Raw genomic sequence first — 576,716 nt, forward strand, 5'->3', positions numbered from 1 at the left:
CAGACCACCTGGCATTCCCAAGCAGGCCACACCGTCCCCACAGTGCCCGCCCTTCCACCCTCACTCCCACCTCGGGCACCAGGAAGTCAAGGGCACTGCTTACATTCATTCTGCGACTCCAAAGTTTCCTATGTGAAATGCCTCTTCAGATATTAAAAGACAAACAGCATCGAGTTCAAGATACATTTGGGTAGCAACCCTGCCAGGAGGACTTGTGGTGGCAGGTTACTAAGAAACGCTATAAACAAAGGAGGAAAACATCAGTGTGGCCAAAGGAAGCCCTCGATGCAACAGTCCTCTCTCTCTCTCTCTCTCTCTCTCTCTCTCTCTCTCTCACACACACACACACACACACACACACACATGCGCACCTACACACATCTGCACACACACACAGCAGTCGTTCTCGGAAGGGAGCATCAAGGACCTTGGCTACAGGGTGATGGCATCCTCACACCACAGCCACAGCAAGAATGTGGGTTGGTCCCTGGAGGAGCCCCTGTCCCGCCCCTCCTCTCATCCCCAGTGTGTGGCTCACAGGAGACCTGGCCCTGACGTGTGCGGCCTGCTTCCCTCCCATCTGCCCAGCAAATCAGCAATCAGCCGACAGTTGTCCTGTTTGGAACAGCCCACAGCTGGGAACAGACCCTGGTCGGTCGTTCATTCTTAAAAGATGTTTCTGTGAGAATCTGAGCCCCTTCAGAGATGGGAATGGGAGAGAACACGGGTGGGAAGAAATACTACAAGGGACCTGGCTCCACGCTCGGGGCTAGCAGTGGGTTTTGAGGCTCCAGCATCAGCCATTCGTGCAACTGAGGGTGTGCACCAGCTGAAGCTGTGCGGGGGCCCGGACCCCTGTTCCTATGGAAGTGCCAGCCTAGGAGGAGAGAGAAGCCACACACATACACACAAGAACAGTGTGAAGTGTCAGCTCGGGTAACCACTGTGCAGAGTGAGAAAGAAAGGAGACCAAGGGAGGGAGGGATGAAGTGACAGACAGACAGATGGTTTCTTAAGGCGGTGGCCAAGAGAGCTGCACTGGGAAACCAGTACCCAAAAGGGGCAAGGCCGAGAGGCCTGCAGGCGCCTTAGGAAGGCAGATTCGGTAGGGGAGGCACCAACACAGCAGCTGCACTGAGGCTCTGGGTGGCGCCCATTCTAGGTGCAGCAGGGAGAGGCGGGTGGTGGAGCCGAGGCAAGTGTGCTTCCTGCGGTGTGTACCTCACGGATCCTGCGTGATCCTGTGCCGTTGTGAAACCAGTGGAAGGCGTGTCGCGGTGGTAGCCCTGCGTGGGGTGAGTCTGTCTGTGCCACGTTGCCCAAGCGTGCGCTGCTCAGGTCTCGGCCCCCGCGTCCTTGGTCGTTCTCACAACGTCAGGGCGCATGTCACAGCCTGCAGCAGGCTGTCGGCGCACCTTATCTGTGCTCTGGGAACCCCAAAATCTACTCGGCTTGACTTTTGGGGTGATACTCATTTCCTTGCGGTGGCCCAGAACCCCGCCACAGAATCCCCGAGGTCTGCCTGTCAGGGTTTGGCAGGCTGGCCATCGCCAGGTCTTTGGCAGAGCAGGGCTTAGAGGGACGGAGACTAGCTGGCAGGTCGAGAGGGGAGATCAATGCCATCAGCGGAGCTGATCTGAGCTTTCAATGGAACCCCCACCCGAGAGGGCCAAGGGTGGGGACCACAGGTCCAGACTGAGGCTGCGGCGGCCATGGTCTCAGCCAGAACTGGCCTGCAGTGTGTCCCAAGGTGGTACACCACCCGCCCTCTGGGGGGGGCTGCAGACGCCCGCTGTCTCCTGGATTGCGGGCGACGGTTTCTAACCGCCAGGGGCCACCGAGGCGTTTGTTCTTCTCCAAAGGCGGTGGGGGACCGGATCGGTGTCTCCCTGCATCTTACACTGGGGGTCAAGGAACAGAAAGTGGACTGACCACCAAAGTCATTCTTCAAAACCAAACTCGGGGCAGAATCTGACAGGCTTCTGCCAGTGTCAGCCCGCGGTGTTGTGTTCTCAGGTGAATAAGGGTCTTGAGTGGTGTGGCCACTGCATTAGCTCCTGTCAACTTGAGCGAAGGGGTGGAGTCTGGCCTGTCAATCAGGTCATGGCCAATGAGGCCTCTGTGTGGGCGTGGCTTTCTCCTGAGGATTCTGGGAACTCCTGACTTCCTGCCTGGAGGTGGGACACACTCTTTCTCTGCTTTACCTTCCTGGTGACAAGCCACATGGCTCAGCTGGGGCATGCTCTTAGGGAAACCCCAGCGTGTCCAGCATCACACACCCTCCACTGCATCCCTGGACCGGGAACATTCACACCACGGCAGTGTCAAAGGGACCAATCAAGGGCCAGCCTTCAGAAGCCAGTAACCAACAGAGGAGAGTCGTGCTAGGGGGAGAGGAGAGGTGGTCAGAGCAAGAGGGAGTGGGTTTTTTTATGTGTTGTTTTCATAGAGAGGAAGGCTTGTGTTTGTCTCGAGCAGAAACCAAGAAGTCGGGACAGGGAGCAGCAAGTGACAGGGAGGTCTCATGAGAATAGGGAATTCACCCAAAGCCTGGGCGGGAATAGGCTCCTCCAGGCCAAACATTCTTGGCTGAGCAGGTATGCGTGGGAGGTCTGAATGATTTCCAACCCTCCCAGTTTCGCCCAGAACAACTTCATCAGAATGCTTCAAGGTCATGCCTTCAAGGATGATGCTAAAGTCTTACCAAACAAGTCACTGGGGGTGGTGCTGGGGGGCGGAGGGGCGCAAGGGGCAGGAAGGAGGTTGAGAGGTGGGGGGAAAAGAAGAATTTACCAATCCCCTGCATAGTCTCAGAAAGCTAGCAAGTGAGACAAATGTATCTCTGAAAGAAGCAACAGCTACGTTTAAGAGAGCTTCCCCAGCCACAAGCACCGGTGTCAGCACGCTGCAGGAGCAGAAGCTCCCCTAGAGCAACACTGTGTCCACGGGGGACTACTGGGGGCCTAAGTCAGCCCAGTTGCCCAGGGCTCGGCTCTGACTAACAATGGCCCTGGGTGTCTCAGGGGCCTGTGCTCCCTGGAATTGTCCTTGACTGGCCCTCTGGTGGCTTCGGACCCCTTCCCTGGGGACCCGTTTGGCCCACCGAGTGATGCCATGGCCGTCTTGCCTTTAGCTCCTGGGTGTCCTCCCTCTCTGCCCAGGGCCAGGCTGGCATATAAAGCAAACTAGTCACAAGGGCAGTGTGACTGTTAGGGCAGTGGTGACTGCCGTGGATTGGACTCCCACCAGCCCCACGGAACAGACTAGCACTGCCCCAGAGCACTTCCACGGCCGGCTGTCTTCACACCAAGCAGCCCTGGTGGCCTATTGGGTAAGGATTGGGCTGCCCCTGTCCAGGTCATCGGTTCTCCAGGGCAGAAAGATGGGTCTGTCTGCTGCTCCCATAAAGATGGCCAGCCTTGGAAAGAGGGCAGATCATCTCTGTCCCGTTGGGTCACTATGAGCGGTAGCAACGGACTCATCGGCGGCGGGGTTGGTTTGGTTGTGAGAATCGTTATGGGAGTAGGTGCTTGGTTCCTACCAACCTCGTCATCACGGGTCACTTTAGCCCCTTCCTCTTTCTGTTAGCAACTGAGCACTTCACCATTGAGCCACCAGGGCTGCGGAGTGAGGCAGGTTTCCCTGGCCGGACCCGGCACGGCCGAGGGTTTGTTCATCTGATCTCGTGCGAGCAGTTACCAGATCCAGCCGCTACCCCACAACACAGACAGGGCAGCGCCAACCCCACTGCTCAAGAAAGCCATATAGTTTAAAGACGGCTGGCCGGATCCCAAGGCTCAAAACACAATCCACCCCACCCCTCGGACAGTGGCCAATTGGAAAAATAGTTCTGGACAAGGCTTTGATCCCGACTCGAACACAGAGGCTGCTGGGAAGTACGGTTATCGGTTTGCAGGGAAGGTTGTTAGCTATCCAAACACTGCTTGCTGATAAAGGACCCCGGGTGGTTTCCACAGCCAGTTCACCTGCCCGGGGCATGGCTGGGCGCCTCGAACTCTCCAGGGTGTGGCACAGACTGGGTGCTCCATCTGCCAGGGTATCTTGCAGGCCAGGCTTAAGGCAAAATGACAGTACACTCAAATTTCGACACGAGGAAGCCCTGGCTCCCAGCATGAACTCTCCAGAAGAAACTCCACGCCGGTTGGTGGCACAGGCCCTCGCATAGAGCCTATTAATAACAAGTTATGATTTTAAAGTGTCTCTGTGCTGGGTACTGGTTGGTCCATCTGACTCACAGTGGAAGCAGCACTTCCCTGTCGGCTTCTCTTGGCTGTCCTTTTTACGGAAGCAAATCACCAAGCCTTTTCTCCCCCTGTCTGGGTTTGAGCCAACAGTCTTTCTATTACAGACCCAGCACTCAACCCCTGCACCATCACCAATCCCTGCCCCGCCCCACCCCACGCACACTCCCCACCAACCCGCAAAACAAACCAACTAACCCATTCCCATTGAGTCCGCTCTGCGGCAAGCCCAGGGCGCAGGCTCCCTACCTTGGCCATCTACCTCTACGTGGGTGTGAACTGGAGCACCCAGCCTGGACCAGGAAGGCTGTGGGTCGCCAATGCCTGGTGGGCAGTGCAGGGGTGTGTCTGCTCCTCGGAGCTGGTTCAGGGCAGGCCTTGGTGGGGTGGCATCTGGAGGGCCTTGCTTACATCCCGGGGTTATGTGCCCTTTGTGGGAACATCCGACTCCTGAGAGGGTAAATATTTACTCTAGGAATTAGATGTTTCCGGTTGTGATTGTGCACTGGTGATAAGTTGCGTAAGGCAACTGTTCAGAAGGCCAGTCTCAGGCCCACAGCGTGGAGAGAAACACCCTGGAGTGTCCAGCAGCTCGGGTTGCTCGTGGGCTAACCACAAAGCCAGTGGTTCAAACCCACCAGCTGCTGTGTGGGAGGAAGAAGAAGCTGTCTTCTCCTGTAAGCACTTAAAGACCCGGACACCCACAGGGGCAATTCCACCCTGGTCCTTCAGGGCCTCTGGGAGTTGGAATTAGCCCAGTGGCAGCAAGTTTGTTTGTTTGTTTGAGCTCAGGCACACAACAAAGTATCTTGCAAGCCTACTCTGGAAGCTAGTTTAGGAAAACCACACACACACACACCATTACGGGCGCCTGCAAGTTACTGGCTGTCAGATCAGACAGTTAAAAACACTGTGCATTGAAAGCAAGGCAGAGGACTTCCTGGAACACAGAAGCTGAAGGGTGTGAGCGGAGCTGAGATTCAGCTGTGAGGACCCGCACCTGACTGAAGCATCGGCATGTCTCCCTAACAGCCTCACTGTTCGCAGAGACCTTGCAGTAAACAAACATTTGAGAGGTAAACTGCAAAGAGCGTCGGCTGGTAAGCAGTCCCTCTCCCCGGTGACACACGTGTAACAGACTCCCGCCGGGAGCCCCCGTGAAAAGAAGCTTGCAGAACTAGGGCAGGGGTCTCCAACCTCGGGCAGAGGCTTGGAGCTTATCAACACCGGAGCACCTCAGCATTCCCCCTCAACAGGTGTGCAGTGGAGGTGAGGAATCTGGAGGCATCTTACAGAGAAGAAGGGAAAGAAGACCTGCAAAGAAGCGGAAACCACAACTGATCAGCACTAATCACCATCTTCACAGAAATCTTAGTGACATGCTGTGGTGAAATCCGGAGACGCTGTGTCAACACCGCACCCTTCACAGAGAAGGCTTTCCTTCTGAAGCAGCACCTGGAGGAGCCTGGTGGCCTGGCAGTTACACGCTGGGCTGTTCACTGCGAGATCAGCAGTTTGAAATCACTGGCCGCTCCCAGGGAGAAAGATGAGGCTTTCTGCTTCCCTGAAGAGTTGCAGTCTGGACAAAAGGGGCTGCTGAGGACAGAGTAGGTGTGAGAGGGGCCAGAATGGGTGTGGGGTGGGGTAAAGTGGGAGGGGCCAGAGTGGGTGTGGGAGGGGACAGAGTGCACATGGGAGAGGGGAAATGGGAGGGGTTAGATGGGTGTGAGAGGGGCCGGAGTAGACATGGGAGGGAAAAGTGGGAGGGGCCACAGTGGGTATGGGGGCCGCAATGGACATGGGAGGGACAAAGTGGAGGGGCCAGAGTGGGCACCAGCAAGATGCAGGGAGCGAGCCTCTCTTCTTGTCTCCTGGTGTTCACTTCCAAGATGGCCAGAGAGAAAGACAAGGTGAAGAAAGGCTGTGCTGAGCAGTCAGTGTGCTGAGTCCGCCCGCCTGGAGGCCCTGCATCTCAGCACGGGTTTCCACAAGGGCACTGGCGGGACCCAGATGCAGCGCATCTGGTGCACAGTACCCGGCACCTGGAAGGAGGAGTCTGGAGCTGACTGCAAGGCCAAGTCTGAGAGCTGCCGGGATGGGGAGGGGTCGTGTGATGGGGGCACAGGCATGAAGGGCCCTCTGGGTCACCCTGAAGGGGGTGCGGTATAATGCCCAGTTACAAGGATGCCATCCTCATGATGAAGTCTTGTACCCCACCCCCCAGACTGAAGCCACGGCCAAAGCCAAGAAGGGGAAGGGCAGGGCCTGGATGCCAGCGCCCACCCCTAACCTCCTGCTCCCAAAGGCTCCCCATCCTGGGATATAACTCACCAGTGCCTTTGTTCCACTCGTTAGCATTATCAATCACACCTGCCTCGACACCGCCCCTCCCCTCACCCACAGGGGCAGCTCTTCCCTGTTCAACAGCATCACTATGAGTTGGAACCATCTCAATGGCAGTGGGTTTGGTTGGTTTTGAGCCCAGCCAAGGCTGGACCTACGGAAGCCATGAACTTTGCTAGAAACTCCCAAGATTCCATAGGTGACCAGTGCCCAGGGCACGAATATGACTTCTGGAATCTCCAGCTTTATTTAACATGTGGGCAGAAGGTTACTCCTTCCAATTCTTCCATGTCATGGTCAGCCTTCAAAGACCCTCAAATGAGCTCTTTCAGTGCAGCCCAGGGCTTCTGCTACCAGTTGAGATATGCCAGGAGCAAAGTGACACTATACACATAATATATATATACATACACACACATACATATAATATATACACACATAGATAATATATAAATAATAATACATATAATTGGCATCCATTCTAGTGACAAATGTTTGCTTAGGATGTGAGGGAAGAAATAAAAAGGCAAACACACACACAGTAAAAAGGCAAACACATACACACACACAATAAAAAGGCAAACACACACACACACCTGCCCAGGTGCACACACCAACCAGAAAAGTTATAGGAAACAGGAGGGCGCCACCTGCTGGTCCAAAAGAGGAAAAGCTTTCCCCTGCAGACTCCAGGAGCACCCAAGACCAAGAGGCGACCATCAGCAAGCTGCTGCCAGAACGCCCTCCCTGCCTGTTTGGTGACATTCTCAGAAGACGAAAGAGGCAGGTATCCATAGGGCAAGGATCAGGGGTTCTTGTACTCACCTGCCCCGTTTCAAGGGAGGTTCTAGCAGGGGAGCGCAGCTACTCGTTTATCTACCCTTGACGGAAGGACGGTCCTCCTATTGGGGAGGCGCGGAGCTTTGGGAGGGACACACATGGAGTGGCAAGGGAGGAAGGGGACACCCGCCTGGCCAGCCAGCCGAATCAACCCTGGTGATCCTCGGGAGACAGATGCCGCAGCCAGACCCCCTCACACCCTCAAGGGATGCTTTGGACTAGCAGTGACCACCCAAGCCCCTGCCTTCACTGGGGTGGTCCTGTTCCCATCCTCAGGCTGAAGGGTCACTGGAGACATGGCGTCAGCCCAAATGTGTCACAATGTGACCTTGTAAGTCACTTAGTCTCAGAAAGCTTCTGAATCTCGCTATCTCATCAGTTACCAAACAAAATCCAAAATATCCAAACCACTGCTGTCAAGTTGGTTCTGACTCTACAGAGTGTGTAGCTGCACACCAAGAAGGCCTGCTGTGTCATGAGAATGACCAGAAGGCGACACCGAGACTCAAAGTCACGACCAGCTTGTTCAGAGCAGTGTTGCCACAAACCTTCAGTTCTCAGAGTGTTATCTCGAGCTGTAGAGTTCGATGACTCCCTCCCCCTGCCATGGGGTCATTGCAGATTCACAGCGACCCCATCAGGACCGTGAGTTTCTGACTGTCAATCCTGACAGGAATAGAAAGCCCCATCTTTCTTCTGAGAATTGGTTGGTGGTTTTGAACTGTCAACCTGGGGGATCTCAGCCCAATTTGTAACCACTACACCATGACCTGGGCATCTCAATGCACTTGGAAATGCCACCTAAGCAATGGAACATCCCAAGGGGACAAAATGAACAGACTGCAAGTGTTGTTCAAGGGACCACCAGGATGAAGCTGAGACCCATCCCTGCTGCAGGTCTTCCTGCTAACTGTCAGCAGGGGACCTGGGTGTCCCCCTGACCCCATGCCCTCTGGCTGTCTGCTATAGGGGCCTCTCTGACCCCTGCAGCCACCCAAAGTCTGTCTTCCTATGTATAGATTTTACAGAACCAGTGGCAAAGACTGCCCTGACAAGTCAGAAGAGTTCTAAGCCCCGATCCACCATCATCCTAATTTCTACATCACCATGTGGTGGATATGGGGAATATTCTAGATCGGCTACAGCGTCAGGGAAAATTCTAGAAAATTTCAACTGCTCTTAAAACTTTCTTCAATGGAAACTAAAGAAAACAACTTCCCAAGAGGACAAACAACAGTAATGTGGAGGAAGATATGAAAATAATGATAATTTATAATTTATCAGGAGGCCATGAGGGTGGGAGAGTAGGGGAGGGAGGGACGGGAAAAAGAGGAGCTGATAACAAGTGCTTAAATAGGAAGAAAATATTTTGAAAATGATGATGGCAACATATGTACAAATGTGCTTGATACGATTGATGTATGCATTGTTTTAAGACCTGTAAGAGCCCCAATAAAATGATTTTTAATAAAAATAAATAAAACGAACCACAAAGGTTCTTGGCAAACTATTCGATTGTCGAATGCATGTCCTACGTAACCGTACAGCAATTGGGCAAAGACCAGCAATTACAGGGACAACCCAGGTTCCTTTGAAAGTCAGAGAACACCAAATCTGATAAGTATTATTGACTTTGAGACAGTTAACGTGTTTGCCACCTTCAGAAAGCCTCAAGGGAGTTTCTCTGAAAAACCCAACATCGTTTTTTCTTCTTAATCCACAAAACTGGGGTTCTGCCAAAATGCTGTGTTATCAAAACCACGTGACACAGCCCGTCTGCTTCAGAGTCATGAGCAGAGTGCGGGCCACACTTTTGGACACCTGGAGTCAGAAAGGTTAAAGACTGGTTCAGATGCAGGCTCCCACACGCTGCTCCATCTCCCCCATCCCTCCAATGGGAGCAGGACTATCTAGGCTCACAGGATTGCTAAGTGCCTTGCAGCTTAGGGACCTACCGAGTTAAGAGTCTGCTTCAGCTCAGCGTGACGGGAAATCGCCACATGAGAGGCCAGGAGGGGTGGAGTGGGGTGGGCCACCCCATCTGTTCTGTGACTTCACCACATGTTGACCAACTTCAAGGACGGTCCAAGAGGGTGGCATTGACATGCCAGCCAGCAGAATGGGATAAAGAAGGTCAGGCAAGGGGACCCAGACTGCCCCTGAAGGCTCATGGAAGGGACCACATGAGAATTTACCTGCCAAAAACCAGAATTTAGGAAAGTCACCAAGAACCCCAGATACCCAGCAGGGTTCCTGAGAGTATACACACCAAGAGGGAAGTACTGATACCAGGACAACTCGCAGGCTCTGCCACAGGGCACCTCCGGTCTCCCCTCGGCCTTCTCTTTTGGTCGGGGGGGATGCACAGGGTGTGCACGGGCACAGCTGTGCCAGTTCTTTATGGCCAACACCCATTCTGACTGGCGGTCCCCATGCTGCTCCGGTGGTTACATATTTCAGCAGGACCCGTACCTTCAGGAGCTCTGGAAGCTCAACGCTCAGTGCTGGACCACTAACTAAAAAGGCTGGTGGCTTGAACCCACCCAGGGAGCTGCTAACCACAAGGCCAGCTGTTCAAACCCACCAGCGGTTCGAAAACACACCGTGGAAGAAAAACGAGGCTTTCTGCCTGCTCCTGTCAAGAGGGGCAGTTCCACTCTGTCCTAGAGGGTGGCTCTGAATTGACCCCCCGGGGGTTTTCCAGAGAACTCCAGTTCTCGGCAGAAGGGTGGAGGGCCTGTGCCCCTGGAGCAGGGGTTCCCAACTTCCCTAATGCCCAGACCCTCTCATACAGCTCCTCCTGTGGTGGTGACCCCCAACAATAACATTATCTTTGTTGCTACTTCATCACTGTCATTTTGCTACTGTTATGAATTGGGTACCCCTGTGAAAGGGTCGTTGGACCCCCAAAAGGGTCACAAACCACAGGTTGAGAACTGCTGCTCTAGGGGAAGGGATCTGAGCCTTGAAAATGAGGGGGGTGAGAATGCAAGCCCCCTCTCCACCCGCCACCCTGAGATCCCTTTGTGCCCTCCTGGGAGAGGGGCCACCCCCTTGCCTCTGCAGAAACCCGTGCCTTCGATAAGGCGTGGGGCTGAATTGAAATGAGTGCCTGGGGCCGGCCCAGCAGTGGTGGACATACATGCAGGGGAGGAGATGGTCCCCGTTCCCACTGGCCAATTTGGTGGCCGCCAGCCAGCCACCCACCCGTGGCTTCTGGGTGCTGGACTTTTGGGAAGAAGTCACTTTTTATAGTGACCACACAGGGCTGGGGGCTGTCCTTTGGGGCAGGGACAGTGCAGGTCTGCTGAGCAGTGAGTGAGCAGACAGAACGACAGTCCCCCGCCTGTGACGACGGAGAGACAGAGACGCGAAGGAGATGGTTGCACCTGGCACAGTTGGGGTGGGGGTGGGGGAGCGCAAATCACGTGCTCCCAGACATCTTTGCCAGCAGAGTTCTCCCAAAAGTCATTGTGTGTGCGGAAGGACAGAACGCACACTGAATGTAACCAGCCAGGTGGCAATTATACCTAAAGCCGGAAAGTATGATGGCTCTCTTTCGGGAAAGCGGTGTGTTTGGATTTCGCATGTGGGCTTAAACGTGTCCTGGCACGATGCTGCAGGTGGACTGTGTGGTGCCAGCAGTGCCCCGGTTGGGTGGAAAACAGTATACGGAGTACCGTGCCCTCTGCATAAATATGTAAAAATCTGTGTACCAGTATACATAGTGGTTTGTGTGTGCCTACCATTCATCTAGAACATCACACTCAGGACAGCTTTCTGCCAGGATGGGATGCTCACCATTTCCACTGCCCAACATGGAACCCACCCGTCCTGTGTGCCTACCGAGCCCTGGGCATGTGGCCTGTGTGATAAACTCTCTGCCATCGAGCCGCTGCAGACTCGTAATGACCCTCCCAGGGCAGGGTAGACCTGCCCCGTGGGTTTCCGCCCGAGGCTGTAAATCTTTCTGGGAGTAGCGAGAGGGAGCGGCTGGTGGGTTCAATCTGCTGACCTGGTGGTTAGAAGCCCAACGCACAATCGCCGCGCCACCAGGGACTGAACATCTTCCTTGCCTTTCTTCTACACCAACCTGAGTTTAAATGTTTCACCAGACCAGGTGGGTCTAGAAGAACCAAGCCCAAACCGTTCACTAAATGGCGGGAGGAAAGGAGGAAACGTTGGCGTGAACTTTTTACACCACTGTGCCCGCTGGAGTCGCTTGTCCCCTGTGGCGGGCTTGCCCAGCACATGAGGGGACCAGGAAGGGGAGGCTGTCCCTGGCCCTCCTTATTTTAGATGTAGCAAGTCCTTCGTCCTAGTCTGCCTGACCTAGTCCGCCTTACGCTGGAAGCTCCGCTGCAAAGTGCAACCCTGCTGGAGGTGAAATACCAGACTAATGCCAGTGTCTGCGCACATCCCGCCATCCCAGCACTGCAGCCGGGGATGCGGCACACCCCACCATCCCAGCACTGCAGACGGGAATGCGGCACACCCCGCCATGCCAGCACTGTAACCGGGGATGCGGTACATCCCTGCCCAACAGCACTGCGCCGGCTACTAGAGTACATCCTGTCATCACAACAGTAACGCCTAGTAACGCCAGCTACTGCAATACCACTAACTGGGCAGCCAAGTGCACAGAGACCCTCAGCACCCGGCACGTACTCCAACACCAAACTCAACACCATCAAGTCCCAACCAACTCACAACAACCCAGCAGGCCAGGCGGGGCAGAACTGGGCTTTTGAGACGGTAACTCATTCCGGGAATAGAAAACTTCATCTTTCTCCCTCGGAGCAACTGGTGGTTTCGAACCGCCCACCCTGTGGTTAGCGGCCCAACAACTAACCACTACACCACCTGGGCTCCTCTTGGCACGTGCTAGGTGCTACCAACATCTGCGCTGTTCGGATACTGCCTCCTTTGGGGGCATGTCTCCTCTCTTAGATTTATCAGCATAGGGAGCAGGTCTTACTCTCTGAAAGCCCTCCCCCCACCAAGGCTGAAGACCAGGGACTGGCAAGTAAGACACAGGGGCTCATCTTTATCTCACAACCCCGTGTAACTGCAGAAGGTGAAAAGCACAATCCAAAACATCACCATCGTCAGAGCCGGCCTTGCTTGGAAAATCATTTTGAGGCAGCTAACAAAGTACAGACTGCACAAAATATATTTCAAAAACGACGTGGCTCGGGTGAAACAGACTACAATGCATCGTGAACCCCACTACACAGTCAGTGTCCAAAGAGGAAGCAAGGGTGCCTGTGTGTGAGGAGAGTTTGCCCTGGTGGCTCCACGGTTAAGCCCGCTGCCGCTAACCAAGAGGCTGCCAGTTGGAACCCCTGGCAGCTGGTGGAGAAAGCCTTGCTCTCCATATGCTTCAGTCAAGGCGACACCCTCGGAAAGGCCATGGGCCGGGTCCCTGCTGCAACAGCCAACCACAGTGCATGTTTTGACACTAAGAATTAGAAGGTTTTCATGGTTTGCAATAGAAAAACGTAAGAAATTCAGACGTCACGCCATCAAGTTGGTGCCAACTCAGCCACCTCTCTATGGGTTTCCTGAGACGTCCCGCAAACAGAGTGTCGTCTTTCTCCCCTGGAGCTGGGGTGGGTTTGAATCTCCAGCCCCATGGTAGAGGCGCTTTGCTAATACTGTCTGTGGTAGTTACACAGTCTGTGGTCAATTTGAGACTTAAGAGTGTAGGGGTGGAGGAGTCTAGCCTGTCAATCAGGTCATAGCTTGATGACCTCATTTGGGGGCCCTAAGGAGATAAATAGCTCTCTGGAGGTGGGACACATGCTCACTCCGAGGGAGATGTTCCAGCTGAGAGAGAAGACACATGGAGCTATGCTAGTGCCCTGAGCTGGAGGAGCCACGTGGAGACCCACGCCAGTGCTGAGATGCTTCCACTGGAACTGGATCCACAAGACTTTCCACCCACTGGCCTGTGAGCTTCCTGCACTCAGGATCATTTCGTGTGTTTTGTGAGTCTGAAGAGTACTTTATAGATTGGTAGCAGACATATGGGCTAATATTGGACTTATGGACTTGATCTGGACTGGGCTGGGATGTTTTCTCAATCAATATTTAATTGCTCTTGTAGATAAAGCTCTTTCTTATACACATACGAGTGTCTCTCTGGACTTGTTTCTCTAGTCCACGCAGACTAACACACTATCTTAACTAATGAGCTGGCTCTTCCCAGATCGCTATTTGTAAGGCTATTTGCATGGCTGTGTCCCATCCCCGGGCATTCTCTGGTATGAGAGCACAAGCTCCCCGCTTAAACCCATCAAAATGGGATGGAATAAAAGTCTACACTCCGTGCAGTCCGTAAGGGCCCGTGCTTCACAGCGGAAGAGCAATGTTAGCATATCCCAAAGGTCAACAAGCCACGGCTTAGGACCACTTCATTCTGGTCTGACCCTCTGAGGGTCAGTGGATCAGAAGCCTACAGGTTAACAAGGCCCCCCGCCCCGGCTGACTCTCACATCAACAAACCAGAGGCTATTGATTCTGTGAGAATCACCTGGGGTCCCTAATCGGAGGCACCGTCTGATTCCGTGCATCTGGGGCAGGAAGAAGACAACTACACTCAGCAAGGGGGCTGACCTGGAAAGAAGGGGTTGGAAGCCCTGCCATGAGCAGGGCCTCCATGAGAAGGAACAACAGCGGCCAGCTGGAGGGCAGTGTGCAAAGTGAGGCTGTCTGCTTGCTGAGCGAGACCACCGCTCCTGCCCACAGAGCAGGAGGCACCAATACAACCTCGGGGGAAAGGCTCTGCCATGAGGCAAAAGGCGGGTGCTTTTTACCCACCCAGAGGCATCTCTGAGGACAGGCCTGGCACTCCGTGTTCAGGAAGTCAAGGTCTGGGGGACCCCGAAAGGCGGCTCTGCTTGGCACCCAGGAATCGCCCTCGAGGACAACCCACCTGTCCCAGCCCAGGCCCAGCGAGGCGGCATCTGGTGGCGATGGGTCTCTGCGCATGCTGGTGAGCCCACGAGGCTAAGAACCTCAGACCTGGGCCTGAGGGACAGGACTGCTTTCCCAACTAGCTTCTGCTTTCTTCACCGCTAAACGCACCCCTTCGTACAAGGACTCTACTTTGGCATTCCCAAAGAGGCCAGCATTCCAAACCTGCCAACGAGAGAAGGTGTATTTGAAACCCCAAGCACGATGATGCCGCCCCGCCCCCCCTTCACAATCACGTGTGCCTTCTATCGATAAAGCAGAGCTGGGTTAAGGATTTCAGGTTTCATACGAGGGTAAAAATTCCCAAGCACACGTGTCATGGTGCCCCATCTCTTAATTAGGCGCAGGTGGTTGGTTGCCTAGGCAACCTCCCGACTGAAGGAGGAGGCTGGAAGCCTGCGGGACGCGACACCCTGCCTTTGCCAGCGGCCAGCCCTCTGCGCTCAGAGTCAGGTGCTTTCTGCAGCCTGTGTAACATCAGAAACGTTTAAAACACATTCGCTTAGACACCTTTTTTTAAGCGTTACACAGACAGAAGGTGAGTCAGTATGTATTTGAACACAGGTCCCTACAGGATGGCTACGAGTCCCGATGGACTCTAGAACAGTGAGCCTTTTCCAGTCGATAGGAATAGACGAGAAGGAAGCCAGGTCAGCTTTAGAAGGGAAATGTATATTCTCAACTTCACCCTCAAATAAGGACTTTGACAGGTGACTGTGGATAGGACAGTCGTTAAACTTTATTATAATGGAGGATCCTTGAGGAAGCAGGACCAAAGAGGCATCAAAAGAGAGGTGTGTTCCTACCCCACCCCCTTGCACCTAATACAGACCCCACACCTGCCTTCCATCACACTCCCTCTAACACAGGGTTGGGCAATGACCTGTGCTAGCCAGAGAAGTCAGCCCCACCCACCATCACAGCCCACACCAAGGAGAAGTCATGCGGCCCTCACTTTAGTGAGGGGGACAAATACATGGTGGACCACATAGAGCTGGCTGAGTTGTAAGCTGATAGTTTTGTATGGCCGGTGAAGGATGCTATAAATACCCAAATAGCCCTTGATAGAAAAAAAGGGTCCCAGTCCCTGGTAGAAGGAGTCCTGGTTAAGAGTGAATCTCTGCATCCCCCCACCAGGCATCTTTTCCCTGCACTGCAAAACTGCCAACAAGCTGACGCGTGCTCAAATTACTCCGTGTCCAAGTTCTCCATGGAGCAGCAAGGGGAGGCAGGTTCCACAGCCTGCAGCTCCCAGCATGCTCCTCACTCTGTCTGGGCCCCCCCACCCCGCCCTGCACCACACCGTGTGTTCTCCCACTGGACTTCCCCCATAAACCCCAGGCCACCAGTCATTCCTGCAGAACCTCCTGCCCTCAAGTACATCTGTGTCAGAGCTGAAACCACCCTTCGGCCCTGGGGTTCTCTCATGGGACGGGGGTTTCCTGAGGACAGCACTGGGCCCGTGTTCCCCTATCTCTTGCCCCTTCACAGAGCCTGGCTCCAACAGGCAACACACGCTTGTGGAATGCACAGATGGCTAAAAGCTTAAAGGGTGGGGTGGGGTGGGGTGGGGGGTCAACTTCGGAACAGAGACGTTAGGTACATCCCTTTCAGCCGCCCACTCGCAGATGCCCAGAATTTTGGATCAAGTCAAAATCAGCTGGGACCACCCGTTGGCCAAATGCCATTTCTACATTAGTCTTCATGGAGAACGACGGTGTGCAAGGTAAGTTCTGTAGCCAGCGTTCTGAAGACAAAAGACCAGGATGCATCTCAAGATCTTATCCTAGTTACTAGTTCTGCAACCTCCATGACACCCCTCCCAACCCCCAGCACCCAAAACCGGTCAAGTCTTTCTTTCTCTGTTGCATTTTTATGAGGCTCAGCTCCTCTACACTCGTGCACACACCTTGAGAAACCAGGATGAGTAATGCTCGGACAAAGCCCCTGAACAGAGGAAGCAAAATGTAAGCGAGCTCACGCCCCCCCGCCCCTTGCCCACAGGTAACTTGTAAGGCCGACTTCAAAGAAGGCTTGATTTGGCATGAGGGCGGGAACCCCCCCCCTCCCCAGTGAACTGAAGGACCCTCTGACTAAAAGGGCGACTGGGGGGACTGGGAAGGATTTCCCCTGGGCAGACTGAAAACACGATTCTGTTTTGAGGTGTCAGTTCTCTTTTGAGCTGTTGGGTCATGTGACCTCGGGTTGAGGAAGGGGCCTCTGGGGTGCGGGTTTCCAGTTGTTCCTCCCTGGGCCATTCTGAGAGGGAACGGGACGTCCGGGTGCCCTGAAAGCACATCCTGTCGGCCCACCTCGGTGAAACCAAGCGCCTGCCACTGTGGGGTTTGGGGCACGGGGTGTCTGGGGCATCGTGGAGTTTATCACAAGCTTTCCTGGCAGGGTGAGGTCCCGAGGGGGCACTTGGTGTGGGCAAAGCCAGTGGCGGCTTTCATCCGCAGGCGTCCCGTGAGCACAGTCTCATTACGGGTGCGGTATCCGTCTGACTTTGTGCTTCTCCCTTAGGGATGGGCTTCAGCTGCAGATGGAGATCAAGTCGCCTGATGAAGAACAAAGAAGAACAGCCTCCCCCCACCAAAATCAAATTTATTCCGAATTTCACCTCCGCGACAACACAAAACCAGTGACCCAGTTATCATCTGAACTGCTAAGACTACCTCACAGGTACCACGAGGCAGGGCGCAGCTGATCCCAAGACCAGTGGTTTGAAACCAGCAGCTGCTCCGAGCCGAGAGACGGGGAGCTTTCTCCTCCCCTAGAGAGTTACAGTCTCGCTCTCTTTGGCTGGGTCTGGCTCCTGAAGTCCTGGGGGAGACCACACGGCTTTCCAAGAGACTTCTTCACCGTAGGTTAGCACTGAACAGGACACTCTCAAGGACTTGCTCATGGCCAGTAGATCCCAAGAAGCAGTGTCCATCTCGGGACAGCGGAGGTCATGCAGAAGAGTGACCATCGCCAGGATGAGAGCAGAGGAGAGGGCACGAAGGAAGGCGCGGAAGTGAGGCGGTTCCTTCCCCATGGACGCGGAGCCCGGATGATTAGCTAATGGAGGTGCAGTTGAGACAGTAACCGGGTAACTGCTCTTGAGGCTGGTTTTACAGATCAGATGGTCTCCAACTCTCCGTGCTGTCTGACCATACATCTGTTGGGACTACTTTCTCTTGATTCTTTTCACATAGGTTTATGATGAAGCACCATGAACGGAAGTCTCTGTTCCATGCAATCAGTTACATCACCTGCTGTCAACTTGTGAAGGGGTGGAGTCTAGCCTGTCAATCAGGTTGCAGCTTGATGACATCATTTGGAGGCACGAAGGAGAAAAATAGCTCACGGAGGTCAGACACGCTCTCTCCCTGCAAGGCCTTCCTATTGACAAGCCACATGGAGCTACACTGATGGCTTCAGGAGCCCTGGAGCTGGAGGAGTCATGTGGAGACCCCTGCCAGCACTGAGATGCCTCCACCACCACTGGATCCACAAGACTTTCTACCCATGGCCTGTGATCTCCCTGCATTCAGCGTCACGAAGCATGTGCTGCATGAGTCTAGAGAGGAATTTATGGACTAGTGTTGGACACATGGCTAATATTGGAATGATGGATTTGATCTGGGCTGGGATGTTTCTCAATACACAATCACTCTTTTATATAAAGTTCTTTCTTATGAAAATGATTGTCCATGAATTTATCTCTCTAGTCTACCCGGACTAACACAGAGGTTCGCCCACCTACCGCTACGTCAGAACAGGTGTTAAAGGGCATGACCGGAAAAGAAAAAACTCATAAAGCTTGATGGTTGCTTTGCACGCAGAAAGGCTTCTTTCGGAGCAACCAGAACAAGCTGTGTCTGCTACAAGAAATGCTCTCAGGTTAAAACGTCGTTCCCGGAAGAATGAGCACGAGGTCAGGGCTTTTCCACCAGGGGAGACGGGCAGGGACAAGGACTCAGCCTAGCGGCTCACGACATCACGTCCTTCGTAGGTTACACTGAACAAAGGCTGTGTTTTCAGAGCCAGTGCGTTTGAGGCAGGAATGGAGCCCTGCTGGTTTACACGTTGGGCTGTGATCCACATGGTCGGCAGTTCGAAACCACCAGCAGCTCCACAGGAGAAAGACAGGGTTTTCTACTCCCCTAAACAGTTAGCCTCCCACACCCACAGGGGTTCCCTATGAGTCAGCACCAACTCGATGGCAATGAGTTTGGGTTTTGCATATGTTTGTAATAATAATAATAAAGCAGGGTTTCAACAGAACAGGATACAGAGATGTTTGTTGTTGGCTCCGTAAAGACACACACACACACCACCCCCTCCCCCCCACCATGGTGGTCCTAAACCATGATAGGGCAAAAGTCCACCCATCCCTAGGGCTCACGCCTCTATCTCGGTCTGAAATAGCCTGCCAGGCCCTTCTCCCACGTCTCAGCGCGGAAGCTCTGCTGCCTCCCGTTCAGCATCAGGTGTGGTTGTCGTCAGGTGTGTCAGGTGTTGTGGCATCGGCTCTGATCGACAGCAACCCGGAGCACAAGAGAACCTAATGCTGCCTGGTCCAGCACCAGCCATGCCACCTAGCTGTGTCCACCCAGCTCCCAGAAGAGGCCGTCCCCTTTCCCCATCCTGGCAGCTCGTTCATGCATGGGTTTCACTGGCCAGGAATCTGCACCCAGGTGAACACACACACACACACACACACACACACACACACACACAGAATTCACTGAAAGGAGTGAAAACACCTAGTGGTGACACCTGGCAGGCACCACCCTGCCAGGTGATGGAGATCAGCATCTCCATGAGGCGGCAGGTTGGTGGCGACATACCTCTGGATACAGGTGATGAGGTTACCGCATCTCTGTGCTCTTGGTCCTCCCTCACGCCCAGGACCCAGGGCAGGGATGAGGAAGACGTCGGAAAACCCCGAACTTCCAACAAAATACCTGACTAGTCCCACTAGCATCGAGTCCATGCCAACGCAGAGCGACCCTGTGGGGCAGGGTAGAACTGCCTGCCCCTCTTCGCGTTTCCGACACAGTCAAGTCTTTACGTGAATAGAAAGCCTCATCTTTCTCCCACACAGCGGTTCGTGGCTGCAGCCAAACGTGTAACCACTACCCCCAGGCTCCCTGGGCCTGACCAGTACCTCCCCCCAAACTGGCAAGGTTAGCGACTCAGACCCAGATCAAGCACAGGCGCCCACGGAGACATGACCATCGGATGTAATGTGTGTCCTGGTCAGAGCCTGACACAAGAGGACATTTGGGAAAAGCGAGCTCTGAGTAGCCATGTGACCTGGTGAGCCAACCCAGCACGTGCCTGTGAAGGAAGACTGGAGGGGGGACGTGTAAAAATGGGTCCAGGAACTGTGCAACCCGCCCCTTGCACCTTTCGAGCCAATCTGAAGCTATTTGAAAATATGAGTTGATGCAAAAAAAGAAGAACTGAGCCCACAGCCCTGATGTTAAGGTGGGAACTGCAGCACGGCTTCAACGGGGGAAGACCTGACCAAGCAGAGACTAGACCCATGCTGCTGACCGTCTAGTGAGGGAACCGTCTCAACGACCCTCAGACCACAGATGGTGTCCATGTGCCCAGACCCAACGTCTCAGGGGCTTAATGCCCCCTGAGGTGTGAGGAGGAGGCATTTTAATGCAGGAAAAAGACAAAGGCTCCGTGCCCTGGTGAAAACCAGTCTTCGTCCCTCACTTAGCAAACACCACAGCCGAGCCCCGAGACAGACGACAGACGCTAACCAGGGCCCCCCAGCCTGCCTTCACACCTGCCGGCTGTCGCCAGCCCGCGTCCCATAAACAAACGGCCAGTCAGAGAAGAAGATGGGCCTCAGAAGCCCCTGAGAGAAACCCCACAGCACCTATGACCTGCTTTTGCCAGTTTCTTCTGTCAGGGAGCCCGGGGCAAGAGGAGAAACGCTGGGACGCGTTGCTCAGTTTAGGGGTTAAAAACAAAACAAACAAGAAGGTTTTGCCTTCACAGGTTAAAAACATTCTATCGCTGCCAGGGACTTCATGGCCGAAAAGAGGTCAGGTCTGTGGGGAATCTGCAGCACTCATTAGGCAGGAAACACAGTATCAATAAAATGACTACACCGGTGGTTGTGGTTTGTTTTTTAAAGAGGAGACATGGTCAAATCATGTTGCAGCTGAGCTGATAGAAAAAAAAACGATGCAAATATAGATAGACAACGTGTTCTAGAAAACATGGAGGAGGAGGAGGAGGAGGTTGACGATGATGAAGGGATCATCATAAAGTCTGAACACACTCAAGGACAGCAATCTGACCCTGAACACTAAAGAGGCATCACTGCCTTCCAGGATTCCGACCCACGGGGACCTACTATAGGGCAGGGGAGGAGGGCCCCCACGAGATTCCGAGACCCTTCACAGAGGCTCTCTGCTCTTTCTGGGAGTCGAAAGCCCGTTGTCTTCCTCCTGGGGAGCAGCCGGTGGGTTCAGTCTGCTGACCTTGAGGTTAACAGCCCAACCCGTAACCGCTGGCCGCCAGGGCTCCTTGGGCAAGCACAGTAGCAATACTGAAGACGGAGGTGTCCACTCGAGCGGGCGCCCAGGGCCTGGCCTGGGATGGGAACTGTGCAAACGCACACACACACAAAGGCAAGGTCGGTCGGACCAAACAAAAGAAAAAGCAGTCTGAAACTGGCCGATTCAATGGGGAAAGGATTTTGGAAGGTATTTTTTCCCTCATTGCTTATCATTAGCAGCTGCCGAGTCAATGTCACATCACTGTCACGCGTGCCAAGCAGAAGGGCAGTGCGGGCAAGAGCCGGGGCGCTGCCGAGGACCCTGCTGGGAGCAGGCTGCCAGGCCTTTCCCCAGGGCTGCTCTGCGTGGGTCTGAGCCATCCCTTAATCATGTGCACCCCTCCCGGGGTGACTCCTCTCCACCCCACACTTAAGAAATCCCAGAAAACATACCGAACGAACTCTGCACAGATACAATCTAAGTGAGCGACTACATGACAGTTCGGGGACAGGAACGGCGCGTCCGGAAGAATCGTCCTTGTGAAAGTTTGTCCTATGTACCGGTAGGGACGCGGGGAAATAAATCTCAGTCCAGTGAGGTGAGGGATGGCGGGGCAGTCATGAAACGGAGGTTGACACACTTGTTCAAACGAAAGGAAGTCAGGATTCTGTGGAAAAGCTGTTAACAATTACGTGACGATATCCCAAACCCAACCCATTGCTGTGGAGCCAATCCCAACTTCCAGGAATCCGAGACAGGGTCGCCAAGACTGCAAATCTTTCCAGGAAGAGATATTCTCCCTCCTCCTTTTCCCGCAGAGCGGCGGTGGGTTTGAAGCCCCCACTGTGTGGTTAGTAATCCACCATCGTTGTGATGAGCGCCTTGTGCAGAAATACTCCAAACCAAACTCGCTGTCATGGAGTCGATGCCGACCCACAGCGGCCCTATAGGATAGGGGGGAGTTGCCTCCGTAGGTTAGACTGTAACACTCGACCAGAACAGAAAGCCTCATCTTTCTCCTGCAACTCGGCGGGTGGTTCCGAACTGCTGACCTGGTGGTTAGCAGCCCAGTGCACAACCACTCGGCCACTAGGGCTCCTTTAAGTGAAAAACAAGTCGACTTAAATCTAGACATTTTAAGACAATGAGAGATGGAGCGTGCTCCTCAGTCCCATGTGTCAATTCTGCGCCTGCGTCCCATCAAAGGAAGCGCTTCCAAGGAACGTGATTTTATAAGCTCTGGGGCAGAACCAAGGGCCGAGAGAGGGCCCATTTTAAAGGGGAACAGGTGAGGGAGAACTATGCTCTCAGGCAGCAAGCCCTCGGCGAATGTGTGAGGCTGGAGCACAATAAATAAAGCGGCTTTTAACAAAACAAAGACACCGGACCAGGCCGGCCGGGGCACAGACTTGGAGGGCGGGCAAGGCAGCATCCACCAGTGGAGAAAGGATGACGGATGGTGGGTCGGGGGACAACCGGTCAACCCCGAGGGTGAGCACAGCAGCGACCATGACACGCCCCACGGGGCCGAACGGAGCAGCGCTCTGCTGGAGGACCTTTGACAAGGGGACTGTTCGGATCTGACCCCAGCCCGAGGAAGCTGCTCTAGGGACGGACCCGCAGGAGGAAATGCCTCAAGGAGACAGCTGGTCGATCGGAGTGTGTTGAAGGGAGAGTGAACCGTCGGAGCAGAGACGAGAGAGAACGTCTGTAACAGTGACCAGCAGCTGCAGAACAGGTGGCCGCGCTCTCTGAAGATGGCCACGAAGCGGGAAGAAAAGCTAGTAGGGAAATGGGCAAAGGATTGGCCCTAAGCACTGCACTGAATTAAAAAGAAACAAACCCAGCAGCTTTCACACACACACCCCACACCCCACCCCCCACCCCCATCTCACTAGCTATCAGCAAGATGCTAATTAAAACCACAACGAGGCATCATTTCATAGCCAACAGACCGGCAGAATCAGCCTGGCAGCAGCACGCGGATGGGAATGTGGGGCCGGCCGCTTCGGAGAGCATTGCCACAAAACTCAGCCACTGGAAACCACCAGCTGCTCTGACGAGAAAGAGGCTGCTACACCACCACCCCGCCCCCAAAGGTTGACCACGGTCACGGAAACCCCCGGGACAGGCAGTTCTTTCCACTCTGTCCTATAGGGTCAGCGTGAGTCACCAACTACACAGACAGCGCATCCTTGAGAGTGAGGAGCTACACTACAGGTTCCATGCTTGATGGAAAAGATTCATGTACCCAGTTGGAAGAAAATTAACTAAATAATCATCCTCAGATATAGGCCCCCACCCCCCAAAAAAAGAAAGAAAAACGAGGGAGCGAGGAATGGAGTCTGCAGTCATCCACTTCGGCGAACATCTTTTTCTCAACACTGTGAGCGACAACTTCACTTGTGTGTGTCCCTGCCCCCATCCACTTCTCCAAGTTCATTTCTAAAGGTTCAGCCGCTTTGAATAACAGAGGCGGCCTCCCTCTAGTGGTCCTGAAGCAGACTGCGGGCGAGATGCCATTTCCGACTTGGCCAGCACATAGGGGGACCTGGACAGTAGGAACAGCACTCCTTCATGGGATTCTGTCTGGAGCGCTCCCGGGGACGCCACAGATGCATCACCCTCTTTGTTCTAAGCCCTGGGAAACTGCCCACCGGAGGCCAATCAACTCCCTCCCTCAGGACAGCTTGACTGGCAGAACTCAGGACTCCAGCCCAGTCTCTTCCCGGGCCACCTCCTGTGAGAGGGCGGATTCACTGAGGGCATGGTCGGTCCGTCCTGTTCTCTCTGCTCCCGGATTTCTAAGAACCCCTGAGAGCAGGCACTGGCCACATGGAACAAAACAATCTGGCTAGAAGCAGTCAGTACAGCCTTATTCTCTACAGTCCTCGTGTCATCGCAAAAACAAGTGTTTGCTAGCATTTTTCTTTGGGGGGGGGGGAATGCTTATTTTAATATATTCATGGCCACTAACAAAATAGGAAAATAAAGAACAGACACATTTTCATATTCAAAAAAGAAGTCCTCACCCAAATTATTTCTTCACTATTCCCCAAAAAAAGACAGAATTTTATTTTTCGTGAACCTACTTGTTGCTGAAAGTATTTCTCCCAGAAGAAGGGCAAAGGAGAAATCATTTGAATTTCTAGAGCGTACAACTGTCAACCTGGCTGGTTTACGGGCCAGAGTCATGGGTCCCCCAAGAGAATGTAGGCATCATGCTCACGGCATGTCATAACAGAAACGTGACAGTGTGCTTTGGATTGAGGCCTTTCTTATTGCGCTTTGTGGTTACAGTAACAAATGATGTGCACGTTTCCTTCACAGGACATCCAGGAGAGGTGAGTCTCCAGGGGCAGTGACTGGATTAATACTTCCTTCCGGGACTGGCAGGCGAGGTTGGGGGCACGGGGGACTAAGGAGTCTAAGAAGGAGGGAAATGCCCTAAAGTTGACTGGTGATGGCTGCACAGCCCTCTGGATGTTCACACTGCTGGATCGCACGGAATGTGAATCGCATGTCAACACAACAGGGTTAGAATTAGAACTGAAGGAAATAAAATAGAACCTGAGGAGGGGACAAAGGAAGCAGAGTTTTAGAAGTCTGGGCTGTGTTTCCTGTGAGAAGGATCAGCTCAGGTTCTAGTTCAGAAGTCAGGAAATTTCTGGGGAAAATTGTGAGTAGATTGGTGAGTGTGGCTTTTAGTTTACCTGTACGTGTGTGTGTGTGTGTGTGTGTGTGTGAGAGAGAGAGAGAGAGAGAGGGGGGGGGGAGGAGAGAGAGAGAGAGAGAGAGAGAGAGAGAGAGAGGGCGGGGGGGAGGAGAGAGAGAGAGGGGGGGGGGAGGAGAGAGAGAGAGAGAGAGAGGGCCGGGGGGGGGGGGGGGGGGGGGAGGAGAGAGAGAGAGAGAGGGCGGGGGAGGAGAGAGAGAGAGAGAGGGGGAGGAGAGAGAGAGAGGGGGGGGAGGAGAGAGAGAGAGAGGGAGGGCGGGGGGGGGGAGGAGAGAGAGAGAGAGAGAGAGGGCGGGCGGGGGGGGGGAGGAGAGAGAGAGAGAGAGAGAGGGGGGGGGAGGAGAGAGAGAGAGAGAGAGGGGGGGGGGGGAGGAGAGAGAGAGAGAGGAGGGGGGGGAGGAGAGAGAGAGAGAGGGGGGGGGAGGAGAGAGAGAGAGAGAGAGAGAGAGGTGGAAGAGGAAGAGGAGGATGTGGAAGAAGAGACTGACCGTGGCAGAGAGAATATATCTGACTGACAGCTTCTGCTGGTCTGGGGTGTCCCAGGGGTCTTGCTGAATCTGGGGACTAGATAAATCCATCTCAAACTACTGCCTCTTGACTTGGTATCTGTGGCTCTGTTCGTAGTTAGCCCTTGGAAACATAACCGCATTGCTGGTGAAATGTAAAACTCTAGTGATAATCAAATTACAAAATGGAAACAATAAAGAAGTTAAAAAACTGAAACCCGTTGATTTCCAAACACCTTCGTGATGAATCTACACTATGAATTTATGATTTAAAAGTATGGCCCTGGCAGAGCTGCTACAAGATCCCAGTGAGTTAATATATCAAGGGTGGATTAATCTTTTAAGAAATTCACCTTTTATCTTCTTGGTACCTACATCTTAGGCTGTTTTTCTTTCATTTTTTTAACACAACCTTTAAGAACGCAAAAAGGATGGAGGCAAAAGATCAAGTAGAAAAATAAACTTTTTCCAAAAAAAAAAAAAAGGGACTGCTAAATTTTTCAATGGGGTAAGTTTCATGTACAAGAATTTCCCCCACTTCTAGAAAGGCCCCGAAATGGTCAACAGTGGGTGTCACTAGTCCAGGTAGGGCCAACGTGACCCTGGAAGCTATACAACCTCAGAACCAGGGGCCGTGGAAGCTGTCACTTTCCTCCCTAACACTCCGTATGTACCTGCCCAGGGGTACCAATCACCTGTCTGATTCCAATGGAGCCAATGCCATCATTTTCTCTCTGGTGTTGCTAGGGGCCGCCAGTGATGTCCGCACAGCACAGCAGTGCACGGCGGGCCTTGCCCTCCTCACATTCTGACTTACGTTTGAGTCCGTTGCTGCAGCTACTGTGCCTCAGTTTATCACTTTTTCACCGGCTCTCCGTTGCACCGAGCGTGAGGTCTCCTGATACCAGGTCCCGAGGGGGTGAGTCAACGTCTCACCCCTCGTTTCAAAGACACGTTTCTGGCTGTTCCCCTCCTGAGACAGACTGCTCTGCTCTCTGGCGGCCCGTGGTGCATTCAAGATCGCTCACCGACCTCCTCTTCACCTGCCAATCCCAGGCTGTTAACGGAGCTTCCTTCCACCCCGAGACCGTGTGTTCTTCACACAGTCCCGCTTCTCGGATTGCTGCTCAGCCTACAGATGGATGAAGTGGGGTGGAAGGCAGTTTCCCTTTCATCTGGTGGAATGACTGCCCCTTGATCTAAGTACAGGCGCCCGTGAGCACAAGGCACTGTTTTGGAATTCCCATTCTTCTCCATGCTATTGTCCACAGGTCATGAGCCACGCAGCGGCATGCCTTCACGTAATCAAGAAAACAGAAGTAAGCCTCTCTCTGATATTTTCTGCTTTCAGCCAAGGTCCACCTGGCATCCGTAACGAGGGTCCTTATTCCCACGCCCTCTTCTGAATTCGGCGTCTCTTGCTGGTAGCGCCCGGTCAATGAACTGAGGTAACAGCTGTGAGAAACGACAGCATTTTACTTGCATGTGCTCTCGGCGGTATGGTGTGGTAATGTCCACATGCGTTGGGTCACTTTTCTCTGGATGGGCACAAATGTGGATCTCTGCCAATGGGTGGGCCAGGTAGCGGTCTTCCAGTGTCTTGGCACAGGCTGAAGAGTGCGTCCACTGCTTCAGGAACTTGCTGAAACACTTCCGTTGGGATTTTGCTCATTGTTGGAGTCTTGTCTCCAATTCCTTCAGGGAAACTTGGACTTCTTCCCTCGTGATCACAGCTTATCTCAGAACTACCTTTTGAAGTGGTTGAATGACCTTTCCTGGGGCAGTGGCTCTGTGTAGTCTCGTCCGCGGTCTTTTGAGGCTTCTCGAATCCGTCGATATTTGAGGGTTTTTCTTCAGTTCTTTCTCCCTGGCATATGTGGAATGTGCTCTTCCCTCCTGGTTTTCCAGCTCCAGGTCTCTGCATAGTCATCATAATACTTTATTCTTTCCTCTCGAGTTGCCGACTGAAATGTTCCGTTCAACTCTCTTACTTCCTCTCTTCCTTTTGCTTTAGCTATGCAGGTTAAGAGCAAGCTCCAGAGTCTCTTCCAACATCCACCGTAGTCTTTTCTTTCTTTCTTACATCTTTGGTGCCCCGCCCCACCACCACCACCTAGTGGAAGATGATCTTGATGTCATCCCAGAACTTGTCTGGTCTCCGGGTCGTTAGTGGTCCATGTGTCAAGTATGTTCCTGGCAGGTGGGGGATCGATCTTCAAGGTCATAGTAGGGCTCTCGTGGGATGGCTTTCATCATCTTCAGCTCCGACCTGAACTTCCACATGAGCATCCGGTGTGTCCTGCAGTCACTGATACAACCTGGAAGATGAGTTTTTAGTTTCCCAAATCAACAGGCTGAACACACAGTCCCTGAGCCCCTTGTATAATTCCTGCTTCCCCGAAGGAGAGAAATCCCAGTAGGAAGCCTCATCTCTTTACTCCAAGTTCGACCAGCTCACGGATTTGTTCCCATTCAGTTTGCTTAGATGGTCCAGGCAAAAAGAGGAACCGCTCCCCTGCTTTCCACCAGTCGTCCGGTCCCATCAGTCCCACTGCCTGACCATCTAAGATTCTGGTCTCTTCTTGACATGAAGATGACATGGCTCCGGATGAAGTCTCATTGTTTGATTCCAACCTGGAAAACAGCCAAGCCCTCTTCAGCCTTCAAAACACAGCTTTCTTCCCTTCTTAGGAAGGCCTGTCAGGGTCAGCCTTCCTCCCCCGTCTCCATGGGCCTGCCCTGCCCTGCCCTTCTCTGCTTGCTGTTGTCATGTTTACTGCATCTCTCTATATGCAACAGCATAGTGTGAAGTCATTTTGAGTACATTCTGCATGACAAGAGGAAACGTGGCAACAGACTTGTGCTTGCCCATCTGTTTGCCAGGAGTCCACAGGTGCAGCAAAGGATTAGCAGTGTTGGCTGCTGCTACCTGAGCGGTTAAAGTCCCGGGGCTTCCTGGAGTATCCTGAAAACACGCCAGGCTGAGCCCTTGGCCGTGGGTATGGGGAGACCTGACCTCAGTCCTTGTATGGCTCTCAGTGTCAGGGCCTCCCTGGGAATGCCTGGCTGGGGGCCACGAGCCAGGGCCACAACCTCCAGGGAACAAAGCTCCGGAGTTACCCCCCTGTAAGGACCGAGTGTGGCGCGTCCCTCCAGGCAAGCTGTGGGTTTGTACCTTCCCTCCCACGCCCGCCCACCCTCTCCACTTCAAGCTGAGTGTAGCCCTTCGGGCCAAACTACAAGCTGGTACCGGTGCCGTGTTTAACCGACCGTGATAGGTCATTGGGGAGAGGCTGGGAAAAGTCCCAGGAAAGGAGCCCAATGCTCTGATTCAGCATTCTACCACCTTCCTGCTTCCTTTCAGTTCGGCCTTTAACCTCTCTGGTTGATGCGGCGCCCACAAAGGATGGTGTTGGTTTTTGATATCGCATCGTCCAATTTGATGCTTGTTTTCCTTGAGAATTGCCTGGCCTCTCTAAGTGAAACGGCCGGCATGGTGTCCGCCTTAGCGATCCCTGCGTAGCATCTCGATGTCCTGGAACAGCCTCTGACAAGAAGTACAGCGCGGCTCTGAGCCTGCCCCCGCCTCCTCCAAAGACTTTCTCCCCCCGTGTCTACACCAGGGCTGGGGTGGGAGAGGGAGGGGGGCACCTTGGGGGCGGAAGAGCCAATCCTGTCCCTTACAACAATTAAAGGTTATTCAAGAGTCATAAGTATATTTTGTACAAACAAACAAAATCGCCATTATCTGAAAGACATCCTGTTAAAATGTTCGGCTTCCTGCAGAGCCACACAGACGCCCCGAAAGAGCCGTGGTTGCCCACGTTGCTGTTGAGTATCGTCTCTTCTGCTTTTACCTCGTCTCCTCGCGCGTGACATTATCCTCACGCACAGGCGCTTCAGTCCTAGACGTCTCTTTCCTCTAGATATTCTCTCTCTCTCTCTCTCTCTCTCTCTCTCTCTCTCTCTCTCTCTCTCTCTCTCTCTCACTCACACACACACACACACACACACAAACACACACACACCACACACCACACACCACACACCTCCCCCCCTTGATTTTTTTTCCTGGTTCTTTCCCAAACCTGCTTCCCTCACCACCATCCCCCATTTCAGCAAAAGGCAACTCCATTCTTCGGTTGTTCGGATGGGAAGTTTGGGGGTAGGGGGGGTTCATCCTTAAGCCCCCTCTTCCTCTCTCCTTCCATAGCCAGCCTCACTGCCTGACCCTTGTGGGTGGTCTATGGCACCATTCACTCTCTCCCGGGTCAGCCCCCCACCCCCACCCCAGCGATGCAGAAGGGTTCGGTAATCGGGCTGTGAACCAGGGCTGGGTTCGGGCTGCGTAGCCATCACATCAGGAGCCCTCTGTGTTTTGACCCAAGTAGCAAACCAACAGCGGTGCCCTGCTCAATGGTGGTGGCCCACCAGCTCCAGCGTGACGGGTTGTGGCTCTCAGGAGTCCTGACAACCGATCCAGTCTCCCGCCATCAGGTTCCTGAGACTTTCAGGAGGAAGGGCTGTGGCAGGACCCTGGGATGGGGGGTGGGGTACACACAAGGAAAGGGGGAGTCAGATGCAATCTTGGGGGGGCAGGCTGTTTTTGAAAATACCCAAAACTTAATAACCAGTTGTCTAGTCAATCCCAACTCCTTGAGGCCCTACATTGGGTTTCCATGAGTCAATCTCGGCAGGCTCTCTCCTTTCTCCCAAGGAATGGCCAGGCAGTCTCTTTTCTGTCCCTGGAGAATGGTTGGTAGGCTTGAACCATTAACCTTGTGGGTAGCAGCAGCCCCATGCTTAGCCCACGGGTTTCCCTGCTTTATTTCCTACTTGGATCAAAATATCCCAGGCAACAGATTTGATGGTTATACAGGCAACACTAGCCCTTGTTGACGATGCAACTTCTGAACCATTTTGAATTGCTTTGCGATTCTGTGAGAACATTCTTTCCCCAGACAGCTACAGCACCCGCCCCCCCCTCCTCACAGCACCTGCAGGTCATCATGAAAATAACCCCTTTCAGTGTGGCCAGTCCCAAGTCCTCTATAACTCCTCTAGTTCTTCTGCCCGTCTCCAAAGCCCTTTCTACCTTCTTAAACCCAAACTCCCTGCCATCGAGTGCATGCTGGCTCGCAGTGACCCCTGTGGGTTTCCCAGACGCGAGCAGTCTTTCTTCTTCAGAGTAGCTGGTGGGTTCCAACAGCCGACCATGTGGCTCACAGCCCTAAGCGTAACCACTACACTACCAGGGTGGCCTTCAACCTGTGCCCCCGGCAAAGGCATGGAGGTGTGTCCATTTTGTCCACTGCTGTGCCACCGTGCTCACTGTCGGGCATAGGGCAAGTAACTCAAATTCCTCTCTTTTTTTTAATCATTTTATTGGGGCTCATACAACTCTTATCACCATCCATCCATCCATTGTGCAAAGCGCATTTGTACATTCGTTACCCTCATCATTCTCAAAACATTTTCTCTCCACTTAAGCCCCTGGCATCAGCTCATTTTCCCCCTCCCTTCCCCCTCCCCCATCCATCATGAACCCTTGATAATTTATAAGTTATTGTTTTGTCATAGCTTACACTGTCTGATGTCTCCCTTCACCCACTTTTCTGTTGTCCATCCCCCAGGGAGGAGGTTATACGTCAATCCCTGTAATTGGCTCCCCCTTTCCACCCTATCTTCCCGCCACCCTCCCTGTATGTATCACAACTCTCATCACTGGTCCTGAAGGGATCATCCATCCTGGATTTCCTGTGTTTCCAGTTCCCGTCTGTACCAGTGTACATCCTCCAGTCTAGCCAGATTTGTAAGGTAGAACTGGGATCATGATAGTGGTGGGAAGAAGCATTTAGGAACTAGAGGAAAGTTATATGTTTCATCATTGCTACCCTGCGCCCTGATTGGCTCATCTCCTCCCCGTGATCCCCTCTGTAAGGGGATGTCCAGTTGCCTAAAGATGGGTTTTGGTTCCCTACTCTGCACTCCTCATTCACAATATATTTTAGTAACTCAAATTCTTGATGAGTCAGGATGACACGTTTCAAGCAATCAAGACTTATCCATGGGCTGACAGTGCAAGGCCCACAACATGCTGACTAGTGGATGGCTGAGCATGCCCACCATCCTTTAGGACTGTGAAAGTTAGGTTTGGGATCAGCTTGGGTGAACCAGGATTCTCCCATGATACAATCATCTAACATGATGTGGTCAATCAGTTCCACGATGGGATCGTCTCTGAAGCCACCAAGCAGTTGTGGGGAGAATAAGATCTCCTTGATGTGGTCAGTCTTGATATGATCTTGGGAGGCTTCACTCAGGGTGAGGCCTATACTGAGCTAAACTGACAGTGACCGTGTCCAGAAGCTAGCTTATATCTTCTGCTGGACCTGGGTCCTGCACCTGGTTTGTCCAACTCCTGTTGCCTGCCAACCTCACGTGCAACCTTGGATTCATACAGCTTGGCATCCACCAGCCTGTGGTCTTCCTGCTTCCTGTTCTTCTGCCCCTGTAGCTCCAGGAGAAGCTCTCAGCTCACATCTAACCACTGGACTTGTCACGGGTAGGACTCACCCAGTTCTACCACTGCGTGGCATGTTTCGTGGCATAAACCTCTCAATATAAATCCGCACATACAAGTGTCATTGCTTTTGCTTCTCTAAAGAACCAAGCCTAACACAACATACACCAGAGCTCTATCCAACTGAAGTATCGTGCAAGACATATTTTTTTTTAAAAATCGCAGTCAGATAAATATGCAACTATGTTTGACCAACTATTTTCAAAAATACTATCATTTCAACCTTAGCCTTTCTTCTCATGGTATCTTTGAAATGTGGAACATATGATCTACATAGCACATTGCAAGGATTAATGGACCTGTGGCCAACGCTTACTGTACTGGACAGTATCGGACAAACACAGGCCACCATGCAAACATCCCACTGAGCAGGGTACATCTTGTGGATTGACTCAATTGGAAGTAACTCGATATTCCAAAGCAAGGTCCTGGTGCCAGCGCATGGCTCCCTGGCTTTGTGAATCAGTTTCAACAAGTCGGCAAAAGGAATAAAACCTTTCATTCAGAGAAGTAATTTATATCAAAATCACTGACTCAACTTTTAACATTTCATTCAGAGATTTTGATTAAAAAAAACAAAGCCAAAGTCACGGCCATCCAACCTACTCAGGGTCATAGGACATGGTAGGCCTGCCCCTTTGGGTTTCCCTGGCTGTCCATCTCTGTGGGAGCAGAAAGCCCCATCTCTCTCCCACAGGGTGGCTGGTGGTTTCAAACCACGGATCTGCCAGTTAGCAGCCCAGGTTGGAAACACTGTTACAGCAGGACGTCTTGATGTTCTGATGAGAAAGAACACACGCCCTTCCTCCTGATTCTCTGAATAAGAAGCGAAGTTAGACCCACAGAGAGTCCCTGATGGTGTCTACACTGAGGGGGGTGTTGATAAATGCCATCAAGTCATGGTGACTGAGGTGCAACTGAGCGAAACCCTACCAGGCTTGGGCCCTGCTCCCCGGTGTTAAATCTGAGCCCATGGTTAACCAGCGGTTCAGAGGAGGGCTTCCTCTGTCACCGACCCTCCACTTGACCAAGCATGACAAGGGGGCACCACGATTTTCCAACAGAATGATCACGATTCTATTTCCACTGAGCAAACTGAATTTCCTTTAAATGAACCACAATGAGTCCTGGGCTAAGAACAACGGTGCATTTCAGAGAGGTCGAAGTTGCCTTCTGATGGCGTGCAGTACAAGAGAAGCAAAGCCCTGAAGATTATGCTTCACCGTGTAAGCATGTTGTTGTTGTTCAGTGCCACAGAACCGGTTCCGACCCACCACGACCCCGGCACAACAGAGGGAAGCACTGCCCGGTCCTGCACGGCCTCGCCATCGTCCCCGTGCCGGAGCCCTGCTTGCAGCCCCTGCATCCATCCGTCTCCTTGAGTGTGCATTTCAACCCTCCCCTTCTTCCTACCAAGGAGGCATGGTGGTGTGCTGGTTAAAGCACTCGGCTGCCGACTGGAAAGTGGGCAGCCAGAGACCACGCGCTGCGCTCACGAGAAAGATGTGGCAGCCGCCGTCTTTAAAGACCGACACCTTGGAAGCCCTCAGGGGAAGTTCCACTGTCCGTACAGGGTCCCGACGGCCAGGGATTCGGCTTGGGGGTTTTGGGTCTTCCCACAACAACCTGTTATGCAAGGCGATGTTTTCATTAGATTTCTCTTTTGGGGTTTTTTTGGGGGTTTTTTTTCTGTACAATCAGGGGATTTGTTTCTTCCAGAAGCCCATTACTTATAAATATCCACTTATTAGAATGATCATAATTGCCACCATTATGTCAATAGCAAAATTTAAGGATCCCAATTAACATGCAGTGTGTTAGAACTTTAGAGGTATAATTTCCTGTATTATATATATGGATATAGGTGTGTGTGTGCACTGTGAAACAGGTCGCATGGCCACTTCTACTTACCCCGATGGGCTGGTCCGCCCCTCCAGGGGCTGGCAGGCGGGGCTTGGTCGGCACCATGGAGGGGGCGAGTTCCGTGGCAAAACTCTCCCGTTCTTCTAGCCCTGAAGGGCTGGCCTGAAGTGCCTGTGTGAGGAAGAAAACTCGAGTTACAAACCCAGATGGGGCTCCCTCCCGTGCGAGTGGGTGGTCTAGATAGGGACCAGCCCGTTTCCTGCCCCTTCCCTTTTCAAGTGGGGGCGCAGAGCAACTCAATTCACGGCCCTGCGGTGGTGGGTGACCTGATAGGGCAATACTTGGTATTCCAACCGCCTTTCTGTTTGCAGAACTCTCTGGAGAGAAGCACACATGGACGGGGTGCCATGCGTGTCCTGGCCCCTCACTCGACCCCGTCTTTGGGAGGTTGACCCTTCAACGGGGTGGCGGTCCTCCCCCGTCAGCGATACATTTTGTCACCCTGACCAAGACTCCTTTCTCTTTAGCCAACTGTTGGGAACTTCTTTTCTGTGTTCAAGCTTGCCTTCCAAGAGTGCCTGGTGGGACGCACCGACTGAAGACCCCACCCCACCCCACCGCGGTAGATCTCTTTAGAAGCCCAGACTCCAAGCTTCTCCTTGGCTCTTGGTGGGCCCCATTTAGAGTACTTTAGCCATGTCTGTCTTGGTGCTCCTGAGAGGCCAAGGATGGCGAGACTTCGTCTCGTGTACTTTGGGTACGCCCCTGGGAAAGAGGGCACTGTGAGAAGTGGACGGGCAGAACTAGAAAAAAAAATAAGAAGAAGCCCTTCCACAAGATGGACCGGCTGCCGCGATGTAACAGAGGCAGGAGGCGCGGCGCTCAGAGGGAGAACGAGGAGGCGGTCTGCCTTATGGGGGGGCGGGGGCTGCGTGGATTGGAGTCACTCTCAGGTGGTGTGGAACGGGGCTTGGCCCTGGGAGCTCCAAGGGAAACGCTGTTGGCTTCCTTTCATGCACGACAGCTGCGCATCCACCATCGGCGTAGCGTGTCTCCACTGCGGGCGTTTGTCAGAGGGCTGGCAGGTGCGCACGGGAGAATCGTCCAGACACCGCTGCACACGGGGGAGCGGGGAGGGGAGTGGACCAAGGTGCTATGAACAGCCATGGTTTCGGAGACGACCTGGATACCATGCTGGGACCTCACTTATCCCGCCCCACCACCCTCCCCTGCCCGGTGCCCACAGTGACCCCATGTGGAGGGGCCAAGCTGTCCCCAGGGGTTTCTAGGCCGTGACTCTGTGGGCGGCAGATCACCATTCTCTCCCAGCACAGGGCACCTCCGTGGGTTTGAACTGCTAACGTTCAGTTGGCGGGTGGAGACTGCTGTGCAACCACGGTCACTCTGGCTTGAAACCGACTCAAAGCACTCTTCTGGGCAGCCGTCCCCGCCAGGCCCTGCGGCCCTACGGCCGTCCAGAGGCCCTCGGCCACGGGGCTGCACCTCCTGGCTCTTTTACATAACTGTGGTCAGAGCTGTTTTCCACGGAGTTCTTCAAACAAACGTTTCACGTGATCCGCTTCTGCCGGGTCTCGTTCCAGGAAACATTTGGTTTCTGCAGATGTGTATGTGCTTCCGGCTGTCAACAAGTGGGAAGCACTGAGCCCTACCTTCCTGGCCCAGCCCCCACCCAACTGGAGCAGCCAGAACAAGCTCAAAGTCACAGGTATTGTGACCCTGATCTGCTCAACAGGGTAGCACTCGACCCTCCCATTTCTTGGACCCGAGGCTGGCTTCAGTCTATCCAGCCGCTCTACCGCTTGGCTCAAGAGGGATCCGTTTTCTTTCTAAACACTCTGGTAGGGTGGGAAGCTGTATGCTCTAAAAGGCAAGGAAAGACACGCCATGTGAGCCTGACATGACAGCTGGGGGTGGGGCATGAAGTGGCATTCCTCCCTGCTCCCCCACCGCCAGAAGGTACAAACTCACAGGATTTGATTTTCCTACAAAAAAAAGCAAAGCAACCCCTTTTCCTTCTGCATTTAAGCCCACTCACTAGGTTTGAATATAATAGTCAAGTACACTCTCTTCTGGATATTCCTGGAGAGCCTTCCAAGGCTGAGGTTCTCACCAACTCTTACAGTCAGTTCTCCAACCATGATTTTGGAAAAGAGAAAACCTGTGAGGGGCCCTGTGAACGAATCAACAGGTTCAAGGGCAAGTGCACCTGGAAAGCTACCTCCCCCTGCTGGTGGTGGCTCTTGTGTGCAAGGGCCATGAGCCTAATCAGCGTAGGACTCTTCCAGAGCCTCACATGAGCCTCAATCAATCAGCTTAGGCCTCCTTCCAGAGCCCTCCTTCTAGAACCTTCCAGAGCCTCACTTTTGATGTCCATTTCTTTCTCTTTTTTCAATTATTTTATCGGGGACTCTTACAGATCTATCACAATCCATCCATCCATCATGTCAAGCACATTTGTACATAGGTTGCCATCTTAATTTTCAAAACAGTTTCTTTCTACTTGAGCCCTTGGTATCAGCTCATTTGATGTCCAGTTCTATGAGGTACCTTGGACTGAAATCTTGAGAGGTGCTTATTCATGACTAAGGAATTTGAGACAGCCTACAGAAGTGCAGAGACTAGAATTAACGATTATTTTTAAAATATCCAATTCAGGTAAGAAAATAGAAAGCTCCAGAAGATAAAAACACCAGGTGTTAAACATTTATACAGGAATACTTCAAAGGTTGGGACAGGTGGGAGATGGAATTAAAAAAATGGAATTTTTCCATGAATGCTCTGAAACACCCTCATATACATATAAATCTATAGATCAGTCGATTTCTCAGTGGAAGCATAAATTCGACTCTAAGCCCCCTGGTAACTCTAAACTCACTGCCACTGAGTTGGTTCCAACCCATAACGACCTACAGGGCAGGGTAGAACCAACCCCAGGGTCTAGAAGATGGTGACTCTTTATACTATAAAGATTTGATAGGAACAGAAAGCCTCGTCTTTCTCTCGGGAGCTACTAGTGGGCTCAAACTGCTGACTTTGTGATTAGCAGCCCACAGCATTATCCATTACAAGCTCCCCGGCAGACAAAGCAAAAAGAGAAAAGTAATTCATTACAAAACCCATACTGACCATGATGGGGGAGGGGTCCCAGGAGGACTATAACCTGTCCTAGTACACAAATCTGTACAAAAACCTGGAGTTAGAGAACCAAAGGGAAGAGTTCGCTCGCCATATCTGAAATGGAAAGAACTATAGGGAGAAAAAAAATCAAACCTTGAGATACAATATTGAAAGATCCCATGAGCAAAATATTGAACAATGCGGGAGGCATCCAAAGAAGATTGAAAGGATACACAGAATCACTGTACCAAGAACTAGTTGACATTCAACCACTTCAAGAGGTCGTATGTGAGCAAGAACCAAGGGTACTGAAGGAGTAAGTCCCAAGTTACACTGAAAGCGTTAGCCAAACAAGGCTCCAGGAATTGATGGGATAACAATGGAAGTGTTTCAACAGCTGATGAAGCCCTGGAAGCACTCACTGTTCTATTTGGAAGACAGGTACTTGAGTACCTGACTGGAAGAGATCCACCTTTGTTCCCATTCCAAAGAGAGGTGATCCAACAGAATGCTCAAATTATGGAACAATATCATTAATATTAGCAGTAAACTATTGCTGTGGATTATCCAGCAACAGTTGCAGTGAGTACATTGGCAGAAAGCTGCCAGAGGTTGGGGCTGGATTCAGAACAATCCCTGCCTGTGAGATGGATTTTGGCTAAAGGCAGAGAGTACCAGAAAGAGGCTTACTTGTGCTTCATTGACTGTGCCAAGGTGTTCGACTGTGTGGATTGTAACCGACTATGGATGACCTTGAGAAGACTGGCAGTTCCGGAGCACTTCACTGTGCGCATGTTGAACGCGTACGTACATAGATCAAGAGGCTGTGTAAACAGAACAAGGGAGTGCTGCCTGGTTTGAAATCAGGAAAGTTTGTGCCAGGGCTGCATTTTCTCCCCCTACGTTTGCAGTCAGCCTGCTAAGCAAATCATGAGATGCTGGGAAAGACCGTGACTTCAGGGTCAGAGGAAGGCTTATTAACAGCCTGTGATATGCAGACAGTGCGGCCCTGTTTGCTGAAAGTGAGTGAGGAGGCATTGGAGCACTAGGTGGTGAAGCTCAAGGACTGCAGCCTTCAGGATGGGTTACAAGTCAATGTCAAGAAGACCAAGATCAACTGGGCCGATAGACAACATCATGATAAATGAAGACTGAAATTGTCGAGGAGTTTGTCTTGTTTGGGTCCACGGTCAATGATCATGGAAGTAGCAGTCAAGAAATCTAGACACATTGCATTGGGTAAATCTACGACTAGAGCTCTTCAAAGTGTTGAAAACAAGGATGTTGCTTTGAGGACTAAGGTGTGCCAGACCCAAGCCATGGTCAGTCCCCAACGCCTCAGGTGCATATGAAAAGGCGACACTGCATAAGGAAGATCAAAGAAGAGTCGATGCATTTAAATTGTGGTGCTGGAGAAGAATGTTCAAAGAAGCACGGGCTGCTTGAAGGAAAAACAAATAGGTCTTGGATGAAGTTCAGCCAGCGGACTTCTCAGAGGCAAGGATGGGGAGACTTCACCTCATGGAGTTGGGACATGTTATCAGATGAGATCAGTTTCTGGTGAAGAAACGATTAAACAACAAAGTGGGAACTAACAGTCAAGCGGGAGGGGTGATGAAAACGAGGAAGTCCCTCGATAAGATGAAATGACATGGTGACTACAGCAATGGGCGCACACCTTTCAGCGTGACTGAGGATGAAGCAGCACCAGGGTCACTGTGGGTCAGAACTGACTCGGTGACACCTAGCCCCATCACCACCAACAGTATACACATCTGAGAAATACTTCTCCAGTGTGTTATATAAACCAGTACATTGGTGTCTTTAACAATGTCCCAAAAAGATGCGTTAATTGGTTCATCCAACAGTTCTGTATAGTGCACAACACACACGCGCACACACACACACACACAGCTCTCTTAGAGTCTGGATCAATAAAACCTAGAAAGTCTAGAACTCTGGTTGGGTAGTGGATACATGTTGGGCTGCTAATTTAAAGGTCAGCAGTTCGAAACCATGAGCCACTCCGAGGGAGAAAAACGGGACTTTCTACTCCTGTAAGAAGTTCCAGTCTCAAGCTCACAGGGGCACTTCCACCCTGTCCTACAGGGTCACTCTGAGTTGGAATTGATATCGGTGAGAGAGTCTAGAACCCTGCTGCCCAGTCAAACTTTCTGGGATGATGAGAATGTTCTATCTCTGCACTGTCCAACACTTCCAGGTGACAGTTACTAACGTAGAAAACGACAGAGGGAATTTACGAGTGCCAATAAGTATGCTACGCTTGGCAATGTCGTTGGACAGACGATCAAGATACAAGCACAGCACCCTTTCTTACACAGACCAAAAACAATCCCTTTATACTTTTAGCAGGAAAAAAAGTCCTTTTAAAATGGTGATGGCAGTGATAAGATTTCTAAGAATACATTTAACCCCCCAAAATCTTTAAGAACTTTTTGGAGAAATACACCATGTTTGTATAAGGAGATGCTAATAAATAGCTCTAAAATCATACATTTCATATGATTCCCATTAAAAAATAACCACAGAGTCTTTCACAAAGTCTGGTAAACTAGAGGATGTACAAGGAGTGGTGAGAGACCAGGGGGTCTAAGTTGAAATGAGAAGGATGGAGAGTTAGGTGCCTTTGTCTGGAAACAACAGAAAATCCCAGGCATCATCTGTAGACATTTGGACATCCCCTTACAGAAGGGTCACAAGGAGGAGATGAGCCAGTCAGGGTCAAGTTTAGCACCATTAAAACATACAACTTTCCTCTAGTTCTTTAATGCTTCCTCCCCACCACTATCATGACCCCAATTCTACCTTAGAAATCCAGCTGGTCCAGAGAATGTACACAAGTACAGGTAAGAGCTGGAAACAGGGAATCCAGGACAGAAAAAAAAAACTCCAGGACAAATATTGAGAGTATCAATACCAGGAGGGGAAGGGGGAGGGGAAGGTGGGGGGAGTAATGGGGAACTGATCACAATGATCTATATATAATCCCCTCCCAGGGGGTCAGACAACAGAAAAGTGGGTGAAGGGAGACCTCAGTCAGTATAAGATATGAAAAAGTAATGATAATTTATACATTATCAAGGATTCGTGAGGGAGAAAGGGGAAAATGAGAAGCTGAAACCAAGGGCTCAAGTAGAAAGAAAACAATTGGAGCAGGACGATGGCAAGAAATATGCAAATGTGCTTGACACCCTGGATGGCTGCATGGGTTGTGCATGAGCCCCCGGTAAAATGATTTTTAAAAAGAAAGAGAATCCTGGGCACATTTCATTACCCTTGGGGAACAACAAATGAATGGCTCCAGGGCCAGTTTCCGCACCTGATTATTTAATCCTGAAACGCTCTGACAGCACTTCCTCCCGACTGAATTCCCCAAGCTTTTCTTCAACAGAAGAGGAGGAAAGGTTGGGGATTGGGCGCAGGTCCATCGGAACTCGCGGTCTTGGGGGCCTCCTAGTGCCAGCCGTCTGGCATGACAGCTTCCGTGTACTGCTAGCCCTTAAAGACAGTTCTGTGGCACATCTGAAAATTCACTTAACAACAGTGCAGATTCATGTCCACTAGTCTTTCTCCTGCACGGAACCATGCTAATTACGACATCCCTGAAATAGCATCCGGGACACTTCTGGATGAGGGGAACAAGAGATCGACAGAACTGGGAGTCATTAAGTCAAGTACGTTTCCCGATCTGAGGAAAAGAAATGAAATGACGCGGGTACCTTCTGTGACCTCCCCTGGCTTCGCAGGGAGAATGAGAATCACCAGCAGTGCTGGCCCATGGCCGCATCTTATGAAGCCGTCAGCCCTCGCCCCACCCTCTTCAATCCTCCTTACCAAGTCTGTACCAACTGTCCCTCCCACCGCACTGCTGACTTCTCAGTCCACAGGGCTTCACAGAAGTCACCGGCGAAGCTCGGGCAAGTTCGCAGGGTACACTTCCGGTAAGAACGGCTCAGGATGCTCCGTCTTCGGGGAAGTTTCTTCTCTAGGGCCCCGACAGGCAGGCTACTCGCTGGCCTGGCCTCTGCCCTGCTTCAGCAACGTTTTGAAGCTCATTTAGGGCTGCCAATAAATGCCTACAGGGCATGCCACCCCATCAGAAACCTCAACCCGTGGACAGCAAACCCAGCTCCCCCAAGGAAGTGCCCAGAGGCACCCCACCACCCCACAAGCACTCAGCTTTCCTCACGCACTGCTCCGTTCCACGCTGCCGCATGCCCCTCTGCTAGACCTCTGGGGTCAAAGCTGCATCTTGGACCGAGGAGGTGGGGCACACAGGGTCCACACCTGGCTCTTCTCTCTTGCTGAGAGTGAGAGTCCACCCCCACCCCCCGCTTCTGAGACGGCTCCATTTATACCCAGCTGGACGGCGATCGCAATGGACCTTGTTAACCCTCACTCACAGCTGAGTCCAATCATCCAGTAAGTGTATTCCTCCACCTTCTTAACGAGACACCCCCTCCCCCCAAAATCAGGGAAAAGTCATTTGGTGGGATTAAGAGAGACTCTGAGTAGACAGGCCACACATAATGCACGGCAATCACCAACATCATGGAACAAGTTTCACTCTTTCCATTGAACTTGACCAGGAAATGTAAACGAGATTCTACCGCTGGGCCCAAAGGGTCTTTATGTTTGTGTGTGGAGTCCTGGTGGACAGTGGGTTCTGCGTTGGGCTGCTAGCCACAGGTCAGCAAGCAGTTCGAAACCACCAGCTGCCCCACAGAAGGCAGAGGAGGCTTTCTACCCCTGTGACGAGTTAGTCAAGGAGCAAGCAGTCCTGCTCGGTCCTCTAGGGTCATTATGAATCGGCATCGACTCAATGTCAGCGAACTATTTTTTTTAAACAGATAAATGAAATCTGAGGCCAGAAGGAAATCTTTCTTAGATTTATTTTCCTTTTCTAACTTTCCTTTTAAATATTGTTATTATGTAGAAATGGTCGTTTAAAATACGAGGCCTATTGAAGCGTGACGTTCCTAGGTTTATCAAGAAGTGAAAGATGATCCTGAAAAATTTTTCAGGAATTGGCAGGTCAGTTCCTTGTCACTAAGAGGCACTGTATCGGACAATTTATTTTACTTTATTATTATTTTAGTTTCATGAGATCCAATCTGACTTTCTTTGGGCAGAGGACGGTAAGCTCCTGTTTCTCCTGCTGAAAGCTACTCCGTGGCTTTCAAAATAAGACAAGGTTTCAGGGGAAAAGAAAACAGTGATATGTTCCAAGTTAAAGTTTCTGTTTCAGCTATTCTGACAGCTTCTACGCAGAAGCATCTCGACACGTCGCTCCTGCTCACAATACAAAACACCACTGTTGGGCTTTCTCCCAGACAAAGGAAGAGACTCCAGGTCTCTGTTGCTCCTGAAATGACTGCAGTACAGTGGGCCAGACCCAGCCACGAGGTCCTGAGACGGCTTTGCACGGGACAGAGGGTGTGCTAAACCAGGGTGGCTCCTGCCAGCCCCCCAGAAAAGGTTTCCCGCTTGGGTTTGTCTCCCATCTTCATGAAGTACACTGCGATTTCCTCCTGTGAGGACGTTCTGTTCTGGTTTCTTCTGTTGACCAAGAATCCCCCCCCCCCACTAGTCTTGGGGATTCTGTGAAGGAAGAATAATGTACCGAGTTTGTTCAAACATTCCAGGACATTTGCTGACGATTCTGAAGGACACGCACTTTCTCCATTTGGACTGTCTTAAAGCACGATGCTCTCACAGAGCTGCATGTTTCATAGAAATTGCATGTGCACACGACACACGTAGCACACGCAGGACACTAATGTGGGAGGGGGTTACTGCACACTTCGCAGAAAAACGTACAGTTGCGTGTTGTTGGCCGAAAGCGCTCGGTCATCCTCACAGCGTCAGACCAGTCGGTCTTTTCCCCAGGCCCGCAGTGGCCCGGAGCCGGTCCTGTTTGTCCACTCTCCTTCCACCCCCAGACCCGGGCTGGGGTGTCTCTCAGTGTCACCCACGCCAGTGGAGGAAGTCATTCCCCCTCTGGGCGCCAGAGGGCGCCCTCTCAGGCCCCAAGCCAGCACATTTCCTGAGCCACTGGGCCCACAGCTGAATTCTGGGTGCTCCCCACGAGGCGCCCTCCCTCTGAGCGGACCCACGGCCTTGCTCTTTTGTTGAGTACGGACTCTCGCGCCTCCGTGGGAGGAGAGTTTTCCCACGAAGCTCCCTGGCATCACCCAGTCCCCCAACCCCACAGAAGCCACCCCAGGGGGCGACTTAAAATCTTTCGTTGGCTGTACCCTCAGCAGTGCTCCATCTGCCACGGGGAGCAAGTGCTCCCTTCCCACCAGGACTGTCCGCCGTGGCTTTTTAAAGACGTGCGCTCTGATCCAGAGTGGCCTGAGAAAAAAGCAGGTGAGAGCCTGCATTCCCGAACCGCCTGGAGCCCAGCCACACTCCGCCTTGAGGGGGGATGTCACCCCCCCTCAGTTCTGTCACTCTACATGCTCCCCTGGGGGAGTGTGGTGAGGGGTGGGATGTGGTATTTTCTGCCTGTGGGAAAAACCGGGTGCCTTCCAGGTCCTCTGGTTTATAGCTCTGTTTCCAGAATCTTCCTTCTGCGCGTAGCCTGTGCCAGCGCCATGGTCCCAGGGAGCCTCACATCCTTTCCCAAGGCTGCCGCCGCCGGGAGCTCCACTCAGGCTTTGGGGTACTCATCTCTGCTTTAAAGTTGTTCCAAAAGCCGCTTCAGAGCTGGATTTCCCACCGTCAGCATAAACTTGAGACGCTGAGCCTTGCTCATGATTGGTCATAGAAGGAAGGTGAAAAGCAAAATTGGGGGTGCTCTCAAAGCTTTCTAAGCCCCCCCATCCCCGAACAAAAACACCGAGATAATCGCCTCCTTCAAATAACGCAGTGCCTCCAGGGAGGAGCCTGGAAGGTGCCCCGTTCTGGAAGCGCCCCGCCTGTCGGGAGATGGGTTCAGTGGCTCTGGGTTCAGAGAGATGGGCACAGATGACTTTGCCTGACACTCCTGACAACTCTCCCTGCGCCTCCTCCAGTTCCACCCCAACCCTCTCTCTGCTCCCCTGAAAAGGAGGCCATACGCCCCACGACCCGTATGCCAGCGTGGCCAGTTTTATCTCGCGGGGGTGGCTTCGACCGGGGTCACATCCAGTAGCCTCGTTTTACTTCACATCCTGATTTGACTTCTTGGTGGCTCGGGTGTACAGACGACTTCCTTCCCTAGATGGCTCTCTTCCGGAGTCTGACCTTTAAAGGTCACCTTGTCCTGACCTTTGCATGGCCGCCTCGAGTTGTGCTCGGCTGGCCCTTCCAGCGTCAGTCATGTCACGCACTTATACAAGGCCCATGCCACATGCTCTGCCTTTCTCTCTGTTAGTCCAGGGGGACTAAAGAAAAAAGTTCATTGAGCTTTATATGAAAGAGCAATTGTAGATTGAGAAAACATCCCAGTCCAGATAAAGTCCATAAGTCTGATATTAGCCCATATGTCCAATACCAATCTTTAAATTCCTATTCAGACTCAATCAACACATGCAATGATGCCGAATGTAGAAGATCACAGGCCAGTGGGTGGAAAGTCTTGTGGATCCAATGGAGGTGGAAGCATCTCAGCGCTGGCAAGGGTCTCTGCATGGCTGCTCTGGCTCCAGGCTTCTGGCTCCATCAGGGTGGCTCCATGTGGTTTGTCCCCAGGAATGCCTCACAGGGAGAGTGAGTGTGTGCGGCCTCCAGGAACCTATTTCCCTCTGTTGTGCCTCAAAAATGAGGTCATGAAGCTGCGACCTGATGGGCAGGCTAGACTCCACCCCTTCACTCTTAATAGTCTCAAGTTGACACCAGATGATGTCACTACCACACGCTCCTAAACGCGGGGTTACATTTCCAACCATCTGCTAGGATGCTATTTGGCTGCTCCATTTGCAAGCATCGGAAACCACAAATCAGTGATTCTTTTGCTATTGGGAGGTTCCACTGAATAGATGTCCACTCACAAGAGTCCACGGGACATTAGACAACTGCCTGCCTCCGACGGGTTTTTGACTGGGATCTTTACCCGGGCCAATTGCCTTTTTTTCCCCCTGTAGAGCCAGTGCAGTGGGTAGGCATGAACAGCCAGTCTTTCTTGGGGTTAGTAGCTGAACGCTTAACTCCTGACCCACCAGGACGCTCTAGCCAATGGCTAGAGATTTAAAAACTCCTCACCTGCTGGCTATACCTCCAATTGCTCTCACAACTTCTTTCCCTTTCCAATAATTTTCAGTTCCACCTTCCAAACCAACACCTTCTCTTCCACAGCTCCACCGTCAGTCCAGGCCCTACATCCCATTCACGTGGACTGGTCACCTTAGCCACCCGACTACTAAATTCTTACCCCTCCCCCCCACACACATACTTCCAGTCCATTCTCCACACAACTGTCTTTTGGGCATGTTTCAAAAAGGTGAATCTATGTCATGTATTATTACTTTTCAACGTAAAATTTTAAAGTTTATTGTTTGACAATGTCCAGTGGCTTCCCTCAGCCAACAGGGCCATTATCAGTTACCTCCCACTACCTGCCTGGTCCTCGGCAAGGTCATTTCCTGCTACTGTCTCATTCACCAACTCCCATCCAACTTTAGGCTCCACCCACCTCAACGCCTCAAAAAAGTCCCAGCTACTTCTGTGCCTGCTGTTTGGAAACACAGGGAGCCCTGGTCAGCAGTTCTAAACCACTAACTGCTCCCAGGCAGAAAGACGGGCTTGCAACTCCCGTAAAGAGTTACAGACTAGGAAACCCAGAGGGGCAGTTCTACCCTGAACGATGGCTCATTTGAGATGGGATCGACTCAACGGCACTGAGGTGAGTTCTGAAACATCCTCCGTCTTCTCCACCCCGCCGCGGGTATCAACTCTCAGAGACTCAAGTCAGATGCCAGGCTTCCCAGACTGCCCTGGGGCAGAAATCATCACAAGCTCCCAGAGCTGTTAGTGCTCGGAGGCATCGCTTGCCACAAGGTATCTCACGCAATTGCTCCTGGTTCCCACACCAGAACCAATCTGCAGAGAACCTCCATATAGGGAACTTGGTACTTCTCCCCCACATGCCCCCCCTCCCCTGTCCAAGTAAATCCCTGGTACTTTAAGAGCTCCTGTGGTCGGTCTCTCTTTCTCTCTCTCTCTCATCTGCCAACCCTCCATGCTCAGTGGTCTCACCCCCATGAAGAAAGCACTCATTCGACCATTCAAGGGACACATGGTAGATTGAATGAGGGGCACCCTCATCGGAGTGGGACGCGGCCCTGTAGACACACGAACAGAATGTCTAACAGATGTAAGAGCCTAGTGACCGTAACCCCAGGGCTCGCCACCCCTGGGCTCAGGGGAAGACGAAGGGCATCTGGATTGGCAAAGGCCATCCTGGAGAGGCTTCCAGGACGAGAGATGCCCTGGTGGATCGTAGCAGGAATGGGAGCGGAGGAGGAGCAGACAGTCAGATGGACTGGCCATGGACTGCTCAAGCACCACGGGTCAAGGTCAGCGTGTCATTCATTGCACATTCCCTCACACACGCCCTTGGGGAAATATATGACTTATCTAGCAACCTCCTGAGGCCCACTGCCCCTGTCCCTCTCTCTCTCTGACACCCAGTGGCACTTTGAGAGAGCATCCTCCTGTAGGGGTCAACATGGCAGTGGGGCCGTTGTGTTAGATCCTTACCCACTACTCCTGCCCTCCACGCCAACATCCCTCCGGTTTACCTTATCTCTGGGACCCCTTCCCACTGCCCCCCACCCTTCTCATCACCATTCTCCCTCTGCACTTCTTCTGTGTTTGCTGCAGAGCCTGGCTACATCTCCAACACTGCCCTACTTATTCAAAGACGATGCTGCTGAGAACAATGACAGCTTTTTGTGCGAAAGGAACTTGTCGACAACAGTCTTTTGTGCGCGGCATAAAGGCTGCTCTTCCGCTTGGAGCCATAGCTGTGACCAGGCCACTCTGGTTCAGTTTCTGCACGTCTCCAGTGGGCCCTGGCATTTCCCCTTAAAAGAAACAGGGCTCAATGAGTGGGAAAGAATAAAATCATCATCATCCAGTGGAGAAAACTCCATTCTAAAATTTCTGGACCCATCAGTGGTTTGCTACCCAATTTCCTGGTCCAGTTCATTGCAAATCCTTAAAGAAATCTTAGAACACTCTATGTACATAAATACACAAAAGCCTGTCTTCAAACATTCCCCGTTTTACTGACGATTTTTCAATCATTTGAGAGGATTAAATATATATATACACACACATACATACATACACACACACTATAGAACATGTGAACCCTGGTGGTATTGTAGTTATATGCTGGACTGCTAACCACAAGGTCAGGGGTTCAAAACCACCAGCTACTACAAAGGAGAAAGATGAGGCTTTCTATTCCCTGAAAGCGTTACAGTCTTGGAAACCCACAGGGAGGGGTGGTTCCACGTTGTCCAATAGGGTTCTCGTGAGTCGGAATGAACTCGATTGGCAGTGAGTTTGGTTTTTGAGGGATGCTACGTAATACACCAAAGAATCCAATATAAGCCACGGGCTTATCATTTTAATTTGTCAGTTGCCATTTCAATCAAATCCACCGTGGAGCAAATGCATCCCTGTAAGTGAGATGACCAGGGTCCAGGGATAATGGCATCCTGTCTGAAGTTGTCAGGTAAGGGAGAAAGCAGGTGGCCCTCCAGCCGGGATCCTGATGCTCAGGTCACATTAATCAGAGAGAAGGGGAGGGCAGGAGGGCAGGGAGGGGTTAAAACAGAGGAAGAGCACAGCTGTAGAGACTTAACAGCAATAAGCAGAGTCAAACAAAAACCAAGCAAGCTGATCTCACGGACTTTTTAAAAAGTCCCTGAAAACAAGTGATGGAAAATCCCACCGCAGGCCTCTCCGTCCAAGAACGAGTAGTCATACCGTGTTTCACCCTGCCCTGTACCCCCAAATAATGCACCCCCATAAATGACTCACTCACACATAGAACTAGCATAGTGCTCAGGGACAGAAAGTGCCACCGGTTTTGCGGGGGCAAAACAGCCACCAACAACATACAAGGCGCACTTAATGTTTGCATCAGCACATGGGACGACGCTGCAGAGATGCTTGGGGGTACCCGAGGGAGAGAGAGATGAGGAGGTTTTAAGGCCTCAACATCAGAGAGCTGAATAGGATGCCAACCACTCATCCTCCCACCTCCAGCACTTTCTACAAGTTAATCATCGAATTAAACATCATAATACAATTTCCAAAACGGTTCTCCTCCACTTATGCTGCTGTCACCTGTAATAATCTCACAGGCAGAGGCACTCAGTACAAACCCCTCGCTCGCCCAGGGCTGCAGTGCCTAAAGCTCCCCATCAGGCCACTCCGTCCGGTTCGGCCAGGCTCTCCTGTCTTCCGAAGGCCCCAGCTCTTCCTGATCGCCTCCAAACCCAGCTCGCTTCCCCAAAGGCTGGGCCCTCTGGGCGCTGCTGTCTTGCCGCCCTCGTCCCCTGAGGGACATCATGGCTGCTTTCAGTACGCAACTTTGAAACATCCCTCTTCCCTAAACATTTCAACTCCGGGCGTGGTCCTAGACTTCCTACCGCTTAGGAATTTGCCTTTGGATGTCTAAAACAGAACCAACACCCTTATCCTCTCCAATGTTTCCCACCCCTCTCCTGGCATTTCCCTCTACCTACCTCCTGTTTCTCTCTTTCTCCAGCTCATCTTTGGCACGGCTACCAATTAATCTTCCACTGGAGACCACGGTGTTGTTCCTTTTCCGAATTATGCCATCCTGCCTGCCTCTTCCGTACGTACAGCACTGGTAATGAAATTCGTTCCCAGATTCCTCGACACAGAACTGACTGGTTTGCTTGTGAGGAGCAGAAAATAGCAAGAGTGGTGATGTATGGTTTCTAGAGATCACACCTTGTTCTCCTGGGTCACTCGCTGTAGGGATGCCAGCTGCCCTGTCACAGGACACTGTAGAAAGCTCTAAGGAGAGTCTGAAGGTAGGAACTGAAGCCTCCCCCCAACAACCGGCACCAACTTGCCAGCCACTCGAGTGTGCCATCCTGGGAGAGAATCTTCCGCCCCAGTGCCGCCTTCAGATGGCTGCAGCCCAGCTGACACCTCCCCTCCCGTCTCCTATGAGGTCCCAGGCCACAGCCACACATGTTGACTGACGTTGTCAGCCGCTCAATTCCGGGGTTAATTTGTTAAAGACAGCAGGCGAGTCTTTCAGGAGGGCTCCCTGGCGCCGAGTGGACCGATCTCAAACTCTTCAGTGGGGCGATCCAAGCCTTTCTTTCCCTACTGCCCTGACGCTGCTCCGGAAGACACACAGATTGCCTCAGGAGGCACGGTGGCTAAGTGGCCTCACGTGACATGGCCATCCTGGCTGTGCCACCCTCACATGCAATGGCCTCCTTGATCCCCTGGCTACACAGAATGCAACATTTCCTTCTAATGTTAATGTATGTAAATAAACATGTAACTGATCTCCAAAACTTCATGTAAGTCATTGAAAATAGAAACCATGACACCTGCTACTTGTATAACCCTCATGGACTCACACATGCACACACACAGACATATCTATGTATATACATTTACTTAGATGGACATTATAATCCATTATTTCTGTTTTGTCTTGTAGCAGTATGATGGGCATATAATCCGCCTCTTGTACAAATCAATAGTTCAATCACTTCCAGAAGAGCTGCACGACCATCACCACCATCCGTTTTGGCACGGAGCCCAATGTTAACAACGACAGAGACGCACAGACACGTCTCTCGTTTAGAATTAACTTCCATGATGTTTCTTTCGAAGCATTTTCTGAAGGGCTTATGTGCCAACGGAAAAATACAATGAAGTTGACTTGACTTTAAAAATGGGTTGTTGGAGAGACAAGTTTAAGAGATTACCCCTTAAAAATCATCTGTTTTCTTCTCTCTGTTACACACAGGCTCGCCATGAGTTAGACTCAACAGCGATATCTTCAAGAATCTCTTTCAGAATCTTGAACCGCCTTACTAACAGCACAGACCACTGTCATCTTGATTATATAGCACTGACCTTGATACTTGGCCAAGGTCAATGCTGGCCACCCCAACGATGGGACCTGAATGTGCTCTGGGTTTAAGTCTTTCTTACTGGTTCCATGACAGAAATTTCTGCCCTAGCTCTTTGAGTGGTGTTGGGGGTCTGTCCCTCCTTACCCATTATTTGTATCTTTGTATGCTATTATTATTTATCCTTACTGCCTTAGTGTGGTCTTGTTTTTTATTGTTTTCTGTTGGGTCTCCCAGCTGTGAAGCAGAGAAGGAGTGGATGCATCGTGAGAATAACTGATACAAGGGCTGATAGGGAATGCAGGGTGGGCAGACATAGACATGGGAGGGTAAGGAGATATAGGGGGTAAGAGGTGGAGACTGAAAGGGGAAGTAGTTCTGGAATGGAATGCGATTGCATAATGCTTCTTGGAGGCTACGTAACATGGAAGGGGAAATGGTCTTTAAAAAACTGATGTGGGGGTGATTGTACAATTCTCAATATGTTGAATGATTGGACTACTGGATTCTATGATATGTAAGCTACTTGTCAACAAAACTGCTTTTAAAAAAGTTACAAATTACTAGAACGAAAAAACAAAAACAAAGTAATCTCTTTTACAGAGTTAATAACATGCATAAGCAAAAATAGGGGCATGGGGGTAACCCCACAGCATTTGTCACCATCAGGAAAAACTAGAAACATCAGAAAAGACATCAATAGGTGGAAATTTAATTTGACTGAAGGTCCAACAGGTTACCATGGGCCCCTTTTCCAGATACACTGACCTATTCAGATAACCAAGATACATTACGCGAGAGGGTTGCAGCTACATCATCTGGGGTCAACTTGAGACTATTAAGAGTGAAGGGGTGGAGTCTAGCCTGTCAATGTGGTCACAGCTTGATGACCTCATTTGCATACACGACACTGGAGAAATAGCTCGCTGGAGGCAGGTCTCTCTCTCTCTCTCTCTCTCTCTCTCTCTCTCTCTCTCTCTCTCTCTCTCTCTCTCTCTCTCTCTCTCATCTTCCTGCTGACAAAACACAGGAGTTCTGCTGATAGAACCAGAGCCCTGGAGCTGGCGCTGGAGGTGTCATGTGGAGACCCACACCAGCGCTATGACACTTCTACCACCACAGGATCCACAAGACTTCCCACCCACTGACCTTCCTGCATTCAGCATCTTACATGTGTTGTGTGAATCTAAGGAGGAATTTATAGACTGGTATCTGACATATGGGCTAATATTGGACTTATGGGCATGATCTGGAGTGGGCTGGGATGGTTCTTAATACACAATTACTCTTTGTACAAAGCTCTTTCTTATACACATGAGTATCTATGAATTTGTTTCTCTAGTCTACCCAGATAACACAACTCCAGGGCACAGTTAACAAGAAATGTGCAAAGCCAATCTGAGGGAAAATTTTAAGCATTTCCAAAAAGGTACAAGTGTTGAGTTTAACAAGTACAAAGACATCTCTCATCCTGGGGACAGGCCAACTGGGCATCCTAAAAAGATCAGTTCACTGTAAGTTAATTTATAAACTGAGGGTAAGGTCAACAAACAGAGCAACAAGTTTTGGGCTTTTTGTTGGGTTGTTTTGTTTTATTTTGTTTTTCATGGCATTGAAGTTGATTCAGAACCTCAAATTCAGTACCAAGTTCAGTTGACACGGGAAAAATTACCATGTACAAACAAAAGCTGAGAAAACATTAAAAAGTTGGAAGGAAGGATTAGCTCTTCACACATGTTATACCATGTTGTCTCCATAATAAACGACCCGTGGGGGTCTGGCCCATGAACAGGCAGTGGAGCAGGCAGGAAAGTTCAGTAGAGAGTTCATTCTGTATAGCGTAGAAACCAGAAAACAACAAGCATATTGCCACTGAGTTGATTCCAAGTCAAAGTGACCCTATAGCACCAGGTAGAACTGCCCCTGTGCATTTCCAAGACTTTACTTTTTTATAGGAGTAGACAGCCTCATCTTTCTCCCGCGGAGCAGCTGGTGGTTTTGAACCGCTGATCTTGTGGTTAGCAGCCCATCGCATAACTACTAGGCCATCCAGGCTCCGCTGTATAGAGCAGAGGTGGCTTCTGAAAACCACTGGTGCGAATGTCGACTTCGTAATACATGGCTTTGGCACAACTGTGTAGTCATTTGGAACAAGGTTAAAACTTGATCCATAATTCATTAGCACACACAAGAGTAAATTCGAAATGAATCAGGTATCTAATGCAACACCATGAAGCTGTGTAATCCTAGAAAGATATTGGGAATCCTCCAAGCGCTCCCTACGGAAAAGGCTTCCTAATTAAGGCTCCAAGTCAGGAAGCCAATTGTGTTAGTCCAGGTAGACTAGAGAAACAAATTCATGTATTCATTCCTCTTCACACTCACGAAACGCATGCAATGATGCCGAATGCAGGAAGATGACAGGCCAGTGGGTGACAAGTCTTGTGGATCCGGTGGAAGGAGAGACATCTCAGTGCTGCAGGTGGCTTCTCCAGCTCTGAGACTCTGGTTCCATCAGCCTCTCTCCACGTGTCCTCTCCACAGGGAGGGGGAAAAGGGAGGGAGAGAGAGACAAACAGACAGACTCCCATCTCTAAGGAGGAATACTGGAGTTCCCAGAATCCTTGGGAGAAGGCCAAGCCCACACAGAGGCCTCAATAGCTATGACCTGAAGGACAGCCCAGACTCCACCCCTTCACTCTGAATCCTCAAATTGACACCAGATTCTATAACTGCCACACTTGCATTAAAAGACTGAGCGATTGGATTAAATGAACAGTATTTTTTTTAACTTCTGCATGGCAGAAAACAAAAGACAGTAGACAAATGGGAGGAAATATTTGTAACACATCACAGATGCTTAAAATTGAGAAAATAAATATTACCAACTCCACAGGAAAAATGGGCAGTGGGCATGGGCAGATATATGCAAATACATCAATATACAAGGGACGCTTCAAAAAGTTCACAGAAAAATGGAATTAAATAAGCCCACTCACGTACAACTAGATGTATCTCTCTCATTTAAATATATGTGAAGAAGTGAAATCTCACAAATTAAAATTCGAATGCGAGGCTTTTTCTCACAGGTCAGACTGACAAGCATTGAACAATATACAAGTCAAACCTGGGCAGGCCATGGAGAAACTGATACTTGCACCCCGGGGAGGCCCTTGGAGAAATGGCTGTGACCAGGGCTGAGGTTGAGAAAGTCTGAGGTGGGAACATCATGCATAAGTAGGGGCGAAGGGAAAGTTTTTCTTTAAGGAAACACCAGCTACTAAACAGAAGCAGGGGTGGGGGCGGGGAGTCATCGCCACTGTCAGGCACCCACCATACAGCAAGAACATGCCACGGACCGAAATGCCAAGGGGTCCAAATCGGAGGAGAAGGTGACGACGATTCATAAAGAACTCCTGTGCTACCGTGGTTTCGTATCCAGCTTCTATGTGCAAAAGGTTGGCGGTTTGAACCCACTCCAAGGCTCTGCCGGGCACTCTGCTCCCAGGACACCCTCTGGGGCCATCCCATGCGTTACCATGGGTCTCGCTGTGTTGGAATGGACTTAACATGGCACCCAGCAAGGAGGTTATTAATACAATCTCAAAATAATCACCCCAGAATACACTTATTCTTTGAAATGGAGGAGAGAGTGGCTTTACACTGAAGAAGGCTGGCGGAGAACTCTGTAGCTGAGAGCCAGAAACGGGCTCCCCCAGAGCATCCTACTCAATGCAGACCCTGCGTCTAACCACAGGGCACATCCCGCGAGTTAGAACACAGAGCACTCTACCTAGTAACTGCCTGCTGTTCTTCCAGAGTCCCGTAGGGGGTTCCATGTTGGGCTGCTAGCCACAAGCCACCTGTTCGAGACCAGCAGCTGCTCTGAGAGGGAAAATGAGGCGGCTGTCAGTTCCTGTAAAAATGTACAGCCTCGGGAACCCACAGGTGCAGTTCTACCCTTTCCTGTAGGGGGCGCTGTAGATCGGTATCAGGTAGATGGCAGCAAGTTTGGGTTTCGGAGTTGAGAACTCACCAAAGATGGCCAATACTTTGAAATATATATATATATATATATTTTTTAAAAGCAAAAAAACTTCTCCAGGTAAAAAAGAGACCATATAATCTGGGGTCCCCCCCCCCTTATTATAAAGACATCTTGAGGATAACTGACAAATCTGAATACAATCAGTGAAATTAAAAATAAAAATAACTTGTCTTCCAATTTTTAAAAAATGCTGCAAATTGGTTCCAACTCATAGCAACCTTGTCGGAAAGGCTGGAACTTGCCCCCTGGGTTCCCGAAGCTGTTCATCTTGCTGGAAGGAGACAGCCTCATCCCTCCTCCTCAGAGGACCTGCTGGGCTCGAACTGACCGCCATTTGTTTAGCAGCTGAGCTCAGACCGACGGCACCACCACGGCTCTTGGGTAAGGGCCGCAGTGAGGTCACAGGACTGTCCTGGTGTCTATTTCTGGACGAGGAAACAGGAGTAAACATCATAAACACGGAGGAGAGAGAGTTAAGAACACACACATCCGATTCTTTTTTAAAAGGATACGCAAATAAATACTTGGAGTGCCGTTTCTAAGCCCAAATTCCATGAGCGGTGGCACGCGTGGGACTCACTCCTGAGACTGTGCTCTGCATGGTTGGAGGTGAGGGGCAGAAGTGGGAGAATCAAACAAAAGATGCCCACTCTGAGCACACCGTTCTACTTAGCCTAGTATGTAACTCTACACATGATTCTTATGTTAATTCTAAAGCAGAACCCAAGGAAGTGGAGAGGTTATTTTATTTATTTATGGTATGTTTTTCTTTCTTTTTCCCCAAATGAATCTTTTTATTGGGAGGGGAGCTCTTACGAAGCTCATAAAAATCCAAATTCAAAAAATTCAAATAAAAAAATGTAAATCTCACCGAAATACTGCCTTATGGAGGACAGAACCTGAAAACAACTGACTTCATTTAATGCGGCTGACCTTCATTCTGCAACCTCACATTTGTAGCGGCTGTGTGAGTAAATACGGAAGTCGGTGACATAATATCAATCTCCTTATGTAACAGGAGAGAGAGAGAATTCAGTCGGGGCAAACTTGGCAAGCATGGGCCAGAAGCCGTGTCTCCCAATGGGCACTGCACTGTGCACAGCAGACAAAGCCACCAGCAGAAGGGACACGGACAGGGGGGTGCAGTGTGTGGAAACTGCCCAGCAGGGAGGGACAAGCCGTGCGCAGGTCAAGACGCTCTGATCCTAGGTGACTGGCCCCGGTATCCCAGGGGTGAGAGGAACCCTGTGTTAAGATCACATGGCTGGGTGGAAATCTCCATGGAAAACACCCACGTTTTCGCCCATTTACCTCTGTGACCACTGAGTAGGGGAGGGCAAACTTTAACCTCACGGTGAGCCTACACCTGCCCACTGGCCACCTCCCCCTCAAGGTCGTCATTGCTCATGGTATCCTGTCCCATATGGCTCTTGGGGGGCAGTGAACCAGACTTTCTTTTAAGAAGCTACCAGGTGGTCTTCGAACACCCCAGTTACGGCGCCCACAGGGGTTCCTCAAGCCAGGGGAGTACTGAGAGTGGAGTTTGCTTTCTTCAGCCCCACAACCCTGAGAACGAGGACAATCAAATGGCTTCATCCACAAAGTCATGTCCTGGACGTCGCTCAAAGCAGTCCGGGCTCCCGTCCTATAGGAGGCCTGCCGGGGCCCTGAGGTTGAACTGGTAACTCTCCCAGAGCACCTGCCAGGGCCAGCCATCCTTCTCCACTGACCACGGGCTGCCCGAGGGGAGGTAGATGACCATGCACCGGCCTTCGAGGGCACCGCACGCCGGCTTCCTGTGAATGATACCAAAACTGCACACTAACGGCGGAAGAGTTCACTCGGGAACCAATTGTAACAGTCACGGAGCCTTATCTGAAAATACCGAGAAAGAGTTATTTGTGAGAAAACATAGCACAGATGTTCACGACATCGTTATAGAATCGCCACGCAAAAACGGCGACCGACAGAAATCATTCCCTAACACAGATCCGCAGTGTCTGCTCAGCGAACTGGACTTTCAGAGAACTGCCCCCTCCCGGAAAATAGCCCAGACTCCAAGCAACTTTTCGAATGCACTCTCGCCCCCTGCCATCGAGTCGATTCCGACTCTGGGGGACCCTGCAGGGCAGGGCAGAGCTGCCCCCTCCTGTGGGGCAGTCCTGAGATGTCACTTTGTACAGGGAGAAAGAGCCCTCGGGCCCCCTCAGAAGATGGGTGATTTCGAACTGCTGACCTCTCTCTCGGTTAGCAGACCAAGGCGTAACCACCACACCACCCAGGGCTCGCGTATACACACAGACACACAGACACGTGATCTCAGAAAGGGCAGTCTATCTGCAGCTGGTGGGCTTGGGAGACTTTTCTGGAAATACTCTTTTTTTTCACCGTCTGACCTTTCAGCTACGTGAGCATGTTCTTTGTTCAAAACCCGGGGTCTTTGTTACCTCGCGCTGCTGTAACAGAAATGCCGCTGGTGGGTGCATCTAACCAACAGAAGTCGGAACTCGGGGTGCCAGCTCTCTGCCCACTCTGGCGGAGAAGGTCCCGTGTCCTGGTTCTCTGGTGACCTCCTTCTCCCATCTGGGCTTCCTGGCTTAATATCCTTTTAAAGCTCAAAAAATAAAATTGGGGGGGGTGGGGCTCAAGACCCAGCCAACATTCCTATTTTCTCATGAACACAACAAAGACGATCCATCATTCCCCAATGGGATTAAAACCTTCCTGTAGAGTGAGGAGTTACAACATGCATTTGGAGGGGGACCCAGTTCAATCCATAGCACATCGCCAAGAAGCAGGTATGGATGTAGGGTAAGTTGACCAGATTTTAACAGTGGTAAAGTGGGACACCAGCGGGACAAAAACTCATATCCTGGCGAAATAGCCACATGGCAGCTGAAAACCGTATACCCTAGCTTGTCGTGTGTTCTTTCCAAAAATCGGGACGCAAGAAAAATTGTTAAAAATCGGGACTGTCCAGCCAAAAGCGGGACATCTGGTCACCTTAATTTAGGGTGACACTATCATGACTTTGTGGCTTGCAGAGAAAACTTCTCTTTGTACGTCTGCTGAGCGTAGCTATAGGCCAATGTCCTCAGGTTGTCCAAACTCCATGTGTCCTCTCCTTCTAGGCCTTGCTCCTATTTTGCTTCAAGAAGCGAGGGTGTGAAGACGTCATGTGTGACTTCCATGGCGATGCCTGCCTGTTCCGATGCGCACAGAAAGGAGACTGCGTGAGAGCCTCTTACCCACGCGGGGCGCGTTGAAACCCCAGACAAGCGTGCCTGGTGTGGGAAGAGGAAAGCCGGCGCTCTCCACGGTCTAACCACCCCCCACCCCCATAGAGGGTGCGACTGTACCTGTGCGCAACACCTTACGTGTGATCGTGTGTTGCGATGAGGCAGAAGGGAGCCCTCTGGAGCAGGTATGGAAATGTCATGTGATGCCTGCCTGACGCTCAGGCGGTGAAGCAAAACATGACCAGCATACACATACGGGAGGCTTTCCCAAAGTGTGGGAGGGGAGACGGTGGGACTGTCCCACTCTCTTCTTGGCGTTCCTTCTTAAATCCTCCCATGTGGTTCAGATCAGGCACAGCAGGTGCATGCAAATGCAGCAACACTGCCCAAGGGGCCCACAGGCTTAGGCAGGCTCCTCCTGTGCCACCTTAGTCCTGCTCGTGTGCTTCAGCCCTGCTGAGTCCCTCTGGGTTTGTGCGCGCAGGTTCAAATCCTGTCACTGGAAGGAAGGGCTGTCTGTAACATCCGGAGGAGGCAGGGGAGCTTCCAGGGAGCCCAGGGGAGAAGGGCTCATGTGATGCTCCCCCTCCCGCTGGAAAAAGGCACCTCCTGTCTCCACAGCGGATCTTCCAGTTCTTTAAACCCACCTCCCCATGCCTCCAGGAGCTCTGGTGGCATAGCGGTTATGCGTTGGGCTGCTCACCACAAGGTCAACAGTTCAAACCCACCAGCCACTCTCTGGGAGAAAGATGAAGCTTTTGACTCCTGTAAAGACTAAGCATCTCAGAAAACCACAAGAAGCGCTCTCCCCTGTCCTGCTCCATTGCCAAGCATCTTACAAGTTTGAATGCTTGGCGATTTGCTAGGACTCTCTGAGAGTCTAACAGGGGCCCTTGAGGAGAACACCACCTTTCCAGTGCTATCTGTGGAACACCTCTGCCCAGTGCCCTTTGGCCAGCTTAAATCCACAGGAGGCCTGCTACTAAAATGTAGGCTGTTTCCATGAGCCAAGCTGATGCGCCTTCCTTCTTCACCAGCTGTCTGTCGTAACTCCCAGTAGCCCATTTCCTATCAGAGTACAACCCTATTCCTATGGATGTTCATCAGAAGTAGATTGCCAGACCTTTCTTCTGAGCTGCCTCGGGGCGGACCTGCACCTCAAAGCTTTCCGTTAGAAGATGCGGATGCTCACCATTTTCACCACCTAGGGAAAACCCCAGGAGGCTGCTCCAGCGGACTCTCATCTGGACTAAGAGAGCCCACCCTGGGCCTAACTAACGCCTCTACCCTTCAGGAAAGTTGGTTCACAAGAAGTAGCAGGAACGGTGTTTGCTAATGACATGGACCTGCCATCAGGGAAGGCCAGTCCCTGAGAAGGCCTCATGCTTGGTAAAGTAGAAGGGCAGCGAAACAGGGGAAGCCCTCCACACGATGGATCACCAATGGGCTCCATCAGAACCACGGCGAGGATGCAACAGGGCTGGGCCGGGTCTCGAGTTGTTGTACGTAGGGTCGCTGTGGGTTGGAACCAGCCTGATGGCACCTAACAGTCACAACGGGAATAATAATATCTATTGGAGATAATGCGCAAATTGCAACGGCACACGTGTACCATAGGATTTCCTGTTAACTGGGTTCCTGTTTCTCCCACAGAAGGGGATTGGGCAGGAATGTTCCACAGACATCAACTAATGCACAGCCTTCCAAAGTTTAGGTCCAAAGAGACCGCCTGCGCCGTCATCCAGCATGTCAAGACACATCAAAGCCAGAGCTAGCGCTGGGATTCAAAGGCTCTTCTCAAAGAACTCTGGCCAACTTTCCTTCTAAATCATATTAAACATCACTTTCTACACACAAACGAAAGCTAGTGGAAGCCCAGTCAGTAGATCAAAGACGGAGCTGTCTGCCTTCAGCGCAGTCTGCTCCGTTGTACAGGGTCATTTATTTGGAATTAGCTTGGTGGCCATGGATTTGTTTGGGTGTTTATTTGGAATATGTCACTAGCCATGCACATGACAGATGGTAAACAGCTCACCTATAACATGAGAGTTTTCAATGAAGTAGCTCGAAAATTCCTTCATCAACGAAATACTCTCTGACCCTTGATAAAGGCACAAGGGATTGTTATGTATTTAACATGAAATTCAACTGTCACATTTTTATACCACACTCTGTTCTGATTTAAGTCATTGTTATTTAAATTTTAATAAGTCTTTTTTTAGTTTAAATGCATTTTACTTTAGACAACCTACATTTTTTTTCCTTAAAAAAAAAAGCCTCCACTCCAAATAAATCAAGGTCAAAAGTAAATGAGGAGCTCACGATGATATCAGTTCCGTTTGTCTAAGCCCTGGTGTCGTGTGGATGAACAGCAGCCAGTCGGGATGAGGCATCGGTCGTGAGTTGCCCACGGTGTTAACATTTCCCCATCTCTAAGCCATCCTTACAGAAGATCATGTATGGGGTGACACTATCTTCACGGCAGTCCAGCAGAGCAACCATGCCATCTGGATTCATGTTCTCACCAATAAAGAACTGGTAGTTTTGAAATTTGCAAGGATGTTCTTGATTTGTTCTGCAGCACCTGTCATAAAAGGCTTTACTCTTTCTGGTTTCTGTTCTTCAAGTTTGCCTTTGATTGATTTCATGTAGTCTTTGATGTACTTCTTCTAGGCTTCTTTTGTGAAGCTGGTTTCCTGCAAGTGATGGTTCATGACAGTATCAACATCAGTGACCATGGTGCTTTCTGCTGCATCACCATCGGGGCCTTCAGCTGAGGCCCTGCCACCGATGAGGGAGTCATCAATGTTACCTTCGGTCCTACTGACCATCTTCCCCTCCACTCCCAGACACAGCCCGTCTGCGATCTCCCGGATCTTGTAGATGTCGGAGAACATCTCATCATGGCTGATGAGGTCCCGGTAGATGATCATGATGGCAGCTGAAGGGAGACAGCAGCGGCGCTAGCTTAGCAGGAGCCCGGAGCTCTGAGCGAGCGCGGTGCGGCCAGAGCGGCGTTCAGGGGGAGGGGGGAGGGGGCGGAAAGGGCTAATAAATCATTTTACTTGCGACTCTTACAGCTCTTGTAACAATCCATACACCCACTGCGATCAAGCACATTTGTACCTATGTTGCTGCCATCATTTCCAAAACATTTTCTTTCTACTTCAGCCTGTGGTCTCAGCGCCTCTTTTGTCCCCTACCCTCACCCTAGCCCTCGTGAACCCTTGAAAATTTACAAATTATTTTCATTTTCATCTTACATCATCTGCTTTAATTATTGGTTTAATGCAAACACCACCTTTGTTCACCCCAAATTTTCCATGTAGGAAGAGTTCTGAGGCGCATTACATACACAATTCCTCTTTAGTGAAATTTTGACTGATACCTTCCAGCACAAAATTTAAACTTCCATCTGAAGTGTACCTGGATGTCTATTTAAATATTCAAAAGAGCCTGGGAAGCTTCACATCTCACATGCCTTTTCAATATGGAATATCCAGCATGGGAGATGCCATATAAGCAAAGAAAATGCTTTCGAACTCACTTGCACCAGTGTGAAATTTGATAGATGACGCAACCCTAACATCAGAGCAAAACGTGGGCTCTGAACTGGATTGCCATTAGGCCATTCAAAAACCCCCAAAACTGTGGTGTTTCTAGACCAAGGGTTGGCAAACTTGTGAGACGGAAGATCCAATCCTGTCCCTCACAAAATTTACAATGTATGCGAGAGCCAGACGTATATTACTACCAACCAATAAAATCACCACTATCGGAATATGAAATGGGCAGAGCTTTATTTTCACTATCAACTTGACTTCCTAGCCACCTATGGCTCTTCAGCCACAGTGTGCCGCCCAGGCACTGGACTATCACCCCCCAGGAATTAGACACAGGCACAAGGGGAAGAAAGAACAGAAGAGACAGAAGGGGGGAAGGAAGGGAGGGTGGTTAGAAAGGAAAGGGAGGAAAGAAGAACACAGAAGGACAATGGAATAAACACGGAAGGAGCAAAGGGTCAAACGAGCTACAGGCATCCCAGGACCCTGGAGCATCAGCACCCCATAAAGCTTTCAGAGCTCCCAGACGCCTTGGGACATTGTTGAGTTTTCTTTCTCTTCGGTTTTGTTTTATTTTGTCTTGGGTCTGTTTTCTTCAGCTGAGTTGCTAGAGAGGACATGTGTGCCTTTGCCTAGACTCCGGGTCAAGGATTTGGATTCAAGGAACACACCAAGAGCCGACGATTCCAAAGGCGGTCGGTTGTCTTCCAGAACGCCCAGGGCCTGTCTTGTTCCAGATGAGTCATTCCCTAGAACCATTATCTCTTACCCACGAGACCACGGTGATCGAAAAAGATGTGTTATCGAGTGATGTGTAACATTTGTACAACTGTCACCCTCCAGAAGGACAACAAAATGCAGCCGGACCCCCAGGATGCACTGAGGTCATGCCTCAGCTCTACAGGGGCCCTTTCTGTACTGGGGCGATAGGACCCAGAACCAGTACAGGACACCACACCACACCACTGTCATGTTCTTCAATCATTACAAGGCAGGGTTTCTTAAATGGATGATAATTTTAAAACATGTTTACGAAATTCCCCAACTTGGTGTGGTTATTACATAATCTGTTGTCAATTTGAGACTTAAGAGTGAAGGGGTGGAGTTTAGCCTGTCAATTGATTACCTCATTCGGAGGTGCTAAGGAGATACATAGCTCTCTGAAGGTGGGATGCACGCTCACTCCCTGCAAGACGTTACTGACGATGAGCCTGATGGGGCTGCTCTGTTGCAGCCGGAGCCCTGGAGCTGGAGGAGCAACGTGGAGGCCCCTGCCAGCACTCGGAAGCTTTTACCGCCACTTCCCACCCACTGGCCTGTGATCTTCTTGCATTTAGTGTCATTTCATGTGCCTCTTGAGTGTGAAGAGGACCTTATAGATTGGTATAGGACATATGAGCTAATATCGGATTTATGGACTTGATCTGGACTGGGTCAGGATGTTTTCTCAATACTCAATTGCTCTTGTGTATAAAGCTCTCTCTTATACACACGAGTGTCTATGAATTTGTTTCTCTAGTCCACCCAGACTTACACACTTGCGTATTTCTGCTTTTTAGCACCCAGGAGTGCCTGGGTGTGGAAAACAGAATGATGCTCAGCCATACCCCAAAAGGTTGGTGGTAGGTACCCTGGAAGAAAGGTCTGGTGACCCACTGCCATGGACCATCGCCACTGAACACCCTAGGGAGCACAAGCCTACTCTGAAACATGAGTACAGGGGATGGTTGTGTGCCAACATTGACTCAACAGCGCCTGTGTGTGTGTGTATGTGTGTGTGCATGCGTGAGCGAGTGAGCAAGCAAGAACTTTCTATAGATGAAGTGAGAGGCCCACAGAGGACACGGATCCACGAAGCTCATCGAGTCCTTGTTCCCAGTGTTCAGTGAGTAGTAGGGCTGCAGTGCTCACTGAGTAGTAGGGCTGCAACACAGTGGCAAACAGTTTAGTCCTGGACAACAGGTGCCCTGCAGGGAGGGCGTGGGTCTCGAATACCAACCAAATCTCTTCTGAGTGGGACTGTGACCCAAGTAGTGAACTGGCAGAAGTGCCCTGCTCAAAGATGGCGGCTGGCACCCTTCTGGCCACCATCTTTGAACAGGGCAGTACAGCAGCTCTTCCAGAAGCTTATGTCCAGGCATAAGATAAACCACAGAATTCAACAATAAAATCCCAAGAAAGGTCACGTCAAAAAGCACATTTCACTTGTGGCCATCATGTGCCTGCGCGGTCAGGCGCACTACTCACTGAAAGCTGAACAGACGGGCCCTTGCCACTCTTCCAGGCTTGCGCCTATAGGACGCCAGTCTCATGAGACTTTGGAAGGCTGAAGATCAGGACAAGGCTGAGTCCGTAAGTGTCCTCAGCCCAGCGATGCTGAAGCCCTGTGGAGACACTGAGGGAACAAAGAAGGTGGCCACCAACTATGCAGGTGTCTTAAATGGCCAACATGTGCCCCGAATGCATGATGGAGCGATAGATATAAAAGCAGAAAGCAAAATAATCGCCGGTGGCCTTGGCCATGAACAGATAAGGAGCCTGGTGCAGTTGTGAACACGGAAAGTCGCACTTAGGAAAAAATCCCCCAGACACTGGAAACAAACACTCAAGGTCACTGGCCACTTACCACTCACGCCCGCGAGCTCTCAAGTAGCTTTTGGTGGAACAAACACAAGTTTGCAGGAACAAAGAGGAGTTCAAGGCCAGTTCCCAGAAACACCCCCGGGTGGGCTAGCCACCGCCCACAGAGCATGGCTTTAGAAGACCAGGAAGACAGAAAGAGGCAGGAATCTCCAAATTAGGGCATCAGCAACCTTTCCATCCGGGAGTGTTTAGGTTCTGTTGGGTGGGTGGGGGGAGGGCGGTGTCTTCTGATGTCTAAAGAATGGAGATGGGTGCCCTTACAACCTGTCTCTACGTCTTGAAGGAAAAGGGAGGCTGCAGGCTGGCAAATAAGAGGAGGCCGGGGAAGCTCTGTTTGTTATGGGGCTCAAAAAGATCTACCTTGAGACTAGTCTCAACCCCCCAAGTCTCTCTCAGAATGCTGGGGTTCCCCCAGAGAGGGTTGGCAACCTTACCCTCTCCCACTACGAATAACCTCAATCACAACATGCCCGGACCAAAGAGGGCCTGAGACAGACAGAGAGAGAGAGAGAGACAGACAGACAATCCATTCAAGCCCTAGTTCTGCACTGGGCAGCCTCTGGCATGGACAGACTGTGCCCGTCGCAGAGGTGCAGGTCCAGTTGGATCCAGCATCAGGTCCAGTTGGATCCAGCATCCAGCGGAAACAAAGAGAAACCACCTCTCGCCAGTAGGTGAAGCACGGGCCCCAGCAGGTCCGATGCGGCCAACTTTGGTTTGTCAGAAATGGGCCCCCACAAAGCTTGCAGCGGCTCGTTTTCTGGAAGGGCCTCTGCGTAAATGCCAATCTCTAGCCTTTTGGTTAGCAGCCGACAAGTACTGTTTGTGCTCTCCGAAATAAGTACCACCATCACCACCCCACCCCACCCCAATCCAAACCCACTGCCATCAGACTGTCTGGTGGGGTTTAGGAAGCTGGAAAATTTCCCCCATAGCAGACCATCTCACCTTTCTCCCACAAAGCCACCGACAGGATCTGAATTTGTACTGGAAAGTCGTGTCCTTATCTGCTGCACCACCTGGGTGCCTGACGCTGTCACTTGCCCAACCCAAACTCACTGCCATCGAGAGCAGACAACGCCACCCTCCTCGTACATCCATTCACTGCCATCGAGTCCATTCTGACTCACAGCGGCTTATAGGGAAGGTGGAACAGACCCTCGGGTTTCTGAGGCTGTAAATCTTTACCGGAGCAGAAAGCCTTTTCTTCCTCCCTCAGAGCCACTGGTGGAATCGAACTGCTGGCCTATGCCCAGAGCACAACCCAGTACGCTGCCAGGACATGCTCTCGAGTAAGCCCCTGATTACCTATCAGATATCTTCTACATCTTGACTCTAGTAAAGGACAGACTTTTTAAAGGGCCTGAAGAAATTCAAGAAAGACTGGAGGTACGGGAAGGACCCATTGACAGCTCTGTGAGCACTGGTCAGGGCCCAACACAGCCCAGGGACTGCCCAGCCCTGCCCCACACTGTCACGTCTAAAGAATTCAAGACACTCTCACAGATGAGTTATAGAGAAATAACTGCAGAGCCGGGGAGCAAATCACGCAGGGTTCTTGTCAGTGCCATCAGCAGTAGATGAAAATCTGGGGCCGCCCGCCTGGAGGCGAGAACTCCGCAGGTCCTCAGTCAACACCAAGGTTTAACGATCCCACTGCTTCAGACGAGCAATTAGAAAACGCAGAATCGTGGGTCAAGCTTCAAACTAGTCGATGTGAAAAACAAGGGGGCCTTCTAGCCTCAGCCCGGCCCTTAGACCTCAGCCACAGGGGGGAAAAAAACAAAGTTTCCCAATCCATAAATAATCCATCATAAACATCAAGTGTGTCTTTCTGGGAGCTTGCTTTACGCCAGTTAGCATCCTAACAAAGTCACTACCATCGAGTCGAGGGCTACTCAGAGTGACCCCCTGGGACAGTGTTCAACTGGCCCTGTGAGTTTCCAAGGAGGCTGTAACTCTGTACAGGAGGAGAAAGTCTCCTCCTTCTCCCACAGAGCGCCTGGCGGGTTTGAACTGACCACCTTGCGGTTAGCAGCCCAATGTGTACCCACCAGGGCTCCTTAGGATCATGCTACGTAAAATGTAAGCACACTATGAATGCTGGCCGTAACTCTGGAAAGGTGTTTGCTGGGTGTCCTCTCAATTAACAAATGCAGAGCCATGGCTGTCCCCCTAAGTCCTCAAAAGAGGACTTTCAGAGGCCGTCCAAGTTAACGCTGCCACAAGTTACGAAGGACTGAGATCCATGGACTTCGTTTTTTGGTGAAAAATAGAGCAAAAGGTCCCATTTCAGCACTTTCTAAATGTACGATTCAATGGCACTGATTACATTCCTCAAGTTGCATAACCAGTCTTGCTATTGTTTTCTTCCAAATTACAGGTATCCCCCAGTTTATGTCACGTTCAAGCTACAATGAACTGCCCTGACAATCACCTGGTTTTTGCTTTTTGCATGTACTACGTCATTTGCTGCTGTTATTGTTCTCAAGGTAACCCCCAAAGACAAATACAGGCTGGATTTCTAAATATACCCATGTGAAAGGCAGTAATAATGAAACCTAAAAAAAGGGGGGGATATTCAATTTATATCAAGCCAAGAGAGTGGTGAGAATGAAATCCCTTCACAACTAGGGGTCTCCCTGTGTTCCACCAGCATTCACAAACACTCACCACCCCCTAAGCTTCTCATCCAACCTTCTGAGATGCTGTTGTCAACCTGATCCCACCTAGACAGTTACTGAAAAGAGTAGACACACTTTACCAACTGAGCTAAATGAATATTTGGTTCAAAGACTTCACACATAGCTGGGTCTCGGGGCAGTAATTCTGAGCATCAATTCAGTCTCAATAGCTCCAGAAAGTCTGGATTCCATGAGGGAGTTGAAATTCTGCTCTCCATTATCAGCCGGGCACCATCCCGATCTTCCGGTCTCATCAAATTCTTGGGCGTTCTGACCAGAAAACAATGAGGTCTCATAACAACCGTTTCATTTGGTCGGCCCGCAAGAACACAACGTGACAGTCCTTCTCGGCAGTTGAATATTATAAGGCACTGGCAGTTGGACGGCACACAGTGTTGATATGAAGGAGTCACCGACTGTTTTGTCATTTAAAATAGTGTCTTTGTCATTTAAAATAGTGTCACATACATCCCAAGCCATCTTCACTGGAGAGGCGAAGACAGCCAACCCGTGTTTGAACAGACCGGTAGGTTTTGCTAGATATGTAGCATTATCAAGAACCTCACAAAGAAAAGTCACCTGACCCATTTTAAACTTTTCAGGCACAGTGCCTGTGGTTGTTACCCAATTTCAAGTCAATAATAGAATAGAGGGGTGGAGCCTAACCTGTCAATCAGGTCACAGCCAGAAGATGTCTCCCTGTGGGCATGGAGGATTCTGGGAACTCACTCTCCCAACTCCGTGGAGGCAGGACACTCTCTCTGTCTTGGCCTTCCTCATTGACAAGCCACATGGAGCCACGCTGATGGCAGCCGGAGCCGAGGAGATGCATCCACGGCCACTGAAACCACGGGGCACTGAATCCCACCACCTGTGGTCTCCCTGCATTTGGCATCATTGCATGTGCTGCGTGAGTGAAGAGAAATTCATGGGCTAATATCGAACTTATGGACTTCATCTGGACTGGGCTGGGATGTTTTATTGATGCACAATTACTCTGTGATGTAAAGTTCTCTCATACATGTATGAGTGTCTCTGGATTTGTTCCTCTACTCAACCCAGCCTAACACAGCGCCCTACAATAATATGTAATTGATGGAATGCTGCAGAAGTTAAACAGCGCCGGAAGCTGAGACCCGACGGAAGGGAGAACAGGCACAGACTCACAGGACTTGTTCCCAAGCCTACGGCCCTCCAGTGATGATCCTCGTGTTTTCTCAAGATACAATTGCTCTTTGCTATAAAGCAGGGGTCCTCAAACTTTTTAAACAGGGGGCCAGTTCACTGTCCCTCAGACCCGTTGGCGGGCCAGACTATAGTTTTTAAAATAAAACTATGAACAAATTCCTATGCACACTGCACATATCTTATTTTGAAGTAAAAAAAACAAAAGTGGGAAAAACACCCAGCGGGCTGGATAAATGTCCTCGGCGGGGCTGCATGTGGCCTGTGGGCCGCAGTTTGAGGACCCTTGATAAAAAGCTCTCTTACACACACTGAGTGTCTGCATTTATTTCTCTAGTCAACCCAGACTAACACATAGCCCCCAACTTCTCACAGGCAGCTGGTGACTCGAGTGGGCGCAGGCCCTTCTCCAAGACCTTCACAATGACTCGGCACACCTACATCCCAGGAAGCCCACGGGCTCCCCCAGGCAGGGCACATCTTCCCCACTGCGGTTCTGATTCTTACATCATTACAACACCGGCAGGCGGGCCCCCAGACAGGTTTTATGTCATGAGCAAATTATACTTAAACTTAAAAATACATATCGTGATGTTGACGTTATCACCCTCTCCACAAAGGTAACGAATCCAAACCCAGAGCCCCTTTGCTTGCTCATTTGCCCCTGCAATGCTGACTCCCAGCGACCCCCTAGGACAGGGCAGAACTTCCCCCGTGCGTTTCCAAGACTGGAACTCTTTACGGAAGCAGAGAGCCTTGCCTTTCTCCTCGGAGAGGCTGGTGGTTTGTGGTGAGCAGCTCAGCACGTCCCTGGATGAACTGCCCCCTGGTTGGGTTAAATTCGGTAATCGTAGGTTTGGGTTTGTTTTAATTTTGTGGGCCACAGCAGTACCTGATGGGCCAAATGGATGTATGACAGCAGTTCTCAACCTGTGGGTAGTGACCCCTTTGGAGATCGGAATGATCCTTTCACGGGGTTGCCCGATTCTTACCAGCAGCAAAATTACATGGACAAAGTAGCCATGAAAATAATGTTCTGGTTGGGGGTGACCACAACACGAGGAATTGTGTGAAAGGGTCTTGGCATTAGGAAGGTTGAGAACCACTGAAGAGCTAGCTAGACATACTCACAGGTAGACATATATGTACATGAAGGGCTTCAAAGAAGGCCTGGGAAAGTGAAATGAACAGAAAATCGAATTTTCCACGAACTTTCTGAAGCCCACTTACATTTGTGATCATCGCTGTGTAGATATCTCTGTCTCTTTGCTTCACAAAAGAGAGTCAGACTGAAAGTGTTTGAAAAATACCGAGAGACTCATGAACTAGAAACTGTTTACAAGACAGAGAAGGAAAACAAAAAAAAAAACCACTTCACATTTTATCCAGGCATGCATCCCGTGACTTTCCCTTGCAGACAACAGATTTATCGTTTCAATTTTGTGTTCCGGCTCCAGCATGAACTGAGTTGTCTTCTGTGGAACAGCGTGGACAGCCTGTGTCCCTGGCACCAGCTGACGAGGAGGAAGAGGCAGACCCCAAATCCAGCCCCACTTGGCATGACAGAGCAGTAAGTCGGAGGTGACATGCTGAGGGTAGACCACCTATGGTCTTCTGACCACATGGGCTGCCTCATCAACCCACCCAAACACGCGGGCCCAGCAACAGGAAACCAACCCACGCTGTTTGGCCTCAAAGCTTTCCTTGTAAACAGATGCACACCTCTCTGCCTCTGACGCGTGACAAAGTGGTCATCTGCAGAACTCAACATCTGTCTCTATTGACATGTTAAGCCTCCTCCTTGAGCAGCTGCTAATTAGGGTGTTGGGAGGGTCGAGGGTTGGGGCATCTGAGTTTTCGGAAAGAGAAATTTCCGTCCCATTGCTCAGGCGGCTCAGGTTTTCTCAACACCACTCCTTGCGAGAGAGAATGCTTTTCTGAGGCCAATAACATACGCAGTGGCCTCTTACCTTGAACCCATTTGAAAGTAACATAGTTGTGAGTGGGGAGGAAAACAGGGGGACAAGGGCTCAGAGCCACAGGCAGGCTGACGCCAGTCTTGCTCCCTGCTCTCCTTGCACCGCCTGAGAACTGAACCGTGCCACTTCGTGTCCATTTGTCATCCCATCAGGGTGACCAAGTCTCAGCACACATCTGACAGAAGAGACCTCCAAGTCCACTAGGCGCTCCTGGAGAGACCGCATTCCTTGGAAGACCTGCACAGATGGTGCAGTAACAGGTACGTGGCCTCCTTTCGGGCTCCAAAATGGACCGGCAAGAGGAGTCTGCCTCACAGCGCACCTACAGAGCCTCGGAGAACCGCCCCCGAGGGCAGAAGCAGCTTGCTAGGGGTTTCTCTTGAGTAGAAGCTTGGCGGAGGCTGTGTGTGTGTGTGTGGGGGGGGGGGTGTCGTAGGACCATCCATTTTCCAACTAGCAGATAAATACTTAACCACGGCACCACAAACAAACGAAGAGACTCACTGCCTTCAAGTTGATTCCGACTCACGGCGACCCTATAGGACAGGGTAGAACTGCCTCTGTGGGGTCCCGAGACGGTTACAGGCATAGAAAGCCTCATCTCTCTCCCACAAAGCTGCTGGTGGTTTCAAACAGCTGACCTCGAGATGAGGAAGCAGACATGTAACCACGACACCAGCAGGGCACCACCACCACCACAGGAGCTCCTTTGGTGAAGCCAGGCCCAAAGGGGGTGCCGTCCAGTTGCTTCCTACTCGAAGTGGCCTTAAAGGACAGAGTGAAGTGCCCCAGAGGGTTCCCAAGGCTGTCATGTTTTACAGAAACCGATCGCCAGGTCTTTCCTCCCATTCACCGACTTTTCTGGTTGGCGGCGGAGCGGCTTAACCACCGCGTCACGAGAGTGCCTCGGAAGTGCACGTGGAGGGGTCAAGTGATTTGAGCCTGCCTTCAACATGGCGTTATGCTGTGGGCACTCACGGTGCTGAGCGCGTGTGACACAAGGGCCAGCAAGAGGTACACAGGACCTGGCCCTCACCAGGCGTCTTCAAGAAGTAGCTTGCCCGTTTAGTTCTACACCAAGGACTCAACTCCATTTGCAAAGAGTGGTTTGCCATATTGCAAGTATTGACTGTCAGTAACTCACCTGCTCCCCACACAGACGCCACTACGAAGGAGTGCACAGGGCACTGGCAGGAAAAGGTCACTCAGACAAACGGCTCCAGCAGAGGACGGCCTCCCACAACCGGAGCCACCACCCGAAATCGAAACCAAACTCGCCACCAGCGAGTTGATGCCGACTCATCCTGAGCCTGCAAGGGAGGGTAGAACTGTCCCCTATGAGTCCCCAAGGCCACAACTCTTGACGGGAATAGAGCCAGCCCAAAGAAAGGCTTGGTGGTTTCAAACTGCCGACCTTGCAGTTAGCAGCCCAGTGCTCTACCACTATGCCACCAGGGGTCAGCAACTGGGGAAAGCAAACATAATCTTAAGGCCGAGAAGAAGAATTGGATTTTTCTTTTTAAAGGCAGAAGATCTTTGCCTAAGCATTGCTGGTCTGCCAAATGCTAGATTTACACAGAACAACTCATCTGGCGGCACCGCAGGGTGAGCACCGCCCTGGTAATTGTAGGGTTCACCCCCACTAAACCAAAACCAAATTCACTGACACGGAGCCCACGCTGACTCAACGACCCCCTGTGAGTTTCTGACACTGTCACTGAGAGCCCAGTCTTTATCCCTTGGAGCTGCTGGTGGTTTCGAACTGCCGGCCTTGTGGATCACAGCCTAGCACATAACCTCAACACCACCAGAGCTCTAGCCACTGCTAAAAGAAGGGAGAAAGATGAGGCTGTCTGCTGCCTTTAAAACGAACAGCCTTGGAAACCCTACAGAGAAGGAGCAGTTCTACTCGGTCCTGTGGGACCCCGTGAGCCACTCACCTGTAGGGAAGCCGATCATCCGGGCTTCTTGCCACGGGTCCACTGGGTGGGTTTGAACCACCAACCTTTAGGTTAGTAGCCAAGGCCGAGTGCTTAATTGTACGCACACTACGAAGCTCCTACACTATGACACCCTTGGAATACTAAATCGGAAAATTCTGGAACAACCTGTGAGGAAGCATGACCGCCACCCAGCACCATTACTGCCTTCCCGAAAAAGCGGGGGAGTATTCACCATGGAAGCATCTCCCCAAGGATAGACTGACATCCAAGAAAAGTCATGCTGGCCAACTGGCTGGGGACAATGAAACTGGAGAAAAACGAATTCCACTTCACCTCTACCTAGTCCCTTTCCATCAGTGCGCTGGGGGTAGCGGGGGTGGGGGGTTTGCTCTGAGCCAAACGTTGCTTGTTGCAAAGAAGGAGGTGAGGGCAGTTCAGAAGCCCTCGGAGCAGGGTGCACGGTGTACACAAGCGTGACACGATAGACTGCGACAAATGTCGTGAGGCAGGTGTGTACAGGGCCCTGGGATGACACACGGGGGTTATGTGTAAACGTGGGCTGAGGGGGAAATTCCTGAAGACGGTATCTAAGAGACAGAAGGGTGAGGCAAGCAGAGCCAAGTGGGACTGGCGGGGCTGGAGACAAATCGGTGCCATGGTAGTCAGGGGCTTGGGGCTCGATGGCTATGTTCCTACCAGACCAAGGACACAAACACGCATGGTCTGTAACCTTTCCTCATCAGAACTGCCAGGATCTTGAAATCCTACCTCCCCTCCATATCTGCAACAGAGCTTTAGATGCTTGGTGGCGATCATCAGTAGCCATGCCAAGACCCTGCTTTGGGACACTGTACCATTTAATACCGTTGTTAGGATCCTGTTTTCAGAGATGGGGGGCTGTTTCTCCAAGGAGTCTTATTTAAAACCTGTTCAGAGAAGACAGCCATGGATTTGCAAACACATGGATGGCCTCTACATCCAAATGTTCCCACTCAGAGCTCATCTGACGAGGAGGCAAGTGAGAACAAGCCCAAGAAGACAGGCCAGGGGAAGCACAGGGCAGCGTCTGCTACGCTAAAATGTTCACCACAGAGCTTCTGCTCCTCCTACCGTCACACCCAACCTCGGGCAAAAGGGGAGTGTTCCGGAGCTTAAAGGATTTCGGTGGCTGCTCGTGAAAATACTTGGGAAATACCTGCATCTTTCGGTCTCTTCTTCTCAGTGCATACCTAGGTTCATGTACCCTCTCTCTTCAGATGTTTGGGGGTCTTCTCTCTCTTTTTCACAGTGAACTTCTCCTACGGCTAGGACCTATAGGCCTCAAATGATAGCACGCACACGCCCTTAACACATCCACCACTTGCTAAATATAAATCTTCACTGTATAATTACATGCATGAAAAGTATGCTAGCCCTGAGGCGAACATTTAACTATACCTATGCATACAAACATGCAGCTCCTATATAAAAAGTACATTTTTAGGGCAGTGTGAACCAGAACTCACTGCCATCAAGTTGATGCCCACTCATCCTAGCAGAGTGGCACTCACCCCTGTAAGTGTCCTAGACTGAGTCTTTAGGGGAGTAGAAAGCCCTGTCTGAGAGTGGCTGCTGTTCTCGAACTGCTTATCTCGCAGTTAGCAGCAGGTATAGGTGATATGTAAAAAGTACAGACTCCAAGGTCTGATACTTGGGTACCAGCCAGGGCAACCCCTCAGGAATCAACTTGGAATTAACCGCCTGAGCCCCAATGTCCCCCCCCTATGAAATAGAGATGATACCTTATAGCATGTCCAAGTTTGCAGAGCTCGGACCCCAACGAGGGACACTGTAATCCCTGTCGGCTGCTTTCATTAGGTGCCTGTACACGATTTCATAACTGCACGATCAAGTTGGTGACCTCGATGACAGGGTCTCAGGTCTGACCCCACTAGCAGTACCACACAGAGGTTCTTTGAAAAAACTACCCGACCTCCTGCCCGCACTGGGATCAGTATTGAGTGGGTGGTGACGCAGGCAACAGTAGCTTGGTTAAAACTCCCCAGACGGCAGGAAGGCGCAGCAGGGTTAGAATCGCAGGGAGGTGGCTACCTGCCTACGGAGGAACACACCTGTGGGGTTCACCGATCCATCGCGGTCTGCCCAGGTGCAGCGGTGACGCCAAAAGCAAGTCCCGAAGGTTACCACCCACAGCAGACCGGACTCCCAGGAGGTCAACGACCAGACCCCAGCGGTCCGCCCCCGCCACTTTCCCCCCTCCCCCTCCCCATGGGCCAGGCCCGGCCGCGTGCGTCACAGCGCCCTCGCCCCCGCCCGCCCACGGCACGTGACTCGACACGCGCCAGCTGCACGCGGCTCCATCAAAACAAAAACACAGGCGGCCGGGCCGCGGGGGCGCGCGGGGCGCCGGGCAGCGGCGCGCGCCCCCGCCGTCCCTGCCCCGCGGGCGCGCGCGCCCTGCTGGCCGGGGGCGGAGGGCAGAGGGCGCCACCCTGTTTACCGCCAGGCTCCGCCCGCGTCCTCGCTCCCGGCCGGGGACCCGCCCGGCCACTGTCTCCCGGGGCAGAGGCTCTGAGAACGCCGGCCCTGCGGGGGGGCCGAGGCGACCGTCGCCACCGGCCGGGGTCAGGCGACCGCGGAGGTCCAGCCTTCGCCCTCGCTGCGCACCCCCACTCTCCTTTCCCCCTGCCGCCCCGGACCCAGCGCCCTGGCCGCTGCGGCTCGCACCCCGCGCCGCCCACACTCGCCTCGGGCGTCACCCTGCCGGGCCACCCAGTCCGTAGCCCCCCAGGGGAGGGGGCGCACAATGTCAGAAGCCAGTGTGCACATGACGAGCGCCCCCCCGCCCCCGCCCCCAGTCCCACGCACCGCCGGCCCGGTAGCTACTGGCACCATACGTAAGCGAAAGGGGAGTGAGCGTGTCCATTTGCTTCCCCAATTGCCCCCCAATAAGCGCCGCTGCTCTCCCCACCCCAGGATTGAAAGACACCCCCCGCCCCAGCCCGGGAGGGCAAACGCAACAGACTAGCAAGCACAGCTGCCCCCCACACACCTGCTGGGTCACCTGCCTGCGGTCATCTGCGGACCCCGCGCCGACGCTGGAGCGGGCACAGTCCTGTCCGGCGTCCTGAAGTCACAGGGTGGCTGGAGGGGTCGGGCTGCCTCGCCCCACCCGAGTGCGCAGCCCGGGGGCGGGGGACACGCGGGCGTCCCTCGCGAGACCCCTCGGAGGTGTCCACACGCCAGAGTCAGTGGGAGATGTCCCCCCCCCCCCAGGGACCGCGTCCTCCCTGGGCTCGCTCCGCTCCGGATTGAGTGGACCAGCGAGGTGGGGTCCGTGGGAGCGCGGCCAGAGTTGTGGGCAGGTTCCGGAGGTCGGTCTCAGCGGCGCGAAGAGGTGGGATCTCGAAATGGAAAACAGCCCCCTCCCTCCCCCCCCTCCTCCCCCCCCCTCCTCCTCGTCTGTTTACCTCAAGTTTGAATTTTATCTGCGCAACATTAGCTGGAATGCGGACATTGAAAAAAAGCACGCTCACCCAGCGGCGGCTCCCGGGGAGCCCGGCGGCACCCAGCCACCTCCACCGGGGGAAAGTGCTCTTAGCTACGCAAACATGGCGAAAGAGCCTCCCGCTGCCTCTGCGCGCAGCCAGCCCGACCCCTTCCCCGGGCGCCCGGCACAGTCGCCGCCGCCGGAACGGCAGGCCCTCCCTGGGGAGGCCAGGGGGCCCCGGGCGCCGGAGGGTGGGCGCTCGCGGCCGGCGACGAGGAAAGAACGGAATCCAGGTTGAAAACCTTTCAGATTTCCGCTCTAACCCAGCCGCCTCGCCGGGAGGCAGGGACAGACAGACCCCCAGTCAGTTGCCTCGCTAGAGCTTCCCCGGAGCACCCAATTCCCTCCCCAGGTCCGGCCGGGCCAACTGCCCCACCTCCAGTAACTTACCTTTCGGGCTGCAAGCCAGCTGCGGGGGTCCTGGTCCCCCTCCTTCCAGGGCGAAACGCAGGAGGAAAATGACGCGCAGGTTGCGTTGAAGGATACAGTCTTCTAGAATTCCCCTCTTGGTTGTCACCGGGAGCGACATGGACGCTGGAAACAGGTGCCGTGGTCCCCGAGGTTGCCGGCTAAAAGTTGTCCTCCCGGCGATCGCCGGCCGGGCCCTCGCGGGGGACCCGGGTCCCTGCCCCCCAGCGCTGCCCACTCCCAGGGCAGGCGGCCGTGCGCGGCTCGGCGGCGCAGGGGAGCTGGCGTAGTTTCTCTTCCACCCGCAGCCTCTCACTCACTTGTGTTCGCAGCCGAGGGCTCCCCGAATGCTTCCCTCTCCACAATGTTGTTTCATTATATCATGTCCATCATGTGACACCGGAGAGGCCTCTCTATGGAAACTTAAAGGGGCTCCCACGTGACTGCAGCAGCAACAACAGCAGAGGACTGACTGGTGGCCACGGCGGCCGTTCCGCCACCCACAGAGATCCCCTTCGCAGCCTCCGCGATGGGCTTCAGGCGCTGCAGGCGCCCAGCACCGGAGCGGAGCATCCGGGAGCTGCGGCGCCGCCAATGCGTGCCTGTCGCCTCTGCCCATGACATAGGAAGCCGAAGAGAGTCCTGAACGCTCGTCCACAATCCTCAAACCTACGCTGTCCAAATGACATTTCGTGGCTCCCACTTAACAGCAAGGAGTTTATCCTTCGGCTCTGATTACATAGTACCAACGGAGGCGGCAAAGGAAGGAAGGGAGGAAAAAAGAAAAAGAAAGAAAACCGGATCGGACCTCTGCAAGTTCAGTCAGATCTTGGGTAGAGCAGAGATGACCAAACGATAATAACGGGAATCGAATCAGGCATTTGATACATAATTACCGTCGCCACTAGCTAGAGCCTTCTGGTACGTTCCTCCGGTAACTTGGGAGGATGGTGGTAGGAGGTGAAACGCAATGCCGTTTTTTCTCTCCTCCGCAGCTATATGAGAGCTTTGTTGCTGACAACAGTGAAACGGGTTTGTGTCAGGAAGTGAGGTACAAAGGTGAGACCTGGAAGGTACAGACCAAAACCAAGGTGGGGGTGTTTGCCTTACTTTTCAGACCAAATTTTCTCAGATGGCGAGAAGGGGCCGCTCCCGTGGTGAGTTGCCGGGTGTTTGGTGAGAAGAGTATTGTCAAACGTGCGGCGGCTTAACTCACCGCCCCCCCCACACCCACACATACATGCAGTTTATGCTATTTGAGTCTAATAATTTTGTCTTCGTATATGGCACTTAACTGAAAGCATGTCACAAACACTTGGAAAAGCTTACACACGTTGGATTGCCAAGCCCTGTGATGCCCGGAAACGTCTAGACTTTATTATTATTAATTATTTGGGTTTTTGTTCCTGAGCACGCTCAATGTTAGTTAACTACAGCCCTTAGGGGTTTGCACCCTAGATCTCAAATCTCAGCCTTCAGATCTTGGGTAGAGCAGAGATGACCAAACAATAATAACGGGAATCGAATCAGGCATTTGATACATAATTACCGAAAGGAAGTTTGCTGGACCATAGAGCTGTGCAGTGGTCTGGATGGAAGCTAGATAACTGTTTGGCTTTGCTTTGTTTTTGTTTTAAATCACGCTTTCTCCTTTTAGAGGAAAAACTAGAGCGTTTGTGTTGGGAGAAGGATGGGGTATTTCGCAGGCAAAGAGATCGTGACTACCGGGTCACCACTTCTCTGATTCCCTCTCCCTCAGTCCAGCCTTGGTGAACGTGAACGATCTTGATTCACTAAATCTATTAGAATATGCCCCCCCCACACCCTTCCACCTCTACCCCACCCCCACACTTTTAAAAAAACTTCTCTAGCTAATGCCTAATCCCTGACCCCCTTCCCTCCTCTTCTAACCTGTGGGGTCAGCTCACTTCTCAGGGAGCTGGCCTCCTCTTCCAGCAACCCCACCTCTACCTTTTCTGGGCCTTTCCTTTCTCTTCTCAGCAACTCTACCCCTTACCTCTCCCTGACCCCTCACCTCCTTCCCGGCCTGACCCCAGCCTCTGCTCCTCTTAGCGGCCGGCCTGAACCAGCCGAGGCTCACCTCCACACCCTCCGTTCCACCCCATCTCTCCATGGCCAAGCCCAGCGTCCCTGCAGGGCCAGCCCAGCCAACCTCATTTGTCCCCTTGTACCAGGCTGCGAAAGGAGTGTGTGGAACCTAACAACCCCCCCCCCATCCCCGCGAAAGCCCCCGGTCGTGGCCCCTGCCTCGCCCCCGCCCTCCCCCTCTCGGGGTGCGGCGCTGCGGGGCGGACGGCGGGGACCTGGTGCAGCAGCTGCGGTTCCGCTGTGTCATGCAAGAAGGCGGCGGCGGCGGCGGCGGCGGCCGGAGTGGAGGGAGGAGGGGAGGAACCCGATCTCTCCCGGAGCGCAGGGCCGGAGGCGAACTCCACGCTCCCCGGGAACCGCCCGGCCTTCCCCTCGGGCCCGGGGTAAGTGGGAGCGGCGCAGGGGGTCGCCTGGGGAAGTGGGTGCGCAGGGGGGCCAAGTGGGGAAGCGGGGGGGGGAGCCTGGAGGCCCCCGGCACCAGGCCCCACCGAGGGCGCCCAGTGCCCAGCTCAAAAGACGGGCCCAAAGGAGGACCAGCCAAACACAGCAGCTACTGAGGTTCCAATGGCGCCCTGCACTTGACCCAGGCTGTCAGAGGGCGGGGAACTGCACCCCAGAGCCGGGACCCAGCGAGGCAATGATTCAGGGTTTGAGACACGGCATCCCGGCAGGCTTGGCGCGGCAGGGCACCGCGGACTCGCCAAGCCGACAGCCACCGGAGACCCACGGCCGGCTGCGCTTTCTGGGTTGTTTAAAACCCGGGAAGGGGCTGGGAAGCTTGCCCAGCCTCGCTTGAGCCACGACAATAACGCTCCTGGCTAGCGGCCTGGACAGCCAACCTCTGGTGCAATTAAACAATCAATAGGAAGACTACTTCTGTTCCCCTCACTGCCCACCCACTCCTCCTCCAAGCCTCTAGGACTTAATGGGGGAGAAAACGATTGCACTCCCTCCCACCAGCCCCCCTGTCAGCACCCCCACAGCACACACTGCCACCCCCCTCCGCTCCCACCCCCTCTCCCACAGCCTTTGCCCTACTGGCCAGTGTGGGGCGAGGAGACTGCCTTCCACGCCAGCAAGATCCCCTCCCTTTGCCCTTTCACCCAGGAGATCCGCAAACAGGGACAGTGGAGCCACAGACAAGCTGGGCAGAGGGACCTCGCTGAATGCAAGTCTGGGGACACCCCCCCCTTTTAATCCCTTTCCATGACACTCCTGGAAAATGTCAATGCACTCTTCTAAAACATGGATTTGTTGTTGGTGGTGGTGGTTTTTCCAATGCCAGCCACACAGCTAGAAGGGGCGGGTGGGATTAACCCAAAGGCTAGTGCCTGTCTCCACCGTACATGCTGTTGCTAGGGAACGCAAGCGCATCCTGCTTTCTAACCACTGGCGTGGTTCGTGGAAATCAACCTGCTCGGGCTGTTATTAAAATGAATGGCACTTGGTTCATGGCGTCCTCCCTTATCCCATAGCATCCTGGGTCGCCAGCCCATGGCCTCACACCCACGTCTCTTTTTTCCGAATTTGATTTCTGAATCTGCGTCACTACCAGAGACACTCAACTCAGACAGGAACCAGTCAAGTTTACTTCCTGTTTCTCAGAACTGGTTTCTATTTGGTCTCATAGCACTAGCTGGTACACTAGTATCAAACAGAATCCTCTTAGAAAGGAACCCGGGCTGTCATGAGAACACATTATTCCCACCAAGCTTAATTCCCATGGAAAAAACGTCATTTGAGGAGTTTAGTAGACTGCCAATTTCCATGTGAGAAAACCATTCTTGAAACGGCAGAGCCTTGAAAAAGAATCCATCGTCTCTATTTCTTTCGCCCAGAAGTTCCCATTCCTCGGCACAGTAACTAAAACAAACTCCACTGGAGAGGCTATTTGAATGTGACATTCCCAAAATGAAACACAGAAAATACACATGGAAGCTGGGGAGGTCATTTAGGTTGTGTAAGGCATACCATCGACTGGAATCCAGGCCCAGAGAGGACAAATATCCTTGGGGGGGTGGCCTAGTAATCAAGGAACAGCATGTGACTATGAGACAGCAGCATCGATCACTTCTGTACAATGGTCTCTTTCCCAGACCTGCCTGGACCAGACAATCCTGCTTTCCCCCTGATCCTCCCCACCTCAAACAAGGCACTATCATCAAGATCAAGGCTATGGGACTAGTTGGGTGAGTTCTGACATAGGACATTTCTTCTTGTTGTTTAGTGCCCCGGAGGTAGTTATCACTCATAGTGACCCTTTGCACAACCCACTCAAACACTGCCCAGTCCTGTGCCATCCTCACTGGTACTGTTATGTCTGCGCCCATTGCTGCAGCCACTATGCTAATCCATCTCCCAGTGGGTCTTCCTCTCCCTACCCCCCACTCCACCCCCTTGCTTACCTTTTACTTTACCAAGCATGAGGCACCATGGTGGGCCTTCCCGTGTCTACTTCCAAAGGCAAATGAAAACTTCATTGAAAATGCTAGACTAGACAATCTCTGAGATCTCTTCCATTTACAAAATTCTATAAAACATTAAGGAGCCCTGGTGGGTGACAAGTTGGCCTGCTAACCAGAAGGTCAGCAGTTCAAAACCACAAGCTACTCCGTGGGAGAAAGATGAGGCTTTTACCCCCGCATCAATTTACAGTCTCAGAAGCCCACAGGGACAGCTCTACTCTGTCCTCTAGGGTCTCCGTGAGGCAAAATTGGCTCTCTGCTTTTTTTGTCAGGGTTTTTGAGTTATATAACATCGAACTCAATGACCTAAGACTTGCAGTGTTAGCAGGATTTTCAAGGTTAAATTTGCACACTGAACCTCTAATAAGAGAGTTATGAAGATCTTGGGAGGAAATAATTCACTGTTGTCATGATTTGTTTAGTGCCAGTAGCCAGATCATCAAATAAAATCTGCATTGCTCCTAACATACTTAGCTGCCTGCGTGTGCTGGTGGTGTTGTGAACGTAACAAGATTAAAAAGAGGCACAAAGGATCTAAAGGTGTAGAGAAAGCTCTTTCCATTCTTTCAGGTTTAGTTAAACCAAAATAGTTCGATGAACAAAATAACGGGATGAGGGAGGAAGGGCTACAAAAGAAATAAAGGTCTAACTTTTCGTTGTAATTCAGGATATGGAACAAGGGATATCAGTGCTGGTGTCAGATGGATCTTGACTGAGAGCAGAGAACACCAGAAAGATGTATGTCAGCGATTTACTGTCTTTGCGAAAGTGTTTGTGTGGATAGCCAAAATCAGGGGACAGCATTGCCAGGAACAGGAAGTTCAGAACACTTTATTGTGCCCATGAAAAACCTGTACATAGACCAAGAGGCTGTTGTTCAAACAAATAAGGGGATCCTGTGTGTGTTGTTCAAACAAACAAGGGGATCGTGAAAGGTGTGTGTCAGCGTTACAGCCTCCCACCATAGGCATTTACACTGTATGCCGAGCAAGTGATCCAAGAAGCTAGGCTACAGAAGAACATGGCATGAGCAGGAGAGGAAGACTCATGTCAACCTGGCAAATGCTTGATGCAGGTCAAAGACTTGTCACCCTTCAGGATGGGTTACAATAAAGGGGAAAAAATTCTCACCACTGGGCCAATAAGCCACATCATAATTGTGGTTGTTGCTAGATACCACCAATTTGATACTAATTCATAGCAACTGTCTCATTGGTTCTGACTCATAGGAACCCAATGCACAACAGCAGGGAACCCTGGCTGGTGTTAGAAAGAAAATGCCATTTTGGGGACTGAAGTCAGCCTGACCCCAAGTCACGGTATTTTCAATCACTTCATTTGTATGGGAAAGCTGGACAATAACAAGAAATAAGGAAATCCAAAGAAGAATGGATGCCCTTGATCAAAGAGTTGATAAAGAATATTAAACACACCAGGTACAATGAACAAATCTGTCTTGAAAATACAGCCAGAGCTGCTCCTTAGACATGATGGTGAGCCTTGTCTCATGTACTTTGGCCATGGGATCAGAAAGGACCAGTCCCAGAAGACGAACATCAGTGGGTGGGTGACAGAGAAAAAGACTCTCAAGGAGATGGATTAACACAGTGGCTGTGATTAATGGGCAGCTGGACTGGCATAAATCACAAAAGATAAACTAGATCCTATCACTTCCCTTCTTAGAATCATTCCATGGCTCCTGGTTGCTCATGGAATAAAGCTCACACTCCTTTCTGGATCTACAAAACCTTATGTGGTATTTCAGGCCACCTCTTCAACCTCTTTATTCAGTGTCCAACCTTCACATGCGTACGAAGCCATTGAAAATACCATGGCTTGGCCTCAAAATAACAACTTTGCTTTTCAATACACTAAAGAGGTCACGTGCAGCAGATTTACGTCCAGCAACTAGTCTTTTGAGCTCTTGACTGCTGCTTCCATGAGCATTGATCGTGAACCCAAGCAAGACAAAAATTCTTGACCACTTCAACCCTGTCTCCACTAATCATGATGTTACCTGTGGGTCCAGTTGTGAGAAGTGTGGTCTTCTTCACATTGAGTCATACTCCATTCTGGAGGCTGCAGTCCTTGATCTTCATCCGCAAGTGCTGCGAGTCTTCCTCGCTTTCAGCAGACAAGATTGTTTCATGTGCATATCAGGTTGTTTGAATAAGCCTTCCTCCAGTCCCGATGCCATATTCTCCAGTCAGCCAGCTTCTCTGATGACTTGCTCAGCATACAGACTGAATTCAGTATGGTGAGAGGATACACACCTAACTCACAACTTCCCTCATTTTAAACCATGCAGTTTGCCCTTGTGCTGTTTGCATAACTGCCTCTTGATCCACATACAAGTTCCACATGAACACAAGAAAGTGTTCTGTAATTACCCTTCTTCTCAAGATTATCCATAGGTTGATACGATCCATACAGTTGACTTCCTTGACATAGTCAATAAAACACAGGTAAGCATCTTCTAGTACCCTCTGCTTTCAGTCAAGATCCTTCTGACATCAGCTATGATAGGATAGCCGCGTCTTCTGCACAATTGTACTTGCATGTGATAGCAGGTATATTGCTCCAAAACTTGAGCATTCTGTTGGGTCACCCTTCTTTGGAATGGGTACAACTTTGGATGAATTTGAATTGTGAGAACGCAGAAGAATATTGAGAGTACCATGGATAGCTAAAAGGCCCCCCAAAAAATCTGTCTTGGAAGAAATATGTCCAGAATGCGCCTTAGAGGCAAGGATGGCAAGACTTCTTATTCTGACGTACTTTGGACGTGTTGTCATGAGAGACCAGACCCTGGAGAAGGACATCGTGTTTGGTAAAGTGGAGGGGCAGAGAAGAAGAGGAAGGCCGTTGAGGGGCTAGGTTGACACTCTGGCTGCAGTCATGGGCTGCAGCACAGGAAACGGTGAGGATGGTGCCGGACTGGGCAGTGTTTCCTTCTGTTGTCCATCAGGCTGCTGTAGGTCAGAACCGATTCCATGGAACTCCCAAACAGATTCAACCTCATCACCTACGCCTCTCCTTTGACCCTACCTAATGGTCCTTTTCTGCCGATCCACTCAACCATCTGACTTATATTTTCCGTAGCAGCGAAATGTTACCACCAAAACCTTTGGGTGCTATTTTTGTATCGCTTTGATTGAGAACCCTTCTTGGCGCACAACATCGTTGTTAGGTGCTGTCGGGTTGGCTCGGATCATAGGGACCCTGTGCACCATGAGCCATCCTGTGCCATTGTCGTAACCATCACTGTGTTTGAGCCTGTTGTTGCAGCCACTGTGTAAACCCCTCGCGTTGAAGGGCTCTCTCTTTTTCGCTGGCCAACCAAGCATGGTGTTCTTCTCCAGGGACCGGTCCCCTCATGATAACATGGCCATGGCACCTGAGACAATGCTCACCATTCTCACTTCTAAGGAGCATTCGAGTTGTCCTCCTCTCAAAATAAATGTGTTCGTTTTGACAATCTGTGGTACAGTCAGTGTTCTTCATCAATACCATAATTCAAGGGCATCAATTATTCCTCGATCTTCCTTATTTATTGTCTAGCTTTCCTATACCTAGGAGGTGACAAAATATCACGACTTGGATCAGGCAGATCTTAGTTCTCACAGTGACATCTTTGCTTCTTAATATGTTAAATGAATCTTGTGTAGCAGATTGACCTAGTGAAAGATATTCTCTGATCTCCCGACTTCTGCTTTCATGAGTATTGATTGTCGATCCTAGTAAGATGAATTCCTTGACAACTTCAACCTTCTTTTCATCATGAAACATTATGATGTTGCTCACTGGTCTGATGTGAGGGCATACTATTTTCCATTGTTCAAGTGTAACCCAGACTGAAAGGTTGCAGGTCTTTATCAGTAAGTGCTTCAAATCCTCTACATTGAGCAAGCAAGGTTATATCATCAGGATTCCCCAGGCTGCTGATGAGTCTTTAACCAATCCTGATGCCATATTCCTCTTCATATATTCCAGCTTCTTAGATTATTTGCTCATTATACAGATTAAATACGTATGGTGGAAAGATAGAACCCAACACATACCTTACTAATTTAAGACAACACATTATCCTCTTGTTCTATGGGCAGTTTTTGCTTGAGTACAATTACGTGTTCTGAAATTCCTATTCTTTATCATGTTATCCATAATTTGTTATGATCCGCACAGTGGAATAATACCTTTGCACAGTCAATAAAGCACAAGCAGATGTCTTTCTGGTGTTCTCTGCTTTCAGCCAAGATCCAGCTGACATCAGCAATTATATCCCTTATTCCGTGTGCTCTTGAGTTTCCGCCAATTCCCTGCCTGTACCGCTGCAACCTTTTTTGAGTTAGCTGCAGAAGATTTTACTTGTGGGAGGGATTAATGATTGTTCAATAATTTCTACATTCTGTTGGACCACCTCTTTGGAATGGGCACAAACATAGGACTCTTTCAGTCAGTTGGCCAAGGTAGCTCTCTTCCTACCATCTTGGCATAGATGAGTGTGTGTTTCCAGCTTGGCATCCATCTGCTGAAACACCACAGTTGGTAGTTCAACAGTTTCTGCTTTTCAACTGTTCATTCAGTGTGGCTTAGGATTTCCCCCCGAAGACCTTTGAGTCTTGATCACGTGCTACATCCTGAAACGGTTGGACATCAACCAATTCTCTTTTGGTCCACTCCTCCCAACTTACTTAGATGCTTCATGCCTTGTTCAACAGCTTGCCGCTAGAATCCTTCAATATTGCACCTTGAAGCTTGACTCTTTCTTTAGTTCCTTCAGTTTGAGAAATGCCAAGTGCTGCCTTCCCTTTGGGTTTTCTAACTCCAGATCTTGGCACGTTTCCTTAGAATGCTTTACTTATTTGAAATCTATCTCTTTGACGCCACCATTTCCTCCACGTGCTTTAGCTGCTCTAAGTTCTAGAGCAAACGTCAGAGTCTCTTTGGCCTCCATTTCTGTCTTTTCCGTCTTTTGCGTTACCTTTTGCTCTCCCTGTGGGTGATGTTGTTGATGTAATCGGGTCTTCGGTCATTAGTGTTTGATGAGTCCAGTAGGTGCTTGAGGGGGTCTCTCAATCCAGGTGGCATCTGCTCAAGGGTTCATTTTGGTTCTTGTGGACTTATTTTCATTTTTCTTCAGCTTTAACTTGAGTTTGCTTGTGAGCAAGTGCAGTTTAAGAATGGGCAGTGACCAAAAAACAAACAAACATGTCGGTTTTAAGTGCCACCCAGTTGGTTCCAACTCCTAGTGATCCGATGAACGACGTAAGAAAACACTGACTTGTGTTGCTCCACCGCACAATCATGTCTCCTTAGGGTCTCCCACTTTTTCACTGAACCTCTATTTTACAAAGCGCCGTATCCTCCTCCAGGGATTGGCCCCTCCTGATCACATGACCAACGTACATGCAATGACGTCTCCTCCTCCTCAAATCTAAGAAGCGTTCCGGCTGTGCGTCTTCCAAGAGATCTGGTTCTTCCTCTGGCAATCCACGGTGGTTTCAGTGTTCTTTACCACAGCGCATCGCTGCTCTTTCTGTTGACCTCGTTCACCAGGGTTTTAAATTTTCAGAGGTCAAAGAGTCGATAGTTACGTGCCCGATGGGCATGCACATTCTCTGAGCTTTACTTGATAGCTAATTATAATAATATGTGCCTCGCTGACTTGTCGATGCCGGGAAATTTGGAGGTCAGCTACTTGGCTAATTGACTGGAAGAGATCCATATCTGTGCCCGCGCCAAAGGAAAGTGACCCAACAGAATGTTCAAATTATAGCACAATATCATTAATATCACATGCAAAGAAAAGAAGACCAAAATCCTCACAACTGGACCAACAGATAACATGATGATAGATGGAGAAAAGATGGAAGTTGTCAAGGATCTTGCCTTGCTTGGATTCACAATCAAGGCTCATGGGAGCAGCAGTCAAGAAATCAAAAGATGCACTGCATTGGGTAAATCTGCTGCACAAGACCTCTTCAGAGTGTTGAAAAGCAAGGAGGTTACTTTGAGGACTAGGGTGTGCCTGACCTATATTTTCCTTTGCCTCATATGCATGTGAACATTGGACATCGAATAAGGAAGACCAAAGCAGAATCAATGCATTTGAATTATGGTGCTGGTGAAGAATATTGAAAGAACCATGGACTGCCAAAAGAAAAAAAAATCAGTATATATATATACAGTATATATATATATATATATATATATATATATATATATATATATATATATATATATATATATATATATAGAGAGAGAGAGAGAGAGAGAGAGAGAGAGAGAGAGAGTATGCCTTAAAAACAAAGATGGTGAGACTTTATCTCATATGCTTTGGACATGTGTCAGGAGAGACCAGTCCCTGGAGAAGGACGTCATGCTTGGTAATGTAGAGAGGCAACGGAAAAAGAAGTCCTTTGGCAAGATGAACTGACACAGTGGCTGCAATAATAGGCTCAAGCAGAGGAACCATTGTGAGGATGGCCCAGGACCAGGCAGTGTTTCTTTCCGTTGTGCGTAGGTTGCTATGGGTTGAACTGTCTTAAAGGCACCGCAGAACAACAGCACAGGGTTATTGGGAAAATGAGATAAGTGTACACATTTGAGTCTTGCTGATCTATTTTCAGGAATTGTGAACTTTTGCAAATCAATCCTTAACCTCCGCACGTAGGCGTCTCCTGAAAGCGGCCCTTAATGATTACTCACTGTTAGGGAAACATCAACAAACTGTGGCTGCTAGAATACCAGCCGTCACATCCGTATTCACGCTACATTCTCAGGATTTAAATATATCTCAGTAAGAAGGAAAACCAGGCAAAGGGAAAAAGAGAAAAAGCATGTTAGACAGAACCTAGAAACCAGATTATTGAAGGAAAAAAATCCAAGTGTTCCTACAAATCAATAAGAGAAACATCAAAACCCTGGAAAACTGGGCAAAGATGATGACAAACAGATTGTAGCTAAGGAAATACAAATAGATATTAAGCATATGAAGAAAAAAAACCCCTCTCTCTTCCTCAGAGCAAGAGACATTCAAATTGAAACTGCAATGAGATTTTTAAAGATACATAGCAGGTTGATGAAAATAAACACGCTGAATAACAGTATTGGTTGGCCAGGCTGAGAACAGGCCCTTTCTTACATGTGAGAGGGAGGGAGGATTGGCACAGGCTCTGGGGTAGGAAAGCTCAGGATGTTTATCAAAGTTTTATAAAGCCTTTGACCTGCAGCTCCTCTTCTGTATATTCATCCAACAGATACATTGACACATCTATACGTATGTATATGTATACAGAAAAAGGGCTGATTCCGGATCGTTGCTGAGTAACTGCTCTTAGGATGAATGGAAACAGCCTCTATCAGTGGTTCTCAACCTGTGGGTCACGACCCCTTTGGGGGGTGTGTCAAATGACCCTTTCACAGGGGTTGCCCGATTCATAACAGTAGCAAAATGACAGTGATGAAATAGCAACAAAAATAATTTTATAGTGGGGGGGGGGGGTCGCCACAACATGACAAACTGTATGAAAGGGTCGGCGTTAGAAAGGTTGAGAACCGCTGGCCTGTCTAGTCATCAGTGGACAACTGTTAAATAAGCCGTACAGCTGAACAGGGAGCAGCTGTTAAAAGCGTGAGGACATTCTCGATGAAATGGTCCTCATGCGACTTTATGGAGTAAACAGATGGAGATGAAGAACAATGTATTTCACTAACCTCCTGTTTCTTTTAGAAGTCCCGCGCCACCCCCCGCCCCTTTTCTTTTTTTTTTTTGTTCTGGAAAACATGATCTGTCAGAAGATAAAAAGAGTCGAGCAGATATGGTGACACCAGTTGGAAGGGTCCAGGGTGAAAGATGATGGTTGCCTGGGCCGGTGGGTGGGGGTGGGTGGCAGGCGCATGATGGGAACGAGTTTCTGCTGAGTCATTTTAAAGAACTCGATTCCATGGAAATGGTGAGCTGGGAGAGCGAGAGTGTCAGGGTTGACTTTTCTGCCAAGATCAGAGGGTTGAGCGGAGTGGTCGGAATGGAGATGGAGGAGTCAGGGGGCACAGCTGCTTTGCTAAGAAGGGTCAAAGTCATGGGTGAATGGAGATGAGCCATTCAGAAGAAGAAAAGATTGCCTAGGGAGAGCAGATAGAATTGAGAGAAGAGTGGGCCCAGGACTAGCCTCTGATCACTAAGGAATTGTATGGGACAGAGTTAGCCATGGGGACGATCCTTAGAAACTAGAGAAACAAAACCAAGAGACCACCGTGTCAAGGAAACCGAGAGAAGAACCTTTGAAGAAGGACCAATTCACGTTCAACTTGGCGACGCAGAGGGGCAGTGGAAACGAGGAAAGCCCTGAGCAGGATACGTTGACACAGTGGGGCACCGGTGGGCATGAGGACCCGGTCATGTTTGCGCTGTTATACGTAGGTAGGGGCACTATGATTCAGAACCATTCAACACCCAACAACAACATCAACGGAAGGTCCAGGAAGACCATTAGAACTTGTTTCTCTCATAAACCCAACCCTCTAGCAAAGAGGTCCTCCGTGGATTTACTTTGATAATCCAGGGCTGGCCCTGTGCCTCCCACATAATACGGGAGCAGTGGGCTTTCATTAGATGTTAGAGAGAGAGAGAGAGAGAGACCTAGATAGGGACAGAGACACAGACACCGGGAGACAATAGGATTCATCTTGGAGTCCCCACAATGAAATAAATAAGAGTCTCTTGAACGTCGTTGTTAGGTGCCGTCGGGTTGGTTCCGATCCACAGCAACCTTCTTTCCGCACCACGGAAGGTAAAGCTGCTCTCTCTCAACCGTTGCTGCTGGCCTCTCTCTCGTCACCCACCCCTGAAGCAGTTGATGGAGTCTGAGGATCCGTTTGGTGGCACTCAAGCACTGTGAAGGCCCAGGAGCCCTGGCCCATTCGTCAGAGGGAAAGGGGAGTTTGAGCAGACAGAGCGTACCCGTTTCCCAGTTTGTTGCTCTTACTGCTGACAGGTGCTGCCGCTGGGGGCACAGACAGCAGAGGGGACGCGAGAAGGAACAGTTTGTTGGAACTTTGCTGATACTATGGACGCTGGACACGTTAAATTCGAACCTCTACAGAACAAGAGAAATGACTGCTAGGCCCAGTGCCCTTCTGTTAGAAACGGAAATGGTAACTGTGCTGTAAACAACATTTGAAAGGGGACGGCATGCTGTTTCACGTAGGGAGGCCAGGGGTCGGCAAACTTTTTGTGTACAGGACTAAGGAGGAAAGACTCTGAGCCTGGCGGGTCCTGCAGTCTTCGCCACAACGACTCAGCTTGTTCATTGCCGTGCAGAAGCCGCCAGATGCGCACAGCTGTGTCCCCAAACACCCGCTTTATGAATCCAGAAATTTGGCTTTCACCTTATCTTCACAGATCACAAAATAGGCTATCAGCCTTCTTTTGACACCCCCTCCCCCAACCACTTGTGGATGACGAGACCCGTGGGAACCAGAACTTCACGGCCCAGCTTTGCTTCTCTGGGTCTCGGAAACTGTCTCTCCCCCCCCGCCCCCCACTATTTCTGCCTGGAACGGGTCCTGGCTTCGGCAGGTTTTATCTGTACTTGGTAATGCTCTGCTTCTTACCTTGTGCAGTGCTAGGTCGTAGGTGCTAGGGAATGATGGTGCCCCTATTAAGGAGTTTTGTTTTGCTTTAATCTAGTTAGAGATGCAAGAGCATCGATGATAGATAAATGATAGAGAGAGAAATAGAATGATGACCAGATTTATATATATATATATATGTATGTATGTATATGTATATATGTATGTATATATCAAGCATCTAATAGGTCCCAGGAGAATTGTTCAGATGTGCTGCAGTAACCATGTAGTTACCTCAAAGAACAAGCAAGGAGTCAGACATAGCTCACCTTGTGATCCGCATTCTTTTGCATCCAAGCTGTGTGACCTTGGGTGGTCACCTAAACCAGGTGTGGTTTGCAAAGGGAGAGGATGAACCCCACCTCTGAAGGAGGTTATGGGAATTCTATGAAGATGGAGTCCGTAGATCAGTCGGGAAATCGCAGTGAGGATCCACAAATGGTAGCGCTCTTGGATTTTGGCAACCTGGCCACATCATTGGTTTAAAGGCCAAGAGGAGTAACCTGTAAGTCCAGAAGCTATGTACACATAGGGAAACACACAAACCTGAGGGGAGGATGCCGGGTAGAGAACGTACAGGTGAAAGGAAAAAAGAAAAAGTGACATGCTCAGGGTAACAGGCAGGAGGGCATCTGGCCAGGTGTGCGGCCTTGGTTTCCCCTAACACCTCATTGGTGGTTGTTTCATGTGTTGGCCTAGCTCCCCAGCCTTCCCAGTAAACCAGTTAAGCCAATGGTGACATCCTGCCATCTTATTGCCTTTTAGGTAGGTGCCCGGTCAGCCTCAGATACCTGTAGACTCTTCTGTTCTACCTCCCAACCCCTTTTGCCCAGTTCCAGCCTTTCACCTTGAACGCTACACCTTCCGTCTCTGGTCTTCCTGCCTCGTGTCCTGGGCTGGCTCTCCTTTGGGGCTCCACACCAAACCCTGGCCTCCTTCACTATGACTCTGATACCTTGTTTGGCCTGGCTCCTTCCCAGACATGGGCTGTGATCCTGTCAACACACATGCCTCACCCTCTGTGCTGGGAGACCCTAGACCTCACCCACCTTGTGGCCTGGCTTCTGTACTCACAGTCCGCACCCGAGAGTGCCTCTCCCCACCCCCATCCCCATGCACTCGCCACTGGCCTGCTGACAACATCAATAATACTTCTCCAGTACAAATGACCAACGTATTGGCACAGGGCAAGTAGAGGCATAAGGGTGCACGCCAGCTTCCCTGACATCCACTGCCAATCTCCTTCTGCTGAAAGCTGAGCATCAAATGAAGTTGCCGTGACTGAAATGCAAACTAATTGCTTCGCGAAGAGGTACTACGCTGTGCTTCATCCCAACCAACGAAGAAGAATGGGTCGGTGAAGTGGAAGTGACAGACAGCTCAGCGTAAAGGGCCACGGCACCCTTGGCTTTGTGATCGCCATAGCAGGGGACTCTGCTCTCGCTAGCCGGGCACAAAGGAGACTGGAGTAAGCCAAGAGGAAATGTAGGCACCAAACGCTGGGACTTAGAACTCCACGCAAGAGGAATCTGTTGATCGGCAGATTTAAATCTGTGTTGTCGGTGATTTACAGGGAACCTCTAAAAGGTTGACAAGGCTGCTCAGGGAGAGGTCGGACGGGTCTGCGAGGCTCTAAGACGAAGGCTTACAACAAGGAACCCTGGTGCCCAAATGGGTACTTATGGGCGTGATCCCGCTAACTAAAAGGTTACCCTGAGGACCCGCCTCCTCATTCCACAGGAGAAAGTCCTGGTGATCTACTCCCCCCAAAGTTGATCTAGGAACCCCAGGGGAAGTTCTGCTTTGTTCCAAGGCATGCCTAGGAGTTGACAATCGACATGACGGCACCCAACACAAACAAGGCCACACCCCCAGGAGGCACGGGCCTTGGAGCAGGACTGGCCAGCTTTGCACCCGACTGTAAGTGGGCTCCGGAAAGAGTTGTTGTCAGGTGCCATCAAGTTGGTTCTGGCTCATAGCGACCCGGTGCCCAACAGAGTAACACTGTTCACGCTGGTACTGTCCTCATGAGTGTTCTTGTGTTTGGGCCCGTTGCAGCTGCTGTGTCACTCCACCTTAAGGGTCTTTCTCTTTTCCTCCCCCCCATACCCCCCCCTGCCCCGCTCTACCTTACCACGCATGATGTCCTTCTCCAGGGACTGGTCTCTCCTGACAACATGTCCAAAGTACATGAGACAAGGTCTTGCCATCTTTGCCTCTCAGGAGCATTCTGGGAAGACAATTGACTGATTTTGCTTCTTTTTTCTTTGTGTGTACTAAGTGTACAAATGAAGACGGGGTAGGGGTATTGACTAGGACAGATTGCTCATGCTAAGACTTAATTGAATTAAAGGATCAGTCAACGATAGCGTGTTCTCGATTCTCAGGTACAGATGTTTCCCCTGTTTTACTGTTTCTCAATTCAGAGTGGTCAACAGGTGTGTCTCATATGACAGTGGCTTCTTTCGAAAGAGCTCTGCTACAGTCATTAAAAAGTGGTGCACCGTGCAGTAACTTGGCCTGGGAATGGAGGAAAGACGGGATTGTATCCGCTTAGCTCTTCTGATGCCAACTACGCTCAGCAGGCGAGGGCCACTCTTTGTGCCATCAGATGGACTCCAGCTACCCCATGTGCTTCAGGGGAGAGCAGTGAGCCACGGGTAATGTTTGGGTGTAGAGCTCCAGCTCTCTCTTCTAATACACCCCTGGGTGGATCTGAACCGCCAATCTTCTCATGAGCCCTTGAGTGTGCAGCCATTTTTGCCACCCAGGTGCTCTGGCACTGTCTCCAGTGCCCCCCACCCCCAAGGTAGGAGCCAGAGCACAGTTGGCTGTCCCTGGCGGGTGCAGAGGACAGTGGGTCAGCACAGCTGCAGAATCGAAGCGCAGCCAATCCTAGAGGCAGGACTGAGTGAAAACTGAAGGGAAGAAACTGGCATCGGAACCCAGAAGGGGAGACAAGAGGCTATTGCCAGCCCACAAGTCACATCCGTGGGGCGCAACAAGTGGAATCCAACTGCGTCCTTTGAAGCCACTACTGGTTCTTCCTCCCCACCGGCTCTCTGTCCTGCTGTCCTCATCCTAGACCTCTGAGGTGTGTACTGTGATTACTTCCCCTGTGCAGTGGCCAAATGATATGCCCACCATCCCGTGCGCTTCTGCTGATTAGGATGGAAGATTGGGGGCACACTTGTCATCTACCGCATTGGACGGAAGTTTTCGTGAGATCCTGGTGGACAAGATCATGGAGACAAATACTGACACCGGCGTAACAGATGAAATCATTGTACCAAAATGTATGGCTGAATAGAAACTGGCTACTGGAGGCATCTCCTTCCTCAGTTATCAGCATGGCTACAGACCTGCCCAAAGACCAGGCCACTGTACAGAAATCGGTGGTCTGAGAGCAGGGAGGGCAACCGTATCAGACCACAAAAGAGAGGATGATGACATCATCGCAGAAGTGTCAGGATATAATGTGACAAACAAACTAGCAACAACAACCCGAACCCATTGCTGTCAAGCTGACTCCAACTCGTAGCAACTCTACGACAGAGCGGAAGGGCCTCCGAGGGTCTCGAAGGCTCTCTTTCTCCCGTGGAGCGACTGGTGATTTGAACTAACAACCTTTTGGTTAGCAGCAGAGTTCTTAAACAGGGTGCCACCAGGGTTTCTTTATATCACTTCGTAACTGCCAAGTGGCATCTCTTCATAACTGTCAAATGACCCCCTGACTCGTCTGCAAAAATCACATCATGGCATACCTGCGAAACCATTGAGAACGATGGATGGTCCAGCCACGCAGACACAGACCCTTGCCCACCATGGCGGCGTTAGCCCTGCCGCGCACCTCAGCACTGATCCATGCCGGATGTCATGAACACACAAGTAGTCAGATAGTAGACGCTGTACCTTAGTCGTCAATGTAGAAGTGTAGGCAAGTGAGGAGGTGCTCCTGTGAGGAGCAGGTGTGAGTAACGCGGACCATGGACCGAGTAACACCTACCACGCACCGAGTACTTCTCATTGCGAAGTCTGCACACTTGCTTGTCGCGTCCTTCCCTAGAAGTTGCCGCCACGGTTACGGTCCTCATCTTCCTGTCACAGATGACAAGACCAAGGCTCGAGGTGGTCCAGGAACTCGCTTCTGGTTACAAAGCTTGTAAATAGATCAGCTGGGACTCAGTCCCAAAAAGTCTGGGCTCAGAACCCACGGTCTTAGCTATGATACAGCGGTGTCTTCTTTGGGTCCCAGGCGTCTGTCCTGAACAATGGTTTCTACTGGAAGAATGGAACACAGGACTATTTCGGGAGCACTTACGTTAACTGTTTTGCCACCCACATTTAAGCCTTAATAACCACCTTGTGGCTATGACCAGTCCTATTTTTAAAAAATATTTTTAAATGTTATTTAATTTTTTTTAACTAGTCCTATTTTCACTGAGCAGCAAGTTGAGACTCAGAGAGCTCATAGGACTTGTCCAAGGTCACTGAGCTACGTAACAAAGGCAGAATTCGCCTCTAGATCTGCCCAACCTTTAAGCCGGTGCTTTTTTCTACTACCACGTGGAGCTAACATGCTGTTTAGAAATTTGAAAAAGAAAGAAAGACTTCAAAAGACTTTGGAAAGCTAACCTCATGAAAATTAAATTGTAATATAACATAATACATAAGAAAAAGGGTAATCTCTCCCATTGGTTTTAAAACATCCATGGTGGGACTGTAGGCTTTGGGAGACCTAGTCTATCAACCTGTCAGGTTCGAGAGACGGCAGGATTTGGGTTGGTTGTGAAGCTGCATGAGTCAGCAGTGTGGCGGCTAGAACACTTGGGCCATCTCAGCAGGACCTTGCCCTGGAAAAGGGACACTGGTGTAGGGCAGATGGAGAGCATCGCCATTTACTCTGAGGACCCCGTTTTCAAGGGGGCTTTTGACAGACCGGATTACAGAGGCCCAGTGGAGAAAAGTCAGCTGGTCACAAAGTCCACACACCCATGAGGATGGGATGATTTCACAAAGGGGGGGATGCCGTGGAGAAGCCAGGTGGGGTGGAGAAGCAAATTCCACAAGCTGGAAGTCTGCTGGGTGGAAGAGACCCTCCTTCCATTTTGTGTGACTCCAGCGAACAGACAGATGTGGTGGGAAGGAGGCAGGTTTTGACCCAGAAACTGAACAAGCAAGACGGACTTCTTCCTTCTGGAGCACTGCGGCCATGAGCCTCCAAGGCCAGCGCTTGAGACAGGGCCGGCCACGGACAGCGTGCTGCAGGGAAAGCCCAGGAGAGCGTTGTGCAGAAAGCATTGAGTTGCTGTTTCTGGTGACGGAAAGTTTGGCAGTGGGCATCAGTGGTGGCCGCTCAACACAGCGGATGTCACTGAACTGAAAGGATCCAACTGCATTTTCTTTTCAATCACAAGAAGAGCACACCCCAAAAGCACAGGGCTTGGCTTGTGAGCTTGTGCGTTCTTAAGAGATGTTTGGGCAGAAGCTAGTGGGCCACCTCGCAAACTTAAGACTCCATCCCATGAGACAAACCAACGAGATAACCCTGACCTTGGCTCACCTCCACCTCCTTCCCAGCCTCTCCCGGCTTCCTTCACAGCCAAGCTCTTAAAAAAAAAATTAGAAATCATTTTATTGCCCGATACTGCTAAGAGGGTGATAATGACAGGTGCTAAAGATTGGTCATGGGTTTGACAACATTTTATTGGAGGCTCTTACAGCTCTTGTAACAATCCATACATCAATGGTATCAAGCACATTGGTACATGTGCTGCCATCATCGTTTTCAAAACGTGTGCTTTCTACTTGAGCCCTTGGTATCAGCTCCTCTTTTCCCCCTCCCTCCCTCACCCTCCCGCCCTCCCAACCCCTTGGTACATTATAAATTACTTTCATATCTTACATGTCTGCTGTCTCCATTCAACCACTTTTCTATTGTTTGTCCCCTAGTGGCAGGGTGGTGGTGGTTATACGTCAATCATTGTGATCGGTTCCCCTTTGTCCCCCCGCCTTCCCCCTACCCTCGTGGTATCACTATTCCCATTATTGTTCCCGAAGGGTTTATCTGTTCTGGATTCCATGTGTCGAGAGCTCTTATCTTACTAGTACACATGCTCCTGTCTAGCAGGATTTGTAAGGTAGAACTGGTGTCATGATTGTAGGGGAGGGGGAGGAGAAAGCATTAAAGAATTAGAGGAATGTTGTGTGTTCCATAGGTGTTGTACTGCACCTGGCTGGCCAATGAGAAGTTCTTAGTCGACTTCCAGTCTGCCTTCTACCTTTCTAGAAAGTATGCTCCTCCTAATTACCCATCTTCTCACTCATCCTACCTTCCCTAGGGAAGAATTGGTGGTCCGTTTCCTCTTTGGAAGTTTCTTCTTTCTTGGCTTGCAGACATGCCTCTGCACTGTTCTCATCCTACCTCTTTGCCTGCCTCTTTCCAGCCCCTTCCCCTAGAACCTCCTCCTCAGCAGGCTGCGACCCATTCCCCCTCTACCGCTCTCCCCGTCCCACCCCCAACAGGGATTCTGTTCTTGTATTCTCTCTGCCCTTCCCTGCATACTCCACCCATTTGGAGGACATAGCTACCAAAGGACATTGGCATCCAAGCCTATCAAATCCAAACCTCTTTCCTGAACCACAGCCTGGACATCCTACTATCAACTGAATGTGCTGCCCTCTCCACACTCCTCTCCGTCCCCCATTGAGCTCAGTTCAACCTTGACCTCTCCTGCTACTACTAAACGTCTATCTAATCAATAACTAGGTCCTCGGTGCTCTTTCTAAATCTGCCTTGTGCTGTCACTGAATCATTCCCCCCTTAGTCCCGTTTTGTTGACTCTTACAGACATCTTGTATTGGGCCTGGCGGATTACATTCTCCCTTTACTCTGGCTCAACTTTCACCTATTCTAGAGAAGGGTACCATCTCTCACCTATTTCCAAACCTCTGATAGCCTTTTATTGCCTTCAGGACAAAGTGCAGACTCCTTAGCTCTGAATCAAGATTCTCCACAACCTGCGTGACTAACCCTCTCCAGCTCATTCTCGACTTCTCCCTTTTCTCTGGATATAGTGTTTGCCTTCACTTTTATGCCCCCCTCCCCCACCTCTAATTTCCCCAATGAAAATGCCACATTTCTCCTGCTGGCCCGCTCAGCTCACCCTTCAGTATCCAGCCCAAACTTCAACACCACGGGGTGACTAAACCCTCTTCAACTTCAAGTCAGGAGTTCCTGGGACACATCAGGGTGAGCGATATGGCATTTAAAGTAAAGGTCTTGATGGGCGATCGATCAGATCATGGAAGATCAAGCCCAAGCACTTGGGCCCTAGTAACATTCAGAGATCTGGGAAGGACCTAGGCCAGTCAGAGAGACAGAGAAGCAGTGATGTAGGAGGAAAGCCAGCGTGGTGTGGTGTGGTGTGATAGAAGCCAAGTGAAGAAAGGGCTTTCAAAAAGAAAGACTGGGGGAAGAGAGGAGGCTTGAGAAGAAGAGCATAAGTAATCCTTGGTGCCTGAAACTGCTAAGAGCATGATAGTGACGAGAGCTAAAGATTGGCCATTGGGTTTGATAGCACAGAGGTCGGTGTGACCTTCACAGATGTGTTTTTAGGGGTACAGTGGGACAGAAGACTGATTGGATTGACTTTGAGAGATATTAAGGAATGAAGGTAGATATGTTTGCTGAGTACAAAATGATTGAGAAGTGATGGTTTAGAGAGGCTTTCAAGATTGTTCAGGAGCCAAAATGGATGGAGTTCTTTTGAAGCTCAGAATCATTCCCAAAGAGAAATCATGATGGGATTTTTGCCGTGTAAGGCTTCTCTCTTATTATTATTTTTTTTTGCAAGTCTTTGCAAGTGACAAGAGAATTTCTTGTAGGATAACGGAGATGGTGGGGTTGGTCCAGGAAAGGTTCTGTCTGTGTTTGGTTGAAGAAGGCCTTTGTGCATGACTTCTCAAATGTTCCAGGGCAAAGCTGTTCCCGACTGGGGTCCAGGCTTGCCAAAGACTGTGGTCCCACATGCATCTTGCTAGTGTGTGGGGTTGCTGTCCCACAGCCTGGGAGACTGGTTTCTCATTCTCTTGAGAAGGGATGGACAGGCAGACTTGACCTATCCAATGTGGTGGCCAATTTGAGAATACCGCATTTGGAAGTATTTCTGTAGAAAATGTCTATGTTGACATAGTTGCAGAAATGGGCAAGAAGGACATCCTTACCCATCACCCCTTTAGAATACCGAAAGCGTCGTATGGGGGATGCAACCCTTGGGTGGGCCAAACCCACAGTTTCAGTAGGCAGTGGGGGACAGACCCCATCGAGAATGTGTTCTGACCTGTGTGGTGGAGGACAAACAGCCCGAGAGCCCTCTGTCTCCTTTCCGGGAATCGTTGCTGATGGTGTCCTGTGCTATGAACCAGGACCAGCCCTAGTGGGATTGAAGCCCCTCCTGCCAGACCATATTTCCTTAGTCCCCCAACATACCAGCTGCTCTCTGGCATGCCACATGCTGAGCCTCCACCTGGAGTGCCCCACTTGCCTTCTTCCCGGCATGCTCAGCTCCGCCGGCACCTGCTCGAGGTCTCCCATGTAGCCTCTCACGGAACCCTCTCTCTGCTCCTCAAAGCACGCTGGGGTTACAGCGCATCACCACACGTACCATGGCGAGCTGTGATTGCGTACTCATCTGGCCCCTCACTGGACTGGGAGTTTATTGAAGTCAATGACTTTTGTCTCAGCCCTCGTCTTGTCCTCTGTTTCTAGAACCGTGCTTGTACAAGAGACGTGAACAGATTGGGAAAGTGCTGACATCATCAGTGGCCCTATACAGATGTTGTTGTTGTTGTTGTTGCTGTTGCTGTTGGCTGCCTTTAGTTGGCCCATGTATAAATGGACGAAATGCTACCTGGTCCTGGGCTATCCTCCTGATCGGCTGCGGGTCGGACCATTGTGATCCATCGGGTCTTCATTGCTGATGTTCAGAAGTAGATCACCTGGCCTTTCTTCCTCGTCTGTCTTACTCTGGAAGCTCCACTGGAACTGGCTCATCCTAGCCACACACACACTGTCTTTGTGGTGGCTGAGCAGGAGGTGCGCTGCATGGGTCTCCGGCCTGGGACTTGAGAAGCATGCACATAATGGCACTTTCCAAGCCCAGTTGAGCGGGCACGGCCATCTCAATGAGACACTCAATTGACTTTTGAAAGGGGTGGCATGAAATCATGGCCTCTGTGTGGATGACGGGTGCCGAGTAGGCAGTGGGCATTGCCTCATTTGGATCAAGTGCTGGGAGAGAAAATTGATCCCCGGCTCACATGAACAACTTGGTTTTGTTCTTTCTTTGAAGCAAAGTGTTATTCTTTTTAAAATGTAAGGGCAAGAACACCTTGATGAGCATTGAGTGCATCACTGCAAACCAAACCGAACCCAGCTGTACCCTGTGAAATGTGCACGGACTGTCAAAAGAACAAACACATCTGTCTTGGAAGAAGTATAGCCGGGATGTTCCTTAGAAGGGAGGTTGCAAGACTTCAGCTCACATGCTTTGGACATGTGATCAGCAGAGGCCAGGCCCTGGAGAAGGACATCATGGTTGGTCAAGCAGAGGGGCAGTGAAAAAGAGGAAGGCCCTCGGCAAGATGGATTGACTCAGTGGCTGCAGCCATGGGCTCGAGCATAAGAACAATTGTGAAGATGGGGAACAATTGTGAAGATGGTGGTGTTTCGTTCTGTGGGGCATCAGGTCACTATGAGTTGGCACTGACTTGCTGGCACCTAACAGCAACAGCAACAACAACATGCCACCTCCTAAGTGAAAGTTACATGGAACCAACTATTCCACTGCCACGTGCCTTTCACGCATAATTTGTGAAACGGTCATAGCCTTGACTCGTCTTTCCCGCCTACGAGTGTGGCCATAAATTAGGTACTCCAAAATTGGTTATGATGTCTTCTTGGGAAGACAAGCTGGCGTCCCAAATGAGGTATTACGGTTTCAATTTTCCTTTTCAACCTCTTTACATGGAAATGAGATCAGAACTCAGCCTTCAGCCATCTCCAACGGGCAGATGATTGTTGACTGGAACGAAATGGAAAAAAGAAAAATCAGTGGAAAGCTGAGTCTGTGGAGCTCGATCTGGGTTCAGGCTGGAATCTTGCGTTGATCCACGATGTTGACCACTTCTCTATCTCTTCTCTGTCGGGGAAGTCACCACCGGAAGACATTGGAGCCTTTGAGTTCAATTACGATGTGCATTAACAGAGAATAAAGTTGCCCTTGATTGATTACACGGTGGGGGAAAATGTTTCAACGAATCAAGCTAGTTTTCTCCTTGACTTAGGGCCTGAAATAATCATGTCAGATTCTTACTACAACTCCCGGGCCTTCAGATGCTGTGGTTGTCACCTAATCTGGTGTCAATTTAAGGTTTAAGAGTGTAGGGGTGGAGTCTAGGCTGTCAATCTGGAGAGAGCCCATGAGACTTCTGTGTGGGCATGGCCTTCTGAGAATTCTGGGAAATCTGGTATTTCCTCCTTGGAGATGGAAAACTCTGCTTTCTGCCACTCCCTGGGAAACATTGCAGAAGACAAGCCACATGGACGCAACCAGACCTCGGAACCCGGAGAAGCCACAGAGAGACCCCTGCCAGCGCTGAGATGCTTACAATGCCGCTGGACCCAAAGACTTTCTACCCACTGGCTTGTGATCATCCTGCATTTGGCTTCATTGCATGTGTCTCATGAGTCTAAAGAGGACTTTATAGATTGATATCAGACTATGGCCTAGGACTGGACTAGGTTGGGATGCTTTCTCAATGATCAATTGCTCTTGTATATAAATCTCTTTCTTATACACATATGTGTGTCCATGGATTTGTTTCTCTAGTCCACCCAGACGAACACACACGCCATGGAGTTGCTTGCTCCCGAGTCCCGGTGACCCCGGGATCAAACAGTTGTGATCCACAGGGTTTTTATTCAATGAATGCTTGTAAGTCATTCTTCCAAGGTCTTTCTTCCAAGTCCATGTGAGTCTGCTGAAACCTGATGATGATGCATGAGATGCATTGGTTGGGAATTGAACCCTGGTCTCCCGAAAGGAAGGCATGTATTCTAATCATGGAGGACAGGGCTAGCTCTCAGGGCTGTCGTTTCGGGTTGGTGACTGCACGTGTCATTGTGCTCCCCGGTAGCACCATCCTGGTCAAGCTGGGAGTCCTGGTGGTCACACAGTGGGCTGAGACCCACAAGGTCAGTGGTTGGAAACCACGATCCACTCCTTGGGAGAAAGGTGAGACTTTCTGCTTCAGTCAAAAGTTTCAGGATCAGTTCTACACTGCCCTGTAGGGTCACTAGGAGTTGGCAGCAACCTTATGGCAGTGAGCATGTTTGTTTTGGGGTCAAGCTGCCTTACCTTCTGCTGGGAGAAAGGTGAATGATTGTGGACATTGGGTATGAGGAATTCTTGTGAGAGTCCGAAACTTCTCTTCTTCTCATGAAGAAGCGGAAGGATGCAGGATAGCAACCAGGTGGTGGGCGCACATCCTCCCAATTGGTTGTTTGTGTGTATCAGCACTAGCCTGTTCCTTGGCCCCTGCCCCTTCCTTCCTCTCCCCATGTGCATTTGCGATGCCCTGGCGCCCCGTCCCTCACCAGACTCAGCCTTCCACATTGCTTGCAGTGTGGGCATCTGTTTTCCACCTGACCCATTTATTTTGGCTTCTGGATTTTGCTTTCAGAGCCGGTCCCTCCTCCAATAGCTGGCTGGCCAGCTGTGGGACCAGCTGCCCACTCCAGATTCCAAGGTTACCAGACTCCTCTCCCTCCCTCTGACTGGTCTGAACACATGCAACAGGACAACAGATGAGCTTGATCATCACAGTGGGACAACTGGAAGCCCTCTGATGTAGGTCACGTGAAACAGAGGCCACGCGTGCCTTCTGATTGAGGCCAGGTGGAGTGAGAGAGACCAGGTCTACATTCATGTACCATTGTGGCCTCGGGTCCCCAGGAAGCACATGTGGACTTGCATGGGTAGAAGGAGATACTTGTGGTTGTGGGTGCTGGCAGCCACTTTCAGAGGGAACCAGCCTCTAGCAACCGAGGGGTTTGTAGGCGCAATTACATGGTTATAATATATAAAGCTTATAGTCGAGTCATAGATGATAGGAGAGAGAGAGTAAAATAAAGGAGTCAGACATATTTCATAGCAGCATTCTCACCTCTGAGATGGCCATGATCTCAGCAGTCAGGTTCTCATAGATAGAGAGGATCTTTTCTGTCTTGGGACATTTATAGGTAGCCATAAGACATGCATACTTACATATGTCACAAGGTGAGCGGTAACCACAGTAAAGTCCCTGAGCTCACAGGTGGGGAAACCTAATACCTGCAGGGCGAAGGGATGCAGGAGGATGGGTGCTGCGGCGGGAAGAGGTGACAAGAATGTCTGCTTCTATAGGGAGATAGACTTAACCACGAGCTCACTTTAAGGCAGCATAGCTGTTCGGGGAGACTCTATGGGAGCGATACCTAAAGCAGGATAATGTGCTTGGACTTTATCTCTAACTTACCAAAGTGGAGGCTTTTCTGCCGTGGAATCCCAGCTTTCCAGGTTCCCTCTGTTCTAAGTTAGGGAATAGAGTCCTCATCCTATTTCCCTCAGTGTGAGTTTCCACAAGCCATTGAGCCAGTTCTGGCTCAAATCAGCCCTGCATGCCACAGACCCAGTCACTGGCCAGTCCTGCACCACCCTCGCCATCCTGGCGACCTTTGAGCCCATTGTGGCAGTCGCCGTGTCAGGCCATCTCTTAGCGTCTTCTTCTTTTTCACTGACCTCTGCTTTGCTAGGCAGGATGTCCTTCTCCAGGAGAAGCAGAGGTAGAGACCCTGAAAGAAAGAACTCGTGTGGTCTCCCTCGTTGTCCAACACTTCATCTAACTCATGTTCTTTCTTGAAGTATTGAAAGAATTCCAGTAACGACCCTTCTGAAAGGAGCCCAGGTGGTGTAGTGGGCTACACAGTGGGTTGCGAACCGCAAGGTCAGCAGTTTGAAACCACCAAAGGCTTAGCTGGAGAAAGATGAGGCTTTCTATTCCCACAAAGGTTTATAGTCTCAGAAACCTATGAGGGCAGTTTGGCGCTGTCCTATAAGGTCACTGTGAATTGGAGTTGACTCAATGGCAATGAGACAGTTTGAGCCGTGTCTTGGGTAACTCCCACCCGATGGTTGGGTGGCACCATGTGAATAAGACATGTGAAGCACATGTATAGAGTTATCTCGGAAGCAGGAGCCGAGAGAAGAACCCCCGGACCATCAAGGAAGAGGAACCGCCAGTGGAGCGCATTCGGGATCTCTCCCCTCTTGACGTGGTGGAAGCCAAGATCAGAGGCACCAGAAGCCATGCAGCACTGAGGTCAGAGGCGGAGACCAGAAGACAGAGCAGAGGAGCCCCACTGCACCTGTGAGACTGGGAGGCAGAGCCCAGGGGTGGGGGCAGAGGAACTTCTTGGCCTCTGGAGACCCGAGGCTAAGGGACCATGTGGCTAAGAGGCTGAGTGAGACCAGGGAGAGAGACCTGGCTGCTGCCTGAGCAGAGGCACTGCTGTGCACAAGACTATGTCCCTCATGTCTTCTGATCCTAGCTTGTGGTGACCTACTAACTCCCCTAATAGGCCCTCTTACACATGAGCATTGTCTGTGAGTTGTGTGTGGCCATTGTAGTGAATTATGGAAACCAGCAAGGGGCGGGGGGAGCAGGGGAGGAACGGTTGGTATCAGAAGCAGATAAAAGAAGGCTGGACACCATGGATGGATGGATGGATGGATGGATTGTGATAAGAGTTGCATGAGCCCCCAGTAAAATGTTTTTTTTTAAAAAAAAAGACTCTGGAAGCTTGTCTGGACTCCGCCTCCTTGGTGTAGCCCCCAAGGAGGTCAGATGTGGAGGCCCCTCCCACAGCTTTCCCCTGGATTCTCTCCCCATCATGTTCCTTTACCCATGGCCAGCATTTCTCATTTGTCCCTGCGGATTCAGCTGTCTGTCACGGACTGGTGGTTCCTCAAGCTGCATCTTCAGACGTCTAGACCGCACCGCCTCGTGGTGCTCTGTGGCTGTCCCCCAGGCATTGCCAACCAAGCATGTTCAAAGCTAAGCTCGCCTGAGGCTCTCCTATCTTCTGCTCGCTCTTTCTGTCAGTGAATGGCATCACCTTCCACGCAGTTGTCCCAGCCCCGGATCCCAACAGGCATTCCCGGCTTCCCCCTCGGCAGCATCCCAGCATGCAGTCAGTTGCAAACTTCAGGAGATTTTACCTCCTCTGAACACAGCTGATGATCATCTGCAGAACTCCGTGGCTGCTTCCCTTTCTGGTCTCATTTCTGACAAATTTTTGGCTGAGGCGACAGGAACCTGCTGCTTCCAGTAATCAGAGCTAGCAGTCCTGTCAGCTACCTCCAAAATGCAGTGTGTGTGTGTGTGTGTGTGTGTGTGTGTGTGTGTGTGTGTAGGTGGCGGGGGGGGCTTCCGCGCAAACCACACATCCCTCGCCTCTTTGTTTGGCTAGCTCCTCTGTTTGTTGTTGTGTGCTGTGGTGTCCATGACAACTCAGTGACCCTATAGGACAGAGTAGGAGAGCCCATAGAGCTCCTTAGCTTGTCATCTTTATGGGCATAGTTGCCAGGTCGTCTCTCCTATGGTGCAGCAGCTGGTGGATTTGAACCCTCAACCTTTTGGGTAGCAGCCAAGACTGAACCATCCCAGGCTCCCACCCTAACAGAGTCTGGGTTAGGCCATCCTTCCAGTGCATCAATATGTGTCTTAGACCTCACACCACTGTTTTAGCTTTCTGGTTCTCCTGCTCCTATCTTGCTCTGCTGGAAGGTCCCTAGATACAGGGACTGTATTTATCCTATCCACCTTTGTGGATTATTGCCACATGGATTTATCTCACAATAAATGAGGAAAAGACTGAAGCCAAGGATGGTGTCTTATTTGGTGAGCTAGTTACAGTTTATTGTGCCAACCTGGCTGATAAACACATGTGAGATTAATTGAAGGGCAGAGAGATAAATGACTCGGTGAGCCTCGCGTTCCTAGTTCTTGGGTTTCTTGCTTTCTGATGGTTGGACCAGGGTGTAGTTGCCTTAGCCTGTTCCCTGCTTCAGTTGGCAAGGCTCATGTCTGCGAGACATCCCTGAGGAGAAGCCACATGGGTCTACCCTGATGCAGCCCTGGGTTCAGGAGCAGCCGTGTGGAGACCCCTGCCAGCGCTGAGATGCTTACACGTTCACTGACTTGGCTTTCCTCCTGCAGTCGGCATCATTGTGTGTGTTTTGTGAGATTGAGGAGGACTTTGTAGATCGGTGTCAGACATATGGGCTAAAGTTGGACTTAGGGGCTTGGACATCACTGGGTTGGGATGCTTTCTGAATATACACTTACTCTTAATATAAAATATATATATGAATTTTGGTGGATTCCCCCCCCCCCCCAGCTTACCCAGAGTAACACACTTGGATCTTAAGAAAACACACCAAAACCCTTTAGCACCACAGGGACTTGGAGACAATCTGAAAATTGTTGGAATTTACTTACACTAGAACCACACCGCCAGGATAGGGAATAGAAGTAGATTTCACATCTCTTCCTTATGGGCTTCTTTTCCAGAGTTCAGTGTCCAGACTCTGAGCTGTGTTCCGGGGCCACCCAAGCATCCCACCCTCCTGATTCTCAGTAACCTGGGAGCATGGGCGTCGGAATAAGGTAAGTGTCTGCTTTTCACTGTTTGCTCTGTTGCCTCGTTTGAGCTCTGCACTGATCTGTAGAGCAATGGTCTTGGTCATCTCCTTTCTGGAGTTTTTATCAGAAAGTGTTTGGGGACTTTCCACAATGGGAATATCATGTGCATACAAATGCTTGGTCAGCTCTTAAAGAATTGTGTCCTTTGAGAGTCTCTTTAAGACTGTTTAACTCGGCGGATGGGCAATGATGAAGGATCTACAATCGTTTCCAATATGGTTCGGTTAGGTTGTGGTCAGGTGCCGTCAAGTTGGCTCCAATTCGTAGCAATCTGATGTACAACAGAATGAAACACTGCCTGGTCCTGCCCCATCCTCTCAGTCATTCTTCTGCTTGATCCCCTTGTCGCAGCCACGGGTCAATCCAAATCCTCGAGGGCCTTCCTCTTTCCCCTCCTTTCTGCTTTACCAGACTTGATGTCCTGTTCCAGGGACTGGTCTCTCCTGATAAGGTGTCCAAAATGAATCAAAGTCTTGCCATCGTCACGTCTAAGGAATATTCAAGATGTACTTCTTCTGAGATGTATTTGTTTGTTCTTCTGGCAGTCCATAGTACCCTCACTAATCTGTACCAACATTATACTGTGACTCCACATAGCGGCAAAAGAAATCTGAAAGACTTGCTGAGACCACCCTTGGGCACAGAGATTCACACGCAAAAGTAGAACATGACCAAACACCTTCAAAAATGATTCTGCTTTAGCCAGACTATCTGTAGACTGTGTTCCATTGTGTCCTGCTCATAACTTTCTCCTGCTTTTAATGTTTTAAAAATAACACTTAAGTGTTATGACTTTTTTTGGCCAACTTATCTGGTTATGGTTTCTCTATCTTGCTAAGAGGTAAGCTTCATCAGAGGACAGATTTTGTGTGTCCACCACTCCTCTTTGCTCAGAACTTGGATCAGTAAGTGGGATGTGGTACACACTCAATAAATATCTGTTGGTTGACCGAGCCATATCTTTGCACACTATTACTGGGTTTTGTTTGTTTATTTCATAGAGGCTGGTGTACCCCTACATCTCTGGGGGGCTATTGCCTTTGCCCTTTTCCCCTGTAACACTTTTATTGATGGCTAAGATGATAACACTGGTAACAAACCTACGGAAGGATCATAAATACATGGGCTGAGTTAGTCAGTGTTTCCATCCCCCAGCCCCAGATCCTGGTAGTATGTAATGATAAATCGCACCTGAGGATGGGAAGTTTAACGGGCACAGATCTGAAGTACTCAAAGATCCCCAATCAGACTGACCAGTGCCGGCTGGCGTGAGAGGATCTGGAAGATGCTCAGTCCCCTGTGGATGGTGAGCAGGTGAGGAGTCAGCACCATGTACTGCCACATGCAGACGAATCTGGCTGCTGAGTCATTCACAGAGATAGCGGATTCAGAAAGGGAGCTGGCTCTCTGGTTCTCAGGGGTGATCTGACCACACTGGGTCTGTTTCATGAATTTGGGGTTTGGCCTGTAAGAGAGATAGATGTTGATAAATAGACAATGGTTCAGAAGAGGACCGGGGATAGTGAGGAATCTGGTCCGCAGTGCTGTATCAGAAATGTCTAGAGGATCCAAGTCTTGGGGTGGTGCGAGGAGGGGGGGATGGCGGGCCTCCCCAGGTGGGAGGGATTGTCCTGCAGAGGGATGATTAGACTTCTTCTGCGTGACCTCAAGCGACGGCTCTACAGTCAGAGAGCAGAGGACGGTTACATTTCAAGAGATCAACTGTTAGCTTTACTCAGCAATCACATAAGGAACCCTAACGGCGTCGTGGGTGATGCTCTGGGCTGATAGCCAGAGGTCAGCAGTTGGAAACCATCAGCTACTCTACCAGAGAAAGACGAGGCCGTCAACTCTATAAAAAGTCACAGCCTTGCTTCCCCGCTGCTTCTCCACTTTCTCTCTCTCCTCTCCCTCAAAGAAAACAAAAAGAGCCACAGCCCTAGGAGTCCACAGCGTAGTTCTCCCCAGCCCTGTAGGGTCACATGCGTCAGAATGAACTCAATGGCAGGAGTTTTTGAGTCACAGCCCCTGACGGTAGTGAGTTCTCCCAATCCTGGTGATATTCAGGCCGAAGCTGGAAGCCATGTCCCATTGCAGGACACATTTGTGATATAAATGCAAACACTGGGGTGAGGAAGTAGGGAAAGCATAAATAGTCCCAATAACTAATACGTGTGAGTACTTCCAATAGGGCGGGCACTATGACAGCGGATTGACTTGGGTCGTCCGTCGTTAAGGTGGACTATTCTGAGTAGGTGGCTCTGGCTCAGTTGTCTTTTAAGTGCCTTCCAAACCGAGGGCTCATCCTGTGGCGGTGTATGTGACGGTGTGTGTGACGGTGTGTGTGACGGTGTGTGTGACGGTGTATGTGACCGTGTGTGTGACGGTGTGTGTGACGGTGTGTGTGACGGTGTGTGTGACGGTGTATGTGACCGTGTATGTGATGGTGTATGTGGCACTGTATGTGATGGTGTATGTGACGGTGTGTGTGACGGTGTATGTGACGGTGTGTGTGACCGTGTGTGTGACGGTGTGTGTGACGGTGTATGTGACCGTGTGTGTGACGGTGTGTGTGACAGTGTGTGTGACGGTGTATGTGACGGTGTGTGTGACGGTGTGTGTGACGGTGTATGTGACAGTGTATGTGACAGTGTTCCGCTGCTGCTCCTAAGGCTCGCAGCGACTCAGTGTTCAGAAGCAGACAGCCTCTTCCTCTTTTCTCATCTATTTGCCTATAGACACTCCACTGAAACCTGTCCACTGTCATGACCCTGCTGATATTGGAAATCAATGTCAGTGGCATAGCTTCCCGCACCACGGCAACACAGGAGCCACCACAGTACACCTCACGGACAGACGAGTAAATAGACCACAGACTAGCAGAAGCATGAACAACCCTAGCTTGGAAGAAGTCTGACCAGAGTGCTTCCTAGAGGCGAGGGTGGCAAGAGTTCTCATGTCCTTGGGACCTGCTCTCAAGGTAGACCAGTCCCTGGAGAAAGGACATCATGCTCGGTAGAGTAGAGGAACAGGGAAAGAGGAAGGCCCTCCGTGAGATGGGTTGGCATGGTGACTGCCGCGATGGATTCGGATACAGCAGTGGTTGAGAGGATGGCTCGGGACCGACCCTTGCCCTGATGTTCATGGGGACAGGATGAGGCAGAACCGACTTGATGGTGCCTCACAGCACAACCCGCTCACCCAAGGCGCTGTTTGGTGCCCATGACTTATATTGAGGCCCTTAATCCTCACAACTTTGGGCGGGAGGTACCGACATCCTTGCCATTTTACCACTGAGAAAGCCGAGGCACAAGATTTAAATAACTTGCCTAAGGTCACCTAGTTAGAAAGTGGACCAGCCAGAGCCTGCACCTGGACAGCCCAGCTTAAGCATCCACATGCTTCCCTACTGCACTCACAACACCCACAGCGGATCTCTGGAAGAGCTGGAACCCCCACGTGGATTCCGACTCCAAGTCTCAGTTTTGTTTTTTCCTGATGCTCTTGTTGATGATCACAGATTATATCCTAGACACAAGAAGATGTTGCATAAGTTGTATGTCCACTGAAGTGTTGGGAAGAGAGGTGGCATTTAGAGGTTGTGGGTTTGACTGTGGGTCATGGGTTTGACTGTGAACTAGAGAGTCGGGGGTTTGAACCCACCAGCTGTTCCAGGAAAGAAAGATGAGGCAGTCTGCTTCTGTAAAGATTGCAGCCTCAGAAACCGGGGAATCGTTTTGCTCTGTCCTATGGGGTAACTCTGAGATAGAATCAACTCGATGCGCCCTGGGTTTGTTGTCTGTTGGTTTGTTTTTATTTGTTTGGGGTAATGCACAGCTTGTGCTTGACTACTAGCCTGAAGTTTGGTGGCGGTGTCGTCCGGGACACCTTGGGAGAAAAGCCTGGTGACCTGCTGCAGGCAGGTCATCCCTGTCGAGCACATGGGTTTGCCATGATTCACACCCGACAGGCGGACATTGCTTTGTTTTGGTTAATGGTGAGCGAGGAGCATCTTGTTGCAAACTAAACCATCTGTGTTCTGGGGGCGTTGTAGAGTCAGCCAGAATTTGGGCTTTCCTTCTCAGGGGTCGTCCGATTCATAACAGGAGCAAATGACAGTTAAGAAGTAGCAACGAAAATAATGTTATGGTTGGGGGTCACCACAACATGAGGAACTGTATTAAAGGGTCGCAGCATTAGGAAGGTTGAGAACCACTGAACTAGCGGGCAGTTATGTGGCTCATCAGTGCCACACGACACCCTGGTTCTATCACCGGCTCCGTGTGACCTTTCTGAAAGGGACTGGCCAGTCATCTTGCAAATGGACTTGGGTCTCTATTGTATCCATGCCCCTTCACACCGAGTTGGTTGTGTGTTTTTGAACTTTTGATACTTCTTCCGGTTGATACCTCATGACCACACTGGCTGGTCTGCTTCTTCCACGTGGGCCTTGTTGCTTTCCTGCTAGATAGCCACTTGTTTAATTACAAGCCTTTAAGGCGCTCTATCTTTTGATAGCCAGCCGCCATCAACTTTCTTCACCACATTTTCATGGGATATTTTTTCCTCCATGCTTTCATCTTCAATCTATTTGTGTCCTTGAAGCTAAGGTGGGTCTCTTATAATTGGACCATATCTTTTTATTCATTCTAGTGCTCTCTGCATTTTGATTATCCATTAACATCCACTGTATTTACTGATAAAAACTATCTTGTGTCCTCTATTTTAGAGTGTGTGTATGCGTGTGTGTGTAGTGTTATGTATGTGTGTGTGTTAAACCTTCTTTGTCTTTGCCTGTTACTACTGCTTGCTTTTGTGTTTGTTGGTTTATTGTAGTGACTTGTTTGGGTTCCCTTTTGTGTATTAAAAAATATATATTTTCCTCATGGTTACCATGAATATTACATTTTAAAGCTTGCATTTATCCCGCAACCTTTAAAAACCAAATTTAAATCTTCCCACACGAAAGAAGGTGGCAAGATGTACAGCAATAAGAATAAGACGGGCTCAATCCAATACCTAATATATAAGCAGGAGTGAAGAGGCAGAAAGGGAGAAATGAAGCACATAATTGCTGAAAGTGTCAAAGCTGTCTCTCCATAATAAAAAATTCTTGGATTGAAAAATACTTCAATTCAAAAATGACTGTGTCTCAATAATTAAGTTGGGTCGGCACTGTGGCAAATTTGAGAAAGAATTGATTATTAAAATGAATGAAGTAAATTACCTCTCCCTCAGTAATTATGGCTTGGGCTAATGTGGGTAGGATCTATCTGATTCTACTGCATTTTTAAGACACCCATCTCTTGTAAGTTTGGGATTTGGGTAATTGTCAAATCAGCCACTGTGGAGTTTTCTGTGCTCGGTGCTGGGACAGGAATTAGTGATGCCTCTTTGTATTCTTTCCTTCAAAGCAGGTGGGATTTTTGTTTTGTTTTCACTGTTTTGTTCCATCGTGTTGGAGACACGGAAGATCCAACTGATGATCTTGACCTTTGTGCTTATGGATTTTTGCTTCTCGGCTTCAGAGCTTTGGAAACATTTGTTTTGATGGCGAAGAGCTAGCCATGCTTTATTTTCACTGGTTCTATTTATTTCTAATGTTATGTTGATCATCTCTAGTTCTAGTCCACTTCCAGGGAAGCGCCTTTATCCACCAAATCTAGAAGCCAACCTTGAGTCAGCTGTTGAGTCAGCTCTCACTCACAGGGACCCTGTCGGCCAGGGTAGAATTTCCCCTGTGGGTTTCCGAGACAGTAACTCTTGATGGCAGCAGGCAGCCTCAACTGTCTCCCAGGGAGCCGCTGGTGGTTTCAAACTGCCAACCCTATGGTTAGCGGCCCAACCAGGGACCCACAGGGCTCCTTGAATTTATATCTCAACAAATAAAATTCCTAGTAGCTCTAGCTTAATTATAGAGGCATAGTCAATATTTTCTTCAATGGATACCCGTGGAGAAAGACATTAACAACGTGTGCTTTGCAGGTGACACAATAAGCACTTGAAGTACTTGCTGCTGAAGATCAAAGCCTCTATCTAGTATGGGTTGCAACTCAATGTAAAGAAAACCCAAATCCTTACACCTGGATCAAGAGACAACTTCAGGATAAATGAAGAAAAGATTGAAGTTATCAATGATTGCATTTTACTTGGATCCATAATCAATACTCACAGAAGCAGCCATCATGAAACCTAACAACACATTACATTGGGCAAATCTGCTGCACAAGATCACTTTAAAGTGTTGTAGAACAAGGATGTCACCTTGAGGACTGAGGAGTACCTGGACCAAGCCACTGCATTGTCAATCACCTCATATACATGCGAAAGTTGGATAATGTGTTAGTCCAGACAGACTAGAGAAACAAACCCAGTGACACATATGTGCAATAGAGAACGTTATATCAAAGAGTAATTACACATTAAGGAAACATCCCAGCCCAGTCCAGTGCAAGTCCATAAGTCAGATATTAGCCGATATGTCCAATACCGGTCTACAAGTTCCTCTTCAGACTCATGCAACACATGCAATGACGCCGAATGCAGGATGATCACAGGCCAGTGAGTGGAAAACTCTTATGAATCCAGTGGTGGTGGAAGCATCTCAGCGCTGGTGTGAGTCTCCATGTGGCTCCTCCAGCTCCAGGGCTCTGGCTCCATCAGTATAGCTCCATATGGCGTACCATCGGGAATGTCTCACAGAGAGACAAGCAGAGTGTGTGTGTGTCTGGCCTCCAGTGAGCTATTTCTCTCGGTCACGCCTCCAAATGAGGTCATCAAGCTGCAACTTGATTGATTGGCTGAATTCCACCCCTTCACTCTTAATTGTCTCAAGTTGACATCAGATTATGTAACCACCACAGACACTGAATGAGAGAGTGAAGAAAACCCTCAGAGAGATGTACTGGCAGGGTGTCTGCAACTAACAAGCACGCTCATCAGAACAATTCTAGACTAAAAGTATGCTTTGAAATACATCATCAGATTTAGCATTGAACTTATAAAATTTGAAGCTGCTTAGATCAATTCTTTGAGCAGCTAAATCCTTATAAGCACACTATTCCTTTTCTTTGCCAAGCCAACACAGTTTGGAAAATTCTTTTCTCAAATATTCCATTCCGTAATTGACCCTGAAGGTAAATTGGCTTAAAGAGCCACATCCCAAACAAGCCCTTTCCCACCGAGTCACCAGTAAATGAATACAGTGGAGCTGCTGGCATTTGGGTTGTATGTCTAATTAGAGTTCTTAGCATCGCAAACATACCATTTACTCGAGTTGGGGTTTTTAATTCTTAACTTGGAGCCCTTTGAGATGAAGACAAGTGACCCTTTGTAGGAAATATGTCAAGAATCAACTCTCTCGGGTTGACCTTTAATTTGTTGCTCACTGACTCAAAATACTGTTTACTTCCAGGCTTGAAGGTGTCTGGGCCTTTTTTTTGTGCGTTAAAAATGAAGACAGAGGGCTCGCACTGCTAGGGTGCATTGGGATTCAGACTCTGTGCTCCCTTCTCCCTGACGCTTTCTGGGTGTTTCTGCAGGAGAAAATGCCTCAGCCAGTTCCGTCTTTACTCTGATATGAACCCACCTTGCACTCCCGGTGGCAGGAGAGGCAGGATGCCTAGTTTGACAACCAGGTAGATGAGTATCCAGGTACTCAACGGTTCACTGCCCTGCTGCTAAGTGAAAGGTTGGTGGTTTGAATCCACTTCCCGAGGTTCCGTGGGAGAAGGACCTAGGGGTCTGCCCCGGTAATGATTAAAATCAAAACCCAAACTCACTGTTATAAAGTCAATTCCAATTCAGAGCCACCCACGACACAAAGAAAACTGCTTCACAGGTGGGAGAAAGACAGGGCTTTCTACTCCTGTAAAGAGTGACAGTCTTGGAAACTCAAAAGGGGTAGTGTTACCTGTCCCAGAGGGACACTGTGAGTCAGCATCAATTCCATGGCAGTGAGTTAACCGTTATGGAAGTAGGCTGCCACATCTTTTGCCCCTCAAGTGGCTGCTGACTGTTGAGGTGTGATGGCTGACTCTTGGGGTAGCAGCTGACCACTTAATCACCGGACCATCAAGTGTCCTCCCACAATGATTGCATCCTAGAAAACCCCAGTGGGGGCGTGGTTCTCCAATCATAGCTTTCACTACCCTGAGAGCCAAAGAACTAGCTGGTGCCCAGTTACCATTACAGAACAGCTCTGATCCAGACCAATGAACTACCAGCCTGGTTCTGGGAGAAAATGTAGAACAAATTCAAAATTATTTAGAAGGGCCAGACTTATTGTTGGAATTCCCAACCTTCAAATCAGGAGCTGGGCCCATTCCTGGGTGGTGGTGGTGGTGGTAGTGGTAGGGGGTTGGGGGGAGGGTGCGTCATCTTATAACCAAACAAGAGACAGGTCTATAAAGTGAACAATAACGCCATAAGGGACTTTCTCCACAGAAGCCAACCGTACAAGTCCAAAAAGGATAGCATTTTCCCCAAACGGAGCTCAGCAGAAAGGGGCAGCAAAGAGTGTCCTGGGAATGATCAGGGAACCCAGGGAGAAGTTGCCTGATGTTACAAATCATAAGGTGTATAAATTGTTGGGTGTAAAACGAATTTGCTCTATGAACTTTTACCCAAGTCACAATTAAAAGTGAAGTTAAAAGGGACTTTCTACCTTGTCCGCCTCTCAAAAAAATACCCCCAAACCTCACTGCCACCGAGTCAATTCAGACTCATAGCCACCCTATAGAATAGATTGTCTGCTTCTAGCCATTTGAAAGCTTCCTTTCCAAATGAATGAGCCCTTCTACCCACGACGGCAGCCTTCAGGATAGATGACAGCGCAACATGAGGAAAACAAAAATCCTCAAACCTGGACCAGGGAGCCACATCACGACAAACAGGGAAAATACTGAATTGTCAAGAACTTCATTTATCTTGACTCCACAATCAATGTCCATGGAAAAAAGCAGTCAAGAAATTACTGTAAATGACGTATTGGGTGATCTATTGAGGAAAAAAAACCCAACTGGTTAAAGGGTGAGAAAGCTAAGGCACTAAGGTGCGCCTCCCTCTTCCAAGCCATGGTATTTTCAATGGTGATTAAAACTAAAACCGAACATGGTACCGTTGAGTCCACGCTAACTCCCCGAGACCTACGAGACAGAGCAGACCTGCCCTGTGAGCTTCCGAGACTGTAACTCCACGGGAGTAAAACGTGCCGTCTTCCCCTCTCACAGTGGCTGGTGCTTTTGAACTGCTGACCTTGTAGTTAGCAGCCCAATGAGTACGCTCTATCAACAGTGAATACATCAATCAACGAACAATCGATGAATCTGAATTGTGGTGTCGATGAAGAACATTGACTGCACTGTGGACTTCCAGAAGACCACACAAACCTGTGTTGGAAGAAATACAGCTGGCACGTGTCTTAGAAGGGAGGATGGCGGGGCTCCTCCTGAGCTTAGCCAGGTTATTGAGATGGAACAGCCCCTGGGGAAAGAGCTCATGCTTGGTAGAGCAGAGAGAGCGTCCGTGAAAAGAGGTGAACTCCATGAGATGGGCTGACACCGTGGCTGTGACAGCGACAATTGTCAGGCTGGTGCAGGACGAGGCAGTGGTTCATTCTGTTTGTCCCCTGAGTCAGAAGTGACTCAATGGACCCTACCAATGACATCAACGACCAGTGACGGTGCTTTCAAGGGTACAATCCCAGCAGAAAGGCGCCTCCATGATCATCTGTTATTACATTTTCACAACACGAACTAGCAGTGGCTTCTCTAGAAGTAAAATTATATGTGATAAAGAAGAAAAAGGAGAGTCGGAATCCTACAAAATGTCATTATTTAAAAATAAACCAAAAGGAACCACTATCATGACCCTAATTATACCTTACAAATCCTGTCAGGGCTAGACCAGAACATGTACACTGGTACAGATAAGAGCTCACAACACAGGGAATCCAGGACAGATAAACCCCTCAGGACCAATCATGAGAATGGAGATACCAGGAGGGTAAGGCTAAGGTGGGGGGAGAAAGGGGGAACCGAACACAATGATTGACATATATCCCCCTCCCAGGGGGATGGACAACAGAAAAGTGGGTGAAAGGAGACAGTGGTCAGTGTAAGACATGAAAAAAATTATAAATTATCAAGGGTTCATGGGGGTCTGTGTGGAAATGAGCTGATACCAAGGACTCAAGTAGAAAGAAAATGCTTTGAAAATGAATGATGGCAACATATGTACAAATGTGCATGACACAATGGATGGATGGATGGATTGTGATAAGAGCTGTAGGAGCCCCCAATAAAATGATTTTTAAAAAAAGAGAAGGAACTATGATGATAGGATATTCTGATGATAGGATATTCAGATGATGGTATACTTATCATGTCTACTTATAGTTTTAAAGCATTCTGGTTTTTACAAACAGATTTTAAAAATTCTTTTATTGATCTTAGAGGACTCATTTTCTTATAATTGAATGACAAATCGTGCAGTGGTTCACATTAATGATTAATATACTATCTTTCTAAAAAATTGCATCAACTCTCATGGCCTTCCTGCGACACTCAGGAGTGGCTTAATGACTCAGTCACTGCGTGTTCCCGCTGCACATCAGAAAATAGAAGAGAGAGGCATTGCCTTTGACCCACTTACTTGTGGGGCGGGGAAAATAAGCCGGACTCAAGTTTCCAGTAGCAAACGCTCTAGCAAAACGACTTCAGCCCTTCAGAACGCTCTCCTCATCTGCTGCTTATTTAACTGAAGCTGAGGTGGCCGATTCCTGCACAAAGGTGACTTTGGAGGAGAGAGATTGTGCCAAACTGGTTCCCTTGTTTTTGTGTTATGCAAGACAAAGACAAGGCATTTAACTGTTTGCTCCTCGGCTATAAGTTTAAGGTGACCCCTTCACGCCAAATGGCAGGCGTTCCAAACTAAAACTTGACTTTAGTGTGGTGAGACGGGGCTCTGGTATCTCTTAGTTCCATCTCGGTACGAACTTTCTGAAGCCCCCTCTGGTTTCCTGGACTACTCTCTGTGCCCACTCAAGACTGTATAATTTAATATGAAATCATTAACTTTGCCCAGTTGAATAAAAATGTACAGAGCTACAGTTGAGTTGTGAGCATGGTATTGTGGAACAATTAAAATGTGTTGATGTAGGAGGGCAACTTCAAACCATTTGTGAACCAGTGGGATGAAAGCTCATGGAATTTCCATCATTTTTGGCATTGTGAAGAGTGCGTCAATGACCGTGACCGTGCACGTCTGTTATGTCTGTCGTTATGACTCTTGCTTCTTTACACGGTAAACTCAGCCGAGGGATTGCTGGATGGCATGGACTTTCCCTTCCCACTGGTTTGCGGCTGCTTCCTATTGCTTCCCACGGAGTCTACATAGCTCCAGCCCCGCCAGCGGTGTAGGAGGGTTCAAATCTCTCAGCAGCCTCTCCAGCATTGGTAGCTTTAGTGGTTCTTGTTTTAACCTGCCTGTCGTTGTTGGTATAAGGTGGTAGCTGATCGTTGCTTTGATTTGCATCTCCCAGATGGCAGATAAGCATTTCATAGAAGGTTTGTTGGCCACTTGGTTGTCTTCTTTGGAGAACTGCCTGTTTGTATCCTTTTTTAAAAAATTGTTTTATTAGGGGCTCATACAACTCTTATCACAATCCATACATACATCAATTGTGTAAAGCACATTTGTACATTCGTTACCCTTATCATTCTCAAAACATTTGCTCTCCACCTAAGCCCCTGACATCAGCTCCTCATTTTCCCCTCCTTCCCTGCTTCCCCCTCCCTCATGAACCCTTGATAATTTATAAATTATTATTTTGTCATATCATGCCCTGTCTGATGTCTCCCTTCACCCACTTTTCTGTTGTCCGTCCTCCAGAGAGGAGCTTATATGTAAATCCCTGTAATCGGTTCCCCCTTACCATTCCACCCTCCCTCTACCTTCCCAGTATCACCACTCACACCGCTGGTCCTGAAAGAATCATCTGCCCTGGATTCCCTGCGTTTCCAGTTCCTATCTGTACCAGTGTACATCCTCTGGTTTAGCCAGATTTTCAAGGTAGAATTCGGATCATGATAGTGGGGGTGCGGGGAGGAAGCATTTAGGAACTAGAGGAAAGTTGTATGTTTCATCATTGCTACATCACACCCTGACTGGTTCGTCTCCTACCTGAGACCCTTCTATAAGGGGGTGTCCAGTGGCCGACAAATGGGCTTCTCCATTCTGCACTCCCCCCTCATTCACTGTGGTAAGATATTTTGTTCTAATGATGCTTGATACCCGATCCCTTCGGCACCTCGTGATCACACAGGCCGGTGTGTGTCTTCCATGTGGGGTTTGTTGCTTCTGAGCTAGATGGCCACTTGTTTCCCTCCAGTTCATATCGTTGGCCCACTTCTTAATTGGATCGTTCATCTTTTTCTCATTGAATTATCGTTTTCTACATAGATCAGTGATCAGTCCCTTGTCTATTGTGTCATTGACACAGATTTCTTCCCCTCTCCTTCTTTGCTTTTGTGATAACTTGTTGTGATGCCCATAAATGGCTTCTTTTTAGTAGATTCTAGTCATCTGTTTTGACATGTAATGTATATATTTCCTTTGCTGTCTTTGACAGTATGTCTATATTTTGCAATATTAATCCCTATTTTTGTGGATGATTTTTATAGCTCTGGGATTTATATTTAGTTATTTGGTCCATCATGTGTTTGTTTTTCACATCGATAAAGAAACATTGGTACATACACACAACGGAGTATTAAATGAACTAAACTCACTGCCATCGAGTTGATTCCAACTTATAGCAACTTGGTAGAACTGCCCCTGTGAGTTTACAAGATGAACTTTTCACAGGAGTTGGAAGCCTCGTCTTTCTCCTGCAGTGTCTGGTGGTTTTGAAATACTCACCTCGGGGTTAGTAACCTAACATGTAACCAGTATGCCACCAGGGCTCCTAATGGGATACTATGCATCATTAAAAACCCATGTTGGGACCATGAAACAACTCAGGACGTGAATGGAGCTGGAGAGCATTACGCTGAGTGAACATAGCCAATCACAAAGGACAAATGCTATGTGAGACCACTCTCTTAAATGGGGCTGGGAAAGAGAGAGGCTTTCATACCACATGGAACAGACTTGGGAGTCTTCCAAAGAGGGGAGGGGGAGGACAAAAGATAAGGCAACAGACTAGACAGTCGATGGGTGTTAACGTGGGTGAGTTGGCAGATGGTGGTTCCCAAGAGGGAGAAGAGAACTCAAGAAGCAGTGGAAGGGGACGCTATTGGGTGGTGGGGTGGCATTAATTAGAACTTGAAACTCTTGAATACAAAGTTGATGATCTGAAATGTAAACCCTTACCAAATTTGCAGTTTTTTACATTGTTATAAGAAAGAGATCATGGAATCTCTCCAGAAATTTTTGAAGCCTCTGCGCCTAATTAAAAAAGGAACAATGAAAGGCCAAATATCACAAAGCAATTGTTCTAGAGGAGAAGGGAGGGGCTGCCTGGAGGAGACAGAGGTAGAAGTGAGACTTCCTGGTCCTTACCTCATTTGGTAGATTCAGTTTTGGTAGGCATGTTGCTATTGTATGTAATTGTAAAATAAAATTCAATTTAAATTTTAGTTTCTCCTTTTTTAACAAAAAAAGAAAAGAAAGAGCCTATTGTGTATCCAGTTGGTGGCACAGAGAACAATGACTTTAGGTGACTTAAGGCATCGTCACTTGACCACCTAGCCCTCATGGGATATTCCCTAGGAACAAAGCGAACTGCAAAGGAAAACATTTTTGTCTGTTTTAGGTAACCATGCATATTGGTGGTGGTTGTGTTGAAATTTCTATTCTGAGTGAAAGGGGATTCAAACAAAAACAAACTCCCTGCATTTGAGTCAGCGCTGACTTGTAGCTATCCTACAGGGCAGGGTAGAACCACTCCTTTGAGTTTCCAAGCCTGGAACTGTTCATGGTTGCTGCAAGTCTAGTTTTGCTCCCTTGAAGCTGCTGGTAGTTTCTAACTGTTTACCTTCTGATTAGTAACCTAACTGGTAGCCCATTATGCCCCCAGGGCTCCTCAATATGGGTGTGGTTGTTACATAATCTGGGGGTCAATGTGGGTCTTGAGAGAGGATTAAGAGTGAAGGGGTGGAGTCTAGTCTGTCAATCAGGTCATAGCCAATGAAACCTCTGTGTGGGCATGGTCTTCTGAGGATTCTGGGAACTCCTGTATTTCCTCCTTGGAGGTGGGAGACATAGTCTCTCTGGGCTCACTCCCTTGCAGACTCTCTACTGACAAGTTTGACTCCCTGCAAGACATCCCTGAGGAGAAGCCACCTACCCTGATGCAGCCCTGGGTGCTGGAGGAGTCACGTGGAGACTCCTGCCTGCGCTGAGATACTTACACTGCCACTGGATCCCCAAGACTACCCACTGGTCTGTGATCTTCCTGCATTTGGTGTCATTGCATGTTTTGTGAGTCTGAAGAGGACTTTATAGATTGGTATTGGACACCTGGGCTAATCTCAGACTTATGGACTTGATCTGGACTGGACTAGGATGCTTTCTCAATATTCAATTGCTCTTGTATATAAAGTTCTTTCCTATACACATACACGTGTCTATGAATTTGTTTCTCCAGACAACATGCACTAACACAATGGGATAAGCCAATCTGAACGATGTGATATTGCAGTTTTTTTCTTCCTTAGTGTCCTTGAAAATGAGGAGTCCCCACATAGGAAACAGGAGATACAGATGTCAATTCAGATGGAAAAGAGAAGAAAAGAAAGAGGAAAAAATGTCACTGCCATCCAGTCTCTTCTGACTCACTTCCACCCCATAGCACAGGACACAGCGTCCCTATGTGTTCCCAAACAGAAAATCTCTACAGTGGCAAACCTCCTCTTTCTCCCGTGAAGGAACTGGTGGGCTTGAACCACCAACCTTGCAATTAGCCGCCCAATGCATAATTCACTACACCACCAGGGCTCCCTTGTCAAAAAGAAGAGGTTAGGCAAATCTCCTGTGACCCTGATTTGAATTGGAAGCTATTGATACAAACAGGATGTGTGGCTATCGACATAGGTAATAAAAAGAGCGATGGAGATGATTCTCCCTAGCTCCTCTGTTTGAGAAAAAGAAGCTTAGAAACCATGGGAAAGCCAGCTGCAATGAGCAGTTGGTATCTCTTACCTTTTGGCAGACACAGGAACTGTCTTTGCACCCATGTCATAAATATGTTTATTCCCAGATATAATGACTACCCATGCCCTGCCAGCCACTCTCTGTTCCCGCCCAGGTCTCCACAGTGGTGTGGGCAGCTGTAGCTCAGCATTGAGGCTCCTCTGATCATCTTTTAGTGCAGCTTTCTCCAAGTGGGATTACCACACCAGAAACCAAGAAACACGGCCACCTGTGGATTCCCACTCATGCTGACCCGAGAGGACAGAGTAGGCAGGCCCCTGTGGGTTTCTGAGACAGCTGGGCTTGGCGGGAGTAGAAAGCCTCATCATTCTCTTGCAGGGTGACTGGAGGTTTTGAACTGCTGGTTTTGCAGTTGGCAGCGCATTGGGTAACCACTACACCACCAGGGCTCCTTCACCACCCCAGTAGTAGACATGTATTCCCACCATTCTGATATCAGTCGGGGAGAGGGGCTGCTTCTTTTTTCTCTGTTTCTCCTTCTTCTATTTTTCTTGTAGAGAAAAGTGAAGAGTAAAGGCAGTGACCTGGAAAATCTTCAGATAGGACATTTACATATTTCCTTTATTAATGATTAACTGCATTATAACCAAGAGCATAATGGCCTAATCAACCTTAATAAACTACTTATAAATCATGCTTTGACTCACCAACACTTGAATTGTGAGCATATGGATTGATTAAGATACTGTTATTTTTTAATATAGCTTCTTGGACATTTTAGTAGTACTTTAGATATTTCTGGGGTTTTTAACGATAACCTTCCCTTTGCATATCTGATGAAATGTGAAACTTTCTTTCCCAAGAATATCTGACAAACTTTGTAAGTAGTGCTTAAAATCTGCCCTTATATATACAATTCCCTGTGAATATGATGAAAGCCAAAAAATGTAAATTACAGATTAGAGATTATAGATAAAATGATCATCTGTTAGAACCCAAAATAAAACAACCCCAAACTTACTACCATCAGATCAATTCCAACTCATGGCAGCCCTGTAGAACTGCCCTTGTGGCTTTCTGGACTGTTACTCTTTTTTTTTTTTAATCATTTTATTGAGGGCTCGTACAACTCTTATCACAATCCTTCCATCCATTGTGTCAAGCACATTTGTGCATATGTTGCCATCATCATTTTCAAAATACTTTCTTTCTACTTGAGCCCTTGGTATCAGCTCCTCATTTTATCCCCTCCCTCCCTCACAACCCTTGATAATTTATAAATTATTATTATTTTGTCATGTCTTACACTGTCTGATGTCTCCCTTCACCCACTTTTCTGTTGTCCATCCCCCAGGGAGGGAGTTATATTTATATCCTTGTGATCAGTCCCCCTTTTCCCCTCCACCTTCCCTCCACCCTTCTGGTATCGTTATTGGTTCTGAGGAGTTTATCTGTCCTGGATTCCTTGTGTTTCCAGTTCTTATCTGTACCAGTGTACATCCTCTCGTCCAGCCAGATTTGTAAGGAAGAATTGGTATCATGATGGGGGGAGGGGGGAAGGACGCATTAAACAACTAGAAGAAAGTTGTATGTTTCATCATTGCTGTACTGTACCCTGACTGGCTCCTCTCCTCCCTAACGATCATTCTATAAGGGGATGTCTAGTTGCCAACAGATGGGCTTTGGGTCTCCCCTCCGCACTCCTCCATCATTCACAATGATAAGATTTTTTGTTCTTTGATGCCTGATCCCTGAACTAGGAGGCAAAGGGCACTTATAGATGTCTAAATACAGGGATGTACATATGTAAATATATTTGTATATGATGATGGGGAAATAAATCTATGTACATATGTTTATAGGTTTAATATTAAAGAAGCAGATGGACATTGGGATTCTACTCAACTACTCCCTCAGTGCAAGAACACTTTGCTCTATTAAACTGACATTCCATGCTGCTCACCTTCCCGACACGATCACTGTAGACAAAGCGGGTGCATAATCAAATGTGGTGAAGAGAGCTGATGGTGCCCAGCTATCAAAAGATATAGCATCTGGGGTCTTAAAGGCTTGAAGATAAACAAGCAGCCATCTAGCTGAGAAGCAACAAAGCCCACATGGAAGAAGCACACCAGCCTGTGTGATCACAGGCTGTAACTCTTTATGGGAAAAGAAAGCCTCATCTTTCTCCAGAGGAGAAGCTGATGGTTTTGAACTGCTGCCCTTGCAGTTAGCAGTCTAACTGGTAATCCACTGTATTACAAGGGTTCTTCTGTGAGAGCCAGAGGAGCATTAACGTTCATCAGTCTAACCTCTTCTCCTGACGTGACACCTGGGGGGGGGGACTAAGGCCAAGGTCAAACCACTAGTGTGTGACAGACGGAGGTAAAAACCCACATCTGATCAGGACAATGCCCTACCGAGAATTAGCCAAAACCAGAAAGAAGGCAGTAGAAAAAAAAGAGAGAGAGGGAAAAAACGGGTATGTCTGAGAGATGAGGTCTAGGGTACCTTCCTTTGAAATTCTATTGTTATGTCACCTTTTCCATCACGATCCTTTCTGTAAACTGTCGGAAATGACCCACAGCCGTGTGATGCAGTCGGGCAAAGGAGCTGCTTTTACTACTCAGGAAATGAGGAATAAAGGATGGGCTTCTAATCCGTGTTGGCAGGTGCTGCCAAGTCTATTCTGCCGGACAGACTGGCTCTGCTCCTTGGGGTTCTCTCAGCTGCCACCTCCCAGGAGCAGCTCACAGACCACGCTCTCTGACACCACCAGGGAGGCTTTGAACCGACTAGCTTTGTGTTAGCAGCTGAGCCCACACTGTTGTGGTCCCTCGGTTCTTTGACTGATACTTCGTGTGGATTTATACTCAACTGGAAGACTCATAGCAACCCTACTGGATGGCGTGGCGGGGCCGGCTAGCGTCGTGGTTGCGCTTTGGCTTGCTAAGAGCAAAGTCAGCAGTTGGAAACCACCAGCAGCTCCTCGGGAGGAACACAAGGCTTTCTACTCCGATAGAGATGTCGTCTCAGACCTGTGAGTCTGGGTCCTCTAGGGTCAGAGTTGACAGGAAGGCAATGAGTTTGGTTTGCGAGGTTTGTGAGTCTCCCACACTGTAACTCTGTGTGGAAGTAGAAAGCCTCATCTCTCTCCCAAAGAGTGGCTAGTGGCTTCAAACTGCCGGCTTGCGGTTAGCAGCCCCATGCATAACCCACTATGACTCTATGGCTTGGGATTTATAGTCATGCTACATAACTAGTCTCTGGAGTCCTCTCTTTCAATATCTGTCCATACACGGGCACATGTGTATGCGGACATCCATTTATGCACACCACATTCTAGGTATGAGGTTGTTGTGGTTTAATGGTAGACTTTTGCTGGGCCCCCAGGATGCCAGTCCTCATGCACAGTGGCCCCTCCCACTCTGTCCACAGACCTGTGTATGTTCCTGGCTTCTGCAAGGCCTGGATTGGGCAGAACTTTCTCCCATGGGGCCTGGAGTCTCCGTGAGCCAGGGGCCCTGCTGGGACAGCAGACCACAACAGAAGCACTGTTGGAAGCGCTTCATTTGCATTCTGCCTGGAATTCTAGCTGCAGCAATAGGCAGATCATGTGACTTGTCCTGGATGGTTCCAGAGGGTCAGACTCAGGATTCGAACGCAGGCAGCAGCAAGACGGAGCTGTGTTTGCTGCTGGAACTGTCTGGCTTTGCCAGCTCTCTCACTTCAGGGTCAAAGAGCCTCTCCTTTGAGCCATACGATGGAATTCCTTAAATGCAACAAAACAACAAAGCTCAAGAGACTCCTCAATCCTTCACCATGCCAACTCTGTGATCTTTCAGTCCTCGCTTAAAATGTGGGTCTGATGAGGCCCACTTCATAGGTAGGGACTGCTGGGCGGATTAAATGGGATAAATTGCATCCATTCCTCAATCAGAGCCTTGGCAGGCGGCACCTGCCCAGTAAATAACTGCTGTCATCAGCTGTCCTTGTCAGCAGCGGCAGCAGCATCAATATCGTCACCCACAACATTATCACAGTCATTCCTTTCTCTGCCTATTGACCTCTCTTTAAAGGTGACAGCTCCTGGAAGGGATCAGACACTCCCCAAGGGACCAGTGAGTCACCAGAAGCATCTTTCCTTGACAGGAGTGAGCGGGACATCTCCTAGCCCAGGGGATAAAAGGGAGAGAATGAAGAGTGATAGGGAGCACCCCCACTCCCACCCTCATCCTCCCCAAGACAATTTAGAGAAGTTTTGCCACCAACTAGTGGGCTAAGGGAGGAGTCCTGGTGGCATAGTGGCTAACTATGAGCCTTGGGTTGCTCACTGCAAGGTCAACAGTTTGAAACCACCCGCTGCTCCACAGGAGCAAGATGAGGCTTTCTACTCCCATAAACAGTTACAGTCCCGGAAACCCCCAGGGGCAGGGCTCCCCTGTCCTATAGGATCACTGTGAGTCCGCGTCGACTTGATGGCAGCGAGGGCTGGCTGGGATGAGCCCTGGTGGTACAGTCACTAAGTGCTCGGCTTCTAACGGAAAGGTTGGCAGTTCAATTCCACAGAGTGGGTCTGTGGGGAAAAGTCTGTGATCTGCTCCTGGAAATATTACAGCCTAGAAAACTCCATCCATGGGCAGTTCTACTCCATCCCTTGGGGTCACTGTGAGTAGGAAGTCCACTCGATGGCATGGACCCCCAAGAAACAATAGGTGGATACTTTTACAAAGCTCTTTGTCTGAACATGTGCATAAGCAAACGTGGTGAAGAAAGCTGATGGTGCCCGGCTATCAAAATATATAGTGTCGGGGGTCTTAAAGGCTTGAAGATAAACAAGTGGCCATCTAACTCGAAAGCAACAAAGCCCACAGAAAAGAAGCACACCAGCCTGTGTGATCACGAGGTGATGAAGGGATCAGGTAGCAGACACCAAAGAACAAAACCATCATTGTATGATCACCTTCTCCACATAAACACTGAAGTTGAATGTGTGCATAAAAAGTAAGTGTGATGAAGAAGGCTGATGGTGCCCGGCCATTGAAAGATATAGCATCGAAAGATATAGGTCTTAAAGCTTGAACGTAAACAAGTGGCCATCTAGCCCAGAAGCAACAAAGCCCACATGGAAGTAGCACACAACATGTGCAATCATGAAGGGCCGAGGGGACCAGGTTTCAAGCACCAAAGGCAGGGGAGGGGGGAAATCATATCATCGTGAATGAGGGGATCGCGTGATGGGGACAAATGCCCATTAGTAGAAAACTGGACATCCCTTGCAGAGGGGTAGTGGGGAGGAGATGAGTCACTCAGGGTTCAGTGTAGCAATAATGAAACTCACAACCTTCCTCTAGTTCTTAAATGCTTCCTCCCCCCACCTATCATGATCCCAATTCTACCTTGCAAACTTGGTGAGACCAGAGAATGCACAACAGTACAGATGGGAACTGGAAACACAGGGAATCCAGGACAGATGAGCCCCTCAGGACCAGCGGTGAGGGTGGCAATACCAGGAGGGAAGGGGGGTGGGTAGAAAGGGGGAACCGATCACAAGGATCTACATATAACCTCCTCCCTGGGGGATGGGCAACAGAGGTGGATGAGGGGAGATGTGCAGCAGTGTAAGATAAGATAAATTAATAATTTATAAATTATCAAGGGTTCATGGGGGAGGGTGGGAAGGAGGGGGAGGAGGGGAAAGGAAAATGAGGAGCTGATTCCAGGAACCTGGGCAGAAAGTGAGTTTTGAGAATGATAAGGGCAATGAGTGTATAAGTGTGCTTTATACAATTGATGTATGTGCGGATTGCTAGGAGCCCCAATATAATCATTTATTTTTAAAAAAACGATTTGCCTGTAGCCCAGGGCTCTTCTAGGGGAGCAGTGGTCCCTCTGAGGCTTCCGAAGGACCTGGCAGGGCATGTGGACGGCCCTTCTGAGCAGGCTGCGCAGACTTAGTCTAAGGAGTCCAGCCCCACGTCATCCTGCCCAGGCTCACGAGAGGCCATGGTGGAGGTGGACGCACAGCCCTCGGCCCAGGCCTGGCACCAAAGACAGTTTCTCATCGTCCCCGCAGGCACGGGACATGGACCGCACAGCATGGGAGAGCTTGTTAGAACTTCAGACACCTGTGCCCCTGGACCAAGGCTGGGTGCCAGTCTTCAGCCCTGCGCCTACCGCTCCTCAACTGAGAGGTGGAAGGTGGCCTGCTGCTGCTCACAATTTCTGCCCCAGGTCTGTCTGCTCGCTGACCCTCCGGCCTCGCTGCTGGGCACTCCCGCCTCCCAGGCCCACGAACTCCTTCATGTCTGTGTTCTAGGTTCTCAGCTTTGTCGTGATGCACAGTGCATCAGTACGTCATACGATGTCAAACAGTACAGAAGGGGCTATGACACAAGGGCCATATCGGTGCCCCTGCAGACCCCTGTTCCCTTCCCCAGAAGCAACTCCCACGGGTCCCCTCATTTAGAGGATATGGTGTCATGAGGGCCACGGGTACCCACTATTCTAGATGCTTAGGGTTGGGTGTGTCTTAGAAGAAGTCCAACCAGAATGCTCACTAGAGGCAAGGATGCAGCGAGTTTGTCTCACATACTTCAGACATGTCAGGAGAGACCGGCCCCTGACGAAGGACATCATGCTTGGTAAAGTAGCAGGACAGTGCAAAAGAGCAAAATGGACTGACGCAGTGGCTGTGCCAAGGGACTCAAACCTAAGGGCAATTCTGACGATGGTGCAGGATCGGGTAGTGTTTCCTTCTGTTGGGTACCGGGTCCCTATGAGCTGGAACCGACTCGTCGGCACCTGACATCGCAACAACAGGGTTGAGTTAGCCACATGAACCCAAACGCAGTGACATCAAATCAATCCGGACTGATGTTGAGCCTATAGGCCAAAGACTGCAGATTTTTATAGGAGTAGACAGCCTCATCTTTCTCCTTCAGAGAGATTCTGAAGCTGATGGATTTGAATCCCCCAACATTGTGGTTAGCTGTCCAACACTTAAACCCCTATGCTACCAGAGCAGCAATCCAGTCGATTCTGACCCAGTCAATTCTGCCTCATGACAGCTCTGTCTAGGGTTTCCTAAGACTTTAAATCTTGATGGGGGCAGATACCTCGTCTTTGCCCCATGGAGCAGCTGGTAGGTTTGAACCACTGATCTTGTGGTTTACAGCCCAATACGGAACCCACAGGACCACCAGAATATGACACAGTAGTAAATTACCACTGAGTCTGTTTGTTGTTGTCCCTAGCTTTGGATGGCAATGTGGTGCTTAGGGCCTCACTTCTTCGAAGGGCAAAAAGCACAAGATGAAGTGAGACACTTTAATAAATGCCTTATCCTGTCCTATTTATACTGGGAGGTGACAGATTAGTAGTGGTACCCTCTTCATGGGGTTTCACGTGTCAGGACCCTGCAGAGGGTTACTGCCCATTGTTGGCAGTCAGTGGCGACTTCTCCAAGCAAACACCACTGAAGTCACAGGCCTGGCCTCCTCGATAAGATAAATAGGAAGGAACATGAGTTGACCTTGGGGAACTGGAAGGTTCAGGCTCCATTATCCAGTCGCTCCAGATACAACTGTGGACATCACAGAAGGCCAGTCTGAGAAGCGAAGGCTTTGAGAAGTTTACAGTCTTCTAAGAATAACACTCATGATAAGAGAAGACCCAAGTTTTTCAGCACTTACTATACATCTAAGGAACCTTGGCAGCACAGTGAGCAAAGTTTTGAGCTGTTAACTGCAAGGTCAGTGGTTTCAGACCCAACAGCCACTCACCAGAGAAAGAGGAGGCTACTGCAATGCTCTACAGTCTCAGGAACTCTAGGGTCATTCTGAGTTGGAATCGACTTGATGGCAGTGGGTATTTTGTTTTGTTTGCTTGTGGGGCATATTGTTGAAGCTTTACAACTCTTTCCTCACCTTGCACTCTCCAGTACTGTTGCCAAATCTGATGGTTGAGAGCTAGAAATGTGACTAGCCCGAATTCCGATGGGCTATCAGTACAGAGAATTCTACCGTCATCTTCAGTCTGAAAGTGGTCAAACATGCCATCAAGATGCACTGGTAATTACAGGTGATTCGAAAGTGAAAGGAACAGAGAGGAAAGATCAGTAGGTAGAGAATATGGTGTCCTTGGTGCTGGAAACAAAACTAGAGATGGAATTTTGCAAGACCAATGACTTCTTCATTGCAGATACCTTGTCCAACAACACAATGAGCAATTATCCAAGTAGACCTGATCAGATAGAATATACGGGAATCAAATTGATTATATTATTGGGGAAAGACAATGGGGAAGCTGAATATCATCAGCCAAAACAAGGTCAAGGACTCACTGTGGAACAGACTACCGATTGCTCATATCCAAGGTCATGCTGAGGAAAAGTAAAACAAGCCCACAAGAGCAAAAACATGACCTTGAATATATTCCACCTGGATTCCTCAAGAACATATTTGTTATATTGAACACTAATAAACAGAGACCAGAGAAGTTGTGGGCTGACATTAAGAACAACATGTACGAAGAAAGCAAAAGGCCATTAAAAAGGCTGGAAAGGAGAAAATATATATATACCAAAGTTGAAGTCAGAAGTTCTGAAGATTTCTTTTGAACACGGTGTAGTGAGAGCAGAGGGAGAAATGGCGAAGTGAAAGAGCTGGACAGGAAATCTCAAAGAGCAGCTGGCGAAGACAAAGTAAAGCACATGAAATGTGCAAATAGCCAGAGTTAGAAACCCGAAGGAGAAGATCCTTAGCACTTATAAACCTGGAGGAGCTGAAGGGAAACTTCAAGCTTCGGGCTGCCTGCTACTGAACGATGCAGACAGCGTCCCCAGAAGATAGAAAGCCGGCACAGTTCCTGCGCAAAGAGAAGCAGTCTACATTCAACCACTCAGCGAGGGAGCAAGCATGGAATCACGAACCCTGGGATATCGAAATGGAAACGTTTCAACAAACTGATAGCGTTCTGGAACCATTCACTGGTCTTTGCCAAGAAATTTGGTCATTGCAAAGAAAGGTGACCCAACAGAATGTGGAGATGATTGCACCTGCCAGGACTATCACAGAAGTCAAACTTTGCTGGGAGTAATTCAGAAACTATCGCAGCAATACACTGACGGCTGATAGAAAGGCAAGTGAGATTCTGAAGAGGATGTGGCAGGAGGTTTATTGTGGCGGGTGTCAGATCATGACTGAGAGCAGAGAATACCAGAAAGGTTTGATTGTGTTTTCTTGATATCACAACACTACAAAGAATGGGAATCTCTAAACACTTCATTGTGCTTGTATGGAACTTGTACACAGACCAAGAGGCGGTTCGAGTACGTAGTTTAAAATCAGGAGTGGTGTCTGTCAGGATTGTCTCTTTTCACCATACTTATTCAGTCTGTATACTGAGAAAATAATTCAAGAAACTGAACAATATGAAGAAGAACGTGGCATCGAGATTGGAGATAGACTCATCAACAGATGACACAAACGTGCTTACTGAAAGTGAAGATGACTCGGAGCACTTACTGATAAAGATCAAAGACCACCGTCTTCAGAATGGGTTATAACTCAGGTCAAGAAGCAAAATTCTTGCAAGCGGACAAATAGACACCATCATGATAAATGGAGACAAAATTGAAATTGCCCAGGATCTCCTTTTACTTGGATCCACAATCCATGCTCACGGAAGCAGAAGTTCAGAAATCACGGGATGTTGTGATAGGTAGGTTTATTGTGCCAACCTAGCCAATAGGAACATGTGGGATTAATAAGGTCAAAGTTTGATTAGAGAGCAAAGAGAAAAATGGCTCTACAAGGCCCGCACCCTCTTCCCCCTTCTTGATCTCTAGTGATCAGAGTATGCTAGAGCATACTGCTTTAGCTAGTTCTCTGCCTCAACCTGTGAGCTACAGTGCCTGTGAGCCAAGCCAATCCATAGATCATATTGCTAGAGCTTGAGGCTCCTTTGAGACCATCTTCACCACGCTGCTGGTGAGTACATCCCTTGAGCTTGAGGCTGGTGGATTCAGTCACCTTGCATTGTTTTCGTTCAACATCCAATCTGGCCTGTTTTGCTAAACTCCTGAGCTACTGACTGTTGGTGACCCGCCCTGCTGTTTTCTGCCTGTGGGCAGACTCTGCTTGCCTTGCCCAAAGGAGGACTCAGCTGTCTGCTTCCTTGACCTTGAATCTGGCAGCACATGTGAGTTGAAGGACTTCCAGTATATTAACTGTTCTACAGAAGTGACCTGAACTGAACCCTCTGTACTGCTGTGTGGACTAATTAGCTGTTATATTCCTTATTGCTGTATATGTATATATATATGATTTATATATATAAATCATAAGTGTCCTGGTTTTGTTTCTTTAGAGAACCCTGCCTAACACAGATGTGTTGCCTTGGGCAAAAGTGCTGCACAAGAGCTATTTAAAGCATTAAAGTGCAAACCTATTACTTTGAGGACTAAGGTGCATCTGACCCTAAGCTGTGCAATTTTCAATCACCTCAAAGTCATGTGAATGTTGGACAGTGAATAAGGAAGACTGACCAAGAACTGAAACACGTAAATGGTGGCATTACAAAGGATATTGAAAGAACCATGGACTTCCAGGAGAACAAACAAATCTCACCCTGAAGAAATAAAGCTAGAATTCTCTTTGGAAACCAGGATGGCAAGACTCTGTCTCATGTCCTTTGGACATGTTAGGAGAGGCCAGTCCCTGGGGAAGGACACCAAAGTTGGTCAAGTGGAAGGGTATCAAAAAGGAGGAAGACCCTTGATGAGATGGTCGACATCCTGGCTGCAGTGTAACCATTGTGAAGATGGCATAGGGTGCTGCTGGGAGTAGAAGTGACTTAGTGGCACCCAAGAACAACAACATAAATATAAAATACACATTGGACTTCAAAGCATATCCCCCCCAAAAAAGTAAAATAGCTCTCAAAATGCTTTTATGTTGTGTACGTGTTAAATAGCATTTTGAAACTATTGAGCTATAAACTCAATTATTAAAATGAACTTCACCTGTTCAGGTTTACTTTTGTTAATGCAACAACCAGAAGATGTGAAGTGACCTATGTGGCTTCTGTTTGTGGCTGGCATTGTCTTTCTATTGACAGCACCATTCCCGACTGTTGCTCACAGTACTTTGAGCAGCTGGACAGTGTCATCAGCCCCACGTGATGGATGAGGAAATTGAGGCTTAGAGAGCTGCGGTGAATTGCCTGTGATCATACAGAGGTGGCAGAAGTACAATTCCAGACCTGAATTCTTACCCATCACTCTGTGCTGTATCCCCAAAGTCCACAAGCATATCCCGCGTGAAGGGGAATGGAATTGATCATTGGCTATGGGAAAAGGTTGTTTTCACACCTCCACTGTAGAAGAGTTGTGCAATTCTTCAAGGTAGAATTTAGATCGTAGGTGAGTGTGTATCAGGGGACGTGGTCTATGGGAAATACCGCTGGCGTTAGTCCAGGTTGTCTGGAGAAGCAAATCCAGCGACACTCATCTGTGTATCAGAAAAAGCCTTAGGTCAAGAAGTCATCCCAGCCCAGTCCAACTCAAATCCATAAGCCAAATGCTAATGCACAAGTCTCTCTTCAGACTCAGGAAGCCACATGCCCGTTATGCAGACCCAGACTGGTGAACTAGGAAGCAGAAAGATCACAGAGTTGCATGGATCCAAGGTCAATAGGAAGCATGGCAGAGTGCCAGCAGCTCAGGGTCTGGTGGCCCATATAGGACTACCCCTCTAGGCAGGCAGAGTCCCAGCAGGCACGAAGGCAAAGTGACAGAGAGAAGGGCAGTTCCCAGAGTCCCTAAATCTTATACAAAAGACCCCACCCCTCGGGAGATGTCATCAAGCTCCCACTTGATTGACAGGTTTGACTCTACCCCTGGCCAGCAATCTCTAGTTGGAATAATCCAGGTTGCGACCCCTTTGGGGTTCGAATGACCCTTTTACAGGGGTCACCTAGGACCATCGGAAAACACATATATCCCATGGTCTTAGGAACTGAGACACGGCTCCTCTATCCATCGCCAGGCGCGTCCGCCCACATGCAGATACGCCACATATGAGTCCCCGGCGCGAAGACTGTGACCCATGCTACACGACAAATTTTTATTTATTTGTAATTAGAAATAAATATTTCACAATATATAATTGCATCTTTTGTGATTAATCACTATGCTTTCATTATGTTCAATTTGTAACAATGAAAATACATCCTGCCTATCAGATATTTACATGACGACTCCTACATAACAGTAGCAAAATGACAGTGATGAAGCAGCAACAAAAATAATGTTATGGTTGGGGGTCACCACCACATGAGGAGCTGTATGAACGGATCGCGGCCTGAGGAAGGTTGAGAGCCACTGGGATAATCCCTAACGAATACACTTCCTCTCTGTTTGCTATGGTTTGAGGTTCTCCTGTCAAGGATAAGAATAGATTAAGCTGCTTCAGTAGTTACTTTCATTTCTATGATCCTGTATTGCAGTTCACATCGGATTCTTAGGGACGCGCAGAGTGAGTGGAATTGGCACTCCCTTTTCTTCATTCCTGGACAAGATGTACATGTGTGAATCCTCGCCTCTTTTACATTTCAATGGAGAGAAGGCAGAACTGTTGGGTGGGGGCAGGAAGGCATTCCATCTCCTTTCTTCCCCCCACTACCTTCAACCTTCTCTAAAATAAATAAAATTAACTCCATAACCTTCCTTGTCCGAAGGGCATTGATGTTCTCCATCATTCTCATTTGCTCAGAATTAATGCTAGCTTTTATTACATTTTAAATGTTATTGCTTAATTTTATCCTCCTTTTATATCCGGGTAAGTCAAAAAGAATTGCAACAAGATCATAGAAGCCTTTATTAAACAAAAAGCATCCCAGTGGGCAAGCTAGTGTTTCTGGTCATCTCCCCCACATCCACTGCTGGATACAGCCTGTTCCATCTCTCTAACTCTTCCCTGAAGAACTTTGCATGGTCTGACTTAGCACCATGTCAAAAATGGCACTTTCAGCCATCTCCAGGGACTCAAATCTTATTATTCCTTTGGGTTTGGGGAACATAAGACAGCCTGAAGAGCCAAGATCCAGCCTGTAGGGCAGGTTGGTGTAAGGTTTCACAAACAAACTTTCAGAAGGCAGTCTTTGCTACATGGGCCGGTCTGGTGTTGTGCTGGGGGAAATCTCTTCAACTTTACTGGTCTTTCTCTCACCGATGTAGTTTTCAATTTGCTTAAAACTTCAGCCTCATCATCTTCCCGTGTCCTTCAAGAAGTTCTGTCACGATGACCCTTTACATCACCCCCAAGCAGTTACCACAACCTTTGGAGCAAACCTCTGTGTCCTCAAGGGGACTGACCCACCACGCCAACAAAATGAATCACACCAAGACGAAGACAAGTGTCCCACTGAAAGCAGTGGTTCTCAACCTTCCTCATGCCGCAACCCTTTCATACAGTTCCTCAGGTGGCGGTGACCCCCAAACCATGAAATTATTTTCGTTGCTATTTCATAACTGTAATTTTGCTACTGTTATGAATCGTCATGTAAAGATCTGGTAGGCAGGATGTGTTTTCATTGTTACAAATTGAACATAATGAAAGCATAGTGATGAATCACAAAAATAAGATGTAATTATAGATTGTGAAATATTTATTTCTAATAACAGATCAATGAAATTTTGTCTTCAGGCATGGTGTAGCATGGGTAACAGTCGTAATAGAACAACAGTAAACTACATTGCTACATTTTGCAACAGCATGGGTACAAAGCCAATGTCAGTGTGAAGGTTGAGCTAGCTTCTTTCTCACCAGATCAGTATCTCTGCATGTGGGCATGTGGGGATAGCAGAGCAGTGTCTCGATTCCTAATAGCATTGGAAATGGTCTTAGGCGACCCCTGTGAAAGGGTCGTTTGACCCCCCCCAAGGGGTCACGACCCACAGGTTGAGAACCACTGACTTCAGGAATTTGTCTGCAACCATCCACTGACCTCAGAATCCCAAACCCAGGGCTGCTGAGTCCATTCTGACTGACTGAGGTACTAGAAGGATTTCTGAGGCTGTAAATCTTTTTGTTTTTCATCATTTTATTGGGGGCTCATACAGCTCTGACCACAATCCATACATACGTCCCTTGTGTCACGCACCTTTGTACATACCACGTACACTCGTGTATGAGCTGAGTTTTTCAGCACATTTCTTATGCAGTTTTTGCAGTAAAATTAGGTGCCTCAGCTGATGTTCAGGTCAGCTTATACGCGAGTATGTACAGTATGTTGCCATCATCATTTTCACAATATTTTCTTTCTACTTGAGCCCGTGGTATCAGCTTCTCATTTTTTCCCTCTCTCTCCCCACCCTTCCTCCCTCATAAACCCTTGATAACAAGATTTTTGTTCATGTCATACACCGACTGCTGTCTCCTTTCACCCACTTTTCTGTTGTCTGTCCCCCTGGGGAGAGGGATATATGTTGATCATTGTGATCGGTTCCCTCTTTCTCCCCACCCCCACTCCTACACACACACCTTCCCCTTCCCCTTCTGATATCACTACTCTCATTATGGTCCTGAGGGGTTTATCTGCCCTGGCCTCCCTGTGTTGGGAGCTCTTATCTGTACCGTGTGCATGCTGTGGTCAGAATTGGGTCATGATAGTGGGGGCGGGGTGGGGTGGGGTGGGGGTGGGAGGAGCAGTAAGGAACTAGGGGAAAGTTGTGTGTTTCCTTGGTGCTGTACTGTGAGGCTGCAACTCTTTATGGGAGTGGATGACCTCATCCTTCTCCTGCAGTGACTGGTGGGTTTGAACCTCCCACTTTGCAGTCGGCATGCCAACGCGTCACCAACAGTACCATAGGGCTGCTTAGGGATTGAGGAGACTTGTTTAAATCGCTTTTATCTGGAATACATTTCCGAGGGTGTGAACTGGGATGGTAATAGCAATACTTTTTTTTACTTAGTCTTGAATTATATCCTTGTAGATCACATGGACCGTCAGTATAATTCCATTACATCGTAGCAAACACCAAAGAAAGGCCCCCTTAAAATGCCAGCTGCTCGGGCTCTTTTTCCAGGCCAGGGGGTAGAGGCAGGATTGCCATAATTGGGCATCGCGCTTTGCCTTGGGACTTTGTCTCCACATATCAAACGCTCTTATACTCTTAGGGACTAGATGTGGCCCTGCTGCCAGCTGGTAAATCAAGTCACCCGCTCCTGCTTCCCTGGATTGGAAACACAACAGCCCGAGTCTGATGACCGTAAGGCTAGCCCAGACACCAAACTCTAAGAAGGTGAAAAACAAGCGTTTCTAAACAGGAATGCCTCATGCCTTCCTTTTGTTCTCTTCTTTCCAAATTGAAGTGAAAAATATTGGCGCCCCTAAATTAGGTTCATATTGGCTTAAACAGCTCCATGGAAAATAAATTTCAGCATGTGTTTTTTGTTTAGTCATTGTGTTCGGCCGGGGTGTCTAGAGAAACAAATCCAGCGATGCTCTATCAGCGATCTATCTATAGATCGAGAAGACATCCCAGCCCCGTCCAACTCAAGTCCTTAAGTGCAATGCTCATCTCTAAGTTCCTTTTCAGACTCACGTAGCAGCAGGCTGGTGATGCAGAATGGTGAGCCAGGAAGCAGGAAGATCACAGGCTGATGGGCACCGGGTTGTGTGGATCCAAGGTCGGTGGAAGGATTTCAGGACGTGACAGCTCTCAGCATCAGGTGGCCCACGTGGACCCATGGCCTCGAGGCAGCCAGAGTCCCAGCAGGCAGGCAAGCAGAGGGGCAGAGAGGCAGTTCCTAGAGTCCCTCACTCTCATACCAAAGGCCACACCCCCAAGGAGGTGTCATCAAGGTACCACTTGATTGACAGGGTTGACTCCACCCCTAGCCAGGGGTATCTAGTGGACATAAAGACATCCCACTATCAGTCATGCTTTATCATTTCCAAGTTGGTTGTCAAAGGTGGCTGCAAGGAGATGACAGTGAGCCACAGAGAGAAGAAATCAGAAAGGGTGAGCCCTTTGGGGAAGAGCCTGGGGCACTGCATATCAGAGGATGTGCATTCTAGGACTGTCCGCTAACCGAGCACCAACGAGAGCTTGAGGGGTTTAACGAAGCTCGTCAACCATTTATTGAATACTTACGATGTCCGGGGTCTCAGACTGTGTGCTGTAAGAGATTCAGAACTAAACAAGACACGGAACTATCACTTCATAGGGCAAAAAGCCTGTTCACGAAATCAAGCTATCATGTGGTAAGAGAATGTTGTAATGGAGTAGAACTTAAAGGAGTACAGAAGAACAGGCGTTGGCGTCAAATAAGGAAATGAGAGGGTGTCAAGAAGCAATCGGTGGTCGAGGTGGTCCCAGACTTCCTGGTGGGCCTGGGAGGAAAGCACGTGTTGGGGAAGGCCAGGGGAGAGACTCACCTAAGCAGAGGGCTACGGTAAGGGAGTGCAGGGCTGGTTCCGAAAACTTGCTAGGCAGGAAGGCACAGTTCATTCTGACAGCTCGATTAGAATCAGACTTTCACACTGACAAATGCAGCCCTCATTTGCAAAGGATGCTGGGAAGGTCTGGAGCCCAACTCTGCTGGGTTGCTAGTTCTGGTCTTGCTGGGTAGGATGAGCGGTGAGGGGGGTGGTGGAGGGGAAGGAGACCGGTTAGCAACTGTGCTGGTAGGGGCTCAGGAAATGGCACTGGGATGGCGAAGGTAGATGCAAGAGCTACCTTGGAGAGAGATTGGCAGGACTCAGTAACAATTGATGGTGAAATGTGAAAAATGATGGAGGTTTTCAGCCTTGGTGAGTCAGAGATGGAAGATGCTGAGAACGTGGGAGGTCTGCTGGGAAAGATGGTGAGTTTTATTTCATGCTCATCAGATCCACCCCTCCACTGAAGTAATCCCTTTGGAAACACAAGTCAATTCCTGACTCACCTAGGCTCGGAGACCTCCAGTGTCTTCTCCTCTCACTCAGAACAAAAGAAAAACGTGTGCAGTTGCTGGGAAAGGCCTGCAAGACCTGGCTGCCCGCTTCTCCTCCACCCACTCCTCGCCATGGTTACAGATGCACTGGCCCTCTTGTTGATCCTCAAAGACCACCCAGCATGAATCTGCAGTGGGGCCTTATTCTCCATCCAGAACATCTTTCCCCTTTCTACACCCCCCGATGATTCTCTTAACTTGCTCTCTCACTTCCTTTGGCTCCGACCCAGATGCCACTCCTTTATAAAGGACCTTCCTGGTATATAAATGTAGTAGCAGCGACCCCACCCCCTCTTCACTTTACTGTTCCCCATAAACCTTCTAGTCATATGACATGCTCTGTATTGACTCTTTTATCACCGTGGCCTGGAAACTGAAGCTATAAACAACCAAAAAAAAAAATCCCAGAACCCAATAATGAAATCATCCGATGTCTTCCAGGGTGCAATTCGGGCTATTGCTCTCACATGCCATTCTTGGGACAGTAAATTGACATAATCCCTTTGAAAAGCAAATTGGCAGTGAGTCTGAAGAGGGGTGACAAGTTCAGGCCCTGGAGTGTTTTCTGTTGTGGACATTCTGGAAACCAAGTCTTAAGAAGAGCGTCGAAAATCCGACAAAGAAACTATGCAAGGAAGCGTGTATTTATGATATCAAGAAATTGGAAAGACCCTAACTATCCAACAGCAGTAAGGAGTTAGTTAAATTACGTGGAATATAATTCATTTACTTAATGACCTATTGTTCACTTGGTAACAGGATAGTTATGAAAGGCTGGTCAGGAAGAAGGACTCAGATAAAAAGAAATTAAAAGAACAGAATTCAGAATTATATACTGTAGGATTTCAGGTTTTTTTAAATATACATATAATTTAAAAATATATATATATATACATATAATTTTTTTCAAGTCTAGGAGGAAATTTACCCAGATATTGATACTAAATACATTTGACTAATGAGATAATCAGTGGTTTATTTAATTCCCGTGTTTAAGTTCTATCCTTTTTGTAACATGGTTATTTTATTTTTAAAACAGTCATTTTTTTAATAGCAAAAAAAAAAAGTGCTACAACTGAGCTCACCCTGTAGACTGCAGAGTCAGTATCAAGAGTAGGTGTGAGATGCCGGATGATGGAAACTGCCTTCAGTACTGAGTGCCACCACCAACCACAAGGTCTGGCCCTCGGCCTCCTTTGCACCCACCTCAAGATCCTCCACCTCCATCCTGCCTTCCTCTTCTTCTCCATCTCCCTTAATAATTTCAATCTGTGTCCCCCCTGATTACAGCAGTCCCCACCATGAAATAACGATGCCTAAAACCCAGAACATCCGTCACTTGTCCTCTGCATATTGATGGAGTACATTTGCACAGACCAGGACCAAACCACCTCACTCACAGCTCCCGAGAGACTCTGCACTGTCAACCTTTATCTGTCACCACAAAAAGTTTAGACATCAAACGAAGTAAACCTAGAACACACACACAAAAGAGGAAGAGAACCATATTCTAGCAAATTGTTGAAGGCTCTTCCTATTGACTTGTTTACCTCCAACTTAGAAGCTGGAGGTATTTATAAAGGAAATAAAAATGTTAGGTAGGTGCTTAAATATATGTGACCTCATTTTATCCTTAACAGCCGGTTAAACAAGTGCTGCTCGTATTTCCAGGATGGGGACACAGAAGCTTCGAGAGGTGAATCAATATGCCCAAGGAGAGAGCCAGGGAGCAAGAGGCAGGCTCTGGATGAGATGGGTGACTCAGCGGCAGCATCAGTGGGCTCCGCGGCACAGGGACCATTGTGAGGACAGCGTGGGACCCGGTGGTGTTTCCTTCTGTAGAGCACAGGGTCGCTATGGGTTGGAACTGACTCGATGACCCCTCACAGCAACAGGTTCACGTAGCTAGGTGCCGTCAAGTTGATAGTCGACTTTTAGTAACCCAATGGGCCAGTGTAGAATTACCTCCTGGGAGATTTTTTTGGGGGATGTGGGGGATGGAAATGTTGAAATCCTTTTGGAATCAGATCACTAGTTAAAGAACTGCCTGCAGCCTCTTTGTAGACTTCGAACTCCCAGCCCTAGGTTACCAGCATTTAAACATTGCACCATTAGGGCTTCCTACTTAGAAGGTTACACACAGTTGGAATTTAGACCCTCATCTTCCTGACCTCAAACCCAATGGCTTTACCTTCTGCCCTGACAATCACACATCAATCGTTCATAGATGTAGACATCGCCTGGACGAAGGAAGTGCTTGATGAACTGAGCCATTCACCTTGAGACTTGTAATCAATTGATGCCAGGTGTCTTTGGGTCCGAGTTAACCCCCTCAATACTGGAGACTCCCTCTATGTATGTCCGCAGTGCCTCTGGACCTGTCAAGACCCTACGATGAACTATTTGGAAAGGTTAAACTATTTCGGTCTTCTGTAGTGTTCTGAGCACTTAGTTATTAACTAAAGTAAATCTGTCTTCTTTGATTAATAGCCTCCATTGGAAGGATTTAGACACTCTCCTTTGGACAAGTGCTTTTTTGATAAAACAAAATCCGTAGTTATTAAATATTAAATTAGATCCTTTCTTCAGTTGGCTATCTGGGCTTGTGAACTGAGCCTATTAATAGGAGACATGCAAGATGTCAAAAGGGGAATGTAAAATCCAGTATGACTAATACTGTTTCAGGGAAATTTCTAACAACAGCGGCAACAAAAGATTTTTTTCCATTTAATAGCCCGTCTATTTCAAGCAACAGTTTAAAGGAGAGATTCAAAGCCAATGCATTGTAACGGGATTGAAGAGAAGGAACAGAATTTTCCAAGAAACCCCACTACATAATATTCACCATTCTAGCAGCTAAGCGGTGCTCCTAGATGCTTCCTGTAACTAAAATTCCATGTAGAAAACCCTTCCAGCTCCTGACATGGATGTGAGAGGCCGTTACAGGATCATCCTCCCTGTGGCTCACATCTCTGAGACCTGACCGTGAGATCTCAAGATTGTGTGTAGTCTTTGCTACATACCTCACTTGACCATTTCATTTTCACACTCATGATTTACAGCTGGACAGAAGGACATGAGTTTGCTTCCGAGTAGGGAAGTTAGAGATGGCGTCAAGAAGAAAGTGTTGGTTGAGATGGTCCTAGAAGTAAATTCGGGTCCAGTGTGAGGCTGATCTTAGAGATAAAGCAACTGAGGCTTAACAGGTTAAGTAATTTATGCTCCAGACAGGATTAAAAAGAAAACATAACATGGTACCATGGTGATGTTTGCCTTATCTCTTATGCCAGGATCCCTCTGGGGACAGTTCTACTCCGTCCTGTGGAGTCTCTATGAGTCAGAATCGCCTCTATGGCAATGGGCCTCGTCCTTTAAGAAGCCAAGAAGGTAACTAGTTTGGAAAGGAATGGTCAACTCAACGTCACAGCTCTTATGTTCAAAGATGAAGCAAAAGGCTTTGAGTTGCTGTGGCTATTGTAGGAGTGAAGTCTCTGAGTGGGTTAAATTATCAGTGGACTCGACTGCTACCTGAAACATTAGAGGCTGGAGCCTTTTCCGGGTGCCTCAGAAGAAAGGTCTGGTGATCTCTTTCCCCAAATCAGCCATTGATAAATTTATGGAAATTTACAGGGTTGCTCTGGGTGGAAACTGATGCACTGGCAATGAGTTTGGATTTGGGGCTTTTACAGGAGCGGTTGGGAGACTTCCTTGCAGAAGCCATGAAAACTTTGAAGTTCTTTATCATACCCATTGTATTTGAGTCCATTTCAACTCATAGAGACCCCATAGGACAGGGTGGAGCCCCTCCCTCAAGTGTCCCAGGCTGTCATCTTTCTGGAAGCATACCACCCTTCTTTCTCCTGTGGGGTGGCTGGTGGATTTGAACAGCTGAACTTTCCGTTAGCAGCTGAGCGCTTCACCACTGGCCCATCAGACACTCATGGCCACGGGCAACTCCACAATACAGCCTTGTATTGGGACACAGTGCTTTGAGATACTCTCCCCAAATAAGCTCACACATCAACCTGGGCCCTGGCTCTGCCTTCCCCGGGCACCCAGCTCAGCATCCCTACACGGCCCAGACAGGAGCACTCTGACTGCCCCACCTCACAGTGCCCGTGACCCATTGCCACAGCCTTGAGTCCACTCAGAGCGGCCCAATGGGACAAGGAGAACTGCCCCGGAGAGTTTTCCAGTCTGTCAATCTGTCTGGATACAGATGGTTCCATCTTTCTCTCACAGAGCAGCTGGTAAATTGAATTACTGGCCTGGTTAGCAGGCTAGTTCTTAACTATGGGGTCCTGTCTCCATCAAATGCGTTATCATTTTCCCCTCCAATTACAAAATAGAGAACCCAAATTCATTGTTCATAAAAGAGCGTAGAATACCCGTCATGTGTGTGATGCAGTTCTGTTCGCTGCAAAAGATAAAAACTGTATTTCCTGTCCTCAGTGACCTTCCATTCCGGTGATAAGGCACTCACTCATAAACAATGAAGGCAACAGCATGATGTTACAAAAAAATGGACCAGACAGCCAACTGAGGGCTCTGAATAAAAAGTGTTAGGAATTCACAGCTGGGCACTGAAAGGGGAGGTTACTGGATGCTGGAGTAATGAGAGAGAGAGAGAGAGAGAGAGAGAGAGAGAGAGAGAGAGAGAGAGAGAGAGAGAGAGAGAGAGGTGGACTTGAGGCTCTGGGAGGAGGAAGCATTCATGGATTAACTGAAAAAAGCATGGTCATTAAAAAAGAAGTGAAATTCCAGAAGAGTAGCTAGGACTTGGATTTGTAGATCCAAAGGAAGAGGGTCTTGCAGGCTCTGAGCTGGGTTTCTGCCAAGGCCTCCAGGTGGGAACGTACGTATTTGGGGAAGAGGAGACCAGCCCGGGAGAACTGGGCAGTTGAAGGGAAGGAAGGCCACGTGGTGATGGGCTAGAAGGGCAGACCGAGCAAGCAGTCAGGCACCTTTGCAGACTCTGTTCAGGGATGAGTCCTCTGACTGCAGAGGATGACCCCCAAAGTCAGATCACATGGACTCAGATCTGCCTATCTTGTCCACCATGGAAGGCCAGGGGAAACCTCTCCTCTAAGAAGGGGAAACACAAAGAAAAGGTGTACCTGCTGAGGGAAACCTGTTCAAGCTTTCCGGAGCCCCCGTCAAGTGCAGCTGGGGAGTAGCCACTGAGCCTGAGCCATGTAGCCAAGAGGAGCTATCGCGTGGCCACCAGTCATCACATCGTCCCTCTTATAATGTCCGATGTCAATCTCGTGGCAGCATCATTCCATCTTCAAACCTGTGATGACGTCAGCGGTCACGTTCGACATCTAGTGGGAGCGCCTTAGCTGTCTGAGGGCAATGTCGATGTTCATCACCCAGAAGTGACGTCAGCTATGTAAAACTGGAGTGAGAATCACTTGATGGGGAAAATGACACGTCCATGGTTTCTATCACACAAGGTCCGGGTTCATTTGCTCTTTTCTTGGTGAATTGGTTATGTCGTCAATAATGTCTTTAAATGTGTGCTTATCCTCAGGCGGTTGCCACATGGAAATGATCCAGTGGCTTAACTGACCACAAGAACATCCATCTCCATTGACCCCGAGAAGAACTAGACGGTGCCTGCCCACCGCTCCCAGCTGCTCTGAATGGCCTCACATGACAAGGTCCTCCTGGATAGAAGGGGAGAAAAAATGTGAAACAAAACTCAAAACCATTGGAAAAAAAAAAGTCCAGGTTTACTGGACCCCTGAGCTATGGTCTTTAATCCCCCTTTTGGCCTAAAACAGAACTCACCCCTGTGACTCAACTTTCAATCAAACAATAGATAATTCCACAAAGTAGGCAATGACTCTAGGGAGAAACGGCTGCCTTAGAACAATCGACATTTGCAATTCAAATGGAATCATTGCCCCAAGGACAAGGATCAGAAGGCCAGAAGGGTTAGGAACAGGGAGGAAAGGGAAATAGGACAGATAGTGTAGAAGTGGGATGTTTAGTGTTACATTGTTTCAATGAGAAAATGTTGAGTGGCTTTGCTGATTTGCTCTGTAAGCTTTCACCCGAATCACAATCGGAAGTGTGTGTGTGTTTAAAAATCAACACTGTACATGTACAAAGGAAACATGGGGGCGGCACTGTGGGGTAAGCATTGGCAGCTAACCTAAAAGTTGGCTCTTCAAACCCACCCAGGAACTCCACAGGAGAAAGATGAAGCTGTCTGCTCTGGTCAAGATTTACAGCTTTGGAAAGTCCATCCGGTTGCTATGAGACGCATGGCAGGGGGTTGGTGAGGTCTATGTACATATTATACTTCACACAACATCCACAATGTAACAAAAGTCTGTAGCTACCTGGGGCGGAGGAAGCAACAGCTATACAGTCCAAATCTTGATGGAAACATGACATGAAGCCTAACAGCAGGGAAAGTACAGTAGCTAGTTGAGCCTTGAAGCATGCTTTGGGACTCACTCTCAATGCCTGGGTTCTGGGTGGTGCCAGTGGAAGAAGGGTTATTGGAGTCTCGGTTCCTAATCATTTCGGAATGGGAGACAGGGTTTAGGAAAAAACTGACCGTTGAATGTTGTTTTCTTTCTTTACTCTTTGAAGACTTTGGACACCCTCCCCCTCGCCCCCCCCTCCCCCCCCCCCCACACACACACACCCGCCTTGCATCTGACTCTCATACTATTAGTCCTTTTTCAGGGATGCCAATGGAATACTTGCTAGGGAAAATGGATGACTGAATTCAAGGAAGATTACAAAAAAGCTTTGCGTGTCCATGGAAAGAGAGGCTCCTATGTTCCATTTTCTCAGAGCCAGTTCTTAACCTGTTCTTCGGGATCTTTCTTTATCCTTTAAAATTTCTCCATGGCAACTCTTCCTCCCACCACAAGGAAGGGGTGGGGCAGCAGGGGGCATCTGAAGGCCCTCCTGTGTTGTGAGAAACCAGAAATGCAAGGCGGCCCTGCGTCTTAAGTGATTAGATAGACCAAGCATACATTTTAGGAAGGCAAGTTTTTAAAATTAAAAAACGGGCCTTTAAAAAAATGAATCATGTTCACAGACCCCTTCACATTAATTTTAACAACTCAATTCCATTCAAATGAATAAGCAAGACTGAAAAGGATCGGCTGCCTGGGAATTATGTGTTGACGAACAATATTTGGCTATACCACGGTCTGCCAGGAGGACGAAGAAATCTGTCTTGGGAAAAAATACAGTCTGAAAGCCCATTAGAAATGATGGCCGCAAGACTGGTGTCAAATGCACGTTGGACCTTTTCAGGAGGGGCCGGTCTCTAGGGCCAGCTCTCATGCTGGGTACAGCAGAGGATAAGCCCCCTCCAAAGAGGACGGCCCACCAGGAGAGGAGGTCACTCAGTGGCTGCAACAATGGGCTCAAACGCAGAAATGAGGGTGGTGCTTCATGTAGTTGCACATGGGGCCTATGAACTGGTGCTGACTCAACAGCACCTAACAATAACAATTTAATTCAGTAAATATTTACTACTCTCTGCCAAGTTGAATTAAAACAAAAACAAAACACACTCCATGCTGTCCTGAGAGGATGAGGTATTGTGTAATAGCCGCGCAGAAGAACAAATACAGTCTAGGCTCCCAGGCCCATCCAGACCATGGAAGTCTCTGTCTTGTCTCAGATGCTGTCTCCCTCCATCTGTCCTCTGTTCCTCTTCCCTCCCCTGCTTCCTTCTTTCCCCTCCTTCTCTCCCTCAATGATAAATGGGCACCCTATGTAGACATCTACCTGCTTATTGGGGGAGTTGTGTCTGAGTAACCCTTTGAGTAAGATGTAGCTGAATAAGTTTGAAACCTCATTGCCGGAAACAGCTTCGTTCTCAGTTGGATATTGTGTGGCACATGGAAAGAAGGTGGAGTTCTGCGAGTGACAACCACGGAAGCCAGGCTGGGGGCTGCTCTTCCTGAGGGCAGCAGCTAATGCCGCCCTTCTAAGCAGGAAGATGGGAGCTGGCTGTGCAATTACACAAAATTTTAAATAGGAAAAAGGAGTTGGGCTTGGTGAACACATTGAAACTCTCAGATAATGCTGAAGGACATTAGGGGCAGCTAGGGAGTGGGGGAAGCCTATGTGGCACCGTGATTAGAGCTCTTGGCTGTTCACTGGAAGGTTGGTGGTTCAAAGCCACCAGCCACTCAAAGGCAAGAAGATGAGGCTGTCTGCTGATGTAAAGATGGGCAGCCTTGGAAACCCTGTGGACGGTTCTGCTCTGTCCCATTGGGCCATAATTGACTTGGATGCCACTGGGTTTGGGTAAAGAATTAGGAAATACCAGGGTTCTTCAAAAAGTTCATGGAAAAATGGGATTCAAAAATCATGGAATTTTCCCACAAATGTGTTAAAGCTTCTTCTATGTCCAAATAACAAAAACAACCAAGCTTCAGTTAATCTATTTATAAATCTATACATTTGAGATGAAAATACAGATATGCAAAAGCACCAATATGCGATTCCAAATCCCCAAATTCGAAAGAACAAATACCCTCTTATTCCCAGGGGTTATCAGACATCACGGGTTTCTGACCTAAAGGAATAGAACTTATTCTTTTTAGTTTCTTTCTGCTTTCCCTCTAAGTTTATAAATTAAAAATGTCAAGTATATACCTATTATTTTAAACCTGGATTGTACTAAGCCATGTTAAACGTACACGTTAACCACCCCATACACATGCGAACGATGGGCAATGAATCAGGAAGACCACGGAGCAATGAATACATTTGAAGTGTGATGTGGACAAAGAATATTGAACATGTCGTGGCCTGCCAGAGAAGACACAGACTGTCTAGGAAGAAGTACCGGCAAGACTACTCCTTCGAAGCCAGGACGGTGAGACTTCATCTCACATACTTTGGACATGTGATCAGAGGGGAAGACCCTTGGTGAGATAGATTGACACAGCGGCTGCAGCCATGGGCTCAAACCTAACACGGTGGTGGGGGTGGGAGCGGCACAGGACAGGGCAGTGTTTTGTTATGTTTTCGCAGTGCTGCTGTGAGCCGGAACTGACTCACCTGTACCCAACTACAACAACAACATCCACCGACAAGAATGCCTGAAATGCATAGCACATCCTATAGATTTGGAATCGATGTACATGAAATCAGTTTCTTACACTTTTTCTACCACACAACCAATAGTACTAGGAGCACATCCGCATCTTTTTATAGGTTAAAGGACTTGTTTATGAAACCAGCATCTTTTATTTAACTCCTTTAAAGTACTTCGCTGCTTCAAGCTTTCACTTTCGTGCTACTGTAAGAAGAAAAGGTTTATTTTATGGTTGAAAGTGATACCAGCATCTCTTCTGTTTACTAAGCGACAGCTATATTTGGAACGTTACCTCTGTCCCCCATGATTCTGATGAGCTCACAAAGTTTCTATGGGAAGGGGGGGTTGTAGAGAATTCATGTCCTTTAAGCCTTGTTTACAACGTTTTTTATCAATTGTTTTCTGCCGGCCCTCCTCTTTGCTGGCTGGCAGTCAGCAGAAACAAAGCTGGGACTGTGTCATAAACCACTGGCCACATCCACCCTTCTCAGCACAGTTTCCTCAACTGGGTCCCTCTCCGTGACTGCTCCAGTCAGCGGAAACAGCTCGTTGCTGTCTGAAATGAAGAAGCATTGAGAACAGGGTGCCTGCTGCCTTTCTTGCACCTAACAGTTGTCCATTAAGCTCTCTTCATGCTTTAAACTCTGCTGGACAGCCTTGTGTTCACTGCTCCCAGAAATGCCAGCCCTCCATCCTGTTGCTGACCCTCCCCATTAGGACAGACACGGCCATCGGATGTGTTGGGCCCTGCACCTGGGCAAAGTCAAGCCTCTGAAGAAGAATCTGCACTACCAAAGACTGGCAGACTCAGTAGCAAACACAGGCACCAAGAGGTTAGTAGCTTGCCCACCGTCACTCGGCCAGCAAGCTGGAGAGCACTGTCCGATTCCAGCATCTCTGCTGGTCACCCAATAGCAGTGAGTGTTTTAAGGCCTCCTCACTTTCAGTAGTCCTCCCTTTTTATGGCCAAATGCACAATTGACGTTGTGAACGTTCCATACATGTCTACAAAGCTTGCATTGTCTCTTTCTATAAAGTACAATGTCTATGTGGTTTTTTAAAAAACACAGTGTGTAATGAGCTTAGGGATCATATTACTATTGCCTTTTATATTGCTTCCTTTTTTTTAAGCTCATATCACATTCTCAAAGGGGTCTATTGGAATCTCTCTTGATGCTTGCCATTTCACCAAATTCTCTGTCATTCTGAAGTCTTTATTTATTTATTTTTAGGGCATAATGTCTAACGGCTTCCATTTGCTTCATGTTGATGTCTGTCCTATTGGGGATCGGAAGGGCTGCAAACAAATAATCAAGTTGTTGTTGTTGTTGGGTGCCGTCAATTTGGTTCTTCCGTAGAGTGACCCGATGCACAGCAGAACAGAAACACTCCCTCCTGGCTGTGCACCATGCTTAGAATTGTTGTGTCTGAGCCCACTGTTGCAGCCGCTGGCCCGTCCATCGCGCTGACGCTCTTCCTCTTTGCGGCCGTTCCGCGTTACCGAGCACGGTGTCCTTCTGCAAGGACTGTTCTCTCCTGGTAGCATGCTCAAAGTGTGCCAGATGAAGTCCCATCACCCTTGCTCCTTCGGAGCAGCATTATGACTTTATGTCTTCCATGACAGTTTCCTGTGTTCTTCCGGCAGCCCGTGAGACTTTCCATCTTTCCCACCAGCACCATATCTCAAATACATTAATTCTGCTTCAGTCATTCTTATTCGACGCCCAACTTTCACATGCATCTGAGGTGCGTGAAAATACCTTGGCTCTGGCCAAGTGCACCATAGTCCTAAAAGTGACATCCTTGCTCTTCGGCACTTACAAAGAGACCCTGTGCAGCAGATTTTCCCAGAGTGCAATGGGCCCGTTGATTCCTTGACTGCTGCTTCCGTGAGCATCGAGGGTGGCCCCAAGCAAGATGAAATCCTTAACAACTTCCAGCTTTCCCATTGAGCGTGATTTTGTCTATTGATCCACTTGTGAGGATTGGGGCTGTCCTGACAGTGAGTTGCAATCTGTGCCGAAGGCTCCGGTCACTCGTCTTCACCAGTAAGTCCTGCTGGCTTTCAGCTAGCAAGGTTGTGCCATCTGCATATCACAGGTGGTTAGCAAGCCCTCCTCCAGTCCGGATGCCTCGTTCTTTGTGGAACCTAGCATCTGATGATTTTCTCAGCTTACCAATGGGATCTGCACGCTGAGAGGATGCAGCCCTGTACTCACCTTTCCTGATAGTCTACCACACTGCTTTTACGGCGTGCCCCTTTCCTTCTTTGTACCTGGCCAGTGCATTCCACCACCGGATTGTTGGGGCTTATAGGAGTAGACATGTCTTTTTCTGGGCCCAAAAGAGGTTTGAAAGAGAGAAGTTGGGGAGCTGTACAGTGGCTCCACTGTCTTTGGGAATGCAAGCCCCTTCTCTCATTACGTGCGGTATGTGCTTCTGCCCTCCAGCTCCGGGGCACAGCCGTCACCTCCGTCTGCTAGCTAGGTAGGAGGGAAAAAGGAGAAAGGCCAAAAGGAGTTGCTTCTTCAGCAGGCCCTGCCCAGGAATCTCTACTGACAACACATTCTGTTCACCCTGTGAGAGTGAAGGTTTAATGCCAACTGAGCTGTCCCGGGACTCTCAGTGGTTTGGCAGTGAAGACCCAGTGCCATCATAAGGTCTCCTCAAAGGTGTAAGCTACTTCCGGTGTTTATGCTTATCGTGCTTGCTCGTGGCTGAGTCTGGATCCTGCATCTGGCTCATGGATCTCCAGGGCTTTGAGCTATCTGCCTACCACTCCTGGGAGTCTCCCAATGCCTGCCATCTGACCCACTGACCTTGGGTTCATTTGCCTCTGTAACCACAAGCCTGTCGTCTTCCTGCCAATCTTGGGTCCATCAGCCTTCGGAACACACGAGTCAGGAGAAGCCTCCACATGGACATCTGACCCCCTGGCTTGGAGCTCGCGCAGAGGTGGAATTTGCCCGCTTTTACTACCATCCCGTCCCTTCTCCCACTGCATGAGTTGTTTTCTCGATACGTCTCTCTCTACAGATCCACATGGTTTTGCTTCTCTGGAGAACCCAGCCTAAGACTCAGCTCACGTCCATCCAGTCAGTGCTGGCTCAGAGCGACATCCCTGTGGGTTTCTGAGTCTGTAACTGTGGATGGGAGTAGAAAGCCCAGTCTTTCTCCTGAGGAGCTGCTGGTGGTTTTGAACTGCTGACCATGAGGATTGCAGCCCAACATGTAACCACTACACCACCAGGGCTCTTCCTAATTAGAAGAGAGGATAAGGAAGGTGTTTGTTTTGTTGGTTTAAAAAAAATTAATCCTAACACCTTGCTGCCCCAAATTAAATTGAGCTTTGGGGAGTAAGGATGAAGGGGAAGCGATGCCACAAGGGCATCTAGCGATCTCTGCTGCCGCTCCTTTAGCCACTCCATCCTTGGGGCCCCATGCAATGCCCGTCGATGTTAATGTCACCACCTCTGATTTTGGATTCGTTAGCATGTATCTCCCCAGCCACCCATTTCTAAAATGTCTGTCACTTGGTTTGGGGTCAGTGGCTTTGCTCCCCAGCTGCGCTGAAGGAAAGCCTGCTGACCTGCTAAGATTCAATCCACAACGAGTCCAGCTCAGAACCCCGCTGAGGCAGTGGGACACTGGGGGGTGCCAGGATTTGGAATCAGTTCCCTGCACGGGGCGGTGGGTTTGGCTTGGGGTTTTGTCTGCTAGCTTAACAAAATCATCTTATGGAATAACACACGTGCACGTTTTGTGTTTTCCCATCTGAGAGCCGTTCTCTTCTGAAATGGAAATTCGTTCCATTCAAATTTATCGCAGCCCCTGGTATGTTTATTTGTATCCTCTCCATTTTATTTCTAATTCGACCTTTATTATTAAGTTTTTAATTGTCTCATTCCCCTGCACCCAAATCTGTGCTAACTTTCTAGCTAGTCACCTACCCTCCCTCTCCCCCCCCCCCTCCCGCCTGGGGACCATCAACTACTGCTTCTGTTGGTCTGATGACCTTCTCTGACAATGGTCCCCCACAAAGGTTGCCCTTTGGTGATGGGCTCAGTGCACTCTGCAGACTGTCCTCCAGGTTCATGTGTGTTATGAGCGGGTCAGAGAGTCTTTGCTACTCTTTTACGCTGTGTAGTATTTCACCGTGTGTACGTACCATAGTTTGTATCACTCTTCCATTGAAGGGCAGTTAGATTGAGGTGTGTCCATCTTTCGCTTTTGTGCATATGAGTGTACACCTGTCTATTCCTATCAGAGCTCTCATTTCTCTAGGGTATAGACCAAGTATTGGGAGGACTAGACCACATGGTATTTCTATTTTCAACTTTTTAAGGACATGCCATTACCACGTCTAGTGTGGTGCTACCACACTCTCGTTCCACCCGCCATGTGTAAGGGTTCCAGCTCTCACACGCTCTGCAGCACTTGTTGATTTCGGTTCCTCCCTTTCCTCCCAGAAGTGGCAGAGTTCAAATCAACAATGTTGATGTTAGCTGACTCGTGTTGACCCAAAAGTTCCAGCAGAACTCCACTAGGCTGGGGACCCCTCAATGTGTCGCGATGTTCTCATTTTGTGATCACCATAGTTTTAGATTTGCATGCATGCCTTTGATCCATCTCTAGTTCATGGTGGTGTATGGCATGAGATATGGGTCCTGTTTCATGGTCCTGCAAGTGGATGTCCATTTTTTCTAGCACTGCTTGTTGAGGAATGCTGGAGACGTAATGGTTCGTCTTCAGCCCTACTTGGATAGATTTACTTCTGGAGCCTCAAATCCGTCCCTCCGGTCTGTGCATCTGTCACTGCACCAGTACCAGAACCAGGCTGTGTGGACTTCTATGGCTGTGTGCCTGGTTCGGAGACAGTAAAGTGTAAGGCCTCCTCTTCCTTAGTAGTATCTCATTTATCCTGAGTCTCTTTCCTTTCTTGTTACTCTTTCTTATACCTAATTGTGGTTTTCTCTTTTACCTTCTCTTGGATTTACTAATTGATCCTTTTTTCTTTAAGTTAAAGTTAAATGGAAAATTATCTCATGAAACATGCTGAATGAATGATTGGATGAATTCCTTCTTGCCTTCCTATGCCTATTGTTGTTCAGCATACAGTGTAAGTAGGCCTATATCCCAGAGACTCATTGTGAATGTGCTGAGCATGTATTGTAGTTCTTCAACAGTGAACCAACCAAAAGGCTCATTGCCACCAGATCATTTCCCCCATGTCCTTCAACGTGACATGTAAAGTCCAAAGACTCACACAATTATCTTAGCAGACCTGGGAATGATCCCTGTTGTTCCCCGTTCCCTGCGCGCGCGTGTGTGTGTGTGTGTGATTGGAGCCCTGGTTGCCTAGTGGGTTGCATGTTAGGCTATTAACTGCAAGATGAGCAGTTGAAAACCACCAAAGGAAAAAGGGGTCTCTCTATTCCCAGCAAGAGTATAGTGTTGAGGATGAGGACAGGGGCCCAAAGCCCGTCTGTAGACAAGGAAACATCCCCCCACAGTGGGGCCACAGGGAAGGGATGAGTCAACCAGGGCGCAGTAAAGCACTGATGAAACACACAATATTCCTCTGGTTCCTCAAGGTGTCCTCAGCCCCCACTATCATGACCCCAGGGCTGCCTCTCACTTCAGAATGGGCCAGAGCATGCACACAGGTACAGATAAGAGATAAAAGCTCATGACACACAGAATCCAGGAACAGGAATGGGAATAGAGATACCAGAAGGGTAGGGGGGAGGGGGCGAGAGGATGGGAGGAAGAGAGAACTGATAATGATTGACACATAAATATACACACACACACACACACACACACACCTCCAGGGGGAAGAGCAACAGAAACTATGGGGGAAGAGAGACAGTGGTCACTGTGAGATATGAAAACAAGATATGAAAACAATAATCATTTATAATTTATCAAGGGGTCATGATCGTGGAGGGGGGAGGGTAGGAGCTGAGACCAAGGGCTCAGTAGAAAGTAAATGTCTAGGGAAGCAGGATGGCAGCATATGTACAAATGTGCCTGATACAATTGGTGCATGGATTGTGACAAGGGTTGTAAAGCCCTCAATAACATGATCTTTTAGTTAAGTAAATAAATAATTTTAAAAAGAGTTGCAGTCTCAGAAATCCACAGGGCATTTCCCGCCCCCCCCATTTCCCGCCCACCCCACTCCACCCCTCGTCCTATAATGGTCTATGGGAGTTGGCATGGACTCAAGGGCAGTGAGTTCGGAGGTTTTGTGTTTAGCTCCTGCGTGGCACCTTCCTGATTCCTTCCAGGATCTTTCTGTTAGGAGCTTAACATTCGGAAAGCCCACACAGGCGTTCACCCTGCTAGGGATGCATCCTGACTGTCTCCAAGTCTTTACTGAACGCAAAACCACTTCCTGGGGTGACCACGCAGATTACAGCGAGATGAGTCACAGCCGCGGTGCTTTGGGTCCTGCTGCCCTGACTGCGTGTGTGCTAGCGGGGGGGGGGGGGGGGGCGTGTTAAACCTTGTTCCGTCAGAGGACTGAGTCCTGCAGTTTGCTCTGGGGCCATGAGGACCTTGCATAAGAAATTTAGCTTGAGATTACTGAGCAAAATTATTAACCTTAAAAAAAAACACCTTTGTGTGAATGTATTGCTTCTGAAAAAGAACCTTTTCCCTGTCCTGTCGGGCTGCAAATTACACCGTTATCCCACAGCAGTGCCCTCGTTCCTGGGAGTATTCCAAGATCCTAAAATTACGCAAAGGACACAGCACTGCCTCTGTGTGGAAATTTTGCTGTTTTTAACACGGGAAACAATTCAAAAAGAAGAAACCAAGGTTTTATTAAAGCCATATAATTTCCACTCTGGCCTTATTCTAATTTACCCGTCTCTCTCTCTCTCTTACATAACAATTAGTTTAGGTCCCTTATTGGTATTATTTGGCTACCAACTCACATGCATTTTAATAAAGCAGGAATAATAATAGGAGCGGGGCTTCAAAAGTTTGCGGGGGAAATGCCATTATTTTTGAAAGTCCATTTTCCACGAACTTTTTGAAGTCCCCTTCTAATGCCACACAGCAAACTATTAGGAGGCCATGAAAATTAGTTATCAGTCTATGCACATTGGTGAAATAAATAAGCATTCACGTTCAAGAGACTTGGAGCACTTGGGTGGTCCTGTAGTGCCCTGCACACACTCTTTCTCCTGAGTCCCACGTGTGGCGTGACACCACCCTCTCCCCGCTCCGCCGCTGCTCAGAGTGTCTGCCAGTGGTCATGTGTTCTTGGAGCAGAGTCAGATCTGCTGGGACCACGGCTCCCTTCTCATCACTGTTACTCTGCTGCCACTTGGCAGGCCGAGGGGGCTCCGCACAGCCATGTTCTTCTTGTTGTCAGGAACCACGGGTTGGCTCCAGCTCATAGCGACCCTGCCTACGATAGAAGGCAGCAGGGCCCAGCCCTGCACCACCCTCGCCACAAACCTCGGCCAAGCCATCTTATCAGGGGTCTTCCTCTTTCTTGCTGCCCTTTACTCTCCCACGCCCGTCTCTAAGGACTGGGCCCTCTTGGTAACACGTCCAACGGGTGAGAGATGAAATGTTGCCATCCTCGCTTCACAGGAGCGTTCTGGTTGTGTTCCCTTTGAGGCCGAGTGCTCGTCCTGCTGGCAGACCATGGAATATTCCGTGTTCTTCGTCAACACTGCGAAGGCGCCAGGTCTTCTTTGGGCTCCCTCCTGTGTGTCCCGCCATTCCCATGCATATGCAGTAAAGGGAAACACTATGGCTTGGGTCAGGCAGACGTTCCTTAGACCTGAAAGTGACATCTTGGCGTTGGTAGTACTTTGAGGAGGCCTTTGCTGCAGATGTTCCCAATGCAATCCACTGGTTGACTCTTTTGATTGCTGCTTCCATGGCGAAAGAATAACGAGTACCTTTAAAAGCGACTCCCTCTTCCTCTCCTTAGGCATTGCTTTCTTTCTTATTGCCTGTGAAGGGTTGGCCTCACATCGGTCCCAGTAGGAGGGAGAAATGCTTGAGAGTGATTTAAAAAGACAGCAGAAAAGTGGGTGAAGGGAGACATCGGACCGTGTAAGATATGACAAAATAATAATAATTTATTAAGTATCAAAGGTTCATGAAGGCGGAGAGAGTGGGGAGGGAGGGGAAAATGAGGAGCTGATATCAAGGGCTCAAGTAGAAAGCAGATGTTTTGAGAATGATGATGGCAACAAATGTACAAATGTGCTCGACACAATGGATGGATGGATGGATGGATTGTGATAAGAGTTGTACAAGTCCCCAATAAAATGAAAAAGAAAGAAAAGAAAGGTGTGATGGCAGTAAATGATCGTACCAAAATTGCGCTTTTTATGATCGGGTTTGAACATGAAAATGTGTCAGTTGATGGTTGTGTGTCTTGGGAGCTCTGGGATAGCATAGTGGGTTACGCATCGGGCTGCTAACCCAGGTCAGCCAATTGAATCCACCCGTCGTCCTGTAGTAGAAGGATGAGGCCGTCTGCTTCTGCAATGATGGATCGCCCCGGAAACCCTACAGAGCACTGGTACTCTGTCCTAACGGGTCCATGACAAGTCTGAGCAGGTTCATCGACAGTGGATTATAGCTCTTAAAAGTGAGACTCCACCCAGTAGGGGGGCAAAATTATAGAAACACCTTAGCCACTCTAAAACACCTTGAGGGAGTGGACCTGGGGGCTCAGGATCATAGTCTTAGGAGACACCGAGGTCAATTGGCACAACGCAGCCCATAAAGATAACGTTCTCCAGCCTACTGGGGTGAATTGTGAATTGAGGGGGGTGTCTTAAAAGCTTCTGAGTGGCCATCAGAGGTATACCCATTGGTCTCTCCCCACCCGGAACAAAGGAGGGTGGAGCCGAAAATCAAAGATGCAAGGAAACAAACACCATAGTCCAAAGGACAATGGACCACAGCGTCCCTGAACCTGAGGCCCAAAGTCAATGATGCCCGGCCATGCTGACCATGACGGAAGGAAGGTCACAAGAGGAGGTCTTGGATAAGGTGGGAGAGAAATGGAGACCCAAACTCAAAAGAGTAGAAAAGATCACGCTTACTTGTTTCATTGCGACTGGTGGGACTCACAAGACTGTGGAATTCAGGCCTGGAACTGAACTTTGCCCCCTACCCCCACCCCTGTCCCGTGGCTACAGAATAAGTCTGTGAGGTTGTGGCTGTTATATAATCTCCTGTCAACTTACGAAGGGGTGGAGTCTAGCCTATCAAACAGGTTGCAGCTTGATGACCTCATTTGGAGGCGCAAAGGAGATAAATAGCTCACTGGAAGGCCAGATACACACTCTCTGCTTCTTGCTGACGGAGCTATGCCGATGGAGCCAGAGCCCTGGAGCTGGAGGAGCCATGTGGAGACCCCTACCAGCCCTCAGATGCTTCTACCGCCACTGGATCCACAAGAATTTCCACCTACTGGCCTGTGATCTTCCTGCATTTGACGTCATTGCATGTGTTGTGTGAGTCTGAAGAGGACTTTGTAGATTGGTAAAGGACACATGGGCTAGTATCGGACTTATGGACTTCATCTGGACTGGGTTGGGATGTTTTCTTAATGTACAATTACTGTTATGTGAGGTCCTCTGTTCCACACATATGAGTGTCTCTGGATGTGTTAGTCCATCCAGACTAACACAGAGGTGAACAATGACTACAGAGAGGGTCCTCACTCCTTCGACCAATCAACCATATGCGATCAGAAGGGACACGTGCCCAGGGACAGAACTCAGAAGACCAGAAGGGCTGGGGAAGAATGGTGGATGGAGATGGGACAGGCAAGGAGGCCGTGGGAAGATGAGAGCTGCTAAATTGTGTGGATTGCAGTCGTTGCCACAAAACACAGTGTGTAGAAACTGTTGAATTGAAAACCAATTTGCTCTGTCAACTTCCACCCACGTCACGATGAAACATTAAAAATAAGTAAATTGGTGAAAACTCAAAATGTCCTGCCCATCCAGTCATTACTGCTCGTAGTGACCCTATAGGACAGGGTAAAACTGCCTAGGTGGGCTTCCGAGCCTTTAACTCATTACGGGAGGAGAAAACCCTGTCCTCCTCCCTCGGAGCGGCTGGTGGTTTTGAACTGCTGACCTGGCAGTTGGTAGCCCAACTCATAACCACTGCCCCACTAGGGCGTATGAAATAGATAAAAGCAAAGCCAAAGAGAAAGAGGTTGCACAAGATTGGACGTACTGCGTTGCTTGCTGTGGAAGCCAGGCTATGGGTTCGTGAAGATGGACTTGGGGTTTCCTTTACTACGCTTTATGTCTGAGATTTTCCACAGTGACGGGTTTTAAAAAGAAAACGGCCAGGTTTCAGAAAACTGTTCTGCGTGGTTAATTGTGACAAGCGGGGTTGTGGTGGGACACCGTACAGGACCATGCAAGAATATTACAGATATGTTCACTCGAGGGGTTCCAATGGATCTGGAATTCCATATATTGACTAAACGCCCCCAATCTGGACACAAGTGCTGAAGTTAACAATGTAGGGTTGCACCTGAGCAGGTGCGGGGGGAGGAAGACAAAAAATTGGGTCTCCTAGCTTTCGTGGATTAGAATTTTAAGTTAATCACTGGATCATGCCATTCATTCTACTTCTTTTTTTTTTTTTTAGGTTTTTAAAATTTTATTGGGAGCTCTTGCAGCTCTAGTCACAACCCAGACATATATCCATTTTGTCAAACACATCTTTACAAATGTTGTCATCACCTTTTTTTTTGTGAAAGAAAACGGATTGAATATCCTATTTATTTATTTTTTTTTATTTTAACAATTTATTGGGGCTCATACAATTCTTTTCACAGTTCATACATATACATACATCAATTGTATAAAGCACATCTGTACAGTCTTTGCCCTAATCATTTTTTTCTCTTTTCTTTTTTTACATTTTATTAGGGACTCATACAACTGGGGAAAGAGCTAGGAGTCAAAGGGCATTCATGGAGGTCTAGACAAAGACATGTACATGCAAATATATATAGGAGGATGGGGAAATAGATCTATGTGTCTATATTTATAGGTCAAGTATTAAGGTGGCGGAAGGACCTTGGGCCTCTACTCAAACACTTCCTCAATGCATGAATACCTTCTTTTATTAAATTGGAACTCTATGATGCTCACTCTCCCAACACAACGGCTGGAGCCAAAGTGGGTAAACAAGTAAATGTGGTGAAGAAAGCTGATGGTGCCCGGCTATCAAAAGAGATAGTGACTGGGGTCTTAAAGGCTTGAAGATAAACAAGCGGCCATCTAGCTCAGAAGCAACAAAGTCCACATGGAAGAACACACCAGCCTGTGTGATCGAGTGGTCCCAAAGGGATCAGTTACCAGGCATCAAAGAACAAAAAATCATATCATTGACTGCACACCTCCATGATAGGATCGCTGAAGACAAATGGGTGCATAAGCAAATGTGGTGAAGAAAGCTGATGGTGCCCGGCTATCAAAAGAGATAGTGTCTGGGGTCTTAAAGGCTTGAAGGTGAACAAGCGGCCATCTAGCTCATTCTACTTCTTAGCATCTTCATTCTCTCCCTTCTTCTACTTGGTTGAGAAGAAACCCTGAGCCCACAGTATATCGAGAAGCATTTTGTGGACTAGCCACGATTGAGAGGAAGATTTTACTAATGCACCCTATAGCATTCCGTTACTACCGAGATGATCTTTGCTAATAATAGCAGGAGACAATGAGCTATAAATACAGGAAGACTCATTCTAAACGTCTGCTTTCTAGTATCACCTCTTTGTAAAATGTCCCGCATCAGCTGCTACGTCGACGTTGGTCTTCGTCTCGGTTGGCCTGGGCTCCGTGGGATGGCCTGCCACCGCTGCGCACCCACAGCGAGCTGGGTGGGGAAAGATGCAGAGCCTGGCCGAGGGCACAATTTGAGTGGGCAGACGGAGGAGTACCAACAGCGCTCAGCAGATCCAGCAGGGCCCAAATGTGTTTCCTCACTGTGGTTGTGGCATGCTTTGTGAGTTTGGTGGTTGGTTTGCTCAGATATCAATCTATTGTCCAGGTCATTGAGAGGATGAAATGAACGAGGGGATGTGTGTCAGGAAGCCAGGAAGCGGCTTGACTGCTGAAATAAAAATAAACCCTCAAAGGAAGACGCTGTGAGGAGCTGGGTGTAGAGGAGGGAGGACAGGAGAACACCTCCTTGTTCACATCACCCCGAGACTCACTAAATGCCTCTTCTGATAGGTTCTTATACTTCAATAGTTGAGCACATCTTGGTTTCACAAAGCATTTTCATGGACGTGATTGCATTGGGTCCTTGGAGCAAACCAGTGAGGTAGCAGAGCAATCTAAAGATGAAGCAATTGCATTCCTAAGGGGTCAACGTGCCTTGCTACCCTGCTGATGGAACAGGGGGCACTGAAACTACCTGAACCTATAGACACTTCCTCCCAGACCGTTCAGGCCTCTCCCGTCTGTGTTTGGTCCCGTGGAGGAGTCCAAAGAAGTGAAGACATGATCCCTGCCCTTAGGGAGTCTATAGTCCAGATAGGAAACTGACAGTGCTGCTTAATGAAACCATTGAAGACGTCGAACACAAACTCACTGCCATCGAGTGGATTTCGACTCATAGCCACCCTCTAGGACAGTGTAGAACTGCCCCTGTGGGTTTCCAAGACTGTCATTCTTTCTCCTACAGAGTGGGTAGTGGTTTCGAACTGCTGAACTCGCAGTTAGCAGTCCAACACACAGTCACTATGCCACCGAGGCTCCCTGAGGAATGCCATTCTTTACGGGAGTAGGAAGCTTCATTTTTCTCCCATGATGTGGATAGGGGCTTTGAACTTCTGACCTTGTAGTTAGCAGTGCAACACATCACCCACTACATCACCAAGGCAGTATAAAACACCATGAAAGCAGTACAAGCACAATAACAGGAGGATTCGTTTCATTGGATAACTGAGAAAGAAAGCAAAAGCCCACCCCAATTGGTGTGGAGTCGGTTTCAACCCATGGCCACGACAGTGTGCATCTGGGTAGAACTGTGCCCCATCAGTTGCCCAGGACTGTGATTTAGGAATTAGTTGGCCAGGCCATTCTCCTGATGTAGCTCTGGATGGACTTGAACTACCAACCTTTCAGGTAGCAGCCAAGACCTTAACCATTTGTATCATCAAAGGTACTCTAAATGGTGCACCCCCCCCAAAAAAAAAAACAACCAACACATGGCCAGAGAACACCAGCCAATTGAATGATCCCATACTTCCCTAGCCAGGCCATTCCTGACTTCCCGAGAAGGACCATGAGCAACGTGACCCCGAGGATGAGAACAATTTGCAGCACTCCGCAGTAACGCGTGGACACTGGTTAGAACCGCTGCTTGAGTCCTTGGATTCCGACTGGCCTGTGCTCCTGCTAATGCCTCAGGCCTGGACCAGAAGCCCATGAGCACTGGTTCCAACCCCAGGCCTTCTTGGCCAGGTCCTCTAAGCAGTCAACGCAGGCCACCAAAGAAATCGCCTCCTTGTATTTACCTAAAGGGGCAGAGTTGGCATTCTTGAAGAAACACACCTGAACGGACACACGTGTTCTTTCCCTGGAGGGGCTGTGACTGCTGAGGGACTGCCATGATCTCGTGAGCACCTTATCGTCTAACGCCCTGATGCTCAAACTTCACCAAGCCCACCTTCCCACGGAAATTCTATCTGGTCTTTTTCCTTCCAGCAGAACAAGCCTGTCTTCAGAGGCCGCTGCAGGCCAGCCACTGCCTGTCCCTGTCTCTGCCTGCCCCTTCGGTGACTTATGGGTTGGGAGGCCCCAGGAGGATTTCCAAAGCCTTCCGTGAGGCTGGCAGCAATGCTTAAATAGAGAGAGAGAGAACGAGACAGCGAGCTCCTGGATGGCTCACCAGTATAGACGCTCCCGGGCAGTCACCTTCCAAATGCTAATGTGCTAACTTGACAGCCAGGATGTACACGCTGTATGAGCCTGCTTGCCACCAGGGACCAGACAGAACTGCAGATACAGAAAGGTGCTGGGGTCGCCCCAGTCTCGGTGCATGTCCCCCAAGAGGAGGAAGGCGGAGCAAGAAATGAGGCTGGAGTGCAGACTGCAATGGTCAGACGTCTGGGAGGACACAGGGAAGCGCCCTTCGGAGCCATTACCACCACCAACGACGACAACAACATTACTTCCTTCCACTGCCTTCAGAGCCCAGCTCCATGAAGCTGCTGAACCCTCGCCCACTGCCGCTGAGATCATCCCATGCACCTTCTCAAGGCACGTCTGTTGAAGGACTCCCAGAGGTGGCAATGGGTTTATGCTGAGTCACTCAGACGCCCCACTTCCCACCGTGGTGAATGAGGAGCACACACTGCCCACGCCCAGCGGCATCACACAGTAGCTATGTGACCTTGGACAAATGACTTAAACAGTCTTTGGGGCTTAGCTTCCCCACCTGTGAAATGGGAAGCGTTATCCCTGTCCCTCTACGTTGTAGCATCTATAAGGTTTTTTGAGGATTCCAGGCATTGAGACACATAAGGAGCTTAGAACACTGGCCAGTGCATATACATTCAGTTGGGGGGGGGGGCGACACTAGGGAAGGTCATGGTGCTTGGTAAAGTAGAGGGTGAAGGATAGAGGATGACCCCACCCCCCATGAGATGAAGTGACACCGGAGCGTCAACAGTGGCTCCGGAATAGCGCTCCGACAGGATGCTCTGAATCACAACCTACTGCATGACACCTACCGAGATTTTCACATGCCTCCCATGCATACAGAAGTTGCATGACAGTTCCATTAGGGATGGAAAAGTGGAGAAGAATCAGTGCGTTTGAATTGTGCTGGGGAAGAACGTGGACAGTCCCACGGACCGCCAAGAGGACGGGCAAATCAGTCTTGGAAGAAGGACAGCCAGAATGCCCTGTAGAGACACGGAGGCGAGCCTTCGTCTCCAGGCTCTTGGACGCGTCATCGGAGAAGCCAGTCCCTGGAGAAGGACAGCATGCTTGGTAAAGCAGAAGGGCAGTGTAGCAGAGGAAGGCCCGCCACCAGAAGGACGGGTGCACTGGCTGCAGCCGGGGGCTCACACCTAAGAACCATGCTGAGGATGGCTGGGAACCAAGCAGGGTTCCATGCTGGTATCCACAGGGCCGCCCGCCATGAGTCGGAGCAGCCAACGCAATGGCAACAGCGATAACAACACTGTGTGCTCTCCTCCGTCTTGTATTAATTTTAGATCTCTGGTCTGGACCTTGCCGGGTCTTGAGAAGTGAAGACAAATAAGACCGAATGTTCTCAGCCTGTGTGCAGTCTGTAGTGTGTGTGTGTGTGTGTGTGTGTGTGTGTGTGTGTGTGTGTGTGTGTGTGTGTGTGATTTCTCTTTTTCTGTCCAGCACATCAGTTGGGAAGGGCTCTACTAGTTCCAGGAACAATTTATTTATTATTATTATTATTTTGTATAAGAAAGAGCTTTATATACAAGAGCAATTGAATATTGAGAAAACATCCCAGTCCAGTCCAAATCAAGCCTATAAGTCCCATATTAGCCCATATGTCCAATACCAATCTATAAATTCCTCTTCAGACTCACGCAGCACATGCAACGATGCTGAAAGCAGGAAGATCACAGGCCAGTGGATGGACAGTCTTGTGGATCCAGTGGCGGTGGAAGCATCTCAGTGCTGGTGTGGGTCTCCACGTGGCTCCTCCAGCTCCAGGGCTCTAGTGTAGCTCCATGTGTCTTGTCATGAGGAAGACCAAGCAGAGAATGTCTCCAGGAACGCTTGATTCGAGGGAACAGACAAGTGCACTAACACTTTCAGTTCACAGATGACTTACATAAAGGTGCCTCCTTGTTGTTTCTGTGCTTAGTTGCCCCCAAGTTACAGCCAACTCTCCACGTGGGCAGAGCAGACCTGCCCCACACGCACCTGGGGTTCCCAGTCGCTGGTACCTTTCAGGGGCCTGTCTTCAGAAAGAGGCGCCTCCCAGTGGGTTTGAAGTGCTAACCTTATGGCTAGCCAGAGTGCTCTCAAGCTGTCTCCCTGCCCACCCCCCATACCCCCTCCAAGGGATTCCAGGCACATTCACTAGTAACTCGGGAGCACCAAGGCTGAAGTGGCGTGTGCAGACCGGAAGTTGAGAGTGAGGAGGTGGAAGCAGCACTCAGGGAAGGCTTCCAAGAGGCAGTATCATGGAGCTTCGGTTTGATTAGCAAGTGGGCGTCAGCCAGTGAGAGCAGAGGGCTAAGTGTGTTCCCGGCAGAGGGAACATTGTGTGCAGAGTCAGAGGCGTGAACTAACACAATACATCCAGGGGACTCCCAGCCGTCATGTAGGCCCCAGTGAGCCTCATTCTCCCTGGGAAGTGCAGCCTGCATTTGGTCAGCCACCAAGATTGGAGGCTGTGGGATGAAATGAAACAAAGATGGCATTGCTTGGGTCCCGTGGCTTTCCACGTTCGGTAAACCACCAGCCCAGGGTTGAATGGTTCCAAGAACTATGTGAAGCTGCTCTGTGCAGTGTTTGCCTGGGTAAAAATGCCCTACCATCTCTCTAGAGCAGTGGTTCTCAACCTGTGGGTCGTGACCCCTTGGGTGGTCCAATGACCCTTTCACAGGGGTTGCTCAATTCATCACAATAGCAAAATTACAGTGATGAAGTAGCAATGAAAATAATTTTATGGTTGGGGGGGTCACCACAACATGAACTGTAACGAAAGGGTCGTGGCACGGGAAAGGCTGAGAACCACTGCTCTAGGACTTTGCCGTATAGTCTCAGGTCCTTCTTGTCTTCTAATGGAGGAAATGGCGTCTAGAAATGGGTTTGTTGCTTCTTTGTTTTTAAAACCAAAGCCGTCGAGATGCATGTGTGTGACGTGGGGGGGGGATGGTTGTGTAGGTGTAGCTGTGTTTTCTTACCCACTTCCATTGGGTGCATTACAGCTCACAGTGGGCCTGTGGGACAGAGTAGACCCACCCCATGGGGTTTTCCAAAGCTGGCATCTTTAGGGAAGCAGCCAGCCACAGTTTACTCCCGAGGAATGGCGAGTTGATTTAAAGCGCTGACCTTTCCATTTGCCGCCATGCACTGAGACCCTGGATCGCCGTGACTGCTCTTCGTGTTCCATAGCACACATTGCCCTGCATCCTCGGGCACCAGACCGCCACCTGGGGGCTCAGTCATGCCCACCACATGGTCCTGCCAGTCAGCTCTACGGCACCGCCCCAACCCCCAACTCAACATCATCTAGTCAATTCCGACTCCCAGTGACCCTGTGGAGCAGGGTGGCACTGCCCGTGGGGGGATTCGAGACTGTGAACTCCTTGGTATTGGCCCACAGCCATGCGCATTGATTTGCATCTGGTCTGTGGCAGCTTTAGGGAGCCCTGGTGGTGCCGTGATTACTCACTGGGCTACTCACCTCAAGGTCAGCAGTTTGAAACTCCGAGCCCTGCCGAGAGAGAGAGAGAGAGAGAGAGAGAGAGAGAGAGAGAGAGAGAGAGAGAGAGAGAGAGAGATGAAGCTTTCTCCTCTGTAAGGAGCCACCGTCTCCGAAACCCACAGGGCCTGTTCCACCCTGCCCTCTAGGGTCGCTGTGCGTCAGAATTGACTCGATGGCAGCCAGGTCAAGTTTTTTCGGCAGCTGTCGTGTGGCACGCTTGTGACAGAGGCCGCACGGCCCACGAAGTGTCACGGAGGAAGTTTGTCGGGTCCTGCCCAATTCATTCCCCGCAGCCTGAGCACACACAGCCATCCCGAGCGTTTGCAACAGAGCGGCCTGGGCTCACAGCCCACCTAACAAACAGCAGTGCTGGTGTGCGCCGTGAGTCATCCCATGTGGCAGAGTAGAACTGCCGAGTAGGGTGTCATCTCTACACAGCAGAGTGTGGGTCTTGCTCCCAAAGAAAGTCGACCTTTTGTTTAGCAACCAAGTGCAGTCTGCTGTGTCACCAACCCAACCAGACTCAGGGCCACCACGTCAATTCCAACTCATGGCAACCCTGTGGGACAGCGTGGAGCCGCGCCGGTGAGTTTTCCTTACATTTTGAGCGGAGCAGAAAGTTTCATCTTTCTAACTGAAGAGCAATTGGTGAGTTTGAACCACCAACCTTGTCCTTAGCAGACCAGCCAGTAACCCACTACACCTATTGGTGGCTCCTTTGTCGTCAATACGTTATTACATTTTTTCTAGAATGCACTACCCAGGAAAGAGGAGTTTGCCAATATGGGAGCCAGGACAGTATATAATCAATATGAACAAATGAATTCATTGAGATCCTGTGACTGGCTTTCCATTTGGACTGTGAGCTTCCTAGCAACCAGATTGGGGCCAGGAATCGGGAGTAGGGTAAAGAAGAGAATTGGTCACTTGTAGTCATTCATTACACATTGCTTCACAATAGCCACCCTAAACCTTCCTTGGTGGCTTAGAATAAGCAAACAACACTCTAAACCCACTGCCATTGAGTCTACTCTGACTCATAGGCCCTATGAGGTTTCCAAGACTGTAAATCTTCATGGGAGCAGACAGCCTCATCTTACTCCTGAGGAGCAACTGATGGGTTTGAACCATTGACCTTGTGCTTGGCAACTCAATGCCTAAACCCATAGCTTCTATGGACTATCTCCCAGGAGTTTGCATTGACGGAGTGGTTCTGTGGACGGGACTGGGCTCAGCTGATCTTGCTGATCAACGGGCTTGCTCCGGACTCTGTGATCATAAGGCTGGCTGGTCTAAGAGGGCCTAAGAGGGGACAGCTCATCTCTGCCCCACAGACGTGCTTCCCTTCCAGCAGGCTGGCTTGGGCTTGCTCACTTAGCGGTGGCGGAGCTCCAAGGAGGAGAATGGAAACACATTAGCCTCTTGAGGCTTAGGCTGGGATTGGGCACACTCTGCTTCTAGTGCATTCTAGCGGCCAGAGAAAGTCCAAAGGCCAGCCTGGACTGCAGGGGTGGGGAGAGAGAGACCCCACCCTTGGATGGAGCGGTGCTCCAGGTGGGAAAGGGCTAGGGCTACGTTGTGTTCCCAAAAGGCTAACAGCGGTCAGAAACGGCATGCCTCCCAACCGCAAAGAGAAAAGAGAAGTCTTCTCTGTGAACTGGAACGACATCATCATCCGTGGTCGCCGCAGCCCCACCCACGCCTCCGCGTCCTCGGAGAAGTCCATGAAGACGCTAGGACCCACTCGTGAATGACTGATGCCGGGGAGCCCGTGAAGGAGCCCGTTGGAAAATGGGGTTCAGGTCATGGCATCCCAGTACTCCCGGGATGAACTCCCCCAGGCTCTCACACTCAGTGTTCATAGAGGGAACACGTAGCCAAGGCCTAAACCTGAGCATTTGAGACCAAATTTGAAACAAATTCACAGTATTCTTGATGACCATCCCCCTTCTCCTCTACCCCTACTATTTTTTTGTTAAGTCAGTTGTCGCCAGGTATAGTCTGACTGACGCCCGGCGACCTCCTGGGTGTCAGAGTAGAACTGTGAGCTGGGACGTTTTCAGTCATGGCCTCTTGGAAGCAAATGGCCAGGCTTTTCTTCTGATGAGCCCCTGGATGGACTGAAACCTCCAACCTGGTGGTCAGCAGAAGAGTGTTTGAACCGCTTGCTCCACCCACGGATACCTTTCCATTATTAGTTGGCATTAAACTGGTTACTGTCGTCAAAGATAGTGTTGCTATCCACAGATAGAGATGTAATCATAAATAAATAAGAACACAGGTATGAGAAATATTCTCTTTCAGTCCACCATGATTTTTTTTTCTGTTTCTTTCTTCAACTTAACTTAGAGGAGCCCTGGTGAGCTGGTGGGTAAGCACTGGCCTACTAACCACAAGGTTGACAGTTCAAATCCACCAGCTGCTTCTTGGAACAGAGCTGAGGCTATCTGCTCCCGTAAAGACTGACCACCTCAGAGACCCTAGATAGCATTGCTGTGGGTTGGAATCAACTCAGTGGCAGTGAGTGGTGGAATCGCTTCATTATGGTCAAACTTGCCACAAGAAACAATGATTGGTATAAATAGCAACGGTGATGTCTTTGGCTCTTTTCTTGGTGATGTAGGCTGTCAGTAAGAAAGGAGTGGATGTAAGTAGTCCTTGCTTGTGAGTCAGTATCAACTTAAAGGCAGTGAGTTTGTTGTATTTGTAGGTTGTTATTTTGGATGGCACAGTGAGCTAAGCATACAGCTGCTAACCAAAAGGTCGGTGGTTCAGATCCACCAAGTGCTCCAAGGGAGAAAACTGAGACTGTGCTCCCATAAAGATGTCCAGCCTCAGAAACCCAGAGGCAGAGGCAGAGTGTTGTAGGGTCACTCTGAGCTGTAACCTACTTGTCAGCTTCTGAGAGCAATTCTAAATCTCCACAACATTTTTGCTATTTAAAAAAATAAGTAAGAAACACGGCTCCTGCTCACACACACACCCCCCAATACAAAACCCCAGACCTTGAGGTTTGAGGACATTCTCTCTGGCCTAGAGCCAGGTCGGTTCATTGCTTCTGTTGTGCGAGACACCTCCGCCCTTTGTGCAGCTGCCACCACCAGCTCTGTGTCGAGCCCTCAGTGGTGGGTGAGGGAGCACAAGACCGAATTCAGGAACCTGTTAGACACCTCAGGCTCTGAGATCAGGACCAGCTGGGAATGGAAACATCCTTCGACTGAGATGCAATGTAAGAAGGGACTGAGTGAGCTGCTACACTGACATGGTTATAAAAAGGTGGATGTTTGTGGATGGCGAGTTGCCAGGCAGTGGGGGGTGGGGGTGGAGCTGTAGGGCTTTCTGCGTAAGAACAAATGAAGCTTCCAGAAGATGGGGCCAGAAAATGCCAAATTAGCCCCAAGGTGGATGGATCTCTATCCACTCAACACATAGGTAGTTCCCATTCTCTCTCTCTCGCTCTCCTCTCTCCATCTCCCACTCACCTTCAGGATATCTTTTTCAAAAGGAAATTAAACAAAGCAGAAAAGCTGTCAGGCAGCTGCCATGGGAAAGAGGTCAGGCAGCACTGGGTGGAGACGGGTGACTATAGTCCCCAAAATGCAGGTTCAGGTGGAGGAGGGGCTGTGCCCCCTCCCTGCCCCTTGCCTCACCCGTCACAGCTTGGAGGTGGCACCAGAACATTCCTTCCTTCCTGAAGAGGAGGCTGTCGTCTCAGACCCACCTTGGCACCCCTTGATGTCTCAGAGAAGCAGATGACCCCAGCTGAGCAAGCGGTCAGCCGAGCAGCAGCAGCAGCTCTGGATGCTGGGATTGGAAATTTCCATTCTTTGCTTGCAGCCCTGACCAAAAAAAAAAGAAAGAAAGAAAGAAACACTAAAGAGCCCAGTAGCTGGGAAATTTCCACGATGGAAAATTTTAACATATTCTTTAGCTCTAAACTATGCAGGTTTATAGAGACTCTCTTTTCTTTCTTTCTTTTGGTAATTCTATCATAATTTATGGGCAGGGTAATATCACAGCTCAAGGGATGAATAAGGAGGGCAAGATGACTCGGCGGGGGCGGGGGGGGGGGGACTAGGGGGAGGAATAGGCTTGGAGGGGCGGTACGTTAAAGGTCCGGTTGACTGGCTGAACCGTAGAAAATGCTGATCATAACAAGACCCGAGGGTCGGGAACTCAGCCAGAAGAGATGGTTTGTCCTGGAGCACAGCAGAGGAGCCTGGGTAGAGAGTGGTAGTGGAAAGAGGAAGGATCCAGCTTTGGACCTAGATAGGGACGTGGCTGAGAAAGCATCCCGGGCAGGTCCTCTGGAGACCACCATACTGCTGAGACCTAGATGTGCCAAGGAATGGCCCGGGACTCCCAGGGGGGTGCAGACTCTGATTTTGCAGGTCTGGAGCCTGAGACTCTCTTCCTAGCAGCTCCTGGGTGGTGCCCAGGGCTGAGGACCACAGGAGGAGGCAGGCCATGGGCAGCGGGCCCCTCAGAGGTGCTCAGCTGGCCCTCAGCAGCTAAACACTGCCCGAGGGCAGTGGACAGGGAGCGCCCTCAGGGGTGTGGTCTCAGAGAGAAAGTGATGAGAGAACTCATTGTCTTCTCCAGGAAGCAGGGCTCTAAGCCAGTCTGGAGAGTGTGACTCTCGTGAATTGGGGGTGCAGTCAGGAGCCACAAGTCACCTCCCTCCAGCAGCATCAAGGGGGTGGCTTGTGGAAACCTATGCTTTATCAAGCTGGTGAAGAGACCGAAGCTGGTACCCCCTCCTGAGGGACTCTCCAGCCTCTTGGCATGTGAGGTGAAGTACCCAAGGGTGGACAGTAGAGATGGAGGAGTGACGATTAGCCAAAGTGATATCTAAAGGTGTGGGGGGGTGGGAGGATGTGGAGACTAAATTATATCCATGTTATCCACAGGGCTTACGTTTTCCTTTATTGCGCAAATAAATAGAAGTCTCCATATCCTGGGCAGGCGTCTCACGCTCGTGTTCTCTATTTTCCATAAGGAAACAAACAAAAAAGATCAAAACGGGCGATAAGTCTATTCTGGGGTGTCACCGCTCATTGATCCATGCTGCATCTGCTGTCTCTGCCTTCAAAGCCACGTTCGTCCCAACCGCCTGCTCTTCGTGGGTGTTTGGGCCGGGCCACTGGGGAGCATAGGGAAGGGGGTCAGTCCTGAAGCAGTGGCGCTGACATCAGAGTGTAACAAGCAGGGCATGATTGCTCATGTAATATGACGGACTCAAATGTATCAAAAGTAAGTCCCCCAGTATCCTGCCATCTATAAAATATTCAAAGATTCTAAATGGCTCTCGGGATTCTCAGGAAGATGGGCTTCTGGAAATTGGCGGAAGTCCTCCCTTTCAAAATCTTCACTGTTGATCCAGGTATGAGTCAGCACTGCACTGGGCTTCCTGACTCTTTTCAGTGAAATAGAGCAATTTGGTTCCTTCCTGACAATAAGTCTGCCTTAGTTACTTAGTGTTGTTACATAAATACCACAAGTGGGGAGCGCTAAAGGACAGGCATGGATTTTCTCACACTTCTGAAGGCTAACCCACCCTGTGGATTCCTTCCTAGCCTGTAGCCCTGGCTGTCCCTTGGTCCCTTGGAGATTCCCGTATAACTCAGAAGTGATTATATTTAGAACATGGCCGACTTGGTCATGTTGCAATTAGCATAACAAAGAAGATGCTTTCTAAACAGGATTCGGGTTAGGATTAGGATTTCAACACATATCCGGGGAAGGGGGCACAATTTTTAATAATTCACTGTAAGGTCTCAAGGAGCAATTATGAACTGAAGGGCATCTTACCAGCTACCCTCGATCAAACCGAATTTGCTTGGCTCTTCTAAAGTCGCACTAGACCATGGCGTCTGACTAAGTGTAAGTTCATTGCCGACTCATAGCCACCCTACAGGGCAGGGCACAGCTGCCTCTGGGCATTTCAGCGACCTTAACGCTGTACGGGAGTAGAAAGCTCCGTCTTTCGCCCACGGAGCAGCTGGTGATTTCAAACTACTGGCCGTACAATTAGCAGCCCAACACATAGCCACAACGCCACTGGGGCTCCCTGACTGAGCATACACACGATCATCACACTAGCGACCAATAATACTATGAAGTGCTGACAGCAGGTGAGGCAGTTACACCTTACAGCAACCGTATCGTCTAAGACTGTCCTTCATAGAGGAGCACACTGGGGTTCCCTCAGACCCGCTGCCAACAAGTCAATGCTGACTTACAGTGGCCCTCTAGGATGGAGGAGAACTGGTCCCTGGGGATGTCTGCGGCTGTAAATCTTGCCGGAGGCAGACTGCCTCCTGGGTCTCCCTCGGAGAGGCCGGTGGGTATGAATGGCTAACCCAGTAAGCCACCAAGCTCAGAGAAGTTAAGCGAATGGGATCCATGTGCCACAGAGGATGGCCAAGCAAGAAAGAACCATCTTAAGTTCATCCTGTTGGCTCCAGGGCGCTTTCCCAATGTGAACGCTGTACCCAGGCATCGTCTCTCTGGCCACAGACAGATGGGGCACCTCCTTCGCAAGTCCAACAACTCCACAGCACTCGATTCCAAGGCTGGATGTGCTGTTAGTTGCTTACAGCTGCTGTTTGTCTACAGCGCAGTAAGTCCAGGCAAACTCGTTTGAAGTGCTCATTAAAGCTGCTAAAATAAAGTCTTAGAAGCAGGTGCATTCATTATCTGAAAGGCAGACAATTATGTTAATGCCGCATTCAGGTGATAAATTTAAAAACGCTCAACAGTGCGGAGGATGAAAGGATCTTCAGAGCTAGGATTCCCCTCCTCCTCGGTAGACCCTTTTGTTGTGTGGCCCATGTGACTGGTTTTGCAGCTGTCAGCACGGTCCCTCCAGAGTCACCGCCTCAAAGGAATGCTGGTTTGCCAGGACCGTCCGTCTTCCTTTGCCGTCTCTTGGGTCGCTGGGCAAGAAAGGAAAAATAAGGACTTACCTGCATCCCAAATGCTATTTGTCTCACAGGAAATCTGGCAGATTGAGCCAAAGGGCCCAGAGACCAACCAAAGTCACAGCCATCAAGTCTGTGCCGACTCATAACGACCCCATAGGACAGGGTAGAACTGCGCCTGTGGGTTTTCCCAAGACCGTAATTCTCTCTCGGAGCGGCTGGTGGTTTCGAACTGCTGGCCTTGCACTTAGCAGCCCTATGTGGCACGACTACGTCACCAGGGCTCCTTGGGCTAGAGGGTAGAGGAGACATATTAAACAAGATGGTTACAATATGTGGGCAATCATTCCAGGTTTGGATCAAATAGACCAGTGGTTCTCAACCTTCCTCCTGCCGTGACCCATTAGTGCTGTTCTTCATGTGTTGGTGACCCGCGACCATAAAATTATTTTTGTTGCTACTTCATAACTGTTATCTTACTACTGTTGTGAATCTGGCGACCCTTGTGAAAGGGTCATTCAACCCCCAAAGGGGTCGCGACCCACAGGTTGAGAACCGCTGAAACAGACCAACAGCTCTTTGATTTTAACCCCCTTCCTGCCCACTGCCACCCGATCTCAAGGAAATATTGATCATTAAATCTGTGTGTTGATACCATATATGTATTTGGATAGCTGCAGACCGAATGTTAACAATGGCTAGACCAGGATGATTGTAGTGTATGTGCCTGTGTGTTTGTAGTTCCCACGTTATCTGCAGTGGCAGTGCGTTCTCTTGTGAATTTTTGGAAAGTTATTAAACATCACGGTGGGGCCACTCCATACTCAAGTTATTTTGTCTCTGAAACTGGGTTACTGTTGTACTCGCTCCCCCAGATGGGACCTGGATGAGCTGTTTCCTCCTCCTTCGGTCCCTTTGTCTTCAAAGCTATCTTTGAAGAAGAAGTCGCTTCTTCTTCAGAAATCTCTGATGTCTTTGGACAGACGGGTTCTTCCTTTCAGAAAGGTAAGAAAAAGAGGCGGGGACATCCAGCCTCTCAAAAAGTCTGCGGGCACACTCAAAGATTCTCGGACTTTTATCCCCAACCTTTCTCTAGTGAACGCACCTGCTGCTTACACCGTGAAAGCAGAAAAGCCACTGAGCATGCTCTCCAGGCCAAACTGACTTATTGTTTCTTAATCTGAATTTTTTTAGCTAGACACTCTGAAAGCCTCAGTCAGCTAATATTGGACACATTAAAAAAAACAGTGACCAAACCGCCTGCTGCAATGACTGTATTAGCGATTGCAAAGTGCACATAATGAAGCTGCCGTGGACTTGAACTCATCTATAATCTAGGGCATGTTTACATAGAACTATAATGCGTGTGTGTGTGTGTGTTTGACCAAATACCATAAAATTAACATCGCTGACAGACTGCTGGCACACGGTAATGGCCTGATTTTTGCCTTCCCTTTGACCCTCTCTCCACCCCGGCGCAGGTTACTTTCTCTCCCTTTCCCCGACACAACTTAAAAGATTATTGACCCACTGAAAATGAATAGCAGTATATGAAGTAGAGAAAGGTCCCCTGGGATGAGGTTGGGCAAGTGTACACTTCTACACACACACACACACACACACACACACGGCGCGCGCACACACCACTCCATGGTCAAGCGTGGCCTCGCAAAATACCTCCCCCAAAGTGCCATGGTAAATTTCATGAGGGGACTGTGTCAGAGCAGGTGGCCTAGAAAAACAAATCCAGGAGCACCCATGTGTGGATAAGAAAGAGCTTTATATCAAAGAGCAATTGTGTATTAAGAAAACATCCCCAGCCCAGTGCAGATCAGGTCCACAAGTCCAACATTAGCCCGTAAGCCTGATACTAGTCCATACACTCCTCTTCAGACTCACGCAGCACATGCAGTGATGCAAATGCACCAAGATCACAGGCCGGTGGGTGCAAAGTCTTGTGGATCCAGTAGCGGTGGAAGCATCTCCAGGGCTCTCACAGGTTTTAGTGTGGCTCCGCATGACTTGTCAAAAGGAAGGTGAAGCAGAGGGAGGGAGGGAGAGAGAAAGAGAGAGAGAGAGAGAGAGAGAGAGAGAGAGAGAGAGAGAGAGAGAGAGAGAGAGAGAGAGAGAGAGACCAGCCTCCAGAGAACCATTTGTCTATCTCCCTTCAATCAAGCTGCGGCCTGGTTGACAGGCAAAGCACCACCCTTTCGCTCTGTTTATCAAGTTGGCATGAGGGTGTGTAACTACCACAGGGACACCTTGCATAGAGGTGCAAAGCTCCGTGGATGACAGGGCAACCCCGGTTCTCCTAAGAATGATTGACTGCCCATGCCATTCTCTTCTACTTAACTCCGAGCTGACACCCCAAGGTGCAGATGTGAGACAGTGAAAGGTGGTCTGCAGAGACTCCTGGCACCCCACCATCCTATGATGGGAAGGTCATTCAAAACTGAAAGGAGGGTGAGGCAGTTCCCTAGGCAATTTGCCTTTTCATCCACAAGTCTCTTCTCTAGCTTACCTGATAACCAAGCAACCATGCCTTGAAAGGTTCAAATGATGTAAAATGGCCCTCCTTGTTTTCCATTTCCATGAAGGCACCCTGGTGGGCAAGGATCAAAGGCTGTGCTGTCAGCTGGAAGGTTGGAAGTTCAAACCCATCTAGGGCTCTGCAGGCAGAATGCCTGGTCATCTGTAAGACTTAAAGCCAAGAACACTCGATGGGGCAGTTCTGCTCTGTCATGTGGCATCACCATGAGTCAGTACTGACTTGAGGGCAGTTAACAACAAAAGGTTCTCCGGCAGTTACATCATCTCCCATCAACTTGAGCGAAGGGGTGGAGTCTAGCCTGTCAATCAGGTCATAGCCAATGATCCCTCTGTGTGGGCATGGCCTTCTCCTGAGGATTCTGGGAACGCCTGTCTTACTCCCTGGACATGGGACATACCCTCTCTCTCTCTGCTTCACATTCCTGTTGACAAGCCACATGGAGCAATGCTGATGGCAGCCAGAGTCTGGAGCTGGAGGAGCCACGTGGAGACCCACACCATGCTGAGATGCTTCCAAGAATTAACAAGAATTTCCACCTACTGGCCTGTGATCTTCTTGCATTTGGCATCATTGCATGTGTGTGAGTCTGAAGAGAAATGTATAGACTGGTATCAAACATATGGGCTAATATTGGACTTATGGATATGATCTGCATTGGGATGGGCTGTTTTCTTAATATACAATGACTCCTTATTGTAAAGCTCCCTCATATATACATATACATATAAGTGTCTCTGGATTTGCTTCTCTAGACTACCTGGACTAACACAGGTTCTATGATTAATGTAAAGAGGCAGAGCTCTTTTGCTTAGAATTGCTTAGGAAATTTTATTGGTCCATCATATCCATTCCACCAAGAGAGTCGGACCACTGTAAGAAAAATGGTACAAATACTTGATACATCTCGATATCACAGCATCTTCTCCATCTCTTAATTCTTTCCCTTTGCCACTAACACTCGACTCAAAATAAAATTTCTGAGATGATTTAATCTAGGGACCTTGTTCTGTGGGGCATTCCCAGCTTTAGGAACACCTTCTAAGATGCGAGTGATGGTTCTGGTGTACCTACATTTCTCACATGGTTTTCCTCTCTGAAGAAGCTGGGCAACTTCGGCTGTGTTCTGCAGCCTCTACCTTGCCAATACAAAAAGCAAGGGAGACCCTTCACCCAATGAGGAAAGTTAGCAACCCAGCCTTCCTGCAATGACTCTGCGGAAGACTGTGTTCAGATGAGTTGTACTGATGGAAGCGGTGCTGGATTTTGTGGGAAAAGCACTCAGCTCGCCTAGAGGGTGGAAGACTGTGAACTATCCTGTTCACTCGCAGAATGGAGGTTTTTTAAATGACTTGTTTTGCTGAGGAGGCCTGGTCGCACCGTGGTTATGTGTTGGGCTGCAATCTTCAATGTCAGCAGTTTTGAAACTACCAATTGCTCCAAGGGAGGAAGATGAGGCTTTGTCCTCCCGTCAACAGGTATCGTTGTGGAAGTTCACAGGGGCAGTGCTACCCTGTCCTACAGAGTCTCTGAGAGTCGACTCAGCAGCAGCAAGTTGAGTATTGCGTTCATGAATTTTAAGAAAAAGTCTAACAACACAAAAGAGCACAATAAAAGAACAAAACAAAATCCAAATTCCACCGCCTAAAAATAGCCATCGGAAATGGTTAGGGAATATCATGCCAGACCTAGAAATAAAATATATATTAGCTTTTAAAAAATAAGCTATAACCTAACAACTATGCCTGATAGGATAAGAGAGAGAGAGAGACTGTGTTATGCTGGGTAGACTAGAGAAACACATTCATGGACACTTGAGATAGTTTATTGTGCCAGCCTGGACGATAAATGCAAGTGGGATTAATTGAAGGGCAGAGAGATAAATGGCTCAGTGAGCCTCGCCTTTCTTGTCTCTCGCACTTTAATCATTGGACCAGTGTGCGGCTGCCTTGCTTGTTCTGTGCCTCAATTTAAAGGGTATACTACCTGTGGGATGCCTAGCCTGTGGATTGTGTCGCTGTAAGTTGAGGTCCCTTTAAGACCACACGATTGGAATTTACATCTCTGGAGCTGGGGACTGACCGTTGGTGACCTGGCTGATGGTTGGTGACCTGTCTTGCTGTTTGCTGCCTGTGCTGGGATAGCCTAGCTCTCTCTCTACAGAGGACTACCTGACAACTCTCAAGACTTGAAGGACTGCTAGTGTCTCACAACTCTCATGGGAGTGAGTTGCACTGAGCCATTTGTACTGCTTTATAATTTACCTGTTTATTTCTTGTATTATATATCTATCTGTATATAATTTAACAGTTCATTTCTTGTGTTATATATCTAACTATCTTTATAAATATATATATATATATATGTAATTATCAGCAATCTGGTTTTATCTCTCTAGAGAACCCTGTCTAATACAACACTCATGTATATAAGGAAGAGCTTTATATAAAAGAACAACAGTATATCAGGAAACATCCCAGCCCAGTCCAGATCAAGTCCATAAGTCTGAGATTAGCCCATGTGTCCAATACCAATCTATAATTTCCTCTTCAGACTCATGCAACACATGCAATGACACCAAATGCAGGAAGATCACAGGCCAATGGGTGGAAAGTCTTGTGGATCCAGTGGCAGGGGAAGCATCTCAATGCTGGCAGGGGTCTCCATGTGGCTCCTCCAGCTCCAGGGCTCTAGCATAGCTCCATGTGTCTTAACATCAGGAAGATGAAGCAGAGTCTCTGCTCTCCAGTGAGCTCTTTATCTCCTTTGTGCCTCCAAATGAGGTCATCAAGCTACGACCTGGTTGACAGGCTAAACTCCACTCCTTTGCCCTTAATAGTCTCAAGTTTACAACAAATCAACTTGTAAAAATATTTCATCTAAAATGTAATGGGAAGAAAGGAGTTCATTAGACTTCTTTCCTTTCCATAAGCAATGATAAAAATATGAGTTCAATAGAAATGAGCAGATATTTTTATTTTCTTCTACGTATCCACGATTTGACTCAATTCATCCGCATCAGACTGGCAGTAAGATGTTTACATGATGGTTTTCTGTTAAAAATCAGCTTTGTGAAACTGCAACACCTCAACAGATGATGACTAACACAATTTAAAATGGGCAGAGGACATGAATGGACAGATGGCCAAAGAAGACATTCAGGTGGCCCACAACCATATGAAGAAGTGCTCATGAAGCCTGGCTATCCCAGAAATGCCAATCAAAAGAATGATGAGATACCACCTTACACCATAGATAGCAAACTTGAAAAACAAAACCAGAAAATAAATACTGGAGAAGGTGTGGAGAGATTGGTACCCTCATCCACTGCTGGTAGGACAGTAAAATTAAGCAGCTCCTTTGGAAAGTGATACGAAACATCTTCAAACAACTGAGAAGAGAAATGCCGTAGGCCCCAGCAAACCCTTCGCGCGGTATTACACCCTAAAGAAGCAGGCACCATAATACAAGCAGGCTTATACACACTGTTCACAATAGCAAGAAGATGGAAACAACCTAAATGCCCACCTGTGGGAGAATGGATCAATAAACATTGTGACGTATGCCCAACAGAAAGACTAGGCACCGCCGAAGAATTCATGAAACTATGAAGCCCCTCATGTGGGGATGGGCTCAGAGAACATTATGCCAACTGATACCAGTCAACCACCAAAAGACACATATTGGTTGAGACCACTGTTACCAAGGAAAAACCCAGAGCGAGGTTTTCCTACCCAAAGCAACACACTTGGATGGTTGGGGAATGAGACTAGAGGGAGGGAAGTTGAAGCAGTAGGGGGTAGACAAGGGTTCACTTGGATGAAGGGGAAGACAGTATTCTACAAAGGGAGACAATAAATCAGAGGAGACCTTTCAGAAGGTGTGATAAGTAGTTTAAATAGTTGAACACTGAACGTGTTGATCAGAAATGTAAACTCCCACCTGATTCACAATCAAAAGTGCCTTACAATTAATCAATCATCTTTGTACTGACAAAAGTGACTGTGGGAAAGAAATAGCAGGTTGCCATGTATCTGGTTCACAGGCTTTTGGCCATTCAGGTTGTTATGCCCAGTATCAGTTTTTGGTTGGCTGGACATCTCTTCTGATGTGCCCTATGAGTTCCTAGATATTTGGAGCACCTATGAAATATGAAAGGCTAAAATGTGTCCAGAACTTTCCAGACTGAGAAACACTCCTACGTATTTCCCATCGGACACACACATCCCCACACTTCTTCTCCTTACAGCACCGATTCCCAGCAGAACCGGCTCCTTCTGGTTCTTGGACCACACCACTCAATGTCCACTCCTACCTCCTGATCTTCATGACTCCTTTGATCCAGGGAGAAACTCTTCATGGAGATGGCATGAGGGGACAGGAGGCAGCAGCTCAGGCACCTGTCTCTTCTCAGGGAAAGGGGCCGCCATTTTCCCCTTGCTCTTGACTAAGGTGGACCAGCAAGCCGGAAAGCCTGTGGCAGGAAGATGGGGCAGCAAGGTTTTAAGATCATGGTGTTCTTCTTCTCGCACAGGAGATTCTGCCCACTGTTTTAGTTACGTCCATGCCCATCACTCTTGAGAGAACACAGACACGCCCCTTCAGCCCACACTCCCCATGTTAGTGTCAACCTATTTCCCCATGCAAGAAGAAAGAAGAGCATCGCGTCTCATTGTAAGTAGTCGATAGTTCTCGTTGTCGTCCAGTTGATCCTGAATCCTGGTCATGGTGTTTCCAGGAAAGCTGGACATAAGGTTTTCAATGGCTGAGATCATTTGGAAGTAGATTTGCAGCCCTTTATTCCAAAGTAGTTCTGGACCGATTTGAACCCCCAACTTTGGATTTAGTAGCTGAGTGGCTTCACTTCATAGATAGTAATGGGGGACTTTTGTTATGTCGGATCAAGGCTTCTTTCTCTGAGCTCCTTAAGATTTTCCTTTGAGTTGAGTTCTACTCCTCTCACTTTCTACTCTGTGGTGCTAACCCTCTCCCTTTGAGCCCGACTTGTTTATGAGCCAACCTGAGCTATACAATGCTGTCCGTTGTTGAGAGAAAAACCAGGTACACTAGCCACTCACTTCTGACTCAGCATGTATCAGACAGTGTAGAATGGCCCCTGTGGGATCCTAAGACTGTAATCTTTATTTTTTAATGATTAAATGCTTATATATATGTATCATTTTATTTCATATAAAATAAAATCCTTTTATTGGGTGCTCTTACAGATATAGCAATCCAGAAATCATTTATTTCAAGTCAGCTTTTACATATGTTGCCATCATCATCATTTTCAAAACATTCTCTTTCTACTTGAGTCTTTGGATACCAGCTCCTCTTTTTTCCTCTCCTCCACCCTCCCTCCCTCGTGAACCCTTAACAAATTATATAGATACATATCTATATTCATATCTTGATAGGAGTAGAAAGCCTCATCTTTCACCCAAGGAGCAGCTGGTGGTTCTCAACACCAACCCACTACCCCACCAGGACTCCTCAGGTATCTCACAGCCTCCAGTTACCCCAGGGACTTCTGTCTAAACGTTTCATGGGTGCCCTCCCCTTCTACTTCATGTTTGACGCGCGCTCACACAAAGTGGATGGCATTTCCTGGCTTAATCACCAAGTCAACCCTGAGAAAATGCAGGTCAAATAGGTGGGAGAAGTACAGCCAGCATTTCCTTGGTAACCCGCCCATCACAATGGAAGGTAATTGCTTCATCAAAAGTACGGGTTTTCCATTCAACAATGGCCCTGCTAATCTGCAAAATGCTGGAAGGATATTAGGCTATGTGACCATTTTTGTCCTGGAAAAAAAATAGTTATCATCTACATAATTTCAGTACATTACTCACATTTCTCCACCGACGTGTTTGAATTTGCAGCTCTGATTTCAGTTTTGATTGGTCCTTCGTTGAATGGCACATGACCGTTCTCTATTTATTGGTAATTTCTGCTCATCGGGTCAATATCTCGACTCCGTTGTTCTCCGGTTATTGTACCAGGGGCCTCACAAAGTTCGTGGGAAAATGACATTATCTTTTAATTCAATGTTACTATGAACTTTATGAAGCCCCCCCTCTATATAAAGAACAAGGGCTGTATTTTCAGCTCACAAACACGACTACTTTCCCTTTCCCTCAGTTCCCTCCCTAAATGGCCCAGAAATGTTTTGATGTATAAAATTTCAAATTCCATTAACATTCACTAACTAGGTACTAATTAGGTTAAAAGTCTACTTCAGCTAGTAGGGATTTTGAATGCTACCGTATCTTCAAGGGTTTCTCATGTCACAGAGGTTTATGTGTTGGGCTGCCAATCACAAGATCACTGGTTCAAATCCATCAGCTGTTCTGTGGGAGAAAGATGAGGCTGGCTGCTCCCGGAAAGATTGACAGCCATGGAAACCCTAAGGAGCAGCTCTACTCTGTCCTATAGGGTTGCTATCAGTCAGAATGGACTCAGTGACTGTGGTTTGTTTTGTTTGCTTGTTTATAATATTCTCAAAGAGCTCTGGTGGCACTGTGGTTAATGTTTGGGCAGCTACCCATCAAGTCAGCAGTTCAAACCAACCAGACAAGGTGATCTGTTCCCGTAAAGACCTAGCAGTCTGTGAAACTCTATCTGGGGGTCACTACGAGTCTGAATCGACTTGAGGGTATGCGCTTGGTATAATATTCTACGAACATATTCTTCTATCTCTTTATGGTATAATAGACCATGGTAATGTTGACAGGCAGGGCAAAAGAGGAAGACCACCGAGGAGATGGATTGGTACGAGTGGCTGTGACAATGGGCTCAACCACAGTAACAGGGGCGAGGATGGCACAGGACCAGGTGGCATCTCGTTTTGTTCCACACCGGGTTGCTCTGAGTCTGAAGTGGCTCGATGGCCCCTGAGGACGCAACTCAAGCAATCTATGGAATAAAGTCCTTCTAACAGGTTTCCCGGCAGGTAAGATGCTTCCAAATTTTGCACTTGAAGCTTTCATCCAATGAGCCTTTCTAAGCTACTCGGGGAGACTCAGATCCTCCCCCCTGAGTAGGGTTGGGAGGCTGGCCCCCCATTGTTCCAGGAAATTTTCATCCTCCTTCCATTAGCCATTCGCTCCGAATTATCATTCATGTTTCCTGGTGATACTTGATCTCACACTTCTTCAACACTGGTCCACCTTTAGACACCTTTGCAAAGGGCACCGGTCACAGTGGGTTAGTCCCAGGCTCACATTCAAAATGGCTGAGGTCAAGAGGTGAAGGTCAGTGACCATGGGACTGACATCAGTCAACCAGCCAATCAATCGATTAATCGATAAGCCCTTTGTTCCTGGTAATGGAGCTGGCTCAGGGTTTCCCAAGCTTGATGCTATTGACATATTGGACTGGATCGTTATTTGTTATAGGAGACTGTCCAATGCATTGTAGGATAGTTAGCAACCTGCCAGATGACAATATCTGCTCCCATAAAGACTTACAGTCTGTGAAACTATATAAGGTTGAAAGGAGTCGTAATCAACTTGATGGCAATGAGTTTGGTATTAATATATATAATATAATCCAAGAGTCTTCTAAGAATAGATAGTTCCATCTCTATGGTACAGTATGCAATGGTAAGGTAGGAAGGGACTCAGAAAAGAGGAAGACTATCAAGGAGTGACATCTGCCCTCAACCCAATCAATGCTAGAAGCACCCTCTTCCTAACTATGATCCTCAAAACCATCTCCAGACACTGCCTCCTGGAGGACAGGAGGACTGCCCTGAGCTAGTGGGTCTACCAGGTCTTTTTAATTCTAGATTATAAAGTCCTTAGGTCAGAGACCCAGCCTGCTTCATTGCTCTACCACTCATCCCATGAATTGAATTTAGTTTCTGGCATGTGCACACACGCATACACACACGCGCGCGCTTCTGAAGGAATATTCTGCAAAGAACACAGTCTCTCTGAAGTGCCCATGTTGTGTTCAGTCCGGCGGAAGGCACATGGGAAAACTCAGAAGATGAGCCACAGGGGGCCACTGTGGAACGAATTTGACCATTAGGAGAATTGCACTGTGGGCTCTCCGGGCAGTGCAAATGGCCAAAGAGCTCCTCTGCTCATTGGAAGGTTAGAAGTCAGAGTTCACCCAGAAGTGCCTTGGTAGAAAGGCCTGGCAAGCTGTTTGATCCAGACAGGGGCAGCCCCTTGGCCACCTCTCTTGATCGGTTCGGTGCCCGAGGCAGGAGTGGGAGGCCTTTTAAGTTCAGTGGCATGGCCTCCCCTCATTAAAAGGGACTCGCTGGGCTGGTTTCGTAACGCAAGCTGTACAGTTCAGGGTGTCTTTTTGTCCTGTGAAAAGTAGACCATCTGAAAGACGCACCAGCCCTTCTGGTTTACTTAGATTCCTGGAAATTGCCAGAGGGCTTTCAGCAAGGGAGGGAGGGAAGAGAAGAGTGGGGACATTTTCCCTGTGGGCAGTTGGGGAAAACAAAAACTGTTTTTGTGCTGCGGAGACTTCTCAGGAAAGGAGGGCTGGCCAGCAGTGGCCGCATCTGTGCGAGGGGAATTTCCACATTTGGGAAAACATGGTCATAATTAATAACTCGGGGACGCCAAGAAAGTGGACCATGTTGGGGAAAATATGACCTTCGATGGCCAAGGCATTGTCAACCGATAGAACCAGATGAGTGGATTGTTTGAGAAAGAGACTTTTATTTGCGGCATGTGCCTACGGGTCCTTCCTTCTGTGGGTTTAATGAGCACCCCACATCCCACCCCTATGCCCCCACTCCAGGCTTGGGGAATCAGTCTCCCGTAGCCAGTTGGTTCTGTTTCTCCTTGCCCTAGGGGAGTGTTTGCTTTGGACTTCTGGCCAGGACACTAGCCTGCAGCCTTTTTCTTTGAGCTTAATGCGTAGGTCCAGGCAGCAGGGCTATTAGCATCCATTAGAACAAAGAGGAGCAGCCAGGATCCTGGTACAAGAATGAGGGCGTCCGGTTCTAATGGGGCTATCATTCATCTGAGGTTCCCAGTGTCAGGCCCTGTGCAGAGGACTTTGGAAAACCATCCTGTCCCAAGGAAACTGAGGCTCAGGGGACTTCAATGCATGCCCAGGCTCACACCTTGAACCCAAAGATTCTTGGTTTGCCAGCTGATTCTATAGAGAGGCTATGCAGGGTCCTACAGGGGCATGGCAACCCTAAGGCTGTGATCTTTATGGGTGCAGAGGATGCACGGTGGGTCCGGGCTCAGCTGGTAACTGCATGGTTGATGGTTCAAACTCCCGAACTTCTCTGCTGGAGAGAGATGAGGCCGTCTGCTTCCTTAAGATTCAAAAACTCAAAACTCACTGCCACGGAGTCGCTTCTGACTCAGTAGCAAGGCCCCTGAATTCATGTCTACAGGCTGGATTGGAATGTTCCTACTCTGCACACAGCCTCTTGCTTGCCTTGCCCGGCTTACTGTGTTTAAACTAGATCTGGCCTCGAGATTGCCTCCACCTGTGCTCTGCATGGTCACAGTCACCAGAGAACCTGGGCTGCCTGTCATTTGCTAGGGGAGAAACCTGGGTCAGCAGGCTCCTCGTGGTTCCGGTTTGTTTACGCAGGCGTTGGTGTCAATGGGGCAAGGCGCTCCTGCCCTGCTCACTGGTTTTCTCCTCTCTCAGTGATCCATTTTTTTATGAAAGCAGGTTTGAACATCTTGCCTCCTCCCACATTGGGAACACAGCTTGTTGAGTCTCAGCCAGCCAAGGTGAAGGCCAAGGTGTTTTAGCATTGGAAATACGATTTAGAAAGAGTCCATCTTTGACCTGTAGGTACATCACCCATTGGGGCGCTGGTAAGATGCAGCATGTCCGTTTGCGACCCGAAAAAGCGGCAGATAAACTTTGTCCCCTTGAAACACCATTTTCATCCTCTAAGTAAGTCCCCATGCTATGTCCCGCCCCATGCACACAAACCCAGACAGGAGCAGAGACTCTGATCAGTGAGTGTTATGACTAATTCAAACATCCTAGCACCTTCAAAATAAATTTATTTTTTTCCTGTTATGCTCAAAACATGTTCATTAAAGCTTATTAATATTTGTGTTCGGGGCGCTTATTGGGTAGAACCAGGCGTTATTTTTTTAATCATTCTATTGGGGGCTCTTACAGCTCTTATAACATTCCATACATCAATTGTATCAAGCATATTTGTATCTATGTTGCCATCATCATTTCCAAAATATTTTCTACTTGAGCCCTTGGTATAAGCTCCTCTTTTTTCCCCCTCCTTCCCTTCCCCTCTGCTCCTTGTGATTCCTTGATCAATTATATAGTATTATTATTTCGTATCTTATACTGTCTGCTATTTCCTTTCACCGACATTTCTGTTATTTGTCCCTTTTGGTGGGGGGCCTATATTCCCAATGTTGTGATGGGTTTCCCCCTTTTCCTCCTTCCCCCTCCCTAACCATCCCCCTCCCCTCATGATATCACTACTCCCACTACTGTTCTTGAGGGGTTTCTCTGTCCTGAATTCCATGTATCCAGAGCTCTTAGGAGCACCAATGTGTGTTCTCTGGTCTAGCCAGATTTGTAAGGTAGAACGAGCCAGACATTATTATTGTTGCCTTTATGTAGAGACTTGAAAACGAAAGAGATGTATTCACTTCAAATCACTGTAGACATAAAGGCTCAGAACAAGCCCTGTTTATTAGCTCCTGGTCGTGGTCAGAGGTCTGGGTGGGCGTGGCTAGGTTCCCTGCATAGGGTCTCTCAAGGCTGAAAGCAAGGTATTAGTCAGAAAGGTCACTTCTCTGGGGTCTCTGGGGGAAAACCATCTTTCGGTTGCTGGCAGAATCCAGGTCCTTGGGACTATGGCACTGAGGTCCCCATTTCCTGGTGGCCACTTGCTGCTTTTAGACACCACACAGATTCTTTGCTACATGACCCCCCTCATCTGCAAAGGCAGAAACAGGTGTTGAATTTTCCTTATGTTTGGAATCTCTGGCTTTCCCTTTGGTTACCAGCTGAGGAAAATGCTCTTCTATTAAAAGGGTTTATCTGATTGAGGCAGGCCCATCCAGATAGCCTTCATAATTTTAAGTACAGTGATGTGGAATATGAATGACATCTATAAAATCTCTTCACAAGAGTGCCTAGATTAGCGCTTGATTAACCAACCAGGGATCCAGATATTGGGGGGAATAGGACATCTTTAGCATAAGGAAGAGAAAGGAGGCTTCTAGCGGATGTGAAATGAGTTCAGGAAATAGACTCCCAGCAGTATTGATTCAGAGAATTCAATATTAAATTTTATTCTCATTTTTAATGCATTCTCTGAAAGCCTTTGAAATCTGGAATCCTTTTTTCTGTTTCCTATTGGCAAACCCAGGGCTTGTGTGCACATAATGTATGAGTGGTATTTGAGGATGATGCTTCTATGCACGGAGCCTTTGGGGGGTGGGGGTCTGTGGCGTAGTGGCTACACGCCGGGCTGCAATTCACAAGGTCCGCAGTTTGAAGCCTCCAGCTACTCTGCAGGAGAAAGAGGGGGCTTTATAGTCCTGTCGAGAAGTACGGTCTTGGAAATCACAGGGGGCAGTTCCGTCCTGTCCCATAGGATTGCTCTGAGTCGGAATCAACTTGATGGCAGTTTGTTTGGGGGTCAGCACCACCAGGAGGCTGTGTCCCCTATAGGGATCTGCACTTCCCAGACTTTGTGGTCTACAAGGTTGTGGCAGAAGTCATCCAGTGTACAAGAGGTCAGGAATGCAGGCTGAACTCGTTGGCCCAGCTGGCTACTGCCCACTGGCCACTGACTCAGAATCCCAGACCGCAGAGGAGTCACTTCAGGGTTGGGAAGGTATGAGGTGAGCTGAGCTGATCCAAGAAAGGGGTGTGAATGGAGAGTATATGTATATTTCTCTGATTTCATCCCTTTGTGAATTAGTCTGGGAACACTAGAGAAACAAATCCACAGAAACTCATGTATAAGAGAGAGTTTTATAAAAAGGGTAAGTGCACATCAAGAAAACATTCCAACCCAGTGCTGCCCAAGTCCACAAGTCCAACATTAACCCATGCATCCGACACAATCCACAAAGTCCTCCTGCATCTCACAAAACACACGCAATGCCACTGATTGCAGGAGGAAAACTGAATCAGTGAGTGTGTAAGCAGCTCAGCGCTGGCAGGGGTCTCCACACGGCTGCTCCAGCACCCAGGGCTGCGCTGTTGTAGGTTCATGTGGCTTCTCCTCAAGGCTGTCTTGCAGGAAGTGAGCCTTGCCAGCTGAAGCAGGGAACTGACTAAGGCAGCTGCACCCTGGTACGGCCATCAAAAAGCAAGAGACCCGAGAACTAGAAAGGTGAGGCTCACTGAACCATTTATCTCCCTGCCCTTCAATTAACTCCACATGTGTTTATCGGTCAGGTTGGCACAATAAACTAACGGCCTCACTTTCCCTGGAGGACAGCCCCATGGAAATGTCCAGTGCTCTGACGCCGGGTATGGAAGAAGAAGGTGAACTACAGAATGTCTCAGGATCTCAATCTGGTCATCGTCTTCCAAGAAACCTTTGGATCCCCACCTTTGAAAATGGTGACCAAAAACAGAGAGGAGAAGGACACTGCCTAAATGCTTCTTCTGAATTGTCTCAGCCCTTCAGGGTGAGGAAGGACAACACGGAGACTATTAGGCTAGGAGAAAGACGTCACGGAAGAGCCATTCAGCCGCTAAGTTGAAGTGTGTGGACAGTGTGCTCAACTCTGGAAAGGAGGCCACAGGAGGAGAGAGGGATGGATGGAGCTGATACTGATGATCAGCTGTGATTATCTTGAAATGATCACATCCATCATCTACTCCATTGGGTCAATCCCCAATCACAGGGGCCCTATGAGACAGAGAAGAACCGTTCAATAGGGTTTCTGCAACTGTAAAACTGTGGTTCCCCTGCTTGGGGTACACGGAGATCGTCCATTGGGAGATTGAACTGGGTAGGGCAAGAACTCATGGATTACAGCTTGAGATGTAACTGTACTTGAATAGACGCCTCATACCGACAGTGGCTGGAGCTCTGTGTCATTGGAAATATTGTGGATGTTATTCATGTCAATCACCTTATAACGGGGATGATTGACAATGTTTCTCTTCTTTTAGTTTCTTTGAGTTTTTGTTTTTCTGCCTTTCTTTTTGTTCTTGTTTGTTGGTTGGTTTGTGGCTGCTGCTCTTGTTGTTGGTCTTATGGGGATTTGTCTTTGTCAAAATACAACTGACAAAGCAAACCAGAGTCGGGCATAACTTATGGACAAGCAGATGGGTTTGGGGTTCCCACTTAACTCTAGCCCCAATCCAAGAACAGTTAGTTCTGATCACAGGGCCCTGCTCAATATTCACCTTCATGAAATCCTCACTAAAGATGCGACAGCAGAGTGTAGTGAAGAAAGCAGATGGTGCCCGGCTACCGATCACAATAGTGTCTGGGGTCATAACAGTTTGTATTTAACTAAGCAGTCATCTAAGGGAGGAGTCAACTAACTCCACGTGAAAGAAGCACACCAGCTGTGTGATCCAAAGATGACAATGACAAAATCCAAGTATGAAGGGAACAGGATCGAAGCTTACATTGCGAACACCCAATTTGTAGAAGGCGATGGGGGGCTTGGGAGCCCCAAATCCATCCGCAGCGTCTCTAATCAGATTAAGCCTCCAGCAGATACCTCTAGCCACAGGCAAGGTAGATCAGACATTTATGCTATCAGACAGAGATGGTTGTAAACGTGACTGTGCTTGATGGAACTTGATACTCGATCAGTTGACTTCCCTCTGGATCCAACCTGAATTCGTTCTAGGCTCAAGTATTTCTTGCCTGTTCCATGACAAAAGTTTCTTCGCTGACTTTTTAGGTATTGATGGTGATCTTCTTTTCTTACTCATTATTTTATTTTTATATTTATATTATTATTACTTTATCCTTGCCATTTTATTTTGTTTTGTTATTTCTGTTGGGTTTCCGAGTTTTTGAAGCGCACATGGAGTAGATGCATAGAGATAATAACGGATGCAATGGTTTTTTGTGGATGTGAGGTGGTGGGAGATAGGGAGGGTGAGGGGATTTAGGGAGCAAACAAGAATGTGGAGGGGGAGGGAGCACTAGAACTGATTGTGAATATATATCCAATTCATATTAAAAGTGATTTAACCATGGTGTATTATATGTGAATACTATATCAAGAAAGCCACACACAAAACAGAAGGACAGAAAGAAAGAAAGAAAGAAAGAAAGAAAGAAAGAAAGAAAGAAAGAAAGAAAGAAAGAAAGAAAGAAGCCAATCTTGACCAATGACTACCGTAGGTGAAGGGGAAAGAGTTGTTGTGTAGGGATATTGAGCTTATGTCAATGGTAGTGGAATAATTTGGAAAAGGATATCAATAATGATCGTACAACACGAAGAGTATAATCAATGATGCTGAATTATAGAATTAGAAACTGTGAAATTAGAGAATGTTCTGCTGTGTATATTTTTGCCACAATTAGAAAAAAATTACATGAATAACAATGACTACAAGGAAGAAGAAAATGTTCTAGAATTGGAGATGGTGATAATTATGTAATTCCTCTTGATATGATTGAACTACTGAATTGTATGAATGTGGATGAAGTGCTAGCAAAAATGTTTTTTAAAAAAACCCAACTTTGTGGGAGCAGACAGCCTCATCTATCACCAGTACAACACTGGTGGGTTTGAGCTGCTGACTTTGAGAATAGCTGGCCAACATTTAACCTCGTAGTCACCAGCAGTTCTTTTTAAGACATAACAGCATCTTGGTCAAACTGATTTTGCTCTCTTTAGAGAACTCTAAAGATGCTGGCAGAACATTGCTGGTGCTACTTCCGTTCCTAAAGTTTCTATTTAAAAATCCATTCTTTCAACAACTATTTGATGAGAACCCACCATGCACCAGACCTTGACCTAGGTGCCAGGACTGGAGCAGTAATTGCAGCTGATAGGGCCCCCAAACCCTAGTGTGGAGGAGTCAGAGAATGAGGAGCTATTTACGTTTCATGGCAAGCTACATAAAGAGGTAAACAAGCTACATACTTGGCGGGAATGGGTGCAGGAGAGAGAAACATAAAAGGTGGAGTGAGATATGCCTGGTGGCTACTTTATATTTGGTGGCTGGGGGAGTGATAACATTGAGCAGTGATCCAAAGGACAAGTAGAAGATAGTCGCGGGGGCATCTGAATGAAGAACAGCAGGTGGAATGAACCACTGATCCCAAGTTCCCTAGGATGGAAGCAAAGTCAAGTGTCAGGACAAGAAAGCGGGCGTGGCGGCTGGGACTCCGTGGTTAGGGGAGAAGTTTTGGTTGGCACACGTGTCATGGAGTCGGTCCCTTGGCACACCACCACCTGGTCATGCACCATCCTCCCAATTACTCTTGGGTTTGAGCCCATCGATGCAGCCACTGTGCCCACCCTTTTTTGGAGAGTCTTCCTCTTTTTTGCTGCCTCAAACATGATATCCTTCTCCAGGGACTGGTCTCTCCTGAGAACGTGCCCCAAGTATGGGAGACAAAGGCGCCCCGTCTTTGCCTCTGTGGAGCATTCTGGTTGTACTTCTTCCAAGACAGATGGGCTGCTTCTTTTGCCCTTCCATGATACTTTGGATAATTGGCTAGGTGGATGGGGGATCATTGAGGCCCGGAAGACCGTGATACAGAATCTGGCTATTAAGTGAGGTGGGAAGCCACTGGGAGGTTTAAAGCCAGGAAGTGATCTTTCCATTTGGGGCAATCAATTGTCAATCGCAAGACTGGATGCACGGGGATCTTTAGGAGAAGCGTGTGGCCATCCGGAGGGTAGTAGCCATGGAGATGGAGGAGAATCAGGTGTGTTGGGGTGTCACATATAAGAGAAAAACAGGAAGGCCCTCCACGAGATAATTTGACACCGGTGGCTGCCGCAGTGGACTCAGACACAGGAGTCATGATGAGGGTGACGCAGGACCACTCGGTGCCGCTGCTGTTGTACAGCAAGTCCCTGATGGTCAGGATGAACTTGATGGCCCCGGACCACAGCAACAGCATAGAGTCCAGGATTCCGGATGGTTTATACGTGGGATACAAAGGAAATACATCAAAGGTCACTCCTGTATTGTCAGCTTAGGCTCTGAGTGATGCCATTTAGTGAGTTGAGTAGGCTGGAAATAAGCAATGTGGCAGACGATGTTCATTGCCTCCCCAGCAGCTGCTCCTCTCTTCCCCCCTGGCTAATAGAGCCCTGGTTTTGTTGAGGATGACAATATGTCCAGTCCCGAGTGATGAATCATGATTGGTGTAATTCAATCTTAATAAGCCCATTCTCTTTTGCTACCCACTCAACTCCCCTATCTCCTTTGCAGCGCAGGGTGACTCATTTCAGGCTAATAAGACCCAAGTGAAAGCCTTCTGGGGATAGAGTTGGCTGTCAGAGACGCCCCCATCGCACCTGGGGCCTTGGGTGCCATGCTAGAAAGGCAAAGACAAAAGGCTGGAGCTGGGGACACAAAAGAAATTGCCGGAGCCCTCAATACTTAGAGTTGGACAGCTCCACTAACACCAGAAATCACCTACTGTCAGGCATCTTGTTGATGAGAAAGTAGAATGCGATTACTTATATGCTTCTTGTTATTTGGTGCCAGGAGGCTCAGGGAAAGAGTCATGAGCCCTTGGTTGTCCATGTGAAGATTCAGATGCCTGTTCCACATCTGGTTGGGGGTAGTATCTGATTTCTTCCTTTCCCCCAAAAGAAGACAGAAATCCGGGCTTCCTGTTTTGTCTTGACCCATGACTGTACTAGGACAGGACGTGAAAAGAGGAGTGTGACAGTGGACAAGGTTGTAGCGAGAATGATAGCTGTTGTTGGTGTGCACTGCTGCTGAGTCACTCCGACTCATGGCCACCCCTGTACAACACAACACGGGGCAGCCCAGCCCAGTGCCGTCTGTGTGATTGTGGGTATGGGCACGTCCATGGCTGTGGCCACTGCAGATTTTGAGGATCGTCTGACCTAGGGGGCGTGTCTTCCAGCAGTACGGCAAACAATCTTCTGTTGTGATTTCAACAGTGTTCATGGACTAATTTTTGGAAGAAATCTACCTTAGTCTGGAAGCTCTGCTGAATCTTCTTTAGGATTTTGACAACGATGCCTGATGCCTTTGCATCCACTCATGGCGACCCCGCTGTACAGAAGACACGGCCCAGTCTGGTACCGTCCTCACAATTGTTCTTAGGCTCAAGTCCATTGCTGGTACCATTGTGCATGTTAAGTGCCTTCTATCTTAGTGGGGTCACCTTCCAGCACTGCTTTGGACTTCCAGACCTATGGTCTGCTGTGACCTCTAGGTTTCTCGTTGGCTGGTTTGGGGAAGCAGATTGCCATATCCTTCTTCCTCCTCTTAGTCTGGAAACGCCACTGAAACCTGTCCACCATGGGTGACCCTGCTGTCATTTGAAGTACTGGTGGCATAGCTTCCTGCATCACATCAACATTCAAGCAACTGTCATGTGGTGACAGTGGCCATTAGGAACTCCAGACAAGAAGCTGGTCTTACTCTACAGGACTGGTCCCTAGTGTTGATATGTGAGCAAGGTTGAAGCGGTTGGACCAGGACATACACCAGAGTTTGGCTTGTGGGGGAAATGCAGACTGAACCCTACATCTTACCATTCCCTGGGACCTTCCCTCACCTTTGGGGGCGGGGTGGGAAGGTTATCCCAGAGGAATATTTCTATTAAGATACCTACTTTCTGATATATCACATCGATCACAGTGCTCATATATTGCTTTATCTCCCCTCTGACACATAACAAATAGCCCAGGGAAAATCTCCGGTTAACTTCATTCACCAGGGAGCCCAAAGTAGGCCAAACCAAGCTTTTAGCACAGGTTCTCCTTGCTGAGAAAGATCAGCATCTCCACGCCCAACTGCACCTATTTCCAGGAAAGCCGTCCCCTAGACCAGACCTCTCGTGTGGTCCATCCAGAGTTTGCCAACTCACCTACTTCCCTCCCCGAAACACTTTCTTGTGTGCTGACCAGCTTGGACTTCATCGACAGAAAACAACAGTAACTATCTCCCAGCGGCTCCTCAGAGACAGCTATTGATTTTGGCGGGGGGGCGGGGGAGAGGGGGTGGACAAGTAACCAAGTCTGCAAAATGTGCTTGGCAGGGCACCCTGTCATCTGTCCGTATGGCGAGTTGTGCTCACCTGAGGTTAGCCAGCTCATCCTCATCTGCTTTGGTGCTTCTACTTTATCACTAACCTTTGGGGGTTTTGCCCCAATACCTTATACTCTGTCTTCCCATATATAATTTATTGCGTCTAATCCTTGTAGCGCTCTCTCTCTCTCTCTCTCTCTCTCTCTCTCTCTCTCTCTGTTTTACAGCTTTGGATCAGAATTCATTTCTAAGTCCCCAGAGGAACAATGTGTTCCCAAACATTCTGTTCTGCTCTCTGGTGCTCACATTACTCTGGGTGGTGCCAGACACCTCCCGGGATCTGTTGCCATTCCCAAGATGGCTGATTGCTCTGGGATGTCCATAAAATACCTTTCTTCATTGAACTGCTCTCACCATTTATTTCTCCCTGGAGGGCTTGGGTCAACATGCTGGTGAGAGGCAGGCATCGGAGTCTTTGGAGAGCCTTAGCGGGTCTCGCCTCTTCTCTGCAAAAGCAGGGATGAAACTCAACTGGTCTTGGGGGAACATTGAAAGCACTGGGAGTGAAAAAGGCTTTGGTTGAGATATGATATGCCAGGGAGATGACTTGGTAGAGGCTTCCTGTACAGAGGAAGACCCATCACAAGATGAGTTGGCGCAGTGGCTGCAACGACAAGTTCAAAGGTAGCAGTGCTTGTGAGGATGTTACCGGACTGCGCAGTGTTTCATTCTGTTGCCTCATATCGAGGGTGGCTATGAGTTGAAACGGACTCGTCGTGGTACCTAACAGCCAGGAGATGACAGTGGCCTTCCCAATCAAGCAGGTCCGCCATCAGCTTTAGCCCTCCTGACCAAGACTTTGAACATCTGCTGAGACCATACCCCCAAGAAGTTTCCCCCTCTGACACTGCAGGTAGCAACTGTGCAGACTGTATCCCTGGTCAGACATACAAGCTTTTCACTCATCCTACCAGCCTCGACTGCGTACTGTTGGAACTTCCCACAATATTTCCTCTTCTCTCTAGCTTCACAGTTCTTTCTAGATAAAGCTCCGTCTAGAGAACCTCAGGGCCTTCCTAGAAGGCAAAGCGAGCCTCCCTCTGAACTCTTCTAGGGGCTGTTGTGAGCCCGAGCAATAGGACCATGGACAGAGATACCGCCGAGCCAGCCTCTGCGCATCAGGATCCCCCAGCGAGGGTCTGTAAATGCAGAAACTGGGTTCGCTGTATCTTTCTCTAACTTTCCTTTGCAGTGGCACAGAATGTTCTGGAAATACTGCCCCCTCCACACACACACACCTCAACACTATTAACACTCATTCTTACAAATAGCTGCGCTTGAGATCTGTAAATGCATGTTTGGCTACACAAAATTCTGAATACAGAAACTAGTGTAGCAAACATTGATGCATAGACATCCAGGGAGCAAATCTAAATAGCGGGTGTGTTTGCTTTGAGGTTTCTATTTTTGTAAAAAGCCTAACAAATACAGTTGAAGCTCTTTACCGATCCCTGATCCCATTTATGTTTCCACTTTCTTCCTTCCTCCTTTCCCCACAAATAACCACGGTCTTGAAGTTTCTATAAATCATTCCTAGTCATGTTGTTATTCCTTAGTTTTCTGTGTATATAATCATAAACACCATATAATATTGTTTTGCATTTCTGAAATGTAAAAGAACCGCTCTCGCCGTGCAGAACATTCGGCTGTGTTTGATTAGCTCGGCCTTATATTGGAGATTGATCCGTGTGGCAACTGGAAGAACTAATGCATTCATTATATCATGTGTGTAAAGTCCCCTGATTTGAACGTGCGTGGCACTGATCCATATTCCTGTGATATGGCCACATAAATAGGTTGTAGTTTGCTGTCGTCGTCACTGCTCGCGATAGCAAACAATGCTGTAATTAATGTTTTAGTACCAGCCTCCTGGTACACACCAAGGAGAGTTTTTGTTTGTTTGTTTTTAGACCAGAGTGCCTCCACCTTCGGTGCTACAGCTCTTACGGGCCAGACAATCTTTTGTTTGGGGATAGGCTGTTTAGTAGTATCCCTCACCTCTGCTCGTTAGATGCCAGGGATCACTCATTGTGATCATCAAAACTGTCTCCAGGTATTAACAAACCCCCCCTGCAGGACAAAATCACCCCTGGTTGAAGACCACTCAGCTAAGCTCCATCTGAAGGGGGGACTGGCTTTAGGATCTGTATGGCTACATAATAGTTATTTTGCTTTCCAAAGAATTGCTGTGTCTCTATGCCTCACTAACCTTCAGTGATTTTAGACTTTAAATGTTTTGCCGGTCTGTGAGTATGAAATAGCAACATTATTGTTTTCATCTCTTCTCCCCTTAATTTTTGATGTAATTGAGCATCAAATTCTTCTTGCGTTTATTGGCCATTAGGGTTTCTCTTTGGGGAATTACCTTCTCATACTCTTTGCTAATTTTTTCTGTTTGATTGTTTCTCCTTCTGCACAAGGGTGTCTGTTTGCCCGTAGGTAGTTTTTATGTATTGTGGATATTAATACTTTGATTGTTTTACACCTGAGCACATACCTCGTCTTGTTCTAAGCTTCTCTTTCTGCTTTGTTGACGATGTCTTTTTAAAGTATTAAAATTCACTCGTGTGTGTGTGTGTATTTTCTACTTTTGCTCTTTTATCAATAAATTCTGTCATATTCCAAACCATGGTGGCATCATGGTTACTTGTTGGGCTACTAACTGCAAGGTCAGCAGTTAGAAACCACCAGCCACTCTGTTAAAGACAGGAATTTTCTACTCACATAAGGAGTGATAGTCTTGGAATCTCATGGGGTAGTTCTGTTCTGTTCCGTAGGCTCTCCATGAGTCAGAATTGACTCCGTGCAGTGAGTTTGGTTTTGATGAGAACATGGCTCTGCAGTCAGTAAATAAGTTTTCTCAGGAAAATACTTATGTTCGTCTCCTTGTTGTTGCTGTTGTTGAGTTGTTGTGCTGGGTTGAGTTGGTAATGACCCATCATGACCCTGTGCACAACAGAACAAAAGCCTGCACGGTCCTGCGCCATCCTCACAATTGATCCCGTGCCGGAGCCCATTGATGGAGCCACTGGGTCAGTCCATCTCGTCGACAGCCTTCCTCTGTTTCACCGCCCCTCCACTTCACCAAGCATGATGTCCTTCTCCAGGGACTGGACTCACCTGACAACAGGTCCAAAAGATGTAAGATGAAGTCCTGCCACCCTTACCTCTAAGGAGCCCTCTGTCCAGACTTCATCCTAGACAGGTTTGCTTGCCCTTGAGCTCCCCGTGGTACTTGTAATATTCTTCTCCTGCACCACAATTCAAATACATTGATTCCTCTTCGGTCTTCATTTGAGACCATGAAAAACACCATAGCTTGGGTTGCTTCCCCAAAGTAGCCTCCTTGCTTTTCAATCTTCTGACGAGGTCTTGTACAGCAGATTTACCTACTGCGGCTCCTCCCCTGATCTCTTGACTGCTGCTTCCATGAGCATTGACTGGGGATCCAAACCAGACAAAATCCTTGACAGCTTCAACCTTTTCTCCATTTACCTATTGGTCCAGTTGTGAGGATTTGGGTCTTCTTGACGTTGAGTTTTAATCCACACTGAAGACTACCATCCTTGATCTTCATCAGCAAGTGTTTCAAGTCCTCCTCGTGTTTGCTGAGCAAAGTGGCGTCATCTGCACGTGGCAGGCTCTTGATAAGCCTTTCCCCAATCCCGATGCCACATTCTTCTTCATAGAACCCAGATTCTCTGATGATGTTCTCAGCATACAGATTGAAGAAGTCTGGTGAGAGGATACTACGCTGATACACACCTTCCTTGAGCTTAACTCATGCAGTAGCCCCAGGTACAAGTGCCTCACTTGAAGAATTCTGGAATTCCCATTCTTCTCAAGGTTATCATAATTTATTATGATCCACCCAGTCGAATGCCTTGGCATAGACAGTGAAACACAAATAAACATCTCTCTGGGAGTCTCTGCTTTGAGCCAAGATCCCTCTGACATCAGCAATCATACCCCTAGTTTCCCGTCCTCTTCTGAATCCGGCCTGAACTTCTGGCAGCTCCCTGTCAAAGCACTGCTGCAAACATTGTTGGGGGATCTTCGGTTTCCTTAGATTGCCTTTACAAAAGTAATATTTTCTTGTATCATGCAGGAAATAAAGATGATCTGAGGGTTAATATCTTTATTTTATTTGAGTTTATTTTGCTTCCCCTCCCCCCACCCCTGTTGTAATATCTTTATTTCAAAGCCAAGTATATATCTTTCTAAATCAGTGAGGTTTGCAACGAGTTTGTGGAAATGTTGCCCCACACAGAACAACATTTTTTAGAACACCAAGTAGGTTTAAGGTAAATGCAGAAGACCTCGTGGTGAGCATGGCCCAGCAGTTTGCTCAGAAAGTGATGGCGACCTGGTTTCAGGATTCCAAGAGTCCCCTCGATCAAGTTTCTCAAAGGACACAGGATGGTCTTGAGGGCTGGCTAAGAAGAATTTTTTTTAAAGAAAACTGAAAATTGCATCAGTGAGGAAAAGACCAGGAAAGCTACACCAAGGGCTTTAAAAATATATATTTTATTAGGGGCTCATACAACTCTTATCACAATCCATACATAATCCATTGTGTAAAGCACATTTGTACATTCATTGCCCTCATCATCCTCAAAACATTTACTCTCCATGTAAGTCCCTAGCATCAGCTTCTCATTTTTCCCTCTCTCTCCCCGCTCCCACCTCCTTCATGAACCATTGATAATTTATAAATTATTATTTTGTCATGTCTTACACTGTCCGACATCTACCTTCACCCATTTTTCTGTTGTCCGTCCCCCAGGGAGGAGGTTATATGTAGATCCCTGTAATCAGTTCTCCCTTTCTACCCCACCCTCCCTCGACCGTCTTGATATCCTTGATATCGCCACTCTCACCACTGGTTCTGAAGGGATCATCCAACCTGAATTCCCTGTGTTTCCAGTTCCTATCTGTACCAGTGTACATCCTCTTGTCTAGCCAGATCTGTAAGGTAGAATTGGGATCGTGATGGTGGGGGAGGAGGAAGCATTTAGGAACTAGAGGAATGTTATATGTTTCATTGTTGCTACACAGCACCCTGACTGGCTCGTCTCCTACCCTTCTATAAGGGGATATCCAATTGCCTACAGATGGGCTTTGGGTCTCCACCCTGCATTCCCCCTCATTCACAATGATAGGATTTTTTTATTCTGATGATGCCTGATCCCTTCAACACCTTGTGATCACACAGGCTAGTGTGCTTCTTCCATGTGGACTTTCTTGTTTCTGAGTTATATGGCCGCTTGTTTACCTTCAAGCCTTTAAGACCTCAGATGCTATATCTTTTGATAGCCGGCACCATCAGCTTTCTTCACCATATTTGCTTATGCACCCAGTTGTCTTCAGGGATCATATTGGGGAGCTGAGCACACAATGATATGATGTTTTGTTCTTTGATGACTGATAACTGATCCCTTTAGCACCTTGTGATCTGATAGCCGGGCACCATCAGCTTTCTTCACCACATTTGCTTATGCACCTGCTTTGTTTTCAGTGATTGTGTTGGGAGGGTGAGAATCATGGAATGCCAGTTTACTAGAACAAAATATTCTTGTGTTGAGGGAGTACTTGAGTTGGAGAGCCAATGTTCATCTGCTACCATAATACTAAACCTATACATATATAAACATAGATCTATTTAAAGGCATTTAAAGGGAACATGATTTCAATCCCTCAATGGTGCCAAAACGGCCACTTGGTTATGTCTGTCATCCATTAAAGAATGCAGAATTCTCTGGGGGAAGAATCCTTAAAAACTCACTGTCATCAAGTTGATTCCAACCCGATAGGACACTTGGAGAACTGCCTCTTTGGGTTTCTAAGATTTTAAATCTGTATGGGAGCTGGCAGCCTCATCTTTCTTGCAAGAGCGACTAGAGGGTTTGAACTGATGACCTTGTGGTTAGAAGCTTAGGGCATAGCCTTCTCCACCCCCAGGACTCCTTCTGGAGAAGGGTTGGAAAGATGGAAATTCCACTTTCACAAGTACATCAGCCTAGCTATGTCCCCCCAAACCTGAGAGCTTCACTATTTGATGTTTTTATTCCATAAAGGTTTCTATGAGTTAATAGCAGCAGTTTTTTTTTTTTACTTTCCCTCACATGACTATTCCAATACACATTTATTACCTCGATCATTCTTCCCTACTGGATCTGTTATGTCACCTCTGAATTTTAAATATTGATCTTTGCTAGTACACACTCCTGATTTATGCTTCTTTTTTGAGAGAAACTTATTATTTAAAACACTTTAAGTTGCATATTGTGCTGCTGCCAGCTAAAAGCATCCTCCATTAGTAGATTTTTTTTTACTATTCTTTACTCATCTGCATGAATTTTTTGAAAATTGTCTCATTTCATAATTATATCAGGATTCACTTGGGTTTGCATTGAAATCGACTGTTAACTTTTGGGAGAACTTACAGCTTCATAATCATGACTAGTCCAATTTATAAATAAGGTATATAACTTTATTTATTCAAATTTCCTTTAGTATGATTTTCTCCATATAAATCTTCTGTATTTTATGGCACATCCATTCCTAGGCACTTTCTTATTTATTGTTATAGGCAATGAAGCTATTACTTGCTATTAAATATCACATGTGATGAATATTGAGCTATAAGGTTACAGTTGATTTTTGTATATTGCTCTTATATCCAGCAACTTTGCTGAATGATGTTAAATTCTAATATTCTTTCCATAAATGTCCTATTATTTTCTTCATGAATATCCATATTACCTGAATAAGAAGGGTTCATCTCTTATTTTCCCCTATTCTGCTGATGGAGGTGCCAGTCTTGGAAGCAGGTCCAATTTCCAGTCACATGCCCTGTCATTCTGCCTAGTCATTGCTTTGTGTGAGACTCATCTCTAAGCAGTACTCAGCTTCTTTTGTCTCTTTCACAGGCTCATTTTTGGGGCATGGAGCTTGAGGGCATTCAAGCTAGCTCAAGTTTTGAGCTGTGGAGCTGGCTTTTCTTTGCACCCACTCTCCTTACCCCATGAGTATCACTTCCTCAGCCCCTGCAGATAAGGATCCTTGGTGGTACTACAGATTAAGCATTGGGCCTAATTTCCTGACCCAAAGCTCTGGTAGTTCAAACCCACAAGCCACTCCAAAGGACAAAGCTGAGGCTGTCTGTTACTATAAAGCTCGACAGGCTAGAAAACCTTAAGAAACAGTTCTACTCTATCCTATACAGGGTCTCACTGAATCACAATGGACCAGATGGCAGTGGGGGGGGGGGGTTGTTTGTTTGCTTGGGTACCCTATATGGTTATTTAAAACACAAAACAAAAACAAAAACCCTGTGTTTGAAGTACAGCCAGGGTGCTCCTTAGAGGCAAAGATGGTGAGACTTCATCTCACATACTTAGACAAGCTGTCAGGAGAGGCCTGTCCCCAGAAAAGGACATCATGTTGGTGAAGCGGAGGGGCAGAGAAGGACGAGAAGGCTCTCAAGGCGATGGGCTGACACACTGGCTGTAACAACAGACTCCAGCGCAGTGACCATTGTGTGGCTGACACAGGACCAGGCAGTGTTTCCTTCTGCTGTACATGATGTCGCTATGGGTCAGAACCGACACAATGGCATCTAACAACAGCAACATATAGGCTGTGAAGCCCAGATAGCACTGTAGGGAGAACATAAGATTGTTAATCGCAAGGTTGGTGATTCAAACCCACCAGCTACTCCTCAGGAGAAAAAATGAGGCATTGGGTTGTGATTCACAGTGTTGGCAGTTTGAAACCACCAGCATCTCCACGGGAGAAAGACTGGGCTTTCTATTCCGTTACAGTCTCAGAGACTCTCACGGATCACTATGAGTTAGCAATGACTCGATGGCAGTGAGTGAGTGAGTGAGTGAGTGAGTGAGTGAGTGAGTGAGTGAGTGAGTGAGTGAATAATTCAATAAAGATTTGCAGAACCTCGGAAACCTTATACAGGGTCACTCTGAGTCAGAGTCTACTTGATGTAAGTGAGATAGATGTTGGGTTGGAAGCACTCACTCGCCTATAACAAGAAATTTACAAAACGGATACCTGGTGCACAGACTAGAAGTCTTTCTGCCCATCAAAAATAAAGGTGGTCCCACGGAGTGCAGAAAGCATCCAATAATACTCAGCAAAATTCTGCTGAGGATAATTCAAAAATGGTTGCAGCACCACATCAGAAACCCAAACTAGATTCAAAAGAGGCCATGGAACAAGATGACATCGTTGCTGATGTCAGATGGATCTGGGCTAACACTTGTGTTTTATTGACTAGGCAAAGACATGTGACTGAGCGGATCCTAGTAAAGTGTGGCGAACAGAGCCAAGAATGGGAATGTCACTTCATTGTGCGCATGGGGAACCTGTACACAGACCAAGAGGTAGTTGTTTGACCCGAACGAGGGACCACTGCATGGCATCAAATCGGGAAATGACTTTGTCATTGTGTTGTATCCATGTTCTGCACCTGAGAAAACAAAGGCTCTTATTTAATTGTGGCACAAAAGAGCCACAAGTCTCCGACCTCCTCCAGAGCCAGCTTTGCAGTGTTCACCTTGGACCCATTACTATGTAGCCCTCGATGAAAGTTTTTGTAAGGACGAAACCAAGCTCTGGACTCCTGTGGGGGCGGGGGCTTTATCTCCCCCAGGCTGTCTGCTGAGCTGAGGTTTTCCTAGGATGTGGCAGCACCATGGTTTTCAGGGCTCAAGAGCAAGGAACTGAAGGACAGGAAGAAGAGTAGCAAGCACTGACTATAAGCAAAGTGAGCGGGGAAGGAACTGTCAATGGTGTTTCATCTAGAAAGTGAATTTTGATTGAGATTTTAGATACGTTTTCCTATGAGTTCCCTTATATAAACTAGCTTAGTATGTAAATATAATCAAAATAGCATTCATTAACATTGCAAAGCATAATTATTAAAATATGTAAAAGAGCCAGCTGCAGCAATAGAAGCTAAGACGCGTAAAAATAAAATGGTCTGTTGAACAAGTATTTCTTGAACTCCTACTATGTGCCGGCCCTGGACAGGAAGTGGGGATCGGAGGACAAATAACACAGGTCCTTGTGCAGTGGGCAATCTAGCTGGATCAACGGATGGCCATCTCAATATGAGGGAACAAGCTCTTTCAAGCAACGCTTGTGCCAAAATGGCCACGCACGGATAATGGTCCACGCACGGATGCCGGGTATCTAGCAGAATACTGTCCACCTGATGGGCACTGGAGAAACATTTGACCTTTCGGTCTCTCTGGCACGTCCTCCATGCTACAAACACAACCAAGGCCTCAGAGCTGGGTGAGCCAATTCCATAAGCGGAAGCACTTGGGCACAGAAGGGGGAGAATTGGACATCTTTTCTGAGTTGGTCGTTGTCTTCTGCACACGAAATCTTCTGTTCTTGTGGGTGAGACTCATCTGAGCTCTTTGGGCATTTAGATTCCTGAAAGATGCCTGCTGGTTCCCTTTCCTACCCCAGCATGGGGGGAGAGACTCTGTAAGGGGAGAAAAGACTCAAGTGGAAGGAATTCTGTGACATGCAAGCATGTGGCCAGGGGACAAATGACCCTCTGCCCTGGTCACAGCCCGGTGGGAGGAGAGGAGAAGGGAGCTCATTAGCAGAACCCAAGGCTCCTTCTGCTCCCTCCCTTCTCCTCAGGCCACTCTGTTTATTCTCCTGTATCTGTGGGTTGATGTTGGTGTTTCTCACTCGGTCAAAAATAGAGAGAGCAAAAAAGCGTTGCCTTGAACTTATTCTGGCGCTCCTGCCTTGTTTTTTTCTTTTTCCCTTGCGTGTTTTGGTTTCCTCTTGTTCTGCCCCTCCCTTCTCCCTGCCGGTTTCTCCGCCTTCCCCCAGGACTGGCAGGCCCCCATTTCCAGAGGCCAGTTACAAGGAACGGAACCACCCTCGACTCTGCCTGCAGCTGGTGCTTTGGGCCCAGCTTGTTGTTCAGAATACATATGAGGACAGGCGTGCAGCATGTGTCGCTGGGTAGCTGGATGACCCTGGCCTTGTTGTCCTCAGAAGTAATGTTCCCAAGACCTACAGGCAGACCTGAGGATGGGGTTTATAAAGATACTGGTAATAAAAGGTGACCATCAAGAAGATTAGGAAGGGGAAACAAAAGTATTCAACTTAAGACAAATTACAATGGCGGAGAAGGAATGCACAGCCCCATCCTAGGTCTGGCGGCTTATGCGGCTTTCCCTTGTGCTGCCTGGGATAGATCAAATCCAGCCTTTGGAGAATGTGCAGGCCAGGGCTTGAGGAATTTCCATTTGCATTCGGTGGAACGCCCCACTGCTGGCCTCCTCTTGCTTTGGCTCTGGGACTGCATGTGGACAGATCCGACCGGAACAGAAGTGCCCGCCTTCTGCTCCCAGGGAAACCATGAGAAGCCGAGCCAGAGGCTCACACCTGTTGAGCTCAGGTGTCTCCCTGGTGCCTCCCTATGCTGGTGTGGGTCCCAGTCACTCACAGCACCAGTGGAGGGGTTCACTTCTGGAGAGCTGGTTGGGCCACTTACATCGTCTGTGTAACAAACAGTATTCTAAGCGCTTGTGATGACTAACACCCACACCACTCTCTCCTGTGACTATTGTGAATCTCATCCCTTTATGGATGGAGAAGGAGCCCTGGTGCTGTAGTGGTTACACGTTGGACTGCTAACCACAAGGTCAGCAGTTCGAAACCACCAGCAGTTGCATGGGAGAAAAACAGGGCTTTTTACTCCTATAAAGAGTTACAGTCTCAGAAACTCACAGGAGCAGTTCAACCCTGTGTTTTTTTTCTGTTAATGATTTTATTGGGGGCTCGTACAACTCTTATCAAAATCCATACATACATCCATTGTGTCAAGCACATTTGTACATTTGTTGCCATCATCATTCTCAAAACATTTGCTTTCTGCTTGAGCCCTTGGCATCAGCTCATTTTGTTCCCCTTCTCCGCTCCCCCCTCCCTCATGAACCCTTGATAATTTAGAAATTATTATTATTTTGTCATATCTTACACTGTTCGACGTCTCCCTTCACCCACTTTTCTATTGTCCATCCCCCAGGGAAGAGGTTATATGTAGATCCTTATAATCGGTTCCCCCTTTCCACCCCACCCTCCTGGTATTACCACTCTCAGCACTGGTCCTGAAGGGATCATCTGCCCTGGATTCCCTGTGTTTCCAATTCCTATCTGTACCAGTGTATGTCCTCTGGTCTTGTGATGAGTCCATGTCAACTCAATGGCAGTGAGTTTCATTTTATTTTATGGATGAATTAGCTGAAGCCCAGAGAGGCTGTAGGAATTAAAACCTCACCCCAGCTTGTACATGGTGCCGCCTTCCTTGTGGGTGCCCTGGCCCACATAAGCAAGTCCATTGCCCGGGGCTCTATCACCCACCAGGTGAGTTTGCAAGGGGCCGAGCCAGGCTCTCAGCCCAGCCCTGTGCATGCTCCCTTGGTTGGCCGGGGTTGGGACAGCAATGGACAGTTTCAGGGCAGACCCCCCTGTGAGGTAGTAACCGGTCTGCAGAAGCACCCATGCCCTTTGCCTCCCGACTCTGGAAGACCAAGCGGTGGCCCTGAACGTCACCAAGATCTGCCTGGGCCTCCTCTTCTCCCACTCGCTGTGCTCCGCTTAGCTTCCTTCCCTAAGAACCCAGTTATCACGGGAGTAACAGAAAGGAACAATGCGTTTGGGATCCGCTGCTGACACAGGCTTGTGAAACGGTTGCAGAAAGCCTATCGTGGCCCAGAGAAACAAGGGCAGTGCAGGTGTTGCGTAGCAACCAAATCACCTGGGTGTCAGATGTTGACCCAAGCCCCAAACAGGCAGCTCTGCCCTGCTCAAAGATGGCGACCAGCACACATTCAAAGCCATGTGGCTGGCCACCATCTTTGAGGAGGGCACAGACGACTATTCTACTGAGGTCAGAATCTGACAGGCGAGAGATTTGGTTGCTATGCAACACAAACACTGCCCCTGTCTCTGCTGGTCCTGTGCTGACGCTGCCTCTGAGGCGTGAGAGGGAGGTTTGTCCCTGACTGCTCCTGCCTCCCGCCAGCTTCCTGTTCACAATCCTCAGACCTTGGCTTATTTCCCATCCTCCAAATGCTCTTCCTGGCTCCCCTCCCCACCCACCACCCACCCCTCCCTTCAGGCCCTAGGTTCTCAGCCGGCTGGAACTGGTAGAAAGGTAATTCCTGCTAAGACATGAGCCAATGCTATCTGAGGTCTGGCCTCTCCGCTGTAGACTGTATTTACATCTTGGCCACTAAGTGAAACTCCCCTCATGTCCATCGATTTGACTGTGGGGCCCAGCCTTCGCATCAAGGGTCTTCCTGGTCTTCCCTGGCCCCTCCTTCGTCAAGCACTATGTCCTTCTGCAACAAAGTGATCCCTCCACGTGGCACATCCAAAGCAAGCCCATCATTAGACTTGGTTGGCTTCCAGCATCACAGCAGGACCACCTGCCAGGTGGGTGGCAATGATCCCTAATGGACCAAACCCATCGCCATCCACTCGATGCTGACTTGTAGCGACCCCTACAGGACAGGTGAGAACTGCCCCTGGGGGTTTCCAAGGCTGCAGATCTTTAGGGGAGCCGATGGCCTCCTCTCTCCCCTGCAGAGCTGCTGAGCAGCTTTAAGCTGCTGCCCTTCAGGTTCACAACGAAGGGCTTAGCTCCCGCACCTCCAGGGCTTCTCCAGTGTCATTGTCACGGCTGCCCTTGAGTTGATTCTGACTCATAGCCCTGTAGGGTAGAGGGGAACTGTCCTCTTTGGGTCTCCTGAGACCTTAAATCTTTAAGGAGCAGACAGCCTCATCTTTCTCCCATGGAGGGGCTGGTGGGTTGGAACAACTGACCTTTGGGTGAGCCGCTTGAGGGGAGCCCATGATGCCACCAGGGTTCCTGGTGCATCTTAATAGGGATCCTCAAAACCAAATGTATAAAAACTCAAAGGAGCTCCTTGGGCTAGAACCTGAGACTCCCTGACAAGTGAGGGATGAAGGGGCGGGGCTTTGAGAGTTGAGGGAGGGCAGTGTGCTTCATGTTCCCACAGTTACACAGAGGTCTGGACCACCCCTCCCATGGGCGCCAGCAACTCCGCAGACCTCCACACTCCGAATGCCACAGCCTCCATGGGAGCAGAGGCGAGCTGCCTCTGCTTCTGTTCAGTCAGGTTTGCCACGGCCTCAGCCCCAGAGGTCCATCTTAATGGAAACTGGCCCGCTGGGGTATTTCCTCTGGTGACACTGGGCAGCCCATTGAGGTATCCAGGCGGATCTCTGCCAGGAAAACCTGAATTGAAGGGGAGGCTTGACCTTCACAGAAGAGGCCAGTGTCCCGGTCGGCCGGGCGTGTCTGCTCCAGGCAACCCTGTCGCCCAGGCCACGTCTCTGGCTCGTGCACTGTTGACCCAAGGGAGAGACCCAAGCACACGGTGTACATACCAGAATGGACCCGGCCAGCTGTCACTGGGGGCCTGTGCCTGAAGCTCCGTCATGGCTACTCCCTTACAGGCTGTTTCCCACCCGCTGTCCCCACCCTCTTCACTCTCCCCACCTGCCTCTTCCCTGCCCAACCGCCCCACCCCTCCCACCCCCGGCTGCTCTCCCCTGGCTGCTTCTCCGGAAGAGCACCTGCCCAGGTGACTCCTTGTGCGTCCCAACCTTCTTTGCGGTGCTTCCCGAGCCCTTTGCCAACCCTCTCCCTCTCCTCCTGCCGTGCCACTCTGTTGGCATCTGTCTGCCCATCTTGTGCCGGCTGCCATCTCTGCCTCGCTGTGGTTTCATAATTGCCGCTGGTTAAAATTTAAATCGATGGGTTTCAGCCTGAGAGGAATGTAAACAAGGCGTTTCTGCTGCCTTTCAGAACTGCTGACTCCCAGGACCTTGGGAGCCTGTGCTAGGAAATTCATTCAGCTCCCCACGGTTCCCCAGGAGCGTAGCCCCGCCAGCCCCCCAGCTTCTCACAGCCCCAAGATGCTCAGAATCCACGGGGAGGCTTGTCGAGGTTGTGCGGTTTTCCTTTTAATTCAATGAAGCCATCAGGATCCAGTTTCCATTCTGAGGTGTTTGTCTGGTGTATGGAGGTGCGAGAATATGTTAGCAATCTCCCATGACTGGCTTCCCTGGAGAGGAAGGAAGCGAGAGGCACTGTCATTTCCCTGTTGGGGAATTTTCTTGCCGGGGGTGGGGGGGTGGGAGGAACCACTTGGATTTGTGGCGTCAGGCTTGCTGGCTGGTGGAGTCAGGAGAATGGGCCCGTTCTGAGGCAGAAGGGCGAGGGCTGCCCTTGTGTTTGGGGCAACTGCAGGTCTCCTCTGACACCGCTCCCTCTCTGTTTGTTTGCGTTTTGGAGACGAGTATTGATTTGCTAGAGCATTCTGCTTTGCAAGCTTTGTGATCTGCTATCAGGATGGGTTCAGCGGTAATTTGCCTCAGGTCTAGTCAATGCTTTTGATCGTTTCTGGCCGTCTTCTGTCCAAAATCACTCAATACATCCCCATTTCCTACAGGATGGCGTGCGCACACCTATTCAAAGCCTTCTATGAGTTGCCCTCGACCCACCTCCAGCTTCTACCTTACCTGCTGTGCACTGAGTTCACCTGAGAATTTGTCCACCCGCTCCTGTAACATGTCTCAGCGCCCCCTGCATCCTCCCCAAGCCCTCCACAGCATCTTTCCAGAATGTCTTTGGGCCCGTGACACCGTCCTCGCTCCCCCTGTGCAATCAGAACTAACCACTCCCTCCTCCCAGCTCTCACACAGGCCTGTGATGGTCCCTGCCTTATGGCTCAATTACATGTTCTACTGCTCTCCAGGATCCCTGATGGGATAGTGGGTTATGCCTTAGGCTGCTCACCACAGGGTCAGCAGTTTGAAACCACCAGATGCTCTGTGGGAGAAAGATGAGGCTTTCTACTGCTGTAAAGAGTTACAGAAGTCTCAGAAACCCACCAGGGGCAGTTCTACCCTATACTATAGGGTCGAAATGAGTCAGTCTTGACTCAGTGGCAGTGAATACTACACTCCAGACCTATTGCTGTCAGTCACACCACAGGACAGAGGAGACTTGTCCCATAGGGTTTCCAACGCTACAAGTTTTTACAGAAAATGATGGCCTCATCTTTCTCTCAAGGAACGGCTGGTGGGTTTGAACAGCCAAAATTTTGGCTAGCAACCGAGCATCTAACCATCGCACCAGTCAGGCTCTTTTGTTGATTATAGAGTCAATATTTAGTGTCAGTTTCCCTGGATAACACAATGGGTTTGCATTCAGCTATTGACCGAGAGTTGGGAGTTCAAATCCACGCAGCATCATGGCAGGAAAAAAAGTCCTGGTCATCTATGGTGTTAAGATCAGAGCCAAAAAAAAAAAAAAAAGATCAGAGCCACTGAACACGCATGCGGGGCGCGGCTCGACTCGGGCAACACCAGGAGTCGGAATCCACAAACAGCGGTGAGTTTACCTTCAGTTTAGTATTTGTGCTACAGTCCCTTCCACAATGCTGAGTGAAGGATGAATTTACACACACACACACACACACACACACACACACACAGCCCTACCTAGCACCCAGCCTACCCTAAACACCCCGTACATACACCGTCTTTATTTTTCAACCTCTCTAGAAGGTTGATGTTTGCTGTTAGATTCCATCAAATCACTTCCAGTCCTTGGCAGCCCTGTGTACCATTGAAGCACCGCCCAGTCCCGTGCCATCCTCACCGTTGATGGCATCCTCACAGCCATTCTTCTGAGTGAGCCCATCGCTGCAACACTTGGGTCAGTCCATCTTGTCAAGAGTCATCCTCTTCTTTGCTGCCCCTCTACTTCACCAAGCACGGTGAAAAATGCCCATTTTCCAGAGACTGGTCTCTCCTGATAACGTGTCCAAAGTTCTTGAGTTGGTTCCTTTGGAAGTTCATGGTACTTTCAATATTCTGTGCCAACACCAAAGTTTAAACGCATCAATTCTGCTTCAGTCTTCCTTATGAAGCTAGCAGCTTTGACACGCATATGAGGTGGTTGAAAATACCGTGGCTTGGGTCAGGTGCACCTTAGTCCCATATATTTGCTTTTGCAGATTTGCCCAGTGCGATATGTCCTTTGCTTTGGCCACTGCTTCCATGAACACTGATTGTGGATCCAAGTAAGACGAAATCCTTGACAACGTCAGTCATTTCTCCACGTACCATGATGCTACCTGTTGGTCCAGTCGTGAGGATTTTTATTTTATTTACACTGAGTTGTAATCCATATGGAAGGCTGTAATCCTTGATCTCCATCAGCAAGGGTTTCAAGTCCTCCTCGCTTTCAGCAAGCAAGGTTGTGTCAACTGTGCATCAAAGGTTGTTAATAAGCTTTCCTCCAGTACTGATACTGTATTCTTCTTCATATAATCTATAACATAATAAGTGAATATAGATACATATGAAAATATATGCATATGTGTATATTTTATACATATATATGTATATTTGAAAATAGCTCTTGGGAGGAATCAAGAGGAGTGAAGAAAGGATTATGCAGTCAGACAGGCTTAGGTTCAAACCGTGGCTCTGCTGAGTATTAGTATTAGACTTGTTGCCAACAGCCTTTCAGAGACTTAGGTTCTTAATCCACAAAACGAAGATTCAGGGGAACAGATTACAAGGATCTCCATATAACCTCATCCCTGGGGGGTGGGCAACAGAAAAGTGGGTGAAGGGAAACATCGGACAATGTAAGATATTACAAAAATGATAATAATAATTTATAAGTTATCAAGGGTTCATGAGTGAGGAGGGAGCAAAAAGGGAGGGGGGGAAATTAGGAGCTGGTAGCAAGGGCTCAAGTAGAAAGCAAATGTTTAGAGAATGATGATGGCAACAAATGTACAAATGTGCTTGACACAACGGATGGAGGTATGGATTGTGATAAGAGTTGTACGAGCCCCCAATAAAATGATTTTTAAAAATGAAGATACAGTTAACCCTTGATCACCATGGGAGTTAGGGGCACCAACCACAGCATAGTGAAAAATCCACATGTAACTTTGACTTGCCTCCCTAAAAACGTCACTAGCAGCCAACTGTTGACCAGAGCCTTGCTGAGAACATACACTGCAGAAGAGCATGTATTTTGCATGTCACACCCACAGAGCAGCTGCACTTTCAGTTTAAGATAGAAAGGCCTTTCGAAAATTGTACAAGACCCTGAGCCCACAGGCACCGTCTGTGCGGTGTAGCGTTTGTAGATTTCCTTCTTTTTCACAATGGTCCCTAAGCTGGATTCATTTACCTTCAGATGACTGCCACCACAGCTGCAGACCTCAATCTACAGTGCAGATCAAGCGAAGCAACTTTTTCTTGGAATGTCACGACTTTCCTCGGTCTCTTGGGAGCACTTCCAGCATCATTAGGGGTGCTTCGTGTGAGCCCCAAGGTGTTGTCTGGGGTTGTCCACGATGAAAATACATGAGAACCACCCAAGACCACTTTTTATTTCCGTGCACAATGTACTGAAAGGATGCACTGCTCACCTGGAGGGAATTAGTGACACATGGCATTAAAAACAAGTCTGAGTCAAGGGGAACCATGCAGTTCAAACCCACATTGCTCAAGGGCCAAGAATAATTAGCTCTCATGTGTAGGCATCAGTGAAAAGGAAAAATGAGATCAAGCAAGTAAGCCTGCTGTGATGGGGTATCATGACCCTCTAGGACAAGGGACAGCAAGGCTGTAAGTCAATATGGGAGCAGATAGCCCCATCTCTCTCCCTCAGAAAGGCTGGTAGGTTTGAACTGTTGACCTTGAGGTTAGCAGCCAAATGCATAACCCACTACACCGCCAGGGCTGCTCATGCACATAAAGCACCTATCATAGTTCTTTCTCATCCTTACCCTCTTGATGGTGAAGCCTTTTGCTCTGGGGCACAAACCTTCTTAATCGATTTTCTAGAAAAGCACCTTATATTCATAATACAACTATCCTTGGTATAAAATGCTTCTTTTTTTTAATTGTACCGGTCACTTTTTCAAAGACTTAGCTTGGAAGTGGGGAACGACTTACCATTCATCAGAAATCACAGAGGTTTGGGGGGTGGGAGGAGAAGGCTCTGTTACATCAGTTCAGGCTGGAAACAAAGTGGGACACAAAGTATTTCAGGCCAAAGAACCCCAAGTTTTGTTCCTTCCCATCTTATCCGACAGCCACAAGCATCTGACACTGCCATCTCTGACCTGTGTGGCCTTTCTCCTTAGTCCAGGTAATGCTCGTACTGCCTGGGAATGAGCAGTGCGCATTTGGTGGACCAGCTGACATTAAAAGCTCAGCCACAGCTTCTGCTGCCAGGCCCAGACAGCAGCAGCACACTCTGGTCTCCCAGGGGATGAAGGCTGAGCGGAGGCTGTGCCTGTGTGCACGCCTTGAAGGCTTATCTGGGTCTGCCTGTGTATGAATGCGATTGTGTGTTTGTGTCCATTTGGACTAGGGGGCTAGGCGTTTATACGCATGTGTCACCAGAAGGGACAACAAAGGGACAGCACAGGGCCTAGCCGACCAGCCGAAAGGGGAGGTGGAGGTGACCTCAACCCAAACACAACAAAACAGAGGCAGACGTTGCCTCGGAAGTGGAAGGACGCCAGCGTCCTGCTGCAGAACCACAAATGCCACAATATAAAAACAAAAATGTGTGCTTCTTATTTTACCTAGACAATTGCTATTGCAATGTGTTCTCTTTTTAGCAGGATGATTAAAATGACCCCAAACAAAAATATGTAGTCCTGCAAGCGTGGAAACGCAGAGCAACACATACACATACACACATATTGCTATGCTATGATTTTTTTTAATTGCATTTATCATTATTCCCTTGGTTAAAGAAAAATTATACCTTTGTCTTCTACCTCCACAGAAAAGATTTGGCTCCAGCATTTAAACATTATAAAACCAGATTCCAAGATGGATTTACTGAAGAACATTTAAGAGGTCTCATGATTAGCTCAAATTGATCAATGTAAATAACCTATACGTCACATGAATTCTGACTCATCGTGCCCTTATAGCACAGAGCAGAACTGCCCCCATAGGATTGCCAAGGCTGTCCGTCTTTACGGGGACAGACTGCCGCATCTTATCCCTGCAGAGCTGTTAGCCACTAATGCTTAACCACGTAGCACCAAAACCCACTGCCATTGAGTCGATTCCGACTCAGAGTGGCCCTGTAGGACAGGATAGAGCTGCCCCTGTGGGTTTCTGGGACTCTGTATGGGAGTAGAAAGCCTCCCTTGAAGCAGCTGGTGGTTTCAAACTGCTGACCTTGTGGTTACCAGACCAACCCACTATTCCAACAGTCCTTCAGATTTAGATACAGATATTCCAATAGTAAGGGAATGATTCAAGATGTCAAACTAAGAAATGTCGATCCCAGAGACTTGATTAAAAGGTTTCCATTTCTGGTGCATGGAAAAAAATCTCCATCCTTTCTCCCAAAACGAAAAGAGATCATTTTCTTTTTTATTAGATTCCTTTAACTACCTGAGCCTGTAAAATCTATAGGCTCGGCTTTAAGTGAGATGGTTTGATTTCTTTAAAGTTAATATGACCCTGGAAAGCTTGACATCCTGGCCTCCCATAAGTCCTTTGAATCTATTACTTTATAAGCATAGTCAGAGAAATTGGCTTTCCATCATCTTCTTAGAATTACAGCGGCCTGCGACAACTAGCATCGAATGATGAACTGATTCGCCAGTGCCACTAATAGCCAGAAGTATATTGAGTTTTTCTGGCAACAAACTAGGGAAGTTTTGTGTGCTTTGGTGGAAATGAAAAACAGTATTTTCCAACTGAATAAACAATTAGTACATATGCTAATTTACTGGGGAGGGCAGCCAGTGACGGAGCTTGAAGTAGAACAAGTGGAGAGAAATTGACTCAGGAGGAACCAAGGATGCAGCCAAGGATGCAGTGGGCTGGGGTGGGGGAGGGAGGCTCTGTGCCCAGCACACAGTAGTTGTTCGGTAAATATCCTTGAAGGAAGGAAATGAGGAATACAGTGAGTGAGACGGATACATTGGCATGATGGCGAATGCAAAATGAAGTTTAAATGTTGCTTCTTGACAGGGACATGATTATTTCCTCTATGATACCTGCTTTGGTGGTATCTAAAGATGTATCATTTTCAAAAGTTGTGAGATCCTTTAAAAAAAATCTTTCAGAAATCTTGGGGGAAATGAATCTGCCCCCAAATTTTTTTTGTTTAGTTTTTTAAAAAGTTTTTTAACAAGTCTAAATTGAGTATTATACTTTACATTAAAAAATGTTTTCGGTATAAATTGATTTGCTCACAAAATTATTAAATATTTTAAGAGATATATTCACATTGTTTTTCCCTTTTAGAAAAGTCAGGACTAAAGTGGCTGCCGGCCTCTGAACTCCATCAGATCAAATGTCATTTGGTGTTTTTTTGGTTTGGTTTGGTTTGGTTTGGTTTGCCAGTTGAAGAAAAACCAGCAAAAGCTCCCAAAGAGCAGAAACCCTAAGCATCATGGTAAAAGCAAAACTATAGATTGCTATGTTCTGCCTGGACCCAGCGCCCTCCAAAAAGCATTTATTTTCAGCAAAGATACAGGAAGAAAAAAAAGGAAAAGAAAATAATCTAGGTGGGAGGGGAAGGAAGGGAGAAGACGGAGGTAAAAAGAAACCAAACCCGTTGGCTACCACTTTTTTTAAGCACGTATAAACTTTCAGTTCAATGCATGCATGCCCCCATATTTGTCGCTCCCCATTTTTCTGGACACACACATCTCCAGGGTCCTTTGGGTGTGTTTCCTAACAGAACTCCCTCAATATCTTAAAGCCCACTCCAAAGGGGGCTCTCCAAACTTGCCAACCCAACTCATGTTCTGGAAAGCATGTCCTTTCTAATGATGGTCTAAGGAATGGGTATAAGGAGACAAGGACATGGTATTGACTTAGGGTCCCAAGATCGGTCTTCTAGGATGGAGCTGTAGATTGGAATTTTCCTTCCATGAGCGACAGACGGGCCATGCTAATCTCTGCTCTTCCTGACTGAAGATTCTAACCTCCATTTCCCTGGAGATTCAATGAACTTTGCTGTTTGCCCAGAATCTCTCTCTGGCTCTCTCTCTATCTCTCCCCCCCACCCCCCACCCCCACTCTGAGAAGTGCTGTCGTGGTGTCAGCCTGCACTGCCCTTGAACCAGACAGCTTTCCCTGCTTGTCTTGATCCATCTAAATAAAGCTAACCTACATTTGCTGTCTAATTCATTCGCATGCTCCCTGATGCTATTTAAGGCATCCCTCAAGGCGCCGGAGAAAACAAGATGCCTGATCTCCAGGAGGGAACCTTTAAGTTTGCTGGTCATTTGAGAAATGTAAGAAGCTGAAGGTTCCATTGGGTCTTCAGGGTTGCAGCCATGGTCGACGAAGAAGCGCGCGGTGATTTTTGTTCGGGCGGGATCTGGAAACTTCGAGAAGGGGTGCGGGGAGGTTGTGCATTGGAGCGCCCTGAGTCAGGCTGCCTCCAGAGACTCGGGCCTCGCTTCCTGATGTCCCAGCTTCATCAGATCCAGCTTTCTGAACGATCCGCCTGTATTCCACTCTGGGTTCTGCTGCTGGGTTGGTCCGCTACCCCACGGGGATGAGCCCTGTTCCCATCTAAGAAGACAATGTGATGCTTCCGAGGGAGCCCCCACCCTCATAGGCAGGCATCGGGCTTGCCCCCTCCTCCTCTAACTCAGCCCCCACCTGACATCTTATGAAAGCCACGCGGTGCCTGCACATGCCAGGGAGCAACCGGGAAGGGAGCTAAAGGTCCAGGCTGTCAACAGGACTCCGCTGGGAGCAGCGAGCGGTTTCAGATGGGCTGTTTGTGTCTTCGGATCTGGCTGGCGTGTCAGGTTTGCCTCGTGGGAGGGGGAGCTGCTGTGCACAGTGTGGTGCCTTTGCCCGTGAGCGTCCTGCTGCTGCCCTAAGCACATGCGTGTCCTCAGCACCCGCGTCTTCAGCCACGACTCTCTGACGTCCGTTGCAGTGAGTCAGAAGCCGCAGTGGTAGCAGGTCTATTCCGTCTTACGGTCGCCCAGGAAACCAATGCATCATCCACAGGAAATGAAGGCCCCGGTGGGGAAGGTGCCCAGCTTGGGTTATGAAGTTGGCAGAGGATTTTTTTTTCCCCCAAAGGAGGTCAAACAATAATGCTGCCGGATGTCCGCCTGGGGTGGGAGGTGGATCCCGGGCTTCGAGGCTGTCAGGCAGAAAGCCCTGGAGAAATGAATCAACTAAAAAGAACATGAGGTGGCTGCCGAGTAAGAAATGGACCGACAAGCCAGGGGGCTGCAGACAAGGTCTGATTCTCCCAGGCATCAAGCAGCCTTTCTTTGTCTGCTGGCCGGGGGTCATTTTTGTGCTTTTGGATAGTGTGTGTGATAAAGAGGAGATTGACAGCACACCAAAGGAGGCTTTTCTGCTGTGTGAGATGTCGCTAACCACAAGGGCGGGGGTTCAAACCCACCAGCTGCTCTGCAGGAGAAAGATGAGGCAGTCTGCTTCTGTAAAGACTGCCAGCCTCGGACCCCCTGGGGGGACCGTCCTGCATCGCCCTACGGGGTTGCAGAGGCAGTGGGTTGGGTTGGGCTTCATTTATGCACGATGCAAATGGTTAACACACTTGGCTGTTAAGCAAGCAATTCACAAGAAAAGCCGGGCCAGCGACTTCTAAAAACTCAGCCCCTGGAAACTCTGTAGAGCCGCTGAGCCCTGACATCATGGGGTCACCCGGGTCAGACTTGACGGCACTGTGTCTGGTTTCTCCTCTGGCAAGTTCCTTCCTAGACGATTACACCCTGCTCCCCTGAGCCTCCCACTGCCGGTGTCTGCCGATGTCTGCCGACATCTCCTCTGTTCCTCTCTGACCACGACAACCCAGCGGCATCCACCGGCTGTGGTGTGTACTTCCCGAGACTGTAAGTCTTTTCAATTAGCTGCCAAACACTTAACCTCTGTACCACCAGGGCTCCTAACTGTAAGTCTTGAAAACCAAAATCAGTTCTGACTCATGGACAGGGTAAATAGGTTTTCTAGGCAGTAACTTCTTACGGGAGTAGAAAGCCTCCTCTTTCCCCACCCCCACCCCCCGGAGCCAGCTGGTGATTTCAAACGGTTGACCTTTCCGGTGAGCAGCTCAATGGGTATTCAGGACGCCACCAGGTCCGGGAGCAGACATGGTTGCCTTCCTCCCACAGAGTGGCTGGTGGCCTAGAACTGCAGACCTCGCAGTTAGCAGCCCAACGTGCCATGGCCACGCCCACCACAGGCACTCCTCCACATGTCCCACAGCACCGAGACCCCTGGGCAAGCTCTGCACAGCTGAGAAAAAGTATCTGGAGGCTGCCTGGCTCTTTGCGGAGCTGAATGTGTCCAGGTGGTCCACGCTTCCAAGATGCTTTGGGTGAGAGAGTCTACGCCATAAAAGGCCAACATGATCCTTCCCAGAAGTCCTTGCTTCAGACTCAGGGGATGCTAGAATGAAAGGAAACTCAGAGATCATCCAGTCCTACCACCTCCTGGTCCACATGAGAGATGAGCCCCGGAGAGGTGATTTGTCCAAGGTGGGAGCTGATTAGTGTGTGCGTGCTAGGGGGGCAGTGAGGGAAGAGATAGAAAGCTTGATGAAAAACTCAACCGGTGCTATGGCCACCACACCTGCCGTTGGGCATGTTGACTGAGAGAGACGTGGGCCCCTCCCTCAGGGACTGGACAGTCTACTCCCTTCTGTGTACTCACTGAAAGAGGGACAGCGACAGTCCGTGGGTGCCGACAGAAGTCTAACGGTGGTGGCAAGGCTTCCAGTAACTACAGCTCAGAAGAACCATTGAAACTCGGCACTCTATTCTGGAGGCCATGGGATGAAGAGGCTAGGAGGGTACATTTCCAAAAATCAGAAGGACTGTCATAAAGAGTGGTCCATCTTATGTCGTGTTTCAAACTGGTACAAGGTAAAGGGTGATGGATTTTAGCCCCCCCCCCCCTTATACAGTTTTCTGATCATTCACGCTGATCAAAAGTGCACTCAACTAATTACCAAGAGAGTGAATTCAACCTTCATGTCTTGGCATATTCCAGCGTTCACTCATTCGTTCATCCAAAGCTTGTCTGCAATGCCAGCCATCTGCCACGCGGTGCTACTGAGGACACAAGAGTGCCTAGCACAGTCACTTCTGCAAGGAAGCCCTCATGCAGCGGAGGCCCCCATGAAGCAGACCGACTGTCCACAGGAACGAGATGCTCGTGATGTTGTGGAAGAGGTTCACACATTGGGAAGAACACTGGACCAGAGGGAACGTTGAATTTGTGTGTGTCCATTAATTGCTATAATAGTTTCATCTAATGCCATCTCAGGGCTCAAGCATGATGGGGAGTTCATTTCTCATTCCTATGTGATCATTCAGGGGACAGGATTCTTCCATCTGGTGATTCTTCCTTCTTTAACCTGTGGCTGACTCAGCCCCGGGGCACTGACATCCTACTGACAGCCAGGGAGAGCAAGGAGACGTGGGTTTCGATGGCCGGCCTTCAGACATGCTGCACACAAGTTCTGCTCACATTCCATCTCCTGGCATCCCGTCACCTGGCCTCGCCTAAGAAATGCAGCCTCTCTGTGTGTGAGGAATAAGAGGAACCAGGTGTGCGTGACGATCAACAAGCAAATCACAGACAACACCTTCCAGGTCTGCAAGTCTATGGTTCTGATGGCAGCATCAAGATGGGAACCTTTGTGTTTTCTTGTTGAGTGGAAAAGTCTAATGCTAATGGAATTGGTTTACATTTAATGCCTTCCTTTTGAAGATCTTGTACTGAAGACAGGTAGAGACTAATATGTACGGGATGTTACTTTTGTGTCTAAAAAGAGGAAGAAGACCTGCTAGTGTTTGTATAAATAAGGAGCCCTGGCGGTGTAGTGGTTCCCTATTGGGTTGTGATCCTCATGGTTGGCAGTTCAAAACCACCAGCAGCTCTGTGGGAGAAAGACTGGGCTTTCTACTCCTGTCAATAGTCTGTCTCAGAAACCCACAGGGGGTCACTATGAGTCAGCAGTGACTTGATGGCAGTGAGCTGGATATTTTTTGGTTTGGTGTTTGTATATATATATTTAAAAAACAAAACAAAACACTGGAAGGATATAAAAGTAACCATGGGACCACACAAGTTGATCTGAAATGTGAATCCCACCTAATTTATCATTTAAAATTGTGATAATAAAGAGAGAAAGAAAGAAGCAATGGGGACCAAGGAGGAGAAAGGGGTGGGTGGCGGTCTCGGTGAGAGAGGCCTTCTCCATGGATTGTTGTGGTTTTTCTTTTATTTACAGGTCCTTGTTTTACATTCAGTGCCTACTAACATTAAGTTCTTGGAGGCTTCCTATTGAGGAAGAATGTTGTACTGACAGCCCTTTAGTTTTCCACGAGAAGAGAACTGCTGGGAAGGTGGCCAGGGCCGAACTGAGGAGCCTGAAGTAAGCATCGTAATAAGCAGGATCCCTTTGCTGGCAGCATAAGCCCGTCTTAGAGCCATTGGGTTTTCCGAGAGAAAGTAAAGCCACGGCTTGGTCTTATGTGGCACCAGCCAAAAGGCCGGATGCTCTGTGTGCCCTGTCTTTTTAAAATGAGTGTCATAATCCCAGTAAAGATGACATAAAAGGTCTGAATGGAGTTCTTGTTTTGTAAGACAGCTATGAGAGCTAGAAATCGGAGTTTAGGTGTCTACAAACCCATGTTAGACTTGGAGGCCAGCCTTCTGATGTCCGGCTAGCGTCAGCCCTGGGAGAATGTGATCAGGATGCTTCGTAGCGTCTTCGCAACTCTCTTCTTGTCTCGTCCTCCCAGCAGCCATGCGAAATCACCGGACCTGAAAGAGGGCCTTCAGTACCAATCTTGACTCCCCTTCGGAGATGGAAAGGAAGAAAAAGAAAACTGGTGACCACGACAAATAAAGAGCTAGTGAAAATGGGAGGAGGGAGGTCTCCCTCAATATATAAAGAGCTACTAAAAGTTAATAACCAACACATGGCAAATATCCTAATTGAAGAACCAGTAGAGGTCACCAACTAAAAACTATAAAAGGAGAGCTCCGTAACAATCAAATAAATAAAGATTTTAGTGCTTTTAGTGATGCAGTCTTTTCTTCTCAAAATGAAGAGAAATAAATGATTTAGGAGCTCTGGTGGTGAGATGGGTTACCTGTTGGGCTGCTCACCACAAGGTCAGCAGTTTGAAACCACCAGCCTCTCCTTAGGAGAGCGATGAGGCTTCCTACTCCCAGCAAGAGTTACAGTCTTGGAAACTCACAGGGACAGTTCTACCCTGTCCTAGAAGATGACTATGAGTCGGCATTGACTCGATCGTGAGTTTGGGTTTTGATATTTTGATTGTTAACAAAAGGAAACAAAACCAAACTCTCTGTGACAAAGTCACTTCTGACTCCCGGTAATCTATAGAACGAGGTAGAACTGCCCCATAAGTTGCCGAGACTGTAACTCTTTATGGGAACAAACTCATCTTTCTCCTGAGAAACAGCTGGTGGATTTGAACCACAGACTCTGGTTCCCACCCCAGCGCATAACCCAGTCAATCAGCAGAGCTCCTGGTACTGACAAGGGTACGTTGAAATGAAAAAACAGATCCCTTCCCCTGCCCCCCACCATGGTGGAGACAAGCTGGCAAAACCTGTCCAGAGGTAAATTTAGAAACATGTACTAAAACCTTAAACATGTTCCCAACCCTGTAACTGAATAACTATCAATGTATCTTAATAAAATATTCAGAGAAACGAAAATGTATGGCAGATGATCTTACTATCAATATTATCATGAGTCTAGCAAATGGAGAAACAAATGACCTAGCTGAGGTTTGAAATGGCAGGCTGTTATTTTTAAGCCATGTGAAAGTATTAGTTAAAAACCAAAAGAAAATAGCACGATTCGATGTTTATTTATTTTTTGAAAGCATGATTCAAAACTGTACACAGTGATGCCTTACCAAGAGGTGAATTCTGAAAAATTCTTAAGCCAGAACTGCCTAAGAGCAATTTAAATTCAAAAAGACACACACACGCACTGCCACCGCCACTGCCACCGCTACCACCACCACCAAAAAGAGGGTTTTACAGTTCTTCAAAACTTTAGAACTAGGCAGAGTTCTCTCCTGGGTGAAATCCATTCAATGGGACCTTGCATATCAGCCGAAGTGGGTAGCCTTCCTTAGTGGACTCTCTAAGGGTCATAAGGAAGTCCTTAGCAAGGATCAGAATAGTCGCACAGGTCTGGCTGACCTTGAATCCATGGAGCTATCACTGACAAAGGTTTCAGAACTTTCACCACACCTGGCTTTTAAATGCTTGACTACATTTTTAGCCTTCATCTGAACAAAGGCGATTATAAGCATTTTGATTGAGGCATTCAACGCTGGGACCAATTCTCTCATCAGACACTCAACATTTTCCCCCCATCTCTTGTATGGCGGTTTCCTTATTTCTTGCTGATTGCTACCCATTGCCTGCTAGACTTGGCTAGCGTTTCACACACATTTTAACCCTCTCTCTCCTTCAGGGCCTCCCCTATGGACGGTTGACGCCCCCCCCCACCCCCGTCTCGTACCTTCGTGCCACATTGGTGCTTTTTCTCAACCTGCCCCATGTAAGTCTTTTCTGTTCATCATCATTGTCGCCCCGTCCTCGCTGGCACCCTCCACATTCTCCTTGTGTTTTCAATGATCAGACACCCCTGGGTTAATAATGTTGCAAAATTGAATACAGTAAATCAGCTGGTCACACAGAGCGAGTTGGCCGAGGCCAAAATGGCCAAATCCAATGGCTGTTGCCAGCTGTGGGCGGCAGGCAACGTGGAGACACTTTTTGCTATTGGAACAAAGTGGTCTGCATCGCCCTGAGAAGTCAGAGACGGGCACGCTGCTCAAGAGCACCAGCCTCTGCCAGAGTCGCCGTGCCATCCTCGTGCTCCGTGGAGAACATTGGAGACAATCATTATCAAATTATGCACAAGTAGGCAATCAACACAGATTATTTGTAGGTAGCTCAGATGGTTCACATTGTCTCGATGAGGCTGAGGGTGCGGGCTTGTCCTCCATGGGGGTTATTGCGCACACGGTTATTTAACCAGTTCACACCCGCAGTCCTCGGTTTACAATGGCCTTCCGTGTCAACACTGCTTGTGATGAAAGTCTGAGCTCTCCCTCACTCTCACGGTCAGTTTTCATTATGACCACCCCTGATTACATCTGCATCTTTATAAGCCCAATTCGTGCCTTTGGAGACTGGGGGCATCGCATCTGCAGATCATGCTAGTAAATTGCGTGCTGTGCCATTGTCTGTAGCCCAAACTCTACACGAGGCCAATGCCAAGGCCAATTCCTCCCCTACCCTCCAACCTTCCTGCCACTGCTGTCATCAAACACCCCTCCCAAGGCACGCTCACTGGGGTTCAAAATTCATGTCAATTCCCACACAGAATTCACACTAGGGAAGTTAACAGGTTACAACCCCCAATCAGACATGTTCTGGACACTGTCCTTTGGTCAAGACAGCCTCTTCTTAGCCATGCAGAGAGAACAGGCCTCTCTCTGGCCCTCAGCCCCTTGACCTGGTCTCTGCCATGCTCAGGCAATGCTACAAAGCTCTTTTAGCACTGCTGATAAATGACCAATGAGCACACCACTCCACCAGACGCCTACAATCTAGCTCTCCCAATTAAGCACTTGGCGTCACCCTACTCTGCAAGTGAAGCCTCTTGCCTGGAGGCATTCCATGGGCTGGGAAGCCAACCCCTCTGTTTTGTGTCTGCCTTTTGGTTTGTTGCTTCTGCTCTAGTGTCACGGCTCTCCGTTCCTGGATCAAGGAGGTTTAGTGGGCAGGGATCCCACCGTCCAACAACCTCACGCCACTCCGGGCTCTTCGTTCTTGGTGTGAGAATCCACCTTCCTACTGCAGAGATGGCTCATTCTGGACCTAGCAGGATGGCCAAATTGACTAACCTCCACGTGAGAGTTCCAAATGTTTATAGTCGCAACTAGGTCTGTTAGAAACTACTCGTAATTGAATCACATAATCCTGTCAGCATCCTCCCCCACCTTCTCTTACCCAAACCCATCAGGATAAGGGTCATTTTGTGGGAATTGCAGAGACTGTGGCTAGATGGGCCATATTAAATAACTCACGGTACCACAGGGTGGTTTGTCTTACAATAAAAATCATAAGTCAGGGACTACTTGTATATTGAAGATCAGCCGGAGCAGGTAGCCGTCCTTGGTGAGCCCAGCAAGTGCCTTAAGGAACTCCTTAGCAATGACCACAAGGGAATTGATGTAAATCTGACAGGCCTTGAACCTAGGGAGCCAGGAAAACGGTCCCTCCATTACTCGCCATCTACAGAGAGCAGCCCCTCCCAAGGGCACGCTCACCCGGGGTCTACATGCATCGTCCGAACAATAAGACCAATCATCTCATCCCAGCACTATCCACAGGAGATGATACACTTAACCGACCTTCCTAACGGTGCGTGACCTAGGGCTCTTCCAATTCAAAACCTCAATAGAACCATTAAGAGGAGAAACCTTAGTCATATGATTGCGTAATTTAAAATTTTTTAAATCTATAAGCAAAGGTTGGATCACAATGTTTTCCAGATGGAAGGTACAAAAAGAAGTCAAAAGAGACACTTTTTGTTTTTTAATTATCAAGATTGTTAGAAAAATCAGCTGGTGCCTGATTTTCCTCTCTCTATCCACCCTTCCCCCTAACCCCCCACCCCTGCCAAGCTTGGGGAGCCAAGTCACACCAAGATCAGAATCAACTTAACAGCTATGGGTCAGGGTGGGTGGGGTGCATTTACTCCCTGGGAGCCCCATGGCTGTGAATTCCTATCTAATTAGTATTTTAAGACTGGCTGAAGAGCAGGTCAGCCTTCCTAGAGAATGGTACACTTGTTGCAATGTTCGGAAGGGTACAGATTCACAGCTCCCTTCTCTGGCCTCCAGTGCAATCTCCCGTCTGTTTGCAGGGCCTGCTCCTCCCTCCACCGCCAGAGTAGCTGGCACTTCTTGAAATAACACCATGTCCCTGGACTCCCAGCTCCCAGCTCCAGGCTCCTCTGAGGGCCAGCCCCCTCCTTCCCTCCTCTTCCTCTGAGTCAGCCTGTGAGTCAGCCCACTCTTCAGGGCACTCAGCGCCCCTCCCCCTCCCCTGGATGGCTTTTGTCTCCGTTCTTCTACCTGGTTCTGTTAGATCTAAAGGCAGAGGCGGGGCTGCCCGTAGACTGCTGGCAGGCAGCAAGTGGGAAGATAGCAAGAGTGACAGCAGCAACAGGGCAGACAATTGCTTAGGACACCCCTTCGTGGCTAGTGCTGTGTCTCCACCTGTCTCAGCACCTGAAGGGCCTTCCTCTTCCTAGTCTTGTCTTCCTCACTTCACCCTCCCCCCCACCCCCACCCCCACCCCCACCCCTACCTCCTGGCACACACCAGTCAGTGCTGCCCTCGCTGCAGCCTTTGGGGATTATTGCCCTCATTCCCACGTGTCTGATTTTCCCTCACTCTTGCTGTTCCTTCCCTGACAGGTGGACTAGGAGGGGCAGGAGAAAGAGTGGTGCCGCCGGGATAAGCATTGGGCTGCTAACTGCAAGGTTAGCCGTTCAAACCCACCAGTCACTCCTTTGGAGGAAAAAGAGGCTGTCTGCCCCCCTGTAATGTTACACAGTCTCAGAACCCTATGCAGGTCCCTGTGTGCTGGAATCGAGTCGGGGCAATGGGTGTGGTGCCTCTTGTCCCCCAATGAAACGGAGCTGATCCCAAGGGCTCAAGTAGAAAGAAAGCGCTCTGGAAATGATGATGGCAACATATGTACAAATGTGCTTGATACAATTGATGTCTGGATTGTTATCAGAACAGTAGGAGCTCCCAATAAAATGATTTATTAAAAGAAAAGAAACCCCTCTACTAGAAAAGATTAGTATCCAAACACAGCTTGTCAGGCGTTCGCCTTTTGTAAAATGGTTGTTCCTCCGCTGCCTTGACAGGTTCTGGTTAAGTCGGTGGTCTGTCCATCTGAGAGGATGCACTTACTGACCTTCCTACCGACAAGGCTGTTATGAGACAGCAGCCCACCTATCCTGTCACCCAACCAGACACTTAGGAAGCACTCAAAGTGTGCCAACCTGGATCCAGGTGCTGGGGGCAGGGCCGCTCCAGTTCCGTGGTGCAGGCCTGGGACCAGGGAAGGTGGCTGCTGCTCAGTCCCTGCTCCGGCAACCCAGCATGGAAAGAGGCTCTCATTTCTCTGAGTGCCCCGGGAGTGCCTCCGCTACCTGGTCCCGGACCCCACCCTGAGTGGTCCAGTTCTCAGGGACCCTGCACAAAGCCAGCCAGACAAGCCTGAACGTCAGGGGTTGTGATGAAAAGAATCATGCCCTTGGCGGCCCCAAAATATATGTTGGAATCCTAATGCTTCTACCTGTGGAAAAGGAAACCTGGTGGCACAATGGTTAAGCACTTCCCTGTGAACCGAATGTCGCTGGTTGGTACCCATCAGCCCCTCTGGGGTACAAAAAGGTGGGAGACCGCTTCTGTAGATATTACGACCTGGGAAACCCTGGAGGGGTACTACTGCTTTGTCATAGGAGTTCGAATCAACTCCACAGCAGTGGGATTTTTACCAAACTCAATCCCCACTGCCATCAGGGTGACATTGACTCCTGGCGACCCTATGGGACAGAGTAGAAAGAACTTCCCCCCACAGGTTTCGGAGACTATAATTCTTTACGGGAGTAGAAGACCTCTTCTTTCTTTCAAAGAGCAGCTGGTGGTTTCGAACTCCTGACCAATGTCCAGCCCCAGGACTCTGGGTTTTATAGCAGGGTCTGTAATTCCAGTTGGGACATCAGCTTTTCTGGGTTAGTTAGGTTCATGGGATCACACCCAAGTAAGGAAAATGTCGAACCCAACCCATTGCCACACTGTGACCCTACATCTATCTGTCTCATGTGCTCACGTGGGGACAGCACAGAGTTCCTCTGAAGGAGGGCTAGTTTGCTGTCAGAGCTCATATTAACCGGGTCATTTGATCGAGCCTCATGAGGCACGTAGCAGAGGATGTTTGACAAGCCCTGCTCTACTGTCCCTTTGGTTTGGGTTTCGTTTAAACAAACATTTCTTGAGCACTTAGAAACACTGTGACCGTTGGCCTAGGCCCTGGTGATGCAGAAGTCCACGCAGTAACTGCCTAGTGTGTGTCTAAAGGCCCTTAGGATGTCTATTTCCCTTTGCCTCTTCCATCACCACGTTCGATGTTGTCAACAGGCAAGCTCTCCCCGCAGTCCTGAATACAGCAGGGCCAACCATGAGGTGCTGAGGCCACACGTCCTTCCCGTTCGACATGCGTCCTCTCATCCCCACCAGAACCACGCACTTGTGGGAATCATTTTATCTCCTCAGTGGCGGGTTGTTCCGTCCCATCAGCCTGACAAATTTTGCCTCCGCTTTGGGAGACAGAAAATGCAGGCTTTGTTTCATCCTCTTTCCCATTGGCGATGCTTAATGCTCACAGGTTTCTCTCTTCCTGCCTGTGACTCAACTATTAATAGTTCAATGGAAATGTCTGAACGCGATGTGCTTGGTCTCTAATGGGCATTTGTTTCTTAACAGCCAAAGGAAAGAAGCTCTCATGGTAAAAACTTGAACTCCCCGCCAGGGTGGAGTGTACCTGCCCACCCTCTCCTCTGCCATGCCTTGAGGCCCCTGCGCTGAGCAGAGAGAAACAAGTGAAGTCAATAGTATCGAATCCACCCCCCCCACCCTGCCACCCAACCTCACCCCCTACTGGCTGAGCCCAGGTTGCTTTTGGATCCACTGGCCCACTTCCTGGGTCTTTTGTTGCTTTACTGCAGGGGGTAGGGGAGGTGGTGCCTTGAGGGTGCTGTCCCCTCCCGGAGGGTCCTTCCTCAGCTCTCACAGTGACCCAGAGTTCTCATTGCTGACAGACGAGGAGGAGGGTGTCCATGTAGGAGCAAGAGCAGAAGCAGGGCTGAGGCTGCATACCCTTGAGCACCACAAGCGTACCCCTGTGGGTGGGCATCTGCCCGCTCTCTGGCACTGTCCAGATAACCCATTGATCTCGGGGGGGGGGGGGAATTCCTATCCAGTCAACCTCTCCTGTGATTGATCCCTTTATCTGTGAACACGGTACACTTCGCCACCACCGCCACCCACCTTCCCACCGGTGAGCATGACCGGGCTCAGCCGTTCCTGGCTTGCTCTTCTGACCAGGAGGCCACATCTTGGGCTGCGTGCAGGCTGAGTGAAGGTGGAGGCAGCTGTGAGGGAGGCAATCTGCCTCCGACAGCCAGAGGAGCCTCCCCCTCTCCCTCTGCTGTTAGCAGTAGCTCTCCAACTGGGTCCGACTGGGTCCGACTGGGTCCGACTGGGTCAGAGCTCAGGCATGTGGAGCTGTGAGGCTGGTGGGGGTGATTTGGGGAGTGGATAAAGGTGGGGGATCCTTCATGATGAACACAGCAGACGCAACCAAGAGTCGTCATAGCTGAGCTGGAGCAACTGGTCACTTGCAAGGTGCTGCCCCCCCTCCACACACACACCCCAGTGGCCAGCAGTCCATCTCACAGTGGCCTGACCCATGCAGCCAGCTCAAGGCTGGCCCAATCTGGCTGATGCACGGTGCCCAACAACAGAAGACTGGAAAAGCTATGGGGACATTTTGGGTTCTTTTATTATTAATTATTATTCCAGGAGCTTATTCTTCATCCTTAACAACAAACGTGTGAGTGGCTATGGTAGCCATTGGGCTAAAGGTTGGCACCCTCTTTGCCCTCAAGGACTTGACCATCTACCAGAAAGGCAGGTAGAAGGCAACCCGGGGAGCCTGAGAAAACCTAGCAGGGAGGACTTCATTCAAGACTGGAGGGTCGGGACAACGCAGAGCCGGCAGGGCAAGGTCACAGAGGCAAGAGGGAGCAGGCACCTCGTGGGAGAGCCTGGCTGACGCGGCTGAGGTCAAGACAGGAGGTGATGAGGCTGGAGAGGAGGACTCCGGAGAGACCCTGAGGTGTCCTCTTGGGCACCGTGCTAGGGGAGCTGGAATTGACCCTGAGGGCGAGAGGAGCCCATCACAGACCTCGAGAGGGAAGGAGGTGGTCAGGCTGGTGTTCCTGGGGCAGTTTCCCGGTGGTTGTGACGTGGAGATTGGAGGCGAGGCAAACAAGCGTGGCCGTGGGAAGACCCAGCTGGAGGGTCTTGCAGTCGTGGACGAGGGAACGAATGAGATCCTGAATTGTGGCTGAAGCCACGGGGATGCAGAGGAAAAGGAGTGGGTGGGGGCCCCAGGGAGGTGGCCTTGGTGGACCTTGGTGCTCAGTGGCAGGGGGTGTCTGAAGAGCTCAGAAGGGCTCCGCTTCGGTGGGTGGGAGGGGGATGATGGGCGGAGAGGCGTTCAGGTCGAAGCAGAAGCAATCAGAAGCTCAGTCACTGACCCGAAGACCAGTGGCGGAAGCTCGGGGGTAACTCAGTAGAATTGGGGACTCCCCAGTTGCCCCCCAAGGTGGGGGGGAGCTTAAGACAGCAAGAATGCACCTAGGTCCTACTAGATACGAGAGGGAATCAGTGCAGGGCTGAGGCTGCAGCAGCGAGGTCTCCAGTACCTGCAGCCAAGCAGGGCCTGACAAGCGGTTTCCATGGCGACGCCATGTGCGCAGAAGGGAGTGAGTGGGAGGGCTGATCCATCCCAGAGCCTCGGGTCACAAGGCTGTGGCTGGCTCACGCACAAACAGGAAAAAGCCACCGTCAGTCCGAGAAGGATGTTCAAAATGATTGGCTGTTAATTGGGGTTAGAGCGTCATAATTCTAGATGGAGTCTAGCAATTGAGAAGGAGTGAGGTAAGCGGCTTGATGGCCCCGCTTGATGGCAGGAACCAGATAGTTAATGAGGACACAGAGCAACAAACTCCAACTGTAACACATACCCCCCCACCCCCGCTTCTGCAGCCCCTAGACTCCTCGCAGCTACACATTCCTGCCATGTTTGGGGGGAAACAGGCAGGGTTGTGGGCTGCATTGAAGACAGGCCGACTTGGGGAATGATCTGCAGCTCTTTGGGAAACTCCCATGCTGGCGGGACCACAGATGGGATGTTGTGGGCAAACAATTGCAGGAGTGTTCGGGCAGAGAGGCAGCAGCAGGGCCCTGAGTGACTGCAGCGGCTTCACTGGGCTGGGAAGGCTCTGCCTTCCAGGGGGACGCACGGCTGGGCTGCTACGGGTCAGGAAACGGAGGACATCGAGGTTGGATCCGTTGCCTTCCATTCAGCCCCCCAAAACAAACAAACCAATCCAAGCCCAATTCACTGCCGTCGTCGGATTGATGCCAACTCACCAGGTCCTTACAGGACAGGGTAGAACTGCCCCTGTGAGTTTCTGAGACTCTGACTCTTTACGGGAGTAGAAAGCCCTGTCTCTCTCCCTCGGAGAGGCTGGTGGTTTGGAACGGCTGACCTTGCAGTTCGCAGTCCAGTGTGTAACCCCACTACCTCCCACCTCCACCCCGGCAGGCCTGGGGCCCCTGTATTTATTTTTTTCACCAAAGGGGCCTCGCCCAGTGGGTGAGCTGTTTGAACTTAATCTCTGGAGAGAAACTGATAGCAAGCAGCCATTTTTATGGCAGGTGGGAGTCATTCACCTTGATCTCCAAAGAATTCAAATGGCAGTGGCAGTATTCATTAAGAAGTCGGTAAAAATCCCATCAGGGACAGGTCCTTGGGCACCTCCTGCGGGAGGCACATTTTGTTCCAGAGATAGTTGTTGCTAGCTGCCAGCGTCAGCCCTGGAACTCATAGTGGCTCTGGATAACGGAAGGAAGCACTGCCTGCCCTTGTAACCATCCCCACGATGGACTGCGGATGGGGCTGTCAGGATCCACAGGGTGTTCCCTGCATGGTTTGCAGAACTAAGTAGCCAGGCCTTTCCTCCTAGCCTGAACTCGGTGATTTGCAGAACCTCAGTATCACAACAGCATGTGTGGTTCCAGTGACTGCTGGTGCCTGTGCCTGGAGGACAGAGGGCAGGGCTGGGGCCTGAGTCTCCCATGAACTGCCACACACACACACACACACACACACACACACACACACACACACACACACACACACACACACACCCTCTGGCATGGCTGACATCCACAGGACAGCTACTAACCAGTGTTGGCGAGGATATGGACACATTGGAACCCTCCTGCCCTGCGAGTGGGAGTGTTCAGTGCCGCGCAGCAGCGTTGGAAAACAGTCTGGCCATTCCTCAAAGTGCTGAAGGGAGTTGCCGGGTGACTCAGCCGCTGGTGTACACTCTAAGGAAATGAAAACAGAACTCCACACAGAACTGCACGTGAAGGCCATGGGCAGCTCTGTTCATCCTGACCAGAAAGCAGAAACCACCCAAATGCTCATCCGCTAACAAAAGACCGAACACCGCGCGGCAGCTCGTACCCTGGGTATTCTTTGCCACCAGAAAGGGGAGGGAGCCCTGCTGAGCTCCGTGTAAGCCTCCAGTCACAAAAGGCCACACGTGGGCTGTCTCCATTTATATGACGTGGACGGGCTAGGCGAAGCTCTAGAGACAGGAAACAGACCAGCAGCTGCCTAGGGCTGGGGCTGGGGGTGCGTGTTAGAAGGAAATGGGGACTGACTGCTTATGGGTATGCCATTTCTTTGGGGACGTGGTGAAAATCTTCCAGACCGGACAGTGGTAATGGCTGTCCAACCCTGGATCTAGTGAACAGCAGTGATCTCTACGTGGGTGAATGTCATTGTCTATAGTCACAATGAAACCACTTCTTAGATAGGCAGGTGCTAGATAGAAAGGTAAGTGGTAGCCGGCTAGATAGGTCAAAAGACCAATTGCCATTGAGTCAATTCTGACTCCTAGTGATAGATAGGTAGATAGATCAGTAAATAGACTGATTGGTAGCCAATTATTAGGCCAAAGTTCTAAGAATGCCTAGACTCTGCCTTGGCACGGGCACCACTCCTACCCCCAATGGTAGTACTTAGTAAACCAAATTGTTCTTAAAGTGCTCAACCACAGCACTTTGGTAAGGTCATCTAGACCTCATAGCCAAGATTGAAGATGTAGGGGGCCTTTTTTAACTTTCCCTGGTGGCACTGTGGGTTAGGCATCGGCGGTCAACTGCAAAATTGGTATTTCACCCATGGCTCTCTTCTCCTTGAAGATTCTGCCGCCCAAAATGTAGGCCGACTAGTAAATATCAAAGACACCTAATATCTAAGATCAAAAAGTATTTAACCAACACCGTCAAAGATCTAATCTCCTAGATCAAAGGAGTGCCATCATTTGCCATCTACTCCTCCTTCCTCCTTCCTTTGTCCTCTTCCTCCTTCCTTCCTTCCTGTTGAACGAATTTAATGGAAGTCATAGACATCATGCTATTTCATCCCTAAAGGCTTCAACATCCGCCCCTAGAAACACAAACACAGTGTGGTTGCATGAACACAATGCCATCACCACACTTAGCTGGAGTCACATACTTTTCAAGAGCAAGTCAGACCCATCCACACGCAGATTTTCCTACTTGTCCCCCGAATGCCCCTGACAGCTCATAACTCAACAAGATCCACATGTTTCATTTGATTGTTAGGTTTCTTCAGACTCCTCATCTAGAACTTTCTCCCCATCGCACATCCAGAGACACATGTTTTGTTGACTCACCCCCACCCCCATGCCCCACCCCACAACTGACTTCTTGAGGATTCTAGACTAATTATCTTACTCCGTGTCCTAGTCTCTGGACTTCCCTAAATATTTCCTCATGGTGTTATTTGTTTGTTCGTTTGCTTGCTTTTTATTTTATTTTATTAGGGGCTCTTACAGCTCTTATCACAATCCATACATATATCCATTGTGTCACACACATCTGTACATATGTTGTCATCATCTTTTTCAAAACATTTGCTTTCTACTTGAGCCCCTGGCATCAGCTCCTCAATCTTTCCCTCCTTCCCTCCCCCTCCCTCCCCCATGTCCCCTTGATAATTTATAAATCATTCTCACCCCCCCCCCCATATCTTCAACCAACCATTGTCTCCTTTCAGTCACTTTTCTGCTGTCCATCCCCCTGGGAGGGGGGGCATGCATTGATTATTGTGATTGGTTCCCCCTTTCTCCCCCCTCTCCACTTCCCTTACCCTCCCAGTATCGCTGCTCCATCAACCTGGTGCTAACATCTTCCTCTACCCTCTTTCTTTCTTGGATTCTGGAAGTTGTATCTAAAGGTGTTGTAAGAATGAGGCGAAACATTGTGGTGAGGATGCTTCGTGGGTTACTTCCGTCTGCTTCCTGTGGTATCGCAGTAGCCTGTATCTAACGTCTCCTTGTCCTCCTATTGGTGACAGTCGTCCTCTCATAAGCTTGGCCATCTGTTAAATCTGTTGTATGCTTAGTGAGGACTTACGACTTGCGCTTTTAAACAAAGATGATGCCTTGGTGTCAGCGTTCCAACGAGGGTGCTCTGAGGGGTGGCCTGAACCTTAGGACACCGCCTTGATCCTCTACAAAGGCTAAGCGGATGAAGACTGAAGCTGTATCTTCTTTAAGGAGTGGGCCCAGAACTTCACGTTGGTCTCTCAGGGTGGACCATCAGGGCCCACGGTTCTGGAAGTCTATCAGAGACAACTTTGTCTCCAGGTCCAGGGAGAAGGGGCTCTGAAATGGAAGGCTTAGCCAGAATCTAGGCATAGATGAATAGCGCCTTTGACGAATATTTTTTTCTTTTTTTTAAAAACAATTTATTAGGGGCTCATACAACTCTTATCACAGTCCATACATATATATACATCGATTGTATAAAGCACATCTATACATTCTTTGCCCTAATCATTTTCTTTTTTTTTCTCCTATTTTCTTTTTTTACATTTTATTAGGGGCTCATACAACTCTTATCACAATCCATACATATACATACATCAATTGTATAAAGCACATCTGTACATTCCCTGCCCCAATCATTCTCAAAGCATTTGCTCTCCACTTAAGCCCTTTGCATCAGGTCCTCTTTTTTTTCCCTCCCTCCCCGCTCCCCCCTCCTTCATGTGCCCTTGGTAATTTATACATCGTTATTTTGTCATATCTTGCCCTTGACGAATATTTTTTTAAAGGAGCCAGAACACTGTGAGGATTCAGGTACGGCAGAATCTTCTATGGGGTCTTAAAATAACTTCCCCGCTCCAAGCACGGCAAGGTCAATCGGTGTTCCATGGGCCACAGAGGAAAACGCTCTACATGCTACCAATCTACAGACTGGGGACCAGGAGCACACCTGACACTGCATGGCCCTCGTCCCCAGGGCGCACCAAAATGCCATTTCTTTGGTAGACACAAAAAAAAAATCTTTAGAAACAAACAATCCTTTGGCAAAATAATGACTCTGGCCACTGAGAGATGAGCTTGGGAAGCAGTCCCGAGGCGTAGCTGTACGTGGCAACACCCAGTCCCTCCGGAGCCCTGCTGCCAAGTCCTTAACTAGGGGATGTACAAGGAAGTCAGCCCCACGGCCTTTGAGCCGCTATTGTTTGTTGTCGTGGGCTGGCTCGGACTCACGGCAGTCCTGGCAACGCTTCCATTCTTTCAGATCTAGGGTCGCCCATCTTGAGGGAGGGACTCAAGGCCCTGCGCACACCTCGGCAGCATTTCCTGAAGACCAGCCGTGCCCATGTGATTTTGACATCGCTCTGGGGCGAGAAGGGGCCGCTCCTGGCCACCTGTCTGTTGGTGGAGACTTTGTGGGGCGAGGTGGGAAGAAGGTCGCAGGGAAGAGAGTAAAGACGCAATGTGTGGAAGAGAATGGGTTCAGGAAGGAATGAGGTCAGTTAGCGGTTCATCGTAGTTTAGTGTACACCCCTCAAAGATGGGGTATGCAGACTCTTTTACCCATGGACCTCTCGCTTCTGAAGGGCAGCCGGGAGGAAAGGTAGGAAGCAGAATTGCGTTGGTCTGCGCAGACTAATTGATACAACAAAAGATCTCAAAATTTTCACTGATTTCACCCAATAAGAATGCATTGTTCTTATCACAGGCGTAGAGGTGAGTGGGGTGCAGTGGTTTCTTTTAGGCAATAACTCAGGGTCCTGGGTGAGTCTCAACTTGTGGCTCTCGCCTGCTCAGACTCAGGCTGCATTCTCTCCGTTCAGCCAGTGCCTGAAGAGATGGCTTGCAGAGGACTGCGTGGGAGACTTCCGATGGCCGGACCTGGACGTGGCACCCATAATGTCAACCCACATTCTACGAGCCAGACTCGGTCACATGGCCCTGCCCCGAGACAAGACACACTAGGAAGAGTAGGCCAGCTCAGTGCCCAGGACACAAGCCTTTCTGCCACAATGGGGGTGATAGTGCCACCTCTGCTCAGGCTGCTGGTTCTTATCGGTCCACAATGGGGTGCAAAAGGCATGTCCCATCCTGTTTGCAGTTCGCAGAGCTGAGACTTGCCATGAGTGTCTCGGGCCCTCCCGTCGACCTGGCCACGTCACTATGAACCACATAGCAACACAGTCAGCCCACACTGGGCATCGGCCTGTTCCTGCTTAACACTTTCCCAGGTGCCTGGACCGTTGGAAGGGGCCCCGGGCACTGCACTTTTCCTTTCTCATCAAATGGTCCCGTGTGTGATATCCATCCCACACCTTGCCTGTGTGACCGGGGAAGAGAGTAACTATGTTATAAACATCTCAAGGGACCCGGGGCGGGGGGGGGGGGATATGTTTCATCACGATTAAATAATCGTCTATCTTCTTTCTTCCTGCTTCTCTCATTAACCACTGTCCGAAGGGCAAACCGTCGTTGGGTCATTTCAGAGACAATCCATGTGTCCTCATTCACTCCAGGCTAGCATTCCCACGCATCTGGCTTCCCGAAGGAATGCTTGCTGATCCACCTGTGAGCGTCCTGGATCGCCTGGACTCAACAAGTTGTTGTTTCTTCACCTGGGTCTCTGTTCCTCTGTAAAACGCGGCTCCTTTTCCTTCCACGGACCCAGTCCTTCGTTCTCCCACTCACTCATTACAGCCACCCATTACTGTCAAACTACTGTGCACAGGGCACGAGGCTGTGCTGTGGAAATGCCAGAATGAAAGAGTGGGGTTCCTTGTGGGGGTAGCCAGCCCCCCACAACGAATCATGGGTTCGGTAAGCGCAATTGTATGGTTGAGATATATAAAGATTATAATAAAGTCAGAGAGAATAAGAGCAATAGGAGAGTGAATAAAATAAAGAAGTCAGACACATTTCATGGTAGCATGCTCACTTCAGCTCCTCTTGGTGGTACAGGGTAGGAGAGAGAGCAGGAGAGAGAGAGATTTATTGCTAACCAAGGTTTATATCTCTTTTGGGGCCATACAAGCCCCCTAATTCCATGTAAAGACATACATCACAGCAAAGCATTGTACTATAGGTAATACAGTAATGGGAGGGGGACAATCCAGGGGTATAAGAGCAATAGGAAGAGGAGGGATTAAGGGTCCACATGTGACAAGATGGGTGGATCCTAGATTCATGGTGGACACCTAACCTTGGTTGCCCTAGAGCTGGAGACTATTTCGCCTAAGCTTTCAGGAGAAGCAATCCTCTGTCCCTAAGAGCAGGAGTGAGCCCCACCCATTGTGGGAGAAACAGTGGTGTCCAATTGCTCAGGATGGCTGGAATCTTCAGGGAGGTAACTTGACAATCATTTGCCATTAGTTGCAAGCAGTGTCCTAAGTCTAACATGTATATTTGGGGGAGTCGAGCTGGGGAACCGTCCTTTGTGTCCCACAGCTCCTGCCCAGACGGAACTCCCAGGTCACACAAGTAGACTGCCATGCAAACCTCACAGCACAATACCTAAGGACACAAAGAGGAGACGACGTGTAGGGAAGCATAGGAAAGGGGCGTGTAGGCCCGCTGAAGTAATCCCGGGAAGACTTCCTGGAGGAAGCAGCCCTGAGATTTGAAGGATGAGCAAATCTTTACCAAGTGTGCAAGTTGGGAAGAGCGTGTATCTGATAGGGCTGCATAACCATCAGCCAGCTTGTGCTCTCCGCCAACCCCACCCCCAGCCGCAGCCTGGAAGGGCCCTGGGAAGTGTCCCAGCCAAATTCCATCTCTGTATCGTGGTTGTCAGTTGTCACCGTTGCTGTGTGCCCTCCAGTCAGTTCCAACTCACAGCAACCCTATAGGACGGAGTAGAACTGCCTCCTAGGGTTTCCCAGGCTGTCCTCTTGATGGAGTTGGTGTGTCGGAACCATGGTGCTGGAGGAGGATACGGACAGTCCCATGGAATGCCAATGGGACCAACAGCTCTGTCTTGGAAGAAGTATGGCCAGAGTGCCCCTTGGTGGCCAGGATGCCAAGCCTCTGTCTCTCGTGCCTTGGACGTGTTGTCAGGGGAGACCCGTCCCTGGAGAAGGACATCGTGCTGGGTAAAGTAGCGGGTCAGCAAAGAGAGAGGAAGGCCCTGGACAAGACCCGGCGGCACAGTGGCTGCGACCATGGGTTCAGGCACGTGGAAGGCGCAGGACCAGGCGTGTTTCTTCCTGGGGTGCAACAGGGCGTGTGGTCGGCACCGAACTCGATGACGCCTAACACAGCAGGAAACTTGGAGGGCGTGGACTGCCCCGGGTGCTTTCCCCGCAGCCCTCCCAGCGCTGACCTTTCACTTAGCAGCTGAGCATTTAACCCCTACATCGCAAGGCCCTTCTCTTCCAGCTGAACGTCCATCAATGGATGTAACAGAAGTCACGGGCATCGATTCGGGGCCAGGAAGCGATGGGTGCGCCACTTCTACCTCCTCAGCCCCAGCTGCCGGCTCTGGAAATGAAGGACGCGGCGGCTTCCAGGGCGGCAGAGCAGCAGAACAGAAGGGTCCTGGGTGGAAGGCCAGCCTGAGCTGTCGCACCTCTAAGAAACAACCTTCTCTTGCGTCAATCAATCTAGTGACATCTGAAGCTTTCTTTTAACAACCGTGAGCTCTGCCCTCACTAATACAAAGCATTCCAAGAAAAGGGAGCCTTGTGTGTCCGACAATACCTGTGGTGATTGTTGGAGAAGGAGGTACCAGTAGCCCGGCATTCCTAGCATGTGAGCCCGGGATTTGGCGCAGAAGGCAGGCACGGGCTGCTGACAAGGCACCTGGAATGCCCCTCCGAGTAGTTGAGGTTTAACCCCATGCGAGAGAGGGGAGCCCCTATGGAATGCTGAAAGGGAGAGAGGCGGGCTCCTTGGAATCACGGGGGCCTTGAGGAAAAACCCCACCCAGGAAACAGGCTTTCTTTCTGGAAGTGGTTCATCCAAGATGAAAAGATGGAGGATTTTAGAACCAGCAGACACCAGAGCTGAGTCAGACGTCACTGAACACAGGAGGAGACTGGGGCCCAGAGTGGTGAAGTACCTTTGCCAAGGTCGCCCAGCTAACCTTGGCTGAGCTGGGGGCTGGAGGCCTGGCTCCTGTCGCCACTCCCTGCGGATTGCTCTTTCTGCTCTAGCCGGGTGCTTCCGAGCAGTTGAGACCAGCTGGTGCGCCCGTGCTTCAGCTCCTAATGAAGACGCTGGGGACTTGGAGGCAGGGTGTTTTCCACAGAAGACGTTCTCTCTCTCTCTCTCTCTCTCTCTCTCTCTCTCTCTCTCTCTCTCTCTCTCTCTCGGCCCTCATCTGACTTGAACCACCATTTTATTTATTTATTTTTTTGCAGCATCAGATTTCCCCGGAGGACCATTGGGAATGCGCAGGTGGCCTCTGGATGCGCTGGCACTTTGGGGGCTTTGTTTGGGAAGATGGGAAGAAAGTAGTGGTGGCTGCAGCCCCTGGAAACGCCGCCATGTCCCCTGTCCCTGGGCATCTAGGAAGCTGGCGGGCCCTCTCGGCGACTGACCACGGTTCAGCAGCCAACTGACTGTCCTGCAGGGGCCGGATCCAAACCTCTTGTTCAGCGTCTCTTCTACAGGACCAGCCACTTACAGCGAGGCATTTTAAGATGCCTTTCTGCTCAGCCATTCACCACTTCTGGTTTTGGGGATATTGTTAAGCTGATCCATTATTCATTATAATTATTTTTACTCCATATGCTACCCACGGCAATATGACAGACCATTTTTTAAACTGCAAATCGGGGTGGCAATCAGGGGTGGAGGTGGGGGGCAAAGGGATAATGATTTGCGGCAAGCCACAGAGGAAAACAACATGATGTCTCACTTAAGGGGGACTGGGGTGTCTTACCACCGGGGAGAGCCAGAGTACAAGTCCAGGGCAGGAAGGGCCATTCGTCCAAAGTCTGCCAAGAAGCTGGGGTGCAGGGTACATTTCTTGATGTCGTCTGGTTTAGAGGCTGAGAATCTGCTAATTCTGGTCCCTCGGCTGTATTGCCTTTGTCTCGGCTGCCCGTGGCTTGACTGATAGGACAGTTCGATTGGGATTGGTCAGAGCAATATGGAAGGAGGCGCTCTTACCTCTATCTCTCAGGAGCATCTTGGAAGCACCCAGAGACAAGCTCTTAGGTGGTGCAACGTGCTAAGAGGTTGACATCAGAGAGACCTCTGCCTCTTCCTAGCCGAGAGACCCTAGGCGAGTGCCTCTACCTCTCTGAGCCTCGGTCTCCTAGAGACTGAAACCCCATGAGACAAAATGCCCCATTGCCCAGGATGTGTCACTCTTCTGCCTCTTACCATTTTTCCTTTGCTCCCAACTCATGTTAGTGGACCCAACCAGTATCCTAAGGAGCCCTGGTGGCATAGTGGGTTACACATTGGGCTGCTAACCACAAGGTCAGCAGTTCGAAACCGCCAGTGAGTTTGGTCTTGGGTTTGTTTCCCTGTCAATCCTACCAGTTCACCAGGGCAGATCTTCCCATGGCCAGAGGACCCTACACCACTGTCTCCCACACTGCGGGTGGGCAGATGACACAGAAAGGAGGAGCTGGACCTAGCTTGCCTGGGTCCTCTGCGTTGCCCACCCCCAACCAGGGGAAGCCACGTCTCTAAGAAGGAGGAAGAAAGGGGCGAGAGGGGGCTGGCTTGTGCCACCTTGAGACGGGTGCTGTGAAGGAGCTCCCTCTGAAGGTTTCGCCCCTCCCGTGCACTCCGCGCCTGCTTCCACAGGTGTGAGGAGAGGTGTGTGGCAGGGATGGGAAGGCTGAGCGCTGAGTCACTGGTAGGAAAGAATTCAGAAAGGAAGGTCAAAACCAAGTCACAGGTCTGGCCACACCATTGGGTTCCAAGAGGAGGGCATTGGGAACATGGGGTAGCACCTGGGGGCAGCCACTAGAGGACACAGGGTGAGCAGCCTGTGCCAGCAGTGCTCTGACCTGACCAGCGAGCCCCAGAATTGCTTCTTCCGCAGGTCCCTCTTGGTTCCAGCTTTGAGCCCTCTGCACTCCCTATTTCATCTTTAAAAGGCTTTGTTTGATTTTATGACTCATTATAAATATAACACATGCTTCCTGAGGACAATTCAAGGAGCCCTGGTGGCATAATGGTTTCTAGTTGGGCTGCTAACTACAAGGTCAGCAGTTCAAAACCACCACTGCTCCAAAGGAGGAAAAGGAGACTTTCTGCTCCCGTAAAGAGTGACAGTCTTGGCATTCCGCAAGGGCAGTTTTACCCTGTCCTATTGGGTCACAGTAAATCAGAACTGACTCGATGGCACTAAGTTAAGGATAATATAGAAACAGAGAGAAAGAAGGCAAAAGCACGTGCCAACTAATGTGAACTTTGAATTTGTTTTTACAGTGAGGATGATTCTCTATATTTTAATCTGTCACGCTGACTTTTTTTAACTTCTTAAATATTTCAAGGGATTCATGAAATAAATAAAATGATAGAATCTCCGTGTCCTCAACAATTCTAAATAATTAAGCATCCTTTGAAAGGACAGTTTCCCTGTTTTGAAACACATTTGAGTCAAATTCTACAAATTTATGAAACATCCCCAAAGTCGAACAAGACCTTCTGCCAAGAAGTTACTTCTTTCCGGGTTGGTGAATAAGGCTGATGGACACTCCAATTGCTGGGGTGCTGCAGGGGCCCGTGCCCAGGAACCCCAGCTCAGCATTCCCTCTTCTCGGTTTCTCAGAACAATTGATGGCTCCAGGGACAGACATGCCTCCTCTTTCCACCACTGCGAAACAAGTCTGCGTTGGAAGCACATGCTTGTCTGAGATGCCACATCATTGCTGCCCACACAGAAGGACCAAACTTGTAGTGGATTACATATTGGGCTGATAACTACAAGGTTTGTGGTTCAAACCCACCAGCCGCTCTGTGGAAGAAAGATGAAGCTTTGTACTCCCATGAAGGATTTATAGCCTCTGAAACCCTGTGGGGGTGGTTCTACCCTGTCTGCTAGGATCTTGCCAAATCTGAACTGACTCCATAGAAATGAGTTTCGTTGGTTGGTTGGGGAGTGGCGGCGGCTGTAGATTCAGGGTAAGGAGTAGCCATAATATATACTAATAAGCAAATATTTCATCTCAACAATATGGTGATAGAACTGTCATAAAGTCACAGCTACTCAGGGTCTTCTCAGCATTCGACAAGCCATCAACTGTATAATTCATCAGTGTCCTCAAAGACAGGAAGCTTTGGTCCCCAGAGAAATGAGTGGAATTGGCCTCTTTCCCAAGAATGCCAGAAAAGGCCAGGAATATCTGCAGGTCTGAGTGAAGCATCGTCTCAAAGATGTTCTCTGGAAGCCGGACTGCTCACAGGGGCTTCTTGTCTTTGGACCTTGCCTTTTCTCAAAGCGGCGCTCTGCATTGGGTTGTGCATTTTCTTATACGTGGTAACTCACTCTCTTATACACATCCCACTTCCAAAAAAGAATATGAGAGGTGGTTGACATTTAGAAGGGGGGCCTTCTCAGGCATTTTCAAATGTCTAAGTTTCTGAATACAACGTGTGGTCAATCATGTGACTCTTCTCCAAACAGCCCGGTTCTCCTGCCTACAGTGCCACTTCCTCGTGGGTAATTCTTCCTCACCCTCTTGCTTTGGCCAGTGGGCTGCCTGTGGACGAGAGTGATTCGTGATGCTCCCGCCAGGGCAGGGCATGGTTGGCCATCCTTCTTGTCCCTCTCCGTGACAGCTTCTCAGGTTTCAGATCATTGCTGGTCCATCCATCTGGGTCTCAGAGTAGAGATCTACCAGAGCCGAGGCACGGCAGACTGGTGATGGACATGAAGGTGACTTGTTGTTTGGGGGCCACTGAAGAACAAATCTTTCAGGTTAACCAAAACTTTCCATACTGATACGCCACTCTTAACACACCACCTCACCCACAAAACACACTAGAGGGCAACTTTCAGAGCCATCATCTGACTTTCACAAGAGGGTTACTACCCAAGCAACGATATGTGGATGCTGCTGAGTAGGTAAGAGTCACTCATTAACTGGATGAGTTTATTTCCACCCACTAGCCTCACGACACACATGGTTCAGATTTATGCTTCCATGACATGGATCTTTGAAGTCTCCAGGAGGAGTCAGATACCAAGTGGCGGCTATATATGGTAAATTTTTGTGGAATATTCAATTACTTATCTTACTGGAGTTGATTCCAACTCAGTGATGCTATGGGTCACAAAGCCACATCTTTTCCCCATGGAGCCCCTGGGTGGGTTCAAGCTGCTTAACTTTCAACTTCTTGCTAGCTAGTGTCCTTTGAAGCACAAACGTTTTCATTTTTATTTAATCTGAATCAACTCTTTTTCTTTTCTTGCTTCTGCTTCCTGGTGAGATACCTCAGACATCGTTCTCTATCCCAAGGTCACAAAGGCTTAGTCCTAGTTTCTTCTTCGACTTTTTACTTAACTTGTGTATGTGGTGTGAGGTAAAGAGCCAGTTGTCCAGCACCGTTTGTTGAATTGTCCTGCCACCATGGTCAACAATCAATTGACCATAAATATGTGAGGATTTACTTTTGGATTCTCCATTCAATCCCACTGGCCCGTGTGTTTATCCTTATGACAGGGGCACCGTGCTCGGTTATTGTAGCTCTATTGTAAGTTTTAGAATAGAGAAGTGTGAATCCTCCAGCATTGTTCTTCCTCTTCCAGAGAGTTTTCACTATTCTGGGTTGCATTTCCATATTAATTTTAGAATCAGCTTTTCAATTTCAGGCTGGGGGTGAGGGAGAGCTAGGATTTTTATAAGGATTTACCTGAACCTATAGATCAATCTGAGGGATATGGCTATCCAAACAATGTGAAGTCCTCAGATTCTTTTTTTTTAAGTCCTCTGATTCCATTTCTCTAGGTCTCCTTTATGTCAACAATATGCTGTAGCTTTTGTTGTCTAAGTTTGTGTTTCTTTTGTTAATTTTATTTCTAGGTGCTTAAATCTTCTGATTATATGTAAGATATGAAAATAATAATCTATAACTTATCAAGGTCGGGTGGGGGGGGAGAAATGGGGGGCTGATATCAGGAGCTCAAGTGGGAAGAGAATGCTTTGAAAATGATGATGGTGGCATTGTGCAAATGTGCTTGACACACTGGATGAATGTATGGATTGTGATGAGAGATGTAAGAGGCCCCGTTAAAAGTATTTAATAAAAAAAGTCTTTTGATTATATTACAAACGAGATCGTGTTAAGTTTCGTGTTCTGGTTTCCGTTGCTCGTTACAGAAACACAATAGATCCTGTGCGTTACTGCTGTATCTGCCACACTGCTGAACTCCAGGCAAGGCTTTGGGGCAGGCGTTGTAAAAAATACAGAGGTGAATAAGATATGGTTCCTGTTCCTAAGAAGTTTATGGCTTAATTCAAGGAAAAGACATAAATCTATTGAGTGGATAATAGTTGACTGCAACAATGTACAGGGAGGTACAAAGGTTGCCAAGCGAACATGATAGATGCTTGAGCTCTACCATAATTTAGATGATGGAAGGACAATTAGAGATTCGCAAGGTCTAGGAAAATAGAATCTATTTTGACTGAATTCCAAGACTCCCTTGTCCTTCCTTCTTTCCTTTTCACCTTTAATTTTCTTGCCTCTTTTTTATCCATCTTGTCCCTGCTCAAATCCCTTGAAAACATTCCTAGAAGACAACAGTGCTTAGTCATCATCAGTTCTTAAACTGATCATCACAATCTTACGACCAGCCATTTAAAAAGCATGCATAGGTTCCCAAGGGCCCCTCAGAAGTCTTATAGGACTATGGCCCCCAGAAGGTGGTGTAGGGACCACTCTATTAAAACTCTCATCGGGTGATTCTGATTTTCCGAAAGATTTGGCCCCCTCTGGTTGTGATCATAATAACGGTATCCATACGTGGACCAATTCATCTCTCCATTCCACTGCACCCTGGTTTGAGTTAGGTAGCCCACAAAGGCCAGAGAAGGTGGATGGATCTGGACAATGGCTCACTCATAAGTAAACGCAAACACAGAACGACCTTTCTCAGTACGTGCATTCCGGACGGGGCTCCGGCCTGCCGGCTTTGTGTGTGGAGATAGCTCATCACAAAAGACAGCCCTTCCGTTTCAGAATGTGAGACGCCTATAAATGTGAAACTTTCTCTCTGCGCTGAATGGTCCTCAGAGTCACCTGTGGGTCTTGTAGCCTCTCTCCATATTGAATCGATAATAACAGTGTGCTCTCTTTGCTGAACACTTTTTAAAATTAATAAAGCATTTCACTTAGTTGAAAAAACCCTTTCCATCTTCTCTCCCTGGCAGAGGGAACCATTCGCTGGAAGATGGTGGGAATCCATCCTACGCATGTTTTTATAATTTTACTGCACATCATGTACCTGAACACCGCATCTTTTTCTGAGCTTTTTCGGCATCGTTCTTTTAATACTTACATGTGTTAGACTTAACGAATCACCCCCATTCTTTGTAACTGCAGTCGACCCCATGGCCTAAGTACTCTGGAATCAGTGTATTCTCCTGTGGATGGATAGTTCTTATCTCTAGTTTTGCTGTTGCTGCTGTTATTTAAGATAATGACTTAATTCATGTCTCTGTGTACATCTCCCTGGGCACATGTAAGAGAGTTCTCCTCAGGAATATATCTAGAACATAAATTGCTGGGGATACAAGAGGAACAGCCTCAACTCCACTGGCTGTTCCTAATCCACGTGGCTGTTGCTAGGTGCAGTTGCGTTGATTTCGATGCACAACGACCCCATTGGATGAAGCGGGGCTGCTTCTCTGGGTTTTTTTGGCTGTAATCTTTCTGGCGGCAGATCACCATGCCTTTCTCCCGCAGCAGCATCAACCTTCCGATGAGCACACCATGGAGGAGCCGACGTGCACTCCTGTGAATGATCCGGAAAAAAATGCCTCTCGGACCACATTCGAGCCAGCACTGGCAAGCTTTGTTTGGTTGGTTGGTTGGTTGGCTCTGGCAGCTGAGACCTGTCCTCCTAGGTCAAGAGGATCTTCTTCCAGAAAAATCGATCATTGCACACTCGATGGAGTCCAGTTCTACTCTGACACCCACAACAGGGTGGGCCTGAGCTGGAATTGACTTCATGACAACGGGTTGTTCTTACAGACTCTGACAGGGCAGGTCTGGCTCCTGGTTGGACACGAATCACAGGTGATCCTGAAACACGAGAAGCCGGGAGAGTTTCGGTGCTGCGTACGAGGACATAACTGCTAAGAGATCAGGGCATAAGATGGCGCCGGGATGCTCTCGAGCCCTTGCTGTTGGCTTCTGTGTTGGCTGCGTGAGCTCCCGGAGGAAGAGTGGAGACGGATGCTCTTTGACTAAAGCAGGGGTGTGGTTCCCAGTCCCCTGAGCAGGGCTCACTCTGAAGTCCTACCCTTGCCAGTGGGTGGGGAGCTTGCTGGAAGCCATCTGTTCCCGTTTCTTAGGTGAGTGGCGGCCGGGTGTTGGTTGTCAAGGCTTGCGGACGTGCCATCGCTTGGGGCAGGATGCCGTGTCGCCATGCCTGCCAGCCCGCTGGGTGGTGTCGCTGCGAGGAGCGTTTGTGGGTTGGTTGTTGTCCTTGGGGTTTTTTGTTGTTGCTTTTTCAAAGCCCTGAGGAATCTGAGAAGCAAGTGAGGGGAGTGATGCATGAAAACAAAAGGCAGTGGAAAGAGTGACCAGCCAGCAGGCTCCAGCAGGCTAGAACGCGCTGTCCTTGTTATTGCTGCTGCATTAAGTGCCACCCGCTTGCTGGCAGGGCCCGGGAGGGAGAGGCGTCTTGGGGAAATATGGAGGAGTGGTGTGCATTCTGGGCTCGGGCTGGCTCCCCGGCTTCCCCACTTTCCAGGGGAAGCGGCCCGGTCAGGCAGGGGAGCCCTCTGCCCCTGGGTGGGTTGAGGCCCGGACTTTTCCTCTGCCCTGGCTGCGTTCCCTGGCGCTTTCTCCTCCCACTCCAGGGCAGGACGCCTGGTCTCGGAGAGGCCGAGGGAGCTGGCCAGGGAGAGAAGTTGGGTGGGGCCCCGGATAGAGCTGCTCCCCAGGGAGTGATTTGAAGGTCAGCCTCAGGGAGGAAAAAGGGCCTAAGCCACAATGCTTTTACAGAGGCTGCTCCGTGCCAAGCAGGGCGCCTCCGCCACCCCCTGGAAGGACCTCGGCACTTCTGAACAGTACCTTCCGGGAAGGAGACAATGCAAGGCCTTTGGAGTAGCCTGTTTTTTTCTGGACCTGATTCCCTCTGCTACCCAGTCCATTCTGACTAACAGAGACCCTATTTGGGAGAAATATGCTAGGCTGGACTGCACTTATCAAGAGACCCCACATGCCTGTGGTTGTCAACTTTCCTAATGCTGTGACCCTTTCCTACAGTTCCTCGTGTTGTGGTGACCCCCCACCAGCCATAAAATTATTCTTGTTGCTACTTCATAACTGTCATTTTGCTGCTGTTAGGAATCGGGTGACCTCTCTGAAAGGGTTGTCTGACCCCCAAAGGGGTCGTGACCCACAGAGTGAGAATCGCTGCCCTGTGCCCACAGCTCAGCCTGACCCACGGCCCTCAAATGAGGAAGAGGCACCGGAAAGGTCCCATCCTCCTTTTTATTTATTTTTAAATAAATACTTTTATTAGGGGATCTTACAGCTCTTATACCAATCCATACATGAATTGTATCAAGCACACTTGTACATATGTTGCCATCATCATTCTTTCTACTTGAGCTCTTGGTATCAGCTCCTCTTTTTTCTCTCCCTCCCCTCTGCTCCCACCCTTGTGACCCCTTGGTAAATTATAAATTATTATTGTTTTCATATCTTACATTGTCCGCTATCTCCCTTCATCCACGTTTCCGTTGTTCATCCTGGGTGGGAGGGGGTTATAGGTCGATAATTGTTATTGGTTCCCCATTTCTCCCCCTTCTCCCCCCTACTTCGCCTTACCCTCATGGCATCCCTACTCCCATTATTGGTCTTGAGGGGTTTATCTGTCCTGGATTCTGTGTGTCAAGAGGTCTTATCTGTACCAGTGTACAAGCTCTGGTCTACCCGAATTTGTAAGGTAGAACTGGGGTCATGAAGGTGGGGGGAGGAAGCATTAAAGAACTAGAGCAGCGGTTCTCAACCTGTAGGTCACGAACCTTTGGGGGGTCGAATGACCCTTTCACAGGGGTCACCTAAGACCATTGGACAACACATATTTCTGATGGTCTTAGGAACCGAGACACCTGCCTCTCTGTCCATCTCCAGGCGGGTCCACCCACATGCAGATGCACCCACATACAAGTGCCCAGTGTGAAGACTGTTACCCATGCTACCATGCTTCAAGACAACATTTCATTGATTTGTCATTAGAAATAAATAGTTCACAATATATAATGACATATTGTTTCTGTGATTCATCACTATGCTTTCATTATGCTCAATTTGTAACAATGAAAGTACATCCTGCCTATCAGATATTTACATGACGATTCATCACAGGAGCAAAATGACAGTGATGAAGTAGCAATGACAATAATTTGATAGTTGGGGTCACCACCCCATGAGGAACTGTATGAACGGGTCGTAGCGTGAGGAAGGTTGAGAACCGCTGCGCTAGAGGAACATTGTGTGTTCCGTTGGTGCTAAGCTGCACCCTGCCGAGCCTCCATGATAACTTATTACAAGATGGATGGTTGGCTCGCATGCCTACTCAGGAGACAACCTCCACTCTCTCTCCTGAGAACCTTCTTTCTTTGACATACACAAGGAGGCTTCCCAAACAATCGTGGAAAAATGGAATTAACAAAGAACGAGTTGGGGTTGTCCCCCCCCCACCCCCAACGAACTTTTTTGAAGCCTCTCCTTCATAAAACACCTAGAGGCAAACAGGGGGGGGGCGGAGTCAGCACATTGTTCCTCCCTACAAAAGTAGCTGTGAGGACAATTAATAAAAATAGGCCCATGTGCAAATGGGAACACCCGTGGATACAATAATGGATACAATAGGAGGGATCGGAGGGTGTGCTTGGCTTGGCAACAGCTGGGCCAAATTGCTACTCTTGGTACGGGGAGGGCTCTTAGCTTTGCCCCCCTGCCTGACAAACTCCTGAGAAAGCAGCTCGGATATGATGTTTTTGGTGAGACTCCCATCAAGAGAGTTAATCATTTCCTTCTTCCTTCTCCCAGAGCGCACTGCTTTTATAAAAAGCATCCATCACATTGTATGAGAACTGCTTGGCTCCTGCCGTATCCTGCATGACTGTGTGTATGGTGCATGCATGTAGAGACAGAGAGTGTGTGTGTGCACGTGCGCACACGTGTGCGTGCTCGACTTTTTCTAGCATCTGTAGACTGTACTTTATGCATCATCAACTCAAAGGAACTCAAACTCACTGTCATCGAGTTGATTCTGACCCATTACAATCCTGGAGGACAGGGTAGAACTGCCCCTGTGGGTTTCTGAGCTGGTAACTCTTCACGGGAGCTGAAATGGTCGTTTTTCTCCCTTATCTATCACAGTCCTCTGATAAATATTGGCTGAATGAATCAAAAGTTCCTGAGAGACTCTAATACTCGGCTATTCTACTTTCTTAATAACCCCGGCCTCTCCCTACTCGTGGTGGTCTGCAAGTAGCCTCAACTCCACATGGCGTAGAGGACGCACACAAAGTGAATGTAATTTCATTCTCTCTCTCTCCTGAGGAATTGCTCCGGCAGGGGTGGCCGGTCCAGATATATCATTCTGTTACAGGTACCAAAATTGTTCCCGGGAAACATGCCATCATTATCTCTGAAAGGCAAGTCCGTGGAAATTGTTATTTTCCATTTGCAGATGGACAAATGGAAGATTTCTCTTTCATTTACCAATTACAGAAAGCCCACTCTGCACAGAGTACTGCGCTAGAGATCAGAGACGGACGAGACAGGCTCTTGTTCTATAGGATGAAAGGATAACGGGATTCAGAAGTCACCGGAGTTTCCGAGGATGCAATTTGACTCTGATGAGGGATCCAAAAAAGGGAATAGCAATGAAGGCAAAGAAGTTTCAGCCAGGGTGATCGGAGACAGCGTCTGGGTCACCCTGGCATTGGCGACGGATTCACTTTAAAGGGAATAGCCCCCATGTGGCCCCTGGATTTGTCTCCTGTGGTTGCCACAGCCTGCGTCAAACAACAGAATGCCATTGCCTTACCTGTCTGGAGACACACATTTGCTATCCAGGGATCCGCTGGGCCAGGCTCTGGGGCACATTCTCTGTTCCTTGCCTCTGCCGGCTTCTGGTGGCTAGAGCCAACAGCAGAGTCAGTGTCACCCCGTGTGTTAGCTCCTGGCGTCGACCACTCCCCAACCCCGTAGGCCTCATCCAAACCAGACCATACAGGATCCTTGATAATATTTACCATCCGTCTTCAACATAGAATGGGTGGCAAATACAGTTGTACACTGCTTCAATGTAATGTTTTTTAGATGACATGAAAATCAACAACAGATTGTCTCCTCCGTTGAATCACATGACTAGGTAAAACATCCTTAAGTAGCCTTCTTTTCCGATCACTGCTACTTCATTCTCGCAAAAGTTATTGGCTTGGACTCACAAATGCCAATCGCCACGCTATTGTAGCGGAAACACCAGAAGGCGGGGCAATGGGCAGCACCTGTAGCAATGAGAACAGCAGAACGGGCCGGGCCGGCAGCACCTGCAGACGTAGCCACCGTGACTCAGCGCCGCATTGGAATTGGGTAATAAAGGCCACCCAGCCGAAGCGTGTTAGAGGATTCAAGCAGCAAACTAACTTAGGGGTCTAGCCTTGTGGGCATAGCAATACAGATCAACTGGGCTTGCCAAACAAACGAAACCAAAACGTTTATTGTTATAACTAACTGCAGGGATAATTTTATAAAGTGTCATATGATTCTGGCAGTGGTACTTGGCATGGGCCACATCTTCTCTGCTCCCCTATTGGCATCGCTGCTGGTAGCTGCAGACAGTCCGGGTGTGGAGCCCCATCCACCCAACCTCTGCCTCTGTGGTTACATCGCTTCCTCCCTCGTCTCTCTCTAGAGGAGCCAGGATGGCATAGCGGTTACTTGTTGGGCTGCGGTCTGCGAATTGTACCGTTTGAAACCACCAGGCATTCCAAAGGACAGCTCGATCCTGCCCTAAAGGGTCACTAGGGATCAGCATCAATGCCACGGTTTGGTTTTGGCTCTTTCTCAAAACGATGCCCTCCACCGGTAAAACACCGATGAAATGCACGATATTCCTTGGGTTCCTTGAGGCTTCCTCACCCCCCACTGTCATGACCCCCCGTGCTGCCTCTCACTTCGGACTAGGCCAGAGCATGTAGACAGGTATAAGAGATAAGAGCTCACGACACACGGAATCCAGGAACAGGAATGGGAACAGCAGTACCAGAAGGGTAGGGGGAAGGAGGGAGAGGATAGGAGGAACGGATCGACACAGAACCACACACACACCCCTTCCAGGGGGAAGGACAACAGAAACCATGGGGGAAGGGAGACAGCGGCCAGAGTGAGATATGAAAACAATGATAATTTATAATCTATCAAGGGGTCATGATGGGGGGGGGGGAAGCTGATACCAAGGGCTCAATAGAAAGTAAATGTCTAGAGAAGAAGGGTAGCAACATATGTACAAATGTGCCTGGTACAATTGATGCCTGGATTGTGACAAGGGTTGTAGAGCCCTCAATAACATGATCTCTTAATTAAAAAAACCAAACTAAACAAAAACTGAAAAGATAACCCGATGCTCTCTACCTCTCTCATCTAAGGATCCGTAAGATGACTGTAAGGGTCAACACACACAATCTAGGATAAGGTCTCTTCTTAAGGCCTTTAATCACATCGTTTGCCTTCCAATGTAGTGATATTCTCAGGTCTAAAGAGCTCAGGACAGGAACATGTTTTTGGTGGGGATCGGTAGCACTCAGTCCACGACAGCCCCTGTCCCTCTCTGCCGGGTCCTGTGCCCCACGCAGCTGCTACTGGTCCAATTACAACGCACGGGTCCCAGGACCCTGTGCTTCCAGTTGGGTTTGGCCAATGGAAGACACCACCAGCTCTCAGAGGGCAGGAGGGTAAAGAGGTTGAAGGATTTCTTCTCCATCCCTCCCTAGTCCCGGCGCTAACTGTGTGTCCCGTCCCCTCACCCCACCCACCCCACCCCCAGCTTTCTTCAGAGTCTGATAAAGTGATTTCTCTCCATCTCTGGGCTTCCAATGTGTGAGTCCCTGGGTGCCTCCGTATTCCTCACAAGTTCCCTTAGCCCTACCTGCCCTCTCTCTGTAGATAGCGTCTCTATTAAATTACTTTCAAAATCTTAGCTGAGTGTGCCTTTGGGTTCCTGTCGCAGGCCCAACTAATACAGATTCCAAGAAGCCAAATTTAATTTCCAGAACAGAGGCACACTCAAGTTACCTCCGTTGGAACCTAAGTGATGACCAGTGACAACGGGAAGGTGATTCTGCCCAGGCCTGTAGCAGCTGGCCTGTGGCGTGGACTCCTCAGCTGTAGGTAGCTGGTGAGCGTGCGCTAGATGTCTATTAGGGTGACTCAACTGCCCTCGTTGTCAGCGTCTGCTGCCCTTGCTGCTAAGTGCTTTGTGTTCTTGTCTCGCTGTCTGACAGTTTCTCTTGCCTCGTGATGTCTGCTGCAACCTGACTTCAGCTGTCTTTCTTCCTTCACTGTGCTTGTCAGCTTCAGCCCATGGCTAACTGCTCACTCCGTATAATTCATACTCAACCCTGCCCCCAAAATAAGGGATCTGCCTGGTTCCACTGGTCCCCATCAAGTACAGAGTATTAGCAGAGCTTTCTGGACCAGCCAGCTCTCCAGCACAGACTGGTTGCCCAAAGTGAGGAGCCAGCTCCGGGCCTGAATGGCTTTGGTTATGGTTGCAGAATGAGCGCACATCTCAGTTGGTACTCTGTCTTCAGAAACCCTAGAAGAGGGGGGCGGGGGATGTGGCTATGGTGGGCAGTCTGCTACTTCCCAGGGAACTACAAACCCCACAAGTGCTTCTGCCACCTCATGGTTTCAGGAAAGCACAAGACACTTCGGGGTAGGGGGTGGGGGAAGGAAGCAACCCAGGTTGGCCGGTGGGTGTGATTCTAACAGGTATTAAAGTTGGAAAGGTAGGCTGAGGCAGTTTGGGTGGGTGAGGTGGGTGGGCTTGAGTGCTAATGATTCTGTGGCTAGGGAGAAGTTTGGGTTCCTGTGGCAGAGTGGCTAGGCCCTTGAGTGTTCATCAGAATATCAGCAGTTCGAACTCACCCCATGGCTCTGTGTGGGAAAAGACCTGATATCTGTTCTCATCAATAATACAATCCTAAGAGCTGACTCACGGTCCCTCTGAGTCAGGATCAACTAGACTGCTCAGCGAAAACAGCGAGAAGTTATCCCCCAAGAAAATGATTAAAAACAACAACAAAGGAAACTACCAAAAATTGGGGAGCTGATACCCAGGACTCAAGCAGAAAGCAAATGTTTTGAGAATGAGGATGGCAACAAATGTACAAATGTGCTCGACACCATGGCTGGATGGATTATGGTAAGAGTTGCACGAGCCCCCAATGAAATGATTTTTTTTTTAAAAAGTTACTGCAGGGTTTTGAACAAAGGTAGATTTTAGGACTATTGATCCAGTGACCACTGTGTTTGGGTTGGATCAGAAGCCAGAAAACAAAAACAAGATGGACGAGGAAGGTGTTCTAATAGTCCTGGTGTCATTCAAACCAGGGCGGCTCTGCAAAGGATGGGAAAAGGCTCGTGGTGAGACTCTCCAGCCACGAATGGATGCTGAAGAGCGAGGCGAGTTTTGAACTTGTAGTTCAAAATCTTTCTCACCGGCAAGGAGCCCAGAGTGTTTGGTTTTCCTAAACAATACCTGGGAAGGACAGCACGTGGCCTCTACCAGTTGGAATGCGGGGCTATTAGGTTGGTTCCTGGTGGCTCTCTGTAGCACAGAACAGTGCTCCATCTTCATAATCCTGCATGTCTTTGAGCTTCCTTGTGGTATGGCCTCGGGGCGGGGGGGTGGGGGGGGCATCACCTCCGTGAGGGCCTCCCTGGTTTTCTCTGATCATCCAGCTTCCCCTACATCAGTGGTTCGCAACCTGGGGGTCACAACCCCTCTGGGAATTGAACAACCCTTTCACAGGGGTTGCCTGATTCATAATAGTAGAAGATTATAGTTATGAAATAGCAATGAAAATAACTTTATGGTTGGGGGGGGTCACCACAACATGAGGAACTGTATTAAAGGGTCACAGCATTAGGAAGGTTGAGAACCACTGCCCTATATGAAGACCTTTAGCAATTGGCCTTTTCTTTTTTTTTCCCCCTATTTAATATCTTCTGCTTTATTATTATTATTTTAATCCTTTTATTGGGGGCTCTTACAGCTCTTATAACAATCCATATGTCAATTGTATCAAGCTCGTTTATACATATATTTGTTGCCATCATCAATTTCGAAGTATTTTCTTTCTGTTCAAGCCCTTGGTATCAGCTCCTCTTTCCTCCCCTCCCTCCCCTCCCCTTCCACACTCATGGACCCCTGATAAAGTATAAATGATTATTATTTTCATATGTTACAGCACCCAATGTCTCCTTTTACCCACGTTACTGTTGCTCGCCTCTTGGGGATAGGGGCGGAGAGTTCTATGTCATTGTAATCTGTCCCCCACTTCCCCCCCCTTCTCCCACCCTCATAGTGTTGGTACTCCCATTGCTGTTCCTTAGGGGTTTATCTGTGGTGCGTTCCATGTGTCGAGAGCTCTTGTCTGTACCCGTGCACATGCTCCAGTCTAGCAGAACTGGGGTCATGAGAGTGGGGGGGGGGCAGCAAGGAAGCATTAAAGAGCTAGAGGAATGTCGTGTGTTCCATCAGTGCTGTGCTGCGCCCTGGCTGTCTCATTCGTTCCTGGGGACCCTTCTGTGAGGGAATGTCCAGCAATTGACCTTTTTTAATGACTTATCTGTGCTCCCAAGGAGCACTCTGACCGTGTTTCTCCATTTAGCCCGGCAGCACAGCACAGTTCAAGTGCAGCCATTCTTGTGCTGTCTCCTCTTTCACTGTCCAGCAGTTCCTTTGTGCTCGTGGGAGCTGACTGAGAAGACCAGGGCTTGAGTCAGGCCCATTTTCGTCCACAAAGGGACATCTTGACTTTTTAGAACTTTCAAGAAGTAATTCCATCAGGGCTGCTGATGGTACTCACGACATTATTGTCCGCTGCGATTGTCCTTTGGAACAAAGCGAGGGAGCGTGGTTCTGAGCCAAGAGAATTGAAGGGGCAGTTGAGGTAAATTGAGCCTGGTCATCTTAGCCCATAGTTTCTAGAGGGAAAAAAAATGACGTGGTGCAAAGAATAATGGAAGTACAATCGCGGGGCAGTAAGGGTAAGGGGAGAGAGACAAAGAAAGGTGGGGAGCGGTGTAAGAGGACGCTTTGACTGCCTGGTATGAGACCGCGGGTCTGCCTGCTTGGTCGGACGGACTGCCTCCAGACAGGCTGTCAGGTGAAAACAGAGGACATTTTGGGGGGAGAGAAAAAGGAATCTGCTCTCTTCCCTCCGCCACCCCCTCCTCCCAACCTCTCACCACACACACACCCTCCACTGATCCAAGTTCACTCTGCCAGGAGTTAATTCCTCCAGTCTGCTGGGTTGTGTCATTTGTTCTCATTGTCTGTCGCTTAGCAAGCCACACCCAGGGTTTTGTGGTGCGACATTACATCTGGCTGGGGCATTGAGAGAGCAAGCCAGGAGTTCAGGGCTTGCAGTTGAGGAGCCTGGGTGCTGGGTGGCAGGCCAGGGCAGCAGGGGAGGGGAGGGGCAGGCAGGGAGAGTAGCAGAGAAGCCCCAGTCCAAAGTGTCAGACCCACATAGGCCCAACAGCGGTAGTGGCCCAGACAGGACAGATAGCTGGGGGCCTGAGCATTGGTGACAGGGAGGGTCTATAAGACAATGCATCTGGCAAGGTTTGTTGTTGTTGTTTTTGAATGTTTGAAATGAACTTGTATGCCCTCAAAGACGCAAGTTCACTTCAGTTTCACTTTGCTTCCTTTTGTAGCCACTCAGACCAATATTTAGCTCTGAGGCTGAAGGGATCCAGAGCGTGGCTTGATTTTTTCCCCACGGTGTGGGGAAGTGGGGTGGGGGCACAGGGGAGAGAGACAGTGAATGGGAAGAGAGACAAAGAAAAGTGGGGAGCGGTGTAAGAGGAAGCTTTGACAAGCTGCTAAGAGACAGCGGGTCTGCCTGCTTGGTTGTACGGAATGCCTCCAGACAGGCTGTCAGGTGAAAACACGGTTACATTTTATTTATTTATTTTAATTTTTTTCATGTTAAACCTTCCATATTTTCCCCTCCCCCCGCCCTGTTCCCAACCCCATCGCTGGCCTCTGTAGTCATGGTGTATACACCATATTTCTTCTTTGTTTTCCCTTATGGTTTAGTATTCTAAAGGAACATACTCACTACATCAGCACACACACACACACACACACACACACACACACAAACACACGCCCGGTACATTGGAGAGTAGGAGGGTAGAGTGAAATGGTGCATTGCATGTGGGATATATTTGCAAGTTGTGATTAAACCCAACAAACAGCTGGGAATTCAGAACTAGAGCAGACTAAGGGCAATTAAGGAGTCACCGTTGAGATGTCCTGTAGGGCTATATCCTCCCTCACAAATGATGAGTCAGAACATGGGCTTCGGAGATAGACAGAGCTTGGCTTAAGTCACCGCTATAGGTATGTGACCTTGGAGAATGACTTCATCTCTATAAACCTCAGTTTGGGTGACGACACTACATAGAGCATGCTTGTGAAGCCTTGCCCCCGACGCTAGGAATGCTAAACCCCCAAACCAAGCTCGCTGTCATGGACTCAGTTCTGACTCACAGCGATTCTTCAACACACGGTGCTACTGCCCCTTGGGGTTTCCATGACTGCAGCGAGCCTCATCGGTCTTCCTTGAAGCGGCTGGTAGTTTTGAACCGATGATCTTACAGTTAACAGTCCTATGTGTAGCCACTACGCCTCCAGAGCTCTTTGGGCATGCAGTACATGCTCAATAAATTATGATGGGTTTGCTCATTAAGATCATCCTTAGATGACTGTGCCATCTTCTCAATGTCTTCTCTTCTCCAGCCACTTCTCAAGGCTCCTTGAGCAGGATGAGACATTCAAGTGTGAACCCTCCAGTCCCTTACACTTGAGGACAAGGAGGCCCAGTGAGGGCTGATGGCCCCTTATAGGCTACTGACGCATGAAACCCCCAGCAGCCATGAAACTATCACCTTTTGGTGGCATTGTGGTTATACATTGGACTGTGATCTGCAAAGTCTGAAGTTCAAAACCACCAGCTGCTCCTCAGGAGAAAGACGGGGCTTTGTACTCTTGTAAACAGCTATGCTCTCAGCCTCTCACAAGCGCCATTCTACACTGTCCGGAAGGGTCACTGTGAGTCAGCATTGGCTCGATGGCAGTCGGGTGTTTATTTGTTTTGCTATTTTGGGTGTGCAGACAGTACAGATCTCAAACGGTCCATTTGTTCCTATAATCCGCTCCCCTTCCAAGTAGGAAAAGAAAGCTTGATGGTTAAACTGTTGCCTTGGTGCCCCCAAAGAAAGCACGGCAAGATTAGGGCAAAGAATATGCAGATGTGCTTTATACAATTGATGTATGTATATGTGTGGGTTGTGATAAGAGTGGTATGAGCCCCTAATAAAGTGTAAAAAAAAAAAAGAAAGATGAGCAGGAAAAAAAGAGTTGTATGAGTCCCTAATAAAATGAATTTTTTTTAATTAAAAAAAGAAGAAGAAAATAGAAAGCCCGGCCAAGTGTGCCAGGGTTGCCAGGGCTGGATAGCAGAGGATGTTGTGAGGCTTTACAGATGGTCAGACATTTTTCTGACATACCTACTTTTGGATAAGATATCCTTTCTAAACGCCTCGCATGAAAGTTTCTTTAGAATTGAATTGAAAGCCTTTTGACTCCCGCATGAGCATATTAACTGCCAAGAATCTACACGCCTGACGTAGAAACCTGTTCTGGAAAATTCTGAAGACCCAAGACGTGTGTTGCTCTTCTGTTCAAGATCCTCTGGGTAGCTTCCCATGTCCCAGGGAGTAAAAGCCCAGATTCTGACCAGTGACCTTTTAAGGCTCCATGGCATTGGTTCTCAGCCTTCCTCATATGGTGACCCTTTGATACAGGTCCCCCCAATCATCACATTATTTTTGTTGCTACTTCATCACTGGCATTTTGCTACTGTTATGAACCAGGCGACCCCTGTGAAAGGGATGTTCGACCCCCCGGAAGGGTCGCGACCCACAGGTTGAGAATGCCTTCCATGCAGTATAAACAGTACCGGTGACATAGGGTCTCCCAAACATGGCCACGTTCGAGAGAAGCTAAGGAGTTCACAGTGCTCTTTATAAGAGCTACCTACGTGTTGATTACATAACAAAAAGCACTCCCCCTTGCCCACTTTGCTGCAGCCGCGCTGGCCTCCTTGCCGGACCCCCAACAGAGACCAGGCACACTTTTGCTCAGGATACTTATTGTGCTCCCAAATGACCCGGTGGCCAGTGTCCTATCACCTTCCGATCCTCGCTCAGACATTCCATTTTTACGATGACAACACTTTTTAAAATGCAACCCATCCTTGGTCTATTTCTCCCATGAGCACTTTTCCAGAGGTTCCAGGTGGCACGGGCTGTTTGGGCTGAATTCCTACCCTGAAGGCTGGCAGTTCACACCCACTCCCTGCCACTGCAGAAGAGAAGGCATGGTGGTCAATTCCCATTAAGAGTACAATCAAGAAAGTCTATGGGGCAGCTCTATCCTATGACACGCGTGGTCGACATGAATCAGAAGCCATGGGGTGGCAATAAACAACAATGGCATGATCTACGTTGAATACTCTAGATCATTTATTTTGTGCTTTGCCTGTCACCCCTGATTAGGAAGTAAGCACCACAAGGCCCTGAATATTTGCTTCACTGACTAATACATCACAAATGCTTAGACATAGTAGGTGTTCAGCATTATCTGGGGAGTGAATGAATACGTTATTTTCAGATGAGCAAAGTTCATTGATTTTTCTCTTTTTAACAATTTGTTATCTCTTTATTTTTGTTGTTATTTTTCTTTCTTTTTTAGAATAATTTTATTGGGGGCTCTTACAGCTCTTATCACAATTCATACATCCATCCATTGTGTCAAGCACATTTGTATATATGTTGCCATCCTCATTTTCAAAACATTTTCTACTTGAGCTCAAAGTTCATGGATTTCTAAATGAGTGTCTTAATGTACATGTCAAATGCTGGAGAGCTCCCCAAAATGTGTCCTCTTAACTTGAGTAGCTATGTTCATCTCTCATAATATTTTATTTTAAGAAATGGATAAATAGCAAAGCATTCCTCACCCCTCACCCCCGCCACCTCACCAACACTTATCTAGAGGTAAACTTCAGCTGACATTTGGGTCAAATTATCTTTTATACCAAATGAGAATATTTGTGTTGCTTCAATTGATCGACTCCTGATTAATTTCTGGACTACTGTGCGGCGCTGCTATTTATTCAACTTGACCTTGAAGTCATAGTCCATCGTCAGGATGTGGAAAGAATTGAATTAATTAACACTTTCTCCAGGTCAGCTAAAGTGTTGGGCGCAGATTTGTGAGGCAAGCAGGATATATAAACAAACAAGGCCTACAGGAGGTAAGTAACGCACCCTAAATCGTAGACTTGATAGTAGAGCCAGGATTCAGTCATCCGTATCTAACACCCTTGCTGGATCCAGTGTCTTCTATAATGCCACTTATCTATAAGGCTGGTGTGACAATGGAAGATAACATGGAGGCAGTCCCGGGATGACAAATGATTTCTGTTCTTAAGCCAGCCTTTACGTTAAATTCGTATGTCAGCTGAAGAGTTGGGTAGGGTTTGTTTCTAACATTCTTTGTGGGGGCTGGTCCTGAACTATGAGCTGCACCTATGGCGGCCCTTTCTAACCAGGGGACTGCCTGTGTCTGAAGAGACGAGTCAATAAATGACAACTTGTATCATGGCTCTACTTCAAGAATGCTCATGGGACTTTCCCTGTGGGGAACCATCTCCTAGCCACCCCAGGGAGACAACCTTGAGTCCTCATTTAGCAAACAGCAGAAATAGGTCCTAGAAACTCCAAGACATTCACGGCCATTAAGTCGATTTCCACGCAGAGTGACCCGTTAGGGCAGAGAGACCTGCCCCCTGCGGGTTTCTAAGACTGTAAATCTTCATAAGAGTCAAAAGCCTCCTCTTTCTTCTGCATGGGTACTATAGAGGTAAGTTCATTAGAGTCTCTGGTTTTTGTTTTAATAATTTAAAATTTTTAAAAGTTTAACATCTTATTTGCCCTTTCCTTCATTAAGAGTTGACCTTATGAGTTCTCATTAATTCGAGAAAAATCCCATCATCAAAGAGAATAATGATGGTGTACAAAAAGTGTGTGTGTGTGTGGGGGGGGGGAGCATCCCAAATGATTAAACAGTAGGGGAGGAGGGAGGAGAAACAGGGAAGAAAGAGGAAAACAAAATCCTCTTCTTTGAGCAGAATGCCAACTAGAAAAGTTTGAAGAAATGATGGAAGCTGAGAAAAACAGCCCTCGGCGTGCTCACGGATTTCATCGTGGATCGTCGATGGCTGAGGAAAGCATTGGGAGGAAGCTGCATGGGGAACACGAAAGGCATAGTGTGCCAAAGAATCGCCCCACAGAAAGGAAAGAACATTTTCCCAAGGAGAGATCAGCCCTTACCACGTAAGCCAGCATCAAACAGTGGGCATCGTGATTAGCGGTACATGCCTCGCGATAGAATGCACTAAGTAAACCACATCACTTTGATCGGTGGACTGCAATAGGCCTTGGTCCCTTCCCTCCCTCTCCACACCTCTCTCAGTGTGACTTTGCAGAGGGAGGAGCGGGAGAAGGGTCCTTTATTTCTCGAGCGCTGGAATCTGGGTTGACTGTGTTACTTGGCTTGATCAACACAACCGAGGTGATGTGATGGAGGCTGGTTCTAAGCATAGGCTTCCTTCGAGCATCTTCTGCCCGCTCCCCGCTTCTCTCAGACCCCTGCCTCTTCCATGAGAAGCCAGCACTGGGCTGCCAAGTGTGATCGACTAATGGTGCTGAGCCCAGCCACCCCAGCTGACAGATGACTGCAGATCGATCACTAACGACACTGAGCCCAGCCACCCCACCTGACAGATGACGGCAGATCCACAAGGAGTCCAGAGCAAACCAGCTGAGCACAGCCCTGATCAGAGTTACCTACGTCAGACCTGGCCTGTGGACCCATGCCGCTGGATGATAAGGGGGTTTGTTCCAAGTGCAGGGCCCGTTAGTGATGCAATGGGTAAGATACTTGGCTACTCACTGTTCCAACCCTCCAGCCATTCGGTGGAAGGAAGATGTGGCCGTCGGTTTCTCTAAAGATGGACAGGCTTGGAAGCATCACGGAGCAGTTCTAGCCTGAGATCCAGAATCGACTCAATTGCAGTGGCTGTGGTTTGAGTTATGCCGGAATAGCTACCGTGAACATCATCTCGGAGTCTCCTCGTCAGTGTGGCTCAGTGGCAGTGGCCCCTAACAACCACGACTGTGAAGAAACAATCAGATAAACTAGATGTGGGAAAATTATCCTGCGTCCCACACCGTCCCATCAGTGTCATGAAAATCAAAACCCCACGTGGGAGGGCTGTTCCAGATGAGCACACTGGAACAGAGGCTGTCAGCCTAAACATGACTGCTGTTGAGGACAAGATACGTTTTTGCTGGCGTGGGGAGCCTGTGTATTGTAGGCTGCTCAGAAGCATCCCTGCTCTCTACCCACGAGATGCCAGAATACCTCCAGTTGTGACAATGAGGAAATTTCTCTCCACAGACATCACTAAATGCGTCCCCACCCCATCCCCCGGAGGCTGATCCAGAGAATCAAGTGCAATGTATAGACCTCGTTAAGACCTTGGGTCAAAGGGGGGAAGTTGACAATAAAAGGCATTGGTGACACCTGACGAAATTCGAGTATGAAACAGATGACCGAATCACTGATCCTTGACTCAGGTCTGGAGAGAGTACTGCCTTTCTGTCGGAGAAAACCGTGTTCTTAGGAGAGGTGTGCAGAGCTGTCATGCAGCACCCAGCTGACTTTGAAATGCTTCCGTGGATAAAAACACCTATTTAGAGAAGGAGATAAAAGCAAAGGTTGTGACAAAGTGTTCGTAATTTGTGGATCTAGGTGAAGGGCACAGGGTGTTCACTGTTCCATTCTTCGGACCTCAGTGGGGTTTGAAATTTTTCCCAGTGGAAAGCTGAAGGCTGAAAAGAATTCGGCACACCTCCACAGCCCGGCTCTTCTTAATCTAGTGCCAGCAAAGACGCTGCATGAAGCGGGATGCCATTCTCTGCTGCCTGGACCAGAGCCACCTCAAAGCAGGTGTGGGGCGGGGGAGTGGGCGGGGGTGGTTGTGGAAGTGGTCTCTTTCAGCCTGAGGAACTGCACACAGCTCAGTTTCCCCTGGGACCACTGGCTTCTTTCCTTGGCATAACCTCCCATGGCACCCAAAGGCTAGGTGCTGGGCGGCTTGTGTGTGTTACTCAGACAACCCAGTCAACAGCTGGCACCTAGACAGTGCAGTTTGTCCTCTCACTAATACGCCTGCTCGCACCCTTGCTCTCAATCAATAACATAAAATAAAGGAGACCCAAAATGTGGCAGCCTTCCCTCTGCTGGAACACAGACCATTCTGTACAGCCGGTAGGTCAGCCCGGGGCCATGGGAGAATGGGGTCACCTGGCCTGCCCTCCGCTTAATGACCCCGACTTTGGAAGTTTCCCGTCACCTCTTCCCACAGCAGAACCCATTATTAAAAACCTGGGCCACGCGCCCTCGCGTGGGTCGGCCCAAGTCCTGGCGCATTCAGAGCGGCATCTGTCGGAAAGAAGCACATGGCAAAGACAGCGCACCTTTTAAACGGTCAAAACCCGGGACGCCAGTGGGATATGCTGAGAAACTGGCTTATGGGAAAAGCTTTGAAACTTGTACACGGTGAAGCAAGACTGACGACGGCGAAAAGAGCACGCTCCCAATAGTCCGAAGACAAACGAGACGGCAGACGTACCCCCAAAAAAGGACTTGCTACCCATCAGAAAAAGTGTTGGGGTTTTGGGTACAAAGAGTTCTTACTGGTCTCTGAGGGGAAAGGGGGGAAGAATACGAACGGGTGTTCATTAAAAAGGAAGACTGGCAGATTTCAATGGCTCGGCTTCATTCACACCTAGAAACATGCAACTCCAGACAGCAGAGTCTCCTTTCTGCCTCTCAGCCTGACCAAGTTTCCAGTCTGACAAAACTCGGTCAGGGCAAGGGGATTATGGAGTTTACATACATTGGAAACCACTGGAAGGGGTTACAATTGGAGAATAATAAACCCAACTAAACCCATGCTCGATATACTTAATATGAGAGAATGCAAAAATGTTGCTGTATCCAGCCATGAAGCTACTGTTTCTGAACGTGTCTGCCTCTTCCTAGTATACACACCTCTGACTGTGGGGCTCCATCTCTCTAGCCCATCCCCCAAAGCATTCGACAGTCTTTGATATCGACAACATCAAAATGGCAGAGGCTCAACTTGTGTCCTTTGAGTTCAAAGAGTAAAAAGGAGTCTGAAGAGGGCAAGATCAGGGCTGGAGGGAAGACGAAGTCACGTTTCCCAGTGGAATTCTCACAGAACAGTCCACGCTGCCCTTGAAGGAGGAGCAGGTGTACTGTCGTGATCGGGGTGGGGACTCTTTGGCCCGACCTTGTTGGCCTTTTTTCTCCTAAATGCCAGTTTTCATTTTCCGAAAACTTTTTCCATAAGAAACCCTCACGATCACCCTGGAACCTTCGAGAAAAATGTATCCAGATGATCCCTTTGGGATCACACCAAGAAAGTCACCATGCTTTTCTGAGCTGACCCCTCAGCCTTGAACTGAAGTGGCCAAGCAGATACCCTCAGACGCCGCTATATTGAGCAGGAACTTTCTTGTGAGGCAGCTGAGTGGATCCACGACAGATGTGTTCGTAGAACAGATCTGTGTGTAAACACGTGTTGTTCGGGATGCAGCTGTGCATGTGTGAACTGAAATCCTAGTACTAGCCATATAGATATTTCTACTGATGGACTCTTGTGTCTTGATGTGGCAATTTCACTTAAAGCAACTTATTCCACAGAAAAAAACTCACACAAGTGCCGGGTGATGTGTGTAGGAAGCGTCGCAATAACACCTTGCTTATAACAGCGGTTTCCAACCTGTCACCTCAGGGGTCGCCTAAGACCATTGGAAAACACACCAATATCTCACAATGTCTAATTACATATTGTCTTGTGAAGAATCGCTATGCTTTCATGATGTTTAATTACCATATATACTCGTGTATAAGCCGAGTTTTTCAGCACACAAACTGGGGTTTGACTTATACACAGGTCAGTGGTACCTCAGGGAGATGTAACATCTCGCTGCCCCCTGCCCCGAGGTAATGGATGAGTGCCCATTAGCTCGTGGGTGATTGCCGTTTCTCCGCTGTTCATTCAAAGCCCCGCTGACACTACAGGGCTTTGAATGTTTGTTTACTCACATCTAACCAATCAGAGCCGTCCTATGACATGTATCTTTGAATAAGCCTTTTAAAGACTGAGTGCGAAGGATGTGGCATGAATGGATTTAATCTGGTCAAGCCCTACCAATAAAAGGAGGAAATTTCATGAAGCCTGACATAGAGTTACTAGCAAAGTGGGTTCGAGATGCATGGGAAGACATTCCAGAAGACATGGCACGACATGCCTTCTAGAAATGTAGTATTAGTAATGCTATGGATGGCAGTGAAGACTGTGCTTTGTATGAAAATGACAGCAGTGATGGTGATGACGGTGATCTCAGTGAGGACAGCGTCTATGATGACCTCACACCAGCTGAAGCTCAGCATTGGGATACGGATAATGATGAGGAATTCCGTTTGGAAGGATTTTAACTCTACATTTTAGCTTGGTTGCTGATTGAGCTCAGGGAATAGTACTCTTAAGGTTTCATTGTTGATACCTTATTGTTTTTGTTGAACCTGTTTTTCACTTACTGTGCTGGTTTACTAATGTTAAATGACTTGTTGTCCTTTTATTTATGTTTTTATTTAAAATAAATACTTAAATACATTAGCCCACTGATGTCTCAATTTTTAGTAATTTTATTTTCATTTGTTTTGATTACTGACACTCGCCAATAGCTTCTGCATTTTCCACCCTAGGCTTATACTCGAGTCAATCAGTTTTTCTGGTTTCCCAGGTAATAATGTGGTGCCTCGGCTTATACTCAGGTCGGCTTATATTCGAGTATATACGGTAGGTTCGATTTGGAACCATGAAAATACATCCTGCAGATCAGATATTTGCATGACGATTCATAGCAGTAGCTGACATCACATGACTGTGATGAAGTAGCACCAAGAATAATGTTATGGTTGGGGGGCAGGGGGGTCACCACCACATGAGGAGCTGTATGGAAGACTCGCGGAATGAGGGAGGTCGAGAACCACTGGGTTACAATGGCCATGTAAGTGGAAACTATTTGAATGTCCAATGATGGTGAAACAAATGATGGTTCAGCCGATGGTGAACGAACAGATCTGGAAATATAGACATGTGTTGGTGTGGGGCTAGTTCTATAGATTACTGAGTGAGTGCCGCAAGGAGAACGTGGCAGAGTACGTTGTGGTGGTGGTGAGGTGCCATCCAGTAGGTTGCAACTCATAGCGACCCTGTGCCCAGCAGAGCAAGGCGCTGTCCATGGGACAACTTCCAGAGGACTCGTCAGTCCCCCTTGTGATATTTACGTAGGACCTATTTCAATGCCTCATACAGAATAAGGCTTTGTTCAGACAACCCGCTTTTAGCAAGGGCTGCAGGGGTGCAAATGAACCTGAGCCACTGCAGCCCCCAATGTCCCCTTTGAAACCTTGGAAGGCTGGATTGAGCAGCTGCCGCGGGCCACTCACACATCCAGATGTTGCTCAGGCCCAGCCTTTTGCGAGACCTCCATCGGAAGGCCAAGGCAGTCCAGCAAGGGGGAAGAATGGGATGGGGATCTTTCCTCCTCTCTACCGCTCTCCTCAATGTTCCTTCAGGAATGTGAGCGTTACGCTGGAACCAAAGGTACTGAGCTAGGGTGGTGGGGAGAGGGGATTCGCAAAGGTGCCCGAAGACTCTTACTCATTACACGTGGTTTAGAAATATGAAAAAGATGTATTTGTGCCAGGTGCCCATCTGAGAGGGCAGCTTGGATCAGGACACACTTCTTTTCTTGGCGTTGGGTTCCTGCAGTGGGCTCACTTCATCCCTCTCAGCCAGCTCCCAGCTGTATCTTGGCAAAGAGGCAATCTCCAAGACTTTTTGGCTGGTTTCACAAGTAAACTGAACACAAGACTGCTCCTCTTTGCTGACAGTTCCCTCTTGTTTACGATGTTCCAGTCAATGAGCCTGTCTATCTTCATGGGTGTTTCTCCTGAATGTTCTTGTTGTCTGCAGGGATCTCTACCTGGCTTCCGCGCTGCTCACGGACCTAGGCCTGTTGCCACAACATAGCAGGTGGATGCTGGGCCACCGATGACTTTGTTATTGACTCCATAGTGCAATTTTGGTGCGATGGCTGGGGATGCTAAGGTTGTCCGGGGACACGGCTTAAAAACACAGGTCAATTGCCAATTGAGACACTGGTTCTGATCACCGGTTTGTTTGTTGTTTTTCAGGTTGTTTAAGGACATTGGGTGAGTGCACAAATGTGTGCTTGAAGAGCCGTTCTGACTACGGGCGATTCAAACACAGGGTTATTATGGCAAGTTGGTTTGTGACAGCTGGTCCTGCCTTAGCTATTTCCTGAAGAAGACACTTTGAACAATTATTTAAATGCCTCCCCTAGGCAATTCCAATGATGATGATGAAGATGATTTTGCAACTGAATGTGCAATTCAGGGTGTGTACATGGAACGACTGTTTTTAGCTTGCGCCTCTCTTGACACGGATGTCAGCTCTTGTTTCCTGGGATTACTGGAGATTATCGAAGACAGAAAACAGTCTTTCTCTTCAGGGCCACTGGCCCACATGAAAAAAAGAACTCTGGGGCCCACGCAGGGCATAATAAGAATAATAATTATAACAGTTGGATTTTATGCAGTGCTAACTAGTTTTTAAGCAGCTGTGGGGGCATTGTGAGTTAAATATTGGACAGCTGACCAAAAGGTCAGTGGTTCGAGCCCACCAGCTGCCCCCAAGGGAGAAAGATAAGTCTGTCTGCTCCTGTAAGATTTACAGCCTTGGAAATGCTATGGAGCAATTCTCTGTCCTTCAAGGTCACGCGGAGTCAAGCAGACGCGCTGGCAGTGGGTTTGGTGTGGAAGTACTATTTAGGAGCCCTGCTGGTGCAGTGGTTAAGGACACACCTGCTAACCAAAAGACCTGTGCTTTGAGCCCACAAGCAGCGCTCCAAGGGAGAAAGACCTGGCAGTCTGCATCCATCAAGAAACCCAAACTCGCTGCCATCGAGTCAATACTGGCTTGTCGTGACCCCATAGGACAGGCTGGAACTGTCCCCTGTGAGTTTCTGAGACTGTAGCTGCTTCCAGGAGTAGAAGACCCTGTCTCTTTCCCACAGAGTGGTTGGTGGTTTCGAACTTGCAGGTTGCAGCCCAACTTATCGGCACCACACCGCATGGTTCCAGCTTTGGAAACCACTTCTACTCTGTCCTGTAGGGTTGCTATGAGTCAGCATGGACTCCACAGCAGCGGGTCTGGGTTTGTACTATGAGCACCACCACGGGTCTGTCAGTTTGTGGTTGATGGGGAGGCTGGAAACGATGCCCCCGGTATTCACAAGCCCAGCAGGGTCATCCATGGTGGAGAGGTTTTGCCGAGCCTCGACAGACTGAGATGAAAGGCCTGATGGTCTACTTCTGAAACTTAGCCATGAAAAACCTATGGATCACAGGGAACTCGTGTCTGCCACCGTGCTGGAACAGGCACCATAGGTTGGAAGCACTACAGCATAGCTGACATGCTGGGCTCAGACACCCCAGTGATCAGGATGGCAGGGGACTAGGGAATGCTTTGGTCTGCTGTACAGAAGGTTGCCAGGTGCTGAAATGTTAGGGTCTCGTCCAGCGAGACCCTCACACGGTGACCCGGAGGGGCAACGAACCTGGATGGGAAAAAGAAACAGAGACATGAGGCAAGACAAGTGCTGATCAAGACTGTTTATTTTGCCAAAACTCGGGGTATATATTCACAACAGAGAAGGAAGTGGGAGGCACATATTCCAATGAAGCACACTGTGTAACAACCGCACACTGTACAACAACCAATCAGCCACATGTTCCCAATAAGGTACAAAGGGTGCGCAACAGTACTCAAAGATGTCTGTGGTGACGTCCGCATGCAAATCAAGGCTTACCAGGTGAACTTATCACTGTGTTCCTAATATGGTATATCTGCAGTTCAATGGGTGCTCAGTACTTTGACTAATGACAACAAGGTCAGTTATCGCAACTTCCCATGCTACTGAGCACGTAGTTTGGAATGTGGGGGCGAAGTTGGGCAGGAAACAAAGCCTTGCTGTTAGAAAGCGGCTACGTGTCTGAAGCCAGGGTCTTAATGGCTTTCGGCTCCCAACATGTCCTCCTTTTTTGTTTTATGTATTTAGAAAATGAGAGATTCCCTTAGGGAGTTGTGCCTGTCTTAGGTTGCCAGGTGCGTCTCTGACCCTTACCCGTCTTCGGCTTCTGTGAACGCATCTTATCCACCTTAGGTGGAGGCGAACCAGCGCCTGTCTTAGGTTGGTGTCAGGGGCACCCAGTCTTACCCGTCACTGGCTATCCAACTCATCTCATGAGGGCGGAGGGTCTTACTGGTGACGCATACTCATCGTCAGATACCGAGCCACCCCGACTAATCATCTCAAGGCGATGGTAATGGACCTGTATGGGCTTAGCCTGGATGGCCTCTATTTGTTCTTTGATAAAAGACATAAGTTTGTTAAAGATGACGGGCCTCAATGAAATTACAACAAGCAAAACAATTACCGGCCCTATAAAAGGGGCAAGAAACGAAAATAACTGCGAAGACCACCAATTGATTGAGTTGAACGAATTTGGGGGCAGGCGTCCAAAATTAAGTAATTCCTTACTGATCTTATTGAGATTGTTTACCCGTTCCTCAACTAATCCAGATTCATTAATATAGTAAGAACATTCTTCTTGTAAAAACAGACAAGTACCCCCCTTTTCGGCTGTAATAAGGTCCAGTGCGCGCCGATTTTGCAGAACAACTTGAGCTAAAGAGTTGATTTGTCGTTGGAGAGACGCCAGAGACTGTGCAGTCATCCAGAGCTTCTTGAAGGCGGGCGGCCAGATCGTTGGTGGCGGTGATAGAATGTCCAAGTGCTCCTCCTCCAAAACCAACAGCGGCGACAGAGGAGGCCAATGAAAGGCCCATTAGGACAGGGAGAAAAATAGCTCTTTTTGACTTGGAAAGGGGGTGAGGAGAAATTTTAGATTGAAATTCAGTGGTGGTATAAACAGTTAATTGGGGCACCAAAGTAACAGGCATACACCATAAGGAAGACGGAAGGGAAGCATTCAAATGTTTTGTGAGGGTATGATTACACCAGAAGAAAAAGCCATTGGGCGCAACTGCTTCTGTCGTAAGCGAGAGTGACTTATTACAAAGAGATGAGGACGGCGCTGAGTAACAAAACGGAACTTGGGTTGTGCCAGGAGGTAAATAAAGGGGAACATCATTGACAATTATAGGAGTTTGGGGAGGCGGCGTGGTGTTGGTATTATTAGAAATAGGGTTGGAGGTTGGGACTGCAGCAAGCATGGGGGTGGTGGGGGGATTGCTGCGATTCTGATTCCAAGACAAGAGGTGAAGGTCCACATCTGTGAGTAGAAGGGTCTTCGGGCTAGTATAAATTTGTTGAACCTTACGAGTGTTAATATCTCAGTTGGGCTGCCTGCATTGACCTCAATGCGAGTCACTTTCTGCGGCTCCGGCAGGGAGTGGGAGGGAACCGCAGCGGACTCAAACTGATCTCCGGTGCTTCTCAGGAGACGGAGATTTCACTGCTCAGAACGGCCGTTCTTCGGGGAAGCAGTGTCCAGGATCGAAGACCCCCATCGGGCCCCACGTTTGGGCGCCAGTTGTTAGGGTCTCGTCCAGCGAGACCCTCACACGGTGACCCGGAGGGGCAACGAACCTAGATGGGAAAAAGAAACAGAGACATGGGGCAAGACAAGTGCTGATCAAGACCGTTTATTTTGCCAAAACTTGGGGTATATATTCACAACAGAGAAGGAAGTGGGAGGCACATATTTCAATGAAGCACACTGTGTAACAACCACACACTGTACAACAACCAATCAGCCACATGTTCCCAATAAGGTACAAAGGGTGCTCAACAGTACTCAAAGACGTTCATGGTGACGTCCGCATGCATATCAAGGCTTACCGGGTGAACTTATCACTATGTTCCTAATATGGTATATCTGTAGTTCAATGGGTGCTCAGTACTTTGACTAATGGCAACAAGGTCAGTTATCGCAACTGCCCATGCTACTGAGCACGTAGTTTGGAATGTGGGGGCGAAGTTGGGCAGGAAACAAAGCCTTGCTGTTGGAAAGTGGCCAAGTTTCTGCTACGTGTCTGAGGCCAGGGTCTTAATGGCTATCGGCTCCCAACACTGAAGGCAACTGGGAAGCAACCAACAACAATAACTATGAGCACATTTTTCCTCCATGGAGAGAGAGACACAAAGTTTTCAGAATATACCTTCTTTTGAAACTAACCACAAACTATCTTACTTAATAGTTACACATATCCGGGTGCTAGAGCAAAGTGTGGTGAAGAATTCATACGGTGCTTGGCTATCAGAAAGAATAGCATCTTACAGGCGTCTTAAAGGCTTGTCTTAAAACAAGTGGCCATCTACGTGAGGTGTCAGCTAAGTCCACATGGAAGGAGTATGCTACTAGAGTGACGCAAGGATTGTACATGATAAAATCCAGGATCAGAGGAAGGACTTGTATTAAAGCTTAAATTCTGAGCCCCCGGTTTGCAGAAGGATATGGATGACAGCGTGAGTCTCAAATCCCTTTGTGGAGTCCCCACGTGGATTGGGCCTCCATTGAATTCTCTCAGACTATCGACCAGGGAGGTGACTAGTTGTGTTCTCAGACAGAGTGCATTGAAAAAATGGATTACTACAGATACTGTTAGGTTAAAATTGAACATAGCATCAATCAATGGTTTTCCCATTTGACCCATTTTTAATTTGTTCTCATTTCTATTGTCATCTGCTTTCACTCAGATTGTTTTCTGTTTTATTTTGTTGTTCTTGTTGGGGTTTTTGGTATGATTCCCTTTATATGAAATTCAAGGTAGGTATAACTATCTAGATAGTAACTACATTAATAATTCTTTAGGGTTATGACAGGGTGGTTGGGAATAACAGGGAGCTAATAATAACGGGTACAAGTATAAGGGAAATGTTCTACAATTGCTTGTGGTGCCAGCCGCACAACTTTTAATATATTTAACTCATTGAATTACATGGCACATTGATTATCTGTCAACAAAATTGTTTTTAAAAATGTTTAAGGTGATCATAAAACATGGTTATACATATTTGACAGGGCCCCACCCCCCATATTATCTATTATCCATTAAGGAAGCACAAGTGGGAAGGATGATGATGAAATAGAGGAGGTGGGTGTGAGTTGAGGGTATGCGGGGGAGAGTTGAGAGTGAAAGGAAATGAGATGCTGGAGGAATGAGACAGACAGGCAGTGGGACAACGGGTCAAAGAGACCAGTAGAAAGGAAGAAACAGGAACAGGAAGGGAAAAAGTCGGAGAGACAAGAGAACTGCAGAGACCGGGCAGTTTGGGGAGTGTTAAAACATGTTAGTGTTTGTTTTGAAGATGACTGCAGCGGTAGCATTTAAACTACCCATTGTTGTGTGCCTTTGAATGGATTCCAACTCACAGTGGCCGCATGTGACAGAGTAGAATTGCCCCATGGGGTTTTTAGACTATGATCTTTGTGGAAACAAAAGGCCTCAACTTTCTCCTACAGACCAATTGGTAGATTGGAACCACTGACTTTGCAATGGGATTCCTTATGGTGGGAGTTAGATGATTGTATGTCAACTCCACACTCTTGGTTGGGATGGAGTCAAGCCTGTCAATCAGGTCACAGCCTGATGCTGTCTTCTTAGGGGTGTGCTCTTCCCTCCCCCCACTCCCTCTCAATCACTGACCCTGAGAGCTGCTGGAGCCCTGCCACGTTTCCACCTACCTTGGATCCACAGGACTCTGCACCCACCAGCCTGTGCTCTCCCTGCATTCTGCATCATTGCCTGTGGCTGCATAAGCCTCAAGGGGGACTTATGGACTAGTATTGGACTTACGGACTTGTGTTGGGCTGGGATCCTTTCCTGATATATAAATGTTTCTTGAAATAAAGCTCTTTCTTAAACTAGATTTGTTTATGAGTCTGTGGTAGTTATGTAATCTGTTGTCAATTTTAAAAAATTGTTGTCAATTTTAAAAGTGTATGGGGTGGAGTATAACCTGTCAATCAGGATATAGTCAATAAGGCCTCTGTGTGGGCATGACCTTCTCCTGAGGATTCTGGGAACTCCTGTATTTCCTCCTTGGAGGCAGGAGACTCTCTCTCTAGGTTCACTCCCTGGGAGACTCTAGGCTCACTCCCTGGGAGACATCCCTGTGGAGAAGACACATGAAGAGAGGCTGATGGAGCCAGACCTCTGGAGCCAGAGAAGCTATATGGAGACCCCTGCCAGCGCTGAGATGCTTACACCACCACTAGATCCACAAGACTTCCAACCCACTGGCCTGTGATCTTCCTGCATTCAGCATCATTACATGTGTTTCATGAGTCTGACGAGAACTTTATAGATTGGTATCAGACACAAGGGCTCGTATCAGACTTATGAACTTGATCTTGACTGGGCTGGGATGTTTTCTCAATATTCAACTGCTTTTGTATAGAAAGCTCTCCCTTATATACATATGAGTGTCTATGAATTTGTTTCTCTAGTCCAACACACCTAACACACCATTCCCAGACTCAAACCCAAACCCCTTGCCTTGGAGTCAGTTTTGGCTCTTAAGGACCCTGTACAAGAGAGTCAGACTTCACCATGGGTTTCCACATCCTTCTCCGGTGATCCAGTAGGATCACTAGTGGGTGCCAACTACCCACCTTCTCTGAGCCTCTGAGCCCTTTACCCGCAGTGCCACAGAAGCTCCGAGCCTATCATTATTGGCTACCAAGTCTTTCTTAATTAACTCAAACTCCAAACTCACTGCCTTGGGCAAGGAAGAACTAATTACCCCTGATGAATCTTTATGGGAGTAGAAAACCTCATTGTTTTCCCCTCATGCAGCATGCTGGTGGCTTCAAACTGCTGCCCTTGTGGCTAGCAGCGCTATGCACAACCTACTATACCACTAAGGCCCCTAGTGAATGAAGTGGGAAATCAGAAATGGAAACCTTACTAAAGAGATGTCTCAGCTGGCTGCCATTGCTTCTTATTGCAGGCATTCCAGGGGGAGGTGGGTGGGACCAGTTATCCAAAGATTTAGGTGGGTGGGACCAGTTATCCAAAGACTTAGGTGGGGAAAGTTACCAACCTTGTCCACACACAGAAAATTCTCTAGGAACTTAAACAAACAAAAAGCACCCATGCCTAGGCCCCAGTCCCAATATGTAATTGGTTTAGGGATGTGGCTAGCCCAAAGAATATTTTTTTAAACAATTCTAGGTGGATTAAGCACTGGGCTGCTAACCACAAAGTCGATGGTTCAAACCCACTAGCCACTCTTGTTGGAGAAAGATGAGGCTCTCTGCTCCCATAAAGTGTTGGAAGCCCCGAGGAGCAGTGTACTCAATCCCTGTAAGTTAGAGTTGATTCAGTGGCAGAGGGAGGGTATGATTCCAAAATGCATCCAAGGGTAAGGGCCACTGCTGAGAGATTTCGCTTTGAATGTCCTCAGCAGAGAATCCATTGTCATGATGACTATTTACTGTTGTTGTCAGGACCCATTGAGCGGGTTCCGACCCATAAGGACCTTATGCACAATAGAAGGAAACTGCCCGGCCCTGCACCATCCCCGCCATTGTTCTCCGCTGGAGCCATCGCTGCAGCCACTGTGTCCATCCATCTCCTCAAGGGCCTTCCTCGCCCTCGCTGCCCGTCGACTTCACCAAACATGATGACCTTCCCCAGGGACTGATATCTCCCGCTAACATGTCCAAAGTCTGTAAGAGGAAATCTCGCCATCCTTGCCTCTAAGGAGCACTCTGGCCATACTTCTTCCGAGAGAGATGGGTTGGTCCTTTTAGCAGCCCTTGGCACTTTCAATGTTCTTCTCCAGCACCACCAATCCAATGCATCATTTCTCCTTCGCTCTTTTTTGTTCAGTGTCCAACTTTCGCTTGCGTGTGAAGTCTTTGAAAATATGATGCCCCCTAGAGGACAGAGTAGAACCGATCCGTCAGATTTCGGAGGCTGGAGTCGGTATGCAAGCCGACTGCCATGTTTTTTATCCCACCCAAAGGGGACTGGTGTCTTTGAGCTGCTGATCTTTCAGTTCGCAGCCCAATGCTTAACCCACAGCTCCACCAGTACTTCTTGTCTGCTTTCATAACCCCTAAAATAATCATGCATATGGTCTTCATGCAGGATTATTTTAGGGGCTCTGAAAGGCTTGCATTCGTGATTAATATTAGAATTTACTTGAAGACAGTTAGTGTGTAGGCAATCAGGGGCCTTGGGGGCCCAGTGGTTCCGCTGTTAGCTGCAAGGACAGTGATTCAAACCTTCTAGCAGCTCCCTGGAGGAAGAACTCAACCATCTGTTTCTGTACATTGAAGTCTCGGAGAGACCCCGATGGGGCAGGCCTACTGTCCTTTAGTGTTACCATGAGTGGAATCAACTTGCCAACACACAACAACATGGAAGCCCGACATGCAATCAGATGATCGGAACATTGCTGTGGTTGCTGCCAGGTGCTGTCCAGTCGGTTCCAACTCATAGCAACTCTGGGTGCCACAGAACCAAGTACTGCTTCGTCTGCGCCAGCCTCATGACAGTGATTGTGTTTGAGCTCGTGGCTGTAACCAGTGTCAGGCCAGCTCCCTGTGAGGGTTCCTCTGTTTCGCGGACCCTAAACTTTCCCAAGCATGATGCCTTTTGCCAAGGATTGGTCTCTCCTGATAACATATCCAAAATACACACGAGAGGAGTCTGGTCATCCTGGCATCGTGGCCGTATTTCTGCCGAGACAGGTGTGTTTGTTCGTCCGGCAGTCTGTGGTGCTTTCAAGATTCTTTGCCAGCGCTGTCATTCAAATACGTCCATTCTTCTCCCATCTTCTTCATTCATGATCAGAGCATTACGTTTGATGAAATGAAACCAAAGCTCGAAGTTCTCAACCTGGGTGTATTTAGTAACTGGCCTGGCTAATAATTGGTTGTGAAGGCGGGCGATTGAGGACGGTATTTTCAGGCTATTTGGAAATTTGGAAGAAAGTGAATCAAAATTATTCACGAGATAAGGAAGGTCTCCATAGACATTACACTCGAGGCAGTACCTGTCAATCCTTCCAAGGTGCTGCCCAGTCTTGGATTGCTTTGTTCCTTCAATAAACTCCTTACTTTTAAACAGAAAAATAAAAAAAAGGACTTGCACTTCAAAGGTGATTTGACCTGAACCCAGCAGATGAGGGCAGCTGGTGCCTCTTTGAAGGCAGTCTTCCGCTGACCTCCTCAGATGCAGGTGAGAGGCTCAGAATCAAACGACCTGGTTGGCTTCTTTTCCTCCGATAGCTCCAGCCAGTCCCTGTGCCGCTGGACATCGCTGATGTCCCTGACCTGCTCCTCAAACTGGACCTGGTTGTCTTTTCTAGAATGTTCTCTCACTATGTCTTCCTATCCTTGTCCCTCCCATCCCCGGTTCCCTCTGTGTCAACACAGACGCTTCACTTGCCCACCATCTGGTATAATATTCTCCAGGGGAACAGGTAGAAAAGGCGCTGTCCCCAATCAGGCCCGTCCTTTCCTGCCAGGTGGTTGCCAGGTGTCAAATTGACTGTGACTCCAGGTGACTGTGTGGGTGCAGAGGACTCTTGCAGGGTCTTCAAGACTGTGTGACCTTTCAGAAACAGATCCCCAGGCCTATCTTCCTAGGAGCCTTGGGGTGGGTTCAACCTGCCAACCTTTTGGCTCTTGGTCTAATGTTGAACCATTTACGCCACCCAGGCACTTCTCCAGCCAGGCAACATGAACAAATGTCCACCTACCGCCGGCTTCTGAAGTCAAGCTCTCTAATCCAGGAAGGGATTTTAATGTGAAGACTTTTAAGTGAAATAAGAAGAATCACTTTGGTTAACTGGTATATATCTACCTATAGGACTATGGTTTTATCCCTAGATGATTCTATTATATTGTAGAACCAAACCAGATCCACTGCCATTGAGTCAATTCCAAATCAAAGGGACACTATGTAGAGTTTCCCATATTTTTGTGTGAGCAGAGAGCCTCATCCTCCTCCTGGCAGTTAGTAGCCCGATTCTGACCTGGTCCACCGCGCCGCCAAGACTCCTCGTTCTAGTGTAAGGATGGCATTAAGCAGGAAGTGATACCTGCAGCCTGCAACTTTATGAAGCTTATCATACTACTGCTGCCGTCGCTACTGTCATGTTCTGCGCCAGCCCTTTCTGAAGGCCGTGTGTGTGTGCGTGTGTGCGTGTGCGCGCGCGCGCGCGCGCGTGTGTGTGTGTGTGTGAACTCCTTCTGCAATGAGTTAACTCAGTATTCTGACTCCTTTATTCGGAATCCCCGAAAGGCTAGGTGTGTCCCCAAACCAAACATGTTACCATTGAGGCAATTCCAACCCACAACAACCCTGGAGGACACAAGAGAGCTGTTCCCTCGTCGGGTTTCTAAGGCGCTGATCTTTATAGCATCAGGCTGTCTCGCATCTTCCATCCTGGGGGTTGGGGGGTGGGGGTGGGGGCGCAAAGCCCCGACTTTTCAGTTAGCAGCAGAGCACTTAACAATGGTGCCACCAGGTGTGTGTGTGTGTGTGTGTGTGTGTGTGTGTGTGTGTGCGCGCGCACGCACACGCCATGCAGTCAGTTCTAACTCTCCGGGGCCTTCTGTATAACAGAAGAGAGCACAGCCCCGTCTGTGCCCTCCTTCTCCTGGGTAGTTCTGCATGCGCTGTGCCAGCCACTGTGGCGACCTAGCTCCTTGAGGGGGCTTCCTCTTTTTCACTGACCCTCTCCTCTACCAAGCACCATGTCCTTCTCCAGGGCGTGGCCCCTCCTCATAGCATGCTCTGAGTCCGTGAGAAAAAGTCCTGTCATCCTCGCTTCTAAGGGACATGGTGCCTGCCTGGGCTTCCCCAAGGCAGATCTGTTTGTTCCTCTGGCAGTCTGCGGTACGTGCAGTATATTTTTGCCAGCACCTGTTCAGTCGCCCATTCTTCTCCAGTCTTCTTTTTGCTCTTCATCGGGGACATTGGGTCCCCAGGATGTGCTTCTTGCATGAATGGGAAATGGCTGAATCCAGCCAGCTGGGCGAGGCAGAGCATGCAGGACGAAGGTGGGGGAACGAGGGAGCTAGCGCCGGTCCAACTGGACTGTGCAGATGGAGCCTGATTTTAAAACCCCCTGAGTGGCCATCACTTCTACCCTGAGAGGTGGGGGATGCTTTTTATTCCCTGCGCCTATGCCATGCTCCTGAAAGGCCACTGGGTTCTGAATGCACTAGGACTCAGTGTTAATTGCTTTTTGGAATATCATTTTGTCAGCTTTCGTTTAGATGTGGTAATTTGCCAAGTGGACCCCACCCCCCCACCTCCCAGGTGCACAGTGCATCTAGAATGATGTAGGCTTCCGGCATTTCCTGGGACTCCTGCCACCTCCACGCAGCTGGCAGAGCCCATCCAACCAGGAGATGCGCTCACCAGGGAGTCTCCTAGAACTGGCTGCGATTTGTTTTTGTCTGAGCCTTTGAAGTCTCTCCAAGGCCCAGCCCCACTTAATCCAGAAAATAAAATCATCCCAGGAACTCAAGAATTTAAGAATTAGACGTCACCTGATGCACACTAGGTGGGGAAAAGACAGTCACTCTGAGAGAGTCAGTGGCAAGGTCACCAGCTGATAGCAGGGTGTTGGGCCTAAGGGGTGCTCTGGGGGGAGGGGGCACCAAGCTGTGAGTGGGGTCCCCCGGGTGTCTGCTGGGTGGGTGTGTACATGTGTGAGTTGCAGCGTGTTTGCGGAGAGCTCTTTTCCCTGGCCGGAACAGTCGCCCTTCACGCATGCTTCAAAGTCACCGCGGAGACCAAAGTGCTTACAAAATTACTGGGCACTTGGAAGAGGAATTCTTGCCAGTCCCTGTGTTCCCTGTGTCCCTCTCCAACCAAGCCCAGCAAGCCCAGGGAGGAGGGGAGGGAGGGAGGAGTCAGGCTCTGGGACTAGGAATTTCTAAGTTTAGATGCCAACAGGATTAAAAAAAAAAAAAAGAAGGATGGATTCTATCTGATTTCTCCAGCCGGGCTGTGGCCCCTCCTGGGAGAGGCAGACCTGGTTGCGCACCGGAAGCCTGTCTCAGGGTTCACCAGGGACTTGGGTCAAGAAGACCCCACTGGGGTAGGGCTGAAGGAAGTTCTTTGGTTCTAAGAAAAGAAAGGGCTTCCCCCCTCCCTGAGCAAACAGAACATCGGCATTCTGGGCGTTTCCTTCGCCCTCGGAGAAATCATTTCCAGCCTTGGGTGAGTTCATACAGCCACCACTGGGGAACAGGAAGAAGGTGGAGGCAGAACGTGAAGGACCTAGGAGCCTATAAGACTCGGCCTTGGCCTCCTGCATCCTGAGCGCTGGAGTGGGGCTAGCTACGCCGTGCTGGGCAGGCCGAGCTGTATAGAGGGTGCCTAAGGTCTGGGTACTGGTGGCATAGTGGTTACACGTGGGGCTGTGAACTGGAAGGTCAGCGGTTTGAAACCACTAGCGGTTTCACAGGAGAAAGAGGAGGCTTCCTACTCCCGTAGAGAGTCACAGTCTCGGAAACCCACAGGAACCGTTCTACCATGGCCTCTTGGGTTGCTAAGAGTGGGTATGCCTTCACGGGAGGGAGAACAGTTTGACTCACCGGACTATGGCCAAGATGGACTGAGACAGTGATGGTCAGTTCCCAGACTTGGGGTGTGTGTGTGTTAGTTAAAGTATATTGTGCTAACCTGGCTGATAAACACAGGTGGGTTTAACTGAAGGGCGGAGGGATAAATGGCTCGGTGAACCTCGCCTTTCTAGTTCTCTCATCCCTTGCTTTCTGATGGTGGGACCAGGGTGCAGCTGTCTTAGCCAGTTCTCTGCTTCAGCTGACAAGGCTCACTTCCTGCAAGACAACCTTGAGGAGAAGCCACATGGACATACCCCAGTGCTGCCCTGGGTGCTGGAGCAGCCGTGTGGAGACCCCTGCCAGTGCTGAGATGCTTACACATTCACTGACTCGGCTTTCCTCCTGCAGTCAGCGTCATTGCATGTGTTGTGTGAGATGGAGGAGGACTTTGTGGATTGGTGTCTGACATAGGGGCTAATGTTGGATTTTGGGGCTTGGGCAGCACTGGGTTGGGATGTTTTCTTGATGTGCACTTACCCTTTATATAAAACCCTCTTACACATATGAGTTTCTGTGGCTTTGTTTCTCTAATGGATCCAGACTAGCACAGGGGTTATTCCAGGGGAATTTCTTTTCATGCATGCTCACTCTCCTGATCCCCCTGGTGAGTTCCTTCATTTACCCACTAAAATTTAAGAAAACAAAAAACAAAAAAGGGATTGACTAAAGACTAGATTGAATGCCCCCACGCCTTTATTGATTTCCTGTCTTCTGATCTATCGATGTTCACTAAGCCAACTTCTTCTCTTTGTTTAAAAATATTCTTATAAGCAAACGAGAAGAAATTCAGGAGAAACTAAAGCAGCGGTTCTCAACATGGGGGTCTCAACCCCTTTGGGGGGGTCGAACAGCCCTTTCACAGGGGTCACCCGATTCATAACAGTAGCCAAGTTACAGCGATGAAGTAGCAACGAAAATCATTTTATGGTTGGGAGGGGGGGTCACCACAACAGGAGGAACTGTATGAAAGGGTCATGGCTTGAGGAAGGTTGAGAACCACTGAATTCAAGGATTTCCTTCAGGAAATACCTTGTGAGTTCCTGGAGGGTGCACACAGGTCAGCATTCCCAAAGGTTGGGTGCTCACATCCCCCTCAAGAGGCCTTAGAAACCTGGACCCGAGGCCTGCTTCCAAAAGGTCATGGCCTTGGGAGCCCTCTGGGAACACTTGAGCGAGGTCACTGTGAATCCCAGTCGGCTCAGTGGCCATACATCACTGACTTATTATGGACTGGGTATAGAGGCCTTAAAGATTCATTCTGATGTGAACCTCAAAGAGAGCCCCTGAAGTGCTGTAGGGGGCAAATCGACTGAGAATTAGAGGCTCGGGTTCAAAATCCTCATGGGTGAAGATCTCCATGGGGTAAAAGACCCTGGGCGTGGCAGCTGGCATATCTGGCTATGTTTCTTCATAGGCTCAGAGCAGTTCTTGCCCAGGCTGGACCACACTGACCAGTCACTGGGCCCCAGTTGTCCCAATCAGCTAAAGCCGTTTCAGCAACAGTGAAGGTCAAGTGACCCTGCTGGGCCGAAGCAGGACCCTTGACCCAGGAGCTGTTTGGATGGCCTTCATAAATCAGACGCAGAGCTCCTGGCTTAGTTGGGCATGGAGTGCTGGCCTTCACCCTGAACCAGCCTAGAACCCCTGCTTCTCTCACTCAGCCAACTGGCCTGTGCCTTCTCCTGGAAGTAACTAAATTCAGCTTGGCCTTTTTCGGTCTACTGATCTTTTTAGTATCTTCCTTGTCATCGTCGTCATTCTTCCCAGGCGGTATCTCACATACGGCTTGGTCTTGAACGTTCCCTTCCCGTATATGTGCTCATCAGAGAGAGCAAGGTTTGTTCCCCTTCAAGAATGGGCCATGCAATGAACAAAGCATGGCTTTGAGCCAGAGAGGGCGCTTGAGCTGGCTCCTGTCCTCCTGCGCTGATCTCCTCCAAGAAGCTATCAGATCAGTCAGGGCCCCAGCTGGAGAGAGATGGAATGCTCGCACCGAAAACATGAGTTGTTTAATCAGATAAATGTTTATAAAGGCATGAGAAGAGAAGAGAGAACCCACAGGGACAGAGGACTAGGGGACAAAGGGTGTAGGACCAGAACTGGACACCGCTGGAGGAGAGTCCACTAGGCAGGGGTTGTGGCCCGTGGCAAGGGTCAGTTGGCCCAGAGTGACCGCACAGACAGGGAAACGAATGTCCCCATGTTGCTCCGTCCCTCCTGTGTGTCTGCAGCTAGAACAATGATTTGCTCTTTCTGAACCTTCTTTGTTTTTGCAGAAGGGAATAATAACGCATTGCTCAGAGCTGCTGGAAAACTTAGATGAGAACTTATTTTCTCTCACTGCAGAGATGCCAAGCCCAAGCCAGCTGCCACTGAGTGGGTTCTGCCCTGTGGTGACACCACGCATGTTGTTGTTGTTGTCGGGTGCCGCCGAGTCGGCTCTGACTCCTAGCGACCCTAACTGTGCATGACGGAAGGAAATGCGGCCTGAGCCCATCTTTGCAGCCAGTGTCCACCCATCTTGTCAAGGGCCTTCCTTTGTCCCCCCTGCCCTTCCACCTTACCAAGCATGACATCCTTCTCCAGAGACTGGTCTCTCCGGACAACATGTCCAAAGAATGTGAGACAAAGTCTCGCCATCCTGGCCTCTGACAGGAGCATCTGGCTGAAGCTCTTCCAGACAGATGTGGTGCCTTTGCCCGTACAATCAAGCATGCTGGTTCATCGCCAGTCTTCCTTGCTTAATAGCCAACGTTCACATGCATGCGAGGTGACCGAAAATACCTGGGCTTGGGTCAGGCGCACCTTAGTCGTCAAAGTAACCTCCTTGCTTTTCAATACTTTAACGAGGTCTTGTGCCACAGATGTACCCAATGTCATGAGTCATGTCTCTCGACTGCTGGCGCCTGGTATAGAAGGGTACACCTGTGCTTGGGGGGGGAGGGGCGGTGTCCATTGGCTGGTTTTTTTCAGCTTGTTTGTTTGTTTAGAGTAGTTCCTCAAGTGTCTCGGGGTGAACGTGAACTTCCAGTCTTCGGGTTAGCAGCTAAGCGGGTGCCACTCAAGGACTCCCAGAGCCACGCTACACTCTCCACAGTTGTTCTCCTCCTGCGTTTGGGCCTCCGTGAGGAGTAGCTAGTGTAGACGTCACCACATCCATTTCTCCGTGTGGCGAGTGAGGCTCGGACAAATGCCTTCCCCAAGGTGTCCTGGTTACAAAAACAGCACGATGCGACTGAAGCCAAGCTCCTCTACAGACAGCGGGGACACTCTCTCTCACACCACCTCTCTGCTCCAGTCTAACAACAGCTGCCGCTGATTTTACTTTTTCTATCTAGAGCTCTCAGGCCTCGGGCAGCAGAGAAAAACGGATTGACATTGATAGACGCAGGAATCATGGCCAAAGGCAAAACGGTGACCACTGACCTGACAGATGGAGTCCCCTGGGTGGTATCACCCCCAACACGCTCTGCTGCATTGCAGGTTCAAGGCCACCCACAGGCACCTCAGAAGGCAGGCATGGCCATCTACGAGAGGGTTTCCACAAGTCTGTGGGACTTTAGAAGTTCCCTTGTACTTCTGAAAGGCAGTCTTTGGGAACCCGACGGAGCACAGTTCTACTCTGACATGTCTAGGGTCGCACTGAGTCAGGAGGGACCCAACAGCCTCTGGTCTGCTTGACTGGGTGTATGTGAAGGGGACCCCATGCCACTATCAGCCTCAGCCTAATGTGTTGTCCTCACTGCCATGGAGTGGATTCCGACTTCTCGTGACCCTACAGGACAGAGCAGAGCCGCCCCTGTAGGTGCGAGAGATTGTAACTTTTATTTTTTAAGCCACCCATACAAATGTTTAGGTCGGAGAGGTAAGGAAACTGGAGGACTATTTTTTTAAAGAAGCACATTGTATAGAGTTACATAGTCATCTCAACAAATAAAATCAGCAACAATATTCCAGTAACACCCACCCCATAAATGTAGTTCTCTTTCTCACCCCTGAATCCTCCCTCCCTCCCTTCTCAATATCCTCTCTTTCCCCTCTCCCTGTCCCCATCTATTGCCTCCTTGCAGTCATCAAAGTCTTATCTTTTGGGGTAAAACCATGTTTCTTTTTCTTTGTTTTTCCTTACAACAATGGTATAATTAAATAGCTATCTTGGTAAGATTGACTACATTTACTAAGCATAAGGTTCTCATGTTGTCCATGTCTTGCAGGGTTTCAGAGAACTGTCATTGTTTTTATTGATGAATGTAGCAGAGTTTGTTTATCCATTGCTCTATCATCGGAGCTTTGTTCCCATATGGCTGCTATGATAGAGAGACTGTAACTTTTTCTTTTTACCGGAACAGAACGCCTCATCTTTCTCCTGTGGAGTGGCTGGTGGTTTCAAAATGCTGACCTTGCAGCCCAACTCCTAACCCACGACTCCGCCAGGGCTTTGGTGCCTTCAGCTTGGTTCCAGCTCACAGGGTCCTACGGACATCAGATTAGAACACTGCCTGGTCTGGGCCACGTAGTCAAAGCACATGAGACAAAGCCTCACCATCCCTCCTTCGAGGGAACCTTGTGGCTTGTAGCTCTTCCAAGACAGACATGTCTGTTATTCTGGTCGTCCCATATAGGTCCTCATATGAGATGACTGGCATTTCCACTTGAATATCAAAAGCAAAGCTGTCACTCTGACGACTGAGGTAAGCCGCGGTATTTCCAAGCTCTCTGTACGCGCGGGACAGTCGCACAGTTACAATGTATTCAACTCAGAACCCTTGATTCATTCCATGTCAAACCTAGTCTAACCTCATGTAGTCCCCTTCTTCAGAAAGACATCACTATCCACCCAGGAGGAGCCCCAGTGGCACAATGGGTTAAGCATTTGGATGCTAAGCTGCAGTGAGTGGTTAAACTCTACCAGTGCTCCTCAGGAGAAAGAGGCAGTTGTCTGCCCTTAAGGGACAGTTCGACTCTGTCCTGTAAGGTCACGAGCAGTGGAATCAGCTCAACGGCAAAGGGTTTTTTATCTATCCAGGGGCGTAAACTCAAGATCCAGGGAGTCGACCCATTTCCTCCTTCCCCACTCCTTCAAGGAACCCTGGAGGCTCTGTGGATTGGGGGTTGAGCTGCAATACCGAAAGGTATCGGGAGTTCAAAACCACTTCTTGCTTCTCAAGAAAGATGAGGCTCTCTGCTTCTACAAAGATCTACAGTCTTAGCAGCCGGGTATCGGGTCACTGTGAGTTGGAATGAACTAGAAGGCAGTGAGTTTTGTTTTCTCTCTCCTTTAATAGCAGGTCTAAAGAAAACCTCAGGCATCAGGATTGCAGGAGGATGTACTAGTGACTTGGGATATGCAGCTAACACAACCTCGCGCCCTGAAAGTGCAGAGGACTTGAATCACTCGCTGATGAAGATCAACAACTACGGGCTTCAATAGAGAGTCTATGGCAACATCATGGAATGAAAAGTCCTTACAACTGGGGCGATAAGTAACATAATGAAAAACAGAGAAAAGCTGGAAGCTTATGTCAAGGATTCCGTGTTACTTGGAAGCGCCCTTTAGGACTGCATTGGGTAAATCTGCTGCAAAAGATCTCTTTCAAGTGCTCCAAAGCAAAGGAATCTTCCCCAGAAGATAGAGGTGAGTCATGGAATTTTCAATCTCTTCATATGGATGTGAAAGTTGCCCATGGAATAAAGGCGGCTGCAGAAGAATGGATGCTTTTGAATTATCGTGTTGGTGAAGAACACGAAACAAACCATGGACTGGCAGAAGATTAACCAAATCTGGACTAGAAGCAGGACAGGCAGCAAGCGCCTTAGAAGGGAATACTGCATCTTCGGTCCTTCGGCTACGTCTCCAGGAGGGACCAGTCCCTGGAGAAGTGCATCTGCTTGGTAGGAGGTCAGTGAAAGATTGGAAGGTCCTCAATGAGATGGATTAATACGGTGGCTGCAACCGTGGCTCAAACATGGGAATGGTTAAGAGGATGGTGTTGGACCGAGCCATGTTTTATTCTGTGGTACGTGCGGCGACTGTGTGTCAGACCACCTTCATGGCACCCCACAACAGCGAAGGATGATGTAGCAAAGCATGAACAGAAATTTTCAAAGGGCAGCTTGAGAAGGCAAAGTCAAGTATTATAATAAATTTATAAAGACCTCAAGTTAGAAAACCAAAAAAGGAGCCACATGCTTAGCATATCTCAAGCGGAAAGACCTGAGCAAAAAAAAAAAAAAAAATCAAGCCTTGAGTGACAGTATTAAAAGATTCTATGAGCAAACTGTTGAATGATGTAGAAAGCATCAGAAAGAATACAGATAGTCTTGCAAAAAGAACCACTCAGCATTCAGACATTTCTACACAAACTCTCCCAGAACATAGAAAAAGACGGCAAACTCCCAAACTCTTTCTATGAGGCTGGTTATAACTCTGATACCGAAACCAGGCAAGGATCCCACAAGAATTGAGACCTACAGACCAATCTCCCTAATGAATATCGATGCAAAAATCCTTAACAAAATACTCGTCAACAGAATACAAAAGCATATAAAACAAATAATTCACCATGACCAAGTGGGACTCATACCAGGGATGCAGGGATGGTTCAACATATGAAAGACCATTCGTATTATTTATCACATTGACAGGAAAAACTATAAGAACCACATGATAATATCGATAGATGCAGAAAAAGCATTTGACAACATCCAACACCAATTCCTGTTTAAGACACTTGAGAAGATAGGAATGGAAGGAAAATTCCTCAAGACAATACAAGCTATATATGAAAAACCAACAGCCAACGTGCTAGTCCATGGAGAAAAGACTAACAAAAGCCCACTGAAAAAGGGGACCAGACCAGGATGCACCTTGTCCCCACTCTTATTTAATATCATGCTGGAGCTTTTAGCTAACAGCATAAGGCAAAGAAAATACATCAAAGGTATTCATCTGGGGAAGCAAGAGGGGAAACTATCGTTATTTGCAGATATGATTTTATATATGGAAAATCCCAAAAGCTGCACAAGGGGAGTACTGGAAGCAATACAGGAGTTTGGCAGAGTGGCAGGATAAATGATCAACAAACAGAAGTCCATCAGGCTGCTATACACATCGGATAAGACCACAGAAGAGGAGACCAAAAAGGTGGTACCCTTCACAATAGGCAAACATTCAAACATTTCAAGAGACAGCATATGATCAAGCACTGATAGACGACAATGGAGGAAGAAGTCCAAGATGCACCGAAAGTATTAGTGAAAGACAGGCTCCAGGAATTGACAGAGTACCAAGTGAAATGTTTCAACAAACCGACGAAGCACTGGAAGATATGCATATTTGTATCCATTCCAAAGAAAGGTGACCCAACAGAATGCAGAAACGACACTAACATTAATATCACATGCAAGTAAAATTTTGCTGACCGGTCAACAACGATTGCAACAGTACACAGATATGGAACTGCCAGAAACTCAAGCTGGATTCAGAAGAGGCGTGGAACAAGGGGTATCACTGTTGATGCCAGAGGGATCTTGGTTCGAGGCATGGAATACCAGAAAAATGTTTACTTGTATTTCAGTGACTATGCCAAGGCATTTGACTATGTAGATCATAACCAACCATGGATAACATTGGGAACGATGGGAATTTGAGAGCCCTTAATTGTATTCAAGCCGGACCTGTACATGAATCAAGAGGTAGTCATTTGAACAGAACAAGGGAATGCTGAATCAGGAACTGTGTGTGTCAAAGCTGCCTCCTTTCCCCGTACTTATTCAATCTGTGTGTTGAGCAATAATCCGAGAAGCTGGGCTTCATCAGGAAGAATGTGCCATCGGGATAGCAGGACCACCCTGTTGTGTGCAGATGACACAACCTTGTTTGCTGAAAGTGAGGGGCATTCGAAGGACTTGCCGATGAAGATCTAGGACTGCAGCTTTAAGCATAGATTATTCCTCAATTTGTTTTCTTTTTAAAATTATTTTATTGGAGGCTCGGGGGCTCAGACAACTCTTATCACAATCCATAATCACACAATTTAAAATGACTCAAATCCTCACAAGTGGACATCGTGGCAAGTAAAGAGAAGATTGAAGCTGTCGAGGATTTTGTCTTGATTGGATCCACAATCACTGCTCATGGAAGCACGTCCAGATGAAACGATGCACTGCCCTGGGAAATCTGCTGCACGAGACCTCTTTAAAGTGTTATAAAGCAAGGATGTCCCATCTATGGGGCACCTGGCCCAGGCCACGGCATTTTCAATCCCCTCAGATGCATGTGAAAGTTGGATAATGAGGAAGGAAGACCAAAGAGAAAAATCAATGCAAAGAATATTGAAAATACGATGGATTGCCAAAAGAACAAACAGATCTGTCTGGGAAGATGTACGGCCAGAGTGCTCCTTAGAGGCAAGGATGGTGAGACTTCTTCTCACATCCTTTGGACATGTTGTCAGGAGAGACCAGTTCCTGGAGAAGGACATCATGTTTGGTAAAGTTGAGAGGCAGCAAAAAAAAAAAAAAGGAAGAATTGACACAGTGGCTCCAACAATGGGCTCAAACATAACAATTGGGAGGATGCACAGGACCAAGCAGCCAGTGTTTCATTCAGTGATACATTCAGTTATACATCGGGTTATACATAGGGTTACTATGAGTCAGACTAACTTGATGGCATCTAACACCACCTAGAACAAATTGGCTTTACTTCCAAAATATGCTCTGTGGTAGTTACATAATTTCATGTCAACTTGATAGTGTAAAGGGGGTGGAGTTTGCCTGTCAATCAGGTCAGACTGATGATGCTTCCTGGTGAGCGTGACCTTTTCATGAGGATTCTGGGAAGTTCCTCTCCTCCTCCCTGGAGAGGAAGCCCACACACCCTCTGCTTTGCCTTTCTGTTGAGGAGCCACACGTAGAGAGCTGGAGAAGCAATGTGGAGACCCGCGCCAGCACTGAGATGCTTCCACCGCCACTGGATCCACAGACTTTTCACCCACTGGCCTGTGAGCCCCTGCGTTCGTTGACAATGCATGTGTTGCGTGAGTCTGAAGAGGAATCTATGGACTAGAATCAGACATATGGGCTAATATCGGACTTATAAACTTGATCTGGACTGGGGATGTTTTCTCAATATGCAATCACTCTTTGATATAAAGCTCGCTCTTAGCCACATCTGCGTACCTCTGAATTTGTTGCTTCAGTCTACCAGACTAACCCATGCTCCAATTCAGTCATTTCTGCCCATCTCCTCGGCTCCATCCTGGTCCCTTGCTGGGCTGATTGCTGTAACACCTTCCTGCTAGATCTTCTCACTTTTCAGGACTGGTCAAGAGTGATCTCTCAGCAACGTGAGCTGTATCCTGCTGCTGTCTGACTGAACTCCCTTGCATCTTTCTTAAGAGGGCGGTTAAGACCTTGCTGGTTCTGGCTCTGTTCTTCCCCTCATTAAGCTCCAGTCACATCTTTGCTTTGAAAATGCCAAAATCTCCTGCCTCAGCCCCTCTGCACCTTGCTTTTTCTCCACATGGGGACACTTTCACCCCCTAGAACTTGGAACTGGTCCATTTCAGTTCCATCCCCTGCTGGGAATTTTCATTTTCACCCCAGATAAACTGACTCAGAATTTTCATTTCAATTTTCATGCCCAGGTATACATAAGGCATACATAAGAATCGCCTGGGGATCTACCTGAATCATGTGGGGATCTTGTTAAAAGGTAGACTAAGATTCAGTACATCTTAAGTGGAAATGCAAATTCTCAGCAGGCCTTTGCAACGGAATGGGCCAGTTTGAAGCCTGGTTGGTTGTAGCTTTTGTATGTTGGCTTTTGCTCATTGCTCAGTCTTAAGGAGCCCTGGTGGTGTAGTAGGTATATGTTGGGCTGCAAACCACAATGTCAGCAGTTCTAAACCACCAGCAATTTTGCTGGAGAAAGATGGGCTTTCTACTCCCATGAACAGTGACAGTCTTGGAAACCCACAACGGGTCATTAGGAGTCAGTACTGACTCAGTGCCAGTGCGTGACAGGGTTGCTGAGTCAGCATTGACTTGATGGCAGTGGGTTTGGTTTTGAGTTCAAATATCGATTGCCATCTTAGGGAAATAATAGAGGAACCCTGGTGGAGGAGTGGCTACCAGTTGCGCACTGCTAACTTCAAAGTCAGCAATTCAAAGCCACCGGCTACTCCGGAGGAGAAAGACAAGGCTTGCTATTCCCATAAAGTCTTGGAAGCCCTATCGTAGTTATGGCGTCACGATGAGTCCGAATCGACTGGATGACGGTGAAGGTTTTTTGTTTTGTTTTGACCATCCAATTGAAAACCCTAGCCTCCTTCCTCTTAGCATGCACTCAGCTCACTGCCATCAAGCCAATTCCATCTCTTAGGGACCCTAATAGGGCAGCACAGAACTTCCCTTGTGAGTTTCCAGGGCCGAGAGTCTTTAGCTGGTAGTTTTCAACTGACCTTGTAGATTGCAGCCCATCGAGCAACCACTACGCTACCAGAGCTTAGCACTCAGCACAATGTAAACTTACCTAGTTGACTTGATATATACATATATATGTGCATATATATATCAGGCATTATATTTTATTAACATAGATAAGAGTTTCTTTTAATATTAGTACTATAGCTCAATAACATATAAAAAGAACGATAAGGTATGAGCAAGTGTAATTTATCCCAAGTGGGTTTAATCCATAAAATGAAATAATGAAATATGATATATAAGTAAAACCAGTCAATGTAGGAAAAAATTTGAAAAAAGATATCTTAACACCTGTTCATAATAAAAATTCTCAAAAAAAAATTCTCAATGGACTAGGAATGCTAAGGAAGTTCCTTAATTTGATAACCCGCATCTGTAAAACAGCCACGGATAACATCATATTTAATAATGAAGAAGTGATTGTTTTTCTGGGGTCACTTTCATGACTGCTACTCGGCATTATAATTAGGGCCTACTTGATTTTTGTATTGCATGTTGCCCCACCAGGCTGCAAGAGCCATGAAAACCAGGCCCTCATCTGGTTTGTCGGGTTACTGCTGGCTCCCTGGCATCTAGGACAGGGCCTGGCACGTCACAGCCTCTCTCTGAATCCTTCTTGCGTGCTAGAGGAGTTGACAGCGAAACCAAACACAAGCAATTACTCTCTCTGGGAAGTATTTTGTCTACAAGGTGGATGGAGAAAGCAGAGGGGAATAAAAGGTGTTTGATTTGGGGGATGACGGAATACTTGCCCTGATATGTTACCATGACTGCTGCTGATCCAGTTCTCCATGAGACATGTCCCTATCTCCTATGTATTGGGAGAGGAGGGGTTGGAACTACATGGCTGCTGGCAGTTTCCATGCCTTCCCTGTAAGTTGCTGCAGTCAACCCCCATCACCAAGGCAAGGCTCCAACGCAGGAGAGTAATGGTTATGAGGGTCTAGCCACTAGCCACCTCCTGCAAACTTGGCCTGTCCTCAGCCTTGAGCATGACAAGGCATCCATCTGTGCTTGCATGACGTATGCATGCTGGAGATGATCTTACCACTTGCACCATTTGTGCGGCAGGAGAGCTAGGCTCTTCTGGGTCTTTATCATCTCATAGCACCCGTACATCTGGGATGCACAATGGCAGTGCGAGACGGTCCAGCATCCCCCTCCCTGTGCATGTCCCCAAATTTCAGATTGCAGTTCCTTTTTAGCACAGTGTATTTGTTCCTCAGTGAATGTTTATGGAGCATTGACTAGGTGCTTGACACTAGAGCAGGGGTCCTCAAACTACGGCCCACGGGCCACATGCGGCCCGCCGAGGACATTTATCTGGTCCGCCGGGTGTTTTTGCCCCATTTTGTTTTTTACTTCAAAATAAGATATGTGCAGTGTGCATGGGAATTTGTTCATAGTTTGTTTTTGTTTTAGCTATAGTCTGATTCTCCAACGGGTCTGAGGGACAGTGAACTGGCCCCCTGTTTAAAAAGTTTGAGAGCCCCTGCACTAGAGGATACAAGGGTGAACCAGATGACTCCTGCCCTCTGGGGACTTACAGTTGAGGAGGAAGAAGAAGTAAAGAGGCAGTGGAAACATAAGATGATTGTTAAGATCGGGAAGGGGACTCAGGTGCTAAGGGGAGTGTAAAAAATGGCGCGTCACCCCGAAGAGGTGATGGGGAAGAACTTTCCAGAATAAAAGGATATGAAGCATGAGCCAGGGAAGGAAGCCTGGAGGAAGAGAATTCCCAGTTTGGTTAAGGTCAAGCCCCGGAGGCCCGGCAGAACACCATCCCTAAGCCCAAACCAAATCAAACCAAACCCATCTCCATCCAGGCAATCAGGACTCATGTTGGCCACCCCTCCTGTGTTTCGAGGAGTAGAGTGTTCTCCGTGTCTGTAACCTTTACCAAAGCCAAGAGTCACAGGCCCTTCTTCCAGGGGCCCACCGGAGGGGTTCGAACTGCCAGGCTTCAGGCGAGTCGTCCAATGTGAGCAGTTCCTACAGTGGAGCTGATTCATTACCTGCCGTCAGTGTAGGTGGAGCACCAAGAGAGCAAAGGAGAAAGCAGAAAGCAGGAAGGCTGGAGAGGCCTCCTTCATCAGCAGATTGGGGGGGGGGGGCAAGGGAGGCTCAGTGAGGCAGGTTAGCCACAACCAGAGGGCTGTGGGAAGTCACTGAAGCGTGTTGTTGTAATTGAGGGGCCACCGAGCCGGTTCCCACTCATCCCTGCAACTCTGTGCCACAGAGGACGAAACGCCTCCCTGTCCTAGCCCATCCTCACAATTGTTCCTTTGCTTGAGCCAAAGGGTTTTTAAAAAATATCGTTCAGGAACCATAACTCTGTGTCTGGGAAAGGAGAAGTATGTTATGTACATGAAGGTAGGAGATATCATTAGCAAATGGGGGGGGGGCAATGAATTGAACTGAGTCACCCTTTAATCTTCTTCTTCCTCCCCAAAGATGACCACTCACAACTCCATTAGGAATCCTCTCTCTCTGGTCCCCATCTTTTTCCTGTCCTCCAATTTCTACCCTTTGGAGCTTTGTCATTGGCTCTTCCCTAACCCAGGTCACCTAGGTGACAGCACTCCCCTAAGGAATAAATACTTTCCCGCCATGGAAACTCTCCTAACCTAGACAGCGTGCTGCAGCTCACCAAACACATGCCGTTTTAAAGGTGACTGCACTTGTGCCCATTCTATTGGCATTCCTGAGCTGATGTCCGAGGAACCCCGGTCATACCAGCACTTGATTCAAGCACTTGACTGCTCATGTCAAGGTCGGTGGTTTGAACCCACCAGCTGCTCAGCAGGAGAAAGATTTGGAAACCCTATGGAACTCTGCTAAGGGGCCCAGTGGCATAGTGGGTTACATGTTGGGTCGCTAGCCACAAAGTCAGCAGTTCGAACCCGCTAGCCACTCTGCAGATGAGCATGCTTGTTCCCATAGATTCACAATCTTGAAAATCCAAAGGGCTGTCCGACTCTGTCCTAGAGGGTACCACAGAGTTGGAATTGACTCCACGGCAGTGGGTTTGGCTTTTGGTGGGAGCTGATATCTTCGTGGAGGCATTTTCTCACCATGGACACTGGGCGTTGGGAAAGGATTTGAGGGAGGGCAGGGGAAGGGCTGGGAAGAGGAAGAGAGCTCAGTTAGTGAAGGAGGCGTTGTGTCTCTCTTGGCCATGCACTGAGCTCTTTGCTTGTGTTTGCCCATCTGTTAGGTGGTGGTGATGACACAGGGAGGCTTCTTAGACAATGAGTGACACCTCCTTTCCTGATTGCAGAGGCTAAGCCCAGAGATAAATATGCCGCACCCTAACCAGCAGGAGCCTGCTGGGAGCGGGACCAAAAGCTGCCAGAGAGGTGCCCAAGTGCTCCTTTCAGATAAGAAACTGGCCTGGTGCCCATCTTGGCTGGGATCCTGGGACACGAAGAACGGACTGTCTTTATTGAGAACATCTCTTTCTTTCTCTGAATGGTTGGATTAAATTTCCATCCTAGTTCAAAACTCACTACCATCCAGTTGATTTCGACTCGGAGCAAATCTATGGGTCAGGGTAGAACTGCCCCTGTGGGTTTCCCAAGAATGTAACTCTTTAAGGGAGTAGAAAACCTGGTCTTTCTCCCATCCAAGTTCAAGAGCAAGGGGGGCTGATTTGCCAGTTTGGTGCCATGGCGCTTCCTACCTCTGTTTAAGGCCGCTGCTGTAGGTAAATGAGCAAACCCACTGTGAGTACCCGTGGGAGAACACACCACAAAGATTTGAGTGCCAGTGGGGTGGGGGAGCACCCCCCCCCAAACGCTTGCAATGAAGGTCACCAACAGGTTGTAAACAGGACAGGGCAAAGGGACACACCCACGTTTCCTTTTCTGATCCCCAAGCCTGGAAATGGGGTGGGGGGCAAGTCATCAAAATCAGGGCAGGTGCAGAAGGAAAGGCCATTCCCCTTGCCCTTCAGCGCTGCCTTCTGGAAGGCTTTCTGAGGCGGCAGGGGAGTGACTTCCAAAGTCGCCCAGTTCAGCTTCTCATTTGAGCCCCATAGCCACAAGTTTCTTCTTTTCCCAATCTTGGCGGTTTGCCCCGGACTGACTTCTGCTGTATAGGATACGCTTAGCTGGGAGCTGCGGTGGTGCAGTGGATTAAGCGTTAGGCTGCTAACCAGCAAGGTCGGCAGCCACCACTACAGGTGCTGAAAGACGCAGCAATGGGCTTCCGTAGGTGACCCTCGGTGGCTGTTCCATTCTGTCCTCTAGGGTCGCCGAGAGGCGGAATGGACTGAACGGCAGCGGGTTGGGTTTGGAGCTCGTAACAAAAGGCCAACTCTCTTCCAAGGCCGGCAGAAAAGCCCCCAGGAGCTCACGTCTCGGTCCCGGTTCTGGTCCAGCCGGCCGGGATCCGCAGGGGGACCCAGGGGGTCTCGGCGCGCGGCCCCTTTAAGAGCAGGCCCCGCCCTCTCCCCTCCTCCCGGCGCGGCCGGCGTTCGGCGGCGGCCGCTCGGGTGCTGACAAGATGGCGGCTGGCGGGGCTGTCGCTGCGGCGCCCGAGTGCCGGCTTCTGCCCTACGCGCTACACAAGTGGAGCTCCTTCTCCTCCACCTACCTTCCCGAGTGAGTGCAGCGCCCGGGGCTCGTGCCGCCCGGCTCCCCGGCTCGCGCTCGGCCGGCCCCGGGGGTGCAAGGGAGGGCCCCCGAGCCGAGAGGCCCAGGCGGGGCCTGTGGAGGGGACGCACGGCCTCTGGAGTCGCCGAGCAGCCGCCGGGCGGGCCCCGGGGAGCGCGGCCGGACGCCGAGGGGGGCGGGTGCCCGGGGCGCGGCCGGGCCCGGGGTGGCCCGAAGCGGTGGGGCCAGGGGTCTGCGCCCGCGGGGGCCGGCCGTTCGTCCGCGCGTTCGCTGGGGGCCGACGGCGGCCGGCGCCGCGGGACAAAGTGTCGAGCGCAGAGAAGCGCCCGTCCCGGAAGAGGGTCGGTCGGTCCCCAAGTGATGGGGGCGGGGCGGGGGGGGAGCGGCTGCAAAGTTGCGGGAGCCACTAGCCGCCTGGCGAGCGGAGGGACGCCGGAGCCCGCGCGCAGGGGCTTCCTTTCCGTCCGCGGGGGCGCGGACGCCGGGGTAGGAGGAGGTGCAGGGGCCGGAGGTGCTGGGAGAGCTCCGCTCTGGGCCCGCGCAGCGTCGCGGTTGCTATAGACGCAGACGGCTGCCCCAGCCCTGCAGCGCTGGGGCGCCCCGAACCCGGGCCCTCCCTGGGTTTGACCTCCAGCACCGGCCCTGTCCCCGTTTGCGCATCCCTGAGTGAGTCCCAGGTCGCTGCTCCCAGATGTTGATCTGGGGCAGCTCTCCTTCTGGAATGCCGAGAGGCTGGTTCACAGGGAGCTGCTTCTTGGAGGCCCTCTCGGAGGGAAGGGGTGCACCCGTCGGTGGGAGAAGCTGCCTTGGAAAGCTCCCAAGGGCTTGCTAGCACTGCGCCTTGGACCGTCAGCCCCCAAACCTCCCAGTGGTATCATGAGTTCATGAACAAAACGAGTTATCCAGACGACATTTCGTATCACTAGGCACAGTTGGAGGAGCCCTGGTGGCAGAGCAGCTACTCCAGGGCCTGCAGGGTCAGCAGTTTGAATACCACCCGCAGGAGAAAGAGAAGTGATGCTTTCTTGATGCTCCCGCTGAGAGTTTGCCCTGGGAAGCCAAGGACAAGAGGCCACTGTACCCTGTCCTATAGGGTTGCTCTGAGTCGCACGGACTTGATGGCAGTGTTTTGTTCGGTTCTGTTTTAGACACATAAAGTGACTAAGCTGTGAAGACTGCCCCCAAGAAGTTTTCCACCTGCGTTTCAAGAAGCCTTGCTCCCAGATTTGATTTCCCTTGGCGGATCAGCCAGGCTCCAATTGGAACAGTGGCTGGAAGAATCTGTAGACTGCCTGCCAGTCCATTGTCCTGTTCATCAGGTCAAGGTTTGGGCAGTCGGGCTTTCAGTAGTGAAGTCAGTGAAGGGGGTGCCAAGTGACCTGTGGTCTGGCCTGGCCTGTGTGACCTGTTGTCTGCTCTGGGGCCCTGTCCCTGATTGATGCTGGAACTTTGCATCTGAGGGCAAGCCAGGTAAACATTCTAGCCCACAACTGGAGTTGGAATGCGGGGCCTAGAGGCTGGCCCTCTGATTTTCCGAGCCGACACGTTTCTGAATCTGAAGACCTTCAGGTGAAGGTCACAGCTGTAGGGCACGGGGATGGGCTGTTCATCCCCATCACTGATAACTGTAGAGACAGCTTAGTCGGGAGTTAGGCCATTTCCAGGGCTTCAGTGGGTAAACTTGTAGGGGAGGGAAATGGCTGGGATATTACAAGTCCAGCTGAATTGTGAGTGGAAAAAGAATGTCCCCTCCAAGCAAGAAAGCATTTAGTGGGATAGCAATTGTACTGCAACTTGGGCCTTGTTAGGCGTGATTTGAATGGAGGGGTGTGGGAGTGAGAAGGCAACTGGTAGAAGTTGGGGAGATGGCTTTACCTCTCAGACCCCATTTTCTCAAATACTTTCCTGAGATAATATTTCTCTACATTTTGACTTGTGATATTCTGGTGACATATATGTACTATCGTTTTGTTTTTGTTTTTACTACCGAACTGTTACACTAGAAGAGCAGTATGAATTTCTTTCTTAGAAGAAATATAGTTAAAATTTATAGAGCTTGAATTTGAGAGTTTTGTGTGTGCTGGGTTGATGTGCTCCATGCTGAAGTTGTAAAACTTTTTGGGTCTTAAATATCTGTTTGCAAGTAGGGTTGCTGTATCTCCGTATGACGCGAGAGAAGGAACGGGTTTTCCTTATTCTAGAAAGTCCTGCATCTCAACTATTCCTGCAGCCTTCCTGGCAAGGCAGCCTGGTTACAGTATCTCCTCAGAAGGTGTAAATTTAAATAAAGCCATTTGTTGTCATTTTCTACAAAGTACTATATATTTATTAAGAGGCACAAATTTAGCTGTTTAGGGGTGCTATTCCAACAATCGAAATAATGGTAATACCACGAGCCTTCCATATGCTAGATTCTGTTCTAAGTCTTTTTAAATTTAATCCTCACAGCTGTCCTGTGAGACATCTCCATTGCCCAATTAGGAACAGCGATATTAAAGTTAGCAAAACCTGAGGTCACACAAAGCGCTGGTGGTGCAGTAGTTAAAGTGCTCATCTGCCAACTGAAAGGTTGAAACTCATCAGCTGCTCTTTGGGAGAAGGATGAGGCAGTTGGCTTCCACACGGATTTAAAGCCTTGGAAAACTTGGGCACAGTTCCGCTGTCTACAGGGTCTCTTTGCACGGGAATCGATTAGACAGCATTGCATTGCATTGCAGTAAAGGGAGTGAGGGTGGCCATATCCCATCTCTGGCTTCTCTTTTGCCCTGAGGCAGGAGTCAGAGGTGCCTCTTCCCTCCATCTCTCTTTACCTATCCTGACACCAGCCGTTCCTACCGCCACTCTGCGTCCATGTTGCATCCAGTAATTTCTTGCAGTAACCACACAGGACTCACATATAAAACCAGTAGTTACATGTTGGGCCGCTAACCACCAGCCACTCCGTGGAGAAAGAAGAGGCTTTCTTTCTGCCCTGGCAAACAGTTACAGTTGCAGAAACCCAGAGGGGCAGTTCTGCCCCATCTCATCATGTTGCTGAGTCAGAATCCACTTAGTGGCAGTGAGTGGTTTTGGTGATGGTACGGCTGTTGTTACATGCCATCCAGTCCTTACTGATGCATAGCGACCTTATGCACAGCAGAATGAAACACTGCCCGTCCTGCCTGCACCAGCCTCACCATCCATCGTGCCTGTGCCTTAGCCCGTTGTTGCCGCCACTGTGTCCATCCATCTCCTTGAGGGCCTGCCTCTCTTTTGCTGCCCCTCTACTTTACCAACCGTGGTGTCCTCCTCTGTCCAGGGAGTGGTATCTCCTGACAGCAGATCCAAAGTGTGTAAGATGAAATCTCGCCATCCTTGCTGTAAGGAGCACTCTGTTTGGACAAGACAGATCGGTTTGTCCTGTTACATTGACTAGTCTTCTCCAGCACTATAATTCAAATGCATCCGTTCTTCTTTGCTCTTTAGTCATGGTCCAACTTTCACATGCATATGATGCTCTTGAAAAGACCATGGCTTGGGGCAGGCACACCTTAGTCTTCAAAGTAACATTCTTGCTTCCAGTACACTAAAGAGGTAAAGAGGACAGTTAAGGTTAGAAGTCATGTGCAGCAAATTGATCTAATGCAGTGCATCTTTTGATCTCTTGACTGCTGATTTCATGAGCGTTTATTGTGAAGCCAAGCAAGATGAGATCCTTGACATTTGGTATTAGGTAAGTTAATAGATTACCACAAGTCAGAATTGGTAAACAGTAAAGATATAGTCATTGGCCCAGGGTAACGCCTCTCAGCCAGCAGCCAAGTCTTTCTCAGGCCCTCAGCCTCGCAGTCACATGGCCCCTTGGCCCCTGCTTCCAGGGACCAGGAAGCCTGCCTGTTTCTCTGCCTCATTGACCCATGGTCTCAGGGCTGCTCCTTGGTTCTGTGTCATGATCTCCTTCAGGTCTGAGCCTGACTCCCTTGCTCTGTGCTAGTTTCCATGCCTCTGTCTCTGGTGCCTCTGGTCATGGCCTCTGCCACTTCAGGACAGAGATCACGAATGTGCTCTGCTGTCCATAGTCCTGGGATGTTTCCTCTCTGTCCAAGATGGCTTGTGTGGTTTTTGTCTTTCAGTAGACCGTATCACTCAGAAAACAAAAGGGCGTGACTTGGCTGACAGCCTTTACTAAGTTCGAGACCATCTCACCTTAATCCTGCTTCAGAGGGTTTACTTGGCTGTAATCTTTCTGGAACTCACTAGACATTTCTTCCTAGATTCTGCAGGATGGGTTCACCCCATCAACTTTTAGGTTAGTAGCCAAGAGCCTGCCACCTAGGAACTTGGGAATCTATTTTAAAAACTAATTTTAAATATATATTTATAAAAAATGCATACCCTAATATGAAATAGTTTCCAAACATAAAGCCCTAGAAACAAACATTACTCTTAATCTAACCACTCAAAAATAACGAATTACCTTTTGGTATATGTCAACCCAGGCCTTTTTCTATTTGTGGAAGTTTCCAATGATACTGCCCTCTGTTTGCTGTTATCTGTTTTCTTTTTTTCCCCTTAAAGGAAAAACAAAAAGCAAATCCACTACTGGCTCTGTAGGACACAGGACTGCTCCATGGGGTTCTCAAGGCTGTCAGTCTTTTGGGCTGGGAGCAGCTGTGCGTTCTAACCAGGCATCTTAGGTTAGCAGCCCAGCACTCACCCCACTGTCCCACCAGAACTTTTCTTTCCTCCATATATAAGGGGAAAAATACCCATGTTATTAAATATTCCCCTATATCATTCTGGAGACATTATATCCCATGTAATGATGTTATGGCACTTTAATTGGTCTCAATACAGGACAAGGAGCCCTTGCCATGCTATGGGCTCAGTGTTTGGCAGCTAACCACCCAAGCCTCCTCTGGACAAGTTCCCCCTTGGACACTCTGAAGAGCAGTTCTGCGCTGCCCAGTAAGGGTCACTGTGAGGTAGAACTGATTCGATGGCAGGGGGTTGGTTTGATTTCTAACACAGGACATTGAAGCTTCCAGTGTCTGTTTTGTCCTAGTGAGCTGGACTGCTAACCTCATAGTTGGTGGTTCAAACCTACTAGCTGCTCCACAGGAGAATGTTACATCTGTTCCTATAAAGATTTTCAGTCTTAGGGACCTTATAAAGAGCTGCTGTTGTTCAGAATTGACTTGGTAGCACTAGGTTTTGGATTTGACTAGGTTTTATTTCATTTGATTTTGCTGGTTTTTGTCCATTAGGAGTTTGCCTTACAGGAAGGGGAAAAAAGTTGAACTCATTCATGATGTGTTGCTAGGTGTTGGGTTGCTGAATGAAAGGTATCAGTTTATTTTCCTGTGTAAGAGAGCTCTTGTTTGCCTACACCCTAACTCCTGTTGGCATTTCTCCTTTGTCATTAGAGTAAGAATGTGGTCTTGGTCTGAGAGGTTTTTCAAGATGTCTGGAGGGGGTCTGGATGACTAGATTTCCCAAGAGACACTGTTCCTAACCCTTTCTTGTCCTTCCTTACGCTGTCTTTTATTTGTGCTTTTAAATAGCTTTTTATTTTAATACTTGACATGATTTGTTTAGTGTTCTACAGACAATGACTGTTGTGAATATGGGTTTGAGAATTCATTACAGGAATTCCATAGATTCGTGCAACCCATAGATTGGACTCTCATGCACTCCCTTTCCCCCAAAATTGAGATTCAAATTTGACAGGGCTTCAGACTTTATTGGCCATTAAAAATTCCAGTGTTTTCCATCTGGGGAATCACTGAGCTTTAAAAAAAATGAAAACATCCCAGATGAAGGAAGTATCTTGAGACAGATTGAAGATGAGTTGTACCCAGAGGTGGCTTCTAGCCTGGGGCTGGCTTGATGGCTTTGGGGAGGTTAAGGTTCTTTTCTGAGTATTACCAGGTTCCTCGTGTAGAAATGCTTTTTATTAGTACATTCTAGGAGGTTTTGTATTTGGTAAATTTGAGAAGGGCAGATGGCTCTATCATTTGCATTAGCTTTTAGTTAAATGTACTAGGTGGTTAATAAAAGATGTTGGGACCCAAACTGGGACTAGTGATATTTTATGTGTAGATTTGATCCATTCCAGCTTTTGTGGTAGTGTGCCCTTTTTTAGGGGTGTGTGTGTGTGTGTGTGTGTGTGTGTGTGTGTGTGTTGAGGATACGTGTGATACATATGTCACTTAAAAATCATCTTTGGAAATATGGGAAATCTAGATTTTCATTTTAGATGCCTATCTGCTCTATGTACAATTTTATTTTGATCTCATGAAACGTTTCAAAGCAGGAGGGTTTAAGACATCTCTGATTATTACAGAACACATTAAAATGTGTCAATCGATGAATCTGTTAAATTGCTATGCCTTTATTGGTTAAGGACCTCTGGTGGTCTAGGAGTGCTACGAGTTGGCTGCTCACCACAGGTCAGCAGTTGGCACCTGCTCCTAGGGAGGTTTACAGCCATAGAAACCTACAGAGGCACGTCTACTCGGCCCTATAGGGTTGCTATGAATTGGAATTGACTCACTGGCAGTCAGCTTGCTTTTGCCTTACTGGTTAAACCTTAGGATAGTTAATACAGATCTTTCCATACCACATACTCTGTGGAAGACTAGTTGCTGACATCCTTGTTCGTTAAGGGTTTCTGTGGTGAGATCAGCAATTTGAACCTATACCACCGGCTCTGTGGGACAAGAGAAGGCTTCCTGCTCTGGTAGAAATGAACACCCTAGAAATGCAGAGGCAGTCTCTGCTCTGAGAAGTCAAAACTCACTGCCATGGAGACCATTCCTGCTAACCCTACGGGACCAAGTAGAACTTCTCCTTAGGGATGCAGAGACTGCAAGTCTTTATGGGAGCAAACTAATGATACTAGCTTCGTTTTTCTCCAGACAAGCAACTGTTGGGTTTGAACGACAGGCCTGTGGTTAGCAGCCCAACTCATAACCACTCCTCCACGAGAAGTCAAGCACCGGAGCATTCTGTTGAGAATGAGGCTCCTGTGTGTACTAGGCCCACAAATTGAGAGTGTAGCTTTTGCCTGAAGTACATAGCTATTCTCTCTTCCTGCGATGTGATTTTACACACACACACACACACACACACACACACACACACGGAAGATACTGGAATCCAGTGTAAATTTTTTGGGTTACATGCATCTATTTAATGTTTATATAATTTAGTAAGACAAGTATTTGTTAGAGCCAATGATACTTCATTGTCAAGGCATGTTTTCTTGTGTAAGTCAGAATTGTAAATTATTTTAAGCACCCTAGGACGTGCCTCTTCCTTTCCTTCTCATCAGACCCGGCCCTTTCCTTTCATGATTTAATTCCAACAGGAGAGTTATAAAATAGGGAAGCACCAACAGGAACTTACTCAGCTGTCAACTGAAATGTCATTATCTCAGGAAATCCTCTCAGCCTCCCCTGCTGCACCATGAGGCCAGCACCCCTTCCCCTAAGCTTGAGTTAACTGCTTTCACAGCAGCATGTACCTCCTAGTATATCACATTACAGTCTTTCATTATGCATCTGTTTGTTTGGTGTTTGATCTCAATGAGACCACAAGCTCCAAAGGGTCAGAGATGGTGAGATTTCATTTTCCCTCTGGTCGGTCCAGTGTAATATTTATTAAACGGTGCATGAGTGAATTAGCTAGGCATTGTGACTACATTTTTTTCTGCTTAATGCAGTTTGGGTCTGGATCTAGGGCAGGGGAAAGGAACTTTTTCTCTGCCAAGGGCCATTTGGATATTTATAACATCATTGTTGGGCCATACTGGTCAAATACTTAATTAGCTCACTCATAATGTGGTGGCTGGAACTGCTTCTGAGATGTGTGAGGCTTGATGATTTCTGGGTCTTACATGGCCAGTGGGCCAGCCATTACCCACTCCTGATCTAGAGAAGGCATTGTGGCCAGGGTGAAAATATCAAATGGTGAGTAGATTTTCAGTCCATTCTGCACTTTTTTAATAGTTAAAAATTTTTAAACCAACTTAAGAATACGTAAGCGAGATTGGTTATTCCTTGGGATTTAGAAGAAGAATTTGGAACAATGGAAAGTTTCTTGTTTGGAAATTTAAAAAGCTTTTATTCGGTGCTTTGTAATTCTTAGTGGGTCATATGAGACCTTGAGAATTTAAAAGCTCTCTTAATTACATAATCTGGATTGCCTAATGGCTGTTAATAACAGAGTATATTACTAATGTGCAGGTTAATTTTAGGGTACCTGTCGGCCATGGTGGTGCAGTGGTTAAGCGCTTAGCTGCTAACTAAAGGATTTGAGCTCACCTGCCACTCGGCTGCACTGTAGAGCTTTAGGCCTGAGGAAACCTATGGAGCTTTAGATCTCATTATCACAGGAAATTAGGGACAAAAACATTAAATTTTAATTTAGATCCTTTCCTCTTTTGAGACATCAGATAGACTAGTCAGTCAAAGACACTCCAGCATAAAATTGGAAGATGTTAGATTACAATTCTGTGGGAGAAGTTTAAGGAGAAACAGGAATAAAATAAGTTCTGACACCATAATAATTATTTTTTAAAGGTAGTGATATATTTCTATTCTGTTGATGCTTTTTAAAAGAGCAAATACCACAGTCTTATTAGAAATGGCAATATGCAGAGCACCCTGGAAATTACAGCTTTCAACACCATTGTAAGTTGAGAGAATTTTATTCCTGCCCGTTTAGAAATGGTGAGGGTGTGTATGGGTTTTCATAATCATTTTAGGGAGTGTTTGAGTAGATGAAGCTCAAGCACCACAAACTGACTTTCTGTCTGGCTTGTGCATTTGAGTTCACTGCAGAGCTGTCTAGAATTCTCGATGCCTAGACTGTAAAGTGATCCATTAGTCTCTGGAACGCAGGCCTCAAGTGCTAAGTGTACACATCCAGAAGTCTGTGGCCAGTCTAATTCTCTTCCATTTTAAGTGGCTCATCTGTTTTTCTGTGAGAACTTTTTATGACATGATTATTAGTCAGTGATTACTAAAAGAAACACATATAAAAAGAAGTGGAATCTGAACACAGAGAAAAAGATCCAGAAACTGTTGTTGAAACATTGAAACCCGGAGGCATCTGTGGGCACGTGGACACCGAACAGGATGCAGGCCTTGTTGCATATGGGACACTCAGTTCTCAGAGGACCTCTGTACAAAGCGCAGCCTGCACACCCCTCTAGAGCAGCTCTGCACCCTGTGTGGGACACAGGGTTAGGAATATGTCTGAAGAAAATAGAGAAGTAAAGGAAAATTTGTGAGCCGAAGAAAGATTCAAGTCATTAGTCTGAAAAGGCCAAACATCAAGAGACTGAATGGGGGCGGGGTGGGGGAGCCATAACTATTGTAGTTTCTGGTCAAATTGTAGAAACCTTAGACGAATAATCTCTGATTATTAAAAGCCTTGAACTTTCTCAAGAAAAAGCACATGGGGTACTAAACGATGGAAGAGAATCAGATTGGCTATATAGACCTCTATGCAAACTGGTACCCACTGAGGCAAAATAGAAATACAATGTGAGGGTGTTTCAGCCTGGGTTTGGCTATGAGAGAGACCACACAGTACATAGTTTGAACAGGCCAAATTTAATATCGAGACTGCTCATTGTAACAGGAGATTAGAATAAGATAATGAAGGATTGGCTAGTATGAAGTAATGATAAGTCTGAAGACTTACGCCAGCTTCTTCTCTGCTGAGATGGTGTGCCCAAGAAGCTGCCCAGCCCAGCTCCCTGCTGAGATTCAGTTCTTGCAGAGGGGTGTGTGGTGTCTTCCATCAGGCTGAGCCACACATGTTTAGCATACTGGTTAAGCTGTTCACAGGGAGATGCCTCACTGGGAAGCACCTCTTCTCTTTCTGGAATTGGTCTTCTTTCCCTTCTGTTGACAAAGCCTAACCTTGTGCGGGAGGTCAAAGGAAAAGGAAGATTAGTGAAAGGTTCCCAGCCCCCTTTGTGCACAGTAGGCAAAAGGTGAATGAATGGAGAGCTGGGCAGTCAGTAACAGGGAGAAGTGGCCTACCTGTGCTGTAGCTGCAGCTGTGGTCGGTGACGGTTTTCTCAGCATTTCATTCTTACTTACATTAGGGTCTGGTTGAAATTTGCTTCTTTTGGTTCACTTATTGATAACCTCTTCCCTTTTAAATTTGAATTTATATTATTGGTAGAGGCTTCTACAAACTTTACTATTCTTTCAAAACAATAGGAGAGAAGCAGTCTTTTAAAATTTAAAAGTAAACACTGAACTATGAAGACAGACAGCAGTGATTTTGAACTAAAGTATTTCCTGGTGGACGGGACCACCAGGATTTCTTAGCCTTGATCAATGATAAATGAATTAATCTGTTTCTCCTCTGTGTACATTTTGAATTTGCCAAAAGGTTGTAATGCTTCAAGGATAATGTATAGAAATGTGAATTGTTTGAAAATTGACTGCTCCTGTCATAAAACTTTACTCCCACAATGAGTTGCAGTCTCAAAACGATGGGCCAGTTCTGCATGTCTGTCGGGTCGCTGTGAGTCTGCATTGGTTGATGACAGTGAGTTTTGTTTTGGTCTTGCTAATAAATGATTCAAAAATTATTTTACTAAATTGCTCACATTCTATAAAATGATTTCAAAAACCAGGAACACCCCCCCCCCCCAAAAGTGCTAAAGTGATCTATAATGTGACTCTTATAAACCTATTTGTTAGGAGAGCATTAACCAATCATTTGCCTTGCCCAACTATTAATCAAATGTTATATAGTTAATTTCTTTATAGCTTTTACATGAACAGACATATATAGAATTGAATTTTTAAAAGCCCAGCATATAATTACAGCTATATTAACCAGGGACATATTTTATTCCAAAGCTAGGACAAAAACAAGTTAAATACCTTTTTATGGCTGTGGGTTATAACTTAATATAATACAAAAATCCTCAAACTGAGCCAATTACCAATATCTTGATAAATGTTGCTTGTAATCAAAAGTTGATCTAGGATTTAATTTTACTTGAGTCCACAATAAATACTCTTGCAAGCAGCAGTCAAGAAATCAAATAATGTATTGCATTGAGCACATTTCCACAAGACTTCGCTAGTGTTCAAAAGCAAAGATGTCATTTTGAGGACTAAAGAAGTGCCTGACCCAAGCCTTCGTATCTTCAGTGGCCTCATGCCTGGGTTGACATAGTGGCTGCTACAGTGAGCACCAGCACAGGAATAGTTGTGTGGCTGACACAGGCCTGGGCAGTGTTTGGCCCTGTTGTAGATAGGGTCACTGTGGGTTGGAACTGACTCTGTAGCACCTAACAAAATGCATATGAAACTAGACCGGGGATAAGGGAGACTAGAGAGAAATTGATAAATTTGAATGGTAGTTTTGGCAAAGAATACTTGGACTTACCAAAAAACCAAACAAACCCTGTTTTGGAGGAAGTATAGCTAAAATGCTCCTTAGCAGTAAGAATGGTGAGACTTTCTTTGTCTCACGTACTTGGCACATATTGCCAGGAGAGGCCAATTTCTGGAGAAGGACACAGTGCTCAGAGGCTCAGATTAAGGAAGAAGTCTCTCAGTGAGATGGTTTGAAAGAGGCTGCCACAGGGGCCGGACTGAAGGAAAGCTTGCGAGGATGGTGCTGAACCAGGCACTGTTTGGTTCTGTTGTACATAGAAGCATTGTACGTTGGAATTGACTCCACAGCACCGAGCAGCAACAGTGTCTATTGTGATAGTCTATTGAATTTTTAATAGTTTTAAGAGGAGTTTTATATATGTGTGTGTGTGTGTATATGTGTCTAAATGTGTGTGTGCGTGTGTGTGTCTGTGTGTGTGTACGAGGGGGGTATCCCCCCAAAATGAATTTTTTTTCAAAGCCATGTACTTAATTATTTTTACAAAACAAGCTTAGCACCTTCAAAGCACTCTCCATTACACTTAATACATTTGTCCAATCGGTGATTCTTTTCTTGGAAACATTTTTCAAATTCATCTGTTTGGATGGATGACAGCACCTCCCTCATTTTTTTTCTTCGCCTCTTCTACCTTGTCAAATCACTGTCCTTTCGTGTTCCCCTCCATTCGAGGAAACAAAAAGAAGTCGCATGGAGCCAGGTCAGGTGAGTAAGGTGTGTGGGGCAAGAGAGGCATGCTGTTTTTTGTCAAAAACTAGCACACGACGTGGCTGCTTGAGTAGGTGCATTGTTATGGTGGGAAAACGAGTCCCCTGTCTGCCACAAATCAGGCCTTTTTTGTCCCACACTTTTATGCAATCTTTTCAGAACCTCTAAATAGAAAGCTTGATTAACAGTCTGACCTGGTGGAACGAACTCCAAATACACACACTATCAGTCGACGTTTGCATCTGTTTGGGAAGTTGACAGACATCCAGAATGAGGTTTGTCATCATTCAACATTTCACTTTTTGAAACGAGAAAAACCACTCAGACACTGGAGTTTTTCCCAAAGCGCTGTCCTTGTAAGTTGTGTTCACCATCACAACAGTTTCTGTGGCATTTTTCCCAAGCAGGAAACAAAATTTCACAGTCACACGCTGTTCTCTTAATTCGACCATCACAAAAAATAGAGGGGTAAGTGAAACTGCTTTCACAAAAAAATTCACTGACCAGGGAGAACGTTCCCAGGCCACGCCTCTGAGTGTACTAACTTAGAGCGAGTTGCTTGATGCGCCCCTGAAGGGAAGAATGCGTACAACGAAAGCGCCAACCAGCAGCTTTTTCCGTTTTTGTTTTGTTGGGGGGCTACCCCTCAGATGTGTGTGTGTGTATCTTTCATGTTTGTGGATCCCATGATCTGAGAATTAGAATGTGGAAAGTGCTGTTCTCTAGAACTCAGGGCCTTGGTCAAAATACCTTTTATGGAAATGGGAAGAAAGCTTTCAAAAATAAACAGATTTTTATTACTAATAAATTAGTATTATTTTGACATGTCACCATTGGTGTAATTTAAATTCCTGCATTAAACAGAAAATAAAAACCAGATCCAATGCAAGGGGAAACATGGAAGAACTGAGACATGTAGAAAGAACACTAAAGTGGGACAAGTTTGGGCTCTGTAGTTTTTCTAGGTCCCCCTCCCCCCATCCCCTTACAAAATGAAGGAATTAGATGCCCAAGTTATTTTGGGCACTGCGATTGCAAAGTATTGCAGAATACTTTTACAAAGGAGCGTACCTATTCCTCAAATACAATAACTCATATTGTTGCCCAGTAAAACTATTTTGAGAACTAGATTTAAATTGGAGATGATAGTGATTATTTTAGTGAAACTATTTACATATTAATGAAGCCTTTCAGGATACTTGGAGACAGTTTGGTCTCTCTTGAATCTTTCTAATCCCTCTGTGGATATATTATTTTGTCTGAAATTTGAAGAATGTGTAGACTAAACAGCAGCAAAGCTTGCTTTTTTAGATCATGTTCAAATTTTTACCCTTAGGTGGAAAGGATAATCTTTAGTTTTGAAATCTACTCTGAAGGGCCATTGGTTCATTTCTGATGACTGACTGATGACTCAGGCCTTCTGAGATATTTAGCAAATGAGGACTATTTTTACATGAATGTTTCAAGTTTGGTGGAACTCTAAAATCACCAAGTCCCATTAACTCATTCCTGCTGCCATCAAGTTGATTCCAACTCAAAGCGACCCTAAAGGGCAGATGTGTTAAGTCGGATGACTAGAGACACAAATTCAGTGACACTCATACGTGTAAGGAAAAGCCTTGTATCAGGAAGACATCCAAGCCCAGTCCAACTCAATTCCATAAGTTCGACACTAGTTCCTAAGTCCCTCTTCAGACTCATGCAGAACACAGGGATAGGACAGGCCGGTGGGTACAAAGTCTTGCAGATCCAACGGCAGTGGATGCATCCTCTGGGCTCTGGCTGCCATCAGGGTCAGCCAGCAGGAGGGTGAAGGCAGAAAGAGCAAGGGAAGGTTCTCAGCACCCTCCTTATGAGAAGGCCATGCCCACAAGGAGGCACTGTCAGGCAGTGGCCTGACTGACAGGTTAGACTCCACCCATACACTTGATTTATCAAGTTGACAGGAAATTATGTAACTGCCACAGCAGAGTAGAAATGTCCTATGGGTTTCTGAGGCTGTAAATCTGAATGGGAGCAGAAAGCCTCATCTTTCTCCTGCAGAGTGGCTGGTGGCTTCAAACTGCAGCCTACCTTGGACCCCACTGTGCACCAGGACTCTGCCACAGTAGCGGCTTTCCCGTTTGAGTTTTGGCTAGTCAGTTTCTTACCGCCGACACAGGAACATTTGTGTATTATGTTGTCATTCTCCTTTTACAGTGGCTGCTGAGTTGCATTTGTGTGGAGTGCAGTTCCAGAAGTAGAGCTAATTGCTACTGGTCAGACAGTTTGACTGTTACTAATGAGTGTTGTCTGGAGGTAAGCAGCTATTGTTAGACGTCTTCGGTGTGCCGTAGTAGCTCCTCAGGTGAGCACCATGGTAATCTTCTGCCGTCCGGCTTACAGTGGAGAAAGCCCTGCCACTTGGGTCACTGGGTTGAGAATGGCCTCTGGCCTCTGGCAACAGCGGCACCCCCACAGCCATCCAGACTCGGCACTGGTGCATCGGGCCACTGACTTCTAGTAAATGCTCCAAGGTGTGGTATTCATTTACGAATGTAGAAATTGAGTCCCATAATGAGATAATACCTTCATCAAGGCCTCTTATGAAGTAAATCCTCCAATTGAGTTTAGAATTTACATTTTTATGAAACCATACTTTTTTATAATGAGCATATATTCAGGTATCATTGAAACTTACTGTGTTGTCAATGAATAACGTATGTCAAAGCTGCATTGTGAAATTTGTCTACATTTAATTTCTTCACTTTTGTCTATTAACATGGAAGTAGATCGATCACATAGTTCTTCACATACTCTCTTCTGATTTTGTTCCTTTTGTTACCCCTTCTCACCCACCTTATTGGTACTGGGTCCTTACCCCGTGTGCCTCACAGCAACTGTCAACCCACTGTCACCCGTTTTTAAAAACTGCCTTCACTTCACATCTCGTGTATCTGCTTCGTCACTCAGCCACACTTTCAAAGTGGTGTGTAGTTGTTGCACTCCCCCTTCATTCAAAGAGCCTGCTCGTGAATGCTGTGGAAGGCTACCCAACACTCGAACAACTCTTCCGCCTCCTTTAAAGAATAGATACCTAGATGCACCCATTTTTCTTTCTTTTGGTGTGTTTTTAAGCAAAACGTAGATAATTTTCTTCCTAAATAAGATACTGTACATCAGGACACTGTGTTATATGTTGCACCAAACTAATCTTAAAGAGGCAGAAACCGCACACAGTTCATGTTTCAGTTTCCAAATGTCAGGAGCCTGGTTTTATAGTTCTCTGATATTCTTTCTGTAGATTCAAGTCTCAAACCTATGTAATTTTCTTTCTCTATGAGGAATTCTTACAGGACTCAATGGTGAGGAATTCCCTCAGGTTTTATTTGAGAAAGTATTTCTCTTTGCCTTTTGAATGATAATTATGGCTGGTTTTAAGATTCATTCCACTCTTGCATGCATGAGCTCTTTTTTTTTGAAAAGTTAGTTACTATTCTTTTTTTTTCTTCTTTTACATTTTATTAGGGACTCCAACAACTCTTACCACAATCCATACATATACCATACATCAATTGTATAAAGCACATCCATACATTCCCTGCCCCAATCATTCTCAAAGCATTTGCTCTCCACTTAAGCCCCTTGCATCAGGTCCTCTTTTTTTTTCCCCTCCCTCCCCTTTCCCCCCTCCCTCATGTGCCCTTGGTAATTTATACATCGTTATTTTGTCATATCTTGCCCTATCCGGAGTCTCCCTTCCCCCCTTCTCTGCTGTCCCTCTCCCAGGGAAGAGGTCACATGTGGATCCTTGTAATCAGTTCCCCCGCATGCATGAGCTCTTACACAAAATGCAATGTCATCCTTGTCCTTGTGGCTCTGTGGGCTGGCCTTTTTTTCCCCCCCATTTTGGATTCCTTAACATTTTTTCTCTTTATGATTTTCTCTAGTTTATTACTCTGGGTTGACTAGAGAAACAAATCCAGAGACGCTCATATATGTATAAGAGAAAGCTTTATATCAAAGAGTAATTGTATATTAAGAAAACAACCCAGTCCAAATCAAGGCTACAAGTCTGATTAGCTCATAAGTCCAATACTAGTCCATAAAATTCCTCTTCAGACTCATGTCGCACATGCAATGATGCTCAATGCAGGAAGATCATAGGCCAGTGGGTGAAAAGTCTTGTGGATCCAGTGGCAGTAGAAGTATCTCCAGGGGTCTGGCTGCCATCAGCTTGTCTCCATATGCTTTGTCAACGGGAATATCAAGCAGAGAGAGAGAGTGCATCCTGCTTCCAGGGCGTAAGAGGAGGTTCCCAGAATCCTCATGAAAAGGTCACACCCACCCAGAGGCATCATCAGGCTATGACCTGATACAGGCTAAACTCCACCCCTTCACTCTATCAAGGTGACAGGGAATTATGTACCTACCACTTGTAGTATGAATTAATATGCCCAAGGGTAGAATTTTTGGTATTTATTTTGCTTGTTCTTTGAGCTTTCTGCTTCTGTGGTTTAGTGTTTATCATTAATCTTAGAGTATTCTTGTTTTTAGGTGTGCTGGTGAGTCACTTCCAACTCAGAGTCACGTGTGTGCACCAGAAGGAAACACTGCCCTGCCCTGTGCTGTCTCTGCGGTGGCTATTACGTTTGAACCTATTCTTAGCCAGTTCAAAGATTTCCTCTGCTCTTTTCTGTTCTCATTTTACTTGGTCAGTCCCCAGACTGCAAGTATCTGACTTATGGAAAACTCCTACTTGCTCTTCAGCACAGGACTTTGCACCAGTTCCTTCATGGCTGATAGTGAAAAATCGGAACAGACTGGAATCTTGCCAGTGTGAGTAATTCATCATGGTAACTGAAACAGAAAAATTACAGGGCCCAACCCTGGAATGCAGTGCAGAAGAAGTGTAGCAAGCTCTTTTCAGGAGCCTGATGTGTGTGCTCCAATTATTGGCAGGACGCTGAAGTGCCACACAGTCACAGGGACACATTTGGCCACTGTCATTGAATTGGAGGTACCATGACATTTGAGCCCCGGCTTTAATGTCATGCAATATTGCCCTCACTTTGAAATGAGTGAATTAACCACTCCTCTCAACAGATTCTTCATCACAGTTGCTTCCAGTGGCTGCACATGCAGCTTTTCAGTCATTGAAAAGGATCCAAGGCTTTCCATGAACTAAAACGAGTATGAGTAAGGACTGGGTGCACGTGATTTGACTTAACTTGACATTCTTAAAGATACAATGGGTCCACAGCCCAGGACTGCCCGACTTGACCACATTGTGCATGGTACATCTTTTCTCCTGGATCTTCTGTGCCTCCTTTCCCTCTTTCTTTCTCTTTATATTTCGGGTTGAGAAGTGTCTGTTGTCTCCTGCCCTTCCTTGACTCTATCCAGGCATACTTTGTTGCTATCTTAATGTTTGTGATTTGTAGCTTTCTTTTTACTTTCTTAGAGCTTTTCTGTCTCTAAAATTACTCATGCCCGTTGCCTTCTTTTTCTGTTAGAACCCTTAGCATATTGATCACGAAACCAACCTATTGCCATCAAGTCAATTCTGACTCAAGTGACCCTATGTAGGTTTTCCTAGGCTGTTAATCTTTACAGGAGCAGACAGACTCTTCCATCTCTTTTGGAGCGGCTAGCCCTACAAGGGCCCCTAATTCAAATCTTAACCCTTAACACTGCTGTTGAAAATTGATTCCTACTCTAGTGACCCTGTTTTACATTTCTGAAACAGTAATTCAAGGAGTGCTAGTGGTGCAGTGGTTAAGCACTTGGCTGCTAACCAAAAGGTTGGCTGTTTGAATCCACCAGCCAGTCTGTGGGAAAGAGATGTGGGAGTCTGCTGTATGAGGACGGTAGCCATGAAAGCTCTGTGGGGCATTTTACACTGTCCTATAGGATCTGTGAATCAGAATTGACAACAGAAGCAGGTATGTGATCATTCTAAAGCCTGCATTCTATCTGAATGTGGTTGTAATGCTTCCATTGTCTCTTCAGACTTTTCCCCCCAGTTGCAGTCTCAGAAACTCACAGGGGCAGTTCGACCCTGTCCAGTAGGGTAGTTTTCAGTGATTTTTTTTTTTTTTTTTTGCTTTAGTGTAAGGCTTTATGCCAGCGGTTCACAACCTGAGGGTCGCAACCCCTTTGGGGGTCGAATGACCCTTTCACAGGGCACGTCTAAGACCCATCAGAAAACACATATTTCTAAATGGTCTTAGGAACCGAGACACGGCTCTTCTGTCCATCTCCAGGTGGGTTCACCCACATGTAGATATGCTCACATGAAGACATGAAGTACCTGGAGTGAAGACTGTCTGTCACCCATGCTACAACATAAATAAATAAATAAATTTGTCATTAGAAATAAATATTTCACAATATATAATTACATGTTTTTGTGACACATCACTATGCTTTAATTATGTCCAATTTGTAACGATGGAAATACATCCTACATAGCACAATTACAGTGATGAAGTAGCAATGAAAATAATGTTATGGTTGAGGAACTGTATGAAAGGGTCGTGGAACTAGGAAGGTGAGAACCACTGCTTTATGCTGACTTGACCAGGCAGTTAATGTTCTAGCTGTCGATGGGTGTGAAAGGCTCTAATTTCCTCTAATAGCCTTGCTTTTTTCCCCATGTTTTTTTGGGCGTCCCATAAAATTCTGTAGACAGAGTCTGCGTATTATAGTTTTCTCGGTTGTATTCAACTGTTACTTTACTGGAGCTCTGCTGTAATGGTAGAGTACATGGGAGAGACATGTCCTCTAGCCTTTTGGTTGAATCTTAGTTTACAGAGGCCTGACTCTCTGGACTTGAATTTCAGAATTGTCTCTCCCCCCCCCCCCCCCCCCATTTCTTCCTTTTTTCTCTAATAAAGGACTGCAAAGCCCTCACTGCTATCGAGGAGTTGATTCCCGTGCATAGTAATCCTACATCGGGTTCCTGAGCCTGTTCATCTTTATAGGAGCAGGTAGCCTCCTCTCCCCCCCTGGAGTTGGCTGGTTACGCCTTTCCTGTGGGCTGAAACCCAACTGGAACCCACCACCAGTGAGCTGTTCTGACCCAGGTGATGCTTTGTTGCTCCATGGGGGTTCTTGGCGGTAATCTTTATGGACACAGATCACTAGGCCACTGGTTGGGTTTGAACCACAATTTTTCAGTTAGTTGAGGGCCAACTGTTTGTGTCACATTGAAATCTTCCAGTAAGTTAGCAACCCAAAACTTATGCTGTGGTGTCGATTCTGACCCATGACCCCACTGGATGGAGCAGAACTGCTCCATAGGGTTTCCCAGGCTGTAAATCCTAAAGAACCAGATTGCCCTACCTGCCTCCCGTTGAGTGTCTGGTAGATTCCAATCATTGACCTTGCAGTTAGCAGCCTTTGGTCCGCCTGCTGTGCCGGATCTAGGCAACCAAGACAGAGACTAGAACAGAGTATGCGGAGATCCGTGACACCATCTTGGGACTACACTTCCCAGAACCCCTTGCTGCCCCAGTGGACGTTCTCGGGATTCTCCGGTGGCAGATGAACTTTAAGACTCTGGGTGTGCTGGGGAGAGATGAGAAATACCAAATTTGGTCATGCTGGGAAGGATTTCTTTCTCTTAGTAGTTTAAAAAATAAAATTCCAAACGTAAATCTTGGTAAGACGGACCCGAATTGCGGTAACGCCCACTGCGCCGCCAGGGGCGCTCCTGCAGTAGGATAGGGCTAACTAGCTTCCGATCACGTGCAACCTTGGTTTTAGAGACTATTCTGGAAGAGGGGGTTTTAAAAAAATGGTTACTTTCCCCTTCTTGCAGAAACAGGCGAGGAATTTTCCTCCGGCCACCATGAGAACCTCAAGGGGTTCTTAATGGTAAGACCCACAAAAGACTCTGCCCCCAGTCGCTCAGGCTAGTCCACACGCATGGCCTTTCGCAGCTCATAGAAATTCCCATTTAGTTGTTCACAGGTTTCCGTGGCTCCTGCTTCCAGTAAACTGGCCTCCACAGTTGTTCGTCTGCTGCTCCAGATTTCGGGTTGGCAGTGTGCCCTGTCATTGCAGCTTCTGGTACATTTAAGAAATGTGATTAATTTCCAGTTTTCTCTGCATTTTTTAAGTTACTTGGAAGTAAAGACCCCTAATTTCCAGAGTCTGCAAGTTTCTTTTAAACTTGCCTTGTCGGTTACCTTCCTTAGAAGCTTCATGATAATGAACGTCTTTAAAACTGTAGATTTAGCAGGCAGAACGTCCACAGGAGAAGTGAGGGGCCAGTGTAGTTGTTCAGCGGTATGCCCAAGTCCTTCTTAGTGGCCTGCCCAGGAAGTGTGTACTCTTGGCAAATAAGGAAGCATTCTGCCTCCATCCCCCACCCCTGTTTCTCCTACTTTTTAAAGAGGTATCTTTACACTTGTCGGTTGGCGTGTTTTTTAAGGTTGTTGTGTCTTCTGGACCTCTTGATGTTGTATAAATATTGTAGTGATGCATAAATTGTCTCTCCTTTGCTTAGTTGTTGTCACCTGCAGTTTCCCTTCTGTGTGGGGTTTCTGTCTTCCTTAAAGGAAAAGGATATTTGTAGGATAATTCTGAAATTCTCAAGCACTCATTGAGTGTTCTCTGACAGCCTTAAGATTCCTTGCTATCATGGCATTTACTGGAAACTTGGAGCCTGTGAGGGCTGTCCCACTAGACCCTCCCTTCAGCTCCTTGATTAGATGGTATCCTAGTGCCAGGAGTTTGAACTTGTTGGTTCCTTTGTGAAGAATTCACTTTTGCCTTGTTTTTATGTGGGTGCTGCCTTTTAATCGGCTTAATTCACATTTCTTCAGAGAATTTGCCCAACCACTCCAAGAACTCCCCCGCACACAGTGTCTGGTAGATGGTAGGCAGTTGGAAAAGATTAGTTGAAAAAAATAGCTCCAGTTTAAACTAAAGCAGCACCCTCCCCACCCCACCTCTGCCCCCTGTGAACATTATCATCCTGAATTTAGGAGTCTAGACCTCTAGCAATATGTGGCTTTTTAAAAAGCTATGATTTTAGTAGTATAGTCTTTAACTCTATGTAACTGTAGATATTAAAATGGTTTTAAGAGTTGGTAGTTTTGTAATTTTAATTACCATTTTATCTTCCACGGTTTTGTGTTATACATTATCGATTAAAAATAGATTATAATCTCCTTAATGCTGATTCTTGTACTGATACTGTGCTTTTCCAGCAGTGTGTTCACACAGTAATGGAAGCTCTGTGATAATTGGCTGATTGCAACTATCAGTTGCTGAATAAGAAGAGGATTTTACATGCTACCTTGCACGTTCTGGAGAATGGTAGAATGTTTGCGTAGCCCCATGTTGTTTCTGGGAGTTGTACGGTGCAACTTCCTTAATTATCAACCTTTCTCTGCACGCTGTGGATAGAGGAATGGCGAGATTGCGAGAGTGTGCCATGTGTTTAGATTGCCCAGGCAATTAGAAGCCAATGCTCAGGTTGTTTGAAGGTAATTTCCTCTAGATCCAGTCCCCAAAGGGCTCAGACTTTATCAGGATGTTTCTGAAATATCAAAAGAAACATTCCCGATCAAACTGTGTAGGGCAAAACCGTGTGGATCACAGCTCAAGGTAAAACTGGACTGGCGTAGACATCTCGTACTGGCAGCGTCGGGGTGCTGGGTCATTGGGAAAATTGATGATGGTTAGGGTGCAGTCGACTTGTACCCCAGGGGGGTGGTTGACAATGTTGTGCTTCTTTGTTTATATGGTTTGTGCTGTCTGCTTGTAGCTTGTTTTTTGTTTTGTGTGTGTTTGGTTGTCTTATGGCTGCTGTTGGTGAAGTTGGCCTTACAGGGTTTTGATTTTGTCATATTATGACGACCAGAGTAAACCTTAGCCGTGCATATACCCCCATGGACAAGCAGATGTGAGTCTGGGACTCTGCTGATCTCTTGCCCCATGTCAACAAGTTGATTCTGATCACATGGCCCTGCTTGATACTCAGCTTCATGAAATGATCACTGAAGAGAAGGGCGCTACAGCCAAGTGTGGTGAAGAAAGCACATGGTGCCCCGCTATCAATCAATAGTGTCCGGGGTCTTAAAGGCTTGTATTCGAACAAGCAGCCATCCAAACGAGGAGTCAACTAAGTCCACATAGAAGAAGCACACCAGCTTGTGGGATCCAAAAGTGACAAGTACAAAATTCAAATATGGTGAACGCAAAAGTATCAGAGCTAAAATTATGAACACCTAATTTGTAGATGGATATGGAGGACAGTGGGAGCCCAAAACCCATCTGCAGATTATTGAGTCTGATTGAGCCACTGACAGATCCCCTTTAGCTACAGGCAAGAGTCTCAAACAACCTACTACCTCTACTTTTTCATTCAGCATTGATTGGAATGAAAATGTACATTTTCAAATTAAATCAACAGATGAAATTGAGAGGCTATCTTGGCCCTCAGCCCATCTCCCTTTTCAGTGCTTATCCATTCTCATTTTACTGCATTTTAAATATACTCTAGCATGGCAGATGTGTAATTTAACTATTGAAAACTCTCTGGATCACAGTTCTGCGCTGAAGCACAGGGAAGTGCCACAAGCCAGAATTGCCAGTACTAGTCACCGCCTTTTACATATACGTACATGTGGATGTGCAGGGGTCTGGGGGCGTGGTTACAAGGTGGGCTTCTTTTCACGGCGTCAGCAGTTTGAAACTACCAGTTGCTCCTGAGTTGAAAGACTAGTTTTCTACTCCCGTAAACAGTTTCAGTCCTGGGAATACGCAGGAGCAGGTCTACCCTGTCCTGTAGGGTTGCTATAGGTTGGCCTTGAATCAGTAGCAGAGAGTTTGGTACATGCATATATGTACATGTATAATTACCTATGTATCTATCTGTGTTTGTTTGGGGGTTTTTTTCATAGGAAGCTTATAAAGAGTCCATTCTGATGCCTCTGACTAATCCACTCCACAGTGTCCAGTCAACCCTTCCTCCCGATTTCGTAGATATAACTTCCCGTTTCCCATCTGCCATGCATTTACTTAGTTGTTCAACCCCTGTATACATTTACAATGTTTCAGAATTTAGTATCCCTGTGAAAAATAACACTATCAGATGAAATACAGTGTTGTTGTCTAGTTTTGTCTTCTTGACCTTGCAGTTTTAAGTTCTGTCTTCCAAAGTTACTTATATTAAGTCTTTTCTTATAATTCTGCTATTGATGCTTGATGCAAAGGTGGACTGTATACCTATGATAAACACATGTAATATTTATAAACCAGTGCAGTATACATAAACATGTAACATAATGAAAATTTAGTTATATACAATAAATGCATATGTAGTATTTTACATATTTTAGGTATTTTGTTATATTGTTTTTGGCTTAAACTTTAAAATGCCTTCTTTTTTCGGTGAAAATGTACACAGCAAAACAGGTTTGCATTTAGTCAGTTGTACACATGTTATTCAGTGTCATTGTTTACATTGTTTGTTTTTCTGTGTGGGCCAGGGTTTGCTGATTTTACAATAGTAGCATGAGTCTGTCTTGATGCAGGTGGTCTGTATTTCCTGCAACCTTGGTGGTGTTTTTGAGATTGTGAAAGGTCTTCAAAAGTTTTAGGAAAATTCTATTATCTAATAATTGCATTTTTAAAATGAACTTTACAAAGGCCCTCGTATTTACAGCGAAACATATAGCAGTTCAGTGACTGATCACACTTTCTATTTCGGTGACTATTTTCACCCTTTTCTCGGTTTCTCTCCCATGAAATGAACTTTTTTTTAGTCGCCTTATCAAAATTCTTGCACTTCGTCATTGATTGAAATGCTACCTTTATTCTGTTTCAGAATCTTAGGGATACTGGAGGCTTCCTATGCTTTTTATTCCTATGATTTCTGATCCCATGCGAGTACTAAGTAGCATCTAACATAAAGATCCTTTTGATACATGGTTGATCATCCTGGTTGCCTATTTGCGCTCACTTCATCTTAGCCTTGAAATTCATTGCTATAATTTCCTTTTCTTCCCTTTAGAAACATTTTAGTGGATAAACCAAATGACCAATCTTCCAGGTGGTCTTCAGAGAGCAACTATCCTCCCCAGGTAAGATTACAGCTTGTCCTTAGATGCCATGTACAAGTTCAACTTCAAAGAGTTATGTAATCAATGTATCTCTCTGGTACCTTTTATCTGGAATCCATTAATAGTTTATCCAGTCTTTGAGATTGTGAGTTAAATTTCTCTTTCTCACTTTTCCCTTTAAATTTGGAAGACTTTATTTCATGGGCCAATTTATATGTAGGACTGGATGAATTGTAGATTTTACTTCAGCCTATAGGAATATTAAAAAACATTGAAATTTATATTTTTTATGAATTACTAATGATGCAAAAGTAAATTTCCTAGCATCTTTTGTAGAAACTGTAAACTAACAAATAGCTGGTTAGGATTCTAGTCTGAGTTGAGGTTGTGACCCATACAACCCTGAAATGCAAGTAAGTCAGCCTGTGCTTCAGAAAATGTCAGAAGTGTCACTGACAGCTCATTTGCTATATGACCCAATGGCTGTCATAGAGGAAAATAAACTTTCCATGATCCTAGTCAACCAAGATACCAAGGTGGTGTCAGGACCTTGAGCTAGTGATACCCAAAAGGTTCCCAGCAGAAGCAAATACAAATCCTTTTGGGGGCCAATTGCCTTAAACTGTAGGCCTCAGGAAATCACTGCAAAGAAAGGAGAACACAGTGCACCATGAAAAAGAATTAGGAAAAAAGTAGTATAAGCCCACAAAAGTTTAGCTAATGGAATTGAAATAAATAAAAGATCCTGGTATTCAAACACCTGTTTACCAGGTACAAAGAAATCAAAGTTAATTGCAAAGACTAGCAAACCACAAAAAGTGACCTAGCCCATCTGAAAAAGAACCAAATACAACTTTTATAAATAAGATAAACCAAAAGCCAAACAAATTCGCTGTGATTCTAACCAACATTAATTTAACCAGTCCTCCCACTTCAGACAAGTCGGAAAATTGGATGAAATGGGATCAGCTATTTCTGAAGGAAGTGAAGAATGATGGAGGGACCAAGATTCAGGAGAATATGGGACCTACAGTGGAGCAACTTTGGGGCCCGCTTTTTTCTTGAATGTTAGTTGCTAAAGTCCTAAAGGTAAAGAGGTTGAGGAGTTGAAGCTGATGGGCTTGGAGCAGCTGCCCTTGCAGTTCCTAGTGAGATGCTTACCCAGCAGCCCTGCCAGGACCCTTCAGTAATCATTAGGGCGACACCCACCTTGTATCCTGTGTCTGATGCGGAACTTCGAGCTCTAGTAGGTCCACAGGGCTTAACCTTTAAAATTGGCGGAGGTGTTCCCTAAGGCGTCTCTTTCTCATGTTTTCACTGGCATTTAACATTGATTTTACTGCTGAAATATGTAGTCCCAGGGAATGTGGACTTGTTAATTTTCCATTCAAACCTTGTATTTGGCTATTTGTAACCAGGCTGTACCTATTATGGAGTGCTGTTCCCTGGTTGAAAGTTACTGAGCTAACTCGGTCTTCCTTCCCTTACAGTACTGAGGATGATGTGTGAGAGGACTTCACTAAGTTTGTGGAAAATTGTCTTATGGATTTATTTTTACCAAGAACTTTTTGAAGTCCCCTTCCATGTTCCTGGACTGGGAATACAGAGTAATAGCCTAGGCTGTGCGTACTCTTCGTTAGCATTTGAACTAAAGGGAAAGGAAAAGCACAGACGGACAGCATACAGGGCCCAAAGAGAGAAGCCTGCACTGCTCCATGGCCAGACCGGACCTCAGAGGTCCCGCTGTGATTAACAGTGTCACAAGTTTTACTTTTGAAAGTTCTTTAAATACATTTAAAATTTTGTTTTTGGTTTTTTAGTACTTGATTCTGAAGCTTGAAAGGCCTGCCATAGTCCAAAATATCACATTTGGAAAATATGAGAAAACTCATGTCTGCAATTTGAAGAAATTTAAAGTCTTTGGTGGAATGAATGAAGAAAATATGACAGAGTTGTTGTCTAGGTGAGTAAGAAGTTAGGGAGTGCACTGTGCTCTCCCCGACCCGCTGCATCTCCCTCCCTTTGTGGGTAACTCGGTCACCTTCCGCTGTCTGAAAATGGCCTTTCACGTCTCCTGTTGCGGGGGCCTCCCTCGACAGTGATGATGGCTTTCAACCTTTTCATTTCTAAAAGTACCTTTACTTTACCTTCTAGTTCAGCGGGTCTCAACCTGTGGGCTGCGACCCCTTTGGGGGCGCAAACAACCCTTTCACAGGGGTCACCCAGTTCATAACAATAGCAGAACGATAGTGATGAAGTAACCATGAAAATAATTTTATGGTTGAAGGGGGAGGGGGGATCACCACAACATGAGGAACTGTATTAAAGGGTTTGTGGTTGAGAACCACTGTTCTAGTTATAATATATTGCCAAGTAAGAGGTACTGTTCTGGGCTTAATCTACTTGGAGGATACAAGGAGGAAGGCTGTCAATGAAAAACAGGTGGCTGTGCCTACCAGGCATAGTGCCTGCCTCCTGGAAGGGGCTCTGTAAATGGGTTTAAAAGCCATTCACCACCAAGAATGAAGGTGTTAAATCTGCATGCCTCCCCCAACCCCCACCACCACAATCACTAGCCACGCAATGGACAGATGAAACAGGATGTTTAGCGTATACTGGTGACCTTTGGTGTGCCCCACCGACATTCCTGTCTGTAAGTAATGTTCCGGGACATGGGCTACTGCCGTCGTGATGTCCCTAAGAAAGATTTGCTTCCCCCTTGGAGGCTGAGGTGGAGAGATTTATTAAGAGTAAGTAGTTGTTTAAAGCAACAAAGTAAATTTGTTTACTAAAATGTGTTGAATTATAAAAGAATTATTGGTGTTTCAGTCAGAATAGAATTGTTTAATGCTTTGAAGAATTTTTATATTTAGCTGTCAGGTTGTTTTCCAATTTTTTGTTTAATATTTTGAATCATATTCAGTCATAAGCACTTTATGATCCATTGTACTTTTCCATATTCTTGTCGTTTATACTACATTAGTAGTTTCACTTTTTAAAATGACACATTCACTTTTTCTTGGGCTACAAATTAAAACTATACAGTGTAAGGCAGTAACCATATCTGCTCCTAATCTGTTAGAACTTTATCTTGGATATCTCAAGAACTGAGTCAGTTGGTTGTATTGATCACTTAACATCACCCATATATACTGATCATTTTATGTTGAGCATTTATGATTGGCCTATATCTAAATGAGAGCATCCGATAATGATAGTTGATTTTTATGTTAGGCCGAGTTGACTAGAAAAACGCAGACTATCATATATGTAGAAGAAACAGCTTTTTATCAAAGACTACTTGTATATTAAGAAAACAGCCCAGTCCAGATCAAATCTACAAGTACGATATTAGGCCATAAATCCAATACTAGTCCATAAATCACTCTTCAGACTCACACATCACATGCAGTGATAGAGAGGGAAGAACACAAGCCATGGGTGCAAAGTCTTGTGCATCCAGTGGCAGTGGAAGCATGTCCGGGACTCTGGCTGCCATCATTGTGGCTCTGTGTGGCTTGTCAACAGGAAGGTGAAGCAGAGAGAGAAGTGTGGTCCAGCTCCCAGGAGAAAGGGAGAGGAGGTTCCCAGAATCCTCATGAGAAGGCCATGCCCACTAGGAGGCATCATCAGGCTGTGACTTGATTGAAAGGCTAAACTCCACCCCTTCACTCTAACAAGGTGAAAGGAAATTATGTAACTTCCACACTTCGGGTGTGCAATTCCCTAACTATTGTCCTATCTTGTAATTTCTCATATATGTATTGTTTTAGTCATTTATTTTGAACACTGACTTTTTCTTAAATTTCTTAAAATTCAAGTATGACCATCTGTTTTATTGTGTTACTATACTAGGGGTGTTTTCTCTTTACAGTGGCTTAAAGAATGATTATAACAAAGAAACATTCACCTTGAAGCATAAAATTGATGAACAGATGTTTCCTTGTCGATTCATTAAAATAGGTAAGGGGTTTAGCATTCTGAAATAAAAACCAAGTTTTTATACCAACAGTCACCAAGTGGTAGCTTAAGGACCAAATGCTGAAGATGCCAGTTTTGTTTTTAATAATGAAATGTACACATAAAACATTTGATCAACTTCTACATGTGTGTTTCAGAGGCATCGATTGCATTTTTTAAGTTGTGCGATCATTTCTCCTAATTATGTCTCCACCACTGACGTGAGTCTGATAAACCCACTCTCTCCCTCTCAGCCCCTGGCAGCCAGCAGTTAGTTGCTTTTGGTTTCCATATATTTGCTCATTTCATGTAACTGGTAGCATGCCATATTTTTCTCAGAGAAATCTCCTCTAGAGTCATCCAGGTTGTGGCATTGGGCCCACATTCTTCTTTAAGCTGAGTCATAATCCATTGTGTGGCTAGCATGTTCTGCTTTGTCATTGGTCCACTAGCAGGCATTTAATTATGTCCACCATTTGACTGTGGTTAAATCGTGCTGCAAGGAACATGCTGTATGCATCGCATGTCTTTATAACTGCTTTCAGATCTTTTGGGTATGTATCCAAAGAGTAGAAATGCTGGGTTATATGGCAGTTCTCTGTGTTTATAAATAGCGTGTTGTTGGAACACAGCTATACTCAATTATTTGCATATTATCCATCTGTTTTAGTAGAGTTGAGTAGTTGGAACAGAGATTACATGGTCCACAAAGCTAAATATGTTTACTTTGTGGCCGTTACGGAAAACCTTGTTGAGCCCTGCATTATAAAACTTACTAAATGGCAATTATTTCAACCATTTCCAATTATTTTCTCATTTGAAAGTTTCTTAGATGTTGTGAGGTGTCGTTTGCCTTCGTTATCTAGTGCTGCGATAACAAATAACACGAGTTAATGACCAACAGGAATTCATTTTCTCACAGATTAGGAGCTGGAGGTCCAGCTGTAGAGGAATGCTCTCGTGGTCGGCGCCCAGTGGAAGAGGGACGTTCTTGTCTCCTTCAGCATCTGTGGGCTGACGGCGTTGTGTGGAGATCTCTGAGTGTTCTGGCAGCAGTCTTCGCCCGGGGTCTAGGAGTGCCTTGTAAGGTCTCCAGGTCCAAAGGACATGCTACACTCCTGGCCTGTCTTGTTGGTAGTAGATCCATCTGATACCCGTTTCTTTAGCGTAAAATACAAGTTGCTGCAGGCCCACACCATACATCAGCTCTAGCCTGTGACAGGATTAGGGTATTGCATCCCCTTTACTGCTCTGAGATTGATTGATTTACCACATCAGAGCACATCTTGAGGATTGTCATACAACTGCCAAACCAGAGAGTCCTGCCAAGTTGGCACACACCCTGCGGTGCAGTTGACTGGCTTCTGCCGTGAAGTGTTTGAATAAGTCTAAGAAGTGTCCGTAGCTGTGCCCACTTGTGTTTTTATTCTATGCATGAATATGAATGAGTACACATGCGCATACACTCATAAGATTTTATAGTCATAATTGCAGTAGCCACGATTTCCAAAGCACACGCTGCTTGTCTGACAATAAGCTAGGTATTTGGAAGTGTATTATCTTGTTAAATTCCTGTGACATCTGAGAGATAGGCATGATTACATGCACCCACAGATGAGGAAGCTAATGATTCTTGGTTAAAGTACTGCCCAAGGTGGTGTAGGTAGTGAGAAAGTAGAGATGGGACAGGAATAGACGGTAGGCTGTCTCCTCCCGGGAGCTACGTTCTCTTAGCTGTGTAATCTCTGCAGGTACAGATGTTGTACCCTCATTCAGACTAAAACCCTTGGGAAACTGTACACTGTTTCTGCAGTGAAGGCGAAGTAAATTTTAATTCATTTTATTTTAGCGTCTACTGAAGGAATCGAATGCAAATGGCTTTTCTCTCTTGTTTAAGTGGTATTTTAATACATTTTCTGTTATTGAATTGTGTCCTCCCATTTCTGGAATGAACTATATTCAATCTCAGCGAAAACGTGATAGGTTTGTGTTTATTGTCACCAGTATTTTATTCAGAATTTGGAGTTTACACGGACATAGAGCTAGATTAGCCATCAGTTCTTTTTCTTCTGGCCATTTGTAGGGTTACATTGCTTTGGTAGTTGAACTTTCAGTTTTCCCTCTTGCGCTGATACAGATGCAAGGTAAGGGTGAGAAGGACAGTGGATATAACTCTTGAGAGGTATTAATGTGAGTGTGGTGGAAAACGGCCCACAAGAGGGAGAGGAGAAATCACAGAGCACAGGGGAAAGGTAGACCATTGAGGGGCTTGATGGATAGTTTCAACTGTGGAATACAAAGTTGATGATCTGAAATGTAAACTCCCACCTGATTTACAATAGCAAACAGTTTTAAATAAATAAATGTTATGGAAAATAGTTTAAAATAAATAAGTAAATGTTATGGTAAGAAATAATTTTAAATAAATGTTATGGTATATAAAAATTTTTTTAAATTTACGTGGGGCTTCAAAAAGTTTGTGAGAAAATGGGACTAGAAGATAAAGGGATTTTTTTCCTCACCCTTTTGGAAACTACCTCTGTGGGAACTCTGTCTTTCACGTAGACTTGGTAAAGTTTATCTGTTACTTGTCTAGTCCTCGCTGTGTTTACAGGGGTAGGTAAATTGGTGACCTCTTTGAGTTGGTCTTCCAGTGGTGGTATGGTTTCAGAAACATGGTGGTAGGGGTCATGTGTTCCTTTTGGCTGCCGTAGCTTCAGGACCTAACAGTGCAAGGCCCATGGAAAGTGTTCAGAAAATGTGGTGGATGAATTACTTTAGGTTTTCAGAGTATTTGTATTTTGGTAAAGTTCTTTTTTGGACTATGTGTGTTCATTTTTTTCTTCTTCCTTTTCCCCTTCTTGCCTCAAAGTTCCACTCTTGTCCTGGGGACCCAGCTTTAACTTTAGCATCTGGTACGTTGAACTTAGTGGTATTGATGATCCTGATGTAGTACAACCCTGTCTCAACTGGTACAGCAAGGTAGGACTATACTTTTTAATCTGGATTTCATGTTTCTAATAACATACAGGGAAAATTATATCAATTGCTTGTCTTCATTGAGAGTAATTAAAGATGCTTTGGATGCTGAGAATCGTCCTCTCGCTGCCATTGAGTCAATTTTGACCCAAAACCACCCAGGAGGGCAGGGTAAAATGCCCCTGTAGATTTCTGAGACTGTGTTTATGGAAATAGATGGCCTCCTCTTTGATCAAAGGGAGTGCCTGGTGGGTTCAAACTACTAACTGTGCTGTTAGTAGCCAAACGCACATCCCTCTACCACCACCAGGACTTCTTGATGTTGAGATTCGTAATGATATGTTAAATTCAAGTGGGTTCAGAAACAGCCAGTGGCATGAAAGGTATCATTGTTGGTGTCAGATGGATCTTGGCTGAAAGCAGAAAAGATCAGAAAGATACTTAACTTGTCTTTTATTGACTATGTGAAGGCATTCAGTTGGGTGAATTGTAACAGACTATGGATAATAGTGCAAAGAACTGGAATTCAGAACACTTCACTGTACGCATGAAGGACTTGTACACAGAGCAAGAAATAGTTGTACAAATGGAACAAGAGAGTGCACATGGATTAAAATCAGGACTTGTATGCATCAGGGACTGTACCTCACCATACTTATTTAGTCTGTTTGCAGAGCAAATTAAGAATCTGAACTATATGAAGAACAACACAACATTAGATTTCGAGGAAGACTCGTTAATAACTTGCCAAATGCAGATGACACAACCTTGTTTTCTGAAAATAAAGGGGATTTGAAGCTCTTACTGATGAAAACCAAAGACTAGACTTTAGTGATGAGGCAACCTTATTTGTGGACAGCCAAGCAGCGATTTACTAAAACAAAGACTGCAGCCTTCAGTGTGGATCGCATCTCAACGTGAGGAAGATAGAGCTCCCTCCTAGTGGCCCAGCAGACACTGTGGTGGTAGACAGGACAGAGGCGTGATGGAGTTGCCAGGGCTTTAATTTTCTCTGGACTCAGAGTTAGTGCTCATGGAAACAGCAATTGAGAAATTAAATGACATATTACACTGGTTAAATCCGTTGGCCAAAGACCTATTTAAACTTTTAGAGGAAAAAAAAGTTGCTTTGAAAACTAAAGTGTGCTTGACCCAGGCCATAATATTTGCAGTTGCCTCAAGCATGAGCTAAATGGACAGTGAATGAGAAAGTGCATTTGAATGATGGTGTTGGCAAACAATATTGAAAGTACCATGGGTTACAAAAGAACAAACAAGTCTGTCTTGGAGGAAGTACAGCCAGAATGTTCCTAGAAGCAAGACTTTATCTCTAGTACTTTGGACATGTTTTCTGGATAGACCAGTCCCTGGAAAGGATGGCATAGTTGGTAGTGGGTCCAGCACAAAATAAGATGACCCTTGAAGAGACAGGGAGACAGAGTGGCTGCAACAATGGACTTGAGCATAACACTTGTATATAAGGTGTCTGTGGTTTAGAGCTGGCTCGACAGCACGTTTCCACAGTATAGTATGCTCACAGTAATTTTTTTATATCGTGGGAAGTTGTAAGTTTTACCTCCTCCCATCATTGTGGAGAGAGAATATCATTCCTTTCTTATTAAATTCTTGGTAGAAAATGGAAGATGTGATTCAGCCTCCTTTCATGTGCCAGATAGTCTTTATTAATCTCTGGAGGTAGACATCCTGATTGGTAAAGTGTAGGGTAGGCAAAAAAGAGGAAGACCCTGCACAAGATGGATTGACACAGTGACTGTAACAATGGGCTCAAACAGAACACTTTTTGAGGATGGTGCAGGACCAGGCGGTTGTTGGGTTCTGTTGTTTCTGGGGCCACTATGAGTCAGAACTAACTCAACACCACGGCCAACAACAATCTTTATTCCAAAGCCAACAGTAAGAAACAATGAGCATACATAATTAATTTGAATAGAGCAGCATTCTTTGGTTCTGAGACAAGGTAAAATCTTGAGTAACTATAGTGCTTAACTATAGGTGTCTTGCTAGCCTTTTGTTAGTAAAAAATACAGTGAGCGATAAATCAGTTTGTGTTTTAAGTCTTGCCAGTCTCCCTGCTAGATGAGACTTTACTTTCTCAGTGTTACAAAGGGTAATACGTATAAGGAAACCACGATTGGTGGGTTGAGTGCCGTGCAGTGCCTCTGTGTCGTCGCTCGTGTGTAGCCGTGCTGCACACTTGGACAGTTTGAGCTAATCCCAGACATACTCTGGAAGTTAATGCTTTCTTGTTTTTGCTTTTTAAAATCTTTACATGAGCATTCATCCCATTACTTGAAGAAATGAGTTAATTCAACTTCTTGCTTTTGGGCTTCTAGTTAACTGAGATGTTTATAGCTATTTAATGGATGAGGTGCCCTAGGCTTAGAAAAAAAATTATTTTTAAAAAATTTAATCTCTGAAGCCTGTTTATGAATTTGAAATAGCTAACATTTGAAGTATTTGTCATTTTCATAATAGCTTATTTTTGAGGATCAAGAACCAAACCGTTACCTTTTTTCAACAGTTTGTGTGCTCTGCATTGTAGTCTGATTAGTGACTGCTAAGGTGGCGCTCTTTTTTTTTTTTTTAACCATCTTTAGTAGGAGCTGCTAAGAACCTACTTAGGTATGTTGCTTTTCCAAGTTTAGGTGCTAGAATTAGGTGTGGGTTTTTGTTTTTCTGTTTAATTTTGCTGCATGCCTCTTGGCCTTTGTGAGTTACTCCTATCAGCTAAGCATCAGATTTTAGAATTAGTAGTACTTAACAAATTGTACTAATGTGTGCTGAGCCCCTAGAAAAGGCTCGGTTGAGGTTGGTTATTGCTATTTCTGCTGTTTATTCAGCCATGACTAAGCAAGTCTCGTCTCTTCATACTTTCTCCTGTGTTCTAGTAGTACCGTGAACAGGAGGCCATTCGCCTTTGCCTGAAACACTTCCGGCAGCACAACTACACGGAGGCCTTTGAATCGCTGCAGAAGAAAACCAGGACTGCCCTGGAGCATCCCATGCTCACCGATCTGCATGATAAACTGGTCTTGAAGGGTGATTTTGATGCCTGCGAAGAATTGATTGAAAAAGCTGTAAACGGTATGTGATTAGCCTGTGGCTGTGGGTGGTTGGGTTATTAGAGTGATTTCACACAGGAGGAGACTTCAAAAAGTTAGTAGAAATATTTCATTATATTCTAATACCATTTTGCATGAACTTTTTGAAGCCTGCCTAGTACATGAGGGGGTACCCAAAAAAACCGAAATTTTTTTCAAAGATACGTATTTAATTTTTTTTTTTTTTTTACAAAACAACCATATCACTTTCAAATTATTCTCCATTACCCTTTATGCATTTGTCAAATCTGTGATTCCATTGTTGGAAACATTTTTCAAAATCTGTTTGGATGGCTGACAGCACCTTCCCTCATTTTTTTCTTCACTTTTCCTACGTTGTCAAATTGCTGTCCTTTCACGGAGCAGGTGAGTCAGGTGCATGGGGCAAGAGAGGCATGCTAGTTTGGGCCAAAAATGGGCACACTGAGATGGCTGTGTGAGCAGGTGCATTGTCGTAGTGGCAAAACCAGTCTCCCATCTGCCAAAATCAGGCCTTTTTTGTCACGCACTGTTAGCAGTCTTTTCAGAACCTCTAAATAGAAAGCTTGAGGAACAGTTTGACCTGGTGGAACGAACTCCAAACACACTACAAGTTGACATTTTAGTTTGTTCAGGAAGGTGACATATGTCCAGAACAAGGTTTGTCATCCATCAATGTTTCACCTTTTTGGAAACGAGAAAACCACTCGTACACTTGACTTTTCCCCATAGCACTATCCTGTAAGCTGCGTTCAACATCACAACAGTTTCTGTGGCATTTAGTTCACAGCCACACGCTGTTCTCTTAAATCTGCCATCACAAAAAATGAGGTTGCGGCAAAACTGCTTTTACGAAAAAATTCACCGTGACCAGAGAGAACCTTCCCAGGCGACACCACTGGGTGCACTAACTCAGAGCGAGTTGCTCGATGCTCGCTGTAAAGGAAAATTGAGTACTGCAAAAGAGCTTTGTCCCATTTTGGGGGGTGGGGGGTGCTCCGTCGTCCATAGGAAATTATTTTTCAGAAAGAAACTAGGTTTATGCCAGTGATTATTGTGTATATTTGTGCATTTGCTTTTACTCTAGAGATTGTTGATGGTTTTGATTGGGAAGTTCTTTCGTGTAAGATGTTCCCATAAAGTAATACATCGTAAACAGCATGTAATACATGTGGACTTCAGTGGATCTAAGCAAGATTTGTCATCTTAGGAAGCCCTGGGGCACTTGTTGGAATGCTCACACAGACTAGTACTAACGAGGGGTGCAGCTTTTTCAATGTCACCTTCGTCACTAGTGGCCTCTGCCAGCTCGTTGAAGTGTTCTTTTTGATTCTCCCTGCTCGTGAGACGATTCCAGCTCACAGTGCGCCTGTAGGACCGAATAGAGCTGCCCCTGTGGGTTTCCAAGACTGTGGCTCTCGATGGAAGTAGAAACCCTCATTTTTCTCCCTTAGTGCGGGTCGTGGTTTCAAACCGCTGGCTTTGTACTTAGCATCTCAGTGTGTAACCACTACATATCCAAGGCTTCTTGTTGATAGCTCTTTATTCTTTTGGATCTTGGTTAGCCAAATAATGTCACTAGTAAGCAGTTAAAATGCATTCAGAATTTGTCACTGGAGAGAGCTTCTGTGTAGGATGACTAGTAATGCATAATGGCCCGTTTTCTCAGGTAGCCTGTGACCTGACTTTGAAAGAAAATATTTAAGCATGCATAATCTTCCAGGATAACTGCTTTGAAGGATGACACCCATTTAGATACTTAAGTTTAGTATCTTTGGTTATTGCTTAACCAAAGAACACTATTGTTGCTTATAGAATGACATCTTTTTAAAAAAATTTCCACAGTAATTTTAATAGGGAAAACATAATAGGTTCCAAATAATAAAAAATGTAGAAATGAATCCGGTCCAACTTTTTGTATATAGGAATGCAGAATTTAATTATTATGTCATCATTAGTAGTAATGCCATCATGGACTTAGTGCCCTGCTCTCATACGTTACTGTTTTTGCTGTGATTGTCAACCACTATTATAAAAATGTGGAAACTATCATACATCATTAATATCGCACACTAGTGGAAGTTTGGCTGAAGATAATTAACAAATGGTCAGCAGTCCATTTGCAAAGAACTACCACAAGTTCAAGGTGGATTCAGAAGAAGACCTGGAACAAGGGGTGTCATTGCTGACCGCAGATGGTCTTGGCTGAAAGCAGAGAATCCTAGTAAGATGTGTGTGAGTGTTTTCTTGACTGTGCAAAGGCATTTGACTGTGTGGGTCCTTACAGCATTCGGGTAACATTATGAAGAATGGGGATTCCAGAACTCTTCATTCTGTCCATGCAGAGCCTATACATGGCCAAGAGGCAGTCGTGTGACTAGAACAAGGACCCTGCATGGTTTAAAATCGGGAAAGGTGTGCAACAAAGTCGTATTCTTTCACTGTGCTCGTCAGCCTGGGGCTGCACACACAGTCTGAGAAGACGGACTGTGTGGTCGGAAGAGAGGCATGAACAGCCTGCAATGTGCAGGTGACACAGCCTGCTGAAAATGAAGAGCACTGAGTGCTTTCTGGTGACAGTCCGACTCCAGCCTTCCATGTGGATACAAGTTCAACTTCAAACAAACATTCACACTTGGAACAATGAAAAAATGTTGTGCTAAATGGATAAAAAATGTGAAATTACCTAGGATTTCTTTTTACTTGGCTCTGTAATCAATGCCCATGAAAACAGCAGTTAGGAAATCAAATGATGTATTACATTGGACAAACATACTGCAGAAGACTTCCTTAAAGCCTTAAAAGCCAATAGGATACTTGGGTTGAATGAGGTGTGGCAGACCCAAGCTCCAGTCCTTTAATTGCCTCATCTGCTTTTGAAAGGTGGACAATGAATAAGGCAGACCAAAGAAGAATGGGTGCATGTGAATTATGGTGTGGACAAGAGAATATGAAATTACCATGGACCCCTAGAAGAACAAGCTCGTCCTGGAGAGAAGTACAGCTGGAAGGCTCCTTACAAGCAAGGATGGCAAAACTCTGTCTCAGTACTTTAGTCACCAATCCCTCTATCAGTGCATCATATTTGATAAAGTAGACACCAGCAAAAAAGGAGGAAGACCCTTGATAAAGATTGGCACACTGGCTTTCAACCAGGCACTCCAACAACGGATTTTGGAGATGGTGCAGGAGCGGCAGTGCTGGTTCTGTTGTACACGGGTGGCTGTGAGTTGCAGCTGATTCGATATTTTCTCGTGTTTATCAGCTATTGTGCTGGGTATTTTATAACTAAAGAAAACAAGTAGTTCTGCTTTCTTTGGGTTTAAAAATTTAATGCTACTTCCATTGAATTGCTTCCAGCTCTACTGCATTAAATTACAGTGGTAAATCTGCCTCTCACGCTGGACATTGTTACTGCTTGTTTAATTGATGGTGCTTACAGCTAAGGGATGGCTTTGTCCGAAGTAGAATATACTTTGGAGTTTAAAATTAGGGTAAATATGAATCTTGCACCAACTCTTTTACTAATGAAAATATTTTATATACAGTTTCTAAATATGAGCTGTGTGTATTTCTTAACATCATCTTTATCCTCGAGGTATTTGAAATAATTTTGTTAAGGGAAAGTTTTTTTTTTTAAACCAAATGTATGTTGTTCTTAGGCTAAACGCAGTTGTGTTTTAAACTTGTCTCTTTTGTGTAGTACACTCAGGAAAAGGTTTTGCAAATCATGTACAACTCTGATTACATCAGTTAACTAGCTTTTCCTCTGCCTCGAGATGGGGACCGAATTTAGAGAAAATTGGTGGTAATTCTATTCTTGATAAGTCGAGCCAAGTCATAATTTTCAGACTGATTTGGCCTCTCTGCAAGTGGCCTAGAACATCGCTTGGTTAATGAACGTTCCTTCCAGGGTGGTTCAGCTTGTGGCTGCTTCACTGATGATGGTTTTGTTGGACAAATAAGGAAGTAAATAGTGCAGATGCTTTTGGCTTTTGCTCCACCGGAGACAGCAGAGAAGGGCACGTTGTTGTGCCTGCAGCAGAGGAAAGTTCAGGGAATTAAAAGCATATTCTATCAAGCTTCTTATAAAGGAGGAAAACAAAAATTACTTATAGTAGATTTGGTGACTCCTGAATCAAGTATTTCCTTGCCCTCTCTGGCACTGCCAGGGAAAGGAGGTATAATCCCTAGGGTTAGGGTTGCGGGGGGCGGGGGGGGAAGAGGTACAATCCCATGACGATGGGTGAGAGTGAATCATCCAAGAACAAGAGGTAAACTTGTACTGAAAACCCTACAGTTGATCGTACATGCTTAAGGAAATGCAGATGTGGTTTCCTGGCCTAAGAGAGGTCCTAGGAACATTGGATTATCAGGTGAGCCATTATCCCCAAGGTCACCAGTTTGAAACCACCAACCAGCCTTCAGGAGAAAGATGAAGCTTTCTGCTCTTGTAAAGATTTATGGTCTTGCGAACCCACAGGGGCCGTTTGCTCTGTTCTGTAGGCCTCTGTGAATTTGAGTTGACTCGATGGTAGTGAGTTTGGAGTTTTCCAGTCTGTCTTTCCCGTCTCCATCTTTCTTCTTTACATTTCCCTTCTTTCATCTGACAAGGAGCTCTCATGGTGTCAAGTGTTAAATGTTAGGTTGCTGATTGGAAGGTGGGTGAAAGCCTACCCATTGCTCTAAAGGAGACAAGTGCCTTTGTCTGCTTCCCTGCTTACCTTGTAGTTTCTGTAGTAGTTGTTAACTCTAGTTTTCATATTTTCTGGAGATTTTGGTTGAGAGTGCCCCTTTGTCTGAACTATTATGAGGGATTGATGGTGAAGTTTATAAAGTGCCTTGTTATCTAGATCATGAGCTCAAAGGAATGTTTATATTTCCATTGTAAAATGTGGGTATTTTTTTGGGGATGTCCCTGGACCAAGTTCCTGAATGTCATACACGAATGTTGAATTTTATAATTTTTCCCTCAGTGTTTGGAAAAGATGCTTAATTTTCCTACTTTATTCATGTGTGGACTCACAGTCATTGGTTTCTTAATGTTAGATCAACTTTGAATTTCTCAGATGTGCTTTGTCATTTTTTTTAATGTTTTGATTTAGGTTGATGATGGTTACTGGTTTGCTAGCATTCTTCACCCTGTGTTGGATCAGTCCCTGGGAAAGGACGTCCTGCTTGCTAAAGTTGAGGCTCACAAAACAGGAAGACCCTCAGCTAGATGGGTTGACGGCCACAATGGACTCGCAGAGAGGAATGATGCTGAGGACAGTGTAGAAGTGGGCAGTGTTGAATTCTGTGTTACTTAGTGTCTGTGAGTTGGGACGAACTCAATGGTACCTAATAACTACTCTCAAGAGTTGAGTTGGGTTATTCCCGTAATTTTTCATTTCTTTCCTTTTCTGTTTACTACTAGTGTTATGTTCAGTTCACTGGTTAATAATGGGTTCATGAGTTAGCCTTTTGGTCTTATTCTCTCAATATGCTTAAGATTTGAATAATTTCTTTCTGCATGTTTGGTAGAATTTACCAGTAAAGCTTTCCGTGCTTTGAATTTGCTTCATTTGTTGTTCATGTTGACGCCACCTCATGGTAACCTTATGCATAACAGAGACTCTGCCAGAGGAGGAGTGGTTTTGTTCGGTGCTCCCGAGTTGGTTCTGGCACGTAGGCACCTATCTATGAGCAACACCGCCTGGTCCTGCTCCACCTTCACACTTGTTGTATTTGAGCCCATCGTTGCAGCCACTGTGTCCATTCCTCTCATAAAGGCTCTTCCTCTTTGTTTGCTGCCCTTCTGCTTAGCCAGTCATGATGTCATTCTCCAGGGTCTGGTCTCTCCTGATAATACGTCCAGAGGACATGAAATGGATTCTTTCCATCCTCACTTCTAAGGACCCTTCTGGCTTTACTTCTTCCAAGATAAATGTATGTTTAGTCTGTTGGCAGAGCTTGAAACTTTAAGTATTCTTTGTCGGCACCATATTCACATACTCTGGTCTCCTTACTCATTGTCTAGCTCTCACATGGGTATGAGGCAGTTGAAATACCATGGCTGGGGTCAGGTGCAGCTTACCCCTCAAAATACCCACCTTACTCGTCAGCACGTTGCTGTGGTCTTGTGCAGCAGTGTGTTGTGTTGAGTTTTTGGCTGCTTCTTCCGTGAGCATTGAGTGTGCATCCAAGCAGGATAACATCCTTGACAGTTGCCATCTTTTCTCCATGGATCATGATGCTGCTATTTGGCCGGCAGTGAGGATTTGGTTCCTCTGTACACGTTGCAGGAATGCACCCTGAAGGCCACAGTCTTTGATTTGCATCAAGTGCTTCAAGTGTTCCTCCTCACTTTCAGCATGCAAGCTTGTGTCATTCCCATTGGAGTAGTTTTGCTTCTTGATGCTCTTTCTTTAAACATTGTATGGCTGTGCAGAACTGTTATTGTGGGGGGGTCAGTTTTGATAAGTGACGTTTTTCTGAGACTATGCCCATTTCTTCTTAATTTTCAAACTTACGGGCATGAGAAGTAACTCAGTGGGTCGGGAGAGATGCTGCTAACCTCAAGGCTGGTGATACAGAGTCACCAGCCACCCTGCTCAGGAGCCCTGCTGGTGTGGCCACTCTGTGTTGGTCTCCTGCAGCTCTTTGGGAGAAAGAATGGGCGGGCGCTCTGCTCTGCAGCAAACAGTCCGAAACCCACAGGGGTCTCCGTGACTCAGCATTCCTTCACCACAGTGAGGAGGAAGACGAGGTTGTCTCCTCCCGTGAAGATTTAGTCTCGGAAACCCTAGACCGGGCCGCTGTGGGTCAGAATTGACTCGATGGCAGTGAGGTTTTTGTTGTAGTTCATCTGCTTAATGTTTACAGGAGCTCTTACAGTGGCTCTGTTTTCTTAGATCAGTAAATGCATTATCTTTATCACTCATCAGATTTTTCAAGTTCATTGGTCTTTGAGAGCACTGCTTTATGATTTGTTGTTATTTCCTGTGTCTTTGATTTATCCTCTAGTAGTCACTTTTTCCTCCACACTTTTCGCTTTAATTTGCTGACTTTCTTTAACTTCCTAAGATTCTTAGCTCATTCATTTTCAGGCTTTGTTATTTTCCTCTTTGTGCACTTAAAATTATCAGTTTATCTCCCTTTATGCGTTAGCTGTGCTTTATTTTTATGTGTTGAGTTCAGTATTTTCATTATGAGTACTTTTGTGAGCCATTCTTATATAGGATTCTAATTTTAAATTTCCAAATGCACCAGGATTTTCTGGTCATTGTCTTTGTTTTTAGCGTATTGCATACATATGATCAGATTACATACCATCCTAGCCTCTTAAAATCTGAAGTCAGTTTTGATAAACATATCCTGTATACTTAGAATATCCTGCATTTATTTAAGGCAGTGTGCTATATCTATCTGGCAGTTTAGTCCTGTTTGTTTATTGTGTTCCAGAAATCTTTACCAGTTAATTATATTTTAAAAGGATGTATGTAATCTCTTTAGCATTAAGTTAGATGTGTAACAGTATTATCTTATAAATAAAGTATTCTTTACTTTGTTCTATATAATTTAGCATGGGTCACAGATGAATTTACCTTTTATCTAATTTTTCTTAGAAAATCTAGTTAATTTTTGGACTTAGTTTTTCTTATCTCTTTGTAGGCTTTAGTTGTGCCGTATTTTCATTTGTGTCAAGTTTAGTATTTTCTTATTGCATGATTATTTAACGACTGTCCAGTTTTCACTGTTGATTGTACCACTTCCCTGTATATAACTTTTTTATGCTTGTATGTATGTATGTAACTTTTGAGTTTTACATTAAGATTATGTGTGCTCTCTCTATATATATTTATCTGGCTTCGATTCTATTCAAAATTTACTTTATTTTAGGCATTATTATAGTATGTAGCTGTTAAGTTTTGCTTTTGATTTACTCACACAATTTTTCTTTTTTTAAGTATGTGATTTATGGCTCACTTATATTTGTTGTTTTGTTTTTGAAGATTTCTTGTATGTCACCGAAGACTCCAAGTCCACTTCAGTTTTACTTTTCCTCGTATTTTAGCCACTTAGACAGATATTTAGATCTGAGGGGTAAGGAATCTAGAAGAGTTTCTAATATTTATCTTTTGTAAGATTGACTGAATTTGCTAAGCATAAGGGTTTCTAGTTTTGCCCATGTCTTGCGGTGTTTAAGAGAGTTAGTGTTTTTTATTGAAGTATAAAACTCCATAGTATGAATGTACAAATTATCTATTCCTCTGTCATTGGAGTTTTGGGTTGTTTCCTTGTTTTTGCTGGTGTGTAAATTGCTACAGGAAACATAGGTGCGCATATGTGTGATCGTGTTATGTTCATAGTTTTTTAGGCTGTAAGACTGCTGGATCATAATGTACTTGGATTTACATTTGTTTATGGATGTGCCATCTTGATTTCCATAGCGGCTGTATAATTCTACAGTCCCACCAGCAATGTAAAAGTGTGCCTATCTCTCCGCATCCTCTCCAGCATTTTGTTATTTTCTGCTTACGGAATTTTGCCGAAAGTTTCAGTATGCAGTGATATCTCATTGTCGCTTTAATTTGTATTTCTCTTATTGTTAATGAACTCAAAACATTTCTTCATACCCTTGTTGTCTGCCTGTATGTCATATTTGGTAAATTGCCTATTCATGTCTTGTGCTCATTTTGATTGGATTATTTGTGTTTTTCTTGTTAAGATGTTGTAGTTTTCTATAGATTTTAGAGATTAGCCCTGAATCTGATATATTATTACTGAATATGAAAGGATACCTCCAAAAAAGGCTGGAATTTTTTTCAAAGCTATGTTATGTATTTAAAAAATTTTTTATAAAGCAATCTTATCACCTTCAAAGTACTCTATTGCGCTTCATACATTTGTCAAATCTGTGATTCTATTCTTGGAAACAATTTTCAAATTCATCTGTTTGGTGTCTGACAGCACCTCCCTTGGTTTTTTGTCTTCACCTCTTTTACTTGGTCAAAGCCGCCCTTTCATGTCCCTCTGGCATCCGCAGAAACAAAAAGAAGTCGCATGGAGCGAGGTTAGTTGAGTAAGGTGCATGGGACAAGAGAGGCATGCTGTTTTTGCCAAAAACTGGCGCACTGAGATGACTGCTTGCGCTGGTGCATTGTCATGGTGGCAAAACCAGTCAATCCCCGTCTGCCACAAATCAGACCTTTTTTGTCACACACTGTTAGGCAGTCTTTTCAGAACCTCTAAATAAGAAAGCCTGAATAACAGTCTAACCTGGTGGAATGATCTCCAAATGCACGATCCCCCTCACATCAAACAAATGAGCATCATATTTTCCCCCAATTTGTGGGTTCTCTGATGACTCTTTTTTAGAAAATAAGCTTTGAAAAATTTTATAAGTAACTTATCAGTCACAAAGCTAGTGTACCTAGCTGAATCACAAAACCATCAACACAAGATAGCCAAATTACATTTCATTGATCAACAAGTAAAAAATTGTTTTATCAACCTTCACATAGAATGAAGTCCTCTGCTGTGCAAGAACGTTGATCGCATTGTTAGTAGGTCCCAGATTCTTATATTGTCGTCTGTAGTGTGGATTTTTTTCATTGCGTTCAGTAGTGTGCTTATGCCTTGCATGAGTGTCCTTACATTTGTCCCTATTTTTTTCATTGACGTTCTTAATAACCGTGTGATTTATATTTCGGTCTTTGATCCATCTTGAGTTGTTTTTGTGCATGACGTGAGGTATGAGTCCTAAATGTCATACTTCTGCGGGTTAAGATCCAATTTTACCTGCACCTTTGGTTGAAATGGTTGTCACCATTTAATGTTTTGGCCCCTTTTCAAAAATTAGGTGTCTGTAGGTACTTGGTTGTATATCTGGGTTTTCAGTTCTAATTCACTGGTCTTCATACCTTGTTATACCAGAACCAGGCTGTTTTGTTTACCGTGGGTATATAATAGGTTTAAAGGGCTCGGAGTGAAAGATTTTCTACTTTGTTTATATTTTTTAATAGTGTTTTATTTGTCCTAGGTTTCTTTCCTTTCCATATAAAGTCGATAATTAGTTTTTCCATTTCTTTGAAAACCTGTGGCCCGTGGAGAGGCACTAACTTGTTCTGATAGATATGCGTGGTTTCAGTTCTTTTTATTTTATGTATGGACATTGACCTTTTCCCCTCCCTTTCAGTTTCTGCCAGTGTTTTGGATTTGTTGTTGTTGTTGAAGTGGTTATATAACTATAATCTGGTATAATACATTTCTATAGATAACAAACACGAATTCACTATGAACAATTAAAGTATATTTTTTCATACTTTTTCCCAGTCCCCTCCGTATTTCTTACTACCTATATCTGCCTAATGGTTCCCTTTAGTGATTGACATTATATCCTGTATATCCTATAAAGCATGAAGCAATTAACATTTTCATACAGCATTTTGCATTGTCCTGTCCTCATCCACTTTCACCTTTTATGATGTCACAATCATTTCTGATATCTCTAACCATGAACTCCACAGTTTCGTAATCACAACCCAGCGGTCACGACTGCCTCCACCGGCCACATTTTGTACACTGTTTGATTGAAATTCATCGTCTAGTAGGCTCTTCTAGGGAATTAGAGAATATAGTCTGTTTGCAAATTATGTGTCTTATTTTTTGTATACTTGTAGTGACTGCACTGTAATTCTGAGATTATTTACTTTCTTAAGATTTTGTGTACGGTACTCCATTATCTCTTGATAAATGGCATTACGTAGAAAACTGAGTACGACCTGACTGGTTGATACCCAAGATAGTCTTCATCTTATTTTTATTTTATCCAACGTAGTTAGGCTGTTTCTTGGTATTGATTAGTCTGTGTTAATTTTAAATCTAACTTACTTCACCCAGCACAGTGTTTATAACGTTCATCTATGTTGTGGCAGATGAGGATATCCAAAACAAAATTTTTTTTCAAAGCTGTGTATTTAATTTTTTTTAATATATAACATCCTTATCCCCTTCAAAGTACTCTCCATAATACTTAATACATTTGTCATATCTGCGGTCCCATTCTTGGAAACATTTTTCAAATTCATCTGTTTGGATGACTGACAGCACCTTCCTCGTTATTTTTTTCTTCGCCTCTTTTATGTCATTAAATCACCATCCTTTCTTGTCCTTCCTCATTCACGGAAACAAAAAGAAGTCTCACAGAGTGTGGTTGGGTTAATAAGGTGCGTGGGGCAAGAGAAGCTTTTTGTGTTGTTGTTGCCAAAAATGGCGCACTGAGGTGGCTTTGAGCTGCTACATTATTGTGGTGGCAAATCCAGTCTCCCGTCTGCCACAAGTCAGGTCTTTTTTGTTGCACACTGTTACGCAGTCTTTTCAGAACCTCTCAAGAGAAAGCTTGATTAACAGTTTGACAACGGTGGAACGAATTCCAAATGTTCTATTCCCCTCACATTTAAAAACAAAAATTGAGCATCGTCTTCATCTTTAATTTCACTTGATGAGCTTTTTTGGGGGGTGAGGTGACGATGGCATAGTTCACTGGCTTCATTGAGAATTGCTTTTGGGGTAGTAAGGATAGCTCCATGTCTCGTCACCAGGAATGACCTGGAGAAAAGTCTGGGTCGCTTCAGCGCTGTTCTTTCAAAGCATGGCATGTTTCCCATCAACACTCCTCTTCTTGGTCGGTCAGAACCGGAGGCACAGATTTTGCAGTGATCCTTCTCATTCCCAAATCTCCTGTTAAACTTGGCTGAACCAAGCTCCCAGGTAGTCTAGACAACGTCCCCATCTCTTCAGTAGTCTGTCGTTGGTCTTCGAGCACAAGTGCACACATTTTGGCAACATTTTCAGCTGTTCAGTAAGTTGACGGAGTCCAGACAAGGTTTGTCATCAGTCGACATTTCCCCTTTTTTGAAACGATTAAACCACTCATTCACTGGACTTTTTCCCATAGCGCTGTCCTTGTAAGCTGTGTTCAACATCACAACAGTTTCTGTGGCTTTTAGTTCACAGCCACACCCTGTTCTTTTAAATCTACCATCACAAAAAATGACGTTGGAGCGAAACTGCTTTTACGAAAAAATTCACTGTGACCAGAGAGAACCTTCCCAGGCAACACCACTGGGTGCACTAACTCAGAGCAAGTTGCTCAATGTTTGCCTAGTGTGAAAAATGTGAACTACCAAAGCTCTGCAAAGTTAAGCTGTTTTCCAGTCTGGTGGGGGCGGTGGGGGCTAGCGGGGGAGTACCCCCCTAGTATGTCAGGACCCCATCTCCCTTTATGGCTGAGCAGTGTCCCATTGTGTAGAGCCTCCGCTACTTGTTTATCCATTTGTCTGTTGGCGCACTCGGTTTTTCCCATCCTTTATCCTTTCTCACTGCTTGCTTTTTCTGTTTACTTTTCAGGCTTCTCTGAAACCCTTTATTCTATTGCCATCTCTGTGCTAATAGCAGTGCCTTCTCTCCTGCTCTGCTTACTGCTTGGCCTTCGTTTCTGTGATCTTCTCAGTTTTTCCTTCTCATTTTTCTAAACTCTGACTGTTTTATTTTGTTGTCTTACCAGGTATTTCCCAACTGTTTATATCTCAAAGCTGTGTTTTAGAGAGAGTTATTTAACTTTTTGGAATATATGACAGTATTTGGTCATTTTCATCTCCTGTATGACTACATTTTTTAGGTCAGTTGTAATCATCTGCTGCTTTTTATATTTTATATAACTTCTTTCCCTGTCTACCTTTTTGTATAAATTCTCTGTTCTTTCTTGTTTATAATTGTTAATCTTGAAATGAGGTGAGTTTTTCCTGTTTTTAGAGGTTTCTTACCAGTTAGGGCCAGGGCTGTATCTTATGCAAGCAAGCTTTTTCTTTTGATACTGTTGCTTTTCAGCAATACTCAGGATATGGAAATCCCCCTCCACACCCCAACCGATTGCTACATGCCTCCTGAAAACATGAACATCTCCATGATTTCTGCTCATGCTGTCTTTGTGCCTTTGTTGATGCTGTGTTCCTTTTCCTCACTAGCTTCTCTTTTCATCATTTTACACTTCCTACTCATTCTTCAGTCAACTCTTTGAAGATGGCGTCTCTCATTATTCCTACAATACAGTTACTCTTTCTCTTAAGTCTTATTAGCCCTAAAAAAATTCACTTGCCATTGAATTGATAGCGACTCATGGTTACCCTTGTAAGGCAGGATAGAACTGCCCCTGTGAGTTTCCAAGACTAACTCTTTGTGGAAGTAGAAAGCCCAGTCTTTCTCCGTCAGAGTGGCTGGTGGTTTTGAACTGCTGACCTTGCAACTAGTCACCCAGTGGGTAACCACTATACCACCACGGCTCCCCCCTTATTAGTCCTAGCACCTTTCTCATAGGTGCATTAAAGATTGTTAGCTTCCTGCCAAGTACTGTTCTAAACGTGACATCAATGCCATCATCATAACCAGCATGTATGTGAGTGCTTTACAAGGTGCCATCTACTCCTCTAAGCCTTTTGTATGAATTACTTACTTCATTCTCATACATACCTTCTAAATATTACTATTATCCCCATTGAGTAAATGAGAATGCCTAATTTGCCTCTGTCACTGTAGCTCAAGAGTGGCAGAGCTAAGATACGAACGTGGTCCACTTCCAGTATCCCTACCCTTCCCTACTGGACTCTGCTGCCCTGGAGACACTTCATAGCTCAGGTTCTCATTATTGATTGTTGTAATATGAGCTGCTGTAATACACGTCTTTCTCCAGTTGAAGTAAGTAAAGGTCTGTTTGTTTACCTGTAAGTGCATTTTTAATGGCCCCCTTATCTGTGTTGTAGTGAGAAATTGATGTGTTAGAAGCTTGAGTACTGACAGCAGTACTATAATCCGGGTTCCTGGTTGAGCATTGGACATTTTCTTGTGTAAAAGCCTTTATGTAATACCCAAGTTTCACTTGTAAGCATGTACTTTTTAAGAGCGTGTTCACTGTTGGAAACAAGAACATCTTGTGCTTAGTTAGGACTCTGAGATGTGTTTATTTTCCACAGTCATATTCATAGCGGGAGAAATGAGGTGAGATTGGACTTGAAGATTTTTGTTCAGCAGCCCAGAAATTGTTAACTACTTGGTTGCAATCGAAAACCATGTGTGTTTTCCTAAGTTCTTTTGAGTAGTTTCGTGTTTTACGGGACTCTTCTCATTTCCTGCTTGATTAGATTTATTTTCAAATGTAGATATGGACAAGTACTAACAGCTATCAAACTTCCTTATAAAATAAGGACTTTTTTAACTTGGATGATTCAAAAGCATATTTAAATACTACTTTTTAAAAGTTGTTTCTGAGACTTTCAAGACAAGTTCATGGGTAAGGTTATATTTTATCAATGAGTATTTCATTAAAGTTTCAAGAACGATCCTAAAAGTTCATTCATGAAATCTATAAAATACCCACAGATGATGTTGTTAGGTACCAGTGAGCCATTTCTGACTCCTAGTGTCCCTATTTACAACAAAACGAAACACCACTTGTTCCTGAGCCACCCTTTCTTTCATTTGTTCCTAAGTTTGAGCCCATTGTTGCAGCCACGGTAGCAGTCTGTCTTGTTGAGGGCCCTCCTCTGTGTAGCTGCCTCTCGGCTTTACCATGCATGCTGTCCTTCTCCAAGGAGTGGTCTCTTCTGACAACATGTCTGAAGTTCAAGAGATGGAGTGTCGCCAGCCTTGCTTCTGAGGAACATTCTGGCTATACTTCTTCCAAAGATCTGTGTAGTCTTTTAGCAGTCCATGGTACTTTCAAAACTAACACAGGTCCACAGAGCCAGACTATGTCTGAGTGTAGCCCACCTGTTATCTAGAGACCAAAGAGTAGATTTGCATCATGGAACACTAGTGACCAAACACAAGATGAGTTGTGGAATGACTCAAGGACATCATGCATGAAGAAAGCGAAAGGTCATGAAAGAGTAAAAAAAAAAGAGACTGAAATGGATGTTAGAAGAGCCTCTGGGCATTTGCTCTTGAAGGCAGAATAGCTAAAACAAATGGAAGAAATAATAAAAGCTCATATAGAAGATTCCAAAGGGTGGCTCAAGAGAGCAAAGTAAAGAATCATGGTGAAATATGCAAAGATCTGGAGGTATGTGTTAGTCTGGGTGCTTTAGAGAAACAAATCCACAGAAACTCATAATAAGAGAGAGTTTTATATAAAGGTTAAGTGCGCATCAAGAAAGCATCCCAACCCAGTGCCACCCAAGCACACAAGTCCATCATTAGCCCCTATGTCCAACACCAATCCACAAAGTCCTCCTCCATCTCACAAAACGGATGCAATGATGCTGACTGCAGGAGGAAAGCCGAATCAGTGAACATGTAAGCATCTTGGCGCTGGCAGGGGTGTCTACACGGCTGCTCCAGCACCCAGAGCTGCATCAGGGTAGGTCCATGCAGCTTCTCCTCGGGGATGTCTTGCAGGAAGTGAGCTTTGCCAGCTGAAACAGGGAACTGGCTAAAGCAACTGCACCCTGGTCCGACCATCAGAAAGCAAGAGACCCAAGAACTAGAAAGGCGAGGCTCACCAAGTCGTTTATCTCTCTACCCTTCAATTAACCCCACTTGTTTATCGGCTAGTTTGGCACAATAACTTCAACTATATCAAGGTAGAAAGCCAAAAGGGACAAACACACCAGGAATTTCTCAAGCTGAAAGAAGGGGTAAAAATTTCCAAATCCTCTAGGTACAACATTGAAGGAATCGATGGGCAAAATATTGTTCAATAATAGGATGCATTAAAAATTAAAAAGTAAATCTATCAAGTCACAGTACCTAAAAGAACTTGTTAATGCTGAAACATTTTGGGAGGTAGCATTGGATTGAAAACCAATCTTATTGAAAGAAGAAGTCTCAGTTTCACTCAATACTCTGTTGAAAAGAAGGCTCTAGAAATTGATAAGATACCACTTGACCAAGTGAGATGCTTCCGCAAATGGACGCAGCACTGAAGGATCTCTCCTGTCTTCGGCAAGAAATGTGAAGACAGCTTTCTGGATACCTGGCCATCTGACTGGACGGCACCCATATTTGTGCCCGTTTCAAAGAAAGGTTATCTAGTGTCAAACACTGTTCATATCACATGCCAGTAAATTTTTTTGCTGAGAATAATTCAAAGATAGTTGCATCAGTGCCTCAGCAGAGAACTTGTAGAACTTCGAGCTGGATTCGGAATAGAGAATGGATATAATTGCTGATGCCAGATGGATCTTTGTTGAGAGCAGAGAGTACTAGGAAGATGTTTACCTGTGTGTATTATTGAGTGTGCAGGGACATTAGATGGTGTGGATCAGAACAAATTATGAATAACCTTACAAAGAGTGGGAATTCCAGAATTCTTATAAATGCTCACGTGGAACCTGTACTTAGGCCACTAATACTAATAGGCAGGCATTCGAACAGAACAAATGGAAACACTGAAGTTTAAAATCAGGAAAGATATGCATCAGGGTTGTGTACTTCCATCTTATTTACTCAATCTCTGTTGAACAAATAATCAGAAGCTGGACAATATCAAGAAGAATGTAGCATCATGATTGGAGGGGTTCTCATTAACAACCTGTTATATGCAATGATACAGCCTTGTTTGTTGAAAATGAGGACTTGAACCATCGCTGAAAAACTTAAGTCTTCAGTGTAGATTGCATCTCAGCACAAACAAAAATCCCACTAGTAAGCAACATCATGATAACTGGAGACAACTTTATATTTAGTTTACTGTTGTTTTACAGTCACAGGCCAAGGATGTAGCAGTCAAGAAATCAAGTGACATGTTTTAGGTTCAATCTGTTGAAGAAAACCTCTTTAAGGTGTTAAAAAGTAAAGATGTCACTTGGGACGAATGTTCACTTAAGCAACCCATGGTATTGACTCACTTATGCAAAAGGTAGACGATGAATAGGAAAGGTCACAACAGAATTGATCACATTTTACTTATATTGGAAAAGAATATGAAACATTCCAGGGACTCCCAGATGGGCTGGTAAATCTGCTGTGGAGGAAGTACAGCCAGAGTGCTCCTTAGAAGTGAGGATGGTGAGGCTTTGTCTCGTGCTTTTGGAACTATTACCAGACGGGACCAGTCCTTGTCGAAGGACTGCAGGGAGGACATTGAAGAAGGGGAAAGTCCCCAACAAGATGATTGACCCAATGGTTGTCACTCGGCCCAAACATTGCAATGACTGGGGGTGGTGGCCCAGTGGTTCTGCTGTTTACATGGGGCTGCTGTGAGTCTGAACCAGCGCACCAGCCCCAGCAGCAGCAACCGCCCTGTTTACACCGGCTAGGGTCAGTGTGCAGCGCACTGCTGGTAGAAAGTGGTTGCCCAGTGAGCTGTCGACAGATGAGACGTTTCAGGAGTAAGAAAGGAGGTTGATGATAGAATGTGTTACAATTTCTTCCCAAGTTTGGAAAGTAATTCACATATTTTGTTACTCTGTGGCTTTCCTTGTAATTATAGTGCTCCACGCAAAAAATGTTGGAAAAACAGAAAAGCACAAAGAAAACAAAAGGAAATCCTAATTCTGCCAACCAAAGAAAATGATTTAACTTTTTATGTATGTTGGTGTTGTCTTTTTTTCCCTGTGTGCGTGTGTGTGTATTCAAGTGGTTAAAATTATAATAATTGTATATGTTATGCTTGAGAATTTGCTTGTTGGAATTGGGAAGCTAGTGATATGATAGTCTTGGTCCATGATATTTTTGTAGGATAGCTTTGTTTTCTAGAAGACACATGAAGATCTTGATGAGAGCATTTGAAAGCTTTTTAGAGAATTTAATTTTATTGGCAATTTTCCTTCATGTGTTTGGAGCTGTTTCTATCAGCACTATGTTAGGAGCATTTGGAAGAATTCCCCCTAATGAGCATCAGGGGACATAAGCAGGACACACCATTAAGTAAAAAATCTTTGTAGTGGAATTCTAGTGTCCTTGACTTTAAAAGGATCCACGGCCCCCTTCCCCCCAGTGTATAGGCTCCAATTTTACAGATAAGAAATTTGATTTATCAAAGGTTTGGAAGTCAAGTAATACAGCAGTTGGTTACTATTTGACAATGTATTTATTACTTTTTTGTGTTTTTCGTGTCTCCAGCTCTGATATCTCCCTCTATTTTCTGTTCATTTCTATGTATTTCCATCTTTTCCTCTTTTCCCTTCAGTTAAATAGTATATGGAATTAATGTATATATTTAAACTTACTGTTTTTATTGGATAATTTTATATTCTCTTAAATTTTTAAAACTATTATTTAACTTTCATGTGTCTTTTTGAACCTGAGTGAAGTTTGCTGTTTTATTTCTGTGGAAAATCTAAACTATGTAGTAATTTAGATATGAAATTTAGTAATTCTATTTTTATTGTCATTATGTCATCACTATTCATAGGAGCCACACAATATTTTGTCTTGGAACGGTTTCCAGCTCTTACAATAGGAAAATAATCTTGTCCGGAATAGGATGGATGGCGCAAGCATTATCGGAAAGTCCATGGGGAGTAGACGGACGATATGATAGAGCCAGGAGATCCAGTTGCTCCCCTTGCCCTCACTGCAGAATCAACTTTCTTCTCCTGTCAGTGTGCCAGAGCAGTTGAGTGCATGGTGCACACGATGCCCACAGAGGAAAGGGTACTTTAGAATGTATGGAACCAAGTCTGGCTAATGAAATATGAGGAAGCTAGGGTCAGGACGTATTTCCTGGAAGTCTCCCAGAAGTTTCCTTATGTTTGATCAGCCAGAATTTGTCCCATGACATTCTAGAACTAATCTTTGCTGAGGGCCAGAGCAGTAGGGCTTCATAAGCATTTGGGATAGAAAGGGCATCTTTGTGTAGTTTAGTCTCTGTGACTGATTTCGTAATTGGAGTAGCCTCTTCTTCTAAGTTGACTGAGAATAATCGGTTAGGCGCAGGGGAAATAAAGCACCGCAGAATTTGAATCCCAGCTCCACCACTTAGAAGCTGTTTAAGTTCCTTAGTTTCCTGTAAGTGAAGATGACAATGCCTAGGTCCCACAGTTGAGGTGGAGTCTGGCGCTTAGAAAATATTAAATAAAGATAGCTATGACTAGTGCTGTAACTAATAATTCTTGTTAAGTGCCATCAAGTCTGCTCTGACTCATAGCTACCCCATGTACAATAGAATGAACCCTCTCCTGACCCTGTGCCAGCCTCACAATTGTTACTGATGTTGGAGCCCATTATTGCAGCCACTATGTCAACCCATCTCAATGAGGGTCTTGCTCTTTTGCACTGCCCTCCGCTTTACCAAGCTGAATGCCCTTCTCCAGGGACTGGTCTCTCCTGACAACACGTCCAAAGTACATGAGACGAAGCCTCACCATCCTTGCTTCTAAGGAGCATCCTTCTGTGAAGGAAGATTAGTTTATTCTCTTGGCAGTCCAGGGTGCTTTCAGGATTCTTTGTGAGCACCATAATTCAAATGCATCAATTGTTACCAATCTTCCTTCTTCAGTGTCCAACTTTCACATGCGTGTGAGGTGATTGAAAATACCATGGCTTGGGTCAATTCTCAAAGTAACCTTCTTGCTTTTAACACTTTAAAGAGATCTCCTGCAGCAGGGTGACCCAGTACCATGTGTCTTTTGATCTCCTGACTGCTGCTTCCAAGAGTGGTGATTGTGGATCTAAGCAAGACAAAAGCCTGGACTACTTCAATCTTTTCACGGTTTATCACGATGTTACCTCTTGGTGCAGTTGTGAGGATCTGGGTCTTCTTGACATTGGGTCGTAACCCATACTGAAGGCGGTAATCCTTGATCTCCATCAGCTACAGCTTCAAGACCTCCTTCATTTCAGCAAGCAGGGTTGTGTCGTCTGCATGTTGCAGGTTGTTACTGTGCCTTCCTCTAATCCTGATGCCACATTCTTCTTCATATAAATCAGCCTCTCTGGTGATTTGATCTGCGTACAGATTGAATAAGCGTGGTGAGCGGATAGAACCCTGACACACACCTTTCCTGATTGTAAACTCTGCAGTGGTCCCTGGTTCTGTTTGCACAGCGGTCTCTTGATCCATACACAGGTTCCACATAAGCACAATGAAGTGTTCTCAGTTTCCCTTTCTTCTCAAGGCCACCCATGGTTTATTATGATCCACGCAGTTAAATGCCTTGGCTTAGTCAGTGAAGCAACCATCTTTCTGGTACGGTCTGACATTAACAAGGATAACCCCTGTTCCACGTCTTCTTCTGAATCCGGTCTGAACCTTTGACAGCTCCCTACTGATATGTTACTATAACCATTGTTGGATGATCTTGCAAAAAACTTTACTTGCCTATGGTTTAATGATGCTGTTGTATAATTTAAACATTCTGTTGGGTCACCTTTCTTTGGAATGGGCACAAATATTGATCTCTTCTAGTCAATGGGCCCAGTAGCTGTCTTCCAGATTTTCGGGACAGAGGAGTGAGTGCTTCCAGAGTTCCTCAGCTTGTGGAAACATGTCCATTGGTTGATACTTCCAGTGCCCCTTGAGCTTCAGGACGGTTGGTGCGTGCTCACACTGCTCCCTGTGACGTGGCGGCTGTCGATCAGTGCTTGGGGACAGAGACTGGTAGCCCGCCCACCTCCTTCGGGTGCTTCCTGTTCCATTCACTGTCTGCACAGAATCAGTATTGCAGCTGGGAGCTTGGATTCTTCTGTGGCTGTTTTGATTTAACATAAATGCTGGAAGTGTTTTTCCTTTGGGGTTCTCCACTCTGGGTCTTAGCACATTTGATTACAATGTTTGACTTGGCCTACTCGGCTGCCCTTTGCAAAGGGCATAATTAATTAGTGGCACTTTTATCTCTACATAATATAAAAACTTTACACTTTGAAGTGTTAAGTGGTTGTGTTTTTTTTCTTCAGAAAATGTCTCCTAAGGTCCTGGACTCAGGTTGAGGGTGCCCTTCCTTTCTCCCCTGTAGCTCACTTGTGTCCGAGTGACAGAAGCATTCGCACAGAGCCCCGGTGCTAAGGAATGGGGAGTGCAATGAATCCTCTCACTGCAGGATGTAACTATTGACATTTCCATGGTTGAAATAAAGACACATGGGACATCAGAGAAGGGAGTGAAATATGCTTTCCCTAAGTCGTAGTGATCCTGTCTTCTTCCCCTTGGTGTTACATCAATGCCAGAAATGGTTTTTGAAAGATAGGTAAGCCTTTGTTACCATGATATAGATATAGACTTATGGCTTTATCCTATTTTGTTTTATTGCCTTTGGTTTGCATCCTTAAACCAGCCTGCCTCTTGTAAACAACTCCCCTGACCTCCTTTGGAGGTCTCTGTTGAAACCCTTTGTTGTCATGTGCTTGATAGCAGAGCGCAGAACTCTGCCATACTGATGGGAAAGCATATTACGTTTAATATGAGCTGCCGCTAAAACAAAGTATGTCATGACTGTGTTAACTTATAGTGCTTTATTTGGGGAAGCATGAAAAGAGGAAATGAATCATTTTATGAAAATGATTATATTAGTTGGTATGTTAGTAATTTCTCTTAATGTAAGTTTGAACATTTTTTTATTTATCTGGGTTTTTTTCTTATAATAAAATGTTTAAGCAGTTTAGGCTGTAATTCTCTCTCTCTCTCTCTCTCTCTCTCTCTCTCTCTCTCTCTCTCTCTGGTATTTGTAGATGGCTTGTTCAATCAGTATATCAGTCAACAGGAATATAAGCCACGGTGGAGCCAAATCATTCCCAAAAGCACCAAAGGTAAGCCAGCTCCCCACCAAGTGGTGGGTGCTTTGCCGCCTTCAGTTTTTTTTCAGAGAGCTCTGGTCTTCCACTTTTTCTGTAACAAAAAGCAGATGTTTAAAAGAAGGCACAGGTTTCTCAGGCAGGTGGCAGAGTTAGTTTAGTATACAAGAACTCTTCATTTAGACTATTGTTTTGCTGCTATGACAGAAGGTTGTGCAATTTTCTTAGAGAATGTGTCATAGATTGCTGTCATAGAGAAAATTATGTAAAACTAAAGCCAATTGTGTTATACTAAAATAGGTGCATCTTGAAAAACTTCAGAATCGCTCACTAAATCTAAAAGGTCTAATGAGAAAGGTAGAAATGGGGCAAACCGTTGGGACACATTGAGAACTTTATAACCAGGAGCTAATAGGAATGACTGTAATAGTCCTGCTCGGGAGAAATAAATCCTTACAGCCATTTGCAGTGAGCAGCACAGGGAGCTGGGTGCTTAGGCCTGGGGCCTGCGCTTCCTTCTTGGAGAAGTAAATCCATGGGGACATTTGCTGCTCCTAAAACTTAACTGTCATCAGGACTTAACATCTGATCCATTGTTCATCGTCATGTGGATGGACTTTTTTCCACTGGCCATGTTCACTGGCTACTTTGCCAATAGTAATCCAAATGGAAAGTGTAGCATGCCATCCATATAATTATTTACATTCAAGGAAGGTAGTGGATACGCAGCTTTCTCCCCCCTTGAGCTCTTTACGTAGTGCTCCCTTAATAGTGAGAGAGTGTTAAAACAGTAAGAAAAGCAAACACAAACCAAACACTACTGTGGAGTCCATTTCAATGCACAGTGATCCCCGAAGACGAGTAGAGCTGCCCCTGTGCACTTCCAAGGCTGTAACTCTTTACAGGGATAGAAAGCCTTATTTATAACCAGCAGAGCAACTGGTGGTTTTGAACTGCTGAAGTTGTGGTTAGCAGCCCAATGCAGAACCACGATACCACCAGGGTTCCAAAAGAGTAACAGACTGAAAAGGTGATGAAAAAACTCTAGAAGTTTTGTATTAAACCCAACATCGTTCTGTGTATCATGCATGGGGTATTTTTCTTCAAAAGAAACACACGGTATCAGAACATACTATAGTCTTGTAGCAGTGAAAGAATGTGTTCAGTATTTAAAGGCACACCGACTGAAAAGTGACTTGTGGTAAGGTTTTCGTCATCGATTTATAAGAATGCCCAGGCTTCCTGGAGAGGAGGAAAGGGGCGAAGCACAATGACCAGAAACTGCGGAATCTGAACAGCTACGTAATTCGTCAAAGGGAAAAAAAATTGTGAACTTCTTCTGAATGGTTAGTCTTCGTGCAAGCTGCAGCTTTGCATCATATGTTCTCTATAAAAACCCGACATTTCATTGTTTCTCACAGTACTCGTATGGCCATAGTGAAAAGTTGGATGGTCTTGATTTTATCTTAAGAAACACCTTTTTTTACTTCATTATATATTTTTTAAACTTTATTTTTACTTCATTATATTGTGCTTTAGATTTAGTATATTTTAGCTAATGTAGGAGTTAGAAAGAAAACTTCAGCTTTTTTGGCTTACTTCAAGTAGTACATTAGAATTCTCTAACCTTTTAAAAAAAGCTTTAGGGCTGGGTTGGGAAATAAATAATGAGTAAATAAATCTTTATTGTGAATTGAGTGAAGGTGTACAAAACATACCAGGTTTTCATTCAGCAATTTACGTGTGTAGCCTTTTGAGTCGCTGAAATGAAGTTGTATAAGATTAGACAAATCAAAAAGCGTTTTCTTCAGAAAGTTGAAAGTGCCCCTCACTCCCTCTATTAGAAGTGAAACAAATTGCACGTTTTTCACTCTCACTCCTTAGACAAAATAGTTAGAACTGACCTCCGAAATAGTGGCACAAAATTGACACAAGGAGATAGTTGCTCATGTGGAACTTGTGGACAATATTCAGTAGCTAGTTTTATGAACTTGAACTTGGTCGGCTAATGTAGGGCCCCTGAAGTACCGGCATAGGTTTACACCTGATGTGTTGTGACTTTTTCCACCTTCATCCAATCTTACATTTTTGTGGATTTTCTTATGTCTGCTCATTCATGGCATTGATCACAAAGCAATTGAAAATAGCTGCCGGTCACGTTAATAACCTAGGGGCAATTAGGAAAAAGAACAGGATGAATATTATAACATAACTTTAAGTCACATTTCTTTTATGAATTATTTGACTTGTTAATATTTTGAAAGAATAAGTGGTTATATTTCTCCTTATTGCAAGCTTAAGAATGAAATTTTTCTTGATTTGTAGTTGTTCTTTGCTGTGCCTTTGAAAGAAGCTATTTATTTTTTACTTCAGGTGATGGAGAAGACAATCGACCAGGGATGCGGGGAGGGCATCAGATGGTCATTGATGTTCAAACAGGTGAGTAACATGTGCAGTGGAAAGCACAGTCTTTAATAAAAACACAGTCTGCTATCAGGTAACTTTAAACATGCTCCCTTCTTTCATTATGAAGTTCAGTGTTTATTCTTGGCCATAACCAATCAAATAGGATAGAAGCTTGACTGCAGGCAGAACCGAAACCCACACTGCAGATGAGAGGAAGAAGGCTTTGCACTGATGAAGTAGACACTGCAAAAGGAATGTAATGTCTGTCCTGTAACTGGGTCTGTGTGTATGTTGAGTTTATATGTGCTAGATTTCACGGTAAACTCCAGAGTCATTCTGAATTTTCACTGTTGTTTTTTTTCGTTGTTCTTTTCGTGCAGCAATGTGGGAATTACTATGATAAAAGAGAATCATGATATGTTTTAGAATAGAGTGTCAAATTAGGTAGCTAAGTGATGTTAGGCCCATTCATTGCTAACCACTGATCACAAGCCTACAAATAATTTGTCACAGCTGGTTCTTGGATGTCATTTAACCATTACTGTAAAGCCTGGTACTGAAGCTTTTTCTTACCTTTTTACAGTCTGTTTTATACTACAATCGGTTTCAAGGTAACATTGTGAAAAGCAAACGATACCGCAAATTTAGCATAATTTTATGACTTGATTTTAGAAATTTGTACTGCTTAGACAACCTGTATAGTCACTCAGTGTTTTACTTTGTCCACGTGTAATAAATATTCAGTAAGTCATGAGAAAAGAAAGGGTCGTGCTGCATTTTAAATTAACTGCTAAATTTGTACAAGTCGTTACCTGTGGGCTGGCCGAGGAGTGTTATTAAGGTGTTTTAAGCAGAGGCTTCATTTTAAGGCTCAGGAGTGTCCTTATCTCCCTTCGCCTCTCCTGCCCCACCCTTGGCCCTATGCAAGGCAGCAGGTGTGAATCCGCTGTAGAGTGCATCTGCAGCACCTTATTTCTTGCAAGAGAGTCCAACAAGTTCACCTCCGCTCATTTCTTAACGGGACTGTTGTAGGTAAACATTTATGAAACTAGAGATGAAAATTTGTGTTTAGATAATACAGAGAAGCCTTTTTCTTCTTTTGAACAGTGGAATCTATCATACTCTTTTCCTTAGTCCTATAATGAAAACATTGAGCCCCTAGTTAATTTATTTGTTATTTTTTATGGTAACCTCATCAAGAACAGTGTTTAGTAGAACAGTGCAATTGCTGTCCTCCTCTGCGTACTCGCACTTTTCTACTATACAGTCTGAACGGCAGTGTGCTTTAACTTAGTGTAGGGCTCACTTTATCTGAGGACAGAGGGACTTCCATAGAACTTACTGTGGTTGCTGTGATGCTGAACAGGCATCTGTGGAGCTGAGAGACTAAGACAAGGAAGAAAGGGCAGGTGATTGCCAGTGAAACTCCTTATTAGAAACTTCTTTTAGACGGGCTAGGTGTGAAGAGCCTGGCGGATATTCAGGTGCAAGTGAGCCGGTGGCTGCATTAGGTTGCAGTTTCAGGAGACAGCCCTGAGTAAAATAATCCTTCCCTCTCTGTGTACAAAGGACGTCATCAGTGAGTGTTTCCTCCGGCAATAATTACCCGCATTGCTTTGGTCTTGTTTCTACACGTGGTGTTTGTCCAGTCTTGTCAATTCAGTGCCCTCCTTCCTCCCTAACGACCTGTGACATTATGGAGGGGCAAGAACGAGCATTTTGCCTCCTTCTTCTTCTTCTTCTTCTTCTTCTTCTTCTTCCTGGCCACAGTGCTTCGTATGGAGTAGGAAGAACTGAATAATAGTTCAATTAAATTCTAAAGTCTATTCTTCAAATGGTGAAAAAGTATTTCCTGGAATACCATACTTACCAGCAGACATTGCTGTGAACCTTGATAAGTGGTTCGTCTCGATGTTTGTGTATGTTTCCCCCTATAGTGAATATATTTTACTAGTTTTTGTCTCAGCAAATGCAGATTCTGAGATGATTCTACTTGCCCCTCCATACTTTATAGCTTCTGCCTCTTAGGCTGTGGCTGTCACGACCCTGGGACCTGGGTGGGAAAGCTCAGTGTTACGTAGATCTGTCCATTCTTACAAGGGGGCTGTTTGGCACTTCAGGATTCAATTTGGGCACAAGAACAGAACGTAAGATAGTCCTGGAATTTTCTTTAAAAGTCTTCTCTTGCTGTTATGAAGCCACTAGCAGTGTGATTTACCAAGTTACTTTCGTGCCCTGCCACCCTGCCACCGTCAGGTTGGTTCAGTCATCTCCACAGGGATCGCAGTGACCATGACTCCCTGGAAGAATCTTCCTTGTTGCGCTCATGCGGCAGCAACCGAGGCAGGTGGTTCGGGGCTTGGGTTTGAGGACATGATGGCTTGGCGTGCACTCTTTAAAGCTCACAGCTCTCCTAGGCGCACCCTCTGCCATTCGGAGCACGGCAGCGAAGATAGGGAGTACTTTGTCCGGCTGAATGTGCACGTCTGTGCCACTGGATACCATCCCGGGTCCTGGCACCTCTCCACTTAGATTCTTTAACTCTTAGTTGAGCTTCAACTCTGGGTAAAATAAGGTGAATAGAGAGAGAGAATGGAATGTCTGTTTTGTTTCCGCATGGAAGACTGTTCATTTGGAAATGTAAATGTTGGTTTTACCAGGCAGTTCTTTGTGTAACTAACTCACTGAGTTTTGAGAACCTACAGTAGGAGCCCGTCTCTCTCATTCATAGCGGATGAAAGCCCCAGGACATGCCCAGCATTTGGGATCTACAAAAGAACCGGGGGGTGGGGTGGGGGGTTTGGGGGGAGGTTGCTTGCCACTTGGAAGAGTGCTGCTGTGAGACACTGAGCCTTGGCAATTCATGAACGTGCATCCGTTGTCCTGCATGAGGGAGCCATGTGCGGTTTCCCTTGAGAACCCTTAAAGGAACGTTTGAAGGAAGCCAGTAATCATGGGTCTTAATTGTGAAGTACAAACCCATTTATATATTTATATTTTTGTAGCTACATGTAGCATACATCGGAAAGGAATTCTGAATTAAGATTGCAGTGTTGGCCTAGGTACATCCTCTGTTTACATGAGTATAAAACACAGCCTTTGAGCTGGTAACATGAGGACATGTCTTGTCAAGAAAGCTTGCTCTTAAACTGGGACGTGAGCTAACCCCAATCACCAGTCTTATTAGCCCTTCTCCTGCCTCGCTCTCATACATGCCAATGCAGATGCCAGTGCAGGGTGTGTGTGCATTCTGTGCTGTTTCAAAGAGGAAAAAGCATTGAATAAAAATATTGGGTTATCTTGTGGAGCATTACAGCATTAACACAGTCTGATGTACCATTAAGAGTCATAGCAGTGGTGGTGGTCCTGGCCCATCGTGGCCTTATGTGCTAGGGAGCAAATGATTGCCCACTCCTGCGTCCTTCTCACAACTGTTCCTGTGTTGGAGCCTGTTGTAATGACTGCGTCAGTCCAGCTCATAGAGGGTCCTCTTAGTCGTAGATAGGATGTTTCCGTTAGGGACATCAATTACAAAGGCTGTTTATTTGTGCGAAATGATGAGAAGGCATTGTCGTGGGAACATTTATACCTAGCTTTATGTAGATTGGGACTCTTGTGAGGTAGGATGCTCTAGGGCAGCATTTCTCAACCTGTGGGTGGTGACCCCTTTGGGGATCAAACGACCTTTCCACAGGGGGTGCTCAATTCATAACAGCAGCAAAATTACAGTGATGAAATATCAACACAAATAATGTTATGGTTGGGGGGTCACCACAACATGAGGAACTGTATTAAAGAGTCGTGGCATTAGGAAGGTTGAGAACCACTGCTCAAGGGTGGCTTAGCACTGTTCCGTGCCTACCATTCTAAGAATACGGTGGACTCTCATCTTTTAGTATGCAGCTGGCTGACATTCTGAGCATAGGCTCTCACTGGCCACATTGGGCCCCATCTTTCTCTCCTGCCTTCTTCTCATTTAGTTCGCTGTTCTCAGCATGCCACACCTCTGCTGAAACTTGTCAGAGCTCCTCCACTGCCCGTGGACTTAAGTTCCAAGTCACTAGCTTGTTTCTATGATCTGGCCCTACCTGTCTCTGTAGCCCAGTATCCCTAACTCCTATCTGTGTTCTTTTACATTAACAATGCATTTATTCGACACACAGTGAGTATTGGCATCGTTTAATGTCATTTGATCTTCGCAGTAAGTGCGAGTCTGTTGTTTCCTGTTTCAGAGTTGAGGAAAACCGTGATTAAGGAACTGATGGGGATCCCTGTAGTAGTATAGCTAGTATTCAGACAAGATCTGCATGACTTTAGGGCCCAGATCTTTTCTTTTTGTTTTGGGGGGAAATCTTAGTTGTAGTTGTAGGTTCACATTGTACCTCCAGGCCCGTAAGCAGTGGTGGCTAGTTGACAAGTCTGTCCTGGCTTATCGTGACCCTGTGTGCAGAGGAGAAGGACTGCGTGGAGCCTGTGTTTCGAGAGGCCCCTTGGCAGGCCCGGACCACCAGCTTTTCCGCTCATAGGCAAGTGCTTCACTGCTGGTGCCCCTAGGGTCGAGTCTTTGTCTTATCGAGCACTTTGTGTTTTCCTGTCTCCGCGTGTGCCCCGTTTACTCTGCCTATCAGAATGCAAAGCCACGTTCAGATGCGTGAGTCAGCTTCCAGTCCCACCACACAACCTTTCCCATCACTTCCTGAGCCCTTTGGTGCTTTTTTCCTCTTGGTGACATTGAGTGTGCCTGCGTGAAGGCGGTTCAGTTCCTTGTTCATAGTTGGGTGAGACAGTAAGCTCCTTGAGGGTAGGGTCCGTGACTGCTTCTTTTTATTCCCTAACGGGCCTGCCAACGTCACGTTCAGAAATCGCTGAGCGAGTGTTGGTCTGCATGCTGGTGGCAGGCGTGGCCCGTTAGCCTGTGCTTCTTTAAGAAAATGTTTGCAGCAAAGGCTTCTTCCTGCTTGAGGCAGATGCCGCCCCTTCCCTACCGATGGACGTGGATCCTTGTGCAGCCACTGAGCACAGGGCCTGGTAACCACGCTGGCCTGAAAGAAGAGCGTCTTCTCCTTGCCCTTGTCCTCTTGCCTCCTGCTCTCTGCAGTTCTCATTCTCATTCAGTTCTGTAATTCTTAAGGCCGTGAAGATTTTGTATGTGCTAAAACCTTTACCTCATACTTGATTCTAGACAGTAATCCTCCTCTGACTGACTTAAATGCTTGGATGGTTGGATGATTTTGCATTGTTAGCAAGTTCATTCACGTGTGTCACACTCCTCAGTTCCTGTGAAGCTCATTCAGTTTTGCTCTTAAACCTCAAGTGGGACCATAGCGCGTCCGTGAGCAAGAAGGACACCTTGGCTTCATTCCACAAGGAGCCTGCTCAGTGCCAGGTTTCGTCTCGCTCCGCTCTCAATGAGGCTGTTGTGGGAAGGCGGGTTTCTTTGCTGTGAGAATTTATGTGCACAAAGAGACCTGCCTTTCAGAAAGAACGCTGTGAACCCAGAGCCCAAGATGAAGGGCTATTAAAGTTAATGAACCAGAGTAACCCTATCCAGAGGGTGCCCAGGAGCAGCACAAAACAAAAGGTCAATTGCTATTGCTATTTTAGTTCATGCCCCCTCCCTCTCTCAGACTCACAATTTAATGGGGTTAATTGCCTTATGGCGAGGTCTAGGCAAGTAATTTTCAAGCCAGATGAAAACTTTTCACTTTTCCCCCCCTGGTGAAATGACCCAGGTCTGGACACTTGTGTGTGCCATTTGGGAAACAGACTGTTACTTGACTAATGAGACTATCAGGATGGACTGCCTTATAGGCCCTCCGCTTTACATAATTGGCGGTTCTCACACACCGTCCACAATCCTAGGAAAGGTGTGAGACGGTGTCAGCTGTAGTGCTGTTGCTTAATTGCTTCTATGGTTGTTAATAACTATAAAGTGTGTTGTATTTTTATATTTTATACTTCAAAACTAGAAATGCCATTCATAATTTACAGATTCCTGAATGTTTTCTTGTAACATATTTTTGAAGAACTTTTCCACAACAGTGAGACTTTTGTCAGTGAAAAGACCAAGAACCGACTTGGTGAATGGCCTGTGCTTGCTGCCCATGTTAGTATGAGACTCGGTCCTGCTCAGGGGGGGCTGCCCTGATTCAGAGAACAGTGAAGCCTTGTTCTGATGGCCCCAGATGACTGAAGAATAAACTGGAAGTTCCACAGTTTGAGTTCGAAATTCACGTTGACTTTGAAATGGGGCCAAAACTCATAGTTATAGACCCACTCTGGTGAAAGATTTCTTAAATGTCTCCCGGTATTTTCCAGCATGTTTTGAATGGTTACGCTTCGTGGTGGGACATCATTCAAGAGACAGTAGCCACGGACATGGGCCTGAACCAAACACCCTGCCCTGAGTTGATCTGATTCCTAGGGAGCCTGATGGGCAGTTTGACACCACCGGCAGCTCTTGGGGAGAGAGCCCGGGCCTTCTCCTGTGAACAGTTCCATCTCAGAACCCCCAGCATTCATTATGGTAGTGAGAGGGACCCGATAGGAGTGGCCTACAGGACACAGGAGAAGTGGGAATAGACAGCCTCATCTTTCTCCTGCTGAGTGTCCAGAGGGTTTGAACTGCTGACCTTCTGCTTCGCAGCCTAACACTTGACCCTCTGTGCCACCAGGAGTCGGTCCTATGTCATGTCCCGTAGAGAATAGCTAGCTTTATTGTTTAACTTTAGTGTCGTTTTTAATTTCTTAACAGTTGGAGGCTTATGTAGCCAACTGACAGAAAGAAGCACACAAAGGTAGACAGTGTTGGAAGTCTATGAAGTTACCTCACCAAGGAGAATCAGTGATACACATTGCTGCATCTAAAGACTTACTGTTCGCTGAGCAAGCCATCATTTTGGTTACTGTGACACAGTCTATGAACTTGGGTGTTTCAGGGTCAGCAGAGACCAAATCCTCAAGATGCCTCCAATGATGTGAATGATGGGGGCAGTATCCATGGAAACACCAGGGCTAATACAATCCTTCCTCCTTAAGATAGCGATCTTTAACTCTCAGGTAGTTCTAACCATTGTTTTTGATCTTGCAATAGATAGAACCCATTTTTGAGGTGAACTTTTCCAGAAACAATTCAGTGTCTTTCTGTGGTAGTTTTACACTGTGTCTAAAGGGATTAAAAAAACAACGTGGGAAAATTCCATTATTTAATTCCTTTCTCCCACAAACTGAAGTTCCCTTGAAATTCCCTGGGGCATCAAGTTCTCGGGTGATGTAAGGCCGTGGTTTGTGTCTTTACGATTTGTGCCGTAAGGACAGGCCATGTGAAGACACCCTGGGAAGCTCCCTCCCCCTAAGAAAGGCCTAGTGATCTTTGTGGGCTCACCATGAGTCACACAACAGGTTTGTGGGTTCTTGTTTATTTCACTGGTTGGTTTCTATTCATTACAACTAAGAGGCATTATTAAGAAAGTAGTAATGAACACATGCAATAGGCCTGTGAAAGAAACACCTAAACTGGGTACTTCTCGGAGTCACCAAGGATACTCTGAAAAATGTAGGTTCTTTATATCCACCGAAGACCTAAGGAATCAGAATCTTGGGGAAGGAATACCTCCTAGCTGCTATTCTGTTTTTATAAATCTCTCCAGATAGCATGATTCTGGAACAGCCTTTCCATGGACTCAAGTTTAGGAAATATCTCCGCCAAACAGAACACTCCCCACCCCAGATGAGCCTAGAGCACAGGGCAGAGCGGCCCGGGGGGGTTTCCGAGACCTAACTCTTTAACGGAGGTGAAAGCCCCTCTTGTGGTTACAAACTGCTGACTTTGCTGTTAGCGCAGCCACGACGCCACCAGGGCAGGGTGCATTTGGGGAAAGGTACCAGTTTTAAATCTCATTTTCAGGCTTTTTGAGATGTGTTGTCTTACAAACAATCAAAGGAACCACTGATTAGGTCTGCGTACCTATGCTTTTTTTGTGCTGAAGTTTGTTGTTGCTGCTGTTGTTTATTTTTTCTGATTTTCATAGAGACCGTGTATTTGTTTGGTGGCTGGGATGGAACCCAAGATCTTGCTGACTTCTGGGCATACAGTGTGAAGGAGAACCAGTGGACGTGTATCTCTAGAGACACTGAGAAAGAGGCAAGTTCGGGGACTTTTCTTACGTCTGTATTTCCAAAGGAGTGTGCGCTTCCCAGTGATTTGTAGCCCTCTCTCGGCGCCTTCTGCAGCGGCCGCCGAATCTGGGGGGACACGTGTGTTTGCTTTCAGTTCTCATGCGCTCCAGCTGCTCTGCCTGTTTCTTCAGCTGCCGCTTGACAAGGCCGTTTTATGGACCTAATAGCAGTGGGCATTCTAATAACATGCTGGTTTTTAACTGCTTTACTTGGGAAATGGGACTGTGTGACCATCTGTCTCTTTCTCCTGTCCCTAGCACTGCTATTTTTTCCAACCGTTTCATTGGCATATAATTCACATATCCTACAATCGAGTAGCCCAGTCTCATCGCTCCTCGCGTTTCGAGCCTTCGCCTTGTTTTGTGTAACTGTGAGCCTGCACCTTATTTTCCTTCTGAAAATGGAGTTAATGTTCTGATCCCTCGCTGCATTGCTATATATCGGGGTTTTTTAATGACTTCTTTATTGTTTTATTGAAAAAATGACATGTATGTATGTGCATGTGTGTATGTGTACCCCTTTTCATAGTGTGTAAGAGATTAACATGTCTGGAGTGTATGGCTTTGAATTAAATAAGTGTGATTATGGACTGAGATAAGGTATAGATTAGTGTTTTTTCAGTCTTTATAGAACATTTACTTCCACCTAAGCCGTTTCACATGATTATGTGAAACATGAACTAATTGAGGGTTATAAACCCACTGAGTTCAATCTAGAAAGGCCCTTTCAAAAATGTCTGGTGCTGCGTCTTTATCTTCAATGTTAGGGAGGTAGGTTCTGGCTTAATTAGTGTGGTCCAGAGGTTAATAGTCAGGTATGTCATTTTTATCTTTACCTTCACCTTCGCATTCTGATTCCTTGCCCAGTTGAAAGTATGTAAAAATGTTCCTTCCTTTTTGGTGTTGAAGTACTGTTTTCAGAAATGATTATTTTTTACCCGTAAGAAAAATAAGAGCACGTTTTAAAAAATAACGTAGTACTCCTAAACTATTTTAAACACAGTTGATTGCATCTATAATTATTCTTGCCGTGAGCTAGGATTCGTCCCCAGATCCTCCTCTCCTTCATGGAGTGGGTCTCATTAGTGCCCCTGTCCTATCAGCCCCAGCAGCCGGCCGGTCCTTTGTTCATTTCACATGTCTCTTCCTGGACGGTCGGTCCGCACGTAGTCTTTCCAGAGTCCTGGTTTCGTAAACGTTTTGTTTGACTGGTAGGTCCTCATGTCTATTCTCCGTCAGCTCAGTTCTTTAAAGAGCATATGTGGCCATGTGACACCTCTGCTAAAGCATTGCTGGCAGCTGCCCCACGTTTCAGTTTGTTGTTGCCTCCCAGTACTCACACAGCCACAGTGCCATGGTCAAAAGGCCTGGGGTTGCTCACCATTCTCCGGTCGGGGGGGTCAGCCTTTAGGTATTGACCTGGCCCACTCCTGTCTGGGAGCAGGCGACGTCAGCTGGTCATACGACGACATCTGCTGGGATTGCCTAGCCTCTTCTGTGGAGTGGTTTGCCTTCTGTTAAGCTTAGTAGGATTTGTTCTCATGGCAAAGAACAAGGAAGAAAAAGTAAACAGCACCCACACATTTGTTAAGGTCGGATTGACCCAGAAAAGTCATGTGACCTGTCCCTGAGTCAGTGTAGGGTGGCAGACGTGTGAAGCATCACCACTGTCCTCGAGCAGTTTACCTGCCACTCTTTCCTCCTTCCTCCTTCTTCCCTTTATTCCTTTTCTTTTGAACCTAACTTGATTTTGGTCTCAACATTCACTGGTGTTGACCTGCTTGTGCATCATCTCATCAGTACTCTTAAATAAGGAGGAGAAACTGCTTCAGCACTTCCGGGAGGACCAGTCCAATGATCTTGGGCTGCTACTTAGTCCCAACACACTTCTGACTCCTTAGTGGCACTGCTGCATCAGAGAAGGGACCCTGCCTCTTCCTAGAGTCCACTGGGTTCTCTACGGGTAGGGCGCAGGCTCAAGCCAAAGAGAAGCCTCTTTCTGTTGTAAGAGAAGCTGGGTTAGACTGCGCACTGACACTTGCTGTGGGCATCTTTCACCTGGGTGTCAGCTCCAAAGACCAAAAGCAGGCAGGCTGGCTCCCGGTGAGGAGGGATCTAGACTTTTGCTTTGGTTCATGCTTGCTTCTGCTTCTAGAAGCTTCTGGTTCTAGAAGCTGTCTGCCAATTTTCACAAGCCAAATAGAGTTAGGTATCCAGGTGTCTGATATTACGGTCATTGTTGCCTCCAAGTGCTGCACGAGACTCCATGCATTCAGCAACCTCCTGGCTGTGTCATTTGCAGGGTCAGGACTGGCTCCATACTGTAGAAGCAAATTGACACAGACCTGTCTGCCATAAGGCCATTCACAGGTGGCTCTCTGCTGGGGTCTTAATATAAGCACCATTGTTTTGGGCATGAACAACACTGCCCACCTCCACCAACGCCCCCCCCCCCATTACTGAAGGAATTGTATTGGAGTTAAAGGAATTTCATAAAGAGATAGTAGGAAAATGTTCATTAATATGTGTTTCTTAATCATGCCTTATCTTCAGTATCTCTGATCTCATTCATAGTGCTACAGAATAGAAGGATTTAGATGTGGTTTTTTAATAAATCTTACTTATTCTAGTGATTCTCTAACTCTGTGGTCTCGAGATCCCTTACACTTTTTAAAAGGACCCTTTAAGGCGCTCAGTTTATGTGAATTCTAGCTAGTAAAATTGTTATACTAGAAGTTAAAGTGGAAAACCTTAAAGGTACTTCTTTATGAATTAATTTTAAAACAACTGTTACATTCTAGCATGTGACATTTTTGTGAAAAATAATTCTTTTAAAAAGGAATGAGAAAAATGGCATTTTTCTCCTCTCCCCCCCCCCCCCAAATCTCTTTAATGTTTGATTTGCCAAAGACAGCTCTGTTGTAATAACTACAATTTAATCTCTAGTAACATGTTGTTTTGTGTTAAGCGTATGAAGGAAATTTAACCTTTCATAGATATGTTTTGAGAAAGGTAAGTAGTATTTTAATAGCCTTTCTATATATTAGTAATACTTTTTGGTCCTCCACTCAAAATTGGCAGACGCTAGCTCCTTAAAGGTTTTTTTATAGACTCTGAAACTATGTCAGTGACCTTTGTGGTTAGGCTGGCTTCTCTGGAGAAGCAAAGCCGGTGCTGATGATGTACATAAAGAAATGATTTTATATCAAGAGAAACGGCTCACACAATCGGAGAAGTGGTTATGTCCAGTTTGGTTCAAGTCCCTATGTCAGGTGACCCTGGAGGGTTTTCCCCTGACTCACACGGCTGCTAGGCTTGGGGAACCAGCAGGCAGGAAGAAGGACCAGGAGGACCATGCTGGTGAGTGCACAGGAGATCGGCACCCTAGGCAGTGCGGCAGGCCAGGCTCAAGTCCAGAGAGCCTGAGGTCAGCACCACAGAGATGGGGTCCACACCAGCAAAAGAACAGGGCAGGTTTCACACAGTGTCGCTGTGTAGACACATAGATGGTCTCCTAAGGAAACGTCAGCAGACTGTGGCCTACACCTTAGAGGGAGGCCTTACTGTCAAACTACTGAGGATCTTGGTCCAACCAAGTTGACACAAAACCTATCATCATTCCTTTAAATCGAAGCCCATTGGTTGACTTGCTTCTTGAACAGATCCCTGACCGTATGCAAGGTTTTCGTAACAGCTTGTGTCGGTCACTTGGGAAATAACTGGTTCCCCAAACTGTGCATACTTTCCAAATACTGGCATGCTTTATCAGGTAATATTCCAAAATGTGAAAAACCACATTTGTTAATACCACCACCGAGCTCATTGAAAAATATTTTTAAGTATTGGGATGTTGTCAGAATCACAGTGGCAGGCACCCATTTCTATTCTAGTTTTTGCTTAGAATTTTGTGTTTTATCATTGGCAACAAATCCTGTCAGTGTTTTTTTGAAAATGGTAAGCTTACTTTACAAATTTGGGGTGCAGTGTCTGCCCCTACTCAAATCTGAATAACCACCATTTGTTTGTCAGTTACTTTTTCATGTAAACAGAGTTCCGTGACAGAAGCCAGGAGGTCGCTCTCAAGTCAGTCACAGAGCCCCTGTTTCTCAAGACTGGCGTCATGTGTCAAGTGACACTGTCTGCTTAGTTTTCTAAGTCTTAGTGCTGGGCTCATTATTCCTTCTGAATTCAGTCTGCTACCATGTAAAGGTTGTGTTCACCCACCCCACTGCTGTGGGTGCTATTCCAGCTCACAGCACCTCTTGGAATAGCCATGTTGCTTCTGGAAGACTCCACTGTACACATCGATAATATCAGAGTGAAAGAGATAGCATTTCTGGTTTTTTGTGGAAGTATTTTGAAGAGTACTGGCGAGTTATTTCGTGGAATGTTCCTCAGTTGGATTTGTTTGTGGTTTTCTCATTAGTGGATTTAGCGCCTATGTTTCTAGTGGGAACAGGTGATACTGGGTTCTATCAGGAAACACAGTACGTTAGTTTGTCTGTCTGATGTGAGCTCTGACCACTTGGTAAAGGTGTCTGAATTTCTGTATCATTAGTAAGTAATTTCTGGCAAGATGCTTTGAGATTGCATAATATTGTTACCTTTTGAACTTTCATCCACTTGTTTTAACATCCATTGATGAAACTATTAAAACTTTTCCAAAGTGATTTTACCATTTTGTATTCCTACCAACAATGTGGACTAAGACTTCTTGTTGCTTCACATCCTCTCTAGTATCTGCTGTTGCCTTTTGAATATTAGTGTTTATTTGGGGTGAATTTCTTTTTGTTAGAAGGGTGTGTGTGTGCACGCGCGTGTGTGTGTGTGTACCTTAATTATGATTTCAACATGTATTTTTATTTGCTGTTTGTATTCTCCTTTAGTGAAGCACCTGTGCTTCAAGTCTTTTAATTGATTCTGTAAGTTCTTCATCACATTTGTATTTCACAAATTCTCCCACTCTTGCTTATTTTCTTCATAGCTTTTGAGAAGTAAGAAACTTAATTTTGACATAATCCAATTAATCAATGCTCTGTTCTATGATTTTTGCTTTTTCTGTGAGAAAGCTTTACCTATTTTATTTTTCAAAAGGTAGTTTGCTAACCCCTCCGACTTTATAGTTTTAGTTTTCATGTTTAGATCTGAGCTCTACTCGTGCTAATTTTTGTGTGTGGTGTGAAGTACAAGTTGAGGTTCATTTCTTTCCAGAAGGATATCCAGTTGGCCCAGCCTTGGACATCCTTGTGGCCATTTTCCTTTGCCCTCTGTACAGGGTCACTGTGAGTCAGAAGGGACTCCATGACAGTGGGTTTGGTTCTGAGTTAAGTAGTTTAGCATGGACTGAGGCATTATAATACATGAATAAGTGATTAAAATGCAACAAAACATTACATAATCTCGATAAATGGCCTGGCAGACCATATCTGAACTCCTCTGGCTGCCCTTTTGTCATAGGCAGGGGTCAGACATGCCTCCCTCTTCCATCCTGCTTTACTGTTCTGGCTGCACCCTTTTCTCCCAGCACACTCTGCTTCCATGCTGAGTTCAGTGCTCACAATGATGAGTACTTACTCAGGGAGCTCGTCTGCTGCTCTGCTCACTGTCACTGCCGACTCATGGCGACCCTAGAGGTCTGGGCAGAACGGCCTCAGTGGACTTCCGAGGCTGTAACTTCACCTGGGAGTAGAGAAGCCCCTCTTTCTCCCACAGCGCAGCTGAGGGTTTCAAACTTCTAACCTGGTTGCCACAAGTCTGGTCAGCAAGCAGTAAGGATACAGCAAAACCTCTCTTCTGACAGCAACCGGATTTCTCTCTGGCCGTCAGCCTGTCAGCCACATGATCCCTTGGCCTCACCTTGGACCTGGAAGCCCACCTGTCACCCTACCTCACAGTCCCATAGTTTCAGCTGCACCTCTTTCTCTGTCCCATGGTCTGGATGCCACAGTCTCTGGTGCCTGTGGTCTTGGCCTCCACCCCTTCGGGCAGAGGGCTGAAGCACACTCTCACAATGGTCTGGGCTTTCTCTCTCTGTCTCAGATGACAGGTAGACCCGGAGGAGTGGCTTGATGGAGTTGTGGGGTTTGTCTTTTAGCCAACCAGACCCCCAAGGAAAACAAAGGGCGGGATCTTAAGTTACACTTCTCTCACTGCCATTGAGTTAATGTCGACTCATAGTGACCCTGTCAGACAGCCCTGTGAGTTTTTGAGACTATAACTCTTGACAGGAGTCAAAAGCCCCATCTTTCTTTCCTGGAGCAAACTGGTGGTTTCAAACGGCTGACCCTGGGCTTAGCCACCCAACCCATAACCACCAGAGCTCCCTTACACCAAAGGAAACAAAGGAACCGACACGTAACCCTCCCTGAATGCTGTCTGTTAACGTAGCAGAGAACTCCCTCCAGAATGGGATCGTAGCCACAGACATGGAGTCTGGGATTATAACACATCATGTAAGGAACTATGACTAGAAGGGCCATTAATTGAAATAATGAAGCCATGTAAACATTCGTATTTGGGAGCTATGAGCTGCAGAATTGCTTATTTTGCCTTTTCTTAGTATATTTTAAGCATTTCTAAGGTAGCTTTCTGTTTCCTACTGCTTTGCTTTCATTTAGAGCAGTGGTTCTCAACCTGTGGGTCACGACTCCTTTGAGGGGGCTGAACGACCCTTTCACGGGGGTTGCTCCATTCATATCAGTAACAAAAGTACAGTTATGAAGTAGCAGTAAAAATGATGTTCTGGTTGGGGGGGGTCAGCACAGCATGAAGAACTGTCTGAAAGGGCTGCGGCCTGAGGAAGGCTGGGGACCACGCTCTAGCGGGTTAGAGTGTGCTGAACTCTCTGTAGTCTTCTCCATAAGAGTTTCTGAGCAAACTTTTTAATGGAAGTCAATTAAAAAGGCCATGTAATCTGATTTTCTGTTTTTTTATTCTTGAATTGTTTTTGTGTTTATTTTTCTTGCTCCGTAGAACGGTCCCAGTGCCCGGTCATGTCATAAAATGTGCATTGACATCCAGCGAAGGCAGATCTACACACTGGGGCGCTATTTGGATTCCTCTGTGAGGAACAGCAAGTCTCTGAAAAGTGACTTCTATCGATACGACATTGACACCAACACGTGGCTGTTACTCAGCGAGGACACTGCTGCTGACGGAGGGCCGAAATTAGTGTTTGACCATCAGGTCTGGTGCCCAGATAACATGTGGTGGGAATAGTGCTCGGGGCTCCAACTCGCAGGCTGGGCTTCAAGTGTCCACTAGAGAGATAGCTATAGCAGAGGGTTGAGTGAGATGGCTTTGTTTTTGTGAATAACATCGGCACATATTTGACACTCACTAAATTAAATGGAAATTCAGCAAGCCCAAGTAGGGGTAGATAAGAAGAGTACACAGAGCATTTTGATACTTAGATGCATGTAACTTGTCGTCCACATCTTTATCAGCATCACTGCCTTCTGCTTTCACCGAGCTATCCCTGCTCAGTTCAGGAGAGGTCACTAGTATAATCCATCTAGTCTAAAGGGGTTTGGAGATGGGAAGGAGGAAAGACAGAAAGTATTGGATGAGCATGACATTAGCTGATATTTGGAGAGTAGTAGGTGTTTCTAGAATTATGACAGAATCTGACTTAGCCCTGGAATCTCCTCTGACAGTTAAAACCTGAGTCTGTATTTGCTGTGCCTTCACACATTTTTGTTAATTCTTTCCTTTAAACCGATACTACTAGCATACAAGGAGCTTCAAAATGGTCAGGAAAATACTAATCTGTTTTCTTTTTTTTTTCATGAAACTTTTAAGCCATTATGTATTTATGTTAACAAGTGGCTGTTATCAGAGACTGGTCAGAAACAGGAGGGTGGTGAGTGCTAGAGGAGGACTCAGAAGCGGTACTCTCCCAAGTAATCTTCACACTGCACTGGGGCCTGTGCCAGCTCTCCATCACCGAGCCTGCCAAGCTCAGCACGTTCTGCTGACGTCCTCATTGTTGTTCATGTGGAAAATAGGAGCACCAACAAAAGTAGTCTGGCTCCTGATCCTTTGAGAGCTGAGCATCAGCAGTTAGCAAATAGAAAAGAGCAGCAGCGTCAGGGAAACCATTTGGGTTTTTGCTCCCAGGTGGTTACACACCTAATTTACAAAGTACGTTTATGTCTGTTTTTACAGGTTGATAAAAAGGATAGCTTAGGGGTAGTTGTGACTGCAGTACCGTCTATGTGGACTTCTTGTGTGTGGCCTTCGTCTTTCCTACGCTTGATAAAATAGATTGTTCCTTGGTAGCTAGGTTCTGTTAAACCATGCTTAGTGTTCAGCTGGCGAGGTGGTGTAGCAGTTCAGAAACATATCAGCACTCAGCTCTTCGACCCTGAGCAGGACAACCCAGATACATCAGGACTTAGTCCGACGTCATTTGTGCTGTTCATGACATGAGAGACTTGAGAAGCACGTGAGAAAGCTAAAAGCACGAAGACGGGTTTCTTTTTGTTTTGTTTTTATTACTTTGCCCCTTAGAATTTAACATTGAAAAAATTCTGGAGACTGAGTCATAGTAAGATGGTGGCAGCTTAGTTTGGAAGTAGTCTACCCTGTTGCATCGTGTGGTTTTCAGGAACAATGAGATTCAAACAGAAAAGGAAAAGACACCAGCCAGTATTCGGCAAAACCAGGAACCAAATTAAATCCACAACTCTTAATTCCTTGTAAGTGTAGCCAAGAACAACTGAAATGCCCAGAACCTGAGTTGAAGGCTGCAGCCTAGCACAGTGCATGGAGAAGGAGCCTAGCAGTGGCACAGCCCAGGACGAGACGCGATGAGCAGAGTGGAGATTGAACCCAGAGCTTCTCCCCCCCCCCCCCCGAAATCACCTGAGGAAAGTGCCCAGGTGTGAGAAAGCACCAGCTGCTAAAAGTGAGGGGAATTCATGACCAAGTAGGGACATGATTCTTCTGAAAAGGCCAATGAAGCTACGAGGATAAGTCTTCCTACACCAGGTAAAAGTCATTGAGCTACAGACGGTGTACCTTATAACAAAAGCACCATTATTCTGGCGAGTCCGCAGAAACGCTCAATTCAGGAGCAAAAGATAGGATGGAGCCTTTGGGTGAGTAGCATACCCTTTTGTAGGAATCCTCTGAGAACTTCCCTAATCCAGTGAAATTTAATTTACCGTATATACTCGTGTATAAGCTGAGTTTTTCAGCATATTTTTATGCAGTTTTTGTGATAAAATTAGGTGCCTCGGCTGATATTCGGGTTGGCTTATACTCAAGTATATACGGTACTTAAAGATGAAAAACCAAAAGTGGAACAAACAGCTAAAGTTTAAGGAGTGCTTTTTTTTTTTTTTTTTTTTTTTGACAAAAGGAAGAAAACAGCAAAACTTCCTGTGTGAAGCAAGTGCAGGTGAAATTAACTCTCATCATTCATTCTAATCTGAATTAAACGGCCTGGTGAAAAAAGACAACGCATAAATTCAAGAACACAAATGAGGTGGATGAATGACAGGAGCCTGTAAAACTGGATCTGAGAAATCTCAGTGAAAAAAACTGAGGCAGAAGATGTTACCGATTTTAGAAATGAAGAATAATCCATAAGGTAGAATAAATGGTAGAAGAACAAATGAGACAATTGAAAACAAATAAAATTAGCCAGAACATTATAAAAGCAGGCCAAAGAGCTCCAACACTCCCATAATTACGGTCCTTACAGAAAAAAAAATCAAAACCAAAGAAAATAATATTTAGAAATAAAATTTAAGGGAACTTTACCAATGAAGTATCTAGATAATGTGCAAGATTTATTAATGAGCCTACCAAGCCCTGAGGACAATATTCCTACTCAGAGCAGCCAGTGCAGAGAGAGAGAATCATAGGGCCGGCCCCTCCACCAGACATGCTGTCCCCCCACTGACCATGGCCCTACCGGGAGTCAATACTGTGGAAATTTTACCCGGTCTGACCCCATCACACTGTGAAACACGAAGGGAGTGCAACAGAACAGCAAGGGGAGCAAAGCAATGAAGTCCGTTCAGAATCCCAAAAATAGACTCTGGAGGCAGGGCTTGGCACCTCATCAGACTTGATCAGAAAACATTTATAAAGGTCAACAGCTACACAGACCTGGAACTATTTTTTTTTCATGTTTATATAATATAGGCAAGATAATCCTGAGGAGAAAACAACGGGACTGATGGTTCCAGGGGTACATGGGAGAGGGGATGGAGATCGGGGAAAAGTAGCGGGAGCTAACAAACCCAGGGGGATGAAGTTGGGGGAAAAAGTAGTGGGGGAGCAAAAACCCAGGGGCAAGGGAAGAACAAGTGATCTAAAATCAGTGGTGAGGAGGGCGTAGAATACCTGGTGGGGTTTGATGGAGTGCAGTGTAGCTGAGAGGAATTACTGAAAGCTGAAGGTCGAACACCATAGAGAGAGAAAAGAAAAGGAAATAGAGGAAAAATGAGGCAAAGGACGTTTGTAAAGGTCTAAATACAGGCATGCATATATGTAATTAATATATAATGATAGGGATATAGGTCTGTGTACATACATTGTTAAGTATCAAGGTAGCAGACAGGCATTGGGTCTGTACTCAAGTACTCCCTCAACGCAAGAACACTTTGTTCTAATAATCAAGCAATCTGTGATGCTTAGCTTCTCAGCAAGATCGCTGAAGACAAAGTGGATGCATAAGCAAATGTGGAGAAAGCTGATGGTGCCCGACTATCAAAAGATACAGCACCTGGGGTTTTAAAGGCTTGAAGATAAACAAGCATTCATCTAGCTGGGAAGCAACAAAGCACATCTGGAAGAAGCACACCAGCCTGTGTGATCACGTGGTGTCAATAGGCTTGGCTATCAGGCATCAGAAGATCCAAAACAAATACCGTATATACTTGAATATAAGCCAACTTGAGTATAAGCCGAGGTACCTAATTATTACCTGGGAAACCAGAAAAACTGATTAACTCGAGTGTAAGCCTAGGGTGGAAAATGCAGAAGCTATTGGTGAGGTTCAATAATCAAAACAAATGAAAATAAAATTACTAAAAATCAAGATATCAGTGGGGTAATGTATTTAAATATTTATTTTAAGTAGAAAACATAAATAAAAGGACAATAGGTTAAATAGGTTCAACAGAAACAATAAGGTATTAACAATGATACCTTAAGAGTACTATTCCCTGAGTTCAATCAGCAACCAAGCTAAAATGTAAAGAGTTAAAATCCTTCCAAACGGAATTCCTCATCATCATCCGTATCCCAATGCAGAGCTTCAGCTGGTGTGAGGTCATCATAGACGCTGTCCTCACTGAGGTCGCTGTCATCACCATCACTGCCGTCATTTTCATACAAAGCGCAGTCTTCACTGCCATCCATAGCATTACTAATACTACATTTCTGGAAGACACGTTGCACTAGGTCTTCTGGAATGTCTTCCTATGCATCTCGAACCCACTTTGCTATTAACTCTATGTCAGGCTTCATGAGATTTCCTCCTTTTGTTAGTCGGGCTTGACCAGATGACATCCATTCATACCACTGACCCGTGTATAAGCCGAACCCCAGTTTTTCAGCACATTTTTTGTGCTGAAAAACTCGTCTTATACACGAGTATAGACGGTAATCATATCTCCGTGAACGAGGAAGGTTGGAGTGAAGGCCCAAAGCCCGTCTGTAGACAATTGGATGTTCCCTCACAGAAGGATCACAAGGAAGGGACGAGCCAGCCAGGGTGCAGTGTAGCGCTGATGAAACCCGCAACATTCTTCTAGTTCTTGAATGCTTCCTCCCTCCCACTGTCATAACCCCAGTTCCACCCTACAAATCTGGCACCAGAGCATGTACAGATAAGAGTGCACAACCCACAGAGTCCAGGACAGATAATAATGGAAGAAGTGATACCATGAGGGGAAGGGGAAGGTGGGAGAAAGGGAGAACTGACCTCAGTGATGAATGTATAACTGTACCACCACCACCACCACCACCACCACCACCCCCGATGAACAACAGAAATGTGGGTGAAAGGAGAAGTGGTCAGTGTAAGATATGGAAATGATGATAATTTATAAATTATCAAGGGTTCGTGAGGGAGGGAGGAAAAACAAAGAGCTGGTACCAAGGGCTCAAGTAGAAAGAAAATGTTTTGGAAAGGATAATAGCAACATGTGCAAATGTGCTTCACACTGTATGGGTTATAAGAGCTGTAAGAGCCCCCAATAAAATGATTTTTTTAAAGAAAAAATAGATTATGAAATTAAAAACAAGCAAAAATATCCCACTAAAATTTCTTAAAATTAAGGAAATAAACATCAGTAAATTGATTAAACAGCAGAGTGAACACATTCACCTATAAATTAGATAATAAATTAGTGAACTGAAAACCACAAGACAACTTAAGAAATGTAGAGAAAAGGGTCAAAAGCTTCAGCCTCTAGCTAAATGAGGGTTCTAGAAAGAGTGGAGGCAAAAGGGCCTGGGGGTGGGGTAGAGAGGAGAGCACACAAGTTCACACAGCTGAGGACAGGCTGGCCCACAGGTGGGAAGGAAGTCTGATGTGCAGATCAGGATGAATAGAAAATCCATACCAAGACACGCTCGCTAATAAGACTTCAGGACCAAGGATTGAGAGAGACTTTTGGAATTTGTCAGAGAAAGCTAGTTACCGGTGTAGGTGAGCAACATGGGCCGAAGGCGTTTGAGGGTAGGTGGGAATGTGGTGCCAAAAGGAGGCCCGGTTACTCACACATGAAGCCAGTCTGAGGACTGCCTTTTCTGTTTCTTTTGCTGTTTTCCAGCAGCCTACTGTGCAGGGTTTGTATAAGAAATACAGAGACGTTAATTTAGATGTATCACTCTTTAAGGCGCATCACGGCTCTTTTATTAAATGGCCACAAATGAACAATAGGCAAGCACCCTGGAAGCTCACTGCGAGGAGGGACATGATCGGTATTCACTCTTAGCTAAAAATCAGTGCTCTGTGCGTCATTGGCTGATGCTGGTTAGAAGTATACTGTTTCATGAATATAAAAGCTTTTTCATCCCAACATATTTTATTCTCACTTGGAAAAATGGAAACCAGAAAAGGTATGTATGTATGTATTTAGAAACCCATTCAGTCACCGCCATGTTTCGTAGTATATGCCGTGATGATCAGGGGCAGTGTGGAGTGTCAGTAAACATAAAATTCCGTTTTATTTGCAAGAATTTAAAACTGGACACTTTGGTTTTGCTTAAGTCCACGTGACAGGATTGGACTAAAATGATCCATTCTCTTGCTTTGCTCCGGTAGATGTGTATGGATTCAGAAAAGCATATGATCTACACCTTTGGTGGTAGAATTCTGACGTGCAACGGCAGTGTAGACGACAGCAGGGCCAGTGAGCCCCAGTTCAGCGGGCTGTTTGCTTTCAACTGTCAGTGTCATACCTGGAAGCTTCTTCGAGAAGACTCCTGCAATGCTGGGCCCGAGGACATCCAGTCTCGGATAGGACACTGCATGTTATTCCACTCGGTAAGGATATTTTGTACATTGTATTAAGTTCTTCCTGTAAAGTATCTCTTAATAGGAAAAGTCATGCAATGTAATTCTTCAGTTCAAGAATAAACCTTTTCTTCTGTCCAAGAAATACATGATGAGTGTGACAGCCTCTAATGGGGCTGTTGCTAATTAAGAGACTACTCTAATCATCGACAGCATAAGTCTGACATAGTTGTCACCTGAATGCCAGTCCAAACTGTCTTGCTACACATTTCTCCACTGCTCACTCTCTCTAACGCCTTAGCACATTTTGTCTTCTCTTAGTAATTGGAAGGAGCATTCACTGTGAAGAATTACAAATTGACTTTGTAGAAGTAAAATGAAATTTCCCCACAAATACATCTTAGAGACTTTTCTTTAACCTTTTCAGATAATGAGAAATGCGGGCTTGTGTGAACAGTAGCTTTAAACAACGTCACAAACAAATGTTTTAAACACGCACCATAGAAGGAGAGAGAAGTTCCCGTGTCTTCGGTATTATGCGTCTGCCTTCCTGACACAGCATTTCCTTGATTTTTAAGTTTAGCCTTAAATTTTTATAATGCCAAATAATTTCCAGTATTTCCCACATACTGTATCAATACACCTGGAAATACTGTGGTGTTTGACTCTTGACAGATAGGATCTTCTTAGAAACAAAGTTGCTACAGGACCATATAATCCCACCCACTGCCCTTGACTGGATTCCAACTTTTCCCTAAGGAGTCTCAAGTGAGTTTGGACCACAAGCCCACTGTTTAGCCCATTATACCACCAGGACCCTTTAACCATTACAATATCCAGCCACCACGCCTCCCACCAGTAGTTTTTTAATATCATTTACTACTCAGTCTGCATTCATCTTTTTGTTTTCTTCTGGCTTACTCAAAAATAGCATTTTATAGGCTGGTTCCCTGAAAGAGGTATCCAGTGCATTTGGTTATGTTGTCTCTTAATTCTGCTTTTTAATACATGATAATACATCCTCTTCACATACCACTTAAACCACATATACTTGAGTGTAAGCCGACCCAACTATCAGCCGAGGCACCTAATTTTACCACAAAAACTGCATTAAAAAATGTGCTGAAAATTCCATGATGCTCACTTTCCTGACACAATTCCTGAAGATAAAGCCTAGTGCATAAGCAAATGTGATGAAGAAAACTGATGGTACCCCACTATCAAAAGATACAGCATCTGAAGTCAAAGGCTTGAAGATAAACAAGCGGCCTTCTAGCTGAGAAGCAACAAAGCCCACATGGAAGAAGCGCACCAGCCTGTATGATCGATCATGAGGTGTCGATGGGATCAGGTATCAGGTGTGGGATAAGCGAGTCCCCCACAACTTAGCGCGGGTTTGATAGGCACAATTGTAAGGTTGAGATATATAAAGATTATAGTAAAGTCTTAGAGAGATGGGAGAGAGTGATATAGGATTTCCTGGTAGCTTGCTCACCTCCTGGATGGCCATGATCTCAACAGCCAGGTCCGTGCACAGCGCGGGCAGGGACAGCAGGAGGGAGCTAACCAAGGCTTATAGATCTTTGTGGGCATGCATGCCCCCTAATTACAGGTAAAGGCATACATCACAGGGAGGGGTTGCAACAGGCAATACAAGCAATAGGAGGGGGGTATACAATGGGCATAAGCATGATAGGAAGGGGATGAGCTAGGGGATAATAGGAATGGGAGGGACTAAAGGTATACATGCTGGCAGCCTAACCTTGGTCACCCTTGAGTAGGCATGACCTCCCTGGATTCTCCTCCAGAGAAACAATTGACTAAGATCCTTATCAGTAGGGAGTGGGTCCTACTGAGGGTGGGACACACTATACAGTCTGATTGCTATAGGGGTCTGTAAACTATGGCCCTAGGGCCACATGTGGCCTGCTCAGGACATTTATTAGGCCCGCGGGGTGTTTTTGCCCATTTGTTTTTTACTTCAAAATAAGGTATGTGCAGTGTGCATAGGAATTTGTTCATAGTTTTTTTTTTAAAACTATAGCCCGGCCCTCCCAACAGGTCTGAAGGACAGTGAACTGCCCCCTGTTTAAAGAGTTTGAGGACCCCTGCTCTAGACCTCTGATAACCCTTAGGGAGAATAACCTCTAACCTGCTTGCAATGACCTCCAAGTATGTGGTCATTTACCATGTGTAAGCAAGTAGCTAGGTTTGGCATATATCTAGAGGAGACAACTTGGGAGGAATTTTCTGTTTCCCACAATTCAGGCATCAAAGAACAAAAAAAATCATAGCGTTTGTGAATGGGGGTAGTGGGAATGGAGACCCATCTGTAGGCATCTGAACATCTCCTTACTGAAGGGTCTCGGGGAGGAGACGAGCCAGTCAGGATGCAGTATAGCAACGATGAAATATACAACTTTCCTCTAGTTCTTTAATGCTTCCTCCCAACCACCCCCCCACCCCCACCCCACACCCCCCCCCCCCCCCCCGCTATCATGATCCCAATTCAACCGTACAAATTCCTCTAGACCAAAGGATGTACAGGGAATCCAAGACAGATAAACCCCTCAGGACCAATAATGAGAGTAGTGATAGCAGGAGGGGAGGGGAAGGTTAGGTAGAAAGGGGAAACCAATCACAAGGATCTACATATATAGCCCCCTCCCTGTGGGGTGGACAACAGAAAAGTGGGTGAAGGGAGGCGTCAGATAGTGTCAGATATTATAAAATAATGTATAAGTTCTCAAGGGTTCGTGTGGGAAGGGGGTCGAGGGGGGGGGGGAATGAGCTGATACCAAGGGCTCAAGTAGAAAGAAAATGTTTTGAGAATGATGATGGTCACAAATGTACAAATGTGCTTGGCACAATGGATGTATGTAATAGATTGTTATAAGTGTTGTATGATCCCCCAATAAAATTGATTTTTTAAAAAGATTCTGAAACACTTAGCTTATACACAAATATATACGGTAATTTTTTACAAATGGTCATGTGTGCTATAGAATTTTCTGTATTTTGAATTTGGGTGACTTAACCTAGAGCATCATTTAAGGAACCCCTACTGGAGCTTCAGTACTAGCCTCTCACTGTAAGGCCTGCAGTGTTTTCCTCCCAATTAGAGAAACCCTGTCCTGCCATAGTAGTGCTGTAGTTGATTACATACTGAGCTAATTACTACAAGTCCACAGTTCAAATCCACTAGCTGCTGTACATGAGACAGATACAGCTTTCTGATTAACAGCCTCAGAAACCTTGCATATGCTCACTGTGAGTCAAAATTGACTCAGTTTCCTGTAAACTAGACAGACTTGCCTCCCTTTTTTGTGGGAGTGTAGGGCAAGGCAAGGAGCACTCGTATGAATGTTTTATAGATACTTTGATTTCACAGTATTAAGTGTTTGATGTCTACTAGTCATTCTTTTCTGAATCCTGGTGGCACTGAGGGTTAAGCATTGGGCCATTGATAGGTTCCCAAACTCATTTAGCCTACTACCCTATTTTTTTTTTAAAATGACTCATGACTCCTTTGGAAATTAAAAGCTTTTGTACTGTAGCCCATAATCCAAGATGTAGTGTGGGCATCGGCTTTTGCAGCCCCTCCCCAGCTGCCCCCAGGGAAACACTTCTGTGTAATGGGGTTGACTTAATGGCAGTTGGTGGTTTGGTTTTGTCATGTTTAAGGAACCCTGGTGGGGCGTCAGGTTAAATATTGTCCTGCTAACCACACAGTGAGTGGATGGTTCACTCTGCAGCAGAAAGAGGGGTCCTGTTCCTGTAAGGACTCCCCGTCTCAGAGGAGCAGCTCTGTCTGTCGCACAGGGACACCTGGACTTAGGATCGGCTCAGCAGTGGAGGTGCTTACCATTCCTTTAGTGGTGGTAGAAGGTGTACAGAAGGTTCAGGTGGTATCATTCTTTTTCTCACTCAGTTACACAGTGTGCTGTCAGCCTTTACATACAGGTTGAACAGCCATTGATAATCATTGCCTTCGATTTCATTCAAGTGTTCAAATCCCTAATAATATCATATCTGCTCTTTTAAGAACTTACCCTCACCAACTCTTTGGCTAACTGTAGAGGATAGCATTATCAATGTCTGATTATTTTCCTCTATTGGTTTTAAAATTCATGAGCTGATACTCCAAAGTAAAGTAAAAAGTTTTAAAAAATCAACTTAAGTTAAAAAACAAAGTTAGTTTTTAAAAATCCAGAATTCATATTTTTATGTACGTCATATGTTTAATCCAATGATGCCTTTATTCTTTTTGTTGCTCAGTTGTACCTGTACCTTTGGCCAGTGGAAGTCCTCTGAAGTTGCCTTCTATGTCCTTTTGACATGACCCCAGTCTTTGAAAATGTCATTGCTTTCAGACGTATTTCCTCACTCAGCCATGAAAATTGGCTCTTCCTCCAAAAGCTCTGATTCTCAAGTGGGAAATAATATTTATAGACCATAATCTAGAAGTTTCAATGTTTTGTGTCAACAATGGGTTGACATCATTTCTAATTTGTTTCTTTGTTTTATTTTTTCTAGTTAGAGCTAGGATACACACATACAATTTGATGAAAGACTATAGAGTTTTTGTTTATTGACTTTTAATTTGCTTTCTTGTGCTCTTTAAGATACAAGTTCTACTTCCTAATGGCAATACTATATTTCTTCTAGATGTATAAAACAGTGCATAATAATTTTTGTGGGATTTTTTGTTTTAAACTAAATCCACTGCAAAATGACTGAATACTTTTAAAGATGATTTTCTGGTGATTTTTTTCTCTTTGGGAAATAGTCCACTAGGAATGGATAGAGCAATGGGAATTTAAATCACTAGAAATATGTACTTCTCTTTGTTGTTATACACAGATAGGATTGTTTGTTTCTTACCCTCCCACACTTTAGAGACCAAAAAAAAAAAGACAGGTTTCCAAAGTCAGAGCCTTGTGACTGCATCCATGTGGAGAGAATATCCTTTCCCTGGTGGGTAATGGGCTTTGGTTAGGTTAGAGTGTATCCTTCCCTTGTTTCTATTGGAGAAGAAGGAGCACACATACCTTTCTGTTTGTCCCTGTCTGTTACTGGGCAGCAGGCTTGAGACCAACTCTTAGCAGTACACTGATATCAGCTGAGTACTCCATCACCTGGGATCTGATTAAACTCTTAAGGCTCTTTTTGAGTTCTTCCTGGAAGCAAATACTAATCTTTTCTTGGCACCCCCTTTTTTTTCTCAGAAAAATCGTTGCCTGTATGTATTTGGTGGTCAGCGGTCAAAGACCTATTTGAATGACTTCTTCAGTTACGATGTGGACTCGGATCACGTCGACATAATCTCGGATGGCACCAAGAAAGACTCGGGCATGGGTAAGGACACAGCTCGCTCTCTCTCTCTCTCTCTCTCTCTCTCTCTCTCTCTCTCTCTCTCTGCCCTGACTGCGGGCAGGGGACGGGTCCCATTGTCGGTCCCTCTGCATAAATGTTCTTTGCCTCTCCCATCCCTTTAACTGAAGTCACTCCGAGTGAGGAAGAGCACTGTCAGCTAAATTAGCCAGTTATAGCTTGTAAAATATGGGAACTGTATTAACACCCTTTGAGCTTAAAGATAACAGGTGAATTTTGAGGAAAACTTGTTTGTTTGTGGGAAGCCCTTTGCAAGAATCAGTATCTTAAACACTTGCTTATATTTGATCTCTTTTTGAATTGTTCTACTTCTATTTTCACTGTAGTGGCCCAGATCTTATGCTCTCGGGGAGAGGACTTCACAGGATCAGCAACCCCTTAGAAGTCTGTCAGCTCAGCCTCCAGGAAACTGCCCTAGCGTGTAGCAGGGTGGCCGCTTGGCCTGAGCCAGCCCCGGGGAGGCGCCCTACCGTGGCCGCAGCAAGGGAGAGCCTGGGGATTTGCCTGTAGGGTCTCATTGTGCACGGTGTCACCTTCAGTTGTGTGCAGCAGCTAGCACCACCTACAAGTTAGCACCTGGAATTGAAAAACAGGCCAATGATTCTGTGCTGTACAGGTTCACCTGTCAGACACACAGAGAAGATCCTGAAAGTCTTTAGGACAAAGCCAAGTCACATAGGAAAGAGCAGGAGTAGAGGGATCAGGGAATTTCCAGCAGTCTTTGAAGCTATAAGAAACAACAAGGTCTGAACGATATGAGGGAAAATGATACTTGATTTGGAATTCAATTTCTAGCCAAAACGCAGATGAAACGGAAGATACATTATTTTCGGATAATACAGATATATCAGTGTAATGTTTTCTGTTAATATTGGAAAACCCAATTAACAATGACAGACAACCAGGGAATCATTTCTCTTACAGAACAGGAAACCCCAAAATAGACCGGATCTCGCTGGGACTGTTGTAGTGAGTGAGTGACTCAGCAGTGCCGTCAGCACGGCTCCAGATCCTTTCTGCCTTTCTTTCTGTTTGGCCTCCTGGTGGCAAGTTGGTGGAAGCACTTTGAACATTGTGGCTTATTTCATGTAGAAAAAGGGCTCCCAATATCGGCTTCTCTTAACATCTCACTGACTAGAATCAAGAACTGGCTTCAACAGAAGCAGACACAGCAAGTTCCGAGCTTTCCCAGCCTGTATTTAGTAGGAGGGAGAAGGAGGTTGGATGTGACTATTGAATTGTGTTGTCAGTAGTATCAGTCACACAAGCCTAAAATCAAATTCTAGGGGGTACTCCCCACAAAATGGAGTGTTTTTTTTTTCAAAGCTGTGTATTTAAGGGTTTTTTTTTTTTTTTACAAAGCAACCTTATCGCCTTCAAAGTACGCTCCATTTCACTGAATAAATTTGTCAAGTCTGCGATTCCATTCTTGGAAACAGCGGGAAAATATGTACTATGAAAGCTTCTTTCAGCGGAGCTTTTTCCAGGTTTTTGGAAGGTACCTCCTCAGATTCCTTCCTTAGAAAGTTACAGAACCCTAGATGGGTCCTCCCAGGGTGACGTCTGCACAGCAAGCCTGGGTTCCTGAGGGGAGCAAGAGCAAAGAGGAAAGGGAGACCTTGCTCTCACAAGAAGTGAGCCTTTGACGAAAAGTAAATGCATTTGGAATTAAAAGCTTTTGGTAGGTAAATAACAGTCCTTATGTAAAAGATTAAGGATCAGAACTTAAAAAGGAAAAATTGACAAGTAGACATCCTACTACATTTCTTGCTACACATTATATCCCTAATCACAAAAACAAAAGCTACAATCACAGTAACCAAAAATTGGGATAAAATTTCATAAAAAAATGGCAGTGGGAGTGTAAGAGAACTAAAGCTGTCTTAGAATAGGAAGTCAGTAGATGATGTTTAAAACAATAGCATTTCCTTACTGGTTAGGAATTTGAACTTATATAGCCTCAGAAATGGTACACCGCATTACTAATCCTGCTTGAAATCATCTCTTCTGGGTTTGCTCATTTACCGCTGTGGTGCTCTGACAGCATGTTTTCATTGACTTCGTGGAGCTTTAAAGCGTTACCTTAGCTTCCCTTTAAAATTGCCAGGAGGAGACCACACTCGACCCCTTTGCAATCTTACTGCAGTTCTTACTCAGTCTGTGTGCTGAGCAGACCAGTTACGAGGCTGGCTTCTGTGAGGAACGCAGCATCAGGATTGGAGGAAGGCTGATTAACAGGTGATTGATTCAGCCCTAGCTGAAAGTGAAGAAGGCCCTGAAGCCCTTGTTAATGAACATCAAGGAGTACAACTTCAGTGTGGGTTACAGTGTAAAGAAAACCTAAATACTCCCAATCCTCAACAGCTGGAGCAATGGGTAACATCAGGATGTGTGGAGAAAGGATTAAAGCTGTCAAGGATTTCATCTTGCTTGGATCCACAATTAATGCTTGTGGAGGCCGCAATCAAGGAAGCCACACATCGCGTTGGGTAAATCTGCACAAGACCTCTTTCAAGTATTAAGAGCAAAGAGGTCATTTTGAGGACTAAAGTGCGCCTGACCAGAATTTGATATTTTTAATATCCTCATGTGTAAGTGAAAGTTGGACCATGAATAAGGAGGAGACTGAAGAAGAATGAATGCATTAGAACTGTGCTGGCAAATAGTATTGTAAGTACCATGGGCTGCCAAAGGACACGTGAACCTCTTAGATGAAAGCAGCCAGAATGGAGGTGGCAAGACTTGGTCCCACACACTTTGAGCACATAATCAGGAGAAACCGACCCTGGAGGAGGACGTCATGCTTGGTCACATAGGTCAGCCAAAAGGAGAGGGCCCTCGATGAGATGGATTGACAACAGCAAGGCAACAGTGGCTCACACGTTCACAGTTGTGAAGAGGGGCAGTGCAGGCAGCGTTCCCTTCTGTTGGGCTTGGGCTCACCGTGAGTCAACCGACTAGATGGCACCGAATGACAGTAACACCATCGTACCTGGGAAAAGGAGTGCAGTTCGTTGAGTTGACAAATACTTGTTGAAAACTGTTGGCTTGGTGCGAGACTAGGGATACAGTGGAGGACATGGTACCAACGAGTGTGCAGACTACTGTGGCCGTTAATAGCTGTCGAATCAGTTCCAGCTCATGTTTCCTCGTGTGTGCGGAGTGGAACTATGGCTGGTGCTGTTTCCCAGTCAGTGTGGCAGATTTTAGGCCTTACTTCTGAGGGCTCTCTGGGAGTGTTTGAACTGCTAGCTTTTTAGCTAGAGTTTGAGTGTTTAATCATTGGCACCAACCTGGAACTCGTAGAATAACTAATAGATAATGTAATATTCTGAATAATATTAGCCACTCTTTATTTAGTGTCTGTATGCCAGACACTAGGTTCAGGAGCTTTATAAATATCACTTCTAATTGATATTATTCTCATTAAGCAGATGAGAAAAATTGAGCTCAGTGAAGTAATATATTCAGCATTATGGAACTGTTTAATCGTAGAGATGGCATTGAAACCCAAGAGTGAGTGCAAGGAAGGTGTTCTCTCAGCCATGCTTGATGATTGCTAATGAAGATAAGGACATTTAAAATATATACAACTGATGGTTTTTCTTGCTTGCTTAGACTTTTAATCATTTCAGTCTTTTTCAATCATTCTAGATCATTTTTTGATCATTTCTCTTTGCCCTCAGAATAAAGCCTGAATCCATTCTAACGCAGACTCTTTGATATACTCCTAGTTTATCAACCTAATTCTTGGTTCCTGTATTCACCCTTCCAGGAACCGTGTTTCATGATGCCGCGTTCTTCAGAGACGGCATGTTTTTTCTTGATACAGGACTTTTGCGTATACTCTCTCCCTCTACCTGAATCACTCTTCTTTCCACCTCCCAAAATCTAACTGACCTTTGTCCATATTTCAAATCTGAACATGGAGATCACTGTCTCTGAATTCTCAAGGCAGGGTTACCAGATGTCTGGTTACTCATCTGGCAGTATGATCCTGACTCTGTTTTTCAAAACATTTGGAAAGCTCAACTGAAATTCACCAGGCATTCAGGAAGTTATGTGTCAGAAGTATGATATATTGTTCTTCCATAGAATTACCTTTATCTCATTTTGAAAAGTACAGTGGAGACTTGTATATTGCTGTAATGCTAAATGGTTACAGTGAAACTTGCAGACTAAGGGATACTTGGAAGAAAGACCTGGCCATCTATTTCTGATGTCAGCCAGTAAATTACACGTGGCCTGATCCCATTGTACTTGGGGTCATCACGGCAAATTTGAAGGGCAGATCCATGCATCTAGCAACAGCAGCAGCAGCCACTTGGTTACTAGAGTGTTTTTAGTGCACCTCGAATAGGCTTGGATACAAGGCAGGTTATGTTTCAGTTTCAACATTGCTCCTGGAAAACGTGTTTTATTGGTTTGATAGTATTTTGTTGCTGTATTACTTAGTCATGCTCTTGTTTAGCTGTTCTTATAAAAGCTTTATTACTAGAGTTAATTACTGTAATTTGAAGTGGGCTTAACATATACTTACTGTGTTTAATCTGTGAGTCAGTATGTGGGATATTTGATTAAAACTGTACTTAAGATGTCCTGAGATTCAATTTTGATTGTTTGGAACCATAGAAGAAATTTGTTTGAACTATTGGTACCCAATTAGAGGTGACATATCTAATTATAAATTGCTGCTGGGTTGTTTTGTTTTTGTTTTAAACTGTGGTGTGGGTGAAAGCTTGTGAAGCACATTGGTTTTTCTCTTCAGCAGTTTGTACATTTGTGTTGTGACATTGGTTGCAGTCCCCTCAAGGTACCAGTGCGCTTCCCACTTCTTCTTTAGTTCTGTTTCCATTCCGCCTTTTTTCCTGCCTCTTCCTGCCTCCTGAAGGAGCTTTGTTTTTAGGCAGATGCTGCCCTTTCAGTCTTGTATATAGTTAGTTCATTGTTTAAAGAAACAGCTTGCTTCTTGGTATTATTGTTCACTGTATTAGCCTGTCTCTTGTTTGGCTGAAAGCTGATTCTTGGGGATGGGTTAATTTCCTGCCTGGAAGGGTGTCTCAGGGCTATAGTCTCAGGGGTCCCCTAGTCTCTTCCATGTCAGTAAGTCTGATCTGTTTATTATTTTGTTCTTTGTGTTTCTCCCACATGTAGCATGATGATACTCTCTTCTAATCATCTATAACAAATTGTAGCTTTATAAATATCAAGCAGTCCAGTACTACTTCATTGCCTTTCATTTTCAAAATCATCCTTAGAGTTCTTGTCTGTCTGTTCATACGAGTGAACTGTAAGTCACATTTACTAACAGTTGGCCTAAGTTCCATATTTTAAAAAATGAAACACTTTTATAAACTTGCAACTAGAAAAAACAAAAGCCACTCCTGGTAGAGTCCAGGGGAAACTGTGGATAATTATTATCAACAATAATGAGGAGGCATAAAAAAGTGCATAATCTATTTTTAAGAATAGGTGTGCAGCGAATACAGGAGATTGCAAGGGGAGGCAGTGGAGCACCACCACTTCCTAACAAGGTAACTAATCATGCTCATAGCAGCTAGCCTTGTTCAGCTACTCCTTCCTCTGTGTCGCTGGATTGGCTTCACTGATGAGTGGATAGGAGTGCTGCAGCGCCATGGTTAAGTGCTCAGCTGTTACTAGCAAGGTGCTTCGTTCAGACCCAGCCGCTTCCTGGGAGGAAGGACCTAGTGATAGCCCCTCTTGGGAGTTATAGCCTAGGAAACTCGTGCGCACATGCAGTGTCGGAATTCCTGCCCTTCTCAGTGCTGTCTATAATTTGTTATGATCCACGTAGTTGAGTGCCTTGACATAGTCAGTAAACCATAGGTAAATAGCTTTCTGGTATTTTCTGCTTTCAGCCAATAGCCATCAGGCATCAGCAGTGATCAATGCCTACTCCACATCCTCCTCTGACTGCTTGAATTTTTGGCATTTCCCTGTCAGTGTATTGCTGCAGTCATTTTTTAGTTCTCTTCAGCAAACCTTTACATTCATGATAGTGTTGTATAATTTCTAGTCTGTTGATCACCTTTCTTTGGAATGGGCACACATAGGCACCTCTTCAGTTGGTGGTGTTCAATTCCTTGAGGCTTCGTTGTAGCTTAGGGAGCTCTGGGGGTGCAGCGGTCACTCACTGGACTGCTAAACAAGAGATGAGCAATTCAAAAACCAGCAGCCACTCTGTGGGAGGAAGATGGGACTCTCTTGTCCGGTAAAGAGTTGGGATTGACCTGATGGTAGTGAGCTCGTTTTGTTTTGTTTGGGGGTTCATTGCAGCTTGAACTTCTTCCTTCAGTAGCATTGGTTTTTTTGGTACATGTGCTGCCTCCCAAAATGATTGACCATCAATCAGTCCTTCTTTGGAACAGTGGCTTTCTGTGTTCCTCCATCTTCTTTTGATGCTTTCTGCATCCTTAGACTTTTGCACATACGATCTTCCAATATTGCAACTTGGCACTTACGATTTTTTGCTTCAGTTATTTCAGCTTGAATAATGCCAAGTATATTCTTCCCTTTCTGTTTTCTAATGCCAAATCATTGCACATTTATTTCATTATAGTTGTATACTTTGCCCTTTGAAATCTTCTGTTCAGCTCTTTTATTGGATCATTTATTCTAGTCAAGCATTTATTCCATTCACTTTAGCTGTTAGATGGTCAAGTTTCACTGTCTCTTCTGATACCCATTTTGGTCTTTTCTTAACTCTTTGTTCTGTTATCACCCTACAACAAATGATCTTCCACCATTGTTGTTTAGTGTGTCAAACCTGTTCTTGAGAATATGTCTGACTTAAGGTGGGGTATACAAAAGTCGTACCTTAACCCTTGTTTTAATTTCCTGCAGCTACAGCTTGAATTTGCATATGGACTTCCCTTAATCAGCCTTGGCCTTCCCTTGGCCTTGTTATTAGTGTCTTAGGATCTCCCCACAGAAGGAGTCTGTCTGAATTTCTGAATATTCCATCCAGCAAGTTCCATGTGTCTAATCACCATGTATGTTGCTGTAAAGGATCTTTTCGAATGAATAGGTTGTTGGCCTTGCAAAAATCCATGGTGAGACCTTTGACATCCTTTCTATTGCGAAGGCTGTGTTTTCTAACTATTGATCCTCCTTCTTTGTTTCTAACTTTGACATTCCCATCACCGGTAATTAGCAATGTGTCTTGAAAGCGCCTTTGATCCATGTCCGACTGCAGCATTTGGGAAGGTCTTGGATATAGTCATCTTTGGCCTTAGCGTACAGTCGAATGAGAGTCGTATTTAACGGGTTTTCCTTTTAGGCATATGGATAGGATGCTATCACTGACAGCTTTGTACTTAAAAGAGAAATCTTAAAATGTTCTTTGCAGTATTCTTCAGTTTGTCGTTACTGGCACAGTAGGCCTTACGATATTCTGGTTCACACTGGCCGATTCTAATCTATTGCAGCTCACTAATGCCTAGGATGTCAACCTTTTTGCATTGCATTCCCGTTCATTACAAGCTTCAGTTTCCTAGATTCATACTCTATGCTAAGCAAATATTACTGCTCTAGGACTCCATCCTCCTCACACATAGAGATTCACAATTTTACAAGCCAGTTAAAAAAAAACTTCTGTATTAAGGAAGGCTGATAACCCCAAAACTGGTTGACTGCTTCACCGAAGACCCCAGCATGGAGTTCACTATACGACAGTAGATCATACCTAGGGAAAATTCTAGCTGACCCAAGTTGACCTAAAACCTAACTCTTCCTGAGAATATATATTGGGGAGACCCAAAGGTCAGGGCCTTATTAGCATCAGTACCAGTGACTTTAATGCTGTTGAGGTCATATAGAACAAGCCATTGTCTTTGACATTACACATTAAAACCACCGTGAGATGCCACTTCACTTATAAGATGGATATGATAAAAAATACTGGCAACAGCCGGTGGTGGGGGTGTGAAGAAATTTGAACCTGCATGTCGTGAGGATGGGCATGGGAAATGGTGCAGCCCTTGGGAGACAGCAGTTTCTCAGAACACTTACCTGAAGAGTTAATTGTATGACCATGAATTACTGGTTAATGCAGATTGGATTTCTTTGGAAAAATAAAGGATCATTACATTTGGGGAGTTGGAAAACCACTGAAACCAGGTGTCATACTATAGCCCCAAATTAGTTTCCTTTTTTCTTGGGAATGATGTCATTGTCAATATATGTCATGTACAGGTATTTAAAATGATTCTGACCTTGTAAAACAAATCTGTTTCACTTATTATTGTTTCATTTTTCAGGTCAGGATTTAAATGTCTTAAAGATAGTATGATAGTAGAGCTGACCCAGAAAATAAGTCGGATAATTATTACCTTTTTTTTCCATATGATATTGTGATGTGATTCCTAAGATACCTTTATATGATAGAGGTGTCCTACTAAAAATTATGACATTGTATACCTCTTTCTACCCCTTCCCTTTAGCTTCTTTCCGGGTAGTTGGCATTCATTTATTTTTTCTATAAATAGTCCAGCAATTTATATGAGCTTCTCTTCTAGTTCCATGTAAAGGTTCTTTTTGAGCACAATGAAATGTTTGGAAACACCATTCCTGTCATTTTAACCATAGTTTGCTATGACCTACCCAGCTGAATGCCTTTACCTAGACAATAAAGCACAGACAGAAGCATGCGAACTGTACACAGAAAGACGTAGAGTAAGTTAATGTGCGTACTATTTAGTATACTATTTAATGTGAATAGTGTCTTCTCTAATTTTCTCTTTTCATTTATAGTTCCAATGACAGGATTCACACAGAGAGCAACCATTGATCCAGAATTGAATGAAATACATGTCTTATCAGGACTCAGCAAAGACAAGGAAAAGAGGGAAGAGAATGTCAGAAATTCTTTCTGGATTTATGACATTGTGAGGAATAGTTGGTAAGAAATTCGTGTCTGTGTCTACTGGCATCCCAATGAAGCGCATTTCTTTAAGGTTTGGGGTTTATTAAAAGAAGAAAGAAATGAAAAACATGTTGGCATGAGATGTTGTACATTTGAAAAACAGCATTGGGTAGATCAGCATTAAGCTACATTCATGATGATGTTTACCAAATCATCTGATTATCATAGGAGCTGCTACCCAATTAGATGGTTGCTGGCCTGGAAGCTAAGATAATTGTTTTTAGAGTCTAGATCTTGTAACCAAGAAGATGCATGGGGTTGAGAATAATCATGCTAAAACATCGCTGGGTTACAGTTTCTTTTAAATAAGAATGATTGACTTAAACAGTGTTTCCCAAAATGTGTTCTAAAGAACACCATACCTATAGGAGAACAATAGGCCTCCTTGAAAAGGCCTTCCTGTGGCCCTGTGACTTAAGGAAATATTCAGGTGAGCTGATTTCTTGACTGTCTAACTTCTCAGAGCTTTTGGTATGCTGATATTCTGAGACTCCAAGGATAGGGAATTCACAGTTAGCATTTCTGAACCCCAGGCCCTTTTTGCCACAGCTTATCTCACAGTCCTGCTGCCACCCATTTTGCTTTGGGAAGCACTGGCTTAGAGAGCCACGCTCTAACCCTCTGGTGCTGTGTGTGTTAGACAGGGTTCTCAAGAGAAACAAAACCAGGACACTTAAGAGTTTATATAGATAGAGGACGAAGGAATATAACTTGCTAGTTAGTCCACACAGCAGTACAGAGGGCTCCGTTCAACTCACTTCCATGGAACAGTTAATATACTGGAAGTCCTTCAACGCACAAGGGCTGCTGGGTCCAAGGCCAAGGAAGCAGACAGCTGAGTCTCCCCTAGAGCAATGTAGGCAGTCCCGGCACAGGCAGCCAACAGCAGGGCTGGTCACCAACAGTCAGCAAGCAGCTCAGGAGCTTAGCAAAGCAGGCCCGGATGTGATCTCAAACTCAAGCAGTGCAAGAGGACAAGATCCGCCAGCCTCAAGCTCAAGGGTGGTGAAGCAGGTCTTGAAGGAACTTCAAGCTCTGGTGACATGGGTTGGCTCTCCCACAGGTAGCGTAGCTCACAAGTGGGACAGAGAACTAGTTAAAGCAGCCGCATGCTAGTCCAATCTCCAGAGAGCAAGAGAGAGGAACAGCCTTGCTGAGCCATTTCTCTCTCTGCCCTCCAATCATACTGTGACTTTATTAATCCCACATGCTCCTATTGGCCATGTTGGCACAATAAATCTACCTATAACACTGCTCCCGAAGGGCCAACTCTGCTGTACAGAGGTGCTTCCGGGAAACTTTTCTGCCAACCTCTGCCAAAAGAGCCATTATTTCTTAAATGGGATCTTTACTATTGTTGAAATGAAAACCATCTACTGAGAGTCATAGCAAGATAAATCACATACTTCTGTGTTCCATAATGTAAGATCGTTCATAAACTTTATTTTGAGGATTTTTTTAAAATCACGATAAATATATACAAGGTATGTAGCAAAACATTTGCTATTTCAACATTATTTGATGTACATTTCAGTGATATTAAATGATGTTCATCACCACAACCCATTTCCAGTTGGGTTTTTTTGGATTTTTTTCCATTTGTTTTGCCACTCTTTTTTTTTTAATCAGTTTATTGGGGGCTCATACAACTTTTATCACAATCCATACATCCGTCCATCGTGTCAAGCACCTTTGTCCATATGTTGCCATCATTTTCAAAACACTTCTTTCTACTTGAGCCCTTGGTATCAGCTCTTTATTTTTTCTCCTTCCTCCCCCACCATCCGTCGCTCCCTCATGATCCCTTGAAAATTTATAAATTATTATTTTTTCATGTCTTTTCACTGACTGATGTCTCCCGTTACCCACTTTTCTGTTGTCCATCCCCCTGGGAGAGGGTTATACTTAGATCATTGTGATTGGTTCCCACTGTCTGCCCCCACCTTCCCCTTCCCCTCCTGGTACAGCTATTCTCTTATTGATCTCCAGGGGTTTATCTGTCCTGGATTCCCTGTGTTTCCATCTCTTATCTGTACCCCTGTACATGCTCTGGTCTAACCAGATTTGTAAGGTAGAATTAGGGTCATGGTGCAGGGAGGAAGCATTAAAGAACTAGAAGAAAGCTATATGTTTCATCAGTGCTATACTGTACCCTGACTGGCCTGTCTCCTCCCTGTGACCCTCCTGTAAGGGGATGTCCAATTGCCTACAGATTGGCTTTGGGCTTCCACTCTGCACTGCCCACCCCATTCACATTGACATGATTTTTTGTTCTGGGTCTTTGATGCCTGATTCCTGATCCCATTGACACTTCATGATCACACAGGCTGGTGTGCTTCTTCCATTTGGACTTTGTTGCTTCTCAGCTAGATAGCCACTTATTTATCTTCAAGTCTTAAGACCCCAGATGCTATATCTTTTGATAGCCAGGCACCACTAGCTTTCTTCACCACATTTGCTTATACACCTGTTTTGTCTTCAGCGATCGTGTTGGGAAGTTCAGCATCTCAGATTGCCAGATTATTAGAACAAAGTATTCTTGTGTTGAGGGAGTACTTGGGTAGAAGCGCAGTGTCCATCTGCTTCCTTCATACTAAACCTATAAATATATGTACATAGATCTATTTCCCCATTGTCATATGTAAATATATTTACATATGTGCATCCCTCTATTTAGATCTCTATAAATGCCCTTTGCCTCCTAGTTCTTTCCTCTATTTCCTTTTACTTTCCTCTTATCCCACTAACATGTTCAGCCTTTATTTGGGTTTCAGTAATTCCTCTCGGTTACATTGCCCTTGATCAAGCCCTACCAGACCTCCTATACCCTCCTTGCCATCGATTTTCAGTCACTTGTTCCCTTGTCTCTGGGTTTGTTAACACCCACTTCCTTTCCCCCACCACCCCCTCTCCCATACCCACCCTGGAACTATTGTTACGTTGTTTTCTCCCCCGGCTTATTTATCCCTCCTTTCTTATCTAGATAGATGTGCAGATATAATACGCACAAACACAAGACAGAACAAAACAAAGCAACAAAAGAAAATAAGACAATAACAGCAGTAACAAAGCCAATGACAAAAAGAAAAAGAAAAGCCTATAAATAGTTCAAGGTTTGTTTGTTGACCTTAAGCGTGTTTTCCAGTCGAGCCTGATGGCCCCACAGTCTATTTTTGGTGTCCCTGGGTATTTCGTTGCTCTGCTCCCATTGCTGTTATGTTGCACGCCCTTTGTGTTTCCCCTCCGTGTGGTGTGGTCACATGGGCCACAGTTCCCACAGTGTGTCTCCAGTGTTGTCTCCTTTAACGCTGTGGGTAAGTGAGACACGTCACGTCTCGTGGTGGGGCTGGCCCTATGGTCCTCTCTGTACATTGGCTGCTCTGAGCAGGAATGTCGTCCTCAGGGCTTGGTGGGCCAGAATGTGCTTCACTCTTTCCGTCCCCCTTCGTTTGCTCCTGTGTGCCCCTTTTCCTTCCATTCTTGGTAGCCACTAATAAACATTGGCTTCTATGTGAAGTGAGCTTTTGGGGGGCTGATTGATTAAATGAACCTCAGTACACAGTTCTTACAAATTCAAGATTATCTTATGAGAGTGCCTGGAACTTTTAAGATTTGAGGTGAACAAGTTTGTAAATTTTTTCCTGTTGATAATTAGATATACAGTTTCTTTTTTGTGCTACAATTCTGTATACATTGTTTGTTGCTAATTTTCCAGAGTAAGATGCCCTAAAAGGAATGTCTTGCAGGTCTTGTGTGTATAAGAATGATCAAGCAGCAAAGGAGAATCCAAGTAAAAGTCTTCAGGAAGAAGAGCCATGCCCAAGATTTGCCCACCAGCTTGTATATGATGAGTTACACAAGGTACCCTAAATATGCTTACCTGCAAGCCTTCCCGGGGCCTCATCTAAAAGGCTCCCAAAATACAAGTAGAACTGGTTGTTTTCCAGTGGAATTGCATAAAAGGTTACCATGCATAGACTACGTGATACCACTTTTCCACAAGAGGAGCCCTGGTGCTTTCGTGGTTACACTTCAGACTACTAACTGCAAGGCCAGAAGTTTGAAATGGCCAGCTGCTCCACAGGGAAACACAGGCCTTACTACTCCTATGAAGAGCTACGGTCTCTGAAACCCCACATGGGAAATTCTGCCTTGTCCTGTTGGGTTGCTCTGAGTCAGCTTCAACTCAATGAGTTTGGTTTTTTTTTGTGTCCCCCCACCCCACCAAGATCCCATAGGTCAGTGGACATTCTGCATAGTCTGTAAGTAAGTTCTATCTCTTGCCTTGTTTGTGAGTCCTGGGCAGACCTGTACTTTCTACAATAAGAATATCCAATTAAGAGAGTGCTCTTTAGGATTTGGGTAGCCTGCCCCATGATAAAAATGAAGCAAGTATAGGAGAGTAAATCAGAATTTCTATATTTTAAACCATAAAAACCTTTATTAAAACCATCAAAATGAGACACCGCTGTTTCTCAACATGTCCTCCTAGGTTTACACATTTCTGAAGGTACCTAGGTCTATACCTTGCCCCAAAGGATTCTGTGTTCTCTTCTGTGCACCAGGTCAAAGGCAGATTTGACATCCCGACGAGACTGCAGTCTTAGTCCTGGGAGCAGAGAGATGGCTAGAGCCACAAGAGCAGACCTAACCTAACGGCTGGGGGGATAAGGCTTCCCGGAGTTCTCGTGGGGCGGCCTTGCTCCCCTCGGAGAATGAGCAGGTGCAGTGGTGTGCTGGAGAACATTTCTTGGAAGCAGTTTCCGACCTTTTTCTCACCAGTGTGCAGTTTTCATAATAAGTCCCTAAGATCCTACAGTGTCCTTCAAGAAAATCTACCAAAATATCCTGTTGGGACCCCAAACAGCAGTCGCCATACCTAGGCCAACCTTTCCTTCCGCCCTGACTCAAATTGTTGAGACCTAGGCAATGTTGCCTGAGGGAACTTGTCTGCAGCTGCTCCCGGAGCTCACAGACATGTTCACACTCTTTCCGTTGGGAATAGACCCATGCATGGGCGACCTGTTACCTAATGGCAATACTTCCATAATGAACCGTTTATATATCACTTGCTGGTTTTGATTTTTCTCTTTCTGAAAGAAGGCTTAATGACATATGAATGTTATCAGTGATATATTTTTGTTGTTGTTAAGTGCCATCAGGCCTATTCTGACTCAAAGTGACCCACTGTGGTAGAGTAGAATGGCCTGTAATGTAAGCAGATCGCTGTGTCGTTTCTCCCACAGAACCTCTGGTGGGTTCAAACCACCAGCCTTTTGGTTAGCCCAGTACACCACCAGGACTCCGCACTCTTCCCATTCGCTGAAGAAGCACAGTCCTGGATCTGAAGTTGTGTGGTCAATTAAGAGTTTAGCGTGGTTTCTCTTAACCATTTCTCCCTTAAATGTTACATGTGGTTTAGTAGTCTGGACTTAAATTACATACTAGATTATGATGGGCTCTCTAGTCTTTAGGCTTAGATCACAGATAATTACTAAATCTTATTGCTTTCTGGCTTGAGACCATGAGACACAAGCCACCGTTACTTATTCTCAGCGACTTGGTTTCCGAGTCCTTCGGGTAGAACTGCCGAGGCTGTACATTTTTACGGGAGTAGAAAGCCTCATCTTTTCCCCTCAAGAGTGGCTGATGGTTTTGAACTGACTTTTTGGTTAGCCTCCCAGCCCATAACCCACTGTGTGTACTAGGGCTCCTAAAAGACATCAGAGTGAATAAAAACTACTTCCCTTAGCAGGTCTCATGCTAAAGGGTAAAAGGAGGTTTATCTACTGGGTAGAAATACTATCTGTTGCACAACACCGTTGGAGATAAATCCTCTGAATTTTAGGAACTGTTTCAGTGACCTGTATAACTATAGAATGTCATTTAACACAATAATAAATGGTTTATATAGACCTTCAGTTAGACTATAACTTAACATACCCTTCTTCAGTTACTTTATTACTAACTGAATAATGGTATAATGATTTTAAAGTTCACAAATTGTATGTGCCATTTAATACTTGGCATTTTAGCTAAGCAAAATTAAGATGTTTAAATTAAACAAAAGTGTCTATATTACTATTGACCTTCAGTGATTCAACATGTCTTAGAATTTTTTGAAATCACCCTTGTGACTGGTCAACACGTGTTTACTGTGGGAAAGCCCAGGATGTGTTGTCATCAGCCAGCTCTGTGTCTCGGTTTAGCTTCTCACCGCTGTTGCTTCTGCTGCGTATTCTCCACTGTTCTGCGATTGTGGAGAGACAGCTCATTTGCGTACCCGTGACTTAAAGTCCACTAGAAATTTCAGAAAAATCTATAGAGAGGTTTTTGATAGAAACACAGTGTTTTTATTTTGTCTGTGAATCAGGTGAAGGAGGTTGCTTTTAGTCAGTACTACCAAAATGAAGACCTGTAACCCTGCCTTCTGTGGGTTCTTGAGCATGCATACATTTTAAAACCTGGCTTGTTGTATCTCTCCTAGGTTCATTATTTATTTGGTGGGAATCCAGGAAAGTCCTGTTCTCCAAAGATGCGACTAGATGACTTCTGGTCACTGAAGTTGTGCAGACCATCAAAAGATTACTTGCTGCGGCACTGCAGGTACCTCATACGGAAGCACAGGTGAGAGGGGCCCGCTGGAAGCTGCCATGGCTGCGGCTGCCAGCCTTCCCTGCGCCCCGGCGCTGTGACCTGCTACAGTGCCGACGCTGTTTGCATGACAAACTTCATAGTGCTATTCTACTTATTTTTGTTTTCCTCTTTCAGAGGAAGTTATGAAATACAGATGCTTAGTGATGCTAAGGGCCTACATATAGCACAGTGACCGACCTGGACAACTTGGCAACAGTTGAAAGAATGGCAGGTTTTGAAGGTGGTTTACTCCCTGAGAAGGACTCAAGGCCTAGCCACCACAACCTAGCCCAGCCCTAGATTGTTGACATGTGCGACCTTCTAGTAACTCTCTTGCCAGCACAATGGTGATCTGGTCGGCTATGGAATATTGCTGTCATTTGATGTTTTTAAAGTTACAACTTCAAAATAACGGTTGCCTTTTCACACAATTACCTTTACCATTAAATTGCAAGATCATGGACTCCAATATTTTCACATGCATCTCCTGTATCACATTGCTTTATCGCCTTATCCAAAAAACCCAAACCCACTGCCATTGTTTCAGGCAGACTCAGTAACGCTGGAGGCCAGAGCAGAACTATTCCTTAGAGTTCCAAGAATGTCGAGCTCTGTAGGAACAGACTGCCTTATCGTTCTCCCACAGAGTGGTGGATGGATCTCACCCACCACCTTGTTCAACCCACAGATGCAAAAGTGTATTTGTTCTGTGGTTCCTGCTTAGATGTAATGATGATTTATCATCCGGAAGGAGGTTAGCCTGTCGTGGTGGCCATAGCTGCCAATGGTTGAGCGGTTGTGTGCTCGGTCATTGTTCTCTGAGAGAGCCAGTGGAGTGGGTGCTGTTGTTACCACTGTTTCATAAATGAAGACATGAAGGCTTCAGTAGCTTAGTGATAGCTTCCCTAAGGTCACTCAACCACGAAGGACAGCACGATTTGATCCTGAGCCTTAACCCCAGACCTTGCCACTCAAGCACTGTGCGTGCACGCCTGCTTCATGTGTACACAGCTACAGAACAATCCTATAGCTCTGCTGTGTGTAACATGCATAAAAAGCCCCCTGTAGATGTAAATTACAGTTGCTTTTCCTTTATAATAACATATATAATACAGTTTTTCCTCCCTCATTTCATGATTTGTGCTTTAGTTTGGGGCATTGTGAATAGTTTGCATATTTGCCATAAATCTCCAGGAAAAGGATCTGAATGTGTACATTGGCTGTTTAGCAAGAGAAAGCCTGTCTCACTGAGCAAGAGTAAACTTGGGGTGCCATCACCTAGTGCTTTTGCATTGCTAAAGTGTCCTTCATGAGTGCTTTATTATTAACCTAGCTTTTAAAAGGATAAGACAAATTTGGGGAAATAGATTATTAGTTTATTTTCTACTGAGTATGTGATAACTAGGGGTTGGTCTCCCTCTTTCTTGTCGCCACTGACTCCACTCTTCAGCTCTCCTGGTGTCTGTGCTTCAGCTTCGCAGGATCTAACTGGTGGGGTTCCATTTACGGTTTAGTCCTTCACTAGTGTATGCACCCACAGACTTGTTTAACTTAAAAGCCAAAATCACACTGCTCTAGTTTCTTCCAGTGAATGCTCTTTCAGAACATCTGAATACCACTTTGATCATGATTGTGGCAAGTGTTCCAGGCCGTGTGTAATTTGCTAGCCTCCTTTTTTAGAATTTTTCCTTTTTTATTCTTTAAGTCATTTTATTGTGGGCTCCTCCAACTTTCATCGCAATCGGTACATACATAAATTGTGCCAAGCACATTTGTACATTCAGTGCCCTCATTCTCAAAATATTTGCTCTTCACTTAAGCCCTTGGTATCAGCTCCTCATTTTCCCCTCATGAACCCTTGATAACTTATAAATTATTATTATTTCATCATGTCTTACACTGTCCCACGTCTCCCTTCTCCCACTTTTCTGTTGTCCGTCCCCCAGGGAGGAGGTTATATGTAGATCCTTCTAATCCTTTCCCCCTTTCTACCCCACACTCCCTCCACCCTCCCGGTATTGCCACTCTCACGACTGGTCCTGAAGGGATCATCCGCCCTGGATTCTCTGTGTTTCCAGTTGCTATCTGTACCCAGTGTACATCCTCTAGTCTAGCCATATTTGTAAGGTAGAATTGGAATTATGATAGTAGCGGGGAGGAAGCATTTAAGGATTAGAGGAAAGTTGTATGTTTCATTGTTGCTACACTGCACCCTGACTGGCTGGTCTCCTTCCTGTGACCCTTCTGTAAGGGGGTGTTCCATTAAATACAGATGGGCTTTGGGTCTCCACTCTGCACTCCCACTCATTTGCAGTGATAAGATTTTTGTTCTTTGGTGCCTGATACCTGATCCCTTCGAAACCTCGTGGTCATACCGGCTGGTGTATTTCTTTCATGTGGGCTTTGTTGCTTCCCAGCTAGATAGCTGCTTGTTTTACCTTCAAGCCTTTAAGACCGCAGACGCTATATCTTTTGTTAGCCGGATGCCAACTTTCTTCACCACATTTGCTTATGTACCCATTTGTCTTCAGCGATTGTGTTGGGAAGGTGTACATCATGGATTGCCAATTTAATATAACAAAGTGTTCTTGCATTGAGTGAGTACTTGAGTGGAGGTCCAATTGTCCATCTGCCGTCTTCATACTAAACCTATAAATATATGCACGTAGATCTACTTCCCCATCCTCATATATGAATATATTTACCTATGTGCATGCCTGTATTTAGGCCTCTGTAAACGCCCTTTGCCTCCTAGTTCTTTCCTCTGTTTCCTTCTCTCTTGTCCCACTGTCGTGCTCGGCCTTCATTTGGATTTTAGTAATTTCTCTCGGTTACATTACCCTTGCTGAATCCCTCTACCAGACCTCTCACACCCTCCTTGCCACTAATTTTGGATCACTTGTTGTTCCCTTGACCCTGGGTTGGTCAACACCACCTCCTTTCCCCCCGCCTCCCCCTCTCCCATGTTCCCCCTGCACCATCGGTCCCGTTGTTTTCTCCTCCAGACTGTTCATCCAGCCTATGTTACCTAGCTAGACCTGCAGAGATAATAACATGCACGCAAAAATCAAGGCATAGTAAGACAAAGCAACAAAAGAGAACACAACGGCGACAACAAAGAAAGCCAGTGACCAATAAATAAATTTTTTTTAAAAGGAATTTTATTCTTTCCATCTGATTTGCTACTGTCATAACGACAGGTGCTCTGTGGTGGCTTAGTGGATTACAGGTTGTGCTACTAACCACAAGTCCAATGTCTGAGCCCACCAGCTGCTCAGCAGGAGAGAGATGAGGCTTCCTACTCCCATGCGCATTAAAGTCTTGAAAACCCATACGGGCAGTTCTACCCTGTACCTTCGGATCCCTGTGAGTCAGAGTTGACTCTGCGGCAAGGTGCTTTTTGGTTTCTAGCAACTCTAGTGAAGTGTGCTGCCTCAGAGCTCTCTGCTACGGGTAGAGCTGCTGAGTTACGTTCTTCTCTAGGACATAGTGCTTTTCATTGCTTCCAAAAGTATGTAGGATTATTCTTCCAGACCAAGCAAACATGAGAAATATGATAATTTTCCTTATTTTAATATATAAATAAATCTATAGCAATCCATACATCATTTGTATCAAGCACATTTGTACATAGTTTGCCATCATCATTTTCAAAATGTTTTCTTTCTGTTTGAGCCCTTGGTATCAGTTCCTTTTTTTTTTCATTCCCCCACGCTCCTGCCTTCATGGTTCCCCTGGTAAATTTTAAATTTTTATTATTTTCAAATCTTACACCGTCTGCCCACTGTCTCCCTTCGTCCACATTACTGTTGTTTGTCCCCCTGCGGGGTGGGGTAGGGTGGTGATATAATACGTCATTGTACTTAGTTTCCCGTTTCTTCCCCTTCTACCCTCGGTCCCCCTCTCCCCCCCCCCTCACACACACACACACACCTTTCCCCTACCCTCATGGTATTGCTACTCCCATTGCCGTTCCTGAGGGTTTTATCTGTCCTGGATTCCATGTGTCGAGAGCATTTATTTTTAATGTAGAACTGGTGTCATGATAGTGGTGGGGAGGAACCATTAAAGAACTAGAGGAATGTTGTGTATTCCGTCAGTGCCGTGCTGCACCCTGGCTGTCTTATTCTTTACTTGTGACCCTTCTGTGAGGGAACGTCCAGTTATTTTCAGATTGGCTTTGAGTCTCTACTCTGACACCCATCATTTGTATCGATATATTTGTTTGGGGTCTTCTTATGCCTGATACCTTACCCTGTCAACACTTTGTGATCACACAGGTTGGTGTGCTTCTTCATGTGGGCTTTGTTGCTTCCCTCCTAGATGGCCACTTGTTTAGCTTCAAGTCTTTAAGACCCCCCCAGATGCTGTATCTTTTTTTTTTTCTTTTTTAAAGGTTTTATTAGGGGCTCATACAACTCTTATGACAATCCATACATACATCAATTGTGTAAATCACATCTGTACATCATTGCCCACATCATTTTCAAAACATTTGCTCTCCACTTAAGCCCTTGGCATCAGGTCTTCTCGGTTCCCCCTTTCTTTTTATTTTATTTTTAACAATTTATTGGGTCTCATACAATTCTTATCACAGTTCATACATATACATACATCAGTTGTATAAAGCACTTCTGTACAGTCTTTGCCCTAATCATTTTTTTCTCCTCTTTTCTTTTTTTACATTTTATTAGGGACTCATACAACTCTTATCACCATTCATACATATACATACATCAATTGTATAAAGCACATCCGTACATTCCCTGCCCCAATCATTCTCAAGGCATTTGCTCTCCACTTAAGCCCCTCGCATCAGGTCCTCTTTTTTTTCCCCCTCCCTCCCCTTTCCCCCCTCCCTCATGTGCCCTTGGTAATTTATACATCGTTATTTTGTCTTGCCCTCTCCCAGGGAAGAGGTCACATGTGGATCCTTGTAATCAGTTCCCCCTTTCCAACCCACTCACTCTCCACTCTCCCAGCATCGTCCCTCACACCCTTGGTCCTGAAGGTATCATCCACCCTGGATTCCCTGTACCTCCAGCCCTCATATGTACCAGTGTACAGCCTCTGTCCTATCCAGGCCTGCAAGGTAGAATTCGGATCATGGTAGTTGGGGGGAGGAAGCATCCAGGATCTGGGGGAAAGCTGTGTTCTTCATCGGTACTACCTCGCACCCTAATTAACCCATCTCCTCTCCTAAACCCCTCTATGAGGGGATCTCCATTGGCCGACACTTGGGCCTTGGGTCTCCACTCTGCACTTCCCCCTTCATTTAATATGGTATATATATACATATACATATACACATATATACACATACATACACACACTTATATCGTTTTGGTTTTTTTTTTGCATGATGCCTTATACCTGGTCCCTTGGCACCTCGTGATTGCACTGGCCGGTGTGCTTCTTCCATGTGGGCTTTTTTGCTTCTGAGCTAGATGGCCGCTTGTTCACCTTCAAGCCTTTAAGACCCCAGACACTATCTCTTTTGATAGCCGGGCACCATCAGCTTTCTTCACCACATTTGTTTATGCACCCATTTGTCTTCAGCGATCCTATCATGGAGGTGTGCAGTCAATGATATGATTTTTTGTTCTTTGATGCCTGGTAACTGATCCCTTTGGGACCACTCGATCACACAGGCTGGTGTGTTCTTCCATGTGGACTTTGTTGCTTCTGAGCTAGATGGCCGCTTGTTTATCTTCAAGCCTTTAAGACCCCAGTCACTATCTCTTTTGATAGCCGGGCACCATCAGCTTTCTTCACCACATTTACTTGTTCGCCCACTTTGGCTCTAGCCGTTGTGTCGGGAGAGTGAGCATCATAGAGTTCCAATTTAATAAAGGAAGGTATTCATGCATTGAGGGAGTGTTTGATTAGAGGCCCAAGGTCCTTCCGCCACCTTAATACTTGACCTATAAATATAGACACATAGATCTATTTCCCCATCCTCCTATATATATTTGCATGTCAAAGGGCATTCATGGAGGTCTAGAGAGATGCTGTATCTTTTAATAGCCAAACACCATCAGCTCACTTTACCACATTTGCTATGGACTCATTTTGACTTAAGCATTCGTGTCGGGTTGGTGAGCATCACAGATTGCCAGGTTATTAGAACAAAGTGTTCTTGTATTGAGGTAGTATTTTAAGTAGAGACCGGATACCCATCTGCTACCCTAATGCTTAACATTTAAATATATGTACATAGACCTATATCCCTATCATTATATATTAATGTACTTATATTTATGCTTGCCTAAATTTATGCCTCGATAAATATCTTTTGCCTCCTAGTTCTTTCCTCTGGTTCCTTTTACTTTCTTCATGTCCACTATCATGTTGTCCCTTCATTCAACTCTCAGTGCTTTCTCTCGGCTGCACTGCACTTGGCCTGACCGATTCTATGCCCTCATAGCCATTGATCTTAGAGCTCTTATTAGTCCTTTTTCTGGCTCTCCCCTCCCTTTCTCCCACCTCCTCCTCTCCCATGGCCCCCCAGAGCCATTGGCCCCGTTATTTTCTCCTTGGAATCAGTTATCCTACCTGTCCTATATGGATAGACATGAGAAAAAGAAAGGAAAAAACACACACACAAATATCCAATCCTAAAAATAGTTCCGGGCACATGCTGTGGAAGGCCAGTGGCTTTTACTTGGTGTGGAAGGGGAGCAGGAAAAGACTTTGAGCAAAAGAATGGCATGCTCAGACTTACCCACTGACATTGAGCCTCATCCAGCTCATAGCGCCCCAGTGAGCAGAGTCGCAGTACCCTGGGGGTTCAAGGCTGCCCGTCTTGATGGGCGTTACAGAATCAAACTGCCAGGCTTGCGGTGAGCAGCTTAACTCATAACCGACCACACCACCAGGCTCCCCGTCCTCAGATGAGGTTTTATAAAAATCGTTCTAGATTTGTGGCCACAGGGTGAAAGGGCACGTCTGTTTTCAATTGAGTGGGAAGTTCTTCAGAAACAGCAGGCTTCTTTCATGGACGTGCTGGGACGGAGGGATTCCATTTGGGCCCTTTCCTTTCAGTTTGAGGAGTCGACGAGGCACACGAGCGGGGCCTGTTCATAAGCATTTGGAGGAGAGGCCCGGGGTGACGTCTCGGCTTGAGTCACCAACAGGGAGAGGGAACTTAATCTGGCAAAGTGAGAAGAATCAAGAAGTGTTTGGATACTACCTGAGGAGCATCCCCTTTGAGGGGTAGACAGGATGAACCCCCCCTCCCCACCCCAGGAAAGCAGAGTGATGCTTTGAATAAGCTTTGAGGACTGTGCCGACAGAGAGAAGCTCTGCCAAGGGTGACGCCTCGGCTTTGGGCTGGAGCCCTGGGAAGGATGGCGTGGCTGAGGCAGGCTCTGAGACGACCCGGTGTGCGTTTTGAGCATGCGGAGTCTGAGGTCTCTAGAGGCCAGTTGGATGGTGTCCATCCATGAATGAGAAAACTGCTCAGCACTTGGCTGCTCACTGGAAGGTTGACACTTTGAGTCATTGAGTTTAGGAGAGAGACATTTAGAAGCCCCAAATATGATGGATGTGAACTCACTTTGTAAATGCTTAATTACTCCGCCAATAGAAATTCCTTCGTTCAGCTCGCAGGTTGACCATATGTTTGCATCATGCCGATAGAACCTAAATGTTAGGTAGTGAGTGCACAACTATCTATATGGGAATCAGAAGAAACTAATTCCCTCGGCCTGTCTCATTGTAACGAAGAGTAATGACTTTAATTAATGTAATTATCGGGATGATTGTGATCACAGCCCTAGATTGCTGACTGCCTTAGCCCTGCTGGAGTGAGAGTAAGTCACCTGTTAACCTCCCTGTCCCAAGTCACTAGTCTTAGACCACAGTGTGGAAGACTAACCCCAACCAAATTCACTGCCATCGAGTCAATACATACCAGCTGGCCCTGCTGGACTAGAACTGCTCTGCCCTCTGGGTTTCCAGGGATGTAGAGCCTGTGAAAGCTGGGTCAGTTCAGGGTAGGCTAGCTGAGTGGCATGACCTCTGCCATCGGGTGGGGCCTGTTGGCCTGGCTCACCCTCCCAGGGGATTCTCTGGAACCCGAGAGCCCTGGCCCGATAGAGTGTCACTGAGATGCGGTCTGTGACGGAGTCGGCCCTGTCTCGGCGTCTCTGCCATCCCTCCACCCGGTGGAGATGGCACTGCCCTCCCTGTCTCTCGGTGATTCCCTGAAGCATCCCGGAGGGTGTCAGTCCCCTCTGAGTCGACTCTGATCTGAGACAGCCTGTCTTCTGAGGAAGCTCTGAGCGGTGTCAAACCACCAACCTCTTGGCTAATAGTTGAGCACTTAACATTTGTACTCCTTGGGGAGTCTGGAAAGCATGCCAGCTTACTGAATATAGATCCACTTATAATTATGTTCTAACAAAAGAACATTATTTAAATCAAGAAAAAGGCCCCAGCAGCCATTGCTTCCCTTTAAATGATCCAGTCTGATAGGCTCAGGTTTGATTCTGGTTCTGCCCCGTACTAATACTTGTCTTGGGCATTTTCACTGTCTGTAGAGTCTCACCTTGTAAGAGTGATTATGAGGATAAATGAAATTGTAATTTTTGAGTTGATGGTGCCCGGCTATCAAAAGGTATGGCATCTGGGGTCTTAAAGGCTTGAAGATAAACAAGCCGCCATCTAGCTGAGAAGCAACAAAGCCCACATGAAAGACGCACACCAGCCTGTGTCATCACGAGGTGTCAATAGGATCAGGTATCCCGCATCAAAGACCCAGAATGAGGGGGAATGCAGAGTGGAGACCCAAAACCCGTCTGTAGACAATTGGACATCCCCTAAAAGAAGGGGGTCACAAGGATGAGACGAGCCAGTCGGGATGCAGTTTATATAGCACAATGAAACATACAACTTTCCTCTAGCTCTTGAATGCATCCTTCATCCCACTATCATGACCCCAATTTTTAAAAAATCATTTCTAAATCACAATCCACACATACATCCATTGTGTCAAGCACTTTTGTACATTTGTCTCCCTCATCCTCAGAACATTTGCTTTCTACTTGAGCCCTTGGTATCAGCTCCTCATTTTCTCTTCCCTCCCTGTTCCCCCTCCCCCATGAGCCCTTGATAATTTATAAATTATTATTATTATTGTCATATCTTACACCATCCGACATCTCCCTTCACCCACTTCTCCACTGTCTGTCCCCGAGGGAGGAGGTTATATGAATGTAAGTCCTTGTAATCTGTTCCCATGACCCTAATTTTACCTTACCAATCCGTGTAGACACATACACGGGTACAGACAAGAGCTCACAACACAGAGAATCCAGGACAATAAACCCTTTAGGACCAATAATGACACCAGGAGGGGCAGGGGGAGGGGGGAGAAAGGGGAAACATCACAACGATCTGCATATAACCCCTTCCCAGGGGGGTGGACAGCAGAAAAGTGGATGAGGAGAGACAGCAGTTGGTGTAAGACATGAAATATAGATATATATAATTTATAAATTATCAAGGGTTCATTAGGGGTGGAGGGAATGAGCTGAAACCAAGGGCTCAAGTAGAAAGAAAATGTTTAGAAAATGATGATGACAACATATGTACAAATGTGTTTGACACAATGGACGTATGTAAGGGCCCCCAATAAAATGATTAAAAAAAGAAGAAATTGTCATTTTGGTAAACTATTTAGTGCAGTGTTAGTGTCTAGCAAATGCCTGGTGCACATAAGTGCTGCAGTTAGTTTTTGTTTTTGTTCTTCCTGACATGCAGTCCAGTCTGTTATGAAGACCTAAGGAGATGTACTCATTTAGGTTTCTAAAGAATCTGTGAAGGTCCCCCTCCCCACCTTGCATTGGCAACTGTACTATATCAATTGAACCAAGTATCTTGTTTATAGCTTTCTGTTTTGAATGTAGATCTACATCTACTCTTGTGCAGTTCTGTTACGTGAAATATTTAGCAGTCGTTGTGTTGTGCATTTGTTTGAATCCTGGCCTGTGGTTTGAAAAGAAGGGGAGCCCTTGTGCCCCAGGGTGGAGCATGCTGTTCCCAGCCCCTGCCACCCTTGACCGGCTGCGCCACTGCTGCGGCTCAGAGACCACGTCTGCAGTAGCTACAGGCAGCTGCCTTACCTCCGTGTCTTAGGTACCCAGAGTGACTCCTTGGCATACAGTGTATCCCATCCCAGGTAGTGGAGGGCACTTCTGACGTACACATGCGTGCGCACGCGCGTTAACTCCAGATAACTCTCCTTCTTCTCTGCATGTCCCAGGTTCGAAGAGAAGGCTCAAATGGATCCTCTCAGTGCTCTGAAATATTTACAAAATGACCTTTATATAACTGTGGATCATTCAGACCCAGAAGAGACAAAAGAGGTAAAGGCGGGGATAAAATTTTGAAAATAAGTGATCTATTTCCCCCCCCTTGGTTAATGTTTAATTTTCATTTGCTGATTTGCTCTTAGGTGTTTTAAGGAACATAGAGTGGCACTGCTGATCTTTAAAAATGACGCAGAACAGGTGACAATGTTTGTACAGGCAAATTTTCATGTGCCACGATAAGATTTAAATCACACATACATACATACATATACACATACATACATACAAGAACAACAACACCTTAACCCATTCAGAAAGGATTCTTAGGCATGAAATTGTGACGTCGGCATTCATTGTGTGTCATGGGAAGGAAATAGAAATGTTTTCTTGTTCCACAGTCCAGTGTTTCGCTTAGTTAAAAGGTTTGGAAATGGCCCAGTTTAAACTTTTGGGCTAATACTCCAAAACCACCGTAGGGAAAAAGGAAGTGCCCCATTTGCTAGAGAGGGAGGAGGGGAGTTGGTAGGAGCCAGCCCGGCGCTCCCTTACCACTCGGGGTCACGGGCGTGTCTGCCGAGGGGCTGCTGTTGTCTTCTTGTGCCAGGAGTGCCACACCTGGGATAGCCGTGACAGATGGTTGCTTTTTCATCTTCTGTTCTAATATGGGAGAAACTCAGAAACTCTCACGACCTTCGAATCGATGCTGCCCCATAGCAGCCCTGTAGGACAGGATAAAACTGCCCTGTGGCTTTGCAAAAGGGTAACTCTACGAGCAGAGAAAACCCCGTCATTCTCCAGCTGGTGGTTTCAAACTGCTGACCTTGAGGTTAGTAGCCCAGTGTCACCAATACGTATTTCAAGAGCTTCTTCATAGCGTGGGTAGATGCGAGGATGTCTGAAGATTTCCTTTTCTCCAGAGCACATGTGCCTTCCGCGGTGGGAGGCTAGCCCGCACTGTGTCTCATGGTCTTGCACCCTCTCTACCCTATAACTTCTGAGAAACTCTGTCCCCCGTCCTTGTGCGGAGTGAACTGCTCTCCGTGTTGCCTTCCACTCACACGATTGGTGCAGAGGGTACGCCGCTCTGTCCCATACACCCTCCCCTCTCAGTCCTTGCGTTGCTATGACTCGCTGTGTAGTAGCAAGATCAGCCAGAGTGTTTCTGTCCAGCACCAACGCAGGGTACCGTTTGAGTGTTGGATTACTTCCAGACAGCGGGTTCATTGTTTTCTCAAGTATTAGGGCCTGCATGTCCTTGGCACCCAAATAAAGAGGCTGTCTTTCATGGCTGCCCACGGTCCTCAGTAAGGTCTCGTCCTTTCCCTCAGTGCTGGTTACGGCCCTGAGCTCCGCGGAGAATCCAGAGAAGAGGCGTTTGAATGCCCTTGACGAGGAGCAGCTCATTGTCTTTCCTTGAGTCTTCCGTCCGTTGATGATATGTACTGTTGAAAACACGGGGCAGTTTAGTGTTGGCATGGCAGCAGAAGGCTGTGGTAGGTTTAATCTGGTAGCGTTTACACAGTTCATGTTTGTGAACGTCTAATAATGTTCGTATGGCCAGGCCACACATTTCAGTTGTCAATAGATTTTCTTTTTCTGTGGTATGAAATGGCTGTAACCCTGAAACAGTCATTTTCTCCTTTTTTAACTTTTTTAAAGCAAACCATTGCAAAGTAAATCATTTGGACCCTGTGAGCTACAAGGAGGCCACAGCAAGCCCCGTGTTCCTAAAACTACACCAGAGGGGAGACTCGGGAGGGGCGAGGGCTGGGGGAGCAGAGCGGTCTCATGTGTCCTCGGCAGATGTCTGTCGTTCTCCTTTCTTGAGTGGTGCCATGTAGCCACGGTGTCCACCCCATGTCTTGAAAACCAAATCCGCTCGTAGTTGCCCGTCCCTAGTGCACGTTAGTCAGAACTGTGTTTCATGTGCGTATCGGTGTTAGAATCGCTGCAGAAAGCTTCCCAAAGCAACGTTCTCACCCTAAGACTTCCCTCTGGGGAAGAGAGTCCATTCCCTTCTAAGTCCTTTTCCTGTAAATGTTTTGAAATCTTCTTGTGTGCATGTATGAAACACTCTGGACACTACTTGCCTCCGGGTATTATTTTGCTTAAAAACGTGTCACACTTTTTAATTACCTTCTAAAATTTTTGCTATTATAAGAATCTTCTGGGAGAAAAAGCAGTCCTATGGTGATAGCTCTGGTATATACACAGACAGTCTGAAAACGGTCAGGGAGAGACAGGCAGACCTGTCTCCATTCTTGGAAACCATCCCAGACAGGCCACATTGTCATTCATGTCCTAGACTAGCCTCTTGTTCTGTATGTTCAGACAAAATTTATATCTCTAGATTTCCTTTACTTTCTTCTACCAGTGGCTGAAAGCAGATCTAATTCCCCCTCTGTTTGGATGGCTGTCGTCATGATTGTCGTCACTGTGCCTCTTACCTGGAAAAAAAGACCAACTAGAGCGATTCTTTGCTTTCCTCCAGTCTCCAGAAACAGGCTTCTTAATGAATGGGGAACTTCTGGTAAACCTCTATAAAGGGATTTCTTTCCCCCTGTAGAAAAGGCCCCAGGGAAGGATGTCTTAATTCTGTTCTGCCATTTTCAGAGAGGACTCATAAGAGTCTCAGAAGACTAGACTGATACAGACTGCTGGGACTGCCTCCCCTCCTCCAACTAAGACTAAGACCTAGACAACCATCAGATGTGCAACTGAGCCCAGGGCCTTTCAGGAAACCAGCCTGTACAGTGAGCAGTTGCACCTGTGAGGAATGTGCTCCACAGAGCAATCAGCCCTACAGAACCCAGTGGCATTCGCCCAAAGTCAAACTTGGGAAGGCTGAAGAGGCCCGAGAGCACGAGGGACGGTGGAAACGGAGCCCATGGAGTGGGAGGAGGAGGGCTTCTGGGTTGCGGATGTTGCAGTGAATGCCAGGAAACAAAGTGTGTTATCAGTTGTTGAATGAGAAACAAATTTGCTCTCAAGACATCTACCCAAACCGTCATCAAATGTCGAAACAATGGAGGGATATGCCATGTGTAGGAACTGTGAAGACTCGAAATTGTTACTTTCCCCCCAATTGGCCTTTGTGCTATTCATATCAATAGTACAACAGGTTGCTGTGTTGTCTTGTGCGTGTTAGCCACACTGATTCCAGAATTGACATGGAAGGGCAGTATCTGCTGTTGGGTGGTAATGAGGCTTGCTCTCACTTTCTTTGTCACTGCTAGTCTGCGGGCCTTTTGTCTTACTCGGTTTTGTCATTATTCTGTCTTAAACTAACTTTAGCTGGATAGCCTGGGAAGTGAATCAATATTTGTCACATGATTTCCGTGTAACAAGGGCCATTTTCACAATGTTAATACGCAGGATGTAGAATCATAATCTTCCCCTGGTGATTAAGGAGTGACCTGTATGCAATGACTGTGCCTTATCTCAGCATTTGATTGACACAGCAAACCATCAAGGGTCACATAGTGAATGTATTTATTTGTGATGTGAGAATACACGTATATTGAACATTAAGTAGCTTCCTGGGGTACTGTGCAGAAGCAACCAATTCCCAAAGGAGTAAATTATTTTCCAGGTGATCTGATGTTAGTTAAGTAAATACTTTAACTAGTTTTTAAAAGAAATCAATTCTAGAACTTAGCCCAGGATTTGGGGAAAATAGAAAGATCCATAGCTTCTTAGTCTAAATGTACAAATAGATTTGTGTAATCAACCCATGCAGTGCCAAACAGTGGCTATGAGAGGGTCAAAGTTGTGCGGGTTACTGCCTGCCAGTGTGCTTAGTGAGCTTAATTCTGTTTTTTCCTCTCGCAGTTTCAGCTCCTAGCTTCAGCTCTCTTCAAGTCTGGCTCCGACTTTACGGCTCTAGGTGAGTATCCCAGTGGCCTTACCCAGGCGGCCACGAGAAGGTTGGATTGTGCTTTCTTGTAAGCGGAGAACGTTTGGAGATCACATGTGTGATTTCTGGCAGCTGGCAGCCACGTTGCTTTCTGAGCAGCCATCTGGTGATCGTGGTGAACTTGCACTTCCTGTGGTTCCCGTTGGAGTTGCTCTCTTTGTGTGCAGTCAGCGCCCAAAGCATCCTGGCTTTGAAGTCACTTGCGTAGCACTGCATTGGAGCGCACACTCCATTACTGATGTGCATACTGAGAGGGGACGCTTGCTGGTTGAATGGTTTTTCCTCTCATTTACTCTTTTTAGGAATTAGATGATAACAAGAGAACGATGATGGAGTTGGGAATGGAATACATGCTTTGAAAGCAGAAAAATAAGTAACTCCTTTCCTGTAAATGAAAGCTTGTAGGTGTTGGTATCTTGATTATTTAGGGTTTCTCCAGGTTGAAACAGACGTTTCCAAGCACGCAGCGTGGTCCCAGTTGGTGTTTCTGGAAGTAGTTAGCACTGCCCTAAAATGGAGGCTCTGTGGTGGAGGCCTGCGTCCACAATTCTGGTCAGGTCCCTTTTCAGAATTGCTCGTTGAATTGCTTCAGTTTTTCAGCAAGATCTTTTGAACCCGGGGATTCCCAGCGTTGTTGTCATTATAAAATGACACGCAGTGAATTTGTGTTGACCCCCTTGGCACCGCTGCTGCTATCGGTCTTGCCTTAGAATTGATCGATAGTTTAGAACTTTTTTTAATATATGTAATCTAATGGAAGCATATCTGAGATAAAATAACACTTGAGATGGCAATTTAATTTCTTCGTAATTTGTCCGTCTTTTCTCTTAAGTGTTAGCCATAAGTACAACAAACCCACGATTCTCGCCTGTTTCATGCGGGAAGGAATGACCATGTCCCTTGAAACGTCTCCTTTCTTTTCCCATAGTGAGTCAGTAGGCTTCTCACCCGCTCACGGCCATCCCGCCGGAGATCTTCACTTGAGAGTGGCCAGGGTCACAGGGCAGGACTGAGAGGAGGCTGTGAAACGGCTCCAGTGGATTCTCCTGAGAACCTAGATTGTGGGTTACCAGCATTGCCTACAAAGCCTTCAACTGATAATGCTGTGATGATGGAGACCTGGGGTGTGAGCCTTGGGAGAGAAAGGTCTTGACCTTCTGAATGCTCTCCCCTAAAGATAGAGTAAGGTGAGACCAGGGGTTGGCACATAGGCACTCAGGTCAGATGAACACACGTCTGATGCGATGGTGCCCGCCCAAGGGCATGGTTTTCCCTCTGTGGTGTGCATCACAAAACGTGTCTTGGGCTGGCTTATTTTTAGCCTTTAGGACAAGAATTTTTTGGCCATCATTTAACTATGTCAGGGAGGTGTCAGCACTTATGTTACCTCGAACTGACTGCTCTCTTTTTTCTCTGCCTTGTTCACTAGCAGCTAACCTGTTTTGTAAAGAATGGTTTCTTTTACTTGGATTCTAAATAGACCACAAAATCACAATAAAGAAAAAGCATAACAAGGAAAACATACGCTGGGGGAAGTTTTCCTGCCTTGTCAGAGGAAGGTAGTATAGTTTAGTAGGTAAGAGATTAGAATTGAGTGTAGTTGTTAAAGATGAGAATCTGGATTCATTTACCAGCGCTGCCACTTGCTGATTTTAAAAGTCACCTTGACCTTTCTAATCATCCGTTTCTTCATTTACAAAATGGAGATGATGGAACTACTTATCAGAACATGCCAAGAGAATTAAGTGAAATCATTATGGAAAATGCTTAGCAAAATGACACAGTAAGTTCTCTTACTCAGGGTACTATTATTATTACCCCTTTGAAAAATGTAGTCATTGTTTTAACATGGGTGAATTTGGATGAAGAGCAAATTCTGTTGCATCCTCTGATCATCCCCCCACTGAGAATCACCTCTGATAGCTTATTTCTTAAACCTTTCATCAGATAAGGGGACTGACTGATAGTGACCCTAAAGGACAGAGGGGGAGAACCCTTTTTCTCCGAAGGCCATACTATATTTAAGTAACACCCCTAATGTGACAGCTGGGGCTCCTGCTCTTTGGTGAGGCGTGCGATGTTGGCTGGTGTCAGGCACGTGATTCAGACGGCCCCCACTCATACTAACAGGGCGTGGCACAAGTGTGCCTTCTGGGTTCCCACGACTGTGAGTCCTTTCAGGAGTAGATAGCTTCATTGTCCTAACACAAGACAATGGCCAGGCTCGAACTGCTGACCGCTCAATTCATAGCCCAATCCCTCAAGGGTCACTGTGAGTTGGAATCCACTCAATGGCAGTGAGTCTGAGTTTGTTGTTGTTGTTCCATTATATTAGTGAGTTCAGTTATTTCATTCTTCAACCTAAAACAACAACAAACCTTTACAAGCCATCTCTCTTCCATATTAATCCAAAGTATATTAACCTCCTTTTACTAGGTGCCTATGAGCTGAGTGTCGGCTCCAAGGGTAGCCCAGTGTGACAGGAACGCTGCTTTCACAGGGTGTTCTAGGCTGTCCTCTGTACTTCAGTCCCAGCCAGCTATTGCTACATGCAAGTTCAAGGTGAAGCTGAAGACAGTGAAAACAAGAGCCAACTGACAAGTTTGAGTCTATCCCACTAAAATTTAGAGACCATCTTTCAGAAGCAGATTTGATGCATTGACATTAATGACCAAAATCCAGAAGAGTTTTGGGAGAGCAAAAGGTCATTAAAAAGACAGAAAAGTAAGAGAAAAATGGATGTCAGAAGAGACTCTGAAACTTGCTCTTGAATATAGAGTAGCAAAAGCAAGTGGAAGAAATGATGAGATTAAAAAGTTGAATAGAAGATTCCAGAGACAGCTGGGCCAGACAAAGAAATAATAGTGCAATGCACAAAGACCTGGAGTTTTAAAAACAAAAGGAAAGAACACACTCAACGTTTCTTAAGCAGAAAGAACTGAAAAAAGTTCAAACTTTGAGTTGCAATATTGAAGGATTCTGTGGGCAAAATAACAAACCATGCCGGGGGCATCAAAAGAAGATGGAAGGCACACTCTGTACCCCAAAAGAATTGGTCAACATTAAGCCATTTCAGGAGGACAACATATGCTGAAGAACCAGTGGTTTATCAGGAAGACGTCTAAGCTGCGCTGGAGGCGTGGACCAAACAAATCAGGCTTCAGAAATCAGTGAGTACTGGGTTGAAGTTTTCAACAAATAGATCTGTAACCCACAGCTCATCTGTGCCAAGAAGTATGGAAGGCGGTCGGTCGCGTGGCCACCCAACTGGAAGCGATCCATACTGTTCATTCCAACAAACGATGCCGCAGTGGAATGTAGAACTTAGCAAACGATATCATGTGCAAGTACAAATTTTCCTGAAGATAATTCAAAAATGGTTACAGAAATTCAAGCCAGATTCAAAAGAGAATACAGGACAAGGGACATCTCTGCTGGTGTCAAATGGTTCTTGGCTAAAAGCAGAGACTATCAGAGAGATGTTTACCTGGTTTAGTGACTGCAAAGGTACACCATCTACCACACTATGTGGATCGTGGCAAATTGTGGATAACACTGTACACTGGGGCTTCCAGAACATTCATTGTGCTCCTATGGAATTTTTACATAACCAAGAAATAGTCATTGTGATAGAACAAGGGGATTTGTGTAGTTCAACATCAGGGAAGATGTGAACTAAGCGTATACCCTTTCACCATACTTATTCAATTTCTTTCTTTTTATTAAATACTTTTATTGGGGGCTCTTACCTCTCTCATCCCAATCCAATTTATTCAATTTCTTTGCTCAGCAATTAATCCTAGAAGGATTGGGGGAAAGCTCATTAACAGCTTGTGTACACAACCTCCCTTGCTCGAGGTGAAGAGAGCCTGAAACACTTAGTGCTGAGGGTCAAAGCCGAGAGAGCGTGGATTGCACATCAGCAAAGAACACAAAACCTCTCCTAACGGGACCGATAAGTAGCATCAGCAGACATGGAGAAAAGCTGGAAGGTGTCAGGTCTCATTTGACTACCGTCTGTGAGTGTGATAAATGCTCGTGGGAGCAGTTGCCACACAATCAGATGACATTTGGGCAGATAGCAAAAGACCTCTAGAGGGCTTTAAAAGGCAAACAGGTTTAATCCCTTTGAGGACTGAAGTGCTCCTGACTCAAGCCGTGGCGTTTGCCGAGTCACAGAGGAAAGGTACACGGTGTGTGTGTGGTGTGGTTCCGACTCGTAGTAACCACATGTACAACAGAAAACCACCGTCTATCTGGTCCTGCGCCTCCCTCACAGCTGTTTCTGCGTGAGCCTGTTGTTGCAGCCGCTGCGTCCATCCATCTCGTGGAAGGCCTTCCTTTTTTTTTTCTCTCTCCCGCTGCCCTTCCACTTTACGAAGCATGATGTTCTCCAGAGTGGTCTCTCCTGACAACGTGTCCAAAGGATGTGGGATGAAATCTCGCCATCCTTGCTCATCAGGAGCATCCTAGCTGACAGGCTTGTTTGTTCGCTGGAAGCCCATGGACCGTTCAGTCCCTAGAGAAGAACATCACTGTAGAGACGCACTGAAAAAAGAGGACGGTCCTCAAAGGGGTCGGTTAACAGTTGACTATCGTGTGGCTTACGCATCCGAGAGAGTGTGAAGACTGGGCAGAGGCAAGCAGGTTTTTTCTGTGGAACAGCAGTTGCTGGGAGTTGGGACAGACGGGATGAGCTCTGCTGGCACAACCGTGAGCTTCCCTCTAGTCTGTGCTGAGCACTGCGCTCCGTCCCCTGTGGTGGAAGCCAAGAGATGGAGAAGCTTCCAACCAGCCTTGCCTTTCTGCCCTGGGCTGCCACTGATCAGTCCTGTTGTCATAGACAGTAGGGATGCTTTTTCTAGACTCCTGCCACTTTTTAAATATGAAGAAAACACGCATATTCACAAAAGAACATTGGTTTGTTCTGCTACAGGTAAAGTTTAAGTTTCTCCCTGAACAACCTCCTTCAATCTATGTTCCTTTCCCTCAGATATAAGCCGCCCACATCTTCTGTATCTGGGAGTTTTACAGTTTACACATGCATACACACTTATATATGTATGTGTAATTATTTTCAGATACACATGCTTAATTTTTAATTGTAAACATGTATGGTTTTATGTGCTGGCTTTATTTTTTAAACAATGTAAAGCGATATATTCTGCAACATTTAGCTTGATGTGGCTTGGAGATCGTTTCATGAGATGATATTTGATCTGTTGCATTATTAAGTGATACGTAATACTCCATAATACCATGAGTACCAAGAATCAGCCATTTATCTTATAATGGTGTTCAGTTCCATTTCCGCCTTGGTGAAATGCAGGGCAAGCGTGAAAGATGTTCCTCTGCGCATTAAATAAGCTTTTTGAGCACGTCCTGAAAATGCGTAAGCTTTCCGTGAACATTAGTGAATTAAATAGATGCACACCAGTCCCGTCTCTTGTCGCACTGGTGGCAGATTCTGATAACAGTTGAGGCTTGGTGACAGTGAAAGGTGGCCCTACATGAGGACCTGACACATAGTAGGGCCTCAAGTGTTTCATTCTCTTCAAAATAATTTCATCTGATGAAAACGGCCTGCCTTCCTCGGAGAGCACACTGTCACGGATCCGCGTCCCTCTTTCAAAACACACCATAGCATTGCTAGATTTCTAAAATGACGTTGACGAGGGAGGAACAGACGACAGATGCGCACACACCTCAGCCAAAGCCTTGCTCTGCATATTGCTGACGTAGCCGCGCAGCAGCCAGCAGAGCCTTCTCTTCGTGTCATCTTTCCAGTAAACCGGGGTCTTCAGAGACTTGTGCAAAAATTACACGATAATAAGTAAGCCTTTTAAAGCCGCCTTGTATGTGCCTTCATTGGGATGAAGATGAGAAACAGTAAGAATACAGAGATTTTGAAGGTTCTTTGTTGGTAGTAACATGGGTAGAGCGATTGGGAAACTAGTTTTGTGTTTATGTTGAGCAAATGAGTAAGTAAAATGATGTTGCTGAGGTCAGGGTTCTCCTGTGAATGGGATAAGAAGGTGAAGATTTCTTTGGGGTTGCTTTTTGGTTTAAGCAGAAATTGGCAGTGGAAGTAGATACTCGTGACTTTATAAAATATATATGCCCTAGATCCACCTGGAGATTAGCACCACGGATACTGGTCTCTAAGTCCAGCTGGAGGAATGGGGACTCCCTGGGCGAGTGGCTGGTTCCCGAGGAGCTGTGCCCAAAGCATGGAGCGGCTTCAGAACCAGGGGTGGCTCAGACCTCCACTGGCCTGGAGCAGCGCTCTCTGAGTGTCAAACTTGTCGACAAATGCCCGTCACAGGTAATGAATACTCACCGAGCAAACGTCCACGGGTAGCTCCTGATGCGGACAGAAAAACAAAATGGGCAGAGGAGGAGAAGAGGCTGCTCTTTACAGCAGAATGCCAACTGGTGCATCAAGGTGGATGGAAGCACTGGAAATGCACCATCATGTTGTAGTCGTCGCAGAAAGCGTTGAGTGTTGGTCTGTTGGGGGTTTTCAAACTCTGTCCTACCTGCTCATCAGCTACGAAGGTGGAAAGGGCACCTTTACAATGGAGAAGCCTGGCAATACACCAAGCTCCCTGGTGCTCAGCATCGTCATCGCTACCCCCAACTAATGGCCCTTCCTCCTGAGGTGACCACTGAGAAGACAGAGTCACTTTTATGCCGTGTCCCTGCCATACCTGCAACCTGGATCTAGTTAGGAAACAGCCACGCCCCAGCACATGGGACCACAGAGCTGGTCTGGACTCGGAGAAATGAGAGTTTTGTAAAGACAGGAGCTGCTGCCGACCGGAGATTGTCAGCTTAATTCATGGAGGAAACCATGATGAAACAATAAATAGAGGGGCATAAGACACAGCTGTTTTCTGAACTTAATTGTGATGCAGTGTTTCTCAGTGGACGTGCCTCAAGTCGTGAGGGGTGAAGATGCCCGTGGTTTGGCTTACTCGGGTAGCACCCTGGAAACATGCGGGAGGCGCACTGGCAGATGGATGGGACAGGTGAGAGAAGGGAGGAGCGGGGCGGTGAGAGCAGTCAGGGACAGCTGACTCGGGAAAAGTTAGATGAGCACTTCTTGTCTTTCCTTGAGAGCTTTTGTAGACTTGAAATTTATAAAACAAAATGAAAAACAAATCTATTTGGAAAAATATGAACTAGGAAAAATACTTGTAATACCATCATTTAAAAATAACCTTTGTTAACATCTTGTGGTCTTTTCTTCATTCATTGTCAGGATGTGACCCTAGGGGCAGGGGGCAGGGTGAGGCGGGGCGGGGGGTGGTTTGCTAAATCTTAAGCCTAACTCAAAGGAGTGAACATTTGCTCACAAGCTTAAATTAATAATACTGTTTAGAAAAATTAAGAAGGAGCTGACCTTTCTTGAAGTGTTGTTTATTTTCCTTTAGGGAACTGGTATCCCTGACAGTGTTCTGTGCCATTCCTGGTTTTTTGCAAGATCAAAGAGACTGGGTCTGCCCCCGTTCTAGGGAGAGTGAAGACAGCATCGTCAGGGAAGCTCACAGCATACAGAACCCTATGGCTCGGTTTCCCTTTCTAAGGACAGTAAAGGGCTCGCATGCACCAGTGAACAAGGCATCTCCTGCCGTATTCCATGGGCTGTGCGAACGTGGAAATTAAGCATTGAATAGGGGCTAAAGGTGGGAAAGTCTTCAAGAGCACCATCCATTTCTGACGTTCTCCTGGAGAGCAAGAGTCCATTTCTCTCTTCCTCACTCAGGGCTTGCCCAGCACACAGGTCCAGGGAAGGCGGCATGGGTGGTGTGCCCGGTGCCACTGTCCCGACGGGCCTGTGCCTCTCTCCAGAACGATCCAGGTTTCACTCAGTCCTCCCAGTCCACTTCAGCTTCGGAGACCCGGTCGATTTTAGACCGCTTTCAAAAGATGCCTTCATTTCCAGGGAATTGTCTCATCAGTCAGAAGCTTTACAGTCAGGGGAGTCGTTGTCTTCAGTGGCCTGTGAGGAAGTAGAAGGGAGGGAAGGGCAGCAGCGTGTCTGTCAGACCCCCAGGAACCAGCAGGGTTTCCAGCCATGGCACAGGGGCAGGGAAGGCTGGCAGCAGAACTGGGGTCAGCACTCCTGCCACCTGCTTTCAAAGCCTGGTTTTGAGTTGAGGTTTCCCAGTGTGCATTGCGGTTTTCCTCAGCTAACGTTTTCTGCTCCATGTTGCGTTTTCAATCGATGGATGAGTCTCTTTGTATCTCTCCTTCACTAGGCTTTTCGGATGTGGATCACACCTATGCTCAGAGAACTCAGCTCTTTGACACCTTAGTCAATTTCTTTCCCGACAGCATGACCCCTCCTAAAGGCAACCTGGTAGACCTGGTCACGCTGTAGCCGAAGAGTCCCTGGACATAGAAGGGGACAGCTGGTGTCTGTGGATCTCAGAGTTCTTGCCCAGAGACGAGGTCGCCGTCCGTGAGGACCACAGCGCGTCCTGAAGAAGGTCTGAGTCACTACGCTCACCTCCTCTCCACCCCGGCCTCGCCCATGCCCTCCCCCAAACCCCCAGTCTCTCCATTAGCTAATAAAGTGAAATTGGTATACTTTCCATTTAAATATACAGATTTTTTTCTCACTTTAACTTTTAGGAATTAATGGGTATAAAAGAAAAATTATGCAAGCAGTTGACCCTTTTCTAGATTTTTCTTCCTCCTGTTAATTGGGTGAAACAGTTGCTATTCACAAGAGCTCTGGGTCTTTCTGTGGCTGAGTTGTCTGGCCTTTCTTCCTCTTCCCTCTCCCCTCCATTGCACCCTCAACTGTGGACAGTTCTGTGGGACAGTTGAGGAGGTTCCGGTGATGTGTGTCGGTGGCTGCATCTCGTACAGTGTGGGTGAAAGTGTGGAGGACGGCAATGAGGGCCACAGTCACTCTCTGTGGTAGAAGTAAGAAGCCTGACCCAGGCCCCTACCTGGGATTGGTATGCAGTGTGTCTACCAGACCATATTTTATCGTAGATGTTAGAGTAGCTGCGTCGGCTTTGATTCAAGAAATCGTAAACTGCTTTGAGACGTGTGGTTAGAGGGTGAGCCTTTAAAAGCCTTTCTAGAAATGGCCCACAGGAGGGAGTCTGAAACCCAAAGCCCAGAGCTGTCAAGCCACATCTGATAGGACAGAGTCGAGCAGTCCTCACAGGGTTTCCAAGGCCAGCGTCTTCCTAGACGCGGGGGTGGGGGTGGGGGGCCCACATCTTTCTACCTGGGAATGGCAGGTGGCGTGCGTCCGCCCACCTTTCTGTGAGCGGCCAAGTGCTTCCCCCACCTTCCAGGATCACCAGGGCTCCGTGCAGAAGGCTGTAGTCGTGAGTCCCACGGCCACTGATGTCTGTGGACGTTGGGAATAAAGCCAGTCTCCTCTGGTAGACTGCCCGAGGTGGGCCTTCCACAGCCACGCTGTGGTCTAGGTCTCTGTGCGTTGGTGCCCCGCCTTTGCGTGCTGCTGGTGGAAGGTGGGTCTGTGGTTTTCCAGGGCAGCGCAGCTCACAGGCGTTTCATTAGCACCTGGACCAGCCTTTTGAAATGGAGAAGAGAGGGGGGAAATGTTGCAGATAATATTCTTCATTAAAGGAAAGGTATGGCAGTTGGGCTTTGCCCCTGTCCCGTGCTGGGCAGATGGGTGCTATGGAATGCAGTGTAGAAAAGCCAGCAGACCCCCCAGACCGGTAAATGCCCAGCATGCAGGGCTCCTCTGAGTGGACGGCCTTGTGTAATTGAAGGAGGTCCCCGAAAAGCGAGATTAGGCCTCCCAAAAGATAGAGGAGGAACAGGCCTCCATTTCAGCAAGTCTCCTGTGCAGGGGAGAGAGAGAGAGAGATAGTTCTCCACTCTTCCACTCTCTTCACTGCATAGTTTCATTGAGTGCTGTGGGGGAGACTTGATTCCGGGCCTCTTAAACATTCAAAACATCCCCAAGCAAGCAATAGTGGTTCATTACGCATCAAGATGTATACCTAGCCTTACAAGGAAGTGTACCTAGTGTACACTTCCTTCCCTAAGTACTGAATTGGGTAGCTGCGTAATAAAACAAGCAACTAGTTAGTTAGCACTGCAGTGACTAAACACAGCCTCCTGGTCGATGAGGCCTCGCCAGCTTCTCGGCTCGTGCCCAGTGGTGGTCAGAGCAGCAAGAGCACCGCTGCTGCAGCAGCCTGCTGGGCCTCGTCCTGGGGGGACGTGCTGATCAAGGGGGCGATAGAGAGGGACTTGGTGAGACTTCCTCAGTGCACAGGTCTAGGTTTGCCTCTTCAGTCTGTGCTTTAACACCATAACCAGATGACGTTCTGTTCCCATTGGTTTTTGTTGGCGTTCTAATCCATTTTCCATCCATGTCTGGGGTTCCTTGTTTTTTGGAGAACATTCGATTCCTTCTCGTAGTGATTTGCTTTGGCTTGGCTTTTGGCTTTCCCTCACTATCTCCCCAGTCGTTTCTCTGAAAAGATGTTTGTTTTAATTCCATAACTCTTCACACTTAGCACCTGGTGGAACTTTTCTTCATTTTGGGGCCCCTCCCGCCCCCTTATTGTCATGCTTAACTGGGTTTGAGTCATGGTGGTCCAATTAGTGTTGCTTAAGTGAGGTAGACTTAGTGAGGGGGTTATTGAGACGTGGTCCTAGGGCTCTGAGGCAAGGTTTCAGCAGAGCGCTGTCACTCCAGCACTTGGTGTTTCCATGCATTGCTTTAGGCCGCCTTTAAGCAACACTGCTCAACTTCTTTCACTCTCGCCTACTGATTCCCCGGCGCAAACACTTGCTGCCGCGGGGCGGGGCCACCGCTGAGTGAGATAAATGCTCATGTTCATGGTCCTGACCTTCATTGTCATGGCCATTTCTCTTACCCCGCGGGATCGCTCCTACTACCCTCAGCCAGAGATAGACCAGATCTTTAATACTGTTCTCAGTAGGCGTGCTTCATGAGGCATGATCCGATTTGCAGGACCCTTCTCCAACATTCCGTAGAACGACAGAGCCCTGAGTGCCAGCCTGATTCATTCAGAGCACATCAGCTCTTAACAGGAGTTACAACCTGGGCTCTGCCTCAGCACGAAAGCTGCCCATAGGGTTGTCCTCTCTGAAGGGCATCATCTTAGCCCTGGCCACCCACCTGGCTCTGACGGGCAAGTATGGACGCGTAAGTGAAAACGACGTGGGCAAGTGCCTGGGGCGCACATGTGAGCTCAGGGATTGATAAAGCTCGGGACTCTGGACGTTCGGTGTGAACAGCCGCGGCGTGCTGCTCGGGTGGCCTTGCAGAGCCGCATTGAGTAAGACCGTTCTAAAATGCAGCTGTCACGCCCCCAACTAGCTTTTTTTAAAGTGAGATTGAATTTATTTTAGTGAGATTTAGAATGATACTTTGAAAGGACCAAGCAGCACTTAGAAAGGAATAGTGTTCTCAGAATTAGACTCTGTCATGACAGCGACATGAAGACGTGCCCTTTGCTTATTCTTAACATCACATGGCGCATGTTAGGACATTGTGGGCCATTTATTTCTGGAGGGGAAGTGGCAGCAACTCTCTCACCGTGTTGCATAAGAGTTGAGAATTAGGGTTTGCACGTTTGAAATTATTTCCATGGGAGGAGACCCTAAGAATGTAGTCTAAACAAAATCCTGCAGCTACAAAAACCCGACCTCCGAACCCTTCATCCCTGATAAAGCCACATTCATCTGAAATCACATCCGAAACTCCGCCCTGAATTGTCCCTTCATTTCTAACTCCTGGGACAGTTGCCCTTGACCTGGGGGCACAGGCAGCCCCTAAAGTGGTTCCCGGTTGTTGGAGGATCAGAGAGCGCCTGTAAGCGGCAGTGACTTAAAGGTCTGTCACTCCCTGCCTTGCAATGTTTGGGCTCTTATGTGCTGAAATGACTGTTTGCCTAGAGAACGTCGTTTGGAGGTGAGCATTTCTAATACAACGCTTGACGTGATCACCAGGTGCCTCCCAGGGCAGCTGCCTGGTGGTGGAGTGGGTACACGTTGGGCTGAGAGCCACAAGGTCAGCAGTTCAAACCACCAGCCGCTCTGCAGGAGAAAAACAGGACTTTCTGCTTCTGTGAAGAGTTGTCTTCTTGGAAACTCACGGGGGGCAGTCGCCCCGTCCACAGGGTCGATGGCGGTGACTGGTTCAGGGTTTTTCTAGGGCAGCGTTGCGGGTATTGTCGTCATTTGGTTCTAGAGGCTCGTCATGGCACTTACTGATTTCCTTACCAAGTGCTCGTTCTGTCCCCACCCCAGATGACAGCGTGGGGATTTTATGTACTGGTGATGTTTCCAGCCTTGGTTAATTTCCCCTCCTGTCCACCAGGTGCTTAGAGTGGTTTTTCCATGCTTTGCCTTGCTCGTCAGATTTTCAGGTTCCCCTTTTCCTGGCAGTGGGGAGAGTCACCAGAACCACGGGCGGGTATGAGTTACACAGCAGGTAGAGGGCATGGCGTTCAGCATTTCCATTTGCCTGTGTCTTTTTACTGTATTTTGAAGCGTTTTGTCCCCCACCCCCATCTGCCCCACCCCTTCACTCCACTTTCTTGGAAGAGTGGTGATTTTCTGCTGAAGTAGACTTGGATCTATCTTAAAAATTGACTTTCACATCTGAAGTATTAGGAATGACTTTGATTTCTTGGAAATGGTTAGTATTCTTTTTTCCCTCCTTCATAAAACAAACAAACAAGAAACACAATACTGCTGTAAAAATGCCTCTTCCCATCGAGAAGAATTTAGCTCAGATTCCAAATCTTATTCCCAACCAGGGCCAGGGAAACAATCCTGACGCAGTAGCTTCTCAACCCCTGGCCTGAAGAAGAGTCACGGGAGGCTCCGTCAGTCTGAGTCCCGGGGGCTGCTGAGGATTGCCCGTGTGGGAAGCCTGGGTGCCGTACTTCTTCCATCCGGTAGAACTCCAAAGCTATAGATCTTGAACTAGACCCAGTTAGAAAAGTTAAAAGGCCAAAAAGAAAAGGGACAAAAACAAAACAAAGGATGGTTCTAATTCATCTTCTGCATTGGCATTGTTACCCAGGAGTAAGATGGACTTGGTCTCAACCTTTCGGCAAAGAGCATTGATGTAGCTACGTTATCTGACAGCATGGAAACTCTACCTGAAGGGAGACTTGTTGTGTAGTAGGAAAATCAGCTTGTTTGAGGGCAGCGCACATAGTTGATAGAACCACATTTATCTCCCCTTTAGTCTGTTGCTCTGTCCCTTGAAGAGATGAAGAGAGTTGTTTTGTGTCTGAACGAGAAGCCCTGCAAAACTTAGTGCCCATCGTTTCCAGGCCTTCAACTAACTGTACGAAATCCCGAGGGTCTTTGTTCTCCCGTGCCTTGAAGTGCATGGGTGCTAGGCCTGGCGTTGGAAGTGTAGAGTCATCTGGGCTGATTCTTAGATCCCAAAGTAAACTGGGAAAGTATCTAAAAGAGGACTTTCCCATCCCAGTGAGCTGGCACGGCTTTGTACGGCTTTCCCATTCCAGCAGGGCCGTCTCGTCCCATCCTGTGAGGTGTTGGCAAGTGGCTGTGAGGGCACGTGCCTCCAGGATGCTGGTGGGGAGACTGAGGACAAAGATCCACGGCTTGAACCTTTCTGATTGTCTAATTAGAAACAGCTTCGGCCTTGGTGGAGCCTGGCGTGTCGGCTGTAGCTGTGAAATCCCTGCATACCGAGCTGCAGGCTCTGTTAGAGCGACGCCGTAGTCAGCAGCCCCCGGTTTGCTGACAGCTTTTCGAAGCCCGAAGGGGTGAATGGAAGTAGTCACCGTGGGAGATGGAGGTGTACATGTATGTACATGTATGTACTTGTATGCATGTATTTTCTTCATCATCTCTTTGGCTGCTTGGGAATTGAAACACCACCAAAGTGGTTTTGATAGCTCCCAGTTATGTTTTGTGGCGTCTGCTTCGAGAAAGATGAACTTTCTCTTCTCGGTGTGACATTGAGGCTGGCCCAGAGGTGCTGTAGTTCTGTTACTATTTTAGCCAGTCTATGCTGTTGCTCGGGGAGAAGACATGTCTGTTTGAAGGGACAGATCTGATGGCATTGTATTCGTTAGTGGGTTCGTGGTCAACCTAGAAGTCACAGACATGCTGGGACATTTTTCTCTGAGCAGATGCCTTTTTTGGCCTTTTTGAGGAGAATCTTTCCCTTGCTGCTCTCAGAAAGGTGGGTGCTAGGAAGGCTTCTGCCCCGTAAGAGGAGAGGGGGCGCATGGGGCGCATGCGTGGCCCCTCCCCCCTGGTAGGGTCTCTGGGAATAGACAGTGCCCCATTCCTCTGAAATAGCAGCTTGGGGAAAATAACGGAAAGGCTGTCATTTCTTTACCATGTTTTAACTGAAATTTAGGACGCCTTCAGACAGACAAACCAGGCCAGACATGACATGACCAGCGCACAGATCCGTTTGTGGCCAGTCAGCCTGTCTGCTGCTGACGCTGCCCGGGGGTCATGCCCTCCCTCTGGAATACAGCCAGGCCTAGAAACGTGGCATTCTGATGGCCAGCTCATCCTCACACCAAACTGGGTGTGCCACCTTCCTCAGGGCCTTTTAAAAAAAATAGCATTTACTGGCTTTGTGAATGTAAAAGTAGTCTATCCAGAAAAATTTCTAAGTGTAAAGGAAAATGACTATTAATTAACTGATGGGACCTCCGATTCAACTTCCGACTGCTCCTCGCATGAGAAAGGCCAGAGAAAGTGGGTTCTTTTCCATCCCAGCAGCCGTCCATGCTGTCCTTGACCTGAGCAAGCAAGGGCCCCACCCCGCTCCTCGTGGGCTTGGCAGCCTGGACGCAGTTGATACTCACGGACGGTGTCTACTGCCCGGAGCCTGGTTCAGGTCTCGGACACTTCAGCTGAGGCCCATCAGTGGGCGTGCCTCAGCTGTGGATGAAAGTGCTCGGGGCACGGGGCACAGTCAGCCCAGAGAAGCTTGCTGTGCGAGGTGCGAGGTGTCATAATTCAGCTCACAGCCCCCAGAAGATGCCCTGCTTTCCAGAGGGCAGCACAGAAGCCACAGGCAAAGCCACACCTGCTTAACCTCACTAAACAGTGGCCTCTAAAAAACCTCCCTCTGCTCCCCAGTTAAGACTCAGAACTTCTGCAGCTCAATGTTATCCCAGACAAAATTCCTGTCCTGACCTGGGGCCCCGGCTGTGCCCTCCAGTCCCCACAGCACACTGGCCATCTGGAGCCGGGGGTGGGGGGGCCGCGGGGGAGTACCTGGAGCCCTGAAACAGGAGTGCTCCCGGGGCGCACTTAGGGGTGTCTGGGTGGTTGCCGAGTGTTGGGGGTCCACTGCAGCTCTCCCGACCCCTTCTGTCCTGATGCTTTCTTTTTTTATCTACAAGCTGTTTTCCGGTCCTGGGTGTGGTAAATGTGTTAGCACTGCTTTGTGAACAAAGGAATGAGTGATCTGTGTAACAATTGCCATGGTAGAACTCAGTTGTATGTACTGTACATATGGAGAGAGAATGTATTTTCTTTTTTTTTTTCTTAATAAAAATTCTGTATTTGGACACCGTGCGTTGTCTTTTGTTTGATGAAACAGCCCTTCAAGCCCCCTCAGAAGGGACTTCTCATCAGTCTCCGCAGGACAGCACCAAGTACCCTGTGGAAGGGCTTCGCCGAGCTTTTCCTTGGCGACGAGGCTGACATGCGGGATGCGTCCCTTGCCGGCTTTTCGGAACAGTGGTCATTCTAACTTCCACACCGCCCACGGTTTGCCTGTTTTGTGAACTTGCTCGTTTCCCCAGCTGCCTTCAGCCGGGATGTATTTGCCCAGGGTGGGAACGGCAGGGCAGGAGATGGAGACGTGAAATAGAAATTGTGTAACTGTTAAGGGAGAACCTGGAGGGTGGGGAGGAACCAGGAAGTTGGAAAAATTCTAGATCCCTATCTCCAAAACAGAGATCTGGAAACCACGCAGCCAGATCCCCTGTGGGCCTCTGGCCGCTCTAGACCTGGTGGGAGGCAGCACGCAGCTTCCTGTCACTTGGATTCAACTTTGGCCTCACCCAGGTCAGGCAAGTGGGGAGGCCACCGAGGTGCTTCGGTTTACCCAAAACTGTCCCGTAGGTGGCCAGCTGGGCACACACCACCTAGGGACAGCCACAGCTTAGAAAGGGCCAGCAGTTGGCACTGGTCTCTGTAAATATGGAGGTGACATTCTTGACCGCCAACCCTGGAGCTTCTGAAGAGACCCCTGCTGGCTCCTTTGGAAGCCTGTGGTAGCCTTGGCATGAACTTGGCCCCTCCTTGCCTTTTCCGCCACGCACCAGGACATACTTGTGGAGGTCTGAGCAAGAGCCAGCGTGGAGAGCAGGGTGGCAGGGGCTCTGGAGCCACCCTTCTTGCTCTGCTAACTCCAGGGCTGCCTCCCCCTGCTGAGCCCACTCAGGCAATGCAGCCAGCCCTGCCCTTGGCTGAGACACGCCTCCTCCGGGAGATATGAGCACAGCACATGTTGTCCCAGCAGGGCTGGACAGCGGGGTGGCCAAAGGGTCAGCCAGCCTTGCTTTTACTTTCAGACCCTACAGTGGCTCCTGGGCGGGCCAGGGGTGGTTTCAGTGCCTCTGCCTCGGTTTCCAGTATTGGCGGCTGTCCCACTTAAGATTTTTTTTTAAATCTCATGAGAAAATAGGCTACTGGAGTATTTATCCGGATGATTACAGCCGCCAGCCCTGTTGTTTCCTTTCTTGACCCTTGGGGTTCACGAGTGTGTGGGTTGGGCGGGAGCCTGGAGGATGGCGGGGACTGGCAGTGACAAAGGTGTAGCAAATCCGAAATGACACGGGAAGTTGCTTCTGGGCCGGCAGGCAGGCCTTGGGGTGAATGACCTCTTCAGGAAGAGCAGTCACACCGACTGACCGCAAGTTGTTCCGAGCACAGCACACCCCAGCCCCGCCGGCAGCTTGAGCTCCTCCCCTCTGTGTCCCTGACACGTTTCTGAGGTGAACCTCAAAACACCCCAACGTGACTTTGGCCCACCCTCTAGGTGTCAGCCGCCTGCCTTCCAGAACTTTCCCGTGACCTGGAAGTTGTGCCGCATTCTCGAAATGTGTTTTGCTGTTGGGAGACTCCAGCAAGGAGGGTGCCTTTGAGAAAAGAATGCCGGCTAAAGAGGGGAACTGTGGGTTCAAGGCCCATGCACCCAAAAGTGCCCTGACACACACCCACCACCACGGCCCCCAGGATCCCTTCAGGGCGCCGCTTGAACAGCGTACTTGGTCCCGTTCCCGAGTTTGATGTAAGAGATGGGAAAGCACTCGGGCACCTGAGTTATCCCAAGGCTGCCTCCTGCCCGTGGCCCCTGGAGAAGACAAGCTGGGTCCCCTGTGTGTGTGGTCTCTGAGGTGGTGCGGGGTCACAGTCATGTCAAGGGCAGAAGGATGTGGAGAGAAGACCCCAGGCCTTGCCTGCCTCTCAGCTTCCCACCCCTGTGCTCCACCCCTGTGCAGAGTGCACACAGGACCCCGGCCACGGCTGGCACCCTGGGGGAGGGGGAGGCGCACCAGCCGCGCAGCACAAAACACTCCTGCTTCAGCCAGCTTACATCAAAGCACTTTAATGGGCAGTTTCCAAAATAGATACTTTTTTGATAAGAAAATGCAATAATTAACTATAGTAGTCTTTACAAATGAGTTTCTCAGTAAATTCCAGTGTACTTCAGACCCCTGTCCGCTAAGACACACAGCTCCGCCCCCCACCCACCCCCATCTCCCAGGCAGCCAGTGCTCAACATTGATGTGGGACCCAGAGGCCCACCTACCTCCAGCAGCAGCAGCACCCACTCCTTCCTCAGCAGTGGGTTCTCAAGGGACCTAAGGTATCAATCAGCCACGGACGGCAACCTGCTGCCACACACTCTCTCTCGTCCCTGCCTCTGTGTGGTGCCCACTGACCCCGAGCCCTGGTCGCTCAGTCCCTGGCCAGGAAGAGCAGAGCAAACTGCCCCTTGGACCCTGACGCCTAAAGGACTTTGGAAAAGCACCGAAGACAAGTGGGACTCCTTGTGTTCTTCATGTCCGACGGCCACATCTTTCTCCATAAACCAGCCGGTGGGTTTGAACTGCTGACCTTGTGGCTAGCGGCCAGGCACTTAATCTTGGCTTCTGGGGCACATAGTCTGCAGACTGGGGCTTATGACCGGCATCCTAACCAGCGGAGTGATTCTGTCCCGGTCTCCTAGGGCGGACCCGGCCTCAGCACTACAGCAGGGCCTTGACTGGGAAGGGGCGAGGGGATTGTTCTTCAAAAACTTAAAAGGTCTGATCTGGAAAACCAACATTCTTCCTTAGCCTGTCTGGTCACATCAAACAGAACCGTCATTTCTACCCAAATGGACAGGTACACGCCTGTTCAAACAACAAAAAAATCTTAAAAATATACTCACTGAAAGCCGTGCACAGTGCAATGTGGATTAACATGTGGCCATTGTATTTACAAGATCAAAAACCATATACATATAGTATCCAGTTGAACTTGACTTCCCAAGTCTCTCCAGCATACGCAGAAAGGATGAATGAAGCTCAAGAGGTGGGCTGAAGAAACGCTCTGCTAGCTTGGCTCACCCAAGAGGCAGGGAGGGGCGGCAGGGTGGCGACCAGCCTGGATTAAACCCGTATTCTGTGCCATGGGGCCCAGCACATGCCACCCCCTTCGCCCACACTGCTACTTCTCTGCCCCAACCCCACCGCCAGCCCCATCCTTCTTGTAGCTTAGGGAAAGGAGATTGCCACAGGACAGACTGCCTGCTGTCCGTGGCCATCGGGCAGCATCCAGAACCCAGGGAGGACGGGCCCCTGGTGCACACGTACTAGCAAAGGACATTGCTTCAGCATGAGCCCTGCTGGTGAGCAGGCCCCTTCTCAGCACACTGGCCCCATTTCCACAGGCCCAGCCTTGCTCCTGTCCTGCTGGCCCCGTGCTGGGGGCCCACGAGTCTCTCAGGTAGTAAGTGGGCAGCTGTCCCACAGCAGACAGCCTGGGTAGCCGGAACTCTCCCAGACCCCCAGCCTGCCTCCTATAGCTCCACCCACAACCCAGGGTATGGCCCTGCCCTGAAATCCTCATTCAGCCCTGGTTCCTAGATTCTAACAGAATTTATGTCCAGAAACCCAGAGAGGATCCCTGGGCCCAGGAAGAAGAGAGTGCAGCCAAGGTTAACTTCCATGTGGGATCCCACCTGCTCTGCCCATCAGGCAACCTCTTGCCCAGGCCTCCCACACTACCCACTGGGCTTTCCCGGGGACCCCCATGCTGGAGCCCAGACCTGGCTTCTGTGTCATTTGCCACCAGACACTGCAGGGGGGAAGGCAGCAGCCCTGCAAGGCACAGAGAGGAGAGGGGGCAGAGAGAGGTCCCCAGGGGTCGGCAAGGCCCCCAGCCACTCTACCGGCCAGCCCCTGGGAAACAGTGCAGGCCCCAGCCAATGCCCATGGCACAGGGGAGCCAGAACCTACAAGATCAGCTACCCGGAGTAGAGCCTGCCAACAATTCGAGCTTGGCCTTTGGCAGTGTGGGGGATGGGTTACAAAACAAACAGAACCAAACTGGCAAGTCCCTGAGTTTCCTGTGCGGAAGGAGAGAGGGAGGCCTGTCCTCCGGGCTGTTGTCCGTTAGACTCATCGGGTGCTGGCAGAAGGAGGAGGGTGTCCCCCCTGCCCCTGTCTGTCCACCGCTCCTGCTGGATGCTGGGAAGTGGGGTGGGGAGGGGCTTCATCTTCAACCCCAAGTCTGCATGCCATGAACAACAGGGACAACTGCAGGTTTTAGTCCCTGGGGGCGAAGGGAGGGGCTGGACAATGTGGTCCCCGCTGGCCCTTCTCCCAAGCAGCCAGCCACACTGACCCAGGATCTGGCTCTTGAACTCTGTCCCCGGTGTCCCTTCTGGCGGGAGGGTGGAGGCGAAGGCAGCGGCATAGCCTGATGGAGACACGCCCTGGGCTGAGGGATGGGGCTCTTGTCCTTTTGTCTTCATCCTGACTGGCTCTGTCCCCAAGTGGCCATGTGACCTTGGCAAGTCACTTAAGCTCTTTGAGGTCTCCCCGCACCCCCAGCTCTCCCACTCATCTTCCAGGGGCACTGTGCTCAGGCACTAGTGGGTATTTTGCAAGAGGAAACTAGACAGAAGGTGGTTGGTTCGGCTTGAAGAGGGAAAAAGTAAGGCTCCGTGGGGGGTTGGGGAGGACAGAGCCCTGAGTCCACCCTCCCTCCTCGTCTCCCCCTCCCCCGCGGGACGGACTCTGCTCCCTGGTCCAAACAGCACTTGAGGTGGGCAGGCAGCTCGGCGGTGCCGGCAGCCTAGCTAGAGGTGTGTGTCTTCCTCCTCCTCCAGCTCTTCCTTGGTCAGGTTGTCCAGGGGGACGATCCAGCTGTCCCCCAGCTCCCCATTGAGGTTGACCACCTTCTTCTCCTGCATCTCCGATGAGGTCTCCATCACTTCCAGCGTTGGGTTGTCATGGTAGCCATTCTCCACGGTCTGCAGCTCTTCGGTCAGGCGTTGCTAGAGAACCCAAGGAGAAGGGTCACGATGGAGGGCAATGGCCTTCGATGGTCCACTTCTACGAAACCCAAGCCTGATGGGGCATGGGCCCACTTTTGTGTGGGGCCGCCTAAAGGCAGGGGTCGCCCTAGCGGGAGCTAGCCACAAAGTACATTGGCCTCAACCTTTTGGAACCAACATGTCCTTCAAGGCCAGGGTCCCAGGGTGGCTGCCTGGAGCAGGAGCAGCCAGAGCCCAGGTGGGTGCCTGGCCAGCCTCAGGGCTAGCTTGAGGCAGAGACTTGCCCCAGCTCCCTTCACTGGCACCCCTAGTGACAAATGTTTAGGCCTCTTTCAGAGACTCCCAAAGCGCCTTCCTCGGTCCACCCCACAGAGCTGCCTCAGCCGCCAAGGTGAACTAGGAGAGGCTTTCAGGCAATTACTCCCCTGGTGGGGTGACCCAGGGCGAGGGAGACAAGCTGGTGGTATGAGAGAACCTTGGCTGCACCCTACAACCCCACTGTGCCGCCTGAGACTCCTTGGGGAGAAAGCTCTAGAAGCGGATTTCTGGGACACTCGAGACTGTGCCTGCAGAGCTGGAAACTACAGACCATGGGCCACACTGACAAGGGGCATTCCCGGGACAGATGAAGCGAGGATGCTGGTCACACAGGCCTGCCCAGACGGGTTCATCCTCCAGGCAAGGCGGACTCTGTCCCCTCCATGCAGGGGAGGAACCCAGAGCACGGACAGGTCACGGGACTTGGGCACACTCTCACACGGCTCGTCCCAGCAACCAAACACGTTTCTTGATTTGAGTTTCTTGGCCTGTTCCTGGCGTTATTTGGTGTGCAGATTGAGAAACTGCCTTCAATAGCCCGCAGCAGCTCTAGTGTCTTAGACATGGTGCGCCACTGTATTTTCAGCTAGGAAGTGATACAAATTTATCTTCCTAGTTTTAAATGCGAAAAGAATTCAGATCCACACGTTACACGGTGAGCCCCCCAAAATAAAAATCAATGGTAAAAAACATTTGAAAAAAGAATTACTGGTGTTAAGGGACTTCCAAAGGAAGCTGGTTAAATTAAGCAAGCACTGAGTTGTTAATCAGGTCAGTGGTTCAAAGCCACCAGGACTCTGCAGCCTTGAAAAGATCAAAAGGTAAATAAGAATAGAATTTAAAAAAATCCAAAGGTTTGGAAACCCCAAGGGGCAGCTCTTTTCTGTCGTAGGGACACTGAGTCAGCATCGACTCGGTGGCGGCACGTCTTTCTCTTTGGTCGGGAGGCTGCACCACAGACACAGGGACTCTGGATTCTGCCGAGCACAGCTTGAGAAACGTGGAAGATACAAAGAAAAACCGCCAAGACACAGATGTGGAAGGTGTGCGGATCATTTGGCGTGTAGGAAATAGGTAAGATTTCACAGCCACTTTTTCTTTTTTGTGTGTGTGATTACACATGTACTTTCATTTGCTTTAAGTGATCTCTCCTTTTCTTTTAAATCATTTTATTGGGGGCTCGTGCGATTCTTATCGCAATCCATACGCCATTTTCCTAAGGAGTTTGAACTTCTGAATCTTTCTGTCAAATGGCGCGAGGACACATTTTCATATGTAGAAGTCAGTGGATAATGCAGGCTAAACGTATCCCAGGTGAGCTGGACTCCAAATTCCTTAATAAGAAGAAAAATAACCCGCCATCTAAGAGTTCTGTGCACAGGTGGCGAAGCCGTGCCATCATCTAACAAGACTGGAACGTTTTACTGTGAACCACCACGGAGTCTGAACTCAGACAGACCATTTTGGGGTTTCAGAACATGGGAATCTCTATGGATTATACAAACTCAGGACCAGCTAGTCAATTAGGACTCACAGTGACCCTGTAGGACAGAGTGGAACTTCTCCTGTGGCTTCTCAGGCTGTCACTCTCCTTGGGAGCAGGAAGCCGCTTCTCTCTATCAGCTCTGAGGCCTGACAGACCCTGCGCTTGGCAGTCAAACATGACGTGACCCACTGTGCCACCGGGGCCCTTACTGACTGTCACTCTCACTTCCAGCCCCTTGTTTAGGAAACAAATTAGAGCCTGCCCTCTCTAGTCAGTTCCTAATAAAGGTGAGATGACAGACTTGGGGGAAATTCCAAGTGCGTGGAATGTGTGCTGTTCAAATACATCTTTCCAGCACAGACAGAACACGTGAAGTATAACTTGACTTAAATATTTAGCCCACGATAAAGCCATTCACACCCTCCCACTATCTCTGGCCAGCTAACACAACATTAAAAGGTCCTGATTTTTTTTTTTTAATGGATGAGCAGAGTAAAGAATGGTAGGTGCACGCTCTGTATTTCAAAAAAAGTAACACTCAGCGGGGGAACCTGGTGCCATAGTTTAAGACTCATCAGGCCAAACACGCAGAAACGAGCCGACAGGTGAGGGGTCAAAATGGGTGTGTGGCCCGTGTCCTCAATAAGAGGCTGACTGTGTGATTCCCAGGCCCCTCGGGGTCTGCCTGCTGCGTGGTGTCTGGAGGGGTCCCCATACCGCCTGCTGCCCTCCTTTGTCACCTGGGGGCTGGCGGGGGATGCTCACCTGGTCCTTCCTGTGGGAGAGGCGCTGGTGGCAGCAGCCGTACAGGGCGGCTACGAGAAGCAGGAAGGAGGCCATGCAGACGATAGTGATGATGAGGGGCATGCTGAAGCGGTCCTCAGTCTCCTCCGGGGGCCCCTGGTCTCCCAGCTGCATGTCACTGACCCCCACCTGACCAGGAAGGACAGGATTGTGTGGCAGGGGACAGGCTCGGGGGCACCTCTGCTCGCCCAGCCTTTCACAAGCCTTTGTACTTGGGCGTCTAGTCTGCCCTACTCCCTAGCCCCGCCTCACCCTCCTGACTCCTGGGTGCTGGCCCCTGGAGGCTCCTGGCCCAGCGCACAATGGAAGGACCTACTCACCTCTTGTAAGTCATCCCATTTGTCCTTCAGCCGCTCATAGATGTCACTGGGCTGGAGGATTGCTGAGGGAGAAGCGGGAGAAGATGTCACCTCACTGGCACCCCCCCCCCAGCTTGGCCCTTGGCTCCCCTGGGTCCCCAACTTACTCTGAACGGAGATCTGCTTGACCAGCACAGCATGGTCTTCTGGGATGGGCGCCAGCCGTATGTAGCACTGGTCCCGAGCGGGGTTGAAGGAGGATTTTGCTGTTTTGCACAGAACGGTAATCAAGTTCTCATCGGGAGGGCTCTTTGCCTGTGTGGAGACACTGGTGAAGTCTCAGGGATGCCACCAGGGTCACCCTGAGGGCCTCACAAACCAACCAGACTCGCTGCCATCGCGTCAACGCCGACTCGCAGTGACGGAGCTGCTGGTGCTGGTTTCTACCGCTGACCACAGCCCAATGCTCACCCGTCACTGCCACGGCTCCCTTGAGTTTGGGAAAGGGCAAGGGGGACGGGGACACCACCCCGCTCCCATGGGTTTTGAAAAGCTATTTTCTGAGGTTGACTCGACACCAGGAAGGGACCCAACACTTCCTGCCTGACCTCTCCATGAAAGCAAGACAAATCCCCTCGCCCATCAGAGCCTCTGGCCCTGCCAAGGTTTAGCCAAGAGTGCCAGGGGGAAGGCTGGGCAGTGCCCGACGGCCCCAAGGGGGAGCTCGGCAGATTTCTGCGTATCCACCACCAGCTTTTGGTAAAGTTCAAGTGGGACATGCCACCGAAATGGGCATCAAATGGGGCAGGGGCCAGAAATCGGCGCTGTGATAATGTAAGCATCGCGTTCAGTCATTCTGGTGGGGGGGGGGGGGCTGCCAGGCAGACGCTGGCCAGCAGAGGGCAGCAGCGAGCCGCCCATCACCTAAACCTGCGGGCTGGCTCGCTTTCCGCTGGCTCTCTTTCCAGGTAGTGGTTCAAACCCACCCGCCCCTCCTGAAGTCCCGCGCTGGGTGAGGATTGGGATCTCCCAAGCCCCCAGGCGTCGTAGTATTGCCTTGGGTGGCCCTGGTCACGGGAGGCAGGGCCTTGCCCAGCAACTTGGCGGCCCGAAGGAGCTGCCCAGGGCTGGGGACACTCACGCAGAGGCTGGTCTTCGTCAGGTTCAGAACCAGCATCGTCTCATCTGGCTTTTCGGGGGCCTCACACTGGACCTGGAAGAGGCCGCTGAGGTCAGGGTTCAGGCTCAAGACCCCAGCAGTGCCTGGCACCCCACCCCCCACCTCAGGCAGGTGAGTCTGAAAGGGGGCGGTGCCGGGGCAGCACGGGGCGGTGCCACAGCAGGAGACTCAAGGTCTGGAAAGCCAGCTCCCAACAAGGGTCTAAGCCAGGCAGGGCCTGGAGCCACGAGGGGCTGTCTTAAGAGTACCCGGTTGTTCCCAAGCACTAAGGTGGGCTGCGTGCTGGAGCTGGGGGGTCCTGAGGCAGGCGGTTTGCCCGTGGAGGAAGTTGACAGCACGGTGGTGAAGGTGGTGGTTGCCGGGACGACCGGCACGGTGCTGGCAGCCGATGACTCTCCTTGGTTGGTGACTGGCCTCGCTGTGGTGGAAGAGACAGACAAAAGTGGTGAGGGGCCAAGTGCCCGCGAAGAGATGAGAACCGCTCGCAGCCACCCCCCACCCCCCATGACCAAAACCCTCCCTCCTCGGGTTTCCAATGGTGGTTCTCATGGGGGAAGTGGCCTGGTGGGTGGTGACGGCGTTGGGCTGTTAACCGCATGGTCAGCAGTTTGAAGCCATCGGAGGCCCCACTAGAGAGGGACGAGACTTTCTACTTCTGTAAGAGTTCAGAGTCGCAGGGGCGCCTGTGGTGTCTTTGTGTCCTTGAGTGCGTTCCCAGTTCTTAACCCTGTTGCCCGTCGCCGCAGCGGCTGTGGCAGTCCATCTGGTAGAGGATATTCCTCCGCTTTACCAAGCATGATGTCCGGCTCCAGTGGCTGGTCTTCTGACAACAGGTCAGAGCCCGGAAGATGAAGTCTGTCATCCTAGCCTCCAAGGAGCATTCTGGCCGTACTTCGTCCAAGACAGAGCTGTTTGGTTTTTTGGCAGCTCATGGGTACTTTCAGACGCTGTTTGCCAAAACCCTAGTTGCAAGGAAACGCATCGGGTTTCCTTGTCTTCCTTATTCAATGCACAGCAAAACACCATGACCTGGGTCAGGCGCACCTTAGCCCTCCAGTAACACCCTTGCTTGGAAGAAATCTTGGGCAGCACATTGCGTCTTTTGAGCTCTGGGGTCCTGCTTTCGTGAGCATTGATTGTAGACCCAAGAAAGGTAATAGCCAGGACAGTTTCCATCTACTTATCATGATGTCACCTCTGGGTGGATCCTGTTGGGCGGACTTTGGACTCCTTTACGTTTGCCTTTATATTGAGTCCGAATCCAGAGGGAAGGCTGCAATCCTGGATCTTCATCAGCAAGTTCTTTAATTTTTTACTTCCAGCAAGCGAGGTGATGTCCTCCCGAAGTTGTTAGGAAGCCTTCCTCCCATCCTAATACTACATTCTGCTCCAAATAACGTGGCTTCTCGGATTATTGGAGCCACGAACCAACTGATGAGACGCAATAAGTGTGGTGAGATGAGACAACCCTGACGCACACCTTTCCTGATTTTAAACCCTGCAGGAGTCCCTGGTTCTGGCTGCACAGCAGCCTCTTGATCCGTGTGCAGGTCTGTGAGTGAGCACAATGCCCTGGAATTCTCCTTCTTCTTAAGGCTACCCATAGCTGGTTATGATCTACATCATCGAAGGCCTTTGCAGAGTCAATGAAACATAAGTAAATGTCCTCTGATAGTCTCTGCTTTCAGCCAAGATCCATCGGACATCAGCAGTGAGATCCCTTGCTCCACGTCCTCCCCTGAATCCAGCCTGGACCTCCGGCAGCTCCCCCTCCGTGTACGGCTGCAACCATTGTTGGATGAGCTTCCAGAGGATTTTACTTGCATGTGACATCAATGAAATTACTCCAGCATGTGAGTGTTCTGTTGGGTCAACTTTATGTGGGATGAGCACAAACACAGATCTCTTCCCGTCAGTTGGCCAAGTGGCTGTCTTCCACTACCCTGGCATAGAAGGCTTTGCAGGGCTTCATCAGCTGGTGAAACATTTTGATTAGTGTTCCATCAATTCCTGGAACCTTGTTTCCAGTTAACGCTTCCAGTGCAGCTTGGACTTCTTCCTCCCTTCCACACCACTAGTCTTGCTCATGCGCTACCTCTCCAAATGTTTACGTAGCAACTCGTTCTTTGTGGAACCGTGACTCTGTGCATTCTTTCCATCTTCTCTGAACGCCTCCTGCACCACCCTGTCTTTTCCCCACAGAATCTTTCAATATTCTAACACAAGGCTTGAGTTTTTTTGAATTCTTTCCACTTGATATGCTGCGCGTGTTCGTCCTTTTTGGTTTTCTAGCTCTAGGTCTTTGCACGTTTCGTTATATTTTACTTTGTCTTCTAGAGCTGCCCGGTGACATTTTCTGTCCAGCTGTTCGTCTTGATCACAACTTCCATTTGCCTTAGCTCCTCTGCAATTAAGAGCAAGTTCCAGTCTCTTCTGACACCCACTTTGATCTTGTGGTTCTTTTCTGTCCGTAGCTTTAGTGTATAGTGTTCTTCATGACATCCCACATCGAGTCTTCTGTCATTGGTGCTTACTACATCCAATCCACTCTTGAGGTGTTCTCAAACTTCACGCGGGACATGCTCAAAGTCGTAGCGTGGCTCTTATAGACTTGTTTTCATTTGCTTCAACTGGAAAAGTCTATGCGTATAGTCCCCGTTTGTTGAAAAAAAGGTGTGTGTGAGTCTGGGTACTTTAGAGAAACAAATCCACAGCAACTCATGTATACGAGAGAGAGTTTATATAAAGGGTAAATGCATATCAAGAAAACATCCCAACCCAGAGCCCTCCAAGCTCACAAGTCCAACATTAACCCATATGTCTGACACCAATCCACAAAGTCCTCCTCCATCTCACAAAACACACACTATGACACAGACTGCAGGAGGAAAGCCGAATCAGTGAACTTGTAAGCATCCCAGCGCTGACAGGGGTCTCCACATGGCTGCTCCAACACCCAGGGCTGCATCGGGGTAGGTCCATGTGGCTTCTCCACAGGAATGTGTTGGAGGAAGTGAGCCTTGCCAGCCGAAGCAGGGAACTGGCTAAAGCAGCTGCACCCTGGTCCGACCATCAGAAAGCAAGAGACCTGAGAATTCGAAAGGTGAGGCTCTCTGAGCCATTTATCGCTCCGCCCTTCAATTAATCCCACGTGTTCATCGGCCAGGTCGGCACAATGAACTAATGACCTCAGGGTATTTGAGATGAGGTCGTTGATCTTGCAGATTCTTTGATGCTCCCCCAGCTGCATTCCTACCACCAAGACCATATTTTCCAACCACCCTTCCTTCCTCTGTTTCCAACTGTCGCATTCCAATCGCCAATACTGATCGGTGCATGTTGGATCCATTTCAGACTGAAGATGTTGGTGGGATTCTTCAACTTCTCCATCACTAGCTTTGGGGGTTGGTGCATAAACCTTAAGAATAGATGTATGGATTTCCTTGATCGGAAATCCATTGGAGCAGTCTGGCTCTGTCCTATGTCTGAGTTTGTATGCTTCTCAGGCCTTTCTTCTAAGGCACTTCTACTTGGACTGAGTGCACACGCGGTCCATATGTTACATGCACAGGCATGTGTATGTGATGGTGGCATGGAGAGGGAAAGTGGAGAGCAAACAGGCCCTGGCCTCCTATGAGGGGAGTGTGTCTGAGGGTGCTGACCTGGAGAGTCTGGCTTGGGGCACAAGGCCTTAAGATGGGTGAAAGGAAATCTCAGAGAGTAGAAAAGATCGGAGCCTCCCCTCGGCGTGCTCTTGGAATGGTCCTAATGGCAGTTGAAAGCAGAGGAATTTCGCCCGACTGGAGGAAGGCAGGACCAGAGTCAGACCTGCCCACAGGTGGACGGAGCCGCTGCCTCGAAAGCGATGCCTCCTGTCCACTTCAGGATGGGTCCAGTGACCCAGGGAGCTTTCCAAAGCACAGATGCTAAAGCTGGGCCCAACAATTCTGAAGCAGTAGGCCTGAGGGGGGCTGTGATCCTGAGAGCCGACACCCACCAGGAGGTTTCAAGAGTCCCTTCTGACAGGGAAACGGAGCGGAGCAGAGATGGGGGCATGCTCCTTAGAGTGCGGGCAAGGCCAGTCTGTGAAGCTGGCCTCCATTCTGTGGGCCTTCTCCATGTGGTGTCCGAGGGCCTGTCAGCAAGGGAAGCACGCCCCCGCCCCCCAAAAGTGCTTCAGTGGGGCTCTCGGACACTAGGCTCTGGCCGCCTCTGTCTTCAGGCTCAGCTGTGCTGGCTGACTCACTTGAATAATTCCTTGTGCTTTTTATTTAACCACAGAACCAAAGCCTCTTTGCAAAGAAATAGACAGTCCTTGACGGGGGCGGGGTCCGCAGTAAGCCAGGTAAAAGCACACCTACCAATCTGAGGTGGGCCATTCCACAGTAAGCAAGAGAGGTAAGCACTGACTTGCACTTCTTTATCTGGAGTGAACCATGAAGTTGCTCGCGCCAGATGAGTAGGTAAGCACAAGTCAGCTGTGCTTATCTTGCTCCATCTGACCTGGACCCCAGGTGGAATCAGAATGAACTTCACGTGGGTTTAGCGTCGTCCACTCCCTCCGAGAAACGCTGTTGCAGCGTTCCGCCAGAGGGGGGCAGTGGTGGGGCAGTGGCAGACACCTCGCCTGGCTCCCCCCCACTCAGAATCTGCAGATTCACTTCCTGCCCAGGGGACCTCAGAGGCAGTCACCACTCCTGCCAGTGGAGGCTTGTGGGGTGCTCTGACCCTGAACAGCTCCCAGACTACGGCGGACTAGGGAGAGAAGCCTAGTAATCGACTCTCAAGAACGAGGCAATGAAAACGCTATAGATGACAACCAGTCATGGGGCAGCGGGGCTGGGCTGGGCAGCGGCGAGGCACTGGGTCTCCATGAGGCGGACTGACCCGGGGTGGGGGTGGGGGGGACAGCTCGTCTAATAACGGCTCCATGCCACAGGTGCCAGTTGGACCGCGAGCAACCTGCTGGCTGGGTTTTGCGCTCAACTGGGCAACGTCATCAAGTCTCCCACCATGGACCCAAAGGAAAACCAGGTATGATTGAAAGTGCAGGGTGGCCACAAAGCCCCTCAGCACCAATTGCCACCTTCTCGTGCCACAGTAGCATCAACTAGAGGCTCTTTAAAGTTCCCTCTTGTTGGAGGGGAAACAGGACTTACTTGACATGCCGGGTGCCTTGTGAGTGGTATTAAGCACAGAACTCTGCTGTCCCAGGGTGCCCTCCATGGGCTTCAGAGAGGGGGCAGCTGTACTGCAAGGCTGACTTGGGGGTGGGGAGGCCCCCCTGAATGCTTCACTGGGGCTCCCGCTCTGGCTGCCTTTGTCTCCGGACTCTGTTGTGCTTTGGACACTGACTTTCTCGCTGCTCGTGGTTTGGCCAGTGGCTGAGTCATTGGTCCTGGAGACCGTGGGGTCAGCAGGGTCTTTCGTGTCTTTGGAATCATCGGTGCTTGTGCGAGAGCTGTTGGAGTCCCGATCCACATTTGCTTCACTGAGCTCTCCTGAAGCTGTGCTGGCCTGGCCTGGGACTGGATCCACCTTCCCTGCACTGGGCCCGGGGTCTGGTTTTTCCTGGCTCGGGACTGACTCCACTTTCTCTGCGTCTGGGGCAGCCTGGCCTGGTGCTGGAGCATCCTTGGCTGCACCGATCCCAGCATCTGGGGTGGCCTGGCCTGGGACAGGAGTGGCCTGGCCTGGTACATCCTTGGCTTCACTGATCCCAGCATCTGGAGCAGCCTGGCCTGGGGCTGGAGCAGCCTGGCCTGGGGCTGGAGCATCCTTGGCTTCACTGATCCCAGCATCTGGGGTGGCCTGGCCTGGGACTGGAGCGGCCTGGCCTGGTGCATCCTTGGCTTCACTGATCCCAGCATCTGGAGCGGCCTGGCCTGGGGCTGGAGCATCCTTGGATTCACTGATCCCAGCATCTGGGGTGGCCTGGCCTGGGACAGGAGCGGCCTGGCCTGGTGCATCCTTGGCTTCACCGGTCCCAGCATCTGGAGCGGCCTGGCCTGGGGCTGGAGCATCCTTGGCTTCACTGATCCCAGCATCTGGGGTGGCCTGGCCTGGGACTGGAGCGGCCTGGCCTGGTGCATCCTTGGCTTCACTGATCCCAGCATCTGGAGCGGCCTGGCCTGGGGCTGGAGCATCCTTGGATTCACTGATCCCAGCATCTGGGGTGGCCTGGCCTGGGACAGGAGCGGCCTGGCCTGGTGCATCCTTGGCTTCACCGGTCCCAGCATCTGGAGCGGCCTGGCCTGGGGCTGGAGCATCCTTGGATTCACTGATCCCAGCATCTGGGGTGGCCTGGCCTGGGACAGGAGCGGCCTGGCCTGGTGCATCCTTGGCTTCACCGATCCTAGCATCTGGAGTGGCCTGGTCTGGGGCTGGAGCATCCTTGGCTTCACTGATCCCAGCATCTGGGGTGGCCTGGCCTGGTGTATCCTTGGCTTCACCGGTCCCAGCATCTGGACCGGCCTGGCCTGGGGCTGGAGCATCTTTGACTTCACCGATCTCAGCATCTGGGGTGGCCTGACCTGGGACTGGAGCGGCCTGGCCTGGTGCATCCTTGGCTTCACTGATCCCAGCATCTGGACCAGCCTGGACTGGGGCTAGAGCATCCTTGGTTTCACCCATCCCAGCATCTGGGGTGGCCTGGACCGGGGCTGTTGAGTCCTTGGCCTCATTGAGCCCTGCATCAGGGCTTTGCTGGCCTGGAACATCCTGGGCATCACCGGCTCCAACGACTGTGCCTTGGTTCTCATTTGAGCCATCAGCAGTCTTCTCTGCTATTTAGACAAGAAAACAGGGAAGCAAGTTAGGGTGTGGGCTAGGAGAGTTTCCTCGACACTTGTCCACCCCCTCCCCAGGACTCCAGACACCTGCCTCCCACCTCAACCTGCACCTCCGTTCCCATTTGTCTCTTCAAGGGCCTGGGATCTTGGTTTTCGAGATGTGGAGGGGAGAGGAGGTTAAGAAGGAAGCAGCCTGGAACAGCTGCCACCGAACCAGGTCAACAAGCAGCATCCCTGCCTCCACATAGCGTGGCAGGAGGGTGAACAAACGATGGCGCACCAAACTCCGAGGGCCAGTTCTCCACCTGTCAACGATCCCACAAAAACGCATGCGCACTGAGCCGCAAGCGCTGCAAGGGTGGTCTTCGCTATCTGGCGACGGCATGCGCACGGAACTACACGCCAGCGCTAAAGTGGTCTGCTCGAAAGTTGAGACCCTGGAATGAATTTCTTACAAATTACAGGTCGATGCCCTGCTAGAGAATTCATCTCCCTCACGGGGAACCAGGGCAGCGGCCACATTTTTAGACAGGCGGAGTTGAAGACAAGGGTGCCCTACCCAAAGTGGTGGCCCGCCTCGGGGCTCTGTGCACGACGCCCTCGCCCGTCGGGGCAAGAGCCCGGCATGCACCTAAGCCCCACCCGGTGGCTCGTCTGGGTCTCCCAGCCCAGGGCTTCGAACCCTAATCTCCCCGACTCCAGTTACCCATCCAGATCACCCACGTCCACAAAATGCGGTCTCCTCCCAGTATGCTTCCCGCGACGGCGCCATTCTAGCCAGTTCAAAGCCCCCCATGACACAAGTGGGCAGAGCGATTCATTGGGAAGGAAATGAAAAGGAATTGCCCTTCAGTAAAGAAAAAACAAAAACGGGCAGAGAAAGGCAATGTGGAGGCTATCGGGATAAAGCATCTCTGAGAGGACAACTATGGACGCTAAATTTGGCTTGGGGCAAAGAAGAAAGCGGTATGCGATCTGCCGGATTACCCAGGAAGCACACCCGGGTTTGTGCTTACTTACCTGTACTGAGCAGCCTCACGTGCGTGGTGCGGTGGAACGCAGGTGAAACTGCTCACTACAGAAGACTCGGTGATGTAATGCTTGTTATAAGAGCTGCAAGGGCCCCCAAGGAAATGGTTTATTAAAAAAAATTAAAAGATTAAGCACAAGTAAGCCCGTGCTTAACCTTACTTCGTGGGTAACCTTCCCCACGTGGTGAAGAATGCTTAGAAAAGCACACCCCAAAAAAGAAAGGAAAGTATACCAAGCAGAAAGAAAGGCTAGAACCTGATGCAAACGCCCCAGAGTAGAACAAATAATAATAATCAAGAGGACCAGCATGACTGGAGCTTAGCAGGTGGGGTGGGGGCTGGGGGACTAACAGAATGTGGAAAGCCCAGGGCCTCCAAGGACATGGAACAGTGCTTACTGTCCCAACCAGAAGTGTGTGTGTAAATCTACCTAACAAACAATGCGCCCACATGGTCACCTCCCCCCTTTGTGTCACTGCCATCACCTTGGACTCTGCCCTTTCAGGTGTGTTCTGTTGTCATTTGATCTCCGGCAGGGTAGTGCTTTGAGAAGGCACGCTGCTGAAGACAAACACTGTTGACTTACTGAGCTCCCCTGGTGTTGAGTTTAAAGATGACTTCATGGGATAGTTTCAGTTCAAAGTTGGAAAGTGATTTCCGGGCATAGATTGGGGGTGGGGTGGGGGGAAGGACATTCTTTGTCCCCCCCAGCCTCAATTTATCCACATAAGTTATCCATCCTTCCTTTTTTGAATCTCCAAATGAAACATCTTGGAAAGCATATCTGAGGTCGATTACACTCCTGAGAAGCCAAATTGTGGCTTCTGGATTCTACTTTTTAAAAAAAATCATTTTATTGGGGGCTCATACAATTCTTAACACAATCCATACATCCATCCATTGTGTCAAGAACATATGTATATTTGTTGCCATCATCATTCTCAAAACATTTGCCTTCTACTTGAGCCCTTAATATCTGCTGCTCATTTTCCCCCTCCTTCCCCACTGCCCCCTACCTCATAAATCCTTCTTAATTCATAAATTATTATTTTGTCATACATTAAACTGTTCGATGTCCCTCCCCCAGGGAGGAGGCTATACATAATTCTTGTAACCAGTTCACCCTTTCTCCCCCACATTCTCTCCACCCTCCAGGCTCTTGATGAAGTACAGTAAAAGCCAGTGGAGATTTTAATGCCAAGAAGTTTCACAGGGTTAAACTCACCTTTTTTAAAAATTATTAAATAGGTTCATTGGCACACAAATAATTCTAGAACACTCCTGTACTCATTATTATTAGCTCCCGATTTCCTCCCAACCATCCACCCACTCTGGCTATTTTGTGGGGTTCAGATGGGAAAAGCAGGGCACAGGAAGACAAGAGGTTACTGTCGTAATCCAGATGCAATAGACAGTACTTGGTAACTGTGAACGGGAGTAGAAAGCCCATCCCGAGTGGCTGCTGATGGTTTCGAACTGCCAACCATGTGGGTCCCAGCCCAGGGCGCAACCAATTGAAAATAGAAGCAACGGCTTGCTGGTGAGGTCAGTGAGAGGAAGGGCAGATCCAGGAATCCCTCCTGAGAGAAGGGGAGCCTGGTGGGAAGAATGAACCAGACCTTCACCATTCTTCGCAGTGGATCAGAATGGGTACCATCGCTGTCTGAAGAATTCTCCACCAATATCAACCAATGGCAGCAGCACTTGCCTCCTCTCCTAGAAACTGGAAATGCCCGCTGTTTGTTTTTCAAGCATGTGATGAATCAGACAGTACCCCCCCATTCCCCCCCCACAGCTGGGGGCCAAGAGCAGCGAGTGTGAGCATTCTGATGGCGTGTTATCAGTCAAGCCACCTCCAAGATCAAGCAGCAGTGACGTTACAGCAGGACACAGCACCTAGCACTTGCCACCCTGTGAGCCCGTTCCATAGCCTGGCATGGGTGATACTGACATACATCCCTCCAAAGAAGAATCTCTGCCTTCACATCAATTCTGACTCAGAGCAACTATCTCGTCTCTGGGGCTGCACCATCTTTAAGGGAACAGCTAACAGGATCTGGGTGTGTTTGAACTGCCAACCTTGTGGCTCATGGCCCAACTCATAACCCACTGTGCCACCAAGGGTTCTGAAAAGAAATACAAATGGCTGAGCTGCACATCAGGCGTCACCATGACTGTAGTCACGGGCCATCAAGTCCACATTCAAAGTGACCCCCCTGATTCGGATTCAAAGTGACCCCCCTGTCAGCAATGGAAGGAAACGTTTTCTGGTCCTGCGCCATCCGCACAATTGTCGCATCTGAGCCCACTGTTACATCCAGGGGGGCTTCCTCCTGCTCACTACCCCTCCACGTTATTGAGCAGGATGGCCTTCTCCAGGGACTGGTCTCGCACGGCCCCGCGTCCTCGGACGAAATCTTGCCATCTTCATTTCTAAGGAGTATCCTGACTGGACTTCCTCTCCCTCGGTTCTGGCGGTCCGTGGTACACCACAATTAGAACACGCCCGTTCCTTCGGCCACAGCCACAGTCCCGCTTCCGCGTGCGGAGGAGGCAACGGAACAGACCACAGCTTGAGGTCAGGCGCTCCTGAGTCTTCAAGGTGCCATCTTGGCGCTGTGACACTTTCGATCGGTCCTATGCCACCGAGTTCTCACAGGACATCATTTGATGTCTGGATTGCTGTTTCCATACAGGCTGGTTGGGAATCCTAGTAAAACGAAGTCCTTTTCTCGGCTTATCGTGCTGCTTGTCTATTGAGCCATGTGATGGTCAAGTTTTCTGTCAACTTGGTTGGCCCAAGGTTCTTAGTCCTGTGGCAGTAAGCCCTCCAACATAACCCCTTCCGTGATGGGATCCACTGTGAGCGGCCAAGCAAGCAGCTGTGGAAAGATCAGGGTAGCGTGCAACTCCCTGGCTGAGGAACAACTGATACAAGGTTCCGTGGGGTGTCACCTGCTTCCTATGTGAAGTTCGTGATGAGGGAAAGCTACCCTGCTTCTCTCTGGAACTGGATCCTCCATCTGGATCATCAACCTCTGGTTCTTCGGACTTGTGCCAACGACCCGCCATATTGCCTGCTGACCATGGGGGCCACGAGCAGGAGGCCCTACATTTTGCGAACCTGGGATGCGGTGCACTCTGCAGCCACCAGCCTGAGCCGCTGACCTTTGATCCACCTGCCTGTGGTCTTCCTGTTTCTGCTTCCGGCTCCATCAGTCCCTGCAACTACACGAGTCAAGAGAAGCCTCCAGCTTAACAAGAGAAGCCTCCAGGTGACCATGTGGGCGCATGTTTTGTTAGGTAGATTTACACACACACTTCTGGTTGGGACAGTAAGCACTGTTCCATGTCCTTGGAGGCCCTGGGCTTTCCGCATTCTGTTAGTCCCCCCAGCCTCCACCCCACCTGCTAAGCTCCAGTCATGCTGGTCCTCTTGATTATTATTATTTGGTCTTAACATGGGACTCACAGAATTTCTCTCCCACCCCCCCCCCCTTTTTTTTTGCACGCAGTAAGCAGAGTTTATTTGGAAATGAAAGAAAAGCACCTGACGCAGCAGGTGGGGATTCGAGTGAGTTGTCTTGACCCACAGATTTTAACTGAACTGGATGGAGTTAACTGCTTCTACACCTTTGTGAGCCAGGTACGTGTGTGTGTATTTTCGTTCCCTACAGAAGCCCTGGTGGGGTGGTGGGTTAGTCACCGGGCTGCCCACAGCAAAGGGAGTAGTTGGAAACCATTTCCACTCCACAGCAGAAAGATGAGGCTGCCTGCTCCCAGGAAGACTCCAGAGCAGTGGTTCTGAACCTTCCTCATGCCACGACCCTTTCAGACAGTTCATGGGGCGGTGACCCCAACCATAACATTCTTCTCATTGCTACTTCATCACTGTCATTTTACTACTGTTATGAATTGTCATGTAAATATCTGATAGGCAGGATGTATTTTCATGGTTACACATCAAGCATAATTAAAGCATAGTGATTAACCACAAAACAATATTTATTTCTAATTTCAAATCAATGCAAGTTTGTCTTGAAGCATGGTGTAGCATGGGTAACAGTCTTCACACTGGATACTACGATGTGGGCATATCTGCATGTGGACTGACCCGCCTGGAGCCGGATAGAGGCACAGGGTCTCGGTTCCTAAGACCATCAGAAATGTGTTTTCCGATAGTCTTAGGTGACCCCGTGAAAGGGTCATTCACACCCCCCCAAAGGGGTCGCGACCCATAGGCTGAGAACCGCTGCTCGAGCTAGTCTGAAACTCACAGGGGTAGCCCTGTTCTGTGCTTCAGGGTCCCTAGGAGTGGGAACTGAGGCTGAGTTTTGCGCACCACTAGAGTTTGCTCCCCTGGAGAAGCCAGGGTAAGACAGGGCAGTCGTGAGGATTTCTGTTTTCTGGACACTGCGCTGTGGCCCATACTTCAGGCGACCATCCTCCATCTTCACCCACCCAAGTGTTTCAAGTCCTGGGTGGGAACTCGGCGGCGGCATTGAGTTTGGCTTGGAGAGTCATGAGTAACTTGATTCCAACGAGAAGTCCCCTGGAAAGCAGGCACGGCCAACTGCAGGGAGAAAGGGCCTGAGCTTGCTGACCCAGACACAGCACAAGACGAAGCGAGACATTCTCCGGGAGCTGCTGACGGGATCCTCGGGAGCAGTGGACACAGACACGTTCCCACCTTGCGCAGCAGCCCCCAGGCCAACACAAGAGGAGGGGGCATCTTGAGAAAGCCCCTCTGTGGGGCTGGCTGGAGGGGAAAGAAACTCCAAGCGTGAGGGGGCAAAAATAACCAAACCTTCATTTCCAGGTGTTCTTGTTAGGTGCTATCACACCAGCCCCGTGCATCACAGAACCACACACTGCCCGCTCCAGCACACGCCCCAGGGGACCAGACCTGTGAAATCCAGTGTGTTCACTGGCTGATTCTCAAAAATAATCTTCTAGTCTACCTTAGCAGGGAAGCTCAACCGGAAACCGGTTCAGCATCACAGGCTTCCGCAGACAGGCCGGTGGGGCCAGGAATATCCTCAGCCTTCAGGTGGAGTCAACGCAACATACAGCAGTCTTGGGTCCTGGTAGGAGCTGGCGGGACTGGGGGTGGGGGGTAGGGGCGGGGAGGGCACTGTGCAAATGCAGAGACTCTGTCTGGCATCTCTGTTAAGAGCAAGTGCTTAGCTAAAGGGCGACAGGTGATGTCTATGGCGTTGATTCCATCCCACGGACACCGTGTGTGCAGAAGGGATGTCCCACAGGATCTCCCAGGCTGTGACCTTTTGGAAGCAGATGGCCAAGTCCCAAGGAACCTCCAGGTGGATTTGAACCACCAACCTGTGGCTCATCATCGGCGCCTTACCATGCGAGCCACACCCAGGGACTGCTTGAGCTGCAGGAGAAAGGCAGAGTTGCCGAGTGTGGGTGCTGGTGCACCACGGGGAGAATCAGAAAGCTCTCTCCACTTCTGCGGGACACAGCTCCTTGGGTTATGCCGACGCTAGTCCAACCTGAACTTAACACAACAGAGACCCCCACCTTCACGCCCCAAGTCTCCAGGGCCTGTGGAAGACTGCGGCTCAATCCAGACACCAGAGTGTCTCCTAGCCCTTGGCTCACCCTGCCCCCAAGCGTGACGAAGACCAACAGGTGAGACCAAGGTCAGACCCAGAGGAGCAGCAGAAAGGACGACCGCCGATCAAGCAAGGGCACACATACAGTATTACGATAGTCGATCACGCAGGGGCACACGTACAGTACTGCTGGGAGACTGCAGCCTCTGTCAGCCATACCCTGTGGGGGTGTCCGCAGCAAGCACACACTCCACACCCAGAAGCACTCCCGAGTCCCTGGCTACGCGTCCCCACACTGCACCTTCCGGATACTTGAATTCAAGGGAATCAGGGAAAACCGTCTGTGGTGGCTGATTTCTTCGTAAGACTCAACCGTGTTGTAGCACATATATGAGTCCGTCGCCCCTGTTAGCTGCTGAGTGATGTGCCACGGTACGTATATGCACCACACGTGTCAATGGACATCTAGACCTTTCGGCTGCTGCCCATCATGCCACGAACCCTGGTCTGTACAAGCGTCTGCTTGTATGTATTCCTGCTTTCCATCTTTGGGGTGTCGACCTAGGACTTGGAATTCGGAATCGTCTAGTACTCACTGCCATGGGGTCGATGCTGAGCCCCAGTGACCCTACAGGACAGGGTACAAGCGCACTAACTTTCTACGGGAGTAGAAAACACTGTTTTTCTCCCGAGGAGTGGACCGCAGCAAGGTAACCACAGGTAACTACTACATTACCAGGGCTCCTGTCGTCCTAGCAGCTGGACAATCATCCAGTTGGTTTCTACGGCAGCTGTGCCATGTTCCACTCCGACCAGTCATAGAAAATGGTCCAAAAATTTTTTTACATCCTTGCCAACACTTGTTACTGTCTTATCTTTTAGCCATCTTCGTGGCGATATAGTGATAGAGTTGTGTGCGTGTGTGGACACAAAGGGCCTAGGAGGAGGCACATGCCGGTGGAATCCAGACACCCAACGCCAGTCCAGATCTTGGTTCCTGACACGGTTCTCCTTGGAGAAGCGGCCGATTCCATCACTGCTGGCATGAGGGAACTGCAAGACGAGCCAGGAACAAACTGTAACCCCAGAAATGAGAGCATGTTCTTTTAAAAACACTAATTATGAAAAAAAATAACTCTGTAGGCATGTCACAGAGATATGGCTGCCAATCTGAAAGAGCTCCCCAAATGCCCAAATCTGCAACAATCTGTGCCCCCAAATTAACATGCTAGTGTTGGAGAAGAACCAAAAGTTAAAGAAGAGAAACATCAGTGAATCCACCCTTGTACAAATAAATGGTTAAATTAGTCACGGGGCAAAGGGATGAATCTGCCTTACATGAGATGGTGTTTTTCACTGGAGAGGAGACTTCTTCCGACGAGAGGTATACAGCCCCCTCCCCCTCCCACTTGAGTGGAGACTGACCTCATTGGCTGACCTCTAAGGGAGAAACCAAAAACCAAGCCCACTGCCAACTCACAGTGCCCCCACAGGGCAGCTGGTACTGCTCCTGTGAGTTTCTGAGACTGCAACTCTTTAGGGAGTGGAAAGCCCAGCGGAGCCTCTGGTGGTTTCGAACTGCCAACCTTATGGTGAGCAGCCCAGTGAATAAGGGAAGGGAAAAGTAGCATTGCAGAGGAGACGGCTGGTAGGCAGCTGCCCAGCATATGATCAGGGTTGACACCACTGGTGATGGGCACACCCGGGTATCAGTCACGTCTCCGCTGGGGATACAAAGGGAAGAGAAAGGCCCGCATCTCTGAGGTCTTCTGCACAGAATGCAGAAGCCCGGGCGCATCACGAGACACCCTCAACCAGACCCAGGCTGGGGGACCTTCCACACATGATCCTCCCCCTCAGAACGGCCAGGATCGTGACGAACCAAGGCACATGTAAGAATCTGTCACAGATCGGCACCGCAGCAGGCGATGAATACATGCCACATTCAATTCCGGCACCAAAAAGGGGGGCCCGTGGGAATATGGGATTACGAGTGGAGTGTAAATAAAGGATGCTAACGTGTACAGCCCGGAGCTGGTTTCCTAGCCTTGCTCCGGAGACCACGGCTGCTTAAGACGCGGTGAAGCACATCAGGGCAAACTAAAGCAACAGGGTTTGAAACATGCCAGACCAGCTCTGTACCTATTCTGTAAATCTAAAAGTATTTTTAAATTAAAAAGTAAAAAACAAAAACCCAGCAGCTATAAATGGGAAGAAGGCAAACACGTAGACTAATAATCTGCAACAGATTAGAGCCACTGAATGTATAGGTTTTATAACTTCTTTGTGTAAGAACACAACACACTGCACAAACAAAATAAAAAAGGCAAAAGAAATAAAGCACACACAAATGCACCCTCCGAGTAGAGGTGGGAAGAGGCCAGTCGGGATGGGAAGGGGAGCCACTGAGTCCCTGCCACTCAGAGCGACCCTGTAGGGGAGGGCAGAACCGTCCGTCCCTCCGTGTAGGCGTCTGTGACCTTAACGCTAAGGAGTAGAAACTCCGTCTTTCTCCTAAGGAGCTGCTTGGTGGGTTTGAATTGAGCACCTTGAAGTTAGTCGTCCAACGTGTCGTCACCACCACACCGGGGTTCCCTGTCTATGAGGACATACTATTTATTAAAAGCTTTAACTCAAAAAAAAAGGGAGATAAAGCAGGAATTTCTCTCTCTCTCTCTCTCTCTCTCTCTCTCTCTCTCTCTCTCTCTCTCTCTCTCTCTCTCTCTCTCTCACACACACACACACACACACACACCAATAGCCCATGAACTTCTAAAGCTGTGAACAAATCAAACTCCAAAAACAAACTCACTGCCACTGACTCGATTCCAACTCACAGTGACCCTAGAGAACAGGATGGAACTGCCGGTGGGGGGGGGGGGGGGTTCCCAAGACTGTAATTCTTTACAGGTACAGAAAGCCTCATTGCTCTCCCTCTGCGTAGCTGGCAGGTTCAAACAGCTGACCTTATGGTTGGTTGCCCAACACCTGACGCCGGGAGCCTAGAAACCCCCTGGAGAGCTGTCCTCTGTCCTCCAGGCTGGCCGTGAAGCAGAATGGACTGCAGAGCCCCCAACAACACAACAGCAGAGAGAAGGCAGCCAGCTGGGTCATCAGGACCTGAAGGCATGGCAGCCGGAGCCCGACGCTGTGGGCACACTGCCCAAGGTGCAGAGGGAAGGGCCAGAGTCAATGCCGAAGCGTCACTTGGGGTGGGGACGGGGGTCCGATTCCAAGGGAATGGGCCTGGAGAAGGTCAGAGCCAGGCGGGGCTAGGCATGAAACAGGATGTGCCAGTCAGGGCCCTCGCTGCAGAGCAGGGTGGCCCAAGTCCACCAGCAGCTGCCATGCAGAAACCCCTGGGGCAGGGAGGGTGAGGGGCCTTGGGCTCAGCCTCTTCCTCCCTGCCTGAACCCCCTGCAGGCCGGGATGGCTCCAGCTATTAATAGCAGGGAAGGAAGTGAGAGAATGCCCAGGAAGAGGGTGTGTGGCCGGAGGGCGGGGCGGTTGGCTTCCAGCTCCTCACCTCCAGCACGGCAGTCTGCTACCAATAGCCTTGCCCTCCCCCCCACCTGCTTCCATCCTTGAGGGACAGCAGCACCCAGGTGAACCCCTCTGTCCATGGCCGTCAGCCCCAGTAGCCCACCTCAGCAGTCAGTCTGTGCTTCCCTGGCCCACTTCTCCCGCCCATCCCTGGGCACCTTCAGGGCCCCTCTGTATCCAGGCTGGACTTCCTGTCCTTGAGGACTCTACACGTCTGCTCACATTGGCTAGCACTGCCCTCCACAACCTCCAGAGCTTTACCCCAGCTCCTCACACCCCCACACATCCCCTGAAGAGGCTTCAGCCCCTGCCCTGGGGGCAAGGGTACCTCAAGGGCTACCTTTGGGAAAGGTCAGAGTGTGCTTGAGACCCCAGCCTGGGGTCAAGGAGCCTAATCCCTCACCGCTACTAACCAGCTCCCAGGCCTGCATGGACTCCCCTCTGTGCCTGGGTCCCCATCTGGAAAACAGGGACAGTGGCTTGTGGGGTGGCTCCCTCCAGAGACAAACCTGACTGACACCTGGCACAGGTGACAGGGTGCTGTGTGCTTCCTCAGGAGAACAGCACCCACAGGAAAGGCTGTCCAACTGTCTAGCCCAGCCCGGTCCCCACGCAGACACAGTGGCTGAGAGAGGCAGCCCAGGGCCTGGCACTGGGGCTTCTCAGGGCCTCCGGCTGGCCCGGGACAGCAAGACTGTATGCTTGGGGTCACGGCCCAACCCTCGGCAGCCCCTCTCCCAGAAGGGGCGGCACTGCCCCTCAGGAGATCATTCCGGGCATTCTTCAAATCTGGGATTGTTCTGGGCTTATCACCTTGCTTCAGCTGGCCTGCTGGCCAGGCTCAGTGGGTGGGGCCCAACTGAGCTGGTTCTCTGGTTTGGGCAGGGACCACCTGCAGGAAGATCTGGGGACCCTGGAACGGAGCATCCCCCCATCCACCCTCCATGGAATATGCTCTGACCAACCCCACTGAAGGAGACCGCCAGCCTGTCTTCAGAGTCCCCCTGGGAAGGGCTCTAATGTCCATTCACCAACCCCGATGACATCTGGGGCCCTGCGCCCTCTGCTCCTCCCCCAGTACAGAGTGCATGATGAGGGCCGGGACCTGAACTCAGGAGCCTGGTCACCTTCTTCCAACCCAGCTCCACATGCACTTGAGCTGGGTGACCAGGTGGGCGTCCTCATCCTCACCTGCCAATGTTGGGGAGGAGGGCATCTGGGTGACATAGAATGGGGGAAGGGGTGCGCACAGTCAAGACAGAGAGGGTTGTCCAGCTAGGGGCAAGTTTGTGGGGGGGGGGTGGGGGGGGTGCGGACCTCTCTTGCTGGCAGCCTCAGTCTCCCACCGGAAGAGACCAGGTGGCTCTGAGCTAAGCCAGACGGCTGCCGGCATAGCCTGGGCTCCAAGACCGCATGGCAGGGGAAGCGGAGTTGCACCCTGGGACCTGTCCCCTCACCCTCTTCAGCCTGGGCTTTCTCCTCAGGGAGTGGAACCAAGCCACCGTGCAAGCCCCTTCCTCACCCGACCCCGAAGGGCAGAATCCAACGAAAAGTCAGCCCAGAGCCCGTGTCCTAGTCTGCAGAGGGACTGTGCGCGCCTGTACACACGGCCGCTCAGGCATCTCTTCTCAGCCTCAGGTATGTCTGATGCCCTTGGGAAATCAGGAGACCAGGGAAACTTGTGCAGCACCACACCCACAGCAAGTCGGCATGTACTTGGGGGTGGGGGTGTCAAGCGGAGGCTTCCCCCTCTGAGAACACACCCAACGCAAGGTTGAGAAGCTGGTCCTCGCCCTGGACAAACCATGTCACCCTTGGCTCTTCCCGTCGAGCTAAGGCACAGCAGTGCACACACCAACCCCGAGCCTAGCTCACGGCATCCACCCATTCTGAGGTCTCATAGCGCAGCCCTGTGGGCTTCTCCCAGACTGTAACTCAGGGCAGGCTGACAGCTTCATCTTCCTCCCTCGGAGCAGCTGGTGGTTTCCAACTGGTGACCCTGAGGTTGGCAGTGCAGCTCACAACCACTATGCCACCGGGTGTGTGTCTGTGTGTCCGAAACATACCCTTAAAGGGTCAGAGAGTAAGGATTTTAGGCTTCGAGAACCATGTGTATGGTCTCTTGTATAGGCCTAGACCTGACAGCCACAGATAGCAAGTAAATGAACAAGTGTGCCAATAAAACATTATGATGGCCAGGTTGTCATCTGCCAGCGGTGGGTACAATTCCGTGACAGAAGCTGTGTGTACATCGCCATGGTCCATTTCCAAAATTTCCCACCACCAGAAACAGTTCAGTGTCTCCCCATTAGAAGTCCTCTTCCCTCCCCTCCTACCTGCGTGTTCGTGCGCGCACACACACGCACATGTCTGCCTTAGAGCATTCATGTAAGGGCAGTCAGAATAAACACAAGCAGTCTTATCACCAGCGTTCGCAGCAGCACCGTCCACAGGAGCCAAAGGTGGAAATGACCCAAGCGCCCTTCTGCAGATGGTGGGCAGACTGGCACCTAAGGACAACAGACTATACCCCTGCCACGAAAACAAAGGCAATCCTGATCTGGCTAGGACATGGGGGGCCTTGAGAACACGATGCTGAGTGGAAACAAGCAGTCACAGAAGGCCTCGATTTCCAACAGCTGGAACAAGCAAGTGCTTCCTGTGGGGCTCTTCGGGAAAGACACAAACAAGAGAGCGGCCCAGTGGTTACAGGTTGAGGTGCTCACCGCACAGGGTCAGCAGCTCAAAGCCACCAGCGGCTCGGTGGGAGAAAGAGGAGACTTTCTGTCCCCTCTAATTGCCACCCACGCTGGCTCCCCTCACAGCTGCTGTTCTTTGGGGGTGTTTCACTCATGCAGTTCACCCACCCTCCTGGGGGCTCCCAGTGGACTGTCCCTCGGGCTCACTACAGGGCAGGGCTCTGGGGGTGAACAGGCTACACTTTCTCTCCCATTCGCCCATCAGCGGGCATTTAGGTGATGTCCACACTGGGGGAAACTGCCCAGGGTAGCCCTAACACTGCAGTCTGTGTCTTCAGGGGTGTGTCTGTGCCCAGGCTGGCCCCAGGGGGGGAAGGGATGAAGCAGGGGAGCAGCTCCCCAGCAGGCAGACCTCAGCTTCAGGGTGCCAACCTCAACCCCAGCGTCCCACACGCAGACACTCAGGACCATACTGGGTGCCAGAGTGGGTGCCCGGCTTAGGTGGCCCACAGGCATGGAGTTGACCCAGGCTCCATAACGACCCCATAGGGCCGAGTCAGCCCTGTGGATTTTCCAAGACTAACTTTTTACCAGACCAGCTGGTGGTTTCGAACTGCTGACCTTGCAGTTAGCAGCCCAACACGTCACCCACTACGTCACCAAAGGTCACAGTCACAGAAAACCCTGTGGGTCCGCTCTGGCAGGCCTTCCCCCACTTCTCAGATCCGTTTCCATGGCCACGTGCAAGGCAGGCAAGGCCTTGGAGGGGAGCTCTTGGGAACCAAGGACCCGTTTTCCTCTGGGAGCCAAGGCCTGTTGGGGCAGCATCCCAACACACCCAAGCCATGGGCAGCGTGTTCCCCTACTCCGGATGTGTCTGGCAGGATCCAGGGCTGGGACAGACACCTGGCCAGCATTCTCCTGCTCACCTGAGGCCTGGATGCAGGTGCAAAGCTCAGGCAGAGAGTGGCACTCCCCACGCAGGTGCACATGTCTGAAAGGCCACCTATTTGAATCACCCCTCCCTTCGCCCATCAGGAGAGGCCAGGTTCCCATACACGCCAGAAGGGGGTAAAGCCGAGAGAATTAAGTATATGTATTCGGGATGCAACCTGACTGCAGGGGTCTGGTCTGCACTGGGAGGAAGAGAAGCAGAGTCCAGAGCGTGTCAGTGGCTACAGGGCGGGGGCCTGGGGGGCAGCAGCTGCCGCAGGCACTCCGGGAGGCTCCCTGGGGGGAGGAAGGCTTTTTGAAAGTGAGTAATAAATGGTGACGGCTACACAACCTTGGGGAGCTGCATGCTTACAGATGGCGTTTTAGGCAGAAATATTATGTTCTATACTTCGCCGTTAATATAATGCATTTCAATTAAAAACGAAAACATAAAAAACACATCATCCAGAGACAGTTTGCCGCCAGGGCTCTGAAAGAAAGCAGCCCTGCCAAGGCTTCGTGATGCCTGCCCGACTGAGTCACATGCCGCGCAGACCTACCCTCAAAGGAGCTCCCCTCCCTGCAGCCTCTGATCTGGGTAGCAGAGGGGGCGCGGAGTGGGGAGGCCACGTGGGCAAGCCTTAATCCAGGCTGTCTCCAGAGCTCTGCATGTCCCCCAACAAGGAACCACCCTGTCCCCATCATCCGGGGCGGAGGGGTTTACACTGGCCTGAACCTCCCTGAGGGCCTGGGCACTATAGCAGGAAACCGTGCTGGGCTGCTACCTGGAAGGTTAGGGGATCTCGTCCACACTGAGCACTGTGGAAGGAAGAAAAGCCTGGTGATCCACTTCCTTGCGAAGCCTGAAGGGCACAAATCTACACTGACTCACAAGAGGGTGATTGTCCCCAAACCTCGCCCCCTCCAACCTGGAGAGGTGGGGCGACCACCCAGGTAGTTGGATCCATTGCGGTCTAGTGGTCGGGACTCATGGCATCGGCATCGGCAGGTACAGAGTGAACCCACAGGGTTTTCTGTGACTGTGACCTTTGGTGACGTAGTGGGTGACGTGTTGGGCTGCTAACTGCAAGGTCAGCAGTTCGAAACCACCAGCTACTCTGGTAAAAAAGTTAGTCTCAGAAAATCCACAGGGCCAACTCAGTCCTATGGGGTCGTTATGGATCCTGGGTCAACTCCATACGAATGAGTTTGAGCTTGTATCTTTTTCCTTGAGTGATCTTAGGTGAGTGTGAGCCAGTGACCTTTTGAGTGGGTAATCCAGCTCTGACCCGGACTCCTGTCCACGGGGGCCGTTCCTGGATCTCTGGCATCCTTAGCGACCTACATAAGTGCTCTTAGCTTGCAGAGGAGTAGGTGAGGGTCCGGGGAACAAACAACCTAGTAAATAGTGCACGGAACTGGGCAATGCAGGGATGGCGCCCGCCCCGTCGAGGCCTGGGGCGCGAGTCAAAGGCTCAGTTCCTTTCAAAGGCAGCCAAGTGGCCGCCCAGCATCTGAGATGTTAGGGTGAGGAAGCCGCGTTTCCTACGGGTGACGCCTCAGGAAGTGAATCAGGGATCCCAGCGCCAGGCCCAGGCTGGAGCCAGGTGTCCCCAGCGGCCACAGAGCAGCCCCTACAAGGCTCGGCCCAGTGGCGGGGTGGGGTTGGGTGTGAGCACGTGCAGGGCCTCCGCTCCGTGGGCCCATGGGCCCGTGCCCAGAGTGGCGTGGAGAGCCCCTTGAAGTTCCGCAGGTTGCCTGAAGGAGTCAGCCTTGCTGAGGGTACAAGGGACTCCCACTGACAGGGAAGCAATTCTGACTCCGGTGACCCCAACAGGGCAGGCCACCTCATCTTTCTGAGGTGAATCGTCTGGTGGGTTAAACCATGTACCCCGCAGTCAGCAGTCCAACACTTACCGTCTTGATTGCGGCCATCAGGTCTCCATTGGGCCTGACTCAAAACTCAGACTTTGGGTTTCTGACTGTCAATCTTTCCAGGAGTAGAAAGCTTCATCTTTCTCCCATGGGGCTGCAACTGGTGGCTTCGAACTGCTGACTTGTGGTTAGCAGCCCAACACATATCGCACTATGCCGCACGGCTCCAAAAGGGCTGGAGGGCTAGGGCAGCCTGCCTTGGTCCAAGGCTCACAGGTCCTCCAGGCCCTCCTCCCTCCTCCCTCTCCTCTCTCTCTCTCTCTCTGCCACTCTGGCTTGCTGCCCCCAGCAGCCTACAGGAGCCGCCCTTGAGTGGCCTTCTGCCACAATGACAAAAGCCACCTCCAGAGGCTGCAGGAAGGGGCAGGTGTGCCCACTCAGGCTGGAGGGCAGGGCTCAGAAAGGCCGTGAGCACTGAACAGAGTCAGACCAAGATCGGCCATTCACAGTCCCCACCAAGAAGCTGGACTGTTTCCTCACTCCTTACCAGTCAGACCCACCGCTTCTTCTGCATCCCCGGGATGTCACCTCAGGACTTAAGGGACCCCAGACATCACCAGTCTGATCCCAACCCCGTCGGGGAGGGGTGGTCATCAGATGGCCAAGGCATCTGGTTTGGTACTGAAAACTCTGCCCTAACTCCCTGTAATGCGGGGTCCCGAGGTGGAGCCCAGGGCGAGGAGCAGCGCTGGGTGCAGTTCCGGGGACTGCCAGATGAGGGCGCCTGGGAAGAAGGCAGGTCGAACGGGGAAGAGGCTGAGATTCTGTCCATTGATTCTGGCCCACCCCTTCAACCACCCTTTGGTGCTTTGGTGCTTGCTCCGATTGAAAATGGATCACCAGAAGGGGGAGGATCACCCGTGTTAAGCGTGAAGCATGTCCCCCCAGACGGCTCAAACACCAAACCACTACCGTTGAGTCAATATGGAATCCTAGCGACCCTGCAGTAGAACCAGGTAAAACTGCCCCTGTGAATTTCCAGGACTGTAACTCTTTGCAAGAGTAGAAAGATGAGGCTTTCTCCCTTGGAGAAGCTGGTGGTTTCAAACTCCTGACCTTGAAGTTAGCAGCCCCATACATCACCACTAATGCCAGGGCTCCTTGTTCCCCCCAAAAGGCACGCCTCCCCACAATAGAAGTGTCTGATGCCTGGCCCGATGGCTGTGGACTTGGCCAGTCTCTCGGGTGTGAGGCTGGGGGAGCCAGGCCAGCACGGGGTGGGCCAGCACGGGGTGTCCTAACGTTCCTGAGTAATAAATACAAGGAGGATTGCAGACACCGAGCCACATGCAAAGGAGGAAGACACCAAGAGTCCCAAGAGATGCACCAACCAGCCCAGGGCACCGGCGATGAAAGGGAAAGAGGCTCAGGCTGGGCAAGTATTTCCAGCAGAGCAGCACCAGCAAGTGGACAGGGGCTCAAGTGACCGCAGAGGGAGGCATGCCTCTTCCTGTGGGCAGGCTGACCCCGCACTCCAGGCAGCAGAGGGCAGGAGCGGAACAGGAAACATGGCTTCAGGAGCAAGTGGTGTGTGCCCCTGTCTTGGAGGGGGAGAGATCCAATATCAGGTTGCTTTGAAAACACTGTCATCCAGACCCATCCATTCTCTTTCACGAAGGCTTCAAGTTGTGCCTGCTGCCTGTGGGGGCCCCCTAGAACTGGGCTTTTTTGGAAAGTAGGTCAGGCCTTTCTTCTGAGCCCCCTCTGGAGACATTCTCGCTGCCAGGTCAGAGAGTAGTTGTACGCATGGCTGGGCCAGTCGTCCAGGCCTGTGAGTAGTGCCCTTAACTGCTCCCCCACCAGGTGGCTTAGAAATGCAAGGAGGTTTTGTTCAGCTTTAGGGGTGTTCTCCTGCCTGGCCCAGGGTCTTCTGGCTGTAACCCCATCAGCCCCTCAGACCCTGGCAAACCTCCCCTTTCCCTCAGTAAACTCGTGGTCACCCCATAGGACAGAACAGAGCTGCCCCTGGGTTTCTTAAGACTAACTTTTTAATGGGAGCACAAACTCAGAGCCATCAAGTCAGTGCCGACTTACAGTGGCCCGGTAGGACAGGGTAGAACTGCCCCTCTGGGTTTCTGAGACTGCGACTTTATGGGAATGGAAAGCCTCATCTTTTCCTGGTGCGGCTGATGGTAGATTCAACCTGCTGACCTTGTGGTTAACAGCTGGAGGTACAGCCCACCATACCACCGGGACGCAACCTGTTGTTAGTTGAGCATCCCAAGACGTGACAGGCGTTCTACAGGAAACACGAAGGAAGAAGACGGCATGGGAGAGCCCAGGGTCTACACGGGCAAGGAGGAAGCAGCCCTGGCAGCACCAGGATGAAGTGCTCAGCTGGGTGCGGGAGAGATGCCGTTTGAACCACACAAAGGATCCTGGGAGAGAAGAGAGAGCTGGTGATCGACTTCCACAAAGACGACAGCACTAAGGTCACCTTGTGGGCCGGTCCTACCCCGTCCTATGATGTCATGCAGTCAGAGGGGTGGCCAACTACAGGACCCCCGACCGAGAGCACTCCACAGCAGAGCAGAGGAACGCACATAGCAGGCGCATTGCTCACACATTTGGGATCATGGCTCGGTTCTAGGCGTGGACCGGGCACACGTTTCCCAAGCAGGTGACTCTTGGGATCTGTGTACATGGCGTGGGGAGCACGGCCTGCGGTCCAGCGCAGTTAGAAAGGCTGCTTGGACTGGAATCCCTAGGGTAGCTTGGCAGGTCCAGCTTCCAAGCCACCTCTGGGTATATTCGAACCACCAGATGTGCCCCTCAGGGACCCAGCTCCTGTGGGCTGCCTGTAAATGCCACCAGGGTGGGAGACAGGGGGGTGGAGAGTTGCCCCCTGCTTAGCTAAACCTAGCACTGGCTACCCTCACCCATGACTCTGGTCGGCAGTGGACCCTCAGAGAGGGGCTCTCCCCTGAGCAGACTAGCTGGGGTGCTGTAATAACCCCATGGAACCAGGCCCAGTGCCCAAGGAGGGTCTGGGAGGAGAAGCTGGGCCTGCTGGGTCACAGTGGGTGCTATGAGCTTCAGAGGTCAGTCTCTCACACTTCTCAACAGCTTGCCACCCAAATGAAAGAAATAAAGCCCAACCTAGTCCCACATGTCCAGCATACCATACATGACTGGGTTTAGCCTTTACTGAAGGACCAAGGAGGAGGCCTGGTGGTGGAGTGGCTATGTGTGGGACTGTTTACTGTAAGGTCGGCCGTTCGAAACCACCAGTCGCACCAGGGAGAAAGATGCGGCCATGGGGCGGAGGGTGGGGTGGGTGGTTTCTACCCTGTCCCATATGGTCACTGTGAATCAGGATCAACTCAATGACAGTGAGCTGGTTTTTTTGGTATTGCTGTTTGGTTTTGTTTGGATGCAAGGCAGAGGCCTGGTGGCGTGGTGGTTACAGAGTGGGGCTACCTAGGGAAAGATCACCAGTCTGAACCCAGCCTCCCCCCGACCCCCCCGATGGAGAAAGCTGCGGCTGCCTTGCTTCGTTAAAACAGCCCGGGAAGGATGATCCCTGGGCAGCTCTACCCTGTCCTACAGGCTCCCCGAGTCAGAATCGACTCTGGTGGCGGTGGGTTTGGACAGAAGGCGGTCCCTCTACCCATTTCAAAGCTGGGGAAACAGAAGCCAAGGACGAAGTCTGAGGTCTCAAAGTCTGAGGTCTCCGGGCTCAGGAGGGAAGACACTCAAGCCTGGGGCCTGAGCTGGGCCTCGTGCCATCAGACCCCAATCTTCCTTCTTGTCCGGGTCAGGGCTACCATTGGGGATGGGATGGAGCGGCGCTGGGCCAAGCCAGTGGGGCCTGAGGCTCGCCCTTTGTCTCCCCCTGACACGCTCCTGCTTGCCCAGCACCTGGTGTCCAGGGGGTGTGGGGAGGTGTCTGCCACCTCTGGACTTTAGTTTTGGAGCTCCCAACTGCCGGGAACTCTGTGCCTGTGACAATGTCCCCACTCTGGACTTGCCTAGAGGCCGGGCTGCGCATGGGTGGTCCCTGGGGCCCAGGAGGGCCTGAGCGCAAGGAGCCGTTGTCCTCCCACTCACGGGGTTTTGTGTCATCGATGTGGAAAGGCCAGGGTCCTCCAAGCCAGGGTGAAGCAGGAGAGGACGGCCAGCGGTGGTGGTCACAGTGTCGGGCCACGGAGGCTGAGCCGGCTGAAGACACCTGAGTGTTCTTGCACCCAGCAGGCTGGGAGACTTGCTCAGCCACTCTCTCAGGGATCCATTCTCCCCACCTTCCCTCCAGAAGATTTGTGGTTAAGCAAATGAGCTCCCCAACCACAAATAGCTCTGCCCTGCTTCTCTTGCAGCTCGGTATGGCCACGTGACTCCGTTCAGTCCCATGAAATGCATCTAAAGGGTCTGGCATGGTTTGAGGGGCGGAGGGGCATTGGAACGAGGAGCTGTCTGCTTCCTGCGCCTTTGTTTTCTTCCTGATGGCGGGAGCCCAAGCGGCCATCCTGAGCCACCTGCCGCCCTGCGGATGTCCTTCCTATCAGAAGCGTATAACTGTCTTCTTTGACATTCTTTTTCCTGGTGACAAGCAGCCACACCAAGTCCTCTTTCCCAGCAGACAGACAGAAACCATCACCTCAGCTGCAGGGTTCCAGGGTAGGGAAGGCAGAAATGGGCTCCTCCTATCCCTCCTCAGCACCCCCCACCCTCACCTTCCTATATCCACATGTCTGTTTCTCCAAGACCAGGGCCATCCCTCTGAAGCCTGCCTCTCTCTCCTCTGCAGCTTGGCCGTGGATTTGAGAGCCTAAACCAGTCCAGCCACACACTCAGTCCCTTCATTTATTCCTTCACTGGATGCTCGCTGAACACCTCCTAGGCACTGGGGCTGCCACACTGAACAAGTGCCCCCCTAAGAGACGGCCAACAAGAAAATTCAGATACACGGGGGTGCGGGACTGCGGGGGAGAAGGTGCGTTGGAGCCCCTGGGTAGAGCCACGATGGTTAAGCGCGCTCCCAGCAACTACAAGACTGATGGAGTGAGTCCACCCACAGGGGCCTTGGAAAAAAGGCCTGGCCTTATGCTTCCACCAGGTCAGTCCTCCTCTGACACACAGGGCTGACCTGAGTCAGAAAGGGGTTGCCAGCCGGGGACAATCGGGTGCACTGCATGAGGCGGGGCAGGGGAGGCGGTGTGGAAGCAGAGCTGAAGGGAGTCAGGGAGTCAGCGGTGCAGATTCCCGGGCGCTGAGCTGCCTGCTGATGCTAAAGTCCATCTCAGTTTCCCCTCTCCGCAATGGTCTTGAGGTAGCGGCACCCCAGCAGCGGACAGTCCTGCCCTGAGGGTGGCACTGGAGCAGATGGATGGGGACAGATGTCTGGGTCCCTCTGGCAGAAGGTACTCAGAGCCCTAGCTTTGAGAATACAATGGAAGGGTCCCCCTCCGCCCACCTAAGCCAGGTAACATGGGAGTGTGAGACCAACAGAGTGGGCACCAGCTGGGGGCGGGCCCCAACTCCAGGCAGTCTGGCAGGCCACCCTCGGAATTCTCCTGCTGGGGGCTCTCAGGCAAGAAGCTTCCGGCCCTGACAATTGGCGGACGGGGTGCCACCAAGCACCCCAGCCGAGGGCCTGAGGGAAGTGCGGGGTGGCTGTCCTCAGGGGGATGAGGACAAAGGAAGAGAGGGTGGTGGTGGTGGTGGTGGTGGTGGTGCGCGTGTCAGGGAAGGGGTGGGGGACCAAGGAGTGTCACGGCCAGGGAGGTGACACTAAGCTGGCCATCTGTGTAGGACTCTGTTGTCCCAGTCCCAGGTGGGGGCGAGTCTAGGAGCTAACACAAGAAGCTGGGGATTAAGGTGACGTGGAGAGGGGCCTCTCCCAAATCTTGAGTCAAGTTCTTGTAAACCACCATCCATTTATTAGTGACCTAGGGCCACGGTCACACTCACAGGTCAAAGGGGGCAGTCACGGTGTGTGGTGGCCAGGGCTATGACGCTTGCTCAGGGAGCGTGGAGGGTCCAATTCCCAGAACCAGGGGGTCTCTGAGCCTCAGAGTACCCGTCGGATGAAGGCCTGGGGATAGAATGGATTTGCCGCCATCTGGCACCGTTTTAAAATGAGCCTGGTTTCCCCAGCTCCCAGAGCCTACGGCTGGACCTGGCAGGGCTGGTGTCCTGGTGACATGCACCATCAGGACGGTCACTGGGCACCTGGACACATGGCCTCACCTCCCTGGTCTGGCAAAATTGGCAGGCTGCTGTCAATGGAGTCCAGACGACTCCAGTGGTGGACTTCCGGGGGTACAATGCAATGGTGTAGGTTCCTTCTTTCAAAGTGAGGTGAGAATTACAATCCAATTCTGCCGGCTCAGGGTGAACAGTCAGGTCCCACCCACTTGAAGGGGGCTCATGGGGTGGTCCCCACTAGGAGCAAAGGCCCCTGCACCCACCACCCAGTGAGGACATGGGAAATGAGCCCAAGGGAGGGGAGACAGCTCACTCACTCCTGGGGTCTGAGGTCAGCTCCAGGCAGCAGGCGACCTGCGGGCTGTGGACAAGCAGAAGCAGCAACCTGCTGGGGTCCAAACCCCACACAGACAAACCATGCACGTGTGGCAGAGAAGGGGGCCCCCTGGGGCATTCCTGGTGGGGATCTTCTGGGTCACCGATCACGTCTTTTTTCTGTGATATCACCAGCAGATCCCATGTCTAGTGAGCCGTATGTGCGGGTCCCTCCCACTTCCCTGAGAAGCAGCAGGCCCCTGGGCAGCTACAGGACAAAGGCGCCTGACCGGACATCACTACCCCGAGGCAAGTGGGCCACTGTGGGGTGGAGGGGCTCCTCTTCCAGGTCAGAAGCCAGGACCTGGCTGGTTCCTCAGCTCAACAGCCCAGAGAGAACTCCTGAGCCGCTGCCCACTGCTACTCGAGGCTGGGTGGCCCCTGGGGCACAAAGATGCAGGTGATGGGGGCCATGCCCTTGGAAAAGGAAAACAGGCATGACACGGATGTGTGATGTGGCTCTATCCGGGAAACGGTGGCACAGAGCCCCGTGGGACTGGGCTCTATGCGTTGGGCTGCTAACTGCAGGGTCAGCAGTTTGAAACCACCAGCCACCACTCCATGGGACAGCCAGGGCTTTCTATTCCTGTAAAGAGTGACCATCTTGGAAACTCACAGGGGCAGTTCTGCCCTGACCTACAGGGTCCCTAATGAGTCGGGGGCAATTCAATGGTGGTGAGTGAGTTTTTCAGACATGGTTGAGTCTTGGCAGCAACGATGCTAAAGGAGGGACGGACAGTTACATCCCAGGTTCCCCGGAATCCCAGAGGAATCTAGCTCACCCTATCCCCTCCGCTCATCAAAGGTCTAAGGGGGCGGCATCCACACCGCCACTGGCCCAGAGCCCACTCAACACAGATTCCCCAAAAGGAGGCAGAGCCAAGGGGCAGGCTTCCCTAGAGCCTCTCAGTGCCAGATTCCCCCCACCCCCGTGAGGCTCTGGCCATACTGCCACCTGATACCGGTCGGTCGGTCTCTCTCTCTCTCTGCTTCTCTCCCTTCCTGGACTGTCTCCACTCCCCCTTCTCCCAGCACCCCCACCCCAATCTTGCCTGGTCACTTCCTGGTCACTCAGGCCTCCCAGCAGCCCAGTGGCAGGAGTTTCTCCCCTGGCTCTGAGTGGTCACTTCAGTCCCACCACTCCCCAGAGGGCCTACCCTGGACTCCCAGACCCTAATCTGTGTCTCCACTCCAGCCTGCAGTGTGCCCCAGGACACCTGCAGTAGGTGCTCCCAGGACCCCGGCCCACTCCCGGAAAGTTGCGGTGAACTTCCTCCTGGTCAGTCCCTTCCCCGCTCTGACCACGTGCACACCCACTCCCTCCCTCCACCGTGTGACTCCAGTCTTCCCAGTGGCAAAGCCTGGATGCCTTAGTCTGGTCGGGAGCTTGATGGTGATGCCGATGGTGACTGGGTATTAAAGTGCTCTGGCTGAGAGGCAGGCACAACACCGAGACTCTGAGACAACCCATGTAGCCGGCCAGACGGGCTAGTCCTTTGTAGTGAGGACCTCAGAGTAACCGTGCAGGTCAGTCTGCTCCCTGGGGGGCAGAGAGAGCACAGAACCCAGGGGTCTTATCATGGTGGCACAGAACGGGGGTGGGGTGGTATCTTATCATAGTGGCACTCCTCCAGGTCCCGCTCCTGGGCCTGCTTGTCTTTCTTATTTAGGAGGTGCGTGGCAGGACCCTTGGCTTACTGTTTCCTGTGTCCTGAGAGCAAGATCCCAGGGCTACGTTGTCGGGGGTTGCTCTCTGTTTCAGACACCCACAAGAAGCACGGCTGTCTGAACACAAACACAGGATTCATTCCAGGGGCTGGGGTGCCGGGAGTGGGGGGCTCCCACCACCTCCAGTGACTGCAGCCTGGAGGACCACACCCTCCCCTCAGAAAGGCAGACTGCTAGTAGTAACTGTAATAAGAAGCCTGGATGATGGCCATTTTCGGCTCTTCAAAGCAGCTCCCCACCCCCACGTTAAAGAGCTTTTCATAATCCCATTAGGACAGGGCACCCAGGGCTCAGAAAAGTCAGGAGTGGGTCGTCATTTGCGGACCCAAACCACTGTGCCCTTGGCGGATGCCAGGCTGAACCAGGGCTTTATGGGAAAACCCCGGTTTCTTGGAAATGCCCAGGTGGCAGGGAGGATGCTCCCCACAGTCCCCACAGCGGGCTCAGGTGTATCTCTGCCTCCCGGAGGCAGGGCAGTGGCCCCGTCAACAACCCCCACCCTCTCCTTGAAGGAGGGCTTAGCCTCTAGAAACTACTTAGCCCTGAGAACCTGCCCTTCCTTCCCCACCTGGCCCCCACCCCTTCTGGCTGGGCCGGTGCAGGACGCCCTGAAGTCCCGAGGCCCGCTGAGAAGGGCTGAGAGATCCATCAGCCACCGTGACAGGCTGCTACTCAAGGCACCTTCCTTTCTTGTCTCACCATCCCTGAGCACAGACTGCCCCCTCCACCTGGCACCAAGGACTCCTCGCAGGGCAGAGGGGAGCGGAGTGCTGCCCTCCCCTCCCTCCCTGGAAACTCGAGTCCCAAACCTCCATCACCTGACCACAGGGTGGGCGTCCACCTCCCTTCTCTCTGCCTGCGACCCTGAGGATGACCAAGTGAGCAGGTGAGCAGGAGAGAGCCGGGAGGCTCTGCTCTCTGGGGCGGCGCCTGCCCGGTTCCCAGAGGCCGTGGGGGCTCTTGGGCTGCCCGGGTTTTGCAGCACCCAAAAGCCAGGTTAGGTTCACCTTCAGAAAGAACACAGGGCAGAGGAGTGCTGGCGTCTAAAGCGGTGCCAATCCTCGCTTCCTGCAAAGTTCCTGCCTGCACGCACGGGTCCCAGGGGTCTCCTCGTCCGCCAAGCACCCAGGAGGATGTGGACACAGGGACCCCTCCCGACCAGGTGGCTCTGGGCCTGCGGAAGGGCCACTAGTCCTCCCCAGACCCACCATGGGCTCAGGAGGGCCACGCGGCTCCGGCTGCCGGGCTAGCCGCTCTGCGGCCGGCGGAGCTCGCTGCCGGCGTGGGCCGTGGCTGCAGGCATGTCACCTGCGGCGGGGACTTCCTTTAAGAGCTGCAGAAGCGGCTCCGCCTGGAATCGCCTACACGACAGCGTCCCTGGAAATGCCGGGGCCTCCCCGCCTACACGAACCAGAGGCTGGGCACACTCCGGGCTCTCGCGCCCCTAGCTGCCCGCAAAACACACCCGCGCCGGCCACTGCGGCGGCCCTGGGCTCGGAGCGGAACCGACCCGACCCCGCGGGGCTCGCGCCTCCCCGGGGAGCAGGGGCGCGCAGCCACCACGCGGTGCGCAGCTCCGGGGCCCGGCGCCCACTCACCGTCCTCCTGGGAGCGCGCCGGCGGCGGCGGGAGCAGCAGCAACAGCGCTGCGAGCGCCAATGCGGCGCGCATCGTGTCCTCGGCGCGGCCGGAGCAGGTGGCGGCGGGCGAGCGGGCGGGCGGGCGGCGCGGCGGCGGCGTCCCGAGCGGTCTGCGGTGCGCTCGGCGGCGACTCGGCCCGGCCGCGCTCCCGCCCCGCCCCGCCCCGGGCGCGCGCAGTCGGCGGGGCCGGCCCAGGCGGGAGGGCGGCGGGCGCGCGAACAATGAGCGGAGGAAACTCCGCCCCGGGCGGCGGGCGGGGGGGAGAGGGGGAGGGGGAGGGGCAGGCTGGCCACCACCGAGCCCTCCCCCCGCCCCGCCCTGTCCCGCCCCAGCACAGGTGTCCCGGCAGTCCCCCGTCTCGGCGTCCAAGGAACAACCCCAACATCCCGCCACGAGACCCCCCGGCGCCGCGCGTCCTGCCCCGCAGCCTGGGCAAGGCGGCTGCCACCTGCCAGATCCCACCTCCCCTGCCACGGCCCCTGTCCCGTCTGAGCTGGCGGTGAGCAGCCAAGCCTGGCTTCCTCACCTGGGAAAACGCAAGGCGACGGACACCGAGAGGCGAAGGATGGTTATTCCCGTCCCCGCGGTCCTTCCCACACGTGCTCAGTTACTCTGGGCGTCAGTCAGAGTCAGGGGGTGAGGCTCATTTTGCAACGGGGTAAATGGAGTCACAAAGATGCCAAAAAATTTGCTCGAGAACTCAGAGCTGGTGGGTGGCGGGACCGGGGTTCGAACCCAGGGGCCACAGCTCGGGGGACCCAGGTGTGAGGAGTTTGGAGAAGGCGCGCGTGGTCTGGTTAGCGCCGAGACGCGTTTTCGACGTTTCTGAGTCTAGTAAGCCCGAGCGAGGCGCAGGGAGAGCCTGAACGGAGGGGCCCGGGGCGCCCGGCCCCCAGGGAGTAGGGACTCCGGGCCTTTCCTCCGTCAAACCGAGCTGCACGCTCGCCGCCCGAGCCGCTGGGAGATTTGAATAATGCAGGAGGCGAACACTGAGCTCGGAGCCCGGGATGGGCGCGAAGCAGCGCCGGGAAGCGGGAGTGAAGTCGTGCGTGCGGACTTGGGGTTGGGGGTGGGAGATCCATAAACCGCGTTCACCCGGTGAAGGAACAAAGGAGTCGGCTCCCGGGGCCACCGGGCTTTTAACAAAAGCTGGGGGTGGGGCTGATGCAGATCCTGACGCCCCCCTGCTAGGGGACATTGCTTCAGTGGTGCCCAAGAGAGCGGACCCGGACGGGAGGGGTGATTACTCCATGGGGCGGAGTGGGATGCGGGCAGCGCAGATTTCGTTCTGGGATGCTTTCCGCCAGTAAGGCATGGGATGGGTGTGCGGGACTAGGCGGGGACCCCCGTGGGTCGACGCTCGCCGGGACTGCGTGCAGGGAGGGCACGGTGTGTGTGGAGGCCAGCAGGGCTGAAGCACCGGCGGCTGGGGTTCCTGGGAACGGCTGACCTGGCTGTTTTCAACAGGAAGTTTCTGCCGGATTAGGCCGCCCCGTTTTCCACGCTGCGTTTGGAAAACAGAGCATGTACCCTATAAATACCCCGTGTGTGTGTGTGTGTGTGTGTGTGTGTGTGTGTGTGTGTGTATTGTAGTCAACAAAAGGCTTGTTAGGACATTTTAAATTCACAACACTTAGGGTTAGCCCCATTAAAACCAAAAAACCAAACTCAGTGACAATAAGTTAATTCCAACTCACAGCCGCCCTAAGGGGCAAAATAGAAACTGGCCCTTTTGCTTCCCAAGGTTGTAAATCTTCCCCCCCCACCACCCCCCAGCTCCATCTTTTTCCCATGGAGTGGCCAGTGGGTTTGAATTGCTGACCTTTTGGTTAGCACCCCAACTGAACTAACCAACCACCAAGGTTCCCTTTGAACCCATCACTAAACTCAAAACTTGCTGCCACTGATTCCAATTGAGTCTCTTCCGATTCATAGCAACCATATAGGATAGGGCATAACTGCCCTTGTGGGTATCTGACACTCTTAACTCTACGGGAACAGAAAGCCACATCTGTCCTGTAGAGCAGCTGGTGGTTTTGAACTGCTGACTCACCTGAAAAGATGAGCGCAGACATCTGGCTTAGGAGTTGGGAGTAAAGTCAGGATGGTGGTGGACTCTTCCCCACAATCCAACAGCTCCCCTCAGCTCCCCACACACACCCCTTTTGAACACAGGTGGAGTATTCAGGAAGGAGGTAGGCTGGATTTAAGCATCACTGATGGTAAGTGCTTGCTGACAGGGAGGCAGACCTGAAACCCTTGCTGATGAAGATCCAATGTCTCAGGCTTCAGTGTGGATTGCAACTCAATGTAAACCAAAACAAACCAAATTCACTGCCGTCCGGTAGATGCTGACTCAGAGCGAGGACACATAACTGCCCTTGTGAATTCCTAAGACTGTCACTCTCTACTGGAGTAGAAAGCCCACCGGTCTGTCTTCAGAGAAGCAGCTGGTGGTTTCAAACTGCTCACCTGGCTCTTGCAGCCCAGTGTGTAACCACTTCACTGCTGAGACTCCAATTAAATGTTAAGAAAATCCAAATCCTCACAACTGGGCCAATAGGTAACATGATGCTAAGTGGAGAAAACATTGACATTTTCAAGGATTTCAACCTGCCTGGGTCCCTAATCAGTGCTCATGGAAGCCACAGTCCAGGACAGTTGATCACAGGCCACCTTGCATCCGGTACATCTGCTGCACAAGAACTCCTGAAAGTGTGGGAAAGCAAGGATGTAATGTTGTGGATTAAGGTGCACCTGACCCAAGCCATGGTATTTTCCATTGCCTCATATGCATGTGAAAGTTGGACAGTGAACAAGAAAGACCGGAGAAGAATCAACGCGTTTGAATGATGTTGCTGGCAAAGTATTCGGAAAGTACTGTGAACTGCCAAAGAACAAGCAAAACTGTCTTGAACGAAATACAGCCAACAATGCTCCTTAGAAGCTAGGGCAGTGGTTCTCAACTTTCTAATGCCGCCACCCTTTAATACAGCTCCTCATGCTGTGGTGACCGCCAACCATAAAATTATTTTGTTGCTACTTCATAACTGTAATTGTGCTACTGTTATCAATCATAATGTAAATACCTGATATGCAGGATGCATTTTCATTGTTACAAATTGAACACAGTTAAAGCACAATGATTAATCACAAATACTACATGTAATTATAGATTGTGAAATATTTATTTCAAATTACATATAATGCAATTTTGGTGTAGTATGGGTAAGTCTTCATGCCTGGTATTCATATGGGGGCGTATCTGTATGCAGGTGGACCTTCCTGGAGATGGATAGCAGTGTCTCGGTTCCTAAGACCATCGGAAATCAGTGTTTTCCGATGGTCTTAGGCAACCCTGGCGAGAGGGTCGTTTGACCCCCAAAGGGGTCCAGACCCACAGGTTGAGAACCGCTGAGCTAGGATGGCCAGACTGTGTTTCATGTACTTTGAACATGTTATCAGGGGAGACCAGTCCCTGGAAAAGGACATCCCCTTGGTCAAGTAGAGGGGCAGCAAAGAGAGGTGACCCTCACCAGACGGATGGACACAGTGGCTGCAACAACGGGCTCAAACACAAGAACAACTGAGCATGGGGCAGGGCTGAGCAGCGTTTCGGTTTGTTAAAGATAGGGCGGCTGACCGGACAGCCATCGACTCGGCTCCGGCCCATCAGGACCCTGTGCACAACGGAACAAAACCCTGCACGCTCCTGCGCCATCCTCACAATTGCTCCCGTGCCTGAGCCCATCGATGCAGCCACTGGGTCAGTCTTTGTGGCCGTCTCTCCATGTTAGCAAGCATGATGTCCTTTCTCCAGGAACTGTTCTCCACTACCAACATGTCCAAAGTATGTGCGACGACGTCTCGCTGTCCTGGCCTCTAAGGAGCACTCTGGCCTTACTTCTTCCAACACACATCAGTTTGTCATTTAGCAGGTACTTTACGTAGCCTTCTCCAGCACCACGATTCCATTTTAGAGCATGTAGATGGTTGAATGGCACATTTTTATAAAGAGCCTGTGTCAGGTAGTCCAACATGATGGACTTCCATTGCGAGGATGGAGCGGGACCGGGAGGTGTTTCGTTCTGTGGTGCGCACGGTTGCTATGAGTCAGAACCAGCTTGAAGGCACCGAACAACAATAACCAGGTAAGTGAGTGGGCTGAGATGTCCCACGGGCCCAGGTCCTTGGCTTCCTTTAGCATCAGCTGTGTACTAGCAAGCCCTCTGGGCCAGACCGAGCTTAGCAAAGCTGTTTATAGATGCACTGCCACGAGCCTTCTGGGATTTGCCATGTTTGGTTATGCACACGCTGCCTCCACCTCCAGACTTTACACCTGTGAACACAGGCCTTCTTGCTCGTCCTTTACTTCCCCCAGCACCGAGCACAGCACAACCTTAGAGGAAATCCAGCCAGAATGTTCCTTAGAAGCGAGGGTGGTGAGACACTGTCTCATGTGCTTTGGACGTGTTGTCAGGAGAGGCCAGTCCCTGGAGAAGGACATCCTGCTTGGTAAAGTAGTGGGTAGTGAAAATGGGGAGGAGATGGATTGACACCGTGGCTCTAGCCAGGGCCCCAAACATAACACTGATCGTGAGGATGGGGCGGGAGCAGGTGACATTCTATTCCATTGGACGTGGGGTTGCCATGAGTCGGAACTCACTTGATGCCACCTATCAGCAAGAGCGCACATGAAACAGGGGTGCCAACTGGGAGGTGAGACTCAGGAACCTAGCAGTGTCCATTCCAAGGGTACCCCTGTGACAGAGTCGAGCCGACTCACATGACTGCTAAGGCTATATTCTTTTTTTTCCCTAGATTCATAAATTTTTTATTATTTATTTTAATAAATACTTTTGTTGGGAGCTCTAATGGCTCTTATAACAATCCATACATCAGTTGTATCAAGCACATTTGTGCATAGGTTGTCATCATCTTTAGAGTGTTTTCTTTCTACTTGAGCCCTTGGTATCAGCTCCTCAGTTTTCCCCTCTCTCCCCCACCCTCCCATCCTCCTGAACCCTTGATAATTTATAAATTAGTTTTATTTTCATGTTTTACACCATCCACTGTCTCCCTTCACCCACATTTCTGTTGTTAGTCCCCCCTATGGTGCTGTACTTCATTGGTGCTGTGCTTCACCCTGGCTGTCGCGTTTCTTCCTTGTGACTCTTCTATAAGGGGATGTCTGATTGTGTACCTATGGGCATTGGGTCTCCATGACCCCTCATTTGCACCAGAAGAGTTGTTTGTTTTGGGTCTTCTGGTGCCTGACACCTGATCCCATGGACACCGTGTGATCACATGGGTTGACGTGCTTCTTCCTTGTGGGGTTTGTTGCTTCCCTGCTAGATGGCTGCTTGTTTACCTTCAAGCCTCTAAGTCCCCAGGCGCTAGATCTTTTGATAGCCCAGGCACCATCAGCTTTCTTCAGCATGTGCTTGTGCACCCGTTTTGTCTTCAGCGGTTGTGTCGGGAAGGTGAGCCTCACAGAATGCCAGGTTATTAGAACAAAGTGTTCTTGCATTGAGGGAGGACTTGAGTAGAGGCCCACTGTCCGTCTGCTACCTTAATAGGGGTTATTTTCTTGACGGAAGCCAACTGCCATGTTTTCCTCTGGTGGAGAGGCTGGTGGGATCAAAGCACTAACCTCTTGGTTAGCCACGGAGTGCTTAACCACTGCATCACCAGCGTTCTTTCAGTCAGTGTTGGGTCATTCATTCTGGGGCCCTGATCTGATCAGTGAGGTTGCTGACCTCAGCGGTAAGTGCAGGCTCGGGAGTCCTCTGGGCCCCCTTGCCCCGCAGCTTGAGTTTCCCATCACACACACACACACACACACACACACACACACACACACTCAGGGATGGAGCTGCCTGGCTGAGTTTCGCCCTCCTCAAGCCACAGAGTCTCAGTGTCATCATCAGGAGCTCCTCCTTGTTCTAAGCTCTGAGTTCTGTGAGGATCAGAATGGCATCTTGTGCATCCAGGAGTTCTTGGGTCCCAGCCTCGAGCTGCCTGGATGAATGAGGGGATCCGTTTTACCCCCAGGGTGGGGCTATGCCTGCCTCTGACTCCCGAGATGTGTGTCTGTGACTAGCCACTGCGTCTTCCAAAGTCCTTCACTTTATTCTTATTCAACAACATCGACTTCACTAGAGGGCTAATCCTTGGGGCAAACATGGTAGGATTAATTCCCCTCTGGATGGTGGGCAGGGGGCGTGGTGTGGGGTGTGTGATAGGTTGAGGGAGTGAGGACGAGGCAGGAGGCTACACTTGCCCCAGCTGTCCCACTTGGGTTGCTGGGTCAATTGGCTGCATGTCCTCCTGGGTCTAGCAAGCGAAGGTCACTGGTATGGAGAATCACAAGAAGAGGAGCCAGTTTGGGGGAAGGAAAGGGTGAGCCCTGATTTCAAATGCGCTGAATCTGGGGACACCAGGGACGCTCCGGGGCCATGTCTGGAAGGGATATCTGTGACCCTGATGCTCAGACCTAAGGCCAGGGCTGGAAAGAGAGCATGCAAGCAGCCAAGATTGGGAACAATTGCTCAGGACTGCTTTACAAGTGGGAGAAGAAGATGGTAAGGCAGACTCTAGAATGCCAACATCTGGGGCAGTTGTTCTCAACCTGTGGGTCGACCAACCCTTTCACAGGGGCTGCCCAATTCATAACAGTAGCAAAATGACAGTGATGGAGTCGCAATGAGGGTTATTTTATGGTTGGGGGGTCACCACCACGTGAGGAACTGTATTCAAGGTCGCGTCATTGGGAAGGCTGAGAACCGCTGCTCTAAGGGCTGGGCTGAGAAGAGGGGGTAATGAGGAGATGGACAGCGGCCAACCAAGACGGATGCCGTGGAAAGGTTAATAAGCAGATGTTCAGAAGTGTCACCTGCTACCAGCAGTGAGGCTGGCTATGAGAGGGTTGGTGGGGACTCTACCCTGAGCAGTCCTCCGGATATGCAGTACCGTGGACGGTGACGGCGGTGGAGGAGATGGAGGCCAGGCGTGTAGTTGTGCAGTCAGGATGGAGGTATGCCGACACAGAGTGGGGCTGAGCTTGGCAGGCTCTGTGGGCACCGGTTTACTGGCAAATTGGGTAAGTGTGCTTGGTTGCCAGCTGAGGGGAAGAAGCCTTTTGCAAGGGATGTTACAGGAGGTGGGAAGGGATGCAGAGATCCAGGGACCAATTTATCTTGGGAAAAAGGAACTTCATCCCTAAAGGTCTGACACTGAGCCACTCTCTGCCTGCGATGGCAGACAGGGAAGGGCCTAAGAGTGAGCCATCCCACAACGTGGATATTGCTCTGAAATCTGGTAGCGCTATGCCTTTGGGCCTGCTATTGGCCCTTACTCTCCTCCTGAGAAAAGGAAATGGTAGCCTCTATTGAGCAGAATCGCTACAAGCTTTTGAATGGGGTCATGATTGTTTACAGCAGTGGTTCTCAACCTTCCTCATGCTGTGACCCTTGCATATAGTTCCTCATGTTGTGCTGGCCCCCAGCCATAAAATTATTTTGTCACTGTAATTCTGCTACTGTTATGAATCGTCATGTAAATATCTGATATTCAGGATGTATTTTCATTGTTACAAATTGAACATAATGAAAGCATAGTGATTAGTCACAAAACAAAATGTAATTATGCATTGTGAAATATTTGTGTGTTCCAATGGTCTTAGGCGACCCCTGTGAAAGGGTCATTCAACCCCCCAAAGGGGTCGCGACCCACAGGTTGAGAACCGCTGGCTTACTTGCTGGTTCGTCATTCTCGGGGCGTCTCCCCTGGGAGGAGCCCTGGGCAACAGGGACATCGCTCCGTGCCCGTTCCTAGATGCTGCTGTTCAGCACACACCTCCGCTCTCTGCAGTCCTGGGTCTCACTCGGGGGAGCAGGAGGTGCCTAGCACCATCCTGAACCAGGGCTGCCTCCATAGGAAACCAAGACAAAAACCAGTGGCTCTGGAATCTGACCCTTGGAGACCCAAGTGACTGACTCTCCAGAGTGGAATCTCCCAACTCTCCAAAACTCCTGAGTCACCTCTGGGTGGACTCGACCCTCAACCTCGACCCTCAACCTCTGGGTTAGCAGCTATGCCAATTCCTCAATCGCACCACCAAGGGACTCCATACTAGGGCAAAATCTGTAGCCCTTCCCACTCAGATCAAGACCCAAACTTACTGTCATCGAGTGGATTCTGATTCGTAGTGACCCTGTAGGACAGGGTCGAGCTGCCCCTGGGTTTCTGAGCCTCTAACTCTTTACAGAAGTATAGGGGAGTGTGGGTGTGACCCCTTTCACAGAGGAGGGCAGGACAACCCTGTTTCCATGGCCCCCACCTGAGGGTAGAAGCAGCTTGGTGGCAAGGTTCCTCTCCGGGTGGTGCTCGCATGCTGGCGTGATTCCCTTGGGGGTCCTGAGCACCTTGTACTCTTCCCCTCTCACCTTCCCGCCACCGTTGCCTTCAGAATCACACGTGGTCCTATCTTGCACCTGCCCAACCCTCCTTGGCTTCCCTTCCTGTTGCCTGCATTCCCTAAAATGTCTTTCCAGGTCTTCTAAATTCTGGCCTCACCTCAACTAATCTTTCCACCACCACCCAGGCAAAGACTCTGGACTCTACCGTGACACTGTCTTTTGTGCCCAGTCTTTGTTGATGCTGGGGTCTGGGATGGGCCGACTGCCCACCTGGGGTGGTGTTGGAAGGCTCAGGCAGGGGCAATCTGGTGGTGTAGTGGGTTACCAGTTGGGCTTCTAATTGCAAGGTCAGCAGTTCGAAACCACCAGGTGCTCTTGAGGAGAAAGACGAGGCTTTCTGCTCCCATAAAGAGTAACAGTCTCGGGAACCGACAGGGACAGTTCTCTGTCCATAGGGTCACGATGAATCTGAATCCACTCAATTGCACTGAATTTTATTGTGACCGAGCCCCACCTCTCAGGTCAGACACACTCCCTCCTCCTCCGCGCTCTAGAGTGAGTGAGTGTCTGTTCACAGTCCGACCTGGTACGACTTCTTTCTCTAAAGAGCACAGGTTCTGTCTTTGGAAGACGTAGCACAACACACAGTAAGGTGCCAGTAGCTCACTCCTTGACATTCAATAATACAAACATTAATCGCACCCAAAAGTCATGGATTCTCTTGATTTAGGTTAGCACTGAGTGAGACCCTTTACCCACATAGCCTCCTGGAGTCGTCACACCCCTGACTCCTAGTGACCCCTCTGTACAACAGAAGGACACCCGGTCCTGTGCCATCCTCACAATGGTTCCCGTGGTTCAGCCCCGGGTTGCAGCCACCACGCTTGTCCATTTCACTGAGGTCCGTCCTCATTTCCACTGGTCTGCTTTACCAATTCTGATCTCCTTTCCCACGGGCCAGTTCCTCCTGATCACATGTCCAGAGTTTGTCTGGGAAGTCTCGCCATCCTCAATTCTAAAGAGCCATCTGGTGGCAATGCTTCCCAGACAGCTTTGTTTGTTCCTCCGGCAGTCCGCCGTGCATTCTAAATCCAAAATGCTTTCGCCAGCACCATCATCGAAAGGCGTCCATCCTTCTTCGGCCGCCCGTATTCAGCGTCCAGCTTTCACAAGGACACGAGTCCACTGGAGAACCCTTGGCTTGGGTCAGTTACGCCTTGGTCTTCAAAGTGGCGTGTCTTTGCTCTTTCGTGTTGTAGAGATCTTGTGCAGCAGGTTTGCCCGGTGCCGTGATGCATCATTTGATTTCTTGACTCTGCGGTAGGTACAATTGGTCATGTTGTTTTGCTGATACGGAAACTGATGCTTTCATGGATATTAAGTAACTTCCTCAAGATGACCTTACCAAACATCAGGAACAGGTGGTTTTGAAGGACAGACGTTTTTCTCTCGCAGTGTGGAGGCTGGCTCACTCACTCACCTGCTGCCGTCAAGCCAATGCAGCCTCATCGTGACCCTATAGGACAGGGGAGGACTGCCGCAGTGGGCTTCCCGTACTGTGACTCTTTATGGGAAGAGAAAGCCTCAACTTTCTCCCAAAAGGTCAATAGTACTTTCAAACCACTGACTTTGGAATCAAGCAGCCTAACTCCTGATCCTCCCAGGGCTCCTTTGGCATGGAGGCTAGAGGGTGGGAAATAAAGGGCTGCCCTCTCCCCCTCTGAAGGCTGTGGCGGAGGATCCTTCCTTGCTGGTGGCCCAGTGCTCCTTGGCTCCTGGCAGCAATGCCGGTCCCCGTTGTGTCTGGGTGACGCGCCCTCTCCCTTCTCCCATAGCTCCCTGTTACAGAGCCAGTGCTGATGAACAGTGACCCAACAGGACAGGGTAAAGCTGCCCTGTGGGTTTCCAAGACTGAAAGTCTACAGGAGTAGAAAGCCCCACCTTTCTCCGACGGGGCAGCTGGTGGTTTTGAACTACTGACCTTTCGGTTAGCAGCACAACTAGCAGCCACTATGCCACCAGAGCTCCATTTCTCTCACGAAGACAACAGTTATTGGATTTAAGGCCACCCTACCCCATTAGGGAGTTGTGGTGGTCTCTTGAGTTATGCATTGGGCTGGTAACCTCAAGGTCAGCAGCTTGAAGCCACCATGGGAGAAAGATGACACTTTCCACTCCTCTGAAGACTGACAGTCTCAGAACCTCAAGGGGTGCTTCTACTCTGTTTTATTGGGTGGCTATGAGTCAGAATTGACTCTATAACCATGACTTGGGTTTTGGTTTCTAATCCAATATGACTTCATCTTAACTTGGTTATACCTGCAAAAACCCGAATTCCAAATAAAGCCACAATCACAACTACCTGGGATTAAGTCCTCAACATATATTTTGGGGTGGAGGGGGGACAGGGGTAGCACATAACTGAACCTACAATCTTTGCCCAAGATCATACAACTCTTTAGTAGTGGACTCAAGACACCCTAAAACCTCTATACTATTTGGAGAATGTATGGATGAATGCTGATATTCTTTGTACTCTAATTTTGTCTGCAACGTTTCAGAAATTAGGTTAAGAGATCATGTGTCTGCCCCTGGGAATGATCCACATGATAGAATGTGGATGAAACGGATGTCTAGAGCTGTTTGTTTTTTTAATTTGGGGAGATTGTGGCTTCACCCACATGAGCCTCATACTCTTGTCAACCTGCCCTTCCCGGCATCCCCCCAAGAAGCCCGCCCAATGCCAATAAAAATGGTCACGGGCTCAGCCTTACAATGTTCAGTTGTTGAATCTTCACTTAGGCAACACACACCAGCTGGAGATCGTGCACTGATTTCAATCAAACACAAAGACTTTGAACTTAGTCACGAGATGCGTCACCTCGTGGAGCTACTGTCTTCATTTGCAGAAAACCCTCAGAATCGCCTTGTTGTTAGCAGTCACTCAGTTGGCTGTGGGCCCATGGCAACCTTATGTGGAACAGAATGAAACACTGCCCGGCCCTGCAGCATCACAGGTTTACTGGCATGGTTGAGCCCATTGTTGTAACTATTTGTCAATTCATCTCATTGAGGGCTTCCCTCATTTTCATTCCACACATGATGGGTTTATCAAAAGGCAGTCCAAGTTTCATCAGCCTGCCTTCAAAGGAACATTCTGGTTGTATTGCTTCCAGCATTGATTTGTTCATCCTTTTGGAAGTCCACGAATAGCTTCACTATTCTTTGCCAACACCACAATCCACACACGTCGATTCTTCTGCCTTCCCTTGGCCCTGGTCTAACTTGCGTGTGTTTGAGGCTGTATTGAAAAAAATCTTGGCTAGCCTCAGACACATCTTAGTCACCAAAGTGATATCTTTTACTTTTTTTGCAAAACCAAGCAACAATATACAACATTTTCCCAACGCAATATATTGTCTGATTTTTAAAACAAATAAACAAACTGCTGTTTCCATGGGTATTGATCATTGGTTCCAGTTGAACGGAATCCTTGACAGCTTCATGTTCTTCTACGTTTACCATCATGGGTGTCTTGGTCCAGTTGTGAGGAAGGAAGCAAGAAGACTACCGTGCTACCCCAGTTTATGTACCCACTGCTCCCCAACTCTCCCTTTCACATTCCCAAGCAGCCCAGATTTGTTGTTAGCTATTAAGGCTTTGCATGCACTCTGCCTGGTAGCTCCTTATCAGCCCAGGTTGTTCCAACTCTACTATTGGTTCCCATCTTGGTGGGCACACCCCTTCCTTTCCAGGACCCTCAGCTGTGCTTCCAGAAAGATTTCAAGTCTCAGACACTCCAAGGGGACCTATTACTCTGTCTTACAGGGTCACTGGCAGTTGAGAGCTGCCTCCACGTTGCTGGGTTTGTTTGTTGCTTATTATTATTTTTTGTTTGTTTGTTTAGGACCATGGAAGGGGTCATGGGTGTGCGATGGGATTAAGTGTTAGGCTGATGATGGAAGAGTGGGTGGTTCGAACCCATGACAAGGCGACCTGTTCATGGAAAGATTAGAACCGGTAGAAGATAGCTCTGCTGTGTCTTACGGTGTTGCTCTCAGTCGGAACCACCTGGATGGCGGTGAGTCTGGCTTTAGTTCAGGTCCGTGGGAAACGTAGCTAGCACACATGTCCTTCTCACTGCTGTGGAATGAGTAGAAACTTGCCAGCCCAGCCAGAGCCCACGGGAAGGGCTGCCGGCCTGCGCAGATAAACAAGCTGGCGGCAGATAGAGACAAATGACAGCAGTGGCTGATGGGACTCAGCTGTGCAGGTTCCCATGACTTCATTGACCTCTGAAGCATTGTTCTTCCCATGTCACCAGGGCATTTTGATAACATTTCCACACTCTGAGTGCCCAGCTGGGCTTTTATATCTGCCTCTGGCTAGCAGAGAGACAGAGACACACACACACACACACAGAGAGAGAGAGAGAGAGAGAGAGAGAGAGAGAGAGAGAGAGAGAGAGAGAGAGAGAGAGAGAGAGACTAGGGCTCACTTCTTAGCTTGGCCAGCCTATAGCCAAGGTTCTGTGGAGGATGAAGAAAAGAGCCCGATCCCCGGCCTCCCACACTCACAGGAAGCAATCCTGACAATCATGTAGCACAGAGAATCCTCCAGCCGTAAGCATTTCTCCCTGGATTCCTGCTCTCCCCTCCTGGCAGGATGACGGTCTAGTTCGTTGTGTTTTGGTGTGTGTGTGAAAACCGGGCCTTTCCCACTGGACAGGAAGCTCCATGCGGCCACCGGTGCGACTCTGTGCTCAGGGCCACTTCGAAGGGGACACTCACAGTGTGTGCTCAATCAATACCGGTAGAGTGAACCATTCTTTCTGCAGAAACCATGTAAAAAGCAAACACGCCTGCCCCTGTTCTTTTTCCAACTAGCTTGTCATACTAGGAAACGCCTTTGGTCTCCTGATCTGTAAAATGGGCACAAGATGATCTGCCCTAACTTCTTTTCAGATGTAGTTGATTGGAAACTAGGAAACAAGTGCTGTTAAAGAGCTTTGTAAAACATAAAGTGCTCGGTCTCAGTCCCCGCCACCACCTCTTTCAGCTTCTTCTCCTCCGCTCGGCCACCGCCAGTCTCTCTGGTCGCCATGGAAGAAGAAATCGCCACACTGGTCATTGACAGTGGCTCAGGTATATTCAAGGCTGGCTTTGCAGGTGACGATGCCCCCCGTGCTGTCTTCCCGTCCATTGTTGGGCACCCTCTGCACCAGGGCATCATGGTGGGCATGGGCCAAAAGGACAGCTACGTGGGTGATGATGCCCAGAGCAAGCAGGACATCCTGACGCTGAAGTACCTGATCGAGCACGGCATCATCACCAACTGGGACCACATGGAGAAGATCTGGCACCACACCTTCTACAACGAGCTGGGCGTCGCCCCCAGGTGCACCCAGTACTGCTGATGGAGGCTCCCCTGAGCCCCAAGATCAATCAACAGAAGACAACCCAGATAATGTTTGGAGACCTTCAACACCCCAGCCATGCACGGAGCCATCCAAGCCGTGCTGTCCCTGTCTGCCTCGGATCGCACCGCGGGCATTGTCACGGACTCCGGTGACGGTGTCATGGACACCATGCCCATCTACGAGGTCGATGCCCTGCCCCACACCACCCTGTGTCTGGACCTGGCCGGCCGCGACCTGACCGACTATCTCATGACGGAGCGGGGCTACAGCTTCACCACCACGGCCGAGCGGGAGATCTTGCGCGACATCAAGGAGTAGTTCTGCTATGGTCGCCCTGGACTTCGAGCAGGAGATGGCCACCGCCTCCACCGCTGCCTCCTTTTCTCTGGAGAAGAGCTATGAGCTGCCCAATGGCCAGCTCATCACCATTGGCAACAAGCGCATCCGCTGTCCCAAAGCGCTCTTCCAGCCCTCCTTCCTGGGCATGGAGTCCTGCGGCCTCCACAAGAGCACCTTCAACTCCATCATGAAGTGTGACATGGACAACCAGGAAGACCTGCACGCCAACACAGTGCTGTCCGGCAGGACCACCAGGTACCCTGGCATCGCAGACCACATGCAGAAGGAGATCACAGCGCTGGCTCCCAGCACCATAAAGGTCAAGATCATTGCTCCCCCTGAATGCAAGTACTCCTGGTGGATCGGTGGCTCCATCCTGGCCTCGCTGTCCACCTTCCAGCAAATGTGGATCAGCCAGCAGGAGTACGACGAGTCTGGCCCCTTCATCACCCACTGCAAGGCTTCTAGACAGACTGCCCGCAGGTGCTGTCACCTGCCGCCTGAGCGCGATGACAGCGCAGGTCGGCCCCTCATGCTGCCTCATGACACCGGAAGGAGCCTTTGGAAGAACTGTCCTTGAAGAACTCTCTGGCAGCAGCACCAAGCATCGGGCTTGTTGCTGATCTCGACCTTGTATTCACGTAAACGGTCCCCCGGGTCTGTGTTCACTGCCCTGCACATCTTTGATTTCAACCCTAGCACCAGCAACCGGGTGGAGGAGGCCTGGTCAGTGTGTGCAGGGTGCTCCCGGGAAGAGATGTGGGCTCCGGAGGCCAGCAGGGGACCGAAGCAGCCAGTCCTAGCTGTGTGCGGCCTGTGGAGGCGGAAGAATCTGAGCCTTGGGACCAAGTGTCCTTTCTTTAGCTGATGTTGGCCCCTGGAGCCCCAGGGGCTTGTTGCTTGCCTTGAGTTGGGAGACGGTTTACATTTAAACCTGTAAATGTACTAATTCTTCTAAATTTATATAAGGGTTTTTTGTGTACGCAGTTCTCAACTCATGAGATGACACTACAAATTTGGGTTTTCTACTGTTGTGTGTGAACAATAGGCTGCAGCAACACAGCGTTGTGTAAGGAGAAATAAAGTGCTGCAGGGAACGGCAAAAAAAACCAAAACACAAAACAAAGCATAAAGCACTCTTCACAGCGATCACGTCTTGTTATTATTCACAGCGATGGCGCAGGTCTCTCCTGGGCACCTGTCTTCACTAGGTACGAAGCTAGGAGTTGTACTCAGGTTGACGCTCCTCCTCCCTGGAGACTCACTCCTTACTTTGGAAGGAGGATGTTCCTTATCTCCATGGTTGATTCAGTAGCTCCTAGAGAAAGCTCCCTAAATGTTTGGTGACTTCAAATCAGGATATTATATGATGAAGAAGCCAAAAGGTCACCAAAAAGACAGGAAGAAAGAAAAGCTCGCTAGGGGTGTCAGGAAAGACTTAGAACTAACTCTGAAACAGGAATTAAAGCAAATGGAAGAACGCTGTGGTAGTTACATAATCTGCTGCCAACTTGAGAGGAGTAAGAGTGAAGGGGTGGAGTTGAGCTTGTCAATCAGGCTGCTGCTTGATGACCTCATTTGGAGGCGCTAGGAGATAAATAGCTTGCTGGAGGCAAGACACACACACTCTCTGCTTCGTCTCCCTGTGAGACATTCCTGTTGACAAGCCACATGGAGCTCTGCTGATGGCTGCCAAAGCCTTGGAGCTGGAGGAGCCACATGGAGACCCACACCAGTGCTAAGATGTGTCTACTCCCACTGGATCCACAAGACTTTCCACCCACTGGCCTGTGGATCTGCCTGCACTCAGCATCATTACATGTGTTGCACGAGTCTGAAGAGGAGTTTACAGACTGGTATCGAACATATGGGCTAATATCGGACTTGTGGACTTGATCTGGGCTGGGCTGTTTCTCAATATACTATTGCTCTTTTATTATATAAATCTCTTTTTTATACACATGGGTGTCCATGAATTTGTTTCTCTAGTCTACCCGGACTAACACAAACACTCAGCATTTCTCACCTTGAAATAATTGAAACCTCCACTTGCAATATTGAAGCATTCTACGGTCAAAACATTTAATGGGTTGTAGTCATGAAGGACTCAGCGGGTAAACTATTGAACGACAGTAAGCACCAAAGATAGACGGATGTAAAGAGTCACTGTGCCAAAATAACTGGTCAACATACAACCATGTCAAGAGGTAGTATATGATTGTGGTAGTCACATGACTTTATGTCAACTAGGCACTCCTGGCTAGGGGTGGAGCCAAACGTGTCAATCAGATCACAGCTGAATGCTGTGTCCTTTGAGGTGTGGCCTTCTTATAAGGAGGACGCTGGGCCTTCCCCACCTCTCTCTCCCTCCACCTTCCAGCTTGCTAGCCCCCCCGAGAGCTGCTGGTGTTCTGTTGTGTTTCCACCAACCTTGGATCCAGAGGACTCTGCACCCACTGGCCTGCGATCTTCCGGCATTCTCAATCACTGCATGTGGCTGTGTGAGTCTGAAGAGGGACTTATGGACTAGTGTCTGACTTGTGGACTTGAGTTGGATTAGGCTGGGATCTTTCTTGATAAATAATACTTACTTCTTGATAGAAAACACTTTTTTTTTTAACTCTCCACTTAAGCCCTCTTCATCAGGTCTTTTTTCCCCCTCCCTCCTGAAAGCTCTCTCTTAAACACATATGAGTGTCGCTGGATTTGTTTCTCTAGTCAACCTGGTCTAACACCAAGATTAAGAACCAATGATGTTAATAATAATAATAATAATAATAAAAACCCAATGATGTTAAAGGAAGAAATCCAAACTGAGATGAAAGAACTGATGAAAAACAAGACTCCAGGAATTGACACAATTGTTGCACACGATCTAGTTACAGTATTAAAGAGCAAGGATGTTCCTTTGAGCACTAAGGTGTCCCTGACCCCAGCCATAGTATTCACTCCTGCCTCATATGCATGTGACAGGTGGGCACGGGTTGAGGACGACTGTGGAAGAATTGATGCATTTGAATTGAGGTGCTGAAGAAGAGCATAGATAGGACTATGGACTGCTAAAAGGACAAACAGAGCTGGTCTTGGGCGAAGCTAGGCCAGCATGCTCCTTAAAGTCGAGGATGGCAAGACTTCATCTTATGTGCTTTGGCCGTATTGTCAAGAGGGACCAGTCCCTGGAGAAGAACATCCTGTTTGGTAAAGTGGAAGGGCGGTGGAAAAGAAGGCCTTCAAGGAGACAGATGGACACAGTGGCTACATCGACAGGCTCAGACATAGGAGCAATTGTGAAGACGGTGCAGGACCGTGCAATGTTTTGTTCTGTTGCGCACAGGGTCGCTACAGGTTAGAGCTGACTCAATGGCACATAACAACAACAACAAGAAATAGTCAGAATGTCATTTAAATATTTCAACAAGCTGATGAAGTACTCCTGTAGGCTAAGAAATTTGGAAGACAGCCACCTGGCCATCTGACTGGAAGACACTCATATCCATGCCTATTCCAAAGGAAGGTGGATGTAACAGAATGCCAGAATTATCAAACAATAACATTACGTTCACATGCCAATGAAACTTTTGAAGATAATTTTTAAATGGTTGCAGTAGGACATTGACAGGGAGCTTCCAGAAATCCAGGCTGGATTCAGACGAAGACATGAAATGCAGGGCATGATTACTGACATCAGCTGGGTCTTGGCCGAAGACAGAGAATAAGAGAAAAACGTCTACTTGTGTTTTACGGACTGTGCAAAGGCATTAAACTATGTAGATCAGAACGAACAATAACTAACATCGGCAAGAATGGGAATCGTGCTGCTGAGGAGCCTGTAGATGGCACGAGAACGGCCCTTCAAACAGAATAAGGCAAGAGTGAATCATTTAAAATGTGAAAAGGGGTTTGTCAGGGGGGTAACCTTTCACCACCCGTATTCGGTCTGTATCTTGAACAATAATCTGAGCAGCTGGGCTGTTTTCAGAAGAAAGTGGTATTAGGACTGGAGGAAGGCGCATGCTCTCCAGCGGACACAACCTTGCTCGCTGACAGCCAAGAGGCCCGGAAGCATTCACTGATGAGGATCAGAGATTGCTTTCAGGACGGACGACAACTCGATGCGCAGAAACAAAATCCGCACAAGCAGACCAATGGGAGCATCATGCAAAAGGCAGAAAAGATGAACCCGGCCAAGAATCTCACTTACTTGGGTCCACAATTCACACTCATGGCAGCTGCAGGCAAGACATCAAAAGATGTCGATGTATTGCATTGGGCGCATGCACGGCAGAAGTCCTCTCGAACATGTTCATGAGCCAAGATGGCACTTGGAAGACTAAGGTGCACCCGGCCCAGGTGTGGTGTTTTCTTCTTTCTTTAAGAAACGAAAACTGCTTTTTATTGTGAGATGGGTGAAGGATTACAGAGCGAATCGGTTTTCCATTAAAAAATTTCGTGCACACTTGTTTCATGTCATTGATGCAAGCCCCGCAGGCAACACCCCTTATCCAGGTGTGCTATTGTCGGCTTGCTGATATGCACGTGCTGGCTGGGGAGTGAATAAGGGGGAGCAGAGAATCAATGCCTTTGAGTTCTGCCAGTGGTGGAGACCACATCGAAAGTACCATAGACTACCGGAAGAACCAACAAATTACAGCCCCAGTGCTCCTAAGCAAGAAAGGACTTCTTCTCACATACTTTGAACGTGCTGTGTAGAGGACCTCACGCTTGGTACAGTAGAGGATCAGCAACACAGAGAACGACCCTCAAGGAGAAGGTCTGATACAGTGACCGCAAAAAAGGCCTCGAGCAGAACAACGGGGACGGTGGCACTGGGCCGAGCGGTGTTTGGTTCTGTGACACACGGGGTTGATGTCAGTCAGAGCTGACCCGGTGGCACGGAGCACCCACCCGGAGCTAGCTGAAAGGGGTACACCTGCACTAACTTGCAAGACCCTGAAACACAAGGCTGTCTCTGTGGCGTTGCCATTCTCAGACCCTTCGCTGTGTGTACATTTTCAGAGGTTGACGTTGACTGGGAGAGTCAACAGAAGCGAATTAAAGTCCCACATGTAATAAGCCTACTATGTGCACGCACTTTGTTAGAAAACGAGTAATTCCTAACATGTGGTAGAAAGCCAGAGGGCGCACTTGGGAGAGATGGGGAGAGGGCCCATTTCACGTAATTCTGTCTGCCCCAAGGATGGGTAGGGGCAGGGGTTAGGGAGGTCAGAGAGGGGAGCGCAATTCATTGCCATGAAGTCAATTATGACTCACAGCGGCCCTAGAGGACAGGGTAGAGCTGCCCCTGTGAGTTTCCTAGACTGTGATTCTATGGGAGAAGAAAGCCTCCGTGCCACCAGCTCCTTAAGAGAGGGGAGGTCGGGGTGCAGTTAGGTTTGAAGGATGAATTAATCAGTGTCCTTTTGGACCCTGGAATCCAATCACAAGATGAATCACGGTGAATCGGGTCCTGTTTTCTCCACAAGGATCATGGTGCACTTGGAGGCTGAGTGCAGAGCCTGGATTTGCATCAAAACGACCCCACAGGTTGACTGGGGATGTCAGAAGGGGAAAGAACGCTAAGCCTCTATAATCACTCACATTAATAATAAAGTTCTACTCCAAAGCATTTTTAAAATGAGCATAAAGGCATCGATGATATGGATGTACACATAGGGCTGCAGTGAACCATAAAATATACTTGCAGCCCATAAAAACCTTACAGCCCTGCTGTGTCATCCATTCTCCCACTGCCTGAACTGTTGCTCATGATGCATTCGCCTTAAAAACTTGGTGAATAACCCTTCTCCTTACCTTTCACAGAATTTAGAAAGGCTATTGGAGAATCATTTGAAGATTTTTTAAGCGAATATTACATTCAACAGGGTTTGGGGTGTTTTTTCTTCAGATTTTCCATCTGAAAATTTAATACATTTCTAGATGTTTCTTCCTAGGAGCCCAGAGCTCAGGAAGAAGAACATATCCAAAGAAGCCTGCCCCTTCTTCCGTTCCATTTCGGAGCAAGAGCCAGAGATATTCCCGAGTCATTTCGTGGACCTTAACATTGCCCTTAAGATTGGCAGTAGCACATCAGCCTGTGCGATCATGAGGTGTCAGTGGGATCAGGTACCAGGCATCAAAGACCCAGAACAGAAAATCATATCGATGTGAATGAGGGGAAGTGCAGAGTGGAGACCCAAAGCCCATCTGTAGACAACTGGACATCCTCTTACAGAAGGGTCACAAGGAAGGGATGAGCCAGTCATCTTTTATTTTTGTTTTTGTGGCTGAGAATCCACACAGCAGAACACCCACCAGTCCAACAGTTTCTGCAAGGAGAGTTCAGGGACCCTGATGGGCTCTTTAACCGCCACCACCCTCCTTTTCAAAATCGTCTCCCATGAACATCAATTCACTGCCCCTTGGGTGTCCCAAAGCTTTGGGGCGTCACTGGTGTTGCTTTGATCCCGAACAGGTAGATCTGAAAAGAACCCAGTGCTCGTGGCCGGGCATGTTTGCCAGCTAAGCCCCTCTGTAGTTTGGCTTTAAGAAGATTTGGGGGGATAGTTGTGGATTGAAAGTTTCAAGATGATCTCAAGACAATAGTTTAGGGGGGTCACCCCAAAAGACTGGGCTCCATGAAGATGGGGGGCCTTGTTCTAATGAGCGCAAAAACGCCATATGTGCCTGAGTCCTGGCGGGAGGCAGGCAGGTGGTGGTAGTGGCCAGGCTGGAGACCGTGGAGTGGACCTCGTGGTGGTATGGGGTGTCCTGGGTGGGCCAAGAGTAGGTGAGAGCTGGCGAGCAGGGAGCCAGGCCCTGGTCCTGTGGCTGTCTTCCCCCAGACGGGTTCTGTCTGGAATGAGCACCCTGGTGTGCCCCAGGCACTGGCAGGAGCTCTCTTGCCTTGCTGTCAGAACGTCATACTCAGCGCGGGCAGCGAGAAGGACGTCGGTGGAGCCAGGGCAGCCTGGGGAAGACAGATGCCTTGCAGGCCGCTGTGCGAGTCCCTGCCTCCCAGGGGCCGATGGTCTGTGTGCAGAGAGGACCGAGAGCGCAGAGACCCAAAACACAGAGCAGGCGTGCAGGGTTCAGCGAGGAGAGAGCTCTGCGCGGGTGAGGCAGCCTGAAGGTCTGCAGTGAGCTTTTCTTGCCGTTACCTGCCCTCCAGTCTAGTCAGAGAGGCCCGGAGCTTGCAGATTAGAACTGCTCCCTAGGGCTCTATGGCCCTTCAGAAGCCAGGGAGGTCCTCGGAGGAGTCTCTAGGTAGATTTGAACCCTCAACCTTCTGGCTAGTGGTGGAGCCACCTGAGCCACTGAGGGACTCCTCTGCGTTGAGTGGTGTATGTGTGTGTGTGTGTGTGTGTGTGTGTGTGTGTGTGTGTGTGTGAGAGAGAGAGAGAGAGAGAGAGAGAGAGAGAGAGAGAGAGAGAGAGAGAGAGAGAGGGGAGGGGAGGGGAGGGGAGGGGAGGGGAGGGGAGGGGAGGGGAGGGGAGGGGAGAGGAGAGGAGAGGAGAGGAGAGGAGAGGAGAGGAGAGGAGAGGAGAGGAGAGGAGAGGAGAGGAGAGGAGAGGAGAGGAGAGAAAGAAATTTTAGCCAGAGGTCCTGCTCAGGCATAAAACTCGGCATCTTCTTGCGGGCAGAGAGGTGTGCTGGTGATGGAGGTGCTTCTGGAGCGAGGCTTAACATTCAGTGCCTGTGGCTACATGCTGCTTATCAACCAAACCCACAGCCATCCAAGTGACTCTGGCTCCCAGCGACCCTACAGGACAGGGCAGAACTGCGAGTTTCTGAGACTGTAACTCTTCCTGGCTGTTGAAAGCCTCATCTTTTCCCCCCACAGAGCGGCTGGTGATTCCCAATTGCTGACCTTGAGGTTAGCAGCTGACGCTAACCAAATCTGCCCCTGGGGCTCTGTCTGACTATAAACTAAGGCACCGGTGGTGCCTGTGGTGAGCGCACGGTTGCTGAAAGGAAGGTTGTGGGTTCTGGTTCACCCAGATGTCCCTTGGAAGAAAGGCTTGGGGACCTGAAAAAGCAACCCTCTGACCGGCACAGGGCCACCCCGGCTCCAGAGTCAACACGACCGACAACTACTAAGTCCCTAAAGAGGCAGTTTTCCAGATGAGGACACTGGTGTCTGAAGAGGCCACCTCACTGCCCCACCGCCTCGTGGGACCCAGCCGAGGGGCATGGCGGGGTATAGCGAGACCCAGGCTGCGAGGATTCAACCAGCATCTTTTCCCTGTTGCATCTGCAGGACCCAGCACAGCCCGAAACCTAAACCCAGAACGTTCCCTGGGACAGCCCCGGTGGCCTCGTGGTTACAACGTGAGCTGCTACCATGAGAGAAAGAGGAGGCTGTGTACTCCGGTGAAGAGTGACAGTCTCAGAAACTCACAGGGGCATTCTACCCTGTCCTCTGGCGTCCCTCAGGAAGAATTGATTCGGTGGCAGTGACCTTGGTTGGGTCACAGCAGAGAGGAGAGCTGCCCCAGAGGGTTTGCCGAGCTCTGATTTTCATCTTTCTTCTACAGAGGGCGGCTGGTGGGCTTGAACCACTGGCCATGTGCTGAACCTCGCCACACAGGGCAAGTGTTTCGTAAGGACCGAGAAGAACACCAGCATGTGGAAATATTGTGGTTGTGTCGTACGAGAATTTGCATGTGGTGGCCTCACCTGAACCTTGTGGAGAAGGAAGAGAGCAGGGGGTATTGTTGTGGTCTTGGCCACCATCATCCTCGTCATTGTCGTCGCCATCCTGATCACGACGAGGGAGTTGGCAGGGCACTTGGAAAGTCAAAGTCTCCCCAGTATCAGACAGTTAGGACTGACAGCTCAGCTCTCTGGGTCTCTAAGAGCTCTTCCCAGCAAAGGCCCCGTTCAGTTGGGGTGGCTTACTCTTACTCACGCCCACTCATTCTCTGCTCAGAGACAACCAGCCTGCCGACCTTGACCTTGAACAAAAAGGTGACTGCGATGCCAGCACTCACACCCCTGCCCTGCTAATCGTCCAACCATAGCTGGTCTCCAAGCGAATAGGATGTCCCCGTCACCCTCGGGGTCTACACCAATGTTCACCGTGCTCATCTTTCTGCTGTCACCTCCTTAGTCCACTCCTGTGTGGCTTTCAGAAGGATCTCCTGGGCAGCGAGGGACGCTGGGGTTCTAGGGTTGAAAAGAGGACCTTCCCTGAGAGTGGCCATAGAGAGAGCCTGTGTGGGAGGCAGGGCTTCTGGCTTCCAGAGCTGGGAGAGCATCAGTGTCCGCCCTTCGAGCTGGTCCGTGGACTCCTGGCAACAGCTCTGCAGGTATATAAATACCAGTCAGGCACACAGCTCGGCCCAGCCTCACAGGACTTCAGAATGGCGCGTCTGCCTGGTGGAGGGCGCCCAGGCCTGCTGCATCCCACATCCTGCTGCGCCCGGGGCCCACCCATTTCTAAATGAGGCGCTCCTCTCCATAAATAAAGGAGAGGCAGGCAAGAAGGAAGGCTGTCACATGGCCAACAAAGGGCAGGAAGTCCCGGGCGGTGGCCCGAGTCTGTCCCCAGGCCCAGCTCACCTGGAGGGGCGGCAGGGCCTTTGTGCAAGAAATGTCAGGCTCAGGTCCCGAACTTCCTGCCATTTGTCAGGGTTTGCCGTGACCCCAAGTTCACCAGAGCCCTGGCCGTTCCAACAATACACACATACATCCTCTGGAAAGTTCTCTCTCCCCTCCCGTCCTGGCAGCAGTGATTTTTTATGGAAGTAGCCAGAGGGACCAGAGCTGAGCGGTGGGAAGTGTAGGACAGGGGCAGTGGACAGAATCCCAGGAAGCTCTGAGGCCGAGAGTGCAGATGGGGTGCTGTCAGCACCCGTGACCCCTGTGTATCCTGCTCCTTCTTAGCCATCCCCCTGCCCCCTCCCACAAGCATCCCCCAGGGGCCTCCTGAAGTTCAAGGGCTTCCCTGCTATTGAAGCCAAGTCACTGTTCCTGGTGCCCTTGTGGGAGGGCGGGGAGTCAACTGTTGGCCAGCCCATGAGACAGAGAACGGACCCATTGGGTTTCTTAGGTTGTCATTTTTTAATCGCTTTATTGGCATGTGTCTCATGTATCATACGATCCAATTGTTCGATCATATTAAGAAGAGTTGTGCCCTCATCCCCACAGTCAATTTCATACTCATTGTTGGGAGCACCCCCGCCCCAACCTCCGCTGCCGAGCCCCTAGGTAACTATCCATCCAGTTCCTGTCTCTATAGATTTACCTGTCCTGGATTTCTGATGTAGGAAATCATTCAAAACACGAACAGGAAGCCAGCAACCAAACAAACGAAAGACCCAACCACCACGTCACCTTTGTCGTGGTTGTCAGGCACGGTCAAGTGGGTGCTGACCCATAGTGACCTTACACACAGCGAGTGAAACACTGCCAGGTCCTCACCCTGGTTCCTGTGCTCCAGCCCGTGGTGCAGTCACGGCGCCCATCCACCTCCTCCAGGGCCTTGTCATCCGCAGGGCAGCAAATTTCCCAGGTGTTTGTCGTGCGGAGATGCTGGGTGGTTAGCCGGCGAGCGCTTAGCTGGTTCGTCACCAGGTCTTCTTTGCCAACCCATGAGTAGAAAGCACAGAGCACCCAGGAGAACTGCATGCCCTCACCAAGGAGAGCGCCCAACACAGAAAGGCAGGTGTGATCTGAGACAGAGCCCAAGAGGCAGAAGTATGGCTGTGGGGTTGCATGGCCCTGGTGCCTTCACCCAGCAAGAGGAGACCCAGGGCCTGTCTCCTGTCTTGAGACCACCCCGCCCTCTGCTCTCTGGGATGTCCAGCCCTGGGGCGGGGCTTCTCCATCAGCGTCCACCTGTGTCCTGAGAACTGAAGACAAAAAGAGGGCTGATTTTCCATTTGCTAAATTGATTCCTTTAAAGGGCTGTCCTGTTATTCTGAGATTATGGCCTGACACAAAGCAGGAGAAAAATGGATTGAATTGTGCAGGCTCGAAGTGTGGGTTTTTTTTTCTAAAAAAAATATATATAGTGTGTATATATCATATCATTGCATAGTTCAATCACACCAAGGAGAACTGTACAGTTGCTACCACCACCAGTTTCCAAACATTGGTTTTCTACATGGGCTCCATGACATCATCTCCTCTTTACCCCTTCCTCCACCACTGTATCCCCCCACCCCTATTCTTTCTACCTGCTGCCTCTATAGGGTCATCAGTCGGAGTGTGTTCTGCCTCAAGGGCTACCCTTCCACTGTCGCCATACCGATGAGATGCACCTCAGTTTGACGGCACCTTGGTCAGATCATAAGGTCTTTACCCGGCTGGGCCAAGCCTTGGCTTCCAAAGCTAGTCCTTTCCATCAGAATCAAGCCAACCAACCGCACGCTGGGGTACAGGAGACGCTGCGGGGGTGGGGGGGTGGGCAGGGGAATCGTCAGGAAACACTGGAGATGGTGGTGGTGGTGGTGGTGTGAATTTCAACTCTTAGTCCCCCTCCCACCCCCCGTGTGATCCCTTTGGATGTCCCAGGTTGTCATGCTTACAGAAGGGAGCCCGGTGGCTTAGTGGTGACGGGGTGGTCAGGCTGCGATCTGCAAGGTCAGCAGTTGGAAACCACCAGCGGATCCTTGGGAGAAAGACGGGTCTTTCTACCCCTGTGAAGGATTACAGCCTCAGAAACCCTGCCCAGGGTCACAGTGGGTGGGAACTGCTGCTACCCCCTGGTGGGCTGTGTGCACCTGTAAAGACTGACATTGGGAAACTGTACAGAGGGTCGCTGTGCCTTTGGGGGGCCTCGATGACCCTGGGGGTGGGCTGGGGTCATGGCACTCAGAGGAGAGATATTCAGCAGTGCTTCAGTTAACAAGGTTTTGTTAGATTCGAGCTCCCGTCCAGGATGGGGTAGTACATCAGGTGGGCGGTATACCTGGAATGGCCCATCTAGACCAGGTGAATTTGATTCAGCCAACAGGGTCGACCAATATCACGAACCACTCCTCCAAATGGGGGCCCTGAAAAGCCAGAAGTTTGCTCTGGCGCTCTCTCTCCCAGCAGCTGCTACGCAAGCAATTCAGCACAGCCAGGCTGCATAGCCCGACGCCTCATCCTGCCAACCATGCCTCGGACTCGGTCTGGCTTGTGTTCCATTTACTGTAAAACCTGAAACTGCTTCTAACTGCCATAAAACTCACTTGGATCACAAACCAGGCTTCGGAGTCAACTCTTTCTCATGCCAAGCCAAGGACCGAGGTATACCTCTCCCACGAGAAGGAGAGATCTAATAGTTTCAATGAACTGTGGCTGGGTGTGTGGAACCCGGGTGGCCTAGTGGGGTATGTGTTAAGCTGCTAACCACAAAGGTCAGTGGTTCAAACCCACCAGCTGCTCCATAGGAGAAAGATAAGGCTTTCTATTCCTTTAAAGTTCTCCAGCCTCAGAAACCCATAGGGGCAGTTGGCCCTGTCTGATAGGGTTGCTATAAGTAGGGGTTGGCCCCATGGCAGTGAGTTTTGAGGGTTTGAGAATACTTGGCTGGCTGGCAGACACTAGAGGAGACTTGAGATTGCAGAGATTTGGGCAGGTGAGGAGGGATGAAAGTATGCTCTTGCCAGAGGCCTTGAGGACAGGCTTGAGTGGGGCCCGAAGGGGGCTGGCCTGCCTGACACAGAGTCCCTATTCAGGGGGTAGGGGGAATTGATAGAGTCACTAAGTGGAGGGAGGTTTGAGAAACAGACCAAGGTAGATTCGGAGCAGCCAGAAAGCGGGCACTATGGAAGGTTCTTGAGCAGCCGAGTGTCCGGGTGACATGAATATTGGCTGAAGACTGTGGCTGCGTGTTGGAGTTTGGGAATCCCAGGGTGGGGTGGGGTGGTGGTGGTGGTGGTGGCCCGAGGAATACAGCCCAGAAGGGCCGAGGGCTTGGGCACAGGGGGTGGGCGCAGAGGGGCACCGCACAGGGATGGAGAGGACACGGCTATGGGACTGGGATCCAGAAGTCTAGGACAGTCCTGAAACGCTGCCTTTTGACCTGTAGCAACACCGCCCCCCCCCCAAGTTGAGCTGCCCCTGGGTGGTCATCTGGCAGGGAAGCAGGTCACCAGGTCGCTTTACCAGAGCACGGGTGGAAGTGCAGGAGCTTGAGGGGCTTCTCTGAGGGTCTGAGGACCTCCAAGTAGAGGAATCTGCCTGGTGCTGGGGGTGGGGGTGGGGGGCGACGCACTACGTACCTAGCCTGGGCACCCCTGCCATGGGAGAGGAGCGAGGGCAGGCTGGGGAGGACTCCCAGAGGGTGGTGGGGTGTGGCCTTCCCCAGCAGGGCTCTGCCTCCCTCCACCTAACATTGGAGGGAATTGGACCTTGGGCCTGGGGAGGTGAAGACAGGCTGCAAGGCGGCGCCTGTGTGGCTGGGGTGGGGGGTGGGCTGGGTTTGAGTAGGTGGGAACAGACCCCCGCTGCCCCACAGCCCCTGCCCACGCCCCGCAGAGATAACCCTGAGCTATTTCAGGCAGAGCCCTAAGAGGATAAGCAGGCCAGGGGCCAGCAGATGGAATGATAACCTGTGTTAGTCCCAGACCGGCCCCTGGAGACGGGCTCCTCGGAGACAGGAAGGTGCCACAGTGCGTCAGAGAGCAGGGCAGGGAGGGAGGGGCCTGGAGACAGCAGCCCCTGAGGTCACCAAAGCGGGAGGGAGAGGCAGACTCCTCTGGGGACTGTCCACAGCCCAGTGGAGACAGACCCATGATGTCCCTTCCTTCCCAGTCTGCTGGAGACCTGTGTATGTGTGTGGGGTGTGTGTGTGATGTGTAATATGTGGGTTCTATGAATGTGTGTGTGTGTGTGGTGTGTGGGTACAGTATGTGATGTGTATGTGAAGTGTGAGTACCATGCGTGTTTGATGTGTGTACAGTGTGTGTGATGTGGGAAGGGTGTGTAGGTATGGTATGTGTGCTGCGAGTGTGGGGTGACGTTTGTGTGTGATGGGTGATGGGTGTGCACAGCATGCGAGGGGTGTATATGATATGTGGGTACTAGGGGTGTGTGGTGTGTGGGTGAGTTGCTGTGGGGTGTGTCTGCAGTGTGGGTGCACTGTGTGGCAATGTGGGCCATAGGTGCATCCGTGTGGTGTGTTGTGTGTGTGTGCAGTGTGTTTGGTGGGTGTGGTGGGCACCTCACTGTGCAGCCCTGTGAGTGGGGAAGGGTGTGTGCTGGTGCTCAGTGGAAGAGAGGTGCATGCTGCTCCCTCCCCAAACTCGGACCCTCTATGCTCAGGTGAAAGGGCTGACCCCACAGGGTCCTGCTCAGAGTCCTGAGAACAGAGTCCAGACCCTGCAGAACCAGGGGAGGCCCCGCCTTCCAGGGCCAAGCCTTTCCAGCCCCTGGCCACACCCTCCTGGAACCTCCCTGCGGGTCCAACTTTCCTGTCCCTGGGCCCTGAGAGAGTTGGCTCCCTGTGGAAGGCCCTGCCCATCCTCTCCACCTAACTCAGACATCCTCTTTGTCCTTGAAGGCTCGGACACTCTGTAGGCCTCCTTGTGCCTGCTGCCCGCCACCCGCCTTACCCATCAATCCTCAGGCACCGTCTAGGCAACTGTGTTCTGACACGGCCCTCCAGACTGGCATAAACGCCCTGCTGCACACAATTGGAGAGCCAGGACTGGGACCTGCACATCCCTCTGTTGGGGTCTCGCATCGGCTGACCCACCCTGCCTCCACAGTGGCAGTTCGAGCCTGTCCTACAGGGTCTGTGAGTGGGAGGGCCCCACTGGACAGCAGTCAGGTTGTAGAGCGAGACTAGAGAGAAGAGGCAGAAACACGTGTGTGAACTTCAGAGGCGGAGAGTCCACAGATAGAGAGCCTTCCCCTGGAGCGGGGTGTGGACTGGATTTAACATCTATGTTCCGTATTCGAGGCTTCTGTGAGCTGAAATGGACTGGTATTGGCCATTTGGAGTCAGAAAGCCATATGGTTCCCTGTGCCAAGAAAGACACCATCAAGAGGAATGGTGTCGCATTCATCACCAAAAGGGACATTTCAAGATCTGTCTTGAAGTATAGTGCCGCCCGTGATGGGATAATGTCTATATGAATATGAGGAAATCCAATCTTCACAACTATTATTCAAATTGATGCCCCGACTACTAAATCCAGCGATGAACATAGATAGAATAAGTTTATGAACCATGTCAGTCGGAAGTTGAACAAACATGCCATCAATGCACTGATAACTATTGGTGATTGGAATGTGAAAGTTGGAAACAAAAAGGGAGGCAAATATGGTCTTGGTGACAGAAACGAAGCTGGAGATCGCAGATAGAATTTTGCAAGGCCAGTGAACGTCTTCCTTTCAAATACCTTTCTTTGGTCAACAACCTGAAAGGCAATCATGCATGTGGGCACTTAAGGAGGAAGGGACTGACCCACCTCTGCCATATGACCTTCACTCTATGGCATTTGAGGAACCCAGCCTGTCCTTGCCGGCCACCCTTCCCTTACGACTTCATGAAGTCCAGCGCCAGCCTCCCTGTCTTCCTATACATCACTTCCCTAGGGGCTGGTCCCCCCACGCCCATCTTCTTTCCTTAGCCTCCCATTAGTATTCCAGTGAGAAGACCTTATGATGGGAGGCACACCAGGGAGCAAGGAGGAAACTTAGCTGAAAGGAGGCCTGCAAGCACATCAGAGCACACTCAGCCAAAGACCCCCGTTCCTGGACCCCATCCAACCCGTCCCTTTATTATTTTTGTTCTCTTTCCTCTTTTGCTAGGTCTTGCCTGAAAACAGCCTGGGCGTTGCTAAGGTAACGCCTCAGCGCCTCCCCAAACACATCATTGTTTAATTCCAGCAGCAGCAGCCAGGAGGAATTTGCTATTTGTTTAAGAGATGAAAGCCACAAACTTCCACACATTCTTCTCCCGTTCACTCCTCTTTAACTGTACGGCCCGGCCAGAGCCCAGTACATTGGGTGGAGGGGTCTCTCTCATGGGACTCAAGGAAATACTGGGTATTGGCGGCTGGTCCGTGTTGCCTACATTTGAACGTGCCTGGGGACCGAGAACTGAGGACATGATGGGAGAGGGAAGCCTCCAAGGGCTGGCAAGTCGAGTCTGACGCACAGAGATGAGCTCTGCGCCGTAGGTTTTTTCTATTATTAGCGTGAAATGCACACAAGGACACATAAAACATTTCATCAATTTCTGCATGCATGAGGGCTTTACACAAAGTTTGTGGAAATTGCATTTCCTGAACAAACTAAACATAGATTTCAAATAAATGAACTCTGACTGACTTTGTTATCATATAGCTTGAGCAAGATCTAGCTTGAGGCACTAAGAAAGAGGAGAATCCGTTTGGAAAGAGCCCCTATCAGGGTCACATGGATTTTGCTTAGAGAAAAAATTAATTTTTTATTGTGAATTAGGGGGGAGCTTGCCTTTCAGATCATCATTTTTATATTAAACAATTTAAACAAGATCATCAAACCTACCGATTGTTTGCTCTGTCCCCCATTTTCCCTATTCTCCCTCTTTAGAATACCATGCTTCCAACCTACCTTCTAGCCCATTGTTTCTCCTTGTCTTCAGCACACACACACACCCCATAACCATCAAAAGCTATTTCCTTTGACATGAAAACCATTCTCTAGGGAGTTTCTTTTTTATTTTAGAAGGAATTTTGCTAAAATTGAAGCAAGAACAAATTTCAAATTTATAGTGAAGCTTGGGTGGAAGAATAATGGAATCATTGATGGTTCACAAAGTTTCTGGGAATAGTGCCTCAAAGACATACATCATTTTAAGAGGGAACAAGACGATGCAGAATGAAGCTCACAACAGCAGACCATCCACATCAATTTGAGAGGAGACAACTCATCTTGTTCTTACCCTAATTGAAGACCACCAAGGATGAATATCAGAAGTAATAGCTAACACCATAGGTATTTCTGTTGGCTCTGTTTACATAATTCTGACTGAAAAACTAAAGTTGAGCAAAATTTCCACTCAGTGGGTGTCCAGATTGTTGGGACTCAGATCAGCTGTAGGCATGATCAGAGCTTCTAGATGAAAATTTAAACAAGTGAGATCAAGATCCTGCAGCATTTCTTTGAAAGAACACGTAACAGGAGATGAATTGTGGTTTTACTAGTGTGATCTTGAAAGCAAAGTACAATCAAAGCAATGGATACCAAGGAGTGGAAGTGGTCCAGTCAAAAAGCAAAAGTTGGCTGGTCAAGGGCAAAGATCATAGCAACACTTTCTTTGGGATGCTCAAGGCATTTTGTTTGTCTCTCATCCAACAAGGACCATTTTTCGAGAGTTCTAATGGGAAATTACTAGGCATCTACCTCATAGTCCTGCTTTGGCTTCTTCTCACTTCTTTTTGTTTCCTAATCTTTAAAAAAAATTATTTTAAGGACATTCATTTTAAAAAAGGACATTCATTTCTCTTCAGTTGATGATATATATATATAATTTTTAAAATTTTTTAAAGACTGTCTTTGACATAATTTAATACCCCAGATCCTCAATTCTTTAGGAATGGACTAAATAGTATGATTGCTTACTGAAGTTTCTTGAGTTTTATGGCACTTAGGTTGAGAAATAAAGTGTATACACTTAAACTTTTTAATCTTTTAATTCCATTTTCCATAAAGTATTTGAAGATTCCCCTTGCACAAGTCAGACCCTAGTGATTTCAAGGGCTGATTTTCCTGAAGGAAATCACCAGGCCTTTCTTCTGAGGAACGTGTGGTAAGACCTGGACCTCCCCGGCTTTCAGTTAGCAGCCTAGTGCGTTCATTAACTGCACCACCCTGAGACTTCCGGCCTCCCTTTGGGGCCTCAAGTTTCCCAGATTGTGAATTCAGGGCAGGTAACAATAAGTAGCACGGCAAACCTGTGAATGGAGCAGGTTTCCCCTTCATCCCCCAACTACCTGAAGGTAAAGTGTTCCCATGAGACCTTTCATACAGGCTTAAAACAAAGCATTTACCATAAATGAATATAAGGGGGAAATATGCATATTCTAGACCTAAAAAATAACGGACAAAATCATACCAAGTCACTCACAATATCTCAAGTAGCACGAACACAAATGCCAGTGCTGTTTTCCTGTCTGCCATTTTTTGGTAAAAGCAGAAATCTTCTTCCGACTTTTGACTGCGAAAACAGGTGTTAGTTAATATGGGTCTTTCCTAACAGCGAAGGCGTGTACCTTGAACTTCGGGAAAGCGGGGAAGACCTGTAGCGGAAAATGTAGGAAAAGATGACACCACATCCACTGCCACCCGTTGATTCTGACTCTCGGGGACCCCTGAGGACAAGGCAGAATGGGTTCTTTTGGCTCTCCAGACTAAATCTTCATGGGAGCAGGGGCCCCATCCTGCGCTCACAGAACTGGTGGGTGGGAATGGTCACCTGTCAGTTAGCTGTTCGGTGCTCATTCCTACAGCGCCACCAGAGCTGCCCAAAAACCCATCACCATCGGGTGTGTCCCACGTGACCCTAATGCTGCTGTAGGTGACCTCACATAGACCCAACCCATAGCGGCCCTGTGAACAACAGACACATGGCGTGGTTCTGGGCCATGCTCACCACCGGTCCTCTGCCAGAGCCCATTGCTGCAGACTGTCTCTCTCTCTCTCTCCCTCCAAACTCACTACCATGAGCCATGCTGACTCATAGCGACCCTATAGGGCAGGGTAGACCTGCCTCGGTGGGGCTCTCAGACTGTAGCTCTTGAACAGGAGTAGAAAGCCTCACGCTTCCCCCAGGAGAGGCTGGTGCTTTCGAACTGCTGTGCGGTTGGCAGCCCAATGCGAAACCACTACGCTGCCACCAGGTTCCCCTTTTTGGAGAAACCCATAACCAGGCAGCTGGGGCACAGGAACCAGCAGGTGGAGATTCACGGAGAGGGGGGTGTGGCTTGAGGGTGAGGGGCGACTCAGGCATCCATACAGGCTCCTGGAAGGAAGAGCGACCTTGTCCTCCTGAGCCGACCTCAGGGCCAAGCAGGCCAGCAGATACAGAGAAGTACAGTGGGTTGCGGGTCTCGGGGTTTCCGCCCCAGAACCCCCAGTTTCGCAGCTGCCGCAGATTATTAGTCACCTGCGACCCGATGCTAGGTCTTTCGATCAGGTGCTGCGTGTTTCTTGCATCACCTGTGCTCCATCCAAAAGCAGAACAGAAGCTCCCAAGCAAGGAGCAGGGCAATGAACTACATTTCCTCACTGTGCACCTGCTGGACACACCGCAGCGCCAATGGATGGGCAGCACCTGGGTCAGGTGAGCATCCCTGGAGCAATCAGATGTGGCCGAGCTGGGTGAGCTCACTTAGGGATAACCTGGCATCCTTAAAGGGAGCTGCTGCCAAGGTAAGACTTCTGATGCCATCCTCCCAGTAAAAGCGGCGGGGAGAGAACAAAGAGTGTTCTCTAGTGAGGAGCTTCATTTTATTTTATTTATTTTTGAGGAGCTTTCGTTGCAGCATTTACTGTGGTGTAATAGTTTCAAGACTGTCAAGGAAAAGAAAACAACTAGCAGAATAAACAAAGGTGAAAACAGTAAAAAGAAGAAGGCAAAGACTGTCCCCTGGGATGAAATGACCATCATCCCCCAATACTTCCAGGGGGAGACTTGTGTGCGTTCGCAGGGCGCAGTGGCTGTGCCGAAGCTAGCCTCTAGCAACATGAGGCTGGAACGGAAGGAAGGGGGAGAACTGGCTACCTGTCGAGAAAATGTGAAAATTAAGGCACTGAATGAAGAAGGAAATGGGGACAAATGAAGTCTCTTAGGTGAACCAGAGACATATATATATAAACTTTGGATAAATCGATGGATTGGATGCTCACGTTTATTTCTAGCTGCAATCTAAGAATTAGTTCCTATGGCCCTGCTTGATCCCTCATAAAGAGATCACTGAGGATTTGGGTACTATAACAAAATATGGTGAAGTAACTCAGGAGTGCCCAGTCATCAGAAGGAATAGTGTCTGGGGTTGTATAGGTTTGTCTTCAGACAAACAGCCCTCTAAGTGAGGCATTGACTAAGTCCACATGGAAGAAGCATACCAGCATGTGATCCAAGGATTGTAAATAATATAATCCAAATCCAAAGTTGGAAATTGTGGCAGAGCTTAAATTGTGAACACGTGCTTTTCGGAAAGCTATGGATGACAGTAGAAGGCCAAAATCCATTTGCAAGGTCCACACATAGATTACGCCTCTGACCATAGTCAAGGGATGTGAGGAGCTTTGTTCACTATCAGACCGAGGATTGTAGAGTGATATAGTTAGGTTAAAACATAATATCTTATTTGATATCCCTTCTGACCCATTTAAAGGTTGTTTCAGCTTAAAAAAAGGGGTGGGGGTGGGGGAAGTACACGTGGATTAAGCCTCCAGGGAATTCCTTGTGAACCTACATCAGAGATGGGAACAGCCTTGCTTTCATGAAGGGTGCACTTGTAAGTGTACTGTGGCAGGGGCATAGAGGGCGAAATTTAACATCTTATCATTTGATCTCCCTTTTGATCCATCTTAAAGTTGTTCTAGTTTTTATTATTTCTTGCTTTCTTTTTTATTGAGGTTTCTTTCCATTTCTTTTGCTATTGTTGTTAGCCTTTTTTTCTTTCTTTGGGTTTCTTCTTGGCTTTTTGTATGTTTTTCAATAAATGAAATCCACGATAGGTCTATCTGGATTAATGGATAAATGGGGAGCAAATAACGAATACAAGAAAGAAAATGCAAAAAAATCAAATAATAAAATAAAAGAAAGAAAATGCTCCAAAATTGATTGTGCTAATGATTGTTCAAGTGCTTCTTCATGTGATTGAATTGTATGATCGAACTAGTGAATTGTATGATAGCTGTGAGTTGTCTTAATAAAACTCTTAAAATAATAGTTTGTGGTAGAATGGAATTAAAACATGATGGAATTCTCCCATGAGCTTTTTGAAGTCCCCTCATAAGTTTGCTTGAAGGCCCATGGCAGAGATTTCAGGGAGAGAAAGTCACAGACACAGACACACAACTGGACAGACACTGCAAGAGAGACTGGCCTAGAAAGAGACACATAGCCTAAGAGATATAAAAAGAGGGAGAGAGACAGAGACATTCCACAAAGAGACATTCCACCAGGGGACAAGCAAAGCACACAGACAAGCGGGATCTGTAGAAGAACTTGAGGTCCGAGTGGAGCTAGACTCGTGGACATGAATACTGCAGTGCTCCTTGGTGCAGGGGGATGAGCCTGGTGTGTGAGAGCTTAAATTCTGGGCATCCAGCTTGCTGAAGGTAAGGATGACAGGGAAAGCCCCAAGTCCATTTGCCTAGTCCCCAGTAGCTTCCGTTAAATGTCCTCTGAGCCTTAAACAGGGATGTAGAGCAGGGGTCCTCAAGCTTGCAGGGGTTCAAACTTTTTAAACAGGGGGCCAGTTCACTGTCCCTCAGATTCGTTGGAGGGCCGGACTATGTTTTTTTTTAAAAAAAACTATGAACAAATTCCTATGCACACTGCACATATCTTATTTTGAAGTAAAAAACCAAAACGGGGCAGAAACACCCGGCAGGCCGGATAAATGTCCTCTGCGGGGCCTCGTGGCCCGCAGGTCGTAGTTTGAGGACGCCTGATGCAGAGAGTCTTGCTCTCAGGCAAAGCCTGTTGGAAAGCAGCCAGCCCAGAAGGGGCGTTCTCTCCTGAGGACTTGCCTGTGTGTGTCCTTGGGGGAGATCACTATACTGGCCACAGTACTGGGGGTTGCATAGTTATGAGTCATGTCCTATCTGTAGTGTCCTGACTGCCTTGGTCTGAAGGCCCTGGGCTATCCTTGTAAGTTCTTCGATCTAAAATGATATGAGTCCCAATCATGGTCCTATCCCTGCTTCTGTAGCGGCACCTCTAACTGATGTATTGATCGGCCACCCATCATGAATTTGTGGTAGTCCCCTTTGTTCCAGGCCTTATTTAACTAGCGTCCTGACTATGAATCCTTGGACACTGTGGTCATTACATAACCTGGTGTCAGTTTGGGACTTGAGAGGATTGAGAGTGAAGGGGTGGAGTCTAGTCTGTCAATTAGGTCATAGCCAATGAGGCCTCTGTGTAGGCATGACTTTCTCCTGAGAATCCTGGGAACTCCTGTCTTCCTTCTTGGAGGTGGGAACCACTCTCTCCCTCTCTGCTGACTCCCTGAGAGACATTGCAGCTGACAAGACACATGGAACTCTGCTAGAGCCCTGAGCTGGAGGAGCCACATGGACCTACCCTGATGCAACCAGACCTCTGAAGCCAGAGAAGCCACATAGAGACCCCTGCCAGCACTGAGATGCTTACAACACCACTGGATCCAAAGACTTTCTACCCACTGGCCTGTGATTCTCCTGCATTTGGCATCATTGCACGTCTTTTGTGAGTCTGAAGAAGACTTTATAGATTGGTTCAGGACCTATGGGCTAATATCGGACCTATGGGCTTGGACTGGACTGGGTTGGGATGCTTTCTTAATGTATAATCACCCTTTATATAAAACTCTCTTATGCACAGATGAGTTTCTATGGATTTGTTTCTCTAGTCTACTCAGACTAGCACAGACACCATTGTGCTCATGACCTCCCTCATCAGATGATGTGTCCTTGTCATATCTTCATTTCATTTAATACTTAATGAATTTTTACTAAAACCATATTTGAGATTGGGGTCTCTGTACCCTAAAACACTGTCTAGAGAAATCAGGAAACCGGCATCATTCTGGATGTTCAGGATTTCATCCTAAGGTAGTTGCTGAGCTCATGTCTAGGAGAGGATGTTATTTGCACGATGACTGAGCGATTCAATAAGCTCTAGGGGAAAAAGAGACCCCCAAATTCAAAGATATTTTATAGCGACCCATTTATTAAGTCTCCAGCAGAACAAAGACAAAAACAAACCATCAACCTAAATCCGTAACAGTGTCCAAAGGATTCCCGGCTCTGAGGCTACTTCAATGGGCATGGAAAACAAAGGAGACACAGGACTGCAGATTCGAAAAGCTTTCCGATTGGTCCAGGGCCCTCCAACCATCTGTTGAGGATGACTCATACCATGTGACCCCAGTGCTCCAATTTCCATCAAGGTCATTCCCAGACAAGTTCCTGCAGGAGAGACTCAGAGGGGGGTCGCAGCAAACATACTCTGCCTGAAGACAGGGCTGTCCACATTTCAGATCAAGGGTCAGAGAGAATTCAGCGGAACTGGACTCTATGTGGACACTCAAGGTGGATGTAGGGCTTACACTGTAAACTGTAGCCGTCCCCGAACCTAGTGTTCACAACGTAAGCTCTAACACAAAGGTGATCCTTTTTCATATAAGAAAAATGTTTGAGAATGAAAACAGAACCTAAAAAGCAAGAGAAGGAACGCTTTCAGAGAGACTTCCAGAACCCAGATGATTTCTAAGAGTCTGTTTCGTCTTCGGTCCCAGCTCCGAGAAGGGGACTCCCTCAATGAACCGGGTAGTGGCCACTGGGCTGGATGTCCATGCTGTCTGCCTGACACCACCGTGTCTGGAGAAACGACCCGGCTGGGTGGAGAGCCCACGGGGGTTACCTGTCTGTGACTGTCACTGGACCTGGCCTCATGAAGAATGTGGATTCTCCAGTCTCCCTGGCTGGGATGAGCTCCTCAACATCTGAAGAAGGACCTTGACCAGCTGCTGAGACATCATCAGAAGTAGAGCCCCCCCCCCCCGCTTGAGTCACCCCTTCTGAAAGGAACCCACTGTCACTTACTGGAGAAAGGGGCCCTCAAGCTAATGGAATCGCCTGAGGTTCCACAGCAAGTGAATGGCTGGCACCTGCTACCTCTTCCCTTGAGCCCATTTTTCCTTTCATCTCCTGAGGGGGGTTAGGATCTGTGGGAGGAGGACCAAACTCCAGAGTCAAGTGCCTGGAGGACTAAGGGCTCAGAGTGGTGCTGTGGCCGGCGGGCCTGGGGTATACTGGAGCGCTAGAAAGGCATTTCCGCTGCTGGGCGTTGCCCTTTGATAAGGACTGCATTTTGGAGACAAAAGGTGAGTAGCAGACGTCAAAGCCTGCAGAGCCGAGGAGGGCTGGACCTCCAGAGCCTGAGCTGAGAATGGCAACTCTCCCTCCTCCGCAGGGACTGAAGGCCAGGTCAGTGGCAGCAGGCCCTGCCCCCATTCCCCCCCCGCCCCCCGCTGCTTGGTGATTTGGCTCCCAGTGGGGGAGTGCTGAGCAGTTCAGCCGGCTCCGAGACGGCCTAAGGAGGTCCTCGTCCGGAACACCAGCCAAATCCTGCTGGACAGAGGTCTGGGAAGTTATTGGCTACAAGGGGCTTCAGGCTGATCTCTGGGAGGACCTGAAGCTAGGTGCCCTCCCTTATGTTGTCACTGAAGCACGCCATGGCTGTCGTCCTCGGTGCCCTGCCTCGTGCCTGGGAGGGAGCCCAGGACAAGACCAACCCCTATTCCATGTGGGTAAGTAAAGGGGTTGGTGGCGGTAGTGCTATTGAGTCGGTCCCTCCCTGAGTTAACACGGTGCACAGCAGAACGAAATCCCGCCCAGTCCTGCACCATCCTCACATTATCCCCATGTCCGTCCAGCCACGGTGTCAATCCACCTCCTCGAGGGCCTTCCAATGTCCTGCTGCCCCTCCACTTTACCAGGCGTGATGTCACCCGTGTCCACATTGGTTTGCTTGAGGTCTGCCTTGGGGCCCAGCGCCTTGGATTCTTTCTGGAACCGATCAAAGATCAAACACTCAAACCAAACTCGTTGCCACTGAGTTTACTCGATTTAGAGAGATCCTATAGGGCCGAGGAGAACTGCCCCTGGGGGGGTTCAGAGACTAACTCTTCATGGAGGAGGAAGCTGTCTTTCTCCGGTCTGTTTAATCTGTGGCCCCAGCACTAAGAAGGGGACCCCCTTGGGGAACTGGAAGTGGCCGCCAATCTTCCCAGACAAAGCCTTCATATTTGCATCACTTAACAGTTGGAGCTGGTAACACAGAAAAAACAGTTGGAGCTGATAACACAGAAAAAAAGTCAAATGAAAGACAAAAGCAAAAATGTCCCCCTCCTCACTTCCTCTCCAGCCTTCCTGGGCTCCCTCTACATTCGCCTCTGGTCTTTCGGAAGGGGGTAAAGAAAAGAAAAGAAAAAAACAGCCACAAAATTCTTGCTCCCTTTCGAATGCAAAGGAGAGCCTGGGGTAATATGCGGGATCTCCATGTCAATGCCCCGAGACAAAGGCCAAAAAATGTGAGGAATTCCAAAGCACTTCCTTCCAACTGCATCTCCCCAGCCTCTGGCTCCAGTCCCCAGCTCTGAGGACCAGCCCCCGGCTTTTCTTCTCTGGGCCTGGACCACCGCCCACGAGCTGAAAGTTGGCATCCTAGGAGAACTGAAATCAGGACACTCCTTGCTCAGCCTCCCTGCCGTCTTCCTTCTGTGAGAAGACGCGGGTCAAACTGCCAGCGGGGCCTGGTCTGAGGCCAAAGTCCCCGGGCTCTCTCAGGCTCCCACGTGTGCCCCAGCGGGGACAGCGGGGCAAGGGCCACGAGCCTCTTCAGGGCAGTGGGACACTTTCTTTTAATGCACGAGGCCATTAGGCCAGCAGCCCTCTGCTGCGGGGGCTCTTTGTTCTCCTTGCCTTCGGAGACGGGACGCGAGGGAGTCAGCGCACATTAAATACCATAAAGGTTAGGAAAGAGTTAGGAGCCCATTGAATTCCATTTTAAGGTACCATGAAGACCGAGAGTGACACTTGGTGCCCCAGGCCCTCAGCTCTCTGGGCAAAGTCCCTGGCTACTTAGTCTGCCCTGGGTCCAGCTGATTGCACTCTGAGCTCTTGTGTAATCTCTTTGGGGGTCACTGTGATCCCCCAGAAAGTGACAGCATGGGGGTGGGAGTGATATTGTTAAGCAGCTTAGCCTAGGGAATTGGGAAGTCCATTTACGCATGCCCAGGAGAGCCAGCATAGGACAAAGCTGGATCTTCCCACCTGTGGGCTCGGATGGGCGTTACACCTGGAGCAGCCCACCTGGGCCAGGTGATTGCAATTCAGCCAATGGGATCGACCTGGGGTCGTTCACCACGCCTCCCCCAGGAACCCTTGAAAAGGCAGGGACCAGAAGGGAGAGGGACTTGTCTGGTCTTCTTCGTGGGAGGAGAGAGATCCTTGCGTGACCCTGAGCAGTCTTCTGCCAGGCCGCATGGTCAAAGGAATCCTATGGGTGCCGCGTAAAACCTGAAGCTTCTTTTAACTCTCATTAAATTCATTTGGATCACGAGCCCGGCTTTGGCGTGAAATCGTTCTCGCGCGGAGCCAAGGACCGAGGCTGAAATCTAGCCCGGAGAGAGAGAAACCTTACAATATCTTTGCAGGAAGGGTTGGAAAGGATGAGAGCTGGTTTATATAAATGATTGAGGCCAGTTCCAGTGATCAGATGACCATCTTGGAGAGATTATCTCCCTCAGTGCATGGATCTGCCAACTCAGTAAAGTGTCCGCAGCTCTCCTTGTTCCCGCGGGCTGCCAGGACGATTCTCCTCGTGCATTGGCTTACACATGCTTCTGCCAATCCCGCAGCCTGCAGCAGCACCCTCTGGCAGTGGCAACAGGCACAGAGATGTGGCACGGCACTCTAGGCCTGTGCCAGCCAGGGCTACCCACCCCCACAGACCCTACAGCTGGCCCATGGCCATCAACGCCACCACCCACACGTGTCAAACTTTCCTACCTCCTCAATTCTTATCTCCAGCAACTTCGAAGACACCTCTTCACCCTACTTTTTTCCTCCCCTGACTTTAAAGCAGTGTCCGCAGACCCCCCACTTCAGTGCTCAGTACATTCAAACTTGGAAGTCTCCTTTCCTCTAGAAGCTTAAGAAGCAGTTTTCACTCTAGAATGAAGATTTCTGGGTCCATGGAGTTGGCCATCGTACCCTTGGAGGTCTTTTCCGAGAACCTTGAGCCTTTAAGAGACGGCTTTCCAAAAGTCACCTTCCAGACAAACAAGGGCCTAGTAAGCAGCTTAAGGGAGATCAGTTTGCTTTAGGCTTTGGGCTGTGCTGGAGAATTAACTGCGGACAGTCCATGCTGAGAAGCAGGAACGCCAGGGTCTCGCTGGGAAAGAGACGGCGGCTTTTCAGTGGACGAGCCCTGGTGGTGCAATGGTTACTGTGTTGGGCTGCTCTCCACAAGGTCATCGGCTCGAAACCACTAGCTTCTCCTCTGTAGAAAGACACGGCTTCCTTGCTCCTCCCATAGTTCCAGCCTCAGGAGTTTACAGGGGTCTATCCTGTAGGGTCATTATGACGCGGCATCTACTCAATGGCAGTGTGTTTGGTTTGGTTCTGTACGTAGTGACTCTAAATACAAACCAACCTTAGGCCCTTGCTGGTGTTCCTCCTAGGAACGAATGTGTCAATAACCCACAAGGATAGTCCATGTTCACGATCCCCTTTCGAAGAACCCGCTGGATACTTTCCTGGCTGACACTGCCTGGCTCCAACCTTATCTATTCCCACTCAATATATTGTGATGTTACATTCCTGGATTGGGTTGCCTTGGTTCTTGCTTTGAGGTGCTGAAAGAATTCACGCAGCAGAAGCACGTTTTGATATCCAAGTGACTTGTGTGCAAAGGGGTGTTTCAGGTATTAGTCTCAAAATACAAGCTGTTTCTGGAAATCATGCCTGGCCACGTGGGAGTGCATGGCTGAACGCAAAAATCCACGTGGAAAGAGTACAGGAGAGGCAGCCCCAAACCCATGCTTACAGAACCATGAAATCCCTAGAGGGGTGGGGAGTCCTGAGAGGGAGTCCAGGTCCCAGAGCCCTGGCTGCGCATGCGTACCCACCAGGTGGGGCAGTGGGGACAGATTCCCATCCTCTACTTGCATCGTGCAACGGAACAAGAACATATTCAGAAGACAGGCAGGGGTGGCGGGCCAAGGGAATGTGCCAGGCTAGGCACCTGGTTCTTACTCTCCCACCCCACTGGCTGATTGAGGGCATCAGTCCATCCTATCCTACTGCCTGAGACTAGGTGTTTACGGTGAGGCTTTCTGTTTAGATTCATCAGTGCTTAGGGACTAAGCTTGCCCAGGCTCAGTTTGGATGATCCCATAGGTGTCTAATGGCTGCCTGATTTCTTTTTTTATTATTTATTTTGCCTGATTTCTTTCCATCCCCATTGCTGTGGCCTTTTGCAGGCGTTGGGGAGACAACCCCCCACCCCTTTAATCCCTATTCTGGCTACCTACTAGCTACACTTAGTTTTAGTCTTTCTTTACCCATTTGCTCTTTTGCCAAGTTTCTCTAACACGAGCTTACGCACCTCCATGCTTCCTGTGCCAGGGAGAGCGGGCCTCAGAATTGCAGACTGAGTCTCGTTTTCCTTGTTTGTAATTCCTCATTTCTGCCACAGTCAGACTATTAGTTACATAATCTGGTGTCAGTTTGAGAGGATTATGAGTTAAGGGGTGGGGTCTAGTCTGTCCATCAGATCATAAGCAATGAGGCCTCTGTGTGGGAATGGCCTTTTCCTGAGAATTCTGGGAAACCAGTATTCCTTCTTGGAGGTGGGAGACACTATCCCTGTTTTCTCCCTTGGAGACTCTCTCCTGACAAATCTGACTCCCTGCGAGACATCCCTGAGGAGAAGCCACTTGGACCTACCCTGATGCAGCCCTGGGTGCTGGAGCAGCCGCGTGGAGACTCCTGCCAGTGCTGAGATGCTTACAACGCCACTGGATCCACAAGACTTCTACCCACTGGCTTGTGACGGTCTAATATTTGGCGTCCTTGCATGTGTTGCTTGAGTCTGAAGAGAACTTTATAGATCAGTTTAGTGCATATGGGCTAATATCAGACTCATGGACTTAGACTGGACTGGGTTGGAATGCTTTCATAATGTACAATGTCCCTTTATATAACACTCTCTTACACACAGATGAGTGTCTATGAATTTGTTTCTCTAGCCTACCCAGACTGACACACAGACACTTTCAAGCATGGAGGCATTCCTTAGGATTGGAGTGGCTAGATCAATAAGGAGTCCCAAGAAGCAGAATATCAGGGTTTAAATAATGCCTGAGGAGAAGGTGTCCTGGGATGGGGACAAACATGTCCCTGGGAAGAATATTTATAATCTAATCAGCTGGAGCCACTTACAGATGGAGTGAAGCTCCAATTTGCATTTCAAATGACCTTCAGATTTAAGCTGGATCATAGTTTTTCTTGCATAAAACCTGTAACTTCATAGAAACAGTGGCTTGCTTTGTATTTGCATTTAGTGTTTGAACTTTACTTAAAAAAAAAAATTAAAACAAAGCACAACCCCCAAATAACAACACTCTCTGCCCTCCTCTCAGTTCGGACCTATAGTGACCCGACAGGGCAGAGCAGAACTGCCCCTGTGAGTTTCACAGATTGCAGTTCTTTTATTTATTTAAACAATTTATTAGGGGCTCACACAACTCTTATCACAGTCCATACATATACATACATCAATTGTATAAAGCACATCTGTACATTCTTTGCCCTAATCATTTTCTTTTTTTCTCCTCTTTTCTTTTTTTACATTTTATTAGGGACTCATACAACTCTTATCACCATCCATACATATACATACATCAATTGTATAAAGCACATCCATACATTCCCTGCCCCAATCATTCTCAAAGCATTTGCTCTCCACTTAAGCCCTTTGCATCAGGTCCTCTTTTTTTTCCCCCTCCCTCCCCGCTCCCCTCTCCCTCATGTGCCCTTGGTAATTTATACATCGTTATTTTGACATATCTTGCCCTATCCGGCATCTCCCTTCCACCCCTTCTCTGCTGTCCCTCTCCCAGGGAGGAGGTCACATGTGGATCCTTGTAATCAGTTCCCCCTTTCCAACCCACTCACCCTCCACTCTCCCAGCATTGCCCCTCACACCCTTGGTCCTGAAGGTATCATCCACCCTGGATTCCCTGTGCCTCCAGCCCTCATATGTACCAGTCCTGCAAGGTAGAATTTGGATCATGGTAGTTGGGGGGAGGAAGCATCCAGGATCTGGGGGAAAGCTGTGTTCTTCATTGGTACTACCTTGCACCCTAATTAACCCATCTCCTCTCCTAAACCCCTCTACGAGGGGATCTCCATTGGCCGACACTTGGGCCCTGGGTCTCCACTCTGCACTTACCCCTTCATTCAATATGGTGTGTATATATATATATATATATATATATATATATATATATATATACACACACACACACATATACACACACACATATACACACACATATATATACACACACATATATATACACATATACATACATACACATACACACATATATATATATTTTTTTGCATGATGCCTTATACCTGGTCCCTTTGGCACCTCGTGATCGCACTGGCCGGTGTGCTTCTTCCATGTGGGCTTTTTTGCTTCTGAGCTAGATGGCCGCTTGTTCACCTTCAAGCCTTTAAGACCCCAGACACTATCTCTTTTGATAGCCGGGCACCATCAGCTTTCTACACCACATTTGTTTATGCACCCATTTGTCTTCGGCGATCCTATCATGGAGGTGTGCAGTCAATGATATGATTTTTTGTTCTTTGATGCCTGATAACTGATCCCTTCGGGACCACTCGATCACACAGGCTGGTGTGTTCTTCCATGTGGACTTTGTTGCTTCTGAGCTAGATGGCCGCTTGTTTATCTTCAAGCCTTTAAGACCCCAGTCACTATCTCTTTTGATAGCCGGGCACCATCAGCTTTCTTCACCACATTTGCTTGTTTACCCACTTTGGCTCCAGCAGTTGTGTCTGGAGAGTGAGCATCATAGAGTTCCAATTTAATAAAAGAAAGTATTCATGCATTGAGGGAGTGTTTGAGTAGAGGCCCAAGGTCCTTCTGCCACCTTAATACTTAACCTATAAATATAGACACATAGATCTATTTCCCCATCCTCCTATATATATTTGCATGTACATGTCTTTGTCTAGACCTCCATAAATGCCCTTTGACTCCTAGCTCTTTCCTCCATCTCCCTTGACTTTCCTCCTGCCCTACCACCATGCTTCGTCACCACCTGCGCTAGAGTATACCTCTTCTCTAAGCAACCTTACCCTTGATCATTTCCCACCAGGCCTGCCACTCCCCTCTCTCTACCATTTTGGGTCCCATGTTGTTCCCTTGTCCCTGTGTTTGTTAACACCACTTCCTTACCCCCCCTACCCCCCCCCCACCCCAGGTTCCCCCGGAACTGTCGGTCCCGTTGTTTTTCCTCCAGATAGTTCATCCAGCCTGTCCTATTCAGACAGACCTGTGGAGACACTAACATGCACGAAAACATGACAGAGGGAAAAAAAGCAACAGTATACAACCAGACAACAAAACAACAAAAACAAACCACTGACAAAGAACAAAACACTTCACAAGAGAAAAGCTTGTAGTTAGTTCAGGGATCCTTTGCTGGCCCTTAGGAGCGTTTTCCAGTCCAGTCTGTTGGGGCACCACGTCCTGGCCCCAAAGTCCACATTCAGCATTCCCTGGGGACCTTGCCACTCCATTCCCTTGCTGTTCCGCTGCACTCCCCCAGTGCTTTGCCTCGGTGTGGTGGGATCAGGTCAGGTGCAATTCCCACACTGTGTCTCCAGTGCTGTCCCCGGTATCGCCCTTAGTCACTGATTGGCATCCTTTCTCAAAGTGGGCCAGCCATGTTGTTCTCTCTGTGGGATTGCAGTTCTTTATGGGAGTAGGGAGACTCAGTTTTCTCCCTCACAGTGGCTTGTGTTAAGGGGTGGAGTCTAGTCTGTCAATCAGGTCACAGCCTGATGGTGCCTCCTTGTGGGCGTGGCCTTCTCATAAGGAGGATCCTGGGAACCTCCTTCCGCCAATCCCTGTGCTTTCGCCTTCCTGCTGGCTGACCCTGGTTACTGTCAGAGCCCTGCCATTGGTTCCACAAGACTGCACACACCCTGGCCTGTGATCTTCCTGCCTTCGGCATCATTGCTTGTGACTGTGAGTCTGAAGAAGGTGTCATGGACCAGTATTGGATTTCCGAACTTGAATTGGACTAAGCTGGGACGTTTTCACGAGATATATTTACTTTTTGATCGAAAGCTCTTTCTTATACTTATAGGAGTGTCACTGGATTGGTTTCTCTAAACCAACCTGGTCCAGCACACTACACCCCCACTAAGCCTGCTTTTCTCTCTATGCTAGCAAAGTTTGAGATTTTCTTTGGCATTTCTGGGCCTCAAGGCGTCTGGACACCCATGGCATATTCTGTGCTAAGCTAACCACCTCCACAATAGAGACTAGATGTATAAACCTATTTATTGGTCCCTTACTGTGTGTGTCCTTATCTGTCTGGCACAGTCACACCCAAGACAGTTTGGGAAATCAATGGCCGTTCTGTGCTTCTTTGGATCTTTGTCAGTTAAATTTCTTTACTATAAGTTAGAGAGCAGACGCTCTTGGACTAAATCGTTCTGGTGGGCTGATCATTTTGATTGGTATCTTGAAGTCTTGCAAAAAGATCAAGACAGTAACATTGTTCCCTATCGGACACTGCCACTGAGTTAACTAATCAGCATAAAGAGTTACAATGTCACATTTCAACTCCCATCAGTTCTGCTCCCCTTTCTCTTTACACCACCTTCTTTGCCTTCCTTTGCCTGAGCTAACACTTTATCTAAGCTTTCTTTGCTCCCTAAAATAACAGCAAATACCTACTTCTCTGAAATACTCTTTGAAATTTACTCCCGCGGTGTAAATTTCCCCATGGAAACTCTCAGAATTATGCAGCATTGAGGAGGATTTTCCTAATCTCTATGAGAACGCCTACAGATTTTTAGAACATTTAAAAGTAGTTTTTGAAGCCTACTATCCTGGGCACCCCATCTTCTATCAGCATGTTCCCATGATTACTGGCTCAGGGAAAACGCAAGTGTGGCTATAAATTTACCCCTAACTATTGATAAAATAGCTACAGAGTTGTTGGAAAGTTCTAGGACAACAAGATAAAAATGACCAGATGCTGGAGAGCAAATGTTCTGAGAATGATGAGGGCAACGAATGTACGAATGTGCTTTACACAATGGATGGATGTATGGATTGTGATAAGTGTTGTATGAGCTCCTAATAAAACAATATTAAAAATAAATGAATAAATATAAGGAAAAATGACTAGATGCTCTCAGGGCCTCCTCGTTGCTAAATTGTTGGCCTGCAATTCGCTCTTACGAAACAAAATGAATATGAAAATAATTATGATTACTCAGTTCGGCTGCTTCAGAGATTATCCGAACACTCTAGCCTCATGTGGCCTCCACCTGGTGCTTCTGGTACTTTTACCTGACCCAGTCTTAAACCTGAGAGCTCAGTCTGAGTAAAGTGATGCTAATTAGCCTGGAGGTAGATGCTGTTGTTTAACTAACTAACTAACTAAGTTTGGAAATGTTCTCAGGTGCTAGAGGCTGAGAGAGTTTCCAAGGTTAATAGAATAACGGCCCTCTAGTTTTAATAATTACAACTCTCCCCATTTGCTATAAGCAAGCACTAGTGAGGTCTCTCCAAAATTCAAGCGGACATTTCTCTACCTTCTGAAATCTCTACCCTCGTTCCTATAAAATGATGGGCCACCACATCTACAGAGGTGGGTCTAGTTTTGTTCGCCGAGGTCATGGAAATTTCAATAGACTTCTCTAAACCCTTGCAAAAATTTCCCCCATGCCCCACTCAAATGGGAATGGAAAAAGGACTAGCTCCCATTATATCAGACTTCCTTTCTTCTAAATGTCTAATGTCCCTTATGGCGGCCCTTGGAATACTCTTGTTCTTCTATTAGAAAACCAATTAGGGACTTGAAGTTTACTCAAGACCTGTGTGCGATTAATAGATGATTATTCTCAGATTCCCAGCCGTCACTCATTCTCAGGTTTTGCCTCTGAATGTCCCTTTAGACACTTGTTTTGTAGTTATGCAGTGTTGCAGTACAGTACCCTTTTCACTATTCCTGTCCATTCCAAAGTTCAATATTTGTTTACTTTTAGCCAGGAGCTCTGATGGTGTAATGGTTACATGTGGAGACACGTTGAGCCAAGAACCACATGGTCGGCAGTTCAAAATCACCAGCAGCTCCACGGTATAAAGGATGGGCTTTCTGTTTACATAAACGGTTGTAGTCACCGACCCGCAGGGGACTGAGTCACTGTGAGTCAGCGTTGACTCTATGGCAATGAGTTTGGTTTGGCTTGGTTACCTGGGAAGACCAACAATGTATCTGGACGATCATGCTTCAGGATTTACTGACCCAAGATTCCACATGTGGAGTTGGAGGCTCTGCAGCATGCACACCAATCCAAATAGCTGCAATATATTGATGATTAGCCAATCTTCTCAACGTTCTAGTAATCCTGTCTTGAGACAGTACAAAACCCCATAGTAAGTCACTGCCATAGTCAACTTCATTTCATAGGAGCTCTACAAGGCGAGACTGTCCTTTTGGGTTCCTGAGGTTGTCAATCTTTCCAAGAGCGGAAAGCCTCCTCTCTCTCCTGTGAGATAGTTTACTCCATGCCGTCAAGCCAATGCTGACTCCATAGCAACTATACAGGGCAGAGCAGAACTGTTTTTCAAGACTGTAAATATTTATGGGAACAGAAAATCTCATCTTTCTCCTGAGAGAGACAGTGTCACGCAATAAAAACATCCGGAGGAGCTGATATCAAGGGCTCAAGTAGAAAGCAAATGCTTTGAGGAGGAGGATGGCAACAAATGTACAGATGTGCTTGACACAGCGAATGTATGTATGGATTGTGGTAAGAGTTGTACGAGTCCTCCAATAAAATGAGTTGGAAAAACAAAACAAAACAAAACCTCTGGTTGTTGGTGGGCTTAGGGTATCCAGAGGGAAGACCATGGAGTTTGTATTTGGTTCAGCCTGCTGCTAAATAATCGGATCACATCATTTCTGCAAAAGGCATCTTCTTAAGCCCAGCTGGAAGAAGCCATGCTGGGCTTTGCTATCCCTGGAATAATGTAACAACGATGGGGATTTCTAAGACTGTAGCTATTGTAGAATTTGAATCGTCACTTCTTCTACATTAATTGATTCAACGTTTATGGGCATATTTAAAATCCTCTGAGTCTGATTTATTACAGATTGCACCAGAAGATCAAGAAGCCGTAGTCCCATCAAAGGGGATATCATAAATATGCAGGCTCTCACAAAACCCACAAGCTCCCTGCCACTGGGCTGATTCTGACTCGTGGTGGCCCTACGTGACAGGGCAGCACCGCCCCTTTGTATTTCTTGAGACTGTAAACCTTTTCAGGAGTATTAAGCCTCATCTGTCTCCCATGGAGATGTGGGTGGGCTCAACCTGGTGACTCTGGTTAACAGCTCAACATCTAACCCACTACCCCAGCAGCGCCCTTTATGCCAGCTCTCCGTTTCGCTAATTACCATCTAGATTTTTTCCTTATTTGTATACGAAGTCTCTGGAAGTTTTTTAGGCTTGCTAACTCAAAAACACGGAGGACAACAAAGACCGACAGCTTGTCCCACTAGGGAGTGGGTACCGTCTGTGGCTGGTACTGTCTGTCAAACAAGTGGCATCCACAGTAGCTGTGTGTTGGGAAACATGTTAGATGTTGTTGAGCCCTTCCCTACTCGCTGGTGTGTCTGTCTGTCTGTCTTAATGCTTCCATGATATGACATCTTTCTATCAGCAGACTCACTCTTATGGCGTTTTCCTCCTGGTTTTGTCTAACATTATGCTACATTCCACGGCCTTTTAAATTCAGCTCTGGTTCTCAAAACTAATGAGAATAGCTATCCTACATATGATTGCCTAGATTTAACTGATCAACTTTTATCCAAGTACATAGGCTGAACAGAGTATGACTTAGTTGGTGCATATTTCCTATTTAAAACCTAGTCCTATTCTCCCGTGGAAGCTGAGTGTGCTGCTAAAACTCCTATTGTGGTCCTTGGACTTCAAATGTTCCACGTCAGCGCATCAAGCTGAATTCATTGGCCTCATTAGAGCTTGTAAATTTGCTTCAGGGAGAATCTGTTAATATTTATATGTTTTTTGCGTATTATAGAAGCAAAAACAGTTTTTAATTTCTTCTGAATGTGGCTAAAAGCAGACCTTTTCTACCAGACTGCCTAGATGTTCTGATACTCCCACTGACATTGCTGAGAGGAAACAAATTTGCCAATGAATCAACAGGACTACCCTAAATAGAAAAATGAGAGGAAATACACTTGCTGATATGATAGCCAAAGCTGCTCTTAAGTGATCTCTCTTCCTAGTCACTTCCTTAATAAGCCCCCTTAGCTGCGAGTATGCGCTGTGAGTTCTGGGTGCCCATAGCAATAAGTGATCAAACCCAGCATTGAAGCAGAGTGGTGGGGAGGGAGAGTTCATGTTAGAGAAGGTAATGTGGAAGTGACATAAATTCATGTCATCTTGACAAATAGAATGTAGGGGTGGATTCTAGTGGAGTCTAGCCTGTTCATCAGGTCCCATGGTTAACAACCACCAGGAAAATTCTGGGAACTTCCTCCTTTATTCTTGGGAAGATGCCCATGCTCTCTCTCTGTTTGAGATTCCTGTTGGCAAGCCACAGGAATTATGTTGACGGCAACCAGAGCCCTGGAGCTGGACCCAAGCCAGCACTCAGATACTTTCACCACCGCTGGATGCACAAGAACTGGGCAATGATCTTCCTGCATTCGGCATCAATGCATGTGCTGCGTGAGTCTGCAGAGGAGTTTATGGGCTAATATCTGACTTATGGGCTAATATCGAATTGATGAACTTGATCTGGACTGGGTCGGGATGTTAGCTTGATGCATGATTACTTTTGGATATAAAGTTCTCTCTTACATACACATGAGTGTTTGTTTCCCTAGTCAGCCCAACCTGACACAGGTGAAGAAGGATGGAGCACGGAGGCCTGGCTGACCCCTGCCTTATGACAACAGGGAAGGGAGAGGAGGTCAGATATGCTCAGCCCCAGTGCTGTTCATTACAGGTAACTCCAACTCTTATAGATTAACTTTATAAAAAATACTCCAACAACGAATGCAAACACACAAAATGAAGGCATGGAAAGAGGCCTTCCTAAGATCTTATCATTATACTGGAGACAGTGCCTAATAATAACATAGATCTGCACAATTTTCTACATGTTCTGATGATGCTAACCTTTATGAAGGTTCCCATATGGGATAAAATAAAATGATTGAAACCTTAAAAAATGTTGGTGGCTATCTTTTTCCCCCCAAAGGCAGACATGTCCCCAGGCACTGCCCTATCTTCCCTCATTACAATATGGGAAAACACCTTATATGTTTTTTCAGTCCTATCTAATCTTATACTTTCTTAATCTCGTGTAACATGTAATGTCTCATCTTTACTTTTCTGGTTCTTCCTTTACTGGTATTAGAAGTCATTTGTTTTCCTCTTTATGTGTTAGATGGGGGGGGGGAATTGCTGCTTCATTTAGAAGATGTTATAATTCTCATTGCTTTTATAAAATGATGCTTTTCAGTCCAAGACATTTTGTCCATGAAATGTTTGACACCCACTCCTCACCTGTCAAAGGACAGGTCAGTTCCAAAGAGCTAGGTCGGTATGCATTATGCAAAAATGGAGGATGAGTCCATCATTACACATATGCCAAATCACATCATTAGAGAACCGCCGAATTTCATCGTGCCAAACCACGGAGCATCACAGCCCAGCTCACTCGGCTTAGAACCTTAACCACCACAGCCATGCAACACTCCCTTGGCACTGTCAGAGGCCCATCATTGGGGTGTACAACTGTGACTTGGTAGATTTCTTTTTACAGTTATTATAAATACTAAACATTGGAAAACTGGATAGTCAATAAATGATAGGTGGTAGGTGTATTTCCAAACCATTTGATTCTTCACACAAAGTCCTGCTGGTTTCACAGGCTTTGGTGAATGGTCGTGGTGTTTGACCACCTACCTTTTGGCTCCCTGGGTGTGGGTCATCTTAACCTTTATCATTTTCTTTTAACTAAGAAAGGCTCCTGCAATGTCACCTTGTTTTCTAAGATGCTTCCCATACAACCTACTCACCTCCGCAAGGTGAAGAACATATTTTTATTAGCCAGTGCTCCTCATGAACACAAAGCCCTGGGATGTGAGTGCGAGTTGGCTGCCACCCCATAGATCACCAGGGTTGATTCGGCTGATGGCTGGGTGGGCAGGTGTCCCCTTCCTCACACACTGCTCCTTGCATGTCCCTTCCTAAGCTACACACCTGGTCTTGATGACCTTCCCCAAGAGAAGGAAGACAGTCCTTTGGTCAAAGGTATATAAGTAGCTGTGCTCTGCTGGAACCTCCAAACCAGCTCTCAAGGGTACAAAGCCAGCCCTTGTAGAAGAAAAGTTACTCCCCTGTGGGTGATAAGTGATCCCTAACTGCAACTAGATCCAAGGGGGGTGGGGCGGGAGTAAGCAAAAAAGTCTCAAACGGGAAGAAGGTGACAAGGTGTAAACACTGTGTTCCAGGAGAAATTCATGAAGAAATCAGGTATAATCAAACCACTTTGAGCCAATTACCTAGATAGTATCTCAGTCCTAATCAGTGCCTGATCTTTATCTTTCAAATCTCTGCGAGCTGCAGCTGATTTTATTCCTCACTTATTGTAATACCTCTCTACCTTTCCTTTGTTTTCTGTGTATATAGACTGCTCTCTCTGCTTGAGAACCTGAATGCTTTGGATTTTTCTTAGTGGGCCTGTACTCTTTCTTTCACTCCTCACGTAGTAGGAGATTTTCTTTTTCAACATCACCATAAACATGGCAATACCTTACTTCTATGCAAGTAGTGTTCTGAAAATTGTTTGTTTTTATGTGTTAGCTTCCTAGGCGCACTGTCTCTGTTGCATCTTTGTGTGTTTGTTATTGGTGCGGGTGCATTACAAGTTCCCCTTCCCCTGCAGAATACAGTAAGTGGGCTAATGACATGGGTAGGTGTGATAGTTAGGCTTATCAGGCCGACTAGGCCAATAGGAACATGTGGGCGGAGCTTAATCAAAGCTTGATTAGAGGGCAACTGAGATAAATGCTTTCAGAAGCAGGCCTCCCATCTCTATTTCTCCCTGGTGATGGAACCAATGTGCTGCTGCTTGAGCTAGCCCTTTGCCTCAACCTTGTGCTGCACTACCTGTGGGCCAGCCAACCCATGGATTGTGCTGTGCATCAATAGAACTTCAGGCTCCTTTGAGACAATGCTCAATCTGTACTACTGTTGCTGCCCCACCCTGCTGTCTGCTGCCTCCAGGCAGACTCTGCCTGTCTTGCCCGATGGAAGACCCTTCTTTCTGCTTTCTTGACCTTGGACAGGCAGCTTGTGTGAGTTGAAGGACCTTCAGTATATTAACTGTTCCATGAAAGTGAGTTGAACTGAGCCCTCTGTATTGCTGTGTGGACTAATTAGCCATTATCTACCTTCATGCTATATAAACCTATCTATATGTGTGTGTGTGTGTGTATATCCTGGTTTTGTTTCTCTAGAGAACTCTGCCTAACACAGTAGGTGCTGAATTCCCACCCTCTTTTGTTTTTTGTTTCCGTGTCTGTTCAAATCTGATGTATTCAGTCTCATTGCATTAATTGGTGTTTTTATTTTTACTTCTTAGAAAAGTTTTATTGACACCTAATTCACATACCATATAATTCCCTGGTTTGGATATATTATAGAGTTGGACAATCATCACCACAATCAATTGCGGAACATTGTTTTCATTTTTGTACTCATCGTTATTAGTTCCCCTTCCCCACCCCCAACCTCGCCTGTGAAACTATTAATCTATTAACATTTCTTAAGATTTACCTATCCTGGATTTTATACAAAGAGAATTCTATAAAACAAAGAAAAAACCCAATACCAACAACATAATAAAACCCCCAAAATCTCAATTCCAAAGAAAGCAGAAAATAATAAGAAAAAACTAGAATAAATTAAAAATGGGTCAAAGAGAAAACAAATGTTTAGATGTTCAATTTTAACCTAACAATATCTTTGGGATTCACAGTGTCTGAGCACACAGCCAGGCTTTTCCTATCCCTGGGCAATGGTCTGAAGGAGCACTGGTGACATAATGATTAAGTTAGGGAGCTAACTTAGGGGGAGAAGGTCGTCCTTCCCATTCTTGCAAAGGCCCCCATAGAGGAGGTCTGGAAGAACTCAGGCAACCACTAAGCACCTAAGAAGACCTCAAACTAAGCATGCTCGTATTCAAGGCCCCGAGCCAGGTGAGAGGTTCAACTGGGCGGACTAAACTAGGCCCAGGCTCATGACATCATCCAGGTGGGGTCAACCAAGCCAGTTAGGAGGTGGGCTAGGATAAAGGCAGGGAGTCAGCTCTGGGACCCTCTCTTGCCCTGCTCCTGGTCTGAGGCAGGTAGAGGAGGAGGGTCTCCCCCTACTGAGGGCCCACAGCCTCTTGACCCACATGCTCTCAACCCATAGGGTTCTTGGACTTCTGGCTTCCTGGGATTCTTCCCCAAGATCCTCACGTGTGAGTGCTCTTCTTCACTTGGTTGTTCGGGCCCAATTGTGAACCCTTTTGAGACGGTACGACCTGAAACTTGCCCTGTCCTTCATAGAAACCCACCGGGATTACAAAACGGGCTTTGGCATGAATGCTTTCATCATGCGAAGCCAAGAACTGAGGCTTTACTGACTCCAGAAACCTAACAGTTATTAGTTGAGCTGTTAATTGCAAGGTCAGCAGTTCAAAACCACCAGCTGCTCTCAGGAGAAAGATGGGGCTTTGTACTCCCATAAAGTTACAGTCTCAGAAACCCACAGGGGCAGGTCTACAGTCTGCTCTGTCCTATAATGTTGCTATGAGTTGGCATCAACTCGATGGCAGTGAGTTGAGGTCAATGGACTGAGGAAATTTAATGGAGGGTTAATCCCGGTGGGGTCTCTACAAATGGATTTGGGACTTTCATTGTCTTCCATAGGCTTCTGCAAACTGAGTGCTCAAGAATTTTAGTTCTAATACATTTCCCTCCTCTGATCTTGGATTTTATTCATTGGTTGTTTCTGAAGTTGTAAACAGGTTTTCTCCAAAGGTTTGTAAGCTTCTTGAGATCAGTGGGAAGGAGTCCTGGCGACTTAATGGGTTGTACATTGGGATGCTAACCACAGGGTGGGCAGTTCGAAACTACCAACTGATCCATGCTCCTGCAATAGTCACAGTCTTAGAAACCCACAGAAGCAGCTCTACTCTGCCGTATAGGGTCACTGCGTGTCAGAATCAACTTGATGGTAGTGAGTTGTTGTTTTGAGATCAGGGGAGCCCTTGTTCCAATGATTTTCCAAGTGCCAGTCCACTGACCGTCAAGAACCGTTTGAAAATGCAGATTCCCAGGCCCAGCTGCAGTCCAAAATGACCCATGGACAGTGGTGGTGGCCTCTCCAGGTGACTCTGATGCATTGCCAAGTTTGAGGACCCCCCCCCCCCCCACCTATCCTACTGCACAAAGCACGATGGCCGAGCTTCATAAACCAAATCCACCGAGAGACCCTGGCGTGTGACAACCCCCAGCCTGAACACGGCCCTCTCGTCTCAACCCCAGAAACAAGAGTCTTTCAGGCAGCCGATTGGAAGGAAATAGGCATTTCTGTGTATGCTTTGTGTGTGTGTCCTCTAATTGACATCTCCCAGGCAACCAGGAGCTTGATGGCTGCTGAAAGACCAGGCCCAGGTTCCTCAAAGACCCAGGGACTGGTGGATTGTGTACTGTTGATCTGAGCGCCTGTCATGATCTCTCTGGAGGTAGACGGCAAGTGGCAGCTGGAGGGGCCTCCAGGCAGCATGTGCTAGCTGCTAAGGAAGTGGAGGAGGGGAGGGCAGCCTGCACGACCACACGGCTTTCCTCCAGGAGCAGGGCAGCCTGTGTGGCCCAGCAGGGGGATGCTGGCATGAATGGAGACCTTGTATGAAAACCTCGCTAGAGCTGGGAGCCACACACAGAAGCTTTTCACCAGGGACGGTAACAGAGGCGGCATTGAGCGTGACTGCACGCAGCCCTCGCGGGGCGGAGGACGCATGGCATTGGTTGGACGACATGGCTCTTCCTCCTGACCCCTGACACAAAGGGACCCATGTGTGCGTGGGGTAAGGGGATCGTGAGGATGTCTCCAACAGCCAGGTACACTGGGGCTGTGACCCCTCCAAGGGGTCATTGAAGGAGGAGCTGGAGCCTGACCAAGGGATGTGTGGAATGGACAGGCCAAGGCCAAGGGTGAGCTGTCCAGGGGCAATGAGGACATGAGCGTGAACTGGCAGGTATAGTGACCTCCCAAATATACACATGTATTCTATCTGTTTTAGTTTTTCTTGTGTTTATTGATTGTTGTGCATGTTTGTTTGTTTTTATAAATCATTTTCTTGGGGGCTCATACAGCTCTTATCACAACCCATGCATCCATCCATTGTGTTAAGCGCATTTATATATGTTGCCATCATCATTCTCAAAACATTTTCTTTCTACTTGATCCCTCATTTTCCCCTTTCTTCCCCCACCTTCCCCTGTCCCTCCTGGTATTACTACTTTCATTATTGGGCCTGAGGGTTTGGTTTATCTGTCCTGGATTCCCTGTGTTTCGAGCTCTTATCTGTACCAGTGTACATGCTCTAGTCCTGCCGGATTTGTAAGGTAGAATTGGGGTCATGATCATGGGGGGTGGGGTGAAGCATTACACATGCATTGTGTGTTCACTTCTAAACCAAACCAAACTCACTGCCATTGAGTCAGTCCATGGCTACTCTTAGCAACCCTATATGAGTACCCTACAGGACTGGGTCGAATGGCCTCTGGGTTTCTGAGACACGCGCTCTCTCTTTCCCCACTTTTTGGAGACTGTAACTCTTTACAAAAGTAGAAAGCCCCTTCTTTCTCCCTCAGAGAAAGCTGGTGCTCAGAGCAGCTGGTGGCTTCAAACTGCTGACCTTGCAACTAGCAGCCTAAGGTGCATCTCCTACTCCACCACAGCTCATGCTCACCTGTAGTCAATCCTGACACTCCTACCCCAGGCGTTCTCCCTTTTCTCTTGCTCTCTGGTTCTGTAGAGTTTGCTGGAGACAGAACGGCTTCCCAGATGAGGAACTTTCAGAGCTAAAGTCAGGACCTTCCTGGGTGAACCTGGTCGTCTTGCTTCTATATTGGGCACCTTTCACTGACTGGAACTGTCACCCTGGAGAGTGTGTGGACCAGGAGTTGGGTGGTGTATTGACACTTGGCAACAGCATGGTCAACCAGGTGTTGGGGGTTGAGGCTGAAGCCATGGTTACAATAAGATGAGGAAATAAGGTCTGGCTAATGGTTTCTGTAACACGTGTTAGTCTGAGAGGGTGCTCATACGTCTCACCTGAACACCAGCATACCCACTGCTCTTGTCCTTTGGGCCAGTCTAAGGGCTCTTCCAAGGAGCTCTGGTGGTATAGCAGTTTACTCATTGAATTGCCAACTGAAAAGTCAGTGGTTCAAATCCACCAGTTGCTCTTCAGGAGAAAGATGAGGCTGTCTGCTCCTGTAAAGATGTAATAGAAATGCATTCATTGTCAAAAAGAACATTTCAAGTCTATCCTGAAGAACAGAACTATTAACGAAGTTCATCCTCTGGTGGCCTAGTGGATTAAGAATTGACCTGCTAAGCACAAAACTATCAGTGATAGGATGATATTTACACACTTACAATGAAGACTAATTATCCGAATTTATGCACCAAGCACTAAGGCCAAGGGTGAACAAATATAACCTTTTTGTCAATTCCTGCAGTCTGAAACTGATCAAACATTCAATCAAGATATGCTCAAAAAACCCAAAAGACATGCTCATAATTATGGATGAATAGAATGGAAAGGTTAGAAAGAAAGAGAAACCATCATAGTTGGAAAATAAGACATTGAAGATGGAAATTATATCAGAGATCATAAGATAGAATTTACAAGACCAACAACCTATGAACTGGAAATAGCTTTTGTTTTTCCCCAACAACGCAAATGGTGACTATGTAGGTGGGTCTTGCCAGAGTGAATAACATAAATCAAATTGACTCTGTCTATGGGAAGAGGCCATGGAGAACACCTTGTCTTTGGGTACGTTATCAAAAGAGACCAGCCCCTGGAGACAGCTATTATGCTTAGTAAGCAAAAAGGGGAGCGCCTCAGGGTTGCACCGTGAATGCCACAGTGGCTGTAACAATGGGCTTAATTTTAGTAAAGGTTGTCAGGATGGTGCAGGACTGCGCAACGCTTCCTTCTGTTACGCAGACAGTCACAGTGGGTCAGAGCCTACTCCCAGGCACCTAACCACAACGGGATCTGGAGTTAGAAACCAGAAATGGAAGCACACAGTCGACATGTCTCCGGCTGGAAGAATGGAAGGAAAGGGTCAAGCCTCGAGCTGAAATAAGAAAGAACTCTAGGGGCACAATGTTGAACAATGAAGGAAGCGCCAAAAGAAGATGGAAGGAGTGGCCTGGGTCACTGACCAAAGAGAATTGGCCCATGTGCCACCATTTCGAGAGGTGGCATGGATTACCCAGGGTTGTCTGGACAAACAAACCCAGTGACACTCATATAGGTATAAGAAAGAATGTCTATCCAGAAGTCATTTTATGTCAAAAAAGTGACTCTACCATTTTTATGGACATAATTGAACTATGGAATGATAGTTCAAAATTAATTAATTTTAAAAATATGTATGCGTGTAGGTATGGCTCTATGGGTGTACATTTGTGTGTGTATATGCATGCATGTATCAGTGTGTTAGTCTGGGTAGACTAGAGAAACAAATCCAGACACACACACACACACACACACACACACACACACACACATATATGAAAGTTTTATATAAAGAGTAAATGTATACTAACATCTCCACCCAGTCCAGATCAAGTCCTTAAGTCCGATAATAGCCTATATGTCTGATACTAGTCTATACATTTCTCTTCAGACTCATGCAACACATGGAAGATCACAGACCAGTGGATGGAAAGTCTTGTGGATTCAGTGGCAGTGGAAGCGTCTTAGCGCTGGCGTGGGTCTCCACATGGCTCCTCCAGCTCCAGGGCTCTGGTTCAACTCAGCATAGCTCCATGTGGCTTGTCATCAGGAATGTCTCGCAGCAAGTGTGTCCCACCTCCAGGGAGGAAGACAGAACTCCCAGAATCCTCAGAAGAAGGCCATGCTCACACAGAGGTCTTATCGGTTGTGACGTGATGGACAGGCTAGAATCCACCCCTTTGCAAGTTGACAGATTATGCAACTGCCACAATCGGTTTATGTGTATATGTTTGTGTGTATATGCATGTACGCACATGCATGTGTAGCTTTGTGTATGGCTGGGTCAGGAGTGTGTATGTGTGTTTTGGGTATGTACGTACAGGTGTGTACATATGAGTGTGTATAGAGAACTGCCGCTCTTCACGCTCTGTTACTTACCAGTGTGCTTCGCAGGTGAGCTATTCGAAGGAAGGCTGGCTCCAGTTTTCTGTATCCTCTGCCCCTGACAGGTTCAGCAAACTTCTGCTGGTGAGTGAATTCGTCGGTGAGCGATTCACATCCTGTGGAGAGTGGCTTCGTGGAGGAGGGGGCCTAGCAGGAACCCTTGGATTTGACCTGTTCCAGTCCAGCCTCCAGAGATGGAGCTGCTGGTCACCAGGCAGAGCAAAGGCCTGACTTTCTCTTGCCTTCAGCCCCCTCATCCCTAGATGCCCCGCCACAGCATCTGTTCTCGGTCCCAGACTGGTGACTGCTATTGTCGTGCCATGGTGACACACAGCTCCCTGGGGCTTGCTGGTCTGAAGCTCTTGACAGGCTGCCTAGAGCCTGGAGCATCCCTGGGACTGTGTGTGCCACCCCCCACTCCCCGCCCCACGCCCCATCAAAATGATAGCAGCCTCGGGGCACTCATGGGCTTGGGTTCACATCCCCTCCTTCAGAGGCCTCCTGGGACCAGAAGGGAGGGTTCTCTTTCCTGCTTCTCAGCCAAGCAGGGTGGCTGAGGTCCCCTGCAAAGCCAGGACCTGAATTCTTTCTCCACCCACCTGGGAGCCCCTCATTTCCTCTTCTTTCTCCTCTCCCCACAAAGACCCCCCTCTCTCCACCTCTCTCCCAACTCTCAGTCCCGGGAGAGGAGCAGGTGACTGGAGGAGTGTGTTCATTCAGGTAGACCAGAGAAACAAATCCAGAGACACTCAAATTTGTGTAACACAGAGCTTTACATACAAGAGCAGTTCAATATTGGGAAAAACATCCCAGCCCAGTCCAGATCCAGTCCTTAAGTCTGCTATTAGCACATATGTCCCATACCAATCTATAAAGTCCTCTTCAGACTCATGAAACACATGCAATGACACCGAATACAGGACAATCACAGGCTAGTGGGTGGGAAGTCTTGTGGATCCAGTGCTGGTAGAAGCATCTCAGCGCTGGCAGGGGTCTCCTCCTGATTCCTTCAGCTCTGAAACTCTGACTTCCTCAAGGTAGCTTCATGTGGATTCTCCACAGAAACATCTTGCAGGGAGTGAGTTGAGAGAGAGAGAGAGACTCCCGCCTCCAAGGAGGAAATACAGGAGCTCCCAGGAGAAGGCCATGCCAACACAGAGGTCTCATTGGCTATGACCCAGTTCTTCACTCTTAATTCTCTCAAGTCCTAAATTGACACCAGTTATGTAACTACCACAAGGGGTTCCCCTTTACCCCTTGTCCACCTCATTGCCCTGCTTGGCTCTGTGGCATTTAGGGCAGCCTGGAACTGACCCTTTGTTTCCTAGTCTGCCTGTCTGGCATTTGCCTCCTCGACTTGAATGGATGAAGGTGGACTGCCTTCCTCATGGCTATACCCCAGTATGTACCACAGTGCCTGGTTCCTAGTGGTTGTTCACTTCATAATGAAGAAGTTGGCGAGAGAGGCTTACTCCAGGCTTTGACGACTTAGTGCTGGAAACATGGGTGAGGAAATGTTCCTTCTAGAATCACGTTTTATGACTCCAGAGGAGCCAGGGCAAGGAAGAGGGCAATAACCGCCTGAGCCTCAGCTGCAAGCCAGAGCCTCTTGCCCCGCTGGCATTTTCTCCCCCCTTCTGTGGTCCAGAGCATGGAGCCCATTCCTCCCTCTGTCCCAGCTCTGCCTGCTTTATGGCCTCAGCCCTCAGCTGACACGATGAGTTGGTCTGGGCAGGACGGTGCTGCTCAGAAGCCAGACTGCAAACAGACAGAGGCCTGGAGAGAGAAGTCACTTGGATAAGATCTCATTGCTTGTCGTTGTCAGAGCAGAGCATTCATTCATTCACCGATTCATTGGATCCAAGTTGATTGAGCATGCACTGTAGGGGAGGTAGATGCGTGTCTCAAACAGCACGAGAGCCACATCAATAACAAAACAATGAAAAGAACTTCCACTTAGTGGTCTTTGACAATGTACCAACTATTGTGTGGCGCGCGCTGAGGGCACTAGTTTGTCTAGTTCCTACAACCAACCAACCAAGCTAAGTCCTTGTTTCCTAGATGAAGATTGTTCAGCTAATGAGTCGCTAACGTGAACCCCTGTACCAGTGGGTCCCAGGTGAATTCTTGACCTCCAGCTGCGAGCATTTCACTCCTGACTGCGATCATGTGTATCACACCATTCTGCCTCTCCAGGTCTCCCTGAGCTGTTCTGCAGCCAAAGAGCAGCTGCTGTCCAAAGTTCAAGGCTGATAGCCTCACATGAAGTCGAAAGCCAGTGGACAGTTGCGTTCCTTCTTAGAGACGAAAGGATTTTATAAAATCACAGCTGCAACTCAGAGGGACAGATGATCCCCAAACACTCGTTACACTGGAGCATGAAGTGACAGAGAACGTGATCTTTTCTTCTGTGGGTCCAATATTGATCAATCAATTGAAATGGGATTCAGACGGACTAGCACAAGCGGAGGGCTGATTCTAAATAGTACCCACACCTGAATGGAGCAGGTAGTCTAGATGCTCATTGGGAAGCATTTATACTTTGAAGAGGCAAAGAACTTCTCATGTGTGCCTCAAGTCCAGCTTCATTGTGGTAGTTACATACTCTCCTGTCAACTTGCAAAGGGGTGGAGTCTAGCCTGTCAATCAGATTGCAGCTTGATGACCCCATTTGGAGGTGCCATGGAGAAAAATAGTTCACTGGAGGCCAGATATAAGCACACTCTCTGCTTTGTCTTCCTGCTGACAAGATACATGGAGCTACGCTAGAGCCCTGGAGCTGGAGGAGCCACGTGGAGACCCATACCAATGCTGAGATGCTTCCACCACCACTGGACCCACAAGACTTTCACCCACTGGCCTGTGATCCTCCTGCATTCAGCATCATTGCATGTGTTGCATAAGTCTAAAGAAAATTTATAGATTGGTATCAGATAAATGGGCTAATATTAGACTTATAAACTTGATCTAGACTAGGCTGGGATATTTTCTTAATATAAAGTTACTCTTTATATAAAGCTCTTTCTTATACACATATAAGTGTCTTTCTAAATTTGTTTCTCTAGTCTACCCAAGCTAACACATCCATCGTCCCCTTTTTTAGTCACATAGGACGATTACTTTTTTCAGACACCTTTGCCGCTAGGCTGGGCAATGGGATATTGGTGGAAGTAATATTATTTCTGCTCCTTCCCTCCAATGGGGACTTCGAAGATCACATGCTTTTGATGGCAGTATCACGAACCCAAAGCCACTGCCACTGAGTCAGTTCCAACTCATAGAACCTTACGGGACAGAGTAAGGCTGCCCCATCGCTTTTCCAAGGATACGCATTTTGATGGAAGTACATCTCCACACCTTTCTCCTCGGGTCAAACCACTAACCTTTCGACTAGCAGCTGAGGTCTTGAACCATTGCTCCAACAACTGGAGGGAGCCTGCCAGTGGCAAGGACCCTCACCTGACACTCGGGCTGTGATTTATTTTTTAACTGTATTTTAGTTTATTTAAACTTTACTGTGAGACAACTCTAAGACTCTCCTTTCGCGATTTTAAGTGTGCAATTCAGGGACATCAACGACCTCCATTGTCTGTTGCCACACATTTCTCATCACTCAAAACAGACACTGAGTACCTCGTCAGCAAGGATAGTTCCTCCCTTTCCCTCCCCACCCCTGCTCCTGATAACCACGACTCAACTGCCTAGTCTAGCTGCTTCGTAGACATTGGATCATACCATGTTTGTCCTTTTGTGCCTGACTTAATTCACTCATTGAATAAAACTTGCTGCATAAGACCTTTTCTTGGTTGCTTGTCCCTTTGATTTCAGACCTAAGAATCCATTGTACAAAACAAAGTTTTTTGATAGGGATTGCTTTGAATCTGTAGGTCACTTTGATTGTGTGATTGCTTTTCTTCATGGTTTGTTATTGTAGCATAGCCTATCCACACTCACAAGAAAACTAGCCCACCCCCAGCCCCCAAAAATGATCCAACTTCAAAAACATGTCAGCCCTAAAAGGTGCTGTTCAGGGGTACATGCATATGCACAGGAAAATATAGTCAAAAGCAAAGTCCCAAACACAGAATTTCACACTTGTGTTTCCCTTGAGTGGAAGATGGGCCAAGATATTGGAGAGCAGAAAAGAAGTATCAAAAAAATGAATCATATTCTCTTTCTTAGCCAGGATCATGTAATCACGGGCGTGAATTTTATATATGAAGATGAGTCAAAAAGCATTGCTACTGGGCTTCCAGGTCATGTGTGCATGGTTTATTCCAGAGTGGCCGGGTTTAAACGCATCTCCGTGATCAGCGATATTTGCGGGGGCGTTGATTTCTTCAGACACTTGTCTCAGTCTCGTTAGGGTGCCTTTAAAATAAAGGTCCAATCGAATCAGTGGCTTCCAAGGAATCCGCTGGACCAGTTTAATTGCAGGCAGAGACGTCAGCTCACAAGTTTAAGGCGACCTGTGTTTTGGGTTCCAAAGGGGTTATCTTGATAGATTTTCTCAAAGGACACAGGAGGATGATGGAGGCTTCTTACGTAGAAGGTTCATGAAATTGAACACTGCGTTGGTGAGGAAAAGGACAGGAAAGTTTCACCGAGGCATACACCTGCTCGGTCTTCCTGGGAAGCAAGGACTATCCTACGGGAATTTCATTGGGAAACCTCACCCCATCCACCCTCCAGCCCCAATTGTGTCCCTCCAGACTTCTTTTTGTCCCGAGAGTTCAAAGAATGTGTCAAAGGAATGTTTCCATTTGAGTCCCCCTGGACGATGCCAGAACGGCCATTTGTCGTGATGTCCATCGAAGAGGGCAGAATTCTTCAGGGGAGGGCTAGAGGGATGGGAACCCCACCCTCAGATGTGTGTAGACCTGGATGGAGGAGATGCCAGGAGGCAGTCGGTTAATATTCGGATCTATTTGTTTAATAAAAGTTTCTATGCTTTCATAGCAATACTTTTGGACTTTCCCTTGTACAACCAAGTCCCTGGCTGGTGCAGATGGCTGTAATGTCCTACTTACAGGAAGGACCATGATTCCTCAGACTCACCGGGACCTTCAGTCATCTCCGAAGGACAACTGGGCACCTGCTTCGGAAGGATCATGGCCTTTAAAGCCTCTAAGGAGCAATTTGAGTCCAGGTACAGGGGGTTGTCTGGAGTTAGAACAGAGGAGTAAAACAGACATTTGGCCATTGGGTTAGGTCGGGTTGACTAGAGAAACAAGTTCATTGACACACATTTAAGTATGAGAGATAACTTTATATCAATAAATACTTGTGCATCAATAAAACATCCCAGTCCAGATCAAGTCTATAAGTTCAGTATTAGCCCATGAGTTCCTCTTCAGACTCATGTAGCACATACAACGGTGTCAAATGCAGGCCGGTGGGTAGAAAGTCCTGTGGATCCAATGGCAGTGGATGCATCTCCAGGGCTCTGGCTGCCCCCAGTGTGACTTCATGTGGCTTGTCAACAGGAAGGCGAGAGAGAGAGAGAGAGAGAGAGAGAGAGAGAGAGAGAGAGAAACCGCCTCTTCTGATGGCAGAATCAAGAGAAAGAAAACTCCCAGAATCCTCATGAGAAGGCCACGCCCCAAGGAGGGATCATCAGGTTGTGACCTGATTGACAGGCTAGACTCCACCCCTTCATTCTTTTATCGAGTTGACATGAACCTGTGTAACTAGCACAGCTATTGGGTTGATCTCAACTCCTAGCGACTCAGTAGGACAGAGTAGAACTGCCCCGGGGGTTTCCAAGACGGTGACTCTTAAAAGGGGCAGAAAGCCTCATCTGAGTAGTTTCAAACTACTGACCTTGCAGTTAGCAAGCACCCTGTATCCTAACCCACTATGTCACCATGCTCCACAGATATATACACACCTATAAAAATGAATTGTTGTTAGCTACTTTCCAGTGGATTCTGACTCCTACTGGCCCCCGTGACCGAGGAGAGCTGCCCCATAGGGTTTTCTTGTTTTTCTCCTAAAAAAAGAAAGTGTACATCATTTTATTTTTAGTTGTAGTTGAGAATACACAGCAGAAGCATACCAAGTCAGCAGCTGCTGCCTGTACCATTCACCGACACCGACCACATTCTTCCGGTTGCCCCATCATTCTCACCCCTTTGTCCAAGTTGTCACTCCCTCATTCACAGAAACTCACTGTCTCTTAAGGCTCCTGTCTAACCTTTTGAGCCTCTGTTTCACTTTAGGTAGCCCTAGTGGCATAGTGGATCAGCACTGGGTTGCGAGCCTCGAGGTTGGCAGTTTGAAACCACCAGCAACCCCTAGTGAGAAAGATGGGACTTTCTCCTCCCGTAAAGAGTTACAGTCTCAGCCTCCCACAGGGACAGTTCTACCTGACCCACCCGGGCACCATGAGCTGGCAGGCAGCGACTCCATGGCAGAGAGCTCTGGGTTGCTATAATGCTATATAGAGAGCATTCTTCAGAAAGCAGAATGCGCAAGGTGGGCATTTTAAAAAACTAGTTGTTGACTGCCATCTTTCCTGACACAGACTGACTGCTGACTCTTTTCTGGACAGTCATGGGGTGGGCTTGAACCACCAACCTTTCATTACGTATCCAGCGTTTAACCATTGCACCACCAGGGCTCCTGTAAAATTCCACAAACAGCAGTGGCTGCCGTCTCTCTAGTCTAAGATGACAACAGTGGTCACTGGGCGGACTTGAGCCTGGCCAGGGGCTGATGGCAGCATGATGGTAGGGAAGGTGGGGTCAGGGTGGATGGTGGGAGATGGGGAGAAGAGAGGAGGAGATCGGTGAGCTAAGTCACCCCTCATTCCCAGAGCCCGACGAGGTTGATTGATAAGGTACGAATCAAGGTAAGAACCCTTACTATACGGCTTTCCCTTAAGTGTCTGCTTCACACCAGCAACTGTGTGGTTACATTTTGTTGCCTCAAGGGCTCAGGGGAGGACATTCCGTGACTGAGAAAAGGCAGATCAGGTCAACTTTATGTATGAGGCCGCCAGCCCACCACCAAGGACAGCAGGCGGGTCCAGAAGTGCAGGTGCAGTAGGGAGAGCACTGCGCTCGGAGTCAGGTGGGGTGGGGTGGAAGCTTTTGCACGACTACTGGCCTGTGGCCCTAGAGCAGCCACTGGACGCTGGAGGCCAGCTTTCCTGTCTGTAACGTGGAGCAGTGGAACGGAGAGTGTTTGACCCCCTTTTTGAAAATCCACTTGGGATCAACTTAAAACAAAACAAAACGAAAAAAGTCCAAAAGGTATATGATCTCAAATTGGATCAGTGGGGGAAAGGTGCAGGGAGGCCCGGTCTGTTTTCCCAGGGGAAAGGGTTCTCCCTGTGGGTGGCTCTTTGGGGGAGTGAGTACCCTGTCACTGGGTGAGGCCCAGGTGACTCTGCATGCAGGCAGGGGGAAAGACTCTTGAGGGCGGTGGGGGTGGGTGGGGGGCTCTGAGCTTTTGCAGGGTGAGGGGCAGAATGCATGGCCTCATCTGGGTCTCTTCAGGAGGAGGGCCGAGCCCACTGCCGCTGGCTGGCTCTGTCACGGGGAGGCTTCCTGGCTCCAGGCTCCTGAGTTGCCTCCCGGGCAGCGGGTGGTGGATGCCTTGAGAATAAGTTCGGCTGAGAGGAAGGCCTGCAGGTCCCCGGGGAGGAAGGAACTCACTTCCTTGTTTCTTTGGCTCAAGTACTGCCCGACCTTCCTCTGCAGGCTCCTGGAGGCCGAGAGACCTGCAGGCCCGGGCTGGGGCCTCCTTCAGCCAAGCAGGGGGTGGAGGTGAGTGGTTTGAGGAATGCCGGACCCCGCTTCTCCCCCCTAATCCTCAGAGCCTGGAGGAGGCAGGAGGCTGGTACAGGCTGGGCCTGCTGCCTCCCCACCCTGAGCCCCTCAGAGGCAGGAGGCAGGGGTTGAGTTATGGTCCTCACGCCCCAGTGGGCAGATAAGGATGATGTGCAGGGCCCACCCCACCCGTCTCGTTCTCCGGGGCCCACCGCCCATAGATGATGTATGTGCACCTGTGGAGGGCCTCCGCCTGGCAGCCTCTTTCACAAATAGTAGCCTGTATGGGCACCAGCCCCGTGTCCCCCTCTGCCCAGCCTGCCATCCCTAGTGTGAGATCTTGTGTCCCCCTCCCCCCAAGGTCTTTCTGGGGGTCCTTTTGGTGCTGCTTCCCCCCTGGGAGTCCACTGTCCCCAACTTCTCTTCGTGCCCTGGCTCCTGGAGGCTCCGTCTGCCCTGTGCCAGGCTCGCTTGCACCCTCCAAATACCATGCAGCTCCAAAGCTCTGGGGAAGAGGCTGCCATCCACAGACTCCACTCTCAGCCACCACGCCATCCTCCTCTGTCTCTTCCTGTCTTTTCCAGACTCTAAAGCCCCTTCTGTCTCTGAAATGATAGGGCCTTTCCCAGTCCTACCCGGGATTCCCCTCAGCTTGTTTCTCAATCCCGAGCTGTTGCTGCTGGATACTGACCGATCTGCTCAGCGTGCCCCACCCCCCCCCACCACCTGACAGAGCCCCGAGAGCCGCAGTAGTGGCAAGTCTAGCCTGGACCCCGCCCCCAACCCTACCATCACTCTGCTGCCACCACCCATTGCTCTTGAGTCTGTGGGGTAGAGTAGAACTGCCTCAAAGCATTGCCAAGGCCACTGTCCTTTGTGTGTGTGTGGTAGGGTAGCGGGGAGTGAAGAGGGCAGTACACCTGTCACCTCTTTCCCTTGTGGAGCGGTTCAAACCACTGACCATTTGGTTAGCAGGTGAATGCTTAACCACAGTGCCAGGGCTCAGAGTGGCCTGGGACTTTAGTCCATTCTTGAGACCCCTAAGTGGCTCTGTCCTCTGGGCTGCTCTCCTCAGCTACCCAGGCCCCAAAGGACTTTTGATAAACCTGTGACATAGGTGGAGGTTTACAGAGCCGTCAGTTTTCTGTTCAGCACTGGTTTGTCCACACTATTCCATGCCACTGACTGCAGTCCCCACAATGTAACGTCCCCCCATTCCACTTCCTCCCCGTGCGTGTGTGTCCTGTTCGCTGTCTCTCCTACTGCCCTCTCCCTTCTTGTCTTCGGAGCCTGGTCCCTGGGCAGATCTGCCTGGTTCATCTCAAATGCCCATTGTTGGAAGGAGCTCATACCTACCCAGGCTGTCGTTCTCTGGGTAGACTTGGCTAGGTGCCTGTTTCATCCCCACCACTCCCACAGCACTTACCTGCCAAGGTCATAGACAAACTCTTGCAGCGCGCTTACAATGTTCCAGGTGACAGTCCAGGCGCAGGCTGAGTTAGCTTTCTTACCTCCTCTCCCCCAGCAAGGGGGCTGCCCCTGATCTCTGCTCTCCAGTGATGTCCTACACAGGGAGCTTTGTGCCCCACCCTCCCTGCACACGTGAGCCCTCTGGGACACCTGGGGGGGGGGCGAGGACTACTGTGCTGTGGGGAGGTGGCCCAGCCTGATTCCTCACCTTCCCTGTGCTCTTCCAATGGGACTGAGATTTCCCCACTTTCACCACTTCAGGGCCAGTGAGGGTTAGGATGTCGCCTGGAGGATTCTGGGCCATGGGGATCATCTCCCCAAGATTGAACATGGAGATTCTGGGCCACGGGGACAGTCCTCCCCAGGCTGAATATGGAGAAAATGTTTCCCATCAGAGAAGGAACTTTTCTTTTCATAAATCATTTTATTGGGGACTCTTTTAAATTAAAATAAAATTAAAAATTTATTTTCTTACAGCTCTGATAACAATCCATGCGTCCATCGTGTCAAGCACATCTGTACATACGTTGCCATCATCCTTTCCAAAACATTTCTTTCTACTTGAGCCCTTGTTATCAGCTCCTCTTTTTACCCTCCCTCCCCATGAACCCTTGATGAATTATAAATTATTATTACTATCATATCTTACACTGTCCGCTGTCTGCCTTCACCCACATTTCTGTTATTCATCCCCCTAAGAAGGAACTTTTCACAGACCCCAGGGGTGTGTGTGTGTGGGGGTGCAACCTACACAATAAGTAAGGTGAGCACAATCTTACTTGCGTGTGCTTCCTAACCGAAGAGTTTCACATGAGGCGAAACTACTGACCACAGAACACAAGTGAGTAATGGGAGGACAGTGCTTTCCTCTCTAGCCCTGTCCCAGTCAGTGAGTGTGGACTTGAGGAGAGGTTTTGATTCTGGGGACAGTTCTGTGGGTTGAGAGAGAGGGAGAGGGACAGACAGACCCAGGGGCAAAATCCTCAGTGGGCCTTATGGCTGCATATTCAGTGGTTCCCTCCAGAGTAGTCGGTAAGCACAAGTCAGCCTGTGCTTACCCTGCTTGTTAGACACGGACACTGCAGGGACATCGGGGCTCTTGCATGGGCTTCTGGGAAGGAAGTGTGCATTCTTGGTGGCTGTGTGAGTTACCAGGGTCGTCCTGTGGCTTGGGGCGATTTTACTTGTCTTCTTGAATTTCCCACCCTGAGCAGATTTCATTTTATAACTTGAGAAGGGCGATTCAAGAGTCGGAATGTCAAGTGTTTATGGAACATGTGTTTTCCGGGGTTGGGTACTGAAGGTGGGGGCGAGCTTGAGAGCTTCAGAGGCCCAGAAGCCAGGGAGCACCTCTTGTATGGGCATGGCCGGCATTAGTCACTATGGTCAGGGACCTGGTCTGGTGGTCAGTGTCCGTACCACACTGCGTCTCTCTGGCTCTGAGGCCCTGATTTTGCAGACCGAGGGTGGACGGTTCTGCCCTGCCGTGGGTTCACCTCCCAGCAGCCCCAGTCCCACAATCCATTCTGTTGAGAAATTTGGTTCTTTAAGATGGCTGAGGAGCAGGGGTGAGGTTGTTCCCACCAACCCCCCTTCTCTCTCCTGGGGTACTAGTTGCAACATCTAGGCCCAGAGACAGGATGCTCTGACTCTTTTAAGTTGGTGATCACAGTGAACAGTCACTTGGTCTCTCCAACAATTCTCAGGGGGTTCCTTTCTGATGAGCAAGCCTCTGGTCACCCTGACTCAGGTCCCCGCCCCGGCTGGGTGGGACCGGCCTCTCTTCAGTCACTGGCCTGGCTCTCTCCGGGACACCCCGGCAGCAGGACCAGGCGGGACAGATAAGAGCAGTGCTTGTTAGCACAGCTGTTCTCCGAAACACCCAGCCTTGTTTTCCAAACGTACGGAAACTTGGGTGCGGAAGTGTGGCTCCGTCCACCCAAGTGGAGTTGGGCTCGCTTCCAGATCAAAGGAAATGTACTCACTTCTCCCAGACGCGGGGACAAAAATAGAGTGGACAGGAACCGCCGAGGGTCTGCTGGGGTGCCAGGGTCACACCTAGAAAATCCAGTTCGGCTCTGGGGCCGAACATTCTCCAAGACCCTGGTATAACCTAGTCCCTGAACTTCCAGGACCAACCTCTCCGGGTCCGCTGGTAAAAGCATGTGCCTGCTCAAGGAACCGGCCTGCCCGGAGGTGGCTCGGGAAGGATGAAGGCCCTCAGTCGGCCCCCCTTCCTTTCTCCTTGCGGCCCCTTTACAGGTAAATCGTGCCTTCCTGTCCCCAACCCGCTGCGCTGTGTGTAGAGGCATGGTGCAAAACATGCTACCTTTGATCACCACTATGTCCTGGCTTACGGTGCAAGAAACAATGGGATGAAAATGAGGTCTTGGCCTTTCCATTGTAGCCGTACCCCCACTTCCTCTTCAGTAAGCTATGGCGCTCGATGCGCCCACCCTCTGACTTGAGCCCGAAATGAGGAGAGTTAAATTTTGGATGCCCCTTCCCATCCACCGGCGAATACCTTTGGGTCTACGTTTCACGGAATCGAATCCAAACCGGCCCGCAGTGACGTACGTTTCCAGGGGATCACAAGCAGAAACAGAAAGGAGCAGCCTGGAAGAAAACCGCAACAAACGAACCAGTAGACATAATGCGTTCTTGAAAATAACGCACCGGCCGGGGTGGGCTGGGGCTAAGGATGGCAAAAGCGAAAAGGACAAAGCAAAACAAACCCACGGGTTATTTACTCAAATAAATAGATAACAGGTTCTTTATGAAAAGAAATACATGCCCGTTAGCCCTGGTGGAGTGGTGGGTTACTTAAGAGTTGGGCTACTCGGCTATTAAAAGAGATAGTGTCTGGGGTCTTAAAGGCTTGAAGGTGAACAAGCGGCCATCTAGCTCAGAAGCAAATAAGCCCACATGGAAGAAGCACACTGGCCAGTGCGATCACGAGGTGCCCAAGGGACCAGGTATAAGGCATCATGCAAAAAAAAAAAAAAAAGATAAGTGTGTGTATGTATGTGTATATATGTGTATATGTATATATGTATGTGTATATATGTATATATATATATATTAAATGAAGGGGGAAGTGCAGAGTGGAGACCCAAGGCCCAAGTGTCGACCAATGGAGATCCCCTCATAGAGGGGTTTAGGAGAGGAGATGGGTTAATTAGGGTGTGAGGTAGTATCGATGAAGAACACAGCTTTCCCCCAGATCCTGGATGCTTCCTCCCCCCAACTACCATGATCCGAATTCTACCTTGCAGGGCTGGATAGGACAGAGGCTGTACACTGGTGCATATGAGGGTTGGAGGTACAGGGAATCCAGGGTGGATGATACCTTCAGGACCAAGGGTGTGAGGGACGATGCTGGGAGAGTGGAGGGTGAGTGGGTTGGAAAGGGGGAACTGATTACAAGGATCCACATGTGACCTCTTCCCTGGGAGAGGGACAGCAGAGAAGGGGGGAAGGGAGACTCCGGATAGGGAAAGATATGACAAAATAACGATGTATAAATTACCAAGGGCATATGAGGGAGGGGGGAATGGGGAGGGAGGGGGAAAAAAAAAGAGGACCTGATGCAAGGGGCTTAAGTGGAGAGCAAATGCCTTGAGAATGATTGGGGCAGGGAATGTATGGATGTGCTTTATACAATTGATGTATGTATATGTATGGATTGTGGTAAGAGTTGTATGAGTCCCTAATAAAATGTAAAAGAAGAGAAAAAAATGATTAGGGCAAAGACTGTACAGATGTGCTTTATACAATTGATGTATGTATATGTATGAACTGTGAAAAGAATTGTATGAGCCCCAATAAATTGTTTAAAAAAAAAAGAAAAAAAAGAGTTGGGCTACTAACCACGAGGTCGATGGGTCGAAACCACCAGTTGCTCCGCCAGAGAAAGATAGATACAGCTGTCTGCTCTGCTGGAGAGTCCAGTTGCAGACCCACAGGGCAGTTCTCCCCTGCCCTCTGGGGTTGCTGGGAACCTGCATGCACTGCATGGTAGGGAGCTTGGCTTGGGCTTGTGGTATATTTGATAGCAACCCCCCAGCCCCACCCCAGTATGTGTGGAACCCGCTCACAGACCGGGGCAGCTCAGGGACGGTTTGTAAAGGGAATGGAACACGTTTCTTCTGTCCCTTCCCTCACTCACAGCTCAAGAGCTCCAGCTCTGCGGCCCCCTGAGCCTCCGTGGCCAACAAGCTGGAGAAGCCCCAGGCTGGGGGGTTACTGGTGCTCGCGCAGGGGAGAGGAAGTGGATGACACAACTCAGCTAGATTGGGCCCTGGCACTGTCTCCAGTCCAGCCTGGATCCCATCCCAGATGTTCATGTGCGAGCTCCCGCCTCCCGCCGGCCGGCCGGTTGTCCTGCTGCGATGTCCCCAGCACTGGGCCTTCCAACGTGTGGGAATCCTTTCTCCTCCCTTCTCCGGAGGCTGCACACAATTGCACGGGGGTCTTGGAGCAGCCCTCGGAATGGACGTAGCTGGCTTTACACGGTTGGGCAGATGGAAAAGACCTGGTTCACTCTGCCTCTTAGAGCCGGACGGAGCAAAGATTCAACTCAGCTGATTCTCAGCCCGTTCTCACCACGTCATAAGCAGTGTGCTTACGTGCCCCCAAATGGTCTTAAGGAATGAAAGATTATGCCAAGGGCCATAAAACTCGCCCACTCCTATACTTTAGCCAAGGGATCCAGGCTGTACTGGGGCCTTGGAGACGACAGAATCAATCAACCAACCAACCAAACAACCAACTAACCAACCAACCAGGTGCCATTGGTCAGTTCTGGCTCATGGTAACGCAGAATGTAGTACATGTGTGTAGACTCCAGATCTGACCCTGTGTATGTAGCACATGTGTGTAGACCCCAGTTCTGGCCTCTCGTGCGCAGAACTGTCCTCCGTGGGGCTTTCCGTGGTCAGTTTGCGCCACGGGATCACCAAGCCTGTCTGCTGAGGCCCCTCTGGGAGGGCTTTAGCTCTCTGCACAGCCCAGAAGCTCCTGCAGACCCTCCCCAGGGGAAGCTTCCCAGAAAGGGCTGGGCCTTTGGGTGTGTTGGGGGCAGCGAGACTGGGTGATAAGAAGGCGGGTTTTGAAGAGCAACGGAAACCAGAGGCAAAGGGAGACAGCGGTTGGTGTGAGATATGAAAATAATGACCATCTATATCTGTCAAGGGGCCCCCAGGGTGGGGGAGGGAGAGGCGAGGTGGGGGGCCAGAAAGAGGAGCTGATCCGAAGGCCTCAATAGAAAGTAAACACCTAGGAAAGAAAGGTGGCAATAGATGTACAGGTATGTCTGATACAATTGATGTGTGGATTGTAACAGGCCTTGTAAGAGCCCCCCCATAAAATGATCTTAAATTTTAAAACAAAAGAGAAGGCGGGTTTGAGCATTGGTTTTCTTTGAAAACTAGAGAGGTGGCACAGCAGGTCAGGAGCAAAGGGTTGAGCCCCCTGAGCTTTACTATCCTGCCCTGGGGCAGGGGCACCATCCTGCTTCACAGGCTGCAGTGAGGAGCGAGATGAGAAGGCGCCCAAAGAAAGAGACCCGGGAGCCCCATTACGGGAAACACAACCTGGTGGAGAAGCCAGAGCTTCTAAAAGGGCGCTGGGCTCAGGGCCCGCCTCTTTCCTCTCCCCAGAGTCTGGCAGGGGTGGGGTGGGTGTAAGTGTTTCTGTCCCTTTGGGGAGGAGACAAAGGCTCCTTGGGGGGAAATGACTGTCCCTGAGACATGCCATGAATCAACAGCTCAGGGGTCTTACAACCTCTTTCTCCCTGGCTGCTGGTCTCCTAGCTCCCCCCCCACCCCCCCCCAGGCCGGGAGCCGGGAGCCTGCCTCCCATCTTACAGCAGCGGAAACCTCGCCCCATTGTCCACAGCGGTCTGGGCCTCAGGGAGTGTTAGCTGCGGGCTGACCATTTCCTTCTCGGCTGAGATCATTTCAGGAGATGCCTATCAGGTTCAGGGAAAGGGTGGGGGGTCTGAGAGAGCCCCTCGCTGCCCTGTGACCCGGCAGACAATGCTCAGCAAGGAGAGTGTCTAACCTCTCAGCCCACCTCTGCAGCCCTCTTCTTCCTCCCCTCCCAGACCCTGCTTCCCCCTCTCTCTCCCAGGTCCTTGATGAACTGTCAGGGCTGGGTGTGGGCGCTCTGATAACCCCCAGGAGCAGGGAGTGGGCATGGTGGCAGGAGTGGGGGTGAGTGGGTGGTGGGATGGGAGGGGTTGTCTTTGGGGAGGGGCAGGTTTTAATTAGGGGCGGGCCTCTAATTTTCTTCCAGGAAGCAGTTTCTCTGTGCTGCTCTTTGGAATCACAAGGAGGTGCATTTAAGTCCAGGCTCCACCATGATGAGGTCCCGATCTTGTGTTCAACAAGGCCCGCCCTTCTCTGTGCAGCGGGGACAGAATACCCACCGCCCAAGGCTTCATAGGGAACAGATGATGAGACACGGGGTGTCCTACGGAAGGCCATGGTCCAAGGACGCCAGCAGGGAGCTCCTTCCTTCTGAGGTCATCTCTGTACCTCCGTCTTGCCATTGACCTGGGGACGGGAGTGTGTAGGAAGCATGACTTGTCCCCTCTGCCCCATGCCCTTCACTGGAACAAGCGGCTGAAATGCTGGTGGCAATCCCATGGGTCATCTTGGTGTGGAAGGACTAACTTCACTCATCCAGTAAATGCTTATTGAAAGCTTACTATGTGCCAGGCACTTTCCAGGAGAGTAGAGAAACAATGGGTGTGTGAGACCATCCCCGTCCTTAGGAGCTTTCAGGCGTGCAAGAGTACACGTGTGTGTGTGTGCATGTGCATAGGATGTGACAGGTAAAACATAGGATATACAACTCCACATGAGCTAGCACTTAAACTAAAATCAGAACAACACGCTCGCGCTCGAAGGTGACAGAGTGCACGGGTCCCCTGCGGTTAAGCCTGGTGCACAGCACGTGGAGTGCAAGGGTTAGAGTCGGAATGGTGTCCCCCTAAAGAGCTGTGCTGTACACCTTCACCCGTACTTTCAACCCCATCTGGGTCTCCTTTGTTACGGTTAATGAGGCAGTCTTGGGATGGGGTGTGCCTTAAATCAATCTCTTGTGAGATATCAAAGACATGAAGCAAGCTCAGGAGGGGGAGACCGGAGACGCTGCCCCACGTGAAGGCCAAGAAGGAACACGGTGACACAGAGCCTTCCCCTGACTTCCTAGCCCCTTATATTGTGAGAGACTCAGCTCATGGGTGCAAGCCACCCAATTGGGGGTTCTCCTGGGAAGGGAGCCAAGGACTGAGCAGAGAGCGATGGCAGGAGGGCTCCCCAGCCGGAAAGGACAGGAAATTCAGAAGCCCAGAGGTAGGAGGTAGTGCCAAAAGCCCAGAGCAGCTGGGGTGGAGGGAGCTAGGACGTGGCCGAAATGCTGAGCGGTGGCCCTGTCTGTTTGTGTAACCGGCCCACACTGGGCGAAGAGGTCCCATGGCTGTGACCTCTAGCAAAGGGAGCGACAGAAAGCTGACCTCGATGGGCAGCTTATTATTTTTTAATTAGGAAGATGGCAGGCAGCTGCCTCTGGCATCTTTCTATTTATTTATTTTGCCCCTGGTTTCTGATGACACTTTCTGGGGGGACTTGCTGATGCCAGGGGCAATCTTGAGTTCTGAAAGCACAGCAACACGTGTGTCCAGCTGCTTTCCCAGGGACCAGCCCTGGGTCCGACCCAGCTCCGGACAGAGAAGGAAGCGGGCAGGGCGGGTCCTGCTACTCCAGCCTTGTGATATCCAGGCAGGAAGTCACCTCTGTCCACCTGCCCTGACTGTGGGCCCCTCATTCACCTGACCAGGCATTTCCTGGGACCCAGGCTGCTTAGGCCACAAGCCTGGCTGATGCTTACAAACCAGGCTCTCTCCTGATGGGACATTTGACCTAGGCCTGTTATTTAAGAAGGCCCTCTCTCTCAGCACCCAGCAGACCACCCGTGCCCGACTGCCCACCTCACAGACTGGGTGAAATGGAATTCGGACAGTTGGATTAACCGGGCACCATGACACACAGAAATCACCTGTCCCCAGTATTTGCTTCCCGGGCCTAAAACTGCCTGCTGGCCACATTAGCCATGCTCTGAGACCACTTCTCGTTTTCCTCCCGCTGCCTTGCCCTCCAGGTTTGTGCCCCCGGAACACTGGAGTGGAGAGGCCGCCACAAAGACCCCTTCACCCGCATGTCGTGGGACCCTTTCAGGGTGTTTGCTCCCTAGGCTTTGTGCTCATGCTGCCCGCTTCCACCTCCCTGAGGAACTTTGGGTTGCAATGTCTTGTTTCCTGGATCTTTCTATGAACCCAATCCCTTCTGCTCACACCTGCCCCCCTTTCTAATTTTGCCCCCAAATAACACAGCCTGGAGTCCCCCGTGACTTTCAGGGCGACCACATGCATGCCAGAGAACTGTGCTGAGGTTGTAGAGGAGGGTTGCCCGGCCTTTCTTCCTTGGTACCTGGCCACTGCATTAACAGGCGAGAGCATTGTTTTCCTTGCAAAGCCCCCTGGCTTCGGGACACGGCCCAGGTTGTTTCTCAGGCATGATCCCATGCCTCCTGGGCCCCAGGCTTCTGAGAACTCCAATGAACTCCTAGCATCCTCTTTGCTGGTCAGCCTCGGTTTTCCCCTTTCAACTCTGGTCCGGTGAGGTGACATGATCCCTTGCAGCTAATCGGGGCAAGAAAAGAGCAAAGCCCTGGCATTTGGACAGTCTCCTCAACCAGGGGGAGATAGGGGGAGGCCTCCCTACCCACTGAGATGAGCCCAGGGCCGGCAGGAGAGGATGCTGGCAAAGCTGTTCTGGGCTGGGCCCGGGGTTGGGTGGTTGGGTGGCAGTGAGTGAAAACAGCATTCTGGGGCCACATCTTGGAGCGTGTGTGTGGGGAGTGGGCTGGGCCCTGAGTTCCCGGACCTCACCGAGGCTCTGCTTTCCTTTGCTCCGCTGGCTGCAAATACCAAGCCTGGTCCACCTGGCCTGGCTGGGGCCACCTTGTCCTCAGCTATGATCTCAGCCTGAGCCTGCTGGGCAGCGAGCACCTGCTGCCCACCCACTTAGGAGCTTCCCAGAAAGCCCACCACAGGGTGGGCCTCAGCTGCCCTTATGACCTTCCTGCAAGAACTGGTAGGATGCACCCAGAATCGTGGAGGGATCACAGCATCAGGGCAGAGACCTGTGACGCTCCCCTAGGCCTAGACATAGGTGTGTGGGTGCCCTGGGACTGCCCAGGAAGACCCCCAGTGAATTGGCCCTGATTTCTAAGACCTGCCTGTGGGGCTGAGTCCTGGCTGGTGGAGAGCTGGGGCAGAGACAGACAGAGATGGGCAGGGGGAGACAGAAAAACCACAGGGAGATGTCTCTCCTGAAATGCCCCTCAGGATGCTTCACCTGCGAGCTGAAGGCAGCGGGGAGAACCAGAGGTGTCCCGTAGGCCAGGGGGAGCCCATGCCCACCCTGTTGTGTACCTCTAGCTCACAATGAGGATAGAGGCCCATGGAGAATAGGGTCCCCAGGGGGAGGGGCTCAGAGCCAGAGTGGGTGAGCTTGGTGGATGGCTTCCTGGCCAGGGGATGATTCTTGCAGAGTCGGGTGGGTGGGTACTTTGAGGTTGCAGCAGGGTCTGGGGGCTTGGGAGGGGGAGTGGTGGAGGAAGAGGGCAGGGGGGCACACTGGATGTCCTTGTTCCTTCTCTGCTCACCTGCTCTGTCCAGCCCCCCAGCCCTCCCCCCATTGGCCCCATGTGGTTGCCACTTCTCTACCTCTACTTGGGTGCTGATGGTGGCTAGAAGCCTGCCTCTTTCCTCCCAGCCTCCTCCTCCTGTCACCACCAGACCCAGATGGAGGGAAGAGAAGAGAAACAGAAGCAGAAGACAGTGTGGCACTTAAGAAGTAGGGGTATGTCCCCCCTGCAGAGGAATCTCCGTGGCACGAGGAGCCTGTGGTGGTATGATATTGCTGTGGGAGGGACTGGATTTCTCGCCCCTTCCCCCTGCCTTCGCTCCGTCCTCCCGCATCCTGGGATGAGACTATTGATCTCTAAATCAGGCACCCCCATCTGCACGTCCCAGCTGGCCCTACTCAGTGTGTCTCTCTCATCCCAAACTTGTGAGTTCCTGCCCATACCTGCTTCTCCGAATGGCCCCCTGGCGTGGATGCACCCTCTGCAGCCCATGCCAGGAAGCCCCTTCCCTTTTCACTGCTTCTGTCTTCCTGGTCCACATAGCTACCTTCTAGAAACCTGTCTACTCCACCCCACGATTCACGTCTGTCCAAGCAGCCAGGGAGAACTCAGTTCTCGTGTCACTCCCAGACCATCACCTCACCACTCCTGCCCGTGCGTCTGCTCCATGGTGAACTAAGTTCTCCCGTCACTCCCGTCTGTCCACACATGCCGTGGTACCCAGTGAACTCGGCTCTGTCCTTTCCTGTGTCTCCCCGGCCACTGCAGGGGTCTTCTTTCAGGCACACCCTGCCAGGGTCCAGCAGCCCTCACCCACAGAACAGGCTCCCTTTGCTCTCAGCCAGCAGCGTGGCGTCCCAGCAGCGTGCCCCGGTGAGACACAGGCTTGTCAGTTGCCCAGCAGCCTCCTCACAGGTGCATAGTGACAGCCACACACCAGGCCTCGCAGACACTGCCGACTGACTGCCCCACAGACTGTGGACCTCACGGATCGTAGGCCAGGGTGTGGCCATGACACCACACTGATCTAGGCATGCCTAAAACTCCCTCATCATCTTCTGACTTGTTTGTAGACCCCTGAGCTCCCCCTCCCTGGGCTTGGCCATACCATGCCTGTCTGTGGCTTCCAGAGCCCCACCCCCCCGTGTCAGTGGGAGAGGGGTGCAGCTCAGACCAGGAAGCAGGGAGTGAGGGTGACGTCGGAGGGTGTGACAGGGGTCACTGGCATCGCGTGTTTGCAGGAAGGATTGTTGGGATGGTGTGTGTTTCACTGTGTGTGTTTCAGCAGCAGCGCCAGCAACACGCAGCGGCCCTGCCACTGGTTCTGGGAGTTGGCCACTAGCCGACATTTTCTGGGTGCCTGTGCAGGTGATAGTGGCCCCAGCAGTGTTGTCCCCGATGACTCGGGGGCGATTTCAGATGGGTCCAACAGGAGAGAGGTGGGCCTAGGCTTTCAACTGACATCAGACTCCCTGATGGCAACCCCCTTCCTGTGAGTCCGTGCTGGTGAGATCCACTCGCGCTCCACAGCTGCTGCACTCTGGCATGCCGCCACTCAGCTCCTGACAGGCTCCAGGGACCTCTGAGGCACCCCCCCCACACACCCCAGTTCCTCTTGTTGGTGCCCCTGGAGAACTAGCTGACCCGGCCACGGCAGCTCTCTTTAAGCAGCCTCCTGTATGTACTGCGGCGCTGTGGAAAACATGAGTCCCCTCAGGGTGGAGGACCGAGATCCACCTCTGTCCTCCTCCCCGGTTCGGCACTCACCTGCGAAACAAAAGGTTTGGCCTTTTCAGCCCACCTGGCCCGTCGATAGGGAAATGTGGCGATCTCCTTCCTGAATGATGGCCATAGCTCAAACCCCCAGAGTCCATTCTGGTCCATCGAGTTTCCCCTCCTGCAGGACGGAGGAGAACAGCATCATATGGTTCATATAGGAACAGACTGCCACGCCTTCTGCCCACGACGTGGCTGGTGGGTTTGAACTGCTGACATATTTGATGGGCAGCTGAACTCGGGACCACTGTGCCAGCAGGCCCCTGACTGTGAAAGTGTACAGCCTCCCAAACCCCGTGAGCCCCTTGCATTCTGTCTACAGGACCACTGAATGCTCATTGGCGGGGCAGCAATGGGTCATGGGGACTTGATGGCAGTGAGCTCGTCCTCTGCCCAGAGCCCCCACCTGTGGACTAGACCTGCCACCTCCCCACCCCTGAAAGGACAGGGACCCTGAGGGTCGGAGGAGCGATTTGGAGCTCTGGAATGTTCTATGGTTACCCCTTGTGTGCTGACTCCCGGGGCTTCCCTGATTGGATGGGCATATCCTGTCCATCCACGTTGATCTTGTCTTCCTTTCCTGTCTGCGTGATGACCTTTGGCTTTCTTCCCGGATGATGTTCTAGACGCCATCCCACCGCTCTGCGCTGCCAAGGAAGGAATCTGTCTTGGAAGGACAGCCAGATGCTCCTACGAGGCCAGGATAGAGAGACTTGGTCTCACATACTTTGGACATGTCGTCAGAAGAGACCAGACCCCGGAGAAGGATATCCTGTTTGGTCGAGTAGAGGGCCAGCGCAAATGAGGAAGATCTCCCACAAGACAGATGGGCACGCTGGCTGCCAAGATGGACTCAAACCGGAGAACAATTGTGCGGATTGTGTTGGGCTGGTGCTGTGTCCCTCTATTGTGTATGGAGCCGCTATGGGTCAGAATGGACTAGGTGCCCAACAGCCACCACTGCTGTCCTGTCCATGGGGTGTGTGGGGGGATACTGGGCTTGCTCAGTTTAGACCTAGATTGCATCACATGCCATCCAGGACCCTTGAACATGGGGGGCATGTGACTCAGGCACTGCTGGCTGACGTGGGCCTGGGTGAGTCTGCGTGGGGCCTGCGTGGGTCTGTGTTGAGCCACATCGGGAGGGGTGTGGGCTCTTTCCTCCCAGAAACACATCACACTCCTGTGACTGTTGGTTCCTGACGAGGTGTGGAGGCGCCACCCCTCTCCCTGCCGCCCCAGTCTCCACGGAGCCAGCTGTCCCAGCAGGATCAGCAGTGGCCCTCTTCGGCTCCTGCAAAGGCGAGGAGGAATGTTCCAGGCCTGCCCAGTGATCGCCAGGCACAGGGAACAAGGCTCAGAGGATAGTTGGAGCCAAAAGGAGCGCCCGGCATCCTTGGCTCGGCTGGCCCAGTTCTGCCCTGGGCACCTGGCATTGTGGGCCCTGGGCACCCTCCAGTACCTCCCACTTACGGACGAGCTCGCAGCGGACTGGAATGGAAGCAACAGGCTTGACATCCTCACCAGCCAGTCTAGCCGTGGAGCTGTCTCTCAAAATCAAAACCTAACTCAACTGCCATCCAGTCAATCTGGATGTGGAGTGAGGCACCTGGTGACAGAGAAGGTTCAGCCCGGGCCACGAACCGCACAGTCAGCGGTTCGAAACCATCAGCTGAGAAAGAAGAGGCTTTCTATTCCTTTTGAGAGTTACAGCCGTGGAAGCTCACCTGGGCAACTCTCCCTTGTCCTTTAGGGTCGTGGTGCACCCCTGTCTTGAAAGACAGGTACCCAGCTGTCCCCAAGTGGGTGATATCACCCTCGGGGTGGGGGTGGGGCACTGGAATAAGCCGTAGGAGCTACAGAGACTTTATTCTGGATTATGTGCTAAAGTACAGTTTTAATTGCCACGTGTGGGCGCTCAGGGTTTTTGTTTTGTTTTGTTCCTGAAAAGGGAGTGATTGGTAAAATTAGTTTGGGACCATCTGATACATACGAACATTGGGGAGTTGGTCAAAAAGGATTGTGCACTTCCCAAACGGGAAGCGCGAGTTCTCGGCCTGCCCCGCATCTGGGCCGACGTGTACACCTCTGACGCCGTGCTCCCGCCTCCCTGATCCAGCCGGAAGAATTCTGCCTTCTCAGATTTGCAATCCCTTCAGAACAGCCGTTCTGACATCCTCGATGGACTCAAAGCGTGATCTTTTTAGGTGTTCTTTGAGTTTGGGGAACAAGTGGTCTGAAGAGGGAAAAGCGGGGTCTGGAGGGTGGATGGGCTTAGGGCTTCCCCCTGAGTCTCCCAGGACGGCCCTCGTGTCCCTGGAAGACCAAGCAGGGTGCGCTGTCCTCCTGGGATGAGAACGCAGGGCTCAGCTTTCCCGGCCTTGTGCTCATGGCTGCAACTGTGAATGTTCTGAAAACGCCCCTCACCAACCTCCGTGATCATCCTGGGTCCTTTGAGAAAACCTGTCAAGAGGGCACCTTGGGGATCCCAGCCCACAGTCACCATAACCGTCTGAGCCGACTCCTCTGTCTTGAGCTGAACTGTGACATACACCGCCTCCTGCCGCCTTTAGAAACTACTGTTTTGATTGCCCCCCCCCCTTTTTTTCTTTTAAAGAAGGTACCCTAGTCAGTGACCAGGGAAGATGAGCGCTCACAGAGAGAACTTGCCTTCAGCCACCCACTGTGGAGTCGCGGGGCAAGATGTTGATTTTGGAACCGACCCGCGCACATGTGAACTGGAAACCCGGTAACAATAGTTTTTGACTCACCCTGGTATAAGCTGTCTTGGGTGACGTCAGAGACTTTACATTGGGCCTTTCCAGCTGGGCTCCTGGCACTTCCTCCTCTGGGCTTTGAGAGTCTCCATGAACCGGTGAGAGAGAAGTTCGTCCAGCCTCTCAGAGGAAAGGGTAGAGTCTTAAGTACAGAGCTGGAGCAGGGAGGGGCCCTCAAGGTCTCCCATCCTTAAAGAGCGGCCTTAAGCTGAGCTGCAGCTCTCCTACAAACTGGGGGTTCCAGGCCATGTCTGTGGGACACACACATGGCTGTCACTGCAGGATGGGAGGTAGAAGAAGGGGCAGCCTCATTTTTCCTTCAGCCATCGCCTTTCCCCTTGATCCTTAAACTTGGGCCAGACACTCATAGACACCAGCCTCACTCCTGCCCCCTTCCCTGAATGATCGCTACCTCCTCTCATCACCCAAACATCTAGCAAAGACACAGGAACCGACCCAGGGTGGAGCAGGACCCAGGTGCCCTGGGAGCCACTTCCCTGCTGAAGGGTTACATATCAGAGGGCAGGGAGGAGGCTCACACCCCTTAGATTGTGTTCAGGAGAAGAGATGGGCTTCTACACCCGGACAGAATTACAGTCTCTGAAACGCACAGGTGCAGCAGTTCTATCCCATCTTATAGGGTCACTATGAATCAGCATGGACTTGATAGCAGTGTATATTTTTTGTTTCAGCTGGGTGCCCTGGGTGACAGGGTGATGGCAGCCAACTCTGGAGTGGTGCCTGGGCACCTTGATGTCCTTCCACCCAAGAGCTCTCAACTTTTCATGTGGCCGGGTGCTGGCATGTTTCTGCCCTGGAAGCCAGGATCCGATATGCCTTTAGGATTGGCCGAGGGTTTCTTCTGCTGTCCTTGTTCTGTGGTTTGGTCGTGGCCTCTGTTTTGACTAAGATGATCGTGGTGGCCATGAAGCATGAAGCCCGGGCTTAGGGCTGTGAGGGATCGAAGGGGGTGGGCAGTCTGTGGAGGGGCTTCAGGAAAGGTCTCAGGATGGGAGGCCTAGGAGAATGGAGGACAGGAGCAGCTGGCCCCTAGGGAGACCCTGCCTGTCAAGCGGGTGCTCAGGACTCTTCCCCTGGGGAAGGCTGTCTCATGCTGAAGTTGAAGGGTGACCCGGTGCAAATGGGTTATGGGACAGTTCAGGAGCTGATGGGACAGAGGGGAGTTCAGTGTGGCCTGAGGTTGAGGACAGTGTGGCTCTGTCCAGACGTGAGACCTGGGAACTGGAAAAGGCTGGGGTCCTGCCTGAGCTGACGGCTGCCTTGCCCTGGGGGGGACTCCTGAGAGAATGGACAGCAGGGACAGGGTCTCTGGAGAGCTGTGAGTGGGATGCGCATACAGCCCACCTGGAAGGCAGGCCTGTGACAGAGAACTCCTGGTTGAAGGAGTGAGTGTCTAAGGGAGGAAGTGCAGGCATCACAGCCGGTAAGTGAACGTGGCCTTACGCTGCCCAGCCTGGGCCACTTCTCCACACAGCCTGGGTCCTGAATCTGACACAGCGGAGCCCGTCCCTCTAAAGGGGTAGGGAGTCAGAGGATAGGACACAGGATGGGGGCAGGGTGCCAGAGGCCCTGGAGGCCCTGCTGGGGAGGCAGGTCCATGAGGAGAGCAGAGCCAGCTTGGGGGGTCTGGGGATGGCTGGTCAGGCTCCCTGAGTGCCCTCAGGAGACCAGATGGCCCCTCACCCCCACTGAGCCATCCTTATCTCCTGGCCACTCAGCCTCAGAGGCTGTGGAGAGCAGGTACCGGGAACCACCCCGGCCCCAGGTCACATTCCTTTCATAAGTGGAATAACACAATGGCCTTTTCACTTCCTTATTAATTGACTGAGCTCCAGGAGCCTCCTTCATCACCCGCCTCTGCCTGCCCAGGGCTCCCCCGCCCCCAGCTGACACCGTGATGAAGGGCAGCCCCACGGCTCATGGGGGCTGCTCCCCAGTGCCTCCTACCCTGAGCCTGCTGTTCAGAATAGCCTCCCAGGCACTTAGGGGCTCCCCAGGCCGTGCCTGGTACACCTCAGCCTGGGGTGGGGGGAGAGTGATGTCAAGTGGAGGTGGTGGTCAGGAGCGCTGGAATTCCAGCACCCGCCTGCCCCCCTGTCAGCCCCCAGCTTCCCTCTCCAGGTGCTTGCAGCCAAGGCAGATGCTCTGGTTCGAAGGAGCATCCCCGCCTGGCTTGCCCACTGGCTCCCTCCCTGTGGGGCCCCTGGAGGGATGGGTCTCTCTGGCCCAGGAGCTAGCAGGTACCTGTTATCTGGCATCTAGTGTTTCCTCTGTGGGTTCTCTCGACCCTGCCCACATCTTTGTAAACAGTCTCTTGGTTGTTCAGTCCCCTCTGTGGGTTCCCTCAGGAGCCCTGGTGGCACAGTGGGTAACGAGTTGGACTTTTAATCCAAAGGTCAGCAGTTGTTCTATAGGGTCTCTATGAGTCAGAATGGACTTGGTGGCAGAGAATTGGTTTTGAGTTCGGTGGGTCCCCTTGGGAGAGAGATGAGACCTTCCTACTCCTCTGGCCCCACATCCCATGAGCACAGTGGGTACTGCCCAGAGACTCCTTGCACACAATGCCCGGGCATGCTTGGTGAAAGCTGGCATTCTTCAGGAGCGGACCACCCCCTCCCAGGCCTGGGCCCCACAAGACCACTTGGGTGCTGGGAGGGCCCATCCCCCGGAAGCCCAGTGTGCCTAGTATCATTTCTGTGATGCTTCTCACATGTCACATGTTTGGGGGCCCCGTCACCACAAGCATCGTCATCTGCGCTTCTGGTTGATTCCATGTCAAGAGACCCCTTGTTCAGGAGCCAGCACAGGTCAGTTCCAACCCATAGCGGCCCCGCACACCACAGAAAGACACACAGCTCAGACCTGCGCCATCCTCACCACCGTTCCTGTGCTTGGGCCCATTGTTGCAGGCACCATGTCAGTCTACTCGTGGGGGGGCCTTCTCGTGTTTTCGCTTTCTCTTACCTCTTCCCCAAGCCTACTGAGGTTCATAATAAAGATTTGAGAAGAGCCTGTACATGTCTTGTGTGCAACAAGGAGTCCCCAAAGTGGCCTCCTTAGAGCAGCAGGCTGCACGTCAGTCTGATGATCAGGAGTCCCTGGGTGGCCTGATTGGCAGACACACTTGGCCGCTAACCAAAAGGTTGGTGGTTTGAGTCTACCCAGAGGTTCCTTCAGAACTCCAGCCATCCACAACCCGATGGAGCAATGTTTACGGGCGCACAGTGAGGTCCCTGTGATTGTGACCCCTCATGGGTGGGGTTCTTATTTTCCTTCACGAGGCCCCCTTTCCATTCCGTCCCTTCCCATGCCCAGACCCCACCATAGCTAGGCACGTGGCTGCGGGGAGCCATGGGCGATTGTGGAGAAGAGAACCCCATGGTCAGCCCTGGATTTGGGGAGAATTCCCCAGGGCCATGATGGAGCTGAGATTCACCTCCAAGCACATAGGAACCCGGTGGGCAATCAGGAGAGGACCAAGGGGGTGTGAGACCACGACTGCGACAAGAAGAGGTTTCACACGGCAAGATACCCACATGAGTGCTTGCCAGAAACAGCAGGGAGCAGAAGTCACAGACTAGAGGGCAAGCAGGGGTGAACCAGGAGAAGGGAAGAGAATGTTCAACCAGAGGGAGGCGGGTAAAAAAACACGACGGAGGCAGGGGAAGGCATTGGGAGGTTTTCAGGAATCAAAGGCAACAGAGGCAAATGCTGTCGTAAGCGCAATCCTGTCGTGGTAGATGCGTAGCTAGACACGCAGGCTGGGCAGGCATGGGAGTCTGTCCACCAATGTACACAGGTTTGACGGGGGATATTTATATTCGTGTTTTGAGCTTTGTGGCCAATTGACTCACGGATGTGATGGAGCACACAGGAGATAGAATACTTCTCAGACATAACCAAATCCCTTGAGGGAATGAGTTACTAGGTTTGGGGGCCCAGGGGTGTAGTCTTGGGGGACACCAAGGTCTATTGGCAAAACATAGGTCACAAAGACAATGTTCCACATCCTATTCCTGTGAGTGGTGACTGGGTCTTAGACACTCCCGAGCAGCCACCTCAGCGACAGCCCTTGGCCTCTCCTCATCCAGAGGAAGAAGAGAGACGACAGTCAAAAGACACGTGGAAACCAGTGTCGACAGCTGAGAGACCAGAAGAAGTAAGTGGTGCCCAGCGACCACTGCCCACTGTGCCGAAAGGGTCGCCGTCAAAGACCCTGGACAGAGTGGGAGAACATTGTGGAGCGAAACCCCTAATCATAAAACAGACCCCGCTTGCTGAGTGGATAGAGGCCAGTGGGGCCCCTGAGTTATTCTTTATGTCTGGAACCAAACTCATTCTTGTGGCTGAAAGATGGACCAGTTCAGATTAGGGGGGAGGGGTGTATTTGCCCAGAGACAAGGTTTGGAGGGTCAGGGAAGAGGGAGGAGGGGGAACATTAGGGTAAGCGATGGTTCCCCCGACGGAATGGCAGCAGATGAGCCGAAACAGTGTGTGAACTGTCGGGTGCACAGCTGATCTGCCCTGTAATTCATCATGATAAAGAATTAAGAAGTAAAGCATCTCTGGTGGCAGGAGTGGAGCAAAGGCTGGGAGTTTAGTGGGCACTAGAGATACCCTGGGTCACGAAATCCCAGTTGCAGCGCATGGTGATGGGGTGGTAAGGAGAAGCGAGGGGTGAGGTTTGCTGAAAGCAGACTGTTCGCACCCGGTGCCTATCTTGGGAAGTGAGCCTGGGCCAATCAGAGATGATGGATGGCTAGGCGCCAAGCTTTGTGGCTTTCACAAGACGGAGAGAAGCCAGGAGAGGGAATGGGTTGGGGAAGGAAGTAATTACTTCCACGTCAGCCAAGCCATGTTTGAAATGTCTGCTCGATCGATCTTTAGGACTTGAAGGAGGGCCGGGAGGGCACTGTGGATCTGCCACAGTGCGGATCCTGTTGGCTTGCTGAACTTGAAGCTAAGAATTCTGCTGGCGCTAGAGGGTGCAGGTGTGGGGTCCAACAGCAGAGAATGAGAGCGGAGTGTAGGGTGGGAGAGCAGGGGAGGGTCGTGGAACTTGGGGACCCCCACCTTTAAGGGGTGGCCACATGGGAGATAAAAAGCTTCCGAGTGAGGTGAGCTGGGGGGAAGAGAGAAGGACTCATCTCCAGGATGCCTACACTGAGGTGTTTGGCCAAGGTCACCTACAGAAGGCAGCCCCTGTCTGTGTAAACCATTCCAGGGGCACAGGGTCGCTTCCGTTTTGTCCTGACATTTTAGCCAGATGGACAGAAGTGTTGTGTCAGGACCAGGGGCTGATAAAGGTTCTAGAGGGTCCTCAGATGACCAGCAGGCACACTGAAGACAAGTCTGTCGGGTCCTGGGCTGCTGACTGACTGATAGACAAGCGGGGCCCCGGGGAGCTGAGCTGACACTACAGGGATCCGGGACACCTGAGTTCTATTTGTGGTTGTTGGTATCTGGGGCCCTAACGCGCCATCCTCTCTGCAGTGCAGCTGTCCCCTGAGTAAACTACTCTCAGTTCCCTTGAACTCCTTCCAGAGGTAAACCTGACAGCGCTGAAAACACACCACAGCGCTTTGTAATTCTGGGAGAGTCAGTCCTGGCGCCCTTCCTACGTGGTCCCCTGAAACTGGAGCCTGTCAGAAGCGAGCAAGCTGTAGGACTCGCCCTTTCCACAGCCCCCACATTAGAGATGGAGGAAGTAGGGACCCTGGCCTCACAGCCCGTTCAGAGCTTTTCCCAGTGAGTCCGTGGGATGAGGAGCAGGGCTGTCTCCCATTCCTTCTTCCCGTCAAGGTTGTCCCTGTGGAAATGCCAGCTTGTTTCCCCACAGGCATGTGTGCAGAAGACTCCGGACTCAGCACCTGCCTGTCCCCGGGACACAGGGTGCCTCCCTGCTGAGAGGTCCTGGTCTGTACCCTGAGAGTCATTGATCAGATTTGAGGTTGTGCCACCCCAAGGGCATGTTTTTTTCACCCAGTGAACACCCACACCTGTGAGGTATTCCTAAAGCAGGAATCAGATCGCATCAGCCCCCGCTCGGAATCTCCCAGGTGCATCCGATTGCCCTCGGGAAGCCTGGACCATCTTGGTCTGGCCCTGCCATTGCGCACGGCGTCTCCCACCATTCCCATCGCCTTTGCCTGGCTTGCCCCTCCGCTTACAACTCTGTCCTGTGTTGACTTAGCTCTCCTGGAGACCATTGTCCTTCTCTTTCCCACGGGGCCTCTGGGAGCTGTCATCCTCTCAGTGGCAGTGGGTTGAGCTGGGTTGCCATCTGGACCGTCACAGGCATGATGGCGTCCACCGTGACCCCTGCCGGGCCAGTCCGTCTCATGGCGTCCATTCTGTGCTTGCTTGGCCTGCTACTTTTTCCCAAACAAGGTGTCCTTTTCTAGTGGCTTGTCTTTCCTGGTGACAGTGGCCAGAGCCAGTGAGACAAAGTCACACCAGCCTCACTTCTCAAGCGTGTTCCTCAGCTGATTCGTTCACCTCCCAGCAGCCCGGGGAAGGGAAGCAGCAGGCAAGACATCCGGCGATCCATTGCAAGGGCGAGTCCTCGGCAGATCCGCTCGTCAAGGCTTTGAAAAACATAGGTGTCACTCCATGACTAAGGTGAGACTGGCCCGTGCCCAGGTCTTGTCAAGGCCCCAGATGCGTGAGAGAGTTGGGTCATGAAAGAGGGAGACAGGAGAAAAATCGATGCATCTGAACTGTAGTGTTGGTGACGGATCCAGAACACCCCAGAGGTCCCTGACGAAGGGTCAACTCACTCTTTCACTCGGTGGGACTCGGCTACATTCTCCCCTCCTTAGAGGGTCCCTCCCTGGCAATTGTAAATCCACCTCTCCCTTTTCTATCCTCACTCCCCTCCCATGAACGGTCTATTTCCTGAGCTGTCTGGAATTTCCTTGGACATTTACATTTTTACTGTCACGCAGACACCAAGTGCCCCAAGCCCTGGCCTGTCTTAGTCATCATGCTACCTTGTCAGTGCCTCCCTCGGTGCCTGGAGGGTGGTTGGTGCCCCACAGACACGGTGGATTGGTCTGCCCTCGCCAGCCTGGGCCACCATCCAGGGAAAGCATGGTTGGCACCAAGGACACACGACAAAGGGGTGTGGCTGACTCTGCAGAGACCTGTGGCCATAGAAAGGTTGAGGTAGTTAAGATCACACATTTCGGTCCAGCGTAGATCTGAGTTCAAATCCCAGCTCTGCCCTTAGGGAGACGTTCTCAATTCCAGGCACTCAGTTTCCCTCATCTTTAAAGTGAAAGAAGTACCTATCTCACAGAGTGGTTTGGAAGCTTAAGGGAGAAGCGTACGCATAGAATCCCCAAGTGCTCAGGACGGCCCACCGGTCATTAACTTCTAAACTCCACCTTGAGACTGGGCCCAAAGACGTATGGGTGTGGGAAGGACTGAGTTGGCTGCTGGGTTCCTACTCCTCCCCCCACAAAGCTGCTTCTCTCTGCCCTGCCCCCTGTGACCTGGGAGGAGGGGGAGGCGCTGTCTGAGTCACCTGGTGTGGCTCTCACACTATCCAGGTACTGTCCCAGGACCATGGTTCTGCTCTGAGGATCAGCTCTGATGGCAGTGGAACCTCTCTCACGCCCTCTGTAGTCTTCATGATTACCTTTCATCATCCATCTGTCCATAAATCTGAGCTTTGGACATCTGTGAGTGAACATCTTAGAATGAATGTTGTTAGAAGCCATCTAGGGGTCCCCACGCACGGTGACCCGAGATACAACCAAAGAAAACGCTGCCCGGTCCCGCCCCATCTTCATTGTTGTTCTTGGTCGGAGACTGTTGTGATGTCCACTGTGTCAGTCCATCTTGTCAAGGCCTCCTTTTCCTTGCTGCACCTCTACTTGACCAAGCAGGATGTCCTTCTCCAGGGACTGGTTTCTGCTGCCATCCTGTCCAAAATACGTGAGACCAAGTCTTGCCAGCCGTGCCTCTGTGGAGCATTCTGGCTGTCCTTCTGCCAAGACAGACGTGTCGGTTCTGGGGGCCGTCCGTGGGACTTTGAGCATCCTTTGCCAGCACTGTCGTTCAAACGGGTCCATTCTTCTTTGGCCTTCCTTATTCAGCGTCCAACTTTCATGAAGGGTAACATCAGCAATTCAGACCCCGCAACGTTGTGTGTTATGCATGTTACGGACACTAAGATGTAAACCCCAAGCCAAAAGAAACACCGATGGTAAGAGGAGTTTGTCCTAAGTCGGGGCGACCTTACTGGAGACAGGTGGTTTTGAGGAGCAGAACGTCCTGTCCTGTCATCCCGGAGGTTAGGAGAGACAGCAGGTCAGCAGCTCGGGGGATTTGTAGGCCTGAGTGTCCCTGGGATTGCTGATGAGTCCCACACGGTCTTCTCCCATGTGTCTGTTCCCCCTTTTTATAAGACACCACTCAGATGGGATGACGTGCAGGACCCACCTACGCAGTACACGTTGCTCCTGCACAAACGAGAACCCAAGTCCCCAAAGGGCTAGGGCTTCCAACTCCCACATCACAAGTGTGACGGGGACCCAAGAGTTGTAAGCCCAGGGTGCCAAGAGGACTGGCCACGAACCCTCTGCCACAGAAGAGACCACCCGGCAGGACCATGGCCCACAGTGCCAAGGGGGAGGCTGGAAGGCCGGCTGGGGGTGCGGGATGTGGAGCAGCTCCTGTGGGGCCCTGGATCTGGTACTTCTCACAGCTTCTCTGTTGCTCAGCAGACAGCCTGCTGCTGCTGGCCAGCCCCACCTCCAGCCCTAAAAGGCCCTTTGAAGTGAAGCAGCCCCCTTTTAGTGCTCATTTCAGTTTGAGATAAGCCGTGTCAGGGATGTCTCCCATGTCCGCCCCTGGACTCCAAATTCCAGCTGGAGTCCGGGAAGCTCCGTGTGCGTGGGCCCCGCCTCACGATCAGGAGGGACCGCGTGCAGTTCGTGGTGGCTGTGAGGTTCTGTTTGGGGTTTCCTGCCGTGCACACCAGAGGCTGAAAAGAAACATGGTGTTTCCAGCAGGAATGCTCTGAGCAGGATCACAAAGCAGCCTGAGGGGTGTGTGTGTGTGTGTGGGGGGGAAGATGGGGGAGACAGTTGGGGCCAAAGAGGGGCCAGCAGAGAAAGTGAGGTCCGGGTTTCACTTTTTGGAGGACAGTAGGCAAGATGGGTGCAGGCCTATGCGCGCTGTCACGTGGAGTTTCCCATGAGTGACTGCCATGCGGTTGATGGCCGACGTATGGCCGACCCTGTAGGACAGGATAGAACTGCCCGCTCACCCCTGTGGGTTTCTGAGACTGTAACTATTTATGGATGTAGAAAGCCCATCTTGGTCCCTCAGAGGAACTGGTGGCTTTGAACTGCCGACATTGCTGTTCGCAGCCCAACATGTCCCCCACTACGCCACCAGGGTTCCCATGAGCTACCGCCGAGGAATTCTGGGACTGGGGAGTATGCTGGGGAGTCTTAGCTGTGTGCCCCGGCCTTGCATGGGCTGGGGCACCGCGGCTCCCAGACTCTCCTTCCAAGGATGCAACCAGCAGTAAACTGGGTGCATTCCGTTTGGGGGTGGCTGCACTGTGCTGGAGGAGCCTGGGAAGAGAGCCGTGGCAGACATGCAGCCGACCCTCAGCTCATAAATTCTCCCCGAGGGGGTCGGTAAGCAGACTCCCTCCCACCCGGTCTACCTGCCTCTGGAAGATTCCTTTTCTCTTTGAAGCCGGCCCGCCTGTTTCTGGAAATCTGGTTGATGAGGTAGGGACTGCAGTGGGACTGCTCCCAGGACCCGGCTCCATTCCCAGCCCAGCCCCCCAGCCCTGCTCTCCCTGGCTTCCTTCTGCAGTGTTTCTGATGAGCGGCTCTTTGTCAGCGGCCGCCCCCCGCCCCCCATACCAGAAGGAAAGCCTGCTCTCGGCTTTATGGTCACCTCGATGCTGGAGTCCACTGCTCTGGCCCCTGAGCAAGGTCTTCCATCTCTCAGAAAAACTCGCCGCCGTCCACTCCATGCCCACTCAGAGGGACTGGCTCCTCTAGGGCAGGGTAGAAGTACTACTTTTTTTCTGATTCTGTGACTCTTCGCGGGAGTAGAAAGCCCCGTCTTCCTTCCGAGGAGCGACTGGTGGTTTCGAACTGCCAGTCTGGGGCATTGCAGCCCAAGGAGTAGCCACTATGCCCCAAGGACCCCGATCTGCTGGAGTTACTGTCCGGGCTACGGCAGAAGGCCTTCCAACCCCAGCACAGGAGTCTGCTGTGACCCAGATTACCTCCCTTTGTTCTTGGCCCGTCTTAGTCTGGAAACGGAGTTTGTCCACCATGGGTGGGAGACCCCGTTGGTGTTTGAAATATGGTTGCCATAACGTTCGGCCACACAGGCACGACCTCCCCAGGACGACCGAGGGTGGTTGTGACCCCCAGGTTGTTACTGAATGCCCCCTGAGTACCTGGGACTATGTGACTTCTTAGATCCCCAGGCTGTAAGATTCCTGTACGCTCCGGAACCTCCACTTGGCTGGACACGAGAGGGGCCTGCTCCCTTCCACCTTCCTGGTCCTGACGGCTCCTGGCTCTCCCCTCCCCTAGGATCCCCCCACTCATTGGTCGGCCATGCTTCCTGTTCTGCGCGGAGGATGCCACTTGCACCGGCCTACCGCTAAGTCTCTCAGAACAAACTAGAACAAACAATCAGACTTGGTAGCTGAAGGTAGAACCGATGCGAGGGGGGTGTCTGGGTTCAGGGGCAAGGCAGAGCCAGTGGGGGTGGGGGCAAGAATGACAGAGGTACAGTCCTGAGTGGGGGTCAGGCAGAGGTCACATCCCTGATGTCTAAGAACCTCCCAGAAGTTGACCTCCCCTTCAAGTGGCTCAGGATGGGCAGATGGGGCAGCTCCTGGGCACTGGGCTTGGAGAGCAGAGTTCAGCTTGAGGGGGGCTCTGGGGACCTGCCCAGCACAGCTGAATTACCTGCCCTCCCCACCCTGTACCAGGTCCTTCCTGGGTGCTTCTCTCCTGCTGACTGCTCTCAGCCCCCTCCCATGCCGTGGGGTCTGCAGGTCCTTGTTTGTGGCTCTCCTGCCCTTCCTGACTCCCGGGGGAGGGCCCAGGTGACCTACTTTGCTAGGTTTTCCCAGGAGATTGGTGGTTCAAATCCACGCAGCAGCTCTGCGGGAGGAGGACCTGGCCCTCTGAAGGTGCAGGTTGCTGTTGGCTCTGGCTAGTTCTGACCCATAGCGAGAGACCCCGTGTCACTCTCACATGGTTCTTAGGCTTGAGCCCATAGGCACAGCCACTGTGTCCGTCCACTCCTCAGGGGCCTTCCTCTCTTTCGCTGCCCCTCTACTTGACCAAGCAGGATGTCCTTCTCCGGGGACAGGTCTCTCCTGACAACACGTCCAAAGTATGGCTCAGAAAACCCCACGGGAGGCTCGGCTCTGACTCGCGGCATGCAGGATCCACCCACGGCACCCAGCCACACCCATCATAGCAGAAGGCCTTCCCCAGGCCTTGGCGACCCTGCATGCAGACAAGTGCGCGCGCACACGTTGCTGAGGGAGGTCCAGCCCTTCCGCATCACTGAAGGCAGCATTTGGAGAAGGGGCCTTCAGCTGAACCTCCTCCCTGTGCGGCCAGAGCCTCTGCTCCCCAGGGCTGCCTCCGCGCCGAATCAGAGCACACGGTTCGATAGAAGTGGCTGCTCTCAGAGGTTCAGGTGATGCCCCGACAGCTCTAAGATCAACCCTCCCTCCTCTCTAGTTGAGTAGAAACTTTGTAAAGGCCCCCGCCTCCCTTTGCTCCTCTCAGTGGCCCAGAGTAGGGTGTGGTGCTCAGCCTAGGCTCCCTCGTGGGAACAGGGTGGGGTGGGGACTCACAGTCTCCCTGCCATGAAGTATCTGCTCGGAAGCAGATTGCCTCCTGTCTCTTTCAGCCAGCAGCTCAACACGTTCACACTCACTCATCTACCAGGGGCGCTGGGGTGGTGCGATGACCTTCCATCCCCTCCCCGCTCCCACTGGACACCAGGACGCACAGCCATGGGGACAGAGTGGGGCACTGCGTCGTTCAGGACCAGAGCACAGGCACTGGCTGTGGGTGAGAGCAGGGAAGGCAGGGACTTGGCATGGAGTGGGCGGGGGCAGGTACTATGAGGCTTACGGGGCACAGAGGGAAAGGCACACCCCGGGGACCTGTGGTCCTGTGTCACCTCCCCCAGACACTGACTCCTCCGTCCCTCGATGGCAGTCATCAAGCCTGCCACGTGGGGCTGCTGGGGCATTCACAGGAGAAGCACTTGAAGAAGCAGAGAACTGCTGGTCCTGTGGGGAACGGAGCCTGGACAGGGGCAGGGTGGCCGTCTGGGGAGAAGGTAACAGGAGAGAGACAGGGTTCTGGGAAAAGACGAGGAAGAGCATTTGTAGATTCTGGGAAATGAGGAGTGGATATACATGCTGGGACCAGGAAATGCTGGATTGGACCCACGTGAGCGGCTGGTGCACATGCGTGTGTATGTGCCACGGATTCTGCGTGGTAATGAGTATCATATGTAGGTATGCAGTGTGCACCTGTGTGCGCACGCATGTACACCTTTCCCACCCTCCACTCCAGTCCGTCCCAGGCTGCCTTTAGACTCTGCCTGAGGCATGGATCTGGATCCGGCGGCCCCGGCCTGCCACCTGGTGGCCGCATGGCAGGGTGACAGAGTGGCTGGTTCACTTCCAGGAGCCCCAAGAGCTGCTGGCCTGCCATTCTCCGCTCTGCCCCACTCAGACCCTGCTCCCACCCACTGCTCCCACCTAGGCACCCCTAGGGCTGGATTTCTGCCTGGGTTTCTCTGCGTGGCTCATGTGACCTTGTCATCTGTCCCCCTGCTAAGGCTGGTGTGGCGCGAAGTGGATGATGGGACGGCACCCAGGAGTCTGCGTGTGTGTGTACTATGCTATACCGTGTCAGATTGCCCAATTAGCAAGGTAAGCACGGGCTGACTTGTGCTTACTGACTCTCCTTAACACCACAGTACTCTTTTCATATTCACAGGCCCTGGCAGCCCAGTCAGCATGGGAAACTGTGCACTAGATTAGCTAGTAAGCACAAGGGCACCCATGCTTGCCTGCCTATGGAGTAACCTGTCCCTTTATATCTGTGTGTGTGTGTGGAGGGGGGCGTGTTTGGGGTGTGTATCTGTCCATGTAGGGGGGTGGGGGAGAGAAACTCACGGGAAAAGGCTCCGGAGCTCAGGGCTGGACCAAAGGGGTAGGGGGTGGGGTGGATGAAAACACAATTTGTTTGTGGAAATGTCTGTTGGCCAAGAGGAGCCGAAAGATGGTCAACCCAGGAAGAGTGTCCTTTGTCCTTCTTCAGCCCTTTAGGCCCCCCCACCCCTCCTGAGCCCGAGACACCCACCAGCTCCTCAAACACAAGCTCTGACCTATTTCCCGGTCACCTGAGGGACGGGCTACCTGAATGTCCCCCCAGGGCAGCATCTTGATATAGCCAAGGAGTCTGAGGGGACAGTTCTGAGGCCAGAGTCCGTGGTCCTATGCTGCTAGCCCTGCTCACCCCAACTCTGGGCCCTCTCAGGGGTCACTGGCCAGACTTGGGGATTTTCAGACCGGGTTCATTTAACAAGTCTCTCCCCGCACACCCACCCACCTGTTGTAAGGTGACCAGATTTTAACATTGGTAAAGCGGGACACCATTGATAAAACTCATATCCTGGCAAAATAGCCACATGGCAGCCGAAAACCATACACTCTTGCTTCTCATGCATTCTTTCCAAAAATCGGGACCGTCCTCCAAAAGCGGGATGTCTGGTCACCTGAAATGGCCCCAGCCAGCCCGACCCCACGTCCTGCCCCAGTGGGGTTCTTCATGGCCAGTGACATAAGGGAGTGCTCTGTGACTGGCATACAGGCTACGAGTCTTTTCCCTCTCCCTCTTTATTTGCCCCCAGAATCATGATTGGGGGCACTGTTTTGGCTACAGAACACGTGAGCCCCTTCCAGTGTTTAGCGCTGGGTGATGGGGCGTTCCAGGGATGTGCTTCCTCTGGCCCTCTGATGCCCCTGCTCTGAGCTGCTGGGACTCAGGAGCCAGGGCCCAGAGGAGCAGCAACCCCCAACGTCTTTGTGGTCACCCTGGTGCTTCTGTGAGGGCCCTGGTGCCCACCAGGGCAGTGGGTGTAGCCTTGGAGCCAGCTTCTCACTGGTGTGGCTTGCTGCAGGCACACATTGGCTACAGGCCTGGCTTTAGGCAAGCCCCTGCCTGCTGTCTGGCTTTCTCCGTCCAGGTCTGCCGCCTTCCGCTCTGCGCACATATAACCCCTTGATGCAGACTGCAAGGAACCCTGGGGGGCAGAGTGGGTTATACTTCAGACTGCGAACTGCAAGGTCAGCAGTTCAAAACTACCAGCCTCTCTGTGGGAGGGAGAGAGAGGAAGCGTTCAATTCCTGTGAAGGGTTACAGTCTCAGAAACCCACAGGGTCAGTTCTCCTCTGTCCTGTAGGGTCTCCGTGAGCCAGAATGGGCTTGCTGGACCGTCCAGACCCCTTGCCCTCCTCCTGCTCCTGGTAACCCCCTCTACCCACACCCCGTGTCCCAGAACACTGCTATATGTACTTACTGCATTCTTCTTAATAACACATTTACTTACTTAAAAATAATTTTTTTGGCTTATTGTTCTCAGCTTCCTCCTCCTTTCCCGATACCACACAGGGGTGCGGGGAGTGTTCCCTGGACGTGCCCCTGGGGGCTTAGACTGCTGCCTGCCTGAGCAAGCACCCCCAGCACACACTGGTTGGAACCTCAAGTAGGTAAATGGTTCTGCTGAGCGACCCAGATGGAAGCCTTATAATAGCTGTCCTCCCTCCCGGTTTGTTTTGGGGGTTGATTTAGACTCCGATGACCCCACGGGACAGAAGGGAACGACACGCCCCCACCCCCCTCCTCAGGGTGTCCTAGGCTGTAATCCTGATGGAACCCATGGTCAGGGCTTTCTCCTGTGGGCCTCTGAGGGGCTCGGACTCCCAGCTGTTAGGTGAGCAGCTGAGGGCATCACTGGCAACCACTGGCGACATGGCGCTCAAAGCCAGGGACGCTCACGGATTCCGGAGGCTGCCACCCGGTCCTCAGGGCGCCCGCAGGACCGTGGTTTCTCTGTCTTCAGCTCCACAAGCCATCCCTATGTTTTTCAATTTCCGGCCATCCTAGACCTTCTTGGGCACCACTCGGCTTTTCGGTACAGCTTCTTACGGGCTCTACCGTCCCTCTTGCACGTCTGTCTCCGTGTCTCTTCTGTCTTTGGTAAGACGCCACTCACCAGGAACAACATCCCGGTAAACAGGGAAAGATCCACAATCAGTGCTCATCCAGGCGGCAGTCAGGGATAGAAAGACATGCTGCACTGGTGACTCTGCTGCACAAGCCCTCGTTGGAGTGTTGAAAAGCAAGGGTGTTACTTGGAGGACGAAGGTGCACCTGACCCCACCCACGGCATGTTCAATGGCCTCCCATGCATGTGACAGGGGGGCATGTGATAAGGAGGACTGTCACGGAACCGACCTGTTTGAAATGTGGTGCTGGTGAAGGATATTGACAGCGCCATGGGCTGCCAAAGAGAACCGACGAGTCTGTCTCGGAAGAAGTCCAGCCAGAATGCTCCAGGCAATGGACGGAGAGACTTTATCTCCTGTGCTTTGGACATGTTCTTAGGCGAGACTGCTCTTTAGAGAAGGACTCTGTGCTTGGCAAAGTAGAGGAACAGCGAAAACGAGGAAGGCCCTTCGAGAATGCTTGATGGGGTGTAGTCAACTGCAGTGTAGCCGAGAGGAATGACTGAGAACCAAATGAAGGCTGAACATGATAGTGAGACAGAAGAAAAGTAATAGGACACAGAGGAAAAACTAGGAGGCAAAAGACACTTATAGAAGTATAAATATAGACATGTATATATGTAAACATTGATATATAATGATAAGGTTATAGGTCTATGTACATATATTTATATGTTGAGTATCAAGGTAGCAGACTGACATTGGGCTTCTATTCAAGTCCGTCCTCAATGCAAGAATAGTTTGTTCTGTGATGTTCACCTTCCCAATACGATCGCTGAATGGAGGCTTAAGCTAACGCGGTGAAGAAGGCTGATGATGCTCGGCTATTAGAAGACACAGCTATGGAGTCTTACAGGCTTGAAGTTAAACAAGCAATCATCTAGCAGGGAAGCAACAAAGCCCACATGGAAGAAGCCCACCAGCCTGTGTGATCACAAGGTGTCCACAGGATTAGGTATTAGGCAGCAGAAGACCCCAAACAAATAATCATATTGATGTGAATGAGGTGGGTCGGAGTGGAGACCCAAAGCCCATCTGTAGACAATTGGACATCCACTCACAGAAGGGTCACAAGGAAGGGATGAGCCAGCTAGGGTGCAGTGTAGCACCAACAAAACACACAACATTCCTCTAGTTCTTTAATGCTTCCTCCCTCCCTCTATCATGACCCCAGTTCTACCTTTCAAATCCAGCTAGACCGGAGCATGTACACTGGTACAGATAAGAGCTCTTGACACATAGAATCCAGGACAGATAACCCCTCAGGAACAGGAAGTAGCAATACCATGAGGGTAGGAGGAAGTTGGGGGAGAAAGGGGAGAAAAGGGGAAGCAATCTCAATGATTGATGTATAACCCCCCTCCCTCTAAGGGGGATGAACTACAGAAACATGGGTGAAGGGTGACAGTGGACAGTGTAAGATATGAAAACAATAATTTTAATTTATCAAGGGTTCATGAGGGTGGGAGTTGGGGGGGGGAGAAAAGAGGAGCTAATACCAAGTGCTTGATGTATGGATTATTGTAAGAACTGTAAGAGCCCCAATAAAGCGATTTATTTATTTTTTTAAAAGGAAGTCCTTTAATGAGATGGATGGACACAGTGGCAGCAGCAATGGGCTCAGGCATAGAAACAATCGTGAGGATGGTGCAGGACCAATAGCACTGTTGTGTTGTTCTGACTTGCATAAGGTTGCTATGTTTTGGACCAGACTGGATGGCACCTAACAACAACAACAACAGAAAGAATTGGGACCCACCCTAACTGTGACACGATCTCCTCCTTGTACCTGATAATATCTTCAAAGACAGACATAGATCCCCAAGCAAACTGACACCCACAGTGGGGGTGGACTTCAACCTGTCTTTGTAGGGGACTCCATTCGGTTCATATCAGCACCTCTGTTGGGGAACAAATCTGTTCTTCAAGACACCCGACCCTTGGGAGTTTCAGCAGCCAAAGTTGCTGGCTTTGCCCCCCATTGGCAGGAGGTGAGAGAGGTCTGGCCGCCCATCCCTCTTTGGGTGACTACGTGCGTAACAGTCCTCTGGGACCCCAGCAGCATTTCCACCTGCTGGACGTCGGTGTGGTAGTGACTAGGTGGTCAGTGGGAAGAGCTGTGGGGCTGTGGCACCACGCAGCACCAGTCCCCACAGATGGTGGCCAGAGGCTACTCTGTTCTCTGGCACAAGGAGGGTAGTTAATGACCTCCGGGGGCAGTGGAGGAGTCCTGGCGGTGTAGTGGTTATGTGTTGGGCTGCCAACTTCAAAGCCAGCTGTTTGAAACCCCCAGCGGCTCCATGGGAGAGAGACGGGGCTTTCTACTCCAGTTGAGAGTTACAGTCTCAGAAACTCACAGGGGGCAGGTCTACCCTGTCCTGTGAGCTGCTGTGGGTCGGCATCGACTCGGTGGCAGTGAGTTTTGTTTCTGGAGGGAGCGGTGGTGTTTCTGTGATTAAAACCTCATCTTCCATGCAGGGGGCTGGCTTGATTGACGGCCCATGCAATCAGTATAGGAAGAGCCAAGGGTGTCCTAATAATCATATCATAAGGGGCAAGTTCGTGAGATCTAAGCTGTGTAGACTTCAGATTTTAAAAACACTAAGGGAGGGACCTCAGGTGCCGTCGAGTTGGCTCCAACTTCTAGCGACCTTCTGAACAGCAGAACAAGGCACTGTCCAGTCCGAGGCCATTCTCAGAACAGTCAGATTGGAGCCCATTGTTGCAGCCACTGCCCCAATCCATCACCTTGAGGGTCTTCTTCATTTCCCCTGACCCTCAACTTCACCAAGCGTGCAGGCCTTCTCGAGGGCCTGGTCTCCGCTGATATCCTGTGCAAAGTGCATCGGATGAAGCCTCACCAGCCTTGTACTTAACTGTACTTCTTCCAAGATGTATTCATTGGCTCTTCTGGCAGTTCGCGTAGTTCAAATGCATCAACTCTTCTTTGGTCTTCTTCATTCATGGTACTAATCAGCTGGCTGACACAGCACAACACAAACAGCTGCACACCCGTGTGTGTTTATTGCAGCAAGGTCCATATTCGCAGAATCATGGAAAAACCCCAAACCTCAACGGTAGAGAAATGGGTAAACGAGGTCTGGTATGTCACACTGTGGAACCGTGTGCTTCCATAAAAACGACGGCAGCGCTCTTCAACACCCCGAGACACGGCCAAAGCTCGAGAACATTATGCTTAGCACACTCAGTTAATCGTATAGAGACGGATATTGAATAGCATCATTGGCATAAGGAAGAACAAAGAAAAAGAAAGGTGATTTTTCAACAAGAGACAAGACTGTTCTGGCTATGAGGAGGCCGGGGCAGGGCAAGAGCAGGGGGAGGGAGAGATAGGTTATTGAGGACGTAGGAAGGAAGGATGGTGGTGGGGTGGGGGCAGAGAAAGAACACCTACATGGAGGGTTTGCCAGGATATTGTTGACTTCATTTCTTGAGATAGGCGGTTTAAGTATAATGTATGTTTCTTTAAAAACAACAACAAAATCTCTCCAGATTCCTTGCCCCTCAAACCTAAATAGTGACCTGAGTTGCTTAAAAAAAAAAAAGGGGAGGCGGCGGTCGGTGCAAGATATGAAAATAATAATTTATCATTTATCAAAGGGGTCATGAGGGTGAAAGGGGGGAAGGGAGGGTAAAGAGAGGCGCTCATAACCCACCCGGGGGAGAGTATTGGTTGTGTCCCCACAGAACTGGAACATGCATACGGACCCCACCACGACACACCAAACAAGGAGGGCAGCGTAAAGTACGGAGGACTACACAAAGAGGCTGGACCATATGCTGGCACAATCCAGAATTAGCCTGACCCCCTCATTTGAAGGGAATACCACAGAAAATGAAAATAGATCGTCTGGTGTGGGAAAGAAACTGACCCACCACACCACATCCAGAAGGAAGCTGAAACAAAGGAAGGAGAAAGGACGTAGTGGAGTACACCTGGGCCCACCAAGCCCACAGAACGATAGCCCAGCTTGAAGAGCCCATCGTACAGTGGGGACCATACAGCTGGCCACACTGCCAGATGCAACATCCTGCACCAACCCATGGCCCTACACGGGAAAGCACCTGAGGCACAGTGGGGGATGTGCGACTGCGCTGACCTCACCACACTGAGGCAAACACTGGGGGCGTGCAATGGAGCAGCGGGAGAAGCAGAGCAAAGAGATCCCGAGGGAGTATAAAGGATGGACTTTGGGGCCAGGACATGGCACCACACAAGTTTCATCTGGAAAACACTCCTATAGGCCAACAAACAGACCTTGAACTACTAGCAATTTTTTTGCTATCTTTTTTTTTACCTTGTAAATTTTGTATGTTAGTGGCTTCTCTGCTTATCAGCGTGTCGGTGTTGCTGCTGTCGAAGCCATGTTCATATGTGCCACTTGGGCGCTGTCAAAGTCATCTGCATTTGCATGCACATGTTACTACATCAGCAGGTCCACCTAGACAAGACAGGCTGGACAAACAATGAGAGAAGAACATAACGGGACCAACGGTCCTGGAGGGACATGGGAGCGTGGGAGGTAGGGAAGGGAGGAGGTGTCGCCCAACACAGGGACAAGGGAACAGCGAGTGGTTCAAAACCAGAGGAGGGAGGGGAGGGGAGGACTGGTAGGGAGTGACCAAGAGCAAGGTAACTGAGAGGAATTACTGAAACTAGAATGAAGGCTGAACATGGTAGTGGGACAGGAGGAAAGCGAAAGGAAATAGAGGAAAGGGGTAGGAGGCAAAGTGCATACAGAGAAGCCTAAATACAGACATGTACATATGTAAATATATTTATGATTATGGGGGCAATAGATCTATGTGCATATATTTATAGGTTCAGTAGTAGGGTAGCAGATGGACATTGGGCCTCCTCACACATACTCCCCCAATACAATAGTGCCTCGCCCTGCTAAACGGTCATTGCATGATACCCACCTACCTGACATGATCACTGAAGACAGACGTGTGTGTAAGCAAACATGGTGAAGAAAGCTGATGGTGCCCAGCTATCAAAAAGATATAGCGTCTGGGGTCTTAAAGGCTTGAAGGCAAACAAGTGGCCATCTAGCTCAGAAGCAACAAAGTCCACAGAGGAGAAGCACACAGCCTAAGCGAATACAAGGTGTTGAATGGACCAGGTAGCAGACACCAAGGAACAAAAACTATCATTGGGTGATCACCTTCCTCACATAAACTCTGAAGACAAATGTGTGCATAAGCAAGTGTGGTGAAGAAGGCTGATGGTGTCTGGCTACTGAGAGATATAGCGTCTCGGGACTTAAAGGCTTGAAAGCAAACAAGCGACCATCAGGCCCAGAAGCAACAAAGCCCACACGGAAGCAGCACACCAACATGGGTGATCGTGAAGGGCAGAGGAGGCCAGGTCTCAAACAACAAAGGCACGGGGGGCGGGGTGAATCACATCACCGTGAATGAGGGGGAGTGCGTGATGGGGACCCAATGCCCATCTGTAGACAGCTGGACATCCCTTCCAGAGGGGTAGTGGGGAGGAGATGAGTCACTCACGTTCAGTGTAGCAACAATGAAACTCAAAACCTTCCTCTAGTTCCTGAACGCTTCCTTCCCTCCTAATTATCATGACCCCAATTCGACCTTGCGGACCTGGTTATACCAGAGGATGCACAGCGGTGCAGTAGGGATCTGGAAACACAGGGAATCTAGGACGGATGAACCCCTCAGGACCAGCGGTGGGAGTGGCGACACCAGGAGGGAAGGGTTTGTAGAAAGGGAGAACCGATCTTGGAGATCTATGTGTAACCTCCTCTCTGGGAGATGGGCAATGGGAATGTGGGTGAGGGGAGACGCCGGGCAGTGTAAGATAAGATAAAATAATTATTTATAAACTATTAAGGCACCAGGGGGAAGGGGGGAGCGGGGAGGGAGGGGGAGGGGAAAAAAAAGGAAACCGAGCTGATTCCAGGAATCCAAGTGGAAGGCGAATTTTGAGAATGACGAGTGCAACGAATGTATAAGGGTGCTTTGCTCAATTGATATATGTATGGATTGTGATGAGTTGTATGAGCCCCAATAAAAAGATTTATTAATTAAAAAAAAGAGAGAGGCGTTCATACCAAGAGCTCAAGTAGAAAGAAAATGTTTTGAAAATAATTATGGTGACATATGTACAAATGTGCTTGACACAATGGATGTACGTATGGATTGTGATAAGAGCTGTATGAACCCCCAATAAAATGATTTAAAAATTAGAAAAAAGTAAAAGTAAAATTGAAATGGACTCGGAGTCTTTAGGGACAAACAAGTTCATCTCAAACCAAAAAATGAAAACAATAAGCTGACAAGCTTACAATCAGTAGGTCAGATTGTAGGCTGCTGGCTGCAAAGATAGAAGGATTCAGCACAGGCAAGTAAGACGGCAGAATGCTGACTTTCAGGCTGCAGACGCTAATGAATAGGACAGTCACGTCACATAGGCGCCCTCTACCTTCAGCCCAAAGAATGAGAGGTCCAATGATAATGAGCAGATGCAGGATTCAGATGCAGCATAAAGCCAAAGAGCTTTGCCAGAGTACGCATATATATTGGAAGCAAGTTACAACCCTGAGGAAACTCCTTTTCAATGGACTGCCTGCTCTTAGCTGCTCTCATCATGGAGGCAATTGTATTATAATATTAGATTAGATTCTATTAGACATGTACAAAACCAGTGAGATTCATGGTCCAGCCAAGTTGACGCATAATCTTAACTAGGATCTCCGAGCGGTTTCTTTGTTTTAAGTGTAAGAAAAACAAAGTTCTTCCCATTTAGAATCAAGAGAGATGCCATCTGTAGAAGCTTTGTGACTCCAATCTTTAACAGCAGGTTGAGTCAACTGTGTTTTTCTCTGGGCACTCTATGCCCACCAGCAGCCAGATGTTTTAATAGTGCTACATGGTCATCAAGGCAGGCGTTCTGGGAGATTGAGCAAACTAGCAAATCATCAACATATTGCTGCAATTTGAATTTGTTTGCAAACCCGCAAGGCTGCAAATCCCCAGGCAGAATCGGAGAAAAATAATTGGGAGACTCAGCAAGTCATGGGACATTAGAATCTAGATAAATTGATCTTTCCCGTGCAGGTACAAGCAATTTTAGCTGGAATTTCAATATGCACAGGGACACTAAAATGGGCGCTGCCAAGATCCACAACAGGGGTTGCATCTGAAGGGACTGAGGAACGTAAAAAATGAGGACTGGCAAGTAGGAATAATTCAGTGTATAAGTTTCATTGCACGCAAATATTGAACAAATCCCCGGTCCCTATTTAGTTTTCTAATGGAAAGACTAGCAGTGTTACTCGGGTTGGTACAAGGGACCATCTTAAACCTTTAGGAAGGAAATCTGGCACAATGAGAGAGAGTTCTTCCTTTGTTTCTCATTTGAGTTGATACTGGGGATAATTTGGCAGAGGTTTAGAGAGACCCACTTGAAGTTTACTCAGCTCAGCTGACAAAATTTGGCCGCCATCTGTGGACGTGGTGACCCATAGATTTTCTGAATGACGGAAAAGTTGTCAAAAGAGAGAGAGAGAACTCGGTTGAGTTGAATTTCGAGAAGCATGATGGGTGCTTGCATATGACAAGTCACTTCGTCTTCGGAAGGAGCCCATCTGTCTCCGTTGACAGGTGTCTGTCTCTGTTGACTTGGAGCTACCAGGCAGATTCAAGAATTTTCTCCTTTTTCATTACATTGTAAGTGGAAATTCCATTTGGATAAAAGATCTTGTCTCAATAGATTGACAGGAGGCTCAGAACCGAGGGGAAAGTGTGTAAGTCTTCACCAGCACCAAGAGATATCTGAACAGGTTGGGAATAAATTGCTCCTGATTATTGACTCCCCATTCCCCCACATTACTTTTGAGCCCTGGGTGGCATAGTGGTTATGAGTGGGCCTGCTAACTGCAAGGTCAGCAGTTCAAAACCACCAGCCACGCTGAGGGAGCAAGCTGAGGCTTTCTACTTCTGTAAAGTGTTATAGTCTTGGAAATCCACAGGGGTGGGGTTCAGCCCTGTCCTACAGGGTTGCTATGAGTTGGCATTGACTTGATGGCAGGGAGAGAGATGAGAGAGACCACATTTGATGGTTTATCACCCTGGGGCTGGAGCTTTGGTTAACAGATGGCTCTAAACGCAGACAGGATGACTCTGGTGTCAATTTAAAACTGGCACGGTTCTCTATTAAAAAGTCGTTTCTCCTCGTGGATTCATAAAGACCCGCCACAGGAAAAGTCCTGTCTTGTGCGTGGAGCCCCTTCATTCTGGATCAAATTGTAGGATTTTTAAAAGTGGGACTCGGTCGGTCTTTTATTCATCCATTTATTTATTTTTGTGCTTACAGCCTTAACTTTCCTAATGTTCCGTTCATTTAATTTCCTTTTTACGGATGCCAGCCTTTGTTCCATGGGAAGGGTGAGCAGTTTTCTGCTGACTGGGAGATTGAAATCATTGCAAGTGAAGGGTCGTGTGTGTATTTCTTAGCCTGACACTGCATTTTGGTTCCAAGAGTCTGGGGATGTTTGTGAGTTCAGTTGGTTAGCTGGACCCTAGGAGCAGTCTCCTGCTTGTCTACTTGTCGCGTTACTAAGGCTGAGGTCTCAGGTCGAAGACCTTATATGAACACAGCATGGAAAGCGTTGCAGGTATCAGGTTCAAGGTGAAGCCAGTGTGTTCGGGAAATGCCGGAGCAAGCACATTTAATAAGCACGAGCGCTTTCATCTTTACTTTGTTTACAAGACTTTAGTGGAAGATAGGCCTCTAGCAATTTTTTCCCACTCCTGTCCCAAGAGCCTTCCAATAGTCTACTGGTTACTTCATCAAGGATTGGGCGACTCCACAGCTGTCCTTGAGGCGTTCTCTTTCGCTTGTTCTAGCCCTGGCTGGGGTTTCTCCGGGCCAGTAGTTGTGGGAACAAGCTGATCTAATAAAACAGGGAACCCAGGCCCAGGAGGCTTCCAGAATAATTAAAAAATCCCAGGAGTCCTCACGGAGTTTAGGAAAATCTGTCATAATTCTGAGTGTGTTTATGAGGTAAAAGTGGTATGTGGGGACTGTATATATCACAGTCACTACTGGGAGAAATCATAAGGGGCATTTCAGGAAGAGGTCTATTTATTTATTAGTTAGTTTCCTTTTAGAGGGAAAGGTCAAATTCAGCTAAAGTGATGTCAGAGGGGTGGTAAGGCAAAGAGGGGAAGGCTGGTTGCTGACATTTGATGTAATTCTTTGTTCTGCATAATTACTTTAGAAATGCATTGTGATCATATTTGATCAATTTCAGATGGAAGAAGTAGCTAAAAGTCTTCAATTTCTTCATCTTTGGCACCAGCAGTTGGTGTGTAAACCTGTCTTCCTCGTAAGCATCTGGCTATTCTCCTATCACCGGCTGTGTTATATTTCAAGATAGATCTTGGAATGTTCTCTCTGAGAATGAGCGGATGCCATTCCTCTTCAATTAGTCACTTTTGGCATAATAAGCCATATGATTGCCTGATTAAAAATAGCCCAAACCAGGCCCCCTCAGTCCGCCAATTCCTAGGATATCGGTCTTTAAGCATTCCATTCATTTTTTTTTCAATTTCCAATTTTTTTAGATCCATACTTTGTGTTTTCCACGTTCTGATCTTGAATGAATGGTTACAGCAGTTTCTTTACTTTTCTTTTTCAATTAGCAATAGTCACGCCTCGGATAAACCTCACTGGCCACGGTATGGCCACTGTGCAAAGCTTATGTCTTTTCTTTTTGAGTCACGTCCTATCAGCAAACGACGAGCCCAAAGCTCTGCCCCATCCTTGTTATTAAGGTCAAGTCTACTTTGAGGAGACAGCTCTTCCTCAGTCTTATTTTGAGAGCCTTCCAACTTGAGAGGCTCACCTTATATCAGACAATGTTGTACTGCTATTTGTGAGATTTTCAATGGCCAGTCATTTAAGAAGTAGAATACCATATTCATCTTTCTTGTCTGTCTTTGTTTAGAGGGCCCCCTGAGACCTGTCTCCAGTGGCCAATCCTTCTGGTATTGGAAATACCAGTGCTGAGCTGCCAGCCTCACAGAACCATGGAAACCATCACCATAGGGCAAGATGGCAGGTTAGTGATGTGCAAGAGTTGCATCTTTCACTGTCTGTATCCAATCTGTACGCTGAGCAAATCATCTGAAGAGCTGGACTAGGTGAAGAAGAGCAACACGTCAGGATTGGAGAAAGAATCATTAACAATGACGGTATACAGATGAGGCAGCTTTTCTGGCTAGATGTGAAGAGGACTTGACGTACTGATGGTTGAAGATCAAAGACTATGGCCTTCCGCAGGGGTTTTAGCTCAATAGATAAAACAAAACCAACACCATCAAAGTGGAGAAAATAGCGACATCATCTAGAATTTTAATTTGCTTGGATCCACAATTAACACCCATGGAAGAAGTAGTCAAGAAATGAAATGATGTAGGATATTGACCACTACTTTTCCACGCTCTCAAGTTTTAAGTCAAGTTATGACGGACAGACAAGAATAAGCATAATGAGGGACCTTGATGCTTGCTCACGCAGTGAGTGGGAGTCCCAGGCAGTGGCTCCGCACATCTTTTAGACATTCTCTATCTAATGGATTCATCAGTTAGAACACTCCCCATGTGATAAGGACAGTTCTAACACCAAGCTCTTTCTCTCAAGAACCCAAACAAACTCACACCCAAACTCAAAAACACGATCAACACAAAGGAGCAAAGTTCAAATTCAACTTTTTAAAAATGACCTTAAATGATGCCTGAGCTTTTGCGGAAGTGCGGAGCCCAAACTAGTTCATCGGGTGCTGTGCTCATGTCTGGATTCCCCAGGGATCATCAAAGCTACCGTACCTTAGAAATCTGGCTCCTGACACAGAAATGTCAAAAGCCAAATCTTGTACGCTGTTAGGAATGAAAACAGCAGAGTTTTATTGAGCTTGAGCTGGGCAGAACTATGCAAAATTACAAAGCAGTTCATCCTTCAGATGGAGAGAGGGGTCTGCATAGGTAGTGAGCCAAGGAAAGGAAAGGGGCTCATGGCTGATTCTGGGTGATATCAGATTCAGTTGGAAGTCCTTAGAAATGTGAAGGTTGCCCCTTGGCTACAGGGGAGCGAGTCACCACCTCAGTGGGGTGCCAGCCAGTTCAGTTATACAAGAATACAGTTATGAACACATATTCCCCCGGAACAGTTGTTTACCTCTTGACATAATTCTTACCTAGGAACAAGCAAAATGTTTACGTTTTCCACATCTGACATGGGTGCTTCTAGGAAGTTTTCTGGCTACAAAACAATACCTAAAATATATATAGCTATGGTATTTAAAGCTTGTGGGTATAAAGCAATTATGGAAGATAGCTAAAAGGTTCCTTGTTGCTGTCAGGTGCCGTCCAGGTGGTTCCAACCCACAGCGACGCTATGCACACAGAATGAAACGCTGCCCTGTCCTCACCGCTCTCCTTATGCCCACTGTTGCCGCCACTGGGTCAATTCATCTTTCCTTTATTCTATTTTTCTAAATAATTTTACTGGGGGCTCTTACAGCTCTTATAACAACCCATACATCAATCGTATCAAGCACAATGGTACATATGTTGCCATCATCATTTTCTTTTTATCCCCACGTTAAAATTTCAATGTTTAATATATATTTTAAGTCATTTTATTGGGGGTTCATACAGCTCTTATCACAACCCATCCATCCATCCACTGTGTCAAGCACATCTGTACATTTGTTGCCATCATCCTTTTCAAAACATTTTCTTTCTACTTGAGCCCTTGGTATGAGCGCCTCCTTTTCCCCTCTCCCCCTGCCCTCCCTCCTCCTTCACGAACCCTTGATAACTTTGAAATTATTACTTTCATACCTTACACTACCTGCTGTCTCCCTTCACTCACGTTTCTATTGTTCGTCCCTCTCAGTGTGTGTGTGTGTATGTGTTATACATTGATCGTTAGGATAGGTTCCCCCTTTCTCCCCATACCTTTATGGTATTGCTACTGCCATTACTATTCCTGAAGTCCTGGATTCTGTGTGTGGAGAGCTCTTATCTATACCAGTACATGCTCTGGTCTAGCGGGATTTGTAAGGTAGAACTGAGGTCATGTGTGTGGGGTGGGGGTGGGGGATGGGTGGGGTAGGGGCGGGGAGGAAGCATTAAGGAACTAAAGGAATGCGGTGTGTTTCCTGGGTCTATACTGCATCCTGGCAAGCCCATTCCTTCCTTGTGACCCTTCTGAGAGGGGATGTCCAATTGTCTACAGATGGGCTTTGGGTCTCATCAGTTAATCTTATTAAAAGGCCTTCCACTTTTCCCTTGTCTCCCTACCAAGCATGAGGTCCTTTTCCAGTGACTTCTTTCCTGGTAACATGTCCAAAGTACGAGAAACAAAATCTTGCCGTCCTTGCCTCTAAGGGGCTCTCTGATTGTGCTTTTTCTAGGCCAGATTTGTTCGTTCTTTGGGCAGTTCCTGATGCTCCCGATATTCTTCTCCAGCACCACCATTCAAATGCATCGCTTCTTCCTCGGCCTTCCTTGTTCAATGTCCAATTGCCACATGCACACGAAGCAATGGAAAATACCATGACCGCGTCCAGGTGCACCTGAGTCCTCAAAGTAACATCCTTGGTGGGTAGTTATTAACTGGTCTTCCCTGTAGAGATATGACTGTTATCCTGTGATTTAGAGCATTGTGCTTTAGAAGAGACCTTGACAATTTCTCTTTGGTAATGAACGTGATGCTGTTCCTCTCCAATATGTTCTTCTTGGTACAGAAGACCACGTGACTGTTCAGTTCAAAACGGCCCAAACCAGTCCACTCGCTGTACTAATATTCAGGTTATCGAGCATCAAGGATACTGTTTTATTTGACAACTTCCAGACTTCACGCAGTCTGCATGCCAACTGAATCAGAATGAGCATATGTTTACAGCTGTTTCTTCTCATTTTAAATCATTCCACCTCCGGCAACAAAGGTCCCCAAAGCTTGACTTCACCCATGTTATGAAGGTCAATTCTATTTGGAGGAAGACTGTACAACAATCACTCAGTTTTATAAACCAGCTATTGGTGCTGAAGGTGAAGCAATTAGAGATTTTAAATTGACTTCTGCACTCTGAAATTGTTCAGTCATGCCATCATGATGCGACCGTAATTCCTGGTGACGTACGGTATGTCAAGGTTGGAAAGAAGGAAGAAGGATCAGTCTTTGGAAAATAATGGCCTTGGTGATAAAAATAACTCAGGAGATCGCATGATAGAATGTTACAAAAACAATAACCTACTATCCATCGGAAATGATATCGATGGTGACTATGCATATGGACCTGGTTATATGGAACCAAGTCAACTATATCTGTGGAGAGAGCCATGTGCGAAGCTCAATGTCATCTGTCAGAACAAGACCAGGGGCCAACTGCAGAACAGCCCCTCCGTTGCTCACATACAAGTTCACGTTGAAGGAGAAGAAAATTAAAACAAGTCCACAAGAGCCAAAGTAGGATCTTGAGTTTATCCTGTCTGAATTTAAATAGCGTATTAAGAATAGACCTGGTAGATTGAACACTGATGATCAAAGACCAGACAGGGGGTGAGATGACATCAAGGGCACCACACGTGAAGAAAGAAAAGAGTGATTAAAAAGATGAGGGAGGGGAGACCAACATGGATGTCAGAAGAGAGTCTTTAACTTGCTCCTGAAGATAGAAAAGCTCAAGCGAACTTCTCAGGGAGCACTTGGTGCAATAGTGCGTTACTCAAGGGGCTGCGAATCTTAAGATCAATGGTTCAAAACCACCAACTGCTTCATGGGAGAAAGAGGAAGCTTTCTACTCCTGAACAATATTTAGTCTTGGAAACGCACAGGGGGCATTTCTGCTCTGTCCCACAGGGTCCCTATGATTTGAAACGGATTCAATGACAGTAAGAAAGAAAATTTCACTTTGCTTGGATCCACAATCCATGCTTAAGAAATCAAATGATGCACTGCATCGGGCAAATCTGCTCCACGAGAGCTCTTTAACGTGTTGAAGAGCCAGGATGTCACTTTGAGGACCGAGGGACGCCTGGCCAAAGCCATGGCATTTTGGATCCCCTCATACGCATGGGAAAGTCAGACAGCGAAGAAAGAAGATCACAGAGAAGGGGTGCATTTGGACTGTGCTGCTGGTGCTCCTCAGAAGCGTGCTCCTTCGAAGAGAGGATGGCAAGACTTCATCTCATGGACTTTGAACATGTTATCAAGAGAGACCAGTCCCTGGAAAAAGACATCCTGTTTGGTCAAGTAGAGGGTGAGTGAACCAAGCAGTTTCTCAATGAGGTGGACTGAGATAATGGCTGGAACAGTGGGCTTACACATAGCAGCGGTTGTGAGGGGGTGCAGAGCCCAGCCCTGTTTACAAAGTCTATTGAGCACGGGGCTGTTCTGAATTGGAACTGACTCAGTGGCTCCTGACAACAACAACATGAGCAAAATATTGAACAACGCACGGAATATCAAAGGAAGATGGAAGGAATCTACAGTCAGGGCGCCAAAAAGAACTAGTCACTTTTCAGCCATTTCAGGAGGCAGCATATGATCGAGGACTGATGGTCTTGCAGAAAGAAGTCTTAAGTCGGATCGGAGGCATCGATCAAAACAAGGCTGCTGGAATCGCCGGCACAGCAACTGAGACATTTCCACAAATGGAGATGCAATGCTGTAAGCACTCATTGATCCACGCCAAGAGAGCTAGAAGGCAGCTATGTGGTTAAGAGATGGGAAGAGATTCATTTTTATGCCCGTCTCAAAGAAAGGTGAGCTAACAGGATGTGGAGAGTAACAAGCAGTGTGTTAGTATCACTCACAAATAAAACCGTGCTGAAGACAAAAGTGGCGACTGCAGTACATGACAGGGAGCTGCCCGTCATTTAAGCTGATTCAGAAGAGGAGGTGGGAGGAGGAATATCATTGTTGAGGCCAGATTGCTCCTGGCCCAAAGCAGAGAGTACCACAAAGATGTTTGCTGGTTTTTAATTGACTAGGCAAAGGTATTTGTGTGGATCATAGCAACTGATGGATAACACTGTGAAGAATGGGAATTCCAGAACACTTCAATGGGCTCATGGCTTAGGGGTTACACGTTGGGCTGCGATGGCAGGGTCAGCAGTTTGAAGCCACCAGCTGCTCCAAGGGAGAAAGATGGGGCTTTCTACTCCCATAAAGAGTTACAGCGTCAGAACCTCTGTCCTAGAGGACCGCTCTCAGTCGGCATCAACCCCGGTGGCAGTGAGTGAGTCACGGTGCTCTTGCTGAACCTGCACGTACTCGAAGAGACAGTCTTCCAAACAGAACACAGGGACACCGCCCAGTTTAAATTCAGGAGAGGAGTGTATGAGGGTCGTCTTCCTCTCATTATGCTTAATCACCGTGGATGCTGCATGAATGATCCGAGAAGCTGGGCCCTATGGA

The 576,716-nt window shown here is 48.5% G+C and overlaps 2 protein-coding genes, 1 long non-coding RNA gene and 2 pseudogenes across 9 annotated transcripts; 3 read left to right on the forward strand and 2 right to left on the reverse strand.

Annotated features, from left to right (window-relative positions):
- The first annotated feature begins 77,193 nt into the window (after positions 1-77,193).
- MKLN1 (muskelin 1) lies at positions 77,194-414,274 on the forward strand. 7 transcript variants are annotated; one of them, XM_075558675.1, is made up of 20 exons: positions 77,194-77,580; positions 79,294-79,386; positions 104,974-105,069; positions 314,598-314,667; positions 316,467-316,609; positions 318,521-318,609; positions 321,479-321,588; positions 324,498-324,690; positions 346,335-346,412; positions 348,771-348,836; positions 356,834-356,946; positions 363,953-364,165; positions 370,269-370,490; positions 375,689-375,818; positions 384,627-384,774; positions 388,545-388,659; positions 391,286-391,425; positions 401,702-401,804; positions 405,582-405,636; positions 413,931-414,274. In XM_075558675.1, exons 3-20 carry the CDS (start codon positions 105,053-105,055, stop codon positions 414,050-414,052), a joined length of 2,127 nt encoding a protein of 708 aa, XP_075414790.1. In that variant the 5' UTR covers positions 77,194-77,580; positions 79,294-79,386; positions 104,974-105,052; the 3' UTR covers positions 414,053-414,274. The 7 variants fall into 7 exon arrangements, with proteins under 7 accessions (XP_075414790.1, XP_075414789.1, XP_075414787.1 ...); XM_075558674.1 differs by lacking the exon at positions 79,294-79,386; XM_075558676.1 differs by lacking the exons at positions 77,194-77,580; positions 79,294-79,386; positions 104,974-105,069 and adding exons at positions 290,338-290,452; positions 304,787-304,885.
- Positions 214,390-218,337, forward strand: LOC142457317 (uncharacterized). Its single transcript, XR_012786132.1, has 3 exons — positions 214,390-214,484; positions 216,890-217,033; positions 217,404-218,337. It is a non-coding gene; the product is annotated as an uncharacterized LOC142457317 (long non-coding RNA).
- Positions 414,275-423,505: 9,231 nt separating the features above from the next.
- On the reverse strand, positions 423,506-431,160 carry PODXL (podocalyxin like). Its single transcript, XM_075557397.1, has 7 exons — positions 431,025-431,160; positions 430,547-430,716; positions 430,254-430,331; positions 429,286-429,427; positions 429,140-429,201; positions 428,781-428,948; positions 423,506-426,211 (listed from the first exon to the last, which is right to left on the reverse strand). The coding sequence occupies exons 1-7, from the start codon at positions 431,158-431,160 to the stop codon at positions 426,014-426,016; spliced, it is 954 nt and encodes a 317-aa protein (XP_075413512.1). The 3' UTR covers positions 423,506-426,013.
- A 45,052-nt stretch (positions 431,161-476,212) lies between these two features.
- On the forward strand, positions 476,213-477,455 carry LOC142456199 (actin, cytoplasmic 2-like; annotated as a pseudogene).
- A 93,370-nt stretch (positions 477,456-570,825) lies between these two features.
- LOC142457464 (U4 spliceosomal RNA) lies at positions 570,826-570,988 on the reverse strand (annotated as a pseudogene).
- Between the last annotated feature and the right edge of the window lie 5,728 nt (positions 570,989-576,716).

The sequence above is a fragment of the Tenrec ecaudatus genome, chromosome 9, assembly GCF_050624435.1.
Source record: "Tenrec ecaudatus isolate mTenEca1 chromosome 9, mTenEca1.hap1, whole genome shotgun sequence".
NCBI lineage: Eukaryota > Metazoa > Chordata > Mammalia > Afrosoricida > Tenrecidae > Tenrec > Tenrec ecaudatus.

What these genes read in the sequence shown, in the direction of transcription:
- MKLN1 (XM_075558672.1), top strand. Translation starts at nt 290,355, where the DNA reads ATGGCGGCTGGCGGGGCTGTCGCTGCGGCGCCCGAGTGCCGGCTTCTG. An exon ending in ATGACAGAGTTGTTGTCTAG is followed by an intron (nt 316,610 to 318,520) that starts GTGAGTAAGAAG and finishes TTCTCTTTACAG; the next exon opens with TGGCTTAAAGAATGATTATA. An exon ending in CTAGAGACACTGAGAAAGAG is followed by an intron (nt 356,947 to 363,952) that starts GCAAGTTCGGGG and finishes CTTGCTCCGTAG; the next exon opens with AACGGTCCCAGTGCCCGGTC.
- PODXL (XM_075557397.1), bottom strand. Translation starts at nt 431,160, where the DNA reads ATGACAGACTTCATCTTCCGGGCTCTGACCTGTTGTCAGAAGACCAGC. An exon ending in AGACCAGCCTCTGCGTGAGT is followed by an intron (nt 429,428 to 430,253) that starts GTCCCCAGCCCT and finishes ACACAGGCAAAG; the next exon opens with AGCCCTCCCGATGAGAACTT. An exon ending in CAAGCAGATCTCCGTTCAGA is followed by an intron (nt 429,202 to 429,285) that starts GTAAGTTGGGGA and finishes CTTCTCCCTCAG; the next exon opens with CAATCCTCCAGCCCAGTGAC.